The following is a 576,716-nucleotide window of genomic DNA, read 5'->3' as shown; positions in this document are numbered from 1 at the left end:
AGTACACTTCTCTAGCAGAAGAAGGTGAAAACTACAGAATTCCTCACCAGCACTGCCAAGCAGACAGAATTTAAGGAGGAGAACATAATAGCGTTATTCAGGAGTGCCTTTGATCAAGGAAAATTTAAACTTTTGAAATATCTTGCAACTGGCTAGCTTGGAATGAAATTTTTAAAGGCTGCAAGGATCTTAGCGCCTTCAAAGGTGTGCCTTCTGTCAAAAATCATGATGATTGCTCTCCTATCCTTGGCTATGCTAATAGGACAAATTCTCTCTTCATACATCAAAATTAGTATCTCAATCTTACAGAAGTATCCATCAATAAAGTTAGTTGGAAATGCAGAATATCTTTTTGTTTTATTGAACTCTTTGGAGTGTAGCCCAACAGGCCTGCCTAGGGGACCATCAGGTTATATATTGTGAATACGTGTCATAGATGCTACAAGGACCTGGGGGTAGACATAGTGATGGGTGAGGATTGCCTCTACCGTTTGTTGTCTTTTCAGAAGAAGAATAAAGAGTTAAGTAGCCAATAGTAGCCAAGAGTAATTAAGGTGGACCAATATTTCTTTAAAAGTTTGTATTGTATTTTGTTTTTACTAACAGGAAAAAAAGAGCTATATTGCAACTGACCTTACCACAGTTATGAAAACCATTCAAGGAATCACCTCCTCATCAAAACTTCTGTGCAACCCAGTCTATAATAATCCTTACACCTACGGGGGTATTCTGGTGTAAAGCCCTATGCAAGTGTTAAGTATTTATTCCTATTATTTTTAATTGTTGTGGAAGAACCGGGTCTCTCCATCATTAAAGCTTTAACTTGTTTTCCATTGTAAGCCCAGTTTTCAGAGATTACAAAACCAGAAGGGACCGTTGTGATAATGTAGTCTGACCTTGTTGCTCTGCAGACTTGGGCAGGTCCCTTAACCTTTGTTAGATTCTCAAGTTCATAATCTGATTACAGGTCTTGACTACACTGCGAGTAGGGTACATATAGCTACTCTGCGTAATGACAAGCAGGCTGCGTCCATGCTGCGGTGTGTAGTTACAGAGGCTTTCGCATGCCTTCCTGTTGCTGGAGCTTTTTCCTGCAACGGGGAAGGACTCCACCATAGGGAGGTGTCAGAGCAAGGCTCCAGCAGCTCCCAGCTTTCCTGTTGCCGGAGCCTTTCTTTGCGGTGAGGAAATACTCCAGCAGTGGGAGGCAGTAGTACATTCCACTGCTAAAAATAGTGTAGACATAGGAGGCACTGCTTGGGTGCATGGAGAGCCATGTAGAATATATATCCTAAGGTTCTGATATGTCTTTACTTTTCTAAGCAGTGCCTCGCTGTCTACACTGCTATTTATACCCGCTAGGTAGGCATGCAGTGTCTGTACTCTACACACTGCCATAAGTTTAGACAAAGCCTAAATTACACTAGTGGGTTCCATGGAGTTAATTTAAATTTATTTTGGTGTAATTTAGATCAAACTCTGTCTGTGGAGTGGAGATACTAAGATGTATTTCACTGGCTTGTTGTGAGAATTAATTAGATAATGTTTATACAGTGCTTTAAATATATGGGATGCTACATAATTGCTAAGTATTACACTACCAAAATCAGATGACAGTATACTTTTATTCATAAGGTATAACACACATTATCTGAACCTAAAAATAAAATAATTCCTAGTAGCTCCAGGAATGCTCCTCTTCTTTTATATTTCTTTTTATTTTGCATGTGGGAAGAATTTTTGCGATTTTGACTGTCTTAGAAAAAAGGATATAATCTTACATAGTAATGTAACATCTGAAGTGGATCACTAAAGTGCGACATCCTGAGGAACGGGGTATAGCAGTGGCATACAACACAGAGAAATGACCTTTTTCCCAGGAACACCTTTTTTATGACTACCTGCTCCCTACTAAGGGCAAGACTGCCCTATTATAGCCGCTTTTCCCCAGCATGCTTTCTCTGGGGGCTGGCCCTTTAAATTTGGCAGAGCCAAACAGCTGTTCTCCTAAAGTGGCCATTTTTCAACTGGGTGTCAGTTGGTGCATCTCTCTGATTTCTAGCTGGTGAGTACTCATAACTCCTATTCTGTTTTCTCTCATTTTTGCTTTCCTATTCTGAGAAGATGGCACATTCTCACAAAGGCTAAGAATTATACTGATTTCAGATTGTTTGTACTAACTAGAACTATATATGGGTAAAATGTCTATCCTGATTGTCCCACCACAAGATGTAAGTAACTCCAGTTGACTTTAATAGGAGGCCAGGAGCACAGGGCTCAACATTTAAGGTTAATACTGATAAAATTATACAGAGAGGCAAATGGGCTCTCAATCAACTTACACTCTTTGGTTTTAGGCACATTTGGCTTTCAGTGTTCTGTTAAATCATTAGAGTGCCTGGCTTCAGCTTTACTCAAATAAGCAAAGCAAAAAAAAAAAAAAAAAAAAAAAAGTATCTGGGTTTAAATGCTTGGCACTTGCCTTCTTTGTGACTATCTCTCAAAATGTTACTGTCTCTCTGCTGGCAACAATTTAGACTGACACAGATATCTGGCTACACTTTAAGAGGGCAAGAGTTGAATGCCTTGCAGAGTTCAAGCACCCACATATGATTCCTTGTCTTGCCTATGGATGACATTATTTTGTGATCCACTTTAACCTGGTAGCAGGATTTGCCTTCTTCCCCACCCTGGTAGCAAATACTGGAACCTTGCAGGGAGCTGCTGACTTTATGGGACAGGTAGCTCAAAAGACTCCAACCTGAATGAGCAGTTATGCCTGGAGGGTTTATGTGAAGTTTTTTTTGATTAACCCTTTTATTGATAAAAAACTAGCCTTAGGAGGTGGTGACTTTGACTCTTTTACAATAAGCATGTAGTTTATTGGAGTTGGTTGTGGACTCCATCAATTGCCATCTATTCTTGTGTTGGGTCCATGCTATCTTGTATTAGGAAATCCTCTCACCCAACACCAAAAATTACCTTCATGGCTTTTTAATAAGTGGGAAATATCTATTCCACCATCCAGCCCCTTCTGGATTTAACCAGTACTAGGCTGTATTAGTTGTACATTACAGTATAATACATAGAGGGAGTGCTCGATCTCCCACCACCACCACCACCACCACAAAACAAAACAACACTTGACAGCACAAGAGCATATTTACAATTTTTTCAGAATACAGAAAGGAGAATATCCTTATAACTGAGATCACATCAATTTTAATAGATTAGGCCAGGCTCATAGTGAATTTCTTTTGTACAGATGTTTGGAAGAGAGAGTTGAAACTCTGAGAACTGACTAAATTCATGTCCTAATTAAACTGATCCTTCTATCTTTTTTGATCATCCTCCATTCCATTAATGATTTTAGGTACTGAACAATGTCTGTTTCTAAATAAAGCTTTGAGGAAAAGAGTAAGTGGTCAGTGAGAAAACAACCATGGATATTTCCTACAGGTCTATGTTTCATGAGAATATTTTTACTTAAGAAACAAGGACTCTTGCTCTCTTCTTCCCCTCCTCTTTTTAAAGAAAGAACTGTGCATTTGTAAGTATCCCTTAAATAAGTTTGCAATTTTGGCATCTTGAGGTGCCAGAGCAGTGAAATGAACCATAAATGAGAAACATCAAAAGTAACTTCGAAAGATTTTTTTTTAATATTAAAGCGATGAATCACAGGCCAAATTAACAAGTAAAGGAATCCGCCTATAATGAAATCTTTTTTCCAACATAACACTTCATTATAAAGGGAGTTTTTTCTATAATAGTAGCAAGTGTAATTACATTTTTATATATAATTAGGACATTATTATCATTTCACCATATCAAAGTTCATTATAAGACATCTCCAATGCATTTTTCATAAAGCAAAAATAAAAAGAGAACAGGGGTCCTTCAATTAGACTAGTATAAGGACATCCGCAGAGACTGAAGGAAGCGGATCAAACAGCTTAGCCCAAAAGGGACCAGGTAGAACGCTCATTGCTTTAACGGCATAGAGAAGTTGCATTTTTATATATCTTGCTTGGTTATTAATTATAGTTTTCTTCCACTCATATTCTACTCTATTCTTTAGGAGTCAGCCATGTTTTAAAGTTACACTCCACCAGAACTGAACTTTGGAAGATCTTAAATCATTATCTTCCAAAAGTTTGGTTTTGTGAATAATTGGAATTATTTTATTGTTCAATATTATCATTATGCTCAGCACAGGTATATATTAGTCACCAGGATGTCATGCAGATGGAATCCACAGATATGATCCATCTTCTACATTAAGCAAAATATGGTTGTTTGAATAGAACTTCTGTGATAAGACACTTTCCTCTTTCAAACCCACTTCTTTCCTGAATCCTTATACAACTACTGAGACTAGGCAGATGGGCAGTCAGATATAACTGACATAGACTTTATTTTTTATTTTCTTTAAATGTATATAAAACTGTATGTATTTTGATTTTATCCTTCTCTTTTATTCTTCTATGTGACTTGTTTTCTGATGTTCCCAATGTGCTTAACTTTATGCATGAGTGGTTCCATAGAGTGCCAGACAAATATTTCTTCATTGCCCCATACTCTCACACCAAATGACCTCTGCAAGAGGCCCAAACTGGGCTCTTTAGTCCTGGATTAGTGCTAGGTTTCCTGGATACTGTCTCATATCCATGTAGAACTAGAAACAGGAGATATGCAGAGAGAACTGAGATGACAGCAGGGAAGTTTAACACCTAGGTTTTTAGTGCTCTTGAAATTAGAGGAATTTTCAAAGCTGGGGGCAGGTAGTGGTATAGTTCTGAAAATGGTGTCCCTTGCTCTGGCTGCTCCTCCTTTGTCTGTTCTCTAGGATTTTTTTAAAAGGCAGTGATTGCATTAAGTTATGGCACCCAGCTGCTACTGTGGCCAGATGCAAACATGTTCTTTTTATAATACAAGACCACATCAGGATATAGGTCCATTCTCTATACAGGAGCAGCATGCAGTGCCCTGAATCGCTGTATATTACTCTAGAGCCCCAAGCTGAGTATTATTGGCTCTTCCAAATTTGGCTATTGGTTTTGCTGCTTATTTAAAATGGCATTTAGCAGAGAATTGACCACAATAGCGGCATTGTATTTTGCTCATCTCAAATTATAATCCTGATTGTGTAACAATATATTTCTGCAGATTCAGCCTTATATTTTTGGAGACCACTAACCTGTTCTGCTCAGATGTGTGGGTTACGTGTGATGTCTTTGTTCTCCAAATTCTGAGACCTAAGTTCTTGCTGCATTTCAAATGGAAATATTGCAATAATTTGTAATTCAGCTCTGCCTACTGCCTAGTGAAATACAAACTGCCATTACTCAGTTTGTCATTCAGGAGGTTAGAAAACAATGTTTTTTAAATGGTTTAAATGTCTTCTTCTGGGTTTAAAACCATTCAAAACATGAATTAGCATTATGGATTTGAAAAGTCTTTGAAAATCCACTGGCAAATGTTCCATTTGGCACAATGAGTGTTGACATGCCCTGCTTTACTCCCCTGTCAGCACCCCGGATTGCTTATTCAGCTTTCAGAGAAAGTATAATCTATAGGAACATGATGACATTAAATCCCATATACTAACTTTTTTTACTTTGTCCATTTGTTCATTTTTCCTTCTTTCTTTTCTCTCACTGCACTTCCCATGAATTATGTGCTTTTATCTTTTTGTTCCCCTCTCTCATTTTTCCTCTCCTTTTGTGCTCTCTTGTTTGTCCTTTGGGACTCCACCATGCTCTGCATGCCACATCTTTCCCCACCTTTCCACCGACCATCTTTCTTTTCCTACCACACCAGTGCCAGCCTTTGCTTTCTCTTCCTGTCTTGACAAGATTAGGTGTTGTAACAGTTGGAGGTGTGCGTTTGGGCTCTGTCCATTTATTAATGGAAGCTTCTCTATAGAATGTAAGTTTTAAGTTTATTTTTACAAAACATAGATTTTTGGGCCAGATCTGAGCGGAGAGTCTCTCTTTCTCTCTTCAATTCCTTCACACATACTAAGGGGCATACAGCTTATTACTAGGGGTATTCCATTTACTTTAAAGGTGAATGCCTTTTCTTGCACTGTTCAAGTCACAGGGAGTTAGCTGTAGACTTCAGTGGAAGCCCCAGCGGGCTCTGTGCTCACTGAGGATTCTGCAACTCTTACTCAAATGTGTAGTACTACTAGCTGAATCAGGACTGTGTGAGTAAGGGTCTTATTATTCATCAGTTATATTGTGGTAGCACCTAGAGACCTCAGCCAGGTCAGGTTCTATAATACTATGCACTGGACAAAGAGATAGTCATCTGAAAAATGTGAAGAACTCCCTCCCTTATTGCAGGGATAAAACTCTGAAAACAGTTCCTGCTTTGCTGTGCCACGAGTGAGGTTTAGCTGATTTATAACAATCCCTGCCCCAAAGTGTTTATAATTAAAGGCTTTGATCCTGCAACCGATTCCACACAGGTGGATCCCTCTGCAGGATCTGAAGCTATAGGATGAGCCATAGCAGATGGATGAAACAAGCAAGCAGGCAAGACAGGAAGAATGGGGTAACAAATAATTAGATGATTTATTGCAGACTAACTGCACAATTTGTAGCCAGTCGGTAGCAGTAATAACTCGCGGCCAACTTAGACATTATCAGTCTGCAGTTTTCTGTAAACATTATGACAGAGGTGAGGTATAAGGAAGGGCTTAAATGCGACTACAGTGGTGGCTTGGGCTTTAAAGTTGTGTTGTGTTATTTAGTCTGACATATGGGCTGTGTAGTATCACTGTTGAGTTTTTAAAGTCTTGCTGCCATCTGAAAAATGCGAAGAACTCCCTCCCTTATTATCTAAGTCAGCAGGGATAAAACTCTGAAAACAGTTCCTGCTTTACAGTGCCACATGAATGAGGTTTAGCTGATATAGAAAATAAAAACCAGTCAAATATACCCACTGTATTTACAAGGGGATTTCTTTTTACCACTCCAAATGTATCACTTTACTTTTTGAATACTAGTCTGGTGAAACACCCCTTTTAACCTGTCAAAGAACTAATCACACATTCAGAGTCTGAAACTAAACGGATTCAAATTTAATTAATTATAAGTAGCTTGATTATTTGGTGAGGGGGGGAAATGGTGACACGGAGAACTCCCAAGTCACACAAACTCCTGCTGTCCCTTCCAGCCATGATAACCCTTCATCTTATACAGCTGCCATCATTCTTTTTTAAATAAAAAAATAATTTTGGGAGAGAAAAAAAGACATGAAAAAATGATATCGGGGAAAAAAGTGTTTGAAACCAAGCAGAAAAGGGAGAATATTATAACTGCTGTGAAATTTTATTTTTTCTCTTAATACTGTGCAATGGGAAGAGGGGAGGGGACCACCCAGCTGCTCTTGCTTACAGGTACATCATTTCAGAAAGAGACTTGTACACTGTTAAACCAGCACCTGTTTCACCTTTTGGCCTTTCTACAGTAGTGGGGGTGGGGAGTTTGCAGCAGTGTAGTTGCTCTGGTATAGTTCCAACAGGGCAAAGCCTTGGTATCGGTGTACTGCACAAATGTAAATCATGACTTTCACTGAGGCAGCTTTCCCCAGTTTGAGCCTTTTTTTATGCTAGACCATTCTGTCTGTACTAGGGGTTTGTGCAGATGCAGCCAAAATGGGACGGCTACATCAGTTCCAAAAACATAGCATAGACAAATGGCTACTATGGTAAGCCTTGTTTTCTGTGGGCCAGTAGAGTATGTTAATACACAAATGTGTATGCAAATAGATCTGAATTCCTTTTTCTTGGCTTGTGCACAGGCTACCTGCGAGCATTTTTAACTGCATTCTGAACATACAAGCTTTGCTGCTGTTGGGAAGCATATTGCACTCCATCCCTCTCTCCTACCCCTCTTTTCATGCAAACTGAGGCCTTTTATTGTAGGTTTCTTGTACCAGTTAGGACAAGACTGGAGTCCGTTTCATGCTAATGTTATAAATAACCTCCAACAGAGAATGCATCTCACCTTTTTTCCCACTCTTCTGTTTTTCACAGGGCCTTGGGAAACTCACATAAATTAGAGAAAGTGTGATGTCTAGTGGCCTAAACACAGGACTAGTAGTAAGAAGCTTCTACAGTACAGTAAGAAACTACAAATCTGTCATTTTGGCCTTGGCTAAGACACAGCCAAGTTTTCAGAAGTGGCCACTGATTTGTGGTGCCTTAATTTTTGGATTGCCAACTTTAGGTATCTTGAGCCTGGTTTTTGAGAGATGCTGAGCACTGACAAACTCATGGCAGTATTAGTTGGAGATGTGGGAGCTCAGCATCTTGAGGGGAAAACAGACTCAGTGTTTCTCAGATGGGCACTTTAAAACCAAGGCACCAAAAATTAGAGGCACTAAACTTCTCTCTTGGCTTCCCAATCTGTAAACAAGGGCTGTTAATAGTTACCTGCTTCAAAGGTGTTCTGAAGATTCATTCCTCAATATGTGTGAAGCAATACATCAATGGTAGTTCTTTTTAAACAAAATTATATATGTGAACCTTCCAAAAAAACCAAACAAGTTAAATGTTGTTATGCGTCTGTATGCCTCTTCTTTCTTAAAAGAGAGCTATTACTCCTGCAATGAACAGCAAACATTACACTGCAGATATGGCCCTCAGAACAACAGAAATGAAATATCACCGACTGGGCTATTGCAATTTTTCCTAGTGTACGTTTGCAATGAAAGTGATGTTTGCCCACATTAGAATGGCATAGAACTTTGGGGTTCATATTTAAAAGGTATATTTGTTTTCAAATGCAAGTCTGATGCCTCTAGAGCAAATGTTGCCATTTCCTTTTACTATATGGACAGCTAAAGCCCAAATAGCTGTTTTAGATGGGACTGAAGGTAGTGGTGATTGATAGTACTGGTGTCATTGGAATAGGATCCTCCCATTATTCTAATGCAAGGTGACACATCTAGCCTGGTACTTGTGCCTTTGCCTATTACTTTTTAACCACACAGCCCTAAGCACACTGTGACATACCCTCGCCACATGGTTCCACTCACGCATCCCTGCCCTGTGGCCCCAACCCCCTACAATGACCATACTCCTCACATATATTTGAAGTGGTGGTGGTGAGGGGAGGTCAGGGGGGTCACTCAGAGTGGCAGCAGCAAGCGTGGCTTCTTCCCCTCTAGAACAGCAGCAGAAGCCTCCCTCCTTTCAGGGTGGAAGCAGGGGTCCCCTCTGTTGCTAGAGGCTCACTGCACTTTGCTGCTGAGGTGTTTTTTTCCCTTCCCCTTAAAACACTAGTTCTGAGATGAATGAGGTGGTTTATACTTCCCATAAATATTGTTTCCAGCTCTCTGCAAATGCAGGGCGTTGTCACTGCATTGATTTCACTTGGGTCACAACCATATCAGCAAGAAACATTTTAATTAAATTAACGCTGAGATTCTGCTGTAGTCACATGACTGCAGGATTTTTGGATCTCAGCACAGATCTAGAATGCCTAATTCTTATCCTGGGCCTGAAGATACAATGGGTGGATGTCATGGACCAGCAGGGGCTCTCTTTGTTCTTTCTCCAGTTGAAATGTTAGTGTTCACATAGTTGGGCCCTGGAAAGGGTCGAGAGAATCATGTGGTGTTTAGGTTCCCATTCATTGTCCTGGATGTTTTGGGAGTACAGAGTCTCTAATGTTAGCCAAGCTCAGCTAGTGGTATAGTAGTTAGAATCTTGGCCTGAATTTCATCCCTATTTTTGGGGCTAGCTCAGTATCTAGGTAGTAGGTGACACTGAATAGTTATATCTCCGTGTTCTACCAGACTGCCTCTGTCAGTGTTAAGTGAACTTAATATGAAACCCCCTTATCCGATATCAAGTAACTTGCTGACATTGTTTGTCAGTAGAAAGCATGTTTTGTTTTGTTTGTAACCATACCTGTTTATTATCTTCTTCTTATCACTTAAATATCTGTTCTTTGTTAATAAACCTAGTCTTTTACTGTCTACCAAACGGAAGAGTAAAATCCTCAGCCAAATTAACAGGCTGGTGTGTATTCTGCTTCTTTGGAGGCAGAGAACTTGATCACTTCAGTGAGGGTCCAGTGAGAGTGACTGGGCACTGCAGGGGAGATGGTTTTGGGGAGACCTGGGACTGTTGGTGTCACCCTGCACAGAATGACCAGGCTGGTAGAAGCCAGGCCGAGGCCATTGTGCTGTGAGCAGACTGCTGGTGTCAGGGCTCTGAGCCAAAGCTGCATAGCACAGTAGTGACAGGTAGTGACAGACCACAGTGGGTCTGGGTGAATCCCACAGTGTCACAAGGGGAAATACAATATTCAGAAATATACAGCTGGAGCGTATGTGGAGGTGGCAGGTGTACCTTTGTGATGGCCCCTTTCTTACACTTACTGTAATTACAAATAACATAAATATCACCCAGTGGGCCTGGTCAGGATGAGGGTCCCATTTGCTGATCATTCTTCACACATCAAATAAAAGGCTGTCCGTCCTCCAGAGTGCTTACAATCAAATAAGAACATGACACAACAGGTGGGTATATAATGTAATGGAGGGAGCTGGGAGGCAGGGGGAGACAAGGTTGACAATAATAGGGACAAACAGTTGTCTATATTTGCTAAGAATGAGTCACCATGGGAGCTGCAATCACATGATGCTAAGAACATGATGCAGTAATCACAGTGGCTGAAACCAAACCAGGAATTGTGTGAAAGGAGGTCAGATCTAATGGTCCCTTCTGGCCTTAACATCTAGGAAAAGATGCTTGGCTGTTAGTGGTAGAACCTTTGCCTGTCTTTCTCTGTTTTAACTTTACCTCTAATTATTAGCAACCATGGAGCTGAGCTGCCAGCCATATTTTAATCACTCTTTTTTTCTGCAGTGCTCTGAACACGTGTGGTGGTGCTGTTTAGATTAGGTTTGTTCTTTTTCACCAGGATATTTGAGAACAATATGAGCGTGAATGGTTGCACCTAGCTACTGCTATTATGACAAGTACAGAAGTTAAATTATGAAGCAAACATAAGCTTTGAAGAAATTTTTATTTCATCTATATTCCCCTGTTTCATCTGCTCATCCATCCAGCACAATCTGCATCATTATTAACCACACCATATTTCTAAAAAGAGTATAAAAAGTAAGACATCTGTAGTATAACGTTAATATATTCAAAGGTTTTTACTTTCATCTTCCAGGCATTAACACTGTGTAAGTGCAATGTAGGCACAACTTACAGCATTGGTAACTTACCACAAGAAAAATGTACTTAGTGGCAAAAAGAGGAGGGGATAGGGGGCGGAAGATACAGCTAGACAGGGTATTATGTAAAAAGCTGGCTTTTATTCATAAATAGAGTCCTTTTACCTACTGCTCCTATACACCTTTATTTCTAATTGCTAGCACAATTTTTAAGGCACTGAGGCAAGCCTCCAGCAGTGTGCTGAAGGTGTGTTTGTGCTGTTATGCCCTCTGGCTTTGCTGCCAGCCTATTCCCTTAGATCAGAGCCAGAAGGCAGACTGTTTTCGAATACCGATCACCTCACCCGGACCTAATCCTTTGAGTTCTCTTTGGCATCTATTCCTTCTGCCAGTTTTCTCTTCTGTTCCTCTCTTTCCTTCTGAAGTTGACAACAAAGACATCCTCAGGGCCCTCCTTGATGTAAGACCACTCTTGATGTTGTTACAGTGTATTTTTTGTACCCTAAAGTTGTGCTACTTTTATATTCAGCTAGCACAATATTTGCACACCAGAAGATAAAGAAAATGTGAATATGTTATACAGAATGATAGTTTCTTTTTAATTTGTATACCTTGGTCCTTTGGATGGAAACCTTTTTCTTTTTCTGTCATTCATCTACATACCTGATCAAGAACCTGAAGGTATCTTTTTACAGGCTACATTACTTATATACCTTAAATTGGCCTGACCTGCCACTTCTAATTTTAAAAAGATGGTTGTATGGGATGTGGATGAATATGGAATTTCTATGCAGCACAAAACTTTTGAACGGTTCCTGTCCTCTGTGATAGTGAGTTTTAAAAGGGAAATCTCCATAGAGCTAATTAGTAGACAAGTAGAGCTCAGACTGAACAAAGCTGAAAAGATAGCAGATAACTAAAAGGACCTGGCCATAGCTGACAAAAATCAAAGCACTGACAGAGAGCTGGCAGTAACCTTGGGCTGTTAACTGACAGGGACAATAAAAAAAAGCCTCTGTATGTGGCAGAGAGTGACAGCCACAACCACAGGCTCTCTAAAGAGCACAAAACCTCCACCAAAATGAAGAGAGAATTTTTTGACTAGCAGTACCATAGACTTTTCCATCCCACTCCAGTTCTGGAAGATCTAAGCTTGTTTAAATAATTCTCTCATGGAAGAATGTGAATTGAGAATGGAAACATGCAAGAATGACCTGAAAGGTTAGTGGAAAAGTGCTCTGGGTGGGAGAGGACTTGTTCAAATGTGTATGAAAGATAAGGTTGGTTATAAGGAAATCAAAGTTTGTTTTCTGCCTAACTTGAGATTCCTGCTGTGTTTCCACCCTGTATGGACACTAGCCCTGCCACAATTAGATACTTCCTCTATGACCCATACATATGTGTGACAAGGTAAATAAATGACACAAACTTTGAAGTTATTTACACTTTATATATGCCCCCTTTGCATGTAATGTGAAGTGAAATGTAAGATTAGCTTCTCCCAGGGGAGATATTCTGTGTTAACCCATATTTGTAGTTGTAACTTGGCCCAATTGGATTCTATAAGTCGCCTAACTATCATTTCATAGGTTGTGGTGATTCTCCATGTGAGCACTATTTGCACTCTTAGTGCAATTTACTGCCTTTAAAATCACACTGTGTTCAGGTCAGCAACCAATCACGCCTATAGTCTATCAAAATGTATTGCGAAAGTTCACCCAGATATCATGTCGCACAAGAAGCCAGCAAGCACATAAGTATATCATCCATGAAAAAGTGTGAATCACAGGGACTTCTAGTGTCTCATTAAGTGGCATGGTTTTCCCCAGAAACCAGACTGAGATGAGTTTGAACAATTATATTGGATGGATGAGTGGGTTAGGGCGAAGATTTCAGAAGTTATATTCTCTTCTCCCAGTTTTCCACCCTCACCAATTCTTTTTCTCCTTCTTTCACTATAAGTGGCTAAAGGCCCATAGTCTATGCAATATATTAGTCTTACTCTTCAGCAGTGACCCTTGAATTACATGGCAGGAGATCCAGAATTACATAGCTCTATCCTATAGGAAAAGATAGAGCTCCTCCTTTTGCTCACTAGACACTTTTTTAAATGACTGCTTTAATTCTAGAATGCAGTTATACTCCAAAATGGAAAAAAGAGGCCACCTTAGAGGCCATTTATGTGATGACACAATTGCATTGTCCACCAGTGAAGCTGTTTAGAGCTACTGTTGTGGCTCTGTGTGTAAAGAATATTAGCATTTTTTAAAATTGCATTCTTTTTCACTATGAATAAAAATAGCCTTCCTGTATGCTGCATTTCTCTTTCTCCTAATTTGTCTCTTGCACTCCTACTTCCTCTGCAACCTACCCCTTCTCTAAGACTTCTTTTCCTCCCTTTCATTCTCAGGTTCTTGCAATCTCCCTTTTTCACTTCAAATTCCTTGCGTTTCTCAACTCTATTCCCTGTTTCTCACTTACATTTCCTCTGCATCCAATAGTCTCCCTTGCCTTCACTCATATGTCAAGTTCACCAGAGTGGCACAGAGGCCAGAGCTAGCCAGAGAATCTGGCCATTTGTATGCGTGTCTTTTCTTGTCTCTTTTTCTGAGCTAAAATTCGCTTTAACTTCCTCCCCTCAGTTTTCCTTTCCTCTTCAGACTGCAGTTAGCCAAACTAGATTGTCCTGCTGCAGTGAAGTGTCTGTAAATCATGGTGGTGCTTGAGTGCGTGCCGCTGCTTAAAGTAGATACACAATTGCATCCCCTCACACCTGTGCTTCTTCATCCACATCAAATAGCAGCACTGATGTAACTGAGGCATCCCGTGCTGATTGCAATTTTTTAAAAATATGTTTTTGATGTCTGGTTAATGAGTGATTTCCTTCCCTTACTAGCTATACGGTGGCTAGTAGTTTAGATTACATCATACATAAAATGAAGCTCTTAAACTCATTATTGATTATAGCAATGCACTACTTTTATTTCACAAATCCATTCAAAATAAGCAGCAATTTGGACAGGTGACACTGGTTTCAAGCAGCAATTATTTTAAACAAAACTAGACCGGGTTAACACAGATTGACATTAATTTGTTAATGCACAGTTACTTATATCACACAATTTTACATATTATATGTTCAGGAATGATTTGTTACATTCATAATACGAATTCTCCGACATAGGTGAGATGGAGCTAAATAGTCACAAATCATTGTCATTTGATCTCTCAGGGTTGTATTGAGGATTCATCCTGAGGAGCTCTTGTAGCAGTTTGCTGTAGAATAAAATAAGGAAGTGGGCACTGTTACCCGAAATTGGGTCAGCTACTAATCTTAAGGAGGACTAATGACCCACCAGAGTTTGGCAGAAAACAGCACTTTTATTATACTGATAGCTAAGCTCAAAAGAAGCCGGGGGAGGTCACACTCACACTTGTACACTTCCAGGACTGGCACGGCACTGGAGATGTCAGGATTCTTCAAGGTAAGTGTCCCACAGCGCAGCAATGGACGGTGCGATGAAGGTAAGTCTTCCTGAGGCACAATGGATGCAATGTGGCGAACTACTGGCCAGGCGGTCCGGGCGAAGGGCCTTCATGGCGGGTACAATCTTGTGAGTGCACTGCTGAGCACATGGCCCCTTACCCTTTTAAGGACCTGCTCCTCATGGGCTACGATTAGAGATGACTTGGCTGCGTCTGGTTGGTCACACTCCACCTCAGGCAGTGTCCATGCATTGGGTGTGTGAGCGCTGCCTAATTAGAGTCCCAAACACCTTGTCTACCTGGGACCTCTTCTGATCTTCCAGCTGTTCAACCAGCCCATTCATCCCACAAGCATCCCAGGAGGGTGGGGGAGGGAGAAAGCCACTTCACAGGTATTCAGAGAGGGAGAGGAGACAAGAGGTGTGTGGAGGGGAGGAAGTGTAACAGACCTTTTGAGCATACAGGTTATACATAGCATACTGATCACTGGTGCTCCTACAACAGGCACCAGAGTTTTCTATAGGGCTTCCTGTAGAAGTTTTCTGGTTTTGGCTGATTTCTCATTTCCTTTGTTTCAGAATATTGTGTGATGATACAAGCCATTGCAGTAATGCACTTGTTATGTTAGTGCACTTTTTGAGAGGGCTCACTCTGATACTCCAACTTGATTCAATCTAAGAGGCATCCCAAAGAAAGGATAATGCTGTGGAGTAGTTAGTGGTTCTAGTGTGGAGGAGTGCTTAGAATCTGAAGTAATGAAGCATTATTTTGAATGCTAGACAGCTAAGACCTTTCTACTTTACTTTTCTCAGAACTACCTTGAGCAATGCTTTGGGATGTTAATATTCTATCAGTTCTGGGTACAAGCTATCACAGCAAATTACTTCCAATTTGTCAGTACCTCATTATTATTATTTATTTGTATTACTGTAGTACCTAGCATCTCCAGTCATGGATCAGGATCCCATTGTGCTACGTGCTGTACAAACATCTGCTAGCAGAGTTGGTCAAAGAATGCGCACAGCACTGTGTGTGTGTTTGTTTTTAAGTTGCTTTCTACAGTGAACATCAACATGCCTCATAGAGTTGGCTGAAAAATTTGAGACATAACAGTTTCCCATAAAAAAATGCAGTTTCATTGACATTTAAATGTTTTGCAGGAATATTCATGTTTCAATGATATTTTCAATGGAAAAGCATTAAAATGTTTTTTGACTTTTTCATTCAGACATCTATATTATAACTAGAAATGTAGTATATCTTTAAATATTTACTATTAAATTTGTTCTAACATTATAGAAGTAAATGCTTTCTTCTTGTGTGCAGGCTGTATTTTTTCTAAACGCATCCACTAACATCAATACAGTGCAACATCACAGTTTTAACCTCTACTTCTTTCAGCCTTTCTTTGCTAGGGCCTTAGGAGGAAAGGAGGTCTCCATCTCTCTAGGGAGCTCCTTCAGTCCAGGCTCAGCTACCCTTGTCCTCCTCTCTTTGGTTAGTCAGCTGAGGGCTAATTAGTCCCTTACCTCCCCCAGCCTCTCCTTATTAGCTAATTAGTCAATCAGCTGTTACTGGGGGAACTAATTGAGGCTACAGTGATCAGAGTGCTGACCCATCTGTCAGATCTCAGCATTCTGTCACACTTATCAAAACAAAATGTTTTTAATCAAAATGTTTTTTAATTTTTGTTCCAATTCAGAATGAAAACAAATAATCTCCTTCATGGCAGAAATGTTTTTTTCTGACTGCCTTTAATGTTTAACCTATATATAAAAACTTGTGATTTGTCTTCCATCAGAAGTCAGACTGTGTGTTCTTTATTTTGTGATTCTGGATATAGAGGATACCATCTGTATGAGTTGTGATTTCTGATATTTATAGCCTGCACACAGGATTCCTAGTTCCACTGCATTATGGCACCTGTAGCACAATTTCAGTTCCTGTTGCAGATTACAGTGTGTCCTTTTTGAAAAAACAAGTGTCTAGTTCTTCAAGAGATGCTTTGGAGAATATCGTACATGTTCAGAGATGGCCAAGTGGGGATGTGTGTGTGCTACAGTGCAGCTGTTTTTCTAGTGCCTTTGGGATGCATTCAATTTGTCTTCTCGTTTTACTGCTCTCCTTTCTACATCTGGCATTTGTGCATAAGTAGAGTGGATCTTTCTTTCATCAAGGCCCCCATTTTCTTGGGGGACACTGCTTTTGGGAGATTGCATTTCAAACTACATTCCATGTGCTAATTTTTCCTGTGTGTGTTCTGATCACTTTCTCAGGAGTTGATTTGTAGTTCTCCAGTGTGTCATGGTAGGCATGGTAGGATAGCATCTCTGCATTTTAATTTGGAGCGTTCTCCCACTTCTTTTCCCTAATGTGTGGCAGCCTGCATCAAACGATTTCCCCCCTTTCTTTCTCTTTGAGTTGCAATCCTTTTTTGCTTTGCCACTCTGGTGAGGACTCTATGTAAGTCCTCACTGGCAATATCAGTGTCATTTTGCTGTTTAGCTATAATGTTTGTTTAGAAACATATACGTTCGAATTCCAGGGCACTCTCATTTTTCTTCTATCTGGAGACAAGATTTAAACTTCTTGGGAACCCGTAGAGGTTTTGTGATATGTTGTTTACTGCAATTTGGTGTGATTTGTTAGATATATCAACATTTAGCTGTGGTCTGAGTATGACTGCAGTTTGACTATTTGTCACTAAAGTGTGGAGCCACTGGGACATGACTAATCATACTGTTCCATTTTGCTGACTGAAAGTAAATCTGCCTATAGAGACCCCTTCTGCTCTCCCATATAGACCCAGGGTTTTACATATACTCAGCGGTTTCTTTTCATTTGTGTTGATGACAGTGTTAAAACTATGCTTGGGTTTCAGTGGTGTGTCTTAGAAAGCTGCATCGTCTCCAAATATATGCTTATTTCCCTCAGTAAGGACCAAGTCCAGTTTTCTATGCCTATCTGTGCATTTATATCCACTATACACTTATTTTGATGAATGTGAATGACTACACAAGGTGCACAGCTCCCAGGGACTTAATCTTGCTTCTCTGAGATCAATTTTAACTCCTCTGACGTAAGTTCTAATTTATAATGCAGTAATGGGAAGCAAAATCAGACCCTATGTGTGAAGTGCCTCCTGTAATTTACTCATTACATTTAACATATCCTCAGACCCTCCTGTTGGTAGCAATAGAAGTAACCAACAGGATGATGTATTTGCAATGTGTGGGATTTAAAAAGGTGAAGCATCATCTGCCAAAAAACCACAAAGATTGCATGTGTACGGTGGTATCTGCTATTTACTGAAGGAGCATCATCACAAAAGAGAGAGAAATGTGAATAGTGCCAACCTTCCTGTTTTCTTATATATGGAGTGATATATCCTCACTATCTTTTCTCCCTCCTACTCAAATTCTGAATGCTGCCTTATCTACATCTAACCCTCTGGGTTCCCCCTAAAACTCATCTGAACCCATGAGCCACTGAGCGTTGTTTTGAGGGAAGCCAATCATTTGAGGTACCTTAACATATGATTTATGCAACTGAAGTTGGTAGTTGGTGAGAAACATAGACAGAAAAATAAATAGGATGAAATCCTACATGTATTGCACACACAATTATATTCTGCCATGGTGGTAAGGCCTAACCATACCTATCATTACCAATTATTAACTCCTCTTAACAGATTGCAAGTCCTTTTATCATATGTTTGTTTTCATTTACTAGAGCTATTGTACACTGCCTTTGAATATATTCTTAGGTTTGGTACATTAAGCATCTTTGGGAACATGTGTTGCTCAAAAAGAAAAAGCAGGCTGAAAAATGGGAAATAAGATGTTGCTAAAAAAATTTTTTTGAAGATTCAATTTTGCGTAGTTTGAACTGGATCTATTTTCTATTTTTCATAACTTTTTGCAATTTTTTTACCAAAAGCTTTATTTTTTTAGAAATGTTTTGTTTATTGAACATTTTTCAGTAAAAGAAATATTTTAAAAACTACTTTGATAAAAAGTATATTGGAAAACGTTGCCAAAAACCAAGTCAATGTACCTATTGTGAGCAATTTTGCACTGAGGTTTTTTTTGTTTTTTTTGTTTTGTTTTTTCAAAAAGGAAATTTTTTCAATGGAAAATTTCTTGTGCAAAGATTTTTAACCAGTGCTATGTTTAAATCAGTGCTGTTAGAAGTGTAATGTGTAGTGAGATAATAAAAAAGCTTCTGAGGTCTAAATTTTTTTAGTATAAAGAAATAGTTTCTTGCTTCTATACAGATTTAATATAAAAGTACTGACTGGAAAAATTGCTCAGTCCTGCTTTTGTTAGTAAGATGTGCAAACTTATGTCCTTGGCTGCATGCAGTTCATTGGACAAACTGCAATACAAGAAGCCATGAGTGCTTTTTATACACATTTGGCAAGGCAATTATGAATTTTCCTTTCAAGTGTGCACCTTGCCACAATTATCCATGCCCCATATTGCACTCTACTTGGGGCTCAATCTGATGACTATTTGGAAACTTCAGATAATACTATGTGCTTACTTGCTTGGTGAGTGGGATTGCTTACAGGAAATGTCACTAACCATGCTTGCCTTCAAGTGACTTCTAACTTCCAAATTGTTTGCAAATGAAATTCAAGGCCTTCACGATTTGGGTCCTGGCTACATTAGGGATCACCTCTCTCCTCATGGTCTAGCTTGACACTTGAGATCAGATGACATGCTTAAGTGAAAAAAAGCACTTAAACCTCTGTGAGTAAGTGGCTCACTGCAGCATTGAAGCACTGACAAAGCCCTAGTTTGTTGACCTTCAGAGCTCCAAGTCTGATCTTTAGGAGAAGACTCTACCACGAGGTGTGGTTTGATATAGGGATTTACTGAGTTGTTGAACGGGGTTATTGTAGGAATCTGTTAATTGACAATGGCTCAGTTTGTCTAGTGTGTTAATCTTCTATGTGCTTTTAGAGTCTCATAAGCATCTTTTAAAAATCAAACCAGACAATACACTATTTTATGATACTGACAAAGAGAATTAGTCATTAAAGCATATATTAAGACTATTTAAAAGAACAAAAACATACAGTAGTCGTATGAAATAAAAAAGGGATTACACTGTATAACCTCATCACATTTAAAAAGCCACCAGGTTTATTCAGACAAATGAAAAAATGCTAGTTACAGTAAAAGATACAAGGTAAAATTAATGAGCCAAATTCATCCTTCATGACCCCGGGGATGAATTTGCTCCAATGATACTTATGCCTAATTAACCCTTGTGTTAATTAGCTAACTTGAATTAACTCTGCAGTGAAGATACTATTAAGTAGAACACTTCTCTGCTGTTATAGGCATGTTTATCATTGTGCTCCTTTGGCCCACCTTTCTTGCAGGCTTCAGAGACATCATATATTCAGCTGCTCAAAGAAAACCTAACTTGGTCTAGTAAGTCCTGTAGGCTCCAGCTCCTCTAAATAAATAAAAATGACCTGCTGCTGTTAATAGGTTTCTTCTACTACAACCAGCACTCCGAACTGACTTTCAGATCAGAGCTGCAGTCAGAGGTAAACAAGAAAGGAGTAAATTCTCCAAAATATTTTAATTGATGGGGACCACCTTCTGCACTTTCTAACAATCGGAGAGGAGGGTTACTCCAAGGACACATCTGTCCAGTAATACAAATAAGCTCACAATTAATTATTTTTTAAAAGCTATAAAAATCCAGGGGGTCAGAAGATAAGTTTAGAGGCTTATCCCCACACCAATGGCGATACAGGAGACTCTGGCCAGGAGGCTTGAGGAAATGCTGACTTCAGTGTCCCACTTTCATTTATATAATATATTGACAAGTACATATATTCAATATACTGGTCTCCATTTTCCATCCCTGCTGTCAGTTGTGTCATCTACAATTTGTAGTCCTGCTCCATCTCAACAGTGAAAGATATGGTCAAATATCTGTCAAAGCCTGGCTGAAACTACGGCAGGTTATGGAAAAGGCTATGGTAAAAGCATGTAATAGTCACTGATGATTAAGATCCAAATCTACAGAGCTGTTATTTTATAAGAACTACTGTGTAGCATGAGACTTGGACCTACAGACAATGTTTAAGGAGCCCAAAAGGTTGCCTCTGAGGACAAATGTACATTTGAACTAACAGGGTAAATTTACAAACATGAAAATATTGTTGTCTGCTGTACAGATACAAGGTAACAGTAATTCCCAAAAAATAATGACTTCCCAGTCATGTTATGTTTTATTTATATAGTTAGAGTTTATTCTGAAAAATTACTCCCCATTTATTATGTTATGTTAATTAGACACACTCCCAAGAATCTAGTGGAGGGGACTTCCAGCAACAGTACCAGGAGAAAGCATCTTCCCACCCTGACAGAATCCATCAGATGCATCTAACAGCGTATCAAAGATTTTGTTTTTCCTCACACCCCTGGCTTCTGATGTAACTACAAACAACTGATTTAAAACAGTTTAGACTGCCAGCGATATCAATAGCCAGACTGTCCACATAATGGAGATTCACAGACCTTCCCACCACCATCACCACTAACTAGGTGAAATCCCATTTCTAGTAACCCCTCGAACATTCAGATAACCACCTTTCCCATTCCTACCAAAAAAAATCAAGCCCAACAAATACTGTCATCCCTTCCCAAAATATCTGTGATTCGAGAGGTTTTTCAAAGTGATAAATGGATAAGACAAGCTTTCCTTCACCTTAGCTAATACTGTAGAAAGGGGATTGTTATTTTATTTGCCAACTCAGCGTCATTTCAATTAGAATATTCAGGTGGTATGTGGTTAAAGGCACTGGACCAGGCCTCGGGTTATCAAGATTCTTTCCTGGTTTTACCACAACTGTTCTGCATGACTTTGGGGAAATCATTTTGTTTTTCTGTTGAGGATAAATTAGTGTATGTAAGTTGCTCAGATACAGGGTATGTGTACGCTAGAAATGCAACTGCAGCATAGCTGCAGTGCTGCAGCTGTAGCATAGATGCTTACTACAGAGACAGAGGAGGTTCTTCTGTTGCTGTAGTAAATCCACCTTTCCCAGAGGCAGTTGCTAGGTCAATGGAAGAATTCTTCTGTCAACCTAATTGTGTCTACATTGGGGCTTAGGTTGGCTTAACTACATCTCTCAGGGAGTAAATTTGTCACTTCTCTGAGTTAGGTTAACCTAACTTTGTAGTGTAGACCAGCCCACAGATGAACTCCTATAATAGGCTAGCAGTTTCTGCTTTAAATGTCTATGCTATTAGTTGGTGTTGATATTCCTAGGAAAGGTTTAAGTGGGTTCTGCTAACTCAGGCCTGGCCAACGCTTGGAAATTAGGTTGGGATAACTACATCATGTGAAAAATCCACACCCCTGAGTGATAATCAAACCAACCTAAACCCCGGTGTAGACAGCACTAGGTCGATGGGAGAAGTCTCCTGTTGACCTAGCTACCACCTCTCAGGGAGGTGGATTACCTATGCCAATGGGAAAACCCCTCTAGGTAGCATCTTCACTGAAGAGCTACAGCTACACAGCTGCAATGTTGTAAGTGTAGACAAGCCGTCGTTCGGCAAATGGCTTGTTACTCCAGTCTGGATATAATGAAAGTATGTGGAAAGGGTGTGAACTGAACAGTCCTGAGGGAGTTCTGCTAGTAATACCAAATTTGGGGAAGTTTGAGCTGAACTTTTATTCTTGTTTTCTTTAATGAAGTCAAACTCCAGGTAAGGGGGTAAGTTTGGACTCTACAGAGTGAGTAAACTGTGTTTATAAAGCAAACTGGGAAAGGAACCTGCTTACAACTCTATGAAAAAGCCTATAAACAACTAACAAAATATTTTAAGGGCTTGACATGTAAATGTAATCTAATCAGAGGGATACTGGGAGCAAACTGCTTCCCTGGGATTGATCCATGGTCTCTAAAATCATTGTTCTTTGAGGAGTTTATTCTAATGCAACTGAATTCAGAAAGGGTTGAATAATAGGAGGGGATTTTAATATCTCTGAATCCAGTGAGAGAGATTGGGATAATTAAACCCAGAACAGAAGGATAGTCAATGGGAGAAAGCTGTGAAGACTTAACTGCCTTTTTAGTAACCACTTAATTACAGATAAAAATTAAATTGCCCAAGTAATTAAAGTACTTTGAACTCTTGATGTAATTAAATATATAATTTGGGACACAACTAAAGTGGCTCTCTGGTTGCTTTATTAGCAAGGAATGAGAAAGGAGGGAGACTGTTGAAAGAATTATCAGTTCAGGAAAATAGGCATGAAACTACTGGAGATGTCACAGTTCTAGAAAAAGGGAAGTTTATTAATCCTGGACCCACTACTACAATAGGGGATATCTGTCCGTAAACAGATATTCTATGAAAAGGGAGGCTAACATGACAGATTATTAGGATATGGGCTATGAATGCAGAAGAGATAAGGGTTAACTCCAGAACAAAACAAAAAAAAATCATTGAAAAGGTACGGGAGAGAATTGGTTTATTATCTCTTGAAGGTTGCAAACACAGTTGTAGGTTATAAACAATTGAATACCACCCAAGATACTTGTTACCCAGACAGTGGGAAAAATCTCTTAGCTTGCATCCCTCACCCCTAAAATAGCACTGCCAGATGTGCAGTTTTAGAAGGAGGCAGTTCCTGAAAAAGAAAATGAGGAAGATATAAAAGCCATGAAATCAAGTACATTGCCTGTCCAGATGGACTCAGATATAAATTTTCATCAGACCACTGGTTCATCTAGTCTAATATCCTGATTCTGCCCTGATTCAGGAAGATATTTAAGCACATGCATAACTTTAAGCTTAGGGGTAGTCCTATTGTCTTCAGTATGACTTTCTGACTCACATGTGATCCTGGATTCTATATTTATTCAAGTATTACTGATTGAGGGGGTAAACTGATTCCTTAACTGCTGGTGCTGCATGATGTACTATAGCAGCCCCACAGAAAGAGCTGGAACAGCCCAATGCTAATGGTGGATGAACAGAATATGGGGACATACTAATCATGAAACAAGTGTTGTACATCAGCTAACAGTAAGAAAAAGACTATCCTGAAACTTGGATGCCTTAAAGCCTAATACAATGCCAAAAGCAGTCAATAGGAGTTTGCATTTAATTGGTAGATTCAGAAGAGGAATACTCCATTACCTACAAGTCAAAAAGATTTATGGCTAAATCTTCCCATGCTATTAGAGGCTTTGAGCTGCTCCTTCAGTGTAAAGCACTGAGAGATCCTTGACTGGCACAGAGCTTCCATAGTAGCTCTTGTGCTACTCATCTGCTCTGTGGCCAGTGAATTCAATGGTGCCAGGATATGCCACAGTCTCGAGTTAGTGGATCTTGATTGTACATATTTGCTGCATGACCACAGGCAAGGAGGCAGGGCAAATCTCTCAGTATTGACACCAAGGGGGCATCTCTAGTAGTGCAACCCCCCATGGAGCCAGGGTAGGTAGGAGTCAAATATCAGAGGCGGTACTGAGAAAAGGGCTGTGGCCCAGATCCTCAAAGTCAGTGGGAGTTAGGTGCCTAGATATCTTTGAGAATCTGCACCTGTGAGTATGGGGGACCTCTATCTCCAATGACACATGAAGTGTCCATGAGAAAATCTTTGCAGAAATTTCCTTTTTCAGAGTCTCATGAGTTTAACTGCAGTGGAGGATGATCTCAGCCTCGTAAGAACCTCAGAATGTAGTTCTTAGTAATTGATTCCTTTCATAATCAATAATAATAATGGTAATTAATAATACCTAGCTCTTGTGTAGTGCTTGTCATCAGATCTCAATGTGCTTTACAAAAGAGGTCAGCATTATCATCCCCATTTTACAGATAGATAAACTGAGTCACAGAAAGGTGATGTGATTTCCTCCAGATCCACCAGCAACAGAGCTAGGAATAGAACCCAGAGCTTCTGAGTCCTAGTCCAGTACTATGGGATCCCACTGCCACACTGCCTCCTTAAGTAAGGAATATACACATTAAATAATTCAGTCACTCCAAACAGGTTTAAAAGAACCTATTTTATGTTTCAGATATGTATAAAAACAATACAAACAGCAAAAGCAAAAAGTACCCTCATAAAGATGAAATACTGTATTGATTTTCTGAGAGGTTCAAGGCCAAATTCAGAGGTCAGTCAAAGTACTTGGGGAAGGGGGGGGTAATGGTAAGTGTGTTTAACTTGCACCTGTTTTTGCTCTTCCCTTTCCCTCAGACCAACATTTATCCTCAAACTATCTGTGAATAACTAGTCAGTTTGTAGAAATTAGGATCAATTTTCAAACAGAAAAAAGGGCTAAGTTGGTCAGATAATATTGTAATCTATTATATTTATATTTGTAACTTATTTCAGTCAGTTTTAGGCAAGAGACCCATTGATTTAAATGGGGCAGGATCAGTCCTTTTAATAGTAACCATTGTATGTACACATCTAAAGGAAACCATTAGCATTTAGCAAAACCTAGACTCAGAACTTTGACATGGGAGAAGACCCACTGGGTCATTCTGTTGATCTCCGTACCCATGTACGATTGTTCCCTACAGTAAAAGGTATGCTCTGTTACCTCACTGTCATAAACACGAATGACGCAAGAAAGCTGAACTTTAAGCATTTGCTATAAAACATATACATAAGTGTTAGTTTATTAAAATTCTCTATAATTATTTTATTCGTGTCTCATGATGCATGTGTCTCAGATCTGATTAAATAAATCTTGGAGTTTAAAGCACAAAGGGATCCATTCATGCGTAGGATTAAAGGGTCCATTGAAGTCAGCAGCTGTTCCATGTACAGTGCTAATCACGCATGTTGAACAGAATGACCAATCTGAAAACGGCACAGGCAGCCCACCCCAGTCTGAACACTTAGATGCTCATAGGAAACTCTTTTTGTTAACTTTACTGAGCTTTAACAATAAACTGTAGAGCCCAGCAAAACAACAGTATTTAACATTTCTTTTTACTTCACTGCTGCTATCACTACATATCCTTTTCTTCTGCGCTGTCGTGTCCTGCTAGTTTATCAGGTTTGAAAAGAGATGTAAGACAATATTGACACAAGAAAGGACGTAACCAAGTGTGGTGCTGGATCCAAAGTTTTGCTGGTGTTCAGATCTGCAATTTTGGTTTAGTCCATCCTGGAGGGAAAGGCCAACAGCAAAATTGAGATTAAGATCAAAACTTGCTCTTAATTTGGGTGTGTTTGGTTTAAACAAATTTATAAGAGAAAAGGTAATGGTCCATAAACATTCATATGAGGGCACTTCACAAAGTAAATCAAAATGCTGAAAACATTCTAGACCACAGCTGAAATGTTGTTTTCCCCTTGAATCTTCTGTCAAAATACTTCTGTACTCATACCAGCCAACCAGGAGGGGAGAACAACTTGGAATTTACACCCCACTACCCTTAAGGGCTGGTAGGATGTAGAGAGAGAAGAAAGAGACCATTTTCCTTCTCCTGTTTTTGGGAGAAAGATAAGCTCCCTCATAAATGCAGGTTTTCCTGAGGGCTGCAGCAGCCCCTTCCCCCATCCACCTGTCTTTGGTCCCTTCTCTAAGCATAAGGCTTCCTTCTCCACAGCAGAAAATAAAGGAAGAGAGAACATGAGACACAGGAGAGCATTACAGTATCACCAAATATGCGGGACAAATAGAAAAACAAATGTATCCATCTGTGACTAGATACCTCAGATGGACCACACTGAGAATGCCACACTCAGGGAAGATTGCAAGAAACAGAGCAGGCAATCCCCAAAAATGAGTGGTTTATTCTATAATTAGATTCACCAAGCCAGTAACAAAAGAGCTTCTGCAGTACCACATTGGTTAGCCAGAAGCCAAACACAGTCCCCTTTAAGAATTCTGGCCCTTGGCTCCCATCCAGACAAATAGATCTAATATAGTGAAAACCTAATTCGCTCTATGTGGCATTCTTTCTAATGCCAAAGGATCAGATACTTACCCCAGTTCAATATGCATCTCAGATCTTGCCCAAATATCACTCTGTCAGCCAATCCTCAGTAAACTAAAGATGTACTAATAAAAGAAAAGAAGAGAGTTATAAATGGTTAATAGATCATATACATACAAATGCCTGCAAAGTCCTTATATCAGGTTTGTAGGAGTGATTGAATACATGGCTGGCTTGCAAAGTCGTTCTGGTAACTTCCAAAAAATTGGAAGGTCCTCAGTCAGAGTTCGAGATACTCCTTTTAGTTGTAAATCCACAGTCCAAAGAATTAGAGCAGGAAAGAGGCAAAATGAAGGTATCTCAGATGCCTTTTATATCCTTTGCCATGTGCATGGAAATGTACTGTCCTAAACAAAGCTCACAGCACCTGTGTATGGAAAGTTGCGGCCCAAGATGGAGTCCAGGGTCACATGAACATATCACATGTCCTTACATGTTTTGCTGAATCACAGGGGGTAGCCATTGGCTCCTTGCTGTCTGAGGTATCTGTAGGAATACCTACTGGGTGGGATGTAATTCTTCAATGGCCCATGTGAGAGTGGAATGGCTTAATGGGACATCAACATATCACTGTCTATCTGAGGGGTGTCACCCAGGAATACAACACGTTTAAGCTACAAGTCCATAGCCAATATTCATCACTTCAGATACAAAGAGAGAAGATAATCATATAAACAAGATAATCATACTTAGCAATTCATCACTTTTCTATTGATACCTTACATGACATATTTTGTGGGGCATGGGTCAGCATTCATGTCGTGCTCCCTGTCAGTACCCAGCCCAGACTGGGGAAGCTAATGATCCAAAAAGCAGAACAAATTCAATTATGCATCCTGGTCATGTGCCATGGGAGGTATGTTGCATGTACTCTAGGAAGATGACATACTTTGTACAAGATTTATGGTAATTGAGTAACAGTGGTAACAACACTGTGGTTACCTTTTTTATACACAGAATCTCACCATCCATACACCAGAAAAAATTGCAGAGAGCTTGAGCTCCTTATTGGTGGTAATTTAATTTTAGCAGTCAGGAGGGCATGAGAGTGTTTTGAGGGTGTGTACATTTTACATTTATGGATACATATTGTCCTTAATCCATAATAGAACTCTTATTGCTGTTCAAAGGAATGGTGAATGTGAATTTGAGGGCAATAAATTGCCTAAAGGTTTCAAGAGTGCCTTCACAAACCACTTATGGTTCTAGTCACAAAAAATGTAAAGGGAACATTAATGCCAAGTGACACACACACACACGAACACATATAATCATTGTCACATAGAGGGACTGGGTTACCATCTGCCCTACAACTCTGGGTGCCTTATAATGCTTTGCTGCTGTTGCTTCCAACCTGGCCCCTCGGAAACAGCATGCAGATCACACCTTGAGTGTCTGTAGCTGCAGCCTGCCAGCTACACTTCAGCCTGCCAGCTACACTTGCTTCCACCAGCTTTAGGTACCACTTGCATGGTGACTTCAGCACACTCCCAGCCTCTAAATTTCCCAAAAATGTTTGTTCTGAACTGTCCAGCCCTCTCCTGGACAGTTCAGATATTAGAAGTCTGTTGCCCCTGTAAGGGGTCAAGGTAGAACAGTTTGCTACTTTAATTGGAATTACCAAACAATTCAGTTTAAAAACAACATTGGATTATTTTTTGCTCAAAGTCAAAGGGCTGATTCCTTTGACCTCTTGAGTAAGAGAACACCTAGGGTATGTTTGCCTCTCCCTTTTATAGTCCAGTCACCCTTTGAAATGCATTTTCCTGAGGGTTACCCCTAGAGAAAGTTCCTTCCCAATGTAAGGATGGAGACATGGAGTCTCATGGTGAAAGAAGTTCCACCTTATTTGCTCAAATGCAGATCGATCTGCTCCTGCCCCCCTTTCATTGCCAAAGAATAGCCAAGTGATTGCCAATCAACTTTGACACTTGGCTAGATGCATCAGCTTGTCCATTGTCTTTTCCCCCTCTCCAGACTTATCTGGTAAGCATATTTCAGTTACATATAATCTTGCCAAACACATTTCACCATGATATTGTTAACTGGTGAGTTATTAGTTTTCAAATGATACGTCACAAGGCATATATTGTTCAAAGATCATTACAGTAGTGCACAGGGTGCGAATACAGGGGTGATTTTGGTCAATCATATGCTGCTGTCCACTTTGTCTGTTGTTTGTCTTGACTGTTTAGATTATAATCTCTTGTGGTAGGAACCTTGTCTTTTATTATATTCAGCACCCTGGACACTGTTGGTTTTTAACAAATAATAGATAATAGGTCAGAACCTGATAGTCTTGCTATTTCTGGTGTAAAAGGTCAAACAGAGTGAAAAAAATTATGGGGACATCCTATAAACTCTAAAGCAGCAATAAAAGGCACAAGCGATTTTTAAAGAACATGTCGGCATGAACATGGATTGTTTTGTGAAGTACACTTAGAAATATACATTCAAGTAGCCCTGTTTAAACGGTGGAGGTACTATAGCCACAATGTGGTCCTCAGCAGCAAATGATTTTCTAGGGAGCCAGACTGTAAACTCTTCTCCTGCTGACAGGGGCTCTGGCCAGGCAAGGTTCCACTGAAGGGTTCCCTTTTAGAGAGGAATTGCTCTGTCCTCAAGAAGCTACATTTTCACGGAAGAATCAAAAAGTGACTCAGCATAGAGAGATGGAAGTAGCTTTTCCTCCACCTCATGCATGGGCACACGCACACAGCAGCTACTGTGTTCAGTGGGAAGGGCAAGTATCTCTCTCTGGTCTCCATTGTAACAACTGTTGCCATCCCAGGCAGTGAGAAAGCAGCCATTTCCCTGGAAGTGGCTGATGGAAATCAGAGGAGGGCGAGCTTCTCCATGCTTCCCATCTTCCTATTCAATTCCCCACCTTCTGTTGCCTGCCCCCAGACCTTGAATTTGTCTTGATGAGACATGAGTGTTGTCTTGCTCAGAGTTAATGAGTCATGAGCAGCCAATGAGCTGAGGATATAAATAGCAGTTTTATCCCAGGTTCCCCACAGAAAGACTGCTTTGAAACACGTACCAATGGTACTACCTACTGATATGACTTCCCTTCATTCCAGGGAGCAGGCTTTTGTATTAACCTGCTGAGTAGAGTGTGGGTTTATTGCTAAATATGTTTTACTCTGCCCCCTCATTGTTTGTGTGCACTATTGCTTACTGTTTGTGGTTACTGCTGTTGACATAGTCATCTGAGCAAATAGTTGGTAGCAAATATTTCACAAATTTAAATTAAATCAGCCTGTTTTTCTCTTTGTGTAATGTTCATGAGTAGTTTACAATTTTCTCATATGTATGCATTATTTTAAACTTTTTATCAAATAATTTATTTTAATAATTCTTGGCCTGCAAATTGTCTGCAAGCAGTTCATTGAAATTTGAGTTGTGCTGACCATTTTCCTATGAACAAGTAGGTCACTTTGTAACTAGGGTGACCAGGTGTCCCAATTTTATAGGGACAGTCCCCATTTGTGGGTCTTTTTCTTATATAGGCTCCTATAACCCCCCATCCTCTGCCCCGATTTTTCACACTTGCTGTCTGATCACCCTACTTTGTACTCTTTCCATTCTTTCACTGGATGGGAATAACTTGTAGTGAGATTTCCACTACTGACATTTATGCATTTGTTAGTTCTATGAACGTTCCTGCCAGCAAACCTGCTTGCTGGAATACTTGTGGAAAGTGAAAATAAAAAGAGCACAGGCGTATTTGCTTGAATACAAAATTGGATTTGTATCAGGCTAATGTAAGGTATTCTTCAATCTGCTCATGCAGACAGATGTTTATCCTGTGATTTTATTGAAAAATAAATAATTTTTTTCCTACATTCCTCAGTTGATGATGGGGGAAGCAACAATTTGGAATGTCAGGCTTTTTTATGACAATTTCCTAGAGGAAATGTCTGGTGGTGGGAGCTTGAACAATTTTTTTTAATTGACTAGGTAATATCCTAAAGTATAATAAAAGAAATATTAATATCACCTGAACATGAGCCCATTGAAAGACTGTATAAATGAATTACTAGCTGAGCGGAGCTGTAGAGAAGCATTTGAAAGAGGAGCCTAGACTTAAGGGAACTTGATGATTGCATTTTAATACATATGTACTTCGCCATGGCCCAACTCAACTTAGTCCTAAGTAGACTAATCCTGCTCTTTATAAGTCATAGCCAGCCAAAATATGCTATATAATTATTAAACATTAGCGACCACTTCAAGGCTGCACTGCAAATATTTCTGTCTAACTTAGCTGCACAGTGAAGACTCTACTGAAGTGAAAAGCAGCTCAGACTTAAGGACCTTTTCAAAATGCAAAGAATCTAGGGAGTGACGATACACACTATGCAAGGTAAAAGTGGAAGTATTGTCAATATGGTTCTTCTAAGCTTTTCATGATTTTAAAAATGAATTGTACTGTTCAAATACACTAAGACACTTACACTGCAGCCTTCTTTAATTGTTGATGGTGCATAATGTTCAAAAAAATTGATACAAAATATACTATACATTCTTGGGTTGAGATTTTCAAAAGCTCATAGTGGGATTAAATCAAAATCACTTTTCTCTGGAATACTCAAAGGCATTTTTCCTCAAATGCTTTTATGCCAGATTTCTTCTTTCAATCCCAACTGTTTTGGCTGAAGAAATGCACAGAAGATAAAGGAATAATTTTTGTACTGGACTACAGTTTTGTTCACATACATTCAAAATTGGTGAAACCATATTTGCTCAAACTTTCCAAAAACCATTTCCATCAGACAGATACCTAAAGTAAGAAAATTTTAGTCTGACATCTGGAAGCTTCAGAAAGTTAAGAGCTACTGAAAATAAGATTAGAATGGAAACCATTATACAACCTTCACTAAAACAGTCATGGTTGCTCCAACTACAAGATGTCATGGTATAATTTAATAACGTTCTAAGGTATATTCAATAGACCTAATGAATTCTTAGTAATAGGAGAATTAACTTAGACATTGTGCTATTAGTTGCTGAGAAGTAAATTGAGACCAAAGTGGGATTTTTGTTTCAAATAAGTGGTGTGCAGGTTATTTAAAAGAATTTTGGCCTGTAACCTTGGGAAAGACTTACCTAAATAGCTTCTTCTTCATTGAATAGTTTGTTGCTCATTCTCTCTGCTGCCTTTTTGGAATATTTATATAGATTCCCTAGATATAAAAATCTTCCTAACACGTCACACCATTTTAAATGAACTGTTTACATGACAGCAAAACTTAAGCAAAAAATGTAAAAGCATTTTAATCATTATACTTGTACTATAAATGCTTCCCCCTACTTTTTGTTTGCACTCATCCTCAGGCTTTTCATATCACATTAAGCTTCTTCTCTTTTGTTGCATTTTGAGGAATTATTTTGCTTAATTCTCCTTTCACAGGACTTAGTGGAGTATCACCCACATAAAACCTGTGTGAATAAGGCCTGGTCTACACTACGCGTTTTTACCGAATTTAGCAGCGTTAAACCAATTTAACCCTGCACCCGTCCACACAACGAAGCCCTTTATATCAATATAAAGGGCTCTTAAAACCGATTTCTGTACTCTTCCCCGACGAGGGGAGTAGCGCTGAAATCGGTATTGCCATGTCGGATTAGGGTTAGTGTGGCCGCAATTCGATGGTATTGGCCTCCGGGCAGTATCCCACAGTTCACCATTGTGACCACTCTGGAAAGCAATCTGAACTCGGATGCACTGGCCAGGTAGACAGGAAAAGCCCCGCAAACTTTTGAATTTCATTTCCTGCTTGCCCAGCATGGAGCGCTGATCAGCATGGGTGGCCATGCAGTCCCAAATCCAAAAAGAGCTCCAGCATGGACTGTACAGGAGATACTGGATCTGATCACTGTATGGGGAGACAAATCTGTTCTATCTGAGCTCCGTTACAGAAGACGAAATGCCAAAGCATTTGAAAAAATCTCCAGGCTATGATAGACAGAGGCCACAGCAGGGACTCAACACAGTGCTGTGTGACAAACGTAACGGAAAGCCAAAGAATCAAATGGACGCTCATGGAGGGAGGGAGAGGAGACTGAGCACTTGAGCTATCCCACAGTTCCTGCAGTCTCCAAAAAGCATTTGCATTCTTGGCTGAGCTCCCAGTGCCTGAAGGGTCAAAAACATTGTCGCCAATGGTTCAGGGAATATGTCCATTTATCGCCTCTCCTCCCCTCAAAGAAAAGGGAAAAAAATAGTTTCTCGCCTCTTTTCAATGTCACCATATGTCTACTGGATGCTGCTGGTAGATGGGGTGCTGCAGCGCTAATCAGCAGCATCCTCTCCTCTCCCCCCCCCCTCCCCGGTGGCAGACGGTACGGTACAAAATGACTGATAGCCGTCCTCATAATCATCCTGTGAGTGCTCCTGGCTGGCCTCGGTGAGGTCGGCCGGGGGTGCCTGGGCAAAAATGAGAATGACTCCCGGTCATTCCCTTCTTTAAACTTTGTGTCCTGGAGATTCAGTCCTGGCAGATGGTGCAATAGGGCTGGTAACCGTCCTCATCATAGGAGCGGGAGGCTGTGCTCCTCTCCCCCACACCCTTTAATGAGTAATGGAGATGTCCTGCCTGGAATATCATAGCAGCTGGAGGCTGCCTCCCCCTCATTTTATCTCACTAAAAAGTCAGTGTTTCTTATTCCTGCATTCTTTATTACTTCATCACACAAATAGGGGGATAACTGCCACGGTAGCCCAGGAGGGGTGTGGGAGGAGGGAAGCAACGGGTGGAGTTGTTGCAGGGGCACCCCCTAGAATGGCATGCAGCTCATCATTTCTGCGGGATATCTGGGGCTCTGACCCGGAACGGCTGTGCTCTTTGGTTCTCTAGTAGACTTGCCCCATATTCTAGGCAGGACTGACTCTATTTTTAGACAAAACATAAAGAAGGGAATGACCTGGGAAGTCATTCCCATTTTTGTCCATGCGCCCCCGGCCGACCTCAGCGAGGCCAGCCAGGAGCATCCATGACAGCAGCAGATGGTACAATATGACTGGTAACCATCATCGCCAATTTCCAAAGCAGCAGATGGTGCAATAGGGCTGGTAACTGTCTCTGCTACATTGCAAAGGCAAATGAATGCTGCTGTGTAGCACTGCAGTACCGCGTCTGTCAGCAGCGTCCAGTACACATACGGTGACAGTGAAAAAAGGCTAAACGGGCTCCATGGTTACCATGCTATGGTGTCTGCCAGGGCAATCCAGAGAAAAAGGGCGTGAAATGATTGTCTGCTGTTGCTTTCATGGAGGAAGGCTTGAGTGACGACATTTACCCAGAATCACCCGCGACACTGTTTTTGCTCCATCATGCATTGTGATCTCAACCCAGAATTCCAATGGGCGGGGGAGACTGCGGGAACTATGGGATAGCTACCCACAATGCAGCGCTCTGGAAATCGACGCTAGCCTCGGTACATGGACACACACCGCCGAATTAATGTGCTTAGTGTGGCCGCGTGCACTCGACTTAATACAATCTGTTTTAAAAAACCGGTTTATGTAAAATCAGAATAATCCCATAGTGTAGACATACCCTAAGATCAGAATCAGGCCTCAGTTTTAAATCACACAGTAAAACCGACCTTTGACACATCCGTGTGTAGCGACAAAGTTGATTTTGCCATAGATCACTAAAGTTTCTAAATCAGACTGAATTAATCTGGTAGAATTTACTATAAAGCTTGTTTTTATACTTTTTTATTTGAAAAAAATCAGAAACTTCTGTTTATTTCAGTAAAGATTCCAGTCTGTTTCCAAGCAGGCCATGACTTCCAAAGCATTATTTAAATGCCTCAGCTGAATAAGGGGATTCTTTCATGTCATTCCATACATTGAAGTACCAAAAGGGTAAATAACTTGCAATATCATTTTTGACTGACTTGACTTTGAAAAATGCACAGCCTACATAAACAACTGCTCAGTTGTTAGGTCCTTAACTGCATCTCTAAATGGGGTCTCATATGTTAGTATGCTGATATTGGTAATGATTATAAACACATCCGTTCACCATATTAATGAGTTATAGCCAATAGGAAAGGACAAAAATCCATAACTTTTCCACAAACTTAGTTAAATGTCAAGGTTTTTAAAGGCCTAGTTAGCAAGTATATTAGATGAGATATGTCAGTTTCCCAATTTACGACTCTGACTTGTCTCTTGTGATTCCTTATAGCCTCTAGCCATTCTCCTCTTACCTGAGGCATTCTCTGGCAAAAACCTGATGCTTCCAGTCATTCTGCATTCTTGTGTTCCTTCAAAAATAATTGGACAGGCACCTCTCCATAAACAATCATCATTAGTCATATAAGGTACACAGATAAGAATACCATACAAGTAAGATTCAGTAGAATGTCTTGAGCCAAATAATAATAATTTGGCCAGCATACTAAAAATGTGATTGACAAGGAGTTAATGCACTTAACACTTTTCCAGCAGGCTGATGGAATTAGTTCCTTGATGCTCAAAAAGTCCTGCTCCCAGAAAAGTGACACCGACATTGACCAGTGAGTTTGTTGCCTTTCAGTAACCTGCTCCATTGCCAGACTGTATGATTAAAGTCATTATGGGAACTGTCAGTAGACGGGGGAAATGAAAACTGTCAAAAGAAGCAACTGTTGGAAATTTTAAAGATTTTTTTTTAATGTTAAGCTAATTTAAATATTGACTATAATTTTAATATTATGATACAAAGCTCAAATAACAAAACTCCAAATAATAAATAGAATCCTCTCAAGTTATAATGGAAATAGTGTACTTATTTTTCCTTGCTACTGGAAATCAATTAAATGAATTGTAAATAGTGTTTTTCTTTAAAAAAAATAAGGCAAGAAATTACCATATTAAAATCCATTACCTTTGTTTAAACTCTCTAGATCAAATTATATAAAATAGTAGAAAGAAAATCCATGAATTCACAGTATAAAACTCCTTTTTAATAGACTCCTATCTCAGTAAAGCTCAACAACGTAAATTATTTCCAAGTGTAAGATTAACAAGTGCTAAAGAACTAATATTTTGCATGATATAGAGGTACCAAATTAAGAATGATTAATTTAAAATTGTCTACATTACTGTAATATTTGATGCAGTTTTACATAAGTGTGCATATACAGTAATATATGAACACATGGCAGGCAATAGTTTCATACAGTAGTTCACACTTTTGGATACCTACTAAATGTCATATTTTCACTGAGCTACTGAATGCAGAAGGAGTATAGAAATTCCTAGTTTATTGTAATAGAGTACATAGTACTATATTTAATTTAATGTTTTGTTTAAAATATATAACAAATAACATTTTAGTATCTGACGTGCTTGAATATTTTTTCAGTGGACTTTTACAATGCCTCTTTACAAATGCACACATACTTAAATCCTAAGTTTTATTTAAAGATTTTTTGTTCTTGCATATCAACATGAAGACCTGACCCTTTCCTCAATTATAGTTTAAGATACCTTTTATATAGATCAAGAGGGAGCCTGGAAGAGAAGACAGCATCTTTATTTGATACAATAATATCAACACTATAATTTTCTTATATTTGTTTTTCTTTCCTCACCTGCTATGCCCAGGTTTTGACACTAAGAACATTGTGTTTGATATTTTCAGCATTAAAAACCACTTTAGGCTTTGGTTCCATTTTACTCCCAGTCAGAAAGATCAGAAAAAGCTCAAGTCACACAGTGAGAAACTTTATCTACTGAATGAGACATTATCCATTCCACCAGACTACAAATCAAAGAGTATCTCTTAGGCTGCTTAAAAATTCATTTTAAAATCTGATCCTGATTGTACTTTTATGGTAATTTTATACCATCAATCATCCTTTTACCTTTAGTCTCTAGGTCCACTGCTTTCCCCATAGATCTCATTCACTCTACCTCATTATAATTCTTTAGGTGAGAAAACAGGGTAAGAAACCTTAACAGAAAGTGAGAGAAAGATGTAAATTTCTTGAGAAAAGTCAGGTTCACTAAGAAGCATGGCTAATGATATGTTCTGATCTATTTTTTGAAAAAATTAAAAGATGGGGTGGGGGGAATGATAGACTAGAAGTGAAAAAACATGTTTCCCATACAAATAGCATATTTGTAATCGGTATTCTACCTCAGTCAGATAGTTTATACTACTAAGCTGTCAAAATAATATCTTAGATGGAGTTTGGCTGAAAAAGAACAAAAAAGATATGTTTGAAACTCCACAGAACTTTTCTTTAATTTCAGTGTTAAACTTTCTAGGATTCTATAATTTCTATTAAGAATAAGGGAGCCTCGTCTTTGTTAATTCTGTAGACTGAGTTTTGATCATTAGCAAGTGGCACCATCTAAAGATTGCTGTAAACACACTGATAAAAAACTCTTCCGGATGCACAAACTCATATTACGTTAGTTATATAAAATCAGAGCTGTAACGTTGCTTATTTTCCATCTGGCAATGCTCAAGCCTTCTCCAGCAAACAGTTATCACAAGAAAGGAAAAATAATATATGTGGCTCTGTCAACCAATGCTCAGTGGCAACTAAAATTATGGGGAACATCTAGCTTAAATCTAGTATTTGTCTAGTATTTTCTATATGATTCATATTTTACTAACAGTGAATGTTATAATTTTACTCTTGATTTGAATTCTTACTGTAAATGAAAAGCATATTTTTAGAGCAACAAGAGATATAACAGATAATAAACCCAGCAATGCGCACCCAATACGTTTAGACTGGAAGAAAAAATGGCTGTTAACCACAAGGGAAAAGAATATTTTTTTCCAACAGTTAGTCCATTGACATTGCAGTTCCTAATACATTTAACAAAATGTAGCAATAAACCACTGAATACTGGTAATAGCAATCCCTTCTAAATGGCCTGTTACCAGCAGTTAGTAACCAGTTTCTTAGTTAATGGCCTGAGGGGAAGGGCTTAAAAAAAAAAAAGGCTGTATTCACTGTTTCCTGTCAGGTTATTTAACTGGATGCATTAAAGTGCATTTTCATTGGGTTTCCAAATGTGTATGCTCTGATAAAATTCTGATCTGAGGGGGGAGGGTTGATTAAATCATGTTTATAGAACAAATTATAGCCTAAACATCTTGAAAGAGGTTATGAATTGTTTCATTAGTCTTTTGATTAACAATCTAAATTGTATTAGGATCTGGTGCAAAAAATAATATTCATGTTTTTTAAATATCACATGAAATCCAGTGCACTCTGCAACTCCATCTGAAAAAGATTTGCAGAATATTGTATAGATTTAAAGTAGGACAGAAAAATCATGGAATGCTGCAAAGAGCAGTTATGCCCTTTTCTACAATATCAAATAGCTATTTTAAATATTCCTCATTCCTTTCCATAAAACAATTTTTAAAAAAAAAATTCTTATTTGGAAGTATGCTTAGCACTAACATGATATATGGCAATATTGAAAGAGTTAATCCAATATAAAAACAGGATTGCATATAAGACAGCTAATACTGTTTTCATTAGACATTTTACTGAGTTAATACATTTTTTCATTAATGCTTCCAATTATGTCATTGATATACATGGAAATAATGTATACACATGCTCTGCCTACATGCACACAAAAATATTTTTTTAAAATATGCACTATTATTGAAAGACACGGTGCCACCAAGATTTAAAGCAAGGAATGTAGTTTCTCTTGTTGCTTAGTAGTAATCTATAAATCAACCAAAACCATGAACAAGTTACATGTTGACTAATTTATCTGCCTGAGCAACTCTTTGGATTTAAATGGTACCTCTTAGTTACTCATTAGCTGAGGGGGTAAAAAGACTCATTAATGAGAAATATTAACCTGACTATGGCAGTAAAGTCAAAGGGAATTATTGGCATTACACAGAACACTCCACTCCATACTATACACACAGGAATGCACTCATTCATTAGGCATACCACATTAAAAAAAATTGATACTTTTACTTACACTAAGTGTAGGACTAAGGCGTGAGAGACAAAGAAAAACATGCATGCAGACCATTTTACTGTGGAGAAAAATCAGACAGACAGAGAGAGAATTCTGGTTTCTACAGTCTCATGTAGGAATAGAAAGAGTTTATTTTTGAGGAACTAAAACTTCTGCATTATGTATTTGAAACTTCTTGGATCAGAACTATTGGTGAAAGCCTGGTTGCCCACACACAACTCCAGTGAACTGATGTTGCATGGAAGACCAATGTGAGGATTTGAGGGGACAGAATGTCCCCTCCAATCTACAGGCGGAGGGCGTGGGGCACTTACACTGTTGGTACTTGTACCCAGCTGTATGAAGATTATATAAGAGTTTTGGCCAGTGGATCTATGCAGTTCATGAACCCACAGGCCATACCCCTAGAAATACCCCACATCATGTTTGAAAGCTACTGTGGTACTCAACTCTGCTGTGTATATAAGACTATGGGTCCCCACTTCTATTCTCTCCACTACCTGCCCTACATGCAGCACAGTTCTGGGAATTTTGAAGCTCCCATTCCTGGGACGATTTCACCTTATATGATATTCAAGTTGTTTTTTATCACATTCTCCCTTAAGCAGGGCGTGCAGGAACTAGTGGTGCTGGGGATGTGGCAGCACTCCTGGCTTGAAGTGGTTTCCATCATATACAGGGTTTACAGTTTCATTCAATGGCTTTCAGCCCCCCCTCCCCCACTATACAAACTGTTCCAACACCACTTCCCTTAAGGTTGATGGTTAATTCTAAACTGATCCCATAGATAGGTGAATTGCAATGGGTGGAGAGAACTGTAGTCAAGATGAAGGGGTTAGTAAGTAATACACAAGCAGTGGTGGTTTGGGAAGCACAGTTAGCGGTGTTAAGTGGCATTGATACTTTTAAAGTAGAGACAAGATGGTGAGGTAATATCTTTTATTGGACCAACTTTTGTTGGTGAAAGAGACAAGCTTTCAAGAGAGCTCAGTAGTAGCATAAGCAGCATTAATATTAGTGAAATTAAACTTCAGTAGGTGGAAAAGCTATGTGTTGGACTTGAAAGGTAGTTAGGCAGGAATGAAGGAGACAAAGAAGATTGCCTGGAAGTTGAGTGACAGTAATTAGGCTCTGTAGACAAACAAAAGGAGACATGGACCACTGGAAGCAGAGTCAGAAGATCCTTCAAGAAAGAAAGGACACTGCCAAGAAAACCTACCCCAAGTGTTCCTTCTAGTCCAGGAAGGTTGAAAGTTTTAACATTTTTTTTCAACATCACAAGGTATAAATGTTTCAGGCCCACCGATGGGGGTGGGGGTGGGGCAAAGGGGGCAATTGTCCAAGGGCCTGGGTGACTGAAAAGGGCCCAGGAGCCTTGGGCCCTTTTAGATGGCCTGGGCTGACCTCAGGGCTTCTAGGTGCGCGTGGGGTGGCAACTGCTCTGGGCCCTGTGCTTTGGGGGGCCCCAAGGGCCAGCGTGATTGGCCAGTGCGGTTGGTCCCAGAAGTAACTGATTCGTCACTTCTGCCCTGGGGCCCTGCACCCACCTAAGGGTGGCCCTATGGCTTGGAATTGCTGTCAGTGGGCCTGAAATGATTCCAATTTGCTAGTAAAACATTCATTGCAGTATACTGAGTAATTTCTAAGGTAAAAAGATGTTAAAAATTATCTGAAATATTTCTTTGAATACCTTAAGCCTTTTGAAATTCTTTGAGATGTTTCACCAAACCTCAAACTTCTACAAGTATTTCACCCTATTTTCTCCTCATACAACTTTGCCTGTATGCAGAGGAAACAAAGAAGTCACATTAAATGGGGAGAAATTCTGCTATCCTTAACACAAACCTAGTGAGGTGGTGGTGGTGCATGATTGTAACTAGGGATAGCATTTGGGCTGAAGGAAATGAAAGAGAAAAGTACAATGTTTTCTGTGTTTGTTAGAACTAGGAAAGTTAGCTGGATGCACTGGGGACGGAGATACTGTAGAATTGTGTCGAGTTCAGAAATATATAGATCCATCCAGAGCAAGTAATTGTAGAAACAGTTGTTCATGAGTACTCATTTGAATTCTGATTGCTTTTTGTTCAACCATGGTTTTTGTACAAGATTCCCAAGCTCTTGCAAGGCAATTTGCACAAAGGCAATTAAAAGTGTGGGACAAGGATCTGGCCATACCCTTTGCACATACTTTGCACTAAAAGAGCACATACTTATGTTACTTGGTGTGAATGTGGTGACAGAAAAATTAAAACTCTGCAGCCAGTCAATAAAACTTAGAGAGGCCTACATTTGTCAGGAATTATGCCTGTGAGACCTCCATGGAGCACTAAGGCAAAGATTTAAAATGTTCTGAAATTCTTTTTCTGTTTATCTTCTTCCTCTCCCTTAATTGTTACCTCTGAGAGAGACTGACAGCCAGCAGCATTTCTTCTAGGCCCCCGATTATAAAAGTTCAGTCAATCAGTCATGTACCAAAAGCACATTGACCAAGTTCAACTGACAATTGGAATTTCAGATATCAAGTATTGAATACTCTCAGCAAATTACTCATAAAAAAGTTTTACAAAAATATTCATTGAGTAAATTCAGATATATTTGAGAAAAGTTGCGTGTGGATATTTCAAAAGTAGGAAAAGAGTCTAAATTTGTCAAGTAAATTTTATTCAGTGCTGATTGTGCTCAGCACTACAGTTGTTACTGGATGGTTCTCCCATTAGTATGTAGAGCATAGGGTGGGGTGTAGATTGAGGTCCACAACTGTGTTATCAGTATAGCAGAGTGTGTGCTGCTAGGTATTTCAGAGTCAGAAGTTGATCAAGGATAGAGAAGAGCAGAGTTCAAGTTTTTATGGAACCTTAATTCTGAATTTCCTGACCTTTAGTCTCAGTTTTTGAACTGCAACATTCCAATGAGGCTATTTTTGTGTAAGTCCCATAGATTTCCAACCGTAGCTCCCTCAAAGTTTCTTTGCGGATATCTTTAGGTTTTTTTTTAAAGCAGCACCTTAAAGAGATTTTTATAATAACAATGTTTTCTGGTTTTTTTTCTACTGTATTTCATAGGTAAAGAGAGCCTGTAAGATCTTTAGTTTTTTAATTTCTGCTTGTTTTTTATCTTCAAAACACCAACTCTGTTCTTTCCTGGGTTTTTTGGAAGACTTCCTGGATATCTTTTGACTATGTATATTGTTAGCTTTCAGACCATAACTGAATTGGAAGGGGAGATGGGGGTGAACTTTTATTAGAGAAAATCTTTAGAATTAGAAGTGCTCAATATGAAACTCTCCAGAAAAAAGGTTAAACATAGAGGGCCTGATCATTCAGGGGGTTTTATGGGGTTACACACACTGTTTTACATGGAAAGAGATTAGCAGAAGTGCTGAGTAGTGTCAAACCTGCTTGGTATTGGGAACACGAGCAACATCTGGCCACTGGCTGGTGACTTTGGGCTAAGAGGTTTCCCAAATTTTATAAAGAAATAAGTTGCATTAGAAATATATGCCTGCTTCAGACTGCTCCATGTAAAATGGAGGCTTCAGGCCCAGGGCTGCCCTTTTCAAACCCTGCATTCCAGGGGGTGAGTCAGCAACCACACGGACCCTTTAGCAGCAGTTTTCACCCACCGCCAAAAGACATAAAGCACAGTTCCCTTCATTCAACCAGCCAGACAAACACCCCCCTGCTTAAAGGTGCGGGGTGGTCATTCTGCAAGTACTATTGCCTATGCACAGTTTCTCTATTTAAAGTAAAAGAATAAACATATATATTTTATAAAGAAATAAGTTGCATTAGAAATATATGCCTCAGCTGCATCACCAATTTCTCTTCCAGTAGGAACCTGGACCATTGGAAAGTCCTAAAATCTGCTGCTGTGCAGAAAGGGGCAACATTTAATTCTCCTGCAGGCCTGGCAAGCTTTTACATATGTGTAGTGTAGATTCTGTGACTTAGGAAAAGGTCTAACCTCTAATATCTTTTATGAAGAATGAAATTAGTGATCTTGCCTTGATTTCTCTACAGTTTTGTGCCACTGGTGATAGGGTAAGTGCAGATAATGGAATTTGAAAAGCTGGCCGGTGGTGGAATTTGTGCACATGGTTGCTCTGACAACGTAGGGAGTTATGGATGAGTGGCCATGTATCAAGAGATTTTTCGGTTCAAGATATTTTTCAGCTGGTGCGCTTTGCCATACTGATAAATGTACTTTCTACTAAATGTTAACCCGTGTTCAGAAGGAATGGCAGCTATCTGTTATACTAGGTGCCAAAGCAACAATACTTTGTTTACGTGGTTTCTTCCTTGCTGTTTCCAAAGATCTTTCCACTTGCGTTTCAGTTCCCCAATGTTTTATTTAAACATTGTGAGATGATGGAGCATGGGAAGAGACTTTGTTTCATGGCTGGTCCTCAATCAAAGCTACAGGCTCTAACAGAATTGTACTGACTTTTCAGTCAAAGCTCAGGCAGTATACTGCCAAAAGTGGTCTGTAATGAAGCTGGTCTCATTCTGTAGCACAATTTGAAGTGATAATAGTGGTAGAGAAAAATAAACAAAACATTTAATAAGATGGGGGAAACTATAGAATAATTTGGTTTTGTTAAAAAAAATTTTTCCTTTCTTCTAAATGCTAATATAATCATGACAAATATTATTTTCTTAAATGACACATATACAGAAGGTCTATAGGAAATGTCAGCCAGAGACAAAAACTCCTGCATTAATGTGCATTCTGAAAGCTCTCTCGTTTTTTATTTCTCATGCTAACTAGGAGCTTATTAAATTAATAAATATTGACCATCATTGTGATAACTTATTTGAATATTTTACATTAGGTGCAACATGACTAGTATCTAAAAAGTGCATGAAAAATGCCCTCATATAATTCTCTTATAAATGACATTATGGACCATTCACATGTTTCGGTGGTGAGACTATGAAGAAAGAAAGAAAAATGGTCCTATGCTCTTGTGTAATGACATACAACTATGGGTACAATGAACTCTGTCAGAGGCCATCTTGATTTAACTTCATGCTAGCAGTCTACTATTTAATGTCAGATTGCAATTAAAACTTTACGAACCCTTTCAAGTTTGGTTCAAAGAGCTTCCCAAATTTGTGTGTGGGAATTGCAGCATTGCGTCCCAACTGTTCAGAAATTATGAGTCAGGCCCTCCAAAATTCATGAGATTTTTAAAAATAACAAATTTTGGATTTTTCACTTGCCTTTTAGTTTTTGAGCCTGTAGGGTTCACATTTTCAAGTTTTTCTCTGCAACCATGAGGGCTAGGAACTTCATTTTTTTTTAATGAAAGCTGAAACATTATCACATCACTATAGGAGCTGAAACTTTAAGAAAAAGACTAAATATTGCAAGACTTGTGATTTTTTTTAATAGCAACATTAGAATTAGTTTGCCTGCATTATACAGACTCTGAACTATGAAAATAATTATATTTACCATGTGCCGGAAAATGTTCTTCCCAAATATACTACAGACTTAGCTGACTCTTCTTATAAAATTCCTGTTAGTTAGATATAGTAGATTCCCTGACCACAAAAACTTCATATAGACAGTCTGAGGAGAATCACAAGGGTTCCACGGAGGCTAATGGGTATACAGATAAGGCATTGGTGGTCAGTAGGCACCAGACCAAGAGCCCCTGTCCTGGCTTCAGGACAGATGCTGATCTCAGTACCAATGGTGATCTCTGGTGCCTATCCAAAAATAAGACAGCGGAGAACGCTGTAGCGGGGTGGCTACCCTGCTCCTAAAATAGAAGGGCTTAAAACAGCCCTGGGAGAGGGCTGTGGGAGGGCAAGCAGCTAATAGGCTGATTGGGGAATCAGCCGCAGCTGGGCCACAGGCCAGTCAAGCCTCAGCTGGCCCTATATAAGAGGCTGGGAGCCAGGAACTCAGCAGTCTCTCTCTAGCTGTAGAGGGAGATGGACCTGGCTGCAGGGACCTGAGCAGAGTACCTGAGTGGAGCAGGGCTGGTGAAAGGCAGAGGAGCTGGGGAGTCTCTAGCCTGGAAAGCCCCAGGCTGCGGCCTAGCAGAAGGCCAACAGGTACTGGGGGTTGCAGAGGGCAGCTCACGGGTAGGCAGAGGCAGCAGGTCCAAACCCTCCTTGCCAGTGATGAGTCTGCAGTCTGCCCCAGGGAACGGGGGCTAGTTGGTGACTGGCAATAGCCCACGACTGAGGCAAGGAGGAGATAGAGGGTTGGGGGTTCCCCTGGATGGGGAGCAGGGACGGCTCCAGGCCCCAGCACGCCAAGCGGGTGCTTGGGGCGGCACACCGCGGGTGGCGCTCTGCCAGTCACCGGGAGGGCGGCAGGCGACTCCGGTGGACCTCCCTCAGACTTGCCTGCGGGCGGTCCACCGGAGCTGCGGGACTGGTGACCGGCAGAGCGCCCCCCACGGCATGACGCTGTGCTTGGGGCGGCGAAATGGCTAGAGCCGCCCCTGACGGGGAGACCCTGAGGCTACGGGAGTATTGCCAGGGGGCAGCGCCCAAAGACAAGGGGCACCTGGTCCTGGGAGGGACACGGAGGCCAGCGGCAGTGGGACACCGGCCTGTGCAGAGGGTGCTCTGGAGGCTGGACAAGCTAATTCCCAGAGACAACCAGCAGGAGGTGCCGCAGGGGTGAGTCCCGTGCCTTTACAGGCAAACAGCCAGATTTGTCTGATGGCCAATACAAGGGAAACATTAGTGCCAAAGACAAATGGGGGATTGGCATCAATGGTACCAGCTGAGAGAGACTCCCACCCTAGTACTAGGAGAGGTGCTGGTACCCAGGCTAAAGGTGGTACCAAGCTCAATTTCACTGAGAGAGACACCAATGCTGAGGGGGCCTTTGGTGCCAGGCCCAGTGTTGCCCTCAACTCCACAGTCTGAGGCCCTGGCGATGCAAGCTGTGGTGCCAATGAGCCTGATAGCTTTGTGGAGCAGCCAGAAGGTGCCAAGGGCTCAGCAGAGAATGAGGTGGTAGAAGCCATCTCACTAGCAAATTCTTGAACAAACTCTTGAGCCTCTCAGGACTGAGAGGCAAAGCAGGTCCAATGCCACCTTATATGCTGCAGGCATGGAGACAGTTAGCACAGATGCCAACATCATCAGTACTGGATTCAATGGATGCCTCATGGCCGGTATGGACTCTTGCTGCTCTCAGCATGGTACTGGGGAGTGATTAGAGAGACTGCTTCATCCTGTGTGCTGGAGAGAGGAGGGTGCCAGTCAGCACTCCTCTGAGAAGACTAGGAGCAGTCTACTCAATTCCTAGAATGGTCCCAATTCATTTTGTGAGACCTCTTCCTTGCTGTACAAGAGGAGGGGGAATGACTCCTCTTCCTCTTGGGGGAAATGGCAGAGCCCAAGCACTGAGCAGCATTGCTTGCCAGATTTAAAAAAAAAAACCAACCAACCAAAAAAAACCACACATTATCAGCTCTTTCTCTTTGCCTTTTGGTTTTTGAACCGTTGGGTTACACTCATCCCATTTTCAAGCTTTATTAAGCAGCCGTGCAGGTTACAGACTTTCATCAATGACAGCTGAGATTCTAACATATCTACATGACTCCAGGAGCTGGGCTTTAATAAGCACAGATGATAAAATGATGAGTTGACATCACTACATATAGATACCACCCATTCGCAAACAAAAACACAGCTAAAAACTAATTAAGCTATTTCTCCAACTTACTGTTAAAGAAGAGAGAGATTATTTCTATTTTTAAATATTTGGGAGGTGCTTAGAAACTACAGTGATGGGGACCATAAGTAGCAACAAAGATACCCGTATCATTCTACTCGCCTGCCTCTGAACCCCCTGTATTTCTCAGGTATCCTTTTGAGATGAGAGGAGTCATAACTGAATATTTTATTCCAAATGAGGGAATGCTTATCCTTCATGCAATGGCCTTCTGATAGTTTCAGCACTATTTTCTGTCCCATTCTTTGCATATTCCATTGCTATTGAGACATTGCTGCTGCATTTGGTTTTCATTCTATCAGGAAGCCTGTGGTAGAATAGGGAATTGAACCTGGGTCTCCTCAGTCCTCTAACTGCTGAGCCAGCCTTCCTCTATCTTTTGTTGAGATGTTTAATGATGTGCAGGTGGTTTTCCTCAGTAGTTACAGTTAATTTAGAAACCAACAATGTGTATGAGTTGTTCAAATATTACTTCAAATGTGCATTACCTTCAATTTTCCAACAATGGTTGTCGTCTGCCATCATGCTTCCTGTTTGCCTAAGTGCCTCTGAAGTTTCTCACTATTTCTGCTAGACTTAACTAATCTAAATAACGTTATCATCTACACATTTTCCTACTTCATTGTTCTTCCCTCCCCCCACCTTGCATTCCAGATCAGTAATAAATATATTAAACACTAGTGAGTTTTAGTCCAGAACCCCGGATGGCATTCTGTTAACCTTTTGCCAAGATGAATAGTGACCATTTATTCCTATTATTTATTTTGTCTCTTTTAACTCTGTCCATTCCCTGATAGAATTTTACCCATTCATCTCATGATACTTGGTTTCCTTAAAATAGCCTAATTGTGAGGGACTGAGGGATTTTTGAAAGTCCAAATAAGGTGTTACCTGGTTCTCTCTTATCTGCTAATTTGTTGACACTAAAAGAATTCTACAGATTAGATTGGAGTGTTTTTAAAGTGAACTGTTTATATTTGAAAAGTACTAGACTGACTACACTGGGAACTGAAAACCTTCAGTGGCCAGCAATGCATAAACTTCTCCATGATGCTTAGCAAAAAGAGCCCCAAAATTCCCAGGTACAGCAAGGACCACTTCTGAGGATGAGGCAAATGTTGACCTCTCCACTGAGACAACAACAAAAGTATCTGTTGTAATTGGGATGGTAGCTTTGTTCTTAGGGTCATAAAGCACAAAACTAGTGAATCAAAATGAGGGGACTCCTGGCAATTTACACTGAGTCGTCATAGATCTCTCACATTGTAATCTGCAGTTTTATGTTGAAGGCTTTGATGCATAACCACATTCACTCTTTTACTTCAATACAGTATAGATTTGCGGATGATGGATAGCCTGTCCTGGATGACTAAGAATCCACAAAAAGGGAAATTTAGAAAAGAGTTGACTGCTAGCAGCACCACAGGAGTTACTTCACTTCCAAGAATCTAACTGCGTTCTTTGTGCTTCTGACAGCATCACTAACAAAATGCACTCTTGGCTACAAATCTTGTTTTCTATTGTTCAGGATGATGTCTGATATCAAAAAAACATAGCTGTGCATCTGTTAGGATGTACAGTGGTGAAATGATCAAAAACTTGTTTTGATTGGTAAACTCTACAAATATAAGGTGGAAGTTATAAAGCCAACATATCTGTGCAACGCGAAGGTCAGATGGTGGCCAAGTGACTTTTGGAGAGAGAGTGAATGGGAGTGAGTGGGGAGGAAGGGAGGTAGGAGGGATTTTAGGTTTTATTTACAAGTGTAAATTCCTGTGGGTATACTTTTGCACTAAGACAAAACATGAGATGTTATATTTGAAGACAGGAGGCCTAAATTGGTCTGTTTCTGTGACACTGTTGTCTTATTCCTTTTTAGAAAGGCTGAGGATTTTTTTTCTTCCTCTCCATTGTCCCCTGCTGGGGTCTTCCAGATATTTTGATTCAGTCCCTGCAAAGAAGCATCTCTTCTCGTGACTGCTTTTTGTTGCCTATTGTTTGGCTTTTCCCTGGTAGGCTGCTGGCCTATCTCCTCAGGAAGGAGTGATCCCATGCCCAGAATCTGGTTCAGACCATTTTCTTTGGGCTTCAGCTTTATTTTTTCCGTGGAAAACTAGAACAGCACATCAATTGTCCATTCCCCCTAACCTTGCCTGAGAGTCATACCCTGCTCCAGGGCATCCCCACAGAAGCTGAGCTGCTTCCTGTGGCATTCAACACTCCCTTCCCCTATTGATTCAGTAGCTTCCTGCCAGATCCTCCTTGCTTGTGGCAGCTCTCTGCACCAACTGAGGCATTTGCTTTGCAGTCCTTTATAATCCTCTGATCCATAGTTGATCACTTTCAGCTGGGAGGTAGATGACTGGTTACAGGTGAGGCTGGGCTCAATTAGCTTTAAAGGGCCAGCCAACCTGTAACACCGTTGCTTTTATTCTTCCATTATCAGTAGCTGGTTTCCTTTTGGTGCCGTCTTCTCAAATGTGATCCCGCTCACCCCTCTTTCTAGTGGGAGGAATCCTCTTGACTGTAACAACTATCCTTTCACAGAATAGTCTTAGAGAAAGTAACTGCTTCTCAAGCCTACAATGATCTTGCTTTTTTCTCTAAATTTCCTCAGGCTTCCACTGATCGATCTATCCAGTGCTTCCTCTTGACTGCTCCTTTTGCCAGTCACACATCAAGCTCTATCCTTACTTGTTTTCCTTTAAAAAACAAAAACGAAAAAAAGCCAAGTAAATAAAAATCTTAAAAATCCCATGTATTCTTGCATATCATTCTTGCTTCTGTGGTTGCACACTACTCTTTGACTACTCATCACTTGTTTGTTATGCTTGCTTGTACTATACCCACTCATGCTTTTAATTTAGTAGCTCCTCAAGGCAAAGACCCTGTTCTCTTTATGGACACCACCAATTGTAAATTCCTGTTTACATTTTGCAGAGTGTAAATAAATTTATTTATAATGTATGTATTTGTTTCTACTTTTTTAATTCATCCAAATATCCAAGTCAATTTCAGTCTGGTTCCTTGTCTGACCATAGCAAAGAAAGAAGCCATCTCTATGTAGCTAACATCCCTGTTCTTTAGCTGCTGCTGATGATACACCTCTCCTTCCTCTGTCACTTTAGATCACTTTGTCACTTTAGATCCTCCCATCCTCTTGAAAACTAACTCCAGAGTTGTAAAGCATTTTGGGATAGTTTGCCATACTAAATAAAATTGAACTATTCTGTCATTTTAGTAATACATATTGACTGCATCTGGTTTCTTTTAAGATTATGACAAGGTTATAATGAACATAGCTGTAGTAACTGACATATGATATTTAGCCAGAGGTCCTTCTAGTCAGGTAGCTTATCTCTGATAGTGACCAGTAGAAGTTGCTTCAAAGGACAGGGGAAGGAATCTTATAATGGAGAATTATGGAATAATCTGTCCATTGTAGTGCTTCTTCCAGACTCCTATCACTTTCTGGTTGCCTTCTGTGCTGAAGCAGTTTTATAGCATTTATAACCCTTTTTAAACCTTAAAATCATTCCACAACAAAATCCTAATTACCTCATTTATATATAGTTATCTATATATAAATATATACTTCTTTTTTAACTTCTGTTAAGCTCTTGGATGCAGTAATGTAGTGTGGTAATGAGTGGCACAGATTATGCGTGTGTACAAACACATGATGTACAGGGACTAATTAGTGTGGAACAGACATTATTTAAGAAACTAATTATTATTAAATAGCTGCATAACTACAAAACTACTAAAAGGAAGTGTATTGCAAACATTTTGGAAACCAAACATCATTAGTTATTCCTAGGAGGGTTCTTTAACAGGCATAAACTGTGAAACAATTCATTTTCTGACTCTTTACTAAGGAACCAAATCTACAAAAATCTTCTGGTTTTCATCTGGTCACATGATGAAAATAGGAGCAAGCAAATGTAGGCAATTCATAGGCCAGATTCTCAGCTGGCATAAATCAGCCTATTAAATGGGACTACAGTTCTTGCCCACTGAGGATCTAGCTCCATGTATCTGAATGTTGTTCATTTGCTATCTTACAATAGATTTTTTTAATTAAAAGGAAATGAGCAGTTTTGCTCTGCATAGCAATCTGAAAGTTCACATGGTGAGCAGTACTTCACTGTCACTATCTGTAAACTGAAAATAAGTGTTTGTTTAACACAGTGGGAAGCTTCTTGCTTATATTCTTTGGAGATTTAACCAGTACTAATAAGAGGCTAGAAACCCATACAATATCTTTGAGACCCAGTCCTGGCTCTGTGAGCAGTCATTGATTTCAATAAGACTACTCGCATGTCACCAACCTGAGTCGTTATTTTGGTTGGCATATTTATAGGAAGCTGCATAGCTTGCAATAGAAAAATATTAGATCTTCAGAATTTGTACTATACATAAGAATTTAAAAGAGAAAACTGGACTTGTCTTCATAACCCTCGAATACTTGTAAAGACACGTCAACTCCTGTAAGACATTGAGCATGTCACTGAATAATAGGGGAGGGCAAATAGACAGTATTCATGGGATACTTGTCTCCAGCATTCTCCTATTCTCCTCTAAACATGAATTTCATTATCCTCCCCGCCCCCTTTTCTTTCTGATGCTTCCTGCAGCTGCTGCCTTTGGAGTCTTCATCTCTCAGCCCCAGCCATGAATTCTTTCACAGCATCAGCTGCTCTCTCTCTCTCTCTCTCCTCTCTCAATTCCAGCAATGCAGGGTGGGAAAGACCAGCACTAAACACTGCTATTTCAGGGGACCCTTCTCTTCACCTAGCACTGGCTGCTCAAATTTTCTAATCTCTACAGAGGAAGCAAAAGTAGTGCCCTGCTTAGGTACTGCTGAGCTGAAGGACTCTTCTTCGCTCACTGCTGGCTTTTCCTCTTCCCAAAAAGGTTTAAGAAAATCTCTTTTCTCTCTTTATGAGCTACTCCTTCCCTTCAGTCTTTTTAGAAAGAATGACATGGAAATGGCAGCAGATCCTTCTGAGAGAGGATGGTCATCCTAATACCCAAATATTTTTCATCTGTATTCAGCAGTCCAGATATGCCCACAGGAAATCTGTCCTCCCTCTTAACATGATGAGTGAAATTTTAGTGTTTTTGAGTGGTGTTTGACAGAAGTCTTCTTCATCCAGTGAGCAGGTAGAACAACAACAATGCAAGCCTCCTCACACTGTCCGGGATACCTCAGCCCTATCCTAGAGAGACTATGTCTACCAGGTGAAAAGTTAGGTTAGTTCCTATGCCCATTTAGTCCTTGACCTCTCTCCTGGTTTTTCCAAAATTCCAGTTATTGTAATTTGTGAATGCTGACACCTGTCCTCTGGAAAGTGAAGTGTACTTCCCTTCATTCTCATTCTTTTTTTCTCAGCAAAACACTTGGCTTCACGCTCTTCCTTTTCATTTTCCTCTTCCTCCTTTTCCATTTGCCTTTTGCCCACCTCTCAGCTATTTCTCTCCCTCTCTCTCTCTTAATTATGTCTCTTTTCTCACATTCAACCCATCATCTTCCAATTCTTTCATCCATAGTCCCTAACTTCTCATCCTTCTCTCAAGTCATTCCTATTTCTTTTCATTCCCTACACAACCTGTGCAGATGTTCACTATGTGTTCTCTCCTTCAACAATCATGCTTAAATGCTTTGTCCTTTTATCTCTGAACAGCCGCTCTTACTTTACATATAATTCCTTTCCTAAATAACCACTAATTAGTTCTCTAATCTATACTCTGTATACTCCATTCCTCACTGTCTGGTTCTTCTCCAACTGCAACAGTCCATTCCTTGCACTCAAATCCATGGGAAATGTCTGTGACAATTGCCATCGTTCAGACCAAATCTTGTGAGACAATTCTCTAAACCTTCCATTTATTTTGGCTGGATCTGGTCTCTCTAGCACATTACAGTGGGTCCCAAAGTTTATACAGCCCTGTCCATTGTTTTGATTTGTTTTGGAGGCAGCCTTGGCACAATCCATCTGGTACAATTACAGAGCAATTTAACAGCCACTAACAAAGATGTATTTATTTTCTTTATTCTAAGGTTATTTGACTTGCTCTTTTGACAAATGCAGTTTGTGCTAATATAATAAACTGTTGCTAAAGTGGCCAGATAACATCCTAACCTTATCCATGCTATACGGACGATATAGCCCTCCACCTCTATAACTAATTTGCTATTTTGAAACATGTAAGAAAAAGGAATCTGAGAATAATAAATAAATATGCTAATACAGTAAAAAGAGCTTATGAGCTCCGAGTGAGGACTGTCACTTGAGCTCACTAGTAGGGGAAACTCTTTTGTGTAAGCTGCCCTGCTGATAAGCTAAAACTGTCATTGGCTATGTTAATACAATCAAACATATGATTGTGATCATTTCAACCCTATGTGGAAAAACTGGTACAGAAAATAAGGAGCTACCAGTTGATCCTGCACACACTGAAGAAAATAATAATCAAAACATGTTGCTAATCCAACCTGATGACAAGATTGTGTGAAATTAAGAGATCTTTACTCCAAAAAAATCTTCAATGGCTGGAGGCAGTGAATGTAGGAAATGTACTGTAGGCTGTAATAATTGCTGTCTGCCCTGGGAAATGGCATCAAGGCCAGAGAAGTCATGGCTCCATGCAAGCACATCCTCTAATTATTGAAAAACCTGTGTAGAGTCTCAGTGTTAATCAGTCTCCCAGAGACTTCAGGTTTATGTGGTTAGTGCAGATTTATGGCATTTTTCCTTTCTTGTTATTAAAACTGATAGTTTCTTCCTTGTGAAATATCTCCAGACCACTGTTAAAATGCAAAGTTTCAGTCATAAAAGAAAACTGCAGGATTATTCTGAGAATATCCCACAGAGAATCCAAACAAGGAAGATAAGAAACAACACATCAAAGGCACAGGAAAAAAAAATAAAAAGAGAAGATTTTAAAATTTTAACAAAAAATTCAACAGTTGGCCTATAGATTCAAGAGGTTATAGTGTAATTAATTTAAGTGCTGGTTACAATTATTGAAATAAACACTGCATACACAAATGCAATATGAATTATACATAATTATAGAAAGTACAAGATTTGCATGAATATGTGCCTGGAGAGATTTGCATTGTTTCATCAATGATGTCATTAGAAAATGTACATATATATAAAAGGTTTTTGAATGAAATTACGTAAGACCAAACTTTGCCACCTTTACTGTACTTACAGGTTCTGCCAGGACACCCACTTTCAGCTCCCCAGCCATTGCCTTTCTTTGTGAAGACCAGCATCTCTCTCCCTTCTGACTGGGATATTCCCAGGTGGCACAGTTCCTTGCCTTCACCATGTATTTCCCAGCAAAGACAGTCTGTCTAAACCAGGGATCAGCAACCTTTGGCACGCGACCCATCAGGGAAATCCGCTGGCGGTCCGGGACGGTTTGTTTACCTGCAACGTCTGCAGGTTCGGCCAATCGCAGCTCCCCTGGCCACGGTTTGCCATTCCAGGCCAATGGGGGTTGCGGGAAGCGGCATGGGCCAAGTGATGTGGGATTCTGCAGGTGTGAGGGGTGACTCTTATCTAACAGAGCTGTCTCTACGGCACTCTAGTCAGTATAACTTAAAGCAGCCACTATTTGTCAGTTCTATGATTGCTGAAGCAGAAATATGCCCGCAGACACCTTTTCTCCTACTGTAACATGCTGCATCAACTCTCCCTCACAAAATTATAGATAATGCAGCAAACAGTGGAGCCCTAGAAATGTAACAGTGCAGTATACAGAAAACAAGATCATAACAATTACATAATTGTACATCACCGATTGAAATTGATAAGGATTTGGGATGGGAGAGTAGGTCACCCACAACCAGATTTGATAGTCATGCATGTCAGCCTGAAAAACCAGAACCATCACGGCATATAATGTTGGCTACAGGGACTTAGGAGATCCTGGTTATAGTCTTGTTTGATTTGCCTACAGCATTCAATTTACTAGTCATTATTGACTGCTCTTTATAATACCATGAAATAACCATCCTAGGAAAAGTAACTTTAGACATAATCTCTCTGGGGAAAAACACATACACATGGGCTAGCATAATGCATCATAACTGATGATAGGTCCTATTTCGTATCATAGGACTGCCGTGTTTATTCTGTATAGGATGAGCTGTAGGTATCATAGTGAAATCTTATCAGCTACAGAGCACGAGAAGTTGGATAGATGAAATCAGACTTTGCATAAAGCAATCTGAATAACTGAACTACAGCACAAAGCCTGGAAACAAAAACTGCTGATATTCTTTAGAACCTGCAGGTCAATAACTCTTGCCACTTCTTCATAAATCCAATGGAACAGTTTATATGGAAAAGAAATTATAGGTTAAGATACCACACATCGCTAGGAAAGGAGCAGAGCAACTTAAAAGTCCAAATGACTATATTGAAGGGCAAGATGTGTCACACAAAAGAAGGAAGATCTTGGAACCTAGATGTAAAGTTAAATCCCCTTTAAATCCCCGCTGGAACTCCGGCAGCCGGGTTTGGGCGAGGATTTAAAGGGCCCGGTGCTCTGGCCACTGCAGGGAGCTCCGGCAGCTGGACTCGGACAGGGATTTAAAGGGCCCAGAGCTCCGGCTGCTCCCTTTAATTCGCCCCTGAGCCTTGGGGCTCCCAGCCGCCTCTGCCAGAGCCCCAGGGCCTTTAAACCTTGAAATGCCCCGCCTCTTCTGGTTGAGGCTACACCCCTGCTCAGGACTCCGACGTACCAGTAAGTCCTTTAAGTTACTTTCACCCCTGCTAATAGGATGTATACCCAAAAGGAGAAAGCAGTTTTTTGCAGTATTCTAGTTACCATGTGGTGTTAAAACTGCATATCTAGTTGCAAAAAGTATAGAGTATAGAAGAGTCAAACTTCTAGATATTTAGAGATACATTTTCAAATCAGCTTCTATATTTGCATATAATTGTGCACCAGCATTTTTACATGCTGTCATCTTAGTTCAAATGTGCCAAAACTGTGTTTTAGTGAGTGAATTAGGTAGTTAAATGCCACCCTTATAAAATACAACAGTATTCTACAATAATAGCCCCAAATTGTAATGTGGATACTGTTAGATGTAGTGTTTTGGATCATTTCTACAGAAACACTGTAGTACTTTTTGCAATTAGCTTTTTTGTGCAGTTTGCATACCCATTATTGAGTTTCTGAATACATGAAAATTAAGGCTCTTTTTAGAGAACTCCTATTACTATAAACCACATGTAGGTTCCATTTAAATTATATGGAAGTGGCAGAATCAGGCTCTCCCCTCCTATTTGGGATGTTAAGTTGGTGTCAATCAGTGAAAAAATATCATGTAATATTAATAATGTAAAGAGAGAGTGGACTTCTGGTTAGTCAGCCTTCTTTATTTAACTGTCTTCTTTTCTAACTTGCCATTCTGTGGCTTTATAGCAACACAGTATTACTCTTCCCCTTTTTTTTTTTATTTAATACTGGGGTTTGAAATAAGTAGTTAGTATGGTCATGCTAGATTGGCAGGTGTGATTGGACCATATTCACTTATATATAAAGCAAAAGGTCTGCAAAGCCCCTTTAAAGTTCAAATCAAAGATGTTCTAGGACAGGTCTACACTAAGGACGGGGATCGAACTAGGGTACGCAAGTTCAGCTACGTGAATAGCGTAGCTGAACTCGAAGTACCCTAGTTCGAACTACTTACCCGTCCAGACGCCGCGGGATCGAAGTCCGCGGCTCCAAGGTCGACTCCGCCACCGCCTTTTGCAGTGGTGGAGTACCGGAGTCGACCGCGGCGCTTCCGGAGTTCGAACTGTCGCGTCTAGATCAGACGCGATAGTTCGAACTCCGAGAAGTCGAACTCACCGCGTCGACCCGGACGGTAAGTGTAGACTAGTCCCTAGAAAGCACTTCTTCCCTGATTCATTTCCTGCTGTTAGCCTGAGACCATTGCATACATGGGCGTTTACCAACCTGCACTGCACCAGATATTCAGCAGCTGGTGCCAGAAAGAAGGGTAGCTTTAATCCTGGGGCCACCAAGCTGGTTCTTGGGTGCAACTTAATGAAGCCTCAGTATTGCTATATATTCTTCCAGCTGCCAGTGGCCTTTCAGGAGCTGATCTGCCAGCTGACACTTGCTGAGGCACAGGCACTCCCAGGGCAAAGCCCCTCTGGCTGGCTCTAGGAATGGGGCCAGGGATTCCTCTCAACTCATTCCCCTCCAACAAATCCAAAACCAAATTCAAAGGGGGCTGGGTAAGATGGCATTACAGCTGCTCTGTGCTGCAGGAGCAGATATTTTATTTTGTTTCAATAAAGTTCAAAAAAACTTCAAATCTTTACCACTTCTGGGGCAACATACTCGAGCTATTAGCCCGAAGTCCCTCTCTCAAATGAGCCATGCATGTTACTGAAATATAATTTCAGTTCAGTTTGAGACAAAGAATGAAGTTCAATAGTGAGCCAAATCTGTCTGAATAACATTGCTCCAACATATGATGATCCTATGTGAAAATGCATCTCTGGTAACCAGGCATCACAGAACTAATAAAGACAGAAATTGTTAGGACATAAATAACAAGGGCAAACCAGTTATAATGACTTCTTATACTAACAGATCTGTGCCAGGAAAAACTCACACATTGATATAATCCTCTGCCCTTTTTGTGGTGCAGGGATGTAGTGAGCTGAAAACTCAATATTATTTTGAAGATAACAGAGTTGAGCCAGAGAGACAACATCCCCCATCTTTTTTATTCTGAGGAACGCCTCATGTACAAACTGCACATTTGGGCAATGCAATTTCAGTAATAAGGAGTTTGGCTGCACAGGCAAGACACAAAGCCATGAACCTCTACTCTCTGCAGTATCTTCCCCCATAAAACCCAGTGGGGGTTCTCTCTCCATGTCAGTATTAAGTGACACGGGCTCATGCTTCACTCTGGGAAAGGGGTTGACCCTCTAAAATTGTGGGTCTTTGGATTTGGGCCATTTGTGCAAAGCCCTGTTCCACCTGCCCAGCTCCCAGAGCCAACCTCTATTCCCACAACAGCACGGCTTCCTCGGGAGACATGTTCCTTGTCTTTAATCACTCTCTGAAAGGGGTTACACTGAATAGATGAGCAACCAGCAAAAGGTAATGCTGACTGAGTCAACATTATCTTACACCTCACAGGGTGAAAGGAAGATAATGCAACAAACAGCAGCTCTTCCCCTCACCAATGGTACCCTAACCTGACTTTGAGTCACACCCATAGTGCACTTGTGAAGAAGTTTTACAGGACTTGGGTGGGGGAGAGCATGCTGCAGAGCTGGTGCAAAATGGGCCTTATCTGCTGCCTCTTTTTGTGCAGTAATAAATAGAAAAATCAGGACAATGTTACTGATATATGACTTGCTTGCATAGTACAATTGCATTTGATGCTCTGTATTCTGGTAGTACTTCTGCTCAACTCTTCAGCTTCAGCAGATCAGTTGTTTTTATTTTTATATTATCTGGTCATTTTAGATGAGGTTGTTTTACGTTTTTCAGCCTGTGTTAGATATTCTCTATAATCCCCTGAGTTTTGTATCCTGTTTTATACTACTTCTCTTGTTTTTATCAGTTGTCATCTACTGTGCCTGAGCATTTTACTCTCGGGTGCTTCAATTATATATGAATGCGGTGTGCTTCACAGTAGTAGCTAGTTTGCCATCTAAATATCTTTGTACATGAATGGAGTAACCTACATTTAACTTCAGAGGCACTTGTGCAAATCTGTTGTATTTCAGCTTTTGCTTTTGTCTGCTTACTTTTATTTGATAATTGGTTTCTAGTTGGTCCTTAGTTTTATTGTTTTTGGAATAGATATTTTCTTTCAAAAACTAGCTAGGAAATAAATCACAGAGCTTTTTCCAAAAGCTGGATGATCCCAGGGCCATGCATATAAAGGCTCCATACTGGCTCAATACCCCCAGCAGCCCTCTCCAGACCGCAGCACAAAGAATTCTTTACAAACATGTCAGAATAAGGCCTTCAGAATCTAGCCCTAAGCAGTGCAGCAACATACATACAATTACAGATCAGATACATGTTGGAGAAAGGTGTCATTCCAAAAGAGCAAGGAGAAAGCAGATGCCTGAGCAGACCAGACGTAAATCAATAAGCCACACAAAGGAAAAAATAGAGCTGGGCAACATTTTTTGGACTAAATTATTTTCACTGAAAAACGCAGGTTAGGGTCAACTGAAACATTTTGCAAGTTTGCATCAATTTTAGCAAATTGTATTAAACATAGGAATGGCCATAGTGGGTCAGACTAATGGTCCATCTAGCCCACTATCCTCTGTTCTGGAAGAAGCTGGTGCCACAGGCTTCAGAGGGAGTGAACAGAACAAGGCAATTAGCAAGTGATCCATCCCATGTCATCCAGTCCAAGCTTCTAGCAGTCAGAGGTTTAGGGACACCCAGAGCCTGGGGTTGCATCCATGACCATCTCAACTAATAGCCATTGATGGACCTATCCTCCATGAATTCATCTAATAATTTTTAAACCCAGTTCTGTTTTTGGCCTTCAACATCCCCTGGCAACAAGTTCCACGTGTTGACTGTTTGTTGTGTGAAGAAGTACCGGTACCTCTTTATGTTCATTTTAAACCTGCTGCCTATTCATCTCATCGGGGGACCCCTGGTTTGCATGTTATGTGAAGAGATAAACAACACTTTCTTATTCACCTTCTCCATACTATTCATGCTGAAATAAAAAGAGAGAGAGAGAGAAAAAAAGAATGTTGAGATTATTGGATGAAGCATTTTGACTTTTCTGACTAGAGTCACAAGGGGTTTTAGGCATCATTCACAAACCTGGTGGTGGGTAACTCGGCCTTACCCTTATAACTATTATCCCAGTGGTTAGGGAACTCATGTGGGATATGGGAGACATAGGGTCAAATCCTCACTAAAGAACAGAGACTGGAATCTGGGTCTCCCCCTTCCTAGGCTATTCCTAATTCTTTGTGCCCTAACTAGGCTATTCTGCGGGGAAGGGGGGGAGTTGTCTCCATCTCTCCTGCTGAAGATGTTCCACTTTGTATAAAATACTTGAATAGTCATTGGGCATGGCTCTATAGTCTGGTGGTTAGGGTATTCACTTGGGTGAGGGGACAGCGGTGCCTGGGGTTCCAGTCACTACTCCAATGACTGTTTAAATATATAGTCATAATGGAATATCTTCATCAGTTACAGGAGACATTGAGAGAGGTCCACAGCAGAATACCCAACAGCCCAGTGGTTAGGGCACTCACCTAAAATTGCGGGGGAGACCAGGTTCCCTGCTCTAGGGAAGGGATTCAAACCAGGGTCTGTCACATCCTAGGTGAGTGAACTAGCCACTGGGCTAAAGATTATAAAGGTACCATCTCTTCCTCTGTTTTCAATTCCTTTGCTTTTATTAAAAAATTCTGACAGGAAATATTTTGTACAAGGTCAAATGAAATGTTTAGCTGAACCTGAAATACATTTTTCACGTTTCTTTCAATTAGCTGAAAATTCTGAAATATATCAGTTTCAGTTTGACTGGCACCGAAATTTTTTTTTTTAATATTTCACAACAGTGAACTGAAAAATCAGTTATTCACCCAGCTCTGGGAAAATTTAGAATATGTTTCAGAATTTCAGGTATCTGCAACATGGATTTGAGTGTCTTACAGTTATGGATATGGCTGATGGCTTTCTCACTGACTCCTGTAGCATTATGAGTCAGTTTTTACAAAAGGATAAACAGTATTTCAACTACAGTTGGTTGGAGAATATATAAATTTGGATGACAAAAACATTTTCTAAAAAAATATAGAAAGTTCTGTCTGTTCTATTTGTAGTGTCTTATTTGTAGAAATTATTATTTGCATAGCTCCAGCAGTGTGCAAGTGGCTTCATTTTCAGAGGTTCTGAGCTCCCACAACTCCTATTCAAGTCAATGAAACTGTATGCTCAGCACTCTGAAAATTAGATAATAATCTGCAATTAGAAAGGTGATGACCCTGCTCTGATATGATTATTACCTAGACAGAGAAGGTACAGATAAAGATGGGGATGGAATGCAACAAAAAGCAATGTGGTTCAACAGTAACATTTTGCACCTGCCTTAGTAGTTCCATGATTTTTTTTTTCAGACAAAATCTGCAGCATGCAGTATGCACAAATACTTTTTCATAGTAGCTGCACAGTTTCTGTTTAAATAAAGAAGAGATAAATATATGTGCAAATGCAAATAAATCTCATTCCCTGTTCGTGTTTGTTTTCCTTTATCCCCACACAGTATCTTAGGGTAGTGATCTGATACAGAAGATTGTTCCATAGGGTCATAGACTCATAGACTTTAAGGTCAGAAGGGACCATTATGATCATCTAGTCTGACCTCCTGCACAATGCAGGCCCTACAATCTCACCCATCCACTTCTATAACAAACCCCTAACCTATGTCTGAGTTACTGAAGTCCTCAATTGTGGTTTGAAGACCTCAATCATATCATATTTGTAAAATTCTTCCTTAAGACTCCTGAGCCAAGTAGCAGTGTTCATAGACTTTCTGCACCAGCAGAAAAGTTCTTCTAACACTGAAGTTATTTTTTTACCTATTCATGTGACAACTGTGCCTCATTTTACGTTACTCGAAAGTGTGATGAGTGCACAATAATAATACATAATATATAAAGCCACACAGAGCTCATGCACTAGCATGAGTATTTTTATGCTCTTCCCACCTCTTCATTTACTTAATGAACCAGTTCATGTACCATGCATGCATACCTGTAGTTTAAAAAAAAAGTGAGTAAACTAAGTTAAACTAAATTCCTTATTCACCAAATGAGAAGTGGGTAAACTCCATATTCCCTCAAGGTCCCCCATGTGCACTACTGGTGTACACAAACATTTCCTTCCAACTCACACGATCATGTAAAGTGTATAGCTAATGTGAAGAGGCGAGCCTGGTGTTAAAACTTGTATTTCTCCCTTAAGCAACTGAAAAAAAACATGTGGGAGAGCGGTGGGAGAATAACCTTGGTACTCACATTTGAAGACTGTAGTCATATATACGTTTACACCAGTCCACATGGATGCCAGTAGACAGGTGAACTTTTGCAACAATAAACATCTTCCTGTAGCAAAGATCTGTAGAACAGAAAGTAATTATCTGAGGACAAAAAAAAATCAAAACAGAGTCTTTAATATTTAGCTACATAATATTGTGTTTGTCTTTTAAAAAAAAGAAAAGAAAAAAAAAAAGTCCATGAGCACCTAAAATGCCTTTCTAACTGTTGGTAAAAATTTTAAAATATAACACTTTGAAAAGATTTTTGAATCAGTTGTTAATTCGTGACTTGACTAACAGTCTCACTAATCAGGAAAGCAGCATGAACAAGTGGCTAAGTAAATATGAGTCAAAAAGCATCAAGAAATAAACGACTAAAAAAACAACAACAATCCGCTAGGGGATTTCCTGACTTCAAACCTGTTCAAACACAGATTGAGTTTAAGATGTGTGGTTATTTGTTAAACTATGTTTAATGAAATGTAAAGACCTATGTGCTTTTAAATGGATAATTTATGTGCAATTTTATTGTCTCTCAAGGTTTAATTAAATGTTTGCCTTGTGGCTAATCAGCTACAATTAATAACAGAAGCTTATATTCATGTCACTTATAGGGAATGTTGAAATTGTCTCCATGAGAATTTCAGTATCTTGTTTATGGATGGCTGAGAACAACAGTCTAGTATACCAGATGCTTGGTCAAAATAACACTGAGGAAACTAAAACAAAATCTCACAAATATACCATGCAACACTTGTATCACAATACATTATGTTCTAAAGGCCACTGTGAAGATAAATATAAGAAACTTTTTCTAATATATTTGTACAGCACTTTTCATCTTAAAGGTTCTAAAGTGCTAAAAAAACAGCTGCTTTGTACCTCTTAGCCTTATTGGGGGAAAGGGGCTTATATCTCATTGTTGAAGTATTCAGAGGAGAAGGAATTTTGTGCTGAAATTGGGCTGACGCAAAATTCCACATCTGGCCTTGACTGAGTCATTGTAATTGAAGGGTGTGAGCTATGGTATTTTAGCAAAATAGAAAAAAAAAGAAAAGGATACGGGCTAGTAGTGCAAGGCATTAAATGTCTTTGAAGATACTGTGGGATGACGACTGGTTACTATATTCCCCAAACTGTTCTGCCAAGTCCTGTTTCACACAAGCTGCATGAGGTTTCATAATGCTGCAAGTGTTTTTGATGCTCAGCAGGTAAACGTTTAAAATGTAAATAACTGATTACTAAAAGCTGTTCCCCAAGCTTAATATACTACATAAAATCATAGGCATCTACAAAGTTCATGCCAACAAAGGCAGTCCTTACCTGTCATTCTGGAAGTTGGATGGAAAGAGAATTCCAAATCGCTTGAGGTGCACAAGACAGAGCTTCTATGTAGTTATAATTATTGTTATAGGTTGGGTTAAACCTCACTGAAACTGGTAGTGTAACAGCTGCCCTTCATGTAGGATAAATGTAAGAAGCAATAAGGGCCTCAAACCAGACCCAGGCACATGTCACTGGCCAAAACAAAGGCACATCTGAGTCTGCTCAGGAATGAGAACTATGTGAGAGGAGGGTTTTTGCTGGATATTCTTTGGTAGAGAGGAGTGCATGTGTCCATGAGAGAGAGGAGAAAAACACCAGAGAAGCAGAGAGGGGAGATAGCAAGGAAGCACTAGACACAACCTTCACAAGCACTAGGAGCCTGTCCCAGAGAAAAGCCTTAGAGACACCCTTTTGGGCTCAGCACTGAATGAATGAGGCTTGGAGCTGTGAGCAAAGAAATTACCTCCCGTTGTTCAGATTCCTCCTGTGTTCAGGAAAACAGGACTTAGTACATTTTTTGTAATTAGACAGGATTGCATCCAAGATGCACCTGACTCCACCAATTTGTCCTTCTAATGGAAACAATTCGCACGGCTCAGAACTTTGGCTCACTACTCTGGCCAGAAAGGGGTAACATTATTTATTATTAGCATTGCAGTAGTGCCCAAAGGTCTCAGTCAAGACTGGGTTCTCACTGTGCATGGTGATGCACAAATAAGACACAATCACTGTTCCAAATTGCTTACAGTCTAATTTAAAACAAAAGAGGCATTGAGAGTTACGAACAGTAGGAGGGAATAGCAGAAGGAAGAAAAGGTTAACAGTAATAAGAATATATAGTTACCTAGGCGAGCTATATGCACAGGTTCATAGTTCCAAATCACTGGAAAAATATTTATCCTTCAATATATAAATATTAGCAATCTCCACTGGCCCTCTTCCTACCTATTAATTTCTCTGATGTAAAATGATTTTTTTCCTGTGGCATAGTACATTGTAACAAACAAAGAGAATTGTGTGAGAGAACTTGTGTCTCATCATTTGTTTAATATATTTTATAGTGTCTGTTTTGACTTTAAGGTCTTGGTTTCTACACAAGACCATGTTTTTAAAAAATCAATATGAAATGCAGTGCTGTGCAATACATTTAGAGGAACACAAAGGATTGTATACACTCATTTTTGCATTGGTATAAATAATTAAAGACCTGTTTTGTTTTTAATTCTTTAGAACACATCCAGAATGTTGGTTATTTATGTATTAAGTAATATAAATAATTTGTTCAGTTTTAATATAATTTATAGTTAAAAGTATAGTTTAAAGTAGAGTTAATCTGTGACAAACTAACGTCATACAGTGAGATAAATGAGTCTTTGAAAATGAGAATATCTCACTTCTAAAGGATGACTTATTTTTTGTTAGGAATGTGAAAGACTCCTTTACCAAGAAGTCTATAGCCTTCTCAGATATGTTTCCATTTAGTGTAGCCTGAAGACCATCCAAAATGGACAAAGTTTGAAATATCTATATTGGATAAACTTGGAGGGCCAAATTCACTTATGCATCCATAAATGGGAATTGTGCCCCCTTTAACTGGAGCTGAATTTTGTCCTGGAATTCTGAATAAGCAAAACGTAGTATGGCTTTCTGACTGCAACTACAGTGAGAACATTTCTGTGCTGACTTTTATGCTGTGCTACTCGAAGTCAAAGGAGCTACTACAGAGTTCCTGTGATGTAACTCAGAGAGCAGAATTTAGCTCAGTTTGCAATGGCTAGTATCAGATAAACAAAGTCTGTATCAGTTACTAATATGAATTCTGACAAAGTTTTAAACATTTCCTCAAAAACAAACAAACAAACAAAAACCTCTCCATAGAATAAACATCAGCTCGACTTAGATTTTGATTATTACCTTTCATTCATTCAGGAAGGAGATCTTCAAACTCACTTGCCTGAGGCAATCAAGAGCTCCAGGTCTTTCGCGCTCATGAAAGAAAGATAACACTCACTCTTCCAGGGAGAGACATCTGATTATACAAATTCACTGTTCTTTTGTATCCTTTACCAAACTGCACCTCTGTAGACTTCTAATTTCTTAACAGTTTATTTAGGCTTTTCCGCATAATTCATTATGCTAACCTGTATGTCATGTGGATATTGAAATAGCAATGAAACGGATCAAGTATTGACCAGCTGCATCAGTGATGCTGAGTGATAAACTTTTATAAGTAAATCTTTCCTGATAAACTTTTTATGTTAAAAGTCGCTGAAGCAAATAAGGTGATCACATTAGAAATGTTTTAGTAAGTCAACATCTATATGACACACACATAAATCTATATGTAATATATACAAATTCACCTATACATGGATGCACACACACATACCACATATATAAAGATGCTACCAACAGGATAAATTGTGGAGCCTTGTGATAAATTACAGAGCTATGTGATTCATATATTTATGATGCACCTTTGACTGCTTTACTAGCCCTCTGCCCACTAATCCATCTCTACCTGACTTATTCTGAAAATCTAATTCCCTGGGCAGCTTCAAGCACTCATCATTTTTTTAAAATCAGCCTCCCAGAGAAAAGTTTCCTCCTCCTCCTTTTCTCAAATATTACCCTGCCTAAGGCCCAGGACAGGCAACATTCAGTTCTGCACTGAGGACTGGTCTTGTAAACAGAAAAATGTCACTGTTTTAAATACTGGTATCGTTCACCCATACAGGGCTAAAAACAAAAGTTTTATACCAAATGGAGAGATTCCCAGCTTCCCAATGAAAATCAGTACTCATTTTACCCTGAAAGGATCCTAAACATTCATTGAGTTTTAAAAATCCCATTGTTAGGCTCCCAAGGCCATATTTAGGTACCTGATTTTTTACCTGATTTTTTTCAATGAGAATAGAAAATCAGATCATTGACTTGGGATCCCTAAACTGAACTCCTATTTTTAAAGTCTCTTCCACTGGTTTCAAAATTGTGACCTTTATTTAGGTATTTTAGGTTATTTTAGAGGTGTTTATGACTCCTTCTGAGCCTTATATAGTTGGATTCACGATAATGATGGTGTCTGGCTTTACAAGTGGAGGGCTACAAAAATATCCAAATGAATGTTTAAAAAACTCTCTAAAATATTTTGAGTTGTTTGTCAGTAAACATAAGTAGTAGTATATACCAAATATAGAATTGTGTGGCAAGGTATGAAGGTTTTATAAGTATGAGTATTGGATGGCTATATTACTCATGAGTAATGGAGCCACAAGTGAATTAAGCAGGCCATACCAAGCAAGTGCTAATAACATTTCCATACAACTCCCCCACCTCATTTATTCTGTGTATGTGACATGGATTATAGAAAAACTACTTTAGAAATGTCTGAGAGTTTTTGAAAAATGTATTGGGATGCCTTAGTTACTATGATTTCAACTACATAGGGCTCAAAGGGAGATGAAAATTTTAACAAATGCATTTAGAATACCTCAAAGAATTATTTCTAAAAGCCACACTTTAAAGTGCGATATCTCAGATTGTTTGGGGTTTTTCCCCCCAAAAGACGTATCCTTTAATGTCACTATAATTATCAGTTTTTAAATCATGCTAGATAGTCTTCATTAAGAGAGATAAACATTTACTGAAATAACCAGAGAAAATACAATTATCTTCTTTCCTATAACAACCTGTGAGGATAGGTGTTGGAACTATGAGTGCTGGGGGGTGCTACTGCACTCCCTGGCTTGAAGTAGTTTCCATCATATACAGAGTTTACAGTTTTGTTCAAAGGCTCTCAGCACCCCCTCTATTCAAATTGTTCCAGCACCCCTCCCTGTGAGCTCTTTGTTTAGGGCTAGTTTGTTTGCAAGCTTTCACTTACATGAGTAGTTCCATTGAAGTCAAGGGAACAACTTGTGTGAATAAGGGGTCACCAGCCTGTGTAAGACTAGCCTAACATGGCCCCCAATTTTCTTTAGTTTTGCATTATAGTGGTTTAACTGGCATAAACAGAAGGAATAGGAAAGTTGATAAAACAGAATCTAAAGAGTTTAATCCTTTTGCTCTAATACTTTTTCGGATGACTTCCATCTAAACAACTATTAATATGGTGAGATGAAATATGACAAGGAGTGAAAAGCTGAACTAAAGGTATTGGAGGCTTGACTTTTCTCACAAATATTTGGCTCTTCCTTCAGCCTATCATGCCAGCAGTGGGACTTGACACTGATCAGGTATATTGAAGCATAATATGTATATAATGAACAGCAAGACTGGAGATCCCGACAGTGGTTTCTACACTGTAGGTTTTTGATCTTCATCTTCTGTCTCCATCTCATCATTCAAACAGAAAGTTAAAAAAGGAGAGACATTATGTAGACACATTGGTTGGTTGAACAGAATGCAAGTGCCACATTAGAAGAGTAGAAATCTTTAATCAGCAAGAAGCTGCTTATACAGATCCAGATATGTATTCACAAAAAATTGCAACGGAAGAAAAGATCAGATGCAAACCAGCAAGGTGAGTGTAAGCACCACATTTGTCTTTCAAATTTAAAATAGCTCTCATTGTAGAGGGAACTTTTAAATTCAAGTTACACTTTACTGCTGTCAAAAAAGCAATCATTTGGGTACATCAAAAGTTCACAGCCATTTCTGATGGAGCCCTCCTTGAGGCGGACTGGAAGATTGGGGCCACCTAACTTGGTTAAATGGCTAATTATTACCTTTTTGAAAAGTCCTTCCATTTGTGAAATCCTTTTTTTTTTTCCATTCCACTTGCTGCTTGAGGTGCTACCTTCATGTTGCATCTGGCCTTAGGACTGATTCAGCAAGTTGCTCAGCACTCTCAGCTCCCACTGAAGTCATTGGTTGTTGAGGCTGCTTAGTATTGTGCAGGACTGAGTCCCTTACTGGCTGTTTTGCCCAATGGAACAGAGTGGCAACAACATGTATCTGGTGACTTTGAGTAATGCCCTTGTTTCATGTACTGCATGCTGGGGAAGACTATGAGAGTGCTCCACATTTCTAAAACTAAACTGTCTATTAATCAAACTATATTTACAGATGCATCTGCAGCTAGCATTCAAACCAGATGCACACAGATTGGCTTCCTAGTGCCTCCTACAAACATAATTTTCCTGCGGCAGACTGTGTCCCTCCTCCCTGCCATGCAAGTTGCCAAAACACTAAAAGGGAGTTTTGAACACTGTGCACAGGGAGGGGGCTGTTTGTGTGACTGATACCTAATTCTGGCTGGAAAAACAAATGATGTGAAATCTTGTGAACTTCCATCTGAATCAAGTGGTGACAGCAGAGGGGAGAGTTCTTCATTGTCTTAAGTATATTTTAACTTCCCATAATAATAACTTAATCATAAAAGTTGGTGGGGAAGAAATGTAGGATAAGGTGTGTGTGTCGGTAAAAATTACTGCAAGAAAATCCATTCTGAGAAATGATAGGTCTGTGATGGTTGTAAAGGAAAGTTAATATGATGAATATGGAATTCAGGTAAAAAAGACTGAATGCAAAACACTTTAAATGTTTCTGGGCAATGACTCTACTTTTCTGTGTTTCTGTACACTTTATTTAGTGTCAAGAAGTGTTATTGCTGCCACAGTCACTCTGGGCATGGTGTGCCTTTCATCACTGGAGTGACTATTCATCTGTAATTTACCATCATTCCAGACAGCATTCTAGTTGTAGTCAGTGGGAGGTTTCTGAATGAAGTGATGGCTGAGTGTTTTGCTAACTGCCTTGGAGGGGTGAATCCCTTGTTACAAGGTAAAGCATACAGTAATATGCTTACAGCTATGCAGTCACTCTGGTGATGACTGGCAGCTGTGACTCTGAGAGACTTTAACGGCTGACAGAACATCTATGATGGGACTGCCATAATTTTTAATATCTACAAGGAAGTATCACTACAGATACTGGTTGTTATGCACTTTAAAGCCTAAAAGCTTTCCTCCTCTCTAAGTTTTAAAACAATCATAACTAATAATGATAAAGTGTGCTCCTGACTACTTTTCTAATAAATTACAAGCATCACTCAGAAAGTATCCATATGTAAGGCTTTGATCAGTCCTCACCACTGTTGCATTTGCAGACAAGACACATTAACAGCCATATTTTCCACTTACACAAAATATGTGGGCACATATTGAAAGGTATGTAAATGACTACACATATATACCAAAATACTGTAAATTTTTCATGTACAGTTTAGGTATTAAAGCATGCAAATATCTGGACACACATTTTTGCTCATGAAAATGAATTTGAAAATTTGGCCTTGTGTGTTTTGCAGGTACTCTTATGTGTAAAGTTTAGCAAGGTAAAAACTACCTCGATCAACAGTAGTAAAATCCAAGCAAACAGAACCCCTCCAATTCACATCAACATTTACTGGATTGGTCCCATAATTTCCACTGAAAGGAATGGGAGCAAGACTGAGCCCAAACCTATCCACACAAAATATGTTAATAACTTTGAAATAATTTTTGTTCAAACTTTGCAAAAATGAACTCTTTCCTCTTCAGAGTGAATCCAACAATTTTCAGGCCAAACGAATTTCCAAGCCAGTTACAAGGATGCTAAAATACAGCTTTTTAATGGAAGCTGGTTTCATCCTTCACTACAGAAAGGCTACTGTCTCTCCATATTACTACACAGATACAGACTGGCTTTGATTCTTTCTGTTAAAGACATGCCTCCTGTACGTTACATATTGTTTGGATTGGGGGATCCTTTGAACTTCTAAAATATCTCATAAGATTTTTTCTTACTATTCTTCCAAGTAAAATGACTTATAAATGTTTAATACAGGAGACCCTAACATGGAGTAAAATCACTGCTTGTTCAGTGGTTAGCTAGAATTTTTTTCCAGAATGTTATTTCACTCAAGTTCTCCTCTGGCATGCTATACAGGTAATAGTCCATCTCTTTTACAAACAACTTTAGTGTCTGCCTGAAAGAGCATTGTCAGCATTGATGGGCTAAAAGTCTTACATATCAACTTGGTTAAAAGAAAAAAATAGTTACCTAAAACAGAGACTGAGGGAAAACAACAAACTGAGGATGCCACTTTTATTTGGGATCATAGACACAAGTGTGCACATTACATGCAACCCATCCCTCTGCTCAACTAGTGGCAGCCTAGCTTTGTTTATTTTTGGTCACCCATTTTATCAGCTTGGATCTTTTAAATGTTGGTGTTGTATCCTTCATTGTGGAGAGCTGATAGTATTTTCTGCTACAGGAGGATATCTGTCTATGAAAAGTGCAAAATACAATTCCTCATGGTGGAGATTAATCAAATAGATATGGGCTTAGATTCTCCATTATGCAGCACAAAGCGGCCTGTATAGGAGGAATCTCTGTTAGCATAAAGCTGGCAGACAGTACATATTTGCCTCCTATATGTGTCTGCCCTGCCACCTGACATAAGGTGGCATCAACAGGGAGTGTGGCAGAGCTGAACTCCACTACACCTGATCCTCTGATGGCATAAATACTCTTATGCCAGCAGTTTAAACTAGAGCAGGACGCTTCTATGTTTAAGTGAAATCAGAGCCAATGTCAAAAACTCTGAGTTTAAAAAAACAAAACAACAAAACACAAAAAAGATTGACAACACTGAGGCCCTTGCATCAGCTCAGTTTTGAAGGAAAAGGTTCATTTAAAAAATACAGACTTCATTTAACATAAATTTCAAGCACAAAACAGTATATATAATGTCATATATATGACAAACAATAATTTATAAATATATATATTGACCCTTTTAGTTTTAAGGTTTGCTGGGACAAAGTTTTGTCTTAGTTATTTCTGAACCACCACCCCTCTCTCCAACCCCAAAGAAAGCAACCTTTTCTAAACACTATAGAATAACATAACATAAATAACATATTTAAATCTCTACATTGACAAAGTCACAATACTCCTCCACTCCATTTACCTTAGTGCATGTAAACAGATATTCTTACAGAGCAATTAAACCTATCCTGCAAAATTTCATAAAACCAGCAATTTAAATTTATACCAAAGACTTTTGGTAAAACAACTAATAACAGTAATTATTAAAACTATGTATTATAGTAGTACCTCAAGGCCCACACTGAGACTACATCCCCATTGTGCTAGACCATGTACATACACCTAATAAACTTTTGGGGCCAGGATTTGTTTCTTATCATCTCAATAGACATGACAACAAAGGCTGTGAGGGAAAGAGAAGACAGATTAGTGGCAGATCTGCATCTTTGAAGTTCCAGTCCAGTATCCTGTCCATACAGTCACAGTACTTGCAATAATTCTGTGACGCATTTAGTGCTGTGCTTTTATAATAGAAGAATCATAGAATCATAAAAGATTAGGATTGGAAGAGATCTCAGGAGGTCATCTAGTCCAACTCCCTGCTCAAAGCAGGACCAACACCAACTAAATCATCCCAGCCAGGGTTTTGTCAAGCTGGGCCTTAAAAACCTCTAAGGATGGAGATTCCACCACCTCCCTAGGTAACCCATTCCAGTGCTTCACCACCCTCCTAGTGAACTAGTGTTTCCTAATATCCAACCTAGACCTCCCCGACTGCAGCTTGAGACCATTGCTCTTTGTTCTGTCATTTGCCACAACTGAGAACAGCCGAGCTCCATCTTCTTTAGAACCCCCTCTTCAGATAGTTGAAGGCTGCTATCAAATCCCTCCTCACTCTTCTCTTCTGCCGACTAAACAAGCCCAGTCCTCTCAATCTCTCCTCATAAGTCATGTGCCTCAGCCCCAGATCATTTTCGTTGCCCTCCGCTGGACTCTCTCCAATTTGTCCATAGCCTTTCTGTAGTGAGGGCCCCAGATATCCCTACCCTCCAGCATATCTACCACTCCCCGCAGCTTAGTGTCATCCACAAACTTGCTGAGGGTACAATCTACCCCATCGTCCAGGTCATTAATAAAGATATTGAACAAAACCGGCCCCAGGACCGACCCCTGGGGCACTCCGACTGACAATGAGACATCGAGCCGTTGATCCCTACCCATGGAGCCCAACAGTCTAGCCAGCTTTCTATCCACCTAATAGTCCATTCATCCAATCCATACTTTTTTAACATGCTGGCAAGAATACTGTGGGAGACCGTATCAAAAGCTTTGCTAAAGTCAAAATATATCACATCTATCGCTTTCCCCATATCCACAAAGCCAGTTATCTCATCATAGAAGGCAATCAGGTTGGTCAGGCATGACTTGCCCTTGGTGAATCCATGTTGACTGATCCTGATCACTTTCCTCTCCTCCAAGTGCTTCAAAATGGTTTCCTTGAGGGCCTGCTCCATGATTTTTCCAGGGACTGAGGTGAGGCTGACTGGGGTTGTGTAGTTCCCCGGGTTCTCCTTCTTCCCTTTTTTAAAGATGGCCAGGAGGCAAGTTAGAAGGGAGCATTTTCTAAATCCAAGAATAAATAACTTTAAGGCTCTGAACCTGATACAGGCTCTGCATGGCTGTATCTCTTTATTTTCAGTGGGGTTCTGTGTGGGCACAGGTCTCCACCTGTTTGGGGCAGGGATTGTCTCTATACGTGTTTAGCACCTAGCACAAAGGCATCCTGATCCTCATTTGGGCCTCTAGGCCCTTCTGTGTTATATACATTAATAATAAATACTAGCAATAGGGAAGTGTCCTAGCAAAGATCATCAGCATCCTCTTCATGTTGTCAGTTTTAGATTTTGTTTTCCCACAGCTTTATGGGATGAAATATTGCTTTAAATTGTTTTATTTTTTGTGATGGCATTAGACTGAAATTTCAAAAGATAACAGGGAAAATTCTACCATGACAAAGACCCTTGACCAGAACTGTCTGAATAGCTTGGATGTTGGATTGTATTGGTCACAATGCTCCCTATTCCAGTTTGCCTCTGGTTCTCTTGACATGGAATACAGTAGCATTGCTCCCTATAAATGTGGGATTCTCTTTTGCTTTTCATCCCAGCTAACCTGGGTATTATGTGAGACCTTTCCCTATCAGCTGGTATTCTCAGGATTCATTTATTCCTAACCAGGAATTAGTTTCAATACTTGCCTTTTATTTCCATCTTTACACTTTTATTTCACATCTCTTAATCCCTGCTATCTTGTGTTAGAACTAAACATGGATTTCCCACTTAATTCTTTAATTTCAGAGAAAGGGACAAATGCATTATTCTATCTGATTCCAATTCTTCCTTCTCAAATACCCCATTGATTCAATTATATCTCTTTAACTTTAATTTCTGTATTTTATAACTCAACTATTACAAGCATGTGCTATGTTTTCCCCACAGTCTAAGCAGCTTTCATCAAGTTACAGTAGCTTCCATTTAACAGCAACTTGGATAGTAACAACTTCCAGTTACTAATAACATTTTGTTGGCAAACAATTCTGCCTCATTGACTTTAATGTTAATGGGATTCAGCTATTGGCAACAGTATACAGCTTATTAAGAACACTTTTTGTAAGAAAGGCCTCAGCTTCAGGTAGATTTGCAAGGCTGAAGCCAGAGAAGGAAGTGCTGGGATATGCCCAGACACTGGAGCTGCACAGTGCTCTCTCCAAGCTGTGCATCGCTGGGACACTGTACCCAGAGAAGGAAGCACTGGGATGTGCTGAGTTGCGATCCCTGGATGGTGTGGGGAGAGGTACTGTAAAACTCTGTGAACCCCTAGTGCCCCCACTCCTCTTGGAAAGCCACAACATCCAGGTTGCAGCTCCCGTCCCCACTGCTGCCTTACCCACATCAAGGCTGCAGGGCTTGCAAACCTGCCTTCCACTTATTGGCAACTGCCAGATGATGGCAACTTTTTGCTGGCAAATGAGGGGTTGCTAATAAGTAGAATCTACTATATAATTAAATTTGGAAGGATTAGATTTTTGTCAGTAAATGTCAGTAAACCTCAATTTCACTGTACATACACAAACCAAGGAACAAATATTTTCATGGACAATAATTGAAGTTGACTGACAGGCAAAATAAGAAAAATGCTGCTTGAGAACTTCTTAGAGTTCAGTTTAAGGCTATTTATTTTGTATATTTTGACATGTGATGTTGACAATTTGTGTTTTAACAGTTATTAAACTTTACCTTCTTGAGTCTACTGTCATTAAATAATTATTTTAACCCCCCTCATAATTTCCCACAACTGTGAAAATGTTAAATAGATAAAAAAAATTAAAATGTTTTAAAATAAACATTGACCTTTACCATTGAAATTATATAAACAAAGATTGAATTCTGCCAAGCTGAATTATAATACATCTGTTCCGGAACCAGCGCTGCATTATCAAAGGAGGAAGAGCAGCTACGTGCAATGTAGGCCTCTGCTTGTGCTTTGAAGCAGGATTGCCCTAACCTTGGCATGCATTGGAGGCGATTTCAGCCACCTTTGCCTTTAATACAGAAGTATATCTAGTAAAGTCCAGTGAAGAGTAGATGACTGCGCTGATCAAGACGCAGCATTCCACACTGAGGCTTGTTACTGTGCACTGTACTTTTGTATCAGGGCAACCCTACTGATGAACTCTATTTTGCATTGGGCCACCTTTTTGCAAATGAGGATACAAAGCCCAAAGTCTCTTGCAGTGACTGATGAATGATTGTGCTATTATATTTATACCTCATCTAGACAGGTAAGACTAAGGAGGCAATTCTTTTATCAAGGATGCCTTGAAGGTGCTTTGGCCAACATTCTTTACACCAAAGCCATTTCACTGTGTCCAGTCAACAGTCCATCCTTCATGGGGTTTAGTTTAGGAACAACAAAAATTAACAAGATAAAAGTTCAGCTGCAGGCTTCTCCCCATACTTGGCTGCTCTGAGGCTTCTGATCCCAAGACTGCTCAGCGTACACCCTAGATCCTCTCCCTCCAGAGAGCCACTCCCACCTTGCTTATATTAAACTGGAATTGGGACAGCAGAACGGTCTTATCCCTTTACTAGCAGGATCAATGTCCACTGAAGCAGGGAGTGGAGATCTCAGCCTATTACAAAGAGACAATAAGAGACAGCTATTCTTGTATGATGCTGATATTACAATAGGAATTTAGCCTTTACTGCAAATTTGCATCCCTTGAAGCTCTGTGCTCATCTCTTCTCTTTTCAGTTAAACCCTGCATAATCTCATCTGGGTGGTTTCTCCACCTTAACTCTTGCATCTTCAAGTGTTTAGCCAACAACTCTTCCTCAGTGGCTAACTGAATTTTACTTTCCCCCTTCAAACTCCAGCTGCCTTCACCTCCTTATCTATTATTGCTGAAAAATCCACTATTCTTCTCAGTTTGAAGTTTTGTAACCATGATGTCAGGTTCTTCTCTGGAAGCTTTGAATCTAAAAATTTCCTTTCCAAAATTTTTAGCATTTGACTCATCAGCCTTCTTATTTGGCTTCTCTTCCCCCATGGAGTAGCACCAGTGCCTGCCTTGGCTGCTGTTCCTTACTCCTCAAAACAACACCAATGAAACTGCCTTGACTGGCTCTTTCATTCCTGCCTAAGGAGTCCCATTAGCAGCCATGGAGCTTAATCCGAGTTAATTTCACTCTGGGCTGAAGCAGCCAGACAAAACTAGGAGCAGCAGTTTTGGTGCTGCCTGCCTGCAGACTTGGAAAGGTAGCACAACACCGTCACCGGGTTGTCCTCCTTTCAGCTAGGGATGGTTCTGTGGTGAGGATAAGGGAAAAACATTTAATTTTTTTTCCAGTGGAAGGCAAGATTCTGGAGAGGCTCCCACTGTGGAGACAGGCCATGAAGGAGGTCTAACCTTGACATCAGCTCTCCACACTAAGATTGCAGTCCCTCTGTGTGCAACTGCCATACACCTAGGGTTGCCAAGCCTCCAGGATTGTCCTGGAGTCTCCAGGAATTAAAGATTAATCTTTAATTAAAGATTATGTCATGTGATGAAACCTCCAGGAATACAGCCAATCAAAACTGGCAACCCTATACACCTATCACGATTAGCATTGAGGGTACCCACATGGCTCTTGCCCCAGCAGGAAGTCAGGGCCACCAAGGATGAGGTGAGGTGCCTGAGACTGAGACAGCATTGTCAGTGTAGTTACACATTGCTTTCAGAACAATTTGCTACTGGTAGCCGCTACTGACATCTAGGTATGCTTCCCTGCCACAATTTGCTATGCCATATATTTCCCCATTGCCAGGTCCTATGGCAGCAAGTTTTATCCTTGTCATAAGTTGCTACCATGAACTTTGCCCATATCCTAGGCCAGGGGTAGCAAATTCTACCAGAGGAGGACTCCCTGTTGGAATTTGCTCCCCACCCTTGGTTGTGTTTTGTTCCACAGACCTGAACTCAAGTATTTAGCTGCATGCACTCCAACTGCCATTGTCTATGTTCAGTGTAGCTGTACTGAATGGTGGAGGGATTAGTTGGAGCAGGCTGGTAGAATTGTCAAGGCAGTGGTTCTCAAGGTACGTGTACCCTTGGGGGTACACAGAGGTCTTCGAGGGGATACAACTCATCTAGATATTTGCCTAGTTTTACAACAGGATACATACAACGCACTAGAGAAGTCAGTACAAACTAAAATGTCATACAATAACTTGTTTATATTGCTCTATATACTATACACTGAAAAGTAAGTAAAATATTTATATTCCAGTTGATTTATTTTATAATTATATGGTAAAAATGAGAAAGTACACAATATTTCAGTAATAGTTTGCTGTGACACTTTTGTATTTTTATATCTGATTTTGTAAGCAATTAATTCTTATGAGAGATAAAACTTGGAGGTATGCAAGACAAATCAGGCTCCTGAAAGGGGTACAGTAGTCTGGAAAGGTTGAGAGCCACTGCCTCAGGGATCAATTATCCCTCCTTTCAGTGCTGAGGCTATAGGCTGTGTCAGCAGAGGTGCACAAGGACATCATCTTGCCATGAGAATTGCCAGCAGTCAGGTGGTAAACATGGTAGTGCTGGGACTGAGGGATAAATGAAGACAATGTCTCAGAAGCAATCCTCTGGGGAAGGGTGAAGGGGAGATAACATTTTGCAAGTCTAGGGTGATTAGTGTAGAGTAGGCTGAGTTTTGAGAGGAGACCAGGTGTAGGTAGCTCCTCTTTGCTAAATTGGACCTAAACCTAAGCTCTGCTTGAGCAAAAAGAAGCTATTTTGTTATACAGTGCTCATATGCTCTGTTCCCAAAGTGCTCTGTAGCATCTGTAAGGGTAGAATGCTACCATTTGTCTTACTGGTTTGATGGTCAAAGCTCAAAGGGAGGAGACGAGCTAAGGTTGCATTGCAGGGATTGTGTGTACATTACCCTCTTATTTCTTGTGTTTCAGAGACTTAAGTTTTTAGCCACTCTTCACATTCCAGAAGGGCACAAGACACCACTGGGCAAGCTTAACTCTGCCTTAATTAAGTTTTTGGGCAGTAAACTACTTTTTTTTAAAATAATCAATTTGTTCAAACATGGAGGATAATAAGATAAGTAAAAGCCAGCATCGGTTTGTCAAGAACAAATTGTGCTAACTCAACATCACTTTCTTCTTTGACAGGACAACCAGTCCAGTGGATGGGAGGAATTAGTTGGCAGGATATACCTGGACTTTAGAGAGGCTTTTTGCACATTCTCATAAGCAAATGAAGGGAGCAGGGCCTAGATGCCATTACTATAAGGTGAGTGCAAAACTTGTTGAAAGACTATTCTCAAAGAGTTTACTACTCAAGCCATACATGCAGGAGCACAATAATATCCACGTGCAAAATAATAACCAAGGTAAAATATGTTCTGTGGACAGTCATAAAAATACTGCTTTTAAAAATAATAAACGGACTGAAACGCCATTTCTAGTGCGTGACAGGAACTGGGAGTACCCCTCCAGCCACCGGAGCAGCCCATCAGACAAAGGTGTGAGCTGCTCTGAGGCTCCATGCAGTCACGTGCTCTGTGCATTGCCTAGGTATTTTAAATAAAGTATGTAAAGTTTGACTCGTTTAGCGTATTTGTGCGCGCTCAGGGTTCACAGACGCCGGTCTCCTTTAGCAGCTGGGTCCATCATTTCAGGGAGGGAAGAGCTGCCCTGCCTAGGCACAGCCCCGGCGTGGCTGCTGAGACCCACTAGGGAACAAACCTCCTCGGCCACCGACACCCAATTTCTGCAACCGCTGCCGCTGGCTCACCCCGGGGGGGGGGTCCCCTTCTAATCCCCCTGCTCCTCCCGACGCCCGGTTCTAGCCTCCCGCCGCTCACACCTGGCCAAATCCTACCCCCGCCCCGTTCACAGCAAGGAATTGAGAGCGACGCCAACTAAGGGCAGAACCGAATGCCCCGACCTCAGCCGAGGTTACTGCGCATGCTCACATCGCTTCTCGCTCCGGCCCCTCCCCCGGCAAGCCCCGCCCCGTTCCCATGGTGACGGCTCCGGGCGTCCTAGGACTCGCCTAGCTGCGGCCGGCGGGTGAGCGGGGCCCATGTGGGTATCGCCCCTTACCCGGCTCGGTCACCCCGCGGGGGGTTGGTGGGGGTTGGTCGGGTGAGGTCCCGCTTCCCGCGCCGGGCCCCTGGGGTGGGGGGTGTTAATGCCTATGTGGGTTTCTGGTTTGCCCCCTCCCGGGGTGGTGCCGAGGGGGCGGCGGGGATACACCCAGCCCGTCGTGTGGGCGCGGGGATCTTGTAGCTCAGAGCCGGGCTGCACAGCACCGGCCCCGGCGCTCGCAGGGCTCCCTGCTGGGCGTAAACTGGAGAGTGTGTCTGGCGCTGCGCGTTAAGGGGCAGAAGCCGCGGTGCGATTCGTGCTGCACGCTTGGGCGGTCTCAGGGCGTTTGCACTGTGCTTGTGCTGGAGCTGGAGGGTCGCTCGCTCGCTCGCTCCTGTTGTGTGTGTCACAAATGCTTTTCTTTTCAAAATATTATGTGCCCTGTTGCTATTGTAAATGCAACAGAATGGCGTGGTTCCAGTCTCCTGGAGCGGAGTCCTGAGTGTGCTGGAAAACGTGACTGAAAAGAACCGTGAGGGGAGCAGTAGGAGCACCGCTGACTACTCCACACTTATCCGTTCAAAATACTTTCCCTAGGTTCACATCGGTTTCCAGTTTCTTGGAAACTGGAGCTTTGATTAAAAATTAAATAAATGAACAGTTAAGAGTCTGTAGTTAAGTTACACAAATAATAGTGTGTTCCCAGACAAATTTGCAATTGGTAATATATAAGATTTCCTTTACCTTCCTCAAAGTTCATCAGATAGTTAATTCACACAAATCCAAAAAAATTGCAAATGTCAAGAGTACTCAATCCTCCACTGTGAGATATTATCCCATGTTATACATTAAAACAATGCATCACGTGGTGAATTCCTTTAACTGTGTTTTTATCCATTATTCTTCAGCTCTTTTGTTTAATTCCCATCTCCCAAAGCCACTTCACCCTTATCCCTCCTATTTCTGTTTTCACCCTTTTCTTACCCACGTATCTTTCTTCATATTGCTGCTGGTCTTTCTCTTTTCCTGTCTCCTGATGGTGTGGTTAGTGAAGCAGCATCAGTTCTCAGGAAGGGTTTCTCTTCACTAGGGAATTTTCAGAAAACATTGCTACTGGTGCCATTACTATTGGGAGCTCTAATATAGGAAAAGCGCTGGTGGGATCCAGCATTTTGAGCAGCTGGAAATTTCCCCTTAAAAGTCCATAGTATAGACATGACTGAAGATGCTTGATTTCACTCATGGCTTGTGGATGTTGTTTATTGAAGTCTTGATTCAGCACACACTAGGAAGCATCACACTTTGTTCTTGATCTTTTGTCAAGCTGACATCTGGTTACTCTTGAATATTTTATAAATAAGTATAAATTTTATACAGATAGTCATATAATAGATAAATGGTTATACAGATATCTCTGTGTGACACCCAGTCATGTAAGTGGATCATCTGTGCCCACGCGGAGTTCCGTTAACTTTTGAGACACTCATCATGAACTTAAGAGTTTGCCTGCATGAATCAGGTTGCAGAGTCAGGGCTTTTATACAGTGCCATAAGCATTTATGGTGCTTTGCAGACGAAAAGTGACATGGCCTCTGTTCTGAGAGTTTAAAGTCAATACTCTGTTTGAGGGCAACTAAAGCCTGGTCTACACTGGGGATGGAGGGGGGGAATCGATCTAAGATACACAACTTCAGCTACGAGAATAGCATAGCTGAAGTCGACGTATCTTAGATCAATTTAGAATCACTTACTTTGCATCCTCGCGGCGCGGGATCGACGGTCGCCACTCCCCCGTTGACTTTTCTTCCACCTGTCACTGAGCTGGAGTTCAGCAGTCGACGGGAGAGCAGTCGGATCGCGAGAGCAATAAATTGATCCCCGATAGATCGATCGCTACCCGCCGATCCGGCAGGTAGTGTAGACCTAAATGTCTTGATCCCCATTACTGCAAAATCTGATTGGTTTTAATGGTGTGCGGATTTGGAACATGCTTTAGAAGGGAGGTAGATGAAACAAAATGGTATTATGAAACATTCTGTAAGTTAGCCATTATATAGAGTAAATAAATTTAATAACTTCATTTGGACTCTGTAGAGTCTATAAATTTTTTTTCTTATTTTTAGCCATCTTAGGAGTGGACAAGTGCCTTCTATACAGTAAGTGTTCAGTTATATTCTCTATTCTCTACCACTTTCCAGTCCAAAGCCCTGTAACACTGACTTTATTGATTTCTAGAATGCCTATTGTGGCAGCAAAGTTCTTAATCATAGGAACACAGGAATTGCCATACTGGATCAGTAGAGCCTTGCAAATCTGCAGACATCCGCTTTTATATCTGTGGATATCTGCATCTGCGGATGCAGTGACTATCCGCAGACCATGTTTGCAGATCTTGGATGGTCAAGGATCCAAATTTTATATCTAGAGCTCTGCAAATCTGCAGATATCCACTGACCATGTGTGTGGATCACGGCTCGGATGCAGATACAAATTTTACATTCTCACAGAGCTCTATGGATCAGACCCAAGGTCTGCCTAGTCCGGTATTCTGTCTCTTACAATGGCCAGCACTAGATGCTTCAGAGGAGGGAATAAGAACCCCATACTAGGCAATGTGGGATAATCTGTCCCCGTCCCCAACACACATAGCTCTCATCATGGTATCTAATAGCGATTGGCTTAAGCCCTGAAGCACAAGGTTTAATACCCCTTCCAAAATGTTTGTTGTAGTTAGTTATGATTGTCATGCTGCCTAGTATGGGACACAACTAAGAGCACCAGTCTCGGGTCATACCGCCATAAAAGAGGGCATGTACCGCAGACTGGTGGTCTATTATATCATAAAATTTCACCAAGCCAGTAACAAATGTTTGCTTTCAAAATACTATACTAGTTATAATGAAGCCAAAGACAGCCTCCTTTCAGGCTCTCTAGCTTCTCATGTACCAAACCAGACTTCTATGTTAAATTATTATTAAAGAATTTAACATATATTAGGTTCTTTCAGTTCCAAAGAACCAGACACACACCCAGGTCAAATATATTTCAGCTCTTCCCCGAAACCCATGCCGGTAGCCAATCCTTTAGTAATTACAAAATTAAAGGTTTATTAATATATAAAAAAGAAGAGAGTTATTAAGAGGTTAAAATGAATCATATGCATTACAGTTGATTGCAGAGTTTGTAGATCAGGATAATAGCAGTGATTTTAAATCTGCTAGTTTGCAAAAATCTCTCTGGTTCTCCCCAGATATTGGGGTCCTCAGGTCATTGTTCAAAGCTCTTCATTGTTAGAAATCATAATCCAGAGACGTGGAGCAGGAAAGAGGCAAGGGAATGATGTCACACTCTCCAATTTATACCCCGCAGTCCATGTGCATGGAAAGTTACTATCTCAAACATGGAATCAAGCATCATATGTTCTACATGCCCTGCTGAGTCAGTGGGCCTCCATTGTCCATATGCTCTCTGAGGCATCCTCAAGAGAGGCCTATTAGAAGAGTTGATTCTCCTTAACCGTGTCTGGCTAGTCTGGATATAAATATATCTTGTCGGTGTTACCCAAACACATAGCAAAGATTCATAACTTCCTACACATCGATAATACACACAGCATAAACAGGATAACATTGTTCAACTGATTGCAAATTTTCCAATGATACCTTACAAGGCATACTTTATACAAGAGCTATTGCAATTGTGTAACAGTTGTAATAACAATGATATAAATGGTGACCTTCCTTTTTATACATCATCACAATGATAACTGTGGGTATTTTCATATCCGTATAACTTTCCAATCCCTCTTTGAATCTTGTTAAATTATGGCTTCAGCAATTTCCTGAATCAGTGAGCTTCACAGTTTAATGACACGTTGTGTGAAAAAGTAGTTCCTTATATTGGCTTTGAATTTCCCACCTTTTCATTTCATTTAATGTCCCCTGAATTACTTGCTTAATTTTAATATGTACTTCATGCTTAAGTGATATGCTGAATCAGAGACTTCTGGTCTTCTTCAAAGCTCATGAAAATCAGTAGAAGCCTATTAACTTTGGTGGGTTTTGGATCAGGCCCTTAGCATCCGGTCCGTTCCTCATTGAAACCAGTGAAAAGACTCCCATTGACTTCAGTGGGAGATAGATCTGGCCCTTATTTAAAGTCGAATTATGCTACCCTCACTTTCACAGAATATTACCTTTTCCTGTGGGTAGTCTGATTGCTATTAGTAAGTGCAGTACAATTTGACCAATGAAGAATAAGTAAAATGTAGAGAGATTATCACTCATTTAAATGAACATCAAAATGAGTTTAAGGGAATATTATCATAAATTGCTTCACTGAAATGTATTACCAATACCTTCCTGTTTTTGTGTACTTATAATTTATATGTAAAGTTTGTCCTTATATTTTGGAAATAAACTAAATTACCAAAAATTGCATATACTTATGAAGACAAAAACCAAAATAAATGAAAAACAAAAATTAAAGACTAAACTAAAACATATCTTGCATCTTGTCATGAAGCTAACATGGGCTGTAAAATACAATTGCAGATAATCATTAGATGTACAGTAAGAGATGAGACTTATAGAAGGATTTGTTCTAAAGTCTTTTTCCATCTCTCGTCATTGATATTTTTGTTCCAATGACAGGAAGGCTAATCAGTGACTGGCCATCTCTCATTATAGACTACTGCCAAACAGAACTCCTTTTCACAGAAAAACTTCTTTAATCACAGACGTAAATACAAATCTAGAATTTTTAAAAGGTATAATCCTTAACTGAGATCAATTACTATATGCTCTTACTTTTATTGATTTTTTTAGTGACATGTGGTTTGAGATGTTTAGATTAAAAATGTCACTGTATACTGTAAATCTGGTTGTTTGTATAATGTCTAGCCTTCACTTGGGCTGTGAAATAACATTTACAATTGTAAAAGCAACAAAGAATCCTGTGGCACCTTATAGACTAACTGCAGCTGCAAAATGTCTGTTAGTCTATAAGGTGCCACAGGATTCTTTGTTGCTTTTACAGATCCAGACTAACACGGCTACCCCTCATTTACAATTGTATCAACCATATTCAATCCCTATTAACCCCCCCAGCCTCCTTAATGTAGTGCCCTACTGTATCTCTTTCCTTATCCTCCATTACCTTATTGATATGCCATTCTAAGTGATGAGGAACAAATATGTCTTTTAGAAATTTTAGCACAATATTTTTTGTGTGCTATTGCTCGCTATAGCAGCAATGAAATTGATTTTGCTTTTTCAGAAAGGCTAATTTAAATAGGTTGTGCTACCTTTTGATTGACTGGTGTCTATCAACTACTTCTGACAAGTAACACAAAGTAAATTTCCATTCAATAAATGTAACAAATAGCTAACTTTCTTTCCCTCTTTAAAATCCTGTTTTCCATCCCCATTAAAAGTTTGTCTCTTGTGGCCTGCTAACAGATCTTGCAATACCTACATTAAACCAAATTTAAAAGTAAGGGTGCTCCTGCTGCTAATGTCTTCAGATCACAGATGTGCAAAATGAAGGAACTAGCAGCTGCAGCTTTAATGGTGGGAAGTTTAGGTTGAGCACTTGAGAGGAAAGAACACAGTAGCTCTGTGACAAAAAAAAGTCCTGTTAACATTTATAGACTTCAAAAAGACAAAGTAGACTGCTCTATATAGCTATGGGGGCTTTTTGGATTTGTTCTCCATAAGTAAAAGCCTGTGATCATATAGCATTACTTATAGTTATAAAGTTAAGTGGTTGTTTCTATTATTATTTATTTTGTAGAATAATATAATACCTGCTGTTGCATCATTATTACACATTGCATGTTTTATCATTTCTGTATTTTACTTATCTATTTAATAAGATACTATTGACAATTGAGAGCCCATAGACCCTTAAAAAAGCCTGATTCTGATCTCAGTTAAACTCATCTAAATCAGCAGTACCACAATGCAGTTACAAATGAGATCAGAATCAGTCCCAGGCATGTTGTTCCAATCCAGTAACTCCAAGGACCCAATCCTGCAAAGACATATGCACGTTAATCACATGTGCAAGTTTTTGCAGCATAGGGACCTAATTTTACATATTATGTAACAAAAGGGGGAAAACAGTAAATGGAGAAAGACTGAAGAAGGGTAAGGGATCATTAGTCATGGGTCACAGGAAAGACACTATTATTTTAAATTTTATGTATATATATTTTTTTTTAGTTCAGAATGAGTACTTTGCCTCCTGTGCTGATACAGTGTCCAAAGAGATATCCCAGCCTCATAGAGCAGATGGTTTGCCCTTCAATAAAACTTGCAAGGTATGTGTGTCTCTTACTGACTTTTGGAAGACTAACACTTTTGTTGTAAATATGTTCAATCAGATATGTTAAAGAGAAGACAAATTATGGTTTGAGTAGTAGGGATATTTTAAAAAGCAAAAGTTTAAGACAAGAAAATCATCTTTTAGCAAAGTTATATGCACATAATGAATAAAAGGCAATAGGAAGCGCAAACTCGTCTTTTTAAGACAGAACAATAAAATCCAAATGATCTTCTTGTCATCTAAAATATAATATATTGAAAATGTCCATATTTGAATTGGCATCATCTAATCCACAAGGTTGCCTGCAGTTTCAGTAAAATTGTTAAATTCAATGAAGTTCCAAGATGCTACTTAGAGAATGAAGAAAAGCTTTCGAACAATCAGTTAAATATGTAAAGGCAGGAGAGATTAGTACCACCATTTTTCATTGGCATTATGATAGATTTCAAAAGAGCTCTATTCATGGTATACACCTTCTCCTAAATTTTCAGAAGAGTTCTTTCCTCTTAGTAGGTATTTCATTGCTAAATCTTTGAAAATGTAATCTTTTGGATTAAAAAAATAAGACTTTATCATTTTGACTTTGCATGGGAAGGAAGCATCCCTATATCTCTCAAAATATAATGTATACAAATTGTCATGAAAAAATTACCAACACTTGATAGGACTAAACCTATTCACCAGGCTGAAATACACCAGTGTCTCAAATCACACCCCATACCAAGTCATGTCTCCAGCTACCTGGTCTGCCATTAGTTAGTTGCTCCCCACTGCTTAGGTTTGAAGACCCTAGTCTACCACTGGTTGAGTACTGAGATCCCAATTAATGCTGCTCCCCACTCCAAATAAATCAGTTAATGTTGGGTCACAGTAAATTAATGGTAAGCAGCCCCATTTAACCTCCCACAAATCAATTAATTTTAGTCCTAAAAAGAGAGCTCTCTGGATTGAGAGATGCATCAAGGCTGAGGTTTTTCTTCCTCCTGGACCAGACTGCAGCATTTAGAGACTGAGAACAGGATGTAGTGAGCTGAGGAGCAGAGAGGCTCCAGCTGGCCTGAAGACCAGCAGTGGCGGGACTCTTGTTTGGTTTAGCAGAGAGCTCTTGTATGGGACAGTCCTTGTCATCATCCTCTAAACAAACAGAGAATTCTGTATGGGATAGATGTGGGGGGAAGGATGGATTGAAGCAGCTTCTTGCCAACCTAGCACAGGGCTCCTTGCTATTGCCACACCCTAGTAGAGTACTCTGTTGGGATGGTGGCAGTGAAGCTCCCCATACACAGAATCCTCTGTTGGGATAGTAGGTGCCTTTGCTGGCAGAGTAATTTTGATGTGGGCCCCATATCAACACATAGATCCCTTTGCTGTGATGGTTTGTCCCCGTTAGAATTCCTTCTGAGGGAGGCAAACTCCCAGTTCCCTCTGTGCCAGAAGGTAGGAGTAGCAGCACCCTCTGGTTATTTTAGTCCTAACAGTAGCAGCCCCTCTCCAGTCTAATGATAGCAGCAGCTTTGGAGCTGTCTCTTTGCAAGCTTCAAAAGATGTCACCACATTGGAAAAAATAACCCCAACTATACATACAACATGATGGGGGCTAATTTAGCTACAACGAGTCAGGAAAAAGATCTTGGCGTCATCGTGGATAATTCTCTGAAGATGTCCACGCAGTGTGCAGAGGCGGTCAAAAAAGCAAACAGGATGTTAGGAATCATTAAAAAGGGGATAGAGAATAAGACTGAGAATATATTATTGCCCTTATATAAATCCATGGTACGCCCACATCTCGAATACTGTGTACAGATGTGGTCTCCTCACCTCAAAAAAAATATTCTAGCACTAGAAAAGGTTCAGAAAAGGGCAACTAAAATGATTAGGGGTTTGGAGAGGGTCCCATACGAGGAAAGATTAAAGAGGCTAGGACTCTTCAGCTTGGAAAAGAGAAGACTAAGGGGGGACATGATAGAGGTATATAAAATCATGAGTGATGTTGAGAAAGTGGACAAGGAAAAGTTATTTACTTATTCCCATAATACAAGAACTAGGGGTCACCAAATGAAATTAATAGGCAGCAGGATTAAAACAAATAAAAGGAAGTTCTTCTTCATGCAGCGCACAGTCAACTTGTGGAACTCCTTACCTGAGGAGGTTGTGAAGGCTAGGACTATAACAATGTTTAAAAGGGGACTGGATAAATTCATGGTGGCTAAGTCCATAAATGGCTATTAGCCAGGATGGGTAAGAATGGTGTCCCTAGCCTCTGTTCGTCAGAGGATGGAGATGGATGGCAGGAGAGAGATCACTTGATCATTGCCTGTTAGGTTCACTCCCTCTGGGGCACCTGGCATTGGCCACTGTCGGTAGACAGATACTGGGCTAGATGGACCTTTGGTCTGACCCGGTACGGCCTTTCTTATGTTCTTATGTTCACAGTCTGAGTGACACAGGAGCACACCTGCTATGGCCACTAGCATTGGGACTCTATAGCAGATCAGTTGGATGCCTCCATTGCCTTCTGTTCCTGAAGCCTCACCCACAATTATTTCTCTTTCGTCCCTCTATCCCCATTGAACCTTTGCTTTCTGGTTCCAGCCATGCTCCCTTGCACCTCAGGCAGCCAGCTTCTTTACCTGTCTCAAACTCTCCAACAAGCTTATGTTATCCAGCTTCATCCAGATCTGAAACAGGCAGAGGGATAGGTGAAATGTTTAAGTACTTCAGTAGTTCACTTTAGAACTGCCTTCCGAGCCTCTGGCTGTGCACTGAGGCAGCCTTTCAGTGCAATCCGGCCCAATTCACGTCTTGCTGGAGCTGGGGCAGAGAAATGGGTCTGAATCATTTACTCTCTGTAGCTCAGGATTCCCTGAATCTCTCAGGATTCCCTGAGCAAGTCCTGTCTTGCCATTTTCCTTTGAACATTCCACCTTTCACAATGCCCATGCTCCCTTGGCATATACCTGCGCCCTCTATGTCTCTCCGACTTTGATTAATGTATCTTACCAGTAAATAACCTTTGAATAAATTCTGTTACTATTAACTATCAAAACAGTCCATGGTTGGTTTTACAAGCCTTTGTGTGATTTTTTTAAAGAACTGGATATGGGTATGTGGTGATTTTATTTTGGAAATTAAAGGGAATTTGTTATGGATGTAAGGAATCTGTTATCATGTTTGAGTATTATGATTGAGTGATAAATCATGGGAGTGTTAATGTTACTATAACTATTGATTTATTTGATATTTTGTGTCTGCACTGATACAAAATGTTGTTGAGAAACTGACTCTAAGTTACCAGTTTTTGAAGTGGGAATAAGATAAGATTTAAATTGTATTTATCATTCTTTATCTTTGCATGGTTCTGTTTTGTGTAATGTTACAAGGCTGATTTTTTATCTTTGTTGTATGTATAAAGAATGTTTTCAGTAAAAGAAATTAGATAATTTTGCTCTATAAACTGAGGAGGCAAACAATTGTAAAACAGCTGCTTCAAAATGCTAGCAAGTATGGATTGGTCATCAGTAAGAAGATGACAAAACTGATTTTTTTAAAATAAGAAATCAATTTAAAATTAAGTAGAAATCAACTTAAAGAGAAAGAAGATCTTTACATAATCTATTTATGAAATGCGGTGAGTCATGGCAACACTGAAGCTGATTGGTAAAACAAGTGACAACTTCTGGAAGAAAAAGGATAGTGATTCTTACCCAGTTTCACCTCCACCCCATCTCTCAGTTATGACAAAATGAAAATTCTAAATAAGTGCACATGGCACCTTGAAACAGACTTATAAGACATGGCCAGATAATTTTCACATTTATAATTTTTGTTGCTTTCAATTCTGATTGTTTAGAACACCCTAGTTAGAGCTTTATCCTTTTCCTATTTGGTAGTAATTGAATTGATTCTTGTGTTTTTATGGTGAATAAGCTAATATGGTTCTTCTGTCTTTTCTTTCTTGTTTGTGCACAAACATCATTGATGGTGTCAGCACAGGTCTGAGAGAAATGTTTATTTTTTTCCAGTAGCTTGAATTCTTTATGATTGATATCTGTCTTGGCAGCCCCTTTAATACACCACAAAACATTATAGGTCTTTTGTAAACAGTAGCTGATTTGTGAGAGGTGTGTGTGTTCAGTTCTTGGCTATGCTTAATTTTTTTTAACTCTGGAGCACATTCCTCCGTCAGATTAGAATAATTTTAAACCTCGACTACATGACAAGTGCCACTTTAAGCTTTGTGATTAATTTTTGATGTCTATAGAGTGTAGTGTTTAAAAAAAACCAAAAACATTCCTGAGGTGAGACAACAGACTTTCCATCCATCTCGCTGGAGATTATATTTAAATGGTGATTTAAATTAATTTTTGGCTAGATAATTGTGGTGCTTGAATATTGCCTCCTCTAGATATTTTCTGCCTTTTCTTTTTATTTGGAATGTCCCCAAGAGCAAGAGCGTTCCTTTTGCAGACCTCCTAAGGTGCATAGTTTCAGGGCATTTTGGTGGTGTCTAGCCAAAGAGTTTTTGTTTTTAATTACATAGTCATGTACTATTTCTGAAATACATATATATATTTTGTCTACGTTCTTGGCTAAACATGTAGTATCATGTAATACATCTTTTACATTATTGCACACTATTTGTATTGTTCTAATGGTCCATAATACCTTCATTGATTTAGACTCTTAGGTGTAGTCTGCAGACTTTGATTTTGGGTTGTAATTTAGATTATAGTTTGATAATTATGATTAATTATTTTCTTTCTAAGGTCTGTATTTTTATGTAACCAGTAGCACATTCTATGTGCATGGCCTTTCTTAGGTGCAATTGAGGAATGAGATAGTACACTATCAGGCTAATGTACTTTAAGTGAAGTTAAGGCAGCAATAGTTAAGTATGAGATGAATTTAAGTGGCCTGTATATGGCAGCAAATTTTCATTTTTTTTGTTTTTGTTTCCTACTTCATAGGGTTGCCAACTTTCTATTGCAGAAAACTGAACACCCTAGCCCTGCCCCTTTCCCAAGGCCACGCCCCTGCTCAGTACATTCCTCCTCTCTTGGTGGATCGCTCTCCCGCACCTTCACTCACTTTCACTGGGCTGGGGCAGAGGGCTGGGGTGCAGGCTCTGGCTGGGAATGCAAGCTCTGGGGTGCAGCTGGGATGAGGGGGTTGGGGTCCAGGAGGGGGTCCAGGCTGGGGGATGGGGCCAAGGGATTCAGGATGTAGGAGGGGGCTGCAGGTGGAGAAAGGGTGTTGGGATGTTGGAGGGGGTACAGGCTCTGGGCTGGGAGTGTGGGCTCTGGGTTGGGGCTGGGGATGAGGGGTTTGGAGTGCAGGAGCAGGCTCCAGGTTTGCAGGGGTTCAGGGCTGGAGCAGGGGGTTGGGGCTTCGGGTTGGGGCATGGGCTTACCTCGGGCGGTTCCCAGTCAGTGGGGCTAAGGTAGGCTCCCTGCCTGTTCTAGCACCGCGCTGCACCCTGGAAGCAGCCAGCAGGTCTGGCTCCTAGGCAGGGGAGCCAGGAGGTCCGCAGGCACACCACCCCCCCAGCTCCTATTGGCCACGGTTCCTGGCCAGTGGGAGTGTGGGGAGAGGACAGCACGTGGAGCCTCATCCTCTCCCTGCCTAGGAGCCAGACCTGCTGGCCGCTTCCAGAGTGCAGGTCGGTGCCAGGGCAGGTAGGGACTAACTTTCCTTAGACCCGCAGCACTGCTTACTGCACTTTTAACGGCCCGGTCAGAGCTGCCAAGGTCCTTTTTCAACCGGGTGTTCTGGTCGAAAACCAGATACCTGGCAACCCTACTACTTCAGTGTGGTATATTTTGTAAACACAGTTTATTATGTACATATACATGATTTTTGTGGCCTTTCTCTGGCATTCATAGAGTAGTAGGCAACACTGCAAAATGTTATCCAGATGTCCATATAATTATGGAAAAAATATGTCAGAGGGAGAGGATGCAATGAGGTAATTATAGACTGCAGTGTAATACATATCCACAAAGGGGCAGAGTTATGGATTTACATACAACAGTGCTTAACCTTGCAATTTTAGTGTTCTCGTCTCATAGTTTTTTATTGAATAAAAGTTAATTCACATTACTGCTATAAAAGTAATATCCTCTAACGTGATGCTCTCAGGGTACGTCTACACTTACCTGCCGGTTCGACGCGGAGAGTTCGACTTTTTGGAGTTCGAACTATCGCGTCTGATCTAGACGCGATAGTTCGAACTCCGGAAGCGCCGCGGTCGACTCCGGTACTCCACCTCGGCAGAAGGAGTTGGCGGAGTCGACGGGGGAGCCGCGGAGTTCAACCCCGCCGCGTCTGGACGGGTGAGTTGTTCGAATTAGGGTACTTCGAATTCAGCTACGCTATTCACGTAGCTGAATTTGCGTACCCTAATTCGAACCCCCTTCTTAGTGTAGACCAGGCCTTAGTATATATAAGAAGTCCTCATTGCTTTTATGGTCAGTACACAGTGCCTTTGCAATGCCAGGGCCTTTGTTATGTATGGGATTGGAGGCACAATTAAAGAACTGAAATATTGGCTGAAATTGAATTGTCTGTCAATCCAACATCCAACCTTAGCACTAGATCAGAACACACTGAAGTCAATGGGAATCTTTTTGGTGACTTCAGTAGGTTTGGGCCAGGCCTTTAATGAAGGTCACCCATTAGGATATGCTCTTGAGATTTTTAGATAGGTAAAATTGTCTCTGAGCCTAGATTACACTACGCAGTATATATGTGAGTAAATTTTGTTTTTAAAGAGTCTAGAGTTTGACATTTTGCCTAGTCTATGCTGTCAAGACAAAAATGTAATGATTCCATTTTGGAAAAAAGTTTGAGTCTAGGGGGGTGCTAAACGCTGGTTTACCTAACAAAGAACTCTGTAGTGTATATAGAACCATTGGATAACTGGGTCCCTAAATACCAAAGCCAACTCTGCTTCCCTGCAAAAATAAAGATTTGAATAGCTACAGACCAAAAAGTTAAATGTGATACTTGTAGGTGTTTATAAAATGTGTCTGATACATTACTTTGTCAATATTTCAGTATTTATCTGTCTCTGTGTGGCAATGGTAATACATTATACATGCTGCAGACGTCTACTTTAGCACCTCACAGTGTTTCTTTTAATTTTTTTTCATTTAAATTTAGGATTCATTTGATCAAAGACAAAGATGCCATAGATCATTATTTGGCGATGAATATCAAAGGGTTGTCAAAACAAGAGGCTGCTGCGTAAGTATGGCCTTTTTGAGGCATTTTAACATACAGTAAGTTTATTGTTTCCTTTGTTTCTAGTCATCGTATTCAATAAAATCTGAAGTTCCCCAGGCCTTACACCTTCCTGAGTGGAACTTGGAACTTTAAAATAATGTTTCACTTCTACTGATCTTATGTCTATCAAAGCATTTAATCCTATGGTTTTATTTAATTTTCATTTTTACTGAGGTTATATCACATTTCAAACATTATAGCTAGGATTGTGTCAGTAATTATATTTGAAATCATCTTAAAAAAAAGAAGCCCATGTGGAAACATCTCCTATGGGTCTGAAGTTTTGTGAACGAAAAATAAATGTTCTTGTAATACTGAATTAACATCTAGCCAATACTCACCTCCAAATGCTGATTTTAAGATGCAGCATTTCATATACCATTAATTCTTCAAAAAGCTAATGAATTAAAGCATACTAGATACATTTTTATTTCTTACTGCTGGGATATTTACATTTAAAAGTTACAAAAGACTACACTTTTTCTGCAGTGCTTTATCAGATCTGGGATTTGGCTCCATCAGAATTAATGAAGGGATCCTAAAAATTTGGAATTACTAGTAGCTTAAAGTGGGATTTATTTCTTTCAGTATTTAAATAATAAAAAGATGCCTCTACAAAGTTAATTAACTAATAATATTGGAACATAACCCCATCAGTGTTAAAACAATCCCTCAATCCAACAGGAGTTGGCCAGATACCCATATTAAAAAAACAAAAGTACTTGTCTCCTCTTCTACATTTCAGGAACATACCCTCAGCTCTGTCTCAACACTCTGGCAAATGCATGTCTTTTGCAGCATGCCGTGAAGGTTCCCAAATTCAGGCTATTTCTGACCAACGAAACACTTATGTGGAAACACTTATTTTTGGTTGAATACAATAGCCATAGAAATAGATATTTTTGATTATTGAGGGGTGGAGATACATCTTTCCACTAAAACTTCCTGGAGAAAACACAAGAGATTTTATTTATATCCTTTGGTGCTTCAAACCATGTTGTTCCATCCCAAGAGCCTGACTGACAAGAGAATATTGGAAGCTTCCAATGAGACTGGAGAGACAAAGCCTGGGAAAGTTGGATGCCACTAATTGCTGATGGACTGTTTCTCCCAGGAGCTGGCAGGTTGTCATGTTAAAAAGCAGAAAGTATGTGGATCCATTTTAAACCTTGTAGTAATATCTTATGTCTGAAGATGACACAAGGCATACGTCGTATTTTGGAGAAATTTAGAAGGGGGTCTGAATATTAAGAATCCACATGCCTACTATTTCTAATGATGACTTCAGGCCTAAAGCCTGGTACAGATTTAAGAAGAAAAGGCCCAGTAAGCAAATAAACTGTTGGGTTAAATTGTAGCATCCAACAAAGGGTTGGAGGAAGCATCTTATTTGTTGGGGTTTTTTTAGATGTCCCTACTTATTCCATCAATCCTTGTCTGAATCTCTTCACTACATTTCTTCTCCTCTGAGTATCTTAGAATCCCCTCTTCTCTTTCCCCCTCTCCCTCTGTCGTCCATATAAGTGCACACATCAATCGCTGTCTTTCTCTGTCTGTCTCTCCCTCTTTCACACACATGGGTAGTCCTTATCCTTCTCATTCTCTCACAGCTTCCAGGAATGGGGTGTCACCAGGAGAGCCTTCACAAAAACTAGGGAGGATATCACTTGTAGGAGGATGCCCTGGCTAGAAGAAGGGCCAGAGCCAGGAGGGTTTGGAGAACCCAGCAATGGGAAAGAAGAGTTGCTACTGAGCCAACAGGGAGGACATACTCCTCAGATGGCTTTGCCTGCACAGTTCAAAGCATTGGAGTTTTCTAGCTCTTTGTTTTCTTAGTGGGTGGAATGGAGGTAGGGGAGAGATCACCAGTGATTGAACTGACCTGTCTAGAACTCTGAAGCTGTTCAGTTTTCAAACATGTTTTTCTCAGTAGTGTTTGAGTTTGACTCGTCTGGTGTTAATGGGGGAACTTTTTCAACCAGCAGAATAAATATTGCTACTTTTGTTTTTCATGAAATCAGACTTGTTTTTGATGAAGCCACTCACATTTGCCAGGTGACTCAATAATTGACTTTTTTGATTGTTGACCTTCCTTATCTGTTCCTGAATCTGGGGCTTTTTGTTTGCCCTCTACTTTTGTTCCTAAAGTTAACTCTGGTTTGTGTTAACAAGCTTATTGTATTGCCATTTCCCCCCCACTCTAATTCAGGGTACTCACTTTGAACATGCACACAATGATTAATTTAGGATTGTAAGATACGTGTTACCGAATGTTTTTGTGTTTTTTGTGCCACTTTGTAGGTTGTCTGGATCTAAAAATCTGTAGGTGGGGGCTAGTGCTGCTAGGGTGGTGGTGCTGAAATGGGCAGGTGGTTTGGGGAGGAGTCTGTTATGTGGGTGGGGTAGTGCTGCTGGGGTATAGTAAGTAGGGCTGCTGCTGTTGAGTGGTGGTGGGACTGCTGCGAAACTGGGTAGGATCTGGTGATGGTGCTGCTCATGGATGCTGTAGGCTTCTCTTTTCTCATGCCCTCTATTGCTTGACTATATAGTGCTCAGCTTCGGGAGTGGGGAAGCACTGCTCCCACCCACCTCCTTGCCTCCTGAGCCAGGGAGGGGAAAGCTCCAGTGTAATGATGTTAGGAGTGAAGAGGGCATAGCAGTAGAAGGAGGCAGGTGTGAACTCCCCCTACCTCTCCTTCCAGGCCACTACTGGGTGTAAGGCCTGGTCTACGTTATGAGGTTAGGTCGAATTTAGCCACGTTAGGTCGATTTTATAATGAATGCGTCTACACAACCAACCCCATTCCGCCAACCTAAAGGGCTCTTAAAATGGATTGCTGTACTCCTCCCTGACGAGAGGAGTAGTGCTAAAATCGACCTTCCTGGGTCTAATTTGGGGTAGTGTAGATGCAATGCTGTGCAATTTGATGGCATTGGCCTCTGAGAGCTATCCCACAGTGCTCCAATATGACTGCTCTGGACAGCACTTGCAACTTCAATGAACTAGCCAGGTACACTGGAAAAGCACTGGGAACTTTTGAATTTAATTTCCTGTTTGGTCAGTGTGGTGAGCTTAGCAGAACAGGTGACCATGCAGTCCCAGAATCGCAAACGGACTCCAGCATGGAGTGAACGGGAGATACTGGATCTGATGCAGTATGGGGAGAAGAATCTGTGCAGGCCGAACTCCGATCTAGCAGAAGAAATGCTAATATATATATGCCAAAATCGCACTGGGCATGGTGGAGAGAGGCTACACCAGGGACACACAGCAGTGCCGTGTGGAAATTTAAGGAGCTCAGGCAAGCCTACCAAAAGACAAAGGAGGCAAATGGTCGCCCCGGTTCAGAGCCCCAAACATACCGCTTCTATGCCATTCTAGGGGGGGACTCTATCAGTACCTCAACACTCTCCATGGACACCTGCAAGGTGGCAGCCTGACGCAACACAGATGAGGATTTTGTGGATGAGGAAGAGGAGGAGGAGAATGCACAGCAGGCAAGCGGAGAATCCATTCTCCCCAGCAGCCAGGACTTTTTCCTCACTCTGGAGCCAATACCCTCCCAGGGCCTATTGTTCCTGGACCCCGAAGGCAGAGAAGGCACCTCTGGTGAGTGAACATTTATAACAACACTATAGGGGTAAAAAGCAATTGTGTTTAATGTTTGATTTGCCCTGAAGAATTGGGATGCATTCACGGCCAGTACAGCTAATGGAAAAGTCTGTTAACATGTCTGGGGATGGAGCGGGAATCCTCCAGGGACATCTCCGTGAAGCTCTCCTGGAGGTACTCTGAAAGCCTTTGCAGAAGGTTTCTGGGAGGGCTGCCTTATTTCATCCTCCACGGTAGTACACTTTACCAATCATTGCAGCACAAAGCATGGCAGTGAATGGTCCTGGGTTTTGGTCTCATTCATGCAACATTTGGTCTTTATCTTTCTGTGTCAGTCTCAGGAGAGTGATATCATTCATGGTCACCTGGTTGAAATAGGGGAAGTTTTGTAAGAGAACAGTAATCCCCTCTGTTTGCTGATCCCTGACACATCAGATCCCGGGCATGCTTGGCTGTTTGTGCTTGGCTAAAAGGGATCATCCCGGAGAATAGCCACAAGGGCGGGGGAGGGGTGTGCTGCACATCCACCCCAAAACCACAGCCCCTCCATTTAAATGGCAACTGTAGCCCCTCCTTTTAAATGGCAAACACAACAGGCATTGGATGCTATGGGAAAGGAGGGCGCTGCAGTTTGAAAACATTCCCATATTTATGAACTCGGAAGATGCCAACCCCACATACCCTTTGGCTTACCATGGCTGCCTGCAAACCGAATTCTGTTGCCAAGCCATGCATGATGTCACTATACCAGCAGGCCCTCAATATAAAAGGCAAAATGCGACCTTGTACCTAAAACACATGTGCTGTCTGCTGTGAATTGCTTGATTCACTGTGAAAGTCTCCCTTTTGTTCTCATAAATGTATCTGCTTAAAAGTACTCTCCCTTTTTTCCACCCCTGCAGCTGCAAATGCTTCTGTGCTCCCTGAATCAACTTCGTCCCTGAGGTTATCACAGACTAGAAGGCAAAAAAAACGCGCTTGCGGTGACATGTTTTCAGAGCTCATGCAATCCTCCCGCACTGAGAGGGCACAACTGAATGCATGGAGGCATTCAGTGGCAGAGGCTAGGAAAGCATACAGTGAGCGTGATCAGAACATGCAGGAGGAGATGCTGAGACTAATGGGGGAGCACATGGACATCATGAGGCTTCTGGTGGAGATGCAGGAAAGGCAACTAGAGTACAGACCACCACTTCAGCCATGCACTCCTTGCCAAGTTCCATATCTTCCTCACCCAGAAACCCAAGAACGCGGGGCGGGAGGCTCCGGGCACCCTGCTACTCAACTCCAGGGGATGGCCCAAGTAACAGAAGGCTGTCATTCAAACAGCTTTGATTTGTAGTGTAACTACAATAAGCAATGTGGCCTTGTCCTTCCCCACCCCACCCTGTTATCAAACCCTTTATACACCCCGGCTTCCTTTTACTAGTTAGCGTTGTCAGTGATCTCAAGTATTTTTTAATAAATAAAGAATGAATGGATTCAGAACAATAGGGACTTTTTTTTCCTGTGCCAGCTGTGGTCAAACGGGGAGGGGGATTAGCTTACAAGGATCTACATTCACCAAAGGAGGTGGGTTTGCATCAAGGAGAAACACACACAACTGTCACATCGTAGCCTGGTCAGTCATGAAACTGTTTTTCAAAGCCTCTCTGATGTGCAGAACACCTCGGTGTGCTCTTCTAATTGCCCTTGTGTCTGGCTGTTCAAAATTGGCCACCAGGCGATCTGCCTCCATCTCCCACCCTGCCATAAACATCTCCCCCTACTCTCACAGATATTATGGAGCACACAGCAAGTAGCAATAACAATGGGAATATTGCTTTCGCTGAGGTCTAACCTACTCAGCAAACAGCGCCAGTGCCCTTTTAAATGTCCAAAGGCACATTCTACCACCATTCTGCACTTGCTCAGCCTATAGTTGCTCAGCCTTACTGCTGTCCAGGCTACCTGTGTACGGCTTCATGAGCCATGGAAGCAAGGCGTAGGCTGGGTCTCCAAGGATAATTATTGGCATTTCAACATCGCCAATGGTAATTTTCTGGTCTGTGAAGAAAGTCCCTTCTTGCAGCTTTCCGAACAGCCCGGATTTCCGAAAGATGTGAGCATCATGCACCTTTCCCGACCATCCTACATTGATGTTGGTGAAATGGGCCTTGTGATCTACCAGTGCTTGCAACACCATTGAGACGTACCCCTTGTGGTTTATGTACTCTTTGACAAGGTGCTCCGGTGCAAAGATAGGGATATGCGTTCCATCTATCACCCCACCACAATTAGGGAACCCCATTGCAGTAAAGCCATCCACTATGACCTGCACATTTCCCAGAGTTACTACCCTTCTTAGCAGAAGGGTATTGATTGCCCTGGCTACTTGGATCACAGCAGCCCCCATGGTAGATTTGCCCACTCCGAATTGATTACTGACTGACTGGTAGCAGTCAGGCATTGCAAGCTTCCACAAGGCTATCGCCACTCACTTCTCAACTGTCAGGGCAGCTCTCATCTTGGTATTCCTGTGCTTCCGGGCAAGGGAAAGCAACTCACAAAGTTCCATGAAAGTGGCCTTACTCATGCAAAAGTTTCGCAGCCACTGGGAATCATCTCATACCTGCAACACTATGCGGTCCCACCAGTCAGTGCTTGTTTGCCGGGCCCAGAATCGGCGTTCCACTGTACCAACCTGCCCCACTGCCGCCATGATATCCCAGTTGCCACATCCCATGCTTTCAGGAATGTCTGTATCCATGTCTTCGTGACAATCTTCCTTGTGCTGGCGGCTCCTAGCTAGGCTCTGCATATACTGCAGGATAATGTGCAAGGTGTTTACAATGCTCACAAAAGCAGTGTGCGGCTGAGTGGGCTCCATGCTTGCTGTGCTATGGCATCCGCATGGATAACCCAGGAAAAAAGGTGTGAACGGATTGTTTGCCATTGCTTTCAAGGAGGGAGGGTAGGGAGACTGACGACATGTACCCAAAACCACCTACGACAATGTTTTTTCCCCATCAGGCATTGGGAGCTTAACCCAGAATTCCAATGGGCAGTGGGGGCAGTGGGGACTGTGGAATAGCTACCCACAGTGCACCATTCCATGAGTCGATGCTAGTCAGGGTATTGAGGACACACTCTGCCGACCTAATGCACTTAGTGGGGTCACGCACAATCGACTGTATAAAATTGGTTGCTGAAGATCAACTTAAATAAAATCGACCTAATTTCGTAGTGTAGACATGCCCTAAGCTACTGCAAGATTTTTGTTGCTGTCAGCAATTTGATGTGATCCATTGAGCCAACCTCCTTATGACCCACTTTTGGGTTGTGTCCCACTGTTTGAGAATTGTTGGCCTATTGTGTAAATTCATTTACATTTTAAATGGCTTTTTTCTTTATTTGTATATTTTGAAAATCTTTTTTACAGAAAATGGAAATTTGCAAGCAAAAGTTGTATCCTTTCATAACAAAAGAAGTTCAGCTTTAAGGCTCTGTATCCTAAACCCCCTTCTGATGTGGTGCTTGTTTAAATATGTTTTTTTTTCTATCTGAATAATTCCTCATAATCTTACTTGTCATGACCAGGATTCAGTGTTTATTAAGTAACTTTCAAAAAGAGAATTTGATACCTAGAGACACACATTCTTTTTGGTCAGATGAATGCAATCTCTGAATTTCAGGTCTGGCATACATGTGATTTAGCGTAATTAGGCAGTGATCTAAAAAATAGAACTGTGGGGGGAGTGAATGCTTTACCTTTCCTATAGAAACTTCTCTGTGCAGTTGTGTAATGTGAAAGGTTTTTCTTGAAAAGGTTAAAAAAAGTTCTAATCAACTTCTGTACATTATGTAGAACTTCATTTTCTAAACTCTGCAAAAGAAAGTTTCATATTTAATGGGAAATCATGAATTATTCCATTTATTATCTACTTCCTCCTTTCAAAGACATGATCTGGATAAAAGGCGGGGTGAATAATTTCAAAAAATACAATACATTTTTAATGGGAAGGTGCAAACTACAGATTCTCATGACTATTAGCAAGTGTAGAGGAAACAGAATTTTACTTGCAAAAACTCATCAAACTCTTGCAAAGATAAAATACATGACACACTTTAATAAAAAAAAGAACACAGTGAGCTGAAGTTTTTCTTTTTTATGTGACTTGTTGTTTTTACTAAATTTGGTCTTACAGTTTTCTAGAGCTTTTATTTCTCAGTAGTACAACAATATTTTCTGCTGAAGAAAACGTACAAGGTATACACAATTGAGTTCTATTTTTGAAACAGAGTGCAAAGGTAAAGCATAGATCTATAATATACAAAAAAGAGAGTGAAATATAAAAAGACAATTGAATTTGCTTTGAGACAATCAAGACTTTCTAATAATTCTCATAGTGATTTTGATTTGTATAAGACTCTTGTTTGTTTTCCCCTTCATTTAACTTCTGTCTTGTTTATAGGTCCTTAGACTGTGAGCATCTTGGGATAGGGACTGTCCTTCTTGAATGGTGTGATCATAAACAAATATCATATACTGCGGGTTATAGGAATTGAATAGTAACTATGTGATAATAAAACAGGAGTACTTGTGGCACCTTAAAGACTAACAAATTTATTTTAAATTTATTAAGTTATTAAGGTGCCACAAGTACTCCTGTTTTTTTTGCGGATACAGACTAACACGGCTGCTACTCTGAAATATGTGATAATAAATACTTAGCACTTATATAGTGCTTTCCATTTTCAGAGCATTTTACAAAAGTTAACTAATCCACAGCAACCCCTTGAGCAGGTGTAGTAGGTAAGTAATAGTACCATTATCCCTGTTTTCATACACATTATATTATCATTCTGAAAGAGCTTACAGTCTAAGACAAAAGACAACAGATGGATACGGACAGATGGGGGAGTACAAGGCGACAGTGAGAAAATGAGTATAATAAGCACTGTACAGTTTTACGTATAGTGAAAGAAAAGTACAGGGAGGTTAAATGACTTGTCTCAAACCACACAAAATGTGAAAGATGTAGCTGAGATTAGAACCTGGAAGTTCCTGGCTCCCAGCGTTGTATTCAGTCCATTAGGTACAATATTAATTAACACAAAAGAATTAAGAAATCCATAATTTTGGTAAGCAACGATATATAACAGAGGTGGCCAAACTGTGGCTCGTGAGCTGCATGCAGCTCTGTTACAATTAAAGTGTGGCTCCCAGAGACCCCCGTCCCCGCCCCTTCTCTGCCTACCAGACTGAGATGGGGGAGCTCGGGGCTTCTGCCCTGTGGCGGGGTGGTGGGGCTAGGGGCTTCTGCCAGAGATGACTGGTGCCTGCTGAGAGGAGAGTGGGGGACACAATTTAAAGGTTTGACTCCCCCAACAGCTTGAGCCATGCTCCCCGAGGCACACACCCGCTCTTTCCCTCAGCAACCCCTCCCTTCAGCTCCCAGGTGTTAGCTCTGCATGGAGAGGCAGCGGCAAAGAAGCTGGGAGCTGCAGGGAGGGGTGTCTGCTTTAACTCCTTCGGGATAGGCAGCAGCGAAAGCAGTGACTCTCACTGCAGCTCCAACCTGTTTGCCACTGCCTCTATCCAAGGCGCAGCTCCCAACATGCTGGCTCCAGCAGCTGCCGTGCAGAGAGGGGCCCTGGCAGCACCATGTTACCAAGCAGGGCCAGCAAACTCTGGCAAAAACCTGGAAGAGCAGATGATCCCATGTGTCCCCCTCCAACATTGTCTCTGGCTTCAGCCCCCGTGGGGAAGGGGGTCTTGTCGGGGCTGAAGCCCTGAGCCCCAGCAAGCACACCCCAGCTCTCAAAGGGTCAGTAAGTTTGGCCACCCCGATCTGTAACAAAATTCGGATGCAACACCACAAGTTAGAATTAATTTTGATTAATGAACATCCCTGAATTCCAGGAAAATGAGAAAAAAATCATTATATTCTGAAAAGAATGTAAGTTACTGTGAATTCCTACTTGCCATTTAAAAATCAACAAAGATCATAGAAAATCAACAAAAATCAACAAAGAGAATAACATTTTCTCTGACAGTGCCTGAAATATTCGCTAAAGATCACTGGTACATGTTGTGGTGCACAAAGAATATTTTCCTATGCTTATCACTTTTACCTTTAATTGTTCTGCTTTTAAAGCATTTATATTTAGGGACAGAATATATCAAAAATACATTTCTAAATGTATATTTCCATTTACTTGTATTACTGATGATTTTTAATTATTACAGGAATTGTATTCATTTGAAAACATTTCTTCAGTATCATCCTTTGATGTTTATAATTGATGAACTTTTCTATTCTTGTAATGTTAAAGAGGCAGTGTGCCTTTAAATAAAAGGAATAGAGGCAGCTATATGTATTCATTAAAGAATTCTCACCGACACTCATATTTTTACGTTAGGGTATTTCAAATTTTATATTTGAATTGCAACAAAACACAAAATAAATGACTTAATCCTCAACCTTGCTGACTAAAAATATCTGATTTGGAGGTTAATTATCTATTGCTACTTAGTGGGATCTACTATACTTTCTAGTCTGCTATTTAATGAGAATTAATATACTCTGCAATTTAAAGTATTACTATCCAGTAAGAATTTAATGAAAGGGAAATATTTTAAGCAGCCAGGATGAACGAGAATGACAGGGGAAAGAGTCTCTGGTATTAGTTAAATAACACTGGGTCAGTTCCAGCCTCCAGTGATAATATATGGGACACACTGGCCCTTTAAGCCTCAATCCAGCAAAACACTTAGGATGTGCTTAGCTTTAAGCATGTGGGCAGTCCCACTGAAGTCAGTGAGATTACACGCATGCTTGAAGTTAGGTATGTACTTGAGTGCTTTGCTGGATTGGGGCCTAAATGAACGGTCCTGTGACTTGCAAGGGTATGTGTACATGGTTTTATACCCATCTGACATGACTTTAAGCATTACAGTCTGAGATATTTGTTGAATTGGTGAAATATTTCAGTTTTACATATGTATAGGCAGTCAAACTAAATCACTGCAATAATTCTACTTTTTGGTTAAGTATTTAGATAAGTTTTTGTATCTTCAAGAATGCACAACAAAAAAGTGTACCTTTATTTTAGCAGCAATTCACTACTGTGTGTTATGGAATTCTTCATTCTTAGGAAGAATTGTCTATAACTGACTTATAGGTATTTTCCCTTTTGATTCTTATGAGTGGAATCCTGAAGGTTTTAACAATGCAGCATTTTTGGTTTTATGAATTTTCCAAATAGCATTCTTTATTATTACTTAAGCTATATACTTCTAAAATGTTAATGGAGTGGTTCTGTTTTCACATCTTCATTTGTATATGTAAATATGTTTGTATATATACTCAGACATACAGACAATGCCTCATGCTTCATAAATCTCAAAGTATATCTAAGTATTGAAACATTTAGAGTCATTTTGGGATTTTTTTAAACAATTTATTTGTAATAAGCAAAAATATCTTGGTTTTTTTCAGGATTTTGGATGTTAATCTGTATGATAACTTTATTGCCAGATGTTGACTTGCTTGCTAAAGAAAGAAACCGAGTTTAGGTGTGAAGAATATAATTAGGCTTGGAAGAATTCAGATTAATTTTTTTATAATTTTGATAGATGATATCAATTTTCATTTTATCTATTTAAATTTCTATAGGTGCAGGAAATTATGAAGGGGGAATAATTATTTAATGATAGTAGATTTGAGAGTCAAAAAGTTAGAGCTTTATAACCATTAAAACACAAATTGTCAACATCACGTCAAAATATAAAAAAGTAAATACCTTAAATTAAACTCTAACATGTTCAAAAGAGGCATTTTTTCTTTGCCTATCTGTAAATTTCAATTATTATTGATTGATAGAAATTTTATTTTCTCAGTTTTGTGTGTATGGTGAAGTCAGCATAATTAATACACTGTGCAATAATGTTACATTATAATAATTATGCCTTTTTAGTAAACTGTATATTATCATTGCTTTCTGCATGTAATCCTGTGTTTTACTAACTACAGTAGACTGTTTAGAAAAATTGCCAGCTGACATTTTCTTGTGTTTTTTTTATTAAATACCAAAGACCTAGAGATATGAGGCCTGACATGGAAATGCTATCAAATGAGAATGGTAGTATTTTTCACCCACTTTGCTGAGGTGTAATTGACTACCCAAGGTGTGAGCTGTGGGGAATCAGGACCATTAAAAGTGTCTCTGCCACAATATATTTTTAATGTGATTATTTTAATACAAGTGTAATTCTTTTTGCCTCTTAAAATGCAAATGGTAAAATAAATCAAAAATAGGTTAACAAATGTGAAACGGTCTAATCTACATCATCTACTGCAAGGAAATTTGAAAAGTTAAAGCAAAATATCTGGGACTATATTGAACTGAATTCAGAGAATTATTTAATGTTTTTTAAAAGTACAATAGAATAACAAGAGAAATACCATGATTTGGGCAATTTACTACAAGTTTCCTTGAGTTTGTAACATTGGTGCAACTTAATAACCTCATTTTATACTGGTTCAGGCAGATCAGAAAAGGCTTATGGGTTTAAGACAGATCTTCTGCATCACATGAGCATTACACAAGCATTTCTTTAGGTGCTTTTAAATTTTTTATTTTTTTTATACAGAGAAAAAGGTATAAATAGCTATACAATGTAAGAAAGTTAAAATGATTATAACATTAAATGTAAATCTGAAATCTTACTAAAATACCTTGTGTTTTAAAAGTAGCAGTGCCTTTTAAGTTTGCATATCCGTTTTTTGTAGCTGCTACCATATGTGTGATAACATAAGGTGCATGAATATATAATTTTTTTTGTTAATGCAAAATAAACAGCTATTGCAGAGTAATCTCCTAATTTTCAGAAGTCACTGGTAGCTTCTGAAGATGCTCAACACTTTGACAATCAAACCATGATATACTATATTTCAATAACTGCTAGAGCAGGCTAAGGGCAAAATTCCCAATCAGATCTACCCGCTGGATCTCAATCCCAATATTCTCCTTATCCTACATAAATGGACAATCCATTGACATCATCAGGCTTCTATCAGTGGGAGATTGAAGCATGTATGGACAGATAAAGGGTAGACTCAGAATTGTATGAATTTGTGTTAAGAATTCTGCCCTTAATCTGTTGAACTTTATATATTGAGAAACAAAAACAACAAAATCAAAATAAACTACATTGTCTAAAAATAAAAGCATTGTTTGGAAAATTGCTTTTAAAATGCTCATCTATGTTCTAAATTTAGCAAAAACAATTTTTAAGTTCATGTTTTCAAAAATGCTTTCTGAAATCTTGTTTAGTTTTTTTTTCACACATTTTCTAGGTGATCACTCGCCAGAAAAGCAAAACCCATGTTTGTTTATCTTAATATTACAGTCTTTGCAATTAAACATAGTTTGTGAATCATCTGATAAAGAATAGTGCATGCTTATACTGTGCTATGTCCACATGGTACTATAGCTTGCCCAACAGTGCATGCAGTATTTGCAGGTTTTGACGGTCATTCTATTTGTGTGATATTGAAAACAGTAGTCTAATTCACAATCAGTGTATGAAGTGCAGCTCTGCTGACTTCATTAGAGTTGTTCCGATTTATCCTCACAGTGTATTTGAACCAACATTTGCACTTTTCTTTTGTTCTGAAGTAGTATGTTGTTGCAGTGGAAGTTGCTTGATTAACATGATCTGACTGCAGTTCTGCTAGATTTCCAGTAGATGCCCCCAGAGACCATTCAACCTATTGAAAAATTGTTATTACAGTTAGAATCAAAGTTCATTTTTTTTTCTACCTGACTCAAAGTGAGTCTTGAAGTGGCCTAAATGTTGACAGGAAGCCTCAAACCAGAATGGATAGAATGTATACAAATGAGGTTTATAGTTAAATAATAACATCTTACTATGGAGTAAGATTCACTAGGGTCAACATAAATTTATTTAAAAAAAAAAAGCAGAATCATCAGGTAAAAGTTCACAAGTAGCTTTAAAAAATCACTGAACTATGTGTTGGATATTTTATGTCAATTGATAACTAATTGTCAATTATTGAAAACATGATCAATTTGATTTAGTATCTCTGTTTATTCCTGTGCACTACATAATGTTATAATGAAATATATGCTGGAATATAAACAATAATGTTGGTGGGCATCGTTAATTCATCTTAAAACGTAGTCAGAAGATTACCTCCCTTGTCTCCACTACATCCATGTTAAAAAGTAACATGCTTTACAGTGTTTGGGGAAAAGAACACTGGCATTTTCAACAGGAATCATGTTGATAATTGTAACAATTTCAGTATAATTGTCAAATGATCCCTTAGATTACATTAGTAAAATTTATCCCAACAATGTGAATTTAAGACCATTATAACTCATGCATGATCCGTTTATAAATACTTTACAGTAATTTAAAGGGGCAAAAATATTATGCTGCTCCATACAGTACTTTTTATCCTTTAAGTGTAACTTTTTGTCCTATAAACTAGTGTTATTTTTTAGTATACTGTAGTTGAAATGTTATTATTGTAGATAGGCTTGCTACTGGTACAATATACAGTTATACAATTATCTTTCCCTGAGAAGAACTATATATTAAGTACAGTGAGGTCACTCCAGCTGTAATTTAGTTTCTTTTTCTTTTAGTTAATTGGCATAGCCTTTTGCTAGAAAATTGGTGACATAAATTGTAGTTACACCACTGACTTCATCCTCCATGTAAATGTATTAGTTTGCAAATGATACTGCTCATTTGAGAAAATGTGCTTTGACCTTAAGTAAAATGTATTTGTCTAATGAGATTAGCACACTTGGCTGGGGCAGTTTTATGCTACTCTATAAATACTGGTTTCATGTTCAAATAATTATGATGGAACCTACAATTGAACTGAATAATGTTTTGACTAGTTACAAATATATTTTATATATTTTCTAAAATGATGGCTAGTTATTTTATCTCTGCTTCCTAAATGACTTTTAACATTCACTTCTTTCCCTGTTCCCCCACTGCTTTCACTACACTTAATTATACTAATTTAGCGTTCGCTGTTATTCCCACTGAAGTCAGTGGGATTTCCTCCCACTCCCCAATTACTCTCCACAACCATAGGTGAATTACTTATGCAGGATCAGTATGCATTAGTAGAAGAACAGATCCTTTATTAATGGCTTTTATTTTTATTATGTTAATATAATATAAACAGCACAGATCATTGACACTTAAAGCTTATTTTCAAACTTGGCTGCTCCGTTTTCACTTAAATAAAAAGGTGTTTACATAATTTTCATTAATATAGAACTGGAAAATAACTACAGTAGTAATGAATTGGACAGAGACTGGGCCATCCACAAAAAGGAAATCAGTATGCTTTCCTCAATGGAAATGAAGATGTTGTGATGGTCAAATGATTGGACACTCCTTGATGGGAAATGAAATGAGGTTGTAAGGGGCATACTGCGGTTGCACCAGTTGACGACAAGTTGAGGAAGGCTAGCCTAGGTTGGTACGAGCTATATTGTTAGGATGGCTGTTGCAATGATTGTCAGTGGAATACGACCAACCGGAGACCAAAGACTCAGTACATGGGCTGGATATCAGCAGGCCTCAGAGATAACTATCTGTATGACAGCCATATGTACGATAACATAAGTAAGGCTGCAAGTCATAACAGAAGTCACGGATTCTGTGACTTTCCGGGACCACCATGACTTCTGCAGTGCCAGGTGCGGCTAGCCCGAGGACCGCCTGAGCCCTCAGGCAGTCCCTGGGCCAGCTGCATCAGCCGTTGCTGAGGCAGTCTCGGGCCACCGCCCTCCCCCTCCAGCAGCAGTGGGGGTCTCAGGCTGCCACACACACCCCCACAGCAGCCGGGGTCCGGGGCCACGCACCACAGCCAGCTCCCTCGGCCCCGCCCCCCAGCAGCAGTGGGGGTCCCGGGCCACACACTGCCACCCAGCCCTCCTCTGTCCCCCACCGCACCAGCCAGGATCACGGACCGTGTGCCATCTACTCCCCCCCTAGCACCCGTAGCACCCCCGGGCCACCCCATTCCCCAAGGAACCCAAGATTTAGTCAGGGGTATATAGTACAAGTCATGCATAGGTTATGGGCCATTAATTTTTGTTTACTGCCTGTGACGTGTCCATGACTTTTACTAAAAATAGCCATGACTAAAACGTAGCCTTAATCATGAGTTTTGGAAGAAGAGTGTAAAAGTTGCCAATCCTGAATAGGGAAATGGCTAGAAAGAAGAGTTGTTCCTAGGCTAGAATTATTCTTATTCTGATTTGTTAAATGTACACTAAACATCAGTTTTCAGAATTCCTTATTTTCTTTTATATGCTCTGAAAATTTGGCAGTAAAAAAGATAATCTTTTAATGGGAAAAATTGTTTGGGAATATCTGTGGTATAATACAAAATCTGGAGGTTTGTCATTTTAGTGGGATAGAGAGGGAATTTTTACCCAACACTAGGGGCCCAGTCCTGCAAACCATTATTTCTGGGTTTAATCCTTAGTAATGCAAGCAATCCCATTGGCTTCAAGGGTTTTTAGTATTGGGCTCTAGATTGTTTAATGCCACTTGAAAGAAGTATTTGGATTATGTCCATAAATAATGTCTCAAACCTCTTGAAAATATTTAATTATGCATCTCTTTTTTAATATAGATATCTTACCCATGTTTATCAGTTGAATAACTCTGATATCAATTCTTTATTGTATCTCTGTGGACATGTCATTTGCTTTTAAAATTAGGCAGAAATTATGAAATTTCTGTATCACTAAACTAGTCCCAGATGATTCTGTTTCTAACAAATACCAATCCACCATTACCTCCAGCAAAACTATTTAACATGTACATTGTTTTGACATGTAGTATGTGCTTATTTTTTTCCTGATCACTCTTTTTAAGCTAACTAAGAACTTACGGTGTTACAGTGAACTAATGTCAGCACCTCCTTTTTTTTCTGTGTAGATTAACTCATTTGACTGTGCTGACGGATTTCAGTTGAAGAATACTAGTATATTTATAATGCAGTTCCAATAAAAGTACTTACAGATTACCACTATTTCTATATTCTGTTCTATAGTATAGGATCTAGTTAAAAACCATTTTGTAAAAAACCCTACAATTAAGTGGTTCAAATATCAACTCTCCTTTGTTGGCTTCTGAAGTCTACATTTGAAAACCATTGTAGTATCTTTAATTATGTGTGTGGGGGAGGATTGTAGAGAACATAATACAGATTTAAAGGACTAAAATCAGTATTTCTTATTCCCAGTTACAGGAATTCATACAAGAAGAACATCTGCATAGACATGCTGCGACAGGGTTATCACAAGTCCTTTTCTGAGCTCTTCACTCTGATACAGAAGTGGAATGCCTTGAGGGAGGCTGCAGGGCCTGGGTCAGCCATATGGCAGCAGAAGTCCCTGGAGGAGCAGCCTGATAAGCTGGATCAGCTTCACCATTTCCTGACCAGGGCTGAGGCAGCCCAACGAGCAGGTAAATGGGGAAACTGTGGGTAACAGAACAGCAGGAGCTGCAGCAGTGAGTGCCTGAGGGAAGATTCTAAATTGTTTCATGTATGAATTTGAAACATTACTGCATCTTAGCACATTTCAGCCTTAGTCATCTAAGCTGTATTTATAGACTAAATGATAGGTAACTCTGAATTTCGACACCACGGATACAGTGAGAGGTTCTGTGAAATAAACTGGGAAAGAGCATCTAGAGTTTATTATGTCACTAGAAATCTTGAGATATATTTACAGCCTTGATAACATCTCAGTTATAACCTAGTTCATAGTTCCTTTATTTTTTTTTGTTTTATCTATTGATTTCAACAGCTATTTTTGTACTTTACTAGAGAAATATAACTTTTAAAACATTCTTTCACACTATCAATATTTTATAAATCTGATATTTTAAAACAGATGCTGCTCAATATGGTTGAATTTGTAACTGAAAAATTAAACATGGATTTCAAATATGTCAAGTACAACATGATACACTGATGTGACATGTAATTTGTGAGTTAAAAGGTGTTTGTGAAGCCATAACTCTTTATTACTGTATATTTTTGCTGATGCATAAAAATAAATTTACTAAGCTATTCTATTTATAATATTCTTTTACTGTAAATACTAGATCATGCAATAAGTTTTTTTTCTTATCTTTCAGAATAATAATAGGAATTGATGTAGATGAATATCTACAGGAACCCTGTTATATAAGATTTCTATTACACTCTGCTAATTTCAGTTTATATTTTTGATCATTTAGGGTAGGAAAACTTAAAACAAGGTTTCTAAGGTTTTGACAAGGAACATTCTTCATCTCAACTCTTTAGACAGGGCAAACTTTTTTTTTTTAAGGAGCAAAGCTAAGATTATTGTTCTCCTGTAGTTCAATATTTGTACTTTAAAAACTGAAAATTTTAGGCAATTGTATTTATCCTGAATTAATTGTAATTACAGCCAACAAACTCCACATTGGGCTAAGGTTCTGGAACAGCCTCCCAATGGGGTAGTGGAACAAACATCCTAACGAGTAGTAAGATGGAGCTTGATAAATTTATGAATGGAATTATATATTGTGGTTGCCTGTGATAGTTTCAGACTGGATAGGATGAGCCAGCAAGTCTTCCAGTCTTATGTTCCTAAGACGGGTAAAAGTTAATGGACTGTCCTAGAGTGGGGATAAAGCTATCTTCACTTCATAAAGCTGCCTCCCAGATTGATGGAATACAAGGGGAAGAAATAACCTTTCCACCTGAGCTGTCCTGATACAGGAATTTTGAGTATGATGCCTAAAAATAAAGGCTTAGACTGGACTTTATGTTGACTTATGATTCATTTGTTTAGTAACAAAATCAAAATCCATGAGGGGAAGTGAGTTGTGACCCTATAGAGTGTGTGGCTGTGTCTTAGAGCAGGTGGGAAAGCAGGGAATATAACAAAATATTAGCATTACTATAGTTAATACGATATTGCACTATTTAAGGACCATAGCTAAGCATAACGTTATCTTCTAAAATTAAAAATATTAGAGCCAACCAAGATCTCAAAGATTGGGCAGTGGGGGGATTAGTTTTAGGTTTATGTAAGTATGCATTTGAAAATAAATTTTAATAGCCATTTAGCCACATTGTTTAAATAGAGATGTAGGGCTGGAAGGGATTCAAGAGGTCATGTAGTCCATCCCCCCATGCTGATACAGGATATAAGACTTGTTATATGTTCCAATTGGATAATATCTCTTAAGTGGTAAATCATCTATCTATAAATGGATGGTGCATGTTGTGACTTCTGCTCTGTTGCTGTAAGATGTTGTTGGTTAACAGGAACAGTTGCACAAGAAGTTATTGGAAGGGCACTCATTTTTGTTGCTTTCTAGGTTATGGATATTGTGATGGGTTGGTTTTTGTTTAGTGTTTTGTAAGGATAGTTGTTTAGTTTTTTCATGTCCTTTATTGCTATTGCCTGGTGATATATTTCTGGCTGGTGCAATGTTTGCTGATGGTAGACATATAGTTTAGATAAAACTGATGCAAACCAGAAAAGCTTCTTCCTTGCCAGCTGCCTGTTTGTTTCATTTCAAGTCTGAGGTGCTGCTAATCAGCAGTCATAGCATAGCTCTTTTGAAGAAGCACAAGTCCAACATGTATGTGAAATGTTTCCTCATTACTGTGGTACACTGGTTACCAACATTTCTTATTTTACTAAGCATTTTGAAATGAACAAGACTACATGACTTGGATCCTCAGTGTTCTGAGAATAGTGATCCCAAACAGCTAATGGATACATTTGAAGAGAGCTTACAGATTCTGGTGACGTAACAGATGATTTTACTCATACATGGACTAATATACAAGCAGTGTTAAGGTACAAGCTGTGATATTGGCATCAGAAGAACCAAAACATTTTTTTCTTTTCAACTTTTGGCAAACTGATCTTTGGTCTCTTTTTAGCACCTGTTTTCAGCAGATGTTCTTATCACTGCCTTATGCTTAGTCAGTTTGTGTTGCTGTCGTTAGTATGGCATATCTCTAAACTATTGGTTTTGTTACCATTGTCAATAAAAGGCACATGTTCCCTGACATTGTCAAATTCACCTTCCATCTTCTCCATATTGCTCCTGTTGTTAGTATCAATATACATCTCAAGCTTGTTTGTTCTTCATATCATTACAAAAGAAGTTGAAGAATGCTCTACCATTCCTATTGCATGAATCAAAAAATGAGCTGCATCAATGCATGTTTTGCCACTGTTACATTTTTTATAGACCATTTACCATTGCTCACAGTCAGTGAATTTTCACTGTTTTCATTTTTACTGGCAAATTACGATGGGCCTTCAGATCTTACAAGAGTGCAAGACACTTCCTCCAAATCAGCCACCAAAGCAGTATCATGTAAGGGGCTGGTTATTGAATCTGGCCCCCTTCACCACAAAACCTGAGTACCTCCCAAATATTTAAAAATAGAGTTAAAAGAGATATACTATTGTCCCTTGCAGCTTGTAGGAGAAACAGCTGACAGGGATTTATCTTGCTCTTGATGAAAATGAGAACCACTAGCAGAAAATGGAAGAATTATAGATGATATGTATAAAGAAAGTGCAGGATTGGAGTTTGTTGATGCTGATATTTCAGATGCTGCTAATTTGAAAGTAGACATGCTTACAACTATTCTCCTGATCTCAGCCTAACTACTGTGGGCCTACCTCATCTTTTTGCTAGGTTTGTTTGCAGAAATAAAACAAAAGGTCTGGGCTGCTTCTCCATGTTATGTTTTTATAATGTAAGTTTGTCATAAAAAAACAGGATAGATGAATGCCAGAGCAACCTTTCTGTGTGACATAGCACTTGGTGTAAACCTTCACCTTTTGATGTGCTTGCAAAAATACTGTTAATGTCTGTTCACTTAAAGCAATATTATGGTTGACAAGCAGTAGTGTGCTGAGGATAGGTAGAAGGTGCACCACCTGAGCAGTTGTATCTGGAGGCATATGTCCTTGAAAGACAGACTTAGTGCATTTAAGTGGTGCTGGTAAGCAGTTGTTGGTGTGCCGTTGAAGAGGGACACTTAGACTTCCCCCTCACCTCTCCGCTCCCTCCTCCCCACCCCCAAGTTGTGCTGGTATGCTGTGAATATGAGGCCATAGTTCCACCCTTCTCAGACATGTCTTCTCAGGTGCTGCTTGCACTGCCAGCAATGCTGGCTGTGGTTCTCAACATCTTCTAGTCAAATTATGGCTAACCCCCAAATAGGTGCAATGACTGGGAAGAGTTCCTTGCATTCTTTTCCTTGGTAGAGTGCCAGCCATAATTTGGTTATCAATATGTGGGGGGAGGCAAAATTTACTTAAGAAATCTTTTACTTTGCTTGGATCTAGAACTTGTGAATAGCACCCAATTAAAGCATACTATGGAGAGCACCCCACCTCTGTTATGAAGTGTCTGACCCTTCCCTACTATAAATAATTTAAAAGAAAATAGAGCCCCAAACACTGGCTTTTAAGGGGCAGTTGCTGTGATCTTACATGATGCATGTTGCTGACCCTGTAAACAGCTCTTCAGATACTGCTATCTTATTTTATCTTATTTGTTCATTTATGCTTTTGGCTTATGTAGGCCCCATGTAGGCTAACTAACTCATTTGAATCAACTCCCAAATCTCACACATCTATTTTTTTAAATTTTATTTATTTGTTTACTTACTTATTTACTGATAGGGTGCTATACAAATTATACTGTAAAGGATCACCGTGTTCCTGCCTTGATGAGTTTACAGTCTAGGAAGATAGGCAACACACACAATGGTTTAGAAGTTGATACTAACTTAGACTTAAGTTTTCCTCCCATAGCAGTGTGGAGACAGGTTTTGCCAATAAGTTAGTATTTGTTGACTTCAAAAAATGCCGTTTCAGGAGGTATATGAATGAAGAGAGAGTGGGCACATGATGCATTGTTATTGAGAGGTTATACTTCTATCTTCCAGCACAGATATTAACAGTTATGAATGACTTACTGTTGAAAAAGACTTTGGCACCATACAATAAGAAACTTTCCCATAAAATTTCAACCTTGTGTCTTTGGCTGATTTAGATATACTGCAATAACATGTGGCTTGTGGTATTTAGGACTGTGCACCAAAAATAATAATAAAAAATTAAAACGTGAAGATATCTGAACTTCAGAAAAGGTTTGGTTGTAGAAGCTGTGGATGGTGGACTTTTTTTCTAAACAGGTTTGTCCCTCCCTAATTTTTACTGTTACATAGAAACAGTATCAGAAAGAACAGTTAACAGAGACTGATCAACAGTAAGTGAAAGTTCTAGTTGCCTTGACTGCTTCTCAATTCTCTTTTACTACTTATGGCAGTGAGATGGAACTCGGTGGTGTCTGCCTGCCACGCCATAGTGCCCTTTCATTGACTCAATTTGTAACTACTAAATTAGTGAGTTTCGCTTAGTGACAAATTTCTGCCCTTTATAGTTTAAAATCTCTTTCCTTTCTTGTGACTACCATCTAGCTGGAAGGAGTCCAACACCATTCTGCTGTACAAGAAGGGTGATCGTCCAGTATGCCTGCTCTCACATGTCTACATGCTGTTCACCAAAATAGTAACAAACCGATTCTCAGAGTCTGAACAAGAAGCAGCCGAGAGAGCAGGCAGGCTTTTGAAGGAATATCAGCACAATGGACCATATTTTCACTATAAACCAGCTATTGGAATGCTCAAGGGAATACAAATTCCCTTTATGTATTGCCTTCGTCAACTATGAAAAAGCATTCAACAGCGTAGAAATCAATGCAGTGTTGAAAGCTCTAGCAGAGCAGGACATCAACACAAACTATATCAAACTATTAAAGGAAGCAAATTCTGACTTCACTACAGATATAACTTTATTTGATACTCCCCTTCGCATCCCAGTTAAGAAAGGTGTGGAACAAGGAGACAAGGTTTCGCTGAAATTCTTCACAGCCTGCCTCGAAATGGTAATGAGGTGGATGAATTGGAAGGGTGGAATCAGCATCGATGGAGAGCAGTTAAACCATCTCAGATTCATGGATGATAGTGTGGCGTTTGCTGAAAATATTATCAAACTACAGAAAATGGTGCGAGAACTCAACACAAAAAGCAGCCACGTTGTACTGACAATTTACTGCTCCAAAACTAAATTAATGCAGTCTGATACTTTATCAAAAGCCCAAATAACAATCAAGGGAGCAAATAGAAGAAATTGAGCAATATGTCTATTTGGGCCAAGAAATTAACATGCATGTTGATCAGGATGATGAACTCTTGCAAAGAAAGAAAGCAGATTGGTGCACATTCAATTCTATCACGGATGTCCTCCAAGGAAAAATCAACAAGGCAACATGTGCCAGCCTCTTCAACTCAGCAGTACTGCCAGCAATGTTGTATGGCAGTGAAACATGGGCACTGACAAAGACAGAGGAGCAGCAACTGTCTGTCACGGAGAAGGTGATGGAAAGAAGAATTTCCAACCGCGACCGAGTCCCCAATGAAGTGATCAGACAGCAGAGTGGAGTGCAGGATGTCGTTGTTGAGAACAGGCATAATAAAATGCAATGGGCCAGGCATGTAGCGAGGCTCACTGACAATCAATGGACTGCAGCTGTCACTGAGTGGTACCCATGGCAACTGAAATGACCACTCAGCCGATCTCCAAAAAGATGGGAAGATTTTATGATGAAAAGACATGGTCACACATGGAGAAGGAAGGCCAGGGTACAAGAAGAGTGGAAGACGTGTTGTGATCGGCGCTATCTATATGAGGGCTGAAGCGCTGATCGATCAAGGTGGTCTCAAGATCTTCTGTGCTTTTTCTCCCATCCCCCTGATACCCAAAGTCATAAGAAAAACCAAGGAAGATGTGGCTACAGTGATACTTATAGCCCTTTGTTGAGCCAGACAGCATTAATGCACAGCCCTACTGCAGCTGTCCAATAACAGCTACTGATCTTTCGCTCCAGTTTGTCAGAATTGAGGACAAATTCTTCACCTAGATCCCATCGCTGTTTTGACCTGACTACTTGGAAGTTGTCTAGCTGAGCACATCAGACAAGATAGCTCCACAGACGCTTAAGACAGCCTGATACAGAGAAGTTGAGATTTTTCTTCTTGGCTTCATAACAAAGTCTTAACTAGAGCTTGGTGGGAACTGGATTTTTCATTTTGTGGGAAAATTCAATATTTCAATTTTTTTCCATTCCAAAAGTTTTTTTTTTCTTCAAAATTTCCCACAAAACAATATTCCAGAAAAAAAAATAGTTTCAGGTTAATCAAAATGTTTTGTTCCTATTTTAACTTTTTTAAAATTTAGATTAAAACTATTGAAAGAAAAAGTCATTTTGCAGTGAAAAATTTAAACATTCTGTTCCAAAAGGTTGACTCTATTGAAATACTTCCTTCAAATTTTCTTTCAAGAAAATAACTAATTAAAATAGACATGTTTCTGTGAAATGTTTTGCTTTTGACAAATCAGCCTTTTCCAATCAGAAAACTTCCAACCAGTTGTAATCTCAGCCCATTGCAAAATTTGTTTCCCAAGATTGTTGTTTATATCCTCCAGCTTGAACTATCAGGCTTCTAGCAGGTCTGTCAGAGTACATTTAGCTGCCATTTCAACTTGCCACCCTCCTTTTCAAACATACAGTGTTTACTGATTCCATTGTTTCACAGTTTTTAAGTTATGGTTCATGTTTATCACCCTATGCAGAAGCCTCCCACATCCTAAGACCTAAATGTAATTCTTTTAGGCCTTATGGGACCCTCCATTTGAACCCTTATCCAAGTATTCTCTTCACTGTCTCTCATTCAAAACCATTATCTTTATTGAAAGAGTGGTTTCACAATTACATATTCAACTCCTTCAAGCTTCTCCTTTCCATCCATGTGGTATCTCACTACTTGGCCAGTACTATCATGACCCATTTGATAAGTGTTTTTGGATGAGAAATGATAATATTGTATTATTGTTTATACTAGAGTAGAAAACTAAAACATTTAATATATATTTTATTTCCTGATGGCAGGAACACATTTTACAAAAATAGAGGGGTATAATGACTGAGATTTTATATGAAAGTTACCAAATTTCTAATATTTTTTCCTCATGGGGTGGTAAAAGTTCACTCTGACTAAATCAGCTGTCATTTATTATTGTCAAAATAACCTCAGTACATTCCCAGATTTGCAAAATCCAAGACTTTTAATCTAGAAGAAAATAAGGCTTTTGAAAGTCCATCTTTGTTGGATGTGCTTTCTTGTGACACGAACACATCTGATCAGCTTCTGTCCAAGACAGTTATACAGAATGGTTTTCTTTGTGCACTTCTCATTGTTATTCACTGGCAGGATAGTCACTGGAGGGTCACATTAAAGTTCATTCAATCAAAGCTGCGGCAGTAACAATAGTCAGCCTCGGGTCAGTTCCATCTCTTGAGATTTGTAGGGCAGCTACCTGAAGTTATTTGCATAATTTTACGTAATATTACTGCCTTGAAATTTTGTAACAAAGAGAGTTTAAAGGCAACCTATCTATATCTAGGGCTCTTTGCCCAATTGACAGTTCAGCTCGTCTTCACCTTTTCCCATTTTTGTCTTTCTGGTAGTACCCTTTTTGTCTATGAATATTATGTATGTTGTGGTATGTTTTAGGGTTTTTTACTTCGATATAATTAGTATATAATATGTAGTGGTATATTCTTATACTTTAAAACGTATTAATAGCCAGTATTTTTGTGTGTGAGAATATTACTACTATTTCAAGGTGACCTCTGCTTGTTTCCTTTTCTAGAATGATCTTCAGAAGCCATCTGGAAAGTAGTGCCCACTGGGACACACAAATACCCTCATGTGGTAGCAAATAGTTAGTGCCTGATTATAATATGGCTGTGTGGCCCCAACCACTTGAGTTGCTTCCTTTCAAAGGCCAGTTGTAGGAATCTTCTATGCCCTGAGCCGTTCTGAGAGATTTTGAGCCAAAATGCCAATAATTTCTAGTGTGTTGAATAGTTGGCCCCTCGTCCCTGAGGTCCCTCTCCCCCCACAAATGGACCAGTCACTCTGTGACTATGGTATATATATATACCTGCTGCTTGTTCTCACTGTGCTTGAGTAGAGGGCCTACACATGTTGAGACTGCAATCACAGGCTCTGGAAATCCTTGCCTTCTTCACTAAAGAGGCTTACAAGTCCAGTCCCTGGATCCAATATCAATTGAGCTGCCTGTTCCTATGAATAGAGATCGCAGGTTACCTTCAGCTTCAAAGCCAGGCAAGTTAAGGATGACCCCTGGCCAAGTTTGTGCAAGATAGAGGTCCAGGGCTCTAGTACCAAAGTCTTCTACAAGCAGTAAGGTCTCATTGGCATCAAGAACATCAGCTCAAAGAAGTGAGCCATCCAGGGCTAATTTCACTGGTGCCAAGGCCAAATTCAGCTTCTAGGGATCCCTTCATGGATGGCAGGAATGTCTGAGGTATCTAAAACCCAGCTACAAAATAGATACTTATTGATGTGTTGGAGCTGGGGATTCCTTTGGGAATGGAGAAATTCATTTCATTGAAGCAAGCCAATGTGAGTACTCCCTTGGTGTCAAATAAGATAGTGTCAAAACATGAGGCTGTCAATACAGAGTCCTCAGGCACAATGAACTCAGCCTGAAGCAGGTCCTCTTTTCAAGGATGCTTTGGTTTCTCTATCAGCTGCCTTCCACAAAGGCAAGAGAAAGAGAAGTGCTGACGAGCGTTCAGTACCAGAGTTCTCAACAGTGTCCCTGAAGAGGAAGAGACATAACCATAAGGTCCAGGAACCATAAAGCTTAAATTGCTTGCCATGGCACCACCAGTGCCAATGGCTTCAGCTTTATCAGTGTTCCTGATACTTAAGATTCCTGGTTCCTTCCCTCCATCTGTGTTTTTCAAGGGCCTTTATCACCATGATAAAAGTAAATTGTCTTATTTTTGAGTGTGCACTTTTCTGGGAAAGATTGAGCCCAGTCCCATTGGATCTGGAAATTGTAGTGGAGTCTTAATCAGGGCCTCCATTCTGTGAATTTTTCAGGTTGACTGTGAAGCTGACATCTCAAACAGGGAGTGCCTCAATGTCCTCGTAGTCTTGTTCTCTGGGGTTCTAAAAGGAACTCTTTCTCAGTTTCTTCAGCCTCTTGGCTGAAGTCAGAAGTCTTGGCCTTCGGAAGTCTGGATGTCATAAAGGTCAGCAATAAAACCTACTACTCTTCCTCATCCATCTGATTCTCCCAGCACACCTAGGATGTTTGTTTCTCCCACCTCCAGACCAATGCTAGTATTTGCAGCATTATCCTTTCCATTTGTCAGTATTCTAGTCTGTCTGTTTGAGGAAAGAAAGGGGAGGAAGATTTGTAACAACCCCTCTTCTGATCAGCAAGAACGGTTTTGCTACTGTTGTATTTAGATGGAATATATGGGCTCAAAGTATCAAAGATGTTAACAAGACCCTGTCGTAGTCCAATATTAAGCAGTATTAAATAAGTGTAGGGTATGGTATGCAAAGACCTCCGCCTGCTTAGTACCATGGCAAAGACACCATTAAACATCATTTTAACTGTTTATTAAACATAAAGAAAAGAAGGCAAAACAGTTAAAGTATTTGAAATATAACATTTTAACACATCCATAGTTCCCTTTCTCTTTAGCTGGAAAGAGTTTTTAGAAGGAAAAACACTCTTGTTTAACAGTTTGTTAGATTATATTAACAATGGTAGTAATTGTTCTTATGGGGAAAAGGGAAGAAATTAGTTGAGCTGGACTGAAGCTGGCATCGCTGTTACTGTTAAAGTCTGATCCTGTTTCTTGGAAGACAAAATAAAATACACACAAAAGGGGAAAGAAAATAACAGCAAAGATAGAAAATACAGTTTCTGGTTTTGACTCTCACTTGCAACCTCAGTGCTGGAGAAGCACAGGCACAGCACATAGTCTTATCAGCCATTCTGAGACTTGGAAAACTTGTACCAGCATTGGGCTGTTTAGGACATTGCTTCCAGTTGCTGCTTCCTGGTCAGAGGCTTTCATCAGTCTTGCAAAATATACAGTCTTGGCCAGCTAAGTCAGACTCTTATTAGACAAAAGGAAAGAGGAGAGGGATAGGAAAGAGAAGAAATAAAGTGGGGAAGGAAAAGGACACATGGTGTGGGGAGAAGATATATGCAAAGTCACATATCCCAGTTGGTGTTTGGGATTCAACTGAAGCCAGTAGAAGTGGCAATACGATCTGGGTCCCTCTCTATGGGCCAATCTGTTGAAGATATTTCTCAGGATCAGGATGACAAAGGCCTGGGGTCCCAAGAGATGGTTTGAGTAGAGCTATGATAGTGAAGATCTCTCTAGTAGGCCACTTTTCCCCTAAATTCTGTTTCTTTAAGGACCCCAAAAGAGAGTGCTGGGTGGAATAGCTCATCCTTTCATTATTTTTCCGCCAATTAACCCTCGTTTCTGACCCACCAATTTTGGTTCACTGATTTTTGGTCTCTCACTGTCTTGTTTACCAGGTATGATCTTAGCACAATTCTTGAATTATATCAGTAGGCCTTTTTGTGTGGACTAATTCAGTCTTTCTGTCTCCATTTTGTACCTTTTCCCATCAAAATTTGTGATTGTAGGTTATTGTGACCTTTTATAAACTTTACTCCATTTTTTACAATTGAGCTCACAATTAGGGTAAATTTGAAGGCCCAGTTATCACAATGCTACTTCTTCAACTTTCTCTGAGGTTTCGGGCCCTCCATCTCATTCATCACTAAACTATTTAAGACAGTTCCAGAAGTTGCTAGGACATAAGACAGAGGCTCTGGCATTGGAAATATCAGCAGTCCATGAAAAGACTCTCATGGCTATTCAACATTCTAGAGCCTAACAGAAAGAAACTCACTTGCTCCATTGCTATTAGACTGCTGGACCCTGTTAAGAACATCCTCAATCCCAAGCATATCTGAGAAGCCAGAATCACCTTCCTCAGGTGTCATAGCAAGGTGTCCTGTACTTCCTAACCTACTATACTCCTGACTCATGGGTAGTCTGTTATCAATGAAAGGGTGAGATGTTCCAACACAGGTCAGACCTTCCTATTAGATAAGCATGGCAAAAAATTTACATTTTGGGAAGGAAAGTGTACTTTCTGTACGACCAGTTATAAAGCCAGGCATCAGTTTCATCTTTGGGAGCAAATGCTCCCTGTAAATGACCACATTCCTGAGGAGCAGAAAAAGTCCGAAAAATTGCTGGTGATTGAGGAGCATGAAGTGACCAAGAACATTCTTTGAGGTGGTTTATGAGGCTTAAGACATTCTGGCTCAGATGTTTCTTTCAGGTAGTACTTCTTGCTTATATCATTGAACCTTTCTCGTAAAGCTCAGGCCTGTATTGAAAATTTGTATTGAGGGTGAAGTGCTTTTTCAGCCTCAAGAGAGAATGAAAGACATCAGGTTCACCACAAGATTACAGTGAAACTCCTTCAGTAATGTCAGACGAGGAGCAACTCAACATTCATGTTGTGTTATCAGAAATCTTCCTTGCCATCCTTAGCTTTCAGCCTCAATATCAGAAGAGGCAGAGCAATGGAAAATATCTAACAAAGACAGCTGCTTCATATTCTGCTGTTTTTCTTTCTAAGAAAAAAGAATGCAAATTTGATACATTGGCTGAAAACCCAAAGCCAGTTTTAACTTCTGATTTCTTCTCTTTACCTCTCCCTCTGATATGCACTGTTTGGGCACTTGTTTGATACATTTTGTTGTGGTTTGGGTGGATTTACTATGGATTCTTGGGTACTCAACATCTTTCGGTTTAGATAGGTGGTCCAATTCCACTCCAGGGTGCCTCACAAAGTAGTATAGGCACCATGCTAAGTAATCATCTTTTTCTCCTTTTTTTCTCCTGCCCCCATGTAACCACATTTTAAGAGTTGTATGCCTGGCCATGCAATTTTTTTTACTTTTAGGGTGTGTGCACACGTTCTTTGAGCCCAACATTCTGCTAACTGATGGTATGAACATCTCATCCCTTATAACTGCCTGTTGACTCTTCTCAACTTCCAGAAGCTTTAGAATTTGAACTTTGTGCAGCAAGAGAAAGGGTCAGTGTAGCTTTGTGGAAACAATGCATTCAAATTTCAGAGAACAAAAGTTACTTTTCATCTTAAAACTTCATAGTTTAGATGTTTACTGTGTGTTGTGGATTTTGAGATCATGGCTTGATGAAATATCTTCTTCCTGGATACATATAAATATTTACTGTTAATTAAAATATCCCCCACTTACCAGACTTGTGCATCCATCTTCAAATGAGTTTGTGGTATTGACACATGAAACCTTGGAGCCATATTGAAGATACTGAGATCTGGGAGTAATTTTGGGGTTTCTCTATTTTAGTGTTTTTAAGGAGAGTGCCAAGGACACCCAGATTTTGGGATGGACAATACTTCATTTAGCATAGTAGAAATCTAAATATATATCATATATATTGTGACGAGGCAAGGCCAGATGGCTATAGCAAAGTAGTAGGAGACAGCTATATGAGCCACAAGCTAAACAAATCCCTGTTACCTGGATAAGCAAATGGCAGCTGCTCCAGGTCAATTAAGACACCTGGGGCCAATTAAGATCTTTCCAGAAGGCAGGGAAGACAGCTAGGTTGATTGGGACACCTTAAGCCAATCAGGGGCTGGCTGAAACTAGTTAAAAGCCTCCCAGTTAGTCAGGTGGGGGTGCGTGTCAGGAACTGTGGGAGGAAGCCACGCTGTTGGAGAAACTGAGCAGTGCAAACCGTATCAGACACAAGGAAGGAGGCCCTGAGGTAAGGGTGAAGTAGATATTGAGGTAGTGGGGGCTGCTGTGGGGAAGTGGCCCAGGGAATTGTATGCATCCTGTTTCCAAAAAGTCAGCTACCATAGCTGCTACTATTAGGGTCCCTGGGCTGGAGCCCAGAGTAGAGGGTGGGCCCAGGCTCCTCCCTCTTCTCTCCAATTAATCACTGAGACTGGGAGACAACAGAGATTGTGCGAGGGAAGGTAGCTTCTCCTCACCTCCTTATGGCTTATGCTGGCTTATGATGAAAATGGCTTAGTAGGCTGTGACCTTTGCCTCTAGAGAGAGAAGGGCTATGTGGAGGGTCACAGTGAGCCTCTGAGGCTAGTGAAATCTGTCAGGAAGCGCGGGACCCATGGAGACAAGGTCAGAGCTTTGTCACAATATGTAGGATCTGGAAACCCCATTATAGACCATTTTTGTTGTTCATGAATCATGTTAGTTATAGAACACAGCCAACAATAACCTTAATCTAAAATGCATCATTTTGAGAATTCTGATGAAAGTTAAATAATATTTTAGAATCATAGAAATAAAGAGCTGGAAGGGACCTCGAGAGGTCTGAAGCCCTGAACTGAGACAAGACCAAGTAAACCTAGACCATCCCTGATGGGTGTTTGTCCAACTGGTTCTTAAAAACCTCCAGTAATGGGGATCCCACAACCTACTTTGGAAGTGTATTCCAGAGTTTTACTACCCTTATAGTTAGAAAGTTTTTCCTAATATCTAACCTAGAACTCCATTGCAGCAGATTGAACTGATTACTTCTTGTACTACTTTCAATGGACATAGAAAACAATTCATCACAGTCCCCTTTATAACAGCCCTTAACAAACCTGAAGACCATTATTAGTCCCTTCTCAGTCTTTTTTTCTTAAGACTAAACATGCCCTGTTTTCATAGGTGGGATTTTCTTTCCCATTTGTCCACAGCTTTGCTAAAGTGTGACACCAAGAACTGGACACAGTGCTTGAGCTGAGGCCTCATCATTGCTGAGTAGAGCGGAACAATTACCTCCCATATGGCACTCTTGTTAATTACCCCAGAATGATATTAGCTGGTTTTGCAACAGCATCGCACTGTTGACTTGTATTCAATTTGTGATCCACTACAAACCTTGATCTTTTTCAGTAACATTACCACCTAGTCAGTTATTCCCAATTTTCAATTGTGCATCTGATTTTTTCCTTCCTAAGTGTAATACTTTCTTTACTGAATTTTACCTTGTTGTTTTCAGACAAATTTGTCAAGGTCATTTTGAATTCTAATCCTGGCCTCCAAAGTGCTTGCAACTTACCCTATCTTGGACTCATCCACAGATTTTATAATCATACTCTCCATTCTGTTGTCCCAGTCATTAATGAAAATATTGAATAGTACCTGACCCTACCAGACCCTACTAAATGCACCCTCCCAGTTTGACAGTGAACCATTGATAACTACTCTTTGAGTATGATCTTTCAATCAGCTGTGCACCTACCTTACAGCAATTCCATGTAGATCATATTTCCCTAGTTTGTCATGTGGAACAGTGTCAAAAGTCTCATTAAAATAAAGATATATTAAGTCTACTGCTTCACCCCATCCACTAGGCCAGTAACCCTGACAAAGAAGTAAATTAGGTTGATTTAGCATGATTATCTTCTATGTGCTTACAAATTGATTGTTTAATAATTTGTTTCAATATCTTTTCAGGTATTGAAGTTAGGCTGACCAATTATATGATCTATAATTTCCTGGGTCCTCTTTGTTCCCCGTTAAGACATATGTTTGCCATTCTCCAGTTATCTGGGACCTCACCCGTCCTCCATGAGTTCTCTAAGGTAATTGCTAAAGGTTCTGAGATTGTTTCAGCAAGTTCCTTAAGTACCCTAGGATGAATTTCATCAGACCCTACTGACTTGAATATGTCTAACTTATTTAAATATTCTTTAACCTGTTATTCCCCTATTTTTCTTTGCACTATGTTTGTATGGTCATATATATTTCGCAAATCTATACTTCAGAATTCATCAATGTTAGGGATAAATTTCTAATACACTTTGAAAAAGGTATGTGTCGCAATCCGATACGAAGTTATGGCTTTGAATGGCCAATTGTCGGTCCACGGCCATCTTGTCCTGTTAAAAGGACAGGACTGCCTCCATCTTGGACTAGGTTCTTGTATATAGGAGAGGGCAGAGACTCAATCCTGCCCAGCAACACTGGCTGTGTATGTTCTCCTGTTTTCTTTTTTTTCCTCTCTCCTGCTGGGCCATCTAAAGGTCAGACTAGTTCTGTGTGTGAAGGCCTGATTCTGCCCGGCAACCTGTTTCTTGGGGCCGGTCGTCTGGAGATCAGGTTAATCCTGCCCAGCGACTCACTTTCCCGCTCTTTTTGGACCCAGTCATCTAAGGGTCAAGCTTGTTTACTTGTCAACTCCAGTGTGCCGTGTGCAAATCCTGCTAACGTGGGGTGGCAACAGCTCGAAGCCTGGAGGGAGGAGGGACCAGGGAGCCAATCAGATACTGACACGAGGGAGTGAGACCTCTTAATAAAACTAGGTTTCCCCCCAAAAATTTGTGTGGAGCATCCGCGTGTTAGCTGAAGGACCTGATCAACCTTTCGGCCAGGGTCTCCTCCCGGTAAAGCGCGCTCATGTCGTATCGTTTGGATTCGTTGTCGTTTGGACCCGATCCCTGTTAGCTCGTCATGCTTCCGGTGTCTGTTCTGCTGGTCAGCTGCGCCTGGAGTGCGGTATTTGTTTTTTGATATCTGACAGTTAGCCTCTTATTTTTCCCCTCCCTAGCTCGGTACCAAGTATCTACTCAGGATATCAGGATTGTATTAATGAGCTCAGAATTGCACAATTGCTTAGCTAGCTTGTATAGTTGTTCTAGTTGTTAGTGAATTGTTAATTGCAAACTGTTTTATGTGTGTGAATCACTGCTCTGTCTTTGTCCGGAGTGCATGAATCTGGGAGCTGTCTCCACCTGGAGATTAGCAGACCAAGGGGTTCCCGTCCCCGCGGTCTGAGTAAGTGGAATCTGCCCAGCTGCAGCCGCATCACACTCTGGGTTACCCTTAGTGTGAAAGCAAGGGTGGCTGAGGCAGTGGCCCGTGGGTCTCTGTTCTGTGTTGCACCGGGTACCGCCCTGACGAACCCGATTCCTATCTTGTAAGATTGGTGTGTCTGCCTATTTGGTGTCGTGTGGTGAGCAGTATAAAGTGTATTATTACTGTGTTTTGGGGTGTGTTTGTACTTTTGATACCATCCCAGCCAAAGTTGCCTACTCCTCCGGCCCAAGTTGTAATTATCCCCCAAATAAATGCAGCCACTTGGCTTTTCACTGTTATTCTGGTCCTGCCTGTTTTTCCTCACTCAATACCAAGCTTAACGAACTGCTATCTATTTCGGACAGTATGCAGTGTGGCTCTTCTAGGTGTGCTGCTAGTGACTCCTATTATAGTTAAGCAGCAGCTCTCCTGTAGTTAACCTTGTGAGTCATTTACTGTTTAAATGATAACTTTTCTAAATTCATTTAAGGTGAGAAATTACTACTTGTAACCAGTTTCTTTAGTATCTTATGCTTAGGTTGCATTTTTGTTTTATTTGCTGGGTAATTTGCTTTGATCTGTTTGCTGTCCCTTAGAATCACTTAATCTATATTTTGTAGTTAATAAACTTGTTTTTATTTTGTCTAAAACCCAGTGTGTGGAATTCATAACTGGGGGCGGGGGGGGGGAAGCTGATGCATATCTCTCTCCACATTGAGGGAAGGAGCGAATTTCATAAGCTTATGCTATACAATTTTCTGTGCAGCGCAAGACATACAATTTTGGGTCTATCCTTTAAAGTACTGAGCAATTCCTTAACTGAATCTTCCCATGCAAAGCTAATCTCAGCATCTGTGTGTAAAGCTGCAGCTGCGTCTGTCCCTACCTATATGTGTGCTGGTAAAGTGAAGTCCGAAGCCTGAGGGAGGGCTTGGATAGCTTGCCTCTGCAATACAGTGAATGAAACCCAGGCTGGTGGGTTAGGTGGGCTCAGTGGTACTCCAGTTCCAAGTGGCACATAATATGAGCCTGGGCATTGTAGTGGATCACAGATTGAATATTTGCCAACAATGCAATGCAGTTGCAAAGAAAACTAATATAATTCTAGTGTGTATTAACAGGACTGTTGTATGTAAGATATAGGAGGTAATTGTTCCACTCTACTTGGCATTAGTGAGGCCCCAGCTGGAGTACTGAGTCCAGTTTTGGGGCACTACACTTTAAAAAAGAATGTGGACAAATTGCAGAGAGTCCAGAGGAGAATAACAAAAATGATAAAAGGTTTAGAAAACCTCACATGTGAGGAAAGGTTAAAAAAAACTGGGCATATTTAGGCTTGAGAAAAAAAGACAGAGCGAGGGTCCTGATAACAGTCTTCAAATATGTTAAGGGCTTTTATAAAGAGGATGATGATCCATGTCCACTGAAAACAGAACAAGAAGTAATGGGTTTAATCTGCAATAAGGGAGATTTAGGTTAGATATTAGGAAAAACGTTCTAACTATAAGGATAGTTAAGTATTGGAATAGATTACCAAGGGAGATTGTGGAATCCCCACCATTGGAGGTTTTCAAGAACAGGTTAGAGAAAGACCTCTCAGAGATAGTAGGTCCTGTCCCAGCACAGAGGGATGGACTAGATGACCTCTTGAGTTCCCTTGTAGCCCTAAAACCATATATATACACCTCTACCTCGATATAACGCTGTCCTTGGGAGCCAAAAAATCTTACCACGTTATAGGTGAAACGGTGTTATATTGAACTTGCTTTGATACACAGGAGTGCGCAGCTCCACCCCCCCCCCGAAGCACTGATTTATCGCGTTATATCCAAATTTGTGTTATATTGGGTGGCGTTATATCGAGGTAGCAGTGTAGATATATATAGATATAGATATAGATAGATATAGTTTTTATCTGTTGACATTTGTGTGCATATCACCTAGGAAGTGTTACTAAATTTACTTGTAATATTTAGGCTAACCACTCATCACACATTGTTTGCTGTTCATCTAATCAAAGCATCAGCTTTTGCTGGTATCAAGAATTAAATTCAGCCTTGCATTGTGAAATTTGAATATCTGTGTCTTGGAGCAGTATTGCAACATTGCTTAACTTTGTACATATATCAGTATCTCCTACATAAAAGATCGCAATAAGACTTTTATACCACACAATGTATGATCATTGGGCAGAAAAAATAGTGACCACTTTAGATTGCCTTTTATCACAGTTTTTTCTAATTTATGGTGCCAATTAAGTAAATTATTATAACTTGACCATTTCCAACTGAAATGACTAAAATCTTTATCAATTACATGAAGGTTAATAGTTGTTTATTTGGGAATATAAGAAAATGCTGAACACTAACTGAATTTGCATCACATTATTGAGACAAAAATAAGAGTAAAATTTTCATTGAGAAAACAAAATAATTGGGAATGATAGCACAACAATGGGCACAGGAGGCCTATTTGTGGTAACCAAAAAGCAAATGAATCTGTCAGAAGAATAAAGCAGAGTAGCAGTGAGTTACAAGTGCTGAAAAGTAATTCAGAGGCATAGAATTTTTTGGCCTGAAGAAAATAACACAGAAGAGTCTTCAAATGAAAATTCTGTGTATTTTAAGGGAAGCTGATTATGGAATCTTAAAAACGATAGAAAGTGTGGAATGTAAGAATGGATGTGAGAAACGTGAACAATTAAGATAACTCAGAGAAAACAAACAGGAATGGAGAAGGCAAAAGTTGAATTAACAAGAGGACAGAATTGTTTAACAACAAGGGAAGTAAGTTTAGTTGTCAAAAGAAAAATAAAGGGGCAGGAAGAGTGGAAGAAAAGAGTTCAGAAAACATTAAACAGGGAAAAATCAGCTCACATGACTCAAATTGGCCAATATCAGATCGAAAATGAGACATTAAAGCACTAGTTAAATGTGTCAAGCATGGCAAGAAAGATGAAGGGGTATGTGATATTTGGAAAAGTCAGAACAGGGTTGAACAGAATACAGAGATTTCTGTTATATGCCACTTGCTGCAGTGCTTCATCAAGGTTAACTTGAGGTGATAAAGAACTTAATCCTGTCAGAAGACAGTACAAGGCACTCAGAATACTTCATATTAGAAAACATGTAATTCAAGTTTTGATTTTGAAATGAAAGATGTAAAAATGGGGAGGCTGTGGGAAAAAAAACTCTCTTCGTGGTTAGAACTGAAGCAAGGAGCTGTAAATTTTGTACAGAACACTCTTCAGAGTAATTACTGATAACTTTTTGTTCAGACAACCAAAGTGAGTGACATGAAAGTTATCATTTGCAATCCATATAGTAGTTCTTTACAGAGGTTTGACTTTTTTGTTCCTCCCCCCAAAAAAAATATTTAGAAAAATATACATTAAGGTTTGAATTTCCCTGTTAGATCAGCTATTATGAAGGCTTCAACATAGAATTTAAAAATGTTTTGATGTGGTATCCTGATGTCTAAGCAGTAAGGAAAGATTTGCACTCCAGGAGTGAAATCCTGGCCCCTTTGAAATCAATGGGATTTTTTCCATTGACTTCAGTGAGGCCAAGATTTCACCCAAGAGTGGGTTTTTTTCCTTGATGAGAGATAGATAAATGTATACTCCTGCATGTAGATCCTGTCATTGCTTTGAGCACAAATGGTAATCAGCTGTAAAAATAACAGCAAAACTTACAACTCACAGAACTCCTGAACGCAAAGCGTTTGTGTTCTCACCTTCAGCTAGCCAACAGTTTCTCTCACCAAACACTGTCTGACTTGCTGTAAGATATGCATGCAATTGTATCTGTGTTGGTCCCAGGATATTAGAGAGACCAGGTGGGTGAGGTAGAAGAAGAGCTCTGTGTGGCTCAAAAACTTGTCTCACTCACCAACAGAAGTTGGTCCAATAAAAGATATTACCTCACCCATCTTGTGTCTCTGCTGAGAGATATGTCTGTTTTAACCCCTCCATCTCCCCAAATACATTAAAATCCTTTAAGAATATGTTCTTGGGCTTCCACTCAGTAACCAGACACATAAAAAATATATCAATCAAAATTACAATAGCATTTTAGTCAGTTGTCCAAATTTAACTCTGGCTTAAGTGGAGACAAATTCATTACCTTATGTCAGCATTAAATTTGACCTGATATTTTTGCATCTGTGAATTAGACAGAAGGGTTATGTGTTCTGCTAATTACTTCTGTGGACCCTCTGAGCCCATGAGATAATAGGTGCTTCAAACCCACAGTAAGAAGAAACAATGTGGTAATTATTGTCAAAGTTCTTTAGTCTGATGCCTCTAAGCACCAGATCATTAACCTAATTCAGCAGAGTATTGAGATAATCTCCTGTGATTTTTAAATGTACTCTTTTGATGGGAAATCTCTCCTATTTCATATAAGCTGTAACTTAGAGCAATAAATAATACATTTGATAATATATTAACACTCCTTGGATTTTGGACTTGCAGCTAGCAACAGTTTAATTAAGCTTCATAAGGTGTCCAATGTGCTGTTACTTAGGTTGTTGAGAAGCTGAATAATAAATTACATTTCCAGGATCTTTATAAATTTTAGGGCAAGATTGTGATATGTATTGTTGGTTTGTACATGTGGAGAAAGCATACTCTATGAGGCTGCTCCTTCACGCTTACTTTCGCAGGTGGGTGGAGAGTGGTTGGACTCCTTGGCTGGTCCTCTCAACATGCCACTAGGAAATAATCTGCTATTGGTAAAGAGCAGGAGCAGACTGGTTTTTTTCCTTTTAAGCAAGGGGATTTGGGGTTTGAGTCTCATTTACTTTCCAGAGCTGCTTTGTGGGCAGCACCTCTATGCACTATGCGTTATTCATAGCAAAATATAAAGTTTCAGTCTTGCCATTAATTTGTCACAGTTTTTAAGGAAATAGAAACAGAAATGTACATGAAAACTATTAGCCTTTTTCATTATTCCTTTTTACTTGTAATGCTGAAAATGGATATGAAAATGGTCAAGATTAGTTAAATAAATGTCTTTGATATAGGATTTTTTTCAGGTATTATTGTTTTCCCTTTACCTCATTCACTGCAACTGCTACGGGTATGTCTACACTGCAATTAAAAACCCACAGCTGGCCCGTGCCAGCTGACTTGGGCTCATGGGGCTCTGTCTTCAGGGCTGTTTAATTGTAGTATATATGTCCAGGCTCTTGCTGAAGCATGAGCTTTAGGACCCTTCAAGGTGGGATAGTCCTCATAATGTCTACACTGCACTTAAACAGCCCCTTAGCCCAAGTCAGCTGGCATGGGCCAGCCACGGGTGTCTAATTGCAATGTATACATACCCTTAGACACAGACAGTGATTCTCTTTCAGACTCAGGCTCATTCTGAATCCTGTCAATGCCTTTGCAGTCTCAATCAGTGGAGGTTGTTTAAGAGTCTCCTTTAGTGGGATTGTGCTGCTCCAAGCTCTGACATCTGTATAGTATTGTGTTGTGCTGGCACTGGAGTGCTTTCTAGTAAGTCCATTTCTATAACAGGTACTTATTTTACATATTTTGAAGAAATATATTTTGGTCTGGTATACAGAAAATAATATTCATGTATTCATATTCCTGCCACAATTCATTTTTCAATGGTCCTTTTACTTGGAAGTTTATCCCTTTTCCTTAGTTTATATTTGTTTAACAAGTATTTATTTAAGAGAGTGTAACTATCTGGAGTTGAATGGGACACAGTAAACATCCCTTTAACTGATATGTTTATTATGAAAATAAATCTGATTTTACCAAACAGGCCTTCCTCTTGAAAGTTAATAATATTCCATTGTTTTGACTGAGCTGTAATTTTTTTTACATTTTAAGAGTACTATGAGGAGGTGTACAATAACCAACTTAAGTTGGCCTACTGCTTCAACAACACTGAGGACAAATGGTTAAGGAATTACTTTTATGAACAATGTCTTAGCACTGCTCAGCTGATCAAAATCGATGGTGGGAAAAAGGAGGCTGAAGCACATGCAAATATGGGCCTTGTCAATGAGGAACAAGGTAAGTAAAAGTTTATATCATTACATCAAAATGTATTTCCATTTTCACACATTTTCTGTTGGTCTATATCTAATTACTCTGCACAATATTATACCATAATATATTATGTAATGCTAAAATATCTGTGGGTTTGTGAAGTAGTCATAATTTAAATTTTTAGATCAGCAAATCTACAAATAGAACAGTTCATCATTAGAGACAGAATTTTGCACCCCCGTTGTAGTTTGAAGGTTCTCATTCAAACTGAAAACAAGATATATGAACAGAGGAAGCATTTCTTTATAAATAAAGATGTTCCCTTGGTTTAAGTTTATCTCCTTTTGTTTGTTCAACTTCTCACTAGCTAATGTTGTCGCAGATTGTGAGCCTGTGATATCAATGAGAAGATGTTAATATAAGCAACAACTGACTTCATTGCCACATTTTAAAAATTGTGCTAGTTTTCATGGCAGAAAGGTTTGGGTGTGTATGACAGGGTCTGTGTATGAAGGAGGTTTTGCTATACAAATCCTGCTTAATACTAGAAAAGAAAAACAATGAACAAATTTTTCACCACAGGTAATTTGTTCAGATTTAGCCTCTGTTTTTACTTGCTAAATGTACTTTAGCTGTTTATGATTTCTTCAAATGTATTTGTTTGAATATTCAGTTTATATCTTCTCATATATTTACTTTATAGATTGACCACAGACTTTTAGATATATTCCTTCAGTGTGATTAACCAATGTAAGAAACAGTGTATTGTTTCTATTCTCTGATTTGTTGAACAAGCAAGCACTTCTGGCATGAATCCTTGTCTATATAATTTTCATGAATACTTGTGTATGTAATTTTGAAATCTGCTTTCCACAAAAATGTTTGCTGGTAAAACTCAATCATTCCCATGTTGTCAGAAAAAAATGTACAAAGGGCCATAGGTGTGGCAAGTTAATTTGTTAAAAAATTCACAGCTATATTCAAATAAAATATTTGAGGTATCTGTGATGTTAAATTGTATTATATGAGAAATAGAAAAATAGAAATGTAGCGCTGAAAGAAACCTCACCTGGTCATCCAGTCTGACACCTGGGCCTTTTAAAAGAACTGAGTGTCAGGTCAGTCTGGAGTTGAAACCACAGTGAGCAGGCAGACTCCTGTGAAGGGCCCTGAGTCATGGTTTGCAGGAGAAGGATACTCCATGGGAACAAGCCTGGGGACAGCATTCTTGCCCAGAATGCAGAGTCTTTAAGGTAACCTAGAAAAGGGCTGGGAACAGGGCCCACAGGGTGGGCTGAAAAAGGAGGAGTTATATTTGTTGTAATTTGGCTGGAGGACTAAGCCACATTTCCAGTAAAAGACTGGTGTGTGGAAAGCTGAGGAGACGCACCTTGGGGGAAGGAAACTGAGTCAGGGAGCACCTGTAGTGCCATACTTGGCAAATAGGGGGCACACTGTTATAACTGACAGCTGAATATGGGCCGGTGTGTTTTACTGATATGATGACTAATGTCTGTTCTGTTCCATATAGGTTCTTCCTATATAGTGTGTACCATGCTTATAACTGTAGTATCTCAGTACTTCTTCAGTAGTGCATTAAGCAATGTGATTAACATCATTCACATGAGGAATATTACATCATGTTAAACTTATTAACTTATACACCAGATTTTCAGATAATTTGTTATGTCTGTAGGAAAAGTGGCCAAAAGGAAGAAAGGACTCTGTACGCGCAAAAGCCATGTACTTTGAATGGGTTGTACCAAATTAGATTGAATGTGTGTCAGTCTAACTTAAAAAACAGAAAAAATTAAAATAAGTATCTAATCTTTGTCTTTTTTAAAAGCAGTTGAACAAAACTACTTCAAGTACATTTTATAGATATAAAAAAACAGCAATTCTACTTAAACCAATAATTAACTAAGCACTGGAACAATTTATCTAGAGAGATTGTGGAATCTCCATCATTGGAGGCTTTTCTAAACAGGTCAGACAGACACCTGTCAGGGATGGTCTAGATCAGTGATCTCCAACCTTTTTACACTCAAGATCACTTTTTGAATCAAAGAGCAACCCAGGAAATACTACGCCCCTTCCCCGAGGCCCTGCCCCACTCACTCCATCCCCCCCTCTCCATCGCTCGCTCTCCTCCACCGTCACTCATTTTCACCAGGCTGGGGCAGGGAGTTGGGGTTCAGGAGGGGGTGCAGGCTCTGGGCTGGAGCCGAGAGGTTCACAGTGTGGGACGGGGCTCTGAGCTGAGCCTGGGGCAGGGGTGCAGGATGGAGTGAAGGGTGCAAGATCTAGAAGGGAGTTTGGGTGCAGGAGGGGGTTCCGGGCTAGGGCAGAGTTTTGGGGTGCAGGAGGGGGTTTCAGCTGCTGGATCTGGGAGGGGGCTCAGGGTGGGGGTTGGGCTACAGGAGGGGGTTGAGGGTGCAGGAGGCGGTATGGATTGCTGGCTCTAGGAGGGGGCTCGGCACTGGGGTGCGGCTTCCCACTGGGCAGCTTTACTTCCGGTGGCTCCTGGTCGGCGGCGGGCGCAGCAAGGCTAAGGCAGGCTCCCTGCCCACCCTGGCCCCACACTGCTCCCAGAAGGGGCCAACGTGCAGGGGATGGAATAGATGACTTGTTGAGGTCCCTTCCAGTCCTATCATTTTTATGATATAATCCCCTCAGCTTGTGTTTTAGATAGAGTCCCAACCTCCACTTCAGACAACTCTGAAATTAGCTGGGAAGCCTAAAGACACAGCTAGAACCAACAAACACCTGCAGTAATGTTATTTTTTCATAAACGTACAAGACCTTTGTGCCTTTAAGCTACAGCCCTGCATTAGTGGTGGTTTAGAGGTGTGCTGTCCCAGCAGGATGTCCAAGGTATAGTGAAGCAGGAACAGTGGCTCCCAGAACTCAGAGCTGTGTGGTGGAAATGTGGCCACTGGTACATCTTTTTACAGGCATTTGCTTCCCTCTGCCTGGCTGGCTATGCAGAATGGTGTAAGTTCTCCCATGTGTACTTTTCAGAGTTTAGCAGGAGCAGCACTAAATTCTTATGAGCAGGGACTTCAGAGTGCCATTTAAAGTGTCCCCTCCCGCTCCTGCTGATTTTCCTCCTCTTCCCCTCTGAGGTGCTCCCACCATGACCCCTCTTGGCTTGTGACCTCCTGAACCCACTCCTCAAAATTTGAGTAAGTGGCATTGAGACCTGGTGCATGGAGTCACAGAGCCACTAAGGTTTGGCTGGGTCAAAAAATGGTCAGTCATGGCCCAGCTGACCCCCTTTGCTCTGCAGCCTGTGCTTGTAGGTCTTGCTCCCAAGGAAGTATAGAGATTTGTAAGCTTATCTATAGTTATGTGTTATGTTAACCAATTACCCACCCCAAGGTGAGGGTTTACACGTACTTTAATCTGTGAGAATTCAGCCCCCAAGATCGACTGCAGTAGAAAGGTTACCAATAGAAGGGTGCATGAGACTACATAGTGCTTTTTCTATAATTACTTTTACTAACCAACCAAACAATACGCATATTGCAATCTGGTAAAGGAGAGAGACACCAGTACAGACTGTATAATATTTGCATTACTCACTTCAAGGCCTTATAGAAAAACCCAAAGTGCTTGTCTTCATCCTCTCCATTATCATCTTGGCATCTCCCCTCGACAAAAGCACACAGGGTGGGATACAGCTTTCATAATGTGTTACGTTGACACCCACTGGGGTTCATAAATATTTATGAAAGTTTTAGCCCCTTTTCCTTATTTGAATTGCCACATCCCACTACTTTTCAGGTTTCCCATTTTTCACAGGGTAGCTCATTAGTTCCCCTTGTACTCATTAACATTTATGTCACCTTGTCACCATGCTAACGTGTGGCTATCTTAAGGAAGTCTCTAACATTTCACCCCAGCTACCAACGGTCATCTGGTGGTATCTACTGATCTCTCATAGACATTATTGTCCAAACTCAGCAGTTATTTTCAAAACATCGTCATATCACATAGACACAAGCTCAGCAGGTTTATTATTAATGTACTTATGGAAACTTGTCCTATGGCCTAATTTGGTGATGCTAAATATCTTACAGGCCTAATTACAACATTAATTAATACTTATATTCCACCTCCTTAAATAAGGTATATATCCTATATCAGGGGTCGGCAACCTTTCAGAAGTGGTGTGCCGAGTCTTCATTTATTCACTCTCATTTAAGGTTTTGCATGCCGGTAATACATTTTAATGTTTTTAGAAGGTCCCTTTCTATAAGTCTATAATATATAACTAAACTATTGTTGTATGTAAAGTAAATAAGGTTTTTAAAATGTTTAAGAAGCTTCATTTAAAATTAAATTAAAACGCAGAGCCCCCCAGACTGGTGGCCAGGACCCGGGCACTGTGAGTGCCACTGAAAATCAGCTCGTGTGCCACCTTCGGCACATGTGCCATAGGTTGCCTACTCCTGTCCTATATATACCCTATATCTTTTATCCTTGGCTACAGATTACAATTGTGTCCAGCGAAGAAAATCTTCCAAACATATGCCAAGTGTAAGTCAATACTGTGTGTGTGCCAGAATCCACTGACAATGTGAAACAGAAGCTCTGAGATGTGTGAATTATGCCATTCATCTCCCTGGAAGGTTAGCTTTGAATAATTATTTTAATTTATATTCTGGTATAACATAGAGGTTCTGTTCAGCACAAATGAAGAGAGAGTCCTTGCCCTGAAGAGTTTTACATTCTAAAAGACAGGAGACAGAAAAAGCTAGGGAGAGTGATACAGTATATAAACAAAGATCTAATTATGCCAATATCAGTGTCTGCTATCTGGGGATTATGGTGGACGAGAAGCTGGATATGACTCAACAGCGTGCCCTTGTTGCCAAGAAGGCTGACGGCATATTGGGCTGCATTAGTAGGAGCATTGCCAGCAGATCAAGGGAAGTGATTATTCCCCTCTATTGGGCACTGGTGAGGCCACATCTGGAGTATAGCGTTCAGTTTTGGGCCCCCCAATACAGAAAGGATGTGGACAAACAGCGGAGGGCAATGAAAATGATTAGGGGCTGGGGCACATGACTTATGAGGAGAGGCAGCGGGAACTGGGATTATTTAGTCTGCAGAAGAGAAGAGTGGGTGGGGGGGGTTGATAGCAGCCTTCAACTACCTGAAGGGAGGTTCCAAAGAGGATGGAGCTCGGCTGTTCAGTGGTGGCAGATGACCGAACAAGCAACAATGGTCTCATTTTGCAGTGCGGGAGGTCTAGGTTGGATATTAAGAAAAACTATTTCACTAGGAGAGTGGTGAAGCACTGGAATGGGTTACCTAGGGAAGTGGTGGAATCTCCATCCTTAGAGATTTTTAAGGTCAGGCTTGACAAAGCCCTGGCTGGGATGATTTAGTTAGGGTTGGTCTTGCTTTAAGCAGGGGGTTGGACTAGATGACCTCCTGAGGTCTCTCCCAATGCTAATCTTCTATGATCTAGCTGTTGTTAAGTATCTCACAGCTGATTATTATTACATACAACTAATATCTTGTATCATAAACTCATGTTTCCAGATGCTCAAAGTCCCAACTATTCTCTACCCAGTTTCCCCTTGACAACTTCTAAAGTTCAGTTATGCACTTTCAAAAATCTGCATCAAATTAGGGTGGGACATTTAAAAGCATTCAGTATTGGCTTAATTCTGCCCCCATTGAAGACAAAGTTAAAACTCCCATCTTACATCAGTGGGAGCAGCATTAGACCAATTCTGTGCACTTTTGAAAACTCCACCCTAAAAATGTAGGCAGACCATCAAATAAATTAAATTTTATATTAAATTTAATAACAGGGGAGCTTCTGTTGCTGTTATATTCATTGGCTTATTTTGTATATCAAAAACTTCAGTGCCAAGGGAAGCCATGTAAAAGTGTAAGAGAAACCAGATAATCTTTTTTTAAATAAAGATTAAAAGATTAAAATACATGCTACATGGAAAATTCTCCATAAAAATACAACTATTAGTATATTATGCAATAAATAGAATAATGATAAAGAAAAAATCATATTTCTTCATAATCAAATTGTGAGCTACAAGAATATTTAAGAACAAAACATATTACATTTGACCCAGACTAGTGTACTTCTTAAAGGCTTACAAATTAGAATACTTTATATTATTTTCCAGTAACAACATCCAAGATTATAAAAACCTGCAAAATATACTACACTCACCATCATTTCAAATATTACAAATGCAACAGTTGCCATTAAAAAGTTAGCATTTGAGTGGTATATGAGATTATCCATTTTCCTCCTTTATTTAGCAAAGGAAGTATACCTGATAACTAGAACTGGTTGAAACATTTCTGGTGCAACAGTTTTTCATGAAAGAATGCTGATTTGATGAAATAGAAGTGTTTCACACAAACCTATCAATTCTGTCAAAATTTATGACAGGAAACTGAAATAAAACAAAAAAGATCCAAAATTTCAACTTTTCATTCCAATTTGGAATGAAACCAAATGTCAAAATCTCAGAATTTCCCGTGGAAGGAAAATTCCAGTTTTCAACTGGCTCTATTGATATCAGTAGTTGAAATTTTGGATTTTTTTTTTGGAAACAATTAATTTTGATTTTATCAATTTTACTTTTGTTATACTATGATTTCTAATATAATATACAAGTTGGCTTGTATATTATGTAATATTATAAAACTTGAAAATTGCGATGATAAAATAAAAATGAATAATTGATTTCAACCTTAATGAAATTACATGTTTTATTTCAGTTTCCTGTCATAGTAGTTGTATTTTCATGGAGAATTTTCCATGTAGCATGTATTTTAGTCTTTTAATCTTTATTTTAAAAAAAGATTATCTGGTTTCCAGTGGATATTACTGTTACCTTGGCTGGGAGGTTAGGTTAGGAAAGCAAAACAGGGAAAAGAATTTCCACATATTTCATAACTGGGTGATTTACAAGGTGCATTTCCCTAGATTACAACAGAAACTTTTTGAGATTAATAATTAAAGCCCATTTGTCCAAGCTACCTTTTGAACAAAAAAAGAGGAGCACTATTAGTAGGTGAGATTTGAAGACCATTTCATGCCTTTCCAAACATTATAGGCTTAATGTAGTGGCCCTGTCAGATCCCACCTTTATCTTAGGGAGTTAGTCAAGAAGTATCACTAACTCCTGTCTTTAGGCTCATATGGGGACTGCTATTTAGATTATTGTCTGCATTAGAGGATCTGAAAGGCAGAAAATTGACTTTTCCTTCCTGTAAAATGGAGCTTTGCTCATCAGATCTCATCATTTGGAACCCTATCAAACATTGATTTTATGTAATCATATAAAAAAAAACCTTTTTCTAAATTATTCTACAACTGTATTTTATACAATGGCTGTTTTATTGTATAAGTTGCATGAGAAATTAATGTGTCAGTTAGCTAAGGAGCACTTGACTGGAGAGTGTGGCATAAGAAGCTTAAGAAGCAGTACAGTAGGAGAAAAGGTCTTCAGATGCTGCTGCTTTTCCCTGCCAGTCAATGGCCAGAGGGAAGCACCTATAAATCCAGATTGACAGATCTGAAGACTAGACAGATTGAAAAGGCTTATTAGATAATTGAGTCTATCCCCATCCAAATGCAGGATGTAGTTTCCAGAGAAAGGACAGCATATTATTACATAGAAATAATATATTGTTATTGATATTGAACTGACAGTTACTGGATTGAATTGATGTTACAGAGATTGTGTATTTTCAATTCAAATTAATACAATCTAATAAAATCTGAGAGTAACTCCTGAACATACAGCATGAAGGAGAAAATTGCAAATTGAATTGATAGAAAAATATAGTACATCTTATTAATGTTTATTCTTGTAACAGGAAAAAAAAATACTGGCGGGTACTATGAATGTTTTCAATTAAGTGCTTCAGCAGATACTCCCAAAGGAGTATTGTAACAAAACATATTCAAAACTCTTATCATTCTGTTCTTTTCAATTAATCTAACTTCCCTGTATGTTTATACTTCTTTAATGCAATAAAGTGTATCCTTTACATTTCTAATCTTAAGAAAAGATAAATAGATCTGATTTTCACATTAGGAAGTCTCTTAGTTTTAGTAGAATTTTTAGGGGCAGGAGACAAATTAATTCTATTCATATATTGTAGTGAAAACCTCTTCAAGTCAGTCACAGTAATGCATTAGTGCAAACTCTAATAATCATAATTTACATGTTCCATAAAACTTTTATGGCCTAGGCATAAACAGTCTTATTTTTGATTCTTCAGGCATTTGGCGTTATAACTTTTAATTGAAGACAGAGTTCCTGAGATTAGTTCAAAAACTTCTTTAGTTATTTTATATTTTAAAAATTAAATTGAATGGTAGAAAGTAATTTATTAGAAACTTTTTTTACTTAGGCAAAATGAATTAAATATTTTAAAAGCTTGCTATAATTCAAATGAATTAAAATATATAATCCTTTTTCTATAACTTAATTGTTAACATTTTTGTAGCATCCAGTATTGCTCTCTGCTTTATGTACATGTTTGTAAAACTATGGCATTTAATGAAGAGATCTTTTTAAAATAGTGATAATCACAAGTAAATTAAACTATGTTTGATCTATGTTAAAGATTCAAAGTCCAAGGTCTTTGAGTAGAACTTAGAATAAAAATGTAATTAGGTTACATCCCTAAAGTCTGATATATCTTTAAATAAGACCGCAAATGAAACTTTATTAAAACTTCATATGAATTATTTCATTGCTTTTTTAAATTCGTTTTCCCTCTCTTCTCTTTCATGTCTATTACTGACATTGCTGCTTGTATTTTACCTGTCTTTCCCAGGGTATTTTAATTATTTACTGCTTAATGAGTAGTACTGAGACGAAGCTTCATTCAAAGCTGCCCACTCAGAAACAGACATTTTGTTTCTAAGCTTCACAAGGTCTCGGACTACTGCAGCTGGGCCTGCAGTTCTCACCACATTATGTAAACTTTTCTGGAGGCAGGGTTTACTCCTAATAATTGACAGAGGAGATTCTAGAGATCACTGCTTCTAGAGATGCCTTCTCAATGGGACTGATGGCCAGTGGGAGTGGTCTGGCTGTCCGTTGAATAATTTTTTCCTCAGTCTTCCATTGTTGCTAAGATTGCCTTAAATCTAAAAATCATTCGTTTTCAACTTCTAAGGCATGATGAAGGGGCAGCCAGGCCAAATTTGAGTGGTGTGCAGGGTTGTGACCCTCTATGCCAAGTCAAATTGCCAACAAGTAGCACTTCTTAGTTGAAATACAGGATAAAAGGCATCCTGTACTGATTTAGTATGGGACAGGGTAGTTTTTATTTAAATAGAGGACATCACTCATAATACAGGACTGGTAGCAATCCTAAACTGTTGGTGGGTTCCCATAAACACACACTTTTGTTGGTAACAGATGATTCCTTTCCTAGGGGTGTCAGAAATAAAAAGGTGCAAATACTAGTTCTGTTAAGCAATTTAAAAAATTAATCACGATTAATCATGTGATTAATCACACTGTTAATAATAAAATACCATTTATTTAAATATTTCTGGATGTTTTCTATTTTTTCAACAATATTGATTTCAATTACAACACAGAATATAAAGTGTACAGTGCTCACTTTATATTTTTTATTACAAATATTTGCACTGTAAAAACCAAAGAAATAGTACACTGCTACCCCTATATAACACGACCCGATATAACATGAAATCGGATATAATGTGGTAGAGCAGTGCTCTGGGGGGACGGGGCTGTGCACTCTGGTGGATCAAAGCAAGTTCAATATAATGCGGTTTCACCTATAACATGGTAAGATTTTTTTGGCTCCCAAGGACAGCGTTATATCGAGGTAGAGGTGTATATTTCAATTCACCTAATATAAGTACTGTGATGCAATCTCTTTATCATGAAAGTTGAACTTACAAATGTAGAATTATATACCAAAAAAACCTGCATTCAAAAATAAAACAATGTAACTGATTAGAGCCTACAAGTCCATTTGGTCCTACTTCAGCCAATCGCTCAGACAAACAAGTTTGGTTACATTTGCAGGAGATATTGCTGCCCACTTCTTGTTTACATCACCTGAAAATGAGAACAGGCATTGGCATTGCACTGTTGTAACCGGCGTTGCAAGATATTTATGTGCCAGATGCACTAAAGATTCATGCCCTTCAAGCTTCAACCACCATTCCAGAGGACATGCGTCCATGCTGATGATGGGTTCTGCTCAATAACGATCCAAAGCAGAGTGTACCGATGCATGTTCATTTTCATCATCTGAGTCAGATGCCACGAGCAGAAAGTTGATTCTTTTGTGGTGGTTCGAGTTCTGTTGTTTCCGCATTGAAATGTTGCTCTTTTAAGACTTCTGAAAGCACGCTCCACACCTCGTCCATCTCAGATTTTGGAAGGCACTTCAAATTCTTAAACTTTGGGTCGAGTGCTATAGCTATTTTTAGAAAACAGAACAGGAGACATACCATTCTCCCCCAAGGAGTTCAGTCACAAATTTAATTAACACACAATTTTTTTAACGAACATCATCAGCATGGAAGCATGTCCTCCAGAATGGTGGCTGAAGCATGAAGGGGCATACAAATGTTTAGCATATCTGGCACATAAATACCTTGCAGTGCCAGTATCTCCCATCAATGTAAACAAACTTGTTTGTCGTAGTGATTGGCTGAACAAGAAGTAGGACTGAGTGGACTTGTAGGCTCTAAAGGTTTACATTTTTTTGTTTTTGAGTGCAGTTATGTAACAACAAAAAAATCTACATTTGTAATTTACATTTTCACAATAAAGAGATTGCACTACAGTACTTGTATGAGGTGAACTGAAAAATACTATTTATTTTGTTTATCATTTTACAGTGCAAATATTTGTAAGAAAAACTATTATAAAGTGAGTATTGTACACTTTGTATTCTGTGTTGTAATAGAAATCAATATATTTGAAAATGTAGAAAAACATCCAAAATATTTAATAAATTTCAGTTGGTATTCTACTGTTTAACAGTTCCATTAATTGCGATTCATTTTTTTTATCACGGTTAATTTTTTTTAGTTAATTGCATGAGTTAACTGGGATTAATCAACAGGCCTAGCAAATACCATTGGAACAATTACTTTAAATTACAACACAAAAGGTTAAACCAATAGTTCCTAAACCAGCATTGAAGGATAGTTCAGTACAGTGGTATAAATATAAGAGTCCTGTAACCCCTCCACCTCATCCTCCTTGCAGGCTGCTGCCCTGCTTCCCCTTGCCGTCGCTATTGCTGCTCCCCTGCTAGTAAGTGTCAGCCCTCCAGTGCTAGCTTCCAGGCTGTTTGCTGCCCAGTCTTCCCTCTGTAGCCATTTTTCAGGCCTCCAGGCTGCTGCTTCTGCTCTCACAAAGCCTTTGGCTCTCTCTTGAGATTAATGTCCTTCGACCATAGGAAGTCCTTTTTTCTTTTTGTACTCTGGGGATTATGGATCCTGTAAGGAGTCCCACTGACTTCAATACAATCCACTTTGCCTCAGGAGTCCAGCCTATCTATTTGCTGAATTAGGGCCTTGTTTTATCATTTTGCATGCTGTTTATTTCATCTTCCAGCAAATCTCCACTGAAGATTTATAAAACCTCCCTAAATAGTGGCTTATATTGGAAACTGTGACAAATCCGTAACTATTTCAGCATGAATAGTGCTACCATAATTATCATAATTGTATATATGAAACTAAAAATATCAATAGTTCAAGCAGTTAAATTGAAATGGAAGCCAATATCTTTTAAAAGTGGCAATAACATTTCTTTTTTTGCTATCACTAAATATTGCTTCTAGCAGATTTTATGTGTACGTTGTACAGTATAATAATTTATTACAAAAGATGCCCACTGGTTTTAGATTAAAACGCAACATAATATACATGAAGCTTTATTGTTCCTTTAAACAGGTTGTTTTAAACTAAAGTGGAATATTTTGCTAACGTCCCAACAAATGTTTACAATTTAGAACTAAATGTGCTTTTGGCTTGTACTAGTATTGCTGAAGAAATGTGCATTATAGACCTGCCAAATAAATACCGTTGTTTGTACTGCATTAGTTTCATTGGTAAATGTACAAGCTGATAGAAAAGGAAATAATTAAGTACTCTCAATATTGCTGAGGCATGGAGCTAGAACAGGTCAGTCAGTGCATCTTATTGTGACATACTAAATTACCTGAACAATACTAGAAGCGATCTTTGGACCTAATTAACATCCCACCTAATTAATGTCATCTCTGTATGTACAGACCTCTAGACAGAGTCACACTTTTTTTATGTATTAAATATCACATTATTCAAATTTGCTATCTTTAATTTCTGTATTGAAAACTTAAGATTTCTGTGCTGTTTTCTTAAGTGGGAGTAACTCTTCCTTTTTTTTTCCTCCTTCAAGTAATCAATGCACTGCTGAATGAGTTCATTTTAATGCACTCAATCATGCCTCTAATGTTTGTAGCTTACGGGCGCAAGCATCAGTAATGCAGGAATGTTATATGGCTTTAGTCTGGCCATTTCATAAAATATTCATGGAATCAAAAATGTGCATCAAAATAGCGGTTGGGAGAATTACATTTATGTGCCTGCTTTTATGGCAGCTTCACATTTAAACCCATTTGTGTTAATATCTAGTCAATCTTTCTACTTTAAAAAAAATGAAAATGGTAGTGATCATATACGTCCTTCTTTGGTTAATATTTGTCTAAGATATCTGCTGTGATATAACATATATAAACTTTTGGAATATTTTGTAGGAAGGGGATTTGTAAAGGAAGACTTGGATAATTTTCAGAAATATAAAATGTTTGTCTACCATGCTTTTAAGTTTATATCATGTTGAGTTTTGTTCTTTAAATGAATGGATGGATTCTCTTTTTTGTGGGCTTTCGGTAAACTCATACTCTTCAAATAGTTTTATTCAAAAGTGCACTTTCCTTCCATTGAAAAATAATAACACAAACCTTAGTGTGTATACATCTAGTTAGAATGAAAATAATAATTATTTATAATATTTAATGTATTTAGTGGATGAATGATGCTTTGTATGAATATAATTGTTTAGAACGGGTCTCCTACTGTAAATGATATGTAGTTATACCACTTCCTTCCAATTATTAAGATGAATTGATTACTGATAGCTTTTTGATGCCTTGTCCTGGGGCCCCAGTAAATTATAACATTTTTGTAGTACTGCTATATATTTTATAGGAATTACATTTGTGATTCTGACTCATTTGATTAAATGAGAGAAAGTATCAGTATTTCTCAAAATTCAGGTTTAAGACACATGGGGATAACTTCTGAGAACATTGCTTGGGGAAATTAGACATGCAGCTACTTTTGTTAACAATAACAATGGAAATAATTTCCTGTGTAACATTTGAAAATATGTGCTATAGATTGTCTGGAAGCAATCATTTTTCTTCATGGAATCTGAGATAGATATATGGGATATCCTTTCCCTTCTACGAAATATTTTTGAGGATCCCTCTCACTGTCTGTCCCTCTTCTTCCTTTGTCTATCTCCCTTTCTTTTCTCAAAGACAGTAAAAATCATTTTAAAACTAGCCTTCCTATAATTGAATTGATATAAAAAGAAATCCTAACTTTTAAAGCAGAGATGCTGTGTAATCAGCTTCCTTTCCTCCTAATGCTTTCCATAATTTGTATCTATTTATTTATTTTTGAGTTATTACAAAAACATCTATTCAAGTGCTCTAGCTACTTGTGCAACAAATAAAATAAATGACAATAATAATAAAAAACAAAAATAACACAACACTTAAAATTAAAATACAGGAGACATTCCAACTAAATACGCAAACTTAAACTGAACCAACTAGCCAAACAGAATGAATAAATTGATTCCCCATCACCCTGAAGATTTTATTCTCCCCAAGCTTTTGACTGTCTATACTGAAATGCTTCAGAGAACGGATAGGCCTTGCAGATGAAGATGAGCAGTTTCAGGTTATTTTAGAGTTAGGAGTCAATTCCAAAAAATGAAATGTACTACTAACAGTAACTTCCCAGTTAATCCAAGAGGACTTCACCTTGAACTCTTCCGCTGATTGCAACTGTGATTCTCAAGAAGACAAATCCCAGGCCTGTTACATCAAAACCTTTCACTTTTTCTTTGCTTAGGAAATTCTCAGCCTATTTCTAAACTTATATTTCTTTTTATTTTCTGTTTAGCATCTTCACTCTTTTTCTTTTGTAACCAGATTGAGTTACTTGTGTTTTCAATCTTGGCTTTTTTTTTTTTGTCTGTAATGGAACCACACTTAGATGCATTTTCACCTAATTCTATGTGAATGATACCAGAAAGCACAGTCTGCCTCTGTATTTTGGTGCTCACTGAGTTCTGGCAACAAAGATGTCAGGACAGGGCCCCCCGTATGGCTAGTTCAAAGGCCAGTGGGATATATGGAATATATTACTTCAATTTCTGCTCTGTTAGGAATGCTCTCAAGGGAGTCCCTCAAATATGAGGTTGCATGGGAGAACAGAACCACTATATACTATAGCTCCACGCATTCTAAACCACCATATACTATAGCTCTAAGCATCCTAAACAGGCAATAGAAAGGTATGCTGATTCTGGAAGTTCACCTGAATCTGTCCATCTAAGAGATAACATCTCAGATTCTGAGGAGGAACAAGTACATTAGATTCACCTTCAACATCCACCTCCCTGGATGACTTGCTTGTCACCTCTTCCTGTCCCTAGAAATAGTTTCTCCTTATGGTGTTTTTTTTTCTTTTTAGTTTCACCTGAATAAAACCATATGTCTGCCAGTCTTTTCCCTCCATAATATATCTGGTGAAATTAGATTTCATAAATTGAATGGCCAAAGAGCTTTGCCTTGTTACCTGAAAAGAGTCAAGCCCTTTCAAAAGTCCAAGTCATTTGTTCATCCACTTTGAGGGGGGGGCGAACCAAAGAGGGAAATGAGTTGTGCCACAGACTAGCCAAGTGCATAAAACTCTGTATCCAGCTCTTTGAGTCAGAGCCTCCAATTCATCTTCATAGTCATCTATCCCAGAACCAAGGACAGCTTAATCTCCAATCGCTGAACCTAGCAGTTTGGAGTGTGGTATCATGTTGACTTTTGACTTGGAATGTCTCTGAGTAGTTCACCAGATTGTGATAGAGGTTTCCTCAAGAAGACTCATGCTTTGAAATGGAAGGTAGATATTGTTATGGGTCTTTAATAAGTCTTCCTCTGTCTGTCACAACGCCTGTTATATTAGGCTATCAGTAGATTGTCCACTTCCCTGGATTGACTGTAATCACAGTCAAGATTCATTTTGAAGCTGTATCAACTTAGCATCTTCTGATTTTGAGTCTTCATACATCCAACAGTTGAAGTTTTTGAAAGAACTAGTTCATATCTTCCTATGTCTGAGCTATTGCTTATGTGGGACTTAAATTGCTTTAACAAAGCTGATGAAATTCCATATTGAAACTTCTTGAAGATTGTCCCCTTTACCATCTATCTTTGAAGACAATGTTGTCATGGCAGTAACTTCAATCAGTTTTAAAGAGGAGCAATCCTTGATAACTGACACTTGTTACACAGCATTCACAGGTATAAGATGGTATTTTGTCCAAACTATAAACTCTTTACTAAAATTATCTTAAAGCTCCTTCTGAACCAGTCTACCTGTCTCCTAGCATTTTTCAAAGCCCACTCTTTACCCAGGGAAAGCTAGTCTCCATAAATTAGAAGTTAAGAAGGCTTTGAATTACTATCTTGAGAGGACTAAATTCATTGTAAGTCTACTAGGCTGCATGGGTCTATAAATCCAGTAAGGGAGAAAATCCACTCAGATTGCTGAAATGGATTAGACTTTATCTTCAAACTTGTGTTTACCTTATCAGTGTTTCAGTAACTGAAGATCTTAGAGCACATTTGAAAAGTTCTACCTTCTACTCCTTTCTTACTCCTTCAGAATCTTTCAGCCTAGGATCTGGACTGTGGTCCTTTACACACACACTTGATTTTAAAATATTATACCCACACGGAATGGTTTCTACTTTCTAGAAGATTCTGACTTCTGCTTCCTAACATTGTGGATCTATACAGGCAACCTACTCAAAAACTACATTTACTAGTAAGTAACTTGTAGTTTGGGCAACAAAGTGTGAATTGAAGGTAAAGATGACTTACTGATACCTGTAAGCATTTTATTAAGTTACGGGTTGATGATTATTGGAACCTTTGTGAAGTTAAGTTAGAAACAACTTCTTTTGTAAGAAATGATAATATGCAAAAAAAAATTGAAATATTTTGTTAAATATACTGCTTATATTTATGAATTAGTTATGTTTTTCAGGTCTGTTCATGAAAGCTGCTGAGCATTATGAAACATTCCATCAATTGACACTGGGACGGATGTGGAATGATGAGACAGGTCATACTTACAACTCACTGGCCTGTGAGCATCTCTGGAGAATTTACACATTACTAGCAGACAAAATGCTAGAAAATAAAGAACACCAACAGGCCATCAAAACTCTAATAAAAGCTTTTGAAATGGCAAAAAAAGGTGTGTGGAAAATAACACTTTCACATTCCTTTCTTTAATGTGCAGGCTCTGATTTTCCCAGGAGTAAGGTAAAAATCGTCAAGGGTTTGAATGATTATTTCCTATGAAATTCAAAGACAAATGCCATCAATATACTTCCAAATCTCACTGTAAACCAGAAGTGCCTTCTTGCTGACAGCAAGGAATCCATTAGTTTCTTGAAAGCTTTATCTCCAAAAATGCAGTCTTCTGGGACTATAGTGTTGTAAAACAATGAACTCATAATCAGAAGTAAGGTCATTTACAGAAGTTGAGATTTTTGTAGGTTAGCCACTGTTGATTTTTCATTTCCTTAGTAATGTTATCAGGCAGATCACTACTGTTTCATTCTACATGAATGATAAATAATTATGGAAAGAAAACCATTTCCAGTATACCTGAATTATTGAAAATAGTTTTAAAACTTAAAATTCAGGAAATGCTGTATATGATGGCTAACATGACAGTCTTAGTGTTTTGACTATCTGTAGTAAGGATCCAAAAGCTGATGGAAAGATGAGGATGGCATTTGAATATATGATGTCAGATGCTGAACAGTTACAAAGCTGCTGTTTATTTATGGGGCATTATTATATATGAGAGGGAGTAGAAAAGGGAGAGTGAGCCGTCACAGTTGATTTTAAGAAAGTACAGATTATTTTTCTGTTTTTTTGGGTTATCTTAATAATGCTTATTTGTTGAAAGATGTCGTTAGATTCCAAAATCTACAGTTTTCTATGTTCAGAAGAAAAAAAAAAGATTTTATGTGTTTCCCAGAATTAGAATGGAAAATATTGTATAATCACTTTTATTCAATTAGCATTGTTATGCTAACTTTGTGGCAGCTTTAATATTTTTTTATATAAGAATTATGGTTAATACACACTAGGAATTTGAAATTTATCAGGAGAGAAATTTTTATCTAAATGTTAAGAAAATGTATACAAGTACTGATCAATTGGTCAGTCCCTATGAAGTAAGTGGAACTGCTTAAATCAAGCTTCAGCCAGAGTGGCCAAAAAAAAAATAATTTCTCCTTATGTGTTTAGTCTTGTAAAATAAAGTTTGTTCTGTGTAATATACAGAACAGTATAAAATGTATAGAATTAAGCATTAACTGTGCTATTCATTATTTAAAACAATATTGAATTATTTCTGTTTTCTTTAGTCATATTGTTTCTAAAGATCTAATATTGTTAAAATTTCTTTATACTGTTAAAAAGTTAAATACTTTAAAATACCAGCTTAAAAATCTATATTGTACTCCCACACTAATTTTTTGAGGATAAAGCAAAATGTTTTTTTTAAATTTACTACATACTGGGTCTGAGGTTTCCATTCATTCCATAACAGTCCTTTTGAACATGTGTCTTTTTTGACACATTTGTCTGAATGTTGATTGGGTGGTTCCTTCTTTCTTTGGATTTGGCCCTTAGGCAATCTGTCCTATTTCTTTTTCAACACAGAAGCTAATAGTTCTCTTTTGAGAGTTGCTTCTTCAGAGCCCCACTCCTGGGAGCATGTGACTCAGTAGTGTGAGTTCCAAGACCATTTAAAGCAATAACTGTTGCAAATAGGCGTATATTCTACCACAAAATAAAACCTTACTTGTGTCATGCATCTTCTTATCTGTTTATATAGTCAAGAGAATTGTTAAGAGATTATCATAGTGGATCTGATGCTGCATTGAGACCACCAGGCAGATGCCCCAATTTAGAGCTGGTCAAAAAATGTTGACCAAAACTTTTTTTTGGGGGGGGGGAAATGCAGATTTGGCAATTCCTAACCATTTCACAAATTTATGTTGATTTCACCAAATAGTTCCGTATAAAAAAACCAAACCAACTTTTTGGTTTTAAATTTTCTTTAATTTTGTTTAATATAGAAATTTAAAAAATGCTCTAACTCTAAACAAACTTTTTGCAACGTATCAATTTGCTGAAATTTTTGAAAAAAATTCTTTTATGGGTTGACCCAAAACACCTTTTTTCCCCCAATTTTTCAGAATGCCAGAAAATTGAAAAATCCATTATTCACTACCAGATGGCCTTAGAGCTCTTATTATATGAGCTAAGACAGCTACTACAGCTTGCTGAGACACGTGTCTTTGAAACTTGTGGCAGTTCTGCAATTCACACCTTTACTCACCATTATTCTGTAGATATTTAAACGAGATCAGATGCTCATTTCAGAAGGGCAGTCCTTCAGTCTCTGTTCAAAAGCCCACTCTCTCCCTCAAAGAGGCCCTTATTCAGCAAAATATTTACATACATGATTAAGTTTAAGCTAGTGCTTAAATCCTTCTCTCTTCAGCATTCAATCCATTCCACTGGACATTCCTGTGCTTTGCTGAATCTGGACCAGAAATTAATAGTCTCTCAAGATTCAGGCTCTACAGAGACCATCCTTGAAGGAAAAAGAAAGGTTTTGAATGTATTTCCTCTATAGAGCCATATTTTCTCATCCCCCTTCCCTGCCCACTTGGAATCTTAGGAAAAAGAACAGAAGGATTTGGGATTGCCTGCTTTTATAATTTTACCAAGTGTGTTCAATTCTGTAGGTGTGTGTGGGGGGGTGTCCTTATGGGTTCAGCAATTATGACTTTCAAAGATTTCAGGACACGTGGAGGCTAAACACGAACTTCCATGAGTGTGGATCTGTAGAGACAATATATTAGGAGAACATCAGTTAGAGGTAAATAATCTTCCTTTTTCATGTGTAGATGTTTATATTGGTGCAGGAGTTGTGAATTTGTTGACCTTCAGGACTCATTTCAAAGCTCATTTTCTAGGCTTTTTATGTGTTGAATGGGCAGTATTGCGTGATGAAAAAAGGTTTTATATTTTGGACATTGATTCCAATTTGTTTGCTTTACTAATCAATTTTTGTATATATATCCCCAAACTCTGGATGGGTTAATTTTGAAAAAATGATATAAATAAATTATTTTATATAAATTATAATATTAAATATACAGGCCAGGTTTTCTTTTGCTGGAGCAGGGCAAAGAGCCAAGAAAGCAGCCCATTTTGGCCAGCTGAGAATTCCCTTAGCTGTTGGGAACTCTCGGTGGGGCCAAATTAGCTCACCTAACTCATTTGCCACCTCCAGTCTCTGGAATAAGGAAGAGGCACATCCAAAATGTGCTGTACTTCAGTTGTCCACCATTTGTGTAGCATTTCCTGGAACCATTGCCGGCTAGTATAGATTACAGCAGCTTTCAGGCTGCTCTAGCCTATGCTGGTGTGGAAACCTAGCCTGAGAATCAGGGAGCTGTAACTGTCTCCCTGACTTCTTTCTGCTGCACCAAGTTTCTGTTTGTATGTAGCTAAATAACTACATGGAGATATTTTACTGACCCTCTAAATGCAAGGTGTTTCGTGACTGTCTTTGGAGAGGTGGTGGCAGTGCTGTGAAACAATTCATAATAGAGAAGCTTATATCATGACAAACTGTGTGCTCTGTCTCATGAAAACATTTGTACTTCCTATGTTTGTGGCTTTTTTTAATTGAGTATAAGTGCTCTAGATAAACATAAAAACATCAGTGTTTGGAAAGTGATAAATGACAAGCTATAAGGAAAAATTTAATATGTTATTAAAAAATGACATGTACGTTATTTTCAAGAGCTGTCAGTAGTAGTGTAATTTGTTTAGAACTAAGAGTAATTATAACCCAACTCCTCCCCTTTAGGAGGTGATAAGAAGATGGAAGGAGAAGCTGCCTATTGCTTAGGGCTAGCTTATCATTCTGCTGGAGAAGAACAGACAGCAATAATAGTGAGTTTACTTAACGTTTCTTAACATGCATTTTATAATTTGTCCGGAGGCAATTACCTTGGCTTTGCTATTAAGTGACCTTAAATAAAGGTCTGCTATTTTTAGTGAGGAAAGTTTTTATTACTGTTTAATATTTATTTTATGATTTTACTACAATAGCCTGTATAAAATATCTGCTGGGAATAGGATGGGAAAGAGTTCTACATGTGAGAATTCTGGAAGGACAGGACCAATAGTCCATTTCTGCCTCTTGGATCAGTTTTAGAGGAAAGGTCAGTGACAACCGAGTATGCTTCTGCCATCACTGCTGTATCTCTAGGGAAATACGGCAGCATTCGATGATCAACTGTAACAATGTTATTGGGAGATCCAGTAGTATGAATATGGATGTATTTTGTCCTTGTCCATGGACAAACAAAAGTGCATTTATCAAAAGAACCAGTGCCATATCTGTGCGTGCCCAAGCCTTAAACTCAGTTTGGAGGGATCCAGTGTTCTAGCAGCAGACATGTTTCATAGAGAGGACTCTTCACTAGTTTATTTTATTAACTTGTTCAAAAATTGAACACTGGAAACTGGATAAGAGTTGAAGTAGGTTGAGTTGAGCAATGATTTCTTCAGTATCAGCTTGTTTACTGTATGCTTATAGTTGATGATGGATTTCCCTCTTCAAAGGAGGCATTGATAATTTGATGTTCCAGAAACTGTCTGTTATCTTTTTCATGATTCTTCAAAGCTTCTTGGATTTTCTTACATGCAGATTGACTGAACTGTGGAAAAGAAGGTGTCATGTTATTTGTCCTGTTATAGATGTGTGGTTTCTGGTGTTCAGAGAAGCCTACCTTGATGCTGCAGATGATCAGTGTGAATAGGCTGATAAATCCTCAGTTAGAGGTTCTGGGTTGTGAAGTTGAATGAAAGTATTTCAGATTGAGAGCAGTTTCTGATCCAGAATACTTTACAGAGTGAGATTTAGTGGTTGCAGTGACAAAGGAGAAAAAGGGATTTGGGGCCTTTTCCAGGGTTCTGGAATAATAGATTAGACTAGAATTCCTTGTGCTGAAATCTTTCTTGCATGTCCACACGTTTTTGACCACAAACACTCCAAGTTTTCTTTCCTTCCTGTTGCTGCATTAACAGGTGTCTGAGAACTATGGGAACGATGACCAGAAAAACCGGTAATAGAGATAACGAATTTGGCATGGACACTTGATTTGTTCATGACCAGGAGAAGCTCCTTGACCAACAAGACAAGCACAGTCTTCATTCAATTCAAAGGCCAAAACCATACTTGAAAGCAGCCCAAGATTATCTGAGGACTATGATATTGTCCAACAGAGTTTTCTCATCACCATCTCTTGCATTATTTTTTCTTAAAACAGGAAGGTTAGAAACCAGGTGATCATTTACCAACCTGTGGCTTTTTGACCCTGGGTCAAATAATTGCTTTTTTGGAGTGTGCTGGAATCTTTGTTCTTTCAGTTAAGATGCTTAGCTTTATATATTAGTGTGTTTTATAATAGTTTTTAATCAACAGATAAAAACAACTGACAGATGGTAGAAAACAGAATTTGCCTTTTTTGTTAAATATGAAACACTCCCTACACAGTACAGAATGTAAATGGGATTCACTAGGGTGGATCATAAAATAGTTTAAGTATCCTCACTTATGCTGTAGGTTATTAATATTTTCATCACTTGTGTGCTAATTAAAATAAACATATTAAATAGAGTTTAACTTATGAATGTTTTATAAAATTGTGAGATCAACTCTCTTTACATAAACTTAGAAAAATAGATTACTTTTAATGAAAATAACCACCCCACATTATGAGAATGAGAAAAGAAATACTACCTATTTTATTTCATGCATTCTTTTCATCCTCAACTGTGATCAATATATACAACTGTAAAATATCAATGGTTTCAGTGCCATTGAGCACAAGTTTTCTTTACTCTCCAATTAGAAATCATTGCCTAAAATTTACCCTTCTGTTCTCGATTTAATGGTCTCTGTATCCAAGGGGAGCTCAGATGCTTATAGAGATGAAATCATTGCATTCTGTTCCCAAAGGACTACTGCTTATCATTACACATAACATACAAACAATACTGCTAGGAGCCAGTTTGCTTCATGGTAATGTGTAGTTCATCACCAGCTTCTGTAGCATGCTAAAGAGGTCTTGCCACTCAGCTTGGGACTATTTGAGTGTAGACTCAGGGGTCTCAGCAGTTATTTTCCTGCTTTGCATCAGAGTTTTCATCTTCTTTATCCTTTTGTGCTGTGGCCCACCTCAGGCAGTCTTCTTCTAGGGGAATCTAAAAGGAGCAGCTGTTACAGATACCATTTCCTCAAATTGTTGCCATTTGGTTCCTTTTGCTATTTAGTGTGTCACTCCCTTCCCCCAACATGCGCACACACCAGTATGCATATAAACTTGTTTCTCTTTCATTATCTCTTCTAACAAAGTGGAGAAGCATATGTTCAAAATATTCACTATCTGACACAGTAATTAAAAGGTTGAATTATGAAGCTACAGTCTGTTATATCAAAAATATAGCCTCTTTGTCTAGAGAATGGAATATTTCCAGTGAATAGAATTTTGTATTTCTAAGCATGTAGTATATAACCTGACTAATTGTTGATAAATTATTTATTTGATACGTGTAACCTCAGTTTTGCAAAGACTGATGGCAAGTCTACACTACAATATTAAGTTGACCTAAGTTACCTCAATGTACAGTAACTGCAGTAATTAAATTGCTTTTGCATATCCGCACTACGCTCCTTGTGTCGGCGGTGCTTGTCCTCACCAGGCGTGCTTGCAGCGATTTAACTATCACTGTAGGACATTGTGAGATGGCTTCTGAAAGGCAGCAACAGTCGATGTAAGCAACGCAGTGTCTATACTAACACTGTGTTGACCCAACTACATTGACCTAAGCGCTATGCCTCCAGCAGAGGTGGAGTTATTCGGTTGGTGTAGTGGAAGAGATATGTAGGCGGGAGAACATTTTAGTGTAGACACTAACAGAGTTAGGTCAATGTAAGCTACCTTACCTCGACCTAACTCTGTAGTGTAAACCAGACCTGAGTTTAGTGGGACTATTCAAGTGTGTAGAGTTAAATACGTAAGTCTGTGCAAAATTGAGACTTAACTCCATTTAACATCTTTGTGGTATTTTAGTGTGTCAGGCAAGGTCCGGTTCATAATTGTGTCTAATTACTTTTGTCATGTTTGGAAAAAAGTATAAATGTCTGAAATATGGATTTTGCCAGGGAAAGGTTAGCTGGTTGCTGTCTAGACTAACTTGTAGGTCTTGCTATAGATGCTTCTCTTCAAAATTGTATTGCTAACCAAATATTTGTTACAAATATTTTCATATAATTAAAAATCTTGTATTTGGCAAAGTATCTTATTGCATATTTGATATGGTTTTTTAAAGTTAATATAGATTTTATGGCTGGATTTTCAGAAGTGCCTTAAGGAGTTAGGCACCCGATTTGACTTTCCGTTATAGTTGCATGCCTAACTCTCTTATCTTAACTCCCTTTGAAAATCACAGTGTACATTTCTTCTTCGAGTGATTGCTCCTATGCATTCCAGTTAGGTGTGTGCGCCGTGCGTGCACGGCTCTTCGGAAGATTTTTACCCTAGCAACACCGGCGGGCCGGCTGGGCGCCCCCTGGAGTGGCGCCGCTATAGCGCTAGATATATACCCCAGCTGGCCCGTCCGCTCCTCAGTTCCTTCTTCCCGCCCGTGACGGCCGTTGGAACAGTGGAGTGCTTGTTTGTCCTCCACATCCCTAGCTCACCTCGATTCTAGTTTTGTAGTTAGTGTATATAGTAGTTAAAATAGTTAGTTAAGTAAGTTATTAGGTAGATTAAGGGGAATTAGGGGGGCTTAGCCCCTCTTTTCCCGTCCGGTGCGGGCGTATGCCCAAGACACCGGGATTTAAGCCCTGTGCGGCTTGCCAGCGGCACATGCCGATTGGGGACCCTCACGACTCCTGCCTGCGTTGTCTTGGTGAGGCCCATCGACCAGATAAGTGCCTATTTGCAGATCGTTCAAGCCTCGAACGAAAAAGGAGCGGGACATTAGATTAAGGCAGCTCCTAATGGAATCGGCGCTTACCCCTGTGGCGCCGACACCATCAGCTCCGCTGTCGTCCTCGGCACGGAGCGCTCCAGCGGTCCCCGACCGGTCCGGTACCGAGACTCTTAAGAAGCAACCGGCACCGAAGCCCCGGCACCGTTCCCTCTCACCATCCGGGAAACAGAAGCCGCAGCCAAAGTCTGGGAAGACTGCTGCATCGAGACCGCTTGTCCAGCAGCCAGTGTCGGCCCCCTCGGTACCGACCTCGACAGCGCACGGACCGTGCGCGGTACCGTCAACTCCGGCGCCGACAGGGCCATTGAGTCCGGTACCTCCATGCTCCCCGGTGCAAACCGTGGTCGAGCTGCCTCTCCCGTCCACGCCCGAGATGTTCTCGACGGCGAGGGAGCTCATAGAGCTAACAGAGGCACCAAGCCTCTGGCCCCCGGCACCGCCGGTGCGGGCTGTGCAGTCAGTGGGCAAGCCGGCCATGATACGGCCTCCTTCCCCTGACAGACGGGATAGAAGGCGATCCAGGTCCCGTTCCCGATCCCGATCTCGGAGACGGTCACCTTCACGCCGATCCAGGTCCCGGCACCGGTCACCATCCCGGTACCGCTCTCCGTCTCGGCGCCGGTCGCAGTCCCGGTACCGCTCCTCATCGCGGTACCGGTCGCACTCCCGGAGGCGATCCCAGTCCCGGTCTCCGGACCGTCGGCACCGAAGAAGGTCCGGATGCCGGCACCGCTCCCGTCACCGTTCTCGGAGCCGCTCCCGTCGACGACGGTCGAGATCGCAGTCGACCTCCCGGTACTCACGCGGTCGACGGTCCCGCTCTCGCTCCCGGTACCGCGACGATCGGCACCGGTCCCCGGCACCGTACACGGACAGACTAGCGGCATCGACGGCGCAGTCCCTGAGCGCCTCTGCCCCCCCCGTGGCCTTCCCGCCAACCGTCGGTCGCCTCGCACGAGGGCAGCGGTGGAGATCACCGGGCAGACCCCCAAGGACAGGACCACGGTCCACAGCAATGGGGCTTCTGGACCCCCTGGGCCTTTCACGAGGCTCAAGGCGCCCCCTCCCTCCAGCGACCCAGCCCCTCCGACCACAGGGTGCCGGAAGCCACTGTCAGCAGGCCCCCTCCATCACCTCCGGTTGAGGTTCCGCCGCCACCAGTACCGGCGGAACATCCCATAGAGGCGGAGGCTTCGCACCCCATGGACGAACCACAGCTACGAGCCATGGGTCAGGGCCATTCCTCGTCTTCCTCGCCGGACGAGGCGGTGGCGGGGTCCTCATCATCGGATCCCCCACCGATTGAATAGCGTGCCCATCAGGACCTCCTCCGTCGGGTGGCACAAGCCATCAACCTCCCGGTCGCAGAGGTCACTGAGGACGAGGATCCGGTTACTAATGTGATTGGAGCTGAGGCCCCCATGCGAGTGGCCCTGCCCTTCATTCGCACTATTCAGAGAAATGCCACTACAATCTGGCAATCACCTGCGTCCATCCCTCCCAGTGCTCGAGGCGTGGAGCGAAAGTACTCAGTGCCCCCGACCGGGTACGAGTACCTGTATACGCACCCGGCCCCAGACTCCCTCGTTGTGCAGTCGGTGAATGACCGGGAAAGAAATGGGCAGCCCGTGCCAGCGCCGAAGTCCAAGGACGCGCGCAGGATGGACCTGTTGGGCCGAAAGGTCTATTCGGCTGGCGGCCTTCAACTACAGATATCCAATTAGTTGGCTCTCCTTAGCCGCTATGCCTACGACAACTTCGTGGCCCTCTCTAAGTTTACGGAGTTGATTCCCACAACCTCCAGGCAGGAGTTCTCTGCCCTGCTAGAAGAGGGCAAGAAAGCCTCCAGGTCCTCCATCCAGGCCTCACTGGACTCTGCAGATTCCGGAGCCAGGACTTTGGCATCAGGAGTGACCATGAGGAGGATCTCCTGGCTGCAATCGTCTACCTTGCCGCCAGAAGTCCAGTATACCTTGCAGGACCTGCCCTTCGATACCAAGGGCCTATTCTCGGAGAAGACAGACTCCAGAATCCAGACCCTTAAGGATGGCCGTATTGCCATCCGCACCCTGGGCATGCACACGCCTGCTACCCAACGGAGGTCCTTCAGGCAGCAGCCCTATCGGCCATTTAATCAGTCCAGGTCGAGGCCTGATAATGGATGCAGAGGCAGACTGAACCGCCGTAGACCATCGGGCAATCGGCGTACCCAGTCCCAGGCGCCCTTTAAAGCCCCTCAAGGGCCGAAACAGGCATTTTGATGGGACGCCCGAGGACGGCCCATCAGTCTCTCCATCAGATCCTTCCCCGTTATTTTTCAACCGTCTTTCCCACTTCCTCCCGGCGTGGTCCCAGATTACAACGGACAACTGGGTGCTATGCACGGTAGAGTCCAGTTACCGTCTTCAGTTTGTTTCGCCCCCGCCCTCCCACCCACCCACCCCCGTCCCTCTTCAGGGACCCCTCTCACGAGCAAGTCCTCTTACAAGAGGTCGAGTCTCTGCTGAGCTTGGGTGCCATAGAGGAGGTGCCGAGTGATATGCGAGGCAGGGGATTTTATTCCCGATATTTCCTAATCCCCAAGGCGAAGGGAGGTCTACGACCCATACTCGACCTCAGAGAGCTCAACAGGTACCTGCTCAAGCTCAAGTTTCGCATGGTAACCCTGGGGACTGTCATCCCCTCCCTGGATCCGGGAGACTGGTTTGCCGCCCTCGACATGAAGGACGCATATTTTCATGTCGCGATTTACCCTCCTCATTGACGCTACCTGCGTTTCGTTGTCAACAGCACGCACTACCAGTTCGCAGTGCTACCCTTCGGCCTCTCCACAGCGCCGAGGGTCTTCACCAAGTGTATGGCAGTGGTTGCCGCGGCCCTCCGCCGTCGTCGGATACATGTCTACCCGTATCTCGACGATTGGCTGGTCCGGGGACCATCCCGCCAACTGGTAGCGAGTCACATGACCACGATCCTAGCCCTGTTTCAGCGCCTAGGACTTATGATAAATGCCGAGAAGTCAACGTTGACTCCATCGCAAAGGGTGGAGTTCATCGGAGCGGTCCTGGATTCCAATTTGGCCAGGGCCTGCCTGCCCCAACCTCGGCATCAGTCTCTGGTCTCCCTAGTTCGGGGCCTACAATCCTTTCCAACGACAACGGTGCGCTCCTGCCTCCGCCTCCTGGGCCACATGGCTTCGTGCACGTTCGTCACTCCGTACGCGAGGTTGCACCTTCGCCCGTTTCAAACTTGGCTTGCGTCAGTGTACCGGCCCCACTGCGACTCCTTGGATATGGTAGTCACGCCCACGAAGCCGATCCTCGCTTCGCTCACCTGGTGGCTGGACCCAGAAGTGGTGTGTGCCGGAGTCCCATTCCGCCCTCCTCAACCATCCGTCACCCTGACCACGGATGCTTCGGAGCTAGGGTGGGGGGCACACCTGGCCGACCTGCATACCCAAGGTCTCTGGTCGCCCCGAGAGCTCTCCTTACATATCAATGTCAGGGAGCTGCGGGCGATTCGCCTCGCGTGTCTTGCCCTCCACTCCCGTCTCCAAGGGCGTTGTGTTGCAGTGTTGACAGACAACACAACGGCGATGTTTTATGTCAACAAGCAGGGTGGGGCCCGATCCTCCCTACTTTGCACGGAAGCGATGCTCCTGTGGGACTTCTGCATAACCCACTCGATTCACCTGGTAGCGTCCTATCTTCCAGGAGTGCAGAACACGCTGGCCGACCGTCTCAGCAGGTCGTTCCTTTCACACGAGTGGTCGCTGCGTCCAGATGTGGTGTACACAATTTTCCGCAGGTGGGGGTTTCCCCAAATAGACCTGTTTGCCTCCAGAGAGAACAGGAAGTGCCACCAGTTCTGTTCTTACCAGGGTCGCGCCCCGGGCTCCCTGTCGGACGCATTCCTCTGCTCCTGGACGGGTCATCTCCTATATGCCTTCCCTCCGTTCCCGCTCGTACATCGGGTGCTTCTCAAGCTTCGGAGGGACAGGGCCCACCTCATACTCGTCACTCCGGCCTGGCCGAGGCAGCACTGGTACACTCTGCTGCTCGAGCTCTCTGTTCGGGATCCCATTCCCCTCCCGTTGGGGCCGGATCTGATAACGCAGGACTTCGGCAGGCTCCGCCACCCAGACCTGCAGTCCCTCCATCTTACAGCCTGGTGCCTGAGTGGTTGACCCACGCGGAGCGTGCCTGTTCAGTGGCGGTCCAGCGAGTCCTGCTAGAGAGCAGGAAGCCCTCCACTCGCTCGACTTACCTCGCGAAATGGAAGCGATTCGCAATCTGGTGCGATCAGAGAGACCTGAATCCATTCGTGGTCCCTATACCAACGATCCTGGACTACCTCTGGTCACTTAAGGAGCAAGGTCTCGTGGACTCATCGTTGAAAGTGCACCTAGCGGCCATATCCGCCTTTCGGCCGCCCGTCGGTCACCGGTCCATCTTCTCCAACCCGACGGTTTCCCGCTTCCTCAAAGGCCTAGATCGCTTGTTCCCGCCAGTGCGGCGTCCTACTCCGTCCTGGGATCTGAATCTGGTTTTGACCAGGCTCATGAGAGCCCCCTTTGAGCCCTTGGCCACGTGTTCCCTGCTCCATCTGTCGTGGAAAACAGCTTTCCTCTTCGCCATAACCTCAGTGAGGCGAGTTTCCGAGCTTCATGCCCTGACGGCTGGTCCACCGTACACCATCCTTCATGCAGACATGGTTCAGCTTCGGCCACACCCGGCCTTCTTCCCTAAGGTGGTGTCGGCCTTCCATTTAAACCAGGACATTTTTCTTCCTGTTTTTTTCCCGAAGCCTCACGCCTCGAGTCAGGAACAACAGCTTCACACCCTGGACGTCCGCAGGGCCCTTGCTTTCTACATAGAGCGAACAAAACCCTTCCGGCTTTCGCCCCAACTATTCGTAGCAGTTGCAGAGCGTATGAAAGGCAAGCCGGTCTCCTCTCAGAGGATTTCCTCCTGGGTCACTGCATGTATCCGAACATGCTACGAGCTTGCTTGTGTACCAGCTAACCATCTCACAACTCACTCTACGAGAGCTCAATCCTCGTCTGCCGCCTTCCTGGCCCATGTCCCCATCCAGGACATCTGTAGAGCGGCCACCTGGTCTTCTGTCCACACCTTTGCTTCCCACTACGCGTTGGTGCAGCAATCCAGAGACGATGCAGCCTTCGGCTCAGCAGTCTTACACTCTGCCACGTCTCACTCCGACCCCACCACCTATGTAAGGCTTGGGAATCACCTAACTGGAATGCATAGGAGCAATCACTCGAAGAAGAAAAGACGGTTACACACCGTTGTAACTGTTGTTCTTCGAGATGTGTTGCTCCTATCCATTCCAGACCCGCCCTCCTTCCCCACTGTCAGAGTAGCCGGCAAGAAGGAACTTAGGAGCGGATGGGCCGGCTGGGGTATATATCTAGCGCTATAGCGGCGCCACTCCAGGGGGCGCCCAGCCGGCCCGCCGGTGTTGCTAGGGTAAAAATCTTCCGAAGAGCCGTGCACGCGCGGCGCGCACACCTAACTGGAATGGATAGGAGCAACACATCTCGAAGAACAACAGTTACAACGGTGAGTAACCGTCTTTTCTTGTCTAAGCATTCACAATAGGGACCACTCAGAAATAAAATCCTTATAAAATAGATATTAAATTCTATATTCCATACAAGGTATTTTTAATGTGCAATAATACAGGGACTGTGACATTCAACACTGCAAAAAGAAACATGATAATTTATGGCACAATATCACACCCATGAATTATTAAAACTTATAATACTTATGTTCCTAAAGCTGATGCTTCAGGGTTTCAGCTGGCCACCAGCAAGGGGCAGGAAGGAATTTTTCCCCCAGTGTATTCTGGGAGGGTTTCTTAAACTCCTTCCTCTGAAGCATCAGAGATGGACATGGTTGGAAAAGGGACAGTGGGTAGGGGGTGTCTGAGGCTCTGAGGTGTCACTGAGCATTCGTTCTCTCAGGGGCTTGCCTGGCTGCTTCTTGATCACATGCTCAGGATCTGACTGGTCACTATATGTGGCATCATGAAGGATTTTCCCTCAGGTCAGATTGGCAGTGATCTTAGAGTGGGGGTTTTTTTTGTTTTGTTTTTGTTTTGCTTTCTTCTGCACCATGTGGGTGCAGGTCACTTGCCAGGATTAGCTGAGTATATTTCATTTAATCATTTCCTTAGGGACTGGTGAACCTCAGTACTTCTTGTTCTATGTCTGTGGCACATAATAATCTAGTCTCCTGTGGGTTATACTATTTTGGATTTATTTCAGTGGGTGGTTTTAGTGTATGGGTGCTGAGTGGTGTTGGTGTCCTGTGTTATACAGGAGTGCAGATTAGATGGTCTATGGTTCCCCTGTCCTTTGTTTCCTCCTTTGTTAGGAGGTTAATATTGTTATTTTAGATAATATGGGTTATAAACTCACCAGTTGATCTGATCAGAAGATAAGATTCTTGTCCCAGAATCAGGCTACACCGAGTTTGAAAGGACTCTCGGAATGTAAGACAAGGATGCTCACACTTAGACAAATGTAGCCTTAAAGACTTTTATTGAGATATATGATAAAGTAATTAAATGGTAAAATAATCGGAGTCACAAAGGCAATAATGTTGTTTTAGAGGTACATGTGATATTATGCACTATAAACTTTTGATTAATATACTCAAACCCTTCCTTGATAATCTGGTGGTAAAAGACAAAGGACCAGCCTCACCTCTGGCATGCCAAAAGAGTTCAGTTCAGGTTCCTCAGTTCTTGAGTGACCTCCCACTCCAGAACTTAGGAGCTCAGGAGAAACTAAAGAACTGAGAGCTATAGAAGACGAAATAAGCTAACTTAGAACGTTACTATACTAACTGACTTAAAATTTACAATTGAGAACTAATAGACTAATAAACAAAAGGATAATAAACAAAGAACTAAGAAGCCTACTTGGCATGGTGGGTCACCCTCGTATAGAGCTTGAACACTTGTGCCCTCCTTCTATGTCCAAACTTAGTTTCCTCACCTACAGAAATGTTGGGATACATTTACTCCATAGGCTGGTACGTTCGTACATATTGATGACATATACCTACATATTAATGATTTTAGCTCATTCTCACATTTGTTATTTCTGGCTGAAGTAGTTATTTTGGTTATCTCCAACTTCTTTGTGGTATACCTGATAAGTTTAAAGAGGATATGAACTTAGGCAGTCCCTCCCCCACTCCATACCAACCTGCTCCAAGGCATCCTTTATCTATCTGTGTTAAGGGTTGCAACCATATATGGTCATCGCCACTTATCTAGGTGAAAGGTCCCAAGCATATGTACGCTAACCTTGCCTTAGCTCAACATACAGGACATAGGTCCCTTGAGTTACAGCCAAAAATACTCCTATAAACCTGTTATACCCTATTATAATAAAACAAATACTCAAACCCATAAGAAACCAATAAGAAAAGATATATAGGCAAGCTCTATAGGCTATGCCTTAAACTCTGTGACCCTAAGTTTTCTTAATGTCTGAAATGATTCCATTAAAGTAATCAGAGGATTCCCAAAGTAATATGTTACACTAACCTGTGTATCAGAATCAAATGAAAATTTCACTTCAGCTTACATAGTCAATTAGAATATAAATGGGTACATATGAAGCAGGTGGCCCTAAAGTTAGTGTACACTGCTATATAATGAATTTTTCTAATCATGTTTGTCATGCCCATCACCGTGGTATCCGCACAATTTTTTACCTGCTAGGTGGAAGTTTCACAAGATACACCTGATTAGGTATGCACCATTCTCAAAGTGATTTTACCTTTAAGGGAATGAGCTGCTTTCCCTTGACATTCAAGATAATAAATAGCCCCAGTATTGTCTGCTACTGTCTGTACTACTGATCCCTTGCAGCAAGGAAGAAAACATTTGCTGTTGGACATATTGCTTGATTCTCGAATATATTGATGAGAAGTCTGAACTTCAGGTCAAGTTTTGTCTAGATGTTTTCCTAAATTTAGGTTTGAGGTATCCATTCCTATCACTACACATATCGATGCTTAGCAAACTGGAACTCCCAAAGGAAATTATAAGATATTGTCCACTGCATGGAGGATTTTTGAATTTGCTGAAGTATTATCAGCAGTGGTCTGTCCCTTCCAGTTCTATTATTGATACTTAATCAAGATTGTAGGAAACTTGGCAAATGGAGTCACATGTATGCAGAAGGCCATATAACCTAGAAACGTTAGATAAGATCTGATCATACCTAGACTCTGCATTTTGATGGTTTTTGAATATCGGTAATACTTTAAGGGAAAGCAGTGGTGTTCCTTCTCTGGAGTGTGTCTGTCTTTTTTTTGCGGGGGGGGGGTTGGGAGGACTTTGCATCTGAGTGAAGGAGCACTTCTGATTGATGTGAACTGAGGGAGCACAGTATGTATAGGTAAATCAGGGGGTGATGAGACAGTTGTCCAAATATTGATAAGTTTTCAAGGTTTACACATTTATGAGGTGTGCCACCATTACCAGGCATTCGCTGAAGATTTGAGGATTCGTAGCAAAAGGAAATGGGGGCACTTGTATTGTTAGTGATCATTGCCCACAAAAAAGCTTCTCTGTGTTACCCTGAGTGAAATGTATAATTATGAATCTCTCAGGCTGAGAGTCTTGAACCAGTCTTACAACTTCAGGGAAGGGATGATTGTTGCCAGGGTCACCACATGAAACCTGAACATTCAGTTAATTTGTTCAGCTTCCTCCAATCTTCATCTGGAAAGAAGATCTAACTTTTTAATTTGGATTTGGATGGTGCTAGGCATTTACTGGTACCATGAGGGATTTCGTTGATGGCTTTGCTTTCGAGAAGCATCTTCATCTCTGAAGTTTCTCATTACAGGGATCCCTGAAGAGGGATGGGAATAGAGGGTTGAGGTAGCGTGGAGTGGAACTGAATAGAGTGCCTTTCTCTAAAATGTCATGACATTTTTTCCCTTCAGTGCTCACCTATATGACACCCAAATTTGCATCTTAGTGATACTGCTTCCCACCTTGTTTGTCTTGGAGCAAAATAGTGGTTTTCCTTTGGGGTCTGTGGTTAAAATGCTTTCCTGTTTCCTCAGCTAATGGTGTCAGAATAACTCCATCACTAATGGACTGGATTTCTCTTGGGTAACATGCCCTCTGAGGGGAAACCTCCTTAAAAGTGATGCAGTTAAAGAAAATTATAATTAACATAAAAATCTTATGCCCTGGGAAACAGGAAAAATAGAATATACTGAAAGCATGTTACTAGATCAGAAAATTATCATGCTTTTGGAAAGCTTTGATACAGCAGAAAATAATAGCATTTATAAACATCCCTTCTTACAGTTAATAGCCTGATTTTTTTTGTCTCGGGGTTGCTTCTCAAGAGTAGGAGACTCGTGTTTCTTTTAGTTCTCAGTTTTGATTACTTAAGCTCCCATTCCCCACTTACCCCTTCCCCAGACTAAAAAGATGAGCCACCTATCCTGATAGATTAATCTAAGATAAATCAACCTTTCAGCATAAACATGTTTACATGACCATCAGTATCTGTTGTTGGGGAATTTGTGTCACAGGCAGTAGGGGAATCGGCACAATGAACAGGTGTCAGGAAGTCTAAAAGACTAACTTTGAGTATTTCTCTATATCAGATGATGTGTGAAACTTGCCGGTTTTGTTATTTGTGAGTGTCACATCTGTGCAATTTTTCTTTAAGTTTCCAAACCTAGAGTTCCAAAGGCAAAACTCAACTTGAAACCATCAAGTTTCATTAACCTTTATGCATTGCATATGATTGCCTAGACTTCACATAGTTATTGTACACAAGATTTTTGATTGTCAAGTTTTATTATAAAACTAGAAAACATGCACACTAAGAATTAATAGCTACGCAAAGACAATAAAGGAGCATGGCTGGGTTCCTTCATGCTACCAAAATGGAAATTAATAAAAATTTGTTCCTGATAATCAGTGAAAGATTCTCTGCAATCTAAATTTTCACAAAATGTAGCTGGTTTAGCTTTCATGTTCGAACATGAAGCTAGCAGAGTTTTACTTGGTTTTCAGTTTCCTTGCAGAAGTCTCACGTAGCTGTAATATGAAACTGTCTGACGTGTTTGATCATTGAAGGCACAATCAACACTGGCTATTCTGACGTTCAAGGGAGTGAGAAAGTATATGGAGCCCTCTTATTCCCATGCTGTGTCTTCACTGCTATTTCAGCCCAAGTTACCGAACAAAGTTTAGCTAACCCATGTTAAGAATTTTCCTTTCATTTGTGGTGAAGACAAATCCTATGTGTCAGCCAGTGCAGCTGAGTTGGTGCAGTAGAAGATGTAATCATTGCTAAGTATAAGGCTGGTGCAGATTACATTTTCCCCATCCCCTATTATCAAGGTGGGAGTTAGGAGCCAAATTCTGTGTGCCCTTTATAGCATGCCCTTTACACAGAGCTTGTAGCAGTTTAAAGCCACAATTAAGCCCTTTTGTCCCACCTGAGGCTTTTGAAATCTCAATTATTCCTTCTATGGGTCAAAATAGGTACATTAAGGGACATTTTCTGCCAATTATGGTGAAACTGTTCTCTGGTGCAGGTAGTTAAAAATGACCACCCTTCCATTTCCAGACACTGTTTCAATCTGTGTCATTCTCGTAGAATAAAAAAGTAAAATTAAATACAAAACCATATAACTGAGTTATTTAGTGCACAATCTTTTTATTAAAAAGCAGAAATGTAAGAACTCTGGTGTGCAGGGCTGTGAAAGATCTGGAAATATTTTTGTGAAAAAATGTACAGTTCATTTCTCAGGGATTAGATAACCCACAAAACCTGAGCTTTTTGCATGTTTTAAGAAATGGAGGATTTGCACCAAAAATCATACAAACCCCTTGAATTTGTATGTTTGTCGCAAATCCACCTTACTTTAACTGAAATTGACCTTTTTGTGTGAAAACTTCAAAACTGTATGTGGATTTTCATGAAAATAAGGCAAATTTCAATTTCTTAATGAAATGCAAATATCAGTAAATTCTGAGGAGGCTTTTTAATTTGATTTCAAACATTTTCCATAGCACATATAGCTAACATGAAAAGAGCAGGCATTTTAAAAGAATATTATTATTGAATATTAACAAACTGCTATAATAATTAGTTTCTTAAATTGTTATAAATCAGGCCCCAGTTCAGCAATTCATTTACTTAGGCATGGTCTTAAATTTCAGCATGTGAGTAATTCCATTGACTTCAGTGGGATTACTCATGTATTTAAGCACATGCTTAAAGTTTTTGCTGGATTGGAATCATAATAGCTATATAAGAGTGAGGGGGAAGGTCTACTATCTAGACTTAAAGAATTTAAACATTTATTGTTTGATAGACAGATGAATAACTTGAAAAGCTAGAACATTGCAATATGCCAATTTATACTATAAAACCCTAAAGCTTGCTGTGGCATTGCTAGCCGCAGTTTGTTTTGCTGTTTTACTTTCAGCTTTTATATTATTTTAGAGCTGATCAAAAGAATTGATAGCAAAGTGTGAAGTAAATTGTACATCTAAATAAATCAATTTAACATTCTTTTGTGCTTTAAGTGATTTTAGTAATATTAATATTTAAAATATTTCTTTCTGAAATCTTTTTACGACTACATATAGCAATAATGGCCACCATTTCATTCTACTGTTTTTCATAGTAGAACATTACACAGTAAACATTGTAAAAATATTATCTTTTAGCATTGAAATGGATGTGCAGAATTGATTTAAACTGTTTATTTGCATGTAAATGACTCAAGTTTTATTCAGTCAATAAAAATATAGTCTATTAATCCATTTGGTATATTTCTTACATAGGTTAAGACTTACAAAAAATGCAAGGTTTCCTATTGAATTAGAACTTTGCCTTTAACTTTCATATCTGCACAGAGAAATTAGATTCGTTAAATTGCATTTTAAATTTTATAAAATGCTTTCCTAGCTTATCTCCAATTTTTTTTCTGTCTATACAATGCAACTTTGTATTTTTGTTTGTTTGGCTTTTTTATTTAGGAAGATTATATAAACACATTTTTATGGATAGAAATAAAGATAAGTAAACATTAAGCAGAATATTGATAGAAACTCAGTGGTAAGAAGTTATGGGCACTGAAGCATGTACATGCATACACTATGATATTAGGGTCTTAGGAGGCTACAGCAATTTGACAGCCAGGTATATTAGTGTTGACACAGCTATGTGATAAAAGCAATTCAGACATCTGAATCACAGTGTTGCTCTACAAAGGCATTTCTGAACAGTTCATGCATTTGTACTTACCCAAGTCCCCAGTCTTGTCCACCCCTCTCTCACTGTTTCCTTCTCTGCCTCTGTCTGACTTTGTCTTGTAAAGGGAAAAATGAGATTCCTCAAGTACATACAAGTCGCCTCCATCTGCTTATGTGTCATCATGGCCCTTTGCCTGAATATGATGTGTGGCATTTCTCAAGATGAGGGGCTGTATTCTTCTCACTACCTCTGTCTCAGCACTGTTTCGTGCTTGTCACTGCTCAGCACTCAGCGCCACACTGGCTTGTTTTGTCAATAACCATTTATTTGTTGCTGGAATAGTAGCAACCATTACATCTGACCTCCCTGTTTCATCAATTATGGATAAATTATTGGATGTGAACATCTGCAAAAGCTTGCTGTTGAACTCACCTCCTGGCTGGGATTAGATAAAGTATTAAACTGTTGTTTATTGTCAGGCCAAAAGTCTACTGGGAAGCCAGGGAATTCCAAGACTAGCAGACCCCCATCAGCAAGCACCAAAAATTGTTTAGTATTGCCACTGTTTCCCATAAGATCGTAGCCATTTATTATTTACACTTATTACTAGTTGTTATAACATACTTGATAAAAGCTCTTGGCAGGCATAGTGTTTGTAGCCATTGTCACATCTGTCAGGATGGAAAGGATACATAAATTGTTTTTTCCTCTTATATCAGTGTTAAAGGATTACAGATGAAGTTTCTTCCCTCCAGACGGTTATACCATGTTTTATTTCAAAGAAATATGTCCAAACTGGCTGGTTTTGAAAACATTACATTCCAGTTCTAAATTAGAGTTACAACAACCTTTGCTATAGTAATGGCTCATGCAATGAAGATTTCAAATTGTACAAAAATACTATACTAGAATGTCTGGGATTTTTTGAGGCATGTATAGACTTCTGCACTAAGGGAACTAGTTGGAATATTTTTGTATTGAGTCAGACCTTATCTGAGGTTCAGTAAGGGAGATTATAAAATGACTGCATTGCTTCTGAACTGATACATCCATTGCAGAAATAGAATCAGAATTAAGAGTTACTGTTAGTGCTGATTACAGGACAGAAAATCATGACAAGGAATAGTAGTACTGATGAAGAAAGAAGCATAAGGAGGAGTATCAATAACAAAATATTAGAGGGGGAAAGTGACCATAATTCACCTTTATTTAATCACCTAATAAATGTTGTGTCATTAAGGCCCCAATGCAGCAAAATGCTAAGCATATGAGGTGAAATCTTGGCCCCATTGAAGTCAGTGGGAGTTTTATGTTAAGTTTTGATTCTAAATTACTTGTAATTACATCCTATCAATTTGAATCCATTCTGCCAAAATATATAAATTACATTATACAAAACATATATTATGTAATATATATTATGTGTGTCTGCAAGAGATTTGTGAATATTCTTCTTTCCAAGGCATTAATCCTGCAAGCACATATGCACATTAATAGCTTGAAACACATGGTTTCAATGTACCTACTCACATGCTTTACATTACTCACATGCATAAATGCTTTCAGGATTTGAGTGTTAGATAGAAAGTTCTTTGGGGGCAGGAACTGTATCTTCATACTTGTTTGTACTGTGTCTAGAGGCATGGGGCCTTGATCCTTATTGGGGCCTGCGGGCTCTACCATAAAAAGTACATTAAAAATAATCTCTGTTTGCCTTTTGACTTCTCCCACTTTGCAATTTAGTCCATGTAATTATTCAGCAGGAGCCATGTCATGAAACCCATACTCAGATTTTGCTTAGCCCTTACTCAGGTACATGGGCGCCAACTTATATGGGCTTGTGGAGCTAAAGCCCCAGGAATATTCAAAATCAGGGGCTCTGCTCCACCAATATTTGGAGCTAGGTTTCGCCCCTTTAAATCCCAGCCGCGGCCGGGAATCAGAGGGCGCCGCGGCCGGGAATCAGAGGGCTCTGGGCAGCCTGCAACCGTGGGGAGCCCAGAGCCCTTTAAATCTCAGCCGCAGCCGGGAATCAGAGGGCTCTGGGCTGCCCGCTGCGGCAGGGAGCCCAGAGCCCTTTAAATCTCAGCCGCGGCTGGGAATCAGAGGGCTCTGGGCTGCCCACTGCTGCGGGGAGCCCAGAGCCTTTTAAATCCCAGCCGCGGCCGGGAATCAGAGGGCTCCGGGCTGCCGGCAGCGGCGGGGAGCCCAGGGCCTTTTAAATCCCAGCCGCAGCCGGGAATCAGAGGGCTCCGGGCTGCCTGCAACCGCGGGGAGCCCAGAGCCCTTTAAATCTCAGCCGTGGCTGGGAATCAGAGGGCTCCGGGCTGCCTGCAACCGCAGGGAGCCCAGAGCCCTTTAAATCTCAGCCGCGGCTGGGAATCGGAGGGCTCTGGGCTGCCCGCAGGGGCAGAGAGCCCAGAGCCCTTTGAATCCCAGCTGCGGCGGCTGGGATTTAAAGGGCTCAGGGCTCCCCGTGGCTGCCAGCAGCTCAGAGCCCTTTGAATCCCAGCCCCTGGCCGCTGATTGCCCCCTCCACAGACCTCTGCCCCAACTGCCCCCCAGGACCCCCACCCCCTATCTAAGCACCACTGGTCCTTGTCCCCCGTTACCCACTCCCGAGACAACTGCCCCTAACTGCCCCTTGGGACCCCAGCCCCTATCTAAGCCTCCCTTCTCCTTGTCCCCAACTGCCCCCTCCTGAGACCCCACCCAACTTCCCCCCAGGACCCCACCCCCTACCTGTCCCCTGACAAACCTCCTAGACTCCCATGCCTATCCAATTGCTGCCTGTCCCCTGACTGCCCCTCCGAACCTCTGCCCCATCCAATCCCCCCTGCTCCTTGTCCCTTGACTGGCCCCTGGAACCCCCTACCCAACCTTGTAATCTTGTGGCACTGACGCGTTGTAGCTTCATTTTATATTGGCTTACAGGACAGGAGTGGGGGGGGGCACCACCATTTTGGGCACCACCAAAAATTATACAAACCTGCCGCCTATGCTCAGGTAGGTCTGTAGGCATGTAGACACTTAATCAATCATTGTAAAAACTGATAGATGAAACTGATATACACCCAAAAAAAATTACATATGTAGGGACTGGGTGAAAACAGAGTAAGGATCACAAGATTTGGCTCCAAAAAACAGAAAAATATTGAAAATTAAATATTAGAAGTATACTTAGTAAATAAAATAAAAGGAGCTTGATTGCTTGCTTGATTGCTTGCTCAGTACAGTGAGACAGTTTATGTCCTGTTGATCCACGTTTAGAGGGCATTTCATACTGTGGCAGAGCTCCAACCTTGTTCCTGTGGGTCCCACATGTCCAGGCAGTTTATGCTAGCTTCAGAGGCTCACTGCAACCCTCCACGTAGCCCTTTTCTCTCTAGGGCCAGGGATACAGTCTACTGAGCCCTTTTCATCATAAGCCAGCAAGGAGATTGGTGAGAACTCCCACAGTCTCTGTTGCTCCTGTGGCCTCATACCAAAACAGTTTAGCCTCCTGTCCGGACAGGGGCCTGTCTTCCCCTCCCAGGAGGTGTTCCTGTAGTGGTGGGTTGGGAGGAACCCACACCCACCCTCTACCCCAGGTTCCGGCCCCCAGCCCAGGGACCCTAATGGTAGCAGCTGTTGGCAGTCAACCTTTCACTGCCAGGGTTGCTACATTTCCCTGGGCCACTTCCCCACAGCTCTCCTGCTTCTCCCTTCTTCACCCTTACCTTAGGGCTCCTTTACCAATGACTTGAGGGTGTCTTCATTGACCAGCCCTTCAGCTGCACTTCCTCTCCTCAGCCTGACTGGAGTGAGCCCTTTTATAGTATCAAAAAGGACCTTAATTAGAGTCAGGTGTTCACATTAATGGCCTCACATGACTCTTTGCAGGTTAATTGGAGTCAGGTGTTCTCATTAGCCTGGAGCAGCCCCCGCTTTGGTCAGTCTGGGTCTATCACAATACATAAGAACTGCGCGAACCAGGGTCAGAAGGACATATATCACTCCCAACCCTCTGGAAGTCTGAAGAAAAATTGATGCAGCTTTAAGTTGCAGTAATTTTCCTGGAGAGACCTTCTGTTGTGTGGAGCCTCTGCTTTAATGGGGTTATAGGAGCGGTTGCAGCAGAAAGCCTCAAAGACAATGTGGAAGCATAGGGCCTCTGTTTTAGTGACACTGCCTTTGGAAGATACTGTCACCTATAAAAGGTTTGGAGACCAGCTCCCTTTTCTTCTGTGGGGGGGTTCAAACCCCACCGCAAAACAGAGGAAATTAAAGGAAACTCAAGGATGGAATATTTTGGTAAATTTTCCTTCCTGTGATCTGAGCCAATGTTTTTAAATACAGTAGTAGTGTGAGCTGCCTTAAAAAAAATCAACAAAATATAAATTTCTTTTACATCTTTTGTAGTGTTCTTACTGAATTTCAGATTAAAATGCCCATGAAGCACCAGTGTCTTTATTTTAACTGCATAATATGTCTAGAAAAAGATTCTGTTTACTGCCATGTCAGAATTATGTGCTTTTTCTGGAAGTGCATGAGAGGCATTAAATGCACATTGCGTCATCTATCTACCAACACCTATTGTTGGCTCCAGTAAAATATCCTCAGATGCTGCTGCCCAGTCTGGGTCGTAGCCTGTCACTGCAGCGCTTGTCAGAAATCATTAGCTAGTGATCTCTTTGACTAATGTTGCGGTTGATTGTCTGAATCATGTTCAAGAACTGTAAATGAGGCAGAAACATCTTTACAGGTCACCGACTGTGAAATGGCTAAGCAGGATTAGATTGTCAGAAATCAAAATAAATGTATTTCCAATAAAATTTGACAACAATTTAAAGTGCAGGTTTGGAAGCAGAATTGTATTTTATGTTTTTAAAGTTACAGTAGTAGATATTAGTATCCTCCTGTCATGTTTTTTGCAAGAGCAAATTGATAAAATATTGATAGCAACAGTAATCTTTTGTTAACATGGATAGTCATTTTTCCAACATAAGTTTTCACCTTAGAGTCTCACTTTTGTGTCTTTTATCACCATATGTTCATATCATAGAATCATAGGACTGGAAGGGACCTCAAGAGTTCTTCTAGTCCAGTCCCTTGCACTCAAGGCAGTATTATCTTCTAGTCCATCTGTGACAGGTGTTTATCTAACCTGCTCTTTAAAATCTCCAATGATGAAGATTCCATAATCTCCCTAGGCAATTTATTCCAGTGCTTAACTACCTGACAGTTAAGAAGTTTTTCCTAATGTCCAACCAAAACTTCCCTTTCTGCTGCTTGTCCTGTCCTCAGAGGTTAACGAGAACGATTTTTCTTCCTTCTCCTTGTAGCAATCTTTTATGTACTTGAAAACTGTTATCATGTCTGCTCACAGTCTTCTCTTCTCCAGACTAAACAAACCCAGTTTTTTCACTCTTTCCTCACAGGTCATGTTTTCTAGACCTTTAATCATTTTTGTTGCTCTCCTCTGGTCTTTCTCCAGTTTGTCCACATTTCCTGAAATGTGGTGCCCAGACCTGGACACAATAGTCTAATTGAGGCCACATCAGCAGAGAGTAGAGTAGAAGAATTACTTCTTGTGTCTTGTTTACAACACTCCTGCTAATATATCCCAGAATGATATTCACTTAATTTGCAATAGTGTTACATTATTGACTCCTAGATAGCTTGTGATCCATATGACCCCCAGGTCCCTTTCTGCAGTACTCCTTCCTAGGCAGTCATTTCCCATTTTATGTGTGTGCAATTGATTGTTCCTTCCTAAGTGGAGTATTTTACATTTGTTACTAAATTTCATCCTATTTACTTCAGACCATTTCTCCAGATCATCCTCCAAAGCACTTGTAGCCCCTCCCAGCTTGGTATCATCCACAAGCTACATATGTGTACCCTCTATGCCATTATCTAAATCAGTGGTCTCCAAAGTGGGGTGCGCAAGAGGCTCCTTGGGGGTGCACGGCAGGAGGAGTGGTTGTTTTTGGTGGGGTTTTTTTTTTTGCTTCAGCAGTTCGGGTGGGAATCCAAGCAGATTTTTTTTTTTTTGCTTTGGCAAAAATGGTAGAGCTGACGTGCGTGCGTGCGCAAAAAAATTTTACTGATAGGGGTGCGCGATCAAAAAAGTTTGGAGACCACTGATCTAAATCATTGAGGAAGATATTGAACAGAACTTAACCCAGGACCAGTCCCTGCAGGATCCCACTAGATATGCTCTTCCAGCTTGACTGTGAATCACTGATAATTAGTCTCTGGGAATGGTTTACAAACCAGGTATGCATCCACCTTATAGTAGCTCCATCTAGGTTGTATTTCCCTAGTTTGTTTATGAGAAGGTCATGAAAGACCATATCAAAAACCTTAGTAAAGTCAAGATATACCACATCTACTGCTTTCCCCCATCCACAAGGTTTGCTACCCTGTCAAAGAAAGCTATTAGGTTGGTTTGACATGATTTGTTCTTGACAAATCCATGCTGACTGGTACTTATCACCTTATTATCTTCTAGGTGTTTGCAAATTGATTGCTTAATTATTTTCTCCATTATCCTTCCGGGTACTGAAATTAAGCTGACTGGTCTATAATTCCCCGGGTTATCCTTATTCCCCTTTTTATAGATGGGCACTATATTTACCCCTTTCTAGTCCTCTGGAATCTCACCTGTCTTCCATGACTTTTTTAAAGATAATCAATAATGGCTCAGATATCTCCTCAGTTAGCTCCCTGAGTATTCTAGGATGTATTTCATCAGGCCCAGGTGACCTGAAGATGTCTGACTTGTGTAATTAATTTTTAACTTGTTTTTTCCCAATTTTAGCTTCAGATCCTACCTCATTTTCACTGGTGTTTGGTGTTAGACATCCATATTTGGTGTTAGACATCCAATCACTACTAAACTTTTTGGTGAAAACTGGAAAAAAAGAAGTCGTTTAGCACTTCTGCCATTTCCACTTTTTCTATTATTATTTCCCCGCCTCATTGAGTAATGGGCCTCCGCTGTTCTTGGTCTTCCTCTTGTGTCTAGAATGTTTTCTTGTTACCCTTTATATCTCCAGCTAGTTTAATCTTGTTTTGTACCTTGGTCTTTCTAATATCATATTCCTACACTGCCTACTTCCTTGTGAGAGGACCATCAAGATATAACTATTGAGGTATTATGACAGATTCTCCAGTGTTGCAATGTATTTGTTTTATACTGTTCGGACTCTACTGAAATCAGTGGGGTCACATTGCTGTAAAATTGGAGTAACTCAGCAATGGATCTAGTATCTTTATGTACTGTTATTGGGATGAGGAGACAGACCTTCCTCTAGTGTTCCTGAAACATAAGCTCCTAAATGTTCAAAGGATCGTGTGGGGTTTTAGCCATACAGTTGTCATTGAGGTTAACAGATTCAAGTGGCTACAATCATTCAACTTACATGTACTTACAACCTGTAAGTTTAGGAGAGCACATTTTAGTAATATAATACTTAGTGAATAAAATTGGTATGGTTTATTCTCTGAAGCATAAGGGTATGTGTGTGTTGTTTGAACAGTTTTACAGTTTTACTATATTTGGTGCTTTAGTATCAAGCAAGAAACTTGTTTATAAATTACAAGCTTTCATGTTGATTCAGAATTAAAGATAGACAAAAATGTGATTTAAATGCATTATGATGATGTGCCTCCCTCTCTCTCAAATGTACAACCATAACTAACTTTTTATTTGGCAAAGGACATAAGAGTGACCACTTCAGCCCTATTTTGAGGATTTATGTGGTATATAGACTGAGCTTGCTTTCTGCACAAAAAAAGTGACTTTCAGTCACAACAGACCTGTTAAGACCCAGGAAGAGAGATGTTGTTCTCAGAACCAGCCTTTCTAAACAGAAATGCTGTTCACTCAAATATTCATCCTGTCCTGTGTCTATGTCAAGTGATTATCCTGGTAAGAGTTGATATTCACTTGCAGTCTGTTGTTTTAAAAAATCCTAGCCTTGAGGCTTGACACTTAAGGCAGTGCTGTGGAGGAAATGGTATGGGGAAGGAAAGATCAAGGTCAAAGACAATTCCAAGTTTATGGAAAACATAGGTATGAGTAGGAAACTTTCCCTACCTGTTGTAAGACACAGTCCACAGGCACTGTGTATGGTCAAAACTCATCCTCATTTTGCAATTTGACATTCAAACAAATACATTAATAAGAAGATAACCTAAAGCCAAGTCCAAGTTTTCTCTCCAGATTTGGCTGTTTGTAAGGTGCCTAGATAAGAGCTACTCATCCCGCAGCCTTCCTGTCTCAGACCCAAGATCTCTGCCTTTTTTATTTCCTCTCACTAGTGTCTCTCATTGTTGGCAGGGCTTGTGGGTCACATTGACTTTAGCCCTACTGTGCAGAACAGATTACTAACCCTTTCTTGCCTTGATCCAGTATGGGATTTGTCCACCATATCACAGGAGGCAAAAGAGAGGTCTAAGTTGATAAAGGAAATGTATTTGTGTTTGAGGCTGCTTTTCTTGCTCAAAGAAAGCACTTAATGTTTTGAGTCATATAGTTGCAGGAGGTTGAGATAAAGCCATCAGTATACTTGGTCAGCACAGGCTTAGAAGAGATTTATGACAAAATCAGTGCTTCAATTATTATTTTTCTTCCATTAATTTTACTTCATATGTTCTTTTTCAATGTTTCAAAATAAAGTGGAAATAGCTATATCCTCTTATTTCGAGAACTGTACAATAATTTAATCAGTTCAACTGCACATAGAATATGAACTCATTCCACAAGATTCCAAAAGTACAAAAGTATCAACCTTTATTTGAAAAGATGTTATAATGGACCTAGCAACATCAAGTTCATGCATTTCAATAGTCTGCCTTCCTCAGAACCTTTTGTACAAAGCAAATTTTTAAAAACCCACTTTAAACCCCTCCAATAACTCTAAACCTCATAAACCCTACCTTCTGCTATTTGTTTTGTCAGCAGGAAATTCATCAATCAAACTCATGCAGGTACCAAATAAACCTCTGTAATGTACATTAGCAGTATAGATTATCCTGTCTAGTCCACTTTGTTATATCATTTATATATATAAATATATATAACATAAATATATATATAAAAAAAAACAAAATGTGAGAAAATAGAATGTGCTTGCATTTTCCTTGCAAAGGAAATTACCAAAAGTCATGATAAGTAGTATGCAATGCATAGTATTTTATCATAAAATGCATTTTTATTTCAAGCTCTCAAGTAAAAATAAAGTAAAATCCATTTCTTCGCTGTACTTGTAGTAGTTGGCTAAATTCTGTGGGTATTTCAGCATTGCAGCAGATGTACAGTTACTGTATGGCCTTCCAACCCTATTGACTTATCTCCTCCATGACTGTTGTGATTTCATAGCCACTGAACATCCTCTTCTAGACATCCATGTCCTCAGCACAGATTGGCCAAGAAGGAGTGTAGCTAGCAGCAGAATTATTTCCTTGACTTGATTCCTACAAATAAGCTACTGCTAAGTGACAGATCAATTTGTATAAGGAAGGATAGTGTGAATTTCTTAAGGTCTGAGCAGACGTGTACACATTTAAAAACAATGAGAACATTGTTCCCTCCTCCAAATGCCTACCTCAGCTCCTTTGTTAATGTTTGACTCTTCCTTGCGCTTGCCCACTATCAGCAGCCAACTGGCTTTCCCAACCCTGGCTCAGCCCTTTCCCCTTCATCCTCTGCTTGACTCATCAGTGTCTTCTCCAAGTTATGGCACCCCAGTAATCACCACGTTCAGCTGCAAGTCCCCTCACTGGTGCGATCCCACCAGGCTCTAACCAGCTACATTCTCCTGACAACACCACCACCCCACTTTTGTCAACAACCCTCACATCCTACTTGTTTTATTAACTTACTATAACCTAACCAAACTACTGGCCCCCTTGTAGAGGTATACAAGGGCTGGATTAAGGCAGTCTGCGCTATAGGCACACCATGATATGGACTGCCCTGTGGCATGGGTCAGTCACATGGGAACCCCTTCACTTTCTAGGCGAGACAACAGGGATTCCCCAGTATTTACCCCAGCAGTCAGAGGGTATCTGGGTGGGTGGATGGGTCAGGACTGCTGCAGTGATATTTTCTTGCTACAAATACTTACCTGGGTGGTGTTGGCAGGACGCCTTCCACCAAAAAAGTAGTTCTTGGAGTTAACACCCTGTTGTGAGCTGCATGAGGCTCTTCTTCTCAGAGCTGGTTGTTTCAGGCTAACTGCAGACTCTGGCATGTTTTCAAGCTTGTCTTTACAACCATGAAGGCCACATGCTTTTTTCTAAAATAAAAGTTACAATTTTGATGTAATCGTGTGACTCCAGGACCTGGGGTTCTGGCATGAGTCTATAGTGTCTATATCTTAATCTGTCTCTTTAGGTACACAGTACCTCCTGATGTTTTCCCTCCCCAGCAGCTGTTAGTGAAACCTTGAAAATAGAGGTTTGTCTGTTAGTCTATAAGGTGCCACAAGACTCTTTGCTGCTTGAAAATAGATGAGGCTCTCAGGCTCCATTCACATATTCTGCTTGAGTGAACACTGGGCACACAGAGAGTACAGGGACAATTCCACATCTCCTTTCCTTTGAGGATTCACTTCATTATATGGTAGATCTGCAATGGCTGAAGTTGGGGAAACAATCTAAGGTGGACCCATATCTTGGCTGTTTCCCTCTTCATGTTCATGATTTATTTGGTTTATTTTTCTGAGATCTTTTATGTGCAATTTGGGATTGCATACACAAATATCGATCTCTTAAGCATCCTATTTTGTGAAACAGTTACAATAGAGTAGGCCATATTCATCCCACTAGGGCAGGCATACTTCTCAATTTGCCAAGTCCAAAATATGGGACACAGTGGGCAAGATCTTCAGCTGGTATAAATCAGCTTCAGTGGACCTATGTCACCAGCTGAGGCTTTGGCTCAGTATGGGACCTTGACCCAAAATGAGGGACACAAAAAAACTTATTCAGACAGGAAAATTAACATTCTACGGGATTAGTTCCTTTAGTATAAATAGCTCTTTCTGTAACTTCGGTTGCATGAGTCTTTATTCTGGATAGCTTTAAATAGTTTTCAACAATATAAGTGACAGCATACCAGATTTGTGTGGAATGTAGGTAACTTTGGGACCAAAATAAGTAACATCCCTCAAATGGGGGACATTTGAGAATTATGAGTGCCCATTGCACCTCCTTGTACAAGCAATGGCTTCAGCAATCCATGTGGGAAAACCATTCTCTGGGGAGTGCAAGTGAGGTTACCACCTCTGCCTTCTCTAAGGATTTCTTCCTAGGGGGAGCAGCTTTACTTTCTTTTGAGAGTTACCAGGGCTGGCCTTACCATGAGGCAAACTGAGGCAGCCGCCTCCAGTGCCAGACTGTGAGGGGGCGCCACTAGGACCCAGAGTGTAGAAAATTGTGTCTGCTGCCAATACATATGCATTCTCTCTGCTGTAGATGCACAGAGATGGTGGAATGCTGTGCTGGAGGAAGGAGGACACGAGACATAACAGGCAGGCAGGAAAAAGGTGAGAGGGAATAACAGAAAGCAGCAGGAGCTGCAGGGAGAGAGAGGAGGAGGAGCCTCTTATGTACCTCTCTAGCACCCCCAGGAGCCTGGACTGATTAACACCAGCTTTTCAGGGAGCTTCCTGTTTCCTGCTGCTTCCCTGAACCCACTTGAGGAGAACAGGCAGTCAACTGAAGTAGTAGGAGCCAGTTAGGCCCTTAAGACACTGTCTCACTCAGGCCCTGCTACCAGCCTGCTTATTTGTCCCCTTCAATTGAGTGATGAGAACCACTATAGCTGGCACAGAACAGCAGTCATGAGTGAAAGAAGAAAACTCCCCTCTGGGGCAGCATTCAGAAAAAGAAAGAAAGCAAAGGAAGCTTTTCTATCTAAGCAGGAAGGAGCTCTCCTGAGACACATAGACACAAATGTTCACGGTGACTCTTCTGACCCCAGTGAGGATGTGAGTGGTGAGGAGATGCCTGATCTTCAAGTTAGAGTGCAGGTGACCTGGCAGCTACTGCAGCATCCATATCTCCATCTCAAATGGATGTAACCATGCACATTCCTGAAGAAAAGTGTAGATCAGAAAAGAGTGTGGTGGAGGTGCAAGAAACAGCTGCTGCTGAGTTTAGTTCCTTAAGTCTAGATGATCCAGGACTGTGGACCCACTTGAGCAGTAGCCTGAGGGACTTCCTTGTACTGCATGGGCCACAGCAAGTGAAAAACTTCATGTTCCCCAAAAGACAATGAAAATAGACGTTTCCATCCAACACATTACTGGCGTGAAATCCACAATGGTGACAAAGTGGAGAAGGCCATGGCTTATGTACTCAAAAATCCAGAATGCTGCATACGGTTTTTGTTGCAAACTCTTCCAGTCTAATGTTCCAGCCACATTGGGTTCTACAGGAACAAAGGACTGGAAATATCTGGCTAGAAATCTGGCATGCCATGAGAAGGCAGCAAATCACCAGAGAGCAGTCCATAGGTGGAAAGAGTTTGAGATGAGACTAAGGTTAAAGGCCACCATAGATGATCAGCATCAAGAGAAGATTGCATCTCTTTACTGTAAAGTCTCTTTACTGGCAAAATGTTCTGAAAAGGCTCATTGCCATTGTGAGAATGCTTGCTACCCAAAACCTAGCATTGCGTGGCACTTCAGATCAGCTGTATGTGCCAAACAATGAAAACTTCCTTAAAATTGTGGAGCTGATGGCTGAGTTTGATGCTGTACTCCAGGAGCATCTAAGAAGAGTCACCACCCAAGAAATGTACACACACCACTACCTTGGAAAAACAATTCAAAATGAGATCATACAGTTACTGGCAACAAAAGTCAAACAGAAGACTGTGGCAGATCTGAAGTCAGCAAGATATTACTCTGTTATTCTGGACTGCACACCTGATATCAGCCATATGGAACAAATTTCTTTAATGGTGCGTTTTGTAACAACAACAACAAAACCTAGTGAAAATGTCCCTGCAATGGTGACTGTCAGAGAGCATTTTCTAGAATTTATTGACATTGATGATACTACAGAAGCTTGTATGATAAATGTGCTTCTTAAAAAGCTGGAAGATACGGGAATTGCGATAGCTGAAATGAGAGATCAGGGCTACGATAATGATGCCAACATGAGAGGAAAGAACAGAGGAGTACAGACACGGATCCGAGAGTTAAACCCTTGTGCTTTTTTTGTCCCATGCAGTTCTCGTTCATTGAACTTGGTGGTCAGTGATGCAGCATCAGCTTCTAGTGAGGCTGCTGAAATTTTTAATGTAATTCAAAGCATCTACGTATTTTTCTCTGTATCAACTCATCGATGGCAAATTTTGAAGCAACATCTGGGAACATCCTCTCTGACACTGAAACCACTGAGTGCCATATAATGGGAAAGTTGAGTGGAGGCGATAAAGCCTATCAAACGCCAAATTGAGAAGATAGATGATGCCATAGTTGCCATTATGGAGGATAATGCTATGACAGGTACTGTTCGTGGGAGAACAGTGGCAGAGGGAAATGGAATCACCAGAAACATACATAACTTCAAATTTCTGTGTGGCTTAGTGTTGTGGCATGACATACTGTTTGAAATAAATGTTGTAAGCAAGAGACTCCAATGTGTTGACCTTGATATATCTGGAGCAATAGAACAACTGGACAAAGCAAAGTCATACCTACAGTCTTACTGGTCAGATGAGGGATTTCAAAACATTCTGAAGTGTGCACAGAAGTTGGCAGAGGAACCTCCCACTGAAGCTATTTTCCCACCCATTCAAGAACACAAGAGTCACCAAAAAAGAAGACATTTTGATTACAAGGACAGGATAATCCCATAAGAGACCCCAAAAAACAATTCAAAGTTGAAATCTTTAACCAGGTGCTAGATTGTGAAATACAGTCAGTTGTAGGACGTTTCATGCAACTCAAGGAACACAGCAGTATATTTGGGATGTTGTATGATATTCCCAAACTCCTCACTATACCTGAAGAAGACCTACACCAGCAATGCAAGACAATAGAGACAGTGTTGACACATGATGACATGCGAGTGATTTAGGTGATGAACTGAAAGCCCTTTCAGATACATTTCAGCAGGATCAACTCCAAAGGCTGTTCTGGAATATATGTGCACAAATAAAATGACCACCCTCTTTCCAAATGCTTTTGTTGCTCTGTGCATACTTCTAACACTTCCTGTAACAGTTGCCAGTGGAGAACGCAGCCTCTCCAAGCTAAAGTTAATAAAAACACATCTACACTCCACAATGACACAGGAGAGGCTGGTCGGCCTTGCAACCATCTCAGTAGAGCATGAGCTGTCCCAGACTGGAAGCAGTTCAAATCTTTGCAATCAAGAAGGCACGGAAAGTACCACTTTGATTATTCAAACAGATAAAAATGCCGGTGTTTACTATGCAGACAAGAAAAGTTACATTTTTAATTGAAATTTTTGAACAAGGCATTTTAAGTTGTTAGTTCTCCTTTACTGGGGTAGGTAGCAGAGCAGTACCATGAGAGGAGTAGAACAGGAAGAAGGCAGAATTGAGACCTTTCAAAGTTTTGGCCCAAGCGAAGGGACATGGGGGCGTCATTTGTGCTCCCCGCCTCAGGTGCCAAAATGTTGTGGGCCAGCCCTGACAGAACCCCAAAATTCTTTAATTCTGCACCATTGAAGACTTTAATTTGAGCAAGCACTCAGTCAAGAGAGAGTTCCAAGCTGGTGCTACGAGCCCTATGACCAGTGTCTGTTCTTTTTGACATCTCATTTGCTTCAATGCTTCAATTCACAATGCCCTTCAAAACACAGGAAGTAATACTGCTGAATATGAAGAATTAAGCTCTGTTGATGAGGTACTGAAGAGGAAATAGTGCAGAATACACATTGGCAAATGTTGCTTTCCAGTGCATACATAGTTTAGATTACTCAAAAGTAGAATGAGAATCCACTGAGGGTTGAATCAACTACCCCTACTCTGGCCTATACCAGACATGCACAGTAGACAACAAGAAATCTGAGTGGTAGCAGCAGCAATAGGAGTGCTGAAATCCATGCTCACTGATGCTTGGCTCACAGATGTTCTTCTTCTTTGAACCCTCTACTTTACCAGATGATAGGGTGACCAGATGTCCCAATTTTATAGGGACAATCCCGATATTTGGGGCTTTTTCTTATATAGGCTCCTATTATCCCCCCCACCACCCTCTGTCCCAATTTTTCACACTTGCTGTCTGGTCACCCTACCAGATGAAGAGAGATGAGCTCTTAATACAAAGTGCCCTTTCTTTTCCCACAACATAAACTGCCCTAGACAGGCATTGTGGGGTAGGTAAGGTGCTGTCATATGTCCCTTTACACCTCCTATCCTCCTTCAGTCTGGTAAATGACATTCACTAATCCTTTCTTGGAAATGTGCAAAAAGGATTTCCATAGATAGTCTTTGGAGATTTCCTGTGTCCTCATGTGTGTAATAGGTTGGGTCAAGGAACAAAGAGGGAGGGAGGAAAGAATGGGATTTCATTTTATATGCCTTCTCTCCTCATCCCCATTGGAAAAAAATGGATGAAAAAGGGGAAATTATGCAATACAGATGATGTCAGTGTTAAATTAAATTAAGATCGTATGTTTCTTGGTGGCAGCTGTAATCCTTTGATTATAGAAGAGGTCATGTTAATGGAGTACATTCCAAACAAGTATTAACAAATTGCTTGTGTGCTGGAATAATTAGTAGTTTATGTAATGAAATGATCTACAATATTCTTTTCTGATTAACCCTAGCTTAAATATACAGCCTACAATTTATTCAATTTCCTTTATGCCTCAGAACTGTACCAAAAGCAGAGTTCTCATCATTAGTGTTTTAAAGAAAGAAAATTTGCATTTCAGTGTATCATATCAAAATATATCACATATGAATGCAGAATGCTGTCTTAAAATATTGACTCATAGATTTCTTTAAAAATATGCACAGCTCCTAAAATCTATTAAATTATAGATAAGCAAATTATTTTGTAAATCACATATTTGTTTGGTTTTCTGTAGTGCCAAAAGAGTGATTTAAGGAAATTGGACATCCTTATGTTTATTACTTGTAATTGTTGCATATACAAAAAATGAAATAATAAAAATGGCATGTTAGCTCCTTGTATGGACAGATTGATTCTAAATCAAAAGCAGTAATGTTTGATGTTATGTTTTTATTGTTTGTTTTTTCCTGCCTCACAGACTCTGAACACCTACAAAGAAATCTCCAAAGAACTGTGTGATATGCTCGGCCTAGGCCGAGCGTATCAAGCTATAGCCAAGGTCCTGGTAAGGTAGGTTAGCACATCCTTGTCTTGCTGTCAGTGCAAATTCATTCAACTGTGAAAGACTTAAATTGTTAGAGGTCTGTCGGTTCCCATTACTGACTGCTTAAATGTTAAGCAGTGCCCTTCTTCCAGTAAGTGACCCTTTCATCGTAAGTTATTTTAAACCAGCACAGTTTTTTAAAAGTGCATGATCAAAGCTTTTCCTGTCTTGTTTGTTTGTTTGTTTGTTTGTTTTGTTTTTATATTTTCAAAAAGTTAGGAAAAGACCTTGCTGAAAGATAGAAATTCAGTCATATTTTACAGGTTAAAAAGCAGAAAGCCTAGAAAAGTATAGTATGCTCCAGTAAGTGTGCCTCGGTGTAACCTTTCAAGAACTCTTCTTAATAGAAGTTTCCATTTATTGTTCTACCTCACTTTTTCCATCGAGACATTTGTGTTTTGAGCACTTATGGGTAAACAATTTGTTGCAAATATAATTCTTCTCTGTTGTTTCAGTCCAGCATTTTGAGCCTTTAAAAGCCTCTGCGAAATGGATTAATTTGAAATTAGAACTTTTACAAAAATCATTGATACAAAATAATATAATGCAATTGAATATGATCAATAAAAGCAAGGAAATTCAAAGTCAAAGTTTATGGATTGTCCTTGACTCATTCTGTTGTGCGTAGGTATTGCAGGATACATGATGTATACATATTATTCCAAGACTCCAACAATATCTGCACAAATCAGCCTTTATGGGAAAGAGAGCACTTGTACAAGGCTGGGATGGAGAGAGAGGGCTGACCAGACAGACACAACTTACATTTCCTTTCTCATCCTGGTTGCCATCAAAAGGTCCCAGCTTTGCCTACAATGAGCACTTTCATAAATTCCCCCATTATTTCTCTATCACCAGTGCTGCACCACCATTGCTAGCAACAATGGGAGAGCTGGATATGACTGTCTGCTGGTTCTTTTACCACTGTGCCATCTAAATCTGCTTTGAGCAGGGGAAAACTTGCTTCCTGACTTACATCAGCCAGACTTATCTCTAGCAGTCCCTTTACTGCCAACGACCCTATTTAGAGCTGGGCTCTGAGGCAGAGGAGAGGAGAGAGTATCATCCTGTGGCTCTGTGGAGGCAATACACTTGGAGAACAGAGTTACTATTGAGTAACTCCTTTTATCTTTTTTGTGACATTTGATTTAAAAAAAATTAAAGCACCTAAGAAATTTAAGCCCTTAGGTCTCATTTTCAAAAGTGACTTAAGCACTTAGCCTAAGGCCATGTCTACACTATAAACTTACATCGGTATAACTGCGTTGCTCAGGGGTGTGAAAAATCCACACCCCTGAGCGACGCAGTTATACCAACCTAACCCTCGGTGTAGACTGTGCTATGTCAACAGGAGGGCTTCTTTCATTGAAATAGCTACCACCTCTTGCAGAGGTAGATTAATTATGCTGATGGGAGAAGCTCTCCCATTGGCATAGTAGCATCTTCACTGAAGCATAACAGGGGCCACAGCTGTACCAGTGCAGCTACCCCACTGCAGCATTTTAAGTGTAGACCTACCCTTAGTCTCATTGAAAGTCAGTGAGACTTAGACTTCTCAGTCTTTTAGGTTCTTTTGAAAATTTTACACATTGTCTCCACAGAGCTCCATTGTAGGAGACCAGCTAGCACTGACTCCTTAACGTGAACTGAGAAGTCTTGCTAACTGAACAATGACTGAGGCATTGCCCTCCTGAAATCAGCATCAGTTCTTAGTGCAGTTTTGAGATACTAGTGACTCATGAAAGTGTGAACTGAATTTCAAGATTTTTATATAATAGCACACTGCAGATTCTTGCCATTGATGCTGCTACCTCCCTAGCTGAGTGTTTCCCAAGATATTTGGTACACAAACATCAGGTAGGTTATAACATGATTGGATTCATGGTTTTATCTCCACTTAAACAGCTTTAGAGCTGAGCTGTCTTCATTGGTAGATTTTTCTCCAAAGTCCACAAGTACTCTGACTTTCTGAACAACCTTCATTCTGACTAAGTAGTAACTAAAAGCTCTTTTATCATTCATGGTATGTACCCTCTCTTCCCCAGCATGCCTATGGGGATTCTGGGGAAAACACAGGCATTGATATAGACTGAGGTGAAACTCTGATACTGTTTTTGCAGAAAATTTGAGCAAAGCCTGCATATCACATTGTCTTTGTGAAATGTAGTATAAGGTGGAAGGGTCATCAGATCCTGCAATTCCAAGGCCCCCTGGCTAATTTAATGGCCATGAAGAATGAGAACTTCAGCAAGAGGTGGTACAGACCACAGTATCTGTTAACTTAAAGTTTGTGTAGTGCCACAAATGCCAAGGATCAGCAGAATCCCAAATGGGAAGAAAGAAGTCTGTAACATCCCTTTAATAAATATTCTAAGAGGGGATGGTTACATTCCATGATATAGGCAGATATAACCGCTAAGTAAATGTTAGTGGAAACTAATAACAGTCTTAATACCATCAGAAACTAGAGAAATTCTAAAATAACTGTAGCTGGCCATGAAAATGGGTCCAGGTCTTTTTCTTAAGGTAATATTTTAAATTGCCTTGCATGGTGACAGGTTTCAGAGCGGTAGCCGTGTTTGTCTGTATCAGCAAAAACAACGAGGAGTCCTTGTGGCACATTAGAGACTAACAAATTTATTTGGGCATAAGCTTTCGTGGGCTAGAACCCACTTCATCGGATACATGAAGTGAAAAATACAGGAGCAGGTATAAATACATGAAAGAATGGGGTTTGCTTTACCAAGTGTGAGGTCACTCTAATGAGATAAATCAATTAACAGCAGGATACCAAGGGAGGAAAAATAACTTTTGAAGTGGTAAGAGAGTGGCCTAGAGTGTTCTCCTACCAGTTTTTGAATGTTATGATTCCTGATGTCAGATTGGTGTCCATTTATTCTTTTGCATAGAGACTGTCCAGTTTGGCCAATGTACATTGTAGAGGGGCATCGCTGGCACATGATGGCATATATGATGTGCAGGTGAACGAGCCCTGGATGATGTGGCTGATGTGATTAGGTCCTATATGGTGTCCCTTGAATAGATATGTGGACAGAGTTGGCACTGGGGTTTGTAGCAGGGTTTGGTTCCTGGGTTGGTGTTTTTGTTCTGTGGTGTGTAGTTGCTGGTGAGTATTTGCTTCCGGTTGGGGGTCTGTCTGTAGGCGAGGATTGGCCTGTCTCCCAAGGTCTGTGAGAGTGAGGGATCATCCTTCAGGATAGGTTGTAGATCCTTGATGATGCGCTGGAGAGGTTTTAGTTGGGGGCTGTAGGTGACGGCTAGTGGCGTTCTGTTACTTTCTTTGTTGGGCCTGTCTTGTAGTAGGTGACTTCTCGGTACCCTTCTGACTGTCAATCTGTTTCTTCACTTCATCAGGTGGGTATTGCAGTTTTAAGAACTCTTGATAGAGATTCTGTAGGTGTTTGTCTCTGTCTGAGGGACACCATCAAAAACCAGTAGGAGAACACTTCAATCTCTCTGGTCACTCATAACCAACAAAAGTGGCAATTCTTCAACAAAAAAACTTCAAAAACAGACTCCAACACGAAGCTGCAGAACTGGAATTAATTTGCAAACTGGATACCATCAGATTAGGCCTGAATAAAGACTGGGAGTGGTTGGGTCATTACAAAACCTAAACTTAATTTCCCCAATATTAATTTCTCCCTACTGTTACTCACACCTTCTTGTCAACTGTCTGTAATAGGCCACTCTCTTACCACTTCAGTAGTTATTTTTCCTCCCTTGATATCCTGCTGTTAATTGATTTATCTCATTAGACTGACCTCACACTTGGTAAAGCAACCCCCATTCTTTCATGTATTTATACCTGTTCCTGTATTTTTCACTTCATGCATCCGATGAAGTGGGTACTAGCCTATGAAAGCTTATGCCCAAATAAATTTGTTAGTCTCTAAGGTGCCACAAGGACTCCTCCTTATTTTAAATTGGTTCCATTTGGCCATATAACACCTCATAATGGATGGCTTCTGGACTCTAACAGAATAGCTTTGATCTCTTTGGACAAGCATAAATCTACTTGACCTTAGAAATCTAGCAGCCATACTGTAAGTAGAAGTGACTTAAGATTTGAGAGCATTACCCTATCCTGCTCAGACAAAGTATCATGACTGGGTAAAGATTAATGAGAGCCAATAGTTCCAAGAACCAGTTTTGCCCAGCCCAGATGATCATGACTAAGATCACTCTGGATCTGTTTTGTTGAATCTTCCTCAATATTACGAGGATGAGGGGAAATGAAGGACAGGTGTAAAGGAGTGCTTTCCCCAATGTAAAAAGGGGCATGTGATACACATTGTAGGTCCCCGTTCACTCTTACATAGAACTTTGGATGCTTATTGTTCTGACCTGTGTCTGGATGACCCCACTGGAAAATACTGGATGAGCCAGTGAAGGTTTGAATGACTTCCCATCACGATTCACAACCTTCAGATAGGCAGATTTCTACCAACTCAGAAAAATAGTAGGCAAGGTCCTCTGGAAAGACCAATTAAGAAGAAAGGGAGTCAAAGTAAATATCAAGCTATTCCGATGCAGAGGAAAGATAAAAAGAGCCACAGGAGGTCAGTGTGGCTGCACAAGGAGCTTCTAACTATCTAAAAACCAAAAGGGCTACATACAGGAAATGGAAGAAAGGGCATGTCCTCAAGGAAGTATACATGGGAATAGCGGGAGTGTGTAGGGACAAAGACAAAATCAGGAAAGCCAAGGCTAGAATGAGTTACAGCTGGCAAGAAATGCTAGAGATACCAAGAAGGGGTTCTTCAAATATGTCAGACAAAAAAGAAAGATCAAGGATTGTGTGGGTCCACTGCTCAATGGAGAAAGTGAGCTGGTAACGAAAGATGATAGGAAGGCAGAGCTGCTCAATGCCTGCTTTGCTTCAGTCTTCTCCCCCAAAAAAATAACAGTACAACTAATGAAGTCAAGGGAAGGAATGCAGTAAATATGGGATAAGTAAAGAACACATCAGAGATCTTCTGACCAATTTGAATGAATCCAAATCAACAGGGCTGGATGCTATTCACCCAAGGGTACTGAAGAAATTAGCAGAAGAAATCTCAGAGCCACTAGCAACAATATTTACAAAGTCATGGATGACAGGAAAGATTCCAGAAGACTGGAAAAGGGCTAACATAGTGCCCATCTTTAAAAAGGGGGGAAAGGAGGAGCCAGGGAAATATAGACAAATCAGCGTGACTTCAATATCTAGAGCAATGTATAAAACATTCAATTTGTGAATACCTGGCAGATGAAGAGGTAATCACTAGTGACCAACATAGATTTACCAAGAACAAATTATGCCAAACCAGCTTGATTTCCTTCTTTGACAGGGTAACTGATTTGGGGGTGGATAGGGTGAATGCGATGGAGATAATATACTTGGACTTCAGCAAGGCTTTTGACACAGTCCTACATGACATTCTGATAAGTGAGCAGGAGAAATGTGGGCTCAACACTCAGATACTTGAAAGGACACCATAAAAAAAGATGGAGAAAAGTTCTTTTTTGCTACAGAGGGCAGGAAAAGAGGCAGTGGGTTCAAACTACAGCATAACAGATTTAGATTAAATTGCAGGGAAAACTTCCTAACTGTAAGAACAGTAGGACAATGGAACAGACATCCTAGGGAGGTCATGGAAGCTTCTTCACTGGAGATTTTCAAAAGGAGGCTGGATCTGGAGGCTTGGATGATTTAGACACAAGAAATCCTGCATCTTGGCAGGGGGTTAGACTAGATGAGCCTTGTGGTCCCTTCTAACCCTATGATTCTATGATTCTAACCTTCAGACCCTGGTGCGGAATAGACAGGGTCACCTCATTTTGAATGCATCATTCCACTGATTGCCTCTTAACACTACAGAGTTGAACAAGCTTCTCTGGTCATTCAGGTAATACATCACAACTGCAGTGTATGTTAGAATCTGCACTGATTGCCCTCTGATCCATAGGGAAAAAAGCCTTTGAGAACCAGCCTGTTGTCCCATATATTTTGCAGTTTTATATGGAGTCTTGGAGATCCTAACCATGCTGCTGAAGCCTGATAGGAGGTTTCTAGACCTATCATTATTTGAGGTGCAGTCTGGTATAAGGGCATCACCTTCAAGATAATCTCTGGCAATGTTCTCTGTAGTAAAGAGTGACATGTTGTGGGCACTGGGTTTGTACATCAGATTCAACCACCCTTGCAAGACTTGCTTGAGCAACGTCACAAAAGGTTTAGGCCTCCATAATGCCTAACACTTGCAGAGAAAATTCCATTGGCTCATTTAGCTTGAAATGAGAAAACAAGAGTTACTACAGGTATGTAATACCTTTTACTGAAGCAATCATAACTGCCCTATGGAGTCATGAATGCCAATGTTGTAAAAAATATAGGAGAGTAATATCTTAAGAAGCAGAACATGTATAGTTATGCAAAGCATGTAGAATTTTTGAAAAATATGAATTTTTGGAAGAACCATAAAATTATAGATGATTGAGATGGATAAGACCTATTTATAACATTATTAGTGCATCTTACTGTCCAATGCAGGGTTGTTTCTGGCAGACTATATTTTAGTGCTTTGTCTGGACTAGTTTTAAATGTCTCAAGCTATAGGCTTCCATAATTTCTTTTGGAAGACTATTCTACCATCTAGTAGCAGAGCTCTTTGGTAGTGTGAGAATTACCTTTTTGTTATTAATCAAATTAATTTTCTTTTGCCTGAGAGAAATTATATGCCCTAGTAATTTTTATATTTTCTATAAATGGAGCATAAGGTCTTTGATGTGAAATATCCAAAAATGACCAAAAATACATCAAAACATTTCTATTAATTCATGAGATTAAGAAAACCTTTTTACATTTTCTCCTGTCACTGATTCCATTTGCCTTATTACTTTCAGCCTCTAGCCCACAAACTTGGTGGCACAATCAACAAACCCCTTAGTGGCTGTTTCATCTCTGCTCTATTTGATTTCTCCACTCTGAGTAAATGATTAAGTTTTCATGCATTGGTTCAACCAAAATCTATGTTCACTCAACCACATCCTTTATTGATTACTTCTACTGCAAACAGTAGGCCAAGTGTGATATACATAATTGGACAGTTGTCAGGGGATGTGGGTGTTAACAGTCCTGTTTTCCCAGTTGGAAACTGGAATCACCTTGATACACAAATATTCTGCACTGTTTCATTCTCATCCTTTGGACCGAGGAGTTCTTTTCCTCAGAATATATGTTTTTAACTCTCTAAGGTCTGGTTGAATGGATTTAATGATTATACCATATAATATGGTGTTGAAGTTGCACCTGTGCACTGCATATAGAAAACTAGAAAAACTGGAATTAATATTTGTCTAACACTTTAACCTTGTCCTTTAACTTATATAAATCATGTGCCATGCTTCTGTGTGGAAATGTTTGATTTTCTCCCCTTTGGAAGAAAGATAGGTTTCCAAATATGTTTCTAATTCTAAAATTCAGAAACCTTTTGACATTGAGCAAATGTTTACAATTCAGGACTTTTCATATTGTAGTGCTGTTTAAATATGTTCATTTAATAATTTTGATAAATAGAATTCTACTCATTTAAAAATATGTTCTTTACTGTAACATAACACTAGAATATTTTAAGCACCCTGTTAAATTCTGGATGTTTTGGCAGCCTATTGCAATAGTGCAGCTGACTCCACTTATGTAGAGGTGGTCACAGCAAAATTAAAGATTTGCATCAAAGCTTCACTGTTTTTTCCTGTTATGGGGCAGGAAAATCACTGTTCTGATTACTCTGTTTGCATACGCCAATTAAGGAACCGTAGCAGATATAGCACCATCAAATTCTGGAAACGCGTATCCCTAATATGGTTTATATTAAAAGGATTAGTTAAAATAAGCCTCAGTCAGTCATTTGTTGCAGGAATATAATTTAAAGGTGTTTTAAAATAGTATGAATTTTTCGTCACTTACAGGAACTTAAATTTGTGAGGTTCTAAATTAGGACTGGATGTTTTTTGGCTGGCTTGGTGACTTGACATATTGCAAGCTGCACTACTACATTAGAGACTCAGGTTCATGGCTTATATTGAGGTCAGCTGCAGTGACAGTCAGCCTTAAAGAGAAAAAGAGTGCAGTGCTTCACTCGTAAGCAAACTTGAGCATCTGGCCTAGAGGGCAGAGATACTATATTGTTAACATGGCCAGCTTTATTAAAAATGATATGTGCAAATATTATTGTCAAAGTCGTTAGCCAATTTTCATCCTAGATTGGGAGTAACCTCAAGTAGCCTGAGTCTCAGTGGGAATTGGAGGTGACACCTGCAATCCACAGTTTATAGGGTAGCCTGTATGACTGCAGCAACCGTTGGCCTGTGCAGCCAAACAGCGGCATTACATCCCAAAGGAGGCTACCAGCTCTATGGTCTACAACGTTAGTGTCATTATACTGCTGCTGCTGTACAAGAAGAGAAAGAATTCTAAAACAAAAAGTGTCATTCATGAATGATGGGGGCAGAAAAACATAAAAGCAAGATTCTCACTGACAAACTAATACGCTTAGTCTCCTCCCTCGGCATGTTCTCTCAATTTGGTCACTAGGCGAGGTCTGACCTATCTACAAAATTGTGTGACCAGATGCTGATCAAATAAAACATCATTTTAGAGTACTGGAAACTCAGAAAAGCATTGTAAATAATAACCTACCTATTTTGTTCATTCTTGGTACTAAAAATAACGCAACAATATACTGGAAATTTAGGAAATGTATTTTTTTCTTACGGTGTACAGAGGACCTAATTCTGCCCGTTGTCCACTACAATTGGTTAATAACATAGTAAAAACATCCTGATTGATTAATAACTTATATTGGTTAATAATTAAATCACAGAGTGTTTTAATATCATGTGCTGCAAAGAGCTGCAGGAGACACAGTAAAGAGCAACTTGCAGCTCACAAGTCTCAGTCTGAGTATCACTGCTCTACATGCTTCCATGGAGGCAGCAGATATGCAAATGAGGACAGAACTGGATTCCAAATTTCACCCCAACGCAAGTTAGTAAATACAGTTTCTAGACTTCTGTACTTCAAAATAAGTCTGCTAAGGGAGGCAATGACAGATTATCAGCTATAGTCTATTGCAGTGTATGAAGAAACAACCTCAATAAAAATTTAATTGCAACCTTTGTCATTTGTTTTAGTCAAGTAAAAGTGACTGAGGCTATTGAGTACTTGGAAAAGTTTGTGACAGTTGCCAAGAGTGCTCAGCTAAGCCGAAGTCTAGTGGATGCATGCATATCCCTTGGAGATATTTACAATGAAAGAGTAAGTATTAATTATAATGATGATGCCCTACAGTTGACTGTAATTTAGGGTCAAAATCTGTGTTCTTGTATGAGAGACTGTCCCATCAGAATCTGATGAATGTATTGATTCATATAGGAATTTATCCTATATTGCCAAATAACTAGGTATGGATGTGAACTGGAATGCCAAATCTGAACACTTTTGGATAACGTTAAAATGTGTTCCTAAACTCAAATCCAAATTTCACAATAAGGATGTAATTCTGTAATGAGTCAAACCAAAACACCAAATCCAAACAATCCCTATATTTCAACTCTTGTCAACAGTCTGGGTCCAGATATGCAGCTTGGGCGCATCTATACAAATTAACAATTAAATCACAAATAAATATGTTATAGCATATTACTGTACATTATAACTACTGCTCTTTGAAGATTAACAAATGGACAAATAAAAATTCTAACCTACTACACTGGTGGAGATTTAAATCTTTTAGCCTAATTTGCTATGTGTGCTCTGCCAGCATAATTCAGGAAGTAACTTCCAGTAGAAGAAAGTCCTCCAGGGGAGTGTATCAGTAGTGCAAAATCATTTTCCACACACATGTGCTCACGTGCATGCACACACATTCTACTTAATGGCCTTGATTTGGTCTGTGCAACCCAGAAAGTAGTCAGTGCTGGACAAGGCAAGGTTGGAGTACCCATGAAATATGCTGATTTAACATATCTCCCAGACAGCTTCCTTTTGAACTAGGCCTGATATTTAAAACTGTCCTCTGGTGAAACCTCAAATGAAGGCACTAGCTGCCTTTCTTTCCATGTAATAAAAGCCTCTGCCAGTGCAGCTGCCTGTGCAGGGACAAATAAAACTCAAAAGAGTATTCAGAAAAAAAGTATTTGATGCCAAGAGTTTTAAAAACATTTTTGAAGTTGAAATGATACATGGAATCATGTTGAAATAATAAGTAATAAAAGAAAATTGTACCCATCTTGTTCAGCCCTGCTAGTTGCAGAAGGTGGGAAAACACTTGCACCATGAATAAATTCTATATAAAGATTGAAGATGAAGTTTTAAATTACTAAGAGCATTTCTGAGCTGAGGCTACCATATTGCTGAAAAAGTGGGGGAGCTCTATAGGTATGCAGCAACCATAAATCTGGTATTTCCTAACTTTCAAATGCTTGATTTGGTGACCTAAATAACATTCTTTTAATTTATACTACAGGCTGCATGTCCACCTTAGAAATTGCAACCCCCAAATGACTCCTTACTTTTATGTTTTATCTTATATAGAATTCCCTATACAAAGGTTACTGCCTGTGGTGTTGCTTAAGCAATGAAACAAAGTCTATGCTGTAATCTTTGAATTAACCTGGGACTTCAATATTACGATATTCTCATTTAAAGATTTTCTCCTTAATGCAAATGCAAAAGACTCTGCCTTTTTAAAAAATGATCTTGAAAGCCAAAGAATTTGCAAGGTATATAAGAAATATATTTAAAAATGTACCTTTATTGTAGTTTAGTGGATTTGGAAGTCAGAATAAAATAGGTTTATATCAACTGTAGAGTTAAATATTTCCCCTCCACAGTTCAGGCAAGTGTTGCAAAATATTTAACTCAAACTCTGGTTAACTGCCATTTACATTCTTCTGCCATCATGGCTGATTACCAACTGCATTCAAAGTGATCTTCTGTAACAACTAGCCTTCTCCTACATGTTCTCCTTAAGTTCTGTTTGTGATATCAGAATTCAAAATTGATTGGTGTCTCAGCACTGAATCATGATATCACAAAAATAAAGAAATACAGAGAAAGAATATGACTTTTAAATATTCTTGGGGATTTTTGTAAAATATGTCACTAAAAATATGGCAATATTTCTTTAAAACTAAAAACATATAGTGAGAGCTCACTGCATTATGTTAAATGACATCTCTTTTCAAACTGTCATTCTGAAACAATGTACAAGTCTCCTAAAATTAAAAATACTAAAGCAAAGCATATATCTGCTCTGCAGAGTTCTTTCCTTCATTTGGTTGATTTTTAAGGGATGTGTTACTTTTCTTGTTACGGTTATTGTTGTTACTATTTAGTTTTAGAAATCATACTGCTTGAAACATCAATAGCAAATTATATTTCTACTTGATAGGAAATAGGGTTTTATTTTAATGGTATATATCAAATAACATGTAGTTTAACTAGCCTTAGTTTAGTATTAGTTCTTAGCATAAATATAGGAGTGATTTTGCAAGACTAAACAAGTTCTGAGGATTCTAAATCCTAGTTAGTCTCAACAAAAATTGAGGAAGGGACAGTCCACAGGAAAATAGTGCTGGATTATGTGAATGAAAATAACTCTCTGCTCCAATATGCAAGCCAGGTTGCTACTTCTATCACTGAAGAATTTTTTCTAGTGATTGGTGGGTTTTAAATCATATCCCATTAAGCTGCATACTTAACATCGGAAATACACTTTTCCTTTTTACAATGCTGACCATGCTCATGAGTTTTTGTATGCATAACAAAAAAATCACATCTACCCATAGCTCCTTCCCACCCGGAAGCCCTCTAAACCTCCACAGTCTAATCAGACACCACAATTGCACAGGGAAGTTGAAATCTTCCGGGGGAGACTTAGTCAAGTTAAAAGTAAAGGGGTCAAGCAGCTGACATCTCTGAAAAAGACTCGTGGGCCAGGAAGGATGTACCCAACAAGGAATGTAGCTTAATCCACGGGGCTTTGAGGAATGGAAACTGATCCACTATGGCTGCTAATAATAGGAACATAGGAATTGCCATACTGGGTCAGACCAGTTGTCCATCTAATATGTGTTCTCAGTCAGTGGCCAGTTTCAGCTGCTTCAAACAAAGACACAAAATGCCTGTAAGAGGCAGTTATATGATAATTTGCCCCCAGGGAAGGTTTCAGTCTAACCCCACTAGTGAAAGTTTGGCTTATGCCCTAACACTTGATCCTTTATATCCCTTCCAAAACATTTATCTATTTTTAAAATATTTATGATTACAATTTAGATATTCTTGTTACTCATATCAATGTCCAATCTCTTTTTTAAATCTAAAACTCTTGGCCTCCATGATATTTTCTGGCAATGAGTTTCACAGACTAACTCTGCACTGAGTGAAAAAAAATATTTCCTTTAATTAGTTTTGAATTTGCTGCCTTTCAGTTATATCAAATGCCCTCTTGTTTTTTGTTGTTTTTTGTTTGTTTGTTTATGAGAAAGATTGGGCAGATTCTATCTTTTCTGTACCATTCGTTGTTTGGTGTGCTTTAATCATGTCGTATCTTATCTCTTGTCCAGTGTAGGTAGCTCAGTTTTTTTCACTCTCTCTTCATAGGGTAGTTTTTTCATGGCCCTAGTCATTCTCATGCTGTATCTCTGAACCTCATTTATTGCAGCTGTATCTTTTTTGAGGTGGAGTAAATAGAACTGAGCACAGTATTCCGAGCAAAGGCATACCATTTATTTATATAATCTCGCATTATAATATTTTCAGATTCTTTTCCATCTCATTCCTTATGCATCCTAACATTTCTTTTGTGTTATTAATATATTATATTTTATTTTTAAGGCTGCTGCACACTGAGCAGATGTCTTCACTGAGATGTTCATATGGATGCCTGGCTCTGTTTCCTGAGCTGATACAGTTAATTTATAACCCAATAAGTGTCATAAGTAATTCAGATTATACTCTCCAATGCGTGTTTCGCATTTTTCAACATTGAATTGCATTTACCATTATGTTGCCCATTCACCAACTTTGGTTAGATCCCTCTGACGTTCCTCCCAGTCTTCCATGGTCTTGACTAACTGAAATAATTTTGTGTCCTTTGCAAGGTTGCCACTTTACTACTCACCCCCTTTTCCAGATAACTAAACAAACAAATTAAACAACACTGATGCAAGTACAGAATCTTGTGGCACCCTATTTTTTTAAAACTATAGGTGTGCCACTTGCTACCCTCTATTATAGTATCTGATTTTTATGAGAGATTCCGTATATTTGCTGGCAACTCAGCCACTTCAGTTTCAGGTTCCTTCAGAAACTCTATGCTGTATACCATCTGGGCCTGGTGATATATTGCCTTTTAAATTGTCAGCTTGTTCCAGCATCCCTTCCTTAGACACCTCCATCTCAGATTGTAGTTCGTCTTTATTACCAGAAAAAAACAGGTCCAGTGTAGGCATCTCCCCAACATGCTTTGTGGCGAAGATAGATGCAGAGAAATCATTTACCTCTCAGCAATGTCCTTATTTTATTTAATTGCTCCCTTTACTCCCCTGTGTTGCAGACCCATGGATTCTCTCAGTCTTTCTGCTTCTGATGTATTTAAAGAATTACTTCTTATTTGTTTTTATTTCTTTTAGCTATTTGCTCTTCAAATTCCACTTCAGCCCTTCTAATGCCTTCTTACATATTGCCTACTGTAGTTTATGCTCCTCTATTTTGGCTCCACTAGTGTTGGGTTTCCATTTTCTGAAGGAAATCTGTGGCTTGAATAACCTCTTTAACCTTGCCATTTACCCATAGGAGTTTACATCTTGCCCTCCTGTTTCCTTTTTTTGTATAGAGGAGTGCATGCGTTCAGAGACACTATTATTATTTCCTTATTTCTAAACATTTTAATTTCTATACTTTTGACAGTAGGGGTTTTGACTAACCCTTGTTCCTTGTTTCTTAAAAAAAAAATCCCTGTTTCTAAATGTTAATGTCACCATGCTAGTTTTTATTCTTTTCCTCTCCCAAGGATGTTGAACGTATTGAATTTCTGGTTACTATTACTGAGTGGCTCAGCTATAATCAGAAATAGTATTTACCATTTATATAGCAGCTTACATGTTCAAAATCCTATACCAATAGGACTAATAAATACAGTTCCTCAAAGAAACAGGTAAATAAGTCATATTATCTGTATTTTACAGATTAAGAAACTGAGGCAGATCGGTGTGAGTTTTCCAAGATTACACAGTGAATCATTCTTGGGGTGGAATAACAGCTGTGGCTTCTTTAAGGTTGTGAAGGGGGAAGTACAAAGCACTAGGGTAAAGATGTGCTAGTTAAAAAATGTAAACACCTCTTCTTCACTTTTCTCTTCCTTATTAGGGGAACTACTACAAAGCCTGTGAATATTTCAATCAGGCTTTTGAGGCAGCAAACACTCTAACTGACTTGCCCCTGGTGGATGAAACGAAGGTTTATTACGGCATCGCAAAAGCTCATAACATGATGGTGGCAGTTAACAGTCATACAGACGCTGCAGATCACGTCAGCATTGAGTACCTGCTGGCATGGAAGGAGAATAGAAGTGACATGTGCACTGACCCTTTTACAGTTGGTAAGACATTGGTTATGAAACGCATTAGTGCTGCATTGTCCTTAATGGTTAAGTCATTTTTCTTGTAGAGTTTTATTAAATTATTTGCTGTGCTTAATCCTATTGGATTACCCTTGTACTGTATAGAGGTTGGATGTGCACTTCGTTGTGCACTTATTTTAAAAAAATAATTAAAAGAGGTTTAAACAATACATAGAAAAGAAACAGGTAATCTATTTCAAATGCTAACTCTAACGTTCGCAATGCTGTTTTTCAAATCATCACAGTTACAGGCAAATGAGTGATGTATCAGTTTAATCAAATGATGATCTGAAATTTAAAAAATCTTCTCCTGTAGTCTGTTTTTACAAGAAAAGGGTTAATATAAACTCTCTTATTAAGAATAAGAAATACTTTTTCAGTTCTCCCTAGCATGGTGGACTTCCTATACCCCTGAGCACTCAAGCACATTTTTGGCATCTTTGCCCACAGCACTGATATCACTTGACCAAAGGAATTTAAAAAAAGAGCTTTTCCCCATTTCCCCTAGTGTAATTTCTTGTATCGAATGGGGTAAATGTGGGTGAAGTGGGATGGATCTTTCTTTCATTGTTTAAATTTTCTTTATTTTTTTAATTTCCTTCTGTCTTCTTTAATGAAAAGAAGAATGATAATACAGCTGTCTAGTTCCTTGTTATCTCTAGTAATCACATTTAGGCATTAAAGAGTTGATGCTATTTTACTGAGGTTAAGCCTACTGTGTATTCTCAGGAACTAATTTCCTCTGCAGATTCCTGTGCTTGGGAGAATATACACCTGGAATGATCTAGGAAGCAATGACATTTGTGGCATTCTACATAATACTCCCTTGCAGTAAATGCTTGGTTCTGCAAAAACGCCATTTATAAAGGACAGTGCCTCAATTTCTTTTTTACTCTCATAGGCAAAGGATCATTCTGTCCGTGTTTTCTTGTTTGTCCTCTTTTTCCCTTTAATAGAATTAGGACAGTTAAGTGTAATTGTAATATGTAAAAATAATTGGTTAGGAGTTTTCTTCCTGAAGATTTTGGCAGCTGAATTGAAGACAGTTGGGTTTGATACCTGGGCCAGCATGGGAGGTAACTAAGAATTGTGGGATGCTATGATATAATTGGCTATTTCTGCTCAAATGACCAGCAGTGAAAGAGTTAACAATTAAATTATCATTAGGTTTGAGTTCCATATCTCACTGAGATGATTATGGCAGTTCACACTTCTGAGCTATGTTAAGGATGTCTGCAGATCCAAGAAGGCAGCAGCATATCTATTTACACTTGGGTCACATATTCAAAGTTATATACGTAACTATGTGGGCTAGATGTAGGGGGATTTTAGAGTGAAAGCTTAGATTCTTTAGCACAATTGTATGGCAACAAGTGAGCAAACAGGAGATTCTACTGCAAACTCCATGGAATTGCTCAAGGCACTGATTACATTAGAAAATTTTTGACTCCAAAGGGAAAGGGTCTTTGTTCTGTACTGAACAGGTTTGTTTCAAGATTCAGTTTTTGTATGATGACACTGGTAGCCACCATGCCTTTTATCAGTTCACAGGACTGGTTTAGTGCTCTCAGCCTGAGAGGCATTCTTTCACATTTTGTTCACTACACACAGTTTGCTTCCTGCTCAGGAATCAATAAAGTCCATCTTTACCCAGACATAGAAATTAACACTCATAGGGACCGGTCTAGATGCTTCAGTGGTTACTGCCTTTTAGCTCCACAAGAAATATTAAACATTCAAAGAAATATTGCTTCTATAAATGTGCAGTTATGTGCGAGGGGAAGAGGGTAATTTTTTGAGGTCTCATGGCTTCTTGCATTCATGGGAATCTGATACACATGCTGATTGTGAGAAACCTACAGTCTTGGTTGAGTGCAAATGGCAAACCAGAAGTCACCAGTTCATCATCATCGAATGCAAGATTCCGTCATCTGATGGATAGTGTCTTCAAACATTCTTTAGAATTTTTTTCCCCTAAACCTCTCCAGAAGTGGTGATAGGCACTTAGGCTGTATTGGAGAGTTCTCTAGAATATCTTAATATTTTGTGTAAAGCCAGAGAAACCCAGAGTTTGCTTAAGTGTATTGTAACTTAGTGTGCCGGGTATTAAGAGCTATGTTCATGCAGTTGATTCACAACTCAGTATACTCAGATACAGTAGTATAAACTCAGATGTACAACTCAAGAGCAGTGTATTATCTCAACCATTTGGGGTAGGACTCTCACTTAAATTGTATTATGAAGACAGAGCCCAGTGGGATTGGTGCATCCTTCATAACTTTCTTACAGCTGTTCATCTGATAGGGGGAAGCTAGTCTCCTGCAGACAATCTAAAAACTTTACAATCAGCTCAAGTGCTCTTTGAAGGGTACGTCTACACTACAAGACTATTTCGAATCAACTTAATTCGAATTTGTGGAATCGACCTTATGAAGTCGAAGTTGTGTATCCACACTAAATACACTAGTTCGACTGTGTGAGTCCACAGTAACGGGGCCAGTGTCGACTTTGGAAGCGGTGCACTGTGGGAAGCTATCCCACAGTTCCCGCACTCCCTGCTGCCCATTGGAATCCTGGGATTTCCCCCCAATGCATGCTGGGGGGAAAAATGTGTCGAGGGTGGTTTTGGGTAACTGTCATCATTGAACTGTCACTCCCGCCCTCTCTCCTTGAAAGCGCCGGCGGGAAATCTGTTCGCGCCCTTCTCTGGTCGGTTACAGCTCGGACGCCACAGCACTGCGAGCATGGAGCCCGCTGCGATCATCGCTGCACTTATGGCCGTTGTCAACTCCTCGCACCTTATCGTCCACCTCTTCCACAGTCAGCTGCTGAGAAATCGGGCGAGGAGGCTCCGTCAGCGCGGTGAGGACAGGAAGTCACAGAGTGGCGCAGACCTCTCACAAAGCAGGGTACGCCGCGCAGTGGAGATCATGGTGGCAATGGGTCAAGTTCATGGTGTGGAACGGCGATTCTGGGCCCGGGAAACAAGCACGGACTGGTGGGACCGCATAGTGCTGCAGGTCTGGGATGAATCACAGTGGCTGCGGAACTTCAGGATGCGTAAGGGCACTTTCCTTGAACTCTGTGACTTGCTGTCCCCTGCCCTGAAGCGCCAGGACACCCGGATGCGAGCAGCCCTGAGTGTGCAGAAGCGAGTGGCCATAGCCCTCTGGAAACTTGCAACGCCAGACAGCTACCGGTCAGTAGCGAACCACTTTGGCGTGGGCAAATCTACCATAGGGCTTGCTGTGATTCAAGTAGCCCACGCAATCGTTGAGCAACTGTTCTCAAAGGTAGTGACCCTGGGAAACATCCAGGTCGTCATAGATGGCTTCGGCGCGATGGGATTCCCAAACTGCGGTGGGGCTATAGATGGCACTCACATCCCTATCCTGGGACCGGCCCACCAGGCCAGCGAGTACATTAACCGAAAGGGCTACTTTTCTATGGTGCTGCAAGCACTGGTGGACCATAGAGGACGTTTTACCAACATCTACGTCGGGTGGCCGGGCAAGGTTCATGACGCGCGTGTGTTCAGGAACTCTGGTCTGTTTAAACACCTCCAGGCAGGTAGTTTCTTCCCGGACCACAAAATAACGGTTGGGGATGTGCAGATGCCTACAGTGATCCTTGGGGACCCAGCCTACCCGCTAATGCCCTGGCTCATGAAGCCCTATACAGGCGCCTTGGACAGTGAGAAGGAACTCTTCAACTACCGGCTGAGCAAGTGCAGAATGGTGGTGGAGTGTGCTTTCGGACGTCTCAAGGGGAGATGGCGGAGCTTACTGACTCGCTCGGACCTCAGCGAAAAAAATACCCCCGTTGTTATTGCTGCTTGCTGTGTGCTCCACAATCTCTGTGAGAGCAAGGGGGAGACCTTTATGGCTGGATGGGAGGTTGAGGCCAATCGCCTGGCTGCTGATTACGCTCAGCCAGACAGCCGTGCCGATAGAAGATCCCAGCGGGAAGCGCTGTGCATCCGGGAGGCTTTGAAAGACAGGTTCCTCGGAGAGCAGGGTAACCTATGACTCTCCAGTTGATTTACAGAGAAGCTGAACCTGAGCCTGTTTCAGTGACTGTTGACTTCGATCTGCGGTTACATACCCCGTTCTCCAGGTTTCCCCCCTTCCAACACACGTTTTAAAATAACTTTAATGGAACACTGATTATTAATAAAGTTTTCTTTATTTATGAATTCCTGTTCAAGGGTTGAAACATGGACGCGGACTGTGGTGGGTATGGTGTGCACTGATGTCCAGACCACTTCTACACTAGAGGAATGACAGGCTCCTGCTCCTACAGCGGTCTCTGGGGGGAGGACGGTTGCAGGTGGGTGTGCAGGAAGGGGTGGGTTTGCAGGAAGGGGTGAGGGGTGCCGTCTTTGGGACGGAGTTTGGATGCAGGCTCTGGACTGGGGGTTGGGGCGTAGGAAGGGGTGAGGGGTGTGTGGGAAGGGTGAGTATGTGTCCGTGGATGAGGGCTCTTGCTGGGGCTCAGGGCATCGGAGAGGCTCGTGGCTAGGGGGGAAGGGCATGGTAAGGGCAGCCTGCCTTGCCATTTGTGGATGTCAGGCACTAGGACCCTGGGGCAGCATACACCTCACAGACTGACCCGGGGCAGCATTCACCTCCCAGAATGACCCTAGTGCCTAGTGACTGCAGTCTGTGTGTGTCCTGCTGTTGATCCTGCCCCCAAGTCTGTACCCTGGTAATGGAGGCTGTCCTATGCAATTAAAAAAACCCTCCCCCCCCCCTTCACACAAAGTCTTCTGACAAGGAAAACGTGACGGAAACAGTGAATAACAACAAACTACTTTTAATACTCAACTACACAGTGGGGGGATGAAACTTGGATTTGGGACTGGGTGATCCAGGAAGGGAAGCACTTCTCACACTTTAGGGAATGAGAGTTGTTTGGTACATGAGCGCTCTGCTGGGGTGGAGTGACAGTTTTCACGGCCCCTAGCGCCCCTCCTTCTTGTGATTTTTGGTGAGGGGGGGACAGGACTTTGTGGCGGGGGAAGGCGGTTGCAGATACAGTTCAGGGGGGCTCTCTGCTCCTGCCTGCGGTCCTGCAGAACATCTACAAGGCGCCGGAGCGTGTCCGTTTGCTCCCTCATTAGCCCAAGCAGCGTTTGAGTCGCCTGCTGGTCTTCCTGCCGCCACCTGTCCTCCCGTTCGCTGTGTGAGCGCTGGTGCTGACATAGGGTCTCCCTCCACTGTCTCTGCTCGGCCGCCTCGGCTCTGGAGCAAGCCATCAGTTCCGAGAACATGTCGTCCCTAGTCTTTTTCTTTCACCGCCTAATCTGCGCCAGCCTCTGTGAGGGGGATGCCGGGGCAGTTCGTGAAAGAGCCGCAGCTGTGTGATGGGAAAAAGGAAGTGATTTCCTTGAAAAGATACATGTTTGCGAACACTGAACACAGTCTAGTCAGTTTCTGTGAACAAGACCATACAGGGCACCTAGTCTCACGAGCTCTCAGGACAAGTTCGAGATTTCGGAATACGCTTTCATTGGCTGCGGTCTTGCACAGGAGATCGGACAAGCGGGGCGGTACAGCTGAATCCGTGTAGCAGCCAGGCCTGGTAAGCACTACACTATAGGCTGCTTAACAGTTAATGGATTGCCTTCAGCGGGAGGCACATCTGTAAAGCATAAAGTCTGACCCTGTTCCAGCCCCTCGCGGCTGTGCACGGGAAAGATCACTGTATGCTTTTCCTCTGCGGCCTCCAACACGTGGCTGTTAAGCGAAGGTCATTGCTATGCAAAGTAAAAGTCAAGCATTCACAATAGTAACAGTACACTAATTGCCCTAATTAGATGCAGCAGTCGCCGAACGAGATTAGCCTGAGGCGGGTCACTCGGAGAGAGAGAGAGAGGATGCTGCTCGAATCCCTGCACAGACCAGGACCGTACGCTGCAATGCTGGTGGAGGCAATGATTCCGCTGTACATTAGGATGGCCTGGCGCGGAAGAGTGTGCTTCCACGGAGCACCAAATAAGGCACCTCTCCCCAGGAACCTCCTGCGGAGACTTTTCGAGCTGCTCTCCGAGAGCTTCATGGAACTGTCCCAGGAGGATTTCTGTTCCATCCCTATCTGTGTGGACCTTCTTTTTATATAGTTTTTTAAGCAAAAGGTTTTATATAGTTTTTACATATTTTTTATTCCTGTTTTTAAAAAAATAAATGTTTCCATGTTTATAGCACTTACCGACTGATCCTTCCCCTGATTCTGAGTCCGGGTTAACGGCCGGGGAGGGTTGGTAGGGGATCTCTATGAGGGTGATGAAGAGATCCTGGCTGTCGGGGAAAGCGGTATTGTAAGCGCTGTCGCCTGCGTCGTCCTCCACAAACCCTTCCTCATCTTCCCCATCGGCGAACATCGCCGAGGAACTGCCCCTCGACACTATCCCATACTCAGAGTCCACGGTCACTGGTGGGGCAGTGGTGGCAGACCCACCTAGAATGGCATGCAGTGCCTCGTAGAAGCGGCAGGTCTGGGGCTGTGCTCCGGAGCGTCCGTTTGCTGCTCTGACTTTTTGGTAGCCTTGTCTCAGGTCCTTGATTTTCACGCGGCACTGCGTTGTATCCCGGCTGTATCCTCTGTCTTTCATGGCTTTGGAGACCTTCTCGTAGGTCTTTGCATTCCGTTTGTTGGAGCGCAGCTCCGAAAGCACAGACTCATCGCCCCACACAGCGATCAGATCCAGGACTTCACGGTCTGTCCATGCTGGGGACCTCTTTCTATTCTGGGATTGCATGGACTCCTCTGCTGGAGAGCTCTGCATCGTTGCAGGTGCTGCTGAGCTCGCCCCAATGTCCAACCAGGACATGAGATTCAAAGTGCCCAGACAGGAAAAGGAATTCAAATTTTCCCGGGTCGTTTCCTGTGTGGCTGGTCAGAGAATCCAAGCTTGGACTGCTGTCCAGAGTGTCAACAGAGTGGTGCACTGTGGGATAGCTCCCGGAGCTAGTAAGTTCGATTTGCATCCACACCTAGCCTAATTCAACATAGCCATGTCGAATTTAGCGCTACTCCCCTCGTCGGGGTGGAGTACCGAATTCGAACTAAAGAGCCCTGTAGGTCGAACTAAATGGCTTCCTGGTGTGGACGGGTGCACGATTAATTTGAATTAACGCTGCTAAATTCGAATTAAAGTCCTAGTGTAGACCAGGCCGAAGACAGCAGTCAGGTAGCACTCCAGTGTAGATCTGCTTAGCTACAAGGTCAAGCACAAGAAAATGCACTGTAGGAAACAATTCTGCATCTTCATAATGATGGACTGAATGATTTAATAGATCTTTGCCACATATAGATTCTATAACATCAAATGTCCTTGGGATTAGTGGGAGCTGGTAGGCATCCAGGTTCCCTGATTTTACGTTCCCTCTAGACTTAAGTCACAACCAGTTATTTTCCTTCCCTCAATTCTACATACACCTCTATCCCAATATAACATGACCCGATATAATACAAATTCGGATATAACACGGTAAACCAGTGCTCTGGGGGGGCGGGGATGTGCGCTCCAGCAGATCAAAGCAAGTTCGATATAACGTGGTTTCACCTATAATGTGGTAAGATTTTTTGGCTCTCGAGGACAACGTTATATTGGGGTAGAGGTGTATTTCCACAGTCAAGAGAAAGGTATTTGTTTAGCATCAGTGAGAGTTTTCTCAATTCTGATCTTCCAATCTCCTGACCATGCCATTAGAACCAGCTTTCCTTCTTCCTCTGTCACTAGGCCTTCCATCTTACAGGTAAAGTCAGATTCCCCAGGGAGATCCAGACTTATTCCATCTGAGAGTATGCTTCTTGGCACCTCTTAATGTAGCTCTTGAATGCTGTGACAAAGTGGGATAGTTTCCAGTGGATGCAGGAAGTCAGCTACAAAAAAGGTAATTTCATGGAAGAGGAAGAACTCCATAATGAGAGTTCACAACAGCAACATAGGTATTTTGTCTTCCCCAACTCCTCAGATGGAGACTATTTACCTAAAAATTGTCGGGTCTTTTTTTGGCTGCCTTTAAGGGTCAACTAAAAGTGATTGTAACCAATCATTTTATAGTATGGAAACCAGTAATTTGGGTTTATTCAACTTGTTTTTGGAAGTCTCTGAACTTCTGATCTGTGTTTACCATCTGGCTTGAGACCCTCCTCCTTCCTAAATGTAGAACTTGGTTCTAACAAAGTATCAGGGAACAGACACTGAGGTGCAGAGCAGATACTTTGTATATACCACCAACAGAGTATGGGTGTACTGATGGTGTAAGTGGTCTCTGGAGGAACACCCCAGTGTTGAAGAACCTTCCAGTAGCAGAGATCTATGTTAGTGACTCCTTTTACAATTCTCTGACATCCATTTAGGGAGATGGTCAAGGGGTAATTGTCTCCGTTTAGAGACTATCCAAGTGGATTAGACTCTGTATCCATTATGATCATGTAGCTGTCAAACACCAATGTTTTTTCTTCTTTCTTTTAGGTTTGCCCAGTGATACCTTTAAATAGTATGTGTTTGTTTTGTGTGAGCCTAATATCCCCATTTCTCATGCACCCACTGGTAACAAGCTTTCACACAGAAGTAAGCAGAACATGATTTGAAAACTCCTTTATTCCTTTGCAAGTGTGGTTTGAGAAACAAGTTCTGCCTTCTTGAATCTCTTTCCTTCAAGCTTCTCTGGCCAATTCACACTATTCTGCTTTAATGTCAAAATTACCACTCTAGTTCCAGCAAGCTCCAGGCATCCTGTGACTACTGCATATTTAGCAGCTCTTTCAGGGCTGTATTCTTTTTCTCATTAGTGTCTCCAGGCTTACTCTCATGATACCCAGACTACATCCAAGAAAACATCATGTCACACTCTCAGCACAATCTATAGCATTCTCTGCATTTTTCTTGCCAAATCAGTATATGGTGCTGGCATGACATTTTGAATATCTTTGTGGGGCAAAGCATAGGTTTGGCATGAATTCAGTATTCACCAGCTTTCTGTTTCAAGCATTGACATCATCCTGTCTTCTAATAATAATATCTATGCATTCTCTGATGAATTTTCAGTTGTCACTTTGTTATTTTGGAAATTTCTTCTGTGCTAATAAGATAGTATCTTCTTATTAGCAAACAGACCACATTGATACTCTGCAAAACTATTCTCAGTGAAGCTGAGGATAAGAGAGTTAAAGATATCATTTAGTGGCCTTCCTTAAACACATAGAAATATAATACAAGGAAGCAGGGGTACAGCGAGCCCTCTGAAAGCAAGTTGTAAGTTTCCATTTCCAACTGTTTTGTATGCATCATTGTAGCTAAAAATTAATAGCTTCTGTATTCTTGAGTGAACTCATTAGTTGGGCTGTTCACAAACTATTACACTTAAACTCAAAAATTTCCAGATCACCCTTTCCTTTCTTCCCTGTCCTCTACACCTTTCAATCAGAATTTGTTTTCTTCATCAGTCATTTCAAGAACCCAACAAGATGAACCATCAATTACCGAACTTTCCTCGAAATTAATGAATAAAATGGATACTTTGACCAAAGTTATGGACAACAGAGATGGGATTGTCAGAGAACAGAAACATGTTTCCGTCATTAATATATCAATATCCTTTGCTTGTTTGGCCTTAATTTCAGACTCAAACACTAAGAAAGTTATTTAATGCCATCCTAAGTCCAAGTGTGTCTTTACTAACTTTTAACAGAGGCATATATAAGAAGTTATTAATACAGGATGGCAGCAAAAAGACACTCGGATCTACATCTGATCCTATGTTAAAGCCCAAGAAGTAACTCATGTATCACAGGGTCCTTCTCACACTACCTTGTGAGCAGCACTGTCTAGTGTGTTTTTGTGGACTCCTATTCACAGACACACATAGTCTGTTTCTTCTTACACCACAGGTACCTTTAATCCTCAGTTTCCAAACATGGAGGGACATAGAACAGGTATACATCAGGAGGAGCTTTCACACAGCTTTCTCTCCTCCACCTGAGCTCTTCCCTTACTTCCTGTTCCTCCCAATTCTGTAACCTGCCATTACTAAGCCAATTACCTCATTAGCACAACAATTGCCACCAACTGTCAGTAACCCCACCAGGAACAGGTTGATTTATTTCAAATAAGCCTGTAGCATCCTCTGTGACCAGGATGCTACAACTACTCTGTCACATAGTTCCCCTCCTTATTTCAGTTGAGACCTTTTCTGGCCTTCTTGTCTGAGCTCTGCCCTTTTTACAGGTCTGGGGTTCTGTTGGGATTTCTCAGTCTGGCCTTCCATGGGCTGCTGGTGAGGATCTCCTGCATTCCATCCACAAGAAGTAAACTCAGAGAATGGAGATTTCCCCCTCATGTCCATCTCTGCCCAGAGGTCATCACACCAGTTGCATCCTATGGGCCTTTCCTCTAGTTTCCTTTTCTTCTGGTGTATATCTACTCTAGTAAGTTGTCCCTCCAGGGCCTCAGTGTCAGGATTCCTCTCCTCCCCTGACTTACCTTGCCCCAGGATCAGGTAAGTTCACCTGCCAAGGCCACTTTATCAGGACCTTTCTCGCCCTCCTTGATATGTCTTTCATCCTGGGCCTTGCCCCAGCTTGCTCCTCCTGGCAGTTGGCCAAACCTGTGCCTTCCTGTGCTGGATGTCTCTTATCTTTCTCTCTTGGATAGTGACAGGGCACAGTACTGACCACTGGACAGTGCCTCCTCCTGGTCATTCTGGGGATTAACTCTGCCATGCCAATGCCTCTTCCTGCAATTGCACTTCGTCACTCTCTGTCTTTCTCTCACTCTGAAGCTCCTCTCTCACTCTGGGACATGCAGCTTTCTTTTCGTGACTCAGCCCTCCAGCTAGGTAACTAAGTGGTTTCCCCCTCTGGGGTAGAGTCCTCCAAAGTCTTTCTGCTCAAGTAGAATCAGGCATTTCTCATTCCTGCCTCCCTGCCCCTGTCACTCCTGCAGCCTCTCTACGCTATTGCCAGCCTCCTGGCTTTGTAGAAGCTCCTGCCTGTTCCCTCACAGGTGAGCTTCTTTCTAATCAAGGCTCTCCACAGAACCTAAATCTCCACCTCACATAATTCATGTCTCTTGGGTCCAGTGTGTGATTTACATGCCATCACATGGATCCACTTCCCCATCCCTCTTCCTCTCAAGTCCTCCAGCGTGTTATTCTCTCTGAGCTTGTTGTCTAGAATCATTATACAATGCACCTGGAAGATTTCCTTACATGGACCCATTGTCTGGGTCTCCCTCTTTGTCCTCTGCCCTTTTTACATAAGGTGACAGAATCCAGTCAGTTCCTGTCATCACTGCATATGGCAACAATTTTACCATACCCACTCTCTGCCACTTAAAATTTTCCTTCTCCTTCCAATGGCATGACTGCCAGGGCATAAGTATTCTTTTTCCCATGTACGCAGTGGATTGTTATTGTCTCCCCATTTTGTTACCTTGATTAAACTGCAGTGGCATTTCATACATGGTTACACGTGGCTGCCGAATCCACCACATATGATTCTCCAGCCTACTAGGAACTGCCATTATTCTAGGCCTGCCTTTTATGCCCACCCACTCACAAAACTCCGTGAACCCACAGTCCATGTATGGGCAGTCTTCCTTTGAATGTCCTTTGCCACCACATTGGTAACAAACCACTAAGCAGGTGCTAAGGACACTCTTGTTTGCCTCTTGCATCCCCTTCCCAGGCTTTGATGAAGGCTGTCATAAACAGATAGTTAAGGGTTAAGGTCTCTTTTACCTGTAAAGGGTTAACATGCAGTACCTGATGACCACCTGACCAGAGGACCAATCAGGGACAAGATAATTTCAAATCTCTGTGGAGGAAAGCCTTTGTCTGTGTTCTTTGTTAGAGTCTCTCTTTGGATCTAAGAGAGGCCAGTCATGTCTCCAAGTTCTCCTGGAGTAGTTCCTACTATCCAATAGTGAGTATTAATTAGAAAGGCGGATTAGTCTTATAATTTGATTTCTACATTTGCAATTGTGTGTTTGCTGAAGGAAATTCTTTATTTCTGTTTGCTGTTACTTTGCTTTTACTGAGAAAGAAAGGAGGGGGGATTCTCTCCAGGTTTATAGGTTAGACTCTGTGTATTGTTCCATCCTGGTATTACAGAAACAGTTACTTTCTTTTTATTCTTTAATAAATCTTTTCTGTTACGGACTTGGTTAATCTTTCCTTGGATGGATTCTCAGGGAAAGGGGAGGAGGGAGGCATCCCTCTGTAGTTAAATCCCGGTATCTCTCCTAGGAAAAGGGAGGGGGGAGGAAGTGGGGGAAATGGTTTATTTCTCCTAGGTGTAAGAACTCCATGGATTTGGGGCTCTTGGGATCCCCAAAGATTTTGGGGAAGGACTGTGTCCCAATACACGTACATTATTGGGTGGTGGCAGCTTTTACCAGATCTAAACTAGGATTTAAGTTTAGAAGGATCCATGCAGGTCCCCATCTTGTGAACCCAACAGCTCCAAGTGGGGGTGAGACCTATGACAAAGGCAGTTCCTCAACCATCCATTCCCCCCCCTAGTGTAGGGGAACAGAACTCTTTTCATGGAAAATCTGCTTCCACATACTCCTTTGTTAGTTTTACGTGACCTCTAGTGATTCCAGCTGATGATTTTGGACCCAAATCCTCATATCCTCAGGGAGGGTCTGCATAAACTGCTCAAATATAATTGAGTCCCTTATGCCTCTGTGTCCTGTCTGTCTGGCCTCAACCACCAATTGGCCCAGTCAGATAATTTTTGCACAAAAGTCTTGGGATATATCCCTTCATTCCATCTGGCTATTCTGATTTTTGACAGTATTTTTCCGATGACACACCCATCCTGTCCAGAATAGTGGCCTTCAGCATATCATAGTCTTTGGCTTGATGTTCACTCAGTGCCATATTCACTCTTGAGCTTTGTTGGTCAGATAAGGGGCTAACCATAGTGCCCAGGCATCGTTGTCCCACCCAGCACTGACAACTACTGTCTCAAAAGTTAGCAAAAAAACTCATCAGGGTGATGCCCTGGGGCCATCTTACGTAATCAAAGTTCCACCGCCTGATTTCCAGTTCCCTCATTGGAACTCACCAATCTGCAGTAGCTGCTGCTGTACACTGAGACTGTTCATTGATAAACTCCTGCAGTGCCCACAGCTGCTCCACCTGCCAATCCAGAAGTACTTGCCTCTCTGTCTGCTGGGTATTCTACCTCCCTTTTTGTTGTTCAGTTAACCAATGCAGCATCTAATCCATTGCTCCCCTGCCCTCACAGGGATGACCTCTCAAGCCTCCTTCTTTTCACCAAGAGGGTTAAGATCATAGACAAGTTCCCACATGTCACAGAGTCCTTCTCATGCTACCCTGTGAGCAGCACTGCCTATTGGATTTTGTGGTCTGTTCACAAACACACAGAATTTCTTTTCCACCATTTGTGTCTTTAATCCTCAGTTTCCAAACATGGCAGGACATAGCACAGGTATACAGCAACAGCAGGAGGAGCTTTCACACAGCTTGCTCTCCTTTCCTCCACCCAGCTCACCCTCTGAGTTCCTCTCAATCCAATATCTTCCCATTGTTCAGCCAATCAATTTATTACCCCAACAGTTGCCACCAAGTGTCAGTAATCCCCACCAGTAACAGCTGATTGATTCCAATTAAGCCTACAGTCTTCTCTCTACTGCAGCAACTTCAGTGACCAGGGTGCTATAACTACATGGCTGATGATAAAATATTTCTTAGATCTTCTAGAAAGTAATCTCCAGACTTGTTTCCTTCCTGAAACAACAATAATTACAATTAAATGCTGTACTCTGAAATAATGAAAACTTTGTATGCAACCCTATAGATTTGCACAAAAAAGATGCCTCAGCAAACTTGACTGTATCCTACTGAATTCTTAGCAGAAAATTAATAAATAACATGGCTACATTTTCATATTCATACTTCAATATCACAGTTCTCTCTGGGACAGAGTTAGAGAACTGGGACAATCACTGATTGAACCCATGGCCATTTGCCCATTTTTGTTTAGGAAAAAGGAAAGCCGCTGGTATAACACTAACCAAAGATGTCTACAGATAGCAATGTAGCCTTTCAAATAAAATCCTTATGCTGCAACCCTGAGAAGATCTGACTAGTGTGGAATTTCCAGATTTGCGTTTTCCATCTTGTGTCTTGTTGAAAGGATAAATGTGATTTTGAAACAGACTGATCAAATAAATGAAATAGACAAGCTGTAAAAGCTGTGCAGTTATGCTCACTTCAGAGACCTCTAAGCATACCATTAGCTTGCAAAGCAGCAGTGGTCTTCTAAGTAGATGTCACATAGATCATGTTAGTCTCTAGGTAACATAAGCCATTGACTCTCCAACTACCCTCACTCATTTTTATATCTTTCACAGTGAACTAAGCAAATGATAAGAGCTCTCCCCATTCTATTAATCTGTTTCAATGGTGCTATTTTTCATTTCCTGCTTTAAAGAAATAACTTCATTTATATTACCATTCTGAAAAAAGCTGTAGTAACTTCTGAGGAGATCCGTATCATTAGATTCTGCTTAGTTTTAATAATCAGATTTTAACTTTCTAGAATTTTTAGAAGTTGAAAGATGCAATTTACTATGAAGCGTATGGGCCAGATCCTCTGTTGGAGTAAGTCAGCATAGTTTCACTGAGGTCATGAAATGGTCATAACTCTCTGTGTTCTTGTCGATTTCTTTAATTCTTACCCCTTTGGACATCTGAGATTAAGGTTTGAATTTGAACATTTCTGATCCTTGCTAACATATGGGAAATGAATAGATTTCTAACGCTATTATTTATGAATAATCTATAAAGCTATACTGATTTACACCTACTGGAGATCTGGCCCATAGACTTCATAGTAAATTACAATCATCAACTTCTACAAATTCTAAACATTTAACATTTGGTCATGGACAATAAGTAGTTTCTGAGAACTTAGGGTCTTCTCATGGATTTTTACATGATAATGTAAATGAGATGTGTACCTCCTCAAATTGTAATGATAACATTGAAACTGTGAAGTGAATCACCAATTTAAAACAAAAAGTTATGTCTGCAGGAGCAAAAACTAATATAAGCAAAAAAAGTATCAAAAAGGAATATTAATCCATTGTAACAAACAAATAATGTATATTAATGGCACCTGCTCACCTCTGATTTATGACATTGGAAGCAAATATGTAAAACATTTTTTTTTAAATGGTTTGGCCAAAAACAGATTTTCAAGAGTGTGTTATGTTACAGCATACAGTAATAGCTCTGAAGTTCAAGCCATCAGTCATATCTTTAAACTGACTCATGAAGTCAGTTTAGTGGTATGACTGATGGTTTGTACCTTAGAGCTATTTCTCTATGCAATAGTGTAACATTTTCAACATTTTTTTAAAAAATGCCATTTTCCAAACAAATTATCCATCCTATTTATACAAGAACTAGGTCTGCCCACTGCCAAGTACACTTCCAAATGGGCAATGACTGTATTGAGAAGGCCTAACTCCTAGATAAAAAAGAAATTTTAATTCTTTTCTCCTGCCAGTCTCGTGAAGGTTTTGCTTCCTGGGCAGGCTAGGTCAAGAGATTAATTTCAAATTTTTGATACATTTAGTTTTTGACCTCAGTAACTCTGACAAGTGTAATTATAAAATGTACCCTATGGTTAAACTTGGCAGAAATTGATTTTTTTTTTATAATTTTGACAGTTATCAATGTTGATATTTAAGCATTTTTAATATTTTACTGAGTTTAATTTTCACAATTGTGCAAAACTATGGATCGTAAGTATTTATATTTGATCATTTATAAATTTTCAGTTGCTAGAAATTAGGGGGGTCGACAGCAGGGGAGTCAGACAATAATTATTTAATGACCATAGAGGTTGAGATTCAAAAAAGTAAACTTTATACTCATTAAAACAAAAATTATCCACATCACATCTCAAAATATACAAAGTAAATATCCTTAAATAAAAGCAGCATTTTTCTTACTTTGCTTATTTGTAAATTTCTATTACAGATTGAAATATTTTTCCATTGGTTTCTGTGTGTGTAAGTGAGTTGATGTATACCGACATTAACTGATAAAAAATAAAGTTTACTTATGGTGTTTATATGCAGTACTTGTATGTTATTAGCAGACCTACCTTTCTTATTCCCTTATTATGACTTCTTAGTCCAACCATTTCCCTTATTTTTGCCTATTTGATAGGCATACCTATCTGAGCTAAAGAAGCAAGTAGAAAATGGACTAGTTGGGTTATTTACTCTAAAGGAGACCTTGTTCCATAACCGTTGCTCCTTCCTCTTTTTGCTGAATTACATGTACATATATCATTTTCTTTCTTTTGTTGATTTTGTTGGCACACTCAAGTAAAGAAGTCAGATATTGCAACACTCTTTTCCCTGGAGAAATGCTTTTTGGACCAAATTCTGCATTCCCTAATTGAGGGAACTTCCTACTGAAGTCAGTAGAAGTTTTGCTTGACAAAAGAATGCAGTGTTTGGATCATAGTGACTGGGCAAGACTTCTGAAAATTCTTCTTGGACCCTGTAGATCGGGTGAAGTCTATACGGTAAGTGTATTGCAGCATGCAAAAGAAACTAAAACAAAAAATGTATGGATATAAAAGATTTACACAAAATTTCCAAGTGGTTCATACTCCAGTCTTTCCTTTTTTCTGTGTAAAGAAAACAACATTCATTTAATCCTTTAACCTAATTATGGTTGTCAGCGTTGTTAATATCAAGAAGCAAAAGGGCATCTTATGGAGTTACTGTCTCTTTTTACTGTCTCTTTTTACAAATTAACAAAGTATAACTCAATTTAAGATTACTTTTTAGAATGTTTTGAAAGTCATAATTTCAATAAATTTGAACAGATTAAATTATAGGCAGAGCTGGTAACTATGCTACGGGTAAAGTTCCCTAACACTTTCCCTTATAAGACTCTGCTCTTCTTCAAGTGATTGCACACGTCCAATTCCACCACAGGTGTGCACGCAATTCATGCACAGTTGGCACGTTTCCCTCAACAGTACCCATGAGGGCGGCACAAGTGCTCTCTGCTGCCTTGTGCCACTGTGCACAGTTATAAAGGGTGGAGTCACCCCTAACACATACTCCAGTTCCTTCCTACCATCTGTGATGGTTGTTGGAGATGCTATTATTTTTAGGCTAGTTTAGAGTTTTTGTACATAGTTTTGGATATAAGATTAACTTTAGATTAGTAGTTAGTAGCTTGGATTTATTGGTTCCCATTTGGGTACTGATACGAAACTCAGGCCTCATTTCCCCCCGCTTCAGATCCTTCATGCTTATAGCAAGTCTATCCCAATGAGTGACCTGCACCCCAGCTGCCTGAAGTATCTGGGGAAGGAGCATGTGAGTGACAACTGTCACATTCTTAGGGGGTTCAAACTCCACTCAAAGAAAGGCAAGGCATCCAGACTTAAGTGTCTGCTGATGGAATCTGCACTTCACCCACCATCAAAGCCTTCCCACTTGGTGCGGGTACTGAGCATGTCCACATTTGTTAGGAGTGCTCCGCCTGATCTGACTGAGTTGAGAGGCAGCTCTTCAGTGCCAGTAATGAAGATGAGACAACGTAAGTCTCCTGCAGACTCAGTACTGGAGTCTTCAAAATCTTCAGGGCAGGCAACAAGTAGAGGCAAGGACACAGAGGTGCACTCAGAGAAGAGGTACTCCCAGATGTAGTCCTTAAGCCAACGAGGGTCATTGACTCTGGACCCCAGGACTGGCCCTTTGAGACCTGTCCCTGAAGTACTGACCACGTCATCATCATCATCATCTGCAGAGCCAAGAGCCTTTTGCTGGTGCCATCTATGCCCAAAACTAATGAGGCAGCTCAGGAATTGTTGAACCTGTCAATTCTGGTTTCCCCAGCTGTTCAAGACTCTCACCTGGTACCAGTGTCTAATGTGCAATTTTCAACTGTTCCAGCACCAATCCTGATGCAGCATTTGGTATTGGTGGATGCTACCTGTCAAAGGGGTTCCATCTAGCAGGAAGCCAGTAATGATCTCGCCAGTACCTCCATCTCCAGGCTCAGAACCAATCTCTTCAGTACCGATGGTGTCAGCTCCTCCTTTGTTGGAAGAAGCAGAGCCTTCATCAGAATCCAAGGTCAGCTCATTCTTGTCTTGGCCTGGATATGTTCAGCAGCCTCTGTGAGGTGCCTGCCCACTGTGAAACTGGCCAAACTTCAGCCAAAGTTTAGCAAAGTTTAGCAAAGTTCATTCCAAAGACATCAATGTCCCACCTCCATATCAATGGCCCTTTTGGAATCCTTGGGGCGCCCCTCCACAATCTAGAGCATTTCTCTTCCCTTCCATCCTTCAGCTAGGTGACAGGAACATCTACAACAGGGTCACCATCTGCCCACCCCTGGTACCAGCGCTGGTGCTGTGCATGAGGAAGTTTATGCTCTGGATTGCCCTATAGAGAAATTGGAGGAGGCTCCACCTCAACAACCTTTGGCCTCTACTCTTTCGTCACCTGATGAGACAGTGATAACAGTCTGCTTCTCCCCCACCTGATAATTTTGGAGCTCATCAGGACTTGTTGAAGAGGGTGCCTGTAGCTCTGGATATCCATCCAGAAGAGGTACAGAAAAAGTAACATAGGCTGGTGGACATTTTGGCCTCGGCTATTCAGGCTGTCAGGGTGCTATAGCAGACCCCGTTTTTCCTGTCTCCCACTATAAAAAGGGTAGAGAGCAGATATTGCGTCCCTTCGCAGAGGTTCGAGTGTTTGCCTCATTCGCTGAATGTCTTGTATATACATTATTTTCATGGGCTCTGTGTACTGGAAGTAATACTACAAGATTTTATACATGTCTATAAAGTTTCTGAAAAGAATTGTATTTATATATTGCATTATTTGATCATTAGTTTCTTATTTCAAAACTACATTGTAATTAATATGCACAGGAGGCATATTTAAGGTTGCACATGCAGACTTAACTTGGCATTTTCTGACTTGAATGCTTAACCGTGCAACCTTAATATATTCTTTTAACACAGACTTTTTGATAGTGTATATATTACTGAACTGTATGAAGTAACATGCAGTGGCGTGAATGTCATTAAAGGTATGCAACTAGATGAACTGGCAGTGGAAAAGTGGATGGCAGTACTACTGGGTTGACTAGAACAGACAAAAAACTGGGTATTAAATGGTTCCTTTTCTACTCACTATTAAGAAAGATACAATGATAAATCTAGATTCAAAACTAAGATAAGTGCATAGTAATCATAAGCTACAAACCAGTATGGATTTTTGGAATACTATGGACAATTCTGAACTGTGTGTGTGTGAAAGAGAGAGATCTTCAGGGCCTTGTCTTTTTACTGTGAAGTGTATTTTGTATAGTATATGTTTACAATGCAGTATAAGGGCCTGATGCATTGTCTATAGAAGTCCGTGGTTCCATTGACTTAAATGAATGCTAGATCAAGCTATAAATTATTAATTATGATTTTATACTAGAAGAGGGTATTACAGAAATTGAGAAACATTAAGAAAAATTCTGTACTATCTCAACTATGGTCAGAAATAAAGAGAATTAGAAAGGATGTTAGAGATGGGTACAATTTTGTGTTCAGCTTTCTGAGAAAATCGCATTGACAGTGAAATGATGCATTCATACAGTGACTTGCATTGTTGGGTTACAAGGAAGTGCCTGACCAAATACTGAACTCTAACGCTGTCCCTATGCCAGAGCCACCTAAGACTGGGTTATTATTCAACATGTTCCCAAAAGTAAATCAAATACTTCAGTTTCTCCGTTGGAATTCAGAGGACAGCTTCTACACATTTCTAAGGGATTTGCTGATTTGAAAAGTCCAGTAGGTTGCTTACTTCTGGACAAAAATAGTATAGTTAAGAATGTCAAAATATATCGGTTCAGGAAAATCCATAGGAAGAATTAAAAGATTTGGAGGCGGACTGATTGCAATTCATCACCTTAGGACTTGCATGTCTCTGGTAGGAAGGCAGCTGCTTTCCTCCTTCCTTTCATTTCAAGAAATATTGCTGTAGCATGAACCCCAGGGTCCAGAAAACCACTGCAAAAGGTGTACCAGTTGGAGTCATGGTTACAATGGGTGTGAAGATTTATTGCAACAATTGCTGCCAAATTTTTTAGACCTTTTTAATTATTTAGACTTTTAAGAAATTCCAACACCTGTATGGTGTGACCACTGTGGGACTCTCAGTGATTCCTGATATGTTTAGATTTAATAAACATAGGAATCACCACACTGGATCAGAGCAGTGGTTCGTCTAGTTCAGTTCCATATATCTGACCGTGGCAACTATCAGATGCTCAGAGGAAGATGCAAGGAACCTTATAATGTGCAATAATGGAATAACCTATCCATTGAGTAAGTTTCTTCCTAAACCTTGTCAGTTAGTGTTGGTACATGCACTGAAGCATGATGGTTTCATATACTTTATAGAATGTTATTTTTATCTGATCTAATGAAACTCTGGATGTTCTTATCCATATGAAACCCTTCCTGTCCAAGGAGTAGGTATACATGTTTTCCTGCATACTTTAGAAAGACTTCTCTCTTAGATCTCACAATAAATTTACTTTAGAGAGGCAGTATGTTGAATATCAGTAATCTCCAACCATGTGTCCTCAGACAAGATTTCTGGACCAGCAGAAAATGCTTTCCTGAACAAGTAATCTGTTCTTTCTTGTGGCAAAGTTGTTGGAAGAGGTATTCAAACTACAGTACATCAGAGCCTTTTTCATAGCTTAATATAGTCAGCACTTTCATCAAAAACTAGTTCCCTTGTTTTTCTGAGACTCCTTCCAGGCCTCGTTATACCTTTTAGGTTCCTTTTATATGTCTGGCTTATCGATGTGCCAGACACCATCACCCTCAAAGCGATGTCCCTCAATGTCTCCATCAAAAGGATGTGGGCCTTTCTCTGTTGTTTTCCCCAAAGTTACTCTACAGTGTAATTACTACTTTAGATACAGAATTTATGTTCCTGTTTACCTCTGGTTTTGTACTTGTTCTGAGGGTCAAATTACCATTTTTGTTAAGTGTCCAGAGGTTGGCAGTAAAAAGTTCAAATGCTTTGTCCAACTACAGAGTGCATCTCTTTAATAGGGTGAACATATTTCCCAAAGGGAAAATGGGACACGGTGTGGGGCTGACCCGAGGCCCCTGCTCATGGGGGCTGGCCTGAGCCACTCACTCAAGCCCTGCCTGCCCCCTGCACTCTGGAACCATTCCTGCCCCCCCCCCCCCGCTGGAGAGCTGCCTCCCCACCTGTGCAGAGCGGGCATCGCCACTTGCTCCCCCACACGTTCCTCCCACCACACCACACCTTTTTGACAAAAGGGGCATTTGATCAAGTTGGCAAGAGCAAATGGAACAAATGCCCACTTTTGCCAAAAAAAAGTCAGGACAGCCGGGACAGGGCTTAAAAAAAGAGACTGTCCTCTTGGCCAAAATGGGAAGTATGGTCACTCTACTCTGTAAGAAAGTCAAGTACCACTTTTAAAGACAATTAAAGACTTCTTTAAAAAGGTGACTGTATTTATGAAACCTTATTCCCTCTGACTGTTAATTTGCCTTTCTTTTTATTCACCTCCCAGAGCATCCTTACCCCGGAGCATGTTGTGAATTTTCTCTGTTTTCTCCCAAACTCCTCCACCCGTAGAATATTTTTCTCAAACCCCACCATACCAGTTAGTGTTTCACTCTTCTACCACTGGAGATTTTTCCTTTTCCCAGCTCTCTTGCATTCTCTCCACCTGGCGATCCTTTATCCCCTTTCTCTTGTCTCCTTCCCTTTTTATGTTCCTCCCCTTTTAGGATCCTCTCCCACCTTTTATCTTTGTTCCTTCTTAGGGATCCTTTTTCCCCCCTCCTTCCCTCTCTATTCTCCTCCCCGCCCTTTTCTTTGTTTTTCCGACCATTCTCCCATACTCCACTTCTTCCTTGCAGATTCTTCCCTCTCTCTGTTCTCCAACCTAGCTCTTTAGGGATTCTTTTTTGGCCCTCTTTCTGTACTCTCTCCACCATTGGAGGAGTCTCTTCACCCTCTCCTACTTCTCTTCATCTCCACTCCCTTGCCCCCATTTGGAGATTCTCCTTCTGAGTCCTGTACTCTGGAGAAAGTAGAAATAGGGAAGGAGCTGCTTCTCTGAATCTGTCACTAGGAGGCCTTGTTTTGAACAGCTTTCCCATGAATTCCCCATGTAGACAAGCCCCTACTTCAAGCACCCAAGTAGTCCCACTGAAGTCAGTAGGACTATTCAAGGGCTTATTTAGATATATTAAGTACCTTGCTGAATCAGGGCCTCAATGTATGTTTGCAATTATTGCAGTTGTGAACTTAAATCAAATAATTGTACACACAAATGGGTAAATACCCAAATTAGACATGTGATTCCACATACATTTGTGCTTGCCGTAGTAGTAGAATCGAGTGCAAAACTGTCATTTTTCTGTATGTATTTTGTTTTATGTTTTTTGGCACTGTTCTCTATACCTTGTAAATTTTTGTAAAAATGTAAATTGTAGAGTACATAAGAAAAATTCAGATTGGTTTTAAAATCAAATCTCCCCATAATTTTATTTTATAAAAATTGCATATAAAGCATTAAAGTAGTATCTAAATCAATCTTAATTATTTGTGCAAATGGATTGACTAAGTTTAGGTATGCAATTAGATGACTAATTATGTGGGAAATCCAAGTGCATGCTTAAATAGATGACTGCGCCCCCAGGCTCGTCTAGTTGTTCCTATTCACCTATTTAAGCATGTAGTATTATCTTTGATACAAAACATCCCCCATTACATATTTTTAAAGCTATGTGAGCATAACCACAGTCAAATAACTCTTTTTCTTCTGTAACAGAAGTTCATCTTTTTGAATATTTAGGCTCCTATCATACAATAGATAGTAGAATGCAGACAGACTATTATGTTTGCATAAGAACATAAGAATGGCTGTACCGGGTCAGACCAAAGGTCCATCTAGCCCAGTATCTGTCTACCGGCAGTGGCCAATGCCAGGTGCCCCAGAGGGAGTGAACCTAACAGGCAATGATCAAGTGATCTCTCTCCTGCCATCCATCTCCATCCTCTGACGAACAGAGGCTAGGGACACCATTCTTACCCATCCTAGCTAATAGCCATTTATGGACTTAGCCACCATGAATTTATCCAGTCCCCTTTTAAACATTGTTATAGTCCTAGCCTTCACAACCTCCTCAGGTAAGGAGTTCCACAAGTTGACTGTGCGCTGCGTGAAGAAGAACTTCCTTTTATTTGTTTTAAACCTGCTGCCTATTAATTTCATTTGGTGACCCCTAGTTCTTGTATTATGGGAATAAGTAAATACCTTTTCCTTATCCACTTTCTCGACATCACTCATGATTTTATATACCTCTATCATATCCCCCTTAGTCTTCTCTTTTCCAAGCTGAAGAGTCCTAGTCTCTTTAATCTTTCCTCGTATGGGACCCTCTCCAAACCCCTAATCATTTTAGTTGCCCTTTTCTGAACCTTTTCTAGTGCTAGAATATCTTTTTTGAGGTGAGGAGACCATATCTGTACACAGTATTCGAGATGTGGGCGTACATGGATTTATATAAGGGCAATAATATATTCTCAGTCTTATTTTCTATCCCCTTTTTAATGATTCCTAACATCCTGTTTGCTTTTTTGACCACCTCTGCACACTGCGTGGACATCTTCAGAGAACTATCCACGATGACTCCAAGATCTTTTTCCTGACTCGTTGTAGCTAAATTAGCCCCATCATGTTGTATGTATAGTTGGGGTTATTTTTTCCAATGTGCATTACTTTACATTTATCCACATTAAATTTCATTTGCCATTTTGTTGCCCAATCACTTAGTTTTGTGAGATCTTTTTGAAGTTCTTCACAATCTGCTTTGGTCTTAACTATCTTGAGCAGTTTAGTATCATCTGCAAACTTTGCCACCTCACTGTTTACCCCTTTCTCCAGATCATTTATGAATAAATTGAATAGGATTGGTCCTAGGACTGACCCCTGGGGAACACCACTAGTTACCCCTCTCCATTCTGAGAATTTACCATTAATTCCTACCCTTTGTTCCCTGTCCTTTAACCAGTTCTCAGTCCATGAAAGGACCTTCCCTTTTATCCCATGACAGCTTAATTTACATAAGAGCCTTTGGTGAGGGACCTTGTCAAAGGCTTTCTGGAAATCTAAGTACACTATGTCCACCGGATCCCCCTTGTCCACATGTTTGTTGACCCCTTCAAAGAACTCTAATAGATTAGTAAGACACGATTTCCCTTTACAGAAACCATGTTGACTATTGCTCAACAGTTTATGCTTTTCTATGTGTCTGACAATTTTATTCTTAACTATTGTTTCAACTAATTTGCCCGGTACCGACGTTAGACTTACCGGTCTGTAATTGCCGGGATCACCCCTAGAGCCCTTTTTAAATATTGGCGTTACATTAGCTAACTTCCAGTCATTGGGTACCGAAGCTGATTTAAAGGACAGGTTACAAACCTTAGTTAATAGTTCCGCAACTTCACATTTGAGTTCTTTCAGAACTCTTGGGTGAATGCCATCTGGTCCCGGTGACTTGTTAATGTTGAGTTTATCAATTAATTCCATAACCTCCTCTAGTGACACTTCAATCTGTGACAGTTCCTCAGATTTGTCACCTACAAAAGCCAGCTCAGGTTTGGGAATCTCTCTAACATCCTCAGCCGTGAAGACTGAAGCAAAGAATCCATTTAGTTTCTCCGCAATGACTTTATCGTCTTTAAGCATTCCTTTTGTATTTTGATCGTCAAGGGGCCCCACTGGTTGTTTAGCAGGCTTCCTGCTTCTGATGTACTTAAAAAACATTTTGTTATTACCTTTAGAGTTTTTGGCTAGTCGTTCTTCAAACTCCTCTTTGGCTTTTCTTATTACACTCTTGCACTTAAGTTGGCAGTGTTTGTGTTCCTTTCTATTTGCCTCACTAGGATTTGACTTCCACCTTTTAAAGGAAGTCTTTTTCTCTCTCACTGCTTCTTTTACATGGTTGTTAAGCCACGGTGGCTCTTTTTTAGTTCTTTTACTGTTTTTCTTAATTTGGGGTATACATTGAAGTTGGGCCTCTATTATGGTGTCTTTAAAAAGGGCCCATGCAACTTGCAGGGATTTCACTTTAGTCACTGTACCTTTTAACTTTTGTCTAACTAACCCCCTCATTTTTGTATAGTTCCCCCTTTTGAAATTAAATGCCACAGTGTTGGGCAGTTGAGGTGTTCTTCCCACCACAGGGATGTTGAATGTTATTGTATTATGGTCACTATTTCCAAGTGGTCCTGCTATAGTTACCTCTTGGACCAGCTCCTGCGCTCCACTCAGGATTAAATCTAGAGTTGCCTCTCCCCTTGTGGGTTCCCGTACCAGCTGCTCCATGAAGCAGTCATTTAAAGTATCGAGAAATTTTATCTCTGCATTTTGTCCTGAAGTGAAATGTTCCCAGTCAATATGGGGATAATTGAAATCCCCCACTATTATTGGATTCTTAATTTTGATAGCCTCTCTAATTTCCCTTAGCATTTCATCATCACTATTACTGTCCTGGTCAGGTGGTCGATAATAGATCCCTACTGTTATATTGCATGTACCCTATTGGAAGTCAATGGGGCTCCACATTGGTGTAGCGGTCTGCCCACAGGCTATCAACTACAGTATCAGTGCCTTTGTTTTCTGGCCTCTGTTTGACTGGAACTACAAAAAATAAAAGGTGTACTATGTATGAGTAAGAGCAGAATACAGCTCTAAAAGTATTAATCTATAGTTAGTGGCATCTTTTATTATAATTAATGCATTGCTTTCTGTCTTCCTTCCCTATTCTGTAGCAAGGAGTATTTTCTTGTTCTAAGTATGTGATTTTGGTGGTATAATTGAAGGAAGGAGAAGTCAGAGAACATAATCTACTGAGTACAGTTTATTTACAGAGGACCCATTTCCTCAGAATTTTACTCCCACCGAATTAGAAACTTGTCATGTAGGTAAAGGTTACTCACATTGTAGCAAAATTTGCAAAAGAGTTCTTAGTCACCTCCTTCAGCACTACTCAGGTGAGAAATCCCACTGTATTCTATGGACGGAGTAAGGGCTGCAAGACTAGTCCCCATCTGAGGAAAAAGTTGTAGGCCGAGCACATGAAAAGAAAGACAAAGAAGCTAAAAATAAAAGTTAGTGTGAAAAAAGACAAAGTATTTAATTGAAAAGTATAAAATATTAAATGTAGAAAATGTGAACTCTAGGTAATGTTTTAGTGTTCATATAGAAAATAGGGGAAAGGACATAAATTGCAGGTAAGGGGAGATTTCAAAATGAATGGTTGCACCTTTTTACAAGGAAAGATTTGGAAATATGTCAAATCTGCTGGGCACACTTAAACTACAACACAGAGGTTATTAAATAAACACAAGGTAGAGTAACTGAAGGGAAGGGGATGATTTAAACTAGAAAGGTGGTTCTTAACTGGCTGAACAGTATGCATTTATTCTTCCTCAATTGTAACAATATTTAATGAAATTCATCTTCATATGAATTTTGTTATTTTGTGTAATTCCCAAAATACAATAATTACCGAAATTATTCAAAGAGGTTCTAGATAAGGTAAGACCTAATCTTGAGTGGTACTGAGCAACTGCAACTCTCCTTGAAGTAAGTGGGAGATGCAAGGGCTCAGTATCACTCATGATTAGGCCCATCATTCTTAGGCCAAAACACTGTATATAGGCAGGTTGATTTTCAGACTGGACCTTCATTGCTGAGCATGCAATTCTGCATATGCAATTTTTCACCTGCAATTCATGTGAGCACCAGTGTTTTCCTTTAGACATCTAAGGACTTGTCTACACTTGAAATGCTACAGCGTAACAACTCTACCGCTGTATTGCTTCAGTGTAGACACTGCCTACGCCAACAGAAGAGGTTCTTCCATCGGCATAGGTAGTCTACCTCCCTGAGAGGCTGTAACTAGGTCACCAGAAGAAGTCTTTCATCAACCTACTACTGTCTACTTAGGCTGTCTTACTTACACCACACTCGGGGTGTGAATTTTTCACATCCCTAGGCAACGCAGTCAAGCAGACTTAAGTTTCTAGTGTAGACCAAGTCTAACGATCAACACCTACAAATTAGGTTTTAGGCATCTAAATGGTAGTATTTGTGCCCACAGTTATTTGCAGACATAAAATTGCACCTGAACAACAGAGGACAGGTTTAAAAAATATTCCCATAAAATAGTGTTTCTCAGTTTATGGGATGCAGCTCATTGAAAGGCCTTGAGGATGGAGGCGCCAGATCACACCCCCAACATTGAGAGAAATCAAAACAATTAGCAAAATGTGATAGATATCAGGACTCAGCGGGAGTAGGGAGAAGAGATGATTGCCCATTTTGCCCCCTCCTACTGCTACTTCTGATCTCTCCCACTCTTACTCAATCCCGACTGCTTCATTCCCCCCCACACCACCCATTTTTCTTCCACTACGTTTGGGAAACTGCCACTTCAAGATGTTGTGGAATCAACTGCTTTCACCCCACAGCTCCAGCTCTGCATTCAGCCTGCTCAGCAGCATTTTGAAGGGTGCTCTTCCCCTGGAGCAGATCATCTCTAACAAGCCCCTCTAGCAGTTCCTTTGTGGGTTGACTTTTGAGATTAATAATATCAAAACAAATGCCTATTTTCTTAACTAGGTTTTGTTGGATATCACATATTGGATATCCTGTCCATTTGTTTTGTTTAAACATAATATATACCGGGTAGTTCATTTAATATATTCTCATATATAGAGTGAAATAAATAATAAAAATATGTACATTCTATATTTCATTGATAACAAAATAAATATAGTAATGTGAAACATCTCATGAAGCCTAGGTTAATCAAGAGATTGAAACATTCGATTTTAACTGTTTTCTTACCATTCCAAGGCATAGAAGAAGTGGCAGGAAAACACTGTGCTTATATGGGAGCAAGTGAAACTTCCCTGTACTAATAAAATTGTTAATTATTATGACTGCAACAGGTCAGTTATGATCACCAGAAAAGAGTTTTCAAGTTGATGCTTTTGAAGTTTGACTCCTATAGTTTCTCTTTTTTGTGGTAAAATAAAATAAATACATAAAAGCATTTCTTTCTCCCTCATGAGCATAATTATAGATATGTTTCTGGGAATGTAATGCATATATACCTGTAACTGTGTGTATACTTATACGGTGTATATACATGCTTACCTATATAAAAAGAGAAAAAATGCAAATATATACAATATAGTGGGTCAAATTCTGTTCTTAGTTACATGTACAAAATCCAGTTGATTTCAGTTGGATTGTATGGGTGTAATAGAGCAGAATTTGACCCAGTGTGTGTATATTGTACGTACAGTCCAACCCCTTTTTACTGGGCATGAGATTCATGCTGGGGGACATAACCTAGATTCAGATATGAGGGAGTTTCAGAATAGAGGGATTTGGATAAATATATTTTTACTGCATTACATTTTTCACTTCAGAATAGCTTACTTTGAGCATTAATATTGAGAAATATTAGAAAATAAATTACTCACTAATCTTATTACTAGTACATTAAAGGAATGATCTTCTGTCACTAAAGCTCCTGAAGCAGAAAGATGCATATAGAGTTCTTATATGTCGGTAGGAAAACATGGGGTTAAAGTGGACTATATTTTAGGCAGTATTCAGTTGACTTGCTGTGTGGGGAGAGACTGAGCAGTCCTGGCTAATGACTTGTAGGTACTGAATCCTCAGGTCTCTCAGGTGGTTTCACTCGACCAGTTTCAGCAGAATGATGAAAAGGTTGAGATAAAATAAACTGACAGTTGCTACTCATCGCAGGCAGCAAGCTGTACCCCAGCAGCTGAGACCCTGGGAGCCCTCTTTTTTAAACAAAGGCTTTCACTGCAGTGAGCAATGAACTCTACACAAAAAGAGAGAGAGAGAGAGATTGGCAGCTGGTGACCAACAGGAGGAGGGAAAGGAGGGAAACTGGGAAACACAGCAATTGTTGGCTAATTAGAAGCCATTCCCACCTACTTAATACCAACCCATTAAGCAGAAAACACTTTTCATCTTACTCTGGCTGCTACACATGACATTATATTCCAATCAATACCCTCCCACTGGCTGCCTCAGTGCCCACAAATGAATACATTGCAGTTCAAGAATGCAGTAATTGAGCTGGGGCAGTGAAACTGCAGCTCTCACAGTCAAGATCTTTCTCTGAAGATACTAATGTAGTATTTGTGATGCTCGGATAAATAAATCAAATCCCTATATTGACATCTGTCAAAAATTGACAAATGGAAAAAGAGTCAGTGATTAATCTATTTTAACCTTTAAATCAAGAAATGAAGCAAGTCTTATTTTCCTCTTATTTTTTTTCCACTTCAGTAAAACACCTACTTTATTGTACTCAAGAGTTGAGCCTTACATTGGGTCTTTTGAACTCTGATCCTAAGTTATACCTGCAAAATATACACACATATACCGGTACTTAATTGTATACATGTGACATACATCTGAGTGTGCTTTTTTTGGAAGGGGCCCAAGTTTTAAAACTTTGACCCATTAACAGCATTAATGGTAGTTTATTTGTAGGAAGTGTTTAGTCAGGATATTATTTTTCTCATCTTAAACAGAATTATTTCCTACTCCTATTTTTCGGAAATATACTTTAAAGTTTACAGTTTGAGCTGAGTGCCACACATAGGATCTGCATGTAGGTTTCAAGCTTAGTCCTTTGCACCCTGAACCAGTTGAAGTTGGGAACATTGTGGAGTAGTGCATACCATACACTACATGTACTTCTTATGTCACTCTTAAGCAACTCTTGTCATCAGCTCTGTAGATAACCTTCCTTGGCTAGAGTGTATGTGTCTTGAAAGTGCTGGAAGAGAATCCTACATAACAGAGGGGACCCTGAAAAAATACCGCTTTCCCTCCTTCCATCCTCCACTCCCTAAAAATACTCTTTGATTCTATAGTGGTCTAAGTATCAGTTCAGGAATACCTGGGCTTCTAGGAATCACAGATTCAAATCACAGCAGGGTTAACTTTGCCCATCAGCCTTTTGAGGTCTGTACTCTCTGGACCAATGCTATTTACTACGTATGCCTCTCCAAAAGAAACTTTAAAAACTATGAGCCTGCCTGCTCTTCCTGGACATAAATAATCTCATAGCATTTGTAAGAGTAGGGTTTTTTCTGGTTTTCTTGACCAAACTGTTTCCAGCTTCTCTGTGGATTTTTGTACATGGCAGGATACTTGTGTTGTCCAACTTCCTGTATGCTATCTGCTTAGCTGCTGCCCTGTATCCCTAAGTTAACCTGCATTATTTGATTATATATAAGGCCAAATCCTCAGATTCTTTCTCAGTCAAATTCATGTTGATTCCTATTGAGTAAAAATTGAATAAAGACCTGGAGATAAGTAATGTGGGATCTGTTAAGATAAAAAAGATTAAGTGACTGTTGTGTGAGATCCAGCTGTCAGTGTGTGATTGTGTTGTTAGATTTTTTCCTTCTCCCAAACCGCAGTTGCCATATTTTTTAAAAATCATGCTGCTTCCAACATGTTTTCAAGCTCGCTATAATTAATCAGGTTAAATATGTCTGATAAGTCTTTTAGGTTTCAAGTTGTGTTAATAGTAACAAATTAGTGTGTGATAATTTAAATTAAATTCACCATTTGATCTTACTAAGAAAAAAAAGTCTAAACATTTGTCACTGACATTTATTTTATTTCTCTGGCACTTATCCAGAGCTCAAGTCACCTCCCAAAGTTTAAAATACATTTAGAAAATCTAAATTTTTCACTACAGTACTTTGAAGAATTTGTAATTGGAAACCTGTTTAATCAATAAATAGGCATTCTCACTATGACTAAAGACGCTTTACTGAATCATATATTTCTCCTCTTCCTAAACCATTTTTCAGGCACTAGTGCCCCTAGCTTATGGAGCCCCCAAATCACTATAAATGCCTGTGAGAACAGATGGGTTTTGCAGTGAGGCAGAAGGTTAACAATTCTGCATTCAGGTGACTGAAGGAGGGAAGCGAATTCTAGAGTTAAGAGACCCCACAGAGAGAACACCCTGCCAGCAGCCCTCTCATTTATATCAAAGGAGGTCCAGCTCATGTCGCTCCACTGATATCCAACTGTGGCAATATGATGTGGAGAGAAAGAAGATCTCTCAAGTAACTGGGTCCCAAACCATTCTTGGCTTTACTATGTTAAAACCAGCACTTTGAACTCCACCTGAAAGCTCAATGGAAGACAGTCCAGCTCTTGGAATATTGGTGTTATATGTTGTCTATGCTATACAGTGCTCAGCAAGTAGGAAGCTTCATCCCTCACTAGCTTCAGCCATTGGGTAGTCTGAATAGGCAGCCTCGTGAAGAGCACATTACTGTAGTCTAGTCTTGAGGTGACAAAAATAAAAATGGTGTTAGCATAGTCTGCATTGGAAAGAAAAGGTCACACCTTTCTAGTCAAGTGTAGATGGCAACATGTTTTAAGTAATTGCAACCATCTATCCAGCCACCTCCTACTGCCATGTTCTGAGGGAATATAGTATTTAAAAGTTCAATTGGGGGGGGCGGGGAGTGGGGTCTGAGTTCTTAACATCATAAAATAATATTTGCATAGGATACTCAAAGCCAAATTAAAGTTTCTACCTAGGAATGCTCTTCTTAAGAAGTGGTTTTAAAACACTGTTTCTGAAGAACCATAACACTTTGAATGGTTCATTTTAACACAGGCTTATGAATTCAGTCTTACTTTGACTTGATGCCAGTGCAGTCTTCCATTAAGAGAATCTGAGGCAGGCTAGGGGAAATAGGAGGAACAACTGGCAGTTTTACCAATTCTGAGTGCCAAAGCCTGTGGTGTTAATTTGAAGATACCCTGAATCACATCCAGGCAACATCATTTCTACTCTTTTCCATCACCCTGGAATATGATGGCCTAGAGTGAAACATATACACATGAAGAGAGGAATTTTGTGATACAATGTAAAAATATCTATATATGCTGGCCTTCCTAAGAAGAATTAACCAGTGTGAAATATTTTTGTTACTTACTATTTTATAGCACGCAAAAGTGTGGCAGGCACCACACAGAAGTCAAAGCAAAACATGTTCCAAAGATCTTATCACCTAAATATAGAGTGGTGTGGGACAGTAGAGAGCATTCAAGGAGGAAGGTTGAGGATTATAGCCATACAGTGTAAAACTACTGAGTTTAGCATCAGAGCAGGTTAGGTTTTATTTCTAAATACTGTATGTATAAAAATAAAGGAGTTAAGTAGGTGAATACTCATTCTTGAATATTCAAGGAAGTGAAGTTTCAGGAGGGATTTAAATAAAGAGGCTGGTGGCTTAACAGAACATGAGTTTGGCAGAATCACTGTTGTTTCTTACCAAAAAGATCAATTGCAAGAATACCCCAGTTGTCCTGAATTAAATTACATATCATGATGTCAAACTGTCTGGAGTGGCTCAAGAGTATGAATATCAGCCTCAGGGCAGACTGTTAAGAAGCAGGGCACAAACCCCAAACGGATGGTGAATTCTATACTGAGATTTCACCAATCAAGTGTTACATGTAAACTCCTCAGGCACTTTACCAGCCCAACCATGGAGTCACAGACAGTCCACTTGGGTATTCCAGTCTGTCTTGCCACCTAGGCAAGCTTGCCTTTTTTATAGATGGTCGCTTACACCAAAAATCACAATGTTCAGGTCACTGCCAGTCCCAAAGGACCAGTCACTTACCTCAGGTCAACTGATGGATGGATCCTTTCTTGAGAAAGAGGATTTTTTTTCTCCTTAAGTGAATATTTTACTGTCTTATGATGATGCTATCCACCAATCCAGAAGCAACCACCTTTTGTTACTGTTTTTGCCTATTGTGCTTGAAATTATATATTTTTGTCAATTATTAACCATCTTTTGCTTGAGATTTGGATTAGTTCTCCTGGAGTATCTGCAGCAGCACTTGGGTCTTTAGTGCTTCTCCAGCCATCAAAATTCTTAACCAGTTGTCTCTGAGGCTGTGGTGGTGGTTACAGCATGAGCAATACCCAGCACTGAATCATCTGTTTGGTGGGTGGTTACAGCATGAGCAATAAGATTTATATAAAGAAAAAAAATATTTTTTCCTGACCTTGTAAGTCCTGTGTAATGTATAGTGAACTTCATAGTCTAGATATTAAGGAGGCTGTTGCATTTTATTTAGGCTAGATTGAGATTTTTTGTCTTAAAATCTGTCAGCCTCTATGGATAAAACAAAGATTTAAGAGTGTCTAAGGTGATCATTACCTGGTAGATGAAAGACTGTGTCCTCCAGTGCCCTACAAAGAGGTGAAAAAAGTTCCCCTGCACATCCTTCAATGGCTATTCAGTGATGTTCTAACACCAGCCTGATATACGAACAGTTGATGCATGTAGGGCTGCTAGTCAAGCTGGTTTAAAAAATTCATTTACTATTTTAATGAAAATGTTCATTACAAATTGATTTTTGACTGGAAAAGAAACCACAAAATTTTGGTGGTGAAGAGGTTGACCAGCTACAGAGAAAAATGCTCAGTTTTTTTGACAATAACTTTTGAACAGCTAGATTTTAAAAATTGTCAAAAAAAATATTTTTTATTTTAAAAAAATCAACAAATACGTTCAGATTTTTTGATTGGCTCTAGCTGCTACATAGTCTTGGTGCCTAATTTTTTTCTCTTGTTATCATATTACAAGGTTCATTTTGGACATAGATTTCCTTAAGTGCAGCTTGGAGAACTCTATCTTCTTATATTCACTGTCACTTACCTCTCTGCTTCCCTTTCCTTTTGTGGTATGGAATCTTGTGCTTGGTATGGAAGAAAATGGGACGTACAACAAGGTGAAATCATGCATTGGCAGAGATTTTGTAATCCTTCCTTTTCTCCTATCCTATCTGGCTCCATTCAAATTCTCTAATACTTGCTTTGCAATATGCATCTATGTATCTTTAGCTCTGTTGGGATTTTGGTGGGCTTTAGGGGAGGAGTCTGATTATAACTCTGATATAACTCCTGCTGCCTGATAGTGGAGCTATAATGCACACTGTAAGGAGTCTTGCCTTGTAAGATGGAAGGAAAGGAAGAACTATTCCTAAACGCAATTTTTTACCAGAATGTATAAAAAAAAAAAAAAAAAGAGGGTTGGTCCCTTCATGGCCCACCCATTTTTTAGGGAACAATAACAATTGTATATGAAATCCTAGTAACTGAAAAATTGGGCCTAGACTGTTAATCTAAGGGTATGTCTTCATGATCTAGCAAGGATCGATTTATCGCATCTAGTCTAGTCTAGTCTAGAAGCGATAAATCGACCCCCGAGCACTCTCCTGTCAACTCCTGTACTCCACCGCCGCGAGAGGCACAGGCAGAGTTGACGGGGGAGCAGCAGCAAACTAACCGTGGTGAAGGCACCACGGTAAGTCGATCTAAGTACGTCGACTTCAGCGACGTTATTCACGTCACTGAAGTTGCGTAACTTAGATTGATCCCCCCACCAGTGTAGACCAGGGCTAAGTAAATCATAAAACAGTACTGGCCATTACCTGTATATTCAGTATAGTTGCATACTTTTTTAAAGGGGAAGATAGTTGCATTTCAGAATCTGTGCTACTAATAACAATTGCCATGAAGAATAAAATCTAGTTCAACAGAAAAATATCTCATAATTAAATGAGTAATTTTTTCCTTGAAAACTGAAATAATGAGACACTCAACAGGATTATTCTAACAGGTGTCATGTCTTTCTTTAGTCTACTTTTTGTGTAATTTAAATAGGAAAATAGCTTAGTACAGGTCTCCCACCTAATTTAAAAAACATCAGTATTCTACTATCTGGATGTTTTATTGCACAGCAGTGTAGGGTACCAGAATGTGAAATGGCATGGAAAAGTCGGTAGAAAATTCATCAAAATGTGAGGAATTATGCCAACAAGAAAGTTTAAACCTATTAACAAATGCAATACTAGGAACCTTTAAAGGCAGCCTTATCTTGTTTAACTGACATTTACAGGGCTGCTAACTCACATTTGAAAATCATCTCTGCAGTGTTACATCAAGAATAGTTTTTAAGGATAAATTTTTGTCTTAAAAAGTTCACCAGTGTACAGTATAATTAGGTATACTCAAGCTTTTTTTCTCAACACTGGGGATGCATGCCATTTAGATCCATTTTTTTAATATATTTAGGGCTCAACTTGGTTTCATTGAAGTCAATGTGAGCTTTCCCATTGACTCCAGTGAGAGGAGGATGCAGCCCTTATTTTGGGCAGTGCAAAGAAAACCCCATTCTTTATTTATGTTTGTGCTCCAAGACAATAATTACATACAGGGTGTTGTTTCATAACCACGTCCCTCTTGTAACATTTCCCAAATTACCCTGCTTCTGAACATTTATGGTCATTTCTTTTAGCAAGTGGAGTTCTAAGGCCAAATTTAACACTGGTGTAAGCAGGCTGAGGTGAGATTGAAGTGACTAGGAATTGTGCCCACTTCCTCCACAATTGAAGTTAGCCTCTAGAGGGTGCAACTTGATCCTTCTTAATCATACAATAATTTTCTGTGACAAAAGCAACTGAGGCTGTGGATGCAGCCACTTGTGCATGAACACAACATCATACAGCAGCAAGTCTCTTATCTTATGCAATAAAGCATTTCATCTTATTTGTATTATTCAGAGATGGAGGTTGCCTGTTTGGTTGCTGAATAGTGTGTTAAGTATTAAATCAGTATTCAGATTTATGCATTCCTTTAGATGCTCAGAAAAGGAGACTCCTTCATCCCTGTGCCTGTGTCTGAAAAATCTGAAGTCAAATTGAGATGCTAGTGCACAGTTTTCATATTTTTCAAATTATTTTCATAGAATATCATTATCAACACAAGTATCCTGCCATGTACAAAAATCCATAGAGAAGCTGGAAATTTGAAGAGTTAGAACTTTGCAATACAAGGTTTTATTTTACATCATGCCTTCTTTATAAATTCCATTTCTTTTCTTTAATGTGAAGGGAGTCTTCAAGAAAATTGCTTATCATTTTGCTTTGATATATGTGTGTTTTTAAAAGGTAGTCTAAATTCAGTGCAGTGGAAATCATGTTCAGGATCTAATGATATGGGTGCATTCAAAAATGACTAGGAAGCTTATGTTACTGAATCTGGTTAAAAACAATGGTTTAATTGGGCAGAAAAATGTAGTTACCAGATGATAAAGATATGAAGTGAAGGGCAGGATGTGCCTTAAAACAAGCATTTTGCTGCCTAAAATTAGGCAAAGTTAATAGGTTAAATTTTGTTTATTGAATAAGAGAACCCAATGTTGATTGATATAGTAATTTCAGCATTTGCTATGGCAAATATTTAGCTCATTATCAGTTTTAATAGCATTTTGCCGAACAAGCCTTTTCTTGACATGCGGAAAATACTATTAAATTTCCCTGCATAGATACATTGTTATGACATGCAATAACTACTTGAATATAAAGGGGATTAATAATTTAAAAGGTGTTAACAAATTAGGGCCATCATTAAAAATAGACTTTGAACCATTTTGTAGAAAAATCAGATTGAGGTAATGCTCTACTCTTATGATAAAGAATTACAGCATTAATTCTGCAAAGTGAACTTATTGCTCCTATTCGTCTCCAAAACCCTGGAGCATTAAAAGACAGGAAGAATGAAATGATCACTGCGTTTTTTCAGGCACAACAGCTCTAATATTTCCATCACAGTTTCACAGCTCAGCTTGCATGGCTGTGCAAGAGGAAAAAGCCCACAAACATCATCCTTTCCTTTGTTTTGCTTTTGCTGGGCTTATGAAATCAGGTCAGATTTTCTCAGACAGTTTGTAATAATATATTGAGAATTTTGCTTGAGCAGCATCTGTGTTCAGTACAAAGCAAACATTTCTTTTGTTAGCAGCTGTCTTTTTCTTGATTTAAAAATATCATCTGCTTTCTTTTGTTTTTTATTTTTTCTCTCTTGAACAATTACAGGTCAGATGCATTTCACCGCTGAATTCTGTTTGGTTTACAAAGTATTTATGTGTTTGTTCTAACTTGATATAAACAGTGAGGAAAATAATAATACTTTTGAAACCTTTCATCATCATTTCATGTTACATCTAAATTGTGCACAAAAACTTTTCTATCCTATTTATGTTACCATAAATTTGTTATCCAATATATTAAATAGGGCCTCATTTGTAACTCTGGCTCATATGAGCAATTCCTCCTCATATGAATAGTTACTCTGAAATCAAGGTCAAAGGATGGGATCCTTATTCTGTAAGTAATTAACTCTTTCAAACTCACTGGTACCTTCACCAATCAAAGTGTTTAAATCAGTTTTATGAAGTTCAAGCCTTTCTTTTTGCTTCATCCTTGCTTACAGTTTTTTTTCTTTCATGCATATTTTGGAACAGAAAAAAAATAGTTTCTGGGGTTTAAATACTATACTTCACCTTGGTAAGGAAGATGCAAACAGTTCATTTTTTAAATCTTGTTAAATAAGGATTGTTAAGGCAGATGTATTTTATTTTGGGGTCATTGTGACTTTGTATACACTAATTTTTTATCCCTAAAGTTTTTCACTGGATTGGTTCTCCCAGCAATAGCAATGGTGGAATCACTCGTTTTAGATAACGTGGTGGCACCTGGAAGTGTTTTTACCGTTATGTCACCTAAGTTTGATCTTAGCAGGATTAGATAATGCTTTGGTTAAAACAATGGGGCCATTAACATCTGCCTGCATTAGCACTTCCACCAGTGCTTCTTCTGGAAGAGCTACAACAATGGGAAATTTTAGGGGTGGGAATACTCATGCAGACACAGCCAAAAAGAGTAGATCTATTCTGACTTACCAATATACAATAAAACTTTATTTTTATAACATTTTTCACAATAAGTGAAATATGAACGGATTTCCGGGATAAATAAATCATCGTGGATGGAGACATTGGAATATATAGACAGAGGGAACAGTTATGCTCTCAGATAAGATATGAAATGAGAGTCAGTGTGGCGAAGAGATACAGGAAGTCTTTTTCAGAAGGCAATCACACCAATAGTGTTGAGATTATGTGAAGGGAGGAAGACAGGTTCATGGGAATAGTAAGAGAGAAAGAGAGACAGACACTCAGCATAATGCAATAGTCTAGTAAGTACATGATAGCTTAAAATAGCATGGACCCACTCATTCCATCATATAAGTCAAAGGGAATTGAGCACACATAGTTGAAACAATAATTGAAGCCAAAAGGTGTCATTTTAAACTGCATCCTAACCTGTAAGAGGGGTTGGTGGATTGTCTGGGAGTGAATATAGTTTTACTTCTCTGTATAAGTGAGAAGGCAGGCAGCAGCATTTGGAAAGCTGGGATTTGAGGTGCCACTGAGAAAACAGTGTTGCGTAGTAGATAGAGAACAGGGGATGGACTGGGTTTATTTCTGGCTTGGCCATACTGACTTCCTGGGTGCCCTTCAGCAAGTCATATCACTGTTCTGTGCCTCAGTTTCCCCATTGTAAAGCACTTTGAAATCTACTAATGAAAAGCTCAGTATAAGAGAGAGATGTTGTAATTATAAATAGTTGAGGCAAGTAGAAAGGAAAGTATTCAAATATATAGGGGAAATGGTTGCAAATTCCTGATGACTGATATTGACACACTGTAAATGCTGTGTTTACAGTATACTTTACACATCTTTTCAATATGGATGGAATTTATTTTGCTTGCATAAAGCTCGTGTAATCGGGTTTTATGTGAGTGAAGGCCATGGAGATTGGAATGTGAAATTCACTGTTGCCACCTGAGAGCAGGGTTCAAGGCTGTTGTGCAGACTCCCCCTCCCCCCAAATGGCTGCTACTCCAGTTTATGGCTGGAATAGCAAACGAGCCACTCCCTGTAAATGGAACCTGTGCTGCAAGCTTCAGTGGCGCAAAGTCTGTCCCGAGGGAGATCACAGCAGTACACTGTGCCCGCAGCACCCCTCTCTGCCTGGGCCTGAAGGCAACCAATAGTGCCCCAAACTATGGCCAGAGAGAGTACACGGACGAGTGCCTGGGAAATGCAGTGATTCAGCATACTGCTCAGAAAACCTCAGATGAATGGTTTCTCCCAGCTCATATGGGCAGTGCAGGTGCATGTACGTATTTAAGGTACGTGTGTGTGCATACATTGAATAATGTGTTTCTGCATCTGCTGCTCACTCCTAGCAGAACCATCACCCCGAGAGAGAGAGAGAGATCAGTATGCGATCACTATCTCCCTCTCATGAGATGAGTCCTGTCTGGGGCACACATGTGCCTTGTGCCATCAGGAATTATTCAAGTCCCCCGTCTATAGAGTATGCAGCATGTACTTGATATTCTGATAATGGCATCAGATCTGATCATTGTGACAAATCCCAGGGAAGAGTTCCAGTACAAGTCATTTCAATGACTAAACAATGGATAAATGGCACACTGACCCTGTTTAAAGGGCAGGCCTGTTGTGATTGACAGTAGTTTAGAGATGAGAATTACTTTTTCTTATATCCCACTGTGTGGTCCTTTGTTCACTTGCTATTGCTGCAAGTCAGTCTTGTCTTCATATTTTTTCCCATATGTTTTAATGCTCTGCATAATGGTTATTTCTAAACTAGTTCATAAGTAAAAGTAAAATCTACCAGAACAATATTGTATTGGATTCCCAGGAGCTTCTGATAATAGGCACCCACAGGATGATCACATACTGTAACTGAAATGTTTGTTTCCACTGGCTAGTGATTTACTATTTCATGAGATTCCTTCACAAGCCCCTATGTTAAATCATTTGATATCATATAATTTGCATACTGTTTCTTTTTTTAGCTAACACTGTTCAAAATTGAGAAGGGTTTTTCAGTTAAAAAATTAGATTTTTGTATATTGCTATACCATACTTTTCCAGTTTGCCACAGGGTTGTGTACATTTTATTCTGAAATTAGATATCAGTATTTAAAAAGTCAAATACGTTTTGTACAAATTCTATCGTTTTACATTGTTTTCTGCCTCTACTCAATAGTGAAGGATTGTGTACAGAGAAATGAAGCATTTAACATAAATGCAAAAACATTTTTCTTATGATTTCAATTAATATTGAAGTTATTTAAGTATTTTTCCATATTTATTTGCCTCTATAAGTAGCAAGTATTTAAAAGCTCTGAAATTCACACTATTTGGAAAATGAAAGAAGAACATACTAATTGTACTTTAAAATTAAAAATATATAGAATTCAATATTTTCCAAAAACTTCCTGAAATCATTTCAGTTCTTTGATTATATGTTTTGTCCTGTAGAATGTTGGTAGTTGGTTTAGAATCTGACATAATAAATATGACAGAGTCAAATATGAGAATTTTTATAAAGAGAGATAAGTGATGCTAGCCTGAAGGTTGAACTTAATGTCAAAGAGGGTATTCATGCAAAGTAAAACAGTGTATCTAGTAAACTAGAGAAAGATCATCTTTGGGGGAAAAAATCTCTACAGATTTTATGCCACTTTTAACCGACAACAGCAGCAAAAAAGCTCTAGTGGAACCTCAGGATATTATCAGCCTGTTTGAACTGAATTTGTTCAGTACATTTTTGTTCTTCAGTGCTGTCTCCAAGCATTCCTTTACTCACTCATAAGACTCAGGGTCTGGCTGTCTTATTTCTTTGTAATATTTTTATCATCCGGAGATAAAAAAGTCAAGTACAAGTGATGTAATGGAAACAAATGATACCTGTGTCTGAACATGAGGAAAAAAGGGTTCTCATATACATTGAATCAATGCATTTATTCTGTCATAAAAATGATGCAGTTTTTAAAAATTATTGGTGATTTTTTTTATGGTTAGCAAACTGCAGCTAGGCTCAGAACTTACGTTCAGTAGCCATCTCAGAAATAACATTTCTCAGGATAGCTGAGGTTGAGCATGTTGTGGGTATGATACATTCAGACTCCATGGGAGAGGATGAAGGCTGTATCACTCTTGAGTAGCCCCTGGAGGTTAGCTTAGAGCAGCAGTACAGCTTTGGAGGAAGCTGTCAGCCCTCTGGGCTACAGGGATATGCTGTTTTTAATAAGCACATTGCACAAGACAGTATCTATGAATTGGAGTGCGTTTTCTCATAAAAAGGTCTCTTGAAATATAGTGATTAATAAGTTCTAATGCTAGATAGTTAATTTCTAAGGTGCATCCTGTGTTCAGAATTACCAAACAGTCTTAGTGTATGGCTTTATTCAGATGACCAAAGCCTAAACAAATTAAATTCTACAGATGGGCAGTTTGGCTCAGTTCTTTTTTCCCTATTCTGAATCCCAATTCCCTTGTGTTGCCAGTCATGCAGACGTTGGGGAGATGGAGTTAAATTCATCCCAGTCAACTATGTGTTAATAGTGTGTGTTCTTTCTAGCTAAATACTATTTACAGGGGCGGCTCCAGGGTCCAGCATGCCAAGCGAGTGCTTGGGGCGGAATGCCGCGGGGGGCGCTCTGCCGACGGGAGGTCCACTGGAGCCGTGGGACCGGCGACCGGCAGAGTGCCCCCTGTGGCATGCCGCCGTGCTTGGAGCGGCGAAATGTCTAGCGCCACCCCTGACTATTTAACCTCAATAGTTAGTGCAATGTTTCTAGAACAAAAATTAACAGGGAGTTAGCAGGGAGTGTACATATAAACATTCATCTTCCATACCTCAGAAAGAATAAAGATGCACATTGAAAAATTGCTTTTCTGAATATATGGTCTGTATGTGCAGCAGACTTTGAGGTCATTGTATATGACTTCCACTTTCAGTTCTCATTTCAGTATTGGTGATGGTGACAAAAAGAAAATGACATCTTGTATATCTCACAGTTTTTACATTTCTGCTGCTTCTCCTCTCAGTCAATTAGCCACTGAAAGGATTAGGCCTTTTTATTTGCCTCGTAAGTAAACACATCAGGAAGTTATCAGATAAATACAACAGCACATTGTATTACTTACTATGAATGTAGGCAAAACTCAGTTTCTTGCTGCCTTTGATCGAACAATCTAAATCATATAATACTTAAACTTAAGATGAGGTGAATAAGAGTACTTTTCATTTTCTATTTCATAGCTTTTATGAGTTGTAAAATTTTATAAGTCTGAGATCCATAGCCATGACTCTGAAGTGTGTGTTGGATTTGTATGGTTGTAATTAAATAAGCCTGTTGAACTTGCTGAATGTCACTCATGAGCATGAGTCTACGAGACCATGTCTACGAGACCATGAGATTTCCTAAAATTGTGTTTTCACGAGTATACATGTTTTGCCAAAAATGGAGAATGAGGTTCTAGTTGTTTTAGAGTTATTCTGAGTGGAGATTACACAGAGGTATATGGGATTGATGAACAGAGATCAGAGAGACCAGAACATGAATGAGAGCAGGAGGGGAGGAATTAGGAGATCAAAGACTCTAGAGGAGCTGAAGAGAAACAAAGGCTTTGTCTATACTGCCAAAAAATGTAAGTTTTTACAGTGAGATAACTAATGCATGTGTTAACTTTCTCTCTGTAAGATCCAAACTATTTGGGCAATGAAGATGTACCCTGAGAGTGACTGAGAGGAATATGGAGAAGTAGTTCCAGTATTGCCAAAACCAAACATTCAAAAATCTTGAGTCAGGGCCCAAAAATCATGAGATTGTCTATCTTAAAAACCATGATCTTTTAAAAAAGAAATTAATTTGGGTTCTTCTTATTTGCCGCCACATTTTTAAAAATCTTACCCTTTTTCTAATGCAAGCTAAGATTCTCACATAGTCTCATGACTCCAGGAGCTGGGGCTTGAAGATAAATGCCAAATATTGTGAGATTTATGAAAAAAGTTTTGAGGGTTTGCAACAGTCAGAGAAGTCCATGCATAGCAATATGGTCCAGGTGAGAAGGCACTGAGGAGTGTGCAGCAGAAGACCTGAATTCTATTCTTGCCTCTGCCACTGACTTGCTGTGTGATTTTGGGCAAATCACTTCAACTCTCCGTGCCTCTGCTTTCCCACCTGTTAGATTAAGATAACACATTTCTTTGTAAACTGCCTTGATGTCTAAAGATGGAAATGCTACAAGAGCTTAGTATTTATTGATTTATATGCTTTTTTACCATGAATTACTTAAAAGCAGTCCAGAGCTCACTGAAAATTTAAGGGTAAATTTTCTGAATTTGGGTATCTGCAGTTAGGCACTTAAATCCATATGTAGGCACCTAAATGAATGTGGCATGATTTTCAGAAATGCCTATCACCCACCGTTGAAGTCACACTGATTGTATAGATGTCTAGATATGGATTTAAATGCCCAAATGTAAGCACCAAGTTAAAAAACGTTGGCATTAAGTTATAAATTTAGACTCGCAAATAATGTCCGTCCCAGTCGTAGATTTGAAGAACTTTGACCAGTTCTGTCTCTTGTTGCCAGTGGACAACATTTTGTACCAGGGTATTATGCAAAGAAGAATCTAGGAGGGCAGTGATTTATGTTGGGTAGATATTTTAGCAGTTTCCTTTTCCAATGATACATAAGTTGCTATAGAAGGAAATTAGTGTTAAAAAATGCTTGCTTGTAGACTCAGTAATGGTGAAAATTAGATACACAATAGAATTTGTTAAATATGTAACTTAAAGTTTATACAGTGCTTCAAAGATGTAAATTGCTGTAGTTCTGAGTATGATACTCCGCTATAAATGTGCACAGAAGCATACCTTTTAAAAGTATGTATTAATCCTCATATTAACACCTGAAAGTGAGCTAAGACAAACCCTTCTTGTCCACAAAGGTCCAGAAAGGTAAAAAGCGATGATAATTAATCAAATTGAAATGATGTATTTTCTGAGCAACAAACTAAATCTACAGTATTTTCTTAAATGTGCAGCAAAAGAATAAACTTGTTAATAGAGTAAACTTTCCTCAAGGATTATGTATTTAACAGTATACCTTATCTAGGGAGTTGATTCTTTGTTTAGTGTAAGTAGCATTGGGATCACAGTAAAGAGAAGGCTAGCCTCCTTTGCTGTCTGCAGAGTAGATTGCCTTAAGAGACATTGAGACCAATAGAGAAAAAAGAAATTACACTGATCCAATAGATATACTGCTGAGAGGTTTCTATTATATTCCTACCTCAGACATTGTACCACCATTAAATTCACACTTTCAAGCTCTGGGAATCAGGCCAGCATGACAGAGAAGTTTGGCTAAAATGAATCTACTATATTAGTTTTTGTGAAAATGATTAAGCTCTGTGGGTTCAAGATCAGTACTATTTTTCAAGCAGTCATTGTTTTGAAGCTAGGCAAATAAACCCTAATACAAGAGAGAAAATGAGAGAGACAGAGATAAAATTGAGTAGCAGAGTAAACAGACTACCTGAATACATGATCTGAACTAGAAAACAACCAAGGTCACTTGTTTGGCATAGTAAAAAAGAAAAAAATGCTGCCAGGCAAATATTTTTTTAAAGAAGTGTTTTAAGTAGACTGCCCATCAAATAAGCATAATTATAATCAAAATTCTTACAACGTTCTCAAAAAATCCTAAAGGCAATCGGCTGCACTCAAATTAGTAACTCAGATAAATCACCATTAATTAGCTAATATAAGCCAGCAAGTGGTTTTGAGCCCAGAGACATTCCCTGGTTATTTAAATTATGTATATTACACTACACCAAAAATAGATTAAGTGAAAAGGGAACAACAGACACAAGACTATAAAAAAAAAACCAACCCTGTTTAGGGCTAATGCTCAACTAAAGTCTCCTGCAACTCCCAGATCCTACCCAAAGGTATACAAGGCAGTTTTGACCTCCCCCCCCCACACACACCTCAGATAATATAATCCATTAATGTTCTGTGCAGATCTTATTTCAACACTGATTATACATGTGGTGAACAAAGTATGAATTGAAAGCTTACTTGAATATATTTGTTATAGAAAATTTTATGATGACTAGAGGATGGACTGAGCAATAATTGTGTTTTTTTTAAATATATATAATTGATGATGCAAGGATAGCATCAAAATACTATCACTTTAGTCTAAATACAGGCCAGCATTTTCATATTTGAGTGGTTGTGGTAGGCACCTAAATAAAACTGGCCTAATTTTCAGAGGCACCCCAGCTCCCACTGACATTCATAGATTCATAGACTCCAGGATTGGAAGGGACCTCGAAAGGTCATCGAGTCCAGTCCCCTGCCCTCATGGCAGGACTAAATACTGTCTAGACCATCCATGATAGACATTTATCTAACCTACTCTTAAATATCTCCAGAGATGGAGATTCCACAACCTCCCTAGGCAGTTTATTCCAATGTTTAACCACCCTGACAGTTAGGAACTTTTTCCTAATGTCCAGTCTAAACCTCCCTTGCTGCAGTTTAAGCCCATTGCTTCTTGTTCTATCCTTAGAAGCTAAAATGAACAAGTTTTCTCCCACCTCCTTATGACACTCTCATTCATGAGAGCTACAGGTACTCAGAAGCTTTAAAAGTAAGGTCACTTTTATTTAGTGCCTAAATAGAAATTTGTATGCCTAACTTCAGTTTAGAAGTTGGACATTTTAAAATAATTGGGTAAATCTTTGCACAAGAGGGTAGATTTATGAGGGTCACCATTAACATGGTATGCTATCCGCAGAAAATGGGGAAGTTAACTCAATACTTTCGTCACAAGATACTGCTGCCCATAGTGCTCATGTTTGGTAATCACATACAGTCGGGTATCAGTTATATTCTACTGTGTTTTTTGCGAGCAAGGACAAGCCACTGCCATTGTGTATCAGAGACAGCAAGACCAGCATGAGCGTTTGTGTTTGTGGCATCTTGGGGGTCTGGGACTGTGGGAAATTGAACAATACTTGAAAGGATAGGAAATCCTTCCAGGGGCTACTGAATGATGTGCAGGTCTGGTAGTAATACTTACTTCTACTGCAAACTCTTGGTGGTTTTTATAGCAATAAGGTGAGGCAATTCAGTCTATCCATGCTTTGTACATTAGCAGTGCACAGCACAGCTCACTGCAATATGCTGTTTACAGAGAGCTAAAGCTGCATATCACATCATTCCCACTGCTGTTTCTGTCACAACTCGTATCTGAAGTGCTCTGTGGTACATTACTGTACATTTCTTTTGCATACCTTTCTGTGTATTTCCAGTCCATCTCTCTTTTTTTCAATATAGGGAAATGTGTGATCTGCAGAATTGCTTTGCATGTGCATTGAAACATAGCTTTCTGTACGTATAATATGCTAGATGTTGGAGGGGACAGTATAGAAAAGAGTGAAAGTTTAATTTTGCTAAATTCAGTGTTGTAACTCATAAATCCTGAAGCCCTTGGGAGTGGTACCTGAGTAAAGTGAGAGTAAAAACTGAGTGCCAGGCTATCTCCACTCCTCCTATGTGCATATAGAGGGCACAAAAGTTGCCAACTTTGACATGGTAAATAAGCACCCCGACTTTCACAATAAGCCAAAAATCAAGCTAATCCCATTTCAAAACAAGGCCAAAACAAGCCAATCCCTAAGAGCCCCATCACTCTACATGACTAGATCCCCCCCCCCCGGCGTGCAGTCTGGGACTGTGGTGGGCCCGCTGTGCACCCCTGACTCCCCTAACCCCATTGCCTCTGCTTGCCCCCACCCCAAACCCTTGCTGGGAGCTGATTGAAAAAAAGAACCAGCAACAAGCTGCAACAAGCTACAAGCCAAAAACTAGCCAACAAACAACTCACAAGCCAATTAAGCCAGAAACAAACCCAATTTCTGCAGGGTTTTTTGCAGGTTTGGCATGACTGATAGAGGGAACCCTTCCATACAGATCTTGCCTTTCCCACATAGAAGGGGAGTCAGCTGCTTCCAAGCATCTCCCCACAACACTGTGCCCCATGGAGCTTACCCCATGGATCCAGTGTCTGCACAGGGAAAGGGGACAAAGACTGGGTGGACCAGGGAGGAATGTGGGGGATGGAAGACATTCACAGACTCTACAGAAAAAATTATACTGGCTTTTTATTCTTTCCCACTGATTCCCTCCCCCTCCCCGACCCACCATTCTAAGGGCTGCATGGACAGCCAGAGGATTTGCCAAGTTTTAGGACAGCCCTGCACCTTGTTCTTTGCGGAAAGGAGATGCAACCTCACTCTTTTCAATGGAACAGACGGACGAGCAGATTTCCTTCCCAAAAGTGCTCTCACTCAGGTTCTACCACAGGAGGGGACAGTCTTGGCCTGAGTAGGAGCTCAGAATATGACCTCCTAGCAATATAAAATATTTATAAAGAAAAGAATGATTTATGTGAAGCTGATTACAACATGTGCACTAAGTTTACATCATTTGTGTTTTATTTCTAAAATATTTTCTGCATCAAATGTAACTTCCTTTATTACCTTAAAATATTTTTTTCCAGTCACGCTATTGAAGTACTCCACAGTTCAGGAACAAAGATACAGACTTGTTGCTCAACACATGTAACAGTGCCCTTTGATATCTTTTTTTGACGTTTGTAATAATGCTGTGACTACTGCTGTTCACAAATATTTTATTTATAAAAACTATCCTCCCCCAGGGCTGGTGCACATGATCTACAAGCTGAAGGCTAGCCTGTAAACACCATTCTCTCTAGGAGACTGTGCTTCTGTTTTTAACATCAGTGGTTGGGCTGGGAGTTTCAGCACAGTAACTTGCAGTTTGCTCCCAATCTCAGTATATAAAGCAGAAGATTTCTCTTCAAATAGCTGTCCCATACCCTATCTCTGGGGGGAAATGACAGCATTGATCAACTAGATCAATGTCCAGCCCTTCTATGACTGTTCTATCATGCTCAACTGCGGACAATAGTTGCATGAAACAACCCTGATGCTGCACATTAGCACAACAGAGAAAAATAATAAAGTTTTAGGGATGAAATTAAAAATGGGCACTCAGGTAAAAAAATAATAGTTTGAAAACTGTCATTTTTCAATAATTCTTGAAGGAAAGCTAACCGACCATTATTACCTTGAAAATATAAAGATTAATTTGATGGTTTTAGATTACCAAACTCAGAGTATTGAGGCAATAATCAAACCTTTTCATAGCATTTAGGACAGGTGAGGTTACACCAGGCTTCATATAACCCCAAGTTTGAAGAGTTCTTATGCAGCTTTTTAACTTGAGCCCATCTCTACAGTTTTGTGCTTCATTGTTACAATAGGACAAAATGTCACAGTTTTCTGTATATTAATTTTTCAAGGCATAACCAATTAGGGTTACTATCAAACACACAAACTACAAAGGAACAAATGTCCTACATACTATGATGAACCCTGTTCCAGCTATTACAGTCCCAATAAAATAAAGCTAGTGTTAATGAGAGCTGAATTTGGCCCAAACATATTTGCTTGTCCATTCTTTGAATTCTTTCAGCCTTTACATTGTGGGAAAATACCACTGAGATTTTGACATTGCAGATGTTGCCACTAGAATTCAGAATAAAAACTCATTGTCAGCGGCAGCTTATGAGTGAAGTTACTATAATGCAGGGGTGGGCAAACTACGACCTGGGGGCCACACCCAGCCCTCCAGACGTTTTAATCCGGACCTCGAGCTCCTGCTGGGGAGTGGGGTCTGGGGCTTGCCCCACTCCGCGCAGCTCCTGGAAGCAGCGGCATGTCCCCCCTCTGGCTCCTACACATAGGGATAGCCAGGGGGCTCCACACACTGCCCCCACCCCAAGCGCTGCCCCTGCAGTTCCCATTGGCTGGGAACCGCAGCCAATGGGAGCTGCAGGAGCGGCGCCTGCAAACAGGGCAGTGCGCAGACCCACCTGGCTGCACCTCTGCATAGGAGCTGGAGAGTGGACATGCTGCTGTTTGTGGGAACTGCTTGAGGTAAGCGCCACCAAGAGCCTGCCCCCCTCCCATCCCCCAACCCTCTGCCCCAGCTCTAATCCTCCTCCCACCCTCCGAACCCCTTGGTCCCAGACTGGAGCACCCTCCTGACCCCCATCCCCTCATCTCCAGCCCCACCCCAGAGCCTGCACCCCTAGCTGGAGCCCTCACACACACACCCCACACTCCAACCACCTGCCCCATCCCAGAGCCCTCCTGCACACTGAACTCCTCATTTCTGGACCCACCACAGAGCCTGCACCCCCCAGCCAGAGCCCTCACCCCCTCCTGCACCCCAACCCCCAATTTCATGAGCATTCAGGGTCTGCCATGCAATTTCCATATTCAGATGTGGCCAAAATGTTTGCCCACCCCTGCTATAATGTAAGATAGATGGTCTTAGATTATAATAGCATGCAACAAGTTGCTGTAGGCGAGCAGGATACGGAGCATCTGATGAACTCTGTTTTGCTAACAAACAAAATCTCCTTAAAATAACTTTAGAACATTCAAAAACAGGGAAGTTCAGGGATTTCCACTTTATGCTACCCCTAGACAAGGGCAACAATCTTCATTCTGAATAAAAGCAAATGAAAACAATCAAAGACTTTTCAAGATCACAGCCTAGCACACCAGATACAGGCACGTAAGCAGACTGCAGCACTTGCAGGAAGATGTGGAGAACAGTGAGATACTATTAGAAATATGCTGAAAGAAATCTTACCTGGACAAGCTAAACTACAAGTGGCTGTGACAGAGGTGTCAAATTCAGAGTATAAGTCCAAATTCCATGTTTCATTATGGTCTGTGAGCTGGGGTGTAAATTCAGGAATATGTCCTCTCCATAATGCACAGTGGAATGCCATTGACATCAGTGGAAAGTTTGCACAGAGATCAGTGGTAGAATATGGCCTTTATGTAGTAACTAAATTATTGTGTCATTCATTGCTCAGTCAGAAAATCTTCTGTCCTTTATGTCCATCACAGTTTCTGCCCTTTGTTTCACTTCCGTCCCTATTGTGCTTTTTCTGTATCCCACTCCATTACCTTTCTTTGGGAATCTCCTCTATTCTTTTCTCTGCATTTCCTTCCCTGCAAGGACTCTCAAATCCCAATGCTGTGGGGTTTGTTCCTTTTCCACCTGCTAAATTTATCAGCAATTAAATGGTTGCATTTATAAAAATATATCATTGGGATTTAGAATCAACACGCCAATCAGATTAGTGGGGAATTAAGGAGTTCATACCCCTGAGTCACTGTTCCACACCACCTGCTGACTCATGGTAACATCATTTTGCATCCATTACTGATTGGTCTCTGGAGAAAGCTTTTGGTTCTCTTTGAGGAAACAAGTGGGAAGAAACAATTCAGTGGAACCATGTTGGGATTCTTCAGGTATGTATACACAGCAAAGAAAAACCTGCAGCTGGCACATGCCTGCTGAGTCAGGCTTATGGGGCTTGGGCTCTGGGCTGTTTTACTGCTTGTGTAGGCTTCAGGGCGTGGAAGTCTACACAGCAATGAGACAGCCCCACAGCCCAAGCCTTGCAAGCCCAACTCAGCTAGCTCAGGCCAGCTGTGGGTTTTTCTTTACTGTGTAGGCATACTCTTTGAGCACTTGAGACTGACCCCTGGTCTACGCTATGTGGTTAGGTCGAATTTAGCCATGTTGGGTCAATTTGATAAGCAATGCGTCTACACAACCAAATCCATTCCATTCACCAACGGCTGTACTCCTCCCCGGCAAGGGGAGTAGCACTAAAATCAACCTTGCTGGGTCGAATTTGGGGTAGGGCAGACATAATTCAACGGTATTGGCCTCCAGGAGGTATCCCAGAGTGCTCCAATGTGACCACTCTGGACAGCACTTTCAGCTCTGATGCACTAGCTTCACAGGGAAAAGCCCTGGGAAATTTTGAATTTTCTTTCCTGTTTGGTCACTGTGGCAAGCTCAGCAGCACAGGTGACCATGCAGTCCCCACAGAATTGCAAATGAGCTCCAGCATGGACTGGACAGGAGACATGGGATCTGATTGCTGTATGGGGAGAAGAATCTATGCAGGCCGAACTCCAATCAAAAAGAAGAAATGCTAACATATATGCCAAAATCGCACAGGGCATGGTGGAGAAAGGCTACAGCAGTGCCGCGTGAAAGTTAAGGAGCTCAGGCAAGCCTACCAAAAGACAAAAGAGGCAAACTGTCACTCCGGGTCAGAGCCCCATACATGCTGCTTCTATGATCAGCTGCATGGCATTCTAGCTGGGGACCCTACCACTACCCTACCACTGTCTGTGGACACCTGCAAGGCGGGGGGGTCTCATGAAACAGGGAGAAGGATTTTGTGGATGAAGACGAGGAGGAGGAGAATGCACAGCAGACAAGCAGAGGATCCGTTCTCTTTGGCAGCCAGGACCTTTTCATCACCCTGGAGCCAATACCCTCCCAAGGCGGGTTCCCGGACCCTGAAGGCGAAGAAGGCACCTGTGGTGAGTGCACATTTGTAACTACACTACAGGGTTTAAAAGCAATTATGTTTAATGTTTGATTTGCCCTGAAGACTTGGGATGCATTCGTGGCCAGTAGAGCTACTGGAAAATCTGTTAACGTGTCTGGGGATGGTGTGGGAATCCTCCAGGGACATCTCCATGAAGCTTTCCTGGAGGTACTCTGAAAGCATTTGGAGAAGGTTTTTGGGGAGAGCTGCCTTATTTTGTCCTCCACGGTAGGACACTTTACCATGCCAAGCCAGTAGCAAGTAGTCTGGAGTCATTGCAGCACAAAGCATGGCAGCGAATGGTCCTGGGTTTTAGTCACATTCAAGCAACATTCAGTCTATATCTTTCTGTGTTAGCCTCAGGAGAGTGATATCATTCATGGTCACCTGGTTGAAATAGGGGAATGTTTGTAAGGGAACATTAAAAGGACCCCATTCATGCTGGGCTGTTTGCACTTGGCTAAAAGGGATCATCCCTGAGAATAGCCATGCGGTGGGGTAGGGTATGGGTGTGCTACACATCCATGCAAAAACCGCAGCCCCTCCTTTTAAATGGCAAACCCAACCAGCATTGTTTGCTATGGGAAAGGAGGGCGCTGCAGTTTGAAACCATTCCCACATGTTATGAAGGTGGAAGAAACCAACCCCGCTTATCCTTTGGCTTACCATGTCCACCTAGAAACCAAATTCTGTTGCTCAGCCGAGTGTGATGTGTCACCATACCAGCAAGCGCTCAATATAAAAGGTGAAATGCGACCTTGTACCTAAAGCACATGTGCTGTCTGCTATGAATTGCTTGATTCACCGTGAAAGAGTCTCTCTTTTGTTCTCAGAAATGTATCTTATTAAATTCTACTCTCCCTTTTTATCCCCCCACAAGTGCAAATGTTTCTACACTCCCCCTATCATCTCCATCCCAGAGGTTATCGGAGATTAGAAGGCAAAAAAACCGCACTTGCGATGACATGTTTTCCGTGCTCATGCAGTCCTCCCACACTGATAGGGCACAGCTGAATGCATGGAGGCATACAGTGACATAGGCCAGGAAAGCATACAGTGAGCGCAATGAGCAGAGACAGGAGGCGATGCTGAGGTTAATGGGGGAGCAAACGGACATGCTCAGGCATCTGGTGGAGGCTGCAAGAAAGCCAACAAGAGCACAGACTGCCGCTGCATCCACCGTATAACCACCTGCCCTTCTCCCCAAGTTCCATATCCTCCTCACCCAGACACCCAAGAACGTGGCAGGGGAGACTCCGGGCACCCAGCCACTCCACTCCAGAGGATGGCCCAAGTAACAGAAGGCTGTCATTCAAACAGTTTTGATTTGTAGTGTGGCTACAATAAGCAATGTGGCCTTGTCCTTCCCTCCTCTCCTCCTCCCTCACTTTTTTTTTAATTAATAAAGAAAGAATGCATGGTTTCAAAACAATAGTGACTTTATTTCCTTTGCCAGCTGTGATCATAGGGGGGAAGGTGGTTAGCTTACAGGAAATTAAAATCAACCCCTCCTTTCAAAATCAACAAAGGGGGCAAGTTTACATCAAGGAGAAACACACACAATTGTCACACCATAGCCTGATCAGGCATGAAACTGGTTTTCAAAGCCTCTCTGATGCATGGCATGCCTAACTATGCTCTTCTAATTGCCCTGGTGTCTGGCTGCTCAAAATCAGCCACCAGGTGATTTGTCTCAACCTCCCACCATGCCATAAATGTCTCCCCTTTACTCTCACAGATATTATGGAGCACACAGCAAGCAGCAAAAACAATGGGAATATTGGTTGCACTGAGATCTAACCTAGTCAGCAAACAGTGCCAGCAAGCTTTTAAACGTCCAAAGGCACATGCTACCACCATTCTGCACTTGCTCAGCCTATAGTTGAACTGCTCCTTACTACTGTCCAGGCTGCCTGTGTATGGCTTCATGAGCCATGGGAGCAAGGGGTAGGCTGAGTCTCCAAGAATAACTATTGGCATTTCAACATCCCCAACAGTAATTTTCTGGTCTGGGGAGTAAGTCCCTTCTTGCAGCTGTTCAAACAGCCTGGAGTTCCTAAAGATGTGAGCATCATGCACCTTTCCTGGCCATCCCATGTTGATGTCGGTGAAACATCCCCTGTGATCCACCAGTGCTTGCAGCACCATTGAGAAGTACCCCTTGCGGTTTACGTACTGGTTGGCAAGGTGGTCTGGTGCCGAGATAGGGATACGCGTTCCGTCTATTGCCCCACCACAGTTAGGGAAACCCATTGCAGCAAAGCCATCCACTATGACCTGCACATTTTCCAGAGTCACTACCCTTGCTAGCAGAAGGTTAGTGATTGCCCTGGCTACTTGGATCACAGCAGATCCCACAGTAGATTTGCCCACTCCAAATTGATTCCCGACTGACTGGTAGCAGTCAGGTGTTGCAAGCTTCCACAGGGCTATCGCCACTCGCTTCTCAACTGTCAGGGCAGTTGTCATCTTAGTATTCCTGCACTTCAGGACAGGGGAAAGCAACTCAGAAAGTTCCTGGAAAGTGGCTTTTCACATGTGAAAGTTTCGCAGCCACTGGGAATCATCCCATACCTGCAACACTATGCAGTCCCACCTGTCTGTGCTTTTTTGCCAGGACCAGAATTGGCGTTCCACTGTATCAACCTGCCCCACTGCCACCATGATGTCCCAATTGCCGCATCCCATGCTTTCAGGAATGTCTGTGTCCATGTCCTCCTCACAATTGTCCTTGTGCTGGTGGCTCCTAGCCAGATTCTGCACATACTGCAGGATAATGTGTGAGATGTTTACTATGCTCACAACAGCAGCTGGGAGCTGAGCGGGCTCATGCTTGCCATGCTATGGCGTCTGCATGGGTAACCCAGGCAAAAAGGCGCAAAATGATTGTCTGCTGTTGCTTTCATGGAGGGAGGGAGGGGAGACTGACATGTACCCGCGACAATGTTTTTGCCCCATCAGGCATTGGGAGCTTAACCCAGAATTCCAGTGGGCGGCAGGGACTGTGCGATAGCTACCCAAAGTGCACTGCTCTGTGAGTCGATGCTAGCCATGGTATTGAGGACATACTCCACCGACTTAATGTGCTTAGTGGGGACACACAATCGACTGTATAAAATCGATTTCTAAAGATTGATTTTATAAAATTGACCTAATTTCATAGTGTAGACATACCCTGAGAATGAGTTTTGAATGCAGCAAAAAATAAATATCTTGTGAAGAAGGAAGGATTTGTATCTTCTCAGAGTTTACCCTACTACCCAGGCAAAAATAAAAGATTTGAAAAAAATCAAATAATTTTTTTAAATGGGCTTTTTATTGTATTTATCTTTTCTCCCAAGTTTGAACAAAAAAGCCTTTCTTCTCTCAATTTTCAGCTTTCACTCTTGTTTTATCTGATACTCTGATTTCACTAGTTCACTAGCCCCTATTATTTCTGGCTATGTAGACAAGACCTAAATTTAAAAAAGGCAAAAAAATTCAGGTAGACATTTAAAGGTCAAAAAGATGTGACCTTCTACTGATATTGAGTAAGCTTTTTACATTGATAAGGGCTTTGTCTAGTGATCTGTGCCATATTTACATTGAAATGTTGTTAAGTAGTATTGCAATGGAATATCAAACACATGTTTTCAAATATCTAGACTTTGATTTTTCTATTGGATTTGTTAGCATAAAATATGCATACAACAAATGATAAATACTTAGGGCCTGTCTCAAAGCTCATTGAAATCAATGGCAACTGATTATTGTAATAGCCTTGTCCTCAAGGCGTTTGGTGCCTGGTGCAGCTTTGGGAGAGGGGACTGCAAAGGTGGCTTGCAACTGCCTTTTTGGATTAGTGAGGCTTGGGATGCTGAGCACTGGCCCAGTTGCAAGGAGAGAATTTAGGGCTTCTCTAAGGGTATATGTACACTGCAGTCAGAGGTGTGACTGCAGCACATGTAGACCTACCTGAGCTAGCTTTATTCTAGCTAGCACAAATACCACTGGCAGTGATTCTCTGCCTCTGCAGCGATGGTCAGTTGGCAATTACACTGCTCCTGCTCCTTTTATTTCTATTTTTTCCATTTTGGGGGGAAATGATAAGCAGTTTTGATATTTCAGGTTTCTTTTCTCCTCCCTGGGTCAGTCTTAACCAGTCTGATGGTTTAATCCAGCCTGAGCCTCTGCTGCTATGTCTCCCTGCCAGTTCCTCTGCTCCTATACAGGCATGGCAGAGCAGCCAAGAAAGCACCAGATCAAATCCAAGCGGTTCTCCATTTGTGAGGCAGCCTTCCTGGGCGCAGCAGATGGTGAGTTGTGCCCCAGCCTGTACTCAGCCAGCCAACCCTAATGCTGTCTTGGGGCTCTGAGTCAGACAGGCACGTAGGATCCCCTATCCAGCAAAGCAGCCATGTTTCCAATGTGGAAAAAATGGACCAGGAATCTCAGAGCAGGTCAGGGAAACACTGTAAATATGTGGAGGGTTCCAGCCAACTGACTCGGGGTGAATCCCAAGGGACCTCTGGAGAACAAAGAGGGAAGGCTTGTGGGTCCACAGATCCTCCTCCGACCCCCACCACAAGTCTTCAAGTGAGTCTGAGTGCCTTGGGAAAAGGAGGAGGTGCTCTTAAACAGCCACCCTTCTTCCCAATTCAACCAGCAGGGTTCTGATCACAAGTCCCACCTCTAGAAGGAATGAGACCTAGAGGGGGAGGAGTTGGGTAGAACTTTCTAGTGGGCTGCAGGCCTCATGGAAAGGAATTTGCAAAAGGCCTCACCAAAGCCACAATAGAGCTCTTACATCCACAAAGCATGCAAAAACAGTAGAAAAATCAAAAAAGGGGGAAGAAAAAGCACAGAAAATACAGAGCTACGAGTCCTCTGACTCTTCTTCCTCTTCCCCCTCCATCACTGAGGAAGACGAACTATCAGCCTCTGAATCCAAACTAGACTGGAAGAAAACACAACAGAGGCTTTTTCCCCCTGAGATGTCTGAGGCCATATGCAGAAAGATTGTATCCACAATTCAAATCCAACCCAAATGGGCTCTTGAGAGCAAGCCTCAGAGTACATTTCTCCCCTCAAAATCCTCCCCTAAAGCTGCAATCCCCCTGCACTCCTTCAATGACATGATCAGGGACAAATAGAACAAGTGTCATAAGAGCAAGTACATTAACAAAAATGACCTCAGGTTCTACAAGATACAGGAACCAAAGGCCTCTATCACAGAGGAACCACAGGTAGATGCCACTGTAGCATTGTACTCCCTCCCATGAACACGAAATACCCTCAGGAGGGAATACAGACCTGCCTTTCAACAGAGATGCTCCCTTTAAGCCCTCACCCTCACAGAGGCAACAGCGAAGGGGCAACAGATTTTCCAAAGGAAAGTCATGGAGTTGAGGTTCAGGGGAAAGCCCAGAGGAAGATCTGCCTCCACACCTGCCAGCCAAAGACAGTTTATGACAAAGATCACATAGGCCTCCACCCAGAGCTGAAGTTAGGAGGTGGACTTTCCCATTTCCCAGAGGACTGGTTCACATCAGCCATGGACAAATGGGTGAGGAAGCTAATGAGCCAGAAATGATCCCTTGATATACCCCATCCATTCTTTAGCCAGTCTCCCATCTCCAATGATCCCATAAAGTGCAATCTGATCCAGAACAAAATATATTGGAGTGATAGAGAGCTCTCCCTCAGAAGAAAGATTCTCAAGCTCTGAAGAGCAGCACCTCCCATTGCTTGAGCCAGAGCATTCTATGTGATATTTACCTCATGCTTTTCTTGCAGCTCGGAGTGTTTTTTCTCTGTTTTTCTATATAGTTATACTTAGTGGTAGTACCCTTAGTGTTAGATTCATTAGTTTGATAATTTGTTTTTGCCTGGTATAATGCCTTCACTAGGTTTCAAGAACTGTCCCTCATGTAGGGTAGTCATTTCCAATAGTGATCCCCATACTTGCTATTTATTCTGCTTGGGAGAGGGGCATATTAAGAGGAAGTGTCCCATTTTCAAATCCTTCAAAAAGATGATGCAGGTGGCTAGAAACGTATGCCTGAAGCAGCATCTGATGCTGCAACTCATAAGACGTGCTTTGGTACTGAGATCAGATCACCTGGCCTATCAGACACCTTCAGTGCCACAGTGAGACTAACTCTTCTCCAAGAAGAAGAAACTGCTCTCTATCCTCTGAGAAAGAGGACTCATAAAACTGACCATAGTCACTCTAATGCTTGGGGAGATTCATCATCCTCTTTTAAGACTATGTCTACACTACAAAGACAAGTTGGCCTTTGTTTGGTCAACATACAGCCACTGCATTAATTACTGCGGTGGCTGATGTCCACACTACCCTCCTTCTGTCGGTGGTGCACGTCCTCACCAGGAGCTCTTCCATTGACTGAAGAGGGAGGGGCAGTGGAGGGGGTGAGAGCCAGGGCTTTCAGCGCCACTCAGCTCCCCACCAGGAACCCAACTGTCCTCTGGGGCTTCTCGCCTCTGGCAGGGAGATCCATACTGGGAGTCTGGTCGGCTGGTATAGTCCTGGTAGAGAGCAAGGAACCTGAACCCCAGGGGGCAGGAGGTCTCCCAGTGAGGAGCCAAGATAGCAGCCCAAGCCAGAAGCCTGCGTGGCAGTCCAGCTTGGACCAGAGACCAGGCAACAACCTGTGAGCCAGCTTTCTTGTCAATTTCATGGCTTCATTGACAAGAATGACAGCCAACAGCTGATGTAAGGAACACAGTGTCTATACTGGCACTGTGTTACCCTAACTACACTGACACAAGCCCTAGGCCTCTCACTGAGGTGGTTTTAGTATGGCAGCATTGCAGAGGAGTTACATCAACAGAAGGAGCATTTCAGTGTATATACCTCCACTGTTTTGTTGACAAAAGCTAACTTTTGTTGACAAAACCGTGTAGTGTAGACAAGGTCTAGGAGGAGTGCTGGCTAGTACCGGGATTCCTCAAATACTCAGGATAAAGTAGGGCAGTCTACCAGTTCTCTGGTACCAAGACAAGATCATTGAGGCACCACCATACCATCAACTCCAGTACGGTCGGTGGGACAGCCATTGAGTCCAGTACTGACAACATTGGTCTCACCATTGACCATCTCAACACTACAGGCTTTTCAAGCAGCTACAGATGTACTCTGCTTCACTGTTCTGGATTAACCTGTGATACTGGAGTCCTCATCTGTGGTAAGGTCTTCTGTGATCCCTGGAACATCTGGGTTGATTGCCTCATAATATGGACTGCTGCAGGCATTATCTCTGGCACCACTTAAAAATCAGGCTGCAGAGAAAAAAACCTCTCTCTGTGTCAGTACTGATCCATTGTTGGTGCCAAATGCATCTTCAGCCCCGGAGACCATATTGGCTTCTGCAGATCTGGGATAAGACAGAGCTATGAATGTGGTACCATCCTCTATTTTGTATTAACATCTATTCCACAACTGTTAGTGGTACCTCTATGACACTGCCTGTCCTCCGACACCTACTGGTTTGCCTTCTTTAGTATCAATGTGGCCCACATACTAGGCTTCTAATGAATCAGGACATATGATAGGTCCTCTAGGGATGGCTCCTCCATTCTCTTCAGATTGTTTGGAGGGTTCCTCCTGTTCAAGTTCAGAATCATCTTCCACTTCTCCTTCTTCATCCAGACATCAAGCTCAAAAGTCCTTGTGACCTTCAGGGGATCACCATTGGTACTGGGATTGGTACCAGTCTCACAGTACAGATAGGAGGTTTGTGGCCCACTTCCTACTGGCCATAGATGCTATATCTGTTTCCTCAGTGGCATTCATGGTGCCCTGGGGATGTCCCTCAATCTCCAAGGATGTGATTCCCAGCTCATTCCAGGGCGCAGTCACCAAACCCTCCTGCTATCTCACCTCCTCACCCAACTAGGCTAGAGACGCATAGTGAAGTTGCTTCCTCTTAGCTGATTCAATCTGAGCCTTTATTGCAGGAGCAAGCAGGATCCCAGCAGATCACAGTGGCCTCACTTCCCTCTTTATCTTCTTCACCGCATTCATTGCAAAGACTTTGTGGCATTCCCCAGCTTCCTTACCATGAACAGCGAAGCACATTAACAAGTGGTATTATGAGCGATTCACATAAAAGGAGACTTGAACTAAAAGGCAAACTGGCTCAGTAGGCACAGGGTCAACAACTCCAAGTGGCGCTTTAATCAGGAGGTCTTCATCTAGTCATGCAGACATTCAGTCTTCCTCCAGCTGACCTATTCACAAATCGTTTGGATGCAAAGAGACCAAATACTTCACCAGGGAGACAGTCTCCAGATCCATGGGAACAGATGTCGTATCACACAGATGGCTTCAGGACCTCTGTTACGCTTACCCTTCCCACTCCTAGGGAAGGTTGTCCAGAAAGTGAAGTGAGAGCAGGCCACAGTAACACTGATAACTCCCCATTGGTCAAGGAGACCTTGGTTTTCAGATAGAGCTGAAATTGGAGCCTCCACTTCAGCTTCTGTGGAGACTGGACATTCTCTCGCAAGGTCCTTTTCTCCATCCAAATCCAGCACTTCAACTAACAGCCTGGCTAAGTAACAAAGGTTTCTTAGAGCAGTCCAGCCAGCTAAGTCGGTGATCAGATCACTGTTCCCAAAATGGGACCTGCCGCTCACGTTGAGAGCCTTGACATCCCTTCAAACCTCTGACTTCAGTGTTGGCATTCTGCCTGTTCATCAAATCTTTCTCTTTCTATGCTAACTTCTTCCATAATCCTCCTTACATCTATTCCCTGCTCACTACCTCCCAGAAGTCCAGAATTCTAGGATACACTGGGCTGCAGAACAGAAAATTTCCTTCTGATAATTTATTTTCTGCTAGCAGCATCTCCCACAATTCACCCACCCTAGATGTCTCATGAGCCAAAAGTCAGATCCTAAGTGAACATGCACATTTTGTTCATTACCTCTGGAGTATTTGTTAATATTGTTATACAAGTATTTTCACACCTTTGAAATAACTCACCTGTCAGGAAGTGGGAGGAAAGAGGGTGTGGTGTCAAATCTTTGATCTGCCTCCATGAGCTGCAGAGTGCAGGGAGCAGCCCAGATGTCTAGGATTATCAGAGATGCTGAGCAGAAAGGAAATTACTGGTAAGAAATTTTCCATAGTTAACCATGAGATCCAAATAACTTTGGTTCAATGTGAACATCTTGGCAAAGCTCTCTGGAAGCAGAATTGTGTCAATGAGTCTACTAATAACTTTCTCTTGATCTCTTCAGTCTCCTTGAGTAAGTTTTCCTTATATGTTTGTGAGACTTTTTCCTGGCTTTAGTTCATAGCTTGTAACATAACTGACTAATCCAGATAGGGAGTAAATATGCTCAGGGCTTTGGGACATATTTCTCTTGTGAAGTCAAGCTAAGAAGTAGGCTAGTGCTATTGCTGGGAAAAAAAATTACTAGGGGAATTTATTCTGCTAGCATATATTTTCTGCATACCTGGTTTGTTTAAGCTGTTTTTTCAATTTCTTTTTCTGAAAAATTACATCTTTAGCAGAAAAGTACAAACCTACTTTTAATATGGTTGGTGTATTATATTGCATTTTATTGGTAGCTTGAATCCAGGGTAAAAAAATGATCTAAGGTTTTAAAGAAAAACTCTTACAGTACAGAAAATCTTCAAATACATCTTTCATTACGTCATTCATGTTGCAATACTTTGTCATTTTTGTTAATTATCAAAAATATTTATTGTTTAAACAAGAGTAGTCTCTCAAGTGTCCATCTGCAATCCCCACTTGACATTTCATTGATAGCAGCATTATGTTAAATATGTCACTGAGTAATAAAAGTTAGCACTAGCACTTGTATAACACTTTTCATCTTCAAAACTTAACTGCAAAACAATTTCTATGGAATTATTCTATGGTAAGAGAATATTTTGTCATAATCAAAGGAGTGTGATTTCACTGCAGGATCAAGTAGAATGAAAGAGGTTGGGTGGTGAGAGAAAGAGGTCTCATTGAAAAACTATGATAATAATAGCAAGGACAAAACAGCTTTTGACACAAGAAATTGCTTTCTGTTTTACAGTTTTGCCCAGAGTCTAACAGTATCATCTGGTTTGAGTTTGCTGTAACCTAATGGTTTATATCCTATCCATATTCTAATTAAGAAAGAGTGAAGCACCAATTCCTCTTCTTTCTGTCACAGAAAATGAATTTAGAAATGTCTTGACTCAGACTCCTGTGGAACCATGAGCAATGAAGCTCGCCATGTTGATAAAAGTTATTTAAATTGATTCAAAGATTGCTCCTTCAGACTTACTACAAATGGGATAGTATGAATTTTTGTTGTCTCGGTACCTGTTTTACTAGTATCTTCAGTCAGTACTGTTATGTGATTAGACCTCTTAATAATAAAGTCTCTCATAATAATTATAGAACAAAATCTGTTGTTACATACTTGTCAATTTGAACAACTCCATTAAAGTCAACTAAATTAACCCAGATTGCCACAGATGTAACCAGGAGCAGAATCTGGCCCTAAAATTCACTATTTACCAGTTGTGTGACTAAATGGACTACAGTTTCAATCACCTAATTCATTCCCTGTCTCTCTAAGATGATGATCTGATATTTTAAAATAGATGGACTGAGTCACTGTGCTGTAGCTCCACCAGTGCTATCAGAACTCCTCTCTTGCTGCTCTGAGCTAGTCATCTCATTGCAATTAAAACACCAACAAATTAAAATTGCCCCTAGCTTCCCACTCCTCCAAAAAACACAGAAACTTAAAAATACATTCAAACTATCTAATTTCATTATTGTGAAAACAGAGGTCAATGGCAAAAAAACCTCATCTAGGCAAAAGTGAGGGTTCCCCTTAGGCAAAAAAGATTGTATTGCTAAAGGGTATCCACAGAGTATGTGAAGTAATGGCCAAGAGCTATTATGAGTGGCATTTTAGGAATGTCTGTGTGTAGATGTGTATGTTTTATTTCACATCGTCCTCACCTTGCTCTGTAAGGATGACTGATAGCCTCACTTTGTGATTTCCTGGCTTTTAAGAGTGTAGTTTTATTTATTTTTTATGACCAGCCTCACACTTGTTAAATGTAATTTTTGTTTCATATAACATAAAAAAACCCATCAGCAGTATCTTGTCCCATGAATTAACAAGAATGACTGGACATAAGACAAGAAATCTTTTAAAAACATATGTTCACATTAAATATCTTGACTATCTCAGTAAAGGGGGTCTTACGGGGTCATATTTGATGCAGCACAAGTATACCATTTCTGCTCTTCTGAAATAGTTTTTTCAGGTTTATACTGAGCGTGTATAAAGGCGTATTACATAAGAAAGGCTTAGTTTGTACATTAGCATTTTATATCTTGGATTCTTACTAAATCCTTCCTTTTACCAACCTGAGCTGAATAGATCTATATTGATTTCTGCTACATGTGTTTATGGTGTTTATTTTGATATGTCTGGGATTAAAAACAAAATTAACAAGCATAATCAATTGTCTTAATGGTAAAAAAAACTGGTGCTTTAGTACCCTTGGTTACATTCTTCTAGGGGGAAAAGGAGAGTGAAGGAGATGTTATAATAAAGGAATCGATTTATTCAATCACTGGGTATAAAAACATTAGCCCTGGGAAAGAGCCTTCCTCTAAGAGCTTTAGCTGCCCAGTCGCACTTGTGTGGCACAAAATGATTTGCATTTTTAGAGAAATTTCATGTCTTCAGTGAGCTCTAGTGAAACATGAATAAATTGCTTTCTTTTCCTCTTTTTCTGACTTTATGAAGCTGAATCCATTAGGGGCTGAGCCGAAGTGTAATGAAATAAAGGCAACAGCTGACATGATGGAAACCCTGGATTAGGTTTCTTACTAGTCCAAGCTCAGCTGTCATGGCCTACATGTCAAGTTAGTGGTCTTCAGGGAGGCTCATGAGTACATGTGGATATTTTTTTTAGCTGCTACATTACAACTGGTCTCCAAAGCAGCCAGAAATTAAATAGAGAAGCAAAGATTAAGAATTAGATAGAGACACAGCAAGCAGTTCACCAGAGAGAGTTGGAGTCAGGCAATAAACCTTTCCAAGCTTGCTAACTCACTTCTGTCTGCTAGGCAGGCCTGCTTGTGACCCACCTTGCTCCCCTTGTGCATACTGAGTTTACGTGATTGCTTAAGATGCATGTAAGAGATACTGCTGTTGATATTACTGAGTACATTGGCCTGGCCTTGCACTAAAGCAGTCCACAGAGTTCAGCACAAGGGAACATCACTCAGCTTGGGAAGAGGACTGCCAGAGGTTAGAATTTTAATTCTTCAGTGTTGTACAGCTTCTGAAATATTTGTGTTAATTGGTGCCTAATCTGGCATTGGGTAAAATCCAAACTGGACCTAGAAAGAAATGGAAGTAAGATTGCTAGTTTTATTTTTAATAAATGTGTTTGCAAATCAGAGATCAGAATGGGACTTTGCAATTGGGAGACCGGCAAGTCTCAAGATTTGTCTCTGTAAAACATCCATACTTCTGCTGTAATAAGTCAGGCTAGGAGATGCTAAAACCTCAAAGCAGGAGCAGACATATTTGAAAGAAGCTTTAATTAAACTTTATTTTGCCTTGTGAGTTTCAGGATGGGATTAGATTATGGTTTGGTCAGGACATGATGAAGAATGAAACAGACACAGGATAGATTTTAAAGCAGAAAGCTGCAACTACGGCTGATCAGAAATTTCCCAACAGTCCATTTTTCCATCAAAAAATGCCAATTCATGAAAATCTAAACATTCCATAGGAACATGTTGATTATGACAAAATTTTGACAGAATCCAGACAAAGTTCCAACAGCAATCTGCCTAGTTTCTTGCCAGCTCACACCTACCACTGCCATTCCTCCACAGCCCAAGCTATCCAGTTCCAAAACAGCTCACATACCCAGGAACCCTGGGAGCCTAGGCTCCTCAGCAACTTACCTGGGAGACACGGCAGGTAGAAGCAGGATTTTTGAAAGTTTACATTCCACAGGAAATTTTGCATTTCCAGCTTTTTGTTCTGAATCTAACACATTTTTTTCAGAAATGAGAAAATTTTCAAGGGCCAGAAGCTCCAGTTCTTGCCCAGTTCAAAATGCAACTATATTAACTTTAAGGGGGAGTTACCCCCAAAAAACAACATGCATGATTTGAGTCCAATATTCCCTCAATAGCGCATAACAAATATTCAGAGCTGGTCCCCTTCAACTTGTCTGTTACAGCTCCATTTTGTTCTTATAGCTGTCCCCTTACTCCATTTTGTTCTTGTTCTCCTCTGTGGCCGCCCCTCCCTGGCTGTTAAGTTGTTTACCAGGGCCTCTGCCCTTCTCAAAGGGAGGGCCCCGTAAGTTGTTTAACAAAAGCCATTGCCCTTCTCAAAGGGATGGCCACTTATGCTAAGTGGGACCACTGCCCTGTTCAAAGGGTTAGTCCTGTTATCACCTTGTTAAAACCTGGGCTTGGTGTAGGGTAGGCTCTGTCCAGAGCTGCAAGACCTATTGTGTTTTTAAGATCCTGGGCATGAATCATACCTCTGGGCTCAGGACTAGTCCAAACATGTCTTGGTGGCTGCCTGCAGGTTTTTTTTCTCTGCCTTCTCTCCTACCTGAAAGAGGGGGAGCCAATCAGAGTTACTGGCGGGAAGCTGCCAGGGTTTGCCTTTATAAACAGACATTTTTTGAACAGACTTCAGAAAGGTTCTTGCATTGCTGCCTGCTCTGATCAGCCAGGGGTTCTGGGGGTCCTTTCTCCGCTCTCGTTTTATTTTTGAGCGTACCCCTGTTTTTGAAAACCCCCCCCACGAAGAACAAATTGCTGCCTGAGAGATCTCCTGATTATCAAGACTGTACCGAGCCTTCTGATGTTCTTGCTGCTTCTGCCTCTGCTGCTGCCTTGTGGGATGGTAAGAATCCCTCTGTGAAACTTTCTATACTTTTATTTTATTATTTTAGCTGCTGGCTCTGTCTCCCCAGCACACAGACTCAAGCTAAACCTTGGTCTGTGTCTTAAAATCTCTCTTACCACCCCCGCCCCTTGTCCTGGCTGCTGGTTCTGTTTCACCAACAGACAGACCCAAGCTAACTCCTTGGTCTGTATCTGTAATCTGTTTCTAGTTCTGCAGTGCCTTTGCTGCTAGAAATAAGCCTGCTTGCAGTCACACCCCACTGCTACAGTCACCACCCCCTCTTTGGAGCTGTGTCCTGGACACACACCACTCAGCCCTCTGGAACTATCCTTAGCATAAGGTGCACCCATTAAGTTAAGTTTAGCATTATACTTTGTAAGTTAGGCTTAGAGAATTGTTGCATTGTGTTTTAATTTGTGTAGTCTTGGTTAAGTTAGCTCATAGATAAGATTTTTGCTGTGTTCTGTATAATTGTAATTGTCTGTCTTCCCACTGCAAACACCCCCCCCCCAGCTTCTCTGTGTCTCTGTGCTCCTACTGCCAAACCTCGATTATATTGCTGAAGTCCTTGCTGCTTAAACTTACAGCCTGCTTGTTCTCTGTGTCTTCCTAGCCTGCTTGTTCTCTGTGTCTTCCTAGCCTGCTTGTTCTCTGTGTGTCTGTGCTCCTACTGCCAAACCTCGATTGTATTGCTGAAGTCTAGCACAAAACCCCATTGGTTACTTTTTTCTCTCTGATATCCCTCACATTCTACATTTACACCACTGTGACACATTTTTACCTAAAATTGTTTGTTATTTAACACATTTTATCCATAACTGTTAGTTGGTTATATGCCGCTGTGACACACCTTTTTACATAGAAATCGCTAGCTACCTGTTACATTTATACCTCAGTGTTAACTGATTACCCACTGTATTGTATCCTACTATGTTGTACCCCACTATTGAAACCCCCTTACTGTTCACCAAAAAGAAACCCCTCCCCAATTGTCTACCTTAACAACCCCATACCCCTCACTATTGAATTTTCCCTGTTTTTTGCATTTGCTTAATAAAGTTTATTTTGCACCCCACCCGTCTGATAATTGCTCCCCAAGATCCCATATACCTGCTGGCAGGGACACAACTAATCCCTAGAGTTCAACCCACTTCTGAATCCACTAGCCCTCTCCCTGTAAGGAGGAGGGAGGATACACAAGAGGGATGCTTTGGTCTTCAAGACTTAACATTTTCCTTCCTTCTTCAAGCAAATTCAGGCAAATAAAGTTCATGAATTATCTCCTGGGTCTCATGTTTACCTCTGGAATTGGCCCCCATAAGGCTCTTGCCCTCACTGGTACAAGTTGCAAGGAAATTACAAACTCACTCACAACTCCCATCCTTACTCTTTATTAACCTAAAACCAGGCCTCTAGGATACTGCAAGAAAGGTGAAAAAACTCCCCAGAATCCTGTTAATCGTGTCCTGATACACTCTGCCAGTATTGCCCCCAGGGAGAAATCCCTTCCTGAGCCCCAAAACTGGTGACCTGGTCAGACATACAGTGTTTTTGGAAATAAAGTTCAAACTAATATTGGACAGGGAGGCTGGGGCAGCAACTGCAGCAGAATGGCTGCTGTGTTTCCTGAAGGTGTCACATACACCAAAGGGAGGCTCCTGCCTTCACTAGTCAGTGGTAGTAAGTAGAGTTGGAAAAGTTTCTCCTCCTTCCACTTATTTCCTGTCCACCCAGGAACAATTGTTGTGTGACTTCTGGCTGGGAGGAAGGCCCCAGCACAGCCAGTCCCTTCCTCTTGCGACTGCAGAGGTTTTCTTTCCTCAGCCAGGCTGATCAGACATCTGTCACATTAAGACTGTTCTGTATGAGTTCCTATACTGCTGTCCTCCCCAGAGTATGGGACTGGTGGTAAGGGGTGGTAAGGGTAGCTGAGGACATTTTTAGCAAAGTGTTTATTTTTAAATTCTATTGCTTGCTTACATGTTCTTAAACATCTCTAAAGTACTGTAACTTTCTACAGTAGCTCACAAACCACATGCTGACTGCTAATAAACAGAACATCCATTTCCATTTTTCAGTGTAATCTTTTTCATGTGAATCTGTTATTCATAAAAAGATCTAGACTGACTGGTTGGAAGGCTGGAGTCCTCTCTTTATCCACAGAAAGAGGAAAAAAATGGGCTGTGACAATGTAAGCTTTCTCACACTGTCCCACCAATGTACCTCCACCCTGATGTGGAAGAACAGACCCATTAAATCCCAGAGCCTAAATAGATAAACCCAAAAATTCTATGCTGTACCAGTAGACTAAACTAAGGACTTACCTATCTTTTTAAAAGTAGATGCTGCAATGTCAGATCTAATTAAGAGCATTGGGTCTAATTTCACTGTCTGGTTGTAAAATCAGCCAGGGGAGTCTTTCAGGTGGAAATCTCAAAGTTTCCCATGCAGAGGTTTCTTACCTATTGGTCTGTCTGGATGGTGGAGGATGCAGGGACTGCCCACAAACATGGTTCTTGGTATCCAGCATTTATCATTATTTGTGCGTGTGTGTGTGTGTTATTTGTATTACCATAGAACCTAGGACCCCAGGTCATAGACCAAGACTCCATTGTGCTAGGCACTGTACAGAGACAGAACAAAACGACAGTCTCTGCCACATGAAATTTACAATCTAAGTGTAAGACAAGAGAGAACAGATAGATGGAGACAGAAGAAGCACAAGGAAACAATGAGACAGTACCGGTGTGCCTGATAAGCAGTGATCTCAGTACACTAGCTGCCTAACTGTTGTTAAGTGTTTGTAGGCTTTAAGGCAAAGGAGAGTTTTAAGGAGGGATTTGAAGGAGGATAATGAGATAGCTTGCAGATGTTTACAGAAAGCTCCTCCCATACGTAAGGGACAGCATGGAAGAAACAGCTCAATCTGTTTAGTTTAACAAAGAGAAGATTAAGGGATGACTTGATTACAGTGTGTAAGCATCTACCTGGGGAACAAATATTTAATAACAGGCTCATCAATCTAGCAGAGAAAGGTATAACATGATCCAGTGGCTGGAAGTTGAAGCTAGACAAGTCCAGACTGGAAATAAGGGGTATAGTTTTAACAATGAGAGTAATTAACCATTTAAACAATTTACCAAGGTTGTGGTGGGTTCTCCTGTACTACCACTGGCAATTTTTAAATCAAGATTGCATGTTTTTCTAAAAGATATGCTTTAGGAATAATCTGGGGAAAAGTTCTAAGGCCTGTGTTATACAAGAGGTCAGACTAGATTATCGGAATGGTCCCTTCTGGCCTTGAAATCTGTGAATCTAGGTGCTTGTTTGAAAATGTAACAAATAGGCAATTAAGGCAATCATCATTGGGAGAGTTGAGGCAGGTTCTCCTGTACTCCCCTTCAGGTTCCTAGCAGCACAGTTCTACTTGTTCCCTGTTGTCAAGACTTCTACAACTAGTAGCTGCCCAATGCCCCAGTGCTGTGAAGGTGGTAAGTCCATCTTCCACAGAGGAGGGGGGAAATCTATTCATGAATCTTAGAGGAAAAGGTGGGTCACTGCAGAGAATAACTTTCTTGCTCCCAAAGAACTCAGATACAGGAAAATGGATTCTTCTATAAAGTTCAATTGTAGGGATTCTGCCTCTGCTTTGAAGGAATCATTGTCTTCTATCTGCTTTTTCCATACCTTCTTAGCCTGAATGGACTCACTCATGGTAATACTCCTTCAAAGATATAAAGCTTACAAAAAAATCTCCCTGGCATTCTGTTTTGTAGCAGATACATTGCTACATTTTTCTTTGCTTCACTGGCTTCGATTTCTGTACCCAGAAGATACTTTTGGCTAAGATCTTGGAAGACAAATTCCCAGGCAGAACACTAATTTATAGTGTTCTCCAAATACCCAGATGGCAAACAGTTTGGCAGCCACTGGGCAAAGTAGTCACTGTCGATGCTGAAAGGCAGAAGTACATGTAATTGTATAGAAGAGTAGGCAGGCCTTTAGAGGCTAGCAAACTGCAGAGTCACATTTTAGAAAACAACGATAGAATAATTTTTCCAAATAGGAAACTCTCAATGAGACTGCACAGAGTACTAGATTAAAAAGCAAAAGAAAGCTAAAATCAAGGACATTTATGTTGAATCAGGACAATCTATCACTACATTTGCTGTTGCTGAATTGTACTTTATTACCATCCTGATTTTCAAATGTTAAAAGATTTAGTGATGACTAATGAGATCTTCATCATCTTGAGAGACCTCAGAGGGGCCCTGATTTTCAGAACATGAGTACTCAGCACTTGCTGATAATCACAGACTTTGAAGACGTTGCACATTGGGCACCCAAAAATTGACCCCAGAAATAGTTAGTGATTTTTGAAAATCTTGGAGTGAAAATAAGCCAGCTTTGTGCCTCTTGGGGACTCCCCAACCAGCTGGTTTAGCCGACTTTCAACCTCCTTTGTGCTGCTGGAAAATGTTGAAAGAATAGGAAATTCTCAAAGCATCACATCTGAAAAATTTCTTTCTTGACTTCTCCCAAACTTGGGGAGGGGAGTGGAGTGGAGTAGACTCTAGCCACAGATAAGATGCTGTATTCAAATTTTAGGAGAATAATTTGGGTGAAGTGTGAGGAGGTTGAAGATTAGGATAACAGTAAACTGCATCTTTTTTTTATGGAAGGACCTTGTAGAAAGCTATCAGTGTTTTTGAGGACCAACGCTTGTTTATGTCACTAATGTTCATTTATGTTTGCACAGATCACTAGTGACAGTCCTACCATCCTTTCTCTTTTGTTCTTACCTGATAATGTCCTTTCTTTTTCTATCTGTAGCCAACAATCCAACCTATATTAAGGAAGAGCCCATTCAGAGTTAAGTATTCAACAGGTGGCTTTTGTGAAGGTGTTATCTCACTATATGCTACACTAATGTGTAGTTTTCAGGATCATTACATGACTGGAAAGATTTCCAGGTTGCCCAAAAGTCTGATGTCTTTCCCAACCATGAAAGAGAGGAACTTGTCTGATGGCTGTTGGATATATGCATAAGCGAGGAAAGGAAGTTATCAAGTAGGGACAAATGTGTATACCCTTAGGCCTTCCCATCCTAATAAAAAAAATTGTGCTTTCCTTACAGTTTTCGTGGTCCCAAGAGTGTCTACATTTAACAGTACATAAAGTAAGTTCTGCTTCCAATTCATAAACCTGCCCCAAACTATTAAGCCTTTAATCAAATAAACCTACCTGTTCAGTATACGTGCTGTAATTTGTTTAGGGCTCCCATCGGTGCTCATAAAGACTCATTCATTGCCCCATATAATACATAATCTCAAAAGAGAACCAAATAAAGCATTTTTACAATCTAAATTAAACAACTTTGTCTAATGAAAGTAGAGGTGTCTCCTTCCTAACTAGGCCGGAATCCCTAAGGGTCTTGTATTTATTTATTTATTTATTTTTACTTTTAACAAATTGGCCTAGGAGGATCTGAAAGCTAAGTTAACTGAGCTGACTCCGTTGTTTCTCTTTTTCTGCCTGCTCACCAAGCCTGAAATATGCACAATCAGGTCTACAATTGACTGTATTAAAGTAAATATTCAGCCACAAACTTATTCTAAAATGCAGCTGGGTAAATTATCATCCCCTTGCTTACCCCACCATGTAATATCTCTGATGTTCATAATTCATCTCTATCATATGTGGCTCTTAAAAATACCTACACTTAATAAATACCTACTGTGATTCACTAACCTGGCTCATTTGTATTGTTTCCCCCATGGAAGCTTTTGCCTATGTTAGAATCTAGAGACACTCCATGCTTACGCTGCATGGCAGAACAGTAAGATGCTTTCAGTCTCATGTGATGTTCAGGTTTTAGTGTAAAATAAAATTAAAGCATCCACAAAATGGAAACTACAGATAAAAATCTCCTTTGTGTTAAACAGTGAAAGTGTGTATGTGTGTGTATGAGATAGAGAGAAAGAGACCGTAATCAGCAAACATTTTTCACCAAAAATGCAATTTTGGGCAAATATTTAGATCAAAACCAGTGATTTATGGTACAACTCCTCCAGTCAGCTATATGTTTTTTGAAGATTAAAAACAATACATTTCAACCAGTTTCATAACTGTATATTGTTTCACTGGTATGATTAACCTAGTAAAAATTACAAAGCACCAATTTAAAATGGTAAACAAAATTATGTGTTTATTTCAAGTATGACAAGTTATCCTCCATTTTGCAGGTATTTATTTTAAATACCCTTTACCTTCAGTATAAGGGTACACTACTCTTATCAGACTGCTGTATGGTTCTCAGTCACTTCACATAGCTTAAGAGAATATACAGCATTTTTACATTGTATGATCAACTTTTTGACAGTGCGGGGCCAGCATAGCTAATGGAATAATAGCCTGAAGGGTCCAGCTAAATGATATACGAATATAATCAACCTTTGTGATGACTATTCAAAAGTAATCCCTTTAGCTTTCAACTGCAACATATATTTCAGCAATGCAAAGCCATATGAGGAAAATCTCTGCAGACTCCACTGATACAATATGGCCTTCATATCCCTACAGTGTGTTTGCTGCTCATAGTGAGTTTTAAATTTAAGGTAATGGCTACTGTATATTCATGTGAGCATAGAACAATACCTTTGATTTGTTGGAGAAACGTTACATTAGCTACCAAGGGCCCTATTCAGTAAACTTTGACACAACCCTTATATACTGTTTACTGCTTACCCTGAATAGAATGTGCCTGATAAAAATGCTTTGCATGCCCAAATTATACAAATTCATTAATCTTTATATTCATAAAACCACCAAGTACAACTGCCTCTATTTTAAGTATACCACTCAGAATACATGGCTAAAGAGGAGGCCAAATCTGCTTTTAAAAAGAAAGCATTCAGTTACATTTCATTTATTGGGATGGAAAAAATTGGAAAATCTTTTGCAAGTATAGGACACACGTACTTTGCTGATTGTGGTATTATTTGGTATAGTATTTTTATTTCTGCCGCACCACGATATTCTACAGCATATAACTAAGAACAGCTTCATGAACTTTCAAAAGGCAAGTAATTTTTAGATGAGAAGAATGGATCATATCTCATCATTTGGTTTAAGCCAACTTGACGATATACATACTATAGCCTAGCATGGGTAAGTTTTATAAAAAGTTTAATGAAGAGCCTATAATACATATATAGCTGACAGAAATGCCATATTTGCTAATACTGAGTCAAATTATACGGAATATGTTGTATCAGTTAGAATCGTGTATAATGAAAATGCAGTATGTTGCCTTATATTAGTGCTTTGGTAAGTATAACGTGGCAGTGAGGTAAGAACTCAGATAGAAACAACAGGAACGTCTGCTGTTTTATATATATATATAAACACAAACAGCAACACATGTATATGTTGTTTTGCATGTGTGTGTGTATATGTAGGTAATACAATAGCACCATTGTTAATTTTTATTTGACATACTAACTTGAATATTTTAAGCACTTTGTGTAAATTAATAGCAAAAGCTGCCACAATGAAAGTAACCTCTATTTATTTCCTTTCCAATATAGTCCAGATTGTGTGTTGCTTTTAGCTTGTTTTTTAATTTGGGGTTTGGTTTGGTTTGGTTTGCTTCTTTACCTATAAGCACAGCTAGAAACAAGTCCACTGAAATAAAAACATTTGCATTTTGTGGGGAGGATTCCTGCATCAGAGAGTAGGGCTGTTGAGAATTCTCATTTTATTATTAGTTAGTTAATTATCATTAAGTGCCAACTTTCCTGCCCTGTAGAATATACAGTCTAAAAACCAGATGTTATACATTTCATTTTCATTAAAAACTTCTGAGTGCATGGAGTTTGGGTGAACTCTTGTCCTCACTGAAGTCAATTGGAGTTTTACCATTGACTTCAATGGGGCCGGAATTTCACGCTGTGTCTGTAAAATTCCATGCACAATAATGGTGCCAGACAAATAATGGGCCATATTTTCAAAAGAGCTCAGTTCCCATTTAGACACACAATGAAGTAGCTAAATTCTCAAAAGTGTTCAGCACTTAGCAGCTCCCATTGAGGACAAAGGGAGCTGTCGAGAGCTTAGATGCTCTGAAAATTTGTCCCAGTAATTATAATTGCCAATAAAGAAGCAATTATAATACATCAGAAACATCTTATCATACATGCAAGGTCCCTCTTTTCCAGTTTTTTATTTTGTTTACAATTTCCTGGGAATTTATGGGGGTTATTACAAACATTTAAAAATGGATGAAAATCAGTGCAAACAATTAACTTCACAGTTTTCAGGGTAAATAGTGGGATTAATATTGGGGGATGGAAGGACCAAAAAAAGCAACAGGTTACCAAGATGCCATTGCTCCTTCCGGAATGGGAAATCTGATCCAGGGAGTTCCGGCATTTCCTTTTTTAGGACTCAAACACTGACATACACATACTGACATCCATGCACATGTGTGTATCTTCCAATGCATTGACTTACTTTAACAGACAGCCTTGCATATACACTTAGACTAATTTACTGTTAACATAAAAACATCTACCTAATGTCATGGATTGGATTTGCTTTACATAATCAGTATTTTCAGGTACTTAAGTGGTCCAAAATTAGGTGAAAATAGGTAAAAAAACAAATAATAGCTTTTGTAAAACCCAGGACATTTTAGGTAAAAATCAGTAAAATCTGAAAACAAAGGGCCTTATATATATATTATATATATTACATATGCACATACACACAAATATATGTCTGTCCATCTGTATATCTATCTGTCCATATTTATTAACACACACAAAATGACTGAGAGAGAATGCATGATAGTATGGTTTTATTGGCAAGAGTCTCATTGTTCACAAATGGGAAAGCCATGGCTGAGTTGTGTAGAAGATTATCCCACAGATGTGCCAGTAAAACATTCAGCCCAACCCCCACCATCAGTGTCTCCATATATGTTACATATTTTACAGGGAAAAAAAACTCTTTTGAAAATTATTTTTAGAGGGTATTTTAAAAATTTATTGGTGCCAGATTTCTTATCCCTCCACCTGTACAGGGGACTGACTGTATAGGCTGTATGGGCTTTCAAGAAAAAAGTAAGTTATCGCCATAATTCTAATAATTTTTAGACGTTTCTAAAATTCATCTAAAATAGCTTTTTTCATACTTATAGTATCACAGTTTAAATATCTAGTATTTCAAGACCAACTAGGGCTAGAAACAATGGCTGTATGTCAGTGGGATTCCTAGCTTTCCAATAATATAGAGCTCCTATTTCTAGCCCTAATGGGTCACAAAATACAGTATAAGACCTTGAATATGTTACTAGTCCAGCGTTGACTATTTCCCAGTTTAAAGGGATAAGCTGTTGGGAAATATAAATATTTGTGACAGGCTGTTCTGGAGTTTTTTGGTGGTATTTTGAAGCTTCTCAGAAGTTTAGAATGTTAGAGTGGCAGAAATAGCTTAGTGAACAAATGCAGGCAAAAGTTTCAAAGGTGTACAAAAATGCAATTTATCACAAAATTCCATCATTTTTCATGTGGGTATCTCCACCACTTTTGTAGGTATCCATGTATGTCAGATAAATAGATACACGTAAATACACCTCTACCTTGATATAATTCTGTCCTCAGGAGCCAAAAAATCTTACTGCGTTATAGGTGAAACCGCATTATATTGAACTTGCTTTGATCCACCAGAGTGCACAGCCCCGCTTCCCCAGAGCACTGCTTTACCACATTATATCCAAATTTGTGTTATATCAGGTCGCATTATATTGGGGTAAAGGTGTGTGTGTGTCTATATATCTATATTTCCACATATATACACATGCAACCACTCTGTTACTAGTTTTACAACATTGTGATTCCATTGAAATCAGTGGTGCTGCTATGCCAACATAAAAATGTCATTTCATGGTGATGTATCAGGCCCTTTATTGGCATCATCCTACAATGCAGTGTTGTCAGCTGCTTATGGGAATCAGGACTTCTAAGGCCAAAGGTAAATATTTCAGAGGTAATATGAAGTTAGGCTCCCTTCTACCCAGTTAAAATTCCCTTAGGCTTACTTATTCCCAGCCTGCTGCTGAAAGAAGCTGAGCTGATACCTTAGGCCTGGTCTATCTGAGAATGTTTAAACTGGAATAACTAAATTGTCTCAATAATACTGGACAAACCTCCTAAGATAGACATGCAGCCTTGGCACAAAGTGGGGCTTAATCTGGTTTAGTTTAATAGTATAAAATGTTTCATAAATTTAGTTATTTCCATGTTAGTTGCATACAGATATGGATACAGTACTAATATGAAGAGATAGTGAGCAAAAGTGTATATGCTGAAAGTTTCATTTTATTGAGTCAGAGGTGCTGTTCTGTCTGCTTTTAGTCAATTCGAAACCTGGCACTGATGTGGAGATGGGACTCAATGATTTTTCTAACCTTCATGATTATAATGCTAAGGAGATGGTACATTAACGTCTTTGGTTTGGCGAAAATTTTAGTTCTGCATCTCCTGTATTCCATGTAGCCATCTTGTTACAATCTAAGAATTTGTATCCCCTATTACTATATACTGTGCTGTAGGATGTTCACAGAAGCCTTTTTGCTTAAATGCTACTGTGCTAGTCATATGTTAAACGCATTAATTCACATTTTTCTTAACAGAGCTTGCTAAAGACACAAGTGGTGTTTTGGAGACCAATGAACTATTTCTGCAGACCCCAGTTCAAGAACCTCTATGGTATAGTATTTGCCCCCATTCTAAACTCTATAGGCCTGTTACCTAATAATAGTCAATTGATAAGAATTGATAATAATAAATATGTTTTATGGGTTTGAATTTAGTTAATAGTTAAGATAAGTCAGCTTGATTGAGTTTATTAAGCAATTGTTATTCAGCATGTAACAGAAAGGCATATGTTACCCCAATCTGGAGAATGCCTTGCAGCTAGTAATAGTCTGATTTTGCTACTGTCTGGTTCTGTTATTTGCTTATAGCCTGACACTTTTATATGCAACTTGTTTACAGTTTCATTTGTATTGTTTCCTTTTTTTCACAGACAGACATATCTTATTTTTAGTATTTTTCTAACTTTCCAGCTACATAATCAAATATCTTTTATTTACTTTACTTTATATTTTGCTAACTCAAGTATCTGTTACTTGTTGTTGCTAGTGCGTTGCTACAAATAGTATTCCTTACTTTAATTCTTGCAAAGATTATCATATCTTTTCTGGTAATTCTTGGCAAGCTGGTATTTTTCCTTTTCTTAACATAACTGCAAAGCATCAGTCAACAGGCCCATATTTGCTATTCTTGCTCTCGCAAAACTCACAGTGATGTCAAAGAGAACAGTTTACTCTGACTTTCCAGAAGCTGTTTGAATGTCTTTTTTGTTTTGCTGTGTCCAAATACAATATTTTTCCTTCTCGCAAAACTGACAAAGACATAATTTCATACTTTTTTGCTGTTAGCATCGAACTGATTTTTGATTGCTGATCAGTTAATCTCCTTTCACTTTAGGGGTATAAACCTCTGAGGCAGAAACAAATCCATTAACAAGCTGTTGAGTCTGGAAAGAAAAATCCCAAATTTACACTACATGAAACTTACAGTGATATAATTTGCTATTTTTCATTACAGAGAATTCCAGCTCACTCAGAAAAAAAGCTCTGAACCCTTTTGATGAAGTCAAGAAGATCCTTGTTAGAAAATATGCAGAAAAACGTTTGCGTTTCAGCTTGTAATTTTAAAAGGAGCACAGAGTTGTTGTGCAAGCGCCCAGCAACATTAGGCCCTTGTCTGACTGGTATCAGGTTCAATATGTGTCGCAAAGTTTTTTATCTTAACTATCCTGCATTGTTGAAATAAAATACAAAAGGAATGGTAGCATTATAAAGGAAAACCAGTATAGTTACCTATTACATAATCTATCCTACAGTGTACCTCCTGTGAGGTGCTGAGCACCCTTAGCTCCCATTGAAGTCAATGGGAGTGGGAGTTGAGGATGTTCAGCAAGATCATGCTCTAAACATACCGTATATGCTAATTTTAACACTAATATCCAGCATTTTGTCCATTTCTGTAACAGTACACTCAGATTTTGACCCCTTTTACACAGGGCCTTCAGCTGAGTTTAACAAAAGTGCTTAACAGCTGTGACTCAACTGGGTTTTAACATGGTTAGAAAAGATCCAGCCTGGTTGGTGCACTATAGCATGGTTTAGATCTAGGTTATAATACAGTTTGGCCCTAACCAGCTTCAGCCACAACTAGGTTTGTTTAAGCTGTGATTAAGCATAACTATTAAACTCTCTTGAAAGCCCTGTATAAACAAAGCATTTGAAACGCTGTTTACCGTTCCTAGTAAAACAATAACCCAACGTAACAGTGAAACAAATATATTGAACATGGATATTTTTTGTCATATTGAAAATCTGTATTTAACATGTTCAAAGCTACACAAGACACCTTTTAAAAGTGCACCCTGTGCTTGTTCTTGTAATTAAACAAACTAAAATCCATGGAGACTGATTTTAGCTAATAACCCGCTAATAATCTAAAACTCTGATTCCTTTAGTACGGTGAAGTCTGCTTGGAGAATTTTATTCTAGTTTGAGTTGACAAATTCTTCTTGTCAGGAGATTCCCCTCATGATTCTTAGCAGGCAAACTTCAATAGGTTTCCACAGTTCTCTGTGGCCATTTTAAGGGCTGCTGTAACCCTTGACCTGGATAGAAGCTAGGAGGATAGAAGATTGAGATTATCCTTCTGAGAAATGTAGTAAAAGTAGAATGTTGGGGACCCTTTGAGTTTTATTTGGAAAAATTGATTCAGTCTATCATATATCTCAGAAAACCAGATCTTAGATCTTTCAGATCTAAATAAACAAAGGTTTATGAGTCCAAATAATTGAGATTTTTTTCTTTAACAACAAAGCCTCCCAGGTTCAGAGTCTGAACGAGGCTCCATTAGGTCTTTGGTCAGTTTTTATGACAGTCCTGTGAAAGTGAGAGCCTTAGCCATAACAATAACTCAATCCACTGGTTCTCTTCAGGGCTGCAATCTGTGGAACTGGTTAAGAACATCTGATAATAGGATTTGTTTCTATTAAGTCTATGCAAAATATACAACATTTCTAACTCCATCTGCACATTTTTTATCAGGATTTATATATGCGACACACATACAATACATCTGACACAGTGTGATTGGTTCAGTCACAGAGACCCCCTTGGGACTGTCACGTGACCTGCTGAGATTACCTCTGAGCCCGTTTTCCCTCCCATCTTGGGACTCCAGAACCCTGCCTTGTTAAGATAGACATGCTAGCCTGCTGCATCACAGACCCAGGTCTGGTCCACACCCCAAAAGGTGCAGACTTTAACCAAAAACTGCTCAGCGGGTCACCTATCTCCAGCACCCAGACACCCAGTTCCCAATGGGATCCAAACCCCAAATAAATCCATTTTACTCTGTATAAAGCTTATACAGGGTAAACTCATAAATTGTCCGTCCTCTATAACAGTGATCTATATGCACAGCTGTTTGCTCCCCCAGGTATTAATCACTTACTCTGGGTTCAATAATAAACAAAAGTAATTTTATTAAGAATAAAAAGTAGGATTTAAATGGTTTCAAGTAATAACAGAAAGAACAAAGTAAGTCACCAAGCAAAATAAAACAAAACATGCGCGTCTAAGCCTAATACATTAAGAAACTGATTACAGGTAAAATCTCACCCTCAGAGATGTTCCAATAAGCTTCTTTCACAGACTAGACTCCTTCCTAGTCTGGGCCCAATCCTTTTCCCTGGCACAGACCTTGTTAGTTTCAGCAGACATCTTAGGTGGAAACTCAGGGTTTTCTCCTGACTGGCAGCCCCCTTTGCTCTGTTCCACCCCCTTTATAGCTTTGGCATAAGGTGGGTATCTTTTGTCATTCTGGGTCCCCATCCCTCCTTCTAAATGGAAAAGCACCAGGTTTAAGACGGATTCCAATATCAGGTGATATGTTCACATGTCCTGTGAAACCCCAGCCTCCATTCTTCCTGGGCTGGCTCACACAAACACAGAAAGGCTTGCAAGTAAACAGAACCATTTACAACCAATTGCCCTAGGCAATGGGAGCCACCAAGATTCTAAACCACCATTAGTGGCCCACACTTTGCATAATTACAATAGAACCTCAGAGTTATACTTCATATTTCTAGCTTCAGATACAAGAATAATACATGCATACAAATAGGAGGAATATATTCAATAGGTTATAACCTTTGTAATGATACCTTACAAGAGACCTTTTGCATAAAGCATATTCCAGTTACATCATATTCACATTCATAAGCATATTTCCATAAAACATATGGAGTGCAACGTCACTCACAGATTTTATTTTTTTTACCCAGAAATATTTACTGTAAGCATAAGGATTGTTACAGCAATGTTCATTTTAAAACTTGAATACATTTTGAAGGTCTGAGAAGAATACACTTCAGAGGTCTGAAACGTTTTATAGGACTGTTCCTACATAAATATATGCATACAGTCCCATAAATCTCTCTAATAAATGGTAACAAAAACCACAGAACTATAAATTAAATGCTAAATAATAATATTGTTGTCCTTTGAGGCTAAAGTGAACTGGTTTCCACAGAGTTCACCCCTTACATTTCAATATAGATATTATTAATGTGACACTGAAAATATCAGAAAAGCAAAATACATGTTTTATAGATAATAGATGAAAATCACTTTAGTTTAATTTGAAAACCTTTATATAGGTTTCTCGACCTCTGCACTTTGTAAGTAAGGGAGCAATGGAAAGTCCTATTTCCAAATATCTGATTATGCTGTTAAGAAAAACATTATCCTATGAAGTGGAGCATTTTAATTTGTACTTTTTTACTGAAAAAACCTACTCATGATTTAGAAAAACAGACTATCAAAAGTATACCAGACAGACACTGACTTTTTTCTTTTTACGTGATAGCTCCCAGAAATGTTAAGGATTATAAAACATGAAATACTTTGCTCTTGTAATTGAATGTGATTTATTTCTGTCTCCCAAACTTTAACATGCAAGTATGCTAATTAGCATCCATAAACATCACTACTTTTTGCCAATCTACACTAGTTACTACATGTCACTTTTTACAGGTGTTTGTAACAAAATGATTGCGCATTCAAAATATAAGAAAATAGCTTTAACACATTTTTGCCAGTGCTTTTTACCTACACAGCTTTGAATGAAAATAATGAATTTTATTATCATATAATGATCTCTCTCTCTCTCTCTCTCTCTCTCTCTCTCTCTATATATATATATATATATATATATATATGTAATGATTTTCAAAAGAATCAAGGCATTGTAGGATGTCATATTTACAGAGAAAAATTAACCTGCCAGTCTAAGTCAACCATCTGTATTGTAGAATACAACCACCATCCCACTCCAGCAACAATTCACAGATTTTTTTAATAGGGGAAATGAAAGCTCAGTTTTCCAGGTCAAATAAACAGAGGAAGTTAGGTAAGCAGAATGTAGTTCCTTACACTGGAATTTGGACAGGATTCTGTGATGAACACCCCTGCTCTTGCAAACAGTACTATGAGGTATATGATGTCTACAGATAATGGTCAGGACTCAGTTTAAAACAGAGTTCCCACTGTCACTCTGCTGGAGCTTTGGTCCAGTACAGTTTGGAAGGATGATCCCACCTACTGAATTTCCAACTCCTCGAGCATCAGGGTTTTCTTTGGTGATCTCCCATCCAAGCATTGACCAGATGTGGGCCTAATTAACATATGAGATCTGATAAAATCTTAGCTCAGATTAGTATAATGGAACTTCTGTCTCTTATTTCCTTACCTAAACGGGATGGCAACAAGTTGTAGTATCATTGAAGACTTCCCTGTATATAAATCAGTCAGTCTCAGCTCTGTCTGGTTCAGTTATCACTGTAATCCTCCTCCCAACTTCTTCCAGAATGCCGCTAATCCACAGTCCCCTAAACATCAAGATCAGGAAATAAAACTCAGATCAATCAAAGTACACATTGTAAAGACACCTGCAGCTTCAGTGTATCAAGAATATATAGTAATAGTTGACTTCAGTGGAATTTACTTTGCTTACATCAGAGCTAAGTTTGGCCCATAGCTTCTAGCTGTGCAAAGTAGTTTCAAAATCAAGACTAGCCAAAAATATTGCAGCAAATCAATTTTTTTGAGATGGTAACATTTTTGTCTTTAAAAGCAAGTTTTGCTACATAATGTAAGACCTGGCAATGACTCCATTTCATTGAATAAGTTTTTAAATAAAATTCTTTGTGGATCAAACAGATGGCATCTTACATTAAATAACAGTAGTTTCTGGCTGGGAAGAAAATGTGTGTGTTTGAAATCATTCTATTTATCATTTAAAAAAATAAAATGTTCTGTAAGTTAATAGGTTGTATCCTCTAAATTAAGATATATACAATATTTCACCACTTACTTGTAAAGCCATTTCGAAAAATACTATCTGAGTCTTTGAAAGGTCATTCTGTTCTGGAAGGAATCCATTCATCTCAATGTAGTCCACTATAAATGTAGTGGTAGAAATACTATACATAATTACCTAGGGATAGATTGATTAGATGGTTATTAATATCACTTTTTATGTTACTGCTAGGAAGCAAATGGAAGAAACAATATTATCTTATTTGTAAATAAAATGCAAAGCATAGGTTATATTCACAGTCAATGGTATTTGTCAGATAAGACTCATACCATTACACTCCACGGTCAAAACTCATCAGCCTACCGCGACTGATACTCATTAAAGACTTCACCTGGTCATGAAACCCATTGAAGCATTTCTAAAGATTCCTAACACAAACAAGAGAATGAGGGTCTACATATATTTATAAATCTGCATCTGTTTTGCTAATGTATCTTTATACATACATGTTTTGGCCTATCGATAGATCGATTGAAAGGTTTGTGTTGTGTTGGAAGGTGAAATAATAATGTTTTTGAGGAAGGTCTTCATGTTTAAGTCTTTGATTGACATCACTGTACTGCTGAAGAGTGATATACAGAACACTGGATGTCAAGGAGACTACATTAGTGATTATAAAAGAGATTTCATAGGAATTTAGTAATTAAAATATAAACTTTTTTTATATTTGTAATATTCAGTTTCACTGTTACAATATATAAGGCAAGAAAGACTTCTCACCAAATGAACTTTCAAAAGGGATAAGATTCAATGGAGATACAGCTATCATTGGGTTGGGAGAAGGGAGGAGATGGCACTGGTGTTCCTTTAAGTGAAAATCTACCATTTAATCCCATAATTGTCTTCCATTTGCTTCCTACTTCATGGGTGGTGAAAGTACAAGATTCTACTCCCATGTGCCTCAATCCTGGCCTAGAGAGGTTAATCTCCACAGGTGAGAGGGTAGTTAAGTGTCCAGATAAAGTCCTTGACCTTCTGCCTAGACTGCTAACTATTTACTAAGTAGTACATTTTGGGTGTTGTGGGAATCTGGTCAGTAGGGTCAAGAGTGGAGTTATCAGTTCATTTCACAGAAATGACAAACAACTGTCAGATCGTAACAGTTTTCAGGCACTGCTGCCCTACATCAGATCTGAGCTACTGACCTAAAACCTGGTCCTGAAGTAAATGAGAGTTAAGGGTGTGTAATACAGTAACTCCTCACTTAACGTTGTAGTTGTGTTCCTGAAAAATGCAACTTGAAGTGAAACGATGTTAAACTAATCCAATTTTCCCATAAGATTTAATGTAAATGTGGGGGGTTAGGTTCCAAGGAAATTTGGGGGGGGGGCAGACAAAAGGCATTATATACTGTACTGTACTGTGGTGGGGAGGTGTCCCTGGCTTACCCCTGGGACTCAGGGTGGGGTGCAGGGTCTGGGAGGGAGTTAGGGTGCAGGAGGGAGCTCAGGGTGGGGTGCGGGGTCTGGGAGGGAGTTAGGGTGCAGGAGGGAGCTCAGGGTGGGGTGCGGGGTCTGGGAGGGAGTTAGGGTGCAGGAGGGAGCTCAGGGTGGGGTGTGGGGTCTGGGAGGGAGGAGTTTAGGGTGCAGGAGGGAGCTCAGGGTGGGGTGTGGGGTCTGGGAGGGAGTTAGGGTGCAGGAGGGAGCTCAGGGTGGGGTGTGGGGTCTGGAGGGAGTTAGGGTGCAGGAGGGAGCTCAGGGTGGGGTGAGGGGACTGGGAGGGAGTTAGGGTGCAGGAGGGAGCTCAGGGTGGGGTGCGGGGTCTGGGAGGGAGTTAGGGTGCAGGAGGGAGCTCAGGGTGGGGTGTGGGGTCTGGGAGGGAGTTAGGGTGCAGGAGGGAGCTCAGGGTGGGGGGGGGGGTCTGGGAGGGAGTTAGGGTGCAGGAGGGAGCTCAGGGTGGGGTGCGGGGTCTGGGAGGGAGTTAGGGTGCAGGAGGGAGCTCAGGGTGGGGTGCGGGGTCTGGGAGGGAGTTAGGGTGCAGGAGGGAGCTCAGGGTGGGGGCGGGGTCTGGGAGGGATGTAGGGTGCAGCAGGGAGCTCAGGGTGTGGCGGGGTCTGGGAGGGAGTTAGGGTGCAGGAGGGAGCTCAGGGTGGGGTGTGGGGTCTGGGAGGGAGTTAGGGTGCAGGAGGGAGCTCAGGGTGGGGGCGGGGTCTGGGAGGGAGTTAGGGTGCAGGAGGGAGCTCAGGGTGGGGGCGGGGTCTGGGAGGGAGTTAGGGTGCAGGAGGGAGCTCAGGGTGGGGGCGGGGTCTGGGAGGGAGTTAGGGTGCAGGAGGGAGCTCAGGGTGGGGTGCAGGGTCTGGGAGGGAGTTAGGGTGCTCAGGGTGGGGGTGCGGGAGGAGGCTCAGGGCTGGGGCAGGCAGGAGGTGCAGAGCACTTACCTGGGGCAGCTCTTGTTTGGTGCAGGGGGTGTGCAGGTGGCTCTGCTCAGTGCGGCACCGCCCCCATGGTCGCGATTCTGGGAGCTCCCCCGCAGGCAGGGCCACCTGGAACACAGGGGCTTTAGAGGCTGCAGGGCCCTGGGATAAGGGGGCCCTGAGGCCCTGGTCTGCAGCTCTAAAGCCCCTTTCGGAATGCGGCCCTGCGAGCACAGGCCGGAGGACTCAGGAGGAGCAGGGGCAGCCGTGCAGCCAGTGGCCAGGGAGAAGCAGCGCTTTCCCCTTCATACGCCATACAGAAAAAAATCATGATAGCATCTACCTGAAGCTAAACAAACAATTCACAGTGAGCAGTTTATTCAGTGACTTGTCTCTTTTTCTGCTCATAGACTATCTGCAAACAGATCGTCATTTCCATGAATGTATTTGTTGTCTTAATTTATTTGCTGAATATCTTTTTTAACTGTTTTATTATATGGATTGACTGAGAATATTCTAAATTTGGGCCAATGGTCCTAGATTGTAAACTCTTTGGGCAGGGATCACCTTTTTGGTTAAATGTGCGTACCGTGCCTGATAGTGTGGGATCCTGATCTAGCTTCTAGGTGCTATTGCAGTACAAAAATAAAAAGCCTGACAATAATCCTGAGCTGTGTTGCTGGTTGTGGTTGGTCAGATAGTCACACGTTGTTTATGTTTCCCTATTGGGTAAATGCAAATGCTGAAAGCTGCTTTGAAATTCACATTCTGTGAACATGTATGCCAGTAAATTGGATGGCTCAAATGTTTATGGAAAACCAACACAAAACAGGTGTGAGTGTAGCTAACATTGGTTAGTTTAAAAATATGAATTCCTATTCAGAGGAATGTTTTTGCCTTATTCACCCAGAGCTACTTGAACCACATCACTGGCTGTTCTTGTGTAGATTCCATCAGCACGACAATACAACTTTCTTTGAAATCTGTTGGGCTTAATCTCACCATCATATGCTCCAATTCAGTATTGCAATCCCCTGTTGTACATTTCCCAATATCAGAGATGAGTGAAATATCTTCAAGACTGTCAGTGAGAGTGAAGTTAACTATTTTTTAATAAAAAAAGATGGTGGGAATACATAGTGGTCTTCATCAACTGAAAGAGTATATAAAACCTAGGCCTGCATCCTCTGGTGCACATAGTAAACTCTGGGTGCTACTGATAGGGAGAGTTGTAAAGAAGATATTTCCAGTTGCCCACTCACAGGGTTATTTCCATACCAGCCCTGTCCTGATGATAGTTCACAGCAGCCTCAGGGCCAAAATACACCAGCTGGAGATTGCCATAGCCAGCTCACTGCGTCCTGCAGAGGTGGCATGGAGCCACCTATTGGAACTCTGTGATGTCTGAGAATTCCATCATCCTGGGTAAATCATTAGCCTTCCCAACACGCCCCCATGTAGGGCAGCTTTAAGTCCCTTTTCTACTGCCAGAATGGCTTGACAGGAACTTATGGTGGATATAGCCCTGTAAGTGCTTTTAACTTATTCACCATATACAGTAATGCCACCCCAAGTGTTCAAAAATCATCTCAGGCCCCAAAAATCATGAGTTTTTTCTAAAAAACCATGAGCTTATTTTAACTAATAAATATTGGGTCTTTGTTTTTCCCCTTCTAGTTTCTAAGCCTCTGTGGAGCACTTAGGTCACATTTTAAAGCTTTTTTTCTGCAACCATAAGAACTAAAAACTTACTTATTAAATGTCAACTGAGATTTTCATGTAACCTCTTGACTTCAGAAGCTAGGACTTTAAGAACAGCCACAAATATTGTGAAACTTGCAATAAAATTGTGACACTTGCCAACACTGCATTTGATGTCTTTACATAACTAGTTTCTATTATTTGTATTCAGTACAATTTTGTATTTGTATATATGCATTGTTTTCAGTTTCTAGGAAAAATAAATATACAACATAAATTATTATGCCTGGTGATGAAGTCTCTTCCATAGTTCAGTTTTTATATCATAACTTTATCATTTCTACCTGCTTTTTCATATCCCTGAGTGACAGCCACACGTTTCTTCAAAAGTAATCTCCATGATCTTGACTGTTTTTTTCACTGATCTTTTTCTGGGAAAAGTTTTCAGAAGTGTGTCATTCTACTTGTTTCACACTTTCCGAAATCACACCGTATTTAGTTCAAATAATGTCCCACTCTTTAGTTTGCAGCATCACTGTCTGTTTACCTTTTTGATTTAATGTGCTCAGGAAGCTGTTGTTATTTGTGCAGTGCAAATGAACAGTCATTTTAGTCACCCAGAATCTCTAGAGACTCCCAGCCATGCTATGGAGGGTACGAAAATGTCTTTGAGAGACAGAGCGAGTCTAAAATCAGAGTAGAGATGAGACTTTGAGACTGACTCTCCTCCTCTGCTCTCTTTCTCCTTCTCCATTCATTCACTTCCTCTTCTGTCATTATCCCCATTCACACTCTCTCCTCTCTCCTCGTCCTTCTATCTTTCCCTCTCCTCATCCATTCCCTTTCACTCATTCATTTGCTCAGACTGTCCTCTCTCACTCTCATTTCTTTTAATTAAGCATAGATTCTACTGAAGCTGATCATCATCATCCATCATGTGACCTGCCTAAAGGGGGTCATGGTAATCACATGTTCTGCATAGTCCATCTCTGAAGCACGATGCCAATTCTGTGACTTCCTGAAACTCTTGGTTAGCCAAAGGTAGGTCACATCTCCATGAGAAACATTCACCTGCTTACCAAAGAACTCAATTTTTCCACAGGTTTCCAATGTGATCATGCCCCTCTATTCAGCATTGGTGAGGCCTCATCTGGAGTACTGTGTCCAGTTTTGGGCTCCACACTACAGGAAGGATGTGGAAAAATTGGAAAGAGTCCAGCGGAAGGCAACAAAAATGATTAGGGGGCTGGAGTACATGACTTATGAGGAGAGGCTGAAGGAACTGGGATTATTTAGTCTGCAGAAGAGAAGAATGAGGGGGGATTTGATAGCTGCTTTCAGCTACTTGAAAGGGGGTTCCAAAGAGGATGGATCTAGACTGTTCTCAGTGGTACCAGATGGCAGAACAAGGAGTAATGGTTCTCAAGTTGCTATGGCGGAGGTTTAGGTTGGATATTAGGAAAAACTTTTTCACTAGGAGGGTAGTGAAGCACTGGAATGGGTTACCTAGGGAGGTGGTGGAATCTCCTTCCTTAGAGGTTTTTAAGGTCAGGCTTGACAAAGCCCTAGCTGGGATGGTTTAGTTGGGGATTGGTCCTGCTTTGAGCAGGGGTTTGGACTAGATGACCTCCTGAGGTCCCTTCCAACCCTGATATTCTATGATTCTAAGGCATCTGGCTGTTAGATATTGTAATGTGATACTGCTGGGGTTGCAGGAATCTGTGACTTAAAGGAAATCAGAGGTATGTTGCACACAGGCTTTTTGCTTATAGAGAATTTCCTAGGCCATATGGCAATATTGTTCTTTATGTCATGGAATATGTGTTCTGCCACACCAAAACCAAACAAACATGAATATTAAATATCTCCCAACTTAACTGATGTACATGTCAAAATAAAGTACTTCTCAATTTCTGATCCATTCTACTTGCTTACATTTATGCCTCGATCCAGCAAAGCACTTAAGCGTGTGATCAAGGGCTTAGTCTATTTAATTGGTTCAAAGAAAGCAGTACCCAATGTATTCATCACAGCTGAGTACTGGTTTTGAGAATACACTAGGTTAATTGTCATGGTGCTTATTTTATTCATGCTTTGAGATGTTTATTTCCTTTAGATATTTCAGAGTGCCAGTTTGAAGTAAATGGGTTCTGTTTTCCTTTACATAACATGAACAGCATTGAGAAAAGATTAAATTTGTCACAGGTGAAAAATATACCCACTTTGCAAAGTGGGTCAACTGTCCCCAGGGTTCATTGGATGATCTCTCTCTAGGGCTAGAAGAGAAGCCCTGTTATCCTAACTGAGTGGTGTTTAGCATGTGTGGCAGAGAAAATGTGCTTGTAGCAGCAAATAGGAGTATATGGGTAGGCCAGGGTCAATAAATGCTTGTCCATTTAGATGGAATTAGGTGTTCATTGCTATTGGATGATTGTAGAGATGATTATAAACAGGCCTGGTGACATCTGTTGATTATGTGAGAAAGTAAATTCTGATTAGGGTTTCTCAGTGTTTGTTGTTTATTCAGTAGATTTGAGTGACTTTTCACTTTAGTAAAACTCTTATTGCCAGGGGCAGCTCCAGGCCCCAGCACGCCAAGCGCGTGCTTGGGGCGGCATGCCGTGGGGGGCGCTCTGCCGGTCGCCGGGAGGTCGGCAGGCAGGCTGCCTTCTGTGGCTTGCCTGCGGAGCGTCCGCTGGTCCCGCGGCTCTGATGGACCTCCCGCAGGCATGCTTCGGTGGAGCCGCAGGACCGGCGACCGGTAGAGCGCCCCTTGCGGCATGCCACCATGCTTGGGGCGGCGAAATTTCTAGAGCCGCCCCTGCTTATTGCCATTATGATTTAAATGAGCAAACTCAAAATGTTAATGTGATGAAGACAAAACACTTTTTTTATTTGTTGTTTTGACAAAGTGGCTTTTCATGAATATAAGGCACTCCTGAGAGAAGCAGCAAAATGTTTATTACAAAAATGAAATATCAGTTGCACTATGTAAAATCTGACTGCGTTTAGTGTCTGTCTTCATACTACATCTTCCACTTCATCAAAAATAGCATCAAATAGTGTAAATGTGACGGAGTGCTGGGCAACAGCAGCAGAGCTAGCACTCTGATCACTGCAACTCTAATGAATTACTCTAGAGTAGATCTCATTAAGAAGAGCTGTGTCTAAATGATGGATGGGGATGGGCTGAGGAGAACTAAGAGGCTAATTAGCCCACTAGGCAGATGATACAAAAGACACAGGAAGTAAGTGAGAAAGGGGAAGTAGAAGAGAGAGACCTTTGACTTTTAAAGCACTGTTAATAAAATCAGTACAAAAACACAGTAAAAACAAGAAAATTCAAAAATAATTGCCCATTCCAAACAATACAAAGTGCATTTTCAATAACCCACTGCTGTATAAATTGATCCAAGTTGCTTATAAGAGTGTAATATCTAAACAGAATGTTGTTTACCTGTGACACATTGTTTTCCTTTCCTCTCTTGCACTGTTTCTTTTATAATTTGCTGACCTTCTGTGACTACAGCCTGCAAGACAAGTAAAATGAGGCTTTCATGTGCACAGCTGTTGAAATTTGGACATGTTTTCCTTAAATAAAACACATCTATGCTGGCATTAAAAACATTGTAAGTGATGTGTTTTGCAAAAAATGGAAATGTCATATACATAAATATGCCACAATATGATAGTGTCTAGATCAAAGTGTTCAAAATGAGACAATTTTGAGACAGTAATGTAAGAATCAAAATAACACATCCATGAGTCTCGTGTAGGATACCAGTTGCTTAACTGTGGCTTACAAATCACTGCTTTTTACACACACACATTTTACCAACTGTTTAAGTAAAATCCTATCACTACATTCTAGTAGCCATATTGGTCTATGTATCTAGGTTCTTGTACAGGGCTTATCACTGTGGTGTCTGAGCACCTTCAATTGTCTAGATTCATTAAAAGGTTAAGAAAAAGGTAATTTTGAAACTAAGAGTTAATAGATAATGGGGGGTTAATTGTTTCAATTTTCTACTTTTGACAAAAAGTTCTGGTGATAATTACTGAATTTCTATATCGTCATAGCACTTATTCACCAAGTGTTTCTTGTTCAAGCTATCTGGGTTGAAGATAGCTAGTTCAAGGGAGGACTGGCTGGCTCAACAGATTGTGTATCTTTCACATCTAGGTCATTTGTTCAAATGTAGCCCAACACCTAAGTGACAAGTCTTAATGATGAATAGATGATGATCCATCTGAAATGAAATGGTGGTATCAGTTCATATAGGGAAAGTGTCAATACCACAAAAGTGGCACTTGCCCTTGTTGGCAGTCTCAACTGAAAAGCCTTAAATCACATGGGGAAAAGAGCTTGAACTGTTCACCTGTCTTCATAATGTGATCCTTCCGGGTCAGTGTTGGTGATCTGGTTCTCCCCATGCCATACTTGTTGATAAGTAGAGGACTTTAATTGATAGGGTTGTTAATTCACCAAATTAACTTCTAAAATCTTGGAGGAAAAAAGAATATAAGGATCTCAAATAGTGTGGCCAGCATCCTGGTAATGATTTCAACTTCTCTCTATTTTTCTGGATTCAGCAATGGATTTAGAGCATATATATTTCTTTTTGTTAAATATAGAAATTCAGTTACAGTCTTCCTGCAACTATTCAAGGAGATTCAAATAGTGAAGGATATTTATTTGTTAAATATTGAGAAACAAACACTAAGCACCATTGCATAATTCCTTTTGTGTTAGTCTGTCCTGCTGTCCATGAAGACTTCAGTTCTTGTTGAGGAAGAGCCATAAAGGAGGGTTTATGCTATTATTTTTCTTAATAGAAAGCATCTAAATGTAAGAAACCTGAAAGATTCAAATAGGCAAGGCACCAACCATGTCTACTAGAAACTTTTTAAAGACCTATTTAAAAATAATAAACAGGAAGGGATGATCTGTTTTCTTAAAGATGAAAAGCTGAAGAACAATCAGAAAATAAAGTATATTTTACAATTAAGACAGATATATCTAATTTAAATACCATCAAAAGGATGATCCCTATAATATCTTCTCCAGTCTCAAAAGATATTTCCTTCTATTAATTTGAGATGAAACTTGCTTCCATTAAAAAGGCAGCCCAAGCCCTATACACCTTTTAACTCCTTGTTTAGTTTAATTTCATGCCCAGTTGATCAGATCTGTTGTTCTTATCACTATAAGTAAGGGCTTGTCTACACTAGATATGCTACAGTGACACAGCTGCAGCCCTGCAACTGCATTGCTATAGCATTTCAGTGTGGACATTACTTACGCTGATGAGAGGTGTTCTCCAATTGCCATAGGTTATCTATCTCCCCAAGAGGCAGTAGTTAGGGTGATGGAAGAATTCTCCTGTCAATCTAGTGCTGTCTACACATGGACTCAGGTCGGCTTAATTATACCACTCTGGGTTGTGGATTTTTTACACCCCTGAGAGACAGTTATGCTGACCTAATTTTCTAGTGTAGACCAGGCCTAAGAAATTCACTAGGGTTAAATTTACCACAGTATAGGCTCCAGCACAAGTCTTATGTGCCACTTTAAGTTCCATTTCACTTTCCAAAATAGAGCAGAAAAGTGAATTGCTCTTTAGTGACATGAAAAGAATTGGTATCAATTGTGACAGCGTTGAAAGTGCTGCTGCTATAAAATGTTGTAATTGTTGTTAAACCAGACCTTTCACTACACCTTCAGCCGCCATCTGGCTTGTTTTTTACTTGCTCAGCTGGTTTTTGAATTTTGACACTTGAAGCCTTTTGATGTCTTTGTTAGATAAAAATAAAGACACGTTTATATAAAATGCAAGGCACTTTGTCCATGCTGTTACATTTCCTCCTATTCGTTTCCTTATCCTTCCCCTCAAAAAAATCCCCTGCCAAAGGCAAAACTAATATAGTGGGACTTCCCACAGAAAACATCAATAAAAAGGGCAGTCCACAAGTTAATGGCAAATTTTCAAAAATAGGTTCCGGCAATGCTCATGCAAAAATAATTGCATACCCAATTATCACATTTGCACATGCACATCAGATACATAGACATACTAGTCAAGTACACATAGATGCAAATTTCTAGTTAAGCATCCAGCTTGTCTCTTGTGCTCCCTGGCAGTGAGTATATGCACAACTGTGGCTACAAATTTGCGCATGGGCTCTAGGCCAGGGGTCCCCAACCCCCGGGCCGCGGACCAGTACCGGTCCGCGGCCTGTTAGGAACCGGGCCGCGAAGCGACCCCTAGCACATCAAGCGGCATGTCTCCGGCAGGGCCCCTGAGCCCCGCCCCCTCAGAGCCGCATGGTGAGGGGGCAGGGCTGCGAGCTCCAGGCTGAGCTCAGCTGCCTCCACTCGGCGTGGAGCTCCCAGCCCCGCCCCCTCACCACGCGGCTCTGAGCGGGACGGGGCTCAGGCCCCGCCGGAGACACGCTGCAGCTGTCGGGCGAGGCGCTGAGGCTCCGGGTGACGAGGGAGCCGGGAGTAAGAGGCTGGGGCCAGCGGGGTTGGCTAAGGGGCAGGGAGTCCTGGGGACAGTCAGGGCACAGAGAGGGGGCGGAGGTTGGGGGGGCGGTCAGGGGGCAGGGAATGGGGAGGGGTTGGATTGTGGGTGTTCCGGGGGGGGGTCTGTCAGGACTCAGCGAGGGGGTGATAGGGGTTGGGGCATTCAGGGGACAGGGAGCAGGGGTGGGGTACCAGGGTGGTGGTTGGGAGGGTCTCTGGAGGATGCTGAGGGGACAAGGAGCAGGATGGGTCGGGGATTCTGAGGGGGGCGGGCAGTCGGGGGGGCAGGAAGTGGGTGGGGGTCAGATAGGGGGCAGGGCTCCCACTAATTCTGCATTATGGTCAGTTGTATAATTATTTCATTATATATTACAATAATAATAGAAATAAAAGTACAAAAATAAATGTAATGCGCTTGAATCGTCCCAAAACCATCCCACAGGTCTGCGGAAATTTTTTTTTCTACGAAACTGGTCCCTGGTGCCAAAAAGGTTGGGGACCGCTGCTCTAGGCTATATCCTTTGAAAAGGTGGCTCTTGGTATCTGGCTAATTTCAGCTCAGCCACTATGAGAATGGTATTTTCCTAGCGTGTGCTGTTCTCAAGCATTCTCTTCTCCCCCATCTACAAAGTGATTGGCTTGTTCTGCAGGAGGAAATCGAACCCCAGAGAATTTAGGAAATCTGTCTGAGGTCGCACAGCAAGTGAGTGGCAGGACCAAGAATGGAAACTGATGCTCATGATGCCACTCCCTTCTTCTAACTGCTAGACCCCCTCCCTCCTACTATGTCCAGCGTGACCAGATCACCTTCGCACAGATAGCTTAGTTTAATGATTCAAGTGGTGACCTTGATGTGATTTGCAATCGGTGGAAGACATGTAAAGCAGGTCTCTCTGTGCTGAGTTAATGGCAGGGGGAACCTCAGAGACCTTAGCACACGGGATATCAGGGTGGTGGGACAGGAAGATAAGGCTTTCTTGTGTAACCTACCTACAACAAGGGCCTGGATCCAGTTGTTGTATTAACCCCAAAGAGGAGGTGCTTTAGATTTATTCTGTATTTGCCCCTTTCTGTGGCAACCCTCCCTCCTCCCAAAATAGTGACTGGTTACTAACAAAATAAGCCCTAGTTAGTGGTAGGAGAAATATTAACAACAGTGCCACCATGTCCCGTGGATTGTTCAAAATGATGAATATCCCCTTGCTTCCCCGTTTATGCCTTAAGTTTAACACACATTTGATCTTGGGTGGATGGCATTGTGTGTAGAATTTTCTGTTCGTGGAGTTTTGCTGAGATGCACACACACATTCCCCATTATTTTCCAGACTGACTTTCTTTCTGGGGAGGAAAAATTCCTCCGCCACCCCCACCCCCCGGTCCCAAAACCATGTCTTTTAGCCAGGGGTTGCTCTTCGCAGCTGGAAGCTAAAGAAAGCCAGGCTAAGCCAGATCACAGTCCAACGTGCGACTCTGGCTTTTTCCCCTTTTGAACTCGGGTGCGTTTAAGAACCGATGTCTTTGCAAACATATCGGGGGGGGGGGGACAGAGGCAACGTGACAAGCAGCGTTTGCAGAATCCTTTCCATACATCAAAGTGCCACATTTAGGAATCGGGATATGGCTCAGGCAGCCGTTAAGCAGCGGATCCCCCCTCTTGAAAGGGCCTCAGAGACGAAGCATGTCGTGTGCAACTGTGCAGCTCCAGCCTCGTGTGATGGCAGAGACTAGAGAACTGTTCAGCAAAGCAGGACACGTTTCTCTGAAGTCTTTGGAAAGATCATAAAAGGGAAAATGCTGCTCTAATTCCTGCGCTGATGGGGTTGGTGGGAGAGAAAAGCTTTCGCGCTGAAACAATGGGGCAGGGTGAATATGCGCACGTCTGGTCCCCTCTCCCTGCTGCTCTTGAATGTAATTTTGCCCAGGCTGTCCCCAGTTTTGTCGCCTTAGGCCACTGGCACAGAAAGAGCGGTGTCATTTCTACCAACTGGGCTCCTGACCCAGCCACTCATCTGTCACCGCTGTCTCATTCCTGTTATTTACATCTGTCTTTAGCATTCTAATTACTCGCTTTATTACTTTAGCCTGGAGGAATCCCGTAAAAAACAGTGGAGATGAGGATCCTACCAACAATAAAACTGCCCAAAATCCCCACCGCCTATTATACGGAGCACTTGAGAATATTTGTGCTGTTATATGACCTCAATATGTCCTTAAATTGGTCTTATTATATTTTCCTCTTCCCCCTCACTCCCCCCTGCAGAAATGACCTCTTTGGGGCAGGTGGTTAAAAAACAGAATATTCAGCCAAATGTGGAAGATGAGATTATTCTTTTGTCTTGGCCCCAGGAAGGGAGGGTGGGGGAGAGGGGACTTCACAAACTGAATCACATCACAACAAAATGTTGGAGAAAAAGCTGCAGTTTTGTTGTGGTGGATTCCAGATTTCCTGGGTCCCCCCTGACTTCCACGCCTCTCTTGTTTTCATCCGGTTCAGAAAAAAAATCTCCTGCTTCTCACTCAATGGGGGGAAATGTAGAAAACTTAAATTTAAAAAACAACCACCACCCTTTTTCGTTATTTTCCATTCAGTCTAGCAATTTTGAAAGGGCTTAATCTAGCTTCTATAATTTAGGGGACAGAGTATGTACAGATTGAAGATAGCGATTTATTTACCTTCCTTTATAAAGTATAATAGAGAGAGGGAGACGAAAAGTTTGCAACCCCTAGTTTCTTGCAGTTCAATACATTCCTGAAATAAATGATCTAAACGCCGGACTAAGGCCCTGTAATTAATACAAACACAACCAGGGGAGCCGGCTGCAAATGCAGATTTGTTATTTATCCCTGCTAGTTAAATGTTTGTTGCACCCACACTTTTCTGCCTGTGCTAATGGTTTTATTTATTGTGTTCCACTACCAGAATCTCCTCCAGAAAGAAAAAGACAGCGTATATGGATTTTTTTAGCTAAATAACAGGTGATTTATTGGTCTTTATGCTCGTCTGATGGAGTGGTTGATAGATAACGTAATAATATGTACATAATTAAGCGGGTTTACTGTACCTCAGTCAAATTAGGTTCAGCTCTGTAGGATGTCCCTCCCTCTCTCAAAGCTGAGGGCTTCACTTTACTTCATCCCTCCTCATTAACGGGGGGAGGGGGGAGGGATGATGCAAAAACCAAAACCCAAACTCAATAACTAGACAAGGTGCAAGTTTAAGGGGCTGCCCTGCTGGAATGAGCAGTATCTGGTTCAGGATGCCCTGCTCTACTATACAATAACACAGACATCACCCTACACACACGAGACCCAATCTTTCAGTAAGGAGAGAAAGAGTGTGTCAGACAAGGAAAATGTATACAGGATATGCGTTGTGGCCACAGTCTGTATGACGAACAGTGTCTTCCATGTAAACCAAGCACACCGAGTGATACTCATGACTCACTTTCTGATCTAGGGGCGTTGATACGTCTGTAAGATGAGTGCTTTAGGAAATCCTTTCCGTCCAGCCTTTTGTAACTAAAGCTAAACCCTCTCCTTGTTCTTGTAGGTTGTCCATTCAAGGCATGGCGTACTTGCTCTTCCAAACTCATCTAAATTACATCAATAACAGATCGCACTCTTTAATGAGCTCTCAACTTTAAAGACTTGAAGGATATTAACAAGCCGCTTGACAAATGGTGCTTAGAAGCACATTAAAGACGCTGCTAATGGAGCGCATAATGACGGCTAATTTTCGATCAGATATAAATTAGAGCCCCAACAGTTATTTGCCTTAAGGACTTTATGTAAATGATTCTGTTCTGTATAAACTGAAAGGCGAAGCGAGCCCTGCCATGTTGGCAATCCTTGTGGATATGATTAATAGATCTGCAGCAGAACTGGGCGGACAACTCATGGCATTTCCAGCTAAAAGTCATACACTGTTTGAGTAGTAAATATTATATCTACACGGAGACAATGTGATTTGCGAGTAAATAGGTAGATTATAGACAGATACTGATACACAGCTGGGGCTAAGAGCTTCTCCAGCCACTCCAGTGTTTTAGGTGTCTGACCCTAAATGGAGATAAATTTTGTATTTATCTTATGTGTGTGTAATACCCCGCTCTCTCTGTCACACACACAAAGATGGATTCTATCCCATAAAACCGGGAAGCAATTTCGAGGGAACTTATCCCCGTGTGGTTACATCTATCGTTCTGCTGCTTAGAGTGGACTGTGTTCATTCGCTTTTCTGTTATCCTTTTCCCTTACAAATAATAGTAATAACAACAGAACCCTCCTCTGAGCTGCCTTGTGTTTAATCGCACGCAGCACACAGTTCCGGACAATGTCAGGAACCCAAGTACTTGCAAACGAAGCCAAGCTGCTAGGGTGTCATGTCATGTCCCAGCCCACGCTCTCTGGTCCTGACTCGGAGAAGTTGTCACACATTTCTCATTGGTTTTCAGGTAGATCTGTTCAACTTGCAATGGCGTCGGTAACATGTGGAGCTCTTGCCCCGCGTCCCATGAAAGGAACTCGCTTTCCACCCTGCCGAGGCGCTTGGGCGTGGTGCCTTGCGGGTAAATCCGCCCCTTGCTCTTTGTGGTTCCAGCACAGCGCGGGAAAGGTCTGTGGTCAGGAGCCAGGCTGCACCCAAAGCACTAGTCTCCCTGGTGCAGCAATATCGAACCGCGTTACCTGCACAGGCTCTGCCCCCCTCACCCCGGCCCTGGGGGCAGAGGTACGGGGAGTGGGACACGTGGACTTGCTCTAGGCACGTCAGGCTACCGTTACCTTGCCAACCAATGGCGGGAAAGATGCTCGCACTCAGTGCTGTCGTGCGCCTTTTCGGGCTTTCAAACTCTCCCGCGGTAGGGACTGGCCGTAGTTCCCGCTTTGAGTGCAGGCTCCTCGCCGCCTGAGCGCGCGTGTCCGGGAGCGCTGCACGCGGGGGCGGGCGGTATATTGCACTGGGGGGGAGGGGACTGAGAGTTCATTGCCACAGCCAGAAATGGGTGTGACGTGTGTGCCCTCGCACGGCGCTATGGCTGCAACGAGCAAGGCAGAGCGTTTCTGTATGGCGCTGCTTTCTGCATTCCTGCCACTTTCCGCGAGGGGCTGGCGTGCTGAATAACTTTTGCCTGAAATCGTTCAAAATCCCCAATCTAGGTCTGATGAGTGAAATAAACTCTTTTCACTCGCATGGGGCGATGCAGCCCTGGGTCAACTTCTCCCCGCCGTTAATAAATGATGTCGTCACTCCAAAGGTATGGACATAAATTCAATCCTACCAGTCTTCACCACTAAAACGCTGGCTCCCTCACACACACCTACAACAGTAAGTGATCCTTATGAGGGTGTTGGCTATTTATTCCTGTTGGGAGCCTTACACAAAAGGCAAATGGGTTATGACGGTCTCGCTCTTATATAAAAAATAAAACGCATCACGCCAAACCCCTACAAATATGTCCATTCTCTGTGCTTTTCATTTAAGAAAGTGCTTCTTTTGCAATGGTTTCAACAGATTCCACTTATGGAAATAAATAGTGATGTGACTGTAAAAACAAAACTAAAAACAATCACCAAGTAAGTAAATTCTAGTCCTGTCAAGTCTCCATAGCACTGTCTGCATTTGGGGAAGAAAAAAAATCTCCAGGTTATTTATGTTGACTTTCCGGTATACAATACCTTACTTCTAGAGCTTTGATTCTTAAGCCTGTTTCACTAAAGGGTATAAATGGGGCATGCAACACCACGTTCTTCCTACGCTCTTCAACATCAGCGGAAAGTGACATTTAACTCCACAGTGAATGTCTTTGTGTTGAGATCCAATTTTTCCACATTATAAAGAATAATCACTGACATCGTTTTATCAGCAGACATCGCTTTCATAATAATTGTTTTGACAAAACAGAGCAGAAAACATGGTGGGAACTCTCCAAGCGGAGCTACCTGGGGTTTTAGTAAAATCTAAAGTTGTTCTTATTAACTTCCAGATCTGAATGAATGTGATAATGAGTCGAGAGAGAATGTTGAGTACTTACCCCTGTTCCGGAGGGTATACAGCTTTACAACGCGCAAGCTTATTCTCGGTGGATGAACTTAAGGGGGTACATTACCTCAGAACCTTCCTCCACAAGGTATTTCTACCAAATATTATACATGCAGTGCCTGCAGTTACAAGTAGCGTGGGGAAGTCAATAACATTATGCAAGGGAGGAAAACCAAGAAATGTATTCTGCATACAAGCGTCTAGCAATGAACTAATTAAAAAGTGTTTGAACTAAAATATTTGGGCTAAAAAGAAGCACGTTAGCTCTTACTTACCTAGACCCTCGGAGGTGCGTTTTTATACGTTTTAATTTTAGTTTAAACGTTTGAACTTTAAGTGGCAACACACACACACACACACACACACAGAGTACTTTTGCAACTTAGAAGTAACCAGATTTGCTTCTTTTTTTCTGTGTTACGGTGCCTTGGTACGTTTCTTAAAGGTGCTGTGAAAGTTGGCTGTCGAAACTCCCTGGACCAAATGGAGAGCCAGTGATTGTCATGCAAGAAGGTTTGTTACTCTAAGTGCTGGCCGCTAATGTCTATTTGCAACATGTCCTGCGTGCATAGAGTAAATAAGCAATTTCACTTTAAAGAACGTGTACAAAAAAACCCCCGAATTTATGACACGTTTGTTTCGTAATTTGTGTCATTTGCATATAAGGCAAAAGGCAGTGACGTAATGGTTTTCATTAATTGGATGGAACAGTTCTATTTTTAGAAGTTTTCTTTGCAAATTCTAAAGTCTAAGGCACCTTAATGTGTCCCCGTAGCTCTAAACTAGCCAGGTACATTCACTGTCCAGCACTTAGGGTCTGATACTGAATCCACTGAAGTCAGCGTCAAAACTCCCTTTGGTTTCAGTGCTGCAGTACAGGGTCCGTAGTCAATTACTTACCTCCTTTGGCACTTCTCGGGTGATTGAGACAAGCTGGATTTAGCTCCTGTTCAAGAAAATAAGGAAAAAAGAAATAAGTTCTGCCTCGTTTTCTGGTATCGGGAACCACAAATGAGAGAGAGGTTCCCTAGTTGCTGCATTTCTCTGCTGTGTTCTGATTTCGATCAAGCTAGATGCTTAGCTTGCTTTACAGAAGTCCTTCTAAAGCCTTTTGTCAGCGTTGTACAGGGTTTAATACGCGCACATAGCACTCTCTGCATTCACACGTCTTCAATTCCCTGGGATTATAAATGCTTGAAGAGCTTGGTTCAGTCATGTGGTGCCAAATAAGGGGACTAATGTGTGACAAGACAAGCCAGAGTGAAGCCATATGCCAATGGTTAGGTAAAGTTGATTGTGCTATGCTAGGTCTAACTTTCAACTTGCACCTTCATAAATATATTTCTTGGGATTGTGGCAACTAAAATTCCAAATAGCTGAGTTAAGATTTTATAAAGAGCTCCTCTTCAGCTCCAAGACAAGTGCTTTACTATCTGATAACTTTTTAAAAAATCTGGTAAATGTATTTTCTTAATTATCTTTAATAGATAGATAGATAGATAGATAGATGATGTAGGGTAGCATTCCAAGTGTGTGATTTTAAGTCTATTGTTATTTAAATCAAATGCAGAATAACACATATGTGGAATATGTTTCATATTATTGTTTGAGGTTGACGTTGTCCTTTAGCTACCCACAGAAACGGTTTTAAAACTAAAACTAGGCTGTGAGGAAATATGTGCCACTAGTCACAATGTACTATTTTAATGTATTTCTATGACATGGTATGTTAATGTAACTATAACGTTAAAAGTATTTTCCAAATGCATTCATTCTTCATCAGCTTATTACTTCTCTATTCGGTCCAGTGAAATAAAATAAAGAGAACGATGCAAGGAGAATACATGCAATATAAAATGCAATATTATAATCACTTTAGGAAATCGGAGTATATCAGATCCAACGTTATTTAAACAGATTTCATCCCAACACACACAGCCCAGAACGTTTCCCCATGGTATCTAAGCGAGTGTGGGTCGGGATTTGTTTAAAGAAACATTCCCTCAGCATTCAACTCCACGAGGAGAGATGATAAAGTATGACTGCAAAAGGACACCTTCTCTCCAACAGGTGACAGCTAAAGTAATGGATCTAGCCCCCAGAAAATAACAGAGTTGCAGAGGGTGTTCGGGAGACGTTAATTACTCAAACACATTAATATCCTGCAGTCCTTCCTCAGACAAAACTCCCATTGAAGTAAGTGGGCGATCTGACCGATGGTACATTTTTATGCCTTAAGGGCTCTTTGCTGCATAATTGAAGTCAGTGGAAAGAGTACCATTGTCTTTAATGGTGCTGGATCAGTCTATTCTACGTGACTCCCGCTCTGCACCTGCCTACGCAGTGCCTGGGACTTTCGTGCATAATTACAAACCAGCCTAAATGAGAGATTTTATTTCATTCATTTCATGGAATGAAAACTTCTGCTACTGCTTTGCAAAAGCTAGATGCGCATTGGTGGCGCATGAAAGCAACCAGTCAGGTTAAAAAGCGTACTGCTCCCTTCCCCCTCCACGTTTTTGAACAGGATGAATTAAATTTGTAGAAAGCGAAACCGAGAAGGGAAACGATCTGTTCATTTGTATCTATCTGCTGTTCTTATCTTCAAAAGCAAAGCACTTTACCTTTCCTGTGCACGCTCAGGGCAGTTTTCTCTTCTGCAAATATTGTTGGTGTTGCATCCACAGACTGGGAAGTCACAAAGTTAGAATTAAACAAGGTTATATGCCTGGGTAGTTTCACGTGACTATGATAATTGTATGAGAATCTGCTGGAGAGGACTTTAAAGACGATACCTTTAAGAAAGAGGCACATTTAAATGCCGCCACTCCTCCTCCCCGACTGAATGTTTTGTAAACTTTGCCACTCAAAACGTGCTTAATGTTGCTTGGGAAACGTCTAAGGGAGCAGAGAGCAGATTAACTCGCAGTCTTCTCCCCCTTAGCGCCCCCCCTCCCCCCCCCTCCCCAGTCTGGAAGCCTCACGTAGCTTGGGATTTTTTAAGAATAATTTATGGGTCCAGTTCTCAAGAGCATTTCCTTGGAGCAAATGGTGGAACCATATTAGAATTTAAATAGACACGATTATTAAAATACAATGGACTAAAATAGCCCCTAATTTCTTGATGACTGATTTTCACAGTGTCTCTAGGAAGAAATTGTTTTAAAGGATAAACCGATAGCAATGTAGTTAGCCAGCACAGACCTTTTTTGGTGCGACTCTGTCTTATTTATGCACCAGTTCTGTGGGCTGCGATTTTTCGTGGGTAGTTTATTGTTTGTTAGGGGAATTTGCTGAGATGAATGTCCCTGCGTATAGCACAGGGTTGAGACACTCCTGTTCTTTTCCCCACGTCTCAGATATTGTATTCGTGTCCAATCTACAGCCGTTTGTTCTGGCTCTTTCTGCCATGAATACGCGTCTGATCAGGAACACAAACAGAACTGACAATCTGTACTCACCTAAAGCTCGGGGGGTATTTGAAAATGAAGTTATACCGCAAGCAGAGCGTTTGCCTTTGCTTTCACATCCCAGACTCATCGATTTGTTCCTGAGAAACGCTGCGCAGTCTTATAACAGCTACAACCAATTAATATTGCATTAACCCTATTTAAAAAAAATCCAAAAACACAAGAATACTGCGCCCTATCAAAGCCATCTATTATTAACGCAAATGTAATTGGAGACCTGAGCTAGATGCGTGTGTTATGGAGCAATGGAGGAAAACACAACCGTGACAGTATTCCAGAAAGGCAGGGGAGCCGAGGGTGTCTAATATTTAATTTCAGGTCTGTGGTTTTCTAATTCGAGATTAAAAGCAGTCACGTCTTTGAAGCCAGACACTTGGTGTAAATGTACAGTTAAAATATTCTATTCCATAGTCCCCAGACAGAGCTCTGCTAGTCCCAGGCTTCATTAAATTTTAATTATCATCCCAGACTGGAGCAAGGAAAGAGGGAAAAGACTGTCCATCTAATTGCAATTGATAAAAAAGAAGCTTGGATTTTTTTTTCCATGCACGAAGAACATTTTCTTTTATATGTGTAAACCTCATATAGGGAAGTATAAGCTTCTCTACATATGCATTTGCTGTCTAGAAAGATCCCACTTGAATACAAAATGGAAAGGGATGGTAAATGGGACAAAAATGACATTCTCTAGGAGAGATCTGGCGAAAGATCAACAGAAGAGACAACGCGACTCTAATTAAGATTCCACAGTTAAGAGATGAAAGCTTATTGTCTCAAAAACAAAGCACACTGATTCCTTGAACCTTCCCCAGTCCGGGCAGCCCTTTTATTTTGCAATAGGAAGACAGAGGCTTTTTCTTGTACCTTTATTACGTTTGTTGGAGCTCAGATTTCACTGTGTCACTCCTCTTAATTTGTTATTAATCTGCATGCGTGGGTCAGGCACTTATTCGGAATTGGTCTAATTGCAGGATATTTTTTTATTTGGGGCACCAGAAAGCTTTCTATCTCCAGCCAGTAAAAGGTAAAAAAAATAAAACCCACAGCGTTTGCTTTCTAAGCAGCTTCCTATTATCACATCTCCACTTAATTTTATTTCCATTCCCTACAAGTTAAATAGAAAGACTGGCTCACAAGGGAGCTGCCATGTGCCTACAGACTGGGGATGTCAAGCAGAGAGACTCACTGGGCAAAGTTAATTTCAATTCCCGAGGAGGATTTCACATTCCAGCTCGCTCTGACCCACAGTAATTAGCTGAGCTAACTAATGATTACTTACTTATTCCTTGTAATTATCTGGATTTAATAATTCGCTGTGTAATTTATTAATTCGCCCATAATAGCCTTTAAGTGAATGGCTCATTTAAGAGGGCAAAGCGAAAGTTCAGAGACTACTCATTGTAGTGCACAAGCCTATTGACAAATATTGCCCTTCTGGTGATTTTAATTATCCGATTCACTCTTTCTGTGGAATAGGTAAGTGTCAGCGTAGACCTTTCTTGTTTATTTGTTTATGTATTTGGTAGCTGTTCTCGCTTCCCCTTTCTTTTTCAAGCCACACGAGAAGCTCACAGAGTATTCTTTGGTTCCCCTCCTCTCCTAGAGACACAAACATTATTAACAAAGCAACTTCTAAGTCATCAATATTTCCATCACACTGGAAAACATGAACTTCATTGGAGAAGCTGCAAAATCTTGCTTGATTTCACGCCAATTAAGTGAGGCGGAGGAAGATTTTAGCTTAGGCAAATAAGAGGTTGTTTTGTTTTATTTAGCAAAGAAATGTACATATCCCTGAATAGACGTTTAAAGGGGAGAAATCACGTTTTATAGTTTTATTTCAAGTTGCAATTGTGCTACTAAAATGATAGTCGCTTTGCTTACACGTTGTAAACGCCGTTTGCAAGATTACTTTTATTCACTGCAATATTGCATCTGTTTAGCTCATCAAAATGCATTTTTCCTTCTTAGGGAATTCAGAATAACTACTTCATACCTTCAAATCGCCACAGTTTTAAACCAGCCTCTTAGTGCATTTTAGTTTATATATAAAGCAAGCAAGAGAATTGCACTTTCAAGAGATTTATTTAAAAAAATAGAACTAGCTAACAAAGAGATATTTAGATTAAAGACTGTAACCCTAAGTATTGACAGCGCGAATCACCACTGTAGTTTGCACGTTAGTTGACAATCATTTGCCCCCCCTCCCCCCGCCGCCACACGTCCCCCGGTCGTTTTTGATCACTTGGATGTGGAACCGAAAAACATGAAACGTTATCACTGGAAAGACTCACAACAGTAGCGACTACTCTGTGACTCTTTAATCTAAAGAAAAGTGAGGAAGTGAAGGAAGTAAGGTCTGAAACCTGCGATTCCTTTCTTTCGCCGTCTCTGCGGTATATACGTAGATATAAAATATCAATTTGTGTAACCTGAGTTCCTTCAGTTGTGTGGCTTGGCAAACATTTCAGAAACTGAGTCATGCGATACCGATTGATTTGATTGATACACCAGTGACATACAGTAATATCCGGTTATCAGTTATCACTCTCGGCGTGTTCAGGGTATTTTTAAAGCAAAATATCTATGTAATCACTGAGGAGAAAAATGAATATGTAACAATAATTTGTAGATTACATACTTTTTTCCTGTTTGGCGTTGGATTTCTCTGTCTCTTATGAATGCCAAAGGATCTGTTCTTAGTCAAATTACTTTTTATTTGTTTTATTTTTCTAGTTAACAAATAAACATTGCGTCAAGTGGAAACAATAGGCTATTAAACAGAATATGAATCCAGATCTTTAAAATATATTGGTGTCACTTTCAAAGTTATCTTTAAAGCATCTGTTTATCTATTCTATCTATTCACCATGACTTTAAATCATAAAACCCTCAAAGAACAGAACGCAAAAAGATTTACTAGCGGGCTGGAAAAGAAACGGCAAATTCTGAGGGGAAAATGTTGCTATTGTAACTGGCTGGAGTGAGTTTAACAATATGTGCTATTAGCCCTTGACTATATCAATTCCCTGTGCAGCTCTCTATCCTAATCGATACTCTGCCATATCTGTAAAGCAGGAACAATTATTTATTCAAAAGATTAATTGGTTTTCTTGTTATATTTAGCTGCCTCCCCTGACTGCATGTTCTGTACTTTTTAAAAAAATGTTATTTGTAAGAAGATTTCATATGGCGATTCCCATAATCCCCCTCCCCTCCCCATTAACGCTACATGGAAGGATTTGTCTAGAGTGAAGTAATATTTCGTTTAATTTGCTGAGTCCTAAAGCAAGAAGCTTCCCCTCCCCCCAATTCATCTCTCTCTCTCTCTCTCTCTCTCTCTCTCTCTGCAGCAGGATTTCTCGGATGCCTGGGCTGGAGGAGGCAGCCACTGGCAAGGCTGGAGGGCCGGACAGAGCCAATCTGTCCTTGGTGCTGAAAGCAAAGCCGGGGTGAGGCAGAAGCAGTGCCACCATAACATAAAGGTGAGTGGGGAAGAGAGAGGGTTTGTATTTCAGCGCTCTCCGCTTTTACACTAAGATTTTTTATGAACAAACTGCCCCCCCGCACACACACACACACATACAGCGAGAGCGAGTAATGGCCTGGCACTGGCGAGGAGACTTTCTTTTACCATCGCTGTTGGTTTGGTGCGTCTTTTTCTCAGTTTTAGCAAAATAACAGCCCATAATCCCCATTTCCTACATTTGAAACGCGAAACGCCATGGCTATAGCCCCATCATCACCATTTATTCAAATTACTCTACATCAAAGAGTGCAACTCCATGGGCAATCATGTTGTCAATCCCTACCTCTGTCTGACACATGAAGAATAGGCATGACACAGACCTGTCCAAGGGCTAAATTAGTTCTCTGTAGCACAAGACAGCCTCGTTCTGGAGGTGATTTAAATATCACCTTCGGAATTATCTTTTCATCACGTCACCTTTTAATTTGTCCCGCTAAACAACAAACGCTCTTGGTCCAGGGCAATCCGTGGCGGCCTCTCAAGTGGGGAAAGGGCTTAACTACATCTAGATCCTGTCCTTTCGCCCTGCTAGTCCCTCGTGCATTTTAAAATTCTTATGCAAGTCCCCATGGCAGATGTTATCGGCATGAAGCTGAGCACACAAGGTTGCGTTTAAACGCATTTCACCATGCCAGTCCATACTATTAATTTTAAAGTATATCTATTACTTCGTTGACTGTTCCTATTGCCTTTGTGACTTGTAATATCGATCTGTACTAGCCAATAAGCAAGTGGCATAATGGCGCCACATTTTAATCTTCTCCTCGGACTTCTTTGGTCCAGGATAAATGCCACCGGAAACGCTGGTCGGTAAGTAGGCAGACCCTTCCTCCTCCGTGTGTGTGTGTGTGCTGGGCACTGCGGCTCTGGCACTGAGCTCCTGGGACCCAGCCTGCCCTCGTCATCACTCCCAGAGCCCAGCTAAGAAGACAGGCTAATTGAATAGCCATCTCCAGGCCTCCCCAGCTTCCTTTCCACCATCCTTGCTTAGTAAATTTTACTGTGCAGTTAGCAAACTATTGATCTGGCTATAGCTGGCCACACAGAAGCTCTGTGGTGCTGCCTGGGAAGGAACAGTCAGCACATCCTTGGCGACCAACGGTATGTATAAAGGTGTGTGTTTTACCGTCTGACAGGGTAGGCAAACACAGGAACACAGTCGGCTCACGGGTAAACCCCTCCCGCCTCCAAAAAATCAGGTAATGAGTTCACTTTCCGTTTGATAAATACCAGATCAGACATATAAAGATAATCCAGCAACCACCCAGCCTGAAAGGAGGAGCTGGCAGGAGCTGTAAACCATTAAAAAAGTCGAAATAGTCTTCCCACTTCAACTTTAAAATATGAGATGTGGAAGCAATTTAAATTCAGTAGTAGACTTTTAATGAAAAAAAACAGCAACAATACTTTCCCAATAAAACGTTAAAATCTTTTTTAATGAAAGACAATTCAACAACATTTTTAAATAACTTAATACATTACTGTAATAAATAAACCTCCTATTAACAAAAACAACAAAACTGTATCATATACAGAACTTAAGATTTCAAGTAGTCTCAAATAGAACAGCAATACAGCGAAATCTGTAAGAATATATCTATGTGTGCGTCAATTCGAATGAAATATTTACAATACATATAGGTACCACAGTTCAAGTACCTTTCATTTTTCCTCAAAAGAATTGTACCAAATAATGTGAATTTACAAGAGTGCACTCTCTCTCTCTCCTCTCTAAATTAAATTTGGCTTTTCTACAAACAAACCTCCAAAAAGATTCCCCTCAATGTAAAAGTATTGCAATTAAAGGAAATAAAAAGTTATCAGGTCTGAACATAGTTGTGATATAGCTTAAAAATCTAGAAGGACAAATATTGTGATGAAAACAAACCCTGAAACAACAAAACGCCACACTGTCACCTATTCAGCCACTTCTTTTCTCGCTTTAGAAGTGTGTGGTGGGGGCAATACGGGAATCCCCATTAAATATGTAACGCAGTAAACAAATACCTCGGACAGTGAATCAATCTACACAGATAATGTAGGATATCTATTATAGAGTGCCAACGCTTACAAATAAGAATACTGGCCAGAGAAATATTTTAGTTTCAGGCGACAATTTACAGATGGCCAAAAGGGATATTTTTATAAGAAGGGAAAAGCTTAAGATAATAAATTCTACCAACACAAAGTATTTGATTTGCACTATCCATACCTTTTTTTTACTTTTATTAAGACTTAGATTAAAGAGGTGTAATTAATTAGAATGAGCACAGAATGAAGTTGCTGGAGAGATAAAATTAATAATTTACAAGGGGTTGTTTGGCAGTAATCTAATAATAGCTTTTAAAGATCAGTGAACACAGCGGGATCAATTCTTTTCCTAAGCATAATAACGTCAGCGAAGGAAAGGATAATAACCACAGTAAAAATATATATATATATTTATAATACGTAGTGTAAATGCAGAAAAACCTGCCATCTTTTTTTTTAAATCAAAATACTTTTGAGATGTCTCTCTCGCGGTATAAGCCTCAACTCTAGATTAAAGTTTCAGTTTCGAGTCAATTTATTTTCTGAAAAATAGTTGCAAAGTGTACTTTTAAATTTGAACACGGGTGATGTCTTTAATAATAAAAACAAATCTTACTTGATACGTCTTCGGTCCTTTAAAAAAGAATTTCTTATCTGCCTTCATAAAGTTAGTCTCTGTTTTATACTATCATTCTGAACAAGCAGCGGTTCTCTCCAAGGGGAACTTTCCTAAACTTGACAATTTACTTCTTGTTTGACAGTCTCTGTGTGTTTCTCTTCTCTGTCCGTCTTTCTGTCTGTCTCTCTGTGTTTGTCTCTCTATCTCACTATAGAGAAATATTAAAGTGTGTCTTGTTGCCGATTTTTTATTTTTATTTTTTTAAAAAAAGCTCCCACAGACTTTAAATCCCAGCGGAATATTTCATTCGTTTCTGTTTCTGTCTCTGATTACAGAACCAGACCCGGACCACGTTCTTCTTGAGGTCCAGTTTCTCTGCGATGGCCGCTATTTTTTCCGAGGAAGGACGTGGCTGGATGGCAAAATAGGCTTCCAAGGACCTCTTCTCAGGTGCAGCGATAGAGGTGCGCTTTCTCTTCTTCTCTGCTCCGTTGAAGAGCTCTGGTTTGGTGAGCTTCTCCCGGTGAGATTTCTCTGCTTCTTCTAGCCAGGCTTGCAGGATGGGTTTGAGGGCGATCATGTTATTGTGGGACAAGGTAAGAGACTCAAACCTGCAGATGGTGCTTTGGCTCAGTGAGCCTACCCCTGGGATCTTCAAGTTGGCCAGGGCAGATCCCACATCTGCCTGGGTCACTCCGAGCTTGATCCTCCTCTGCTTGAACCTCTCCGCAAAAGCTTCTAAATCCCGGGGGTCTGCGTCCACATCGCTCATGCATCCCATGTGAGAAGGCAGCCCGTGGGCATGGGCCATGCTTAGAGCCGCCTGGTGCATAGGGTTCATACTGGCCATGTGAGGAGCATGGGCTGGCGTGGAGACCACCGAACCGTCGGGTCCGGTCATGGCCCCCAGCGCCAGCCCTGGAGTGATGTGGTCTAAAAGCTCCCCTTCCAAAGCCTGGTGAGGCTGGTGGTGGTGGTGGTGATGGTGGTGGTGGTGGTGGTGAGTGCCGGACAGGGCCGACGGGTGGGAAACGGGCACCGACGAGGAGGAGGCAGCAGAGGTGCAAGGGATGGTGTTCATGGTGTGGTAAGTAGCGTCCGGCTTGAAGGGGCTGTGATGAGGCGGGTGATGATGGTGGCTCTTGGTCTGGGAAACTATATCCACCGCCGCCAGGGCTTCAGCGCGGGCCAGCAAACTCTCATCCAGACCGCCGAATATATTGCTCTGCAATTGCAAATAGAAGGCAGACATTACTGTCAACAGGGGATCGCCCTCCCTCCGCATCCGCACGCCTCTGGGCCATTAACACATCCCCAGCATGGCAAAAGAGAGAGCGAGAGAGACACACGCACAACACGAGGCACATGCAACATCCCAGGTCATAAAAATTAATATGAAAGGCAAGCGCCACTGAATGCAAAAGGCGGGAGAGAGCCGGGGGGTGCTGGGTGATTTGCTGGGCAGACATGAAAGAAACAGCGTGCAGATCAAGGAGGCCGTGGGCATGTGCCTTAAAGCGGGGCTGCTGCAGGACGTGCCTACCGGGGGGGTTGGGAGGCAGGCTCGCCTCATCGCCTCCGAGCTGCTGCTGGTGCTGGTGCTGCTCCTGCCGGCCCCGCTGCTGGTGCTGCTGGGGGAGCTGGCCGAGGGGGCGGCGGCGGCGGAGGTGCAGGGGGAGGCGGTGTGCAGCGCCGAGTACTTGGGCTCGTGCAGGCTGCCGCTGCCGTGGGGCATGCTGAAGGGCTGCTTGCTGTTCAGAGACATCATCATCATCCTCGCCGGCGGTGGGGGGCCTGCCCAGCCCACAGCGGAGACGAGGGAGGAGGCGGGAAGTTGAGGCTGCCGCCGCCGCAGCCGCCCCGAGATGGAAGGTGGCGCGGGTACGCGAGAGGCTTTTCTCGCTCTCCTCCCTCAGCCCCCGGTGCAGCCTCCGCCGCCTCCTCTCCGGCGGCAGCCGGTCCGCAGACTGCCCCTCCAGCCGCCTGGCTGCTCCGCCCTGCCCCTGCCTAACCCCCTGCTCCGCTTCCCGCCCGGGCGCCGGGTCCCTCTCTGCCTCCTGGCTCGCCCCCGCCCAGCCCTCCGAGCGCCTCTCCCCGGGAGTCCCCCTCGCCTGCCCTCCCGCCTGCCCACCCCGCGGGAAACTCCCTGCTGCAGCCCCCCGGCTCGGCCCCTTCTCCGGGGCGCCGAGCCACAAACCAGCCCCAGCGGAGCGTGTCCCTCTCTCCTCCCTAGTCTGCGCCTGGCCCTCGCCCGGCTCCGAGCCCCCTTCCCCGCGCGGCTGGAGGAGCCGGGAGTCCGGCGCCCTATTGTTCTGGTGCTGCCTCTGCTCCGGCTGCCGCGCACCTTGGCCCGGCAGGTGCCTTGTGCGGAAGAGACATCACTGGAACTGGGCTGTGAGGCTTTCTCTCTCCCTCTGTTTCTCGCCGCTCTTCGCCCATTGGATGGAGGCGAGACCGGGGCGAGGTGGACGCATGCGTCCTGCGAGTATGTGGGGGGAAATATTTAAGTGGTGGGGGGAGGTTGGGGAGCGGGGGAGCGGGGAGGGGAGGGTGAGCGAAAAGGTATGGGGGGGCGGGTAAGGATGGAGAGACAGCGCGCGTATGGGCGTGTATATGGCGTGTGCGTTTGTGGGATGTGTATATGGCGCGCGAGAGAGTATCTGGGTGTGAGGTGGGGGGGCTGTATCTGAGCGTGTGTAAGTACAGAGTGTGTGTGTGTGGAGGGGGTGCATGGAGTGTCTGCACAGACAGTGTGTGTTTGTATGTAGTGTCTGAATGGGATGTATGTACGGAGTGTGTATACGTGTACATGGGGCGTGTGGGTGTGTGGGGGAAGAGCCGTGGGGTGTTGGGGTACCTTCTGTAGAGGGGAAGCTATGTGGAGATACCTGATATAGGGGAGCTGGGTGTGAGGGTACCTGCTATGGGGGGGCGCTGTGTGTGGGAATACTTGTGGGTGGATGGAAGGGCTGTGGGGGTACCTGCTATAGGTGGGGGAAGGTGTTGGGGGAATACCTGATGTGGGGGAGAGCTGTGTGGAGGGTACCTGATGTGGGGGGGGGGGCTGTGTGATGGGATACTTGTGGATGGAAGGGCTGTGGGGGGTACCTGCTATAGGTGGGGGAGCTGTACCTGATGTGGGGGGAGCTGTGTATGGGGGTATCTGCTATAGGTGGGGGGAGCTGTGTATGGGGTATCTGATGTGGGGGCTGTGTGTGAGGGTATCTGCTATAGGTGGGGGAAGTGTGTGTGAGGGTATCTGCTATAGGTGGGGGAAGTGTGGGTGAGGATATCTGGTGTAGGTGGGGATACTTGTTGTGGGTGTGGAAGGTGTGTAGGGAGTGTTCCCCTCTCTGGTGTGGATCCATCTGAAAACCTTTCCGTTACAATTATTCTTCTTCATTAGCCACAATAAAGGAGGGAGGGGTGCCCAGGGAGCCTGCACTGCGCAGATGCAGTAGGAAGACACCCTCACCCCCACCCAGACAGGCTGGCACAAGCTCCACTTATCTTCATTTCCACCGCCGCTTGTTCCTATTTTTATCCTGTCACGCAGGCACTTTGGCAGCACTTTGTGCCCAGCCGCTTCTCTCTGAAGCGGACACACTTTTATTCCCTGCAAACAAGGTGCTGCCTCCTCCCCCGCCGCGCTCCTCAGACCTTTGTCTGTAGCACTTCCACCGTCTCTTTAGCTTTAGCCGAGCGCGCTGGGCGCCTGAGAGGATGCAGGAGCCGGTGCTGGGGAGGAGCTGGGGTTGGAGGGAGAGGTGCTGGAGCTGGTTCCGGAGTATCAGGGAGCTGGTGCATGAGAGTCTGGTGTTGGAGGAAGCCAGTGCAGGGGGGAGCTGGTGCCAGAGCATGGGGGAGCATTGAGGAGCTGGGGTTGGTGGTGTTGGAGGTAGCAGGTGCTGGAGCTGGTATTGGAGGGAGCGGATGCAGGAGCCGGGTAGAGCATGTGGCGAGCTGGTGCCGGAGTTCCCACCCTGCTTTCCCATATGTTGTTGCAGCCCTTTATCATGAGGCTCAATAAGGGCCCCATGCTGCTCCCTCTGGAGACACCAGGACTTTTAGGACTGATATCACATTGGAGCAGGATCTGGCCCTACATTTCCAAAACAAGCAGTGAGGAGCATCTCATCCCTCCGTCTGCACCTTCCCTCTGCTGCCCGACTCCTCCAGATACCACCAGGAGACATTGGGTACTTCCCATTGTATCAAACTGGGATTTGGGATTAAAAACCACCCACCTACTCATCTGTACTGCCAACTTCATGTTTACCTCCCTTTTAAAATAAATAAAAAGTCCCTTTTATTTATTGTGGACGGGTTTATTTCAATGCATTTTTGTTTGCACCAGGAGATTCAAATAAGTGCTTAGGTGTTTAATTTCTCACCTAAACAGTAGACTTGGTAATTTTAAAGGAAATCAAAAAAATTACACTGTATCAGCTCTCACTGTCGCCAGCTCAGAGAAATGAAATAAATCAAAGTTAAAAGCTTGAGTATCATTTAATTATGGCGCGAATAGCGCTTGGAAAGAAGTAGAACAACATCTCTAAACAAATTATAGCCGGGCCAGGAAGGAATTATTAGATTGAAATTTCATTTAGGCTCGGGAGACACAGCGCTTCAATATGTAATCTGTTATGCCTCATCTGATTTGTATGCTTAATTCAGCTTGACGAATTTATTAGTTTTCATAATAGTAAAAAAATTGAGCAGCACTATGGGCTAATGCATTGTGTGTACTATAAATTGTATGTCACCGTTGAAAGGCTGAAGTCTATAGAAATCTTTTATTAATGACAACATAGGAAGGAGAATTTTCTTGCAAGCCTTTAAGGAGTTCATGCCAAACCTCAGTGCTTAGTGTCTCAGCAGGCTATTAACATATCGTCATACTAATTAGGCTACTTCATGAGTGATATAATTTCAAACTTTAAATTATGTTCTAATTAACAAGGGTTGTCCAATTTGCTTAATCTTCAAAAGGCTTTCGGTTTGTCTAATTAGTCGAAACTATTGAGCATCTCAAATGCCTAATAAAATCCATAGATAATATGTTTGTACTTTCATTGTATAGTGTGTAAAGTTTACAAGAAAGAACTGAAGGCCAGTGACGGGAAATAGGTGGCAAAAACGTTCATTCACGAGTCATTACATTTGATTTCGACATCCTTGTGTTACAGCTTCAAACTCCCAAACAATAATCACATATTACATCTTATTTTGGCTTTGCTGTGCGTTTTAAGAGGGAAACAAAAATAAAGGGCAAATATCTTACTTCCCAAAATGCTTAGATTTAAAGTAAAAAGTAATCCAACATTACCAGAGCAAGGACTTTAATTCAACACGCTTAACTGAACTTTGATCCTAACAATCTTTTAAAAACATAAATTTAACCTCCCTGCTTTCAGTTTAATTACTTGAAATAGTTGTTTTAATGTAGGCTGTCACATGGGAGAATTGAGAATGCATATAGTTAATATGAATTAATTTTGATTTTAATAGCAACTGACAACTGATCTCCAAATGCTAAACACTTATCACCACTTCATATGGTAAGTATGGTATTCTAATATAGCCATGAAATAAAGTGAACACTGGTGAAACAACTAAGGAAACTTTGTTTGGCGCTATGTTGATTGATCAAAATTATTTAAACCCATCAGTCCCCGAGGCAGGCCGAAAAGATATCACTACATTTGTGTTTTTAGTTTAGAGCCATCTTCAGCTTTCACTTATTTACAGGCAACACTCTTCTCTATAACAATGTATTTTTCAAGTTGTCATTAAATGTGTTTATCTTTGTATACTAATTCCCACGTATGCTGCAGTCTTCACTACCTCATCGGAAAACAGTTATGCTTTTAATTAATTAATTAATTAATTAATTAAAAATATATCAGGTTATACAATTCCAATTCTTCCTTTACCTCTCCAGTACGACAACCGAAAAGCAGTGCATAGAACTGACACTCACGTTAACAAAATGCAACCCTTCCCTGCAGTTTGCAATCTCCTGCTAATTACAGAAGTGTCCAGAATACCAAGATATGCAGAAGGGGAAGGATATCAGTTAATATTCACTCTCTTTCTTCTGAACTGGTGTCACTGTCTTGAACAATAGCTCTGAAGCAAGGATACCAGTACCTCTAGAAAGGGGAAATAACAGAAAGTTTAGTGGGAACGCTGGAGGCGAATGTTAGAGTCTAACTGGGCGAGCACCCCATACCTACCTGCAATGACTGCAATATTAACTACTATTAACTATTAGATTAATAATTAATAAAAATGACGATAATGACCTCAATAAGCATACAACAAATTCATAAACTCACAAAAGAAGTGGATGGCATGGGGCCAAACCAAAGGCCTGGTCACCCTAGGTGATCCTGGACATGCCGGACTCTTTGTCTGACTATAAATTCTGTAGCTGTCCTCAGCCAGATGCAGACATATAAAATGTACCCGTTCCAAGTAATGACAAAGCTGCCGGTGAAAGTGCAAGACTGCACTCGCAAGCCTTCAAACGCCATTAGTCTTTCAGCAGGCTTTGCACACAAATGGACTGCCTAAATAAAATTAGAGTCCCCTTTCATATCCTGACCCACGCAGACATCTGGGGAGAAATCTCTGTCGCCTCTCATGGATCCATGTTCTGATTTATGATTAAAATTTAAAGCAATGCATTCATATTTTACTGAACCTAATGCGTTGTATGAATTTTTAATCCATTAAGATGCAGTATATACTTTAAGGAAACTCTACTCTTGTTTTAAGCACAGAACAGAGTTGGCTATAACTACCGTATTTATTTATTGAAAATGCATCTGTTCGCTCTGCTTTATAGTAATGTTCACACTTTTTTGTTTTTACCCTTCAATTTTATTTGTATTCTTTTCGTATGGAGACAAGCTCAGTGCTCACACCTTGCTAACCAATACGGTCTAAGGTGATCTGGTAAAATAAACACATTGGTTCCGTTCCCTGAATGCTGAGCGCTAAGAGGAGTGCTCTGGTATAATTTCAAAGGGACGACAGTTCACATGGAAGCGAGTAAGAGAAACTAAGAATGACAAAAGCTTTCTTCAGGACCGTGGACAGAGCAGATCGGTTGGCGCACTTTTCTTCCCTGCTAGCCTGGAAAGTAGAAAATAAACGCAAGACCCTTCAGCACAGATGGAATAGCCCCACACAGTGAAGAGCAATCAATGAAGGCTTCTCCAATATACCTCAGGCAAATGCTGTGTCCAGTTCATGCTGAGGTCAGAATATGCTCCCAAGCTGTTGTCAGGGAAGGAGATTCTCCCAGATCGATTTATTCCCATTGTAGGTTCCATGGGGCAGATATTCGGACTCAGCACCTACAAACAGCATATAGTTTGTTGAAAATTTAAATAAACGTGATTATTTCTGTATAGTCCATTTACCTTATTTGCATAAAATACAGGAATAATTGTATAACAGTCACAGAGGCCATTTATATATAGGAACACAATTAAAGAAACAATTCCCTGCCCGGTTTTGGGGTGACTCATTGAATGCTCACTTACACGGGCGTATATCAGCGAAGTTACACCTCTGTAAAACCGGAGCGAGAGGAGAGGAGGCTCATGAATTGTATTCCCTGATCCTTGGAGCATGTCTCTAATGCTTAAACATCAAACGGCAACCCTTTGGCCTTCTGCTTATGTATTCAGAGACAAGCTGCCCCTCAGTCAGTGTCTGGGGTTAATATAACCTGAAAACACTGCAGCCTGCAAGCCGTTTCAGTGAACCTGTCTAGTCCTAATTAACAGCGAAGATCTGGCCCTGTGAGAATGTGGTGATGCTGTGGGTACGTGGCGAAGCTTTCCCCTGTGCTGTACAGAGATAGGCAGCATCCTTTCCTCTTCTGGGAAGGGGGTTAGGGTCTCCGCAGCCCTTAAGAAAGGAATGAATCTCTCCGCGCTACGCGCTGGGCTGGGGGGTGGGGGAGAGATCTCTAATAAAACACCAAAGCCCTCCCTCCACGTTGTGTCTGTTCCAGGGTCTGTTCCCCTCCAGAGGTAGGGTGATTCTGCCTTTATAACTCTCTCGTGCGCCCAGGGGTCTGTATTAAGAGCTGGAGCTCAACCCCGCTCAACCATACGATCTGTCTTCCTGCAAGCAGGAGAAGAAGGTGGCTCCTGCGTGTGTCAGACTAGTCTGGTCTCCCGCTGGCATCTTTGGGCGGTGATGCCCTGGCAAGCCTCAGCCTTGCCCCCGCAGAACTGACATTTCACATTGGACAAGCGCCCCCTTCGGGGCCCCCCTCCCCGGCATCTCACCAACGCCCCCGAAAGCGAAACTATCCAGAAAGGGATTTGGCGATTTATACTTTGGGACGAAACTCTCGTTTCAGTGTCCTTAAACTGAGCCCCAGAGAGTGACGTTCAGTCCGCCAGCCCTGCTCTCCTACCTCTCCCGCACTGCACTTCCTGAGGTCTCCCTCTCTCTAAGCCCCCGGCAGCGGTTGTTTGGCAGCCAACTCCTGACTTCCCCAGAGCCGGCGTGTTTACCCTTTTTGAAAGTTAAGTCAAGTCACGAAATCAAACTTAACGCACGGAACAATCAATGGAGACTTTTGCAATCCATGGCGCCTTGTGCTTCCTGGCACTAAAATAAATGCAAGAAATCGAAACGTAATTACTTGAAAGAAATCCCTCTGCATAATTTATCCAGTCATTTTTAGTAGAATTTGTACTGAATGCATGCATTTAACTCTGTACCTGTGTCTCCCCCCAACACACACACACACACAGAGTCCAATAGTTGTATTTGCATTGCTGATTATTATACTGAGTCCTACTCTCTTTATTTGCAACTGTAATCTTTGTGAATCTGCTCTTGTTCTGCTCTCTTTTAAGTGTGTGTGTGTGTTTACCGTTTTTGCATTTATTTGTAAGCCTGTGTTGGCTGATTACCCGTACTGAACACGGGGTCTAAGTACATACCAGAATGGAATATTTCTCATGGAAATTTTGCACTATCAAAAAGTGGCATTCACCTGGTGGTGGAAACATTGATTAAAAGAAGGGTGCCCCCCATACACACACACGTTTTGCTTTTTGTTGTTTTTTGGTTCTCTTCGGAGAGGAGTAACTTTCTATACTGGAGTTATTCAGTACAGTATCTAATGTGGTTAACGGTGCTTCTCAGTGGTAAGGATGCTACAGGTGTTATGTACAGTATTTCTCTCTCTCTTTCTCTTCCCCCCCACCCATGGTCTCTGTGTTACTTTTCTTAAAAGAGCACTGTGCAACGATTTTCTGATCAGAAGCACCTGGAAGGACAACTCCAGTCCCACAAACTTAATAGAAAGTGCCACCAAAGTAAGTAGATATAACAAACTTTATCATAGATATAACATAGCATAGGACTTTATCACAGAACTCAAAGTAATGTTATGAAAGAATGAAAAATACATTTGGGAGCTGCCTGAAAACTGAAGTACTTTTTTATTTAACTTACATTAACAGAAATGTAATGTAAAAGTGAAGGGATCTAACAAAATCATTAATAATTTAAAAATAATTACAGATAGCCTATCCTTACTATTCACAACCACTCAACACTTTAGACAAAGAAGGCTGAATATTCTTAGTGTGAAAAGCATGTGAGCTGACTGCTAATCAGAAACTAAGCAAGAACTGAATGTTGGCAGATTTATACTGGCTCTCCTCAATGTATGTTTTTTAGATTTTCATCTATACATATTGTGACAGACCCAGACCAGTGGGGTACAGGAGTCTGGTCGAAGGCAAATATACTGGCCACTGAATGAACAATTTTCTGTTCCCTGAGTGACCAGAGCAGGGGCTGCTCTAGAGCAATCAGGAACCTGCTAGAACCAATTAAGACAGGCAAGCTAATCAAGACACCTGGAGCCAATTAAGAACTTTCTAGAATCGATTATGGCAGGCAGGCTAATCAGGACACCTGGTTTAAAAAGGACCTCCCATCAGTTAGTAGGGGTGTGTGTGTGTGTAAGGAGCAGGGAGTGAGAAGGGGTGCTGCTGGAGAAGTGAAGAGTTCAGGCTTCAGGAGGAAGATTCTGCACTGAGGATAAAGAAGGTGCCTGGGGAAGGCCATGGGGAAGTAGCCCAGGGAGTTGTAGCTGTCACACAGCTGATACAGGGAACATTGTAGACAGCTGCTATCCACAGGGCCCTGGGCTGGAGTCCAGTGTAGAGGGTGGGCCTGGGTTGCCCCATCCCCTTAATTCCTGATTGGACACAAGAGGAGTTGACCTGGCCTGTGAGAAACATCAGAAGGGAAGGTCTAAATTGGAAAAGGGATCTGGCCTGTTCCCAACCCACTAGGTGGGACACAGAGACTGTGGGGATTGTACTCAGTTTCCCCCATGCTGGCTAGTGATGAGGTTAGCTGAGTGCATGGCAGGTTTGAGCCACTAGCAAAAGTGGCCAAACTGAGAGCTGCCATGAATTTCTGAGGCAAGCAAATCTGCCAGTGAGTGCAGGATCCACCAAGGCAGAGGAGGAACTTTGTCACAACATGCAGAATGTAAAGTCTCCAGATTTACTTCCTGGGGTGGAAGGTGGGAGCTAGTAGGTTGGGTGTTTGTCCCTGTGTGGAGGATGGATTCTGGTCTGTAGAGAGGAAAAAGAGAAGTTTCTCTGGCTTACATTAGTCTTGCCTCAGCCTGCTTGATCTGTTATATTTAATGTAGGCCCCAATCCTGCATGAACCTGTGCTTCTGTTAAGTTCTGTTGATCTCAGTGCAGTTCTGGGCAGGCCAGGAACTGTACCATTATCCTTGCAAGGTCTTTTCTTTCTGCATTGCTGTTTAGCACTAGACAAACCAATACTTACTCTATTTTGTTTCTTTATTTAATGGCTTTTCATATCAATCCATTCAGTGGCTTCTCATACATTATCTGCTTTAACTTTTTAAAAAAATCTCGGTGTGAGGGTTTTTAAATTCACCCATTTTTATTTTTGTTTCTATTGTATTTTTATTTCTCACAGATCCTTAAAAGTAACAAAAGCCCACTTGTTTGGTTGTGTTTATGTTAGTTGTTGTTTACAGAGATACCTGGTAACTAGACACTGTATGAAAGCAAACTTCACTTCTATTTTTCAGAGATAAAGACAAGATTACAAAAGGAGACATTCACAGACATAAACCTACTATTAATGATGAAAAGGAAATGTACATGAGCCCATACAAAAGGTAAGAAATTTGATCAGGCTTCAGGAGGAAGATCCTGCACTGAGGATAAAGAAGGTGCTGGGGAAGGCCATGGGGAAGACCCACTTTATATAAAACAGGACATAGGGCAAGGGAGGAATGTTTATCTTCTGCCTCAGAAAAAGAGTTTCTGGTCTTTCATGGATCATTTAACATAAATATTAAAAATCAAAGTGTAGATCTTGTTATGACTCCATTCCTGCTGATTTTAAATATAAAGGGGCCTGATTCTCATCTCCCCTTCTTCTTGCATATGTACCATCACAGATCATATTCCACACACATTTATATAGTAAGCATGAAATTCCACTCAATTTGCTTATATAGATCTGTGCAAAGCCAATAGAACATTGAGAGTGCATCTAATTAGTGGACATTTTCCACTCAGATCACACACACACATACAGTATTCCTATGCAATGTAAATATAACAAAAGGCAGGGCTTATGCACAAGATATTTTTTAGCTATTATAGTTCAGAAAAATATATATATAATTTGCCACTGGATCATTCAAAGGCATGACTGTATCCTAGAGACTATATCACTGCCAAAGTTCAAATATCTACCACTTTTTTAGCTAGAGCTTTTCAAAAGAAGGTTGCACAATTTTTTTACAATAGTAAAATTGTATTTTTTTTCACTCTCTTCAGTCTTGATATTGGCTGCACTGTTTTCCTACAAACTCCCCCAAAACAACATTCCATGGCTGAGGAGAACCTGCCAAATTTCAGCCAAAAAGGTAAAAGTTTGAGGAAGTTGTATATATTTGGAAAAAAAAAAGGACCCTCTAGAATGAAAGCACTACAACTGTAATAATACTTACTATCACAAATAGATTACTGCAATTTTTTTAACTACAATCCTACAGGGAAAGCCCGAATGAAAGATTTGCATTTGTATCTGACTCCATTTGAAAGACTTAAAAACACCATTCAGTCAGACAATTTCCTATTGGTTACTGTAGTGAGGTGGATTGGCGGCCCAGAGTGGGAGGAGCCTCTCATTGAACCCTGGTGGATGGAGCCACACCATGCTCAACCCTCCCACTGGAAGTTAGTGGGTGGGACCGGGAAGTATAAAAGGCATGCCAGAGAACTCAGTTGGGAGGCAGCCACTAGAGGAGCCAGACACCTCCTGTGAGCTCCCAAGCTGGGAGGCTGCTGCAGACCCTGAGGGAGCTGAGGACTGGCCAGGACCACCAGGCCCATTTATGGACCTGAGCATGGAGGAGCTGCAAACACTGACAGAGGCCTTCTTCCCAGATGACCAAGATGACCCTCTACAGAGTCAAGTATACCTGAGGGGGAGTTGGAAAGTGGCCCGGGGTATCCAACCCCTGTCTGGCTGCAACGCTGACAGCAAGTGAGTCAGCATGTTGTGGTCAGGATCCCTGGTGACCCAGTGGCAGACTGTTCTGCCACTGCTAGGGCCCTAGGCTGGGATGCAGTAGAGTGGGTGGGCCAGAGGTCCCCCCCTGCCACCTCAACCCATGGGTGGCAGTCTCCTCCTCTCTTAGGCAAGAAGTCAGCGTTTGTTGGCCCTCCACTAGAGCTAGGAGCCCTGACTGTTTGCTGCCCAGCCTGTGTGCAGGCCTGAGCCAGAGACTCTTTGCTGCCCCACCCTGACCAGGGGCTAGGGCTCCGTAACTCTTTGTTTGGCTCTGATCACAGGCCTGAGCCCATGTCTTCCGTCACCCTGCTGATTTCCCCATGTCAGGTGACCCCTGGAAAGGTGGTGAGGCGAATTGGCTGCCCACAGACCTGGAGAGGGAGGAGCCACTCCCCCCACGGACTACAGTTACACATCTGAGTAGTAGAATCATAGAATGTCAGGGTTGGAAGGGACCTCAGGTCATCTAGTCCAACCCCCTGCTCAAAGCAGGACCAATCCCCAGACAGATTTTTGCCCCAGATCCCTAAATGGCCCCCTCAAGGATTGAACTCACAACCCTGGGTTTAGCAGGCCAATGCTAACTGTCAGCTGAATGTCTTACCTAGTCTTCTTTAAATCACCTACAAGTCTTCTAAGGTCAGATACTCCACCTTAAATTCTCTTTGTGCTTCCCTCATGATACAAAGGAGATGTAAAACTGCCTCCTGGTGGCAGTTTAAGATTCCCTTAGTATAATACCTACATAAATACCTCCTGACCTAGACCATATTGATGTGAACAGTGTTGTGGGGTGGGCTTAGTGCAGAAAGGGGGGCAAGGACTGAATGTGATGTGCTTTGGTGGTCCTGGATGGCAGAATAACAATTTGGGGCCATTATCTATTAATGCAAATTAAAGCAGTCGTAAGGTTAGCCTCAGGTGCAAGTTAGTGTATCAGCAAACCCCAGAATCAGGGGGAAGGAAAAATGGTATTAAGCCACTTAGTCTCCCTTCTCAGGGGTGTCAGCTATTGTCCTTTGTGATATCTACCATCACAAACATTGGAGACAAGTGGATCTGAATGGAGAAACTTTGGAACATAACTATTCATCTACTGCTAATGTTAAGTGTGGAGGTCCCTCGGATGCAAATCATGCCAAATTTAGAATGTCTCTCTTAATGGTCATTACTTTTTTTTCTTTTAATTTGTAAATGTCATTATTGAGTTCTTGTTTGCTTGCTTCAGGGCTCAGACTGGAAGGAATGAGAGATACAGGGCACTACAGCATACCCCCACCTTTCCCAAAACACCATCTTCTGCTCTAAAAATTCAGTTTTCATTTTTTTAATGATAATCACAACTCAGATGCCCAAAGATGAAAATTTAAAATTAAATGTCAACATTATCAACTATTTCACTGCTGATCACGCATATAATAAAGAAGGGTTAGTATCATATTATGAATCTATACTATGTACTGCAAATCACAATTCAAGTACACTATCATGAAAAGAGATGATATTGTCTAGAGGTTAAATCACAGAACAGCAAGTCAGGTGATCTGGTTTCTGTCCTAGGCTCTGCTGCATACTTCCTTTGTGATGTTGGGCAAGTTAATTTACTTTATTAAGGCTTCCTGTTCTTCAGCATCCACAATTCATGGTAAAATCACTGACAACTGCAGGTGCTCCACACTAGAGGTGATCAGAATTTTTTTCAATGGAAATTTTTGAGGTTTTGGTGAAAAACTTTTGATTTTTCACCAATGAACAAAAGTGTCTAATTTTCTTTTTTGGCCCAAAACTTCCAGTCTAGCAGAGAATATTTTGATTTAGAAATTTTGCCATAATGCCTTATGGGCATTTTAGTTTGGATGATGCTTACCATACCTTCATTCTTCTCTGAGGGCCAAGCTTACTAGCAGGACTACATATCCCATGATGCACCATGGTCTCCCACTTTGCTGAGTCACCATGCTGCATTGTGGGAGTAGATGGTCATGGAGTATCACAGAAGATGTAGTCCAGCTAGGGAATACAGTCCACTGAAATAGAGGTTTTTCAGGTGTTCTCTTTTTTAATAAAAATTCAAAATTTCCCAGATATTTTGCAGACATTTTTGCAAAAAGCTTCATTGTGTTGAAAACCTAGTTTACTATTTAAAAAAATAGTGTCTTACTTTTTTAACCAGCCCTATTTTACACTTCTTGGTATTCAACTGGCAACTTGAGTGTCCAGCAATTCTCAGGACGAGACCTTGTTTCCCCAGGGGCCTGTTACTGATCCCATTAAAGCTAATGGAAGGTTTGCCATTGACTTCAATGGGAGGAGTCTCAGACCCTAATATCTAAAGTTATTTGAGATTCTTGAATGAAAAAAAGCACTATAATAGGGTGATATATTTATTATTATTTATTATATTTTATTCACAAAATTACTGACCTGGAAGTAATTACAAATTATTATTTATTTTGTTGATCTGGCTGTCACGTGCACACTAAGACACCAGTCCTGCAAGGAGATGCATGCTGAAGGACTTCTCATTGCAGGATTGGGACCTATAAGCACAAATCTGATCTCAAATAAATAGGCTCATGCTCCTTTAAAATGAATCTTCAGAGTATGCTGTCTTGTTCCTTTAAAATAGATGTTTGTATGTGTGCACCAGTAAAGTTCCCCCCCATATATGGTGATAGGCACCGGCATATTTGAAATTTAAAGCTAATCAAAGAAAATATGAGTTTTTATGTAGAAAACCAGTGAGAGATACCTTCTACCTTTTGGATACAAAAGTCAAATCAAAGCAAATCACTGCATGCAATGAGTGTGTGCAGATCTCCTCATATGTTCTACTCATTCTTTTTCTGAATGAAATATTAAGGTTTGAAGAATGTTAAAGTAATGAAATCAAAGCAGGAAATAACTAAGTCATGCCAACATTCCATAACAGAAAAAGCTGAAGGTTGTTAGTATATAGGCCTGTTGTTAGCCTGAGACAGAATGTTGGGTTTGACTTTTGATACTCTTGCATCCTTACTAATGTGTGAACAAAGACGCAGTGTGTTGCATTTCCCACAACCAGATGGGGCTTTTATACAATAAGAAAAGATAAGGAATAGAGCTAAAATCTTGCTGGGTATAGTGGGAGTGTAATATATGAGCGTACACTTGAAGACTGTCTGACTCCATCTCAAGGCAAGGTCAAACAATAAGTCGCAAGGGGGAGGTATAAAAATACTAAAAATCAAAGAAAAGTCTGGCCTTGGCCAGTACATAACCTCATTCCTTACCCATCCCATGGGATACAAAAGATGTGGTACCAAGCCCGCAGACTCAAGACTCTCCAAATAGAACATTACCATAAATTGTAAGGGTTAGCACAAGGGGTGTGCACTGCAGATATATTTGGGCCTGCTAAAAAGGAGGTGGTGGGAACAGGGACACTGAGAAAAAGGCTCTGTGCCATCAGAGCTATGGATATGCTTTCTTGAAACTAACCCCAATAAACATCTCATTGCCTGCACTTCGGACTTCCGGCCTTCTGCTTTCTATCTATGTGACGAGACCCAGGGGAGGGGTGAAGGGAAAGCCCTTAACAGGCATTATACCTTATTACAATTATATTATGTGTTTATAACATTGTTTTGGAAAGCAAACGCCTGATGCAGACAAATCTGTATCTTGAAGTCAGTCATGTAATAGAGTCAATGGGAGTTTTACCTATAGGCTCAGGTATGATGAAATGGTTCAATGATTAAAACAGAAAACAAAAAAATCCAGTCCAGATAACAAATCAGAAAAACAGAAACGCAAAAGGAAATAATAAAAGGGAGACCAAAGATGAACTGATGGTTCTGTTTGTTAGCCAGCTGACACACATAGCAAACTCATTCTGGAAAAAAAAGATTTGCATGGAGGCCCTGATTCAGAAAAGCACTTAAGGACATTTAAGTTTACATGCTGTGTTTGAACAAAGATGGATGCAAGCATATGCTTGTTGAATCAGGACCAAAGGGATTTGTCATTGAAGGTATGTCTAGACTAGATTATGCTTTTAATTTGAGTTAGTTTGAATATCCTATTTCAAACATCACTTAGCTCCAAAATCTTTTTTAAAGGTTAACATGAATTTAAAGTGTTAACCTTTAATCTGGTAGGAGTTGATCCTATAGACTGCCTTGATATAGCTAACTTGAATAAATAAAATCCTTTTTCCCCCTAGTCTAGGCTAGGAAGAGCTACCACATGTGCACTTATTAAACATCTTAGGCCTGGTCCACACTAGGACTTTAATTCAAATTTAGCAGCGTTAATTCGAATTAACCGTGTACCCGTTCACACCAGGAAGCCATTTAATTCGACCTAGAGGGCTCTTTAGTTCGAATTCGGTACTCCACCCCGACAAGGGGAGTAGCGCTAAATTCGACATGGCTATGTCGAATTAGGCTAGCTGTGGATGGAAATCGAACTTACTAGCTCTGGGAGCTATCCCACACTGCACCACTCTGTGGACACTCTGGACAGCAGTCCGAGCTTGGATGCTCTGACCAGCCACACAGGAAAAGTCCTGGGAAAATTTGAATTCCTTTTCCTGTCTGGACAGTTAGAATCTCATTTCGTGGTTGGACATCGGGGCGAGCTCAGCAGCACCGGCAGCGATGCCGAGCTCTCCAGCAGAGGAGTTCATGTAATCTCTGAATAGAAAGAGGGACCCAGCATAGACTGACCGGGAAGTCTTGGATCTGATCGGTGTGTGGGGCGAGGAGTCTGTGGTTTCGGAGCTGCGCTCCAAAAAACGGAATGCAAAGACCTACGAGAAGGTCTCCAAAGCCATGAGAGACAGAGGATACAGCCGGGATGCAACGCAGCGCCGCGTGAAAATCAAGGACCCCAGACAAGGCTACCAAAAAAATCAAAGCGGCAAACGGACGCTACGGAGCCTGCCACCACTGCCCGCCAGTGACCATGGACTCTGACGATGGGACAGTGTCGACGGCCAGTTCCTCGGCGATGTTCGCGGACGGGGAAGATGAGGAAGGGTTTGTGGAGGACGAGGCAGGCGACAGCGCTTACAACGCTGGTTTCCCCGACAGCCAGGATCTCTTCATCACCGTCACAGAGATCCCCTACCAACTGTCCCCGGCCATTAACCCGGATCCTGAATCAGGGGAAGGAGCAGTCGGTAAGTGCTTTAACCATGTAAACTTTTATTCTTAATATAACAGGAATCTGAAGTATGTGAAAAGGTGGTCTCTCTATATATGGGGATAGAACAGAAATCCTCCTGGGAGCTCTCCACGAAGCTCTCCTGGAGGTAATCGAAAAGCCTCCGCAGGAGGTTCCTGGGGAGAGCTGCCTTACTGGGTGCTCCGTGGTAGCACACTTTTCCGCGCCAGGCTTTCATGAGGTACTCAGGGAGCATTGCCTCCCCGAGCACGGCTGCATAGGGCCCTGGTTTGTGCTGGCTTTCACGCAGCATGCGCTCTCTATCTCCTTCAGTGACCGTCCTCAGGGTGATCTCGCTCGGAGACTCCTGCATCTAATTAGGGGAATTACTGTAATGTTACGCCTGGTCCAAAGTATTTTTAAAAAATCTCCGGACAGACGGCATAGCAGAGACTCAGCACGCTGCTGCGTGACGAGCGTAACGGAAAGCCAAAGAATCAAATGGACGCTCATGGAGGGAGGGGGGACTGAGGACGCAAGGTATCCCACAGTTCCTGCTGTCTCCGAAAAGGATTTGCATTCTTGGCTGAGCTCCAAATGCTTCTAGGGTCAAAAACAGTGTCCGCGGTGGGTCAGGGCATAGCTCGGCAATTTATGCAGCCCCCACCCACCCCCAGAAGTGAAAGGGAAAACAATCCTCTGTTGACTCTTTTACATGTCACCCTATCTTTACTGAATGCTGCAGACATACGCGATGGTGCAGCACTCAACACCAACATCCTTGCTCCCCCCACGCTATGGATGGCTGATGGTACAATAAGACTGATATCCATCGTCATCATCAGCCTATTGGCACATGGGGCAGTGCAAAAGGACTGGTAACCATGCAGACTAGCATCCGTTAGGTCGATCAAGGGCGCCTGGCCCTAATTTTTCCTGGTAGATGGTGCAGTATGGCTGGTAACCGTCTTCATCATAGCAACAGGGGGCTGAGCTTCATCAGCCCCCACCCTTCATGTGTAAAGAAAAGATTCAATTGCCCCTGGACTAGCAGCAGGATGCTGGGCTCCTCTCCTCCACACTCCTTAATGTCCTATCTGGACTATCATAGCAACTGGAGGCTGCCTTCCACTCATTTCTCACTAACAAGTCACTGTGTCTTATTCCTGCATTCTTTATTACTTCATCACACAAGTGGGGGGACAATGCTATGGTAGCCCAGGAAGGCTGGGGGAAGAATGGAATGAACAGGTGGGGTTGTTGCAGGAGCACCCCCTGTGAATAGCATACAGCTCATAATCTATGCAGGATCTGACACAGAGCAGCTGTGCTCTCTGGTTCTATGATACAGTGGTTCTCTAGTACACTTGCCCATATTCTAGGCAGGACTGATTCTATTTTTAGATACCAAAAAGGAGGGATTGACTCAGGGAGTCATTCCCAATTTTGGCTTTTGCGCCCCTGGCTAAGAGCAGCCAGGGGCACTTATGACAGCAGCAAATGGTGCAGTGCAAAAGGACTGGTAACCATGCCCATCTTATTACCAATTTATGGTATGGTAGATGGTACAGTATGGCTGGTAACCATCTCTGCTGTCATGCAAAAGCAAAAGCATGCTGCTGTGTAGCGCTGCTGGACCGCCTCTGTCAGCGGCATCTAGTACACATACGGTGACAGGCACAAAAGGCAAAACAGGCTCCATGGTTTCCACGCTGTGGCATCTGCCAGGGCAATCCAGGGAAAACGGGCTTGAAATGATTGTCTTCTGTAGCTTTCCCGGAGGAAGGGATGACTGACGACATTTACCCAGAACCACCCACAAAAATGGTTTTTGCTCCATCAGGCACTGGGATCTCAACCCAGAATTCACAGAGACAGACTAGACTGTGTTCATTGTTCACAAAAAATTATCTTTGCAAGGAATTCACTCCCTTTTTCCCATCACACAGCTTTGACTGTCTCCAGACCTGCCACAGCATCCCCCTCACAGAGGCTGGCAAAGATTAGGCGGCGAAAGAAAAAGACACGGGACGAGATGTTTGCTGAACTTATGGGGCGCTCCCGAGACGAGGCGGACCAGCAGAGCCAGTGGAGGGAGACCCTCTCTCTGTACCAGCGCTCACACAGCGAACGGGAGGAGAGGTGGCGTGAGGAAGACAAGCAGGCGACTCAAACGCTGCTTGGACTAATGAGGGAGCAAACGGACATGCTCCTGCGCCTTGTGCATGTTCTGCAGGACCTCAGGCAGGAGGACAGAGCCCCCCTGCAGTGTATCTGCAACCGCCCTCCCCCGCCACAAAGTCCCATTCCCCCCTCACCCAAAATAACCAGAAGGAGGGGCGCCAGAGGCCGTGAAAACTGTCACTGCACTCCAGCAGAGTGCTCAAGTACCCAAAAGCTCTCATACCCTACATTTTGAGAAGTCCTTTCCTTCCCGCCTCACCCAAGCCCCCATCCCAGTTTCATCCCCTAACTGTCTAGTTGATAATAAATACTTTTTTGTTAATTACTGTTTCCATCATGTTCTTTTAGAGGAGACTGTGTTTGAAGGGGGGGAAGGGGGTTGGTAATTTGACAGGACAATCACCTTTACCAGGGTACAGACATGGGGGCAGGATCAGCAGCAGGTCACACACACACTGCAGTCAGTACGCACCCTGGTCGGTATGGGAGGTGGTTTGCAGGTTCTGTGTGGGTAGGGGGGGCGGGTACGTGACTTTGTAGCGGGGGAGGGGGGTTACAGATCTCATGCAACGGTCCCTGTCCTGGACCACAGAGTCATGCAGCAGAGGAATCTGTATCCGTCCTCCCCCGCCAAAAGGCCACATAGCCCCTGCACACAGAGTCCCAAAAAGGAGGGATGGCAGGCTCCATTGAACCATCCAGTCCGGCACTGCAGACCGCTCTGGGAGCAGGAGCCTGTCATTCCTCGAGTTTACAGGCGGTCTTTATATCAATGCACACCCTACCCAGCACAGTCCGTGTCCCAGTTTCAACCCTGTAACGCAAAGTCATCAATAAAGAAACCTTTGTAAAGTTACAGTGGAACATGTATTTTATTTTTAAACGTGTGTTGGAAGTTGGGGAAGCGGGGTGGGCGGGGTATGTAACTGCAGATGCTAGTCAACAGTAACTTGGTAAAGAAACAGGAGCAGGTTCAGCTTCTCTGTAAAGAAACTGAACAGTCACAGGTCTCACTGCTCGCTGGTACTTGAAGAGTTCCTTGTCGCTGTGCAAGGCGCCTGCACAGAGCTTCACGAGTCAGGGCATTAGCGGGTAGGCTGGGTCCCCGACGATCACTATAGGCATCTGCACATCCCCAAGACTTATTTTGTGGTCCGGGAAGAAACTACCTTCCTGCAGGCGTCTAAACAGACCAGAGTTCCTGAAAACACGCACGTCATGAACTTTGCCTGGCCACCCGACGTTGATGTTGGTAAAACGTCCCCCATGGTCCACCAGTGCTTGCAGCACCATTGAAAAGTAGCCCTATTTCTCAGCAGCTGACTCTGGAAGAGGTGGACGATAAGGTGCGAGGAGTTGACAATGGCCGTAACTGCAGCGGGATCCGTGCTCAAAGTGCTGTGGCGCCCGTGCTGTCACTGAGCAGAAAAGTGCACGAACAGATTGCCCGCAGGCGCTTTCAGGGAGGGAGGGAGGGCGTGATTGACGGTTCAACGATGACAGTTACCCAAAACCACCCTCGACACATTTTTCCCCCCAGCATGCATTGGGAGGAAATCCCAGAATTCCAATGGGCAGCGGGGAGTGCGGGAACTGTGGGATAGCTTCCCACAGTGCACCGCTTCCAAAGTCGACACTGGCCCCGTTACTGTGGACTCACACAGTCGAACTACTGTATTTAGTGTGGATACACAACTTCGACTTCATAAGGTCGAATCCACAAATTCGAATTAAGTTGATTCGAAATAGTCTTGTAGTGTAGACATATCCTTAGTGCAATCTGGTGATAGTGAAGTAACATTTTCAAATGTGCCTAAGTGCCATTGACTTTCAAAAGGACTTAGTTTCAAAGTTTTCTAAATCATTTAGGCATCTATTACCTATGGGTCTATATGGCGTTCTCCAGGACAAGATGCTTTAAAAATTGTTAGCTAACAGCTTTGAATTCAGGATCTGACCTTGACCAGCTAACATGTTTTAAAGACATTAAAACTTGTCTATATTAAGTACTAACATATTTTTAACAGGTCTTAATTAAAACATTGGCTAACACATTTAAAAAAAAACACAATGTTTTTCCTAGTCTAGACAAGCTCCATCTGGGTTAATCCCACTCATGGTACTAGAAACTGCTAGTTGCCTTAGCAGTGTTGTGAGGGGATGTGAGGTTTTGCCTCTTCCTGGAAATAGCAGGAGGTTTGGTCAATGGAACCTATACATCCCCAAAGATCTACCTGGATCCCATAGATTTCCCTGCTAATAGCTGCTCATGCAATCTTCTTTCAGGTAGTTTTCAGAGTGGGGAAGGAGAATATGCCTAAATTAATGCTGACCCAGCACTGTTAATTTGGGCAGGAATCCTGTTTCTAACACAGATACATATTATTAAGGGATTGGACTATAATGAAGACTGAAAGCATGACAAATTCTATTTTCTAGAAGAAATACATTTTTGAATTATAGGTGTGACTAAACATCTGAAACCACTGGTGAGTATGCTCCATATCTGGGTCTTGAAGGTCACTGGGCCTAGGGCTAGCTGCAGATGGTCATACTGAAAAACCTTCCTTTCCCCCCACACTTGTTTCCAAGACTCGGAGACCAGGCACATAAGGGTTAAACATCTGGGAGGTCAAGGCAACTGGAGCTCATCAGCCAACCAGGCCCAGCTGCTTTATGTACTAAAGGGCAAGAGAAAATGCAAGGGGGAGGGGGAAGAAGGTTATTCTGTGCACAAGTGAAGCAGGCTGTGGTCTAATGTTATAAGGTTTCTGTTTATTTCAGGATTGTGGTAGTATATTGAAAAGAGAATTTTATTTTGTATAATACTGGAGAGGGAAGGAGGTATGGATGCCCTGTATCTTTGGATCTGTAACAAAATATGGATAAGATATTTTTTCTATAGAACTTGGTGCTTAGTATTCATGTGGTCAATTTCTAGCAGAGATGGGCTATCTACACATGGTTTTCCTATTCACTGTGTTGAAAATAAGGCTGTGTTAGCACATCCATTATAAACCCATCTTTTCAAAGGTTTATGACATAACCATAAAAATTCACTCTGGGCTGATGTGTGCCATACAGAGTCTTAGTTAGGGAGCACATTTTCAAAAGCAGCTTTGATTTTTAAAACTGAGCCACATGACAAGGAATTAATCCATAATGTGGCCTAATAAAAATGGATGATATTTTGAAGATTGCAGATTAACTCCCACACCTATACAATATCTTTTTAGTTAACGCTAGATAGAGATTTTTAGTGTGCATGGGCAATGTGAATGACATGATAGATGGTAATAGTATTTCAGGAAACACTAGGATCTATTATGTCAACATTAATCTAATCAAAATTACTTCATATGTATAAAAAAAATCTGAGCTAGGTAAAGGGTGTGGAGATGTTAATTCAAATAAAGATGCGTGGCCACTTTCTGCTTTTAAGCCATATTAAAGCTAGAGTAACTCATTTGAAGTGCACTGGCTCAATAGCAGAATCTGCCCCAGACATTTAAATGTTCCAGTTAAACTAAAAAGACAACAGGGGCTGGGTTGGTGTCCTTCCCTTTGAAAATTTAGATACGTGGTTTTCTAACCCTATGGTGGTATCCATTAAAAGTATTTTTGGATATTATATCTGTTTTGAAAACGCAGCATGAAAATCTATCCAATATTTGATATTGGCAGGGCAATATCACAGGTTCTCAATCAAGTTTAATTCAGTGTATCAGCAATATTCTCTTTTGAACAATTTGAAGTCACTCCAGGGGGGAAATAACTTTCCAAATATATAAGAACAATTTAATTTTTATTTTAAAAAATGAGGAAAATCCACAGACCCAAAACTACACGTAATATTAAGTGTGTGTCAAAAACGAAGCAGAAGTTAGTAAATTGAAAACTGAGGGTCTGACACAGAACTTTAAGAACAGTCACACAATGAGAGTTTTGCCTGAGTAATGAAGGCAGAGCTGGTTTTGAAGGGTGGCAGTCCAGGGGTGTAAATTAATAATTGTTTTGTAGCATAGATCATAACAAAAAGTAAACAACCCCTACATTATGAAAAAAGTGTGTGTGTAATAGATATATACACACACAAGTATGCACTTTAAAAAAGTCATCCTGCCTTCTTTTCTCCCTTGTACATGACTATACATTCACATATATCAGTTCTTCTGTAATATGTTAACTCACATACATATGTATCAATACTTGAATAATATGTTAGCATGTGTTCAGGTATCAATATTCAATAGTCAAAAATAAAACCATGTAGCCAATGTGGAGTTTGACATTAGTTCAAACCCAAGTACACATTATAGTAAAAAATTAATATAAGGAAGCTACAAATGCATGGAAAATTTATTTTAAATATTGTGTTCTCATTACCAGCTCTTCTGAAATCAAGCAGAATTTGTCCTTGCTGGACCCAATCAGCAGATGAGTCTTGTAAGGAAAGGCAAGCAAGGGGGACAATATTTTATTTTGGATAAAACTCCACAAAACTTCTAAACCTTTCATTTTTTTTCTCTTTCTTTTATTCAGTCTTTGCCAACATTTGGATCTCTGTGTTTATACCTTCAAAGACACACTAACACAAGTTATACAGTCAGATGAGCTAGCTCAGTCAGTAGAGCATCAGACTCTTAATCTCAGGGCTGTGAGATCCATGCTGGGCAAGTTGCATGTCATTTTTGCTGCAGCTGATTGTCTGACTGCCTCCCGTACCCCACATGGAGGGGAGAGTTCTCAGCTAGGCTCATTCTTTGTCCCAGGAGGCAAGACAGAGTAGCAGGGGTCAGAGCTGTGCAGCAGCTATGTATACAGTATGAGGAAGAGAGGGGCATTTATGTGAAAGCACATGAGTACCCCGAAAAGGGCTGCTCAACTACCTCAGGTCTGCCATCTTCTTATTGGCTGGAGGTGGGGGAATGGACTAGCCATGTTCTCATGGCCCCAGTCTCACAGCATATTTAAACTGCCCTCAGGATTTTCAAAAACCTCTTGCACCTGCTAACTACCTCACACTCCCTCCCCATAGTAGTAGGGTTGGTATTGTATATGGGGCGGGAGGGCTGTGGGATTGGATGCTATGGACCTGAACAATTCTCTTTCAGGATCAGGAAGGAATATTTCCTGTTGGACCAAACTGACAAGAAATTTGGTGGGCTTTTTCACCTTCCTTGCAGCATTGTGGCAGGCACAGTTTGCTTATAAGCAGTAAGACTTTAAAAATGCAATATTAGGAAAGATCTGACTATTCAGCTTGTGGTCAATGTCCAGCATGGATAAGGCTGAAAGCCAGGAACCAGCTCCCAGGTAGGGTTGCCAGGTGTCTGTTTTTTGACTGGAACACCTGGTTGAAAAGGGACGCTGGCTGTTCCAGTCAGTACCTCTGACCAGGCCATTCAAAGTCTAGTTGGCATGGGGTTGGCAGGCTTCCTACCCAGCTCTGCACAGCTCTCTGGAAGCAGCAACATGTACCTCTGGCTTCTAGGTGTAGGGGCGGCCACAGGGGCTTTGCGTGCTGCCGCCCCGCCCTGAGCGCTGGCTCCACAGCTCCCATTGGCCAGGAACCTTTTGCCTATGATTTAAAAAGAGGATGGATCACTTGATGATTACCTGTTCTGTTCATTCTCTCTGAAGCACCTGGCATTGGTTACTGTCGGAAGACAGGATACTGGGCTAGATAGACCATTGGTTTGACCCAGTATGGCCGTTCTTATGTTCTTCACAGACTGAGGTCCCTCTTTGGGAACCTCTTGTGTACACACAAACTCCGCCTCACTCTCCACTCCCAATTTTTTTTAAAATAAAGTCACTTTCATTCCATAATGGAATACATGGGGGAGTTATGCTAGCATAGCTATAGCAGACAAATTCTTCCTCTTAGCTATGCTGGTTAATTTCCCTGGGTAGACCAGGCCTCACTGTTACACCTCGTCTCAGTTTAGGCCTTGATCCTGCACACACTTATGCATGTGGGTAACAATATGGGACTACTCATGTGTGTATATAGTTAAAGGGTTTGCAGCTGCTTTGGTGCAGTGGACTTTTGTGCCTGTGTGGAGCCCTGCAACTTCAGTGAAGCTGTATGTGAGAAAAGGTGGTTTCACAAATTACCGAAATAGGTGCCTTTAGGGGAGGGCTGTCTCTTCCTATGTGTTTGTACACTGCTGAGCACAACTGGGTCTTGATTCTGACTAGGGCCTCAAGGTACAGCTGTAATACAAATAACACTTGATTACAATTTTTTTTTTAAAAAAAGGAAACTTTCTCTTTTAAGGAACTTATTTTACACACACCTGATTAGTCAATGCTACTAGTCACTGCAGGTTAGTTTAGTGTACAAACCTGCCATTTTCAGGGGTCTATAGTTCAGTGACTGTAAAACTGCTTTAGGGAGTGGGGAGGTAAGAGTGGTAAGACATACGAGTAGAAGTGCTGAGCCTTTGAAGAGAAGTATACATAATTAGCAACATGTTTCGTATGGTTTCTTTCATCAAAATATCCCAGCAGGCTTGGAAGTTTGTCAAAACATGAAAATGCACCAAGAGTTCTAGTTTTATGTTTACTCTAACTCTGTCTAATGTAACTGTTTAAACCTAAAAATGTGCAGTACAAGAACTCCTCACTTAACGTTGTAGTTATGTTCCTGAAAAATGCAACTTTAAGAGAGATGATGTTAAGCGACTCAATTTCCCCATAAGAATTAATGTAAATGAGGGGGTTAGGTTCCAGGGAAATTTTTTTCACCAGACAAGATATATATATATATATATATATATACACACACACACACACACATGCAGTATAAGTTTTAAACAAACAATTTAATACTGGTACACAGTGTTGATGATAGTGAAGCTTGGTTGAGGTGGAGGAGTGAGAGGGTGGGATATTTCCCAGGGAATGCCTTACTGCTAAATGAACTAGCAATTGTCTGAGCCCTCAAGGGTTAATTCTCACAACACTCTACAAGGCAGCAGGAAAGGAGGGAGGGCAGACAGAGAGACACACCCTGTGTGTGAGAGAAAAATGTGCATTTTCCCTTTAAATAGCTGACCCCAGGCTTGAGTACACTGCCTTGTTAATTAAATCAGCTTGCTGAGACCTGAGATGGCACCTGCTTCCTAGAAGCTCCCTCTCTCCATCGAGTGTCCCCCCTGCTCTATGGAAGATAGGGTAAGCGGGATGCAGGGGGAGGGGGAGACACCCGGACATTAGCCCCCTTCTTCCCCCCTCCCCCCATACAGCAAGCAGGAGTCTCCAGGAACAGCGCCAAGGCAGAGGGCAGGAGTAGCACATGGCAGTGTGGGGAGGGACAGCTGCTGCACAGGGAACTTAGGGGAGCAGGGAGCTCCTAGCGGGGCTGCCGGTCCACCCTGGTTCAAAGTCCCCACCGGCTAGCTGCAATGGGTTGCTCTTCCCGCAAGCAGCGGACAAAATGGCGGCTACCAAGATGTTAGAAGGGAGCATTTCACAACTTTAAACGAGCATGTTCCCTAATTGATCAGTGACTTAACATCGAAACAACGTTAACTGGGATGACTTTAAGTGAGGACTGCCTGTATTTTAGAAGCTATTTTAGGTAACAGTTCTGCACTACCAAGCTCTCTTTGCTTCTGGCATGGTTTCTTTAGAACCTACCATTTCTTCAAGATTCTTTAGACTCTTGTAGTATTAGAACCTTGTGTATTTTGCAAGCCTGCAAGATGACTCTAACCCAAATGAAAACATGAAACAGCTCTTACTAAAATAAGTCACAGTTTGCAGTGAGTGAATTCTAGGCTATTTAACTTTAGAAGAAAGAGAGAAATTAGCTGAGAAAATAAGAAACATGTTGAATGTTAGCACTCACATTTCAGAAGGTCTATGCGCACAAACAGAAAAGTACTTTCATGCCACTGTAAATGGAGATGGGTCTTTCTGCAATATCTCTAGCCGAGAGGCCCACATAAAGCATTTCTTCTGTAACCTGCAGATGTACATGAGGGAGAGTTCATTTTTATCTATAAATGAACTGCTCTAGTCCTCAAAGGAAATGTAATATACCTTAATGTGATCAAAACAACTTCAGCATCTTCTATACCAAGCAGAGAGTTGATGAAATGCATATATTTAGCCCAAGCCACTTTCCTAATAATAATCCATATGATTTTGTAGGGTAAACATGTCAATATGTTCAAATTTACATATTGCAACTTACAGACTTGATCATATTCTGCCTTTTGGTTTACCATATGTCTCCAGTTTTTTGTGTTACTTATATAAAAATGTGGTGTAAAAATGGTGGTTTATTTCTGACATAAAGTGATGTTCTCCCACCTCTAAATATTCACAGTCATCTCTGGGGAAATGTCTAACTTTAATTCTTACTCTGCACTCCTTTATTCATTCCTTATTCGGGTAAAATTTCTGTGGATGTCAATAAGTTTTTCCTGAGTAAGAATCTGTTCCTGATCCCACTTAAAACAGTGGCAGTCAGTTGACTTGGGGCAGAATTGGGTCCCAGTCAGTGAGTACAGAATGCTGAATAAAGCATACTGAATGAAGGGCATATCCAGTGACTATGGTCAGAGCCACATAATCTCACTTGGTCTCTTCTTCCTTATCTGTAAATTGTTAATAATGATGCTGATTCTCCTTTGTATGGTGCTTTGAGATCTGATGAAAAGTGCTAGGTATTACAGATTTTTACAAAGTGGCATGCCTGATGAACTCAGGCAAACTTTTCAAGATCTCACCTTTAAAAACAAAGCTAAACAAACAACGCATATGCAGGCCATGATTGTATCAGCTCACTGCATTTTCAAATCAATCAGTACAGCCAATCAAATTGTAACTATGTTCAATAATATGAAATACAAGTTCAAAGTTTTAGAATTGCTTAAAGTGCAAACTTAATAACGAAGAGAGATTCTTTTATTGCAATTTAGAAAAACATATAAAACGCAGCATCAGTTATTTTTCCTCCCTTGTATTTTTTTGTTTATTCTTCTCTTACTACTTATAGATGTAAAATTTTTCATGTTAGTTTTTGTTACCTTCCCTCTAGGTCTCTAAGGATATGTCTACATTGCAAAAAAAAGTGTTCTTAATAGGGCTGTCAAGCAATTAAAAAAATTAAAATGTGATCAATCATGCGATTAATCGCTCTGTTAAACAATAAGAGAATACCATTTATTTAAATAATTTTGGATGTTTTCTACATTTTCAAATATATTGCTTTCAATTACAACACAGAATACAAAGTGTACAGTACTCACTTTATATTTTTAATTACAAATACTTGCACTGTAAAAAACAAAATAAATAGTATTTTTCAATTCACCTTATACAAGTACTGTAATGCAATTGATTTATCATGAAAGTTGAACTTACAAATGTAGAATCATGTACAAAAAAACTGCATTCAAAAATAAAACAATGTAAAACTTTAGAGCCTACAAGTCCACTTAGCCCTACTTCTTGTTCAGCCAATCGCTCAGACAAACAAGTTTGGTTACAATTTGCTGGAGATACTGCTGCCCACTTCTTGTTTACGAATGTCACCTGAAAGTGAGAACAGGCATTCACATGGCACTATTTTAGCCAGCGTCACAAGATATTTATGTGCCAGATGTGCTAAAGATGCATATGTCCCTTCATGCTTCAATCGCCACTCAAGAGGACATGCATCCATGCTGATGACGGGTTCTGCTCGATAACGATCCAAAGCAGAGTGGACCGATGTGTGTTCATTTTCATCATCTGAGTCAGATTCCACCAGCAGAAGGTTGATTTTCTTTTTTGGTGGTTTGGGTTCTGTAGTTTCCGCACTGAGGTGTTGCTCTTTTAAGACTTCTGAAATTATGTTCTACACCTCGTCCCTCTCAGATTTTGGATGGTGTGATGTTATCTGATTAAACTATGACCATGTAGCTCACTGTTATATAATTGCAACAAATATTGAATAAAGGTTGTCAAGTAAGGTGTCTATGGAAAGGTTATGATTTGCTGAATATGATTATACTATTTGTATGCATGTATTATTTTTGTACTTGAAGTTATGGCTCTATACCTCTATTTCAAATATGGTTGCTCCTGTGGTAACACCCATAAGATATTTAGTCTGAACATCTTGAAAGGACTATTAAAGTTAAGTGGCCCATCAAAAGAACACTTAGCTCACAATGGAAGACACCCATTTACAATTAATGGGCTTTCCTGTGAACCTTCTGTCAGGGGATAGGGAATTGTTTCTGCATGAGTAAGCAAAATCATGCATGGACATGTGACTTGCCCATGTGATTCCAAACACCATCTTGTTACTTCAGTTTTCCACAGTGAAAACAATGGACTTCCCTCCAAATGGGAGAAGCTATAAAAGGTGCTGGAAACGTCTCCATTTTGCCTCTTTCCTGCTCAAGCCTCTGGACTATGAATTTATACTAATGGAAACATTCTAATCAAAGGACTGAGGACCTTCCAATGATTTAGAAGCAACCAGAAACTTGACTTAAGCCAGCAGTTTATTCCACCACTGCTACAAGCCTGAACCAAGAACTTTACAATTATTGTATGTATTTGATTCCTTTAACCAATTTTAACTTTTGCCAGTCTTTCTTTTTATAATTAAACTTTTAGTTTTTAGATGCTAAAGGATTGGCAACAGCGTGATTATTGGGCAAGATCTGAGTTATATATTCACCTGAGTGTGTGGCTGATCATTTGGGATCAGAAGAACCTTTCATTTCATGAAATTGGTTGTAAAGAACCACTCATCTTAAAGTCTAGTGTTTTTGGTGGTGATACAAGGACTGGAATGCCTAAGGAAACTACTGTTCTGACTTCTTGTTAGCCAGTGTGGTGAAACAGAAGTTTACTATTGTTGTTGGGTTGGTATATCTTAAGGGAGAGAAACCCCAAAACTGGCAGTTAATCTGCCCTATTTGTCAGCAGTTTGTACTGAATTTGGTATTCTCAGTTGTGGCACAGTGACAGCACTTCAGGCTCTTAAACCTTGAGTTGAGTGCTGTAGCTATTTTTAGAAATCTCACATTGGTATCTTCTTTGTGTTTTGTCAAATCTGCAGTGAAAGTATTCTTAAAATGAACAACATGTGCTGGGTCATCATCCGAGACTGCTATAACATGAAATATATGGTAGAATGCAGGTAAAACAGAACAGGAGACATACAATTCTCCGCCAAGGAGTTCAGTCACATATTTAATTAATGAATTATTTTTTTAATGAGCATCATCAGGATGGAAGCATGTTCTCTGGAGTGGTGGTGGAAGCATGAAGGGGTATATGAATGTTTAGCACATCTGGCACGAAAATACCTTGCAATGCTGGCTACAAAAGTGCCATGCAAAAGCCTGTTCTCACTTCCAGGTGACATTGTAAATAAGAAGCAGGCAGCAGTATCTCCTGTAAATGTTTTATTTCCCCCCCTTTCCCCCTATATCTAAAAGGATAGGGGCAGATTCTTTTCTTACACTGGTGTAAATCAGGAGAAGATCCATAGAAATCAGTGGAGTTACACCAGGATATGTGAGAACAAAATCAGGCCCAGATTGTATTTTGCTTACTGCACTGCTCTTACAGTATCTGTTTAGAATGAATAACAAACTGGCTGTGTGATGTCCCAACGTTTTAGGCCTTCTTGCTCGACATCCATCTTTACTCCAATTGTCTTATTTTTCCTTTGGTATATAGCTGGTAATGCATGTTTTCCATCTGACAACTTAACAGCAAGGGGAAAAGTGTGGCACTATGCTATTACTGTATCTATTTTTTAATAATCCAGGATGTGAAGTGAGCTTTTTAAGTGCCTGACTTGTGGGTGGTCATCATTATTCTGTCAAGATATTTCTTTATTACTATTTTTCCATAAACATATTTAATACAGCAACCTCAACTCATGTTGTTTTCCTAAGCAGTACATCTTGTCTCTTGGAAACAGACCTCTTGAAAACAAGCTGTTTCTGCAATGTTTAAACGTGAGCAGTTTCTTCAGCAGGAATTTTCTGTAACAAGCGTGAACAACAAAAAATTAGCTCCCTCGCCTATATATAAACAAAGATTCCGTCTAAAAAAAGAGCACATTAGACTCATTTGAGGTAGGCTACACAACAGCACACCAAGGGGATATTATATTTTTCAAGATACCGGGAAAACAGAAATATATTATTGAAGATAATGAAAACAAATTTACTGCTCTGCTCTGTGTGTGAATTAAAAGTTCCTATTGCACATAATGTATTGTTGCAACAAAATATAACAACGAAAAAACCATATAACAGATCATTAACATAGTTCTAGATATAGCTAGTCCTTTCAAACCTAAGCAAATCTTGCTGTATGCTTTACCACAACAATGATCTGCCCAATCTAATTGGTTCACATTTCATTCTCTCATATTAAGATATGAAATGGAAATCCCCCAAAACTCACTGGGATTTCAAAACTGATTTGAAGTTTTATGTTTCTCCTTAAAAGAAAAACTATTGTCCATCAACAGACTTGGGCCTCCAAATTATAAGCTGATTTGGGAAACTTAAAATAATTTACTGCCATGAATGAAAAAGTAAATGGCTATCTTAAGCCACCAATGAATTCAAAATCCTTAAATATATATATACTGATTTGTTGTTTTAATTGCTTTGTAATAAGGCTTAACCATTTTGTCATGTATACAGTTCTTAAGAATCTTGGGTACCTTCATAGGAAATGGGTATTTTGTTTATTAAACTTTCTTAGGTAGTGGAAACTTTATATTAAAATACATATTTTAAGTGTGGGTTGTACTTTCCTGAACAATATCAGCTGAACCACAACATTCGGGGTGAAATCCTGGCCCTAGTGCAGGCAATGGCCAGTATTTTCCTCTTGCTCTGATGAACATTATGAAAATATTTTCAAAATAGGTAGACTTGAGATTCCACTTTAATGTGCATGTGGCCATCGGCTCTGAATTTTCTTCCTGTTTTGTATTTTTCATATTTAGCCTTCTTACTGGGACTAAAGATAGTTCCTGCAAACTTCTATTTACATGAGTAACTCTTTAAGGGCCAAGTTCTGCAAATACTCATTCATGTGCCTAGTTCCATTGCCCTCAGTTGATTTCAATGTAAGTACTCATGTGAATAAGGAGTACTGTTTGCATGAAAAGAAATGTACAGAGTTGAGCCATAAATTAATAGGACTGTATGCAGGGCTAAGGAATTGGATTATGCTATAAAGAGCCTGACTCGGCAGACCTTTTTGTGAAGTATTTATTACTCAACTGAATATGCTCATGTGTCTTTAATAGCAACAAGGGCTACTCACTTGAATAAGGTCTACAGGCTCAGGGTCAACATGTATGATCTCTAGGTGCATTAAAAGAAAACTTTATCTCTGCAATATTAAATTGCTATGTATGATTTTACTCAAATTGTTGCTTTTGACATACTGGTATGTTAAGAAGAATACAATACATTGTATGTTTTTTTTTAAAGTTGTCCATAGGCAATGAATGATATTCTTTCTATCAAAATAAATTATATCAGACTCTTTATATGTTAATAACAAAGCAGTCTGCAATTTTTCCATCAAAAGATTTGGGGGTGAAGGTGAGGGGGATTTTTTTTCTAAATTCTCTTTTTCAAAAGTAGAAAAAATTATTTAAAAAATACTTTTTTGAAAATTTCCACAAAATATTTTCCCCATTTTTACTGAAATAATTATAGTTTTTTCATTTACCAAAAAGTGTTTTGGGGAAACAAAAGAATTTAAATAGCTTTTAACATTTCCATACAAGTTTTTATTTACTTGTTTGTTTATTTTGGTAAAATGAATTGGTTCCTGCTACTATAAGGAAAAAGAGAAATCTAAATTACAAACATCACATTTCATTTGACAGCATGTTCTCAGTTTGTCCTCTTAATCTTGGGTGAAGGCCTCCTGGGGCACCCCTGTCCTCAAGAGGGGCAGAGTCCACTTACTCCTTTGTCCTAAATTACTCAGTATCCCATTTTAGGACCAATAGGCTTGGATTCATTCAGTAACTTGTGATTACTGGTTTTCTTAATTTCTCCACCTATTCGTTGTATGAATAGACAAACAGCCTCTAGAACATTAACAGTTTGTAAGGACAAACTAATTGTAAGAGGCAATAAATACTCTATTCTGGGAAAGGATAGGGTTGAATTTGAAAAAGGAGTAAAGGCAGGAATCAGAGACAAAAGGAAAAGTTAGGGGAAACGAGTAACAATAAAACAAAACCTAACAAACCCCACAGCAATAATTAAATATTCCTTTCTTCAAATAATGATGAAAAGCTCACAAACTGAGTACAAAAGTAGAAAGGTGCAATCTAAAGTCTCCCCCACAGATCTCAGCTGGTCGGTAGATTAGAGCTCAGTAGGAAGAGGTGGTCTCTTGCTGGGAGGCTGACAGGTCACCCTTCAGGATGGAGTAAGGATGTCTCAAACTCTGGCCATCCCCTGGCTTCTGACGTAGGGGAAGTGAGTAGTGAGTCCTCTTTCATGTTGTGGGTCTGGGATCTCCTTTCCTCTAAGAGTAACTGAGGGGCCTCATTTTATTGCGTTGCTGGAAACTGACGCCTTGCCTCAAACAAATGCACCTGTCTGGGCATTCCCAGATGTGGGCAGACTATTATGACTGCATATTTGATTGCCCGGAAATGTCAATCAGTCTACTGGTGCAGGCCAATGCCTACTTTTATTTGGCTTGGCCCCCCACAGGTTGCGTAGGCCTTAGGTATCTGGGTTAGGCAGATCTTTCCCCATATCCTTTCTGATAGGCTTCAACTGAGATTGCCAGGCAAATATTTTAATTTTTAATTTCCCAACCATCACCACCAGCTATTACTGCTTCTGGGCTGATGCTCATTGGAACTTCTTCTCATAAGCCCCCAATTTCAGGGGGGTTACATGTGCATATGTTGATTTCAATTATAAATTTAAAAAGAAAAAAATGATGAGGTTACCCATCTTTTCACTCTTTACATACCTCCTTTAACTTGGCATTTGTCTGGCATAACAGTTCATATTTATGTGACTTCTTTCCTGCTTGGAAACATCAGTGAGCTCTTGTCTATTAATATTTCACTGATATCGTGCATACAGTGCTATGAACAGTGCTTCTGTGGGCATAACAGGGATGTTGGTTGTTTTTTATTTGCACCTGTGAATTTATTGAGAGGCATAGAAATAATTGTCTGCCTGAATGAGAAGGCCTGATTCTCCTCTAGCTTATATACTAGCTTTATATCATCGTAGCTTCATTGATTTCAGCGGATTTGCAACAGTATAAGTGAGAGGAGAATCAGGCTCAGGAAGTCTATAACTTGTGATAAGGACATTAATAATTGTTCTTGAGTTTCTTTGTGAATGTTGGCTCCTCTTATATTTCTTACAGATATTCCTATTTTCTTTCAAAGAGAGTTTCAGAGAAATAAAAATTGCATTAACATCAGAGGAGGTTATTGATTATATGTTTTATTTACAATCATAGATCCAGATTCTGGTCAGTTACATCAGTGTAAAACAGGACTAACTTGACTGAAATCAGTAAAGTTAGTCCTGATTTACACCAATTAAAATTAGATTAGAATCTGCTCCATTGCAAAGTAGCAGATGTGATTTATAGGGGTCAGAGGGTTATAATTCCACCATCAGGGGACTTTGGGGGCATCAGAAAAGGAGATAAGCCTGAATAGTTTGTGTAAATATCCAAACTATGAAAAACTCTACAGCCTTATAATTCAAAATCTGTTTTGCATATAAAGCAAAGATCCAGTAATAAAAATCTATTAGAGGAAAATAAACCAAAAGAGAGAAAAGTGACTGAAATCAAGTGCTGTTGCTGTTTAAAAAAAAATTGTAATTCATATCTGATGTTGCTCTGAAAATACAATTGTTTTTCCCATCTATGTTGGTTTGAAATCTGATTGTAATAAAAAATAATTGGAGATATACCAATCTCCTAGAACTGGAAGGGACCTTGAAAGGTCATCAAGTCCAGCCCCCTGCCTTCACTAGCAGGACCAAGTACTGATTTTTGCCCCAGATCCCTAAGTGGCCCGCTCAAGGATTGAACTCACAACCCTGGGTTTAGCAGGCCAATGCTCAATCCACTGAGCTATCCCTCCCCCCAAATAACCTTGCAACCCCCCACAACTCCTTTTTGGGTCAGGAACCCCAGTTTAGAAATGCAGGTCTCCCCTTAAGACAAGTATCCATGTGTTCCTTTCAATAGAACTGCAAACCATCTATTTGTTGCAGCAGCTATTTAACAAGTTACCATCACAATCAATTAAATTAATCCCATGAAATAAAACTCGAAATAAAGATGATATGTGAAATCATTTTTATTCATGGTTAGAGACCATGCAGATTCTTTTGACAAGCCTAAAAATCTTATGGGTGATGTTGAAAACTTCAATGTACAAGTGCTAATTCAATTTGAGGGGAAAAAAATTGACTTGATAGAATGGTTTCTGTAGAGATATTACTAGAATAGCAAACCCCCAAGTAATACAAAGGCAACCAGAGTATTGTATGCTCATTACCTGAATTTTCAAATGCTTAACAACTGTGAGCAGTATGAATATGCAAAGCTTGCAGACTCTCTGACCAACATCTCTCAGTCTCTCCTACTTCTGGAATGCAAAAGGCAGTGGCCCAAATTTTGCCTTCCAGGTTGTGCAGGCGACTCTCACTGCGTTAATGGAAGTTAAGTGCATGTGCAAGTGCAAAGGCCCCAATTCAGCAAAGCACTTAAAGATGTAATCAGTCCTCCCATGTCTTCAATGGAACATAAAGTTGAACGGGTGCTTAAGTGCGTTGTTGAATTAGGTCCAGAATTTGTCCGACTGTGTATGCAGCTCAATTCAAAGGTGCCCCTGAAGGGGAGACAAGATGAGGGGAACGGATTGCATAGATAGTATGATCTTCAGAAATGAGTTTTATAGACTACAAAAATGTTTCCTTTTTAGTTAACAGGGACAGAGGTAGAATAACCCCCACTATGGAAAAACCTAGGGGAGGGACCATGGGGTGAAAAATCTTCAGAGATTCCTCTCATGCTATGATCTAAAGAAGAGGAATGCTCACTCCACATCCAGAAGTTCGCTTGATAGCCACACAGATTTCAGGGATGCACTTCAGCATCAGATCCTAAGGCTACAATTTTAATGTTAACTTGGCTGCTTTGCAAGTCCTGGGCCACATCCTTCAAACTCTTGCTCGCATAAATACTCCTAGTATATCTGAATGTTTTGTGTATTATATTTTATGATGAACAGTAATATACTAAGCTATATACATACAAGATACTATATATGTGTACCATGACTGAATTAGCATTGCTGCAGGAATCTTAACTTTTTGCATTTCCAGACCTGAGACTCCAACTGAGCCAAAAATTTGTGATAAAAGATATTTGTGAAAGATTTAAAACCCCCATCCTTTGAAGTGAGGGCTCAAAGTTTTGAGTCCACTTCTCTAATCCCGAAGGAGGAAATAACAGAAATTACAAGATTCTCTGTTCTAATATATCTAAAACAAAAACATGTCATGGCTAACTTACTATTATTTGTTGTTTGTATTAGCATAACACCTACAAGCCCTGGTCATGGACCAGGACCCCATTGTGCTAAGCACTGTACAAACACAGAACAAAGAGACCATTCCTACTCCATTATAGGTCATAAATGAGCAACCAATTTTTCCCTTTTGTAGCGCTAAATTAACAGGACAGCAGCAAATCAGTTTATATTGTGCTGCTGTATCTTTACAATAGGGAATTTTTTAAATGAAAACTTGAAATGTGGTTGGTATTTTAGAATGCAGCCTAAATGGTGGAGACACCCTAACTTATTTATTATTTTCTCCTGCCCTAGACTTATTTTGGGAGATTTTCCTGTGAGATGTTTACAGTCTTTCTCTTGCAAATTGTCCCAGCTGGAGATGGAGAGCAGCAACCGCTGTATGTGCTTGAGTCCCCTGGCAGAATGTGTAGTAATGTGACAAACTTAGCAGGGCTTCTAGCAGACATCCAGTGAGTACTGAGTTATAATAGAAACATTTTTGTAATCTTAGGGTGTGGTTGTATTCGGAAAAGAGACTGTTAAAATAGGGTTCCCTATTTGATTGTCAGTTACTCCAGATCAAATTTTTTCCATTTACAAGTTACTTAACCCAAGGTGACAATCTATCTGGGTTCTTCTTATGCATCATCGCCAGTAAACTTGCCCAAACTAAGGTGTATACTTCAATTGTACTTCATATATCACTGCATCTTAGCTAGGTCAGGGTATTGGTTGTGATAAAAGACCAAAATCTCTTTCAAATTCCAAAATGAGCTTGTAGACTGAGCAAATTTGATGTGGAATCACTGAGAGGATAAACATATGTATCCCAAAATGCCATTTTTTTTACGTTTGCAGTTTTGTTGTTGCCATGTTGGTCCTAGGATATGAGAGAGATGAAGTGGATGACGTAATATCTTTTATTGGACCAACTTCTGTTGGTGGTAGGGAAAAGCTTTGGAGCTTCGGAGAGCTCTACTTCAGATCTGTGGAAAGTAAGATACTCTAGTTACCTTCCCCAGCCCTGACAAAGAGTTCTGTGAAACTCAAAAGCCAGTCACTTCCACCAACAGAACTTGGTCCAATAAAAGATATCACCTCACCTACCTTGTCTCTCTCATTTTTACAATCACTTTTCAGGGTACAACTACACTTTAATTATAATGTAAGGTAGAGTATATATGTCATGTAGCTTCCTGTCTGAGAATGGACAAGTAACTTTATTCTGGCTAGCATTCATTCAATTTCAGCACTCTGCTGCTTTCTTGAATTATACACATTTTCCAATAATCAATCAGAAATGATTTTTTGCTGTCATTGTTAAAGATCAGAAATTAAAGGATTTCTAAATATAAATTAAACATATAGCATGGCCTAGAGCAATGAGATGCAACTTGTACAAAACGATATTACTGTTGACTCAACAAACAAGTAGCTTTCATTTTTGCATAAAAAGGCAAAAATGAATGGAATACTGAACAGAAAATAAAAAATGCAGGCCAGTGTTCAGGAACATTTTACTTACTGTTTTAATAAACTTTTGTTTATGCCTGGAGGTGCCATTAAATTACCAGCCAGACATTAATATACGGTACACAAGGGATCTTGTATATAAGCAGTGATTATTGCAGTGTGACTCACATGAAGCTTATTCTTCTGTCCAGCAATACAGATAGTTGCTGGACAGAAGAAAAGTAAATTTGTGTTTATGGTGTGTTATTTGTCTGTGGATAAATAGTTGTGATACATGTGCAATAACACACCAATTTCCCCCCTAAACAAACCGAAAGAGGGAGGGACGGGGCCAGAGTGGAAACATGAACTAAGGGGTCCTGATCAATCAAATGTTAAGGTCGTCTCTAGTTTCTTTCCTACTCGCTTTCCAGTATTCAGTGAATCTCCTTAAAGGACAGTGAATATTAGGGCGACCAGACAGCAAGTGTGAAAAATCGGGGGTGGAGGGTAATAGGAGCCTATATAAGAAAAAAACCCAAAAATCGTGACTGTCCCTATAAAATCGGGACATCTGGTCACCTAGTGAATATGGAAATACCATACATTTCCCAATAAAAGTCATTATCCTGGATTCTTTTAAACAAAGCTTTTTTACAGCACCATGACACCAGTTTCACCTGCTAACTCTCAGCCAGAGGACTTTTAGTCCAAGGAACCCTAGAGAAGATTATCTCCAAACAAGATATTCTCTGTTTATAGAGTGCTTATATGGCCATCCACAGGGGAGTGATTCAAGCCCACTTTCTTTTGAAATAATTTGTGCCAATAAATTCTGAATCAGGATTTTCCTTTATCTCTCTTCTACTAGAGGAAAAAAGTCTATTGTATTTCTATGAGAAAAGCTCATAAACAGTGCAAGGGAGGAAGTACCATCATAACTCTCTATCTTACCAGAGGAAAGCAGAATTCTCCTTTCTACATTTCATATAAATAAAATTTCAAAGGACTAAAGTACTATTTTTCTTGGTTCTCAATCCCACCATGCAGATTGAGAGAATGTACTTTGTCATTGTGAACAAAGCAACGGCAGCCTCTGCTTTCTACCTGGCAGAGTTCATCATTGTTGATGGGAACCATGTATATTCTGGGATCAGATATCAGTAGTTAAATTACTTGCTACCACCCAAGAAACAGTTCAAAGCAAGGATTAGGACACAGCAGAATCTAATGAGCACCGAGAGAGGAGTCATTGAGTATGATAGTAACCTTTGCTCATATGTTCCCATTTTTCCTCCTTTAGCTGGGCAAGACCTTGGTCTATGTATTTGATAGCAAAACATTCTTTCACAGAATGTATCCCTGTTCATACTACTGGTGTGAGTATCTCTAAAAGTTTTATACTGCATCAGTTAAAAGCTAATTGGTGTTGTGAGACTCTAAATATATCATTTCTTTAATTATTTGTTAGGTATTTTCTCCCCCCAAAAGTAGTGAATGCTGACATAATTATTTCAGGTGAGAATTGCAAAAGCACCTATGGGAGTTGGGCTCTTTAATCCAGTAGGCATTTCTGAAAAGCCTGCCTCCTATTCCTTGCAAAGGTTTTTGAATTACTAAAAGTGCTGATTAATTTTAATGTTAGAGGACATATTTTACAATAGAAATTATTCTTTCCTTCTTAGGCTATATTGGCCTTATTTGACCTTCTTATGAAAAGGTAATGGATAAAAACTGTGAATAATACTAATAACCATGGTCTTTAATGTTGGATATGCATCCAAAAATGCAATAGTTTAATCTATGCACAAGAACTGATGGAGGTTTCTTCATATTACCTTAGCTGAGAAAAGTGGATTTTCAACAAAATCTGTTTTGAATAAACCACAAATAGGAATCTATTTAATCTATTTGGACAGTTGGTAGTAGTTGAACTAGATTGGAGGAAAAAAATGAGCCATAGAAGATCTTAAATTGAAGAATCTTGTTTCCTGGGTATCTGGATAACTACCTCATGGAGGGCTACTCAAACATATTGTTCTCTCTAGCAGTATGTGAAAAAATAAGCAGCAGAGTTTAGATAAATTTTAACTGGCCAATCCTGCAAACTTCTACAAGAACTGTATCACTGACTTCAGTGATACTACTCAAATGAGTAAGGGCTACTTCCAAGAGAGAGGATTCAGAGCATCAGGCCCAAGATGCTAATAGGATATGTATGGCATCTATAGAAGAGCAATATTTCTTTTTCTTATTATGTTTTTAAATGTTGACATGTTTCAACTAGAATGAGGATTAAAATGTTTCTTTCATATTGCAATAATGCCTAGGGGACAAGACTCGTTGTAGGTTCTGTACAAATTCGTAATAAAAAGATGGTCTTTGCCATGAATAGCTTCCAATCTAAGTATGAGATGAGAGATAACAGATGGATACAACAAACAGATGTAGAAAACATACTGAGGAGACAACTATGAATGGTGTGATAAGCAGCAGTCCCAGCACACCAACTTGTCTAACCATTATCAAGTTTTTGAAGGCCTCATGACAGAGGTGGGTTTTAAGTAGTGATTTGAAGGAGGACAATGCGGTGGCTTAATGGATTTTTGAAGGATACTCCTTCCATGTTGTTAGGCAAAAAGATTCTTTTCCCCAAGTATCAGGCAAGCACAGACAATACTGAAGGGTACCAGGAAGACTGATAAACAGCTTCAAAAATATGGTGCCACTGTGGCCAGTTATATACATTCTCTTATTAATTCATTTGCATTTATCTGTACATACAGAGACAGACATTGTTACAAGTCAAGAGAGAACCCTGAACAAAGATAAAAATAGGAACAGTACGTATGTATAGAGGTCATCCTAATTGCATCAAGCATCTATGGCTACTTTGTGGGGGGAAAGAGGCGGGGGGGAGGGGAGGAATGAGTGCTTACAGATATCCGGTGGGCTGTGAAGGGAGGGTTTGTTCTGTTCTAAGACGTGAGTTACTGCGCAGGCGTTTGACCACATAAGTCTATCAATTGTTTACAGTTGTCAGGGTCCTTCAGCTACTGAAGCATTCCTGCTTGATCTGCGGTTTCTGTCTTAGCTGTTAGCTAAATTTTAACTCTTGCCTGACAATGCATAAGAGGTGGTATGGGAGAGGCACAAAGGTACTTGTAAAATTTGGCAAATGGACTATCAAGGCTGACATTGGTGGAGTGAAGGCAAGTGTTGATAGCATATAAGGAATGACTGGCAGGGTGCGGATAGATTATAAAAGGCCTTAAAAGTTAACTTGAGTAGTTTGTGTTTGATGCATTGGAAAAGTCCAATTGAGGGATGCAAAGAGGGGTTGACATGCTTGAAGCATAAACCAGGAAAATTATCTTTGCAGCAGTGCTTTGGGACGGAGGAGGTTGCGGCAGTCAGTATGAGATGATGAGGGATTTAGTTGTGTGACTGGAGAGGAATGGCCAGGTATTAGAGATATTTAAGAAGAAGTGACAAGATTTAGACCTGAGCTGGATATGTGAGTCTAGAGAGAGGGCCGAGTCAAAGATGATGCCCAGGTTATGGATCTGACTGGCAGTGAGGAGATCTTATTTACAGTGACAGACACAGATTGTTAACTTTAAGGAGGAGGGAATAAGAATTCTCTTGCTGGCCTGTTCAAGTGGTCTAACTTGCTGGGGTATCACAGTATAGGCAGGGAACTAACATAAAAATGGCCATACTAGGTCAGACCAGTGGTCCATATAGCCCAGTATCCTGTCTCTGACAGTGGTCAGTGTCAGGTGCTTCAGAGGGAATGAACAGAACAGACAGTCATCAAGTGATCCATCCCCATCATCCAGTCTTAGCTTCTGGCAGTTGGAGGTTTAGTGGCACCCTGTGGTTATATCTCTGACATCTTGGCTTATAGTCATTGATGGACCTATCCTCCATGAACTTAGCCAATTCTTTTTTGAACCCAGTTATACTTTTGGCCTTACAAACATCCCATGGCAACGAGTTCCACAGGTTGAATATGCGTTGTATGAAGTATTTCCTTATGGTTGTTTTAAGCCTGCTGCCTATCAATTTCAACAAGTGACCACCAGTTCTTGTATTATGTAAAGCAGGGGCGGGCAAACTTTTTGGTCTAAGGGCCACATCGGGTTTCATAAATTGTATGGAGGGCCGGTTAGGGGAGGGAGTTGTGGCCCGGCCCCCACCTCCTATTTGCCCCCCCCCCCCCGGAATCCTGCCCCATCCAACCACCTCTTCTCCCTGTCCCCTGACTTCCCCCGGAACCCCTGCCCTGATTGCCCCCTGCTGCCCCATCCAACCCCCCTCCTGTCTCACTCCCCCCTGGGACTCCTGCCCCCATTCAACCCTCTGTTCCCCCCGACCCCTTTCCACACATCATGACCACCACTCCCCTGCCCTCTATCCATCCCCTGCTCCCTGCCCCCTTACCATGCTGCCTGGAGTACCAGTGGCTGGAGGCGCTACAGACGCTCCACCCGGCTGGAGCCGGGCCACGTCACCACCGCCACCACGTAGCACAGAGCACCAGGTCAGGCCGGGCTCTGCAGCCCCGCCACCCAGAGCATTGCGCCGGCGGTGGAGTGAGCGAGCTGAGGCTGCAGGGGAGGGAGGACAGCAGGGGAGGCGCTGTGGGCTAGCCTCCCAGGCCAAGAGCTCAGGGGCCGGGCAGGACGGTCCCGCGGACCATAGTTTACCCACCTCTGATGTAAAGGGATAAATAATATTTCTCTATCTACTTTCTCTACACCATTATGATTTGATTGACCTCTATCAGATCCCCCTCTTAGTCATCACTTTTCTAATCTCCCCTCATATGGAAGCTGTTCCATACCCCAATCATTTTTGTTGCCCTTCTCTGCACAATTCCAATATATCTTTTTAGAGATGGGATGACCAGAACTGCATACAGTATTCAAGGTGTGGATGAACCACTGATTTATATTATGTCACTCTGATATTTTCTGTTTTATTATTTATCCCTTTCCTAATGGTTCCTAACATTCTTTTAGTTTCTTTGACTGCTACTGCACATTGAGCAGATGTTTTCAGAGAACTATACATGATGACTCTTTCTTGAGTGATAACAGCTAATTTAGATCCTATCATATTGTGTGTATAGTTGGGATTATTTTTTCCAATGTGCTTTACTTTGCACTTATCAACACTGAATATCATCTGGCATTTTGTCACCTAGTCACCAAGTTTTGTGAGATTCCATTGTACCTCTTCACAGTCTGCTGTGGACTTAATTATCTTGAGCAATTTTGTAACTGTGCAGTCTGGAAAAACTCTAGTCAGGAGGTAGAGAAACACAAGTGTCTGCCAAAAAGAGTGACACTGGGGAGCCAGCGGCCTAAAAGTGGGTGCCCTCACTGGAACACAGACGGGATATACAGGTGCAGTTGCCCTGAACTGTGACAGCATCTTCAGTCAACGGAGATTGTACCGTGGCAGCAAGTTCTTCAGAATACTTTGCCCACCAGAATCACCCCTGTCTTGCTTGGGTTCAGCTTCAGCCAGCTGTTCATCATCCATGAGCTGATCTCATTCAAACACTGGGCCATCTTTGTGGTAGTGGTATGGTAGTACTTGATGAAGGATACGTAGAGCTGTGTATCATATTGCTGGCACTTGAGTCCATGTCACTTGACCAGTTCACCTAATGTCTGCATGCAGATGTTGAAAAGGACAGGAGAGAGCTTGTGGAACTCCACAGGAGGAGGTTGAGTGTTAGAGGTGGAGTTTCCTATCACTATTCATTGAGTGTGTCTCTCCAGGAAGACTCAAACTATTTTAGCACATTACTCTGGACTCCTGCCACCTCTCTCAAGCAAGATAGCAGTATTGCATGGTCAACAGTGTCAAATACCGCAGGAAGGTCCAGGAGGATTGAGAGTGGATGTCTGCTCTTTATCCATTGACAGGAGACCATCCAACAGTGCCACTGAAGTGGTTTTAGTTTAGGATTGTGCCAAGTCTAGAATGTTAGCTTCAGTTAGATGATCTTATAGCTGGCCTTTGGCTAGCTTTTCTATGAGCTTGCTCCGGAAGGGAAGATTTGACACTGGGCAGTAGTTGACTAGAACAATGTATCTATAGTAGGTTTCTTCAGTATTAGTCAGACTATTGTGTGTTTTGAAGGAAGAAAGGAAAATTCCTTCTCTGAATAATTCACTATTCTCTTTCTCTTTGCAGGATGACTCAGGGTGAGGGAAGTGGGAGAAGGGTGGCACTGTACAACAGAGTAGCTGCAAAACGGGGTATTCTAAGTCTCTGAGAGTCAGGAAATTGAGAGAAAAGAAGATGAACATTTTGTGGAGGGCAATGACTTTCTTAGAGAGAGAACAGGCATTCCTGAAGGAGCAGGGAAATAGAGGGTGGAGGTAGGAGAGCAGGGACAGGACTAGTGGGGCAGAAAGAATGATAGAGGAGGACATGGAGTGGAGAGAAATTGTGGGATAACGGGAAATCCATGATTACATCCAAATCTTTCATCAAATAGTTTCAACTGCCTTGTTTTGGATTTGATTAATAAAAAGAAGAAATAATGGCAACTTCTTGTTATATGATTTACGCAGATAGCTTTTTGAGTTGTATTTTTGTTTTTGTTTTGTTTTGAACTCACGTCATCATTCATTAGCAGTACACAATCAGGTCCTTTGTTTCAGTTCAGCTTTATTCCTATGTCCTCATGTGATATTGCTAGGCACAAAGAGTGCTGACTTTTTTTTATTTTTCTTTATTCTTCATCATTTATTAATGCCACAGATTGTGTGATGAGGAGTTGTCAACATCATCATTTACAGGTATAACTGTACAGATGTATACAACATCTGTATTTACAGGCACTGAAGTTGATTTGTCATTTAATAGCCTTTAAATTATCTCTCCCTTTCTGGCTGCATTTCTCCTCATTATTTACTATGCTTCCCAATAGCGTATCATCCATTCCTAACTACTCTTTTCTTGGTCTTTAATTTTCTGAGACAGCTTTCCTCTTAATAGTGAAACTCTAGGGGGAAAAGATTCCACAAACACGGTACCATAACTGGACATGCTCACATACCTTTCTAGGACAGGGACTGCTCTATCTCTGTTTGCACAGGACCTGGTACAAAGAAACCCTGAATCTGATCAGGGCTTCTGAATACTACTAGAAATAGCATTTTGGATAAATTAAAAGAAAAATTACTTGATTCCATCAGTGCAGTGAGGCATAGTCTTATACTGATGAGTGGGAATGCACACACAACTCTCAGATCTGGCTCGCAGGATGTGGTATTTGTATTAGAATAATAGAATCATAGAACTGGAAGGGACCTCGAGAGGTCATCTAGTCCAGCCCCCTGCACTCAAGGCAGACTAAGTATTATCTAGACCATCCCTGACAGGTGTTTGTCCAACCTGCTCTTAAAAATTCCCAATGATGGAGATTCCACACCTCCCTAGGCAATTTATTCCAGTGCTTAACCACTCTGACAGGAAGTTTTTACTAATGTCCAACCTAAATCATCCTTGCTGCAATTTAAGCTCATTGCTTCTTGTCCTATCCTCAGAGAATTAAGAAGAACCATTTTCTCCCTCCTCCTTGTAACAACCTTTTATGTACTTGAAAACTGTTATCATGTCCCCTCTCAGTAGTGTCTTCTCCAGACGAAACAAACCCAATTTTTTCAATCTTCCCTCAGAGGTCATGTTTTCTAGACCTTTAATCATTTTTGTCACCCTTCTCTGACTTTATCCAATTTGTCCACATCTTTCCTGAAATGTGGCAACCAGAACTGGACACAATACTCCAACTGAGGCCTAATCGGCGCGGAGTAGAGCAGAAGAATTACTTCTCATGTCTTGCTTACAATACTCCTGATAATACATCACAGAATGATGTTTACTTTTTTTGCAACAGTGTTACACTGTTGACTCATTGTTAGCGTGTTGTCCACTATGACCCCCAGATCCCTTTCCGCAGTACTCCTTCCTAGGCAGTCATTTCCCATTTTGTATGTGTGCAACTGATTGTTCCTTCCTAAGTGGAGTACTATGCATTTGTCCTTATTGAATTTCATCCTATTTACTTCAGACCATTTCTCCAGTTTGTCCAGATCATTTTGAATTTTAATCCTATCCGCCAAAGCACTTGCAACCCCTCCCAACTTGGTCCATTGAAGCCAAAAGAAGTTTTGCCATGTAGGGCAAGGATCTGTCCCTTGATCTTCATGCCAAATTTTCTAAAGCAGATGCATGGCTAGTCCGGGAAAAATGTGTGTGCCATTCAGGTAAACGTATGCTTGCCTACCTACCTATCTGCACACAAAATAATCTGATTTGTGCACAGAAATCAGGTTTTGCAGGCACAAACTTTCTATGAAATCTTGTCTCTTAATGCGTATCTCCTCCATCTTGTTGTCCATTCTGTAGCTGTTTATGTTGATGTACAGAAGTCACAGTGGGAGAAGACAGCATGGCCAGAGCACAGTCAGAACAGATGATGCTATGGTGCAGGGTCAGGAACAGTCAATGAGTCAACACCACAAGCCAAGCACAGACTGATCGGTTCCAGCAAAGCCAAAGACTTCCCTTCTGGGCCTTTCCTTTCCTTCAAGGAGGCCTGGGGAATCTTTCCCATTCACTTGAACTTTCAAAGAGATTGGTATATTCAAATCAGAGGGCGTAACCAGGCCCAGATGGCTGAATGGATTAAAAGTTTGTAGCCTGAGGTTCCCTCTCCCGCAGGGATGCTCTGATACTGCTGCTTTCTGGCAGCTAGGCTGTAGATCTCTGGCTCCTGGTATCTAGTTCCTTCCAGGCTTAAAAGAAAAATCCTTCCTCTATCACAGAAGCCCTCTCTCTGAAGCCTGCATCCTCTCTTTTAGTTTTTCTCTTTTGAGTATTCCCTCTAAGCTTTTGGCAGGCATTGCACAGCTGAACTGTCTGCAGGCCTGATTGTTAGCCCCTTTCTGCCTTAACCTATTAGAGAATTTGTACACCCTGTTGTGGGTTGGTTAGTTACTTTCAATACTTTCAATAGTTACTATAATACAAAGCTTGAACATACCCCTTGCTAAAATGGCCATGTGCAGAAATCCCTATGTGTTGAAATTGCAGCATAATGCAGAGGTGGGCAAACTACGGCCTGCAGGCCACATCCAGCCTGCGGGACAGTCCTGCCCGGCCCCCGAGCTCCTGGCCAGGAGGCTCGCCCCCAGCCCCTCCTCTGCTGTTCCCCTTCCCCCGCAGCCTAAGCTTGCTCACTCCACTGCCGGTGCAATGCTTTGGGCGGCAGGGCTGTGAGCTCCTGGGGCAGCGCAGCTGCAGAGCCTGGCCTGACCCAAGTGCTCTGTGCTGCATGGTGGTGGCAGCAGCATGGCCTGGCTCCAGCCGAGTGCGTGGCTGTAGCGCTGCCAGCCACCGGTGCTCCAGGCAGCGTGTAAGGGGGCAGAGAGCAGGGGGTGGATAGAGGGCATCGGAGTTCGGGGTGGTGGTCAGGGAGCAGAGGTGTGGATGGGGTCAAGGTGGTTGGGAGGAGAACAGGGTGTTGAATGGGGGCAGGGGTCCCGGGCGGGGGAGTCAGAAAGGAGGGGGGGTTGGATGGTGTGGCAGGGGCAGTCAGGGGACAGGGAGAAGTGGGGGGTTGGATAGGGCAGGGATCGGGGGGGGGCTGTCTGGAATGAGAGGAGAGGTTGGATGGGGTGGCAGGCATCCGGGGGCAGTTAGGGGACAGGGAGCAGGGGTGTGTGGATGGGGCGGGGTCTGAGAGGGACCGTCAGGGAACGGGGGGGTTGGATGGGGTAGGAGTCCGGATGCATCCGACAAAGTGGGTATTCACCCACGAAAGCTCATGCTCCAATACGTCTGTTAGTCTATAAGGTGCCACAGGACTCTTTGCTGCTTTTACAGATCCAGACTAACACGGCTACCCCTCTGATGTATGGAAGCTGGCAAATCCAGAATGCTACTGGTGAGATGCAAATAAATTTGGAGTGGGGAAGTCCACTGTTGGGGCTGTATTAGTCTAAGTTTTCAGGGCAATAAATCACATCCTGCTGCAGAGGACCGTGACTCTGGGAAATGTGCATGATATAGTGGATGGCTTTGCAGAGATGGGTTTCCCTAACAGTGGTGGGGTGATTGATGGCACACACATTCCAAGTTTAGCGCCAGACCACCTTGCCTCAGAATACATCAATAGGAAGGGATACTTCTCCATAGTGTTGCAGGCGCTTGTGGATCACCGGGAGTGTTCCACAGACATCAATGCAGGCTGGTCTGGAAACGTGCATGACGCACACATCTTCAGGATCGGTGGCCTGTACAGAAAGCTGCAGGTGGGGACTTTCTTTCCAGACCAGAAAATCACAGTGGGGGATGTGGAAATGCCCATTGTAATCCTGGGAGACCTGGCTTACCCATTGCAGCCCTGGCTCATGAACCCTTACACAGGGCACCTGGACAGCAGCAAGAAGCATTTTAACAACAGGCTGAGCAGGGGCCACATGGTAGTCGAATGTGCCTTTGGCTGTTTGAAAGCTTGCTGGAGGTGTCTCAGTGGCAGGTCAGACCTTACCAAGGATAACATTCCCATGGTCATAGCCACGTGCCGCACTTTGCATAATCTGTGTGAATCTAAGGGTGAAATGTTTGCTCGGGTGTGGAGCACTGAGGCAGAGCGCTTGGCTGCACAGTTTGAGCAGCCAGATGCTAGGGCTGTCAGAGGAGCCCAGAGAGCTGCTATTAACATCAGAGAGGCTTTGAGGAACCACTTTGACAATGAGGGGCACTAACACATGTCTGCTTTGGAGTTGCTTCTCTGGTGCATCCATGTACAATTTTGGGGCCCAAGATCCATGCAACAAAATCCTTTAGAAGCCTTTTCCCGAGAGTGAATTGATTGATATAGACTTTTGTAGAACACAGAATAAAAATGCTTGACCATTAAATACCTTAACCTTTATTTACTGTTAAAAAGAGCAAAACCTCACAACTCTGTGTAGCTCCAGCTATCATTGTTTGAGCTGTGAGAGGGGTGGAGTGATGGGGAAACTCAGGAGTGCTGTGAACTGAAAACGAATGTGTGGGCATAGAGGGGAGTGGGGTTGGCAAAGAATTGTACACGTGCATGTGCTGCAGTGGAGATCGATCACAGATCTTCTCAGTCTGCAGCTGTATCAAGGACTTGAGCATCTTTGTCTGATCCTCCAAAACTTTTATCATCTGCTCTGTCGCTTGCCTAGCAAATGCTACATTGGCTTCCCAGCACTCTTTGCATTCCCTGGTCTGTCTCTCATCATGCTGCAGCACCTCCTAGAATATAATATCTTTGCTGCATCTTGGCTTCTTCCTTAACTGCCGAAGCCGGTCGGCACGGGTGAGTGGTGTGTTCCCAGGGCCGTCCTTACCCATATGCAAAAGATGCAGCTGCATAGGGAACCAGGAAATTTGGGGCACCAAATTGCCCCAAATTTCCTGGTGCCCTACCCAGCTGCATGCTGCTCCAGCGGCCAGCCCAATCCCCCACCTGGCTGAGCCAGCCAAGAAAGCTGCCCCTATCCCTGCTCTGCCCCAGCCCCACCCCCCACCCCCCACTCCACCCCTTCCCCTGAGCTACATCCTGGGGGACTGCAGCAGGGGTCAGGCGTGCGCTGCACTCATGGGGCGGTGGGAAGTGGAGTGACCCAGCCCCAGCCCGCTCTGCCAGCTCCCAGCTGCACTGCTGGTGAGTGCTAGGGGGCAGTTCCCCCTTGCCCCCCAAATCCCAAAGCTGGGATCCAGGGGAGCAGAGTGGAGCGGGCTGGGGCCGGGTCACTGCCCTTCCCACCACCCCGTGAGTGCAGGGTCGGACCTGCCCTGCAATCACCGGGTGACAGGAAGTGGAGCGACTCGGCCCCAGCCTGCTCTGCTCCAACAGCTCATGCTGGGGGACATTTTTCCCCAGCCCCCCAAGCCTGCTCCTGCCCCCCACAGAGGCCTGGGGCACCAAAATGTCTAGAGATGGCCCTGTGTTCTTCAAGGTTTCATCTGCTGTGGACAATGCACAGAAGAGGGATTGTTACATTGTATAAAATACTATATTCTCATGGGGGCCCCTGCGCGGCCTGGGGCAAATTGCCCCACTTGCCCCCCCTCTCTGGGCAGCCCTGCCTCTTTCTGCTGCCTCCGAAGTATCCACGAGGCTATCAGCGATGGAGGTGGGGTCACCACCAAGGATAGCATTCAGCTCCTTCTAGAAGCAGCAGGTCTTAGGTGCACCACTGGAGCAATAGTTTGCCTCCCATGCCCTATGGTACGCCAGCTCCTTTATCTTCGCTGTGCATCACTGCGTGTCCGGATCATAGCCTTTTTTGCACAAGCCTCGAGAAATTTGCCCATATGTGTCCCGATTCCTACGAGTTAATCGCAGCTGCTACTGAACAGACTCCTCTCCCCATATACTGATCAGATCCAACAGCTCAGCCATGGTCCAAGCAGGAGCGCGTTTGGTGTGATAGCCAGCCATGCTTACCTGGGAAGCCACCTGGGAAGCTCACATGGGAAGCCAGCAAGCAGGAAATGAGATTAAAATTCCAGGGGCTTGTAAGGGGGAGAGGCGGGTTGGCTGCAGGGCAGCGGAGTTGAAACTGCTGACCAGAGCGGCAGCAAGGGAATTGTGGGACACTTTCTGGAGGCCAATAAAATAAATAAAAAAAAGGAGTAGCATCTACATTGGCTGTTTGTCAACAATAAAGGGAGGGGAAAAGACAAAAAAGTCTCTCACAGGGGTAGAAGTTTTTTGTTGCCAAAACTGAGCATTTTTTTCGACAGAAGTCCCATTTCAGTAGGTTCGCTATTGCTGTTTTGTCACCAAAAGACAGTTTTTGCCAACAAAACTTGCCAGTGTCAACAAGGCCTTAGCTTGCCCCACTATTCAGCAGCCCTCCCTCGTCTCAATCTTCTCACACTGAACTATCCATGGTTCTGCTACTCTTCCAGCCAGCCACGAATCCAGTCCTCTCTCTTCCAACTTCAGGCAGCAACTGACTGCTCTCTCTCTGTTGCTTCTTTATATAGGGCCCTCCTTGCCCTTGATTGGCCACTCCAGCATCCCCTCTGATTGTCTGCTTCCCCTGCAGCCACTCTAGGCCACCTGGAGGACTTCTCCTCTGCTCTTTCCTGGGGCTGGGCGAGGCAGGGCTGCGAGGCCTCCAGCCAGGGGCCTCCAGGCCTAGTCCATCCCGTCGCAATGGATCTACAGGATAATAAGATACTGGTTTTTATTTTTCATTCAAGCATTGCTCTTTGTGTTGGCTTTCAAATACACAATTTCTTTACATGAGCCAGGATTGATCCTATTACAAACTAAATGGAAATATCTGACTATTATTCATCTCATACTACAGAGTCCCAGTACAATCTGATATAGTTAAATATTTATATATTTAAGGATCATACTTCAGAAATATTGCCTGTGGAGTCAGTCAGATTGGATGAGTGGCATACAGTATGTGGATGGGTTTTAATGAACATTGTTGGGTTTAGTTATGACTTAGCTAAGTAACTATTTATGAATATGAACTAAATATGAATACGTTAAAATTTTTCCAGTTACTTCTTAAAAGTAGCCCAGTTTCAATATCTTCATAGTTAGGCCCTAACCCTACAGAGGGATCCACGTGAGTAGTCCCTTACACCCATATGATGAGGACCTTAATTTGTGAATGGGGCTGGTGTCTCAATAAGAACTAGTGTTCTTCTGATATATCACAGCAAGAAATCCTGTTAGATTCTGCAGTTTGCAATCCAGGGAAGGAAGCTTAGTTTGAATGCATGAAAAAGATGGGAAACTTTCAAAACTGTAATGTAAGTTATATGGAAAATAAGTTTTTCAGTTGGTTTAACCACAGAAATTAACCATAATTTGTCATTGTACTTCCCTTTAATAGTCAGCCATGTGTAAAAAATACAGCTCTAAAAATGAACTGACTCACCAGACAGCATTTATTTCTGGGAAAAGGCCAACCTACAAATATTTAATCACATCGCAGACTATCTTTATATTCTGTAGTGTAAGATGTATCTTGCTTATTTGTTGAATGTCTAGTAAGGTAGTAAGATGGTCATTCCTATTACAGATTTAAAAAACTGGTTGTATACTTGTGAAGAAAATACCAGTACAGAAACAAACATCATAAGATACAGAACCATGAAATCTAGTATCCTCTCTATAGTCCTGATTCAGGAGAACATCCCCTGTTCAAGACAGCACTTGAGCATGTGCTGACATCCTATTGACATCAAGGGGATTTAAGTACACACTTAAGTGCTGTTCTAATTTGGAGCCATTGTGCATAATTCCTACTACCACTGGAGTAATAAACTAGTAACTCTTGCAACTGGTCTAAGACATTTTATAATACCCAGTAGTAACCAGCAGGAGATCTCTTACAAATATATAAAGCAGTGAACTCCATTTCCTTAAGTAAAACCAGTTAACTAATGTTAACACTATAGCAGTCTCTTTCAGCTGCTGAGAAAATCTGAGATTACGCCATTAAGTGACTGTGAGAAATATAAATGTGTTGTAAACTGTCTCCCATATATTTCCACTTTCTCTCCTCAACTTCTCTATAATTAACACCTCTCTTTATCTTGTCCTTCTTGACTATCTTTGTTCTTTTCAAGTTAAATAATTTAATACCTTCTCTTTCTCTCGTTTAAGCTCTCTTTATCTTGTGATCCGCTTCCCTTTATACTGAAATCTCTGCTGTCTAAATGCATAATCAGATGACATCCATTACTGTAGAATTTAAAAATCCCAGCACATTCACTAAAAACATCTAACTGTGTAGTTATTAGACATCAAGGTATGTCATGCACGTGAGAGGATGAATACACAAAAGAAAGAGAAATTAGGAGGCTGAATGTGCTGCAGAGGGAGCCAACTTCTAGACATGATTTAAGAATTATCTGTATTGCAAGTTCACATTAAGGGCTTGTCTACACTAGCGAGCTTACAGCGGCACAGCTGTACTGATGCAGCTGTGCCACTGTAAGATCACTTGTGTAGCCACTCTATTCCAAGAGGAGAGAGCTCTCCCATCGACATAACAAAATCACCTCCATAAGCGGTGGTAGCTATTTCAGCGGGAGAAGCTCTCCCACCAATATAGCGCTGTCCACACTGGCGCTTCTGTTGGTGTAACTTATGTCACTCGGGGTTTCACACCCCTGAGCGACATAAGTTTTATACCAACAAAAATGGTAGTGTAGACAAGCCCTAAATTTAGAGTGGTGCATTCTATTCCTCTCTATCTTTTAAAATATGAAAAATGGTTACTGTTGACAAAATCCTGTTCACCGTACACAAGTAGTCCTGTTGACTTCAGTAGAACTATTTGCATGAGTCAAGCAGGCAGGATTTGGTTCCACATAACTATACATCACATAATGCTATTGGATCATGCAGAAGGAGGTGCAAGGGACATAAAGAGGCAGAAAAAGCATCTGGAAGTCTCTGAAGTGTATCACACATTCTCTTCTGGAAAAAAACAGAACAAGTTTGAAGGTTAGTAATGTATAAACTGAGAAACAGTATACAGTTTTCAACTTGTGTGCTGTGTCTAAGCCATAACCAGATTTATCCTATAATATTTCCATAGTATAATGGACAATACATTGCAGATGTACCAGCTGATGCTGAGCTCTGATCAGATCCCATTAGCTGATTAGGATACTCAAGGGAGCTGCATGGGAAACTCCTAGGGTGACCAGATGTCCCGATTTTATAGGGACAGTCCCGATTTTTGGGTCTTTTTCTTCTATAGGCTCCTATTACCCCCCACCTCCGTCCCGATTTTTCACACTTGCTGTCTGGTCACCCTAGAAACTCCTGAGGAAAGCCTAGTTATTGCAGGAAGTGGGTGAGGGTGATTCAGTATCTGCCACTCTTCCCTGAGTTAACACTGAACAATTTCCCCAATATGGTGCTATAGGACATGATAATGTTAGAAGTGCTGCCTTGCAGAACAGAGAAAATCACAGTCCTGTTTGTTGAATACCTTCTTAGAGATTTCCTCGTCCCTAGCCCCTGTGGGTAAAGTTGATCTGGCCATATAATATCAAAGGTCAGTGACTAAAATGTGCTTTATTTTACTTAGAAGATCCACATACCAAGAGACATAGTAATAACTGGGAAACAGATTTGAGATTAGAAAACAAACACTGACAAATAATTAGAGATAAGTTATGGACTCAATCTATGAAAACATCTCTGCGTAAGCCCTCTGAACATGCAGTGTAAAATACTGCATAAATCCTAAGATCCAAAGTCTATATAAAATGAGCAGCAGATACAGGTCTATGTCAGCAATGTAATTCAGCAATTGACAAGTTCTAACACATGATTAGAGTATCCCAAAAGTTCAGATCTTCTAGAAACAAGTTGTTAAACAAAGCAACCTGCTAGTCTGTTGTAAAAATGAATGTCTATTGTTTTATTTGGCAGAGACAAAAAGTTGACCCTTTTGGTGACTGGTACTAGACTTGTTATTGCACCCCACAAACTACCTCTTTCTTTCCAGTCTCAGCAAGTGATACCATAAAGAATGATATTCTAGATGTGAAAAGATTTACTTGCATGGAATATGGTAAAAATGATGGCTACCTGGCTATTTATCATCTTTCTCTTAACCATTCAGAATCTGATACCCACTCGGCTGTCGCAGCTAGCTTATTCTTCCCTTTACCTTATTGATCTTGCTGTGTATTTTACTCCTAGCAATTATTCCGTGGGTATTTTCTTATTGCCAATACTCTGTCAGTGATTTGTTATCCTATTTCTGTTTTCTGCTGTGACTCTCAATTTTTTTTAAAAAGTAACAAAGCCAGAAGACACGCATGAAACATTAATTTCCTTTGTTTTTAAAAAGTCATAAAGTTGCCCATTCTACAATGGATAGGCCAGTCCCAATTTCAAACGGCCTATGCCTTGACCTTTAAGACTAATGTGCAGGGTATTAGTAAATTCAGGATTGAATTCAGGAACAGAAAACCCTTTGGCTATAGAGATTTGTTATTGTTCCATAGGACCAATCAAAAACAGGGACATATCATGCAAACTCTCTTAAGAAACAGTTTCAAAATATATTCTACAGAAAGGCATGTGTTAGTGTTGTATTACTATGTTCTTTTGGGCTGATGCTGCAAACAATCCCGCAGATTCTAATGGGGGTTTCATTATTGCATATTTGCAAGATCAGGCCCAATGTAACAAAGGTAAACTATTAACTGTAGAAGTCTGAGTAACTTATCATTTGTAGATAAACTGATGTATATTAATTCACACTTCTACACTTTCAGTGCAGTCGTAGGGGATTTAGCCATGCAACTCAAAGTCAAAGGCATTCAGAAAACTGAAACTCTTGCAAGACTTTGGAATTGTAAGGGACAGCATCCAGTTTCTTTACTTTTACAACAGTCTGCATAGCATGCACAGAAGAGATTTTGGCTAAGCCATAACAATGGGTTAACTGAGTTTTTTAGCATACATAGACAAGAAAGTGTGCACAAGCAGCCTGCTTTCATCAATGATGTTAATGAAGCGTAAGACTGGAGTAACATAGTGGCAAATCAGGCCCTCTACGCATGTTATGAAAGTTATCAATGGAACTGAGGGCTAACATTGAATAACTGGCTCTCTTTTTTTAGCATGTGCTAATAACTGTACATGTACATCTCAAGTACGAATATTGTGGATGCATTGGCTGGTTTTTGCATGTGCCACTTACACCAACAAGACATACTTCCCTGCACATACAGCTGTAAATGCACAAATGAAGGCTAGGTGGAGGCAGCCTACAGACTGTTTTTTAAAACATTACAAGGAAGCTTAGTGGCTAGACATAAAATGACTAGGGTCCTATCTATGCCATCTATTAGGGTTGGAGCTAAGTTGTGTCAGTAGTAATACCCTGTATTATTACCTGAATAGCATTTTATTAAGGTGCTTGGAACTTCTCATTATAAGACCCTGGTTCAGTAGCTTATTCTGCCAAACTTTAAATATTTAGGCTGTAATTTTCCACAACGGGTGTCTCCCTCAGGTTGTTTGTTTGTTTGTTTTTTAAATTTCAGCCAAAATGGTGCAGCCATTTCTGAGATGCCCAGGGAATGTGGAGGAGAAGCCTGCCTGATTCAAATTCAGGAAGGACAAGAGTCAAACGTGGTCTGGAGGGAGTAGAGAGGGACAAGGAGTACATGTGGGGAAACAGGGCTGGAGACTGGTGAGATGTGGGGAGAGGGAAACTGGGTCTGGGTTTGGAGGGGAGAGTGGGTCAAGGAGCCAGGGAAGAAGACCATGAGCCTGGATGAGAAGTCCTTGGAGGGAGATTGGGACTGGATCCAGTGGGGATGGAGAACATAGGTGGGGGCATGCGGAGGTGACTGGATGCCAGAGTTGGGAAGAGAGATTGGCTGAGAAATCGGGATTAGGGGGTGGGACTTGAACTGGTTGAGCAAGAAGACTGGGGACAAGGAGTGGGAGTTTATGTGGGGAACTGGGTATGATTGGGAGGGAGACTGGGACTGGGATTCCAGAGCTGTGAGACTAGGACCTATTGGCTAAAGGGATTGAAAAGACAAGCCTCAGGAGTGGAGACTAGGACTAGTTAGGCTAGCAGGATGGGGTGAAGAGAAGAAAAGACTAGGGCAATAGATGATAAGAAGGGATGGGTACAAGTAGTGATGCCTCGGGGGGAATGAACAGAAGAGTCTGTGCCCACCACAGAACACTCGTCTCCAGAGCCTGGAATAAAAATATCACAGCCTCTCACTATTCCTTTGCTCCCAGGAAATATCAGTGAAACCCATTGTCAAATTGTGTCTCTCATCCCCTATTAGCCCTGGTCCACTAGAGGATGACAACCTACTATGAGAGTCGTTCAGAAAGCGTCTGGCTGATGATGCCCCTTCATATGCCACAATAAAAAACTGGGCTACTGAAGTTAAGTGAGGGAGAATCAGCACTGAGAATGAACTAATGTCAGGACACACCAAGTGGGCCATCATATCAGAAAAAGTTGAAGCAGTCCACAAGATGGTGATGGATGACAGAAGATCAACAGTCAGGCACATAACTGCAACAGTGGGCCTCAGCACTGAGTCTGTTCACATCATCCTCAGTTAAGACTTGGGGCATAAGAAAGTGCTGTGGAAAGTTGAGTCAAGGAGTGGTGCTTCTCCAGACCAGTGCATCACTCCACAGCACTGTGACCACAGCAACCAAATGCAGCTTTCAGCTGCTTCCCCAAATTTGGCGCTCTCAAACTGCTATCTGTTCCCTAAGTTGAAGGAAGACCTTTGTGGGAAGAGTTTAAATGATGATAATGAAGTGATCGTAGCAGTCGAGTTTCTGGACATGCAGGACAACGACTTTTACAAGATAGGCACAGCCAAGCTGCAGCTGTGCTGGACCAAGTGCATTGATGTCGGGGGGGGGGGGGCACTATATTTAAAAAATAAACAAACAATTGAATGAAAATTCTGTTTTTTTTCTTTGTCAGGCTAGAACCTTTCTGAAATACAGTGATCAGTTACCTCATTAGCTCGAGTGACAGGTCGAAGTAGTGGATCTAAAGATTATAACCCTTCACATGAACTATGTTGGTACCAATATGATACTACATAATGGAAGGTTTTTCATTTTGTCTTTTTTAAAACCTAGGAAGTTATGCACAAAAAAAGCTGTTAAAAGAACATTATTAAAGTTGCAAAGTCAAACACTCCAAAGTTAGAAAATGCCAGAATTAAGGTGGGCCAGGCAACCTTAATTTGGTTCCCTTGTGCATATGCATTCTGATAGTCATTAACTACACCAGGGGTCAGCAACCTTTCAGAAGTGGTGTGCCGAGTCTTCATTTATTCACTCTGATTTAAGGTTTCGTGTGCCAGGCATACATTTTAATGTTTTTAGAAGATCTGTCTATAAGTGTATAATAGATAACTAAACTATTGTTGTATGTAAAGTAAATAAGGTTTTTAAAATGTTTAGAAAACTTCATTTAAAATTAAATTAAAATGCAGAGCCCCGGGGACTGGTGGCCAGGACCCGGGCAGTGCGAGTGCCACTGAAAATCAGCTCATGTGCCGCCTTCGGCACATGTGCCATAAGTTGCCTACCCCTGAACTACACAATCACATAATTTTTCCAGAGGGCCCTTGTCTACTTCAGTACATAGTATGGATCTCATCTGGAGACGAATCACAGTTAGGTAATGAAGGATGCTGTTGTCTGTCTAAGATTACTGCCTCATTTGTAGCAGATGTTGGAAGGTATGTAGTGATTGAGGCAAGGGATTGCAGGAAGAACAAGGATGGTCTCATGCCCTAGAGAACTGGATTCTGCCTCTGCCACAGAATTCCTTTGTGATTCTGGTCAAATCCCTTTAGCCCAACTTTTCACAGATAGTCACTAATTGTGTATTCCTTGTTTTGTGAGTGTCTGACTTGAGACTTGGGGTCTGATGTGCAGAAGTGCTGATCACTCACAGTTGAAGTCATTGGGAGCTGTACTTTGAACATATAAAGAGCAATACAATTCTAAGATCCTAGGTGTGTCAAATAAGGCACCCAAAATTCAGGGACTTTTGACCTTAATCATTCTTTGTCTGAGTACCCCATCTGTAAAATGGGGATAATGCCCTTTGTGTGACAGGGGTGTTCTAAAAATAAATCCATTAATATGTGTGAATCACTCATATATTATAGTGATGAGTGCCATATGAAAGCCCATCAGGAAATTAATAATCCTGTCTTCAGAGCAGATAGTATAGTATACAGAGAATGGGGCATTGTGTCACACATTAGACACTGAGAATAAAACAAAATATTGAATAGGTATGCATTAAGTGAGCACCATCTATTCTGTGAACTGCAAAAAAAGTATTGATCACGTAATTAAAGACTATCATACTGCATATACGCAAGGGGTGGGGAGCAAATTAAGGGTGGACGGGAAACCTTAGTTCTGGAATTCCCTAACTTTTGACTGGTTGGCTTTGCAACCTTCATGATGTGTTTTAGTGTATTTTTGTCTTTGTATAACATTGAAGTAAATAATATAGACGTTTGTCCTTTGCTTAGTAACAATGGTAGCTCATTTGATGAGCCCTGATAAATTTGGACGTGTCTTTCAGCCCTACTGGGGCAGAGTAATGTCCCAATTACCCCATCTGTAGAATAGGGCTGGTAATGTTTGTAAAATGCTTTGGGATCCATGGATGAACTGTCCATATAAATACTGTTACCTGATGAATACTAGGTAAAAACCCATTCCAAATATATTTCAGTAGGTGCAGTCCCATAACTGTTGTAACCACCCATTGACATTGTGAAAACAGCTGCAGAACCAGTTCAACTATTGCTGGTAGCAGTTTCAAATATTAAGGCATACCACAAGAGAAGTTCTATATATAAAATACATGGACATTGACCAGAGGATGGTTCTAGTCAAATACTCACTTAAATAGGTGAGATCAGAACTGAGCTGTTAGCTATGAACAGTAAACATTTATTTACTGGAAAGCAAAAAAAAGCATATGGTCCAACTGTTCTTTGAAGCCTGAATACACCTGTGGAGAATATGCAGCATAAACTTACCTAAACACTTAAAAATCAAATATCAGGAACTGCTATGTGCTTAAAACACCACTGAACAAGGGCACTATGAAAGTACTGGTGTGAGCAGTTACAATGATAAAACGTTTCATACTTTATCATTTCCTTGTTAATGTGATTTAGAGGAAGGGGGTCATGGCCAGTCTGAGACTGGACTAATGAATCCATCAGGGAAGCTGATACAAGAGAGGAATAGAAAATTGAAAGTGCAAGTCGAGCACCAGAATCAGATTTTTATGATACTCTGTTTTAATGGAGATTTATTTAGTATTGAAATAAGCCCACTGACTTTCAGCTAAAGACTAGAAGAGAATCATATATATTTTCCTAGGTCTGGAAGCAAGCTAATTTAGTAGGTATTCATACAATAAATCACAAAAGATTAAGTTGGCTTTAGTTTATAGAAAGTGTTCCTTTTCCTGGAGGCAGGGCAGATGACTTAGAATCAGTTCAAGTGAGACAGGGAATCTGCTTTTTGTGGTGATGCAATGGTAGCGATAAGTGGATAAACTTGAAGGCAATGATGATGAATCTGCCATACATGGTTTTATCACATCACTTAAATGACCAGTAGTAATTCTTTTTTGCTCTCAGTAATTTGACTACATGCAAATACAGGATTATTAATGAAAGAGAATTAGATTTCACCATGGAGAACTTCATCATTAAGGGAAAAACATGGTTATTTGGTAAGGATCTGTAGCGCCTGGTGCTCTACACTACAGGACACAAAGGAAAACACAGTCCCAAAGAGTTTACAATTGACAGCCTTGTTCCAGCAAGAAATGTACGGACTCCTGTGCCTGCAATCCACTTTTTGTGAGCTGGAGTCCCACACCAGATTGCAGGATCAAGGCCAATATAGACAACTTTGAAGCCATTAAGCCTCTATCTATTTAGATCAATTAGAACACTTGAATTCTCAGGAAAGTACTTTGTAGGCTCTGGGGTAATCTGTATACAAAAAAACCTTTTTTATGCTAGTGTGTAGGAGCATATCTCAACCCAGGCATACACAGCCTACTCCAAACTACACACCAGTAACACCCAGTAATAATCTGAATAGAGAAACTAGTCTCCTTTATACAGTTTCTGATATTTTTCTTTTTATTGTGAACAACCCTCCTTCCAAATAGTGTATTCTACATGTCTTACACACCTCATGTTTCACAAACTGTCCTAGTGATGAATTAATCTAAACAATATTACAAAAGTCAGAACCATGATCATAGACTTAAAAACAAAATACAATGATATCTATATTTGTTTAGTAGTGCGCTATTTTTCTGTGCTGTTCCTATTCTCATATAAACAATAACTACAACTGTCAATGTTATAAATTGAATGGGGTTAGTTCAGTGGCATTCAGAAGCAAACTGGGGGCATCTGTTCTACAAGCTGGCCCAGTAAGTAAGCTTATCAGTTGTTGGCCAGAAGAAGCAATCAGTTAAACAACTTCTGGAAGGCCACTAATTGTGGTCTCCTGGTTGAAGAAAAACTTCTTGTGATGGTAGAGCCTGGAGGTGACAAACTTTTGCTTTAATTTTGAGTGATGTAGCCCTCTGGGCAACTAGTGGCTACAAACTAAGGGATCGATCCATGCTCTTCTTGCTTGGTAGTTAAAATGTAAGAGCCCTGAAGGCCAGTGGATCGAGGACTACCTTTGACGGTAATTCACGCTTACAATTTCCAGAACCTGAAACTTCCTTCTTTGCCAGAACTTGTTTCCTGCCAGACTGTGCAGCACACGCACCGGTTGCTGATTACACCCTCGTCTCCTCTACTGCACAGGGGAGTTTTCCACACCCCCTGCCACGAATAAAGAAGCGAGTTATCCCAGCAACCAGCCTCCCATGGCAAACGCGCCCGTTGGTTTGCAAAGGTCGCTCGGGAGGAGCGCGCACCTGCTGCTCTGGCTGCCCCCCCGCACCCCCCCGCACCCCCTCCCTGCGGGCCCCGCCCGCTGTCACAGCTGCGATGGAGGCGGAGCGCGGCCAGCCCGGCCCCGGGGAAAGGCTCCAACCCCAGGAACTGAGAACCCGAGTCGCCCCGCCCCCTCGCTCGCACGTCACACGCGGGGCGTCACGGACACGTTGTAATGTATCAAAAAAGCGCGCAGCCCCTAATCGCTGCCTCCTGCACCGGCCCCGGCCCCGGCCCCGGCCCCGCCGCCGGGAGGGGTTCCCCGGGCGGGCTGGCTGGCTGCAGCTGAGCCCCGGCGGCGGGAGCGGCTGGCTGGCGCTACTCTGCGGTCCCGCGCCCGGCCGCAGCCGCCGGTGCCGGCTTGAGCTAGCGGGGCTGCCCCGCCGGGGGTAGCCGCGTAACTCCGCGCCGGGGAGGCAGCGGGCGCCGCAGCCCGACCCCCTCTGGTCTCGCTCGGTGCCCGGGCCGCCGGCCGGCGTCCCCTTGCCGCGGGGGGCAGCGCGGGAGCTGGGGGCCGCGGCGGGAGCCGGTGCGAGTCTATTAGCAGGTGCGTGGTAGTGATGGCGGCTCGCAGTGAGACTGTCCCTGTCACTGGCTACTACTCCCGGCTCCTGCCCGCCGCCGCGGCAGCCCCGCTCCGAGCCCGCCCTTTGCAGCTGCAGCAGCAGCAGCAGCAGCGCCGCCGGGCAGCGGGGGCCCCAGGCCGGGCGGCCGGGAGGCGGCAGCAGCCCGCGCGCAGCGCCGCGCCGCGCAGCATGGGGCTGCTGGAGCGGACGAGGAAAGAATGGTTCATTCTGGGGATCGTGCTGGTGATCGCCGTGGCTAAGCTGGAGCCGGCCATTGGGGCGAAGGGGGGTAAGTCCGGTCCGTGCCGGGCTCGCAGAGCCCCGGGAGCGGGAGCGGGGCGGGGGGCACGGAGCAAGGGCTGGCGGTGCCCTGCGCGGCGCTCCCAGCCTAGCCCCTCTCGCGGCTTGCTCGCTTGCAGGCGGGGGTGGGGGCAGCGCCCCTTGCTGCAGGTCACTAGTCTCGGGGTGAACCAGACCAACCCCGAGCTGGACTCGGGGGTTACGGTCAGGGCACAGCATCCTGCTGCCCCAGAAACGTAGCGTCACTCGGCCAAGCCCTGCTCTGATCGTGGCCGTTGCTTCCAATAACGGGGTAAAATTCCCACCCCACTGGGGCGTTTGGATGCGCAGGTTATGGGCCGCGGAGTTCACGCGGCTGCCCCCAGCACAGGGCTCCAGGGCGCACACTGACACGTTGCACTGAGACCCAGCACGACTTCCGTGTGCTGGAATTGAACGGCGGTACTGTGCTAGCTACCAGCACAACCCTGCTCAGTCGGGAAGGGTGGATGTTTCTGCAGCTGTCAAACTTGAAGAGAAGTTGTTTAAAAACAAAGAGTGAGGTTTGTCAGAGTCTCATTGAAATATACACCGTAAAATCCCTCCTCACAAGAGAGAGGAGACACTTTAAAATTACCTAAAATGAGTCCAAAATTAAGGAACCTCCTTCCAAACGAGTGACACTAATAACTGGAGAAATAACGTTTAATCACTCTCAAGTTTTAAGCGATGGCAAATCATATTATAAGGGATATGTTTCAAATGTGGGGAATTCAGTCTTGCTAGTCCTAATTTTTTTTAAACTGAGTTGAGTTCCTTCTTTATATCAGAAACTCATCAGTAAATATTAATATATATGGATTTTATCTTAAACTTCAGTCGTAATCTCAAGCCTTAATATAGCCTCTAAAGTGTCAGCTTCAAATAAAAACTAACTTAATGTTGTAACTTTGAAATATGTAGCATTTTAGGCAACTGCATGCTATTGTTTACCTTCAGTGTGCAAACTTTAGTGTCAGGCTCAATGCTTAAACATCAAACAGGAATCATGCTCTGTCTTGTTCAAATCTCAAAATATAATAGAATTTTTAAAAAGCTTTTCTTTGAAAACACTGGGTTGAAATCCTTTCTAATGCTCACGTTTGTTTCTGTGGCACCCAAACTCTGTGAAGCAATATTATTGTTTTTCAGTCGCAGCAGAATATTTATTCTGAGAGCTTCCTCCAAATAACTTTAAAATTTGGGTTGGCAAGAAGCCCGTGAGAGGAAGCTACTAATCTTTAACAGAGCTGAATTTTGAAGGCTGGCCTGGACAGTTCTCACTGAGGACCTAGTGCTATTGCTTGGCTTCAGGAGAAAAAATAAAGTTATAAGTGATTTAAAAATCCTTTCTGAGTATTTTCTGGGGCAACTAAGGCCCCAATCATGCATGGAGCACAGTATGGGAAAACTCTTGCACTTGCATAAGCCCTGTTGAAGTCAATACTCTGTAAAGGTGAATGAGGCCACACACATGTAGTTCCTTGCAGCATCAGGACCTGCTTTAAGGAGAGCCTAGTGGTGAGATAACTGCTTTGTGACATCGTTGGACTTGTCCCTGACTGACTGGACCATCGGGTTCATGACTAGTCATGTCAGTGGCTGTTCCTGAGACAACTTGCATAAAAGACATGAAAATAGCTATTGAAAAACACTTAAGCCTCTTCCACTTCACTTAAATAACCCTACTTCCACACCTGCTTTAAGATCGGAGAAAACAGAGGTTTTTAAACTCGGGGCTATTACATGGAGGTGGTGAGCTGTCAGCCTCTGTCCCAAATCACGCTTCACCTCCAGCATTTATAATAGTGTTAAATATTAAAGTGTTTTTAATTCAGAAAGGGGGGGGTCACACTCAGAGGTGTGAACGTGGTCACCAATACAAAAGTTTGAGAACCACTGGGAGAGAAACAGGAGAAAAATATGTGGAGTTTGTGACACTCCAGCTGAGAAAACCATAGTACAACTTATAGAGGCTGTGTCGAGGCTTTTTTGGCAGAATGTGCACAGCTGTGGTCTGGAACAGTGTTCTGTTTGCAACTAGGCTGAGCTCTAGTCTGACCATCTTCAGGGCATGATGCAAAAACCATATTTTTGTTTGTTTTACTGGCAGAAGAGTGGGCTCATTTGATTCCACTTTGAGTATGTTCCTTCTGATAAGAAGAGATAAGGGAGAGCTATGCTTCCATTTGATGTTCCATGAACTAAACAGGTATTTGAGTGTGCCAGTTCTAAAGTAACATGAGCTAATTCACATAGTAACATTCAGGTTTCCCAGTTCAAAGCCAGGCAAAATAAAAGTTGGATTCCAACAACATCAATATTGTAGCCATGTTGCACCTACTGTACATAGCATTTTTCTATTTCTTTGTTTCTGGTTACATGCTTAACTTAATATTGCCATAAATTATACAAAAAGCACAACACAACCAAGTTACTGTTGCAGCTGAAACTTTAATGTTTGCATTTCCTGACTTTTTTTTAAAAGTTGTATGTAGTGTAAGGTGTTTTGTATTTAATACACACACAGTTTTTGTATGGCATGGAGTCAGGCCTATGTAAATGCAGGATTTCTCTGTAAATAGCTTGTCTCCAGCGATGCAGAAGTTGGGTGGATTTAGTGTAGAATGAAGCTCTGTATGAACTTTGAGAGCATTGACTTGTATAGAGGATTCAGTTTCTCCGTGACTATCAATAATGTATCTTTCATACACGAGAGGAGACAGGATCTCCTCTTTTGGAGTAGAGTAAAGTTGCTACTGCAATTTTGGTCATGTCAGGTTAGTACTACTAAACGTATGAAATAAAAAGGGAAGAGAGAATTTTAAAATAAGATCCACTAGCTGAGTTTAGGTCAGAACCCCATTACTAATGTTTAAAAATGGAGGCTGGGTTTTGTTTTCAGCATTCCCACATGAGGCATGGTTCCTGCCCCAAAAGGATATTTGTCATTTTTCTAAGAGTATAAAATGTTAATTCATTTGAAAATGTGTACAAACACAGGCCTTTGATTCAGTGGGGTTCCTTGGAGGTGCATGGGTCTGCCCATGCAGAGCTAATTGCCGGATTGGGACCTTAGTGTGTTTAGAAATCATGTACAGCTTGAGGGGGCCATTACAAAGCAAGTCTGTGTTGAGGATTATGTGGAACTACACTGCTCCAAGGAGCCCTTTGGGGGGGTGCATCTTGCTTTCCACTTTGCAGCCAGTGAGGCCCGCTGGCTGGTACATGTTGCAATTCTGACTGGCCCATATGTGTGCAGCCCAAAGGTGGGAGAAGGCTCCTTATTTGCCACTCACTGCTTAATATTTCCGCTTTAAGGCAAGGCAGAATCTTCCCCATGGTAACCAACAGGTAATGGTTACAAAGGCATACTCTTCATTGCATCATGCCTAATTGCTATCTCTGTTAATTAGTCTTGCTTGTTTTTGTTTTAAAATAAGAATGACATTCACTTAAATAGCAAAACGTAGTCTTTTAAAACAGACTTTAAAGTTAATGATCAAAAGTGCTCCAAATATTTCTCTACATTCTGAAATATTTAATTATTTTGGTGTATTATAACTTTTTATAGTGTTATTTCCTTAAGTGGTTCACTTTGTTTTTGTGTTTGTTATTTTAGGACCACTGAAGCCAGAAATTACGATAACATACATTGCAGTTTCCGCTATATTCTTTAACAGTGGACTCTCATTAAAAACTGAGGTACTGTAAATAAGTTTATTCATTTTATTTTAAAAGTTTGGACTGATCTTCATCAGGCCTGATTGTAGTTAGGCACATGAAATTACTCACCTTTTTTTTTGTTGGTAGATGACTAATGGAACCATGTGAAAGTTACATGTGTACATAACTAGTTTGTGTGTTTTTAAAAATAAGTACACAGCGCAGGAAGGGGAGAGGAGCAGGACATACTGAGTGAAATTCACTCACCTGTGGAGACACTTTGTTGCTGCAGAAATCCCACAGTAGATCTCTAGTGAGATTGAGAGGGTGTAAATGGAGGCTCCATGCCTGTATGAATTACACAGAGGGCTTAGCATCATCCCCAAATGTTGCTGACTGAGCACGTAGCTACAGGATCTATGCTTACGATGATCCAGTGGCTTCAAACTGCTGCAGAGGTGGGCGCCCAAGTGGTAGCAGTTGCTGTGGCAGTTTATTGCCTGGAATAGTGGTCCCAGAAGAGTTTCTCTACAGCTCCATGGCCTGCCTATGGCTTGGAAACAGTTTTCTAGAAGATTCTCTTATATTCAGTTGTGGTTGGTGGAATGCTGAACTTCAAAGGCATATTGCTGCATTTGTGCTTTGACTCTGCTACCAGACTCAGCAGTGCTTCAGTGGTGCCTGAGCCTGTTTCAATTCTTATTTCCATTTATTTAAAAAAAAAAAGTGTGTGTGTGGGGGGGGGGAGGGTTGGGGGGAAGAGTCTCCTGTAGCTTAAGGAAAAGAGATGTTGCTTAGTTGCCTGCAAAACTTTGGTGACTGGGAGGAGGGGTGCAGCAGTTTTCTGTCAAATTTCTCTGCCAGCGCATCTCAGGTGGCCTTACTTAAAAGAGAACCATTGCATTTCTCTGCCAGTCCAGCCTCTCTGTTCCTTTTCACCTTGTTGACTGATTTGATCTATTACTTAAGAGGATAACTTAAATAGCTCCTAATTCAGCTGCGTTAGTAAGTAAGGCCTGGTCTACACTAGGAGTTTATGTCGAATTTAGCAGCGTTAATTCGACTTAACCGTGCACCCGTCCACACCAGGAAGCTAATTAGTTCGACCTAGAGGGCTCTTTAGTTCGAATTCTGTGCTCCTCCCCGACGAGGGGAGTAGCGCTAAATTCGACATGGCTATGTCGAATTAGCCTATGTGTGGACGGAAATCGACCTTAGTAGCTCTGGGAGCTATCCCACAGTGCACCACTCTGTTGACGCTCTGGACAGCAGTCCGAGCTTGGATGTTCTGACCAGCCACACAGGAAAAGCCCCGGGAAAATTTGAATTCCTTTTCCTGTCTGGCCAGTTTGAATCTCATTTCCTGTTTGGACATCATGGCGAGCTCAGCAGCACCGGCAACGATGCAGAGCTCTCCAGCAGAGGAGTCCATGCAATCTCAGAGTAGAAAGAGGGCCCCAGCATGGACTGACCGGGAAGTCTTGGATCTGATCGCTGTGTGGGGCGATGAGTCTGTGCTTTCGGAGCTGTGCTCCAAAAAACGGAATGCAAAGACCTACGAGAAGGTCTCCAAAGCCATGAGAGACAGAGGATACAGCCGGGATACAACGCAGTGCCGCGTGAAAATCAAGGACCTGAGACAAGGCTACCAAAAAATCAAAGCGGCAAACGGACGCTCCGGAGCCCAGCCCGAGACATGCCGCTTCTACGAGGCACTGCATGCCATTCTCGGTGGGTCTGCCACCACTGCCCCACCAGTGACCGTGGACTCCGACGATGGGATAGTGTCGACGGCCAGTTCCTCGGCGATGTTCGTGGACGGGGAAGATGAGGAAGCAGATGAGGAGGACGAGGCAGTCGACAGCGCTTACAACGCTGATTTCCCTGACAGCCAGGATCTCTTCATCACCCTCACGGAGATCCCCTACCAACCCTGCCCAGCAGTTACCCTGGACCCTGAATCAGGGGAAGGATCAGTCGGTAAGTGCTTTTAAACATGTAAACTTTTATTATTAATGTAACAGGAATCTGAACTATGTGAAAAGGAGATCTATATATATATATATATATGGGGATAGAACAGAAATCCTCCTGGGAGATCTCCGCGAAGCTCTCCTGGAGGTAATCGAAAAGCCTCCGCAGGAGGTTCCTGGAGAGAGCTGCCTTACTGGGTGCTCCGTGGTAGCACACTTTTCTGCGCCAGGCTTTCATGAAGTATTCTGGGAGTATTGCTTCCACGAGTGTGGCAGCATAGGCCCCTGGTTTGTGCTGGCTTTCACGCAGCATGCGCTCTCTATCTCCTTCAGTGACCCTTCTCAGGGTGATCTCGCTCGGCGACTCCTGCATCTAATTAGGGGAATTAGTGTAATGTTAGGCCTGGTCCAAAGTATTTTTAAAAAATCTCCAGACGCCATAGCAGAGACTCAGCGCGCTGCTGTGTGACAAGCGTAACGGAAAGCCAAAGAATCAAATGGACGCTCATGGAGGGAGGGAGGGGGGACTGAGGACGCAAGCTATCCCACAGTTCCTGCAGTCTCCGAAAAGCATTTGCATTCTTGGCTGAGCTCCCAATACCTGTAGGGTCAAACACATTGTCCGCGGTGGTTCAGGGCATAGCTCGTCAATGTACCCCCACCCCCAGAAGGAAAAGGGAAAAAAATCGTCTCTTGACTCTTTTAAATGTCACCCTATGTGTACTGAATGCTGCTGGTAGACGCGATGCTGCGGCACTGTACTGTAGCATCCTCGCCCCCCTTCCTTGGTGGCTGATGGTACAATGTGGCTGATATCTGTCGTCATCATCAGCCTTGTGGCAGATGGTGTAGTGCAATAGGACTGCTATCCGTCCTCGTCATCAGCCCATGAGTGCTCCTGACTGGCCTCCCGGTCATTCCCAGTAGACGGTACAGAACGGCTGGTAACCGTCTTCATCATAGCAACAGGGGGCTGAGCTCCATCAGCCCCCGCCCTTCATGTGTAAAGAAAAGATGCTGTACTGCCTGGACTATCATAACAGCAGGATGCTGGGCTCCTCTCCCCCACACTGCTTAATGCCCTGTCTGGACTATCATAGCAGCTGGAGGCTGCCTTCCCCTCATTTCTTTTCACTAACAAGTCACTGTTTCTTATTCATGCATTCTTTATTACTTCAGCACACAAATGGGGGGGACACTGCAATGGTAGCCCAGGAAGGCTGGGGGAGGAGGGAAGCAACAGATGGGGTTGTTGCAGGAGCACCCCCTGTGAATGGCATGCAGCTCATCATTCCTGCATGATCTGACACGGAGCGGCTGTGCTCTCTGGTTCTCTGATACACTGGATCTCTAGTACACTTGCCCCATATTCTAGGCAGGACTGATTCTATTTTTAGATACCATAAAGGAGGGATTGACTCGGGGAGTCATTCCCATTTTTGTCTTTTGCGCCCCCGGCTGATCTCAGCCAGGGGCACCTATGACAGCAACAGAAGGTATAGTGCAATAGGACTGGTAACCGTCATCTCATTGCCAATTTACAATGGCGTGGTAGACGGTACAGAACGGCTGCTAACCATTTCTGCTGTCATGCAAAAGCAAATGAATGCTGCTGTGTAGCGCTGCTGAATCGCCTCTGTCCGCGGCATCTAGTACACATACGGTGACAGTGACGAAAGGCAAAACAGGCTCCATGGTTGCCACGCTATGGCGTCTGCCAGGGCAATCCAGGGAAAAAGGGCACAAAATGATTGTCTGCCGTTGCTTTCCCGGAGGAAGGAATGACTGACGACATTTACCAAGAACCACCCGCGACAATGATTTTTGCCCCATCAGGCACTGGGATCTCAACCCAGAATTCCAAGGGGCGGGGGAGACTGCGAGGGGGTGGAACAGGGGCAGAGATTATGCTTTCCGGATTGCATGCAGCAGGAGTGCGCATGAGATAGGTGCTGTGCATGGTCTTGTTCACAGAGACAGACTAGACTGTGTTCATTGTTCGCAAAAATGTATCTTTGCAAGGAATTCACTCCCTTTTTCCCATCACACAGCTTCGACTGTCTCCAGACCTGCCCCAGCATCCCCCTCACAGAGGCTGGCGCAGATTAGGCGGCGAAAGAAAAAGACACGGGACGAGATGTTCGCTGAACTTATGGGCTGCTCCCGAGCCGAGGCGGCCCAGCAGAGCCAGTGGAGGGAGAACCTCTCTCAGTACCAGCGCTCACACAGCGAACGGGAGGAGAGGTGGCGTGAGGAAGACAAGCAGGCGACTCAAACGCTGCTTGGACTAATGAGGGAGCAAACGGACACGCTCCGGCGCCTTGTGGATGTTCTGCAGGACCGCAGGCAGGAGGACAGAGCCCCCCTGCAGTGTATCTGCAACCGCCCTCCCCCTCCACAAAGTCCCATACCCCCCTCACCCAAAATAACAAGGAGGGGCGCCAGGGGCCGTGAAAATTGTCACTCCACCCCAGCAGAGTACTCAATTACCCAAAAGCTCTTATTCCCTAAATTTTGAGAAGTCCTTCCCTTCCTGACTCACCCAAGCCCCAATCCCAGTTTCATCCCCTAACTGTCTAGTTGATTATTAAAAATACTTTGCTGTTAATTACTGTTTCCGTCATGTTTTTGTACAGAAGACTGTGTTTGAAGGGGGGGGTGGGGAAGGGGGTTGGTAATTGCATAGGACAGTCACCTTTACCAGGGTACAGACATGGGGGCAGGATCAGCAGCAGGTCACACACACAGTGCGGTCAGTAGGCACCCGGGTCAGTATGGGAGGTGGTTTCCATGTTCTGTGTGGGTGGGGGGGTACGTGACTTTGTAGCGGGGGAGGGCGGTTACAGATCTTATGCAGCGGTCCTTGTCCTGGACCACAGAGCCACGCAGCAGGGGAATCTGTAACCGTCCTCCCCCGCAACAAGGTCACATAGCCCCCGCACACAGAGTCCCAAAAAGGAGGGATGGCAGTCTCCGTTGAAACAACCAGTCCGGCACTGCGGACCGCTCTAGGAGCAGGAGCCTGTCATTCCTCGAGTTTAGAGGCGGTCTTTACATCACTGCACACCCTACCCAGCACAGTCTGCGTCCCAGTTTCAACCCTTTAACGCAAAGTCATTAATAAAGAAACCTTTGTTAAGTAATAATGGAACATGTATTTTATTTTTACACGTGTGTTGGAAGGGGGGAAACGGGGTGAATGGGGTATGTAACTGCAGAGGATAGTCAACAGTAACTGGGTAAAGAAACAGGGGCAGGTTCAGCTTCTCTGTAAAGAAACTGAATAGTCACAGGTCACGCTGCTCGCTGAGGAACCTAGCTTTCAAAGCCTCCCGGATGCACAGCGCTTCCCGCTGGGCTCTTCTAATCGCACGGGTGTCTGGCTGAGCGTAATCAGCAGCCAGGCGATTTGCCTCAACCTCCCATCCCGCCATAAAGGTCTCCCCCTTGCTCTCACAGAGATTGTGGAGCACACAGCAAGCTGCAATAACAATGGGGATATTGGTTTCGCTGAGATCCGAGCGAGTCAGTAAGCTCCTCCATCTCCCCTTGAGACATCCGAAAGCACACTCCACCACCATTCTGCACTTGCTCAGCCGGTAGTTGAAGAGTTCTTTGTCATTGTCCAGGGCACCTGTATAGGGCTTCATGAGCCAGGGCATTAGCGGGTAGGCTGGGTCCCCGAGGATCACTGTAGGCATCTCCACATCCCCAACAGTTATTTTGTGGTCCGGGAAGAAACTACCTTCCTGCAGGCGTCTAAACAGACCAGAGTTCCTAAAAACACGCGCGTCATGAACCTTGCCCGGCCACCCGACGTAGATGTTGGTAAAGCGTCCCCTATGGTCCACCAATGCTTGCAGTACCATTGAAAAGTAGCCCTTTCTGTTAATATACTGGCTGGCCTGGTGGGCCGGTCCCAGGATAGGGATGTGAGTTCCATCTATAGCCCCACCGCAGTTTGGGTATCCCATCGCGGCGAAGCCATCTATGACGACCTGGACATTTCCCAGGGTCACTACCTTTGAGAGCAGTACCTCAACGATTGCGTGGGCTACTTGCATCACAGCAACCCCCACGGTACATTTGCCCATGCCAAAGTGGTTCGCTACTGACCGGTAGCTGTCTGGCGTTGCAAGTTTCCAGAGGGCTATGGCCTCTCGCTTCTGCACAGTCAGGGCTGCTCGCATCCGGGTGTCCTTGCACTTCAGGGCAGGGGACAGCAAGTCACACAGTTCAAGGAAAGTGCCCTTACGCATGCGAAAGTTTTGCAGCCACTGTGATTCATCCCAGATCTGCAGCAGTATGCGGTCCCACCAGTCCGTGCTTGTTTCCCCGGCCCAGAATCGCCGTTCCACAGCATGAACATGACCCATTGCCACCATGATCTCCACGGCGCGGGATCCCGTGCTTTCTGAGAGGTCTGTGCCACTCTGACACTTCATGTCCTCACCGTGCTGCCGGAGCCTCCTTGCCCGATTTCTCAGCAGCTGACTGTGGAAGAGGTGGACGATAAGGTGCGAGGAGTTGACAACGGCCATAAGTGCAGCGATGATCACAGTGGGCTCCATGCTCGCAGTGCTGTGGCGTCCGCGCTGTCACTGACCAGAAAAGTGCGCGAACAGATTTCCCGCCGGCGCTTTCAGGGAGGGAGGGAGGTTGTGACGGTTGAATGATGACAGTTACCCAAAACCACCCTCGACACATTTTCCCCCCAGCAGGCATTGGGGGCTCTACCCAGAATTCCAATGGGCAGCGGGGACTGCGGGAACTGTGGGATAGCTGCCCACAGTGCACCGCTTCCAATGTCGACGCTTGCCCTGTTAGTGTGGACTCACAAAGTCGAATTAGTGTCCTTAGTGTGGATACACAAATTCGACTTTGTAAGGTCAATTCCACAAATTCGAATTAAATTGAATCGAACTACTCTTGTAGTGTAGACATACCCTAATTTAGCTAGCTGCAAAGCAATGAGGAAATCAATAATTTGGCTGATACTTTGCACCAGGGTTTGACAAATCCCACCTTTAAGTGGGAAGTTTCTCTTGGCTATTGAGCCATACTATATTATTGAATTCTGCAGAATTTAAGCTCTCATATTTTTTTTAAGTTTCTAAGCTTATGGTTGTGAAGATAATCCTCCAAATAGGAGCCAAGTCTGAATTAATGCCATCCTGAGTCTATAGTCAGATTGCTCCAGTGCCACTGTCGATTCTCATGGTTTTGCCCAGTTATGGCAGCAGTGAAATTAATAACTCTGGTTGGCTTCATTGCTGCTATTTCAGAAGCCTGTGGTTATCAGTGAAACTGTCAGGAATCATGTCAGTTTCATCTTTCCACATGGAAAACCAATAAATACTAACAGAAGCTAGCACTGGAGTTATTCACGGGGTAGAGGACCCAAAAACAGTAGCTGGGAAGCGGTGGTGTAGTCAGGTTCTCTTCTCTCAGCAGGCAGGAATTCCTGGAGTGCAGGGAAGAAATGGAAAGGTCCTTTTTCCTTTCAGTCATTTCAAGTCTTGATGCTTCAAAATAATAAAACAGCTGCTAACTAGAAGCGGATAAGAGAGATGGACCCCCACACCTTTTCCAGGGACAGTACTGTGGTAGGCATGCCAGCAAGTGAGGGTGGCAGGAGGGCTTGGCTTCTGTATCTGGCTGGTGAGGCTCTGTTTATGCCCATACAAAAAGCATCTTGGTTGTATTTTCAGAAACATGAATTACCATAAACAGAGAGAATTTTATATTTGTAGTCATAACTCTGTAGTCATAATACATGAGCAGAATATTTGCCCCTACGTCACGATCACGCCCACTTAACTTTACTGGCCCGTTTGGTCTTTGAAAGCGCTCCATTAGCTAAGTCCCCACAGACCTGGAACTTGAAATCAGATTCCTGAATATCTGTGTAGCAGTTACAGTTGTACAGTGGGGAATCTGATGAATCATTAAAAAAGGTTTTACTGTGTGTATGTACTGATACAGAAAAGGCCATATTGTGCTCATTGGCTTGATTGGAGGGAGGAGTGGAACTGTGCTGCCCTGTGGGAGCTTGGGAGGCACAGAAATGTCATGATATGTTGGGGAGATGGTGTAGCCTTCTCTGTTGGCTTGTGCAGGGAGGGGCGGGGCTATGGTTTGACAGCTTCCCCGTCCCCCTTTGAGGTGTCCTGAGAGATCTCTGCATTTTCGCAAGTGCACAGACTGAAATTCTGACAGGCCTTTTTGTGAGATGGGGAACAGAGTGAAGGCTCCTTATTCACGCCTTTCCTTTGCATCCATGATAGAGACTGACAATATGATCCAAAATGTATTGGCTTCTCTTAAAGGTGACCAGCAAAGACATTGAAAACGCCAGTAATTTGGGGAATATATTTCTTGTAATGCAAATCTCCTCCCCCACCTCCATCTTTTCAGGTCTGCAAAGGTCTATCCCATTAGTGTGGCACTGCTGCATGCACTTCTACAGCAGTGTTGCACTGGAGTCCACAGCCAACTTATAGATAAGTTTTTGTTTTCTTTATTTTTAATATTGCATAGTTTTGATTAAACCCATCTTATGTTCCTTATAGGGCATTTCCCAAAAGATATAAGATGATACACTAGAAAAGAAAACTACTGAAAACTGTAGCGTACTAAAATCCAGCAATAGGTGGCAATTTCACACTCACCCAGACTGATTATGGGGTGTGTGTGACATTGTCACCCATGCACTGTACTAGGGATCGTGGACTGGCCTAGTGAATGATCTGTGGTGGGACACAACTTTTCGGACCTGGCAAGAAATAAGACTGAATGTACAAATGTGCCAGATAATTCTCTTCTTCTAATTATTTGGGGGTTTAGCATATGTAATAATATATATATATTTTTAACTTTTAAAATAGCTATACTTTAATCGCCTCCTGTATTCTTTCACCACATCTGGTGTTTAAAAAAAATGCTTTCCTTTGCTGGTGGTAAACCCTCTATTCATCATTGTTCTCCTTGTTGAAGAAAAGATGACGTAGTACTGTGATGAGACCATTTGTAGTGCAGTAGTTGATATACAATGCTGGTTCAGAAGATGCTATTCTAATGCTTCACAGATTGTACTGCACTGAGATCAGTCTCACATGGATAAAGAGGACCTCTTTCTCTCATAGGTTGCCATTAGTCTTATTGAAGATTTTCCATTTTTAAAAAATATCTTCACTTCTTAAAGGTTGTCTATATTTAAACAAAAAATTAATATATTGTTTCTTTTATGATAATATTGTGTCAGTGCATATTATAAATCCCAGTTTTCAGGGCTATGTGACTTCCTGAGAACACCTTGCAAATAGAATAAAGGGGAAGATTTTTAGATCAAATGTGGTTTTTTTGTTTGGTTTGTTTTTTTTTAAGTCAAGTTTGAGGGAAACACTTTTGGTTTGTTAAGAGAAGGCAAAAGTACCTGACAAGGAACCAATGCTGAATCACTTATATTTCCAAAACTTTTATTTTCTTCAGTGGTGGATTGGGTGGATAAAGATGCAGTATTTGACCTTAATGGGGGTCTTAAAGCTTGCTTGTTTGTTTTTTTTATTTATAAATTGCCTCTTTTCTTAAAGTTGGCTAAATTTTAAAATTAAAAGCTTCAATAGATGCTTACTCTTTAAACTGTTTGGAAAAGAGTCAGTTGCCAGCTGACACAAATTTACATTTTAAAAAGTGACCACTGTTTATGTGCAATGAACTAGACTTTCTGCATTTTTTTAAATGTATCTGACCTATCTAACTTAATTAAAGATAGCTGAAGAAACATAACAAATTAGCTTTCTCATAAGAATTACATTAGACATCAGTTAAGTAAAGTGACTGGAAAGGACTCCAGTGTTTTTCTGCAGGAGACAGCTAAATAGGTTAGGTTGATCCATTTCCATTCAGATTTATTACATTCAGAAAGAGTTGATCTGACAACAAGACTTTTTCTTTTGTTTGAAAGGAAATGTTTATACAAAAACTACTAAGAGAATTGTTGTACAACAAGAATACCAATGTGAGGAGACGCATGGTTAAGAGGGAAATATGTAATAATCTTTAATCACCCTTGTGAAGTGCTTTGAGGTCCTCTGATGAAAGGTGCTGTGTAACAACAAAGTCTTATTTATTTTTCCTGCATCCAGCTGAATTTTGCTCCTCATTTCTCTGAATTTTCTTGCTTTTGTTAGTTTGTCATAGCCTCAGCGTTCTTTCTGTGTAGTTCTTCCAAACCTTAATATAACTTGGTATGAATTTGCTCTCTGATTCTGGTGTATAATGTCAGTTTTTTTAAGCATTTCTGGGATGCTTAACAAATAAAAACTGACACTGAATTAATTTGCTATCTGAATTTTAACTTTTCACTAAAGAAAGCATACCTGTGATTCATTCTACAGTGTAAGGTCCTTTCCTATTGGCATGCAAGAGACGTACCCTCTTGTTGACTCTATAGACTAGAGAAACTTTTAAAACTGTCTCCGTATTGATTACATTAGTTCATCTCCCTTGTGGTATCAACAGTGGGAGCCTTAGTGTTGACAGGCTGTCAGCTGACACAGTTCTTGGAAGGATGACAGAGCCAGAGACCTTTCTGCAGTAACCTACCATGATGGGAGCTGAACTGGTATTAGCAACAGTGGGACATTTTTTGACAAAAGACCCTATAGTAGACAGGGCCTTAGCGTTCATGGGATTTACTTACTGAAGGGGAGAACAGACTTCTAAAAGAATTAAAATGCATGCATTTTTGTCTTGCTATAAAGGTGACCCTATTTTAAACAGCACAAAAGTGAACTTGCCTTCGCTGTTATGACTGGAGCTTCCTCTTTTCTTGTTTTGCAGGAGCTGACAAGTGCTTTGATGCATGTGAAACTACACCTTTTTGTCCAGATCTTTACACTTGTGTTCTTCCCAACAGCAATATGGCTTTTTCTTCAAGCATTATCAGTCACACCTATAAATGAATGGCTTTTAAAAGGGTATGTTTAAACATATTAGAGTGAAATATATTTATGGCTACTTATTAAGGGCTGCTGTACCAGTAATATGTGTTTAACAGTTATATAGTGAAGAGATTTCACTGTGTAGTTTCATGCTATGACACTTGCTATTGAAGAAGCGGTACACATAAGATTATCCTTTCAGAATTATGGTCTCATGTTTAGAAAGACTTGTCAGCTAATTTCATATGTAGGGAGCTTGCAACAGATCAGCTTTCTCTTTGACAAGCAGTCTGTCGAAGCTGCTATGCTAGGTTTCAAGATGTATGGGAAAAAAGTGATTGCTGAAGAGAGGCTTAAATCTATGAATACTTTTTTTTAAAAAGCATAATTTATGGCATATGTGTTACAAGTATTGTGTGTATTTAGCATCACACTGTACACATCCAAATGATTGTTCAATATTAGTTCTGCTAAGTTGTGAAAAAAAATTAGCGTTTTTATGTTGGAACAAATCTCTTGTTCTTTGAAATGGTGAATTCAGTAGTGACTGTTTATCATGAGAATAAAAGGCATTGTCTTAAATGAACTTTTCTAATCTTCAAACAAATGTTTATAGATACAAAGTGACACCATAAATGATATGATAATGAACAGTACAAAAAATCCTAAAATAGAGATGCATCAAAATCAAACTTAGATGGCAAGAACCACCAGGCTTTGCTGTGTAGTTAAAATATTAAAATAATCTATTGTGTTTGAAATATCCCAGTTGTAAATAGAGAGCAGAGCTGTTCCATCCACTGGAAGAAACCCCATTGTTCCAATAGTGTGGTGTTGCTTCAGAATAATTCCCCATCTAAATATCTTAGCTGTAAAGCTGCTCAGGTGTGTATGTGTTGGCAAGATAAGACCTTAAAATAGAGCTGTTGCTGTTTTTTTCAAAAGTATTTCTCCAGACAGTTTTGTTTTTCTAAGTATAAAGTGCTGCACACATTACAAGTGACACTGAATTTGAGACAACAAAAACATCATTCAGGAAATGTTAGTGCTGTTTCTCATAATGGTGTCAATAGAACAGTTGGAGTAGAAGCATGCCAGTGTATCAGAATTAATTTAGACTTGGTGAAGCATAAAAACAGTTACAGTGAATATGATTGCAAAGGGTTTGCACCGGTATGACTAATGACAGGCTTCCTCATCGTCATAGCCTGTCAAAATTCAGTCTTAACACAGAACAGTCTCATTTGCTAGACTGCAAAGTGCAAGGAGTTTTGATTCCTCTCTTCCCACTCTCTGCATTGCCATCCCCATTCCCCTCTTTCTTTTGATGACATTTTTCATGCCACTTTAGTCCTTAAGATAAGAATGCATCCCTTAATACACAGGGGTATATACATGCAACTCCCTAATCACTGGTTTTCTCTCAAATATGCATTTATGGTCATTTTTACACAGGGACCTAATGAGCAAATATGCTTTTTGTGATGCTTATAAATGCTTCACCAACACCCATAAAATCATTCTATCGTTTCTGGTTTCACAGTATTTCACCTTTTATTACAATTAGCCTATCATATGGGGGTTTCACACAAAGAATGCTCAGGTTAGTGAACTCATGGAAAATTATTTTAAGAGGGTGCTTTATGAATACAGCTATTCAGAATGCTGGTCAGGCAAGCAGCAGTTGAGGGGAAAGCTGTATGCTGCTGAAGGGGAAAACTCAATGGGAGCTGTAATCCCTTTGCAAAGCATACAGGACAGGGAGAGCAGTGGAAACCAGAACCACTGAGTTCTGTCATTACTTAAACAAATAAACTGGGTACAACTTAGGACCTTTTTAAATTTAGTTTAGCAAATTTTGGGCTGCATTCTGCCTTGTGCTTATGTGAGCATTTGAGGATGGGTTAGGGGAGGATGCAAAGAGCCTTCCACCCCTTGCACAGCCTGCTTAACGGCCAGGCTGAATTGCTGCCACTGTGTTTTGTGGAACACTTGGACGGCTCTATCTCTACTCTCTAGAGGCACTAGGGTACCCCGATCAAGATGGGGTGGGGTAGGAAGAGGTGGGGCCAAGACTTCTCTTTTTCACATATCAAATAGCAGAGCTAGGATCAGGGGCTGGCAAGATTCTCCTCACAAAAGAGTGTAACGGGGTTTGCTGCCACTGTGCTCTCATGAACTCCCAGAGTCATTCTGCCTCCCATGGCAGAGTATCTCCTAGTGCTGTCTCTGGGACTGTGTGGCTCAGCACTGCTCTCAACTCAAGGCTGTGCCTAAAAAGTACAACAATCAAGGCCAAAGTAAGTTTCCTGCAGTGCTTCTGTAGTTAGTTAATGATTGAGTCTCCTGAATGTTAGGAGTGCTGTGTTTGTCTGTCCAGAGTAGCTGTCTTTTTTTTGTTATAAATTAAGGGACAAATTCAAATCTTATCAGCACCTTCATTTTCATTTAGCTTTGTTCTCAAGCTTTTAAATTTTAATTTTCTATAGTTGCATTCCATCTTTCCTTCCTTCTTTTTACATAATGTGATATCTGAAAGCTGTTTGCTTTTAAATTATTTTTAGGATGTTTAGAACAAATAAACCTGAGGGTGGAGGCTGGGGATAAGAGAGGAGAATGAAATACAAGACAAGCTGATACCACCCAAAAATTTTTAATTCATTTTTGTCGACTGACTGAATTTCAAGTTGATAGTGTCCCTTTAAAAGTAACCTGAAGAAGCAACTGAGTGCCCTGCCTGTGTTAATCTTTTCCACCATTGGAAGGGATTCTATAAGCATGTCGCCATTTACAACACTAAGGTTTTGAGATGCAAGCTACAGAGATCTAACGTGATGGTGTTCACTGCATATGTGAAGCAGGTGATTTCAGGGTTTCTTAATAATCAAATAGTTGTAACACACTGGAAAAGTATGTATGGGGTATCATCAGCATTTGAACCCAAGACCTTCATACCCACAGCACAGACTGCTACTGCCTGACCTAATGGAATATCTCCATTATTACTTCTACCAGCTTGGCTGTTGGCCAGGAGAGGGGGACATGGAATACACTTTGTTAGTGTGTTGCATAAAGCTCTTATTAAATAATACGATCGTTTTCAGGCTATTTTTTTAATATACATATTTTGAAACTCATTTGATATGCAGGCTGTTAGAAATACTTTCTATTTAGCATACAACATGCTTTTCTATAGATTAATATGTTCTTATAAAAGATATTCAGAAGTATGTCTGTAGAGTGATTTTTAAAAAAGGCTTGCAAATGTAATATCTGATTTTCGAAGTGGCTCACACAAATCTTGTTCACTGAAGCTTTCTCTTTCTATAGTGCAGAAATCCCTTTTCCGTCAACTGGAGATGGCCATACATTTCAAATCTCTACTGATAACTTCTATTTTAACCCACCCCTTTTTGCTCTTTATTATTTCAGGTGAGAAGTTCCATGAACTAACCATTTTAAGAGATTTAATTAAGTCAAGATATGATGCAGTGGATAGGGCAGCCATATCACCATGTGCCTGTCTGCCCTTTTTTGTTAGAGAGGCACCATCAACTTGCCAGACTGTTTGTGTGTATATATATTGCCTCTTTAAAAAATACATAAATTAGAGCTGATCCCGCAGAAACACTGAATGCTTTTAACTCCAACTGGCATTATTAGGCATTGAGGGCACTCACCACCTCAAAGGAGGTACTCCAAACTTTGCATTATTGGATCCATAGAACGCTGCTTTCCATCGTTTGCAGTTTCCTTCTCTAACAACGCTAACTGTGACTGATAAAGTGGCCACATTGATCATCCTTTATCCATTCCTTCTCATTTAATTTTTTTCTCATGTTTCTAAGCATTCATTAATAGCAAATCTATTCTGTAATATAGTTTCTTGCTGTGCTGGCTTATAAAGTGATATTAACACCAAAGGGGTATTGATATTACATCTCTATGTGAGCTAACACTTTAAAATTCAAAGTAGTTAATGTCTAGAGATGGCCTTGAACTAGAATAGTGGGTCAGAAACATAAACACTGGCAAGTTTAGGTTGGGCCCATTATCAGTTAAGATGCTTAGCTGGTTTTGTTGCCCTTAACAGCCTCAAGTCCTATTGGGCAGAGTCTGAACTCTTGTTCCATATCTTGTAAAACCAGAGGCACTACTTGCGTAAGCTTAGCGACTGTGATTAGAAGATGCCCTGCAAGATTAGGGCATTATGATGTTACTGATGTAATGCCTGCAACATTGCATATGTAATATAAAACTTATTTAAGCCATAGTGGCTAACATTGTTGTGGTACGTGAACTCAAGACCCCTTCCTTTCAAAAGATACACTGTCAAGTATTTAGGCCTAAAACTTAACCTCCTAAATTTATTGTAATCTGCTGTGGCATGTTCTCATATTAAATATATATTTTAAAATAACCAATGATTAATTTTTGTACATTCTACTATTTTTGTGGGATGTACTTAAACAAAAGCATTCACCATACACAATACACATACTAAAGCATCACTGATGCACAAACAAGGATGTGCGCAACTCAGCTATTTTAGTATCTGCGTTTCTAAAAATTAGAGGGGAAAGCAATTGATGTTTAACTAATAGATGTGGAAAAAAACAGAAAGGAAGAAATTTTTTTATCTTCAGTCTTCTGAGTTTTACAAGAGAGAATGAAAATACAAATAAAGATGAAGCACTTGACAACTTCTCTTAACATACAATAAATAAAAATTTTAGTGGTGTTTTAAAATGTTTTAACTAAAAGTAGAAAAGGACAATCTGAACCTAAAATAATGAACCTGCATCTTCTCCCTCCGCCCCCCTTCTTAGTGGTCCACATTTTTAGAACATGGTATCTTCTGTGGAAAAATAAATGCATATGTCTTATGTTGCATATTTTCCATAATAGATGTGGTGTTTCAAAGCACTTTACACACATAAATAAATCAAGACTCAGTTTTGTGAATTGTAAGTGTTATAATCTCCATGGTACAGATCGGGAAACAGAGTCACTCAGGTTAACTGATTTATTCAGGATCACAGAGCAGCGATGATCACAGTGGCGTGGATGATAACAGAACACATAAGTCTTGCTGCCTAGTGCTGTGCTCTAACCACTAGACAGTTGAGCTTCTGATGAATACTCATTTCTGTTCAGCTTTGATGGTTGTGTAGTGCTAGTGTCTTGCAGTGAATATTGCATTTCCTTTTTTGTGTTTAGTTTGCAGACTGTAGGCTGTATGCCACCTCCTGTATCTTCTGCAGTGATTTTAACCAAAGCTGTTGGTGGAAATGAGGTGAGTTTGTATTTTATTCACAATTGATTTTATTTGTTGTTTGATTTATATAAAGATCTTTTGTGTAACCAAAATCATGTGCTAAAACATGTAGCCTGGTGAAATAGAGCTTTTCATATTATTACAGTTCATGAAGACTCAAAGTTAAAGTATGGATACAAAAAAAGGCAAATTTAAATTGATCATGTAAACTGGGGTTCTTAAACTGAGGGTTGGAATCCCTCAAGGGTTCGCAAAGTTATTACATGGGTGGTCACGAGCTGTCAGCCTCCATCCCAAACTCCACTTTGCATCCAGCATTTATATATTATTAAATATATATAAAAATATATATAAAAATATAAATAAAAAAGTGTTTTTAATTTATAAGGGGGGTCACACTCAGAGGGTTGCTATTTGAAAGGGGTCGCCAATACAAAAGTTTGAGAACCACTGGTGTAACATCCTGACAAACTCCTGTGACTACTGAGACCACTGTTGCTACAAAGTGATATAATCACATCCCTCTCTATTATGGTGTATTTCTCCTTCCCCTACCAGTTTGTGTATATTGTCTGAAACTTAGATAGTGAGCTCCCTGGGGCAGGGACACAGTCTCTGTGGTAGTTGTTTGTACAGTGCTTAGTATTATGGAGTGCTAAGCCCTCTTTAGGATCCTGAGGCAATACAAGTAATTATTACACACAAAAAGCTACATTAAAAGACCATTGGAGGGTTGTAAAGTGAAGTGCTCAGAAAGTTAGGAAGTGCCAGAAAAGGGTACAGACAACTTTAATTCAGTCCCCTTGTGTGTATGCAGTATGATGCAGTCTTCAGTTACATGTTCACATACTATTTTTTTGCCCAGGATCCCTACCTTATTCAGGGCACATGATGGACAAAGCTCACTGAATGGGTAGCTGTTCATTACTTTTTTCTCTCCTCATTTACTGCTCATTATTCAAACCCTGCTCTGAAGTCAGAATTATTAATTTCCTCTTTGGCTTTTCTGTAGTACTTATTGCTATAGTATCTGAGTACTGCAAAAATATTGTTTGTTTTCATTGCACACCAGTGAAATGGGGGAGGGAGGTATTATTCCCATTTCACAGATAAGGGAATTGAGGCCCAGATGTTTACAGGAGCCTAAGTCTCATTTTCCAAAGGGATTTAGGCACTTAAGAGTCTAAATACTATACACTGTGTGTGAGGTTTAGACTCAAGTGCTTAAGTCCCTTCTGAAGATGGCATAGGCTCCTAAATCAGTTAGGCATTGTGCCACTGAGTGAAGCAATGCCTAAATAGCTTTAAAAATCAGGACAAGAGAGATTAAGATCAAAAGTATCAAATGAGAAGCTCTAGAACTAATTTTTAGGTGTCCAGGACCTGGATTTTCTTAGCAAACTTAATTCTGGCATTTTCTAACTTTTGAGTACTTTGCAACTTTAATAGTGTTGTTTTAATGTCGGGGTTTTTAAAATGTCATTTTGTAGGGTTTTTGTTTTAAAGCAAGCTGGTAAAACCAGAAATTCAATCATGAATCATCATATTGACACCCCCATGGGTCATCAGCAGGGTTGGAACTTTTAAATCCTCTGCCACTTGAGCTCACGGAGTAACTTATAGCAGTAGTAGGCTGTCATCCTTTGTGTGGACCAGGCTGGGGGGGTGGGCTGAGACATATGCTTTGCCAGTGGGTTGCGCACACATTTTCTGATGTCAGGATTGGTGAAGCTTGGGTGTCTTGGTTCCACACTAGGTTCTGGAGGGGAGTGTGGTCTAGTGGTCACACATTTCTGCCTCTTCCCCTGAGCTGGACCCTTTCTGCCTTGTCCCCTCCAGACTGTCCCTGTCTCAGTCATCTCTGCCTGCCCCCTTTACCCCTTAGGTTCTTGTCTTTTCGCCTAGCCAGTCCTAGTCTTCCCCCCCCCCACACCCCATGTCCGGCTCTTGTCCCTTCTGCATTCAAGTCAGGGTGCATCCTCTTCCAAATTCCCTGGGCACCAGAAGTGGGGACGTTGAGAGTACAAAAGAGACAGTCTCCTTGCTCTCCGTTCTGGTGCCTTGTGCTACAGCAGCCACTAGCTGCTGGAAATAGCAGTTGCAGGGAAATGTCCCTAAAGCTTCTCCAGCTCTGGGCTGAAGCATGCTGAATACATATGGAATCTATAGAGAATTTAGTTGACAAATTCTGACAAATCTCTAGTGAGACTGCAATATTTATTTGTGGCTTACAGCATGGCCACATTCAGGCTCTTTTCCCGCATGGGAACAGCAAAAGGCACATGACTGACGCCAGGGCAATGCCTCTGCCAAATTTCAATACCTTGCTCCAAAGCAAGGAGGTTCTAGAGGTCTCAACTGAATGGTTCTGAGAATTTTTTAATGTAGGAAAAACAATGTATTTTTCTCTGTCTCTGAAATCACCTCTAATTTGTGAAGTTGTATTTAATACCTGAAGTGAAATTCAGCATGGTGGTAGTGATTGTTGACTGTTATCCCTTCTAGTCTACTGTTGTCTCATCAAGCACTGATTCTCCTTCTTACATGATCCTTCTTACAGAGTTAGAGATTTGGAAGGCTTCAGTGGATTTTATAAGGTTAGAGAATGGAGGAGGTGGTGGATAGTTGCAATATGTTAGTAAGAAACATGAAGTGGTGAGTCGAGATGCCTAGTTTGAAATAGCAGGCATTATTGAGTCTGTCTGGATTCAAGTTCTCAAGGCTACCCAGGGAAGGGTTATAGTACTTGGGAGGGAGATATTCGGGGTGAGGGAGGTAGACAGAGTTTCCCAAGTGACTCATAAATAATTTGGGTGATGGCAGCAAAACCAGATCTAAGCTGGTAGTTAAGCTTAGAGGTTCGCATGCAGGTCTCCACATCTGTACCCTAACGTTCAGAGTGGGGGTAAAACCTAAGCTTAACTACCAGCTTAGATCTGGTTTTGCTGCCACCACCCAAATTATTTGAGTCATTTAGGAAACTCTGTCTACCTCCCCACCAGAATATCTCCCCCCCCCAAGTACTATAACCCTTCCCTGGGTAGCCTTGAAAGACTCTTCCACCAATTCCCTGGTGAACACCAATCCAAACCCTTGGATCTTAAAACAAGGAGGAATTAATCATTTCCCGCCCCCTTCACCCCACCAATCCCTTTTATGCACAAGACAAGTTGCAAAAGAAAATAAACATAGCTAATTCCTTCACTAATACTCACTATCCTGATAAGAGGCTGATTCCTTGATCTTTTCCACTCCGGCCAAAACTAAAACTGAGACAAAGGGAACTTCCCTCCTTCCTTTTGAAACATCCTGTCCCCCCCTGGTTCCTCTAGTCAAGTGTCGGCTAGGCTAGGTGAACTTCTTAACCCTTTACAGGTAAAAGAGGCATTAACCCTTAACTATCTGTTTATGACACAAGCACTGACAAGAAAAAGAACTGAGAGTCTTTAAAGGAACCATTAGACAGTGTGGCCTAGTGGACAGAGCACTTGACTGGGACACAGGAGACCTGGGTTCTATTCCCATCTCTGCCACAGGCCTGCTGGGTATCTTTGGGCAATTCACGTCACTGTTCATTGTCTCAGTTTCCCCATCTTTAAAAATGGGGATAATGGTATTTTTCTTTTGTGCTTTGAGCTCTTCTGATGGAAAAGCACTATATAAGAAATGCATTAGATAAATGCTATATTTTTATTATTATTAGGTCTAGATAAGAGCAAGCAAGTATTTGTTAAAATGTTTGGGGCGATTGCTAACGCCATTAGGCTAGAAGCCACTGGGATAACGGGAGATTTTGCATCATCATAATTGGAAAACTTGGTCATGAAATTATGAAGATAAAGGGAGGATTTTTAAAATTTTTTATAAGGATCTATTTTTAAATCAGCATATGTACTAGAGGGGACATACTTTTGTTGAATAAGGAGGGCATGGTAAGTGAATTTAATCTTAAGGGTAGTTTGAGTAAGTAATTGAGCTTTGTTCACTGATTCTAAACTTCAGCTGTACTGTGATTTTTGGTACAAAACCAGGTAAATTTAAAAATCTAGTATCAGTAAAATGAGGAGTTTAATTAGCAGCATAAACTGGCATTTATAAAGCTACAAGACCTACCAATATTTACGTATTTATTTCTGTTTTGGTCTAAAGAAACTCTACACCAAAGAATGACCACCAAAGTGCTAGGTGCCCTTGATGCACATTTAAGAACACAATGACTCAGAAGTTACAGAACATAAAACCATCAAAAGCAGTAACACTTCTCCCTCTTCCCTCACTGCACACATCATTTGGTCACTAAACACATGACCCGTACAGCATGAAACCTCTAGTGCACTCCACTGCCTCTGCCATCCACAATGCCTGCTCAAACAGATTGGCTTTGCAAAGAGCCTGGAAAACCAACAAATTGGGGCTATTTCAGAGTTTGAGGGTCAGAGCAGTTCAGAGGAAACTAGCTTTTATGGGGAGCCTGCTGCCAGTACTCCCCGGCCTTTTATAGTGAAGGAGGAATCAAGCTTGAGGACATCTTCTGGTTGCAGCTGTGCCATTATGATAAGGGGGAGGCATTCTCTCAAGTAGATGGCCTCAAACTCTTTAGGGTTTTGTAGGTCAAAACCAACATCTTAGACTCCACTCCGATATGTGGATGAATAGCAGCTTGTTTAAGGTATTTGGGAGAAAAGTAGAGCTCATAAAAATTCTAGGGAGCAATAAACTTTGAAGCTTTTTAAGAGCGAAATAAAGGAAATGCAAAGGGGTATGTAAAGAGTAAAAGAGAAAAATGGAGTTCAAGTGTCTGGGATGCTAAGACCAATAATAAAAGATATATTTAAAATACTGTATTGGAGTTCAGAGGGTGGCAGAAGGGGGAATCCAGTGAGGCCATTAATAGGATGGCAGAGCAAAATGGTCCTTGAGGGGTTCAAGAAAAGAGAGCAGCTGTTTCTTCTCTGCAGATATTAGAGTAAGGGTAGTCACTAATGGCCGTTTTTTTTCCTCTTCCTGCTGTGGGAGATTGTGCACCTATTGCTGACTAGGAAGAATAGCCTTCTCTGTAGATCCCCCAATTCATATCTATTGGGGCAGTTGGGAGGGTCGACCGTGTCAGCTCATCCTCATATGTACCTCTGCTCATCTCCCTTTGACAGAGGTCGCACAAATCTTGATAAGTGGGCCATCCTATCAACTCTCTCTCCGCTCTTGTTTCTTCCTTCCATTTAGCCTTCACACTAATTTCCCTTTCATCTTCTATCATTTCCCTGTATGCACTGATACCTTCATCAACCCTACAAACAAAATTCTAAAACAGCTGCTGCTTATCTCACAAATCAATTTAGTTTATTTGGAAAACCAATTTCAGGTAAATGTGTTGTGTGTAAGAAAACTCTGCTCCCATGAATACAGGCAAAAAAGTAAATACAAAAGGGTCTATTATGAAAATGACACATCACGATCTAATTTTTAATTTGAGATGTTTTCCACACTATTTGTCTGGCTGTACCATTAATTATTTTTAGGCTATCTCTTGGTACTGGGGAAATACTAGAGAAGGATGGTCATGGAGTGAAAACACAGAATTGAAAGAGAGAACTGTTTTCAGATTCCAACTCTGCCAGCATGCCAGACTCTCATCATGGCCTTGGGAATACCACTAAGGGCCAGACTATTAAAGGTATTTAGGTGCCTAAAGATGCAGAATAGGTGCCTGATGGGATTTTCAAAAGCGCGTAGGGGCTTATCTCCCATTGATTTTTTTATTTAAAGAGCAAGGCACTTTTGTAAATCATACAAGATGATTATCTGCACCTAAATACCTTTAAAACTCTGGTTCGAAACACCCTGTAATGTTGCTAAAATTATCAATTTTAGCAACATTACAGGGTGTTTCGAACTCATACAAGAGTTTTGAGATCTTCAGATGGAAGATTCTATGGAAGTGTAAAATATTATTAAAAGATGTTTGACAGAGAGCAAGTATAGTCCTTTCTTTGAAAAGAGGCTGAAAATTAGATTTGTAAGTCTATCATATTTTTTTGGAAAAAACAATTTGAGATGACTTTTATGGGTGGCTTAATGACACGTTTTGAAAAGTTTAATGTACTACATAAGAGTCAGGATAGTATTGTGCAGATAAATCACATCAGACAATTTGTGTTATGGAAGACTGACCCTTTACTACTTGACAAGAGGAAATTGTAGAAGTGATTTTTATTTTTTTATTTTAAGTTAATTAAAAAACTAGTCTAAAGAACTCCTTAATTTTAGTCAAATTGACTTCTATTTTTGTATGTTCCTCCTGGCTCCGTATATACTGGACTTGGTGCTTCCAAAATAAGATGCTGCTATATATTCAAGGCAGAGGATTTGTAAATACAAAAGAATGAAATACAATGAAAAAGATAATAAATGTATTCTAGGACCAAGACAATTGGGGAAAGTACTAGAATTTATTTTTAAATTTTGTTTAAGGATGTGTAAAAGATTAAAAACCAAATTGTAAAATGAAAGGTATACAAATAGTTATTCTTCCTTCGATTCCTTTCCTGAAGGGCTATGTACAAATAAATAAATTAATGGTTTTAACTGGTATTTTAAAATGAACTGCATGGGAGCTGTCACACTGACAAATAAATACTGGAAAATTCCAGTGCTTTTTATTAAAAACAAACAAAAGGTGAACCCTAACAACATGGTAAAGTCAGAAGAAAGATATTGATTTTTCTAAAAATATCAGAAAGCTTCTTTGAACTGTGTGTATATGTACATTAACCTTTTAAAAACAAAATACTATGAATGTAAAAGAAAGTGCAAACCTTAATGTTTTGTGTTTTTTACTTTGTACCACTGTGTGGGGTATTATTTAACACTGGATGGTAACGCACAAATATTATGAAAGATCACTTAAAATCTCTACAGGAAATATGCATATTATGATGTTTGGCTTCCTTCTCTAATATAACCCTTTTGTGACTGTACGTTAAATCTTCTCAAGTGATCTTGCCTAAGATGTTATGAAAATGTAACTATAACCTGGAAGTTATAGCATGTATTAATGGATATTTTTCAGGTTTTGGCATATGTGTGTAGGGGGTGGGGTCAGCATGAGGGCAGGACTGATCCTGAAGGGCTGCATTTGTGAAAATCTTTAGTTAAGCTGCACTGTACACATACATGTGCAGAGAAGTAACTGTGAGCACACACTATATGTATACATAGGGAACTGCTTTATCATTACAGAGAAGTATATTCTGGTATTATTTTCTATACATCCTAATGTGTGTGGCTTTTTTGGACCACTGTTTTGCTTTGAGCAAATAGTTTTTATTTTACTGTCAGACTGAGGCTCAGTTATTTTTCTATTGAATTGTTTGTTTGTACCCACCAGTACATATGAGTAGTCCAAATTGTTACTTACAATCTGGACTTAATCCGCCACAGTGTCTGTTAGGAACCTCTTAAATTCCTCACATTCTTCTCAAGTCATGACTAACCTAAAACATATTGATATCTGCAGTTTTTTCTCCCACACTGTTTATTCGTATTTAACATCAGTAGTTCTAGTACAGATCCAAAGGATGCCTCCTGTTAACCTTGTGAAAAGTTGAAAATTGACTATTTATTTCTACTCTTTTTTCTGGTCTCTTAGCCAGTTTCTGATTAATGACAGAACCTTAACTCTGACCCTGTTTCCTTAACAGCCTCTTATTTACCAGCTACTGATGTAACATGCAGACTGGGGAATTGTGCATGCAAATAGCTATTTACACATGAATTCCAGTTAACATATGTAGCTACCCATTTTGCATTTGTATATTTGTGTGTTTAGCTTAAAATCTGATTATTGAACTTTTATAGATTGATTTGTGGGAGCAAAAAATGAGGACATAATTTAGAGGCCTAGTCCTGCAAAGGTATAATACTGAGTTCAATTTAGCATTGCCCTTAAGCCAGTGGGAGCAGAGTTAAGCCAACAAAGAGTACTTTTAATAATCCCCACCTTTATTGGCTTACGCCAAAATTTTGTGCACCCCAAACCCTATTGAATTCAGTGGGAACTGAAGGTGACCTTCACCTCTGAAAATCAGACCATTTTGATTTATTAACTGTAGGCATCAGTGCTGGAGAAAGCTTTGGCCTTAGAACTTTTATCTAAGCTTTCATCCTGTTTACTATTTGCCCATATGCCCTGGTTGTCTGCTGAAAGCAGCCCCTCTCCTCACCTTGTAAAGTCTGCAGGAGAGAGCTTGTCTCGGAAAAGATAGGGTGGAGAAGTTGCTTTATCCCTTTCCCAGTTGCAGATCTACGGCGTATTAGAGCTAGGATTTTCCCTGTACCCTTTGTAATGTTTGCAGGAGCCCTCCCTCTATTCCAGTGCATCTTGAGAAGCATCTTACAAAGTGCATTTGGGCTGAGGAAGGACATAGTTGAGCTCCCTTCCTGTGCTTCTCTCTGGAAACTGTTTTTCAGCTCACTTATTTATTTAATTTCTCGTGTGGTAGAGCATTGAGGCCGAAGCCCCATTGTGCTAGGCACTGTACAAATGTAGAACAGAGTCCTTGCCCCCAAAGAACTTACAATCTAAATATTAGATTGCAGACAGCAGGTGGATGAAGCAAATAGATGCTTGGAGCAGAAGGAGACAATGAGATAATATTAGTCACTTAGGCCTGAGCTACACTAGCAGGGGGGGGTTCAAACTAAGATACGCAACTTCAGCTATGCGAATTGCTTAGCTGAAGTCGAAGTATATTAGTTCGACTTACCTGGCCATCATCACAGTGGCGAGTCGACCGCCGCGGCTTCCCCATCGACTCCGCTTACTCCTCCTGCCGAGGTGGAGCACAGGCGTCGATTCAGGGATCGATTTATTGCGTCTAGACGAGATGCGATAAGTCGATCCCTGATACATCAAACACTACCTGCCGATCTGGTGGGTAGTATAGATGTACCCTTAGAGTCAGACGACCAGAGGCAGGGGGACAAAGGATAGGTTAAGGTGGGTTTAAGACACCTTTATGCCCTCCATATTCTATGCTGCTCCAGGAGCTGGAGAGGTCCTTAACATAATTTAGACAGCCCAGTGTTACACCCACTTCCCTGGACTGCCCTTTGGGCTGAAATGCTGCCTGGAATCTTCACAGTGCTTTGTGCATTTGCTCTGCCCTGACATGCTCCCTACACCAGGGCTTGCGAGCGGGTCTTCAGAAGGCAGCCTCACAGTTGTGTCTGCAGTACCTGCACTAGTGGAATCCGGCCCCATCTGACCATGGGCTTTCAGGGGCCCTCTTATGCTGCTCTGGCCATTTTACCTGGTGTAAAGAGGTTAGAATGGGTGAGGATCTCATCTCCACACTTGATGAAACATGCCCTGATTGAACCAAAGGCATTTGCAAAACCTTTGCTTCGGCCCATGTGCAATTTATCTACATTTATGAGTACATAGCAGTTAGCCCCACATTTATATGTGGCGTGAGCTTCCTTAGCAGCATGGTTTGTTGGCATAGTAAGGAAGGGTCTGCAAAATCTATTGCCCATGCACAGCAAGAGATTTTTAAAGGGCTCATTACTTGGTCAGATAAGAACCACTTTTAATTAGACACTGAAAGACGTTTTCCATTGAGGGCTATTACCTTGCTAAATTTCAAGTTCATACCCCCAGCAGTTGAAAAGAGAGGTTGCAAAAATGTTGCTGTTAAAGGGAAAGTGTTTTCTTCACTTTCCTTTACTCAAAAATGACTGAAACATTTTTGTACAAGCTTTCAATCACAATTGGAGATTTTCATTCTAAAAGTGAAAGTTTCAGAAAGTCACGAAGCCCAGATTTTGAAAGGTAATTAGGCAGTGCTGTACTCAGTGTTCCAATGCCTAACTGATTTAGGCACCTAAATCAAATGAGATTTAGGTGCCTAAATCAGTTAGGTATTGCAATGCTGAGTTGCAGCAATGCCTAATTATGTGTATTAAAAATCTGGGCTTACGTGACTGAAAACAGGGGTTCACAATAGAAATGGCTCATGTCACAGTTATTGGGCTGCATCCTTCTCCCTTTTTGAGGCCTCTGAGTGCTCCCCCACAGCAGTCAGACTTTGGCCACTTACCTCTCCTGCAGTGAGATTCTGTGGTTTGCCCACTCTCAGGTTAGGGCCTGGGCTACAGTCCCCTGGGTACCAAGTGTGAGTAATTCAGCAGGTCCAGCTGGGGTTGGAGTCTGCAATCATTTTTCTTTGGAAGCCTGTGATAGCTTACGTTAGTAATGATACAGACACAGCTTTTTCAAAACAGAGCCCTAAAGAATTAGATTTTAAATAAAGAGGCCTGTATTCCCTTAGATAATCTTAGCCTCTCTATCCATAGCTTAAGCAGGTCTGTCTTGTTCCTCATCTCTAAATTGGAAAAACACCCTACAGGGCTTGCAAATTGGTTCCTCTGTCTTTTTCTGTGTCTCTCAGGGTATGGCTACACTCTGAGTTGATGGTATAAACTCCAGCTCGAGGAGATGCACATGCGCTAGCTATGATGAAGCTTGTTCACTAAAAATAGAGTAGCCATGATAGTGTGAGCAGTGGGAGGGGATTAGTCACCCCAAGTATGTTCCTAGCATCTCAGACAGGATTGTGTTTGGGTTGGCTAGGCCCTCCCACTGCTCATGCTGCTATGGCTACCTTCCATTTTGAGCACACCAGCTTGATCAGAACTAGCCAGGGCATGCCGCCTTGAGCTGGGAATTATGCCCCCGGTTCAAAGTGCAGATATACCGTTAGTCTATCAGCCTTTTCACAGACCCCTTCTGGCCAGCCTCTGACCACCTCTTCCCTCCCTTTCTGTTAGGGTTATGTTTAGCGGACCAGTGTCTTTGGCACTCCCCTCGTTGCCAGTGTTGGGGCTGAGGAGTTCCTCATAGGGCTATAAACCTGGCTATTGTTTGAGGGAAAGTTCCTTGTCTGGGCCATTGTTTTACCTTTCCTGCATTACATAATCCCCCTGTGATTTAACTCTGTGCTTTCAGGCAGGTGTTCAACAATAAACTAAATCCCTGGCCATTACTGTCAAGCAGCCTCCAGCTCCAGATTACAACCAGATCAGTTTTAACCTGCCTGCTTGGGACGCTGAGCTGATGGCAACTGTCAAATACTTGGGCAGCGTCTTGCAGTGCCAGAGGATGCTCAAAAGATGTGGACGCACCTATAACAGCAGCTGCTACCATGCTTCGGGCCCTTCTCTGTGGGCATGTCAGACATTAAGCGTGTCACGAAGCTGCAGATCTCTAGACCCTTGGTTATTCCAGCTCTGTTTTATGGAAGTGAAACATGTGCACTGAAGAAGGCTAAAGACCACTGGACTGACATTTTGATTCTTATAATCGTTGTCAGTTGCTTCATTTTAAGTGGCAGGACAAGATCAGAAATGGGGCTATCCTAAGCTGAACTCAGCAACTGCTTCCATCAGCACTGGTTGGCTTTCTTGGAATGGACATATTATTAGGATGGAAGACCAATGAATTATGATGTACGTTTACCAAGGAATGTCTCTACATGGCCATTGATGACATGGTCATCGAAAGCTTTGGTGACATAATAAGATAAACTTAATATCCAGCTAGACCTTGTTATCTGGATGGAGCTTGATCTACAAGGAGGCTATGGCCCTTTGGGATTTGCCATGATGATTGATTCAGATAATACCACACTGAACAGGGAAACTGAGTCACACATAAATAATACATTTCCCCAGTTATTCACACCTCACTCAATTTTAATTGTAGCCGTTGCTTATATTCTAACAAAATTCTATAAAATAGGTGGTATTTATGAGCAGTATTCATTTGATAGGGAAGTACCATTATTTTTTCACATTGGCATATTGAATCTTACTGCCAGACAGCTGTAGTTTCCACTGTGCCTTATAAAAATCAGAAGCTAGTTTAAATATTATGGTTTAATAATAAATATTAATCTTTATACACCGACGTTTTGATGTTTAAACCTGTATTAAAGCAGAATAGAAACTGCACAAACTTGCATCATTCCTTGAACATTATCCAGTTTGTGCAATTAACAAAAAAGGGGACCTCTTCACCCCCGCACCTCCCCCTCATTACCCATCCATAGATGTCAATGGGACTACTTCAGAATAAGGACCTACTGAATATGATTGAGGTGACTGATTGTAGCTGTTGGATTTTGATTGTAAAGTTACAGTTTATTTACAAGTCTAACAAAATTTAACTGTTATTTTCTCTTGCTTAATCAAAAACAGGAATTAATCCAGAGCCAAATAGGTATTCATCTTTCTTCTTTTGAAAAGAGTTGATTATATCTGAATAAGGGTATATAGAACAGTGTGAGCATCTGAACAATCATGATTATTTTCTCCACTTGACTTGTAAATCGTTAAAGTTAATGGGACTTGGACACACTAGTGAGAAGAAGATAATATGCCCTGTAATTAGTAGAGTGAGAATATCTTTAGTGAATTCAGTCAAGGAAAATATTGTCCTCCTTGAAGTGTGTTATCTTTGAACTATGACTAACACATGCTTATATTTTTGTGGTTTTGATTACTTCTGCTAATTGTTAGTTTTAGTTTGTTTTTAAATCAAAAGTGTAAATTCAGTGTGTCTGTAATAGGAAAGTGTTTTTTTATCACTTCACATTATATTTGTAGCTGACCTAATGGACGAATGTACATAATTGCTGACTGACTGGTAAAGGATAGAAAACGTGAGAGCCAGGTTTGGGAATTAAATTATCCTGTAGTTCATTTTCCTTAAATCTTATTTTTTGTTTTGAGATTGCAGGATTACTTTCTGATTTAATCAAATTAATACTTGTGTGATCTTTATTAAATTTGATTTTTGGTTTATTTGACCATTACCTTTAAAGGTTACTGGAAAAAGAAATAAAAATGATCTTTCCTCTTTTTTTTTCTTCTTTATCACATATGAAAGAAGGCCTAAAATACTTTAGCTTTCCTTTCCCCTGTTTGTCAGATGTTTGAGTTAAATATTAGGTTTTTTTAAAGACAAATAAAACAGAGTCCCAAACAATGAGATTAAGGTCTTGTCTACATACAAAAGTTGTACTGTTTTAACTATTTCAGTATACTTAAAGTAGTGCAAACCTCTCCTCTCCTCCAAACAGTCGCTGTTATAATAAGCACCTTTACACTAATATAAGCTATTCCTGTATAAGTACCTTTATATCAGTAGAACTCCATCAGTACAAGGGGTTGCGTTGATTTAACTATTTGGGTTTTAAAAAAAACCATCATAGCCCTAACCAAAATAGTTCACTTCCTTGATATTGGTGATGTCACAACCCTACCATCTCAGTTCTTTGGTCATCCATAAAGACAAGAAAAACAAAGTAAATGAATCCTGAATTTTTAAAATAAAAAGGTAGAAAAAACATTCTAGGCCTCCTTTAATTATTAAAAAAGAAAAAAGAAAAGAAGGGCACAAACATTTTTTTTTCTTTACAGATTACTTGTAAGAATTTAGGATTTTTCAAAAGATTCTAAACATGAAATTTTTCCTGATTTAGCCTCTGAAATTGGTGGGTTGATTTTTCAGAAGTGCTCACACCTAGCAGCAATGAATGACTAGAGTTGGTGCCTCAATGGTTTTTAAATTAGCCCTCTTACTTAGGCTCCTAACTTTTTAAAAAATAGGAGCCTAAAATCTTGACCTCAACATTAGAACTGCTGGTAAACTGTATATGGGTTTGCTGAAGTAAAGCCCTGTAGCCTTTGGCAATTCAGTATACTTAAGCTAGGCAGTGGAGATTTTTTTCGGGTGTTTGCTGTTGCATAGCACGTTTTCTGCAATGCAGAACCAAACACCGAACCTCCCTACCGCCATTTACTTCCATAATTGACATAGGTTAACATGGATGGATGGGAAATATGTATGCGTGGCAATAGCAGAGGGTTATATGTTGTGCTCAGCTACATGCATGCAGCTCCAATAGAAGCTGTTGGTCTTTGGAAATGCATATCTGAGGGAAGAACTTAGTTCAGCATGTTTTGTACAAAAATTGAATATTTGAATAAGAACTGCAGTGAACAAACAAACAGATGGCAGGTGATTGCATCAGCAAGAGAGAAAGAGGCAGCCACAAGAGCCTCAATTTCTAGTAATTATGTAGCCTACAAACTAAAAAATACCCCAACCCTTGAAATATGTTTGAGCTAATGATCCGGAACAATGATATGTTTTCAGAGTTTAATTTGGCAGTTTACATATGTTACTTATATAAACATTTTGAATCCTGCAAAAATGTGTGGACTTTGGGTTTTTAAAAATCATTTATATCTGCAGCAGAATTCTTTATCATTAAGTTTTTAATGTATAAAAGTGGTGTGGTGTCTACACATAAATAGATCTTGTTCATGGTATTGTTATATTTTATAAATGTTTAATTTAGTTTGCTTGTTATTCAAAGCATAATGAAAAATCAACATTGTAGAAATGTTATGTTCTCAGTTCCCGCTATCTATCCAAATCCTTCTCAAAGGATATCTCAATGAGTCCCATAGGCCAAAGTAAATTATTACATGTGGTGAACTCTAAGTTATAGAGTAAGGTCATGGCAGTGAGAATATTTCAGAAAGGTTTTGTCTCTGCTTGGAAAGCAAATTAAACCTCTCATCATTAACTTTAGAATTATAGTTGTAAGAGAATTTTCACTAGGGGTGAAAGATCAAGTTCATGGAAGGCATAATTCAGTCTAAAAAGTTCTTCTTCAGACATAGCACTGGGACATGAAACATTCAGAGAGGTTTTCATGTTATTGGTGGGGTATTTGCATTCACTAATATTGAAGATCAGAATCATTGTAACTTTTCACAATCTATTCTGGTTTTAGTCCAAGTTTTCCAAAGTGAGGAAGACATTCATTCTGTGATGATTTAAGAACTTTATTTTTTTTAAATATTCATTATTTTACAGCAATCAATTTTTATAGTGTGCACCTTTTAAAGAGTGTTTAATCAGTATAACCTTTTCTATTGTTGTTAATTTGTTAAATAGTAGCACTTACAGAACCTAGATGATTACAGCTCTATTGTGCTAATGAACGGACACATGCACAGTGAGTCCATACCTGCACTGAAGTGCTTATTATCTGAATTGATGAGAGACACAAAAGCTTGGAAGGAAATCAGATACAGAGAGGCAAAGGGAATTGTTCTGGGTCACATAGCAGGTTAGTGGCAGAGCTGGGAATAGAACCCAGATCTCCTGATTCCTATTCTAGAATTCTGTCCACTATACCACTATTTATTTGCCCATTTATACAATAGATTTGCATATGATTCTAATCTATCTATGATGCACCTGTCACAGATCATGGCAACCTGCACTGTATTACCACTCTGTGGTCCAGCAAGGGCACCCGCTCCAGGCTCCTCTGCCATCATCTCTTTTGGGTGGAGACCTGAATCTTTCTCCCTCCTGATTGGGGTATTTCGGCTGCACAATTCTGATTATGCTGTGATATCCCCAGCAAGAAACAGATTGCCTAAGCAGGCCTGTTTTGCTTCTCTCCTCAGAGGCAATTAGCAGTGTAGTTGTCCATAGTTACACTACCACACAGCTCTTCCTAAGCAAGCATGGTTATTCTCAAGGTAAAAGCATTACAGAGAAACATAAAAGAATCTACACACATGCAAATAAGTTTACTGGAGATCATCCCCTAACTCCAACAAGGGCTCTGCTTGGTGAACACTCTTCAACCCCCATCCAGGGTTTGTTTGTTGTCACATGTTCTTAACAGCTTTCACTCAAAACAAGGATGCAGACTGAGCTAAGTCCTTCCAACTCTTCCCAGGAAGGATTGGGGCCCCCTCTTGGACCAAAGGTCCTGTCAGAAAGCTGGATCAGAAAGAAGGCCCTGAGTCAACTCAGGCCGTTTATCCTACAATCCCTTCTTTGTCTGTTGGTCCCTGGAGACTTCAGTTTAAAGCAGTATAGGTGAGCTTGTCTCTAAGTGTTGGTAGCTCTCTGCAGGTGTTACAATCTGAGTGAATTTGCATAGCCACCTCCCACTATTCTTAGTTCCTGGAGTACTGTGGTCTCCCCTCCCCCAAAGAGTTACATACAGTCCCTGGCTTGCAATGATACATAAGATTATTTCAGTAAGGTTTGTCCAGAATGTTGCAGGAAATTGCCATGCCTGTTACAGCACCCACCCCAGTGATGTCTGAGTGCAGTAGAAATACGCTCAGTAGTTTGTGCTCTGTTCAACAACCATTCCCCAGGAGTGGTACCTGCTGGCCTATGACAGCCATCCTTTGTTAGGAGGGCAGCTAGTGGCCAATCCCCTTCCTTTTAAAAAGTGCTGAGATTGGGTAATAATGTGCTACTTGTAATAGCATAACAGTAGGCAGGTATGAACAGAAGGGGAGCCCTTCCTGTTCTGTCTGCTTCTCCTGCAGAGGGCATTGGATTTGCAAGAAGGCATTAGCTCCTGCGGTTTTATTTATAACCGCTTGTTTACACACTATTCAAATTCTAGGCCAAATTGACTCTACTTTTTAAATCCTTCACATGATATTAAAATAAGAATATTTGCTTTAGGGTGCGCTTCTTTTATGTACTGCAGATACAAATCGTAAGTACTTGTATTTTTAACTGAGATATTTAAATTTGTTTTAAAATATAGGCTAATTTAAAAGGAAGCATGTTGATAATGGCAATTGTGGAAAGTTCTATCTGTCTTGGAAAGTAAGTGTGTGCTGTCAGGGTCTTCCTACTTTGAGAAAAATATTTTGTTTCAAAACAAACATTTACAAGGAAACAACTTGCATGAGAAATTATAATTTTATTACAAAAAAAAACTATCTTCAGAGGAAGTTACAGTTGGATTGTTAAACATCCAAAACTGAATAAACGATAAAATTAAGGTCACACAGAACTATAGCTCTGTTTTTATGGATATATTTTGATACTGTTTTAAATTACACAATCATATGTTGTTTGCAAAATATTACATAATTTTTTTTCTTCGTGCCGTATGTGCAGTCTCTAAAAAATAAATAAATAAAATCCTGGTCTCATATACTTATAATTTCATTGCCCTAATGGTGTAATATATATTTATTGAGCTAGACTTTTTATATATGTTCTTTAAGGTATCTATTTTCATAATTAAGTCAACAGCCATATATTATACAATTTATTTTCAGCCAGCAACACAGATTGCTTAAGGTGCAAGTCTGGGAGGAATTGCCCTATTTACAAACTTTTGTGGCTTACAAATGCTATCATGTTCCTATGTGTACATCTTATGTAGATTATTTTCATGCAACCTGATTCTCCTCTCATGATGTTTTTATATAAGTTTAACTCTTCTTGAATGTAAAAAGTTTTATTCCTGATTATCACAAGTGCAATAAGATCAGGACAGTGGGCTCTCTTTGTTTGGAATACACACAGAATAGCATGCAATACTACAGTATGCTTCAAGCCCCTGGTTTTCGAATTTTATTGATGTTTAACAAAATATTTTCAGGTTTTACGGAAGCTGTTATTGCATTGTTATTGATTTTTTTTTTCCACCCAAATTTTGGACTACATGGAAATACTGATTATGTTAAGAAAATCCAATACATTATATTACATAGATGTATTTGTTAGAAAATTACTTTAAATGTAAATGCCAGGCTGACTGTTAAATTAAGACCATCTTGCGGAAGATACACACATGCATATGTGTACTTAATGGTAATGTACAGGTCATGAAATAAATGACAGCATTAATCTGCCTTTACTTTCAGTATTCTTCTTTGCTATTTGTTGCCCCTTTTTTTTTTTCGGTCCTCTTTTCTCCCAATATTAACCTCGATATTTACCCAGAAAACTGTGAAGTTAATATTTGCACAGATTTTCACCCATTTAGTTTTTGTAATAAATGCTGTTAAATTGCTGGGAAATTTAAAACAAAATGCAAACCAAAAATGAAGGGCCTTGAGTATGCTATACATGAATCTGGAAAGAAAAGAAAGCCATTCACCACTACTATTGCTTCATAAACTCTCCTGTTGTGACCCTATAACTGACAAGTACATAACTCACTACTCCTGGCTTTTCAGACCCTCCTGACAGTCCCAAATGACAAGTCTCCAGACTCTTCCCAGATGCAGAAATACTCTTTACTTACAAATAATGACAAAGTGCCTGACGAGCACTTGCATTTCTCTTTTTTAAGTTGTTTCCTTTCCATTTTTTTTAAATCTAGGCATTACTTTCAAAACCCTACATTACTGAAATGTTATAGTTAATATTTTACATGCACATAAGAATGAGAAATTTGGAGTAATGGTTTCCACAATACCTATGATTCAACCACATTGCATGAAAGTCCAAATATTAATGATTATATATATATATATATGATCAAAATACTACCTGTGTCTGGGGAAGCTGAGTCACAGCTGATTGAATGGTAACCAAACTTTTTTTTTTTGGCTGCACTGTGTGACAATTCTAGTGCATTAACAGGATAGAGGGCTTTACATTTTTTTCTTCTTTTGTGCTTTTTGTCCATATAATTCACTGCACTCATCAAATAAGCGTGTTACCTTGTTTGTAAAGACTATCCTGAATTTAATTGACTTCCACCTTTGTACTAATTATGCTCGTCCACATTTGTCAGCCAGTTTTAGCATATTACCTTGTAATCCTTCTTCCAGGTTACAATATGCAACACAATTAAAATTTGTAGTGAATGATCCTGTTTCCCTGCATCCCAAACTGCTTACTCTCAGCAGTATCCTCTGCCTCCATTACATAAAACAAAGCTTTATCTATTCAAGCAGCTCACTGCATGTACTAACCTAACATACAGTATCTCTGAGGAAGGCAGCTTCCTTATCAGATTGTGTTGCTGGGTGATTATTTTATTTTTTTTAGAATCTTTCATGTTTTTAATCCATCTTTTTGGAAATTAATGCTGATATACATTAATTATTGTTAAATTAAGCAACTTGTAAGAGTTCCCCTATATTTCAAACTGCACTTTCAAATGTGCTTTCCAGTTAGAAATTTAGTTCAAGTTATTTAAAATTTTTATTTTTGCTTTGTTTTATAAAATAAAATATATTTGAGCATAAATAACACCATTTTTATTTGTAAACCAAATGACTACAAAATAATATTATGTGTTCCGTAATAGGCTAAAAAGTGTTCCGTGGCCAAAAAAGTTTGGGAAACACTGCTGTAGTGCAATCTCTTTATTGTGAAAGTGTAATTTACAAATGTAGATTTTTTTTTGTTACATAACTGCACTCAAAAACAAAACAATGTAAAACTTTAGAGCCTACAAGTCTGCTCAGTCCTACTTCTTTTTCAGCCAATTACTAAGACAAACAAGTTTGTTTACATTTATGGGAGATAATGCTTTCCGCTTGTGCACAATGTCACCTAAAAGTGAGAACAGGCATTTGCATTGCACTGTTGTAGCCGGCATCGCAAGATATTTGCATGCCAGATTCTCTAAAGATTCGTATGTCCCTTCATTCTTCAACCACCATTCCAGCCACATGCGTCCATGCTGATGATGGGTTCTGCTCTGTAGAAATAATCAAATGAGGTATTGCAGGTTGACATCATGGAAAACCTTTTAATGGAAGAAAATTGTATTGAACAAATGCGTGTAAAAGGCATAAAAACAGTGCTGATGTTTGTGAGGTTACTTAGCTGTGTGGGCTAATCCATGCGCACCCAACTAACATACACATTTGGATATAAAGCAAGCAGAACTTACTTTAATCATATTAATTAAAAATATACATAACAATTTTGTACTCCATCAGATGTTCACTGTTTGTTTCTATTGCCAGGGCGCTCTGTGCAGCTCAGAAATAGTGGATAATGAGTAATCTGTAGTGTAATTTTCTTCTCTGTAATCTGATTTTCTGACTCTCTACAGCTTCCATTACACTCTAAACATGGCTAAAAAAAACCCTTCTTGTGCATAAACAACACCTATATCGAGCAGTCTTGCTGTTGAGTTCCATGCTTTCTGTATCATTCTAGAAGCTTTCATGAGGGTATAAGCAGCAACATTCTCCATTCTGATTCACTGAGATGCTGATGCACAAATAACTTTTACAAAATTCTTAGCTGTTAAATCAGAATGCATAACATTTAAAGCCATCTTTTGGAGTCTTTTACAAACTATCAGTAAAAGCGATGTCTTAGAAAAGTGTGGCATAACACTTGATGACAATAACAGAGAAACAGTAGGCATTGGCATCTTCAGAACAAAGATTAAAGACCCACTGGTGATTCATTAAATAATTATTTCATTTTATTTCTCCTTTCTCCAGTGGAGGTATTTGCATTTAAAGAAAATTTTTGTTCCTTTAGGAGTACCTGTACTCATTATGTTCATTCTCCACTAGAAGTCAAGCTAGTAGTGATGTCGTAGTTATTTGCAGTGGGGATGATTATGATGTCACAAACAAAAAAGTGACTTTACGTGGGGAGTAACCAATATGAGCAAATCCGTTCCTAAGGAGTAAACACCCTGTTTTTATACAAATAACAATAACATTTAAAAAAGGAGGAGATACCCAACAAGAGGGAAGCTCACCACTGAGGTCACATGCAGGGTGCTTGTCACTCGGTGTTCAATACCTCTGGGAAGGTCTGAGACAAGAGCCATTAGCTGCCCTTGCAGGGCATCACCTGCTGCAGGTGGATGAGTTACCAGCTATGTTGGGCCCTGGGTGTGGGGCAGATTGGGCAGGAGAAGCTAGAGGAATCCCCCTAGTAGATGCCCAGCCCCCTCCCACGGGTTTGGGACAGACTCATGGCTGGCAGCACTGAGTTCAGTCTTCATAAACGATTTAGCCTCCTGGTGGGCTGCAGAGCACTTGTTGGTGATCCTCACAGGGTTAGTGAGGCGCATGTTGCTTTGCATTCTCCTTCTTTTCAGATGTTAAATTGCATTAAAAGACATTTGAAAATATATTTAAATGATTTCCTAATATTATTTTTATATTTAATTACTATGATTGACACAGGGAATTTATGTGATGATACTGGAAGAGAAAGCAGTCTATGTGATTAGCAATAAAAGGGGAAATATCAGAGATGATTTCTCTCAGAAGATGTGGTCCACACTAAGATTAAACTCAGGATTATCAAACTATTTCTGTCTATATAGGTGCCTTAGAATCAATCTTAACCTTTTTTTGTAGCTAAAAGTCAGTTCTGTTATAGATATATGGTTTAAGGAATTTGTTCAAAGATTTTCAGAGAGCAGCTGCATCCTTAAACAAATAAATAAAAAGAAACAAAGTTAAACAATACAGCTGGAACTAGGAAACATTATAGGTACAATTAGAGATAATGTTTTAGCTAGTAGACATTCTTTAGTGTACTCCTTTTTATTTATTTATTTATTTTTAATTTTTTTCCTGGAAGCAGGAAAAAAAATCAAGGTGAACGTTTTGAAACAGGATAAAAGGCAAAAAAAGTTCTCCTTTAAGCTAGTGTTGGTATGTAGTTGTTTTGTTTGTTTGGTTCCCCTCCCGCCCCCAACTCCTTTAAACATTGTGGGCCTTACAGACTGTGTAACTGAGATAATGATCATATTATTGTATGACAAACAGATATTTATTGCCTTCAGATTTTATTTTATTTATTTTTGAAATGTTTGTCTCTTCCAAGTCTGGGCCCCTTGGTTGGTTCTTTTTCCAAATCTGGGCTTTGAGAATCTCCTCTCTGAGTCTGTCTCATTCTCAGTGCAGGACCAGGGCTAAGGGAAGGGTTATGTGGGGTGGGGAAAAGGAGCCCCATGCATTTTGCTGATGTACCAGTCAGTTAGCTACTCTAGTGAAAAATCTTCTAGTAGTGGGGTGCAAGCTGGCCGCAACAGCTCTTGGCCTGAAGAGCCACATCCAGCAATGCCCACCAGTTGGGCAAGGTAGGTCCAGGAGGGATGGGATTATGTAGGCTGGAATACCTGCAGATTCAGCATTTCTCCCAGGTAGCCTCTACTTGTGGGATGCCTGTGTAGCCCCGGCCCTAAAATAAAACTGCCTCGTAGTCATGGAAAACTTTGGGGCATGTGCCTGTGCCAATCCATCTGCCTCTGTGGACACAATGCATTGTAAATTGCACCTCATCTGATATTACGGTGATGAATCTGGCACTATCATAGCAATAAGACAGAGGGGTAATTTAATGATAACATTGCTGATTTGACTGGCAGCTAAAACTCCTGAAAGCCAACCAATCAAAAGGAAGAAGCGTTAGGAAGTTGGAATTCTATAACTCAAAATTATTCAATCATGCTGTGTGTTTCAGTTTATCATTCAATAAAACCTTGATTAAATTATTTATCCCTTCTATTTTTTTCTTGTACTCTTTTAACTGTTATCATTCCATGGATTCTTAAAGGTGATTGATAGTCCTTAAAGATCTAATATGCATTCCCTTTTGTTATTGTAAAGCGAAACTGCACAACAGAGCAGCCCACAAGCCCCCTGTAGAAATCTGAGAACAATTTTGATACTCTAGTCCACTCAAAGAATCTGCTGATACTGTAATGATTTTTCCCTTGCCAGGACCCTCCTTGCCTGGTGTCATTTCTTGAGCTCTCGTGGGATGAGATTAGTCTAAAACAACAAAGTAGCCAGATGTCTGGTTCTGAGAGAGTCCCAGAGGCCAGGGTATGGTAGGCAACAGTAATTGCTTAGGGCTGAAGATCAAAGATACCTGAGAATTACTTATGGGTACATACTGTGTGTCTTTCCCATTACTAACAGTATGAGAAAATTTGTATCCCTAATCAACACTTTTGTTGGTTATATTTAAGTGTGAGTGTAGTTCTGTCTAATATTAATATTTTGTGTGTGTTTTTTAGTAGAATTAACAAGAAGTTTACATTACATATGTTGGCAAAATTATGCAGCCTAACATTTTTTACTACAACCACTTCTCTGTATATAAAATGATTGTACTTTAGTTTAAAAACATTGTAAGTTAGTGTTTAAAAAACTACTATGCCATACATGGGCCAGTGTTGGTAGATTTTTTTCCTCTTTATCCAGAATTGTCAGTGAGAATGGTTAACTTGTCTCAGTACAGATTTTAGATCATTGCTTCATAGTCTAAAATGAATTCAGATCAAATCCCAGAGGCCGAATATCTGCACATCACTGCTTTTTCCTTACATAGATATTCCTAATGAAATGCTAATTAACATTTTTAGTGATCAACACCTGTCTGTGTTATATAAAATCTGAGTCTGTGTTGTTGTAGGGTAAGTGCTAGCTTTGAATTCTTGTAATGCTTTTAGAATGGGATAGCTCCTGGGGGGAGACAGAAATCTGACTGTAACCCTCTGTTTGTTAGCATTCATATGAAAATATCAAGATGAAGGACAGAACATTCATTTGTTTATTTTATTCAGTGAAAATGTTAGCAGTCATGCAGAATTTAAAGCCTCAACGCCATTTCTTTGCTTTCAAGTAATGATTGTTATTAAAGACAAGATTACATGCCTTCTTTTCTGTGGTTTAGCTGCTACAATTTCACTTTCTTCAGGACAAAGTAATGTTAATGTGCTGTAAACAGTGGGACTGGGGGTGGGGGAGTTTCTGATCACACTGAAAATGTGTTTGTAATTCATTGCTTAAATTATATGTTTAACAATTCTAAGGGACGTTTTTGAGTGAGCAGGCATTTTTAACTCTGAAGAAAAGATCCCTGGTTTAATTTAAAGGACAGAATTGATTTATCTGTTTCAAACTTGACAGTCTGTCTCATTCTCTCTAATATGGTGTTCAAGAAAGAAGCCAAATAGTCTGAGCCACTAGAAGAGTATCTTGTGTTTACATTTCACTCTGCACATGTGTGCCGGAGGACTACATCCAACAGCATAAACACAAGCTGCTGTTTTGGCGTTGATTGCACCAGTTTGACCACTTTGCCTCTTCTTCCACTCCCTTTCCACCACTCAAATCAAGACACATAGAGGAAAACAGGCAAAAATGGAAGTTTGAACAAGAAGCTTGGTGACGTTGCTGGGCCACATAACAGCTTGCTTTGCCTTTTGGTGCTTTGGGCTTTTTACTTTCAACTGAAGAAATCCTTTTCATTGAGTATTTTGACTGCTGCTCCTTTATGATATGGTATGATGAAATTATTGCTCAGTAATTTTCACTTTTTGTTTAAACTTTTGTCTTTTGGTTTTGAGTCTTCCTCCTCTCTTCCACCACCTACTTGGGAGGTGATATGGTGTTTGTAGCAATCTGTAGCTGTTTATGGTCCCAGGCAAGATCGGTACAGACAAATCTGGGGGGGCTTTGTAAGTCATTGGATTGAGGCTTATGTCTGCAAGGGCAAAAATTCAGAATGTGACCTTTCCACTTCCTCCAAACTCCTTTGTCATGCACTCAGATTGAATCTCACAGGCACTGAAAATAGCAAAGAAAAACAATACATCTATAACTAGTGTGTGTGGGGAGCATTATTAGATGGAGATTTCCTTTTACAAGAAGGAGGACCTGCAACATGTCAGCTCGAATCAAGAGGGGGAGATATTTATTTGCTTGGGCTATTCATTTTGTTTTGTCCATAGAGGTTTCACATGGCATGAAGCAGTTAGTAATCAAAAAGTAGCAGGGGAATATGGTCAGTAAACATCATGCTAATATTTTGGTGCTCCTTTGTCCATCTATGGTTGTAGTCTGACAGACTTGACTGAACCAATCCCATGTTTGATTGTTGCACCTACCTACTATGGGTGAAGAGGTGACAGGGACTATGTAGATGTGGGACACTAAGGTGCAGAACAGTGAGGGAAGAGCGTTGCAAACTAGAAAATTTGCCAGTCTCTGACAAATATATGTCATTGTGCTCTGGAGTGGAATTTAGGAATGGGCTGCTTCTTAAACCAATACTGGATCCTTCTTGAGCTCTGAAACCAAAGGAGTTGGTGACATCAGCTGTGACTGGAGAAGATAAAGATAGGAGTCTCGGAGCCCTGGTCATGTAGGGTTGCCTTGCCGAGTAACAAAAAGAACAGAAGTTAGTAAACCAAGAACCTAGTGGAGAATTTTTATTTGTTTATTTATTTATTTATTTTTAACTGATGGGAAGGTAGGGTCTGGAGGTTTGGTCCTTTTATTAGTCTGGTGAATACATATAAAAGTTCTTGATAAAGACTAAGGAAAATTTGAGCTGTGTATTCTGAGGCATCACAGGATATTGCAGGATAGTCCAATGAGAGTGCATTTAGGATATTATGTTCAGTTGTAGGAACTCAATTAACAGGAGAGAATTGAAAAATTTTGGAAAACTCGCAGAAGAGTAACAGAAATTAGGGGGCTAAAGAGACTGATTTTATGAGGGAAGATTAAACACATATAAAAGATTCAGATATTCATATCTTGGTTAAGTGATGCTTTAAGGGTAGAAGAGGGATATAATATTTGAAGATTATAAAAATGAAAGAGGCAATTTAGTTACCACGAAAAGAGGTTTTAACAAGGAGTAATGGGATGAAAATATGAAAGGGAAAATTTGGTCTGAATATGAAGACAGCCTTCCTGACGATCTTTGGGAACCTGTGGAAGAATCCCCCAAGGGAAGTAATGGAAACTCCACCACTTGACACACACTGGACAAAACATTAATAAATACATAATAGGGAATAACTTGCACTGATACAGAGAAGGACTAAGTGATGTAATCTTGACATTATATGATAAAATACATAAGGATAATATAATGAACATGGGGACTATGTGAAGATTTGAGAAAAAGGACTCTTGCTAGTGGGATTCCAGTAGGTTTTGGAAGGGGGAAGATGTGGGCCCATTCAATTTGATTGAGTTAAAAATGTAAGTTGTGATCTAAATTAAAATGGCCAAAGTAGACCAACCGACTGCATACTCCTAATACTTTAGGTGATTTTGAGATCTCAAGAAATTAAAATTTTGACAGCGTAAATGACATCTATCATTTGTATTCATTTTTGCCACATATTACAGCCTTGGCTCTTTCAGTAATATAGGGAATGTACACTGGTTAAAAATCATCTTGACTACCTTCATATGCCTCTAAAGCCCCAGCTTCTCTTCTGTGCTGGATAAAAGACATTTCTGTTCTAATCTTGGTTAGGGGGATGTTTATGGAATATCTCCTGTTGACTTCATTGGAGATGGGATTTGACCTTAAAGGATAAAACCAATAGAAAATGCATAATACTGCTCAGAAACCAAGGAAATAGTTTAAACACATATGAAAGGAGTAAATATGTATATCATCGAGCATGTCCCTGGTATGGGCCCCTACAGATCTGTCTGTAGGGGACTACTCTCTCTAGAATATAAGTTATCAAAAATACAGTTCTGCTGCAAGAATAAGGAATAGAAGATGTAGCATTTTGACTGACGTAATAAGATTCGAAGGGTGATACTAATTTAATGTAAATTCTGCTAAACCTATGCATATAGAATATCATGGCTGGAAGGGACTGCATGAGGTCATCTAGTCCAACCTGCTGCTCAATGCAGGACCAATCCCCAGACAGATTTTTGCCCCAGATCCCTAAATGGCCCCCTGAAGGATTGAGCTCACAACCTTGGTTTAGCAGGCCAATGCTCAAACCACTGAGCTATCCCTTCTTCCTCAATAATGTGGATTTTTACTCAACTGTGCCTCTTGCCAGATTGCAACAAAAAAGAAAATGCTATGTGTTTCTTGTGTAACTTACGATGATTTTTATTTGTGGACTTTTTTGCCTTTTTTAGTAGAGAACTACCTCCTTGGAAAGTGATGGTCATTCCAGGGAGGTTTTTTCCAAATCTATCAGACTTCAGCACACATCCATTCCTTTTCCTCTTTTTTTTTCTATATTTGCTGCTAATCAGTGTTGTTTGTATCTACAGATAACGAAGATGCAACCTCTATTTATCTTTCCAACTAATTCTGCAGCAGAGTCATAATGCTGTCATTCCCCTTACCACTAGGCTAGGGATGTGTAAGGACCCCATTTGGATGAAGTACACCCTTTAGAGCATCTCTGTAGCCTGGGGAGGATTCCTGAGCACCCTTCACTTTGTTTCTGCAACACATGGCCTGGCTTTGTGGGGTTGGTGCTGGACTCCGGTTTTGTGCCTTCATGCATCTGGTCAAATGAGGAGATTATAGAACCCTCTGTAGGAGCATAAAGCATGTTGTTTTGTTAGACCCACAATAGAGGTCTCACTATGGGTTGGGGAGCAAGCAGATACTGGACACAGTGTTGGTATATAATAGTCTAAATGTTCTTTATTGATTACAAAACAAACCTTACTCACTCCACTTTCATATCCCAAACATACTATACCCCAAACATACTCCAGAGGTCAGAATGGTCCCTATGACCAGTTGAGAGTCCTTCCGATCATAAAATCATAAGATGCGGGAAGCCAGTGAAAACTATATCTCGATCCACATGTGGCTCTGATCAATAATCGAATTTGCAGAAATCATAGGCAACCATTTATAGTCCATTCTGCCGCATCATTGGTTCTTTTCCTTTGTTTACTAGGCCTTTTACCCACACAATTCCAAAGAGACAATCCTGGGTTGGCTGCCATGATCCAAGGCGTTCCATTTCCTCCAATTCTTATACAATTTTATATCAGTTCAGCTGGTGGTATTTCCTTTTCTGTTGATTCTCCGTATTTTTCCCAGAACATAACAAGATTGTTTTTGGACAAATAGTTCTAATAGTTCTTGACCTTAAGTTCTTGCTGCAGTTGCCAACTTGCAACGCACATATTCATGTCAAGCACGCATCATTCATACCAGGCCTCAATGACCTATAACATATTACATGGATATATGAATCACAGTGTGTGTGTGTGTGTATCTCCCAACAGTTTCATGTGTATACAAATATTTGTATCTGAGATCACTATTTTTGTATGTGCTTTTACATCAGTGTATAATACAGAAGTAGGGAGAATTTAGGGAAAGGGGGGTTGTTTTTAGGATTTTCTGAGGTTTGTAAGAACAATGAACTAATTCAGATTTTTATTTGGAGGAAGTTTTTTTTCCATATCATTTGTATTAAAGATCCCCAGAATGCATTATAAAGGGTAATATAGGGTTGCCAACCATCCAGGATTGTCCTGAAACCTCTAGGAATACATCCAGCTGAAATTGCTAATACAAGTGTGGGTTTGAGGCTATTGAAAAGAGGATTCTTACCTGTGTTAATTCCAGATTATATTTATTATTTTTGCAGTCCCATACGATTTCATGGTGCTTTACAAACACATGGGGCATGGACCTGCGTTTCTAAGAAACTTTCAATCTAAAATATATACATTCAGTTCAAGGAGCTATGGCCGACTGAAGCTCAGCTTCCCAATTTTGATGGCTAAATTTTTTTTTAATTAAAAAAAAAATTTTTTTAGTGGATTATTATGGTTTAATTGGTGGAAGTGTGAAAATGAATTACTGTTGTATAGATGTCATCATTTTTATGGGAGTTAGTTTTAGTTACTATTATTTAGTGTAATAGAAGATTATTGGTAACTATACGTTATATTAGGGTTTGTTAAAATGTTGTAATGGCAGTCTTTAATATGTTTATGAAGACACTTTCTAAAAAGTTTCCTTTGTATTAAGGATGAAAACCAATGAAATGTAAAAAATTAAAAGTAAAATCTAAAAATTACTTTAGAAAGCTTCTCTCGAAAATACCTGACTAGTGAAGACTGGTGAGTCTGTGATAGAACTGGTACTTGGCATTTATTTAAATAGCATGGTTTTGCACAGTCCCCAAAACGTTATTTTATTAGAATAAAATTAAGTGTCTGTCAGACACCTTTGGCACTGTCCCTTTGTTAAGGGGAAATAAGGGAAATGCATTAAGAAGGAAGACTATAATGTTTAATTGATTGAATTGAATTAGAATCCAAAATGTCTTTCTAGTTCTTTATAAGATCACATTGTTTAATATGTAATAAATAATACCTTTAAATGGCATTCACACTTGTCCAGTCCCTATTTGATATGTGCTGTGGCTTGTAAAAAGGAGTGTGCACACAGTAAATCAAAGGTATTTGTAATAGAACAGTGTTTAAATACATTGCATAATGCATTGAAGATCTGCTTAACTTATGGAGCTCAGAAAGGGGGGCATTTTAATTTAGTGTGTTTGTTTGTTTGTTTAAAGGCACATTCTGGTAATTACTTTGTAGATATAGGAAGAGCAAATTTGTAGATTAAGATAAAGAGGATTAATACAGTTTAAGAAAAACCTTCAGTAAATCATATGGTCTTTTGTTAATCTTTTGTCTGAAATAGGAATTTCTGTGAACAGCTAACATGTATATGTGCGCACATGAAACATGAGATAGGGCCATATCTGTCCAGCGGTAGCCATGCCCTCTAGGATGACCAGATAGCAAGTGTGAAAAATCAGGACAGATGTAGGGGGTAATAGGTGCCTGTATAAGAAAAAGCCCCCAAAATCAGGGATGTCCCTATAAAATCAGGACATCTGGTCACCCTAATGCCATATATCTGAGGGCAGAGTTTGGACTATTGAAAATAAAAGAGCTGTGCTGCCGAAAGCCATCAGCTGTAGCAAATGTAAAAACTATTGAGCCAGTTTTATTTGCTGAAAAGAAATAATGATGGCATATATATATATATATATATTTTATATATATAGTTTCTGCACCACCCTCATCCCCACTGGCCCCCATATCCTTTCGTTCATTGGGAAATCCACAGGAAATATGGGGCTGAAAGTGACTTTGCAAAGCTGTGTTTTGTATTTGAAATTTTGTTTCAAGGTCTTATTCCTGCTGGCTGCAGTAATATGTTCTTTAGACACTTATACTTTCAAAAGTTAAAAGGCAATAAGTCAGTCCCCTGGAAACGATGCAGAAATGTATATTCAAATCATAAATAAGGAAATGTATCAGGTACATTAAATAGACATAGAAAAATGGATTTATGCCTTTTATAGTAAAGTAATTGGGCACCACAGCTTGGCAGGAGTTGGTGCTATTGAATTGGCTGCAACTGCCACAGGTTGATAGGCAGGTGATAAGGCAGCTTCCACTAGGGTCTGCGCAGGAGGCCTACCTAATATGCTGTCTGCCCTAAGGGCCTATGGGAACACAGTTGGATTATTATGTTAATGCATGAGCCTGCTGCCCTCTTCCTATCCCAGCTGGGTTCCCTGTTGTTAGGAACTGCTTTGCACTGACAGTGGAGTAATATGCTTCATGATTGAAAGGGCAAAGGGGCTTGGAAGAAAAAAGAACAGGCCCGCACAGATATGTAAATGAAGGAAGCAAGTCTGTAGGAGGGTTTTCATATAGGTGAAGATAGAAAGTTTATTAGAAAAAAGTGTAATATAAATCTGCTAATTAAATTGTTATTTATAAACCCTTTTTTTCAGATTCATTTCTTCTAGCATCACCCCTTCTAATGCTGATGTACACTGGATTTGAAGTGCTTACCAAAGCAGGCACTTATGTTGATTTATTTTGAACCAAGGTGCTATAATACACTGGTACCAGTGCACAATGCTGACAGTAGTGTATCGTTCGGGAGTTTGATTACTGTTTCATACTCTGCCACTGTGTTGCTACACTGTAGCGTACAGCAATGATATGATTTTTTATATATATATTGTAGGAAAGTACATCAGTTTGATTTTGTTGATACTTCAATAAGAGTAAGATACAAATACATTTATTATGGCATAGGAAGCAAATTGAATTTTGTTTTGACTCTGTGGTGACTATGCAGTGATATTTTCTTTGAATCTTTCTTGCATTTGGAATTTCCTAAATGGTGACCCAGTCCTGTAACAAGCCAGTGGCTGGTATGGCGGAAAACTGCCTGGTTTTGGTTTCATTGGATATATTGTGCAAACTCTTGTTAGGAAGAATGTGCCCTCTTTCCCTTACTGATAAATGGCAAACCTCCATTCAAAATTCCAGCCACATGTAATTTCATAAATAGTTCTCGCTCTTTTAGTACAGCCTAAACATAAAGTAGCAGAGTACTCAAAAAAAGGATTAATTTGAAAAAGCCCCACTTTTTACATGTTATACTTTACATGTTACACTTTTTATGAAATACAGCTAAAATATCTGATATACATTTGTCTGATACATGGCTGGCATATTCTGTATCTTTATCTTGCATTTCTGTATTACAGTGCATGTTTGTATTCATATTTTAATTAAAATAGTTTAAAACAGTCATTAGTGTGTTTAGCTAACTTTTTGAAATAATATTCTGCAAGCAGCATACTATGAGAATTTTGTTGCTCTTGAGTATTCATTTGCCAAAATGTAACCTGCTCTCCAGTTATATTTCCCTATGCCAGGGTGACATACATGGCAATTCCATGTTATTAAAAGGAAGGTACTTCCTTCTTGGAATCAAGACCTATAGGTGCACAGAAAGGCCACTGGCTTTGGAGTGCTTGACTTTGCAACCTTAACTGTTCTTTTAATGTAGGCTTTTATGGGTCTGTATATTTTTATATGTAATTTATGCATGTGTGCATACACACGTACATACAAAAATCCTACATTTTAAAGACGGTTAAGGTTGCAAAGTCAAGCACTCTAGAGTTAGGAAATTCCAGATTTAAGGTTGCATGGGCAATTGTTGTTTTTGCCCCATTTATAGGGTTGCTAAGTATCCAGTTTTCAACCAGAACACCTTGTTGAAAAGGGACCCTGGAAGCTCCGGTCAGCACTGCTGACCGGGCTGTTAAAGTCCAGTTGGTGACACAGTGGGGCTGGCAGGCTCCCTGCCCGGCTCCTGGGAAGCGGCTATACATGTCCAGCTCCGAGGCAAAGGGGCAGCAAAGGGGGCTTTGCGCTCTGCCTCTGCCTGCAGTTGCCTCCCCAAGCGTTGGCTCTGCAGTTCCCAACGGCCAGGAAATGCGGCCAATGGGAGCTGTGAGTGCAGTGACTCTGGGTAGGAGTAGCGCGCAGAGCCACCTTGCCACCCCTTTGCCTAGGAGCCGGAGGGACATGTCACCACTTCCTGGGAGCTGCCTGAGGTCAGTGCCCACGCCCTCAACCCCCTCCCGCACCCCAACCCCCTGCCCCAGCCCTGAGCCCCCTCCCACTCACAAAATCCCTCCCAGAGCCAACAAATCACACTCGTCCCACCCTCAGAACCCCTTGGCCCCAGCCTGGAGCCCCTTCCTGCACCCCAAATCATCCCTGGCCCCACCCCCTACCCCAGTCCTCAGCACCCTCTTGCACTCTGAACCCCTCGGCCCTAGCCTGGAGCCTACTCCTGCACCCCAAACCCATCATCCCCAGCCCCAAACCAGTGCCCGCACCCTCAGTCGGAACCCTCACCCCCCCCCCGCACCCCAACCCCCTGCCCCAGCCTGGTGAAAATGAGCAAATGAGCGAGGGTGGGGGAGTGGGGGCAGGATCTCAGGGAAGGGGTGGGGCAAGAGTATTCGGTTTTCTGTAGTTAGAAAGTTGGCAACCCTGTGTGCCTATATACTGTGATAATTACATGATCACATGCTTTGCCTTTGTCTCATTCACAGGGTGGCCAGTGCTTGCTAAATGAGTAGTTACTGAATACATCTTTTTATCCTCCTCATTCAGTGTGTAGCCCCTGCCCTATTTACTTCATAATATTTAAACACTGCACTGAATACAGAATTATAAATTTTCTTAAAATTTTGTAATGGAACTCTATACCGAAGTATTTGATCCTCACAAACATTAATGAATAATGAATTTAACTCTCCAGTGAGATAGAAAGGTATAGTATGCCTTTTTTATAAATGGTGAAACTGAGGCACAGAGATTATGGCCAGTTTGCTGAAGTGCTTGCTAATCTTGGGAGTGTCTTCAGTGGTTGGGTGTTTGATTTAAGACATTTAAACTCTTGGTCTATGTAGATTAGAACTGGTTGGGGATTTTTCCATTTTAATTTTTTTGCAAAACATCCAAAGGAAAATTTGGATTTTGCAGACATTTTTCTGTCAAGAAGATCTGAAAAAAATGTTTCATTTCAAGTGAGGTTGACCCAACTCAAACTTTTCAGTTTGTTGAAGGGAACTGAAATGTTTTATTTCAGGTCAGGTTGACATTAACCTGCATCTACCTCAGCTGCCACTGTAGTTTGCGTGCCTCATTCTTGTCTATGTTCTGGCTGCCTGCAGCTGGACTATGCCCTGCGGTTTGCTTTCTGGCTTAACTGCCCAAGTCAGTCATGGTAGTTCCATGACTATGGTGCATCATGGAACATGTAGACCGGCAGGGGAGCCTGGCCAATAGACAAGAATGGGGGAATGAGGCACTCAAACTACAACTCCCATCAGGCACCATAGCAGCTTAAGTGAACGCAGTTCAGTATCAAAACAAAATTAAACTTATCAATTTGGTTCAACAGACTGAAATAAAGTGCTTTGATGTTTCCAAAACCATATAATTATTTTGTAAATTTCTGTTCCATGACAAATTTCAATATTTTGTCATTTTGCCCCCAAAGTGGGGCTAAAACAAATGTTGAAATAATGAAAATCTCCATGGGATGAAAACACCTATTTTCAGCTAGCTCTACTGTAGATGCAATCTAAAGAAGCTGAATGAGCTGGGAGCATGTTCTGTGCAGATGGAGTGTTTGTGGTTTTTAGTGGCAAGCCTCTTGCAAGCTTTACTGAGCAAAATCCATGCTGAGGCTTCCAGGTTCCTTGGGACAGATTCCATGCCAACGATTCAGAAAGGAGCAAGTTCCCACTCCCCACAAAAGGATGTGAATGAGATTCTGTATGCTAGACGTTTATGCTCTTCTCCACACTTTTTTTATTGGCATAGTTGCTTTTAGAATATTGCATGCTATTAGAAATCTAAATGCGCTGGATTTAAGAAAGCAAGATTTTTAAGCTTTGCTGGGTAAACTTTTTTCTTATTTAATAAAGTGTTTTTAATTATAAAGGAAAAACTTATAGTTCATGATAGTACTGTTACTGCTGACCAAGAAGGCTGTGAGTTCAAGTCCACAACCAAGATTTGGCTGATATTGAATGGTGACGCAGCTCAGCATAGATTAGCCTCTGCCTTTTAGGTTAGTGGATAAAATTGAGGACTCTGTTTATTTGGGATAGCTGTATAACTAGAAGTTAAAGATCCTTTGGCATTTATTAAGAGAGTGAAGGTAATGGCAGTGTTTTAGCCCAGCCTTTTTTTCTTTATAAAACAGGTTCCAGTGCCCAAGATTGTGAGAGAGCTGCTATTGAGAGCAAATGGCTATTCCATTTGCCTACAGTCATTGTGCTCCTACTGCTTAACTCATTACTTCGTAAAATGCTTTGAGATTCTTTGAGCAGCAAAGGTGCTATGTAAAAACATAATCTAATACTTCATGAGTAGCTTTCTTTCTGTCAAATGTAATCTAAATATAATACTATGCTTAACACAGTGATATCAGAGCATCTTTTAAATTGTTAAATTATATACATACAGATTTCTCCGCTCACCCCCCCCCTCCCCCCAGTGGAGGTATTGGTGCTTTTTACATGTAATTTTTTTTCATGATGCTACAGAGGGTAGCGCTTTGGCTGGACTCATAAACTGAGGGGGCAACCAGTACAACTCAGTACTGTTTTAGAGCTTTCCCAAAGGCCACTTGAAAAAGGGCAGTTGTGCCAAATTAGTGTTGGTTCTGTGATATGGACAGAGGTCTACTATACCTGGGACTAGATAGAAACCTCCTAATATATTTCAGTTGTGACCTCTGACAAATTCTAACATTCCCTAAAGGTCAGGGCTCATGAATCTGTTCAGTGGCTCATTTGACCTTCTTTTTATTTTATAAAACAGGTAATTAAGCAAAAACTACATACTTTGGCCTTCTGTACGCTAGTGATTTTCTTCAAATCTCCCACCATTGCACAGCCAGCAGTGCAACTCTACTTGTAATAGCAATGTTGGGAGTGCTGCTGTAAATCAGACTCTCAGCAAAATAGTCACAATACCATCTAGTCCTGTTCTGAGCAAGCTTTGGTGAGCTAGTGGTTAAAATGCCTGGCATGCTCTACACTACCACTCCCAGTTAGAGTGACCAGATGTCCCAGTTTTATAGGGAAAGTCCCAAAATTTGGGGCTTTTTCTTATATAGGCTCCTATTACCCCCCACCACTGTCCCGATTTTTCACACTTGCTGTCTGGTCAGCCTACTCCCAGTGGTGGAGCTGCACTGTAGTATGACAGTGGGGTATTTGTAGATAAATACTGGTATAGACACAACTTTTGAGTTAATGCAAAAGGACATCTTTTAGAAAATGGCCTTGTTCTTTCATTTCACTTCAGCAGAAAAGTAATACTCTTTGGAGTTGTTTAACTAGACCTCTAATCATGTTATGGATGATGTCTTCAGGAGGATCTGGGGACAAGACCTTTAAGTGTTTTTATCACAGCTTAAGCTCTCAGAAAATTTGAACTTAAATAAAAGTATGGTTGGGAGATTGTTATTGCTCTGTATCCTTCTGAGGATACCTTCTGAGGTAATTTTAAAAAAAGAAACAGTCACAAATATAAAATGTTTGACCAGAATAAAGCCTCCGGTTGTCAGAGTAACTTATACACCATTGTTCAGCTGGGCCTTTATATTAAATCATCATTTAGCAGTCCATTTGTTTTGGTGCTACAGTTATTGCCTGGCCTACTCAGCTAATAAGTCTTCAGTCACTAACAAAAACGAATCACATAAGATTTTCAGATAGCTCTCATTCCTGGGTGTTTGGTGAAGGTTTTGTTCTTTCTGTAATGACCATTTAATGATGATACACATGATTGGTTCACTCTGCTGCCAATTTTGCAGATTCTGGGGCCCCAACCAGATATTGAAATGCTCGGGGGGGGGGGGGGGAGAAAGGCGAGGGGTTCAGCTGTTTCCTGATGACTAGGAATATTGTGGAAATAATTTCAGTCCTTTGGTGAAAAATACATACACCAGTTTTGGATACATTACTTCTTGGCTGCCAGTGTCGGGAACCTTTCCAAATCTGGCATGGCAGTGCTATTTGAAATAGGTTGTAGAGGAGAAGCCCATATGCTGAATCTTGGATCTTGGGCAGATAGGGGCCCAGTCAAACATCTTTGCAGGAGGAAGCAGGTTTTACTGAACAAGGCCTGCTGTTCCAGGCATAAATTCAATCTGTACATATACAAGATAAGTCTGTAAATGCAATGTTAAGGTTAAAGTAAATGCTCCTGGTAATTTAAATGTGTGGAAACAAGGAAATGGAAGAAGTTATGACTTTCATAACATTTCTGATTACTAGTTAAATACATACAATGTGTTCAAAACAAGAGAAGCAACATAGCTATGAGATTGTCCACCTTTCATCATTTCTAATGGGTTTTTTGTGTGTGTGTGTGTGTGTGTGTGTTAACAGTGCACAATGTTTTTAATTTTTGCATTTAATTTGTGACATTATTAAAGAAGGGAGGAAGAAAGAGAAACTGATTGTGCTGAGTAATGTTAGTATTTAAATGACCAATTAAGATTTTTGAGGCTCTGCCTTGCTGTGTGAGTGGGGTGGGAATGGTACACACAGGCATTGATAATTTTATAAACAAATCCATATGTGTATACCACTGGTTTTTATGCTACTGCCCCTTGAAGGACAGGGCAGGAGGGAGTGAGTTAGAGCCTTTTCAGCTTCAGGAGAACTCTGGACTTCAGCAACTTGAGCTCCCAGTCTTCCTGCATCTCTCACTTGAGTATCATAGACATGACTGGGCTGTTCTTCTAAAGGTTTGTGTGGAGGGAAATCTCAGCTGATACTCCAGCTGATTTGCCGGGGAGGGGGCCAGGTGGGGGGAAAGAGGCATGCTACAGTTGTTGGCAGGTGAGAACCTCTGCTGATCTTGGCGAGGCCACATGCAAGGATAGGCATCACGTAGCTGCAGATTGGTTACGTTCCTGCACTTAATAGCTTCACAAATGCTGCTGTCCCTTGTCCACTAGCCTCTCTTCTGCTTCCACAGCCAACTCCACAGCTCTGTACAATATCTCCTCTCTGTGCAGGACTTGTGAGCACCACATGGCCTCCTGTGTATTTTTAAGCTCTTCGGGCACTCATACACGAATTAGTAGCTCCGCAAAGGAATCTGCTATGGGCAGAGCTACACTCCTGTATTGTCTAGGGACACGGGAGAAGCTGCATGATAATGAGAAGAAGGATTTGTGAAAGAGGGAATGTGGGTTAGTAGGGCAACATCTTTTGTGAAGCTCTTGAACTTAAGAAGACAAATCCCTTACCATTTTCACCAAGGGAGCAGGCATTCCAAGGTGGAGCAGAGGGCTTTCTCCACCCCACATCCCTGGTCAGTTACAGTGACCTACGTGGCACTGTTCAGGGAGATTTTTACTTTACCAAGTAGAATAAAGGCAAGACATCTTTAGTATCTGTAGGAAAATGACCCTATAAAAGGCCACAATGCTACTAGACCCGTATTCATGGAGTTCCAACATCCAGGCACCTGTCTAACATTGAGACCACATCAAATATAAATGATCCTTCATTGAAAAATGAGTGGAAATTGGGAGAGCACCGTATACATCATCACAAGATCATAAGGAGCACTTAATTGAATGTTTATTGTTCACTTATTTTCTGGTTTCACTATCTGGGGAAAAACCTTACCAGTCTGCACACCTTTTTGGACTGATTTCAGTCTCCATTTCCAGTCACCACTGAAATCATAAGCCCCACAAAGACACTTCAGATCCACCTAGAAATACTCAAGCAGCTCCAAATAGAAAACTGTAGCTGACTAAAGAAGAGGAAGGTACCTCTTTCACTATTGCCAAAGATGTTGGTGAAGTTGAAGGACACTTTCAAAGAAGCAGCTGGAAAACTAAACGGATGTCTTCATGCCAGTTTATAACAGAATATTTTGTTGTTACAAATATCATTGTTACGAAAGGGCAGTGATTATTACATGGAACTATCAGTGTGGGAATCTGTATTAGTGGAAAAGCATGGTTTCTACACAGATACCTTGGACACAACTATGTGGTTAACAACAATACATAATTTGGTAAAACCCTCCACTTTAGCACAAAATCCGTGGCTGGAATAGCACAGACATATATGTAATTGATGACAGTGTCTTCCAATGCAGAACAAATCTTCAGCATACAGAACTTCATGTTCTGCGATTAATGTCAAGATGTTTCGGAGGATAGCATACGCTGGGTGGCATTCCCATCTTGCAATGCAAATAAGCAATATACACTTGTTACATTTGTATTTTATACTGCAGTTTTTAGTATAAACTGATAGTTATTGAACATTTTTGTAATCAAGAAATGCTGTCTCAGAATTCAGTGCATGTCTGCTACTGAAATCCATGGGTTGCATGGTCCTGGATCTGAATATGTAAAGTAATAACTCCTGTGACATTTTTAGTTGGTGGGAGGGGGAGGCTAGAGAGAATGCGTGTTTAGGGAAAAACCTTGTAATACCATTCTTTTACCAAAAGTGGGCAGTAATACAACATTTTTGTCAGTTTTGAAACAATGTCTCTTTCTCTATTTTTTGTGTGGCTTCATATAAAATTAGTCTTCAACAAGCTTGCCTTATTGTGACTAAGTACTTTTGCAAGAATTACTAGTAAGAAATTATACACCTGGGGCCAAATACTGCTTTAAGGTCTACATCCCATTGAATTGAATGTGAATTGTATCTGCATCTCCAAGGCAGAATCTGGCTTCTGTTCATTTTAAAAAAAAATGATGTTGAAATGTTAAAAAGCATTTGCTTTGCCTTTGAGGGGTACTTGTTCATCTGGAGGATTTGTTGAGCAGTTAGCACCATCTTTTTTTTATTTTTGCCATTTTGTAACAGGATTTTTATATGCATTTTAACAGTAATTTAAGAGACCCTGTATGCATAGAAAGGAATCTGAATATATGTGCCTTTTTTAAAGCAATATCAAAACTGGGTTATTCCATCAGCACAATAGAATGACGGGGAGCTGTAGTTGGAACAATATGTAAAAATACAGCTTGTAAAAGATTTCCTTTATTAACTGTCATCATCCACAGAATATATGTTCAAATAAACGTTGTGTAATAACTAAATTTTAGATTAATAGGCCCCTTAAGAAACAGCTAAGTCATTCAGGATAGTCAGTGAAAAATAGGCTGTAAGACTGTAACATGCACATATTGTCCTGCTTACATGCTCTCTCTGGTGTCATTCCCATTTATCAATGTCGGCAGCCTCTGTTCTCATTAAAACACTCTTGCACAAAAGCAACTTAATTTTCTTAAGAGGAGAGGACACCTGATTCAATTTAGCACCTACAACCTGGAACTCGAACATATATTTCTTTCTGTCTAAATTCAGATGAATAGTTACGAACAGCAACAAATAGATTAAACGTATCAAGTATATTTATATTCTTTTTGCAGTAAGAGACCTGTGGCTAACAGCTTTCTACAACATTGTATCATTTTATTAGTAGAAACAGTGGTTAAGAGTTAAGCTATGGTAACCATAAAGATCATAGATTCAAGATGTTTTTATTTTTAAACAAGGGGTAAGTTAGAGGGATATTGCCAGCCCATTCAGACCAGTCTTGATGCCCTGTTTATCTTCTTCTTCCACTGCCATGTCCTTGTATTTTTTGCATGTTGATCACTATGTCTAAATAAAATTCCCTTCCTGAGCGGGGCTACCAACCCCCTACGCTCATTTCATTCAGATCTCTCCTTAAGATTCTCTTCTACAGCAAAGCCTGTAAGATATGGGTCAACAACATCCACTGTATTAATACAGAAGTAAAGGTTGCACCACCATACAATGTGCTCCAGCCTCTGCTGAGTAACCACATAATATTACTGCTGGAACCCTTCCCCCGTATCGCAACCTCTACCAACTATTCTGTTACCTCTTTCATTGTGTCATGTCTTAAATTAGGGAGCTGGGACCATATTTTGCTCTTTGCACTGTGAGGCCCATAGTGCCCACATGTAATTGTTAGGGCTGAATCCCACTTGGTTATGGGCCACTTGGGCCTTTGAATTTCATTATTCTGCATCTGCAGAATTTGCTGTAGAATCTACCTCTTGCTGCAGAATTATGCTCTAAAAATCAAAGTTCTTACCTAAAAAAAAATCCTTTTAGCACTTTTAATGGCAAAGCAGCTTTTTAAAAACCCAACAGAGTATAACTCTATGCAGTATTGCTTTCCGTTAATCTACAAGGATAAAGCAATAGTACTAATAAAGCTGTGAATTCCCATCTCCTTTGGGATATGAATTCTGAAACCTAAGGATGGCAATTTAATGTCAACATTTTAAACTATTTCATTCCTGATCTTTGCAATCACAACTAAGAAGCATTTGAAGCAGACAGTGAATATATGGTACCTGTGTCATGTGTCTAATAAACTAACCTTTATTTGCACCATCCATCTAAGGATTTTAAAATGCTTTTCAAACAATGAATTAATTTTGACAAGACACTTGTGAGGGTATTTCTCCCTTACAGAAGGAGAAATTGAGGCACAAAATGGTTAATTTCACAGGATCATGCAGAAAGTGTTTGGCAGAGCCAAGAATAGACATAGATCTCCAGACTGCTGTTAGGTCATGCTGCTTTATTCACAGAATACTTCCATTCATTAGAACTAGTTGTTTCAGACAAATTTTATTTGAATTTGCAGTCAGTTGATATTCCATAAATATTTCATTATTTTAAACAAACACAAATGCTTTATTCAGGGCCGGCTCCAGGTTTTTTGCCACCCCAAGTGGTGGGGAAAAAAAAAGCTGCAATTGGCAATAGTTCCACTGCACCACTTTCTTCTTCAGTGGTAATTCGGCGGCAGGTCCTTCCCCCCGAGAGGGACTGAGGGACCCGCCACCGAATTGCCGCCGAAGAGCCCGACGTGCCGCCCCTTCCCCTTGGCCACTCTAAGCACCTGCTTGCTGAGCTGGTGCCTGGAGCCGACCCTGGCTTTATTTACTATATAGTTTCAGCATTTTTTTGTGCTGCAACGTCACTAGCTGGTCAGTAGATGGTATGTAAACTATTAAACTACTGGGTTTTAGTATATAACTACTTTTAATTACACCTTAAAACAATTTGATTGAATTATACTTGTTTGCTTAATTTTTGTATCACACTGAGCTAAGGCATTTTCATTCTGTATCTGATCCTGCAAACTCTCATTCACATGGGTAGTCCTTGCTCAGGTATGTAGTTGCAGAGTTTGCAGGGTTGAGCCCATTAATTTCTGCTTTACTTTTTTCCACCAGAACTGTAATATATTGTTTAAACACCAAATTGAAAATAGCAAATCTTTCTGCTTTTTAAAAACAGAATTTGCAGGGGTTTCTGCAGAATTGATCTTAATAGAATGAGTCCCTGTTGAAATACTCTGTTGCACACCCACTCTATTATCTTTGAATAGGAAATACATGTCATCACCATTTTGATCACTGAAAAAATGATCATGTCAGTTTGTAAATACTTCGCATCAGTCAGGACCTTGTAGGTGCAGAGTCTATTACATGTTTATGTAATAAATTCCTCGTCAAAGTGGTTACCATAGAAAAGTATATATTAACTTACATCCAGGAATGCTGCACTTGCCCAGCATCCATTGCAAGTCAATTGGAGTAGAATGCCTATGTCCCTTACGTGAATTTGAAAAGATCACCCTTAATCAAGACAGCATCAAAACATTTCCAATGTAGGGAGGTGCTGCCAATATTTTAACAAGGGACTTCCTCAAAAATTTTCCTTCCATTGGTGATACAGCCTTTAAAACAAAACAGAACATGGATTTCATACTCTTCTCCCCTGAACCCAAATCCTTCAGTCCTTCCACGCCCACCTCTCCCTACAGTATTTTCTCCTCCCTATCTCTTCATGGAGGCTCCTCTGGGGGCTTTCCAGCCTGGCAGGTGTTGCCATTGCAGCCACTGTTATGAGGGTGTACTGCTGGAAGAAGTGGTTGCAGGCCCGTCATGCTGTGGCCATTGTCTGTGTGGTGGTTGGATGGATGTGGAGCAAATCTCCTTTGGTGATTTGTTGGGAGGTCAGTTGTGGAGTGGTCCCTTTTTGGTTCTTGGGTTGGGTGTCGTCTTCCCTGCTGGTATGAATAGTCAGTTCAGGGGGCTTGGTCAGGACGGGAAGCAGGTTTTCCTTGTGTGGTGATGGAGGTTTGGGGATGGAAATAGTGCTCTAAGATTCCCTCCTATAACCAGGTCTTCAGGCTCTGGAACAGGCAGGGCAGGTGCTTGTGGACATAAAAGTGGGCAGCAGCACTCCTGTTCAATACAGGGATAAGTTGTCCCCAACTCCTGTCATCCTCATGCGTTGTGGGAGTGCCCAACAGGAGGGTACAGGGATTCCTAGTAGGTGATACTGGAGGGGTGTTTCTCTTGCATCAGCTACTGTGGCATAGCAGGCTCACCTGCAAGGTAGCAGTTGCCCAGGTGAGTAGAGGCTGGTTCAGTTCTAGCTGCAGAGCGTCCTGCCGTGGAGTGGGCCTTAGCATTTTGGGCTGAGCAGTTTTTTCGTCCATGATCCCACCATTGAGGGCTGGGCCAGCCTGTGGGTTCTGGGGAGAGTTAATAAAATTATTTTTTTGAAATATACACATTTTATGTAAAGTGAGATGGTTACATTTCAGTGAATATGATGGGAAGTAGGGAGAGGGAGACCTTTATTTTTCCTCTCAGCCTTCTGGTGCAGAAGCAGAGCCCAGCTGTTTCTTCCTTTCATATCTGGCAATCAGCTTATGTTTTGAAGGCTATTTTTGCAAGAAAAAGGGCTAGAAGTTTGCTTTTTCGTTTACCAAAAAAAAAAAAAAAAAGGAAACTAGTAAAAGCTGAGATTCTCTGTCATAGGTTCAGAGGCTGACTGTATTAAAAGGGGGCTCCATGGTCAAATACATACAGTCAGAGAGTGGCATGTTTCCAAGAAATACTGAAAGGATTTGTAGTTCTTAATATAGTGATAGGAATTAGAGGGGTTATAAGCAAAAGATATCTCCAGTAATGTAGTCAGTGGTTATGATGTGTGTATGCACATACATGTGCATTGTACATATGTCATCTATATCTCTTTTCATATGAAAATATCAATCTTAAAGTTTCAAAACGTAGGTTACAAAGCATGATTTAATTCACACTTGTTGAAGAATTAGTAGCAAGCAGTGCTCATTCTTGCTTTCACTGTGATGTCTGGCAGGAAAAGCCATTTGGACTTATGCCTCCTTTTTATGTTCAAAAGAGTAATGCTGATGAGGAAGAGGTGTTAGAATGTGGTGCCATAGTTTACAATTGTCAACTATAATGTTTTATTTAGCTAGATCTATTCAGATGCTCCCTCCACAACATGCAGTGCCATATGCCATTGTCCCTGTTAGTAAGCAAGTAAGCAAAGGTTTCCCAGTTTGCACTTGCTTTTGTGTTTTGGGCCACCAAGGAGCTACGGTCCGGTGCCATCTTTTATTGATAGGGCCAGCAGAGGAAGAATCTAATGAAATTATCAAAGCTTTGAATTAATTATGAACTTGAATAAGAAAGCTGAGCTCTCTAGAGCCAAAGATCTCATTACCCATTCATTCTCATTGCATCCTCTTATGGAGCAGAAGGCAGGTTCAGCTACAGCTTTTAGCCTGGATTTGGACTTTATTCAGACTTGCTAAAGTCGATAGCGTCCACTTGTTGTTATGGCTGAAAAAGTAAGCGTTGATTAATTTAACTCTGCTCTAGAATCATCATGTAATGGTAGGTTCTCCCCCCCTCTTTCCCTTATAACTTGCCTCATGGCTTTTCATCATCGGACCGGATGCCATACAAGAGTTTCTTTCCATTCTGGTACTTGTGGAAGCTATTCATAATTTAAGTTTTAACTTCACAGAATTTAGTGATTTAAGGTTAAGAGCTAATACTGCCATCTTATGTTTCCTGGATATTTAGTAAGCAAAAAGGCTTCTACAGTCATTACCAGTTGTTTACAAAGACTGTTAAATTGTAGATAATGCTTGGACATTTTGGCCTCAGAGTTAGCTGTATTATTCTGTTTTTCCTACATTATTTCTATTTGCAATTTATTGCTCATTTTTTATTGCCTGTTAATAAGTGATTGTTCATAATTTCTTAGGTTACTTGCCCAGTTAAGATACTGTACTGAAAAATGAGTAAGGGGGCTATTAAAATGAACTGTCTGTTTTAGTTCAACACAAATTAGAACTTTCTTTCTATCCTGGGCCCTTTAAAAGTTTTAGGTTTTTTTTAAAATGACTGTCAATAATGTAAAATTTTTTTCAGTGAATTAGAGTAAAATCAGTGAAACTGAGATTCTGTCTCGTACTGTTGGGGATTCCTTTGGTACCCATTATAAGTTTGTAAGATATAAAATACAGCGGCAATTTTGTTTTATACAACCCATTATTTATGAGTTGATAAGCTGGAACTCATTTGTCCTCATAAGCTACAGGACACTGGAAATTTTTGTAAGCAATGGCTAACTTTGTTTAATCAGGTGTGTGTGTATTTGGAGGATATGAAGACATGCTGGGAGGGGAAATAGCATTCTGTTCTTCACTAGGGATGTTTTTATTGTGAGTGATATTTTCTTTTTTTCTCTCTCTCTCTAGGCAGCTGCTATATTTAACTCAGCCTTTGGAAGTTTTTTGGTAAGTAATGCAATGGTTACGCTATAACATTGTATTTTTTATATTATGGTTGGTGCTGGCTAGTTATTTAGTTAAGCTGGTAAATAATTGAATAGTTTTAGTATTTCTTTCACCCCTTCTTTAATTAACTAGAAATATTGCTGTTTCTTTTCATTGAATCAGAGTCACAAGAAAATTAGTGAATGTATAATCTTTGATCAATGTAAATAAATGTTTAAGTACATCTTAATTTTCTCCTTAATGGGTTAACATAATCTATTATTGGGCAGATGTTTCAGAGATGGGTGTCAGTACATTGATTTTTCTAAGAAAGTTTGTTAGATAATCATTATTTTCTATCAAGGGGCCATGGACTTTGAAAAGAAAACATGACCTGGCTGATCGAAAGGAGATGCTAATTTACTCAGTGACATGTCATTTGTTTAGTATATTTTACTGTCAGCGAAGCCACTCTTCTCTGTGTCCCTGAGGATCAGACTGAAGTAGCTAGAAACAAGGAAACAAACAAACTGTTCCTTTTTAAAAAGCTAAAGTGATATTTGTGGGCATATTAGTTTGTAAAATTTCTTCAGCAAACTAACTGAAAAGAAGGCCAAACAGATTCGTTTTTTTAATAAATAAATGAAGAAAGGAAAAAGATTTTGTATTGATGTATTGTTTAACGAGAGATATTGGATTATTTTCTTACAATATGATATAAACTGATGAGACTGATTACTTGAGTTGTATAGTTAATCATGGATTTTACTTTACTTTTTTTCTAAAATATGTAAATACTTAAAACTGGGTGTTTTCAATTCCACTCTTGCTTACCCAAATAGAGAATTAATCTGATGTGTGAATTGAATGAAAGGCAAAACTATTAATATAAAATATGTAGGTGAAATTGGAACTACAGACATGGAATTGTTTATTAAGCATGTAAAAAGATTTTTAGAATAGTGTGTGTATATAAATATATAACTGTATGTATATAAAAACATACTGCAAAGAGTGTGATAGTAATACTGAGATTTGCAGTTGTGTACCATGTTTCTATAGTTGGACGTGTTTTAGAGTTAGCTAAAGATGTAGCTATTGTGTATGTTTATGTATAGTGTATACATGTACACACAGGCAAAATCTAAAAATGTCAACATCGAAATGTTTCTCCCGTTTTATGGGTTAGTGGGGCTTTAGTAATGTTGCTCTTAAAAAAAAAAATCTCTGCACCATATTCTGGAATCTTTTTGTCAAATTACCTTCACTTTCTTTGGTCTAGTAAGAGAAAATGGTCAGCAAGACCTAAATTCCCTGCAGTTTCCATCTCCACTGCAGTGAGAACTTTGAGTTCACAGAGAGACCAATTCAGGGCTCATTTAAGCCATTTGTAGCCTATTGACATCATTGGGAGTGTGATTGAACCCTAAGTCACACATAATATAATGTATTATCAAAGTAATTTAACATTTTAAAAGAATATTGTTTAGAATTTCTAAACTCAAATTCCAAATATGTTTTAAACAAATCTTGGTTAAAGAAGCTAGACCAAATTCTGACCTCATATGCATTTATATTACCTCGACACAAATGTATTAGTTCTGAATTTAGTTCTAGGAATTTCTAATAATGTTTTTGAATTTTCCCTAAATGTGTGATTACCTAATTTCATACTTGTATGCAATACTGGCAAGATGTGGTGAACATTCTTCTTTTATAAATCCATAGAAGAGGAAATCAGATTATTAAAAAAAATTATTGTAAATTAACTAAAGACAAACTATGGTACCAAATTTTTTTTTAAATAAATTTTTTTTGTAGAAATACCCTCTCAAAAGTAAGTTAAATCAGAGGTTATTAGTGAGGCATGTATACATACAAAGATTTGAAATTTTATTTTATTGTACTGTAACTGTTTGAAAATGTGATTCTATGGGGGGGAGTGTATGTGCGCATGATATATAATAAGTATAAGCCGTATATATAATATAACTGCATTGGTTGTGATCTTGTAAACACATATGCACATATTTAATTTTAAGCAGGTGAGTAGACCCGTTAAAGTGAGGATTTTTGCAGAAGTGGGGCCATATGTAGCTGAATTCCAATCTCACACCATTTTATACTGGTGTATATCTATTCCCTTCAAGGGAGTTGTTCCTGATTTATTCCAGTGTGAGATCAAAATCTGGTCCTCAATATGTATGCTTTCTACTAACATTTAGGATGAGATTTTCAGAAATCCATAATTAGGCATGTAAATAAGTAATCTAATTATGAAAAGTCAATGAAAGCTACTGAATGCTCAGCACCTTTGAAAATCAGATGATTTGGTGCCTAAATACGGGCTTTGGGCACCTAGAATTATGCTCCTGTTTTGAAAATCTTGACCTCAAAATGTCTCTAAAGTGCAAACATGAAATTGAGGTATAAACAGATATCTAAAGCTATGTATCAGACAGTGTGTTTTCTATATACAGTGATGTATTTACAGACCTACAATACTGTAAAGCATATTGGTATAATGTTTGTTAAAGGTGAAGCTGAGAGATCTGGAAGAGCTGAATAAAGGGCAGAATTTGGCTCACTGTAGCTCCAATCCTGCGGTTTGTTCCACATAGGCAGATTGCTGCATCCACATGTAGCTCTGGCAAAGTGAGTGGGACTCTGTGTGGCGGAGCAGTGTGCCCACATGCTCTGCACATTGTGGAGTCAGGGCCTATGCACGTTAGACTAAATATAGGCTGCTTATAAGGGTCTGGAAGAATTCTAATTTTGAAAGATTAATTGTAATATTCTTGGGTATGCTACTTGGACTTCTAACTCCTCTAAGAGGATTGTGCATGGACTTTGGGAAGTTATTCTCCAAAATAAACTGTTTGTGGTGAAAAGTATTGATTTGTAGGAAAGTTCTCAACTTAATGTTAGAATGTGATCTGACTCTGTGTGTGTGTGTGTGTGTGTGTGTGTGTGTGTGTGTGTGTGAGAGAGAGAGAGAGAGAGAGAGAGAGAATGGAGTGAGAGAGAGAGAGAATGGAGTGAGTAGGTGAGCCTGCACCCTGATCACTTAGAGGCTGATACATGCCCCAGGAGAAGCTGACTGGGGGTAATGAACTCAATCGGCCCATCCGCACAGGGCTGATAGGAGGCACAGGAAGGAAGTGCAAGAGAGGGGAGAAGAGAGGAACAGGGCTAGCTGGGGGTTGTCACAGAGAAGGCTCAGAGTAGGGAGACCTCTGTTCCCCTCAGATCCTGCTGAGGGGACCTAAACCTTGGCAAGCACTTTAAATAGGGGGAAGCATGAGGGACTATGGTGATATTGGTGAAATAAATCTTCACTGAGAGTACATCTGGAGGACTCTGTGCAGTTTCTGTGGGGAAGAAGTGGAGCAGGGCCCCTGTTACAGGGGGAATTAACAAGTTTCTGGTATTCATATAATAGAATTTGAAAGGCTATTTTGATGGGTCATCGTGTTCTTAGGTCATGTAGCCTGCGATACTTTTGTTGGGGAGGAAAGTTTAAAAAACAGTGTCCAAACCAACTTCCTTCCTCCCTCCCATCTCCCCACACAAAAAATTCCTGTAGATTTACATGCAGCAGGATGTGCAAAATGATACTGTACATATTCATAGCTAGTTTAATAATGTCCCAGGTCTAATTAAAACAGTGTTTTAAAGAACTAATTGTTACAGAAAACTGTTTTTTTTATGTTGCTAGACTGGTAATAACTAATGATAGATGAATTCAATTTACATAAATTTCAGACCATGAGAATATTTTAGAATCAGGCCACAGAGGATTGCTTTAAGTTAGGAAGTTAATATCATTATCTCCTCCTCTCATTTTAACAGTTTGGTTTGCAATAATTGTGGAGCATAATAAGTGATTCAAGTTTTCCCCTTGATGGGGTTTTAATAAAATCTGATAGCATTTTAGTAATACAGAGTGGTTGGTTATCAGAGTGGTTGCTACTATAAAGCATGCAAACGTACTGCAGTACCAGTGCCATTGAGTTCAACAGCATTGCTGGCTGCTGATCCAACATCTGAAAGGAAAGGACACGTTTTTAAATAAAGAAGTTGGTGATTACAGTAGAAATAGTCTAGAAGTTCAAACATCTGTATATCTAGGTTATTATACTGAGCTCATCCGCACGGTATCTAAGCACCTCTGTTTCATTTCTGAAGATTGTCATGTTAGAAAAGAGTTAATAATTTTTAAATGCTAAAACCAGACCACCATATGTGATAATCTGCTCTTCTAATATTTTAAAACTTAACTGAATTATTCTAGGTTTACCTAAAGAATTCAGTTTAAATCTGGATGAAATAAACAATATGTGTAGATTTGGCTGACTGGATTTGTTGCACCTAGTCAGTTATTTGCAGTTGTGCCTACTGGAATATTCCAATAAATGGCAAGGCTGTGTAGCCCATCTGATAACTCTGGCTGAGATTTGTTAGAAGAGTGACTGAGCAAATTTGTATGAACATAATTAATCTCTCTGGGTTAGCTTTTGCACCCAGTACATAAAGAAGCTTGGTAGATTTGGAACTTGTAATGTGACTGCTAATAACTGATTTGGGAGTTAATACCATGGGGAATTGTATTCTATTTTATGTTCCTGCAGTATTCTACCCTCCTGCCATACAGATGATTATTCATATTTGTTTATCTGGAAGCATCAGCAGAGGACAGTCACCTTCCTTCTTGGCTTTAAAATTGTTTCCAGAAACTGGGCCAGTTTCCTTGTGCACGTGCAATTTCCTTGACTTCATTGAAAATGCACTTGTTCAGATGGGAACTGAATTTGTTTTTTGTTTTGTTTTTTCCAGTCACAGTGTAATGCCATATGCCTGGGGAAGGGAGAGATTGGCTTCATACAATTCTCTGCACTGCTAGGCTAGAAACCAGGTTGGTTAGTCACTTCCTTCTTCCTCTTCATCTCCCTTCCTCTTGAGCCAATGGGCTGGAAATCTGTAGAGGATAATATTGTTCAGCACGTGAAATGAGGGACTGCCTTGCGTCACTCAATGGTGATCCCTTCTAGCCAATTTGGGGTCAATTATGATAGGCTTCAAAGGACCAGTCATCTATTCTCCTGGACCAAAGAATTATGGCTGAATCCTGAGGTCTGTGCCAGTAGGAGACATAAAATTAGGAATATAAGGGACCCAGGAACATTCAGATCCCTGAGTAAATGTGCAAAATGGCAGCCTAAAAATGAAAGTCTTAGTTAAAACTCCTATGACTCTCTCTTGGACTAACCTATACTGGACTATTTCTGTATTGCAGTTTATGGGAAAATGAGGGCATGTGTCCTGGATGAAGTGTATCAGGGTGGAAATACCCCCGACTCTGATGCTCCATCAATGCTAACATAGATCAAACATATATTATGCCTGTCTTTGTAGCTCCTTTATGGGTACAAAGCCCAGGACTTAACTATTTTTGTTTAAGGGGACAGAATTTGTTCTTATTGCTTGAAAACTCCATAATACCCGTGCCGTTTTATTTTTAGGGCACCAACGTAGCTGGTTAAATCAAGGCCCCTATTTTTTATAATTATATTTTAAATTTAGATTTTAATTGGAAGTGTATGTAAAAATGTAGCTTCCCACAAACACAAGAAGCTTTGTTAGTTAATAAAAATGTATGGAATTCTTATCTACTCAGTTTTAGCAGGCATAATGCTTTACACAGGCTGACAGGACTTGTGCAGCAAGTAAATGCATTAGTCATAGTGTCCATTTTTCTTGCAAATTTGTGACATAGATTTAATTACGGGAATGACCAGCAACTTACAAATCAAATTTTGGTAAGCTGAACCAACTTTTTTTTTATTTTAATAATGATGGATTTTTTAAGCAATGATTTCATTACTATTTAAAGAAATCCAACAGTGTGGAACTAATCAATTGACTGAATTAATCTACTTTATTATGTTTTAGCAGATGGTGTGTGTATTTTCTTTTATTTTTATTTATTTATTTATTTTACATTTTTAAATGTTGTCCAGAAAACTGAAAAATACTTGTATGTATATATTTTTTCCCCTTATTGTAACTTCATGCAGTGTAAAAAGGGGAACAAAAGTCTTCTGGGACTTGCTTCTTTGCTAGCTGCTTGCAAGACGAACTTGCCAGGAAGCCTGTTCACTACAGGTGCTGAATTCCAGATTCATACTTGCTAATTTCAAAGTGTCGCTGCTTTTATGGTGTGCCACTGCATTCTCAGAAGTCGGCTCTTTTTTCTCTGTGAAACAGCACAACGGTGCCGCTGGACTGTGTTCTGAATTTGATTCCTGCAGCTCACAGAACCCTCAGGAAGCTCTTCCTGTTAATCAGCCACTTGGGAAGCCTTCTCAACCTCAGAAGGTGGGATTTTTTTTTTCATTAGGGAGCGGAAGCCAGGTCTCTGCAGTAGAGAATCCTTGGAACACATATTATATACAAGGCACACAAGGCTTAGAGTCCACGGAAGTTAAATCTGCTTGTGAGCCATTTACAGTTGTCTCACTGTAACTTTTCTATATGCTGGGCATAGTGTTCAATCCTCCTTTATGATGATTGCTCTTGTTTGATTTTTGCTGGCTTGCGCTAGAAGCACAATGTAATGTGGACATCATCCAGTTCTTTGAAATCCTCATAGTAAAGGTACTGTATATGTGCAGAGTATTAGTACTATTTATTATGTATTTTTATGTATAATTAACCCTGCACTTGCATTAGTGAAATAAGCAAAAATGGGCATCAGTTATAAAACAGACACAAAAATGAAAACCGGATGCTCACATTGCTGCGATAGGTTGTGAATGGTGCTAATTCAGGTACCCCATTGTACCTAGTGGAAATGGGAGAAGGAGGAGGAGCAGCCATTGCAGGCTGAGGAAAAGTGGGTGGACATCTCTGATTCCAGTTCTAGTTGCATGTTGGGGTGTTGTGACCAACCCTCTCACTGAGTAATAATGACTTATTTAGGGCTGTGCAACTGTACTGCTGATCTTCCAAAAGAAAAAGAAATTGAGAAAAGAGTGGTTCTGGCAACTACTGTTTTATAAGTCCAACTTCTATTCCCTGTATATATTTTTTTAAGTATAAAAATCATAGAACTGGAAGGGACCTCGAGAGGTCATCTAGTCCAGTCCTCTGCACTCAAGGCAGGACTAAGTATTATCTAGACCAGGGGTCCCCAACCTTTTCAGGACCAGGGACCGGTCATGCCTGCGGAGGGAGCGCTCGTCCCGCGGCTCGGGTAGACCTCCCACAGGCACGCCTGCGGGAGGTCCACTGGGTCGGTTCGCGGCCTGGTTTGTAAGAGGCCGCGGACCGGTACCGGGCCGCGGACCGGAGGTTGGGGACCCCTGATCTAGACCATCCCTGACTGGTGTTCGTCCAACCGGCTCTTAAAAATCCCCAATGATGGAGATTCATAAATAACCTTGGTTTATTAAAAAACAAATCAACAAACCACTAACCACATCTGTGACTGATTTTTTTTTTAATAGCTTGACAGAATTAGTGGATCAAGAGAATTTGGGTGATGTATATTTGGGTTTTAATCAAGCATTGGTAAGGTATCTTATTCAAACTTACGGTCAAAATTACTTCCAGTTGGCTTGGATAGGAACACTGTCACATGCAGTAAAAACTGGCTGAAGGGCCATAATTGAGTTTTGGGGAAGTTTTTGGCAACCTATGTCAGGGAGTAATATTAGGTCTAGTTGTATTCGATGTCTCTAATGATCCAGAAGAGGGAGTAAAACCACACATTAATGAAATTTGCAGATGATACTAAATTGGGAGGAGTTGCAAACAGCAGCGAGGCCTGAGAAATAATATAGAGACGCCAACAAGGGGTTAGATACGAGGACCAAAAACAGCCAAGTGAGATTTAATTTGAAAAAATACTGTCTAATATACGTTTGGAGAAAAAATAAACTAAAACATATTGTGAGGGAGAACCTGCAAAGCCAGTAATGCTGAAAGAGATTTAGCAGGAATAATGGCAGACAGCAAATTAGATGTGGATTTACAATGTGACACAACTAAAACACAAACAATCATTTTTTTTGCTGGATATGTAGAAGCATCATATTCCATATCAGAATGGAAATAGTCCTGTCTGTAGAAATCTGGTGCAATAACAGCTGAAATACTGTGTTTATTTCTTAGCACCTCATTACTGGAAAGATATTGACAAATAGTTCAAAGAAGAGCAATGAAAATGGTTGGGAGGGGCTGGAAGGATCAGTTTATGAGGACAGATGAAAGGTGCTATTTTTGTGTAGTTGGCTTAATGATGAGTATGTGGGAGACAAAATGGCCTGCAAATATTTGAGCGCAATGACGATGAGGAGGATTCATATAGGCTGGTTCACAGGGTTCACTTTTAATTAGAAGTAAGGAGATGGAATTAAGGAAAGGGATATTTAGACTGAACATCAGGAAAAGCTTCCGGGCATTAAGTTGCATTAGACTGTGCCGTAGAATAGTTTCCCATGGGAAACTGTGGAAGACTCCGCAGAGACAAGCCTATATTGTCATGGAGATGGACTAGATGTCCAAAAAGGTCTTTTCTGTGTCTGACTCTGATCATCTCTGTCAATGCAATCAAGGACAGCGTAACTTCCAGGGGCAATTTGTGAATCAGGCACTCTGTGGCCAAGAAGAGGATTGCACTCTCTGCAACAGTGGCTGATACAAGATGGTTTTCCCAAGGAATAAAAACCCTCTCCACACCTCTTAATTTTCTGTCACTTGTAATAATGCCATCATTCTGCCTGTCATTCAAGGCCCCTGGACTTTAGATCATCGGCCTCTTTTTTCCTCTCTTGCTGCCCACATCCAGCTTGCACTCAGATGCTGCCATTCCAAAACATTGCCAGCATCTGTCTATTTCTTTCTGTTTTTACAGCTAAAATTACTATTCGGTCCCTCATGTTTTCCCACCTTGACTATTGTAACTTCCTCTTCTCTGGCTTCCTTGACACCCATGTTTCCCCCTCCAGTCTATGGAAAAACTTACTTTTAAAATATTTTAGATATTCCTGCCTATTCATTTGACCACATCACAAACTTTGTCACCCCTCCACTGAATCAAGTTCAGGTTCCTTGTCTCTTCTGTCAAGGCCCTGCAGGACTCGGCCCCTCCCTGTTTTACCTTTTTTTGCCTCTTGCATGTCACCCCTCCCTTGCTGTTACCACTCCACCAGCCTGGACTGCCTGGCATCCATATCATTCTACAAGTGTCTCTGTGTTTTTTCCCACTTATGCCCTTCTTGAGCTGGTTCACAAGGTCACCTCTCTCTCTGCATTTGATTTTCTTGAAGACCCACTTTTCCCATATTACCTACAAAAAACTAACTGGATGATTGTGGGTACAAAGAGAATTTATATTTCATTTTCATATATTTCTGAATCTTTGTTTTATAATAAGGCTATTTAAAAGCTTGTCTTTTAAATTTCACTTTTATGGATTTTGCCTATTTTGAATCTACTTGGAAGGTTGTTGCAGAATTCTCCACAGTCAAATATTTATAAATAAAGTAGATCCTAGACTAGTTGTATTGTATTTTTAGTTCTCCTCTTACCTTCTGATGACTTCATTAATCTCTTCATTTTGTATGGCTTGAGTGTTAATGGTGGTGGGGACAAGCCCATGGAATGACCCTCTTCATGTTGTCTTTGCAGTGGAAAGCTTTTTTCAATCCTTTCAAGATATTTCCACTTGTGTTGTCCCGTTTCTCCCATACAGTAACTAAGGGTGCTAATGGATTCTGTCCCTATATCTTTTGGTCAGTTACCCCTTCTAGTGCTTGTTCCTGGTGTGATACGATGACAGGGTGTACCAGGCATTCTCTGCCCCTTGCTGGAGATCCGGGTGCCCTGGCCACCCCACCCAGGGAAGTCCCTTTTTAGAAAAGAAGGGCAGCGACTTTTGGACCTCTGCAGTTGCCGATTAAGACTTCCCAGGACAGCTACTGATGGAACCAGTGACTTGCTTCTCCCATGGCTAGAAGGGCTAGGAACATGAGGCAGCCCGGTCAGGGCCCAGCAGGCCAAATTAAAAGGACTGGCAGCTTCTACCAAATGGCTCTTCCTGCATGAAGTCAGAGTGGCAAGAAGGATCTTCCCTCTATCATAACCCAAGAAGCTTTATGTTTAGGTCATTGGGAGACTTTTTCATTTACCCTGTGTGAGTGTGAGGTCCAGGTGGGCCCACCTGAATTAGACACTTGTTGGACTATTGAAAATTAGCGAGAAACCCTCTAGGTCAGTCAAGCTGGTGACAGGTACTTTGGGACATTTGCCCCAGCATTTGTTTCTTGACATAGGGAATTTGATTTTTTCCTCTCCTGATTGCTAAGCTTCTGGATATCCAGTTCTCAGCAAAACCAGTCGCAGAGAATATCTGCAATACTATTGCTTGAGTTAACAAAACTAGCAGAAAAGTAGATGTTACAGGAGAAATTCCAGAGGCACACCTCTGTTATCAATTAGAGCAATATCCGAACAGATCATCCTGGTTTACTCTTCCAATCCAGTGGCCATCCATAAATTGCAAAATAAAAACAAGTGATAGTTCAGCAAATAAAATTGAATATTTGCAATATCTTAAAATTAAAAAGTTGTTGTATTCCCTCTGATCCCATTCCAAATGGTATAAGGAAAAGTGAGACGTATGGTGGGAAAATAACTAAACCTCATCTAGAAGATAGAATATTCTTGGATTAGCACTCTGTGGTTTTGACCAAAATAAAGATCTACTATGAAAAGAAAGTGTTAAAGAGAGATGCTATGGAAAACTTGATTCCAGACTTTAATGAACAATGGAGGTATGAGGTTATGTACTGGTAGCTATTGTCTTGAGAACATCTGGAGGGGGAGACATAGGTATGTTTAATATTATTATATTACCAAGCAATTTACTGGATTAGCATGTAAATCACATCAGTACCTACATACAGATTTGGTTTAAAATCAATTTGTAATATAAAGATTACTTTGGTCATGACTTGTAAAACACATCAGCTTGAACCTGTTTGCATTTGTCAAAAATTCCCCAGGCAACATACTGCCCCTTTTACTATGAAAGTACAACATTTTTGTCAAAGGAACATTTTTTATTTAATTTCTTCAGATTTAATTTCAGAGTATTTTTGGTTTGTTTAAAGCTTGTTATAGGCCAGGTTTTGGGGAAACAATTTCACTAAGAAGGAATTTGCATGTAGTTTACAACAAGTTGATACATCAGGTACTCACTAAAGATCAGCTGTGGGTATTTCTAATAATTATTCAGGAAAATATATGGACACTTTGTTACAAACAGGATGATAATTTAATATCACAAATTTTGACCAGGGTCATTATTAAATAAGAAAATAAGTTATTTGGCAGAATTTAAAATACATACTTAGGAACCAAAAAGAGGAGAGGATTTTACTAAGGCTTCAGTATGTAAAGGTCCATCACCAAGAGAAGTCCAATGGTAATTCTGCCTTTAGGAGTATCTTGGTTACAGATCTAATTATAAAGATGTTGTTTTACTTTACTTCCAAAAGCTCCTCAAATGAAGGTGTGAATGCGTCTCTATTGTGGTGTACAGAAGCAGGGCTGATAGAGGATGGGGCAGGAGGTAGAGGATTGGGAACTATGTGTGTTCTTAGAGCTAACCATCGCTTTGGGCTAGTTTACACTGGCACTGCTTAAGCGCAGCCACGGCAGCACTTTAACATGGCTTGGGTGGTTGTGGCACAGCTCTCCCAGCTCTAGAGCACTCTAGAAAAACCACCTCCACGAGAGGCGTAGCTCCCAGTGCTGGTGCACTGTCTACACTGGCACATTACGGCGCTGAAACTTGCTGCCTTCACGGGGGTGTTTTTTCACACTCCTGAGCGAGGAAGTTGCAGCGCTGTAAATTGCTAGTGTAGACAAGCCCTTTGTTGCATGCATGCAGATGCGTGTAGGAAAAAAGATTCTTTAATTTTATTGGGTATTTGCACCATGTGGCTGTTCAGATGGAAGGACAAGAAAGGAGACAGAAAGGTCTGTGGGATAATTTGGTCTTTGTTCTGCCTTTTCTGGACTTTTCTTTAGTGCTGTAACTAGAGATGCATTCTATTAGGGGTGTGTGTGTATGTATAAAAGTTTTATTGCAGCTAGGGCTGGTCAAAAAAGGATGAGTGTTTTCTGCAAAAAATAAAAAATAAATAAAGAGAAACAATTTTTTAACATTAATTATGAATATTTTTGTTTTCATCCAAAAAATGTACATTTTCATTTAGATTCTGTATAAAAAAATGTTTAGATTCAATCCAAAATGAAAAAAAATCTTTATTTTAGTTTTCTCTTTCTTCTTCTTTCCCTCCCCTTCTGGAAAGGGCAGGGAGAGGAAATAGAGAAACCCCCAACCTCACACATTTCTGTTGGAATAGAAAATATTTAAATATTTGTAGTTTTGGTTTTTGAACTACTAGGTTTAGCATTAGTGTTGTAAGGAACTGTTTCACCTCAGGTTTGGGGTTTTTTTTGTTTTTTTTTGTGTGCTGAAAGACAGACTTTTATTTTGAGGAGTTGACTGTGCACTGATCCATAATGGAGGTTGTTGATTTGCTTGCCCATATTCTATATCTGCCACAGATGTTGGGTTCAACAGATAGTGGTGGATAAATTCAGAAATTAGAGGTTTATATAAAATGTGTACATGTATCATGACCTGGCAGGCCTTTACAAACAATATTGCTGATGTAAATGATACAGTATCAGGTGCTATGCTTAAATTTCCATTATTTTAAGTTGAATCTTTCGGGGGGTGGAAACCAGGTATGCATTAAGCCTTTTTGATGTTGTTCCAGAACTGTTGAAAGCCATGTCTATGTTGACTAAATCCAGATCACTTTGTTATTTCTTTGGTTCATCCTTATCTGATCTGCTAATGCCTGTTCAAAAATCAGAGATCCCTAAGGATAGAGAGAAAAAGGACACCACTGTTCTATAAACAGGCTAGCTCCAAACCTTTCACCTTGCTGTCAAGGTGACAAATGTTTGCCTTTATGGAAACACTGAAGGTTAAATCATAAGCTTCCCCAAAGTCCTTAACCAAACTGGCAGTCAAGAGAGTTGTCAGAGAACTGGCCCTTCTTTTGGAAATTCATATTAACTATCATTGCTGACCTTTTAAAAAGTCAATCTTAGGAAAGCATGATAAGCCTCACAAGGAAAAGATGATAGCTTTAGTGTACAAACGTTTACAAATTTTTTTGAAAGGCATGTATATAGTTGCTGAGATGCTCCATTCATTACTTTTTTCCCTAAAGTTTTTTCACTGTGCCAAAACCACCTATAACTAACAACCGCCATGACACACGTTTGGTAGAATGTTGTTGTGAGGGAGAGGAGTGAATGTCTTGATTAATGATTCTGAGATTATTTGGGCTCTTTCAACACTGTTGTGGTGAGAGTCTGGAGCAGGTATTTAAGTTGAAATTTATAAATTCATAAAAATATACTATTAGGGTATGTCTACACAGCAACTAAATGCTTGTGGCTGGCCTGGGTCAAGCTGACTTGGGCTTGCAGGGCACGGGCTGTTGGGCTGTAAAATTGCGGTGTAGATGTTTAGGCACAGGCTGGAGCTCTGGGACTCTCCTCCAGCCTGTGCTTAAACATCTACACAGCAATTTTTAGCCCCGGAGCCCAAACCCAGGTCAGCTGACCCCAGCCAGCCATCGCCATTCTGAGCGTCAGTGTAGATATGCCATTAGAGAGCTGTATATTCAGCAGTTTAGAGGCTTCCCCCAAAAGTTTTCACATTTTATATGATGAAATAACAGCACCATTTCAACTCCCTGACTCTACCTCCTACACCCTTTCCTCTTCCCTCCCCTCCAAAATCCCCTCTCCTAATGTATTTCTTTGGGGAATGGCTCATTTGTCTCCTCCACATATGCAGCATATGTTCACTGTTCTGAAAACCTTTCTAAAAATATGCTCTACCTCCACCACAAGATAAGGGTTTGATTCAGGAACTAATGAGTGAAGTTCTATGCCCTGTGTTATGCAGAAAGTTAGACTGGAGGATCACAATTGTCTCTTCTGGCCTTAATCTCCGAATCTAAGAAAAATTGGATATTTCATGCAAAACTGCACCACACAGAAATTACAATCCTTGAGCTCTGATAGGGTCAATAAATTCATGACAAATATTTTATTGTATTCGCCTATCCTTCCAATAAAGATCATAAATATTTCTATGAATAAAAAGAAAGATGAAAGAAAATATATCAAAGCCTAAGGAAAGCATTTCTGTGCTCAGGTTAGGATAATGTATTTAGAAATTGTGCTTGATAGAATTTTCTCTTTCCTCACAAAGTATCTTCTTTTTCAGGAGACTGGGGGAGCTTCACAGTAAATGCTTTTATGAAGCCACTAACTAGGCTTCAGCCTACAAGATCAGTGGGCACTAATTTAGACCCTGAGCCCTAACCATGTGAGTAGTCTCATTGAAGTCAGCGGGACTGTTTATATACTTAAAGTTAAGTATGTGCTTACATATTTTACTGGATGGGGTCTTAGGCTGTTGTGTATAGATCTTGAATATAAAATGCCTCTGAAAAGGTTCCATATAATCAGAGTCGTGTTCTTGCTTTAATCTGCATAATCCCAACAATAAGTGTATTCTGTCATTCAAAGCAAGTCTATATTCAAACCTTTTGTTATAGTTAAGAGAATCGACGCACCTTTGCAAAGATGCAGTTTCTTCCTGTTTTGTATATCACTGAATGTTTGCTCTGTCTCTTCTTTCTCGATTTTTCTACAGTTTGAGTTTCACTGAGAGTGTCCTACAACCCATCTACTTAGGAGAACAGCATGCTCTAGGGGCCTGTGATTTCATTTAGAATTACCAGTACACTTGTGTTTTCCCTTTCATTGTCATTTTTCTCTAGCACCAAAAAAATACTAAACCCAAAGTCAAGCACGAACACGGTCCCGGCTCTGAAGAATGTACAATCTAGACTTAACATGGCTGCCATGCTGTCTGGAGTGGCTCACACCTGTGAGTGCCTACCTCAGGGCAGACTGTCTGGGTAGACACCCCAGACTGCTGGCATGTTCTATAATTAGATTTTACCAGGCCAGTAACAAATGTGAACTCCTGGATCACCCTACCAGTCTTACCATGGTGTCACAGACAGTTCCCTTAGACTCTCCAGTCTGTCTTGCCACCCAGACAAGCTGGACTTTTGTGGTAAAAGGTCACTTAAACCAAAAATCGCACCACATCAGGATGCGCCCAGTCCCAAGAGACCAGCCACTTAGCCCAGATTAACTGATACCCTAGATCTTACATCAAAGACAATGCTGGTAGCCAGTTCTATAGTAAAGTAACTAAAGGTTTATTCACTAAGAAACGGAAGTGTGAGTTACTGCGAGTTTAAAGCAAGTAAAATAAATGTACAGGTGAGTCATAGTTTGTAATTCCAAATGGTAGCAGTGATGTAATAAACTACCAGTTTCCCAAAAGTCTTTTCAGGGTACCCAGATTGTCTCTGTAAGAGTCCAAACAGTCCACAGATGGAGGATCTTTCCTTGAATCCATCCACAGAAAACAAGCTGACAGTGTCACTACCTATGTGGGCTTTTCCTTTGATGACAGAGACCAGGGAATGCATTTTGATTCTTTGACCTCTGATCGTCACACAATGACCTCTTGCTTTGAAATTAGCTCTTTTCTGTTTTAAGTTCTTCATTTGCATTCCACAAGGCTTCTTTCTCCTTTGATGGGTTAGTTGTACAGAGGTATATACAATATCAATGTTTGCTATTACATTATAATAGGATACAGATAAGTAAAAATAATGAAAGTAACATCCTATTAGTTTTCATGAAGTGTAAACACCAAATACACTCTGATACATTTAATACTCGCTTCGATCTATACTAATACACAAGTGAATTGTGGGGCTCTAGCATGAGCTGGCACCTGGTCTGCCAGCATCACAATGGGCATAAACCAACAAGTGGGGAAAGAGAGAGGAAGTACAAGGGTGTAACAATAACTGTTTCTTAGTAAAGCTTTTGAAGATCTTGATGGATTAACTTTTCTTCCCTGTTTCTTTTTTTTTCCCATACCCCTCTCGTTCTCCACACAAGCATTCTAGTAGAATCATAGAATCTTCAGGGTTGAAAGGGACCTCAGGAGGTCATCTAGTCCAACCCCCGGCTCAAAGCAGGACCAATCTGCAACGAAATCATCCCAGCCAGGGCTTTCTCCAGCCTGACCTTAAAAACCTCTAAGGAAGGAGATTCCACCACCTCCCTAGGTAGCCCATTCCAGTGCTTCACCACCCTCCTAGTGAAAAAGTTTTTCCTAATATCCAACCTAAACCTCTCCCACTGCAACTCGAGACCTTTACTCCTTGTTCTGTCATCTGATACCACTGAGAACAGTCTAGATCCATCCTCTTTGGAACCCCCTTTCAGGTAGTTGAAAGCAGCTATTAAATCCTCCCTCATTCTTCTCTTCTGCAGACTAAACAATCCCATTTCCCTCAGCCTCTCCTCATAAGTCATGTGTTCCAGCTCCCTAATCATTTTTGTTGCCCTCTGCTGATTAGATGACAGAAGTGAGTTTGCAGAGAGATTTGAATGGGGTGAGGGTAGGAGGCTTGGTGAAAAAGGCTTGGGAAGGGTGTTCCATGCATAGTGGCAGCATGAAATAAGGCTCAGAGGCAGGAATGATAGAAAGGAACAAAAGGGGTATGTCATCTTCTTAGTCTCTAAATTAGCTGTAGCAGACACCATGTTTCCACTGAAGTATTTTTGGAATTTTTTTATACCCATGCAAAACCCACTTGATGAAAGCTTGTTTATGATATTACCCACCTCATAACCTTAAAAAATATCTATTTAGGTTATCTGTTCCCTATTGCAATAGTAATAAGTAATTCCAGGGCATGTACTAATGAGCTATTGGTGCACTTATTGGTTGGTTAAAGTCATTCTATCTTTGGCCTCCTGCATCTCAGTGCACCTGAGGCATGCACTAATGGCCCATTAATGCACACCCTGTCGTGCCTTATTGCTTAATTGCATTGTCCTTTATTTGCAACATTTTTGCTACTGTATGTAAAATTAATGTTAACTTTTTGAAGGAAAAATATATTACATAGAATTAGATAACATTAATAATGAGAGATCCAGAGTTAAAAAAACAACACAAAAACTTTTATTAAAATGGAATTTCAAGCATATGAAAATGTCTTTCAAGAAATGATCAAAAATAGTTTCATATCCTTTTATAAGCAAAATAATTAACTGCCATCATATAATTTTTTGTTAGCTGGACAGTATAAAGATGAAAGAAGATTTTACAGATAACATTGCACTTCACAGCTGACTGAAGCAGGTGTTAGAAATGCAGATTAACTGTATTGACTAAAGACTATACAAATTTAAAGTAAAAATGCCACTGGTCTGCTTGCAGAGTTCTTCATATGTGAAGTTTCAGATAGTTAAATTATTAATTTTATTGTGAGATAGTTCAGCAGTTAGGGAAAAGGTGCCTTTTGCGTTTAAACTATTTCCCCCCATTCCTTTATCAGCATTTGACAATAAGCAAGCAGAGTTTACTTCATTTTGTTAGTTTAATTCCACCAAATGAATAGATATCACAGCTATGTATATGTATATTTACAGATGTATACACCGTGAATATGCTTATGCAATATTGGCATGTTATATAAATGTACAGGATGACTATACATTGTGTGTATAAAATCTATATAGACAAAGGTCTCTAAATATTAGTTGACTTGCTGTACAAAAACTGAGAAATGTAATTAATGAGGATATTTGATCCTTCATTAAAATTTTCATGAAAGAGACACATGTTGGTGAGCTAGATTTAGTGTCCTGGATTGTGTCATTTTTCATCAGCTATCATGGTATTTCCTAGCTGTGTATTTTCCCCTGTTTTTAAAGGAAAGCCATCTTTGTTTGAAATAGAGCTGGATGAATAATTGATTTTTCAGTTTGCTGTCAGCTCCAAAAAATTTGTTTTGACCCAAAACAAACATGAAAATTCCAAAAAAATTAGATGAACACAAAACATTTTGTTCGACCAAAAATGAACTGTTTTATTTCTGGGCCATTTTTAACAAAAAAAAGGAAATCAAGGGCAAGAGGATGAACAGGTGGTGCAACCTTCCTTAAAAGCTTTAGCCCAGTGATTAGGTTACTCGCCTGGGATGTGGGAGACCTAGGTTCAGTTCCCCTCTGCCTAAGCAGGGATTTGAACTTTGTTCTCCCACATTGCAGGAGCATGTCCTAATCACTGGGCTCTGGGATATTCTGCTGTGGCTCCTTCTCAGTCTGTACTATGGCAGCTGTTCCACTGTGTATAAATAATTAAGAGAGGGAGAAGGGACATCAACTTGTGTGTCTCCCACCTCCTCAGTCAGTACCCTGATCGCTAGGCTATGGAGTCATTCGCCTGATCTTTTTCTCTGGTCCAGTGACTATTTTTAAGTATTTTTATCCAAAATGGAACAGCTTCAACAAGACAGACTGAGAAAGACCCACTCCAGACTACTTTATAGCCCAGACAGGGGTAGTCAATAGGCAGACCACGGGCCAAATCCGGACCGCCAGATGCTTTTGAACAGACCCTGAAATCTTTTAGTTTACTTATTATCATTGTTGTTTGTTTTATTTTATTTTATTTTATTTTTTATTATTTTCTGTGGAGTCTGGACCTTGACTAGACCTTAACCAAGAAATTTGGACCTTGACAAAAAAGAATTAAATATCTGTGGGAGAGGTTTGGGCACTCTTCTGCAATGGGTGAAACCTAAGTACAAATCCCTGCACTGTGTCATTAATTGTGCTTTTATGAAAATTTAACAAGTGGGCAATGGAGGCTGACGACATGGGCCAGTCAAAGGCAGGGGTTGACCTTTTGATGAACCGGATGGGGCACTGACCAGAACAGATTACAAGGAAGGATGACCTGAACTAGCCGAGTATTAGCGGATAGTTACCTGATGTGCTACTTAATAAAGTTGCAGCCTAGTTTAAACCACATTCCTGATGTCTTGCCTTCCTTCCTGCAGTGTGCAAGATGATTGTCATGGCAGGAATTGAACTCTGACTGAGAAGTGGTCTTTCAGGTAGTTCAGAAACAGCCGAGTTAGGGTTTATGAAAATCAGGATCAGGACTTCAAATTTGGTGAGAAGCCATTGCAGTGGCAGTGTGATTGCAGGAATTAGTGCTGCTGAGCTGATGTGCTGCTGAACTCTGTACCAGATGGGGGGTTTTGTGCATTAATCAAGCTTTTCTTTGTGTCATAATCTTTCTGGATCCTTCATTTCTTGGGACAGCCAGAGGTGGAGAAAGGCATTTTTGTTGGCAGCAGCTATCTGAGTATCCAGTAATAATGAGGAGGCCCCCAAGTTCCATGCTCTTTAGAATCCCTGTGTCAGAAGCCCTCAATGAGATGTTATGGTGTGCCTTGAAATATTTTCTTTTCCCCATGAAAAATACTTCCAGACATGGATGAAATTTTAATGAGCTTTATTTTATTCAGACAATGATTTTACTTAGACCCATGGGCAGCTTTAGGATGGTGCCATCTGTATTGGAAGTAAAGGAGATATAGAGCTAGTGTCTTACTGCATACTGTTGGCATTAGTTTCTGCTGTCTGACTTTCTTTCCCAATGGCTATACGCAGCTACTATATAACCAAGTTCGAGGATGAAGCCTGGCAGATCTTGCTAGGTGAGTGCCCTAGATGCAGAGATGCAGCTGCCTATAGTGACCCTTGGAGATCAGTCAAAAAGGAAGGATCTCAGCCTGCTCAGTGCACTTCTGTGAATCCGATCTATCTCACTGTGACATATCAGCTGCATTTCATGATTAAGTGTTTTGAAAACAGCTGAGAGAGTGAGGAGGACAAGTATGGATACTTTCCTGTTCTGTGGCAAAGAGGAGCTTGTCTGCTAGTACAACAGACACAGTCTCTGTGCCATAACCAGGTCTAAAATTGTGTTGGGAAGGGTGAAAGATGTTGCCAGAGGTCAGCTGAATTTTGAAACTGTTTCTTGTTAGCTTTTCAGTTACATTGCTCAGGAGTGGGAGATACTATGTCACATGATAGTTGAAGTCAACTGCATGGAACTATGTATTCTTTGTGCACTGGCCACACTATTACATGTTTTTTAAATTCATGGAGAATAGATCCATCAATGGCTATTAGCAAAGATGGGCAGGGACAGTGACCTTAGCGTCTGTTTGCCAGAAGCTGGGAATGAGTGTCAGGGAATGGATTACTTGATTACCTGTTCATTCCCTCTGGGGCACCCGGCATTGGCCACTGTTGGCAGACAGGGTACTGGGCTAGTTGGACCTTTGATCTGACCCAGAATGGCCATTCTTATGCTTTTATGTTCTTATGTTTTTAGTGCACTACATTCTTCAAAGGATACACAGATTTTAACTAGCAGAAGGTCCAGAGGACTATGGCTGCCATTTTTTTAGCTATGGAGGCCAAGGGTTAAAGCCTAGGCCATTCCCTTGAAAATTCTGTGCATCCATGTATCCTACATGCACTCCTGGATGCATGTGTGTATGGAGACCTGGGCCCACTTGCACAATTCTGGGTTATCATTTTACCCATCATGCAAAAATAAAACCTAAATCATATAACACAGCCTTTCAAATAGATTTTGCTTTTGATTTAACTAAATTTGATTTTAAGTCTCTGCTGCCATATGTGCTAATTCTTTCAAAAACACATTAGTATGTAACTTATTACAAGTGATAGCAGCAACAGCACTAAATTATATTCAGAATTTTTCATATAAAATGCATTTATCTTTTATTTTACCACTTTATGCAGGAAACACGCTGTGTAGTGGGTTTTAGCCCACGAAAGCTTATGCTCAAATAAATTAGTTAGTCTCTAAGGTGCCACAAGGACTCCTTGTTCTTTTTGCTGATACAGACTAACACGGCTACCACTCTGATACTTAAACACCATATCATATGCTCTTCTGTTACTGCACTGAAGGAGGTTTGGCATTATATAGTGTATATGTTAGGTCTGAAACTGGTCACTTCCTTATCAGTTTTTTTCCTTGACATGTTAAGATATTGAGAATCCCTCATTTTTCACACTTAAAAAGAGCAAATTAGTTTTTTTTGGGGAAATTATGTGTTAGTCTGACTAAAGAATCCAAAGTAACACCAAGAATAAGTACTGGGATTCACTTTTGTTGATTATTGTCACAGTTCAAGGTCTGACTGACATTTGCCTAAGCTGTAACAAGCAAAGGAGAAGGTCTGTTTGTGTCACAAGGAAGTAAAAGTGCTGGTGCAGAAAATTATTAACCCAGGCAAGTTGTTTTATGACTAGAGGCCATTGCAGGTGTCTTCGCTAAAGAAAGACACTGTGTTTAAAAACACAACAACTCTTTCCAAAACAGAAATCTGATGCCAAGGTTAGATGTGCATAGGGTTGCCAACTTTCTAATTGCACAAAACCGAACACCCTTGTCTTGGCCCGCCCCTGACCTGCTCCTTCTCCAAAGCCCTGTCCATTCCATCCCCCCTCCCTTGGTTGGTCGCTCGCTCTCCCCCACCCTCACTCACTTTCACCAGGCTGGGGCAGGGGGTTAGAGTGTGGGAGGGGGTTAGGGGTGTGGGCTCTGAGGTGGGGCCAGAAATTAGGGGTTCAGGGTGTGGGGCGGGGAGGCTCTGGGCTGGGGTAGGGCTGTAGGGAGGGGGAGAGGGCTCTGGCTGGGGCTGTGGGCTTGGGTGGGGCCAGGGATAAGGGTCTTGGAGTATAGGAAGGGGCTCTGGGCTCAGGCCGAGGGGTTCGGAGTACGGGAGGGGGCTGGCGCAGAGGGTTGGGATGCAGGAGGGGGTATGAGCCCCAGGAGAGAGTTTGGGTGCAGGAGAGGGCTCCGGGCTGGTGCAGGGGGTTGGGGTAAGGGAGGGGTGCAGACTCTGGCTGGGGATGCAGGCTCTGGTGTGAGGACGGGGATGAGGGGTTTGGGGTGGGGGGGAGGGGTTCTGACCTGGGGCAGGAGTTCGGGGTGTAGGTTCAGCCAGGTGGCGCTTACCTGATGCGGCTCCTGGAAGTGGCTACATGTCTGGTTCCTAGGCAGAGGGGCTAGGGGGCTCTGCGTGCTGCCTGCAGGCGCTGCTCCCGCAGCTTTCTTTGGCCGCGGTTCCCAGCCAATGGGAGCTGTGGAGCTGGTGCTTGGGATGGAGACAGCATGTGGAGTCCCTTGGCCCCTGTGCCTAGGAACAAGACATGTAGCCGCGTCCAGGAGCCACAGGGATGTGCCGGCCTCTTCTAGGAGCCGTGAGGAGCCAGGCATGTAGGGAGCTTGCCTTAGCTGCGCTACACCACCGTCCGGACTTTTAGCAGCCTGGTCAGCAGTGCTGACTGAGCCGCCGGGGTCCCTTTTTGGCCAGGTTTTATGGTCAAAAACGGATGCCTGGCAACCCTCTCATGCACACAATACAAAGTATTTATTAATAAGAATAATAACTAAGTTCACTTAGGTGGAATTTTCAAAATGTCATAACTACATAGGCGAGTACCAGAGTACAACACCATGTGAGTCAAAGTGAACAAGCACAGTGCTGTTGTGTGATACTGCTAATCCATCATACAAAAATGAATTTAGAGAATAATATACAGATTCTTGACATTATATCTGGATGTGAAAGTTATGAATCACCTTACACAAAACAGAACATTGTATTGTTGTATTTTGTGCCATTTTGTTGTCAGACAGCCTTAAATATTTATTTTTGTTAGCCCCATAAGGGTTACCAATTTGCCCAGAATGCCTTCTCTCCTCCCTTTGGTCCCCTCTGAATTCTCCAAGTTCTCTTTCACCAATCTGCTCTTCTTTTCTCAGCCTGATCTTTAGCTTTGGATGGAAGACACCACTCTTCTGCAGTGCCCACTCTGCTTCGCCAGCTACGACAGAGTGGTATTTAGAGACAGGCACGACAGAGCTTTTGGGATTCAAAACAGGACCCTCAATATCCTAGTTTCTCTCCATAATAAAATAAAGTAGTGTCCATAACCAGCAGCATGCTACGACCCAGTCAGGTCCCCACAGGAGCTCAAGGGGAAGAAGGCAAGACAGCTGGACATAATTATCAGAAGAACCATATATAAATAAGATTGTCTCCTCTTCTTGAAGGAGTGTTCAGTGTCATGTGCATTTTGTTCTCCTTATTTTGTTGTGAATTGTTGTTTTTAATGAGCAGCCTACAGAGGTGAAGTACTTTGGATAAACTGTATTTTGTGGTGGTGCTCCTAAAATTGAATCTGCAAGCTTCATTCCCAAGGCAAGGTGTATTCCCTCATGCACTGTGACCTGTAATTTATCAGAAAAACTGGGCTTTGCCACAGTGTGCCTAGGGCAGCAGCCTGGTTTCTGTGGTAATGCATTCAGCAGTAAAAGAGGGAGTCATGATTAGCAACCCCCTGCTGTTTCCATCTCTTTCCTCTTTTTCTTCTGGTCTCATCACACAAGTGTCTCTTCTCTGGGAGGCAATGGTGAACTGACTAGATCAATCTGACCTGCATCCCTACACTCTGCTTCTGGTACACCACAAGGAGCAGGTTTCCAAATATCTGTCCCATTATTTTGCTAGACAACAGTGAACATGCAGCTGGCAAAACAATGATTTGACATTTTAAAACATTAAAAATGTCCAGTTTCATGGGTGTCAACTTCTTCTTCTTTTTCCATAGGAAGAGTAAATAAATCCCAAACACCCATTCACTCTCACTGTTGTCCTTTCATTTCCATTCACAGGCTAACAGTATTTCTTCCATATTTTTATTAACAGGTGCTTAGAGACCTGCATGTTTGTTCCTGTAGAGTAACAGTCACTGAATCTTTCTCAGTACTACTGAACTGAGTTCCTTCCAGTAGCTGGCAAGTCATATGAAGCCATATATAATTTCTGGCCAGGTTGCTTGATAGATTCATAAAATGCTTAATATGTTTAATTCAATGGTCAACAAGATAATGGTGCAAATTTCACTCTGCTCTTAAGATGTATATTGGAGTGTTGTATCCAGGTTGGTCTCAGGATATGAGAGATATTGGACTCATATCTGTTGGTGAACAAGATAAGCTTTTGAGCTCCACAGAGCTCTTCTTCAGGTCTGAGAAAGGTAGTCAGTGTTATAGCTAAATACAAGGTGGAACAGATTGTTAAGCATAAAGAGCTAACACGTTGCAAGAAACCATTCAGACTGAAATGGTCAATTAATACCTCCCCAGTTGTAAAACAAAGGAGAGTTAGTGGGTTACAGGTTGCTGTAATGCAACATAAAAAGAGTGTCTCTACTGAGTCCCTGATTTTTGGTGTCTAGCAGAGTTATGAATTTAAGCTCCCAGGCTTGTCTTTTGAAGGTGTTATGCAGGTTTCCTTTGAGCACAAGGAATGAGAACTCAGATATGGAGTGATCATTTCATGATAAGTGTTTGCCCATGAGTGATAGGATTTTTTTCTTTTATTGTTTTTCTGTGTGAGTTCATTTGAGAATGTAGTGTTTATCTGATTTCACCCACATAGTTGTTTGGGGGCATTTGATGCACTGGATGAGGTACACCACATGTTGTGATAGCATGATATATAAATTTCCACCACACTTCAACAACCACCACCCACCCATCAAATTCACTTTGGAACATTCCCACACTTTCATCAACTTCCGCAACACCATGATCCGTTTCAACAATGGAACCCTACAGACAATTATATGCAAGAAACCCATGGATCACCGCATCTATAGATCCAGCTACCCCTCCCCCCCCCCACAACACACCAAGAAATCTACCTAATATGCTCTGAGGAGAAAGTCCAAGATACACATCTTAGCACTCTTAAAATCACCTTCACCAAACAAGGACACTCCACCAGAGAAGTAGATCACATCACGGAATAGGCCATCCTACTTTCCCAAGAGAAACTGCTTCAATACATGGCGGGGGAAACACTGACCTCACACCCTAGTTGTCTCCTACCACCCCACACTATAACCCATATAGGGTATCATCAAAGAATTACAACCCATACTTGACGGGGGTCATATCCTGAAAGAAATGTTTCCTGTCCCCTCTCTTCTGGCCTTCAAATATCCCTCCCGCCCACCTCAGCCTTACCAAACTCATAATCAGAAGCAAGCTCCCAACAGACCAGGACACACCAGCACAAAGCACCAGACCCTGCCATAAGAACAGGTGCAAAACCTGCATCCATATTTCCACTACTACAGTGATCAATCCTCCGACAACACACCTTTCAAGGTCCATGGATTCTACACATGCCTGTCAAAACATGTGGTCTGCCTCATCCAGTGCATCAAATACCCACAAAATAGCTAGGTGGGTGAAACTAGATAATCACTAAGCTCTTGAATGAACTTGCGCAGAAAAATGATACAAGACAAAAACACCACGTCACCCATATGTGAGCACTTTTCACCAAGTGATAACTTCATATGTGAGCTCCCAGTCTTTGTCTTCAAAGGAAACCAGCTCAACACCTTCAAAATTCATAACTGTTAGGCACCAGAAATCATGGACTCAATAGAGACACTGGTTTTATGTCTCATTACAGCAATCTGTAACCCACTAACTCTCCTTTGTCCTATGACTGCGGCGGTATTAATTGCCCACTTCATTTTGAATGGTGTCTTGCAACATATGTTAGCTGTTTAGGCCTGACAATCTGTTCCACTTTGTATTTAGCTATGATTACCTTTCCCAGACCTAAGAAGAGCTCTGTGGAGCTTGGAAGCTTGTCTCTTTCACCTACAGAAATGGGTCCAGTAAAAGATACTACCTTACTTACCTTGTCTCTTTAGTACGTGTATAGTATTCCTGATACATTTTAAATGTGGTCATTGATTCCGAGAAACAAATTGCATCCATTTTTAATTCTTGTTTGCAGAGCAAAGCTACACTAGTCACAGCAAAAGAGCATAAATAACTCATTTTAGAGTTTTATAATTTGTAAATTATACCTAGCAAGGAATTGTCATCTGAATTAATTTATAAGCTGCATGTCTTTGGCCAATATCATTGTCCGTCTTCTGGTAGATAGATGTATATACAAGAAAAAGTATGAACTGGACTTAGTACTCAGGGAGCTGACAAAATAATAAAATCTCAATGTGTTTCATAAATCCTCTAATTCAGGGGTAGGCAACCTATGGCATGCGTGCCGAAGGCGGCACGCAAGCTGATTTTCAGTGGCACTCACACTGCCCGGTCCCTGGCCACTGCTCCGGGGGGCTCTGCATTTTAATTTAATTTTAAATGAAGCTTCTTAAACATTTTTAAAACCTTATTTACTTTACATACAATAATTTAGTTATATATTATAGACCTATAGAAAGTCCTTCTAAAAATGTTAAAATGTATTATGGGCATGTGAAACCTTAAATTAGAGTGAATAAATGAAGACTCGGCACACCACTTCTGAAAGGTTGCCGACCCCTGCTCTAATTGATTAGTTTAATTACACAATGAATAGAAGCACAATTGTGGGTTTTATTGTGCTTTTTTATTCTTTTTGGCTGATCTGGAGTTTGGGCTCACCAGGCAGAACCTGCTGCTAGTCTTTGGCCCTTGTGTATCACTTCCTTAGTTTCCAGAAGTATGGTCAGCTGGCTTAATATCACTGACCAGCATATATAAGAAATCATAATATATAAGCAGGCCCACATTGTGCCTCCTCCCACAAAGCCTGCTAATGACTCTATCCCTCCTCCTTGCTTATAAAGATCTGGCAGAATGGGAGCAACCAGTCTGAATACACAGGTGAAAACCAACCCTCAGAACACCTGTATATAGAGGTCTTGTTTGTTTATTGCATCACAAATGCTTGCAGTGCATAACAATAGTTATTTAATGACAAGATAATCTGTGCTTTTTGTCCGCTCTGTTCTAGATCTCTAAATTAAAATTATTATGGTAAACTGAAACATGAACAGCACAATTATGTTGCTAACTCCACTTGACTTAAGATACATTTAGCACAAGATTCTCACATAATGTGTGTAAAATTGATGTAGTTTATGTTGTTTGCTGCTGAAATTATTTTCAGGTCCCTTGAAACCTTCCATAACCACTCCCAACTGACTATTATACCTACTTGTGAGAGCAGAACAGGTCCCTGTTTAGCATAACCAGGAAACTGCTATGGCTTTGGCATTTAAAGCTTGAGACCTGTTTAATATTGTTTTTCAAGCACTCTGAGTTAGTGTAGTTTGAGTATGCTTTTGTGAGATTCAGTAATACAGTATGTTTAATATTAAATATGAACATAACATTTCAGGTTATTAACCAAAGAAGTTGATACTGCTTCAAAGATCAACTTCCTGTGTTCATTCTGTTGTAAATATCCATATTGAGAAAAAATAATTGTGCTTTTTTATGACATTATGTGATAAATCTCTTGAACTGAACTCAAAGGCACTCTGTTTCTTGGTTATTCATACAGTAATCTTGTCAAAAATGGAGATTATCCTCAATGTTTTTATATGGATTGTTTTAAATCATAGTTTAAAAAAAACTATTCAGTGTTAAAAGCTATTCAGTGTTAAAGATAAGATGCTGAACCTATATTGTGAAGTCAGACTAAAATTCTTTCTGATCACTTATTATTTATCCAATTACTGAATTATTTCTAAAACTGAGATTTAGTTTTAGAGAATTAAAAATTGTTAAGGAACTTTACTGGAGTAGTAAAGAGCTAGAGTGCACTGTGTGGTGCCTTAGCTTTGTGGGAAAATCCTTTTTCCTCCCGGAAACTATGATTTATACCCATCCATGCATACCTGGAATATTGATATTGGAATATGATTGTTATAAAAAGTATGGCCAGAGCTGTTTTTGGAATGATTGTAAAATTTGCATTGTGAGTGTTAGACAAACTTCTTAAAAGAGGGCACACACATTGTGCCCACCAAAGAACATGTTAGGTGCAAAAAGGTATTTATGCCCAGTGATCCATTAACTGCACACCTAACTGCCGGTTTTATATGCAGAATTATTAGCTATGCCTTTGCGAGAAAGTACTGTACCACATTGTATAGTCAAGACAGCCGTCAGCCAACTCGTTTGCGCACATTCCAATTGCACTTTATGATGTGAAGATAAAAATCAAAATCATGTGCATGAGAGTGATTTAGGGAGGAGAATGTGAAGAGAAAGAGAAACCTATTTAGTAAGATTTAAATGACAATATATTTAGGACCTGGGATTTTTATTGGACGTTGAGAGTTTTATTGTGTAAACTTAAAAAAAAGGAAAGAGAAAGAAAAGAAAACTGAAATCCTTAAAGAGTCATGTTTTTCCTGCATCATGATGAATGTAGCAATTGTGTGTGTATACTGGAATAGATCATATTGAACATCCCCTGAGCTCCGTTTGCAGACAAGTCTCCACCATGACAAAAATCCCACAAGATTTTGAATTATTAATGCCTTGGAATCTGCAGGGTTCAGCAGATATGTTCAATGTTATTGATGGCAAACTTTATCCTTTCTATTTCTAAGACATAATGAAATAGGGAGTCCCTCAAATAACTGCAGTTAGTGTTTAGGCTAATTTTGTAGGGGCCGGTGGGCTTTTGACTTGATGTGTGTAAATACAGTTTTTCTCTCTGACAGCAGATTGCATGGTAGATAGAGGGAGACTGATTTGGCACTAATTTATGAACCCCTCCAGCATTCTCTGTGTGCTGCACCCTGTGAGGGCAAGATGCTCTAATTACACTTACTCTGTATAATGAGAGCTTTTAATGACAATTACTGATTGTAGTTAGGGATGTTGAGGGACGTTTTTCTCGGCTTAAGATGATGTATTGACATTCACAAGAGAAGACTTCATTTGCACTTTATACAATGTCTCCCTTCCCCCTACATTCTTGATAAGTGACCACCTATTTGATGAAACTGCTAAGCTATTGTATATGTGGAATGCTTGTCTCTAACATGTAAGTTGACTGGACATAATTTTGCAATCATTTTTATTTCTGAAATCCAAGTCTACTGATAGAGCTTGTTTTCTTTCATTGCAATTTAATTTTTATATTTAGTGATGTCACATAGACCGCATTTGTCTTATGTAACAAGACCAAAACTACTCTTCAAATTGTGTTTGCCTCTGCAAAGTACAATCAGGTACAGAAACCTAACACTATTTCCCTCCTAATGTGTTGGTGTCAATGGTAGCACTTCTATCCTGAAAATTTCATAAAGAATTGCACATTTCAGATATCTGTAGATTTTCTGACTTGAACTGATCATTAGAATTAAGATCTGTGGTGGAAAACTATTGTTTCTCCTTCCAATCACCACTGTAGTCTCCCCAGTAAGGACTGTAACCACTTCTGTTTGACTATTAGTCTAAGAGTTTCAGCAGACTTTGGAATTGATTTAAGCAGCAAATACTAGTATAAATAAAATTTAAATACCAGATTTTATTAAATGATACGTAATTCTTCATTTAGGTAACAAGAAGAATCTCATGTGGAGACTTTAGTATAGTGGTGTTAGTAGCTGGTGCTTGAGTCTGTTAGGAGTTGCTAGGAACGCCCTTCAGTAAGTTTATTCCTCTCTCTGTGTGAACCCGGATGGTGGTAACGAGTGCTTACTTTTCATCTGACGCACAATTGCTGGGTAGTGCTGGTGGCCTATGATATACAGGAGGTCAGATTAGATGAACTAGTGTTCCCTTCAGGCCTTAAACTTTATGACTCTTGCATGTAAGTTTCCATCTTCTCTTCAAGCCATGCATGTAGCAATTGAGAGAAAGTGAAAGGTTATGGGCCACAGTGCCACCAGTAGGAGGATATTTGTGTCCACCTTTTCTTGTCAAAACTAGATAATATTACTTAGTGACTTGAGAGTCCAAGCATGAGGAGGTAACATGGGAGAAAGAATAAAGGTGCTTGTTTGAAAATTTAACAAGTAAGCAGTGGATGCTAGCACTGTGGGCTGATCAGAGATGGTAAGAACATGGATGAGAGTTTTAACTGTGTGTGGATGGATAGAAAAGGCCATACCTTAGAGATGATGTGCACAAAGAATCTGCAAATCTTAAACATAGGCCTAGATGTGAGGTCCTAGAGAGAGGACTGAATCAAAGATGACACCCAGGTTACAGGCCTGAGTGACAGACAGGATGGTAGTGTTGTCCACAGTGATTAAGAAAGAAGATAGTGGAATGAGTTTGAGAGGGAAGATTAAAAGCTCTGTTTTAGCCATTTTGAACTTGAGCTGATGGCTAGACATCCAAGAGAAGGTGTCAGAGAGACAGGCTGAGATTTTAATTTGAACAGGAGACAGGTCTAGAGTAGACAAGCGGTTCTGTGAATTGTCTGCCTAGAGATGGTAGTTTAATTTGTGTTTGTGGATGAGATTACTCACAGATAAGGTGTAGAGGAAGAAGAAAAGAAAACCAGGAACAGTGTGTTGAGGAGCCCCCACTGGAAGCTGAAGAAGGAGATGAGAAGGATCCTCTAAAGGACAAAGTGAAGGTGTAATTAGAAAAGAAGGAAGATGACCAAGAGAGGACAGTTACAGAAGGCAATGAAGGACAAGAATTCAGAAGAGCATGGTCAACTGTGTCAAAGCCTGCTGACAGGTCAAGGAAGATGAGGATGGACAATCGGTTCAGAGATTTGGCTAAAAAAGAGCTCATTAGAGACTTTGGCAAGAGTGATTTCAGTTGAATGCAAGTGGAAGCCAGATTTGAGAGGATCCTCGATGGAACTGGAGGAGAGGAACTTCAGACAGTAATTGGAGACATGTTCATTGAGTTTAGAGATGAAAGTTTTAGAAGGGAAATGGAGCAGTAGTTGGAGAGTGAAGTGGGATTGTGGCGTTTTTTTAAGAGGGGAGCGATTAGAGCATGTGTGTATTGAATGGAGAGCCAGAGGAGAGGGAGAGGTTAAGGAGAAGAGTAAGGTAGGGAATGAGAGTGGGTGCAAGAGAAATCAGGAAATGGGATGGGCAAGTGGAGGGGTTAGAGGAGGAAAGCAGACAGAAATGTTCTGAATCTATGACCATAAAGAAGAAAAAGAGAACTGCGGGGGAGAAAGGGTGAAGAGAAGAGTAGGGAAGGTAAAGCCAATGGAGAGGGAAAGTCATGTTGTATTTTGCGAGTTTTCTCTTAGGCTTATCTGATAGCATTTATTGCTAGAGCTCATTCATTTTGCACTTAATTTTATTTTACAAAAAGTTCTGAGACCATAGTCTTCCATCATGAGAACAGTAAGAGAAAATAGTTGAGAGAAAGTGATGAACAGAGCTGGTCAAAAATATAAATTAATTGCTATGAAAAATTTCAAATGAAATAAATTTAAATTTTAAATCAAATTTTCTTTTTGTTTTGGTTTTCAGGAACTGAAAATATTTCAATTTTTGGTTTTTGCTCACCTTTTTCTCCTTCTTTTCCTGCCCTTACTGGAAAAGAGCATAGAAATAAAGGGGTGGAGAAAGGGTCGGAGGGACCCAAAAAGTAAAAAATATTTTTTTTCAGTTTAAAATACTAAAATTTAAAAAATGTGTTTTTTTCTCAATTTTTCCATCAAAATTTTTGAATGAAGTGGAATCTTTCTTTATACAAAAAGATTTGTTAATGTAAAAAAAATTTAATTGAAAAAAACTTCAATGAAAAAAATTTGTCCAGCCCTAGTTATGTTCCCTCTACTGTTCTCTCTCTCTCTTTCTCTCTCTCTGGATTAATTGGACTTTTACCTCTCCTTTTTGTGTCACAGACACCCGCTGCCACTTCAGCAGCAAGTTTGTATAATAGCCACTTTTAACTCACTTTTTTAAATTAAAAAAAAAAAGGTCTATTGAACAGACTCATTGTAGCTCTTAACCAAGAGTGCGGGTTAACAGTAGCTGAAGGGGCAGCCTAACATTTTGTGGGAGGGGACAATTTAAACTCTTCCCCTCCCCAATTAGTCTTTCACTCACCATCTCTCTCTGCCTCCCATCCCAAGTTTTACTAAGGCCATGTCCACCTACCGTAGGCGCCAACTCAGTGGGTGCTCCAGCCCTGGAGCACCCACAGAGGAAAAATGGTTGGTGCTGAGCACCCACCGGCAGCCCCCTTATCAGCATCTCCTCCCCTGGGGCCCACTCACACCGGCGGGCCCTCGCTCCCCACACCTCCCACCTGCTGCAATCAGCTGTTTTGCGGCGTGCTGGAGGGGAGGAGCAAGGACGCGGCACGCTCAGTGTGGGGGCAGAGGCAGGGTGGAGGCGGAGCGGGGGTGGGAAGAGGTGGGGCGGGGGTGTGACCTTGAGGGAAGAGATGGAGTGGGGGCAGGGCCTGGGGCAGAGCTGGGGGTTTGAGCACCCCCTGGCACAATGTATATGCTAATATATTTTGGAGTAAACCTTTTTCAGGTACTGAGCAGATTGGTGGTATCTCTGAAAAAACATAAGACATTTCATATTGTAGCTCTTTTAGTGAATGAATGCCTATAAAAGTAGTTTTTTCTTTCTGATAAAGACATTCTGTATGCATGCATGGTAGCTTTGCTGTGAACTATGGTACTGACAAAGCAATAAATATATCCAGGAACACACCATTCTTCAAGATACTACAAACAGGTTTGGTCTGGCTAAGGAAAGATTAAAGAAATTAGCTATAATGATACACAATGGTAAGGTAAGTAGATGTGTTTTGCCAGTCTATATTACTATTCCATTGATAATTCTTAAGTGCCATGCATCTGTAATCTTAGCAAGTTTATAAAAGCTAAACTGCTTAGACTTATTTTAAAAATGAGAGCATAAAGTTTCTAATAAAGCTCTTTCTAGGGCAATAATTTCCCATGTTCCCCTGAGCTTGGTGATAGATCACGTACCTGATACCTCTTCTTAAGTGGAATGAACCTCTTTCCTACAAACACATTGGAAAATGAGGTAGAGTTTAACCACTTGCTTTGCATATTCTTAACCCTAGAGCCAGGTTACACTGAAGAGCAGCAAGGGTATATAAACTGTAGTGCTGGTAATACAATTGGTCTGCCTTCAAAGCTGCTTTTTGTAAAAGTGTCCCAATTGCAGTTTAAAAGTATCTGTGAAATGGAGATAATACTTCTCTCTTTCACAGTGCTGTTGTGAGGATAAACTTGTTAATATTTGTGAGGTGCTTGAATACCAGGGTATCTAGATAGACAGAACCAAGTGTCCAAAGTTGAAACGGTCTGTATGCCTTTGGTTCCTGCAAAGGAAAAGAGGAGAGAAGTCCCCTTCACTCAGCAGTGCCCACCTCTAGTTCCACTGAGGAGCAGCACTGACTACCTCTAGACCAGGGGTCGGCAACCTTTCAGAAGTGGTGTGCCGAGTCTTCATTTATTCACTCTAATTTAAGGTTTCACATGCCAGTAATACATTTTAACGTTTTTAGAAGGTCTCTTTCTATAAGTCTATAATATATAACTAAACTATTGTTGTATATAAAGTAAATAAGGTTTTAAAAATGTTTAAGAAGCTTCATTTAAAATTAAATTAAAATGCAGAGACCCCCGGACTGGTGGCCAGGACCTGGGCAGTGTGAGTGCCACTAAAAATCAGCTTGCGTGCCTCCTTTGGCACGCGTGCCATAGGTTGCCTACCCCTGCTCTAGAGGGACCCCTGACCAATCTTTGTCTGGAATCAATGGAGGCTCAGGACTTCACTGGGGATATAGTCTCATCACTCCCCACAAAAAGGGGAAAATCAAACAGCTACTTAAAGCTTCTTATAACACAAATTGAAAAATAGATTTAAGTGGAAATGAATGAATGGGGTTAAAATAATATCCTGCAAACTTTACTGCATATATTAATATTAATTATATGTAATATAATGGCAAAGTATATGTTGTTTCACCCTCTAGTATCTGGTCCAGTAGTAAGAGAACAACCTACCACTATTGTCAATTCCTTTAGCTCAACCAGTCTGTACTGTGGATATGAAGGTTCAACCCCCACCGATGATCCCACTGCCAGTCTGCTATGCATATTTGATTAGTAATAAGCCCTAAATAGGCACATGCTTTAGATATGCAACTGACAAAGCCACATCTAGTGCTAGATCACTGTACCTTGTGCCTTAAACCTACTATGTAAAGGTTTGCTTACCTACTGAATTTATTCTGGTGATGGAATAGATGAAAATATACGGGCATGTAGAGAGGTTAGCCAGGGCTCGTCTCTCTCTCTTTGGGGCAGTGGGGAACCACACTGCCTCACTACAGAACACTCATTATTATCTTCTTCAGGCTACTTTTAAAGGGAGACTGTCAGCTTGAAATCTGGTATATTTACAAAAATGAGTTAATTAATTTCAGGTTGTTTTCCCATTGTCTGGTATTCCACTTCTTGCCTTCTCTTTTCGCACTCCCCTCCACTCTTCCCCCCCCCCCGCCCCAAGATTGTTTTGTTTACCTAGTATCTGGTTGTAACCCAGATTATACATCTTTTGGGGGAAGGGACTATCTGTTTAATAAAAGTGTGTACAGTGCCTCATGCATCCTTTAGTCTGATGGAATCCCTGCAATATTACCGTAATACAAATAATAAAAATAAGTTTCTGTGCCTGCCCATGTCCCCTGCCAATTTATACCTGTACAATCGTATTCTCTGATTTTTTTTAAAAAACATTTTTTATCCATTCCCTGTTGCTGTGTGAAAGGCCCACACAAACAAAATAGGAAACTGACTAAATGACAATACACCAGTGGGCTGTCAAATACACAGAATAAACAAACCAAAAAAAGGAGCAAAAATTCTTCAGTCTCTTTCAATCACAGTAATCAAAAGAGTTGCTTGTAACAGTAAATTAAAAAAAAGTCACATTTTTATATGATTTGTTTAAGTTGGCAATATCTTGTGTAACCCTTCTGCCCCTCTGAGTTGGCAGCAACAAGGGCCGGGTTCAGTATCCAGGGGTTCCGTTTCAATAACACAATGCAAAACCGGCTCGAGCCCCCACCCAGTGACCTGGGACAATTACCTACCACCCCCCCGGGCGCCTCTAGGAGGCAATACTTCCCCACTCGCAAGCACAGAGTCCGAGTGTAGCAAAATCCTTTTAATAAAGGAGGGAAACAATGCGGCATCACGTTGGAGAGACACCACAAACAGGAGTATACACAAACCATAAGCAAAAAAAAACCCACTTCCAAGTACATTTGGCACTGTCCTTTTCCCCCTTAGGGTCTTAAGTCCAATCACCCCAAAGTCCAACAACCCAAGAGTCTCTGTCTCTGGTCAGTGCCACCCCAGAGTTCAAAAGTTTATCTGCAGAGTTTTACCCCCCCAGCCTGGGTGGAAATGGGGGGGGGCACACACAAGGTGTTAAAGGACACCTTACATGAGCCAGGGCCGACTGCCCTGCTTCTCCGTGGAGTTCTGCTGCAGCCTTCACCACGACTGGCTCCACTCCATCAGCTGTGCCGCTCCTCCAGCCAACCTGTGAACCGCATCAGCCGTCCCCGCGAACCGCTCCACACTGCTCACTGTTCCACAGGCTGCGCCAACGTGCTGCAGACTGCTCCACTCTGCCAGCTGCTTAGCAATCAATCTTCAGGCTCCCCCACTCAGTGATCTCAGCTCAGTAAGCTTAGCTCTTTTAGTGATTTCAGCTCTTAGTGGTTTCAACTTGAGCCCCAGTGCCACCTTGGCCCAACATGAATTCAGGTCAGCAGCCTCCAGATGGACTCCTAAAGGATTCAAAATTAGCTCTGCTCTTTAACAGTGGAGAGAGGAGGAAGTGCAATTGGTGTTCCAGGCCCTCAAAAGGGGCCCATACCATCAGGTACACACACCAGTCCCCAGCCTCTCTCCCTTCACTGGGTTTTGGAACCCATGTCCCTTGTCTAGCAAGTACTATTTAATGTAGGTTGAGTCATTTCTGTCATAAAGCAGTCTCATAGTTCCTCATTCACATAATTAAGGTAACAGCACTTTTTTCTCCTTCCTGCCCCAATAACAAAGAAATTGGGGATTCCACAGTGTGAAAATAACCATCCCATGCTGCTGTGTGTTATGCTAAGTGGAGTGGGTTTACCAATGCAAATGCACATTCCTAAAATTCCTTTGCCCACTCCTCATAATGTACCACCAGATGTCAGGGTAGATCTCATCCTGACTCTGCTTACATCTGTTTAAAGCAAGTTTACTGGTAGTTTGATGCAGATAGTAGTAACTGTTTTCCAGTATAATGTTAATTAATATGAGGGTGTGCCATTATTTATTTTAATTTATTTTGACAATATTCCTACACTAACTTTTAATTGTACAGGTAGGATTTGAGATGAGAGTGCTAGCTAAGATGATGGACAAGAAAAGCACTTTTTAAAAACTGAAAATATTCAATCTTTCATTCTTTTAATTACTTGTTGGCCGTCTCTGGTCCTCCATATGCAATTCAGGCAACAGTTAAGATAAAAAGGTCTCTTCTTTGTTATGCCATTTCATAGAGGAAAGACTCATAGATTTTGCTAGGGCAAAGGGCATGATCATCAGTTTGTATTCACTGGATGTGAGATATTGCATAAAAATATTTGATCAAACAGTTCTAATGTACTTTGTTTAAGAGGTTGAAAGAAGTACTGTTATAATTGTACTTTATAGGCCTAACACCAACCGTTTAGATACTGGAAAAATCTTCTGACATTTTCCCAAGAAAATGTTTATAGTATATAATCATGTAAATTCTGCTTTTGGATGTGATCAGTGACTTCCATTGATTTTTAGTGAGAGATACGCATGTATATCTGACAGCAGAATTTGGTCATTATTATGACAGGTATCAGATTATAGATTTTTAAAAAATACTGATTAATCTCTTTCTTTCTGAGGCTGAAACATCTTGCTATGGAAACACAAATAATACTTACCAATATGTGCACTGTACGTACATCGGTGACACAGTTTAGTTATGTAGTTAAAACAGAGAGAGAAACAGCTGCAGTAGCAGTATCTGCTGCAGCAGTTTGGTGTGTGGCTCTATCTATCTTGCTGATAAATTTAGGACTAAATCTTCTGGTTGGAAAGTGACCAGTATTGAGGAAAGTATGCTGTGGCCCCCTCAGCCCAAATCACCCAAGATAATGACTTCTCTGTTGGAAAAATGAAACTGTGACATACCTCATCTGCATATTTGGGAAGTTCACTGTGGTGGGCTTACCTTATCTTGGGGGAAGGGGGATTTCATCCAGGTGTTGCACCTGATCAGATGGTATTTTGTGAAAGTGTTGATGTAACTTCACCTGGCTAAGGTGATGAACTCAAACATCTTTGAGAGAAACTTTGAATCGGGGGCTTGAAAGAGAGCAGGTTTGAGAACTGCACATATCTTCCTTGGAGACAGAAGGGAGAGAAGTGGAGTTTCAGGCTGGTCTGACCAAAGAGTCTGCAAGTAGATGTTAATTTCTAGATACGGAAGATATTGAAATAGTCTCTAATCCCTGGAAAATGATGAGTGGCCTTCATTCTGTTAGCAGCCTGACCCATCTAACTCTGGAAGTGTCCCCGACCTTCCTGGCTCCAAATTTGACATTTCAAAGGTCATTTCGATTTTTCTCTGTCTTAGCCAGCCTCAGAAGTCAAGGTGATTGAATTCTGATTTGCATGTCCACTATTCCTGGCTATTAGTGTTGAATCATGTGTTCTCTCTGTATACATTTTATATGGTGGCCCTTCAAAGAGGTAGAATAGATTTTCTTCAGTAAACTCCCTCTTACCACTTTTTTCTCTTGCAGTGAAATAAAACTTACTGATGTACATCGAAATCTGTCACTTTGTTTCATATTTATTTTCCTTTTATTATTTTTCACCAGTTCAGAGGCTGTCCCATTCTTCCTTTATTACTATTTTATCACTCCTTAGAAATTAGCAATGTCTTATGAGTTATAATCACAATTGCCTCATTTATGTTAGATAATTATTTTAAAAAATAATAACAAGCAACCTCCCCTCAACTCTATAATTACAAAGCAGCTGATTTAGAGGTAGATTTTCAAAGGCATAGGTGTTCAACTCTCATTCAGTGAAAGCTGGGTGCCTAACTGCCCTTTGTGCCTTCTGAAAATCTCCTGCTTTTTGACAATATCTCTTGATTTGCAAATAGTTTTTGTGTGCATCACACAATTTCCATCAGCCAAAGAATGCACAAGATGCATGCACATGCTTACGAAAATTTGTGTGTGCCATTTGACAGTTTATCCCATAAGGTTAAAACCTGTTTGTTTGGTTTATTTTTTTTTAATGTAACAGTCAATATAAGAGAGAAACACAGATGTAACAAAGAATAACTAAACAGCCTCTTTGAATCATACTTCACAATAAATATCAAAGGGAAACTCTATGCCACCTGTTAACATTGTATGAAAGGTTGTGTGCATCATTGTTTACTAAATTATGTTGCTCTATGAAAACAGAATGTTAAGCAGTTAAGATATGAAATTGTTACAGTAACTGGATCTTAATGTAATGATGTTAGTCCATGATGTGTCTTAGAGTTGGTACAAAAGAGCTGCCCAGATGCTCTGTGCTGATGAAGCATCATTAGAAGCCTTCCTTGTGCAACGCAAACACATTTGCTTTTATCACAGAGCCATCAGCCATTCTAGGTTTCTTTCACCCAACAATAGCAAGAAAATAAGAAATAATTGAGGGTAATGATATTAAAAATCATTGTCAATCTTTTCCCTGTGCTGTCAATATTTCTTTATGTAGCTAGGTTTTGAAGAACTTTTTTTTTTCCCCAAAGCTTGAAGATTTTTTACAGGGGAGAGGGAAAAAATAAGTTTTGTGTAAATGGAGGGAGAATTTACAGTGTTTTGATGAATATTTTTTAGTTCAAATGAAAACAATTTCATAAACAAATACACATTCCCCTTCTATGTTGTTTTGTTTGTCAACCCAAATTTTTGTATCATTATGTTAGTGTGTGAGAACTTAAAGGTGAAATTGACCTAGAAATGGATTATAAACATAAGTGAAAGTGACTGGTATGTTTTCCTCTTGCAAACTGAGAGAAATGCAGCAAATAAACCAAAATTACAAGTAGTTAAACTAAAATAGACTTAAAACATTCTGGATTTTAATGATCTAAAATGTTTAGTGGTAGCACAAGTAAAGAGATGTGGTTTTTGAAAGTGACTTTTTTTCAACAGGTAACCTTTTCACATACAGAACTTTAGAGAGCTTTTCTTGCCTTCATAATGTACTATCAGGCACAATACATCATTTTTTTTTCTGTAAGTTCTTCTGTCTTTTATAAGTATCAGAGGGGTAGCCGTGTTAGTCTGGATCTGTAAAAGCAGCAAAGAATCCTGTAGCACCTTATAGACTAACAGACGTTTTGCAGCATGAGCTTTCGTGGGTGAATACCCACTTCGTTGGATGCAAGTGTCTTTTATAAGTTATTCAAGTGTTGCATTGCTTATGACCTAATACATGTAGGAAGGATGCATCATAGTTATCAAGCTGGCTCTATATTAAGTACTAACAAACTTGCATGTAGTTCTCAGATTGTTGGGGCCAAATGCTCATGGATGTACAGAAAAGCCACGTCATTGCAAATAGAGGGAACCTTGCACTGCACTACAGTGTCAACACCATAATGTGGCTGCAGTTTGATCCAGTTGAGCAGAGTCCTGGCATGTACAAGCCCAGTAACGGAGAACCAGAAAGACCTCTGGGCTTCCACACGCACATGCCATTGGCTGGAGCTTTGGGGAATGTCTGGAGCTTTGGGGGCAGACGACTTAGCTTGAGAGGGAGTGCATTTCTTGAAGTCCTTGCAGAAATAGAAACTTTACTGTTCCTTGCTGAGTCCCTTTCAGATGCCCCACCAAATGCCAGCTAGTACAAGCAGAGGTGCTCATCTTTATTCAACTCCTCTCTCCACCAGCAGCAGGCAGAGGCCGAGTTCTGGTATTCACTATTCATTCCAACTACAAACTGAAATAAGTTGTGGATACTGTGCAGGTCACCGTACATGAAAGTGACCTCTGGATATAACAGGTCCCCCATCTTCTTCCCTATGCACTCCTCTGCACGAGTTAAGGACAGATTTAGGTGCCCATCTGCAGTTTTCACCACCAGTATGAAATGGAGTGTGCAAACAAAACCCACAGTTGAAAAGATATGCCTCTTTTAGTCTTAACTTCATCCCTTTGTGTGAAGTCCATGTGGACAAACCTGGAGTGAGAATTTAGGCCTAGAAGTGTAACAGCTTCAGAAGTAAAAGGACCAGATGAGACGTTGATAACCTGTGTAAGCATTAGCTTGATAAATAGGCAGCTAAAAGACCCAAAAGGTGCTTCTGGTGCCACTGTTTCTGTATAGAACCTTACTCTGTGATTATTTTGTGGCAAGGGAAGCAGAGAGCAAAGTGTGAATCAAGAAGTAATTAAGAGAATGCAGTTCCCCCCATCAAAATTAAATAAATTAATTTAAAATGTGAAGAAAGTGCAGAAAAAAGAATTTTCCTGCAAATGTTTACTATTCAAACCCTAGACAGAGGGTGAAAAGCAAAAAGTTGAAGTGCTGCTGTTTATTTTGTGTGCCTGCAAAGGCTACCATTTTTTCCCTTTTGTTCAATACAATTTTAACATAGCGAAACAGCAAGATGAATCCTGATTTGACCTTAAGTGCCTTGCCATTCAGCTCAGTGGTTTCCCTGTAGGAATAAAAGCTGACACTGCCTTGCCTGAATTTCCTTCAATCAGTATCAGTGTGGCACCATACAAATTATACAGATAGGCAGACAGATATGAAATAAAAACATATCTATTGATACAGGTAGATAAATAGACAGGTTTCTATCTAAGAGCTTCAAAGATAGTTTCCAGGAGTAGAACGTGACTGGATGAGATTTAAGAATAAACTCATTACCAAGATAATTTCAGACCTACAGACAATGATTTCAACCATTTTTAGGGGGGTTGAATTATTTGTGGTGTGTAAATCTGGTAAGTAAATGGCTGTTTTTGTGCACTAAAAATATATTGCTTTGACTTTTAGAACAAATCCCTGGAGATTATGCATTGTGTGACTGCAAATCTAGAGTGGCAAAATTGTGTTAATTTGTCTGACTAGAAATATTAACCATATTATATCAAATAACTGCCAGAAACAATTTTCCGCCATTCCCTGTGACTTCATTTTAATTGATTTTTTTTTAAACTTTCTTCAAGCTTCTGAGATTTTGTTTACTCTGACACAACATTTATTAAATGTGTAAAAAAGGAAATTGTTTTGTAAATTGTTTTCAAGAGTGGGTTTTTTCTTCTTTAAATTGGTTGGGAGTTTAACATTTTTCCATCTACCTTTTTGTGATGCATCCCCTGCTCCACCTCATATGTTTTCTTCTAGATGTGGTAATCAGCTATTGATACTGCTTGTTTTTAGCATTTTCAGATGCACCCTGAGGTCACAGTTGCATACACAATTAAACAGAGCGTATGTGTGCTTAGCAGTATCACTTAATCTCTTTTACAGATGTTGGAGAATTTGAAAATGAAAACTTATAAGAGTTTCTATGTGCAACAGTAAAAATAAACCATACATGGTAATTCAGTAGAAGAACCCTCACATATCCTATAGTGTTTTCAATTACAAAGCTCCAACTTGTGTTCAGGCCTTACTCTAAATAAAAAACCACACAGACTTCATTGGAAGTTCTGTCCAATCAAGTTTTTCTCTTCTCTGAGATACAAAATACACAAATTTAGTATGGTGGATTCTTACAGAAATAATACTATGAAGGTTCATAAGGAATGGTGTATTTTCATTTCAAAACTACATGGATATTTTCCATTACAAAGCTGACACCTGTTCTTGCATACTACCAAGTCTACTGCTTACTGCTATAAAGAAGTCAGATTGGTTTCAGTGGAAATCTAGGTAGATGGTGTTTGCAGGGTAAAGACCATACTGAATAGGTGTTTGCAGCATTGTTTATAGCCATGATGGTCCCTGAAATATTAGAAGACAAGGTGGGTGAGGTAATATCTTTTATTGGAGATGGTGAAAGAGACAAGCTTTTGAGCTTACACAGCGCACTGGGTCAGAGCTTTGGGTCTGGGAAAGGTACTTAAAGTGTTGCAGCTAAATACAAGGAACAGATTGTTTAGCATAAGGAGTTAACATTGTAAAATACCATTAAAGGTCAGGTGGCAGGTAACGTCTCTGCAGTTGTAGGACAAAGGAGAGTTAGTGGGTTACAGATTGTTGTAATAAGCCATAAATCCAGTGTTTTTATTGAGTCCAGGATTCTTAGTGTCTAACGTTATGAATTTAAGCTCCCAGGCTTGTCTTTTGAAGGTGTTGTGCACGGTCTGAGAACTCAGATATGGAGTGATCATTTTGTGAAAAGTGTGTGCCTTCGGGTGATAGGATGTTTTTGTTTGTTATTTTTCTGTCTCAGTTCATTCAAAAAAGTAGGGATTGTCTCGATTCACCTACATAGTTGTTACTGAGGCATTTGATGCACTGTTGAGGTACACCGCATGTTTTGATATGCATGTAGGACCCATGGATCTTGAAAGGTGTGTTGTGGGGGATATTGGATCATCGTAGCTGTGGAGTTATGTCTGCAGGCTTTGCATCTGTTGTTAAGGGAGGGACTGGTGCTGCTTTGAGTTGGTAGGTGCTGGTCTGTGAATTACCATAGCTTTGGGTAACATGGGGGAGCCTGCTTCTGATGATGAGGTTGCCAAGCTTGGGGAGTTGTTTGAAAGCCAAAAGAAGAAATTTGGGAAAGATTTTGCCACAACTTCAACAACCACCACCCATCCATCAGTGGCATCACATTAGCTATCCTCGGTCATTTAGTTACCAACCCACACTGGAACATATATGGGGAAAATCATCAAACTACTGCAACCAATACCCGATGGGGACCCCATCCTGAAAGAAATCTTCCCTAAGCCCCTTCTTCTAGTGGAGCAGAGACTTGAATATAGGTCTCTGTGATGATGCATACTCAAGGCCGACTCTAGGGTTTTTTCCGACCCAAGCAAAAAAAAACAAAAACAAACAAAAACCTCAGCGAGTGCCCAGAATGCCGCCCCTGAAATTGTGCCGCTCCATGCACGTGCTTGGTTTGCTGGTGTCTAGAGCTGGTCCTCTGCATACAAATCCCACATTACATCAAGGGGTAAGGAGCTGCTCTGGGTTCAGCCAGCCCTGCTCCACCATACCAACAAGACATGGACAGGCTAGAGGAGGTGTTCAAAGGGAAGCAGAACAGTTCACTTGTGGGCAGACCAGGGAAGGGAACAGATTTTCAACTCTCAGCTCCTGAGGAAAAGGCCAAGGGAAGGCAGGAGCTTCCCCAACAACAATTGCCTGAAGATCCCTCCTGAATGGCCTGCTTCTGCTCCTGCTACACCTGAGAAGGAGGCATCCTGCTTTCCCTCAGACTACCCCAGAAGGGGAGGTACTTTGACATGAATTGGCCAGCAGGCTAAGTCACAGGAAGAGGCAGGCCACCACTGAGGTGGAGCAACCAGTGACAGCAGACCCCAGTGTGCAGAGAGAGCTGCCATGCCACACCCACTCACAGGGAGGCACCACCAGTGAGCTGACCTCTTCACAACTGGTGGAGAATGCAGGTATCCTTCCCAAGAGAGGAGAGGAGGGGGAAGGACTGAATGACCCAGATGGTCAAACACCCTAGACCTAGAGATGTGGGTTTGTAGGTCAAACAACATGGACTTAGAGCATCTTCTTAAATTGATGACTGATAACCACCAGCAGCAGTAGCAGCAACAATTCTTGCAGCAAATTGCTGCCCAGCGGCAATAGCTGGTCTGGGATTTCAGGGGCCAACAACAGGAACAGCAAAAAAGACTGGCCCAACAGGTCATGGCTTTGATGCAGCCCCTGGGTCTCCCACAGGCTTCCTCTGGCCCTCAGGATGTCCCAAATGGCTTCCTCAGAACATTTGAATGAGTGGCGATGGCCACCTGACCAGTGGGCCATCCTACTGGTGCCTTACCAGATGGGATAAGCTCAGGCTGCAGATCAGGGATGGATGCTGCCCAAGACTATGTGCAGGTGAAAGCAACCATACCTGACTACCTCAACATCATGGAGGAGAGCTTCCAACAGAGGTTCCATGGGGAGTAATACCCTGGGAAACTCAGCCCTGAGGGGTCGTCCAGAAAGTAAGAGACCTACGCTGGAGGCAGCTATAGCCGGAGACTCGGACTAGAGGAAAGGTGGCCAAGCTCATTGTGCTGGAGCACTTTGCTCACATACTTCTGGCTGGGGGTAGGGACTGGATGCTCAAACACTGGACGGAGTCCGTATCCAACATGGTCTGGCTGATGGAGAATTATTTAGTGGCAGAGATGGCTCTGGTTGCCTAACTCAAGCAACTGCCTGAGGCCAAGGGAGCCCCTCGATTCAAGAGAGAGTCCAACCAGGGGAGTTGGTGATCGGGGAGAGTGGTCTCAGAAGCTCCAGCTCTAAGGGTCCCAGCAGGCCATTGAGCCCAGGACTGTGCCCCAGTGGAAGACCCTAGCATCTCAGGCTCCAGCCCGGACAAAGATGCTTGGGACCCCTGTGGGCTCCTCTGCTGAAAAGCCAGGAAGTGGGAGCAGACAGGTCACATAGAGAAGGGCTACCTCGGATATCATTCTCAGAGTCAACAGCAACTCAGCCAGCAGTGGGGGGGCTTACTTTTCATGTGGGCACCCAGTCACTGGTACCACAGGTGCCCCTACATTGAGTGTGGCCATAGAAAGGTATGGATAGCAGAAAGCCATACCCATAAGCGAACTCCAGCTAAAGTAATGGTCCCTGTGCAGAAAAATGGAACTGAGGTAGCAGGCCTGGTGGATTCTGGGTGTGAGCAGACTCTAGTCCGGGACAACTTGGTCCCAAACCCTGAGGCCCCCAGGGAGACTATTTTCCTGCAGTGTATCCATGGAGGCGCTCAACCCTATTCTAGTGCACGTGTGCAATTGACTGTAAGGGAAACCACGAAGTCCCATGTAGTGGGGCTGGCCTTGACAGTAGCCTACCCCATTATCTTGGATTGGGATTGAGTATTTCTCTGTGGTTTAAACCAGCTCCTGAGACCCCAGAGGAAGTAGCAGAGGGACCCTGGGACACAGGAGCCCCAAACCCACAACATTGGCAGATGTAGGTGAGCAGCTGGATCCTGGAGCTGAGGGGAGCTGGTCAAAGGGAAACTCCTCCAGAAGGAGTTTCTAACAGTGAAGCAATATTGGCCCTACCATGGACGAAGGACATCCTAACCAGAGAGACAGATTTCACAGCGGACCATACGGAGGTTGAAACCTTGAGCCAGGTTTAAGACCAACTGCCAGTGGTTAACTGTGAAGTGATAGTTCCACAGAGAGGAGAGCAGTACCCCTGGTTTGAGCTCCAGGAAGAACTACCACCAGCTGGAGACAGACCAGCTGATGGGGGAAAGTTCGGTCGCAACTCCTCATTCCAAGGCCTCATGGGTGCGAAGTCATGCAACTGGCTCATGCTATCCCCTCTGCGACTTACCTCAGTCATGAGAAGATCCAGGCCAGGATTTTGTATCGCTTCTTTTTGCCCAGAATTCAAGTTAAAGACTTTTGCAGTTCCTGCCCCAAATGTCAACTTGTAGGACCTAAAAGGAAGACAAATCCCCTCTGGTCCCACTTCCTGTAGTCAACATCCCATTTTAAAAGATTGGGATGGACCTCATCAGACGCTTGGAAAAATGTGCAGCTGGATATAGATACATATTAGCGATAGTTTAATTACACCACCCACTATCCTGAGGCAATCCCACTACACAACACCAATGCAAAGACTATTACTGCAGAACTGCTAAAAGTCTTTGCCAGAATAGGGGTACCTAAGGAGATCCTCGTGTATCAAGGCACCAACTTTACACCTCGGCTGCTGAAACAAGAATGTAATCTTCAAAAATAAAAATTTTACATACATTTGTCTGTCATTCACAAATGGATGGTTGAACGATTCAACCAGACCTGAAAAAAATGTTCATTGCTGAGGACCTTCATCACTGGGATCGGCTTATTCATCCCCTGTTGTTTGCTATTCGAGAAGTCCGCCAATCATCTACAGGGTTCTCCCCATTTGAACTCCTATATAGGAATTAACTCTGGGGGATTCTTAATCTGGTCTGTGAGAGAGACAGGCTCCTAGGATGAAGAATCTTATACAATATGTACTGAAGCTCCAGGAGAGGCTTGAAACCCTAGGGGCCTTTGCCAAAGAAAACCACCTCAGTCCTCAATGGACCCAGGGGCGTGCCCATAACAAAGAGGTGCGTATGTGCATATGTAAGCCAGGTGATCAGGTTCTACTTTTGCTCCCAATTACAGAGTCCAAGTTACTTGTTAATTGGCATGGACCATATGAAGTAGTATGCCAGGTTTGGCCAGTTAATTATGAAATCAGACAGCCCAACAAGAGGAAACTCACACAGGTTTACCATGTTAATCTGAAGTCATGGAAGAAATGAGAGAGTTGATTTTATTGCTCCTTATCCCCCTGAGCCAGAACTGGGGCCCAAAGTGCCCACGTCACTGGAGCCACACCCTATATAGATGGGCGAACACCTCTGCCCAGAACAGAGGGCCCAGAAGAAAAGCCTAGTAAAAGCTTTCTCGACAGAGTTGGTCTCCTGACCAGGGCAGACATCTTGTGCATCACCATATCCAAATGGAAGCTGGGCAACTTGTCCAGGAGAATCCATGGTCATGTCCCCCCACAACATGTGGGAGGCTGTGAGGCAAGAGGTCCAGGCAATGTTGGAGCTAGGAGTCACTGAAGAATCCTGCAGCTAAGGGCAAAGCCTGGTCATATTGGTCCCAAAGCTGGACAGCACTATCTGGTTTTGCATAGACTTCAGAAAGGTCAATGCTGTTTCCAAATTTGATGGTACCCCATGCTCTGAGTACAGAAGCTATTAGACAAGCTGGATGAGGCCTGATATATAACCACGTTAGACCTAATGAAGGGCTACTGGCAAATTCCATTCACACCAGAATCACAGGAGAAAACTGCCTTTGGCCTGTATGAATTAGAACTACGCCCTTTGGCTTCCACGGTGCCCCAGCAATGTTCCAATGGCTCATCGATCAGGTTCTTCAACCAGATGTCTCATATGCAGCAGCCTCTTTACATGATGTGGTCACCTACAGCTGAGACTGGGAGGGACATCTAGCACAAATAACCACAGGACTTCAGTCCCTGTGAGGGACTGGACTAACTGCAAACCCAGTGAAGTGCAAGATTGGGAAAGAAGAGACCACCTACATGGCATATACTTTGGGGAAAGGCCATATGGACAAAGTCCAGGCCCTCAAAGCATGCCAACGCCAGCCATGAAGAAGCAAGTTGGAAGGTTTTTTAGGCTCCTAGGCTACTAATTTGTGCCAGGGTTTTCGATGATAGCAGTCCCCGCCCTCCAGGAAAAAAATTTAATTAAGGACAGTAGCCCCACTTGTGTAAAGAGCATGTCCAGTTCAGTTCCAACTTCTCAAGAGTTCATTTTACAAACCAGTGCCTCAGAATTGGGACTGGGTGCAGTATTGTCCCAGGAAACAAACAGAGAAGAACACTTGGTACTCTATTTGAGTTGCAAATGTTCCCTTGGGAGCAGTCATATTCCTCAGTAGAAATGGACGGACTCACCGTGGAATTTATCCAATAATACCTCTTGGGAAATCCGTTCAAGCACATTGCCGATCATGACCCCTTAAGGTGTTTAAAGGACATGGAGGACACAAACTCCCAGCTTATGTACTGGTACTTGTCCCTTCAGCTGTACGCCTTCCCAATTCAGTATAGAGCAGGAAAAAATGCAGATTTTTTTCCCCAGGAAGAGAGAGTCTACTGCCGAAGCAGAGCAACCAGCGGGAACAGACTCCAGTGGAGAGAGAGAACTGCCATACCACACCCAGCCAGGAGCAGGCACCAGTGGTGAGCCGAACCCGTCACAATCTCCCACTGCCCAGGTGAGTGTTCTGATCACAGAGTTGCTTGGGGGTGGGGTTTCTATCTGCTCCCTTCGCCCCAGTTTTGATCAAGAATTCTCTCTTGCACCTGCGAATCCTTTCCTAATGAAAATATTGTTGAAACTGATACATTCCCCTGAAGAGTTTCAGTTTTGACAAATAGGCATTTTGTGACAAAAAAAATGTTGTAAGAAAGTTTTAAATATTAACTAATTATAAATATTAACTGGCGATTAAAGTTTATATGTAGATCTGCAAATTGTTGATTCGTCTTGGAAACTCATTGTTGGCCTGCAGACAGTCCTTTAACCTCTAAAGCTCCAGTGTTGTGCTTGATTTGAGGATGAAACTTTTATCCTCCATTTAAAATGTATAAAATAATGAGTCTTAGGCTATGTCTACACTACCGCTTATGTTGGTATAACTTATGTCACTCAGGGGTGTGAATAAGCTGACATAGCGACTGTTGTTCTTCGGGGGTGGATTTATTATGTCGATGAGAGAGCTCTCTCCTGTTGGCTTAGAATGGCTACAGTAATAACCATAGCTTGAGTTCATGAATGTAATTGTAATGTTTAAATGTGCATTATGCATGGGAGGAGCACTCTGTAAACATCCACAGAGCCCCTATGGGTAAAATTTTCAAAATTTTCAAAGGTATTTAAGTACATAATAGGAGTTAGGCACCGAACCTGCTTAGGTGCTTTTGAAAATGCCACTTGGGGCTTATCTGCATCTTTAGGCACCTAATACCTTTGAAAAATTGGCCCTAAGTGAGTTAGGTGCCATTGACTTTCCATAGGACTTAGGCACCTTTGAAAATTTTACCTTACATTATCTTCCTACAAATCTCTCCTTAGTACTCATCTGTGTCAATATATGTACCAAAAACTTGATAATGACTAAGCAGCGAGGCCCTCGTCCTACTTATGCATGTGCTTAGCTTTATGCAATGTCCTAGTGAAGTTTAGTGAAGAATGTGCATAAGTGTTTGTAGGATCAAGGCTTTAATGTGTGGAGACTGCTTATTAAACTAATCATAATAGTCTCACTGTTTCCTGCCATTATCCTCATCTGTTTATTGTCTCAGTTCCTGCCCCAATGTGACCAATCTTTTCATTATGTATATACAGTGCTTAGTACATTGGAGCCGTAGGTTCTACCACAATTCAAATTAATAACTTGCCTCGTAAATATATTGTATTAATAGTTACGCAGGAAAAAGCACCAATTAGTTGGTATCATTTTTTTAATCTGGGCATTATTCCAGACTTCCTGCATCCTTAAATTTCTAGCACAGTTTTGCTTCTAGGTTTCCGTTCAAAATGATTTCCTCCTTTTTTCATTGTGACTGGGATAAATGTTAGCTATGGCAACCGTAATAAATGCATTTTGATAATTAATGATAAAACCCTCTCAGATAGAACTTGTCACTGATTGTCAGAACCGTTGAGAAGAGTAACAAATCCAGTAAATAAAGTAAAGTGTAACATTATCATTGACGGAACATCTCTTACCATTAAGCCTTCAAACTCTTATTCAGCTGTCAACACGTGGGCACTTTCTGGAGCCAAATTCTCTCATGCTGTGCACTGCCTGCAGCTCGCCTGAAGCTCAACTTTGACTAAAAGTGTTGATTTCACTTCTTTTAGCCTTGTTCTCATTTAGCGTTAAAACCTGCTTAGAGTCTGCCTTTTATTCTGTAAAGTACACATGCATGTGTCATCCTTCGCACACTTCTGATGTGAAGTTAAGGCGCTCAAAAGATATGCTAGTAATCTGAATAAATAATTGATTAGAAAGGAGTCTGGCAGTGTTAATTGTGAGGTGCAGCTGAGTGAATGCCAAAACAAAAGCTCTTCTGAATGTTTCCAAATACCTTGTAAAGTCTTTAGCACTGAGCAACAGGGTCAGTGCACTGAAGTGGAATTTAAAGGAGGTTCTTGAATGTAATGGATTTTGACTTGCTTTTGTCATGTGCCTCAATGCATCATTGATTGAGCACTCATTTATTAAATAAGCTGTATTTTTTGCTGTTTGTCAGACCATAGACGTTTATTGGAGCAGGGTTTTTTTTAAGCACAGGTTACTTGTCTTAATAACTCACAGGTATAATTAGTTGGATTTTTTTTTAAAAAAAAGATGATTTTCATGTATAAAGACAGATGTGAAAAAGCTCATAGAGAAACATTTGGGAAGTATTTTATTGTATCATATACTGGCGCGGGGGAAAGAACAGGGTTTACTGGTAATTCAAGTGTTTAAAAAGTACCTTTAAATTCAGCTCTGAACAAATGCTCAAAAATCATTTCATTTGGAAGGGTCTAAATGTGTTCATTGAAGGAGTAGCTCGTGGTATCAGTGAGTTCCTTAGAAATGAGCATATAGGAAATCTGATAGCTAAAGAAACAAGTGTGGTACACTGTAGGTTTCTCAGGTGCTGTTCTCTGCTTAGTGGAAAGGGTAATCACCTGCAGTATGCTGGAATTGCATTGCTGCTATGCATATCTGATTAGAGCATTGACAGCAGGGCAGAAGAAAGAAGACCTTGACAATGTGCCAAAATATCCCTTTATGTAAGCAGATGTTATTACCCTTGGAAGGAAAAGTCACTTCTCCAGAATGGTTATTGCTGATTGTGATAAGTACTCTACAGATGGGCTATCAACTTCTGAGAAATGTACATATGCAGTATTTAATATGGCAATTACTTGTCAAATGTGGAAATGTTCATCTTGATGCTCCATACTTGTTGGATAAATGGCCAAGTCAGATGTTTGCAAATCATCATCACAGCTCCTTATCTGAGGAAACAGATTGAAGACAAGCTCAATTTTGATTTTTCAGTATTGCTATTGGTAATGAGAATTGGGGGAGTTTCCTGATTTGAACAATAAACAAGAGTGCCTTACAGGCATGGAGACGGGAAAAAACATGACAAAAAAAGTGAGGTGTTTTGATGTCTTGCTGGATCTAGCAAAATAACATCCACCTGGGGGACCATTGGAATTTGGACAAGTGGAGCATTCTTTCTTTTATCAGTAAAATCCTGGATAATGGCTTTTTAGAGGAGACTGATTCTGAGGAGTGAGGAAAGAAGAGGAATACTGAAAGAAGTAAGCTCGAGGAAGATGGGGAGGGAAGGGAAGAAACAAACATGTTGAGACAGGAATTTTAAAAATGCCAGTGGTAATATTTTGTTTGCACCATAAGTCACCAGATCTGAATAGGCAACATTCAAAAAATGTGAGTGGAGAGGCTAAACTTTAGTTCAGATCCTTATTACTAAAGCCACGCATCATTTCTGCAAGGTGCTGAGTGCTTTCAATTCCCCTTTGTCTGTAGGAGTTGAAGATGCTCAGTACCTGCAGGGTTGGGCCCATTAAGGGCAAGAATTCTTAAATTATTCTAGACATGAAACTGAATTAAATGGTAGGCCATTCTCTTCCATTGCAATTAATTATAATACTGAAGTTAAATTCTAACTTGTTGTGAAGGTGTGTGTGTGTGTGTGTGTGTGTGTGTATACTTTTACTAATGCCTTTTTGATAAATATATTCTGTTTTATCACCCATAAACTGCAGTGACACCTACTGTAGTTGTGAAATCCACACTGGACACCTTGCTCTTAAACCCACTTGACAAGTAGCTCATGATTTAAGCAGCTGTTTCTGCTTTTCAGGCTGTCAGGCACATGGGTACAGTTTTCTTTCTTCTCCTTCTGGCTCCTCAGGCTCTTCCAAAAGATAGCAGTCTGAATTTGAAACCAAATAGACTAAAGCTTCAGTCCACATCTTTACTGAGATCTTCCATGTACATTTTCTTGTTTTGAGTTCTTCTTTTAAACTACAGTTATGAGAGAGAATAAAATAGTGCTTTACCTAGTAAAGAACAAAAATGTTCACTCAATCAGTTTTTTTCTCCGTGAAGTCAGACAACCAAAGCTTTTTATTACCAATTGCCTGAATTGTCTGTCTGATTTTTAGGTAAAACAGTAAAGCAGATTTAATATTAAAATTAAAACAGGTTTAAATAGAATATTTCAAAAACACCCCAAGTTAACAATTTTTGCACAGTTAAATTTTGTGGAACGATCAATTAGGTTTCTAAAGATTATAAAACTCTCTGGGAGCTCATTCCAGAGCATGCAACTTTGAAGGGGGACAGTTTTTTAATACTTCATGTAAAACAGTTAATAAAAATAAATTATGGTTGTCTTAAAATATACACAAATTCACATCAGGGAAAAAAAACAGAAGAAACTGGAAACACTAAACTGTTTCTTTTTACCCACATACTGGTTTTTCTCATCTTCATATAGAACTAGGCTTATGATATAGATCATGTCTGATCCACTTTGTTTTACTATAGACAACACAGCTTTAATTATAACTTTGCATCTAAATAGGGTCTTTCATTTTAAGAGCCTGGTGTTTAAAGAGTGCCTTTCATCCAAAGGGGGTCCCAAAGCGCTTTATAAAGTTTATGTATTGTATAATGTAACAGCTAAATAGATTTCAAAAAAGTGACTTCAAAAAGTGTGATTATATGTCTGTATGTATTTATAACAGCAGTCACTTTTCTCATCACTGTCATGCAGCCATCTCTAGGGGAAATCATGACAACTGTTAAATAGTGTGCAGCAAAGTTTCAGAACAATTTAGGACACAAAGGCCTGGTCTACACTAGAGGGTGGATCGATCTAAGATACGCAACTTCAGCTACGAGAATAGCATAGCTGAAGTCGACGTATCTTAGATCGACTTAGATTGACTTCGTGTCCTCGTGGCACGGGATCTACGGCCGCCACTCCCCCGTCAACTCCACTTCCACCTCTCACCCTGGTGAAGTTCCAGAGTCGACGGGGAGTGCGTTCAGGGATCGATGTATTGTGTCTAGACGAGACATAATACATCGATCCTCGATAGATAGATCACTACCCGCTGATCCGGCGGGTAGTGTCGACATACCCAAAGTGAAGAATAATACTGTGTCCTACAGAAATTACACCTTGAATAGTAAGAGGCAGGATATAGTTACCTACAGGAAACTAGAATTTGACCATATTGCTGGGACAGAAACCTCTATCCCAGTAAAAAGTCCTATGGCACTTTTCACATGCAAGTAGCCAAGACCTGTGTTTTACATCTGATCTGAAAGAGAGCAACACCAGAAGCACAGTGGTCCCTAACACTGTGTTAGGACAATTAGTGCCACATATGGGGGGATTAAACCTGCCAGCTGCTGGATAAATATTAGTCATTAACAGCTAGTACTGAGTAAGACTGTTACATAATGTTGGTAATTTTCAAAGTGGAAACAACCAGTAGGAGAAAGATGATACTTGATTGTAATTAGGTCACACAACCTGATTTCTTTAATATCAAATGCAGTCAAATTAGTGCATTTGAAAGCTAGCCTACAAATAATTGTATATTATTTTGGAGTGTGCACGAACTTGTTACCATATCTGAAAAATGTAGCCTCTAGGTAGATAAAAGGATGTGATTCATTCAGTGGATCCTGCAGCGTTTACAGTCTGCTGTGGACCGGATCAAGTGGTTTATGAATAGTGATGAACACAAAGATAGATGCAAGTAAATGCTCCTTTTGGTTAGAAAATCCTAGGAATCCTCACTAAAATTCAGACTTGCCTTGAATGCCTTAGGATATGCATCATACATCCGGCTAAGGGGAATTCATATGGTGCTAAGAATGTGTGTGTTGCATGTCATTTGCTTCATTAATTATATTCACTCTCAAAAGAAGTGTACCCAAGCTTGCAGGCAGAGCTTAATTGATTTGTATGCAGAGGGCTGTGGCTTTTGAAATGTAAGCACACAAATGATAACTCCAGGTAAAAGTCTCCAGAGCAGTATTGTCAGCAATTCAGCCTTACAGGGGTTCCCCAAGTATGGGGCTGGGGGCTGGAGGAGGGACTAAGACAGGGGTTCTCAAACTGGGGGGTTGGGACCCCTCAGGGGGTCATGAGGTTATTAACTGGGGGGTCACGACCTGTCAGCCTCCACCCCAAACCCCACTTTGCCTCCAGCATTTGTAATGGTGTTAAATATATAGTGTTTTTAATTTATTAGACGGGGGGGAGGGTGTCGCACTCAGAGGCTTGCTGTGTGAAAGGGGTCACCAGGACAAAAGTCTGAGAACCACTGGACTAAGGAGACAGCTAGGCTAGAGCATGTATCACCGCAAGGAACAGGACAGAGGACTGTCGCCCTGAAAAAGGGAAGATAGAGTTCCCAGAGCACAGGTCATTCCACTGCGTCCTTATTTTTGTTTTTTTAAGAAAGGAAACACCTCCTACAGCTCAAGACACCATCTTGACATTGGGAAGTTCTCATTAAAAAGCTTTCTTGTGGGAGCTGCAGGGAAGTATTTTCTCTTTATACGCTTCCACCAAGACATGCAGTCTCTCTGCTGTGCCTAAGCAGTCTCTCCTAGATCTAGGACTTCTTTTTGTTTTCAGTAACAAGTTTCCCCTCTGGAAATGTTCTTTTATGTTATTGAATCAAAGATCCAGGTTTCAGGGCAAACCATTTAAGCACAAGAACAGTGTTCGGATCAGGTAGAGGAAATGTCAGCTCCTCCTAATGGCAAGTTTGAGCAGCACAGTCAGGCAAGAAAATTGAAATTCAAAGCCAAGCTCCTCATAAGAGTTATTCAGAGCTCAGTTCCCAGAGAGGGGAACATGTGGTGCATTTCTGGCTAAATCTCTGTGCTTTGAGTGACTTGAACAAACTACAACTCACTGTGTATTTATAGACCCTAATAGAATAGCCTAAATGGTGCAGGACATAGCTGAGGGACCACTTTTCTCCTTTGATACCTCCATGTACCCTTCCAGTGGAAGTATTCGAGCTAACAGCCGCCAGGTTTAAAAGAGAAGGGGCTGGTGGCACGGCATTGTTCACTTCTGGAGCGCACTCCTTTGGTATGACAGAACACCTTCTTTGTTGGCTTTCAGTGTGTGCTGCAAGGTTCATCTGTTTTCTTGGTGAGATGATGTGAGGGATATCGGATACTGCAGTGAGGGACAGGCTATTGTATATAATGGATTGATTAAATGGATGATCTATGTTTTGACAACATATACTTGAAAAGATAAGCAAGTGAAATATGTAGATTCATATTATAAATGAGAGATCCGCATTGATATTTGGTCGGAAATAGACATGCACATACCCATAAATGCGCATCTTTGAGGTAGATAGCCAGCATCTTGTTGTTTTTTACCTACTTTAATAAATATATGACATTATTGGCAAAGAAATGGGATTTTTTTTTTTAGTGCCTGTTCCTCACCAGATGTGAATGAAAATCTCTCCTTTGTGGTAATATAAATTACTTGTGCATATTGAGCAGGCAATATAGCCTTTTTCATCTCTGTGTTTCAAATTGCTGAGAGCACATTGCTGTTACAGAAAGGTGCTGTCTGTGACACGGATGTTTAATATTTGCTGGGCCTGTATTTGGACAGGATATTAGATGGGTGGGTTAATTAGTCAAGAAAACACTTAGCAGAGAGGAAAGACGCAGTTTTTATGTTTGTAGGATTAGTGAAATAAATAGCATTCAGTCTGTTTGAGACTAATCCCTGTTTGCTAAAATACATTTGGAGTTAGACTTGAGAAATGGCTTATTTGTCCACTATAAAATAGTTTGGAAACTTTAGACAGGATGAGGATATTTGTTCACTAATAAAATGATCCTGACCTACAACTTGAGAAAAGACCTAATTAATCTAAATAAAATCATATTTGGGTGAGGAGGGTGTTTGCTTTCATATGCCATAGTCTCTAATTCATGCTTTTTATGCCAGTTGTTTTAATGTCTGATATAAGGAAACTAAGCTTTCTTCCCTTTCTCTTAGCCCAAATCATTAGCAACACTTGTCGGCTTGATTCAAAACAAATGTTTATCAATTTATGCAGAATTTAGCTGAATAATATATCTTAAATTAACCCGGAATACAAAAGGCAACACAAGATGGCATTAGGCTAGCACACTGATTAGGCTACTGAAAACATACTTAGCTGCTTCATGAGAATTTTACTCAGTTGTTCCTAAACCAAATGTTTTCATTTCATGTTTTCACGTAGAAAGCATGGCAGCATAATTTGAAGTGAAATATATTGCACTTCATGCACAGTTACATGACTTAAAAGTAGGTGTTTCTATACTTTCATTCCATTCAAAAATAGACTACTTTCAAGCTCTTTGAAACCTGAGCTCTTATGTAGCTTCTTAAACCTTGTTTAGCACCTCGCAGGAAATAGAGGATGTTTACCCACCTAGTACAGTAGCTCAGGGACTTCTAAGGTTAACATTATGAAAACATAGTGTGAGACATCTTCTGGAATTTACTCAGATGCAGAAAGCAACAAAGGTTTGGCTTTGCATTGGGATTTCAATAAATGTAGTTTGTGTGCCTGCTGTAGAGATTTTGTTATCCCCCACCCACCCTCCCAGGGGGATAGACTGGTAGTGTACCAGCTGGTGTGTTCGGTTTGTAAAATATGAGATAATCACTCTCATAATGTTACAGTCACAGCATCTATGGAAATGTGTTTAGGAAAATTGGAAAGAAATACAAGAGATAAAATGGCCAAATCTATTTTAAAATAGTGGCCAGCTACTCCAATTTATTTGAGCTTGTAGATCCATTAATAACACTGTTGCTTGTCATTGCTTTATGCATTTTCACACACATAAGAAAAGATTTTATTTTAAAGACTGAATTTGTTGGATTTTCTGGGAAAAGAAATGTGTATTTACTTCCTCCGTGTAATATATTGCATATAAACCATGATGCATTTGTGTACCCCTCTTTATATTTTCATTGTTCTAAACCCACACTGATCTTTCCCCCTCAAAATGAACACTATTATTGTTAGATTCCCAGGCCTATTCCACAGTTACTAGAGTATTGGTTGCAATACCAGCAAAGAAGTTTTGTTTGTTTTGTGAGGAAAGTTCTTAATTCTTAGAGGGTTAATCATATTTTTCCTTTCCAAAATTCCCCTTTGGTTTTTTTTTTCTGTCTTGTGTTTGCTAAAGAAGATACAGTCAAATGGCAAACCTGTGTTTTTGTTCCTTTTCAGAAATCCCTGACAAGCCCATGACACAGGCTACTGCTGTAGCTGTACATTTCTATTCATTATTGATGACTTGGGGCCTGGCAGGCAGCACAGAGCACAAGCAATATGGATTACCATACTGAGGGGTGGTTGTTGGTTTGTTTGTTTGTTTTGTTTTGTGGGAGGGGGGGGCTGAGGGGGAAGGTTTCCAAATCTGTGAATTATCCAGTTATGAAAGGAAATCATAACTTCCTCCTCATAGGAGATTCTGGAAAACAAACAAGTGAGTTTTGACATACATTTTGTTAAGCAGTTTAGAGCACTTAGTGGAGCAGAAGAAGAATATGTGGGTGAGCTCAAAAAGGACTGAGCACTCACAAACTAATTAGCATTGGCTTAACTTTCTAGCAAACTTTGGGCATGATCCTGAAAGGTTCTGAGTGCTATCAACTCCAATGGGTTTTGAGGGCACTCATCACCTTGCAGTGAGCCCCTCCTTAATGATATTCTAGTTTGAGCCATTCATTGGCACTATTCTGGTTTCAGAGAGCTTTTCCTGAGAAAACTGACACAAACTGTCTAGTCTGCTTTTGTAACCATACAATTATAAATTCCATTATTCTCTGTTTCCGTGATTTATCCAATGGCATGTATACATGTGAATGTGAGAGTAATTATATCTGTGCTCTAATGCTTTATCTTAGATGATATTTCTGGATAATAAATAATCGAGTGACATTTGCAATACTAAAATAGTGTCCTGTCTCAGGACTGGTGAATGAAGGTTTTCAGTTCTTCTAATAACATGATACCTTTCTATCTATAATCTGGATAAAGTTTATTTTCTGCTAACATACAGGGTTGTAAAGTATTTCATTCTTAGCATAATTAAGATTTTTGACTTTAGGAAAACAGGATTTTTTTGTGTCTGAATATAATACATCTTGATAATAGGATGAGCAGAATGAAATGTGCTTTGGTTAATATATTGATGACATTTTCTGACTGGATTAGTACTGGAACTGTTTTTCATTCATAAAGAGCAGGTTTCACAAAGAAATAAACAGATTCAGTTTTGGGATTATGCTTATTTCTTCCTTTGTAGTTGAATGATTTTTTCACAAACCTTTTCTCTGAGATGTGTATGTAAGAGGGGTGGTTGGTTTGAGGTTTTTTGTTTTTTATTTTACACACATTCACACACTAATTATCACACCAGTGAAAGTTAAATGACTGTACAACTTGAATTTGCTAAAATCTTTTTCATTGGTATCCCGTTGATAACCTTCATTTTAGTTAAGCACAGCTAATAAGCAAAGGTTTCATATGTGTGAATTACAATTTAAATTATTATGGAGATTGAATTACAGTGATGATTAGATTAAGAATGCTGTTTACTGTCATTTGGGAGGGAAAGATGAGAAAGCATTCTGGAAGAGGGTTAAATTTCATTTAGCAGAAAAGGACTATCTGCCAACACTTTTTTCCCCCGGAGTATCTTTTTCATTCCTGTGTTGCTTTTGTTGCCTCTTGGATGTGACTTAACACTGTTTTATATAAATTTCAAAATGTGGAATCAACAATCAAACTAATTTAACTGCATAAAACTTCTCTTAGGAGGAACTGGTTGTTCTAGAAGGTCCCACAGCACCACCTAGTGTACCATCATTTCATGTAAACATAATTATTTTGTCATTAAGGTGCTAAGAATCGCATTTTGGTTTTAATATATTGCTAATATTAATTAAAAATAGGGTTTATTGGGTGATACAGGACATTTCCAAGTAAAGCAGAATTTTAGATACACCTCTACCCCGATGTAACGCGACCCGATATAACACAAATTCAGATATAACATGGTAAAGCAGTGCTTCGGGGGGGGCTGCGCACTTCAGTGGGTCAAAGCAAGTTTGATATAACACAGTTTCACCTATAACACGGTAAGATTTTTTTGGCTCCCAATGACACTATATTTGTCCACTATAAAGTTCATAATTTTCTTCTGCATTAAGAGAACTTTTTTTAAAAAGTGGAGTAAAAGCTTTTCTTCTAAAGTATATAAAAATTTAACTATTCATCTCAGTTTTCTACACTGTAAAGCAATGGTGAAAACAGATCTAAAGCTTTCTAGGTAATACTGTACATGTAGTTTACGGCAATATCTTTTGAAATGTATTTTGTTTATTGTTTTGTTATATATTATTTAAATACTTATACACAATACACAGAATTAGACAGCACTTGTATTTACAGTCAAAGACCCCTAATCCTGCAAGCTGCTTTGCATGAGTGGACCCCTGCACCTGTGCAGTGCCCCACTGGAATAATTGAGAGGTTTCTTTCTTTCTCATCCATAATGAATATCTATGTACTGTACTTCAGAGATTGGTGGTACATAAATACAGTTTCTAAACTAGCCATATATAATTATAATAAACTCATTCTGTATGAGCACTGCACAAGAAAATGTTTGAATAAGAACAGGGTTTGTTGAGAGCTGGCACTGTGGATTGACAGGGTACGGGGGGAACAGGGAAAAAATTCACAAAGAGAGGAGGAAACGAAAGTGGTGTTGAGGCAGAGCAGGATGAAGGGTGTGATAGGAGAGAATCAGAGTTGTATAGTGCATTGAAGGTGATGACAAGAAATGTAAACTTTAATGTGGTCAAGGGAGAACCAGTGAAGGGATGCATGCAGGTTTGTATATACAGTGTGACCCCAGTCCTGGTTCAGCTGTGTTTGTGAAGGATGCTCTAATTTATGCAGGCTGCCAGTGGAACCAAGGTGCCACTATGGCAACAGGAGATAGCCAAAGTGCAGGGAAAACGTAACCAGGCCCTCTTTCCTGTGGCAATATCCCATAGACTGGCTGTAGGAACCGTTATGCTGGTTGTACTCTTCTGGAAGACCCACCTATATTGTATATGCTGACTTTAAGCAGCTTTGCACTAGCAGAACTGTGTAAAATGTTCCATCACAGCATAGGATTGGTGCCTCTATCAATTACTCTCTCGATACTCATGCTGCCTGAAGCATAACGTTTTATCCTCTTCTTTTTTAAACTGGAATTCTCGAACTCAATGTTATGCTTCAATCTGGTAATATTAGATCTTGAATTTCAGACCTATATTGGTTTATTATAATAATCTAAGTCTGAAATTCAATCTTGAATATTAACTGATGATGTCCATTTCATGCTTAGAAACTGCCCCTTTTTACTCAGATTTGGGGAATTTTGTTTTGTGTGTTTCATTCTGACTGTGGGAGAACACTAATGAAATATAAGCTTCAGAAATATACAGAAATTGATACTCCATCTTTATTTTTAAACTTCAGGCTTCTTACTGGTGTGTGTTTTAAACTATTACTGTACAAGTAAGAAAAAGGATTTTGAGAGTGTAGATTATGCCCTCTGCTGGGAAACTAGGCACATTATGTTTTAAATTTCTGTGATGCTTTGTTTATATTCTTACATTGGCAGGTGTACCATACTAAAACCATTCTCTTCACATTCATTTTAGGAAAACTGTATCTCTTTTCTGGCTTTAGTGGTGGAAACCAAACCCTTGATCAATGTACCAGTGTAAACCTGGACTACTGACAGTATTTTTTAATTCTCCTATTATGCTTTCAAGTGCATCTTGTTGATGCTGGCAGCACTTCTGGGCCAAATATTTACTTCTCTCACACAACCCTGGTGACTGCAGTTGGGCTTCATGTGTGTAATTGGTGGGAGAAATAATTCCTAGTGTCTAAAACTAGTTACCGTCATTAAATGATAGAAGCACTATCAGTGTCTGCCATCTAATGCTGGTAGTGCTTTTAGCATCCAGTGTGAATAGTAATGTTAATGATCTTTTTCCCCTCCCCAGAGGAGAGTGCAATGTGCTGTCCCAGAGGATGAAAATTGTGCAATATCTGATTGGGATTGCTTGCCCAGGGCATAATCCCACAGCCTGAAATTAAACCTGGCAGATTACGTCCCCTTTAATAAAGTGATGGCTGTCTCAGGATTGCACCTTTAATTTTACAATTCAGTCATTAAAATCCAAACATTGGTCTCTTTGGAAAGTTGCCGTTACCTTTGTCATACTTGCTACTTATTAAAGAATTATAATTGATTTAGGAAAATGTATAGTTACATTATATGTAGATTTGTTTTTAATTTGTTGTCCTGATAATGTGTAGTATGTGTTTATCGCTGTCTTTGCAGAAAACTACGTGCATATTAATTTTTTAAAAGAGCATAAAATTCAATTCACACATATATTCACATTCTTATATATTAATTGTGGAGGAGTTGGATCAACTTAGTACCCTAAAAGTTGCCAGTTCATAAAGCTTTTATTTTTCCCTTTGTTCATCGTAATCTTTTGGAATAAAACAGTATGATATGCAAATAAGTTAAATGTTTTACCCTTAACTCCAAAAACAAAACTGATTGTTTATAAAATCAACAAACACATTCCTTTTAAATAACTGATGAAAAAATATGTGTCATAAACAAATAGTTAAGGGTTAATGTCTCTTTTACCTGTAAAGGGTTAAGAAGCTCAGTAAACCTGGCTGACACCTGACCAGAGGACCAATAAGGGGACAAGATACTTTCAAATCTTGGTGGAGGGAAGTCTTTTGTTTGTGCTCTTTGTTTTGGGGGTTGTTCGCTCTTGGAACTAAGAGGGACCAGACATCAATCCATGCTCTCCAAATCTTTCTGAATCAGTCTCTCATGTTTCAAACTTGTAAGTAATAGCCAGGCAAGGCGTTAGTCTTATTTTTGTTTTCTCAACTTGTAAATGTTCCTTTTTGCTGAGAGGATTTTACCTCTGTTTGCTGTAACTTTGAACCTAAGGCTAGAGGGGGTTCCTCTGGGCTATATGAATCTGATTACCCTGTAAAGTATTTTCCACCCTGATTTTACAGAGATAATTTTTACCTTTCTTTCTTTAATTAAAAGCTTTCTTTTTAAGAACCTGATTGATTTTTTTCCTTGTGTTAGGATCCAAGGGAATTGGATCTGGACTCACCAGGAATTGGTGGGGGAAGGGAGGGGGGATGGTTAAATTCTCCTTGTGTTAAGATCCAAGGGGTTGAATCGGTGTTCACCAGGAACTTGGTGAAAAAGCCTCTCAAGGCTGCCCAGGGAGGGGAAGGTTTTGGGGGGACAGAAAGTGATCCAGACACTAAAATTTCTGGATGGTGGCAGCGTTACCAGATCTAAGCTAGTAATTAAGCTTAGAAGTGTCCATGCAGGTCCCCACATCTGTACCCTAAAGTTCAGAGTGGGGGAGGAACCTTGACAAAGGGGAATGTTAAAAGTATGTAGTATGTTAGTATGTAACTCGGGAAAATATTGAAAATAATCAACTTGGAAAACAAAGAAGGAAAGTAAAGGTGATTATGCATCAAATGCAGAGATGTACAGGGAGAAAAAAGCATGGGCCCTTTGAAGTTACAAAGGGGGAGCAATGACTGATGCAATGGAGACATCAGAAAGAGCTATTCTGATTTTAATCTGCGAAATAATACAGCAGAAAAAATTAGCATGTCAGTTGAAAGCGGGAAATATTTAAATGTTAATGTAGAAGTTGGTGACCTGGTTCAGTATACCAAAATCCCATCCCCATTTTTATATTTAAATTATGGTTTGGAACAATGGACAGCATATTTGTATCTATACTGCACAAATTTTAAACAGTGTTAAAGAGTTGTACAAGAAGGGTAGTCTCAAACATACTTCTAACACTACCATTCCACACAAAAACTGTTTTTACTAATGATTTTACTAACGTCTTTGAAACCATTTTCAAAAATGGTTTAACACTCAAAAATTAGAAAATGCCAGATGTAGAGTTGCCTACACAATCTTAACTCATTCCCCTTGTGCCTTTGCATTGTGATACAGTCAGTAATTATACAATCATGTACAATTTTTTCCATGGGACCCCTGCCTTTTTCAGGACGGACATACAAGAGGTCAGAATTAAAGTCTCATAAGCAACCATGATCTGGCATTACTTAATTTTCAAGAGCTTGACTGCAACCTAAATAAGGGTCTCATTACATAGTTTTTTGTATGTAATATATACTTTACTAATTACTCCACTCAAAATCCTCCTCTTCAGTTTTCCTCTGTCCCCCAAGCCCTCTTAGGAACTTAGCAATTTAGAGTTTGCAACCCCAAGCATTTTGTAGACATGAGTTAATAAATAAGTAAATTAGAGTAATCAAAATTTTTTACCCCTGATTTCAGTGGCAAGTTAGGACACTTCTGAAAATCCCACACTGTCTCTGTCTCACCTGACTCAAACAATGTTGTTGAAACCCTGGCACACTGCCTAGTGGAGATTAATGCATGGATGAGGGTTAGCTGGCTGAAGCTTGATCCAGATAAGACTCATGTGATGCAGATAAATTAGAGGAAGAACCAGAAGATATGGTAGGGTTGACATCTCCACATTTAACTGAAGGTATGTGCCCGCTATGTGTAACTCATGATTGCAATCTGGGGTCTGTGTTGGATGATCATATAACTGCAGTGTCTAGGAACAGTTTTTACTATTTGCTTCTAGCTAAGAGATTGTGCACTAATTTCTTTTGGGTGCAGATCTTGCTACAGTTTCATGCCTTTGTCACTTCAAGACTGGCTTATGCCATGCAGTCCGACATGGGTTGTGCTTAAAGCCAAATCGGAAATTTAAGCTGGTGCAGTTCATGGCAGCATACCTAGTATGTGGTGCTTTACAGTGGCAATGCATATCGCTGGTGCTTCATGTTCTGCACTAGCTGCGTATTGGTTTCCATATTGAATTTAAGGGGTAAGGAATGGTGTCCCGAGCCTCTGTTTGTCAGAGGGTGGAGATGGATTGCAGAAGAGAGATCAATTGATCATTACCTGTTAGGTTCACTCCCTCTGGGGCACCTGGCATTGGCCGCTGTCGGTAGACAGATACTGGGCAGGATGGACCTTTAGTCTGACCCAGTATGGCCATTCTTATGTTCTTAAAGGTGAGGATGGAGTAATTCAGTTTCCAAGCTCTTTCAGTCATTGGTCTCTGCTGAGACTGCCAACAAAGTTGGCTCCCACACAGAGCTGTTTTCATTAACCTACTCCATACTAATAGAAATACTGACCATTCAGCAGTACTGTACATTGAATAGAATGATGCTGTGGTCAGAGACAAGGCATTTACATTTTTAATCCTATTATACCTCATCCCAGCAAAGCACTTAAGCAGGTGCTTAACTTTAACTTTAAGTATGAGTAGATCCATTGAAGTTAGTGGGGCTACACCCATACTTAAGTGCTTTCCTGGATCAGAGCTTTGATTACCAATAATTGTTTGTTCTTTCCAGTGCTGTTTCTGAAGACAAATTAAAGACTATGTACAAAGAAAAGTTTGTTGATTGATAGTCCCCGCATACAGGTGTCACTGACTGCCTGTAATGATGGAGAAAAAGGACATGGCAAATTTGTGGGCTAAGGTTTCTAAAGAAAGTCTGCCTGACTCATTGCCTCACTACAATAATGCACTACACCTCTTCCACCAAGTGCCTCTCTGCAGCCTGGCCTGCCTTATACATCTCTACCTTGATTTAATGCTGTCTTTGGGAGCCAAAAAATCTTGCCACGTTATAGGTGAAACCATGTTATACTGAAATTGCTTTGATCCACTGGAGTGCGCAGCCCCACCCTCCCAGAGCACTGCTTTACCGTGTTATATCCAAATTCATGTTATATCGGGTGGCGTTATATTGAGGTAGTGGTGTATATCCGTTAACATCACCTATTTCGTAATGATTAGCCATCATGGCTGTAAAATCTGTTATGCTACTTCCTCTTGCTATCCGGCTTTGCAGCTGATTACATGTATTGAGGATACATGTTCCATCAGAGAAGAAAACATCTTCCAGTAACCAAGATGGGGTAATGCTATACTGGAGGAAGCAGATACAGAAAACCAATGTGATCTCTTTTTGAACATTTTCTTTGCAATGGAAATATGGTAAAATGCATCTCTCTGTACCTGTTCTCTGTTTTAAAAAGATTAGACTATAACTAGCTCTCTTAACCGTGACATATTTTGTGATCCTTACTGTAAAGAGAAGTGCATTTACAAGTTTATAATGTGACTGATTCTATGCAGAATTGTACTTTGTATCAGTGTTTCAGGTCAGGCTGTGATTCCCTCCCCCCATCCTTCCCACTAAAATCATTGAAATATATTCAGTCAGTCTTTCACATCAGAGGTGTAAATGGATTTCTTGAAAGTTTTTCTGCAGATAGCAAACGGCAGTCACTTTACAACTTAGATTCCATTATGGGCTGCACAGAGAGAGCTTAACATTCCATCCTAACTTTGAGGATGCTAAAACTGTGTAATGACCTTGCATCCACAAGGGCAGATGCTCAGCTTTTGCTGGAAGTGCTAAACCTGTTTATCTCCATGCACTATGTGCTTGACAGCACTTGCTCAGAAAGTGAGGTAGGGAAAAGAGTAGTCAAATTTAGTTTTTTCTTCCTGGTGGTGTTTGTGTGCAATGGACTAGAAATGAGATATTTCCCTTTTTAGTTTCCTTTGTGGCATTCAGTAACTGTTGCTGTCAACGTAAGATTATAGTTCACCTCCTGTACTTAGAGTACTTCTATCTCTGATTCAGCCTATTAGCATTTCAGTAGAGTAACATATAAATTGGACAGTACTGAATAGCTTATCATTTTCCTATTGTTCTTTGAATTGCTTATTCTAGAATGAACCAATGTTTTGGTGTTATCTCCCAAACTTAAACCTTTGTCTACAATCTTTACTAGTTGCTTTTAGATTAGTACACATTAATTTCACATTCTGTGATATCTGTGGATTCAGAAATATACTGTTGGGTTATGAATACTTTTAAGGAGAGCTGCTTAAAGAAAAGATATATGGCTTGAAATGTCCATAGTTTTAATTTAAATCTTTGCATGTGCTGGAACTGATACTATTTATCTAAGTAAAATGTTAACATCAAATAACTATTTTCTTCTTAAATATGGGCCAGATAATTGTGGGTGGCTCCTCTGAACTTCCTTGGGTACTGATTGTTTAAAACTGAGGGCAGAATTTGACCCTATAAATATTGATTGTGTAGAGACCACATGTATCTCATTTCTGAGTTTATTAAGGTCACCAGCGCTGGTCATAAAGTTTATCCTAAGAATTGCTAGAATTAAGTTTAGGAGCCACTTTTTTAACAAACCAGTCAGTCAGGAATCTGACATGTAGAGGGATATTTCAACTTCACGTCCACCTTTACATTATTATAAAAGAGGTAATTTTTCTTTATATTGTGCCTGTTTAGAATTAGCAGCAGCAGCAATAGTATTGTGGTAGCACCCAAAGGAACTAATCACTATCAGGACCCTATTACACTAGGTGTTGTGCAAACCCATAGGAAAACACAGGCCCTGTCCTGAAGAACATAGTTGAGTAAGTGAAAAGGAAGGGACCACCCCTCCCCAGACTCACCAGAATGACAGTAATTTAACCTCTTCTTACATTCTTCCTAAATGAGACTTCTCTTGGCAAAAGGGAATCCCCACGTGGTATAAAGCCAGCAGAGCTGGCTCTATAATACCCATTTCTGGACCCAAACACAGGGGGCTTCTCTGGGGTGGGAGGTGATGTGCCCAAAGCTGATTCATAGTCCTGAACCTGCACCTCCACACATGGCGAGGAGTTAGTCAAATTTGCAGGCTGCTACAGGAGTGAGGATATGGCCCCACCACCTCCCTGCTGTCTTTGGGATGATGTACAACCCCAGGCACATGGACAGAGCAGTCACTGCACTGCTCCATCGCAAGCCTTCTGTCTGTCTCACACAGGCTGCCCAGGATGAGGGATGTCGTGGACACCCCTCACCATGCAGTCATACAAGCCACCTTTCTGCTCCCCAAATGTTAGGGCTGGCCGGACCCTAATTCAGCACCTTAGAGTAGCCTTGTTACACCAGTGAACTGTTCCACTGGAGGAATCATTAGAGTGCAAGTGTTTTGGGTACATCACCTCCACCCCAGACAATCCCCCTGTGCCTGGGTCCAGAAGTGGGCGTCATAGAGCTGGCTATGCTAGCTTTATACCATCTGGGGATTCCTTTATGCCAGGGAAGCTTCAGGTACTTGGCAGTGCGAAGTATTTGTTAGTACACAGAAGGGGAAGAGGGGGATCTAGCCCATATACTCAACGGTGTCTAATACAGGGGTTCTCAAACTGGGGGTAAGGACCCTTCCGGGGATCACAAGGTTATTACATGGGGGGTCATGAGCTGTCAGCCTCCACTCCTAACCCCGCTTTGCCTCCAGCATTTATAATGGTGTTTAAATTAAACATTTCTAATTAATATTTCTAATTTATATGCAGGGGTTTCTCTCAGAGGGTTGCTATGTGAAAGGGGTCACCAGTACAAAAGTTTGAGAACCACTGGGCTAATAAAACCCTACGAGTGTGTTATGTGGCACGTTATACTGGAATGACCGTTTTACATTCTCTCTATAAAGTTGTTCTCGATAGGCCATCATTTCAGGTGTTGTAACAACTACTTTGCAGAATATCTGCACAGCTCTTATTACATCCCATGCTCCCCACCTGCTGCTTCCTGCACCACCGATTTTGCCATCCTTGAACACCCATTTGTCTACTTCTCCCACAAACATTGCTGCATTTTCTTTCACGCTGCTCCTCACACAGGGAATGCCATCTCTGAAGTAATCTTTAAAACCATCCTTCCAGGATCCGCCTCTGCTTGGACACTCAAAACAAGTCAGCTGATAAATGATGGCTAGATTGAGAAGCCATCAAAGACTAGACATATCATTTATTTATTCCAAGAAATACTTTAAAATAATGTGTAACTCTCAAGTTGGTGCAGCTAGCCTGTTACCTTCTGTTCTTATTCCTCTTTCCCTTGTCCTTTGTCCCCTCCTGTTGTTTCTCACTTGTTGCATCTTGTTTTAAACAAGGCACTTCAGAGCAAGAACTGTGTCTTCCTGTTTGTTCATAAGTGTCTAGTTCAATAGTGTCTTCTGCTTGGGGCCTGTTGACATTGCTGTAATACAAATACACCATATAAAGAGAGAGTTTTATATTGGATTTTAACAGCTTTGAAGAGCCAGAGTAAAGCTGAATTATGACCAAAAAAAAATTACCAAAAAGGGAGCACTGCTTTTAACTTGTATTTTTCACTTGGCTGAAACCAAGAATAGGTGGGAAAACTATCATTCTAGATTTGTATAAGTGGGTTGGCATCTTGCCCTTGGAAAATATATAGAGTTTGTGAGTGGGTCTCATTAATAGAATCTGATAAATATTGGGAAGAAAAATAATCTTTGTTTACAAAAGAAGTTCTAAGTGGGACTTGTGAATGAATATGCATTAAATGACAAACTGCTTTTATTAAATCATGAGAAAATATTGAAGTATGACAGAGGGTGAGGGAGAAGTACCACTTGCAGCTATGAAAGTGAAGCATGTCATGTTAACTCCCAACCCAAACAATTCATTTTAAGATTTGCTTTCATGAAACTTAAAAACTTGTATTTTGTCCAATCATGAGCCTTAAACCTGTTCCCTGTCAGTGAAGAAAACAAATCTTTTGCCTGTCTCTGCCTGGGGGATGTGGAGAGCTGAGGTGGTCCTGTGTGACTAAATTAGATGAAAGACTTGCCTTCCTCCACTGAGACATGGAGTCTAATCAAGTGAAATGAGTTTTGAGATCTCAGCTCATTTCCTAGGGGATATTAGTTTACATTACAAAATCAGGACACCTAATTCATCACAGCTGATGGAGCTTTTGCTCAAGAGAGGACCATGAATTAGGCAGCGTGGGACTGAACCACCTGTCTCCCTGACAGGAGGGGCAGCTTAACCAAGTGAGAGTACAACATATTGGTGGGGAAATCTTGACAAGATATTGGTCTGAACTTCTATACTGTATTGTGTATATTTTGAGAAAGGAAGTCTTCAATCTAAAAAGGAGAAAGCTTTCCTTTCTTTATCACTTAGCCTCGCTTTAATTTAACAAAATTTCTGTATTTCCATGCATCAGGGTTTAAGATGACAAAGAGAAGATTCTGTTTTCCTGGCTAATAAAACATTCTTTTATTTCTTCCAGGGTATCGTTATAACTCCACTGCTACTGCTGCTTTTTGTGAGTATTTTGATATTAAGACTCTAATCCCTTTTTTAAAGTAACTTACCACTTATTAAAAAGTATACTTTAAACCAGAAGTTTCACTGATTTTACATTGTTTTGATACTCAAAAGGGGTTGTGGTCAGTATTTGGGATAAACTTCTTCCTAACTGGTAATAAATAAAAATGTGTCACAGAAAACACAATGCCAACTGCTTCCTTTTATAAGGGGGTGTGAGCCTTCTCATCTGACAGTATCACAAAAGCATATGCTATCAGACATGCTGAGCCAAACACACATGTCTGCAATGACAAAATGCTTACCCCGGTAGGAGAGCTATCTTATAGCATGTGCTGGGGTAGCATGGAATCATAATGAGCCAAAATGGGCCTGAAGCCTGTTGACTGTTTGACCAGGTAAATGCAGTCTTACATTTGGGCAACTAAAACCTATGGGTATTTTTGTGTTAGAGGTGTGTGAGAGATTGGAAAGGGGATGACAAATTACTGAAGCCATTGGGCGCCACTAACAAGAATCTTGTTGACTCTTGTTTGTTCAAGTCTTACTCAGTAGTTGGTCATCAGTCAGGGCCTTGGTTTCTTACAGTTCATGGAAGCAGACAGAGATCTGGTTCCAAGTGATGTTTATTAGTCATTACACAGGAAGTGACCCTGTAACATGCTGGCAATGTTTCCCTGAAATACCTAATATCAGTTAGTAGGTGTTGATCCTGCTGGCAACAGGATACATGGGTTTCACTGAACCACTGAGGTATGTTGCTCTCTGGGGAGAGGAGATATAGGGCATGGGCTGAGCAGTCCTGAGGAGCGGCCACACCTATCACAAAGGTTCAAGTTGAACTTTGTTGTCTTGCTGTTAATTTCTGTATTATGACAATCAAACCCCCGGAAGGGGTTGTAAGTATGGACTCATGGTGTGAGTACTGTGTTTTAGTGTAGGTTATGAAAGACACCTGTTCACAGAAAGAGGTGATCTGATTTCTTGATACGGAAGAAGGAAGGAACTGCTTCCAGATGGTCTGCTACTGCTCTCCTCATTGTCTGCCCCTCTTCTGCTCTCCTTGATAGATGGTGATTCTTCCAGAGGGGTGGAGTTACAAGACCAAAATCCCATTTTAAAAAGACAAAACATTTGGTTTTATTACCTTGAACATGAGCATGTTTTTCACTTTCTAAGTGATGTCTTGAACCCTTGTACCCTGACTGAAATAGGATGTTTTTGAAACAGAGCCTGGGGGAAGGTGCATTTTTTCATAAAACTTGAAATGTATTTAATTTTTCAATGGTACAACTTTATAAAGGCTTGATTTATGTCAGTGACATCTCTTTATGGGCAAATAAAAGATTAGGTAACAAAATATTCCAGCCAGCTAGTGGTCAGCTGTAACATTTTTCATCTTGTATCTCATCTTCTATTTCATCTTGTAGCAAGTGGTAAAAGCCTCTAATGTTCAAGAAGAAATAGGAGCTATAGAGTAGGCATATGTGCTTCCAATCAGTGCTAAAGATACTAGTGTAATACAGTGCCACTTAACTGTGTATTATTTACCGTACTATTTGTAGCACTCTGAGCTGTTTGCTCCCCTGAAGAAAAAGAATACTAATTCACTTCTTAACAAAGCTCTAAACAAAATGTGTGACTGCACTAAAATCTGCAAAAGCTGCAGATGCTTTAATTATCACAGTGTCTAAAACACGAACCATGATTCTGTGGGATTTATTGATGTGTAAAAGTCTTGTGTGTGACAAGGGATGATTTGTCCTTTGATACTTTATTCATATTGGATGGGATTTTCAAAAACTCAGCATCAAGGTAAAACTCTCATTGACTTCAGTGGGAGCAGAGTTAAGCCAACACTGGTTGTCTTTATGTTGACTTCAGTGGGCACTGAATGGTTTTCAAAAGCACTTCAATGGGCTTTGGATCAGGCCTATGATGCACGCTAGTATTAATAAAGCAATGGCCATGCTCCAACAGAGTAATAATACTATCATTAGAATACTATATTATAGTAATAATATTTACAAGACTACCATAAGCTCTTTAAGGCAAGGCCTGTATGTGTAAACAGTGCCTAACGCTTTCTGAGTGCTACCAGAATACACATACATTATTATTTATTAACTTGTTCTTTTGTTTTCTTTAGATAGCTTGGCCCTAGATGGTCATGGTTTAAATTCCACCCCCCCCTCAATGTTCCCCATGTTAATTTCTGACAGTATATAATGTTTTGAACTGCTTGACAGACATTTACAAACAAAGTAATGTAATCATGAGTCATTTTAACAAAGTTGTTAGACATGTTGAAGTACACAAATGGAAGAAGAGTGAAAGCTTGTTATAAATTATACATTTCCTGCAAATAATTTATTTCCCTAAATGAATGGTGTTAAATATAAGATTGTCAGTCACATTTCTGAAGAGAATACTTCTGCTACCAAACTTGTTATAAGTTTATTTAGCAAAATGGTCAGAGATTTGAAGACTGATTTTATGAAACCTCATATATTGTACCCTCAGTTAGCAGACTTTATCTTTGTTGGTACCTTTTGTTAGATTTTATTTTAAAGGATTGCAACCCTCATAAGTATCACTGATTACCACTGTAATAGGAAGCTATAGAACCTTGACTTCCAGGTGCATTAAACACCGGTATTGTTGTCCTCATTATAACTTTTATTTTTAACACTTATGATGTTGGATTCCCAGAGATGCTGTTATAAATGGGCAGTGTATCATAAACAATACATAATTAATATTCACATTTGCATTCATATATGTGATGAGCAGAAAAGGGTTGAAACATAAAGCATTTTAAGATCCATTGGTTGTACGTTAACATGGGAATATGCCATTTTCCTTTCTTTGCAACATTTTGCAAGGTTTTATGAAAGGGATATGGGACCCTATATACTAGAGCACACATGACAAGTTCCTATTCTCCTTGTGTCAGGTTAGATATTTAAATGAAACCAGTAGTGGCAGTACAAAGTAATCAAGATTTTTAAACTGAAGAGCCAAGTTTTTAAGCTGTTATTAAAAAAAAAACACAATTCAGGAAAAAAAGTAAGCTAGGAATTTTCATAGACCAGAAGAAATCTCCTTTTGGGGGAATTTCTCTACTAATGATGAATAATTGTCACAATGTAGAATTTAGAGAGTTTGTAGTTTAATTCCCCAGGCTTTCTCCCATCATGTGGGTATGGAACAGTACCTTATGTTTACAATTATCTTATTACTTTGTTCTCTGTTTTCAACTAATGTATGTACTTTTCCCAGTAACAGTAATGATACTACATTTATTATAATCACCATTCATCTAAATGGATTGCATAGTGCCTTACAAACTTTGCTATCTGGTTATAGAAGCTGTATCCCTTGCTGTGAATATTGAAATAACTGCCACCTCCTCTCAGGTGAAACAGAGTACATGTTAATAGCACACAATAACGATGAACAGTTTATGTTAGGAAATGATGAACAATATGTAGTGAAACAACGGAGAGAATTTAGGTAAACAGAATGTAATTACTTGAATCCCAAATCTGGCACCCCTACTCAAGTTGATTAGCACTGTATTTCTTGAATAGGTTTTTTTGTTGTTATTTTTTACTTGCAGAGTACAATTCTACTTAACATGAGTAAAGGTGCAAGAATCAAGCCCTCAACTTACAATTTGGCTGGAATATTAAGGCTAACACCTATACTCTTGTGAATGTTCATTATTTGAATTCTAAAAAATATGCTGCCATTGCGAAAGCATCTGGGCGCATTTATGTTAATAAAAGACAGTTAAACAAATTGTAACATCATGCTGTGAAGGTAATAGTGCTGTGATCTCTTTAATAACCTCAAGTTGTCAGCACCATTGTTGTTATGTCTCATCTGAAAGACAGAAGCACAGCGCCCTGGAACAATTTTAACTACATCATCACTCCCGTGTCTCCTTAAAATATAACATCATTAATACAGTGTGTGTGTGCTGTATGTTTATATTTGTGTCTATATCTTTAAGGGCTAGACTGTGTCTTGTAAGCACTGTCCCAGGTTGGGAAAGAGCTGGATGCCTCAGGGAACCAGTCTTTTGGAACTCCCCTGGGAGCAGGGAGAGCATAGCTTTGTGCCACAAGTGCGATGTTCTATATGAAAATGGTTCTGCCTCTCCTCTCAGGGCCCCCTTGGGATGGATAGCACCACTATCCTCTCTGGTTCTGCCCTTGGATGAGTACATGGACTTGCAGTTATGCTCAGCTGAGGAGGTTGGAAGCTCCTTATATTTCCCCTGCTCTTAAGCCCCTATTCAGGGGTAGAATAATATAGCTCTGAGATTTTACTTTGCTACAATAGTGCAGGGGTACTGACATAATAAAACATAGCTGATTAATCACAATGTATTTGGTACCACAATATAACAAATCACGTAAATGTTTATGAAAACAAAATATTACTTTTACTTTTTGCACTTTTTTATGGTATTACATTACAACTCTGCCATGGTCTTGAAATTGTTACCACTATTGTGCATGAATGGATGCTAGGTACTCTCTTTAATTTATGGAAGTATAATTGGTTGGATAACAAAGTAACAAATACAAAGATGTATGAATCTATATATCTTTACTGAAGTCCCCAAAGAAATGTTGGGCCAAGTGTGTATTTGACATTCTTGTGTACGTCAGTCTTCAAAGCTTGCCTGCAAAACCACTTAAACATGAAATGTTAAAAAAGCCCTTGCAACACTCATGTACATTTGTGAAAATATACTTAGCAAAACGTCATGTCACTGTCATGTACTACTTCTGTATTTGCCATACTACCAAAGGTGATTACCATGATACAGATGTTGAAATAGAAGCTTTTCTACTTCCTAATCAGCTTGCTCATTCTACTTGATTTATTCAGTGATTTTTTTCCTAAGTTCTGTATTTTATATCAGTCATTTTGATGGTGTGAATAGTGATGCTACAAGTATCAGAATATAGCATAACTGAAAGAATCAAGGCTTAGTCAAGGGGAGAAAACTTCAGTTTAAACAACATGGAGGAAAGGGAACATGAGTAAAACTACATATTGCCATAAATATTAAAGTTTTATTATCTTTTAACATTTGCCTTATATTAACAGTCTTTAAATGAAACTACTGTTCCCCAAAATGCTGGATTTCTCGGATTTTCAGGAAAAAAAACTTCCTGGATTTCTTTGCACTGTACTTTGTTTCCTTGGTAAAATATCTTCCCTTTTTCGATATCATAGAACATACACACATTCATTTTTTCTGAGTTCTTGACAAGTGAAGGCTGATTGCCAGTAAACTGAAGAGTGAATTGTTAAATAATATATTAATAGCCGAGAAGACACAGAAGTTGTTAAGGAAGTTGTGGCTAATGTATGTCACTGGTGTGTGACAACAGGTTGATTGTGAGAGTGGGGAAGACCATGCAGTACATTAATTGTTTACAGGTCAATTCTTTCATCTGAATGATTTAAAGTGCACCATCTTCTTTCTACCGTGTTTATAATATATATTATGTATACAGATTAATTTCCTCCTTAATCTCAGTGGGTACTACGGGCTCAAGCCAGAGCTCATGGAAATAATCAGTGGAAATCTTTCTATTGACTTCAGTGAGCTTTGCATCAAACTCTGTGTACCTTTGTGTCAGACTAACTTTTGACTGTCTTACATTATACTTCTTTTTTAGTTGCCAAAGAACAACAGAGATCCTCCCATCCCCTAACACAGATATAGATAATTGCACATCTGCAAGGGTAGAGGAATCTAATATCAGTAAAATTTCTGTGGAGGGCTTTCTATTCCACTTGGCTGTACTTTTGTAATTGTATACCAGAGATCACTTTAAAACACTTGGAGAGTCTTTTAAAGATGTCTTCTGCCTAATAAACTAAAATTGCCTTTATGGCTGACAGAATACATCGACCTCTAAATACAAAACTCACAAAATATTGCAGGAGTCTGCAAATTGCACCACAAACTCAAAAAGCCAATGACCCTTCCAGTCTGTCATCTCTTCTTTTTACCACCTTCCCCACCCTTGTTATCGCTGGTGAGGCTTGCACAGATTCTTGGGGTACATAGCAAGGGAGAAGGCTCAAGCTGGCTAACAGTGTAATTGGCTAACAGTAGACAGTAGGACACAGCCTGGAAAAATATGTTAAGTACAAGAAAATGCTGTAGAGCAGAGCCCAGAGTTTCTCTGAAGTGGACTCAATATGGGCAGCATATGTGGCACTGGATTGTAATTTGGTACGACTGGCAGGAGGTTTTTCTTCTGAGTCTGTGGCAGTTCTGGGTACAGCCTCTTCCTTGGGGAGGACACCCCAGCTGTGATATCTTCCCTGGCAGCCAGAAAAAAAAAAGATTTGACCAGCTGACATGTGGAGGTAGGATAGGATTGAAAGTGCAGAGTGTTCTCATTTTCATGGAAGGAGGATTTCTTTGTACAACCAAAGTTAAATATATCCTATCACTTCAGGCTCAGTCAGTGTCTCTGCTGTGAACTCTGCTATAAACAAACCCACTAAATAATTTGGCAGGTGTTGTTAAAATTGGCAGTCTCTGGAACAGAGGGGTCTAGGGCTGGAGTAGCAGGAGCATTGCAGGTCAAGTTTAAGTACTGCACAGTGACAGGATTGTGTGGAGAAACTCACCTGGAACTTGCTCCCAATATGGCCTTACCTGGCAAACCCTTATTCATGTGTTCATTCCTTACTCATATGAGTTATCCCGTTGAAGTCAATGGGACTATTTAAGTGAATAGGGACTACTCAAATTGGTCCCCTTGTCTGATTCAAGTTAGTGCTTCATGAGCCTGTGCTGTTAATGAGCACCATATTCAGACATAGATATCCAGAAGAGCACAAGTTATACAGTATATGTAAACAAGCTGTCCATGAAATAAAAATCATGTGCTGGTGCAAAGAATTAATGTTTTAAGATTAAATACACTGACAGATCAATTTTTCAGTATTTTGAAAGACAAACTTGTGATGAGATGTGATTAAATGCTAAACTTTATCTCCACAATTTATTTTCCTTTTAACTTATTACATAAGTGATAAGAAAATCCAGTCACATTTTTACAGCTAAAAATATGTGATTGGTATTCTTTTATTCCCAAAGTTGTTTAAGAAATGTTCCTTCTATTTGGCTTTCTAAAAAAATAAAAAAAAGGTGGGGGGGGCATCTCATTCTTAGGTACTGGGATTATGATGTTAAGGAGAGTATACAGCCAGTCGCTCTACCAGTAACGTAAGAGTTTTAAGATTTGGAAAAGTTTGAATGGCTCCTTATTTTACTCCCCTCCTCCCCATTTTAGCTCATTTTAGCTCTTCGTTAATAGATGAGACCATAAGTGCCAAAGTACAGTAAAGTCTGGAAACAGCAAGTGCGGGTGATCAAGAAGGAATGTGTTCTTGTGAGTTTTCCAGTCTAATTTTGCATAATTTTGTATGTCCAGATAGTTTTAATAAGGCTTAGCTAAGCATCATCTCAGAATCAGAATCATCCGAGATTCACTTCTCAGTGGCCATATTATGTCCGTGATCAGGGGCTGAAAAGTGTACTTGTCGTAGATGAATGAGAATTCCTCCTTCCTTCTGTCTTCTGTATCCTCTGGGCATAGATTCAGGGCCAGCTCTTCAATGGAGCTGTGCTAGTTTACACCAGCTGAGGATCTGGCCAGTTGTCTTTAAGCTTATAGGCTTTTGGGACTTGACAGTGATAAAATATAGCCCACCGGTGACATCATTGTAGAGTGGGGAAAGGAAACAAGAAACCAGGAATCTATCTTTGAGGAAGGAATAACAGCAGTACCCTGAGTGGGGGATTGAAGGCTGGCACTATAACTAACTATGTATGAGTAAAAGGCATTAGGATACAAGACAAAGCCGGGTGCATGCACTTGTTAAAAACAGGGGGTGTCAAAGTGGTTATTCACATTTGTGATGAAACAGTTGCACTTTTAAAACTCTGATTTGGAAGATCATGGCTTTGTATAAAATCATTTGTTTCTCATAGGTGATATGGCTCCCTTTACGTCTCCCAACCCTCACCAGCTATAATTCAATTTCCTTTTCTTAAAAAACTTGACATCTGTGCTGATGAGTCCACAACTGCTTTTAATCTGAAGCTTTAAAATGCAGATTCTGTGCTTGGAAATGCTACATTTGAAATAATAGTTTGAAGAGATGGCAAGAATATTGGTGTCTAAATGGCTGTCTTTTTCAGCAATATTTTCTATTGTCAGACATCTTTTGATTCTTGACTTGGAATGTGATTATACCCTTCGTGTAATTGACATAAAACTTTCAAACATTCAGATAAGTCAGTGGATCCTTCACACAAATACAGTATTGTCACTGTAAAAGTATTGTAGCCTCAGGAAGCAAAGTGAAGGGTCCTGGAATCCTGATCACCCATTTTGATTTACTCCTCTGTGGGGTGAATCCCTGAAGCTGCTGTTAAAGTTTTAAAATCTTCATTTTCACTTGAAAAAGCTTCTTTAAACATATAGTCGTTAATGCTTCTAACTCCCCAACCCAAAAGTGGTGTCAAAATAGGGTTTGAAACCTATGAACCTTTTAATGCTTCAAAAGTTGTTACAGGGATCATTAGAAGAGCAAATCCAGCCTGGAGGCTGTGTATTGTGTGATGAGATTTTGGTTAATCTGCAATGGAATTTCTGCAAGGAACCAGGGCTCTACCTCTCTGTTCACATTTGCTTAAAATTGAAGGTTGGAGAGGTTCATATGCAAAAAGGATGAAATTCCCCCTTTGGAAAATGCCCAGGCAAGATTCTCCCTGATACTGCAGTCCCATGTGGGGTCACAGATGCAGCAGCAGCAGACAAGCACATGCATACCCAGTATGTGCCACAGCGGGGGCTTCTGTGCCACATCCAAATAGGCTGGTGTAGAAGGAACTACTGGGGAGTTACACAGAGAGTTATTCTGGAATAGCTATTCCTGGTTAACGCCATGTGTGGATGTTTTCATTCCAAAATAAGAATGCCTTATTCAAAATTGGCTAATCCGTTATGGAAGTGGATTAAACTAATACAGAATAAGGCACTCTTATTCAGGAATAAAAACATCCACACATGGAGTTATTCAGGCATAGTTAATCCACTTTAAATTCATACCCTACCTTATTCTAGATTAATTTTCGTATGTAGATAAATATTGGCAGAATTGAGGCTTTAGATTATAAACTCTTCTGGCAGAAACTGTCCTTAATTTTGTAACTTGTGGAGCACCACATATATTAATGAGGCTTAACAGTTACATATATGTGTGTAAATATGTGTGTAACACATAAGTAAAAATATACATTAGGACATCAGTCAATATAAGTAAATATTGCAGATCTTTGCCGAGTTCAAAAGAGATGTGAAGGAAAGGTTCAATATTAACAGTGTATTTTTATTTTTATTTTGTAGCTTGGATCATCCTCTTCTGTGCCTTTTACATCTATATTCTCACAGCTGTTTATGACTGTTGTAGTTCCTCTTATTATTGGACAGGTATGTCTTTTAAATATACTTTTTTTTTTAAGAATAAGATAAAGATGGCTGTCTTAAAGATAAACTGTCAACACCGTATGCTGCCACATAGGACACAGCCTCAGGATAGTAGAGTCTAATATCATAGAGAAGATACTACAGTGCTCCCTGGAGCCACGTTGATCTTTGTTGAGACTGAGCATCTGACCCTCACTGCTGCAGACATATGCTATTGCATATGGAGAAGAGAGTTTGTGAATATAAAATGGGGGAAAATAGCAGTCCAGACTGAGAACCTTGCAGCCCAATGCAAAATGAGCATTGAGAACACTGTATAGTTCTTTTGTCATGTGCCCTTTACCAGGATGATGGAAAAAGTTCTGCCTATGTAATGGCTACTGCTAATTATGTTATTTAAAGAATCCTGTGTTAAAAGAACTTGAAGATTGTAAAGTCAGGCCATCAAAAGTTAGAAAATGCCAGAATTAAGGCTGCCCACACCCTTCTGTATGCACATTATAATACAATCTCTAATTATGAGACCACATTTTTTTTTCCCACAGAACCTCTGCCTCATTCTGAGCACAGGATGGATGGCTCGGTGAATGAGCAGTTGTTCAATATTTCATTTTAGCCGCATCTTTCAATGGGTGGCCCCTGCCTTATTTATAGCATGCAATTTAACCTTGCACTGAACACAGAATTAATTTCCTTCTGGGTTTTTGTATTACACTTGTCACTGTAGTATCTGAGTGCTTCACAAACATTAATGAATCTTTAAAACAGTCCTGTGAGACCGGGAGGTTTTATCTCCATTTTACAGATTGTGAACTGAGGCACACAGATTTTTGAGTACCCAAATTGAGACACCTACTGGCTGATTTTTCAGAATACTTACCATTTTATAGCACTTTATGCATTCAAAGCACAACTCCCATTGATTTCAGTTTCAGTTCTGAGCACTCAGTTCTTTTGCAAATCTGGCCAATGGTGCCTCATGCTGGACACCCAGAAAACACAGAACATGCAACAATTGCCCACCTGTGAAAAGTTCGATACAAGTAACTTGCCCAGCATCACATGGGAATCTGTGGCAGAAGCAGAGAGAATCTAGTTCTCCAGGGTGGTATTCAATTGCCTTAAACATCAGACTATCTTTTCTTTTCCTGCAATCCCCTGTCTCTTTCACTATAAACTTTCCAACTTCAGCAATACACATGGACAGGGGTCCTGCAGAAAACAGCCTTATATGCTACGCAATTCTGATTCATTTCCTGAACATTGTGCATCCTGTGCACTGGCATCTTCTAACTTTTGAGTGCTTGTCTTTGCAACCTTAACTTTCTTTTAATGTATATTTAATGTAATTTCCTATCTTTTCAAAAAGGCAAATTGAAAAAAAAAAAAAGAGAGAGAAAATTCCATCATGTGGAACCATATTGCTGACCGCCACGTGGGTCATCATCAGGGTTCAGACCCTTAGGGCAGGTCTACACTAAGGGCGGGGGTTGAACTAGGGTACGCAAGTTCAGCTACGTGAATAGCGTAGCTGAACTCGAAGTACCCTAGTTCAAACTACTTACCCGTCCAGACGCCGCGGGATCGAAGTCCGCGGCTCCAAGGTCGACTCCGCCACCGCCGTTTGCAGTGGTGGAGTACCGGAGCGCGCGGGGAGTTCGAACTATCGAGAGTTCAAACTCCGAGAAGTCGAACTCACCGCATCGACCCGGCAGGGAAGTGTAGACTAGCCCTTAGATCCTCAGCACAGAGTTCTACCACTTGAGCTAACTAATTACCTAGTGGCAATAGTAGGCAGTTATCTTCTATGTCAAGGGTTCTCAACCTTTTGCTTTCTGAGGCCCACCAACATGCTATAAAAACTCCATGGCCCAGCTGTGCCACAACAACTGTTTTTCTTCATATAAAAGCCAGGGCCGGCGTTATGGGGTAGCAGGGCAGTTGCCCGGGGCACCACACAACAGTGGGCACCGCAAAGCTAAGTTGCTCAGGCTTCAGCTTTAGCTCCAGGTGTTGGGGCTCAGGGCCCCGGTCTGCAGTCCTGTGGAGCGGGGCTTCGGCTTTCTGCCCTAGGCCCTAGTGAATTTTAATACTGGCCACGCTGGGCAGTCCCCCTGAAACCTGCTCGCAGCCCCCCGGGGCCCCAGACCCCTGGTTACAAACCACTGCTCTATGTGAACCAGGATGGGGGGGGGGGTGAGAGAGACACTTGGCCACTGGAATGCACAGCTATTTTCTAGAGATCAGAGGGATGTTGAGACTGAGGAATCCTAGGGTCAGTTCCATGTTTGGGAGGGGAACATGCTGTAGTGATTATAGACCCTTCTGTCCCTAAGCTTCTCAGCTCCAGTCCCTGTCTTTATTTTGGCTCCTGTTCCATCACCACCACCACCTTCTACACCACACCCCTTTGCATTTGAATAAGATCTTTTCCTCTTTTTTCTTCTTGTTCTAGTTGGGAGAGGGGAGGTCATTGAGAGCACGAGAGACAGTCTCCCTGCCTCTCACTTCTGGTGCACAGTGCCGCAGCAATTCTAGTAGCTGGGGGGAACAACTGTGTGGAAAATGCTCTTCAGCTTTTACAGCCCAGGGATGGAGCATGCTCAGTTGCTGTGTGGGTGGTGCATGCGTAATCCAGTCGGCATGCAGGAGCTGTGTGTAAAAGGCGCATGCAGATGGAATCTTTGAAGAATAACATTTACAGCCTCTAACAAACCTCTGCTGAGCAGGTGCAAAGTGTGATTTTTTTCATAGACTTATAACTCGATCATATTTGAGCAGACTTTAATTGAGACAGCACCAGGCATGCCCCCAGACACCAGGACATCCGTCCTGCCAACTTTCAAGGCCCTGCTCTAAAGTATGGAGGCACAACTAGAACTTCTCTATAAAACAGTGGTATATATGTATGTAGGTATAAATAAATAAACACGGCCAAAATAACACAGTTTTCCCAAATTTCAGTCTCAGAAATGGCTTGACCATTTTGGTTAAAGTTTTCCAAAAAATTCAGCATGAGGCAGGCATGTGGCCTTTATCAACCCAAATAGTTAAAGTTTGGCAATAATGAAAGCAAATGAAAACAGGGCCTTATAATGGAAAGTGTTGTGCAACCTTAACTCTAAGGGCTTGTCTAAATGGCCAGTTACTGCCCAAGAAGCAGTAACACAGTAACATCCCATGCGTACACTGCTACAGCACAGCAAAAGTCCCATAGTGCGGCTTTGTGTGTTACTTCTTGAAAGGGTAGTATGCCAAGCCGCATGCCAGGGCTTCAAGTGTACTGTAGCAGTGTCCACGTGGGTCATTGCTGTGTGGCAAGCTAGTGTACTATAGATTCACACCCAGGCTTGCTGCACAGTAACTTGCCATGTAGACACCTATAATAGTAAATTTTACTGAATTTTAAGACTAGCATATAGTACACCTTAAAAGGTTCTAGGAAAGTATTCTTGTTTGATAGAAGAAGTTAAGACCCTGTAGGACTTGTATGGTAGCAATAGCCACTGGACTCGATGAATACTGATCCCCTGCCATGTGACACAGGTATAACTTTTTGTAACTCTGACCATATCACATGACAGAGGAAAGGAAGTAGGCCCCAATTCAGGGAAATATATAAACACATACTTAACTTTAAGCATGAAAATCAAACCATTGAAGTCTATTAAACTGCTTGATTGCTTTAGAGTCAAGCAGATGCATAAATGCTTTTATGAATTGGGGCCATAAAGAGAAACTGCTTACCAGCATTCCTGTGTCACACCTTTATTACATGTTGTTAGAATTAAACTAAATCTTTGGTAAAAATGAGCAAGCAAAATTTCATGTATCCTTCAGTCCTGCAGGGACCGAGGCAGAAAATTGAAAGAGGGGATTGCAATGTTACAATGTGTTTGGAAGCAAGTGGTATTTCAGCAAAACTAAATAGGGTGAAATCCTCCACAGCGCTACATGTGGGAGGCCCAGAGAGGACTGCAAAGTGCTAGACAGTGTCATTAAAATTTTCAAAAATACTTTGATCCGTGCACAAATATTACTCAGGAAAGATGCATTGTATTACGAGAAACCAACTGCTAAGTGAGATGACATAACCCAAAATCAATTAATCAAGGTTTTGTCAGACCAAAGAGGGGAGCAAGTTCCATAGATGAAGGCTCTCCATTGGGAATGCCCTGTCTTTAGCCCTAAAATGTTCAGGCTGAGGACTGTTAGCAGCTTTAGTAACTGATGTTAACTGAAAGAGTGCGTAGGGAGAGATGCAGTCTTAGGTAGCCACGACCAAAAAACATATTTAGTAAGATTTTATAGCTCCATACCAACACCTTGAATTGCACACACAAATCAATAGGAAATCAGTGCTAAGTGGAGTGCGTCAGAAATTTTCTGATGGAGCATTTTTCCATTGGAAATGCTGATTCATCAACATTGAAGTGTTGTGTGTGAGTGTGACTATATCAGCAGGTTCGTTTGCAATGAAACTGCCTGCCAGGAAGGTTTATGCTGGAAACCAGCCTGGTTTCCTGCCAGCTCTCCTGCCGGGCTTCGAAACTCCTTCCCCCTCAGCAGCCCAGAGTATGTCTACACAGCTCGTGGAAGAAAGTTCCCAGACTGAGTTGGGAGACTCAGGTTAGCAGGGCTCATGCCAGCACTCTAAAAATAGCAGTGTAGGCAGTGCCTTGAAGTTGCAGCTTAGGCTGGGGCTCAGGCTCTGAAGCCCAACCTCCTCCTTAAGGCTTCAGAGCCCAAGTCTAACCTGAGCTGCAATTTTAGTAAAGCTTTTGATACTGTCTTGCATGACCTTCTCATAAACAAACTAGGGAAATGCAACCTGGATGGAGCTACTATAAGGTGGATGCAGAATTGATTGGAAAACAGTTTCCAAAGAGTAGTTATCAGTGGTTCACAGTCATGCTGGAAGGGCATAATGAGTGGGGTCCCGCAGGGATCAGTTCTGGGTCTGTTTCTATTCAATATCTTCATAAATGATTTAGATAAATGGCATAGAGAGTACACTTACAAAGTTTGCAGCTGATACCAAGCTGGGAGGGGTTGCAAGTGCATTGGAGGATAGGATTAAAATTCAAAATGATCTGGACAAACCGGAGAAGTGGTCTGAAGTAAATAGGATGAAATTCAATAAGGACAAATGCAAAGTACTCCACTTAGGAAGGAACAATCAGTTGCACACATACAAAATGGGAAATGACTGCCTCAGAAGGAGTACTGCGGAAAGGGATCTGGGGGTCATAGTGGACCATAAAGTAAATATAAGTCAACAGTGTGACACTTGCAAAAAAACCAAACATCATTCTGGGATGTATTAGCAGGAGTGTTGTAAGAAAGACACGAGAAGTAATTCATCTGCTCTACTCCGCGCTGATTAGGCCTCAACTGGTGTATTGTGTCCAGTTCTGGATGCCACATTTCAGGAAAGATGTGGACAAATTGGAGAAAGTCCAGAGAAGGGCGACAAAAATTATTAAAGGTGTAGAAAACATGACCTCTGAGGGAAGATTGAAAAAACTGGGTTTGTTTAGTCTGGAAAAGAGAAGACTGAGAGGGAACATAACAGTTTTCTAGTACATAAAAGGTTGTTACAAGGAGGAGGTAGAAAAATTGTTCTTCTTAACCTCTGAGGATAGGACAAGAAGCAATGAGCTTAAATTGCAGCAAGGGAGGTTTAGGTTGAACATTAATACAAACTTCCTAACTGTCAGGGTGGTTAAGCACTGGAATAAATTGCCTAAGGAGGTAATGGAATCTCCATCATTGGAGACCTTTAAGAGCAGGTTAGACAAACACCTGTCAGGGATGGTCTAGATCAGTGCTTCTCAAACTATCTGATGTGGGGGACCAGCATTTTTTTTTCCAATGTGCCAGGGACTAGTGCCATATTATTATCCTATTTGACGCTCTTATAAGGAAACTCGCCGCGGACCAGCAGCCAATGGCTCATGGACCGGCACCAGTCCGCGGACCACCACTTTGAGAAGCACTGGTCTAGATAATATAGTGCTGCCATGAGTGCAGGGAACTGAGCTAGATGACCTTTTGAGTTCCCTTCCAGTCCTATGATTCAAGGCACACCTCCACACAGCTATATTAAAGCACTAGCATGAGCCCCACTAAGCCAAATCTGTCAACCTGGGCTGGGAGGCTTGCTGCCGCGGGCTGTGTAGACATGCTCCCAGGGCTTCAGGTGGTCTGCCTCTGAATTGGTGCTTCCAGGATCCCTGAGTTGCCTGACTCCTTGCCTGGCAGGGAAGCATTGGAAATATTTTGAAAAGGTCAAAATGAAATGTCATGTTGACTTTTTGTAAATAACATTTTGGAATTCCTGTGGGGTGGGAGATTTTGACATTTCATTTTTTGTTCTGTTTAGAATGAATTTTTTTTTATTTTGGAATTTCCTGTGGAACAGGAATTCTAGTTTCTGACCAGCTCTAATGCTAACTAATCAAGCACCCTTGTAATGCACTAACTGTACTATAACTTTCAGGTGTATTTTCAAATGAAAAATTACTGTAATCCAGTCTGGAGGTCAAAGGAATGTATAACTGGGCAGTGAAGGCAGTGAAAAGTAGTCACAGATAATCATTTGGTGCACTGTGCAATCTTAAGTGCACAAATTGGAAGCCTTTTGAAAGTTTGGGCCATCGTGTACATGAGTTAACAAACGAGGCTCACTAAATAGCTGCTTATTTTAAATAATAGTAATTGAGGCTGGATTTTCAAAATCTATTAGTTGTATCTTGTTCCTGGTGTTAAGCAAATAACAGTGAGCATACAGTGTTTGGCAATTCTCATATTAAGGTGCGAAGTAGTGATGCCCAGTTTTCCAGTTCATGCTAATCATCTTTTGGCAATATTTTAATGAAATCATCCATAAGAGACTGGATCTTCCCATGGAGTTCACATTGCTCTCGTCCTGGGGAGCTATAACAAATATGGTCAGTAGTTCACAGCTCTGTACCATATGTGTGTGTGTGTCATAATTAATAGGTAATATTAGTCTAACATTGTTTATTTTATTGATCTTGAAGATCAATATTTTATAACAACCTGAGATTTGTGCCTCCTATTGCATGCACATATAGGGGGTTAGAGAACACCTGCTATATAAGATCTGTTATATTGTTAGAGATAATATTTATATATATGTTATAGTGTCTTGAAGTTCTTATATATTCTGGTCAATATAGCATAGTGTTATACTGCATTTGATCTGATTATTGAAGGTTGCTATTCATGAACTACATTGACATGTCAGGGTAATTTTTGCCTTCATTACAGTAGGTGGTAAATACTTTTACACAGCCAAGTAGAGTTTAGATCAATCCCTAAGCAGTTTCATCTTGTCTTTCAGATTGGGGAGTTTGGCCAAAGATCATTGTTTCTTTGTTAGTACCTTTTTTTTCTTTCAAAAGTGACAGATAACAGAAACAACTGATGCTGCAATATTTCCTTTCCCCATTCTGCAGATCTTCTCCTTTCTTTACACCTAAGTGCTTATGACAGACTTTTATTTTATGTTTTTATATTAAAGAGTGATTTATGATTAAATGTTAATGAAATAGAATTTTCACTGTGCTTTCATTATATTCTACTAGTTTGAACATTTTTCAAAGCAGCACACCAAAACCCACTGTTTTCTATGAATAAATAATAAAAGCATGTCTGTACATTATCATTCATGCATTCTCCAGTTGCCCCATCAGTGATTTCTCTGCCAGCATAAAGTGGGCACTTCATATTAAACAGACCTTAACTAAAGCTAAAATTCATGTTATGATTCCAACAGTTCTTTTCCCCAAATCTATAGAATGAGGTTAGTTGTGTAAGTGCCACAATGTTTCATGGAATCTAGTCAACCAAAAAGATCTGTGATATTCTACAAGTGGAGGATTTTGGATCTGTCTTCTGCATCCTTGTTCAGATTATTCAACAGGAGCTTTGCCAACATTTAGAACGTGTATTTGTAAACAAAATTTTAAAAGAATGCTGCAATGATACATGAGCTGCCAAAGGAGCTGAAAATAGAAATCTTAGCAGTAAAATTTTGACTACGAATACTTTAAGGAACAACCTATAATGGTAAGGAAGTGGTATACTGTAGTTAGTGAAGAGAGGTACAAAACATATGGGATGAAAAATGTTACTTAAATTAAATGTAATCTAATTTTTAAATGGTCTAAAATTAAAAATAAACCAAAGGTTAGAAAAACTTTCCTCTAAAGGAACACTTTATCAAGTAGATTTGTAACTTACATCCACGTGGAAGTGGCCTTACTTTTTATAACCAAACTTCAGGTGAGTTGCAGGAATGAGAAGTGATGTTCTGGGAGATCAACACTACTGAAAAGCAGTTGCAGAAAATTAAGATGACAGATTAACAGGATTCAGACCATTATTCACTTTTTTATGACACTTAACTTTAACAAGTAACAGAACAAATTCTCCACAGAAATGCAAACAAAGTAGGAACAAATATATATTTACCCATAAAATGTCATAGGCGTATTTGTATATGTTGCTGTTGAATGCTGTTGTTTTTTAATTTTATGAAAATAGCAGTTTTAAATTACTCAAAATGTTAGTAGGTAATTTTTAAAGTGTGTTCCATATGGCCCAAACTCCCTGGAAAATAGAATCCTGGCTTACTTTGAGAGAGTTTCTGAGCGAGAGCTAACGCATGAAAGTAAATTGATTCACACACTTTAAATCACTTTTATATTATCTAGTTAGATCGAGATTAAAATAAATAAATAAAGCCAGAGCCTGGTAAACATTTTCTCCTCAGATTAAAAGAAGGAAGCAGTTAGTATTTCTCTTCATCCATTTTTAGGACACAACATTAAATCAGAATTTGAGCTCTTTACTAAAGGACAAGTGACTCAACTGACATTTTTTTAAATTCTACAGGCTGCAAGAATATGAGTGAATTGGTATACAGTCCTGAGGGTGGGCAAGGCTGTGACCCTCATAATAATATACACAAAAACCTGCTATAAAGACAAAGATTTTGACCCTGTAAAGAGATCTGCTCAGGGTCCCATTGAAATGAATGGAACTCTGCACTGAAGGAAGGGCCCATCTGTGTGGATTAAAGTTGCAAACCAAAATACTAAAATAATGGGGAAAGGGTCTAGATCCCGTGTGTGTGTGCTGCGCTGCTCTGCATATGTACTCTCATTTCCATCTGCTCCCCTTCTTGGTCCCTATACTCCTTACAAATCCAATGCCTTCATTGATGTAGTCCCCAGTATGTGTTTCTCTTCCCAACCTTGTTGCCATTACCTTGTAAGGCAGGGGTGGCCAACCTGTGGCTCCAGAGCCACATGCAGCTCTTCTGAAGTTAATATGCGGCTCCTTGTGTAGGCACAGACTCCGGGGCTGGAGCTACAGGCACCAACTTTCCAATGTGCTGGGGGATGCTCACTGCTCAACCTCTGGCTCTGCCACAGGCCCTGCCCCCACTCCACCCCTTCCCGCCCTCTTCCCTGAGCCTCCTGTGCCTTCGCTCCCCTCCCACCCGCCCACCCCGAGCCTCCTGCATGCCATGAAACAGCTGATCAGGAGGGGTGGGGCGGGAGGGGGAGGCAGGAGCTGCTGGTGGGCGGGAGGTGCTGAGAGCAGGGCAGGGGAGCTGATGGGGGGCTGCTAACATAGTACCGTGGCTCTTTGGCAATGTACATTGGTAAATTCTGGCTCCTTCTCAGGCTCAGGTTGGCCACCCCTGTTGTAAGGGAAGGTGTGTTGAGATTATTGGACTGTTATGCAATATTTTTTTATGCTTCGGACGTCAATAACTCAGACATAGGTTAGGGGTTTGTTACAGGAGTGAGTGGGTGAGATTCTGTGGCCTGCATTGTGCAGGAGGTCAGACTAGATGATCATAATGGTCCCTTCTGACCTTAAAGTCTATGAGTCTATGAAAAGAGAGCTTTTGAAGGCAAAGAACACATAAAGCGTAATACAAAGTTATGGTGCTGTTTGTTTTTTATGATTATTAATTATATTGAATAATGGTTCTACTGAGACAAAATGGAGAATTAGGAATCCTAAATTTAAAAGAGAGAGAAAGTGAGTGAGAGGAAAAATCAATTACTGGATTTGGGGCTAACAATGATCCAATATTGTTTGGTAAGGCACAAGGGAATAATGACTCAAACTCTCAGTTGAGGAGTTAAAGTTGATGCATTTTAGAAGGTTTAAAGGAAGATAGTTTTAACAATATATCTTCTTTAAAAGATTAGATCAATCCCAGAACACTGGGTATAAATAGAAGGTACATTCTGCTTTGTGTGATGTTGTAATTGCTGAAACATTTGTTATATGATTATACAATCATTTTCCCAGTTTCTTTTATTTTATTAGGGTTTAAACATCTGAAAGTTATAGATATATGTACTTTTTAATGATGCCTATTGTACAGATTTTTCCTATGGTATTACAAATGTCAAGGAAGGCTCCATTTCCATATACTGTGAAAAAATACTATATCTAATTAACTTCAATTAATAACAAACAGTAATGGGCCACATAAATCATTCCTGAATAAGACAATTATTCATATATTAACTTGTATGTCCTCCATGGGGGGAAGGAGTCTAGTTGCATTTCACTAACAGATCTCACTAAATGTATGGTATAACTATACATTTTTTATTCTGATTAGTAGTTCTTTAAACTCCACATATGTGATGGATTTCTTCTGCCATTTCAAAGTATTAACTTGTAATAGGCATGCAGTGTTTACATGAGGCATTGGACTGAGTGCTGTTCCTGCTGGTGAATATTAAGGAGCAGCACCTGAACATATGTCCTGACTCACAGAAGTAGGTTACCTCTTAACCCATTAGGGCATAAGGGATATGGGATAGCTGTCTAAAGAGAGGATCTAGGGTGTGGGCTGAACAGTCTAGAAGGAGAAATCCTAGGAGTTGTCAAGCCTAAGGAAAGATTTCTATTGAAATGTGTTGTATTGTTGTCGTTAATTTCTGTGTTAACAAAACTGAACCCTAGAAAGTTCTAGTATGTGGAACTGTGTTTTGGAGTAAATTGGGAAAGACACCAGCTCACAGAACTTTTAGTGGCTTTAAGCCACTAACTAGAGGTAGTATGAGAGCTAAAGCCATACAATTTGTTTTATCATCTTCTAATTTTTCAGTAGATTCTTCAGCAACATTCACATTGTGCTTTTTAACATTTTTAAGTGGGCAGTTTGCATATTTAATATCCCCAAAGCCACAAGTTTTGCTGTGTGTGTGTGTGTGTGTGAGAGAGAGGGAGAGTCCTGCTCTTTGGGTTTGGAGTTAAATCTTCACAGCCCCTCACATTTGATATGGTTACTGGCACGTGATCCAATCCTGCTCACATAAGTAGTTCCACAGTGTTACTGGCAGAAGTAAGGGTTGCAGGATCAAGACCAGCGTCTCCTCTGAGACTGCCACAACCATCTCTTGTAGGAATCCTACGATTCTTTGCAGTGTGGGGTGTGTTTTCTTTAAGGTTTGGGAAGTTACTTGGCCAATCACTTTCTTGTGAAAAGGAAGGGATGTGAGAACTCTCTGCCTGCAAGAAAGCCGAGTGATTTTATGTTCCACAATGGGACTTGGTTTTCAAACATCCCTGCCCTTTTTTCCTTTAACAAGATGCTGCCTTTAAGATTTGTAGTTGTGTGGAATTTTCCTTTAATATGGAGAAGTGGGATTTACCTCTACAAAGCTCTGTCCTTTCCTCTTCTTTCCATCGACATGGTTGTCTAGGCCACTTATTTTTGGATGTCATTGCTTCACATTTCCATTCCAGGCTGTAAGCTCATCTGTCCATGAGAGTATCTGCTCAGACACTTCTTGACTTTATTGTCCTGCCTCTGAAACCATTAATGAGGTGCATGTGGCCAGTGATGTCGATGTCTGAATCTGCTGATCTTAGTGCAGGCCAAGGCTTGAAGAAATCTCTGTTGTCTTTGCTATTATTAGACATTTTCTTTCTCAATATTTTAACCTAGGTTCCAGTTTACTTTCAGAGTTCTTGATTTAATCAATTCAACACACATTGATCACAGGATTTTTTTCAACCCGTCTTAGATTTTCTGCCTGTAAAGCACTATCACCATCAATCTGCCAGGTTCGCTGGCTGGCTCCGCTGCTCTTGTTCATTTTGGGGGCAGTTATTATTTCGGTAAAAATCATTAAAATATTTTTTTTAATCCTGCAGAGTTTTAGGCTTTAAGTGAGGCTTCAAAAATTGTGTTTACTAGTTCAGATCCCTTAAAAATACACTCTTGTACTGAAAATAGACGCTTTGGAGAACATGAATAAATAGTAAATACTGTATATAAGTTTTTGGTCTAATGGAAGTCACTGAAGTGAGTGCTCCTGTGGAAAATCTAGCAGAGTTTTTGCTGACCCCTTTAGTGGCTAAGTATATAACTTACCTTTTTCAGTATTTCCTCTTATCACAGTCAGGTACAGGTCAGAGTTTTCCAATTCAAATAGCATGTATGTGGTCTTCAGTAGCTTTTCTTTTTCCCCAAAAAATGAAAACTTGTCTTAGGGAAAAGGAAGGGAAACTTGTGTATTTCTTTTGCAAGGGCTCATGTTAGAGGCCAAAGACCTTGCCTCTGTATATTAGGTTCCAGGACTGGAAAGATTAGGATATTTTTGACTTGATCTGTTTCACAATGTACACACAATGCAGTTTCATTAAAATTTTCTATCTCATGTCCATCAGCTTCAGAAGAATGGTCATCACTATACAGTGGCTTTAAAAGGATTTGATAACAGGAATTCTATATGTCCTAGCATTAAGATCCTCTTCAGCACCTCCAAAACATAGCCATGTATTGGGCTGTGTTCCTTCTTTTACATCTGACAGGCATAAAATTCAAAGTTTGTGAGTTGTGAGTAGGTCTTAAGAGCATTTTATCGTATGGTTTCCCAGAAGTCTTCTCTTTTATGTCAACAGAAATTTTAGAAATATCTTGAGGTGTCAGTCTTTAATTAGCTTCAGCATTCCTACACTCCACTTTCAAAATTCTTAACCTATGTCCTACATGTAATTGATCAAATTTACTTTCCAAGCCTCTAGATAGGGAGTTTTTATAGGACTTTCCTTACTAAGAGATCTTAAGCACTCTGTGAAGGCTGTGATAGGGACTGACAGAACTAAGAATGATCCACCAGCCTTGGCAGCTAGCTTGTGAAAAGGACCTGTGCTGCTGCATTGATTTTGATCTTGAATACCTCTAAAATGTTCTGTATTATTAAGTCAATAATGGTGATGATTATTAATGGTATTGCAATAGGGAGGTAACATGATACTTTTAGCACCTTATCATTGCAATGCCCCATGAGGTTGCATTATTATTTCTAAAAGAATGTGGTAACACAGACTGTAGGGAGAACTCATGAGAAATCAGGCAATACAGTATGATTGCTGAAAAATTAACACAAGTCATGGCTGTATGATTCTTTAAAGTTTTTCAAGCCATATAAAATAAAGCAAAAAATAAAAGGAGTTCACCAGGCAGACCTCAGATAGATATGTTGTCTCTACTGATGCTCAGTCCAATTTGACATAATTTTAAAGTTTAAGTTACTTTCGCTTTTAAACTTGTCTCTAAAACAAAATCATGCAAAACAATTTCAGATTCAATTTCCTGAAAGTAGAAAAGTTACACTAAGCACTGTAGGTTTCTTCATTTTCATGTGTTAATTCTGGTATTCTAAAAGCATGCAAATGGCATTTGTCTTTAGATTTACAAAAACTAGATATTCAGAGTTTGAATTATTTAAACTCCCACAACACATGCACTTTTGCTTTTCAAGCATGAGTTATAATTTAATTAAAAACTTCTGGTGCATCGCTAGCTATTTAAATATTAAAATGTTCCATGGATCACTTTCGATTATCTACCGTCATGAAATTCCTGAAGATGTCAGATTTTTAAGATTCCCAAAGTTGCACTTGGAATTGTCTGTTGATGCAAAGGGGACTGTGATAATTACATACATCCATTAGTATCAGCAGAGGAGATAAACTTTGGGGAGGCTTAATGGGCATGTCTCAGTGACAGCTAGCAAAGAACATTTGGCATGATTAAGGATGGATTTGAATGTACTTGAAAATATACTCTCATTATGGATGCCCAGTGGAAGTTGCACTACAAATGTTAAATTCCCCAGAAGAAGAGTTGTGTGGCAGAGAAGCTTTGAAATCCACTGTGGCCATCATCCGAATTATTCTCTTCTCTTTATGTCTTTCCGCTGTCAGATTCATTTTGTGATGCCCAACTTGCTCCCTGCATTTTTGAAAAGAGGCAACCTGTTGATTTCTGTGTTACAGATTGTCCGAAGACGCATCAAGGATTGGCTTGAGAGGAAGAAACCTCCATTTGGTGCTATCAGCAGCTGTGTGCTTCTGATGATCATCTATACAACTTTCTGTGACACTTTCTCCAATCCAAATATTGACCTTGATAAATTTAGCTTGATTATAATAGTGTTCATAAGTAAGTTCTGTCTTAAAGTATCCCTTTTATCACTTGTTAGTCTCTTGTGTGCAATGAACAGTGTGTACTGGAAAGAAACAAGAAGGAAATATATTTAACTGCCATGGGGCTAGATTTTGTATTTTTAATGCATCTTGCAAGCAAGATAGATTAGAAAAATTCCTAGAGGCTGCATACTTTTAGGACGTTAAGTAATAAAAGTATGAACCCTGTTATTATATACACTTGAGATTGCTCAAAGTAGCACTTCCTTTCTAAAGTAATAAGTTTTCAAATATCAATGTTCATCCTGTTGAAGTTGTATCTATTAAAGGGCAGTTCATGTTTTGATTTGGCACGCCTTACTGAAAGTGTAGATTCCAGTTGGAGCTATTATTGACACAAAATTATGTTAATAGCTTATAAAAAGTTGATTTTTACTTTCCTTACTGTGTTATAAATCTTGAAAATATTTGGGATTTTTTACATGATGATACATTTTCTGTAGTTGAAGTAATTTGTTAGAAAGTACATTTTAGATGCCCTTTAATTTATTCATTAGATTTAAATAATATATTTAAGAGAATAGTGTCCTGGTATCCATCAGTTAAAAATACATTACACGATCATTAAGAACCAAAACAGCACAATCCCCTATCACCTCCCTACTTGTTATTTAATTATTAATTTTTAATAGTTCAGGCAGACTAAGGTTTGTATTGTCTTTCTTTAGCAGAGGCTCCCTGGGAGTGGAAATTTGCCCTTAGCACAAAGTACTCACTGTCCCACTCTACCAGCGGAGCTGTAGGCAGCTAGTGTAACCCTAAAAGTGGGCAGCACTGCTTGGGAAAGACATGTGGCCCAGACTGCAAAGGGGTTCACTGACTCAGGATTCCTGTGCTGACAGGGCTCCTCTGGAGTCCTGAATGCAGCTTAAAAGCTGCCCTTCCCGTCAGAATTCCCAGTATCACCTGCTTTCCCAATAGGCATAATCTGCTCCTCCCACCCCCACCTCACTCCGCACAGATACAGCAGCCCATATTAGTGTAGGGGGGTGTAACTTGGATCTCCCAATACCAGCACGGTAGTTCAAATCCTGTTTAGTATAAAACCATTGAATTTCAGGAAACCACTGAGTCGGCTTTTAGTATATTGGTGTCCTTGATGCCATGAGTGAAATCCTGGCCCCACTGAAGTCAATAGAAGTTTTGCCACTTACTACATTCCATCTTGCATCCTTGGTTGCAAAATTGTATGTGCTCTTCAGATAGTCTGTCACCTGACATACAAAAAGGAAATAATATTTGTCACTTGTTCTAAGTAAATAGAAAAAAATCACTCCTATAAAGAAATTAATAATTACATATCTTGTGTTTGTGTTTTAAAACACTCAGTTCATAAAAAGTTCATCACTTAATTGAATAATGTTTGAATTTAGTAAAAACAGCTGTGTTTGCTGTGGGATTTTTAGATAAATCCTTGTCTAATCTGTGTAGATTTTATAGCTCTCATGGCACTACTTTTGTAAGGCTGGGTTTTGCACCCCCATCCATGGTGTTCACCCAGCTGTGGCTGTTTTCCAGTGGTGGATAATCTGTGGAGCACTTTCAGATGAAAAGCACTATGAACATCTAAAATATTACTTGCAGTATTTGTTGCCAATGCAACATGATGAAATGCTTGTGTAATTGATAGTAAACTGCAGACTTGACATTGTAAAATGAGGACAAATAAAAAATATATACTTCTAGTTAGCTTTTTCAAAATTGCTGAGAAGGAAATATAAAACCAAGAAGAATTCAGATGTAGGGTATGCATGCCAAGAGGAATATTCTCCCCTGATGATGTGCTTGTAATTTCCATGCACAAATCTGTGCAAATAGAGGGGGAAAACATAAATTCTCAGTTAAAATGTAAGGAAAGTAAAAGAGAAACTTTGAATAAAAGACACTCATGTTACTCTGACAGTATAACAACTGGTGTGAGAAACAGGCAAGGCTGCTTTGCAAACTATGGTTTTTGGGACTGTTCATGCAGTCCAGTGGCTTCCATTGCTTTTCTTGTTATTTACAGTAGTGTTCTGAAAGATTGGTCTGTTTGTGCCATATTCAGGATAAAGAACAACTTCCAGAATTAACATTGTGTTTCTTGAAATTGTGAAAATCATCCAACTTCATTTATTTTTTTGCCTTTTTTTATATTTAGTCAGTTCTAATGTGCGTAACTAAAATTCCTTAGCAAAGACATTAATGTATGCCTTGACACTTGCAGATCTATAATTTGCTAAAGATAAGGCATGTCTTTATTTCTAAAATATTTAGAAAGTTGAAAAATAAGGAAAGTCTATACTACTTCATTGGAGTCATTGGCTATGTGCCATGTTATTTCAGTGGCGAATTTGGCCTGAGATTTTTAAGAGGAAAGTATATTTATTATTCTCCAGATTACTGTTTTAAGATAACTTGTATGTTAATATTCTGACCTCAGTAAAGTATGCATTGGTAGCAACATAGCATTGCTAGCAACATTGGTGTTTATTTCTATATAGCTATTACAGAAATGATGCATTTTCTGTTCAAGGTAAATTAATGCATATATGCCAAAGAAAAATTATTTACAATTCAATAACAATGGATTGATTCCTTAGTTTATGAAGTAAAATACCAAATGAAATGTGAGGCAAAAATTTGAGTGTGCCCATCACAGGAAATTCTCATAATAAATGGAAAATTTCATTGATAGTTAAGAGATTCTTTCGGTCTTGATTTAATGTGTCATACCAACAGTATTGCCCAGTGTGATACAACATGGCCAGAGGGCAGCAGGAGAGTGTTAGCAGGGAGCCTTATTCCCTGCAAGGGGTGGAAGGTTTGCTATAGATTAACTAGAGCACCTGAAGCCAATTAGAGTACCAGCAGTGAGTCACATGATATAAACCCCTGCTTCAGGGCAGACAGTGTGGGTTGTTGGAGCAGGAAGGTTTGGTTGGAGCAGAGAGCGGTTTGAAGGAGTTGGAGCAGAGAACAGTTTTGAAGAGAGACAAAAGGAAAGTTTGGAAGAGTGCTGCAGTGGGCTGAGAAGTCCAAAAACCCTAGGTAAGGGGCACCTGGCTTGTGTAGAAGGAAGGCAAGAAGCCCCTCCACAAGCTGAAGGGCAGGAGAGGGAAGTAACCCAGGGGAAGGAACCACCAGTACAAGTGGTTCACCACTAACCTCAGGGCCCCTGGGTTGGGACCTGGAGAAGAGGGCGGGCCCAGGTCCCTCCCTCTCCACTCCACTCCTCAAGGACACTAGTGGGATAATTAAAAATACCAGTTCAGAGGCAAGCAATGGCGCCCTGAACCTTCCCCAAAGAAGAGAAAGCGCGAGACCCAGCATAACAGTATCGGCAATTTGCCACACCCAGTTATAAATTGTTGCCTTACCTTACCTTGTACAATGGGACACATTAGCATCATGGTCATCACATACCTAGGCTTTGCAGGGGAGGGGGCTCTGCACCAGATTTCTAGTAAATATAAAATGCGTCATCCTTCTTCTAAAAGTTCTCTGCAAATCCTAGTGTTATCTCTCAGGGGGTTGCTGCAGTCCCACGCTAAGGTGGATCTACTCAATCAGCCTGTGTGACCACACATATCATTCAGTTTCTTCAAATGTCACATAGCCAGCCTGATTCCCACACACATGCTGTAATGTCTGAGAAGGCCACTTGTCAGTTACCTTTCCGTAATGCCCCATTTCTTACATAGCATTTGGGTGGGATGTGGTCTCAGAGTCCATGCTTAGCACGTAGACATTAAGTAAGGTAGCTGAGAGGATGGTCCCCCTCAAGACTCTCAAAAATGTCCACACCTGTAAAGTTCTGCTATGCTCAACAACTGCTGAGAGTTTCAGGCCGTGCGCGCTGCTAGGAACTGGCTTTTTTCCAATAGGAATGCAAACATATATATATATATATATATAGGAGTCTCATAACTCCTGTTAACAATTATGGAAAATACAAGCATTTCATCAAGAGGACAATATACATCAGAGTGTATGCATGTTTGTGTCTGAAGTATTCACACTTACACATGATTTTTGCAATCTGTTAAGCAGAGATATATCTGGCACCTAACGTATGTCAGAAGGTTGCACTATGTCATCTCTCCTATAAAGCAGTACTCTGGAAATGGATGCATGGCATTCACCAGTCAACTTCTCTGTCAATGAGACATAATGTCAATAAGTACCTTATTCAGAGGCAGTGCTTCTGCAAGTGCTGCCATAACCATAGTAATCGCACTTGCTATAGAAATGCTTCCTCAGACATGGTGATGTCCATTGCTCCTTCCAAAATAATTGTCCTTTCTGCAAGTCTTTACAAGCCCACGCATTTGGCTGGATCAAATTTCTCTGAGTGGTTTTGGCCCATCCCTAAGCATTAGATGTGTATCTTTTCATCCTTTATGCAGGTGTAAAAGGTATGTACATGGCATACTGTACAGTGGTTTATGTGAAATTTATTTTTACCATATAAACTTAAATTTAACTTGTTTCTCTTTCAGTATTTTTTGTTCAGCTGAGCTTCATGCTTTTAACTTTCCTCTTTTCTACAAGGTAAGTGGATTAGACTGTTTTGAGCAGACGTACAGTATAGAGTGTGTGTATTTATTTATGCATACATTTAGGGGCATGCTTCCAAAACAGGGATGACTTCATTCTAATACTTGATGCTTTTGCTGCATCTCCCCCATTAGCATTGCAGAAGCAACACAGCTAAGAGAGAAAGAGCTGGATTCTATTCCTTCTTGTACATTTTCTACCGAATGGTTAATCAAGTTCCAATCAGTTACTCCTGTTGAAGGCAATGGATTTGCCCAGGTGTCACAGATGCGAGTTAGAGCACCCACAGTCCTGCTCTAAGTTCTGCTGCCTGAAGCAGTCCCTAAGGCACTATTCTGCTGATTGGGAATTGCTAGAGTGCAGCATACTCAGGCTATGCCCCCTGCCTATCCAGGGGGAGGGTGCACGTGGCATAGAGCCAGCTCTGCTAGTTTTATGCCACTAGGGTATTCCCGGGTGAGAGGAGAATCCTAAATGATCCTTTAGGGCATCTTTAAGTGCCTTTTGTAATGTTGGCCCTTTCCTGGACCAAGGATCTGGCCCAGTTGTAGAACCCCACAATGCCATTTTTACAGGACCTTGAGTAGGATGCCACTTAAACTGTATAATAAATACATATCTGGAGTTTCAGGAAAAGCTATTTCCCCTTTGGATTGAACATATGACCTCTACTGGGCAATCGTATGCCTCTGTTGGTCACTTTTCCAACCTTCCTGCCTTAATTTTATCCTATAAACCTCAAGCCCAGCTTCTCTCTGAATAGAAAGAAATGTATCTATATCTTTACTGTCTGTTGGTCAGTTTTTACCAAGGGGAGTTGGCCACTAATGTGATACAGAATGTATGTAGAAGTAACCTTGGGTGGATTTAGGTTGTGGGAATTTATCCATTAGAAAGTTTGCCACAAGTGAGAAAAAAATCTGTTTAAATTAAAAAAAAACCCACTGCTGTGCATCTTTGGGTAGAATTATTTCTGTCAGTAGAGCTGATCAAAGTGTTATGAACATGCGTATGGGTACTTAAAGTGGCACATTTGATCAAAGATGTTTTAAGCAGATTTTTGCTAAAAGAGATTATTAAAACTTTCTTTTCTAGGAATAACTCTGGTTTCACACCAGCAGACACAGTGGCTATCATTTTTTGTTCCACACATAAATCCCTCACCCTGGGTAAGTCATTATAAGAGATCAAGTTTAGCTTTTCAGTGCAATCACAATAATTCGCTTTGTTGGAAAATGTTGTTAAATCAAAGTAGCAGTTGTTTCAGTGTGACAAGTATGTGAATGGCACAGTACTAATATTGATATATTAATGGTAATGTTTTTGCACAGGGTAAATAAATGTTTATTAAAAAGGAGACAGCACAGTTTTCTCAACTGGGAGTTCAGTAGTTGTACTGCAGTGCCATTAATCTGCTCTTATTTTAGAGGGAGCTACTTCATTTTCTACTTGTGATGTTCCGATACCCTAATCCAATATTGATAAAGTTTGAGGTTCATTACTCATAATGTTCTGAGTTATTCCTACACCGTCACCCCAGAAGGATATTATTGCTCAAAACTGCTTAGCATTTGTCGTGCACAAAGCATTTAACATATTCCGAAATAGATCACTAAGGACAGTTCTGTTTTCTGCGTAGTTTTAGCAGCTTAATTGTATTTATCTGAAGTCTGCAGCGTCTTTGGACTGTGTGTTTTATTTATTACAATTCATTAGTCAAAAAAATTATTGAAGTATTTGTCATTTTAAATTACTTAGTGATAACAAGCATGGTCTGATAGAAACTTACAAAATAAAATTAAAATAGTTATGTTTAGAGTGGCATGATAGTTCTCCATTCCTATTCCTGCTCTCTTCTGCTGGTCAGTCAGTGGCACTATTGGTAGCTGTATGTTTTCTCATTTCTTTCCAAAACTGGAAAATGTTTGTTTGATAAAGTACAGTATATATAATTGAGTATCAACCTTTTCAGGCCTGTAACTATCAAAGACAAAACTTTAGTTATTAAATGGAGTTGGATATATTGAAAGGAATGGTAACCACAATCTTTACCACTGAGTAGCATTTCTACAGTTACATTTTTATATACAGAAAGTATTTATTTTGATTTATTTTAGACTGCCTGGATACTTTGAATTAATTGTTAATAAAATCAGTTTGCATTGCTCTGAGTACAATTTCAGACAAGCTGTAGCACGTATGACTCCTCTTTCATATAAGTATAGCACGGTACAACATATGTGATTAGACCAAGTTACCTGCACACCTAGAGTACAACTATGATCTAACAGAACAAAGGGCATTGATTTCAACTACCTAAGAATGTGCAATTATTTTATAATTTTTATTGAAAATATGATTTTGTGTGTAGACTGCACACACTTATAAAACTTCTGTGCAAATAAAATCACTACAGTGAGTAATTAAACATGAGAAGCCTCCAGGGGATTGCTTTCACCCAGAAAAAATGAGGGATCTGTGTTCCTCTGTCACTAGTTGTTCTCATGCTAAACCCTCCAGGATAGCCCTGCCTGAATCACACACTGCATTTGCAGAAGTCAGTGCTCCTTCTCTACATCCTTTTCCTCACTAGCTTGTGACTCAATCCCCTCTTTCTATATTTTTATTTTCTTCCTGAAGCTACCTGGTTCCTAGCTCCTAGCAGCTGCTGAATTAAAAGTAACTGCTCTCCCTGAGACATCTAAGTTAGTCAGGTTTTGCATGCATTTTGTAGTGCTCTGTGCATGTGCAACAGATGTGGGAAAACAGCAGCCAGCTAAAAGTTCAGGACTCTTTGGAACCTGTTTTCTCCAGCACTCATATAATTCCTCTCTACTAATACATGTAGCTAGTATAGGCAAATAGGTGTGCAAGTTGATAGGTGGTGGGGGTGGTTGGCCAGAATAGTGCAGCTCCTCCTCTTGGGTGTAAACTTTGCCACAGTTTATGTTAGCCTTTGTCAGCTTCGGGTAGATTTCTTCACTGGGGTTACCCTTGAAGAACACTTGGAAGTTCCAGCTGGTGCCTCTTGCTGAAGTTGGCCTCCCCAGTGGGCAGATAACTGGGAGCACTCTCATGCTCTGGGCGTTTGCACTAGCTTACGGTTTAAAGCTCTGAATAGCCTAGCACCCAGCTACCTAAGAGATTGCATCTGACCCCCTGTTAGTCTCTGCTGTTAAGATCAGTTACGTTGCTCTTGCTGATGGTTCCTGGAGTTTTGTTGTAAGAGACCAGAACCAAGGCATTCTGAATGGAGCGCCCCCCTTTGTGGAAAATGGTCCTTTTAGCAGTTCACCAGAGCCCATGGTTAGCAGGTCTGAGGGCAGTGTCTGTGCATGTGTGTAAGCATGCCTGTTGTCCATCAGTTGCCAATTACTGCTTATCCATTGCCTCTGACTGAGTATGCATTTTTGTTTCTGTTAATTATTGCCCAGGTGTCCAGATATCATATCAAAGGGAGCTGCATAAAAAATGCATAGATATGTAAATAAATAAGTGGATGGTGCTTATCAGAAAGATCTGGATTAACAAAGATTTAGTGTTATGAAAATTGCCCCCAAAGCTAGTTGCATAAATAGGAATCTTTAACCCATGCAATTAACATTTATTGTAAAGTTATCCCAAGTTCCTCTCCCGGTCTCCGGCAGTATTGCAGGGGTAATGTGTGTATAACAATAAACTGTTCTTGAATGACAGTTCAGTGTACCAGATCCTTGTTTACTTATATCAGAAACCCAAGCTTGCTCCCAATGAAATCAAGGAGAGTTTTGCTTTTGACTTTAGTGGGAGCATAATAGGTAGAAGATACTCATGCTATGTTGTTGTTCCATCACATTTTACAAGGAATATTTACTGTAAATCATGCAACAAAAACTGCATTCACGTGAGTACTTCTGTCTCCAACACCACAGTGTCTGAGAGCAGCACTGAAATTCAGGATCTTGTTTTAAGCCCATTCTGGGCGGTTGTTTTCATTTACCTTCAAGACATGGCCATTAAGCAACTGGTAACATATAAGTGACCTCCTACAACAGTAGCTTTATTTTGAGGCTTGAAATTTGGTTTTTCTCATCTTGACATGTGAAGCTCTGATAGGTGCTTCTTGTCCATTCCCTGGGGATTTTAGAGTGGAACCAACAGAAGAGGAGGAAGGAGAGGACAGCATTAAAGCTTGAGAAGTGGTAATAGGAGAAACACCAGAAGACTTCTGTAAGATATTTCTCCTGCACCATATTAAGAAACCAACTAATTCTCATGCAGTGCATGCTCAACTGCCACTTACAATGCTGAATTCATGAAAAATTGCTCACTCTACACTGAGACAAGTGCTGTCCCCATAAGCCGGGGTTTATTTTATATACTGAACAGCTGACACACCTATTTTTCCTCAAAGATCAGGGTGCAGGGCATAAGGATGAATTACATTGACTAGATCCCTTATATTTTTCATTCAGTATCATAAACTGATTAATATTTCTTAATATAAATGGTCCTTTCAGTGGTTTCTAAATAGTATATATCATGTTGGCACACAAAACCATATTTATTTCTATTTCATTTAACTAGTGAATTAGGGATATAAACTTACAAATAGTGAAGATAAATGTGGTATCCTCACATATTCCACGACACTTTGTTCTTTCTCTTCTTCTCCCCATATATACACAGTACATGTGAGTACACACATGCAGACATTTGATTCATGGCTTTTATTAGTGCATTTGCCAATGATTGATTAGTACTTAGTATTAGTACTTCTTCTATTGATTGATTGCAGATGAAGTGACTATTTGACCTTTAATTATGAGTCTTGCTATTGAAAATGACATTGAGCTATGGCTTCACATAATCCATCTGGAAAGCCCGACATGATGCCATTCCCTGGAGTTCGTTCAGCAAGAAAGAGGAGGCCTGAAGGAAGTACAGAGCGATCAGTATGGTTCATCTAAAACAATACTGCAGGCTTTGTTGCCTGCACTTGTACATAGTCTCTGGCTAGTGTAGGAAATTATTGTATCTTTTATAGATAGGGAATTACTAGCTACAGGTCACCACTTGAAAAATTAAAATGCAGACTCGCCAGTAATTCAGTTTTTAATTTAATCCTTCATAATAGTTGAATAACTACAACCCCTATGTATTTTATCCAGCAGAAAATGAAGAGCTGCTACCTACTCTGGCTTTCAGAGGTGCAAAACATCAGCATAGCAGATATGATTGACAAAGGATTGTTAAAAAACCCCTTATGGAATTATGATTTTGTTTTCGATGCTGCGTACATTTTCTCATTTAGATGGCAATAATGCAATGGCCTTTTAGATCCTTAAATAAACCCAATTAAATTTTTCAGTTTATATAAATATTCTGAGGAAGAAGCAGTATATTTATTTATTTTGGTCAACTTTACTTGAAAATGTTTGTGGCTTAATTTCATTTGAAGGTTTTTTGTTTTTGTTTTTTAATAAAAATGGATACACTGTTTTATTGCTTCAGTGAAGAGTGGACAATCTATGTTTAGACCATTTAAAAACAAGGTAGCGTGCTGCTGCATTTGCCTATTTTATGACAATGAGAATCTAGCTGCTTTAAATATAAAAAGGTAAAAAAAGATTGGATTCACATTACAGATTACAGGCTGTAATAAAATAAGGCTTCTTTTAATTACTGCATAAGAGAAAAGAAACACAGTGAAACCAGAAATCTTGCCAAATTTCAGCCCAGAGTTAATTTGTATAGTCAACCATTGCAGACCCAGTAAATATGGAGTTGAACCTGCAGGAATAATGAGCACTTCTTGCATGGTGCTGAATGCTCTCTGTTCCCAGTGTCTTGAAGTTTGCGCTCTGTGGCCCTGATTCAGCAAGGTGTAATAAGGCATGTGCCTAATTTTAAGCATATGAGTGATTCCATTGACTTTTCGCATAGAGTTCCCAAAGGGTAATGCTGTGCAATTGCTGATGTTCTCTGAAGGCCTTCATGTGTGAGGTTATGGAGGATCCATCATGTAACCCCTTTTGTTCAATATTTATATGAAGACTAAGAGGCAACATTTTTGGCTGCATTATCATCCACTTGCTGCTATTTAGTTTTATATCTCCTTTTCATCTAACCTGATTGAGAAAGGGATCTAGGTGAAAGTGACCTGCCTGCATAAGCGAGAGATTATTCTTGTTGGTAGGGGATGACATTTGAAGGAACAGATGGCGGGAGGCTGTATCTGGACCAAGGTGTACTCCCAACTTCCACCAAAATTTTTAAAATCATAGGGGTCCCATTGAATCCATTTTTGCTTTTGAATTCCTAGAAAGATATGAAGTCTCACAAGGGCTATTACTATAGCCCTCTCATTCCCCACTCTGTCCTCCTTACTGTACCTGCATAAGAAATCTCCTGGCCTTCTAATGGGTATTGTGAGAGCAAACTACTATGAAGAGCCGGTACCAAGGATAAAGTGCCTGCTGTTAGTGTAGGTTCTTCAAGTTCAAATCTGTGTTCCTGAAGTCAGTTTTAAAGTTTGTTTTTTGAAGTTCTTTTGCGTCTCTCCCCTTGCAGGGTGGTTGGGAGGGCTTTCTGCCTTCCCAGTAAGTGGCACTTGTTTCAGAAGATTAGGCCTGGAGAGGCTAACGGTGCATGAGTTAGAAAGAAGAGCCTATTACAAGAGGACAATACTAGGACCCCAGTTCATGTACAGAAGTTCCCAGTACCTGTAAACAGTTCTGTTATTGTCATTTAAAGTCATTGAAATTATTCCCAAGCTACATTGCGGTAGCTGAAAGCAGAACCAAGAAGCCAAAGAAAGTTACTCCCTTTTTGATGCTCCTTTCATAGACTCTTCTCCCTTTCCATGGCTGGCTGACCAACAAGCCCGTTAGAAATAGTTTCAAGTTTTTAGGAAAAGACTAAGGAAGGAAAGAGCTATCTAGTCTAACTAGAAGCCATGTAGGCCTCCTTGCATGGCTGTCAGTTCTCTAGGACTGGCTACATACTTGCTTCACCCTCCCACCCTTGCTCGTTTGTGCCCCTACCAAACATGTGCTTGAGGTACAATATTATTTATCAAGTCATCGTTATGGCCTAACCAGTCACCTCCTTCCTTTCTTGCTAAACTCTGAGAGGAGGCTGAACTTGATGGTCGGGACTTGCCAATGTTTTAAAGATGTCACTCCACTGGGGACATGGACAAAAACCAAATCCATTTTCAAGGCTTCTGGGATGTGGATAGCTTAAATGTTTTCCTCCTACATAAGCCTCTGCGCCCTCTCTCCCCCACTCCCCAAACAGAGCTGGCAGTTTGCAGGCGTGTACAGCATTCCTACTCACCCAGAAGGGGTAATTCCCAAGGGATGGCAGGTAGTTTAGCCACAACACCATGCATTAGGCTTTTTGCTGGCATGTGGTGAACATTTAGCACATTCATCATCACACCCATCGGCTGCGTCCATTTATTTAGCAGTTCAAACCTCCCTACGCACTCACCCCAGTCCGCTGAAGTTGTGGACTTCACAACTTTTTCCTTCTGCCAGATTTCCATCACCAGGGCTTTGCGCCAAGGGGCTTTGCCATCGTATGCTGACCTAGACCCCCCAGTGACTCTGGCCCCATGTTCTTGTATAGTTGTATATTTTAAAGTATTATTATTGGGATGAGGTGAAGTGCCCTCTGGCTTGCCAGGTTAGTGTCTGGGAATTTCAGATTGACCCTCAAAGTGAGCATTTACCATACATTTCAGTGTGACAGTTAGAATCAATAGGCAAGTAAACATATGGGGTCCAGGCACAAATCAGAGCAGACTCAGCCCTGCTCTCATGTGCCAGTTAGTGACAGCCTCTGGGAGTAGCAGTGCTCTGGCAACACCTAGTCTCCCATCGTGTCCACATGCTGGCTAGCTAAGTCAGCTTTCTGGCCTCTTTGCATCACCAGAGCAGCACAAAGGGGCTACAGTGAGGGCGTATATTCAGGAAGATAATCTGCTAGTAGATCGACCTCAAAGAAAGAAATTTCAGAGTTTAAATGAGTCTTAGTGGCGCTTGGACACAGCACGTGCTTTTCTATTGTGTTTGGCATGAGATTCATGATATCTTATGCCTCCTCTGTTTCTGTTTACTGAATTTTCATCTCTCTTATGATTCTAAAAGGGTAACTTTATAGGAAATGTGGGGCTCTCCCTTCTTATGTGCCCTGAAACATATGCTTTTTGATTAGCCTTTGAATGTGGGCAAGAAATCCAGCACTGGGGCTTGTTTCCCAGTGCTTCCTATTCATCTGTACACTCTGCCAGTAGTAGGTTTTTTATTAATATTTAGAAAGTTTGCCTCCAGCAGTACTAAAATGTGCATCAGAGAACAACAGTTGTTTACTGTGTTTGAACTGAAGAATCTTACCCAGGAGATCTCATTCACTTGAAGTTTACATCTCTCAATCTCGACTTGCAAAAAGAGATCGATGAATAACAATTGTCATTTCAGAGTTGCACCTCTCCAATTATTTATTTGGTTGTGTGTCTTGCCAGATGTACTCTTAATTGGATCAGACACTAAAACCAGATTGCAGGTTTTTAATGACAGCAAGCTCATACCGCTTTATAATAATAAAAAAACGCTACAAACACCCAGCTGTAAAATGATTATGACACAAGAGCCTTCCCAACTCTCTCTCTCCACCAAAATGGTTAAAGTTAATTTATCTACTTTAAGAAACTACCTTATACTCAGCAGTTAGTTGACATGTTACCCTTGGGGAGATCCAAGTTTGGACATGACTCAAGATCCCTTTATCCCAAGTGGGCAGAGGCTACAAATGTCACCTATAGTAAAGAGTATTGAAGATGTCGTTGAGTCTCTGTGGGAGTATCACATCTACATGTGCTGCTCTCAATGCACTGTCTGGTAGCCAGTCTCAGCTGCTGGCTTCAGACACTTCTGGAACTGTGGGTGCAAGGATTTAAAAAAAAAACACTTTGAAAAAGTAGTGGCCCTGTTACAAGGGGAGTTGCTGGGAGCTTGGAAAGGGATAACTTCAGAACTGCAAGTTGCACAACTCCCACCACCATCCTAATTCTCTGCATTTTAGTGTGGAAAATAGACATAGGACATTATTTCTCTCTCCTGTGGATAAGAACATAAGAATGGCTCAGTATCCTGTCTGCCAATGCCAGGTGCCCCAGAGGCAGTGAACCTAACAGGTAATGATCAAGTGATCACTCTCCTGCCATCCATCTCCACCCTCTGACAAACTGAGGCTAGGGACACCATTCCTTACTCATCCTGGCTAATAGCCATTAATGGACTTAACCTCCATGAGTTTATCTAGTTCTCTTTTAAACCCTGTTATAGTCCTAGATAGATGAATAGAGGACTGTTGGCTCCAAAGTCCCTGCCCAAGTGATGGGGAAAGTAAATCTTATTATCCTTTGTTCTCCAAAAAAAAAGCTGAAAAGTTGTGGCCAGTGTTTTCAGATTCTTATATCTGGCATTTCCATGGCCTAAAAACAGTAAAAGGAAGGAGGGAGAGGAGAAGATGTTTAGTTTATGCATCCGTGTTTTCGCTTGCCTTGATGCCTAAGGAGGGAATCACTGTGGGTTTAATTTCTTGCATGCACTCAAATACAATAGGAATAATGTATATAAGTATTTCCATAATGTCTATTTTAATATATTAAATGAAATTCGCTTAGCCAAAACTTTGAAGCCTTCACAGATCCTGGCATCTGCTGTGCTGGAGAGAATAATTGTGTTCAAGGGAACAGCAAATTAATAAAACTTTCCATCTGTAGGATATTGTCTGTCTCTCTGTGCATTCTTCCATTTATCACCATAATATCTGAGGCACTGACATGGCTCTGTTCCATAAAAGTATACTAGAAATATAGACCAAAAAAAGGTGTTTCTGCAGTCACTGAGTACACAAATCTCACTAGCTTTCATGTTAGTAATGAAGTACAAGACAAACCTCTGAGTGTGCACTGAATGTATTGTCTGTGTGAACTATGACTTGATATACAGGCAGTAAAACGTCTCTGAAGTAGACCACGATCAGCTACACCATTGCCATGCATGTGCCTAGGTCCCATTGTAGAGATAAGCTAGCGTTTAAAATAAGATTTATGGTGGTTTGAATAATTCTTGAATGACCTGTTAATTAATTACTACTACAACATTGTCAGATGAGCTAAGGTGTTCCTGAGTCTAAAGGCAACAGTCTTCAGATGTTGGTGTTTAATGTTTCATTGTTAGCATTTGGTGAGATTGCTCAGGTCATTCATTAAACATCACTTCCAATCTGAAAACACCCGTCGAAAAACCATAAATAGATCAAACAGCACATTCTCTCTTTCCCCCTTTTACATTCTTATTTACTTAAATCTTTGATGGTCGAAGATGTACTGATTCTTGGTAGCTACATTTTACATTGCAGAGTCTAATTTCTGTGGTAATATGAACAAGGTGAACCAGTGACCTGAACAACTAAAAACTAAAATTAGTAAAAGCATGCCTAGGGCACTAGCTTTTCTCCATCTTTTCCTTTAGTGTTAGTGACAAAAGAAATATCTGTCTCATTCTTCATTAATCTTCCTCCTCTTCCTTCACCTTTTATATGTATCACAGACCCATTGAATCTCTTGCAGCCAGTATGAATCTCACACAGACAGGACTGAATTTCAAAAAGTGATTCTCCTGCATTCCCAGCTAACTTTGGGGCCAATGTAATATGTTAACAGGGTACTTAGCGATTCATCTGTATCCCAGTAGTGCTGTGCTCCCAAGGGCAGTAACAGGCACCCAGTCTCAGGCTAGAGCCACGTGAGCTCTATTTTAAATGCTCTAGTGTCATTGGCCTAGATTCACAAAGGTTCTTAGGCACCGAAGTCCCAGCTTTAAGCTCCATTGCTAGTCACAAAACTTCTGCTGAATCCTGGGTGCCTAAACACACTCAGCACCTACGTTTTTGCAGTAAAAAGTTCTCTCTGCTCTTTTGTTTCTGCCTCTGGCCTCCACTCTGGGCACATATCTCCCACCTAAATCCCAGAGCAATTCACAAACCAAGGAGGACAAAGATTCTCCTGCGTAACTCGTGTGGGGCCTGATCTGGCTCTGCGCACACCTATCAGGCCAGGCCCCTCAAGCAGGTTCACACCAGACAGCGAGGGTCATGGGAGAGGAGGGAGGGAGAGAGAGAGGACTTCCCTCACAAATTTTAGCCCAGTGGTTAGGGTATTCACCTGGGATGTGGAGGACCCCCCGTTCAAATTCCCCCTCCAACTGATGAGGAGAAGGGATTTCAACAGGAAAACCACCTAGTATGTTGGCTTTTGTGACTGTCTCCCCATTTAGGCACTAACTCAGGCTTCGTGGACCAGAGTGTTGTTCCTGTGATTTTCCAGGCACATAAAAGTTAGGTGCTTCACTGCTCAGTGTCATGACTCCTGAGTATCTTTGTGAATCTAGGCCATTGTCCTTTCTTCAATGCACAGCATGAAAGTAAAGTGTTTTTGTTCATTTGGATAAATGCAGGCCTGCCAAAACTTCCATCTGAAGGACTGTCCCCCATTTGTGACTTTCTCATGTTGTCCCACCAAGCTCCTTTAATCTCTCACCATTTCGTTGTGCAACTTCCTCCTTAGGCATTTTTATCTTTTGCTGCTGCCTCAGTTTGTCCTTCTTCCTCCCCATGTTGAAACTGAATTGAGATCTGAAAATGTATTGAGTTCCTCACCTCTTAAAATACTTTAAGCAAGGGATTATTTCAGCATAATTTAGATGCTATCGAGAAGGCAGTGGCAAAATAACCCCAGCTGCACCTGGACTCTTCCCAGTCAGACTTCAGCCGTAGATATGGCATCAAAAAAGTGCTAATTGCACAGATGAAGGCTCTTATGCCCGTAGGCAGAGGAAAAATATCCACGTTAATACTTGTAGGTTGGTCAGCCACCTTTGATACATTCAACCGTAAAGTGCTGTTGGTCAGACTACAAACCTGGACATTGTTGATGGAACATAAGAACGGCCATACTGGATCAGACCAAAGGTCCATCTAGCCCAGTATCCTGTCTTCTGACACTGGCCAGTGCCAGGTGCCCAGAGGGAATGAACAGAACAGGTAATCATCAAGTGATCCATCCCCTGTCGCCTATTCCCAGCTTCTAGCAAGCAGAGGCTAGGGACACCATCCCTTCCCATCCTGGCTAATAGCCATTGATGGACCTATCCTCCATTAATTTATCTGGTTCTTTTTTGAACCCTGTTATAGTCTTGGCCTTCACAACATCCTCTGGCAAAGAGTTCCATAGGTTGGCTGTGCCTTGTGTGAAGAAATGCTTCCTTTTGTTTGTTTTAAACCTGCTGCCTATTAATTTCATTTGGTGACCCCTAGTTCTTGTGTTATGAGGAGTAAATAACACTTTTTCTTATTTACTTTCTTTTACACCAGTCATGATTTTATAGACCTCTAGCATATCCCCCTCTTAGTCGTCTCTTTTGCAAGCTGAAAAGTCCCAATTTTATTAATCTCTCATATGGCAGATGCTCCCTACCCCTAGTCATTTTTGTTGCCCTTTTCTGAACCTTTTCCAATTCCAATATATCCTGTTTGAGTTGGGGTGACTGCATCTGCACACAATATTCAAGATGTGGGCATACCATGGATTTATATAGATATTTATATGATATTTTCTGGCTACATTTTAGTCACTGGTATTTTTAGTACAAGTGATGGACAGGTCACAGGCAGTAAACAAAAATTCACAGCCTGTGACCTGTCCATGACTTTTACTATATACCCCTAACTAAAACTTAGGCAGCAGACCGCAGGCGCTCTGTCGGGGGCGGTCAGGCACACAGCGGGTGCTGGAGGAGGTGGCCTGGGACCCCTGCTGGTGCTGAGGGGGGAGGGTTGGCGGGGCTGGCAGGGGCTCCCTTCCTGGCTCCGCATGTCCCTGCAGCTCCTAGGCAGTGGAGGGGCCAGAAGGCTTCATGCCCTGCTCCTGCCACAAGCGCTGGCTGCACAGCTCCCATTGGCCGGGAACCGCAGCCAACGAGAACTGCGGGGTCGGGGCCTGTGGGCATGGGCAGCACGCAGCGCGGAGCCTCCTAGCCCCTCCTTCGCCTAGGAGCTGCAGTGGAGCCATGCCAGTGGGAGCCAGGGAGCCTCCCACCCTGAAGTAAGTGCCTCCCTGCACACCCCAAGCCCCTGCCCCTAGCCTGAGCCCCCTCCCACTCACTCAAACTGATGCTGCTTCTGGCCCAGGGGATGCCCAGCTCAGGCATCCCCTAAGCCAGCACCAGCTGCTGCAGAAGTCACAGAGGTCACAGAAAGTTATGACTCCGTGACAGACTCGCAGCCTTACTTTCTATCCCTTACTATCTACCCCTTTCTTAACGATTCCCAACATTCTGTTTGCTTTTTGACTGCCGCTGCACACTGAGTGGATGTTTTCAGAGTGCTATCCACAATGACTCCAGGATGTTTCTTGAGTAGTAACAGCCAGTTTAGACCCCATCATTTTATACGTATAGTTGGGATTATGTTTTCCAATGTGCATTACTTTGCATTTATGAACATTGAATTTAATCTGCCATTTTGTTGCACAGTCACCCAGTTTTGAGAGATCCTTTTGTAGCTCTTTGCAGTTCTTACATCATGCACAAGTGGGCAGAGAGCTGAATGTAGTTTTCAATGGTCAGCAAATAAAGAATGAGTCACACCCAGTATAGGCATTATGTTAGATAGGACTCTCACGTATCACGATCATCTTACAAAGACAATGAGTAAGGTCAAAACACACAACAACCTGCTTGGAAAACTGGCCAGAACGAAATGGGCGCCAACACCCAAACATTATGCACTTCAGCTTTGGCACTCTGTTACTCAGCAGCGGAGTACTGCGCTCCAGTGTGGGCTTGCTCATCTCACACAAGGATGATCAATGTACAACTTAATTCCACCCAGCATATTATTTCAGGCACACTTAAATCTACTCTACCATGGTTACCAGTTCTCTGCAATATTGCTCCACCCAGTGTTCGCAGAGATGAAAGAGTAGCAAAGCTCATGACAAAATTGCATGATATGCCACATCTACCATTAATTAGAGACTTCATTGATCCACCACATGGTTGTCTGCCCTCACGGCACCCATTGTGGCTAAGTTTACCGGGTGAGAGATTTGTGGTAGAGGATGCGTGGTGAACTTCATGGTCTGCAGAGAAAGTGACATAATTATCTTGTCTCTGACTCAACGTCAACCCAGGTTTGATTTACCATGAAGGCAATAGAGCCTTCTCAACCAATTTCATTCATGGAATTTGTGCTGCAGCAGAATTTCAGTGGTTTAAGAGACAGTCCACTATGTCAGTGTGAGCAGGCACAAACCATGACACACATTCTTGAGGAATGCAAAATGACTTAACTTCCTGGAGGTCTTCATGCCCTGAACATTGTTGATAAGAATGGTGTGGCTTGGCTTGAACGCATTGCATATGCCAAATAATAAATAAATCAAAGCGGTGTGCAGTTTCAGGGTTTTAAAAAACAGTGGCCAGAAACCCCTTCTTCAATCTACAGCTAACCAGAAGTTGTGTTCCTTCCTTGAGGACACAGACCTAGCTATATTAATATGTCCTGTGTCACCTCAAAGCTAAACTATTAGTGTGTTCTGTCTAGGATAAACATGAAAGTTCCATCTGGTACAACATGCAACATCTCCCCTGAACAAGACAGACTGATCACACTACATCACCAGTACACTGTGCTCAACAACAGCTCCCCATCCAAGTCCTTGTCTGCTTTAACAGCTTTGTTCTCGACTTCTAAATCCTAAATAGGTTAGAACCTACTCATATCCATGACTACCTTTCTGCACCCCTCTGAGAATACTGCCATAGCAGGGAAGATGTGGCTGGCAAAACCATTAGGGGAATTCTCAGAGGTTGTTTGGCAGTGTGTTCTTAGTGGCGGGATCTTATGAAACTCCCTGCTACGGGCAATCGAACTGAGCTGGTGTCTTACCTGTCTCAGATCCAAATGCAAGACTCACCTCTCTGAACAGGTATTTCCTTCATAAAGAAGGCTGCTAAATGTCCTGGCATCCCTCCTTTTGTAATCAACTTCCAAAGTGATCCTGCAGAAAGACAATATACCTTGGAAAGGGGCAGAGAAGCTGCTATTATTCGTAACTCTGTAATGTCTTATTTCTTGTATATGACGCTTCGATACCGTGGTAATTGACTCACTAGAAATGTATTGACAAGTAGAATAGAATATTACAAATCCACAGACCAAGGACTGTATTCTAATGATTGTCATTGCTTTGGTGATATTTACTTTTTCCTCTGATCTTCTGAATGGCTTGTGTGTCCATACTTTCAGTGATATTCTCTTTCTGTTGTTCCAGATATGTTTCTCTGAGTAAAAATACTGCACTTTCTCATATGTGCAATGCACAAGTGATTTGGAATGTGGTTCAGTAATATAAGTGATAAAGTTTTAGGATAAATGGTTTGGTATAGAGACATTTAAGGGGAAAAAAATGAACAATAAAGTAAATAAGTATAGCGGCTAGCAATAATTCGGGTTTGGGAGTGAAGGATAATAGCCTGTATTTTGGTAGCAATAAAATGTTATATTAAGTTCTCTCAAATCATAACAGTACTTTAGAAAACGGCAAGTGATGAAACGCTGCTATGAGGAAGCTTCCAAATTCAGGGAGCATAAAATAAACATATTAAAACAGAAAAACTGAGCTCCAGTTCTTATTGTTGTATCCTTTCCATCATGGGTATAGGATAAAAGAAAACTCTTACTTGCTCGTTAGAAGAAGAAAGCTCTTACTTGAAGTTCTTACTTGGCAGATGTCAGTTGAAAGCTCTGCTATGGAATATGCTGCAATGTCAAACTCTGTTGGGTAATTTTAGACAAATGTGTCATGTGTGACATGGAAATATGGCATGCTGTACATTAGTGATTTCCCAAGTGTTTGGATCAGGTAGTAATGTGCTGAGAAAGTGCTCTTTATCTATCCACACTGTGTACTTGTATAGCAGTGGGGAAATGCTTTTGGTAGAAATTACTTTAGTCAGAAAAAGAATCCATTTACAATATGTGCCTTCTAACATCTTTCAGACAATGCATTGTATTAAAGAGGCACTTTTTGATTAATGTTTTATAAACATTTTTCAGCATGACAGCTTAAAGTCCCTGTAAAATTGTAAATGCGTGCATAGTGCTCACTTCCATAAAGTCAAATGCCATCTCATAAAGTCTGGTTGGATCCTGTCAGCCATGGTGACACAGAATCAGTACCTTGGAGCATTAAAATTAATTTGCTTCATTTATATGACTGCAATGATAGCTAGATGAAAAGAGCCCTATATTTAAATTTGCTTAAAAATACCTTCAAATCTTGTAGGACTTTTTTATTATTTTACAGTTAACTAAATGTAATGAAGTGCAGCATGGTATTTTCATAGGGCCTTGTATAAAGGAGACTAGAAAATGTGAATGTAACAACGGAGGGAGAGAGAAAGGAAGTGAAAAATGTGTGAGGTTACACTGGGTGCAAGGCTGGGGGAGGGGAAAATGGATTCCAGTTAGTTATTTGGGAACCAGTAGCCTTAGCAGCAAAGAATCCTGTGGCACCTTATAGACTAACAGACGTTTTGCAGCATGAGCTTTCGTGGGTGAATACCCACTTCTTCAGATGCAAGATGCAAGATGCAGATGACTTGCATCTGAAGAAGTGGGTATTCACCCACGAAAGCTCATGCTGCAAAACGTCTGTTAGTCTATAAGGTGCCACAGGATTCTTTGCTGCTTTTACAGAACCAGACTAACACGGCTACCCCTCTGATACCAGTAGCCTTAGATCAGGGATGTCCAAACTACTATCTTGGGGCCAAATCAGCATAGGTGAGGGGAGCAAAAGAACTTTTCTGGCACACCCACTCAGTCAGTCCCTTTGTGTTGTAGCTACCCCACCGTTATTGCTGGCCATGTTAATAGTCATGGAGGTTGGGCAAACAGATTTTCTCCTACTCACATATCTACTCCATACATACGTAACAAGCTACCTTCTCCACTCTTTGAATCACCACAAACCAGGGTGGACACAAGCCCCACCATATTATTTATTAGATCTCTTCCACCAATTCACCAGTACAGCCTTGTGTAGCCACATACAACTAAAAGTAAACTTCCCCCCCTTCACCCACTCTCTGGAGAGTGAGAAGGGATGATCACCCCATCCTGAAATCCTGTATCCCCTGGTCTCTGCCTGCCACTTTCTTGTGCTTCTTTCTTGTCCTTTTAACTGTTCCCAGCTGATTGGTTGATTGCTTTCATTAGCTGGTCAGCCTCCTGTCTAATTAAGCCATTGAGCACCCATCCCCCCTATTAATTCCACTCCAGGAGGGAAATAGCTAATACCTTTAGTGACCGGAGCACTGGGTCAGCTCTAGGCCCCTAGCACTGTATCACAACGTGCTTTAATGTTAGTAGTAAAAGAGCGGTGAAAAACATGGGAAAAGAGCAGAAACATCAGAAAAAAATAGGAATCCAGCGCCACAAGCCTGGCCCTCCTCTCATAACACCCGTTTACATGGGTGTTACACCATTGCCTTCAACGGAATTACACCTGATTCTCACTGCTGTAAGTGAGAGGAGAATTGGGACCCTCATGCAGCAGAAGAACACCGGTTAAAAGGGCAAGAGCCGAGAAAATGAAGAAAAGAGAGTATGCAGGAACAGAAAGGTTAGGTGAGGGAGAACATCAAGGGCCAGAAGAAGAAGAAAAGATAGCCCATGGGAATACAGGAACCAAAGACTGAGACGGAACACAGGAACAATGAGAGCAGACAGGAGCGGGAAAACAAAGGAACAAGCCCAATGGAGCAAGAACCAGAGAAAATCTGGCTGGAAAGATGGCTGAGTGTCTAGATAATTATTTTTTCCCCAGAGGTGATGAAATTTTTTGGAGAATCCTTGGTGTTCCTCCTCTCTGCTTTTCATCTCCTGATCCTGTGAGGTGCTGTCTTTTCACCTAACTAGGCTCCATGGCTCCCTCTTTTCTTGGAGGTGAATGTGTTTGTCCCTGACCACGTGTCTGTCAGAATATTTGTCCACCTCTGCTTTACATCATGGAGATCATACAGTGAAGCCATAGCAGAGTCTAAAATCCCAGCAAAAAATAAAGGACAGGCCTGATTTCCTACCCTCTGATAGCAGTGTAAATCAGGACTGACCCCAGTGAAGTCAATCAGATTACACAAGTGTGAGGAAAAATCTGGTCCAATGACTCTTAAGAAAAAACAAAACAACAAAACCCACCACCCAGAGCATACAGCAATATATGTCTGGGTACATATAACCACTTTTAAATCATCCGTAGGACTGCACATATGCTAACAAGATCCAAGAAAAATGAGGTGAGAAACTCTTAAAGTATTTTGAGAAAACCTGAGAGGTGACTAACTGACCTTATTTTATTTTAATGTGTGTGCTCTGATGCTGTGCAAATTTATACTGAACTACTTTAGTCTTGCTGTAGCTATCTTATTACATTAGAGTCAGTAGTAGCATGCAATAAGTGATGAGCAAAACAGGAGCGGACAGACCAAAATAAAGATAACCAGATCCTTTTTGCTTAGCACCTTCGTTCCTTGCTATCCATCTGAAAGATTTAAATTCATTCCCTTCACTTTACTAATTTTGTTATGGCAGCACCTGCTCATGTCACTACTGTTTCAGTCAGTGTTTCCGTTATAACTTCAGTTAACAGCAGTTCACAACCTCAGCATAAAAATATGTTGCAGGCTGGGACTTTGCATACATCCTCAGCCCAGGAATGGAGATGAGGGCTCTCTTTGTTTTACAACATTTTTAAAAGAAACCAGTTTGGCTCTTCGTTACAGAAGGGCAAAATAACATAACAGGTTTCCAATTTGAGTCTTTCTTCTCTTGTACCTTAAAAATTATGTATTTTTTCCTAATTAGGAGTTTGCAAGATTTTCTTACCGGGTATATGGTAACATCTTTGGATACTTCTATTTTATAAATGGCTAAGTTTTACACAGAACTACAGCTACAGTCCTATGGACTCTTACTGGCATCGAAGGCATTTTAAGTATTGTTTGGAACATTACACAAAAACACTTGTGTTTATCATTTTTTTAAAAATTTAGGGAGTAATTTTTAGCCAATGAAAAGCCAGACTTCCAACACTTTGTTTTCACCATTACTGACATGAGTTCTGAGCATCCAATCTGTGTTACTCCCTGATTCCATATTTAGTACAAACACTTAAAAGCTGGGTTTGCAGTAAGCGGGAGCTGCATAAAAAATTAACAGGATTTTTTCTTAATTAATACACACCTGAAAATTTACTCCACCCCCAGTCAGCTTTTCCTGGTAAATTGTGGAACTTTACTCTAATTACACATTAATGGCTCACAAAGAGCTACTGTTATGACATGTATCTAAACAATCCATGAATTAAGGATCACTTAGTACCCAACAATCTAATTATATTGTCACACTAGGTATAATATTTTGTAGTTATGGATGGCAGCCTTCATTTTACTTCCCAGTTTTTACTTGACTCATAACTTTCCCCCACAAAATCAGCTTTTAGGCTAACATTTCTTATGTTTGTTCTGACCCCAGGACTTTGAAGAACATGTCCGTCACTTTGGATCTGGGACAGAATTGAGAGTCAGGGTTCTAGTTCTGCTTCTGCTGTTAGTTTCCTGTGCGACCATAGGCTAGCCATTAAAGCGCTCTGTCTTAATTTGTCCATATGTAAATATGAAATAATGGGGCTTATTCACCTTTGTGAAGTATATTCAGATCTCTGGATAAATCTGGGCTACCTAAATGCTAAGTACAGTATTATCATCATCATCATCAAGTTGAATGTAGTATGCTCAGCAATGAAGACATTTTTCAGATTGCTTTCTTGTATTTAGAGGACCATACTTTTTTTTTTATGCTTCAAGTTCTAAAGTTTGGGATGGCAAATTGTTATGAAATAAAACTGTTTTCAGTGTGCAAAAACAGCATGGTGAGCATGTGTAGCAAATGATACTTCTTTGCAATGCAAGTATCCAACATAGGAGTCTATCCAAATATAGTGTATTCACTAGCCCCAGAAAGCCTTTGAAAGATCTTTTGTCCCTGCAGCTTGGCGAGCTCTCATCCTGCTGCAGGTTACCATGAATCCTCCAGGCCTTTCAGAAGTCCAGCAGGACTCGCATCCTTTTGATTGAGATATGGCACAACAAAACCAACTTTAAATGTCTCCCCTTTGTGGGTTGATGACAGATCCATAATGTTGTTTGAAGGTGTTTGTTTAATAATATTGGACTCAGTCCTGCAGACCCTTATTATGTTAATGGTTTTTCACTGGGAATACTCATATGAATAAAGACTGCTAGTTATGAGTATGGGCTTGAAGAACCAGAACATTAGTAGTTTTATGTAAAGAAACTGATCATCTGGATTAAAAGGAGCTCCTGAGCCGAGGCACCATGAATAAGGATGAGTTCAGGCAGCATCTTTGAATCTGAGCATCATGCATGGAGCAGGATTAGCTGGAGCTGTGAACGTGGGACAAGTAGGTTTTATGCAGCCTAACTAGAGAGGGAGACAGCACTTGGTCTGGGAGGACAGTAAGAGGAAGAATTCGCGAATGAAGGGGGAAGTTAGTGTTTTTTAGAAATAGTAATTTTGGTGGATCCAAGCCCTCAGCTGGTGGGAGTGCAGAAGTGTCTCACCAGCTCAGTAGTTACTCTCTGGCCAATTAAGGATCCACATAGATGGACTTAGAAAGAAGACCTGTTCAGCCCACCTTGTCTGGAAGGATGAGGGCCAAAGTGTGAGTCCCCTGGAGTGACATTGAAATCAGGGATAAAATGGGATGAATTCTCAAGGCTTCCCTAAGGAATAGCTGGTACTTTCATGTGTGATCCTCTCTATGGTCCAAACAAGGCACTGATAGGTTACGTGTTCTGTCTGCACCCCTGTTTGGTGGAGTGTAGTAATAATTTTCTATGTCTTAAAAGCATCATTTTAAACAATGATGTGTTTGAAGTAAACACCTGGATAACATTCTATTTCATCTTTACACAAAATAATGTATTCTTTTAAATGTTAAGTAACCATGAAGTGCTTCTGAAAGATGATAGGCTGAGGTCTCAAAGATATCCTGTATCTTTCTGTATCCGCATGGCAGAGCACAGATAGCATCAGCCCAAGTTTCCCCACACTGCCCTGTCAATGAACCGCAACCATGGCCAGACCCACTAAAGGGGGAGCATGTGGTTGATCCTCCAGTGACATGTTCATGCCTTCATCTCTCTTTTTAGGCTATCATCAGTAGTGTTAATTCTGCAGATGATTTGTGTGATGTTGCCACTTGTCCACTGGGGACGGAACAGCAGCACATTAGATACAAGTCATTGAATAGCCATCAGATGTTGTGATCTCTTGCATTCTCTGCTAGACCTCTGTGGAGCTTTGCAGGTTTGGCTCATGGCAATTTGTCCAAACTTCTTGGTTTTGGTTCATTTAGACTCCCACCATCCAGATGGTTCATGTTTCCTCCAAACTCAGCTGAGGTTTGCCAGCCTCTACAAACCCAAGTTTGGGTTTGTGATAAAAATTTCACCTATTCAGGTTTTGTAATGAAAGTTTCCCAGATCTCATCCCTCCCATCCTTTCCCTGGAGTTGAATCAATTACCTAGAGGTGAAGAGTTTTGTGTTTTATTTCCAGCCCTATATGGAAAAACATTCCATAAAAAGAGATCCTCTCAGATTATATATATTTCAAAACTTATTTTACAGAACAAGTATTTCAAAACATACCTTGTTTTAGTACAGGGGTAGGCAACCAATGGCACGCGTGCCGAAGGCGGCACACAAGCTGATTTTCAGTGGCACTCACACTGGCCACCGGGCCAGGGGGCTCTGCATTTTAATTTAATTTTAAATGAAGCTTCTTAAACATTTAAAAACCTTATTTGCTTTACATACAACAATAGTTTAGTTTTATATTATAGACTTATAGAAAGAGACCTAAAAACATTAAAATGTATTACTGGCGCACTAAACCATAAATTAGTGTGAATAAATGAAGACTTGGCACACCACTTCTGAAAGGTTGCCGACCCCTGTTTTAGTATATAATGGCTAAGTCAGACAGAGACATACAAATTCATTATCTGTCAAGATTCTCCTTGGAAAAGTGTAATAGAAATAGCACTGTTGATCTCAAACTAAGACTCCTAGGAAAAATGTCCTACATTCGGGACCTTACTTCCACTCCTCCCAAACCCCAGCATCCTCTGTACTCTAACCATTTCCTAGTTCCCTGCTAACTACTTCAGCTGATTTGTTCTACCACATTAGTTCATTAGGACTTTTGTCTCCCTCCCTTTCTTCGAAAACTCATGGCCAGAATGAGAAGTGATATTATCTCGCTAACAAATGACTGTTCGCTTTGACTGGCACTTGGCTCCACCTGAGCCATAAGCATCAACCAGAGCAGGGAAGGCTGATGATTGAACACGTCTCTATGGAAAGGGAGTGGGGCAGGAGTTTGTAGGTGCACAGTGCTCCCACACAGCTGGCAGGACTGGAGGAAGATTATGAATGGCAGCAAATGGGCAGGTTCACAGAGAACAAGTGAGAAAAATGGGGCTAGAGCAAAGGATAGAAAAAAATAAAAGAATCCAAGACTCCCTCCAGCACCTGCACAATCACTCTCCATCAAGGTGCAAATCTACATCAAGCCTCTGGCTGGAGCTTGGCATTACTCCACTTAATTAGGGAACGTCTGTTTGAAGCCTTTCTGGTGTTCTAAGGCTTTGCCAGAGGAGGACGGGGTCCTCTTCAGTGGAGTTGTTGTGAATCACCTGGTTTTTTGCCTTTCACAATATTCTTCTGTGCCTTCATTCTTGCAGAAATGTTCTTTTTGTCTGCTTGAAATCTTAGTAAAATGTAAAATGCTTTGCTGTGATCCTTGAAGTGAAAAGCAAAGTCGGAGTCTTAAGTCTGCTGTCTTTGTGCCCACAGGGATTCCAATGCTGAAGATAGTATTTGCCGGCTATGAGCACCTATCTTTAATTTCCGTCCCCTTACTTATCTATCACCCAGCTCAGATTCTTCTTGGCAGTGTGTTGGTACCAACAATAAAATCTTGGATGGTTTCTAGACAGAAGGTAAGAAATTGCTCCCACATAATAATATTTATAATGCAGAATACTATTTTTTTAATGTAAGAAAAAATAACAATAAGTAAATGTAACTCTGAAACCCTTCAATGTTTTTGTAGATCCTGGGCTAGGGTTCCTTTGTTCCTTTCTTGTTTTATGGTGTTGATATTCACAATAAGACTGAATGAAAACCCAGGATTCAAACATCCCAGATTTTTGAGACGTTCAGATCCAGATCAGACCTCTTGCTCATTAGGCACCTGACTCAGAAAACCCCCATTAAAAAGGCCCTTGATAGATCTGAACTTTGCAGCATGAGCCAATCTCTATCAAATAAAGCTAGCTTTGGAATTTCTCTTCTGGTGAGATTTCATATATCTATCATTCTGAGGTCCTGTGTATCTGCTGGGTTTTGTTTGTTTTTAAATGAGAGCTCTGTATGCAATGAATTAAAATCATTTAGGACTAAAGCTTTCATTGTTTTCTAATATTATGTTGTCCTTTATTCTTATGAAAGATATACAGATTACTCGGTGGATGAATGGTATTTCATGTCAAGTTTTAAAAACAAAAATATAGCATTGGCTGGTTCATAGTGCTGTAACATGATACAGAGATGTTTTTCATCTCTAAGCCACTGGGTCAAATTCAGTTTATTACAACAGTGATCGGTGCTATTACTATTTGACAGCTGTTCAGTGGTCCATGTGAAATAAGTTTAACGGTGTCTGTCCAGTTCCTAACATAGAAACACCAACACCAGGAAACAAATCCTCGTGATGGACACTAATTGGCACCTCTGGTTAGCAGAGATGACAAAGATTGAATGGGTATGGAGACTGGGAAACTCTCACCCATACAGGGTGTCCTTGTAAGTGAAAGTTGAGGTATGTTTCAGCACAGTGTGGGAAAGCTTACACTGCCACTGCCTAAGTCTCCTCCGTAGGCAGAGAAGAAAGCTGACTGAAATTTTCAGAATTTTGAATTTTCAACAAAATGTTGGGGTTGTTGAGTCAGCAGCCAGAGAGGACATCAGCTTCCAGTGCTGTCAGTCCAATGCGTGCATCAAACTTGGAGGCTAAGATTTTCAAACTAGTGATTTGGGGGGCCTCCGGTTTTGGTTCCTAACTTGAGACACCTCAAACGGTCCCAATTTCCAGAGAGTGGATCCTCAACACGGTCTAAAAGTCGGGCCACTTTAATGGGCACCCAAAATCACTAGTCACTTTTAGAAATCATGGCCTAAAACTCAGATTAAAAATTTCATCCCCTAAAAATGCCCTTTCAGGCAGACTTTATCAATAAAAGTACAGTAGTCCTGATCCTCAGCTGAGCTTGGGTCTAACTTTGTGCTATTCCTCCAAAAAAGCCCAGTTAAACTGGCATAGCTGAGGATGATCACCACACTGCTCGTGTATCACCTCACTCCTCCCTGCGGCCAGGATAGGGAGTATGGCTGGAGCTAATCTGCACATCTGTGATCCTCACTTGTAGTGTAAAGGCCCCTTGAGGCTGTTGGCAGTTGTTGCAAGTTACAGTAGCCAGCAGGGAGGGTACAAGATTGGGGGAGAGCAAAAGTGATTTAGAACCACCATTGCACCCTTCTTCGGAGCTGCACCAAGCACTAGTTTCTTATTCATTAAGCACCAAACAAATCGTCTACTCAGACTATAATACTGCAATAAAGATATTTTGAGAAACTGTCATTCTGCTGCACCAATATATTTCACTTGGTCTCCTAAGTTATTCACATGAATATTATTTTAATTACTCTATTTTTTTTTAAATCAATGAAGTTTTTGGTACAGATGCAATAATTACAATAGAACTGAATGTTGTGACTGGATAATGGTCTCCCGCTTTGAAAATAAACATGTCATCATCACCTTGATGTTTATTTTCTATAAACACCTTGGCTTCACTTTGGCATTTCTCTTGCAGTGGGAGACGGTTATCCAGTCACAGTTCTCAGTTCCCCTGACATTCTTGCTTAATTATGATAGTACATGTGATCTGCTTGTATGAAATTGAATTTAAATATTTAGAGGTTCATCTGCAGTAGGATATTTCTAGCTTGTAAATATGGCAGCAAAATCTGCCAAACTACAAAGTAAAAGAAATTGTTACCTAAACAAAATGTGAAATTATCTCTCTCCCCTGAACTCCTTGGTATATAATATCCAAGAGTACAGTTTCTAATGGCTACATTTTGGCAGTCTTTAAATGCTGGTGGTTGTTGGGAGACATTACATATGCCCAGTTTATTTTTAAGGATTTTTTTTACATTGGTTTTAAATAGCATCTGCCAAGGAGCTTTTACAGGCTTGAAAATATATAAAACTAAAGGACAAATATTTGCAATACAAAGACTCACCAAATTACATCTCTCAAAATATAATTCACTTATTTAATCAACCCACCTCAAATAACAGTCTCCATCCTCATACCAACTTAATCTGTTAAAGTACCCCTTCAGGATAAGCCCAGGAAAAAGCATGACTATTCCCTGATGAGGGTCAGCAAATCCAGTCTCTCTAAGACCTATAGGAGTTGTGAGTTAACTTCCAGAGTTCAGAACTTCTCTTACAAAATGTCCTGTCCTTCCTCCCCCGCCCCCCCCCCTTTATAAAACAATGGGCTATTAGGACTAGCATCATCCCGGATAGAAATTGCAGATTTATACCACAGGAAAGAGCTGGCCTCTCAAGTAATCAGGTCATTTAAAGCTTTTTTTGAACACTTTATATTTCACCTAGAAGCTAATTGGAAGCTTGTATAGATCACAGAGCACTGATGTAATGTGCCATAGGACGCACTACTTAATAAATAGAGATCCACATTAAGTGCCACGTAGGGTGGTACATTGCAGCAATTTTATCTCCACAGGACAGAGGCATGGATAAATAAAATAGGGTCTACGCTCAAAAAAGAAGCCATGCTTCTCTGTCCAAATGCTACTACCTGAGCATCCAGGAGCAGTTACGGTCTAACACTGCAAGTCGGAGGACAAACCTCTACGTGTACTCCCTAAATCAAGAGGCCTCTCCCCGCCAACCTACAGGCACTGTCTCCCCTTTGTATGAGTTGAGCCTCAGCTAGACATGGAGTAATTTGCTTAACTTGGGTCATGCATCATGGCAATGTAGAGTTGGGTGATGTCAGCATATTGTCAGCAACTAGTCTTGTATAAGTACTTAATGGGATGGTTGACAAGCTGTAGGAACTGATAAATACATTTAATGTCTGTAAAACTACTGTGTGAGAGGCCTCAGGACTGATAACCTATTTGCTTATTGTTACCATCTGGGTCTTCTTGGAAAGGAAGCAATGATATTCGATCACCCATCAATGCAACTGGTACAATTTCTGTACTATAATCAGGCCTGAAACCACATGATCAGAAGTCAAGGGAATACGAGGACTCCAGATATTGTCTGAATAGCCTCTCCTTAAGCTTCTCAACAACCTGTCCCAAAAGGAATTTAAAACAGGTCAATAATTGGATTATCTGCCTCCCAAGATGGTTTCTTGAGCAGAGCCTACCATTTGCTCTCTTAAGGATAGCTGAGACTCAGCCCACCAGCAGAAATGCTTTGACATTCTCCTCCAACAGCTCCAGTGCTCTCCTGCTGGGCTTTGCCACTCATGAAGGAGACAGGTACTAGTCAAAAGTTGTAACACTAAACTCCCCAGCACCTCAGTGAATGACAGTGACTGAAATGCAAGTAGAGGGGAGTTTGCATTTGCCCCGTCCAGGTGCTGCTCTGCCTCCACAGAGGCACACAGCTCAGTTTGGAGCCAAGTGATTTTACCATCCAGGTAAGATGAAAATCCTTCACAGCAAGAAAAACTTGACTCTGCAACTGAGTGGAAATGACTTAGAACCTTTCAGTTATAAACTGTAATAAAGCTGGATAATATGGCTTCTCAGAGGCACCTGGAAATACACTGAACCCTTTGCACCCACTAAAATAAAAGCTTGCCTTGTATTTGGTTATATTCTTTAGCAACGCAATAAATGACTGTTTTGTTTCATGTTTGCAGGCACTGAAGTTAACAAGACAGCCCAAAGCACCGGTGAAGGTATAACAATGGAAGGAGTCCGTGTTTCAGTTTATGTATATATGTACTATACTGTACACACATAGACAATTGAGAAGACTGGTATTTGTGAATGTTGCTTTAGCGCATATTTTATTTTTATATCTATATTAAAAAAGATATATCTGTTTAAGTGCCTTAAAAATGCATTTTTGGCAAAAGCATTGTTTCCAGAAGCCACTTTGTTAGTTACTGCAAGAGATTGTACAGTATTTTGTAGTCATTTAGTTTTTATTTTTCTAACAGAACAAATTATCATAATTAAAAGCTGTGTTCCCTTCATCACCTCTCATTTGAAGCTAGGATGCACCACCTGTAAGTTAGTGTTTTAAACTAGCTAAAATGACCCAGGGCACATCCCTCTGCTGGCTAACTTTAGAGCAGTGCTTTCTGAAGTTCTGTTCAAGATTAACTTGAATTTCTATGTGATTCTCTTATCCTCCCTAGTCATATGACTGTGACATGCCTTTTTCTTCTGAGTTTGTGTACACTCAGCATGGGGCCATCCATTGGGTAGGAGCTGAGAAGCATAAATTATTTGCATTTGTTGACACAGTTGTCTAGACATTCCTTCAAAGTTAATGGTTTCTCAAGAAATTTCTTTCAGTTCCGTATTATGATATCGTGGCATTGTAGATCTTAAGTGCATCATAAGCTTCTTCAAAGAAATGGTCTGGTGCTTGGGTTATGAGTGAAATATTTGCGTTTTGCAGCTAAGAGGGTTTTTTATTATTTATCCAAGGTGAACAAAAATTTTCTTTCTTTTTTCTATTCTTTCTCCCAAATGCAACACAGAGATTTGCAGTGACAGAATTTAGTTGCTATTTTTTAAATAGAATCTTTACCATAGTAAAAGCAAAACTAAGTTATATATTGCCATGTTAATAAACCTCATGAGAACAAGAAAGTTGACAGTTTTTTTCTCTAATTGAGAAGGTTGTAAGGCAAATTAAGAAGGATGCTTCTAACAACAAGAACATTATCATGGTTAATTTGACAATCAAATGCAAATATTTTCTTTAAAAATATAGATTTTTTTTTAATAAACAGAGAAAAGGGACCAAGGATACATGTATGCCCAGAAAGAAAGGAGTACAGGTATATAGTTGAACACACAACAACAAGCACCTTATTCAAAATGTCAGGCAATTAGAATGGGTGCATTAACATGGACTCTAAGATGTACCTATCTGCTAGAATTGTGGTAGTGACTGTCCATTAAAAATAAAAGGAAAAAAAGTAAACTTAGAACAGTAAAATAGATAAAAGTACAGAGTTCAGAGGTATCCTGCATGTCACTATTCCCCTTGCACTCAATTGCATTGCAAGTACTCACTGCAAACACAAAGGGGAAGATCCTCAGTTTGTTTCCGCCATAGCTCCATTGAGCTATGAACGTTTATACCAGCTGATGATCTGTCCTAAGATGCCTGGGATACATGTCCCCATGTGTTTGTCAAATTATTTTTAGCTGTACCTCTCCTGTTGTTCTTGGTTTAACATAAGAGGATTCCATTCGGTGCCAAGCAGAGATGCCTTGTGTTAGCAGAGGTCTGTAGTAGGCTGCTCCATTGCCATTGAGATTAAAATATCAGACATTATTACTGGTTGTCGGTGATGTGTTTTGAAATCATCAATCCCTGATCATAAAACATGCAAGCAACAAAGATCCTGCAAGGTGTTGATGCCCTCAGTTTCCATTGACTAGAGTTGACCCAATGAAACGAAACACGAATGAGAGTTCAGGGTGCTCAGCACTTTGCAAGACTGAGCCTGTACTGTCTAAGCTTCTTTTCAGTTGCAAAGAATGCACAGAGCAGTGGCCAGTGAGCTCAAAGATGTTTTTGACAAGTGTGCCTTTAGAAGTGTGCTCAAACCCAGTTACGAAAGTAGATCAAACATAAGTTTTTAGATCCAAATCATTAGCTTCACTTTATCAAACGTTTTCAATAAAGTGGCTCCATATGCATCAAAATTCCTTTACCTAATGCTTAAGAACACTGAGAGCAGCCAAGGGTTGGCTAAAGGGCATAGTTCCATTCTAGCTTTTTTGTTTTGTTTCCATGAATCTGTCTGTGAACCCTCAAAGTATAAAAAGGCCTGATCCAGCTCCAATTGAGATCAGTGAATCTTTCCATTGGCTTTAATAGACATTGAATCAGGCCCAAAGACAGCATGAGTTTGTGGTTGACTGTTATAAATTATTAAAAGAATTCTAGCACACACACTTGCTTTTTCCCCGTTCATTGGTTGTGTCTTGTCTAAACAGTCAATACACTGCTAATATTCCAACTGATCTACCTCTCTGTACTGAATCTAATGCCTTCGGTACATGCAACAACTAGTTTAGATTCCATTGAAAATGTCTGTCTTTGTTATAATTTTACTGTGTTAAAAATATTCTTAAGACTATTTTCCAGATAATTTTGTTAGATCCTTTAGTGTAATTAGTGATGGTTTAGAGCAGCCTAAATGGTATGTTTATTCCTGTTTTTACATAAATTAATGTTGGATGTATTGTTCTGAACGAGATATAAAGCAAATCTGAAATACATTTTTAAATCCATACTTAGTGGAACTTAATTATTCATATCCAAAATATTCTGTTATGTTTAAAGATGGTTAAGCTGTTCATTTTATGCCTTCAATTATGTTTACATGTCTTTATAAAAGGAACACATGGGACTTAGTTTTGTTAATGTGAAATTAGGGGAAAGACAAACTTCCTTATCATCTGGGTCTGTGTTTTGGGGCTGGGGGGGAGGGGTTGTAAGTTGAAGTTTCATTCTTTTATCAGTGGATTTTCTGCATGTTCCTTTTTAAAAAAAAGTGAACAATTTTTAAAAATATTTTACTAATTAAATTGAAAAAAGTTCTTTGTCTAAAGACAGTCTTTTTCTTATTGATATAAATAACTTCAAAGACCTGTTTTTATGTAGCAGAAAAGGTGAGAGCCAAGCAGAGGATATGGCACGTTGTAGTCAGATTTAAAGAAATTAATTGAACATAGTACTGTTTTATAAATAGAGGATTAGAAAACTTTCTGAATGTTTCTGGCCTTGGCTTCAAATTTATTGGGAGAAATACAGCAGTCTATATTCAGACTAAAACTCCTTTTGATATAAATGATATTTTTGGACTATGTTTAGGACTTCAGGATTCTGCTCACTCATTAATGCCTTACATTCTGCATATCTGAGGCTCCATATATTACTGTCAATGCAAAAAAAAAATTACACATTGTATTGTCAACTCTAGGTATCAAGAGTTAACAGAACAGCTAATCATCTTATGTGTTGGAATAAACAAAGCTCCAAAGCTAAAAGAGTATAATGGATATGTTCAAGTCAAATAATTTTCTAATTCTTTTGAAATCCTGATCCAATACTTTTTTGGTTTTTGTACTTTCTGTGTCAGTTGCTTAGTTTGTGCGGCACACAGGCTAAAAGAGCAGCAGTCCCAGCAGAGACTGATGACTTGTATCCATCCACAGAGGAATTCAGCAGTTTGGTTTCACAAAAATACAGTTGTATAAATTAATCTGGTGAACAGGGAAAGAGGAAACCTTTGTAGTATACTCCCTAATCACAATTTTCACCTTCAGTTGTACATGTGCATGATTTTATGCAGGAATGGAATAGAAACCAGGATAAAAAATTGTGTGTATACGTACATACATACCTCTGTGTGTTTATGCATACATCTCTGGAGAGAAACAAGTCCAAAATATGTAAATGTTTGCAAATCATGTGTGGAAGAATTGTTTCTTTTTTTTTATGTTATTCTGGCATTAAAAAATTAAATACAAAAAACACTGGATTGATTATGGGTACTTGTCGGTTCCACTATGTGTACACAAACCGACAAAAAATATTTCCATTGATGATAATCAAAATATACAGATAGGCAAATTAAGAAAAAATGCTGCTTGAGAATTTATTAGAGTTTGATTTAAGGATATTTACTTTGTCTATTTTGACATGTGATGTTGACAATTTGTGTTTTAGCTGTTATAAAACGTTAATTTTTTGAGTCTGTCTACTGTCGTTAAATAATTGCCTGACCTGCCCTTAATTTCCCACAAGTGTGAAGACTTAAATTGATAAAAAAAAAAAACTTAGAACCCATAATTTGTACAACTACAGAAATTTAAATGGATGAAAAATAAAAAATGCTTTTACATAAACATTAATATTAGACGTCGAAACTATGAAAAAACAATTTCTACAAAGCTCTATGTGTACAAATCCTTGAAGCTACCACTTAAGAGTAATCTATAGAACAATACAATTTGCTTCTCAAATAATTATAAATATGTGCTGTCAAACATTTTTAGCCTTGGTTTTAAATATTGAAAATTAATCGGTGCCATGATTTACCACAAAAAGTAGTCATCTACAAAACTGATGTGCATTGCGTCCTCTAACTCACTCCCTCTAGAGCTAGTGGTAGGCGGCATCACTACATGCAAGCCTACTTCATGCTAGAAGCTGGAGAACAAGCAGTGGTAATAAAACAAGCTTGTTAAATGTTTTCTTTGCCTTAGTGGTTGAGAGTGAGTAATAATTGGAGATATACCAATCTCCTAGAACTGGAAGGGACCTTGAAAGGTCATTGAGTCCAGCCCCCTGCCTTCACTAGCAGAACCAATTTTTGCCCCAGATCCCTAAGTGGCCTCCTCAAAGATTGAGCTCACAACCCTGGGTTTAGCAGGCTAATGCTCAAACCACTGAGCTATCCCTCCCCCCAGTAGGAAGCTCTTCAGTAGGAAGTGGGATTTAATTTGTGGCCAATGCAATGATCAAAGAAATGGGGGAAATGTGTTGGAAACACTTGGTGTTGATGTGCTCTCTTGGCTGCTACCCTGCCCAAATTGCAGTCTCTGTGGAATATCTGTTTCAGAATCCATTAAATTGCAATATTCGAGTCACCATGTAGTTTTCTCAGCAGTGGAGACAAAGTTTTCAAAATATTTTGAGTTGGATTTCTATAGCAGTCTCTGTCAGCCATCCGACCTACAGAGTGACAATGAAATGAGCAAGAGAGCCACTAGATGAGCAGAATCTTTTCTACTACAGATTTGGGCAGAAATGAACCTGGTTGTTTCAGATTTCCATTGTACTGACTGGTTACTGATTCTGACACCCACCTTGCTAAAATCTAAGAGCTGTATTTCTCTTATCGCTTATTTAATATGCTGAAACAAGGGACCCAGCTCACTTAAAGAAGTAAATGCACATGAGCTGTTAACAGCAGTGAGTGAAACATAATCTAATTACACTGGAGCTATATGGCTACTAAAATAGCCATAGTCTAAATTCTTTTAGCTCTTAATGCATGGGGTAAGCGTGCCTTGGCCAGATTTCACTGCCTGGTTTCTGTTGGCCAACCCAGGTTATGGGCCACCTGGAGCAGTGCCCAGTACCAGAAAGTGCTGTAATTGCTGCTCAAACAAAGGGTCATGAGTTGGCCGCTGCAGTGCACAAAGTGAGTTGGCTTGCCTGAGGAGAACTGGGGCCAATGCACCTGGAGAACGGGTTAATTCAGGAATCTCCAGAAGAGCCACTCCAGTGGGGTTTCTCTGGAGCCTCCCCAGAGTTTAAAGCTGCCCTCCTCTAGAAGATGATTGTTACTGCCACCTGCCAGACCCAGCTCTTGTTCACCCAGTAAATAAAAAGAAAAATGCCTCTTTGCTTGGTGGGCTGTCCAGGCACCTCCTCCAGTGGATGGCACCTTTATAGAAGGATAAAATAATTGTGACAAAAGCCAAAGCTACTCAACATTCCAATGTTTGCCCATTATCACTGTGCCAATTGGATCATTTGCAGGGGGAAAATAACTAATGGAAAAAATGTGTTTATACCAATGCTTTGGTGTTCAATAGATCCTTGTGCCAAGAAGTGGGCCTCTTTTTACGTAAAAAATTGGACTGTCAATAAAGAAAGATATTTCATTGATAAAATGCAAAAATATGGGGAGATTATATGAAAATTGGCATTTTGCAGGAAGAAACTATAGAAAGTACTGAGAGATTCAAAATCACATGGAAAAAAAACCACCAAAAATCTGAGTGTGAAATTCCATTAATTGAAAATTGTATGTTTTGTCAGTTTCTAGTCAGCATCACTCTGTAATTCCTCCTGAGCGGTCAGTTTCTATCTACTTCCTCTGTTGCATCCTAGCAGTTGTAGATGAGACAGACTTGTTCATTTACCCTATCCATCTTCCAGTTAGAGCAAGATTGTTTACCATGCACTAATGCTTTGGCCAGTCTTGGTTTTAATTGTTCCAAATGATGGCATTTCCACCACTTCCCTGGGAGACTATTCCACGGATATTAATGTCAGGAAGATTTTTCCTGATGTGCTGCCTAATTTTTTCTTAATATCATCCAATTACTCCTTGTTAAACCAACTTGTGTCCTCATAACTAAAATCTCTGTCATTTTAGGGCTAGATTGTGACATTTGGCCACAACCCAGAGTAAGAGAACCCCAAGAGGAGTTTGAGGAAGGAGGTTGTGCCTCAGGGAGGAACTTAAGGAACTCACTGACCCATCTCAACTCCCCTTTTTCCAGAAGCAACCCAGGATATTTCAGTGGGATATTTCAGTGTCCTGGCCTTAGGTCTGGAGCCATCGTTCACAGTTCTGGGATTCCATTACATCAACCTGCAGGAGAATTCACTGGGGAAGTGCCCCATAGGAACCAAAGTAGGAACAGCTGGATTCCAAGCTCATCTCAGCCCTGGTGGTTGCTGGCCAGGAAACCTCAAGTCAAGTGGTTATATTGAAATTGGGAATTTAAAAAAAAAAAAGTCATCCTCCAACTCTCATCTTAAAACTCACCGTTGGCTGAGATGCCTACAAAGCACTTGCCAGTAGTTAGGCAGTTAGTGTATTGTGTCTGCTGCTTACTACATTAATCAGTTATTTTTGCTCTCCCTATTTGTTTGTTATATCCACCTGTATTCTTTCATCATGTACTTCTACTGTGAGCTCTTCTGGAGGCAAAAGCTGTCTTTTCATTAATTGCACTGGACACTGTACATACAAACAGTGGGGCCTTGATTCCTGATTGGGGCTTGTAGACACTACTGCAATACAAACAATACATAATTACATCCACCAAAATGTCCCTCTTTAACCTGGGTATTCCTGGGAAATCAGGACACCTGGCCACCTCAGTATAGAATCCAAATATTCTCTAGTGAAGAATTCCAATTGTCAGTACAGTATGAATTGAAGGCCAGGTTCTGCCACTCTTCCAGATGTTTAGCAGTCATTATGCTGCAAGGAATCCTACTGACTTCTTACTCAGCACAAGTAAGGGGGACAGCATCTGGCCCAGAATAAGCAGGGGGCAGATCCCCTTTGATATCTCCTGCATCAAAGCCTTCATCTGATGTTTCTGGGGCTGACATAGGGTGATGTAAAGAGCTTGATGAGTCACTACACAGTGTCTGTTCACCAAGGTTTTCAGCAAACTGCATCTTGTTCCATTTCATGATATTGCATCGCTAGGGAAAGTCCAAAGGGGCTTTAATTTTTTTAATAATTAAGAAAACTCTTTTTCAGTGAAATCTTTTAGAACACTATTTATCTGAAATATTTAACGTAACTACTGAACGGTGCCTTGTGGTGGAGAGAGAGACAGAATACATGACATGTACAGTATGTGGCTCCTCAGCCCCACTTCCCTCCCCTTCAAAACACACACACGCTATGTCCTTCAAGTACCTGGCTGAGAGTTGCCTGAGCCTCCTGTAGAGAATTGGATCTATCATCTCTGTTTAGATCTATTGCCTCAATAAATAAAATATCTCCCAAAAGCACAATACTGTACTGAAATGTAAGTATGACACATTTTCAAGCAGATAATATGATAACTGTGCTGGATGCTGTTCATTTCGTGTTAATGTGGGAAGGCAGTTTCTGTTCAGCTCAGCTGTAACTGCCTATGAACATTAAACACTGTGATCTTTCCAAGTGGGAGTCAAAACCACCGCACATTCACATTAACACCCCTGCTGGCAACAAGGGGACCAGTACTTCTACTGTGTGCCTGTATTTTTGCCACTGTACTCTAGCAAACTCCCCTCTTCTTGGCCCCTCGGAGTGCAAGAGCATAGCTGTGTTGTGATGCATGAGATTTTGTGAAGCAGTAGAAAACAGAATAAAAATACTGTGGCCTGTGGGAGCCGTGTGTGTGTGTGTGTGTGTGTGTGGTGTTATAATATCATATGTTGGCTCTTCAGTCTGGAAAGGCATAGGCAAATATATACAGCAGTATTACCACACATGATGTTCCGCAAATCACCTCATTTAACAGATATCAAGTCATTTTTTAAAAACAATTTCAAGTGCGGTGTTTATTCTGACAGATCCTAAGGCAGGAATTAAACACAGGAAAATACCTGGTACTGAGTACTACATGTGAAAAACAGTTTTCCATAAAAGGTATAGTAAATCATTAACCTTTTGGGTATATAATTTGATTTTTAAATAATATTTAAGAATTGTTAATTGTTAAATTGTTGTAAAAACAAACTCTGCTAATTTATCCAATCCCAACTGGTTACTTAGCTCTGGTTTGCACATAAAATGATGTTCTAGTGTAATGTATGTGGAAGATTGCAGAAACGAAGCTTTATACTTTTAAAAAATTAAGTGCCATTTTAACATAGGAAATTTCTGGATATATTTGTTAATATTAACCAATATTGAGAAACAAAACTCGAAATATTAAGGAATTGTCATTAGTTCATTCAGGTTGTTGCGATTCAGAATCCAATCACATTTCTTAACTCTTGGCTTCAGGGGTTTGCTAGCTACCAACTGTGTGGTATGGGTGAAATTTGGGAAGGACCATCTTACACCATGATGGAAAAAATTTTAGTGGGTAATAAAAGATTTTAAACATTATGAGCCTAAGTAAAGAAAAATGGTTTCCTTTATAAAAAAACAACAACAACAAAAAAACTGAAGAGCCAGATTCTGATTTCAGTGGCACTACTTGAGTAAAGTAATCTTCATTATAAAAACAGAATCTGGCCCTTAGGTGCTTTATTTCCATTTTTTAAAAATCTATTGGGAAAAAAAGATTTTCCTGATAATTTCTTTGTATAGTGAACTTGGTCTCAAATGAATTAGACTTCTTTTTCCCATAAATATGCTCTCCATGAATGAAAGTCTTTTTTTCCCAGAGAAAATTTCCTAAGGCTTTTTCGTGAAAGTAGAACTCATGCTGATCCAATGGACATAATTGCTGTGGTCTATTGGCTCTATGATCCACACACTAAAAAGCCCTAAAAGGCTTTGTCAAGATAAGCAGAACTGTTTCAGGTTATCAACTATACCTAATATCTGTTTTTTAAAAGTCCATATTTATTAATTCACGTGATAGCTATTGTATTCAAATCACCCAAAGGAAAATATAACCTCAAACAGCGACTTTTTTACTTTGAAGTGATGTCAAGAGTCAAATCTAGGCTGATGCTTCTTGTACCTTTTTTTTTTTTTTTTTTAAGTTATGTGAATTAAGATTCGTCTGTCAGACTGGATTTTTAGCACTAATTCCTTGATTTGTTTCTTCAACTTCTTTTGTTTTCTGTTTTGTTTTGGTTTATTAAAGATTCTGGAGCCCTTGACCACACATGTCCATAAGGGCTAGTCAATCATGTTTGAGGATATTAATAAACAGTTTTATAATTATATTTCTGACAAGCCCTGACCGTGGACCTGATTATCACCAAACTGAGTCCTCTGAGAGCTTGCCTAGGAGATTGAAATTCAGACCTGTTCAGCCAGCCAGCACGAGATCTATGCGCCACCTTTCTTCCCTCCAAAGAGGGCTCCGATGGGACTCAAATGGTCCATAGACCTTGGGAGAAATCCACACTTGAACAAACTCTATGGAACACATTTCTTAACTGTGGTGCAGCCAGGATTTCACCCCTGGCACTGACCAGCTGCATGGGGTTGAATTTCACCCTCCGATGACCACAATGGGCCTGACTGAGAGCCCATCAAAGTCAATTACTTTTCATTGGCATTGGCTCAAGCACTCTATGTATTTAAAATAAATGTAGGCCCTTCAGCCGTTGCTAATTGAAGAAGCTATTCAATCACTTGCCACTTTTAAAAAAAAAATTATATCTTATCGTCTCTTAGGATGATTTCTCTTCAGAGAGAAAATAACAATGATAATTTCAGATGACTTTTGCACTTTGTATACCAAGGACTTCTGTGTATTCATAAATACAATGTTTTGCATTATATCAAATGTATTGCAAGATTCAGTAATTTAAACTGAAAAATCAAAGAAATATATTGCAAATAGACTGTATTTAAAATCACCAGAGTAGTTGATTAAAAATCTCAGTGCTTTCCTCTTCCTCTATTAATACCAGATTGAGATAAATACACTGGTTCGGGTCCTGAAATCATGTTTTTTAATTGCACAGCCCTCGGGCCACAGCTTTGAGCTGCTTTGGCACTTTTCAAAGGAGTGAATCAATACCAGCCCATTATGTAAGTGCGTACAATCCTCAACAAAGAATAGCTAGAGGTGAGAAAGTGCTAATAGTGGCTTTCACAGTTTTACCAAATGATATCTTTCTTCTTCCCCTGTCCCTCCGCTCCAGAATGATAATGGCATATCATTTACAGAAAGAAATGAAAATAAGTCTGGGCTGAAGTTTGGATTTTACATAGCAGTTCTCATACTGGTATGTTGATATTGCCATAAGAAAGCTGCCAGAAGGTAAGGAGAATGCTTTGCTTCTATATGTCCTTACACTGTAGAATTCTTTAACAATAATAAAACATTTAAAATAGAGATTGTGTGCTGGAACTGAAGTGGTTTGGAAAAAAACCCAGAAAGATGCCACAATGCCGATACATTTACCAATGCTACCCTCTAGTGGAAAACCAGAGCTAATGTTTTGGGGAACTAGAAGCTATCAGTTGGACAAACTAAGCTACAAGCTACATCTTATATAAACAAACTTAAGCTATATGGTCAAAGTAATTTCATGGTAATAATTTATATAGCTGTAAAAGCTCTTACTAAATCCTGTTTTGTATCTTATTATTTTGAGAGTTCAGGTAAAAAATAGTATAATATAGTATTACAGTAATATCTTATGCAGTGCTTTATAATTCATTTCATTTACACCAGTGAAGATCTAGACTAATTCCGTTTAAATCAGTGGAGCTTATTCTAGGTTGATACTTCTGTAACTGAGTGCAGATTCTGACCCAGTGACTTTCATCTCTGGAGACCTGGTACAAAGACTAGCTGAAGTCCAGCCAGGGAATGAATGCTCTTGGCAGGTGCTAACTGCCTTCAACTCCCACTCCTTTCAATTGGAGGTGCTCAGTGCCTTGAAAAGCTGTGTCCTTACATTGCAAGTGAGAGTTAGTTTGAGGCTCTCCGATCGTACTCCATAATGGACACTTGGACAGCATCATAAAATCACAGCATAATTTTATGATTGACAGACACTCCCGGGACTGAAATAGCCAAGTGGTTACAGGCTAGCATTGAGATGCAGAAGCCACTCAAGGCAATCTGTCGCCCTAGGCAACACTTTAGTGTGCTGCCCCCACCACTACTTAAATTTGGCCCATGACAGAGGAGCAGCTGCCTAGCTCGCCTACAGCTAGAGCAGCCTCTGCTGAGGTTCACCACCTGGCATAGCCTTGTGAGCAAACTTACATGACTTTCTCAGTGCCATTAGTCTCTCACCTCCAGGTTGGGCATTACATTCACACCCAGATTAAATACATACAATGGAATTCTGTCAGAAGCTGGTTAGTTTGTCTTTGGTTTTAAGGATGCTGTATGTGTATTGTAAATACAACATAGCATATTTTGGCACTTCGCACATCATCAGATCTGTCTCAGAGCACTTTCTGCCACAGGATAGTCTTTCTTTGCCTCAGTTTCCCTGTTTGTCAAGTGGGAATTTAATTCTTATTTACTTTGGTAAAGCACTTTGAGAGCTAACAGTGAAAAATGCCATGCAAGCTCTAAGTATTATTTATTAGGACAATTTTATTAAAGCCTCCTTTCTTTGCTAAGATTACACGGAGCATTTCTGATAAACTACACAAATGAGGCCAAATTGTTACAGTAGCTAACAAACTAGCACTTCAGCTCTGGAGACAAGAGGTCAAATATTGCCTGGTTGACATGGCCTTAGTAGTGTTTTCCCTGTACACTTTAAATTATGTGTATCCTCCACATCACAAACCAGCTGCACAAGGGACAGTCTCAGTTCACAAAAGGAAGAAGACTGGACCAGCCCAGTGTGTTGCAGGTAAGAATTGAAGTGCAGTACAGTGCCAAGCATCTTTCAAAGCGCGATCTGTACTATCCCTGGTGTTATCTCCTCACTTTCAGCTGTATTAAATTTTATCCCACACCTACCCCGAGCATCTGATTACTCTCCCTTCACTAGTGAGGGGATATTTCACAAAACGGTTGTGCTCTACTTTATCTCATAGATATAGGACACCCCCAAAGCAAACAATTTGTCTAACTTTGTATTTCTTTGTAATAAACTTTTAAAAAATGTAATCGATATATGTAGAGCTAGAACTTACATATCATCAACCGTTCTTTAGGGGAAATGTTATCCACATATGCAGTTCAATGAGGTTCATCTAGAATTCCAACATACGTAACCTGTGGCAGGCTTGTTTCAAATGACAGAAGGGCTAAGAAACCACCTTTTGGCCCTTATTATAGCAGATGTCTTAGGGAGATGACTGTCAAGCAGGCATTTATTATTATTTATTATATGTATTATGATAGTGCCTAGAAGCTGCAACTGAGAGCATGGCCCTGCTGTGTTAGGGGCTGTAGCTGGAGATAGACGAATGTACATTATCATCAATTATTTCAGTTTGTCACAGCAAATTGCACTACTACGTGTACAAAAATCTATCTAGGTTATTTCTACCCCTTCCTTAGAATTAAATAACAGATAATTATATAGCATTGCAACTCCCATATTTGTATATTTCAATTTGGAAAGAGGTACACAAAAATGTCATTTGTTAAACACCTTAGTAAAGATTTAGGAGCTGATTCTTAGGTACCTTTAGGTCTCTTTACACTACCGTGGACAGGTAAAGTGAGTGTAAATTACATTTACATCCACTTTTAGGCAGGGAAGCCTGGAGGAGGATGCTCACTCCAGATGAAGCAAAACCTCAGATCTCGGCGAGAGTTTCTTTGGGATCTCTGGCCTACACACCTTTGACCATACCTTACCTTCAATGCACGGCTGCGCTGATCACAAGAGATGAATATGCTGCACTTTTCCCATAGGAGAGCTTTTCATATTTTTGTTGTTGTACATTTATCCTTTCCACACACATTTCTGCAGAAAGCATTGGGCTGTGGCTAAAGGAGAAGATCACAGTTAACTTGTCTGACAAGTATCGTTTGCACTCCATTAAGTGTTGGGAACTACTTGTGACATTTCACTTGACAGGGTTAATTATTTTTCCACTTTAGGCCATGTGTTTGCATAATAAAGATCAGCAAGCCACATTTTTTACATATCCCTCTACATCAACAGCTTACCGTCCTTGGTACCTGGACACCACTTCCTAACGTACATGAGAGTACATTGATATTCAGTGATTCTGATCTTTGACTTGCCTCTGAAATAGCAACACGTTTCAGAACAACAAATTATGCTTTGACATTAGAAGATGCAATCTGTAATGGATATTACAAGCTGAAGATTAAGAGAGACCATCTGTGATATTTGACCTTAGCTTGATAAACTGGAGTCTTTTCTTCCTCCTACACATTATTTGATTGTAGAACACAACCTTGGAACATACTAATAATTACTCAGAGCTGATACATCCTTTATGTACCCACTCTGGTAAGAAAGGGAGATGTTCGCTAGAGCAACTGTAAATCAGCAAAGCATACACTGAAATGTACAATAAAGTGTACTTTGAGATAGAGTCTTTCAGACACTGTATAACAGCATGCTTTACAGAGTCAAACATAAGCTAATGAGAAAAGAGCATTCTGGAAATGAGATCTGAAGAGGGGAAGTGATTCAGTGACTGAAAGGGAGGCAGGGGGGAAAGTCCAGATAGGCAGGGAGTATTGCGATACCCCAGCTGAATAGAGGCAACTCGCAAGATTAGAAGGTGCTTCTCTGCTGCTGTGTGACAAGACAAGACTTCACAGCATGGCACATCAGGGAGGGGTTTAAGGAATTGAATGGGGCTGTACATAGATCTTTACTCATTAACAGCCCTAACTAATAACCTTCTGAACATGATGCAAAAGCCATTTATCTGACAGGGCTTTGGAGAAAGGTTGAGGGTCTGTTTTGGGGGGGGGGTTGGAGGGGTGTTAAAGGGCTGTTTTTGCTGCTTTAATTTATTGGCTGGTTGGGTTGCTTTAGCTGTACACAATTAGGTTTTGCTGTTGGGTAATCAGTTGTGATTGTAGATCTAAAGAATTATCAGGGCACCTAGAGCTCTTTGCATTGGGCATTTTTAAATGTCTGTGTGTAAATAAAGGCAACTTCTCAGCACAACATCCAGACCAAGTAGTTGGATTGGGCACTAGGCAGATTGGCAGGGAAATAGGAGGAGAGGAAACCCCACCCCCAGGTTACTCAGCCCATATTTTCTTCTGCCCCTGTATTTGTATGGCATGAACACATTGAATGCTTTAGTCTGCAGTGTGTGTCCTCTTTTGCGTCTGAGGTCCCATAAGAATAACATGGCTGCTTCACCTCAATTGGCCTGTGTTGTATTGAGTAGCCTGGAGAACTGAGCCAATCCCGGGCTGGCAGAGTCTTCCAGCCAGATCTCAGTGGATATTTCTACACAGCAATAAATAAATAAATAAATAAATGCAGTGAGTCTCAGATCCTGAGCTCAGGCTCACAGGGTTCATGCTCCAGTGCTAAAAATAGCAATGCCAACATTTGGGCTTGGGCTGGAACCCAGGCTCAGAGACCCTCTTCCCTCTTGAAGTGTCAGAGCCCAGGCTCCAGCCCAAGCCTACACTGCTAGTTTGAACAGCGCAGTACAAGCCCCATAAGGCTTCATCAGTTGATCCGGGTTCAGACTCACTGCTGCAAGTCTGGGGTTTTTTGCCGTGTAGATATACCCAGTGACACTGGCAAAATTGGGGGGGGGGGGCTCATTTGAACTCAGTTTGTGAATAACACTGCTTTTGTTGATGACTGCATTCATCAGCAAGAGCTTATGCAGCCTTGTTGTACCAGCCACCAGAATTATGGTTGTAGCTGGGGTCAAGGGGACTGGCAGTACATTTTGACCATAGGGGTAATCCTGGCTCCACTCAAGTCAATGGCAAAAATCCCACTGATGTCAGTGGGTCCAGAATTTCACCCTGGATTCTTTCCTATAGGGTTGGTCTCTCAGACAGTTTCCCCAGGTGTGTTTTCATTGGAACTGGTGAGGCTAGGATGTACTTGGGCCCTGGACCTCAGGTGTTTTCTCCAATTCAACAACTTCCCAAAAAAACAACATGCCTGCACTATGTTCTTGGAGCCAGAGTCTTTACCCTGCACTACATTAATAAAGCTGAGCCAACAGGGTAGCCAAGCATTCTGTGAATGCTGAAGAGCCCCCAGGTGGAGCAGAGGTGGCACAGCATGAAGACCGAATGTCAAACGGTAAGGGGCAGAATAATTCAGAGTCTGGAAGTTGAGCTGCAGTTGAGGTTAGACCGTGACACTGGAAAAGAGTGAGCCAATGAAGAAATTCAAAAATAGACCAATCACCATGCCAGGAAGATTATCTGAGGGCTGGTCCACACTAGCACTTTAAATCTAATTTAGCAGCGTTA

At 40.7% G+C, this 576,716-nt stretch overlaps 3 protein-coding genes and 2 long non-coding RNA genes across 11 annotated transcripts; 3 read left to right on the top strand and 2 right to left on the bottom strand.

Annotated features, from left to right (window-relative positions):
• Positions 1-25,494: 25,494 nt before the first annotated feature.
• LOC123371663 lies at positions 25,495-32,008 on the bottom strand. Its single transcript, XR_006579893.1, has 3 exons — positions 31,809-32,008; positions 26,688-26,761; positions 25,495-25,861 (listed from the first exon to the last, which is right to left on the bottom strand). It is a non-coding gene; the product is annotated as an uncharacterized LOC123371663 (long non-coding RNA).
• A 46,171-nt stretch (positions 32,009-78,179) lies between these two features.
• TTC29 (tetratricopeptide repeat domain 29) lies at positions 78,180-277,572 on the top strand. 2 transcript variants are annotated; one of them, XM_045019091.1, is made up of 13 exons: positions 78,180-78,244; positions 80,386-80,418; positions 84,487-84,584; positions 91,751-91,834; positions 108,785-109,008; positions 131,263-131,448; positions 147,818-148,030; positions 151,742-151,827; positions 184,478-184,569; positions 193,802-193,925; positions 199,041-199,272; positions 275,442-275,517; positions 276,421-277,572. In XM_045019091.1, coding segments are annotated over exons 3-13 (1,410 nt in total). In that variant the 5' UTR covers positions 78,180-78,244; positions 80,386-80,418; positions 84,487-84,492; the 3' UTR covers positions 276,422-277,572. The 2 variants fall into 2 exon arrangements, with proteins under 2 accessions (XP_044875026.1, XP_044875025.1); XM_045019090.1 differs by having other exon boundaries at positions 78,201-78,259.
• A 30,260-nt stretch (positions 277,573-307,832) lies between these two features.
• POU4F2 (POU class 4 homeobox 2) lies at positions 307,833-309,323 on the bottom strand. 2 transcript variants are annotated; one of them, XM_045019612.1, is made up of 3 exons: positions 309,230-309,317; positions 309,085-309,133; positions 307,833-308,772 (listed from the first exon to the last, which is right to left on the bottom strand). In XM_045019612.1, exons 1-3 carry the CDS (start codon positions 309,315-309,317, stop codon positions 307,833-307,835), a joined length of 1,077 nt encoding a protein of 358 aa, XP_044875547.1. The 2 variants fall into 2 exon arrangements, with proteins under 2 accessions (XP_044875547.1, XP_044875546.1); XM_045019611.1 differs by having other exon boundaries at positions 307,833-308,774; positions 309,093-309,323.
• An 8,274-nt stretch (positions 309,324-317,597) lies between these two features.
• LOC123371727 lies at positions 317,598-365,972 on the top strand. Of its 2 annotated transcripts, XR_006579923.1 has the most exons (4): positions 317,598-317,647; positions 318,678-318,767; positions 364,665-364,813; positions 365,430-365,972. It is a non-coding gene; the product is annotated as an uncharacterized LOC123371727 (long non-coding RNA). The 2 variants fall into 2 exon arrangements; XR_006579924.1 differs by lacking the exons at positions 364,665-364,813; positions 365,430-365,972 and adding an exon at positions 319,438-319,526.
• Positions 365,973-370,630: 4,658 nt separating this feature from the next.
• SLC10A7 (solute carrier family 10 member 7) lies at positions 370,631-564,931 on the top strand. Of its 4 annotated transcripts, none has more exons than XM_045019557.1 (12): positions 370,690-370,982; positions 374,634-374,716; positions 385,495-385,631; positions 390,816-390,891; positions 435,535-435,573; positions 504,865-504,900; positions 514,364-514,447; positions 528,800-528,965; positions 533,491-533,542; positions 534,644-534,717; positions 537,675-537,757; positions 538,326-538,582. In XM_045019557.1, the coding sequence occupies exons 1-11, from the start codon at positions 370,883-370,885 to the stop codon at positions 537,731-537,733; spliced, it is 906 nt and encodes a 301-aa protein (XP_044875492.1). In that variant the 5' UTR covers positions 370,690-370,882; the 3' UTR covers positions 537,734-537,757; positions 538,326-538,582. The 4 variants fall into 4 exon arrangements, 3 of the variants coding, with proteins under 3 accessions (XP_044875493.1, XP_044875492.1, XP_044875491.1); XM_045019556.1 differs by lacking the exons at positions 537,675-537,757; positions 538,326-538,582 and adding exons at positions 556,611-556,756; positions 560,795-564,931 and having other exon boundaries at positions 370,693-370,982; XR_006579922.1 differs by lacking the exons at positions 528,800-528,965; positions 537,675-537,757; positions 538,326-538,582 and adding an exon at positions 556,611-556,678 and having other exon boundaries at positions 370,651-370,982.
• The last annotated feature ends 11,785 nt before the right edge of the window (positions 564,932-576,716 follow it).

Source organism: Mauremys mutica, chromosome 5 (genome assembly GCF_020497125.1).
Source record: "Mauremys mutica isolate MM-2020 ecotype Southern chromosome 5, ASM2049712v1, whole genome shotgun sequence".
Taxonomy (NCBI): domain Eukaryota; kingdom Metazoa; phylum Chordata; order Testudines; family Geoemydidae; genus Mauremys; species Mauremys mutica.
This window is presented reverse-complemented; position numbering and strand designations above follow the sequence as displayed.

Bases quoted from the DNA above. Each gene is read 5' to 3' on its own strand.
- TTC29 (XM_045019091.1), top strand. From the start codon at position 84,493: ATGAGTACTTTGCCTCCTGTGCTGATACAGTGTCCAAAGAGATATCCC. The intron at 148,031-151,741 runs GTGTGTGGAAAA...CCTCCCCTTTAG, and splicing joins TTTTGAAATGGCAAAAAAAG to GAGGTGATAAGAAGATGGAA. The intron at 151,828-184,477 runs GTGAGTTTACTT...CCTGCCTCACAG, and splicing joins AAGAACAGACAGCAATAATA to ACTCTGAACACCTACAAAGA.
- POU4F2 (XM_045019611.1), bottom strand. From the start codon at position 309,323: ATGATGATGATGTCTCTGAACAGCAAGCAGCCCTTCAGCATGCCCCAC. The intron at 308,775-309,092 runs GTAGGCACGTCC...TTGCAATTGCAG, and splicing joins CCTGCCTCCCAACCCCCCCG to AGCAATATATTCGGCGGTCT.
- SLC10A7 (XM_045019556.1), top strand. From the start codon at position 370,883: ATGGGGCTGCTGGAGCGGACGAGGAAAGAATGGTTCATTCTGGGGATC. The intron at 370,983-374,633 runs GTAAGTCCGGTC...TTGTTATTTTAG, and splicing joins GGCCATTGGGGCGAAGGGGG to GACCACTGAAGCCAGAAATT. The intron at 390,892-435,534 runs GTGAGTTTGTAT...CTCTCTCTCTAG, and splicing joins AAGCTGTTGGTGGAAATGAG to GCAGCTGCTATATTTAACTC.